A 446,729-nucleotide genomic window follows, 5' to 3' on the forward strand; every position below is an offset into this window, starting at 1 on the left:
TGTTTGTTAAGCTGGAATCTACAGTTAGATTTGCACATTTGCAGTAGTTGGAATTTATTTTAAGGGAAACCTATACAGCTCATGAATTATCTCTGAATTCAGCAATTTTTACAGCCAGGCTTATAATAATTGCTTTAAAGGTTATGCAAGTTCAAAAATATCTTGACAAATCAGGGAGTTGCTTAAGAGAGTTTTTAAAAAGAAGAATATTAAAAAACAAAAATATCGCTCAGCAGCAGTGACCAAGATTATTCAGTGAGAAGAGACACCTTCCTAGGGATAAAACAATAAACAATGTGACCATGAGAAACAAACTCCACGAAACAGGTGTAAGTAATCACTGAACTTTGAACACCAGCTTACATTTCCTTGTACGTAAAGTAATACAACTTGAAATGAAATAACACTGCACTTATGTGAGTTCTTCTCAGTGTCGTATTTCAGAAGGGAGGTTCTGCCAGCCCAGTCTCCATTCCACATTAAAAAAAAAAAAAAAAAGTCACAGTAGTGCCCAGGAGCCCCAATGGTCAGCAGCTTTCCTCACTGTGGTAGGAGAGTCAGTCAAGGTGCACCTTTTACCTACATGTAGCAAAGTATTATATGAGAGAGAACAGGCAGGCACTGACACACAGCTGAAACACAAGGAAACAGATGACAAATGATCAGCTAGGACTGCTGTCCTTCAACCTGCTTCATTCTCTAAGACCAGACTAGCATTCTAAAACCTAAGTCCAACCTAACACTCCAAACATACTGCAAGAGATAACGTGGGGTCCGCTGATGAAACATGTACTTGAAACTTACTTTATTCTTCTAGGACAGGTCTTGAGAAAACATACTGAAGCAAACTGTTCATCTGGCTAACATGAAAAGAACCCCTTCTCCTGTTGCTGGTGAATCAGATCTCAAAAAATGTCCCAAAAAATAAGAAAAAAAAAAATGGAGAAAAGCAGTCAAAAGAGAAACAACAGTAAGTTAGCCTCTAGGAGTAACTCAGAGATAAGACAAACCAAACAGAGGGAAGGAGTTCAAGTTACATTCTTACAGTGACAATAATGGCAGTAGAATTAGGTACAGCATTAATAGAAAAAAATTAGTTTTCCAAAGCACTGGTAGAGCAAACACTGTTGCCATAACCCTCTCACTCCCAGAAGCATGCTGATCTAATTTCTACAGTTAAATATTTACAGAGCAGTTTGTGTGCTTTCAGGAGCTGCAAGAACTGCTCACGGAATTCAGATGAGCAGATCTGTCCTCATAGAGGGTTTTCAGAGCCATCCACTTTCTTCACTGCTCCTTTAATACCTAGTTACCTATCAGGGAGCAGCAGGAGGGAGGACAAGCCAGGAGCCAAGAGTGTCCACAGCACGAACTAGAAAGTGACCACACCAACACTGTGGTGCTGCAAGGTGGCTGTGAGGTGCTGCCCCTGCACCAAACTGTTCTGATGCGCTCCTATTGTCTACGTCACTCTGAACCACTCCGTAAACCTCAGTTTTACTTCAGCTACAAGTGACTGCAGGAACTGGCATTTAAGGGAGTCATCCATACATCTATACTACCACTAAATTTTTTCATCCTGTTTGTTTTATCCCTTTCACAGCCCTGACACTGAAGAAAATTACGTGTAAAAAATGAAAAACAGGCCTGGGAAAATCTTACAGATCCATGCAAGGGGATCCTTCTCAGTACCAAGTAAGATAATATATTTTGGACATCTAACCTGTTCCTAAAGACCTTCAGCAATAGGAAACAGCACAGGTTCCAATAAAATCTGTTCTTCCCTATCAATACAACATTCTAAATCTGAAACTTCTTATTGTAGTCTCTCACTACTCAGCTTTAAAGAAGCTATGAATTCAGATGCATGACAGTACCATAAGTGCATGGTCAGTAAACACTGATCAGTAGATGCACAGTTAACACTTAGAGCAACCATAATATCGCTGCATGTACTTCAGCCCCATATAGTCTCCACGAACATATCTTAACAAAAATTAAGCATGTGTAATATTCAACAAGCTTGATTCTGATTTGTCCCTTAAGAACAGCGACACACAGTCACTTTAACTCAAAACTTCACTATTACAAAATTTCCAGTGTAGAAACATCCTGAATTGTCTAGTTTGCCTTTGTAAATAGACAGTACAAAGTCCATCAGTTCAGTTCTGTAGGAGGGACTGAAGAGTGTGAAATCAGGGTTTCTACCTAAAGTCTTCATTCTCCACAGATTTTCTCTTAAAGAAAACACGCAAACACCACCAAGTCTCATTCAGAATAAAAATTCACTTTGGCATTATCAGCCAAAGGATACCGCTCACAGCAGAGAAAACAATTACTTTGACAGAAAACCATGTTGCACTGAAGAAATAGAGCAGTCTGAGCCCTGTAAAGCTGCCAGGTTGTGCGATGATTGTCCCAAATGGTTTCAGAAAGAAGTTACCGTAAATTAAAAATATGCTTAGTCCTATGAAAGACACACTGTTTATTCAGAAACAGAATATCTTGACAATACTTCCATGAGCATACATGCAGATACAGACACTACGTCTTAGTATTTTTTATTTTAAATTAAACTTATTATACGACTACATAAATAAAAGATGGTGTTTATAAGAAATTACACAAAATCATACATCAGTAATATTTACATTGTTACTTCTGGTGTAAAATTCAAGACAAACAAAACAGTAAGAGTCCTCAATAAAAACAATTATTTTAATAAAATATGTTCAAATAAGAAGGAATAAAAATAGTCTTAGAAGGTCAAACTTACCCTGATGAGAGCAACACAGTTACAGAAAAGAGACTTAAAGGATACAAACTGTCATACTGTTTTTTGGGTTACCTCAAGGGCTGATCTCCCCCAAATAGTACCATAAATCTTACTTATTGCTCATTCCAGGCATAACCCAAACTATTAGAGTGATTATTAACTATATTGCAGAAATCACAGTTTTCATTTATTTCATAGTTCTTGATTTTAATGGAATTGCTAAGACTAAAGAATGTAGGGCTGGATCACTAAGCTCTAAGGTGCTAAGGTTTAAATAATATTTTAAGCTAATTTGAATTTTAAAAAAAGGAAGTTTCCATCACATGCTTCTCTCGAAAGGATTCATCTGTGCATAATGTATTAGTGACATTCTAAAACAAACAGGAGAGGTACTTCACTCTTAAGAGAGCAAGCTCTGTCTACAGCCAGTGTGAGAGTTTACCTCTTCTTAGTACTGTGCCATGGGAATCCTTCCTTTGGATTGACACATCCTAAAAAGAACTAATCCATATATTCCTTATGGTGGTCAGACAGTGTTTTTATTTTACAACACATAAAGCTCCAAAGAGCAAAGCCAACAGTTTTTGTTCTTCACTTTTCCATCTGGGTGTTAGATTTGTATCAATAATGAATTGCTCTTCCAACACAGCTATCAGAAAAATTCAATGCATTTTCTTACAGAAATAAACTAAAACCCATAACTCCTTTGGGAGGTATTTAAGTGAGATTCTCCCAATTGAAAGAAAACTGAGGCACAGTGCAGCTAAGTCCACGACATAGCTTAAACCAGTGTCCCCTTCCCAGTATTTTATTCTCATCAGTAGCTTACACACAAAAATGGATGAAGTTACTGGAAGTAAACAAATGGATGTGTATACCTATCAAAACATATAAAATTCACCTGTAACAGCTCACATCATTCCACTGAAACGCTGGTCAAAGAAATGAAACAACAACAACAACAACGATAGTCCTGATAAATCCAGGAAGCCTGAAAGGGAAAACATTATGATCTTGGTTCCATAAAAATCTGACATGAATTCTTGTTGGATTTAACTCATTTTAGAGAACAAAATCTCACAGACCAAAAGAACAAACAAGCAAAATAGGAAAAATTAGATTGTCTGATAAAACTATTAGACTGAGCTTGATTCATTTAGTAATGGAGCAGATTTGAAAGCACTTACTATGCTGGCTGCAAAAACTCTGATGTGAATACAGCTTCAGCATAATCCTCACAAACATCCTGCAGCTCTGCTGCTACATCAAACAGGGCTTCGTCTGTTAGTTCCTCTGCAAGACTAAGGTACAAGGAAAGGGGAAAAAAAGAACAGGAAAAGGCTGAGGTCAGATTTTGAGCTTCACTAATTCATACCAGTGATATCAATGCTGTGATCTAAAAAGGCAAATACTGCTGCTTTTTTTTTTTTTCTTTCTACTGCCTAGTCTAAGAAAAGATTCTACTATCACAGAACAGTTGCGTTCTTGTAAGTGTTGTATAATAACCCAAATTAGAATCACAGAATCCTTAGAGTTGGAAAGGACCTTTAAAGGTTATCTAATCCAGCTTCCCTGCAACAAGCAGGGATCTCCAGCAAGAGATATTCTTACACCCACTGCCAGTACTTAAATGAGGTCTGGGAAAGGGTGGATCCTGGCTCCACTGCTCCCAGTCACTCAGGTGCACTGCTTGCACCAAAGCTTCCCTGGTTTGGCCCCACCCTCCCTCCAGATGCTCTGTTACTGCTTCAGACTGCGAGTGTACATTTCCACTGCACACAGCTTTCATGACGATCTGCTCCATGATCTTTCCTGGCACAGAAGACAAATAGGTCAGTAGTTCCCAGGGTCATCCTTTTTACGCTTTTTAAAGATGGGTGTGCTGTTGTCTTTTTTTTTTTTTTTTTTCCTCCCAGTCACCAGGGACTTCACCTGACTGCCACAACTTTTCAAATATCATTGAGTGGCTTACATAAACTAATTCTCTTAGGACACTAGGATGCAACGCATGCGGACCCATAGACTTTTGCATGTTCAGCTTCCTCATGTGGTCATGAACTTGATCTTAACTTACAGTTACACTTACAGGACATGCTTCCCCAGTCCCCTCCTACAAAACCAAACATTTCAGGACTGTGTGGTGAGCACTCATCAGGGAAGACAGAGGCAAAAAAGTTAAGTACCTCAGCCTTCTCCTTGCCTTTGTTACCAGCTTGCCTGTGTCACTCACTAGGAGGAGTACAGCCTCCCGGACTTTCCTTTTCTGGTTTAGGTATCTCAATTAGAAGTAAAAACCTTTCCTGTTCTTCTTGGCATCCTTGCTGAGTTTACTTCAAGCTAGGCCTTGGCTTTCCTGATGCCATTCCTACACAGTTTAGCAGCTTCCTTATACTCTTCTCACAATACCACCTGTCCCTGTTTCCACCGCCTGTGCATTTTCTTGCTCTTTGATTTGTCTAGCAGAACCCAGTTCAGCAATGTCAGTCTCCTCCCTTTCCTGATCTCCATTTCTTCCTTTTTCAAACTCTTACATACAAATTCTGCTATAGGAGTAATAATTAACATACTGTGGTGCTCATTCTAAGGCCACTGAAATAAATAGGAAGCATCTTACTGATATTAGTTGCCACTGAATAAGGCCTTACAGAGAGTAATAAGGTTTAAGGAAAAATGAGATAAGTGGCCTCCAGACAACAGTGGACATAACAGAAAGGAAAACTAATAAACAATTCTTTTTATGTTAAAATAAACTCTGTAAAGTTTATCTTCAGAATTTTGCAAGTACTCTAAATTATAATAAAGCTACTGTATCCAGGACTTTCCCAGCATAGCAAGGGACTGTTTCTTCTAAACATTTTTTTAACACTTACTTTATATAGGAAGATTTATAATGCCCTCTTGTGGTAGGAATTAAGGACAGAAAAAAACACCTGATAGATTCACTACAAAAATACAGGTAGTTCACATACCTTTCAGCAATCTGCCATGGATTGAAGCTGCCTACTGCTTCATGGAAAATAAGGTTTAGGTGATGCTTGTATTTGCTGCTGTAATCCAGGATGCTCTGGAGCATATGCTTTGTAATTGAGAAAGAAATGTAGGACTTTTTCTGCACAGAATTCTGAGTCAAGGGCTGCAGAATGTTATTTCCAGTCAGCAATTTCTTCTGAGCTTCTTTGTTTTTGTTAGTGCCACTGGAAATACAAAAGATTTAATTTAATCAGGATTATTAAGGTGTTTTTTTTTTTTTTGAAAGATCAGAAAATGACTTCAAACAGTAAGTATAATTCCCTCTAATACAAACACTGCAATGAATGTGCACAGCAGAAATGCACCACAGCTTTGTCTACAATCAAAGTATTCTACTTACTTGTCATCAAAAATTTTTTCAAATGAAATGTCAGTTTCCGATTGTATCTGTCTAGTTAATTTGGTTATCTGAATTGAATGAGGAGATGTAGGTAGTTGAGTTATTAATGCCATTTGTTGATCTAGAAGGAAAAAAGATAACATTAAAATTTGTTTCTTTGGAAGAAAATAAAAAGCCTACAGTTAATGCAGTTAGGACCTCAAAAACTTTTGCTTCCTTCATAGGCATATCCTTCAGGTAGAAAAAGACAAGTACTAAAGCTGACAAATCCCTAAAAATGAAAATTCGAGCAAGGATATCCAGGAGCTCAGTGTACTGAAACTAAGCATTTCAGACATTCTTCCTTTAGTATAAGTGCAGTTTGTTTTTAATCAGGGAATACTTCTCTAGAACAGACAGAAAAATATCACTCAAAAGTTAATGCAGTATATTAGAGCTTGGCAGTAAATTCAATAAATAGAAAAAATGAAACAAGATTTGGGGGAAGTTTTTATCTATCTTATTGATAGATTTCGTACGCATTTTCACTGAAGTTAGTATGTGACCAGATCCTCAACTTGGTAAATTGACGTAGCTTCATTGTTGTATTTAATCAAACAGAAGGATAAAGAAAGAATACACTAAACACTGCAAGATTTAGACTTACAAATTCCCAGTCATAAAGAGCCCAACAGAAAAGAAAAGAAAAAAAAAAAAAGTAGCTTCAGGAGATTTCAAACTTAGAAAATAAACTATCTTTCTTCTGAAGTAGATTCAAACAGCTCACAGATTAGCTGAATGTATGTACTCCAATTACAGACTACAGTATAAAGTCTTCACTGCACTAAAATCACTACCCACTATTTATAAGAAAATATCTAAGTTAAGGAATGACAAATGCCTTTAAAAGGACAACATTAAAAACTTAACACGTATTGACTGGTGGTATATATTAAAGACTCCTATCCTTCAACTAAGTTACACTAGCAGTGCATCGCATGCAAATGTATACTCAACAAAGGCAAACTGAAAATAATGGTCTGTTCTCAGAATGGATCCTTCTTTTAGCACTGTATTTCATAGAATCATAGAATGTCCTTGGTTGAAAAGCACCACAATGATCAGTTTCAACCCCCCTGCGAAGTGCAGGGTCGCCAACCAGCAGATCAGGCTGCCCAGAGCCACATCCAGCCTGGCGTGGAATGCATCCAGGAATGGGGCATCCACAACCTCCTTGGGCAACCTGTTCCAGCGCTTCACTAGCCTGGGTGAAAAACTTCCTCCTAATATCTAAGTTAAATCTCCCCTCAGTTTAAAACCATTCCCCTTGTTCTATCACTGCCCACCCTCATAAACAGCTGTTGCCCCTCCTGTTTACACACTCTCTTCAAATAGTGGAAGGCCACAATGTCTCCCTAGAGCCTTCTCTTTTCCAAGAAAAACAAGCGTTTTTTCAGAAACATTCCTCTCAAAGGAGCACCTACAATCAAAAATGTCTGAATAGTTGCACAAAAAAAACACAAATCATGGACTGAACAGGCAACTAGCCTGTAAAAAAAAAAAAAAAAGAAAAACCAACTTTTATTTCCTTGGGAACACAAGTAAACTGCCTCTAGGTTCTGCACCTACAAGAGATTTGTTTGCGAGAAATTACTCTGTAGCTACAACTGAGTATCCTTGTTTTCTGCGATTAACTTGGACTAGACTGATTCATGTTGCTTTACTGTCTCCCTGTTATACCTATGGCAGGCACAGACATGTCACCAGCGTGGCAGCTTTGGTAACGTAAGTGCCTCTTACTAACTGGTGAATGTTAACTTGCCTTTGCGTACTTTCTTTGGGTTTTGGTAAACCTTATGCAGAAGCATTCACAATTTCTCATTACAACAGTGATACATGATCACATATAATCACTTTGATTTCAATTCTCTGAATTCAAAAGACAGAGACGCCAAGAAAGTAAGTTGTACCGAAGAAACTACTTACCAAATTTATCCTCTTGGGCCCTGAATTCTGAATCACTGTACACAATCTGGGTGAATCTCCTGCACACAGTTTCCTGATATCTCTGTTTTTAAACAAATAAAAGTAATCAATTAACACATGCTTAACACTTATCACTTGATAAGAAAGCAGGTCATGATCCTCCTTGTCAAAGCAGGATTATTTTGCAGGGTTAACGCAGTACTGAGAAGGAGTAAAAGGAGATGAAATCACAGATAATCATCTCATTTCAAAATCCTAGACTAGAAGATTCAACTAGTTGCCAGTACCATAGCAACTACTCCTATTTCAGATCAACAGCAGTTAGAAAAACAGCTGATGGGCTTTCCTGCCCTACCAACAAGGAATTCAAACATATGCCCAAGCACCTTAAACAGATATTGCATACTGTAAGCTTCACGCTTTCAGCTTACGAATTGATCTCAAGTAAACAGTGCTAAATTCAGTAGTTCTAATTCAGGATAAATGTAACTGAACAGAAAGGTTGTAATAAGATTAGAAACAAATACTCTGGAAAAGCTTATTAAAGTTTAAAAAAGTAATGCATGGGGGGAAAAAAACAAAACAAAACAAGCAAACTTAGGTCTGCCAATCCTAACGTTAGCAATAAAACCATGAGGTCAAATATCCTTCTGTTCTTACACAGTTATGTGCTGGTAGGGGAGACTTGGAAGGAGTTTCCTATTTCACACCACAATCCAGTCTGATCTTGTTTTAAAGAACGCAGATACCTAATGGTATTATAATTATTGTCAGTAAACCAGAAATTAGCCCTATCAGACCAATGAATAGATTGAATAGATTGATAGAATTGAAGAACTTACTTCAATTTCTTCCATTCTTTGCAACATTGCTTCCAGACTAGGACCATCAGCCACAAACAGATTCTCAGCCTGAAGTCTCTTACACTGCGCCATATTCCAGAGTTCCTGAGCAGTATCTTCCAAAAGATCATCCAGTACCTTTTCACTCAGAATATCTGCACTTGCTGCAACCTGCCAAAAAAAGCAAAATAAACACAGTCAATGGGGGGGAGAAAAATAAAAAAAAGAAAGAAAAAGAGGGAAAAAGAGAAGAAATAGAAAAACTTTGAGGGGAAAAAAAATGATGCTTATACATCACATATTTCTTACAGCACCTGCCGGTAAGAAGCCAAATGTCATTACAACTTTTCAGTGAAAGCCCAAATAATTTTATTTCTCTTCCACTCACTTAGTAAGCCAAATCAATAAAAACAGCTTGGTATATTCCTACCAATAAAAAACATTGAATATGGATGAAGCTCTCTACATAACTAAGTTTCTATGTTCCTAAACACAGGTTCAGAAATCACACAGGATTCAAGAGCAAGAAGCAAAGGCCCTCATATTACAAAACATGCATTTAACAGAACATACAGGAGAAGTCCCACAGCAGCTGCCAAAATGAATAAATACAGAAGAGCACAGAGTAAATCTAGGCCAAAGGTGCAGGTTCCAGTTGTGTCCAGTTTTACCAACTAGAATCATAGAATTGCTTAGGTTGATAGGAACCTTACAGATTATCTCATTCCAACTCTGCTAGGTGCACCCCCTCCAATCAGACTGCATAGAGCCCCCCTTCCAGCCTGGCTTTCGACACCTCCAGGGTTAGGGCAGCCACAGCTTTTCTGGGCCTTTCTCTATCAGACAGGCTCACAGCCTTCTCAGTAAAGCATTTTTTAACATCTAACCTAAACTCCTCCCTTTTAGTTTAAAGCTATTTTCCCCTGCCCTGCTCTTCCCCCCATGCCATGCTATGATATCTCTATTCATAGAATCAGCAAGGTTGGAAAAGCCCTCCAAGATCATCCAGTCCGATTATCCACCTACCATCAGTATTTCCCAATAAACCATATCCCTTAGTACAACATCTAAACATTTCTTGAACACATCTGGGGACAGTAACTCCATCACCCCCCTGGGCAGCCTGTTCCAGCGCCTGACCACTCTTTTGGAGAACAAGTTTTTCCTGATATCCAACCTAAGTTGATTCTATGTGTGCTTTGGCACAACTTGCAGTCATTCCCTCTTGTCCCAGTGCTTACCCAGGAGAAGAGGCTGACCTCCATCTCGCCACAACCTCCTTTCAGGTAGGATGTAGAGAGCTATAAGGTATTATAAGCTATACAGTGTTGGAAAATGTTAAGTTCAGAAAATCATCACTACTTTTCTAACCGCGTTTTGCCACCTGGCAAAGATAAAAACTCAGCTTTTCTCTGTGACAAGTAGATAGAATATACCTCCTCAGCTGCGTGAGTTGAAAGCTGTCTTGTAATTGAAGGATCCTTCAAATGACAGTTTGATTCCAAGGAAATATTGATCTGCTAATAAACCATAAATCCACTTAGAATAATGAACCTTCTGTATTATTAGTCATAATTACTAGCAGAGAAAATATACTGAGACATTAAATGTGGTATTATATTATTAAAATAATCTTATCAAGTCCAGTTATGATTAGTGTAGAACAGTTCTGATTGTTCACTACTAAGAAAAGATGGTTAAAAAAAAAAAAAACAAACAAGAATGCAGCTTTGCCAGCTTTGGTTACGATAACTTAAAGTCTACATACTGAAATGGAAATTCACTTGTCAAGTGTCCCAAAATGTACTGACTATATAAATCATTTGATACGTTTCTCCAAAAAACTCCTTACTTGTGCTACATTGAAAACAAACATTATATTGACCATTTATAAATGTACCCCTCAAATACTGCCGTGAGCCTGACTGTACTATCTGTGCCCTATCCAATGGAAGTTCTAGGTGCTCACATACTGCTTTGTCGACTTTGTCTGCACACTGAGTTGGAGAAGCAGCTCGCAACCTGGACATACGCAAAAAATAAGAACAAATGACAATTTGTTAAAATTTAAAATTTGGCATAACAACAGTAATTAAAAAAAAACAAAAATAAAAAAACATAAATCCACTTTTTGGGGAAGTGGAAAGTTGAGAAGCTTTTCATACTGCTGGTGGGGATAGCAGGAAGATTATATCAAGTTCTGGTACCACTTATTAGCTCTTCTGAGCAAGTAATTACCTTAACTTTTGTCCTTTTTTCATTTCTCTTCTGTTAAGATCAGTCAGAACTTTCATTCTTCTTGAAGCTTCTGCTTCACGCCATGCCAGTCTTCAAATATAAGACAATTACATAAGGACAATTACACAACGCTCATTATAAGAACTAGAGAATAAAATAACTGGATTCTGAATATCAGTTTATGAAAATTTTGAGAACGTTTATAGAGAAAATTAATATTGGCTTCAATATCATATAAGCCAGGAAATTCATCTGAGAACCAGCGATCTTCAATCATCCCTACACTACTGGTGAAAAGACAACTTCATGGCTATCTGCAAATACTGCCTAGATAGACAAGCTCCTCATCAATACACAGTCTACTTCAGATCCAGCAGCTGAATCTTCTGGTTCAACTGCCAGAAAGAGCATGGGAAACTAAATGTGGGGAACCCGAGTCTCCAGAATACTGAATATATTTTTTTCATAAACAAGCCTAGACCATATTACAGACAAGGAAAAAAAATACATATTTTCTCCTTTTGGAACCAAGAGATCACATTTGTATTCTCACTGCAGTGCTGAGATAATAGGTTAACTACATGTGGAAAACATAAAATATTTAGATGGAAAAATGAATGAGGGACATACCAACAAATTGCACTTAAGAAATGGAGAGGAACTAATTAACAAAGTTAATATGAAAAAGAATGAAATCTTAGGAAAAGGAAGGAATACATATTATCTCACTGCTGCAATTCTAATAGTTCAAAACAACGTCTATGAAATAGCAAGCTTTCCACAGACAAAACCAAGAGCATTATGTGTAGTTTTGAGTCCCACAATGTAAAGATGTAAAGCTATTAGAGTGTAACCAAGGGAGGGCTATGAAATGGAATAGGCAAGGCACAAGAGGAGAGGCTGAGGCCTCTCTGGTTTATTCAGCCTAGAGGAGGGGAGGCCTCATGGTGGCCTATAGCTCCTCACAGGGAACAGGGGGGCAGTGCTGAGCTTTGGAAACACTGACAGGGTCTGAAAGAGCAGCATGCAGCTGCAATGTGGGAACGTCAGGTGGGGGGGTCAGGAAATGGTTCTGTGGGCATGAAACAGGCACCCTATAGCAGTGGGCACAGCCTTGAGTTGCCAGAGCTCAAGGAGCATTGGGACACCACTCTCAGACAGAGTTTGAATGGTCCTGTGTGGAGCCAGACATTGGATGTGATGGTCCTTGCACATGTGCATTTCAGCACAGAATAATCTATGATTATGTGATTAATATGACAGAACTACTTCCTCCAGAGAAGGCACCAATACAAACTCTTCCTTTAGATTAGTAATTTTACAACACTTGAAGGAACATACTATTGTTATTTTTCCACTGCCCATTTGAATTGAAATTAGCTGATGAGTTTCAAAAACCATTATGGCAGGACTGACATAGCATAATAACAGATTATTTAAATAAACTTAAAAATTTAATCAGAGCACCAGCATGGCTAGTGAATGTCCATTCCGCATGCTATGTAGCCTGTCAGTGCTTTGCAGTTTTGGCCTGCGACTTCCAGATGATATTCATATATGACCCAGGAAAAACATAGAAGAATGCTTTTTTCCCCATGCTCTGTGAATGAGGCCACTTTATTATGAGTGAGAAAAAAAAAAAATACAAATATCCACTTGTGAGCTGTGCTATGCCACTTTTGCCTCTGTAATATGAGAGGCAGGCCCAACCCATCCTATTTACTAGCACAGATACAGTACTGTTTCCACAAAAACGTTAGGTGAACACTGGATCCACTAGACTACGAACATACCGTTTAGGTGAAGCAGGAGGTAACGCAGAGTTTGAAGGCACCCAGGGTATGCTGCTCTCCTTAACAAATCGTTTGTTCTCTTTTAACTGAAAAGCTATAGTTGTTTCTTGAAATCGAGCATGCTTTCCTGGAGGCTGCACCTGCCTTGGTTTCAGAGATTTAGGCATGCCCTTAAAATTAACACAATTACATTAAAAACATGCATCTCCATTGCTTAATTTTTAAAGTATTTTGTATTCTGCTTTAGAATTTGTTTGGAAGTCATGTCTCTTTACTTTATTGCACAGCTGACACACGTGGAGGATTTAGAACTCGTTTAAAGACAAGTACAACTGTGCCATAACAAAACGTGCTTAAATTTTGCTATTACAATTTTTGCAAGCACTTCTAAGGATAATGCTCTATTTGGCCATTAAACTGTGAGGTCCACTCCAGAATTAATGATTGCTGATAAGAAACAACACAAGTTTCAGAAAACAACTGATAAAATATAACCATCAGAAATAATGGAGACAAATAACATTGCTTATTTGCCTATGCTTCTAAACTCAGAAGAAAAAATATATTTGAGGGAGTACAAAGTCTGAAAGTGCCTTACACTAATAAGAAATCCCAGAGGACAAGATGAAGAAAGCATTAATTCTTTTACAACTTGCATACCTGCGATTCTGCAGATAATAACGTGTCTTTCTTCTTTAAAGAGCCACTTTGAAGGATAGGATCTTTTTTTACAGCTCTAGATCTCACTAGTGCCTCTAGGCTTCCCTGTAAAACAGTATTTCTTTGTTGAGCAGGAAGATCATTCGCGTCCTGGAATTTATCATGCAACATATGAGTGTGCTCGTTCATCTTCTGAACTGCTGAAATTTTTGCAACGTATTGATGTTTATCTGTATCAAAAATAAGTAAGAAATCTTCAGCTGTAAGTTCAAAGGGGCAAGAATCATCTTAATGTCTACATCCAACTTTCCTGTTGTGGTAGATATACCCAACCACAACATTTAAAGCTCTACCATAATACAAAAATATCAAAATTAAAAACAAAACAAAAAACAACCCTTATATTCCCTGACAAGCATTAAAGTAACTGTCTTTGCTAGAGTGATTAACCGAAGAATAAATATATAAGAAAACACATTCTCCATTTACATATGAACGTATATACATACACAAAAACACTGACACATACACAGTCATGTAATAAGCAATAATAGATTTCATGAGGTGGCAAAATATTGTAGACATCAACTATTTCAAAACACACTAGGAAAGAAAGTATTTTTCATGTATAAGGTAGATGAAGAAGAGAAGTAATTCCCAAAGGTTGCATCTCAATCTCTGGCAGTGGAAAACAGACTTCAGTGTAACTGTTAGTTAATGTGCCTCCAGGTACTGAGACTGTGATTGGGGTGCAGAAGAAATGAATGGATTGTCAAGAACAAAAGCCACATCACTCAATCTTTCAAAAGCAGAGAAACTACCCGAACTAAGGAAATCCTGAGCCAGAGCTTTAGTACATCTTCTCACTCCAAATGGTTTTTCTACAAAACAACTTTGCTGGAGACTTGCTAACAAACAATGACTGCATTTCAAGAGAATATGTTCATATAGTGTTTTCAACATAAACGTGATATATTCTGTGTGCACCATTAAAACTAATTTGTAAAGCATCATTTAGGTATACATTGTAGAAAAGCAATCCAAGCACAGCTCACTGTAAAGGAGCTAGACAAAAATAAAAACATGATGATGATGATAATATAAAGAGGTATATAAACCTGCAAGTTAATCACCTAACAGTAGCTGCTAGGGAAAAAAAAAAAAAAAAAAAAAAAAAACACTAAAAGTATAACAAAGCTACATGAATCTGATGACTGATATGGGCTGTTGCACACTTCTACCCAGCAGTATGTAACACACTAAAAAACTGAACTGCAGAGTGCAAGTTAACTAACAATTTAGTAATAAAACACAAACCAATCAAGAGACCTCTGGCAGCTGGAGATTTTCTGGGTCCTCGTCTACGTTGTTTTTTTAAGATGAGAGGCTTATTTTCTCCTTTTGGAGTTGTTAGCTGCTTTCTGGCTGGAAATGTCACAGTGTTCACTGAGGATTCGCCATGTGATGCTGAAAGACATTCCTTCACTTTTCTGGGAGTTTGTTTCCTTTCCAACAATGAAATCAGATCCTGCATCAGATATTGATAATTTTAATTACTTTCTCAGTAAACAGGACGTAATAAAGAAAAACAAATTCAAGATATTCTGAGTAACTGGAACTATTTAATGTGGCTTTGTTTTTTTTGGTTTTGGTTTGGTGTTTTTTTTGTTTTTGTTTTGTTTTTGGTTGGTTGGTTGTTTTTTCGTTTGTCCTGACAGCTTGCTCATGCAGAAGCATCTTTGTTTGACTAACTCAATAATATAAGAAGAGGTCTGCATGTTTTTAAATTTACAACTGATTAGAAAATTATTCACTTAAAGCACATTAAAAAATAAATTGACACAAAATCTACAAATGACTAAGATAAGATAAACATTTTCCAATGAGAAATACAATGTTAATTCTACCTCCATTCCTATTCTGATGCAACCAGTGTTAAAGTGGTCATAAGCATTATGGTTCAGAACAATGAAAACACACCTCTTACATTTAGAATAATATTTTAAGGTAAATAAAATATCTTGCAGCTATTGGATCAGCTGTTTTTATTTGAAATAACTAAATACTGATTGCAGAATAGTTCAGGCTATGTAGGTTATTACTTTAAAAATAATGTAGCTAGAAACTACAGCAGGAAATGTGAATCAGAACTTTTGTACTGCATCAACAGATGTCATAGAACATCAGATATTACTAACAAAATTCATTTAAAAGGCAGAGAGCTTTAAATTGTAGCTACCACCTACACAATTCTGCACCCACCATTGTATGTGAGGCAGAAAGACTCACTTAGTACTGATGACTAAAGGATGCACAGCAGAACAATATTTAATACTTAACCAACATATCAAACGCGATTCTTTCAACCTTGAAAATGGGAAATGAATCAACAACTCGTGTTCTGTTACCACTATCACTACCAGTCCTTATCCTACCAGGCTAGTGAATAATGACAAGAACATCATCATCACAGACTGCAGCAGTCTGTCCTGTGAACAGGATGCAACTTGTTTAGACTACTCTTATTTATGAACATTAGAAGCACATCTATTGGAAAATATGGCCTTTTAATTTAAAAAAAAAAAAAAAGTTAAATATTCTGCAAAACAAAACAATTATTCCTACCTCAACTTGCATCAAAATATCTATTATAACATCAGAAGTTGAAGAATCTAGTTCAAGTTTGGCAGAACAGAGTGACAGCTGTCGAATGAGGCTGCCCAGCTCCTTGTAGTGGGTAGGAACCCATTGCCCTGTTTGATCAGTAAACAGATTGGCGAATGCCTGCAAGGCTCGTATAGCTCCTCTATGTGCTGCTGCCAATTTGGACACTGCTCGAGACTGGAAAAATGAAACATATGTACTTTAGTACCTCTAGTTTCTGTAAGTATTGACACTACCCACAGAATTACCAACATTTCATGTATAAACACTCAAGATTTAGAATAATTCAGATGGAGATTAGGCCGCTTTTCAGGGAAAACAAAACATTCATTTAAGAAATCTTCTAAAGGTACTACACAACACTGCACATAAATTCAATGTTAGATTCAGCTGAAACAGCATAGTGTTATAACTGTGCTTTAACTCCTGGTATTTCTACTGCTTTATACCTATGAAGTCATGGGGCTGATACCAATGTACAAAAAACATGACTGTAGGACATTCTCCATCCCCCAGCATCTGTTTTCTTCTTGAAAAGAAAATACAAGTGATGGATAGAAAAGCACATGAGAATATTGAGTCAATACTGGCCAAACAGTACCAATTATCACAGCATTATCTTTCTGAAAGATCATGGACTAACGTGAAAATCAGAAAGAATGGCTACGACTGAGTGACGTGAATGGGAAATTAAAAATAATAAATCAGAGTAGAACAGAGTGTTATTCAGAAAAGTGGAACGAAGTAGAAACCACCTAAAAGCAGGCCAACAGTCTTTTCCACACCAGTACTGTAGGCAAATCTTAGGACTTAGAAGAAGGTGGAAGGAACAAAGGCAGCAAGAGACCAAATGAAACATGTTTCTGTGCGATAATTTCCATCTTACCTTTTTAGTATGTTTGATTTTATAAGGACTCAGTTTTTCTAAATCATCCTGAATTTTTTTCACCTGTTCATCAAGAGGGGGAGCAGGGAAAATGAGTTAGAATTAGCTCCATGTCTATAAATGAACAATGTTTTCACTGTAACATCTGAGTGAAAGATTTTTCCCCCCTCAACAGTGATGCTCATATCTCTAAAACCACTCATAAGTGAAATCGGTCACACCACTCAGATCCAAACTAGAATGTCATGGAAATTCAGACATGTTTCCATTAATCTGGATTGTTTCAGTTCACTTCTGTCAAATTTATCACAATAAACATCCCAATTTGAAATGCTAGTTGTACCTGTTGCTGGAGTACATACAGCATCTGAGCAGACCGCGCAGCTTGCTTCTGTCTTTGAGTGCAAACTTGGTGCTGTTCATCAGCATCTAAGTTTTCTTCATCTCTCTCTGAAAAGCATGAAATATTAAGTTTTATGCCTTAATTTAACATGTGAAAATCTTGATTAAGCCAAATGAACAAATATAATTTAGCAATAAGAATCTTTTATGCAGAGCATCCTGGGGCAGTAATGAAAGCTAGCTACTTCAACTCTACATTATGTATCTGCTTAATATTTGACTAAATACTTTTACACAACACACCTTTTCAGATACAGTTCACAAAATTACTCATGACTCCTTAAGTTCACAACAAACTTGCAAGTAAAACGCTCCAAGTTAGAAATAAATTTAAACCTCCAGGTAGTTATAATAAAGGGACCAATGCAATGTTATGGGTCTGGCTGGGATGAGTTTACTTTTTTCCACAGTGACATGTACAGAGCTGTTTTGGATTTATAACTTAAAACATGGCTGATAACACATCCAAGTTTTGTCTTTTGCTGTGGAGCAGGTGCACAGTTTCAAGTATCAGAGTTTCAACTATGTCCCCTGTGTGAGTAGGCAGGGGGTATGCAAGAAGTTGTGAGGGCTCACAGATGGGACAGCTGAACCAAACCAAAAACAAACAAAAAAAAAAAAAAAAAGGGATACCCACAGAATCACAGAATTGTAGGGGTTGGAAGGGACCTCCAGAGATCATTGAGTCCAACCCCCCTGCCAAAGCAGGTTCCCTACAGCAGGTCGCACAGGTCGGCATCCAGGCAGGTACCCCATGCTGTATAACAGCACGCTCAGCAATAAAAAAAAAATTAAGAGTTTTGGGTGAAGGGAGAAACATAGCCATTGCCCAGAGATTGGCTGGGCACTGGACTACTTGTGAGAGACAGCATGTGATCACCACTGCATCATCTTCTTTGTTTTTCAATTTTCCCTTCACTTACTAAGCTACCTATTTCCCAACTCATAAGTTTTCTTGCTTTTGCTCTTCCTGTTCTCTCCTCTGTTCTGCTAGAGGAGACGATAAGCTTAAGCAGCTCTGTGGTGTTTTCATATTTAGACCAACACAGTGTCAGAAAGGACATTAATCATTACACCACACACCTATAAGCTAGGTAAGTCAGTTGACTCTTTTCACAGCTAAGAACGTGGTTAATCATTGTATTGCATTTTGCAGTCAGAAGCTTGAGCTAATACGTCTACACCAATATTAGGTTATTAATTAGACTAGCACTAATTTACTGCCATTTCAAGCTGAACTGGAACTCACTACAAATACTCAAAGATATTAAACCCTGTTATTATCTGTCCTAGCTAATTATTCCAGTTGTTCTTCCTATTCTCAAAAATCTAGAATGAATCTGATTTTAATCCAAGACAAAAAACAAAAGACAAAAACAATGAGTAGAACAAATCAAGTAGAAAAAAATCAAAGAACAAATCAACAAACTCTCATGCATTTACATACAATAATTATTGTTCAGTCTTACACCTTTTTTAGTTAGGTCTTCAATTTTCTGGACACAACTTCTTAATTCTTTTTGCAGCTGTTGGATTTCAATAATATTTTTATTTTCCTTTATTTTAACTGTTGTCTTGGGGTCTGGTCTTGTATTATGGGTGAGCGAAGAGCCTAAACCAGCTGGTATTAGCATTCTCTCATTTGGTGTGTAGAGAAATACTTTTGTACCAGAGGAAGTAGTCTTCATTTTGGAAGGCTCAACAAGTTTCTGGTGATATTTCAGCTGAGTTTGAGACTCAAGCCCAATTTTCTTTTCCAGACTTTCAGACGCTCTGTTTATCTGCTCTTGTGACTTCTGGGCTAACAATGATTTATTGACAGCATCTCTAAACACCTGTTGTTTCACTTGCTCTTCAAGATGCCTTCGTTTTATGTCCCTTTTAGCTAGATGAATAGCCAATTTTAGTCTCTCTTCAGATATCACTGAAAACATGCCAGAGCTTCTTATACTGGGGTCATCACTTCCACCTAGATTTCTCTGATCGTTAGATGACTTCAGTTTTTCTATTATAATTGGATGGGGGTTAGAGAACCTGAGAGATAAGTTTTCCGGAACTGCTGGAACATTCCTATTAAACTGGAGCTGTTTTAAAGTGTAAACAGAAATTCATGTTACACACAACCATTTACGTGAACGAGGCACCTCTAGTGCACAACACTAAGGAAAGCAAAGCCTCTTTCATATTACAGTACTGTATAATCGATGAATATACAGATGTTATAATTATGAAATACACAAGAGAGTTTGGCTAAGCAGGTTATCATACCAAAGAGAAAAGAGAGAGTGCTTACCCTCATCCTAGACCTACTGCAAAACTCCAAAGGAGGGATCTCCAGAAGAGATCTTTTCCCAGTGGCAGTCAGCTCTTAAATGGGTCTAGGAGAAGTGCAGCCAGGCTCCACCCCTTCCAGCAGCACAGGTGAATTGCCTTCAGCTGTGCTCCCAGGGCTGACTCATTGCTTGCCTCAGGTGGTCAATCAGAGGTTCAGGCCATGATTCAGCATTCTGTCACTATGGTACTTCTCCAGCACATGCAAGAATTCCCTCCACTCAGATAAACGTCAGTATTCAAAATGACCTTGAATTACGCATGTAGGTATCCTTGTAAATAACACTGCATACATATTTACACCTTTGGGTAGGCACCCACAGTGAAAAATCTGCTCCAAAATGACAATGTAACAGACAATACCATTGCAAAGACTTTAAAGAATTCTAGCAATGAAATTAATAAGTTGTAATGGCAATATAAAAAGGTATTATTTGTATCATATGAGAAGCAGAGTTACAAAGGTAACAGATACATGATGAAGGATAAATGGAAAGCCAAAATGCGGTAACAGAATGAAGTTTCTACGTTCAGTGCCTATGTGGTAAAGTAAGAGGCTAAGACAGACAAACAGTATTTATAGGTGCAGTTTCAGTTCCATGCAGGAAAAAAAAAAAACAAAAAGGGTTAAGATTATGAGTGACAGTGTTGTGAAAGCAAGTATGAAGATCTCACATTCATGAGTGGCCTACATCAGGAAATGGGTCTCACTCATCTTTTTGTAGTGATCACAAATGAAAACCACTTCAGCACTGCTGAAATATTCAAACAATACCTGCTGTCGTAAAGACTTTGCTTCATTCCTGTACAGCTGGGTAGTGGGTGAAAATGGAGCACCAGACAAAGGTGGCTTGCTTGGTCCCATCACGTTGACCTGATGCTGAAAATAGTTACTTTAACATACATTATTATAGTTATTAACAGTTATTATAATCATACTATTGCTATGCTCATGCTATTTCTATCTCTGAAAAGGAATCTTAAGTGCATAAAAAACAAATAGAGAACCAACCTGAGGAAGCACACAGGAACAGGAAATAGATCAAGTGTCTTTAAACAGGCAGCGTGCAAAATGGGAAGTACGTTCCTGCTACTTAATGCAACATTTACTGTTTACATCCTTCTTTTACACACTCCCAGAAACACCGAGGAGCGCCGCCACAGGCCGTGAGGCTCACGTTACGGCCCCTCGGAACACTACAGGACTTCCATAGCCGTCACCTACCTACAGGGGAACGGCGTACTGCAGAAGTGTGAGAACAGAGTAGGGCAGCGCTCAGGGAAGCAAGCTCGTGCCTTATCGCCAAAGGAATGTCGATCACCGGACGTTCTTCAAATAGAAGAGTTTGAAATATAAGCTACTTGTCGAGATAGTCAGAAAATTATCTCTCTCGGATTTGACCTTGGGAATTAAAAACCGAAGCTACTGCTTCTTTAGCAGCCGAATCGGGGCTTTGCCGCCGCTCCTCGGCCCGCCCCGCCCGCCGCCGCCGCCGCCGAGCTCACCGACCCGCGCCCGCCCGAGGCCAGGAGGGCAGCGGAAAGCCGCGAGTTGCGCCCGGCGACCCAAACCCCGCCGGGGCGACCCGCAGCAGGCCGCTCCTCAGGCACCGGCAGGAAGCCACGACCGCCCGCGCGCCCTGCAGGAGCCCGGCCCGGCCCGCTGGGCGGAGCGGTTCAAACCCGCTGTGGGCGACCGCCGCCGCCGAGGCTGTCGGGAAGCAGCGCGGCGCCGCAGTACGGCATACGGGACGGGGCCGCACCTTCCCGCCCCCGGTTGCCGCTTACCGCAGGCGCCATGGGCTGGGAGGAGAAGCAGGTCCGCGGGTACGGCGAATTCGTGCAGACGGCGCAGCGCTACCACGGTCGGCCGATCTTCGCGCTCTTCTGCGGCGACAAGGATGCAGAGGGCCGGAGCTGGTGCCCGGACTGCGTGACTGGTGAGGCCCGGGGAGGTGCGGAGGCTCCGCCAGGAACTCCGGCCGCCTCCTCTCGGCCCGCGTGGCGCCGGCGCAAGGCGCTCTCGTTGGTCTGAGGCGGGCGGAGCGGCGCTGGGCGGCCTCGTGGGGGACGCGGCGGGCACTCCGGGCGGTCGCGGCGCGGAGGCCGAACCTCTTAGCGCGCGGACGGGCGCGGACTGCCGTCTCCCGCTGCGGTTACCCTTGTCCTTAATCCGGCCGCCGCTGCAGGCCGCTGTGGCCGGGAGCTGCCGCCGCTGCTGCAGTGCCTAGCCGCCCGCGCGTGGGACGTAACGCCGGTCAGCAGAGGCTGGCACAGAGGATGGTTTTTCTGTCTCAGCAAAGAATTCGATGTAAATCTTGCATGAATCTACTTCTGCTTTGCCTAACAAAAGGCAGAAATAACTTACCCGTGTTCGGGAATGGAATACAAAGGCAGGTCCTCAGAATGCGTCACACTGAACTTTCAGGATCGTATCTGCCGGATTACGCAGGGCAGCAGCTTGCCGCTGTTCTGCTCGGTCTCCTCCAGTCAGCAGACCGCATGTTCTGACTTGTTAGAGCAGCAGTTGGGCTTCGTGCGAAGGCCGGTCCCTTTAACATTGACAACATGCATTCTGCAGTGCTTATGGATGACCACGTGAAACAGCATAGATCTCTGCCCGAAGCAGACAGTGTTAGATAGCAGCACTGCTGGTCAGACTAAATGCTTGTGCTTCTGTAGCATGGTGTATTAACACTGAGAAATTACTCTCTAGCTGAACCAGTTGTGAGGAACGAACTTCATAACATGCCTGATGAATCAGTGTTCATCTACTGTCTTGTTGGAGACAGAGCCTAGTAAGTAACTGTTTTAATGCAAACAAACATTTCTTAGCTCTTCCTGGCCTGGAAGTTAACTAACCTGTTGGTACTAACAACAGAATTAGTTCTGTGACTGTAGAGGTCTACAGTTCCCTTAAGTGGACTACTTGCATGCTTATTCTAACAAGCTAATGGGGAGGTGGGAGGCAGAATCATCCCTTTGAAAGAATTTTAACAGTCGAATTTCAAACTGTATTTTTACAAGTTCTGTGTAACTACACTCTTTGCTAACAGCTGGAAAGATCCTAACAATGAATTCAGGAAGAATCTGAAACTAACAGGAGTGCCTACACTACTTAAATACGGAACAGTAAGTCATTTATTGTATGCTGTGGGTCTACATGTTTTCTGATACCTTCTCTTGTTTCAGGAGAATGGACAGTGTGGGACACCTTTCCACTCTTATCCATGCACTTTTTCTAGTTCAGATTAGTTTTCTCCCAGGGAACTACCTTCCTCCTGTAGAACGTTCTCTGTAATGAACTTATCAAATAAAATACATACACTTAACACATCTTGTTTGAGGGGTAGGCTAAGTACTTAGCAACATGTTGTCAGTTTTCTGACTTCTCAAGTATTAAGAACTCCAAATGCTGGATTATAGTATAGTAGGATTGTGGGTAGCATACTCCTAATTCAGACAGACTACAGCTCTCACTCTTGTGTACTCTCCTATGTAACGAAAACATTTACATTCCACACCAAGATTTAGCTTGGACCCACTATTTAAATCAACAGTTACTTTTGTAGGAATGCTTCAAAGAACAGAAAACACACAGGCATTTTTCATCTATCCTTACACTGCTTTTTCTGCTCCACACACCAACTCCCACTTGCCATCTAGCAATAACAGTTGCTGTAGTATGGCTAATACTATTAGGTGCAAATAGCTCTAGTCTAGAACAGATTTTTTAATTACTCCTAAAAACATCTTTTCTTTCAGCCTCAGAAGTTGGTTGAAGAAGAATGTTTTAAAGCGGATCTTGTGCGTATGTTGTTTACTGAAGATTAAATCCTCCAGTAGTCAATCATTTATGAAGATGTTTGTCTTGTTAATTGCATTGCTCTTTCCTGGAATCCTCACTTCCCCCTCCACCCCCCCAAACTGTCATGGTAAATTACTTTTGTCTAATCAAGATGAATGTCATTAAATTCTAGGTTCAAACCTTTTCACTAAAGTCTTGCAACAAAAAAGTTTTCTTTTCTTCGTTGAAATAAATTTTAGTCTGCCAAGTCTCTTTACAAAGAAACCAAGCTCAAAATGCAAACCAAGGTGGTAGCCTACTTTTACTTAACAGTAATACTTAATGACTAAGTTAGACCTTTTAATAGTCGATGAGGGGGAGGTGGAGAAGAGCGGTAGAAGAAAATACTTTTTCTTCCTGAAGCTAATTTTATGCAACTGCTGAAGCTGTCAAGATAAGTTTTTAATATAATGTTTAATGGCTGATCTGTTCAGCACCAAGTATGATGAGGTGAGGGCCAGCAGTCTCCCTGTCACTGTGCTGCTGCACCTACTCCTACAAGAATATGAAATACAATGTGAATACAGCATGAACACAATCTAAAATATGAAAATGAAATCCTTCACAGCTGCCGTGATCTACATTCTTACAGAAAAAAACAACAACCTAACAGCTATACAAGAAGGCATGATAAATGTTTCTCCAATTTTGCAAGTGTTTACAACTTCTTTGTAACAGAACCTAAGAAAACAGGCCATAGCTCTGTTCCACTAAAGTTTCTCATTACCCATCTTTGCTCCACTCTGGTAGTCCTTATCTCTTCACACTTCATTTTTTTGTCTCTAAAATACATTGTGAAGAGAATTCTTAAGACACCCCTGCCCACACCCTCAAAGAAAGCAAGTAAACAGAATGGACAAGTAATAGCTCAGCTTCATTTCCAGGCAGAAAATTACAAATTCAATTTTGTGCAACAGCCATAATCACTTCAGCTTTGCTCATAAAGAGCAGTACATCGTAGTCACGACGCTCGGAGACATATCATTGTTCTCCACAAAACATGCCTGCACTGTAGAAACTTCTGAACTACGTTTTTTGTTGATACAACAATGTCAGTGCCCTCAAAAATTAGGCTTGGTTTTCAAAAGGAACAAATACCGTAAGTAATACTCTTAACAAGATTGCCCATGCTACAAAAGAAATGGCAGTAGATTTTTACAATAGGAGACTGAAACATGTTACAAGCTGGTGAAAGACAAAGTCACTTGACATCACACATTAAGTGTATACACACAGCAAAACCTACAAAAGACAAAAGACTTCATTCCTTTCTTGTAAATACTTGGATTAATGCGAAGTATACATTATCATCGCTCTTCCAAGTGCTTTTCATTTTACAGAGGTGTTGTTTTGTTGCTGCTGCTCTGCTAGTGCTTGCTGCAGGCGCATTCTCTTCCGTGAATAGTGCTGCCAGTGAAGAATCTGCTGCTCATCAATAAACTTTGCACACTGAGCATTTACCAGTTCTTTGCGAAAGTGTTCATACTGGAGCAGCTCTAACATATGCAAACACTGAGGATACCTGGATTTAAAAAAATGAGTTTTACAAGGTACACTAAAGCTGGAGTCTCCAGTATCTCCCCAGTTCGTTATTTTAGTCATTTAATGCTTTATGCAAGTACTTGAAACACAGGGCTGTACATATGCAGTGTAACTTAATATCTTCAGTAACTACAAAGCCAGAAAACATGGAATCTAATAACAGCATAAGTGCATAACATACCTGATTAGAATAACTTTTCCAAAGATTAGATTTCGTTAAAACAAATACAAATTAACTAGAACAGCTGTTTCCAGAGCTCATTTGAAGTAAACAAAAACTGTTCAAAAACTGTGAAAGAGTTTTAACATTAACAGAAAAATGATTCTTTGTGTAGGTACTAACAGTGCAAAAGTCACTCTCAGAATATATTTAGTGGGCTGAAGTAGTTTTGTCCCATGATGTTCAGTAATCTTGTTTTAAGCAGATACAAAGCGCAGATAAAGGTTGCAAAAGGCAAATTACACGCAGAAGTCAAGAGTGAAACGTTCTCTAATTCTGTCTATTCCAGACTACAGGAAACAGGAAAATTTATACTGCATATAAACACAGTGCAGGTTTTGGTTGCAGGGAGAAATCAAATATGGACATGGTACTTTACAGTGCATAACAGAAGGTAAAAATCATTAAAATGCAGAAACCTAAGGGAGTTTAATACTTACTTCAAGTATTTTGCATATTCAGGTTCTTTCCAATACAGTAAATATTTAAGATAGTTTACAAAAGCTTTGTCTTTGAAGTATCCTCTTTGTGCAAGAACTGAAATAACAGACAAGGAATTGTCAAAAATTTGCCAAAGTTGATGAATATGTATTCACAAAACTATACAAAAGAGGCACGCGAGTCATAGTTTCATCACTGCAAGTTTTTACAACTCAGTAAAAAATGTATCTTAACATTCTAAGTACAGTGAGTTGGTCTCATCTCCTCTGCCATATAACTTTTACAAGGATGTGAAAAGTTTTCAAAACCAGGAACTTCTGACACATCAAAACTGTCAGAGAAAACCAAAGAAATTAAGTACTCTACCTGAAACTATTATTAGTATTAGTTAAATTCTGGTTTCAGATAAAAGAGTACTTCTTAGATTGAAATTAATATTATTTATTTTTTTACTACAGATGTGAACTTATTCTCCACTAGACAGATGCATTTTATTTCAATAAATATTTATTTCACATTTTAAAGGTATTGTTTCCTCCCTCTTCCACCTCACCTTTGAAATTTGGACAAATTAAAGCATTCTTGGACTGCTTTTATCCTCTTAAAGACTCTTCCCTTTTCTTTGTTTAGCCTTTCTCCTCCTCCCCCCCGTTTATTTGTAATCATTCTGTAATCATTAAGCTGTTAAATAATATTAACTTCTCAGGACTCTGACATTAAGTACTCACAGTTGAGATAATTGGGATTTGCTAGGCACTGAACAAACTCCAACTCCAGCTGGAACCGAAGTCGATTTCCTGTATCATCTGATCAGGTGAGAAAACAAAGTAAAAACTGGACCCACGTGATAGATTTGGAAGTGAGTTTCTCAGTTTGCACCATACAAATAGAAACATTTAGAGAGGAGATAAAGCAGTAATATGGGTTCTCTTGGCACAGTCTTTTCTATTACATGAATCTGTGTTGGGCTCATGTTAATGTGTGCTGTTAGTGCTTTAAACAACTAAACATGATGCAAATAACAGAGAAATACCCTCTGACTCCATGTAGAATAAAGGGAAAGGGAAGAGAAAGGGATCAGGTATTGGTAGAAGGAAAATTTGAGAAGGTAAGTAAAGAGTACTGCTAACAGCTCACTGAAAGCTTCCTTGCACATAATTTAAGAAATGCTTACTGTGAGGCTGCCTTTTTTGTTTGTTTTGTACAAAGATGTCACACTTCAGTGAGAATCCTGCAGTGTTCTCACACTAATGGCGTACAGTGGACAGGGGTGACATATCCAGGGGTCAGCACGATTCTACCGTCCTATGAAGAAAGGCTGAGGGAGCTGGGCTTGCTCAGCCTGGAGAAGAGAAGGCTTAGGGAGACCTTAGTGTGGTCTTTTCCATATGGAAAGGGAGCTTATAAAAGAAGATGGAGGCTTAACTTTTCACCCTGACTAAAAACAACAAGGGGAACGAAAAACAAACAAACAAAAAAAAGGCAGGTTAGATGTCAGGCAGAAATTCTTTTCTGGCAGGGCGGCGAGGCCCTGGCTGCCCAGAACCGTGGTGCCCCGCGCCCGGAGGTGCATCAGGGCGGGCTGGAAGGGGCCCCGCGGAGGTGCTCTGGCGGGAGGTCCCCAGCGCGGCGGAGTTGGAACAAGCCGGCCTGCAAGGTCCCTTCCGTCCCACCGTTCGGGTCTCTATGAAAGATTTAGCTCCCCGACCACAGACGCAACGTGGGGTGCCTCCGCTGCCACGGCGTCCGGGAAGAGCCGCGGCGTCTCCGCGAACGACGCGAAGCACTCCAACGGGGCAAACCGGCGCTCTCTCCCTGGTCAGCATCGCTCGCCCTGCCCAACGCCCGCCGCGCCGCGCCGCAACGCGCCTCTCACCTGTGTCCATGGCGGCCAGCCGGGCTGCGCCCCCCGCCCGGGCTCAATATGGCGGCGGGAACGCCCGCTGTCGGCAGACGGAAGCCCGGAGGGCGGTGCAGCGGGGTGAGCTGGGAAGGCGGCGGCGTCTCCTGGCAACGAGCTGCGCCGCGCGGCCGGGCCTGCGGAAGTGGGTGTCGCCGATGCAGGCGGCGGCTCGCGGTGGCAGCCACGTCGGCTGCGGGACACGGGCCTGGAACTTACTGGCACTGCTGTAGCTCTTCTGGGAGGCAGAGACGTGGCGTCAAGACCTCTTTTTTTTTTCCCGTCGATTTTTGGACATATGTTTTCATGATTGTGCCATGAGCAAGCCAGTGCTGAAGATCTCCCAGGAGGGCCTCATATTCCAATCTGAGCTATTCATACTCTAACATCACTGATTTAATGATGTGCATTGTGTAGAAAACTACCTTTTGAAAAAAAAAAAAAAAAAACTTGGAGTAACTTTTTTTTTTTCCCCTTTATTTTGAAAGGAAGCTGTTACCAGACAGGCAATACAGTTCCAAATCCATTAGAAGGTACCTTTGGGATCAGCATTCTGTTTTTTTTCTAGGCATGTGTGTGCTTGAGCAGTGAAAGGTAAAAGAGGACTGTATGCCCGGAACATTCATTTTAGCCTTGCGCTGGATGAGCCATTGTTGAACATTTCCAAATCAGAAGGAAATGGAAGGGAGGGAATCACTCCTGACAGACAGACCTGTTTTGCTGGTTGTTTTTCAGTCGTTGGTTGGGTTGTTGTTTCTTTGCTTTTCTTACTCTTTCTGCATGTTAGACTTTTTTTTTTTTTTTTTTTCCCATTTTACCTATGGTAAGCTGATTTCAGTCAACCTCTACAGTTTATTCATTAAAAAGTTGTATCACAGTGAAACCAATTAAACAAACGCTACCGGAACGTGGAACAGGACTGCACTGTTGCATCTAGAAAAGAGTCCAGCATTCGGATTGCAAGTTTATTCCTAATGCTGCATTTATGGTTGGGGTCCCACACTCAATTTTCCTATCTTGGTTAAAACAAAAACTGGTAGGGTTTGCATTGCATTATTAGACACTTGCGTACCAGTATGCACTACACAGACTCAACATGAATCCTGACTAATTCTTTTTTTAAATTTGTGATTTGCGCTTTTCAGTTCTTAAACTATTTTCAGTGTCTTAGCATTTTTCTGTAATGCTATCTCTTTCTGTGTAGTGTAATTATTCCCCCTTAGCCCCACTAGAAATTAGGTTATAAGACTGCCTAAAAAAGACTTCTGCATTACTTTCCTTAATAAAATAGGACTTTTTTTTTTAACAAGGTTTTAGTGGTTGTGAATACTAACATTACTATAACAAAATTAGCCAGTCACTCCCCAGTAAACATAGACTTTCGTCTAAAAGCAGAGATCAAACAGATCCCATGCATCTGCAGTGCTATTCTGGAATGTGATTTATCTCCCAAGACTGACTTCAGAGGAGAGAATCCTAAGAAAGGCTTGGTCACATGAATTAAATTACTATGTAGGTTTGCCAGAGTAAAGTGAAAGAACTCAATTCTTGGCCATCAAAACTAGGAACAAAATTGAAAGTTAGAGTTATACTACAAAAACTAAGAATGTTCTCTAGGAAAAGCTGATTTATGCTTTTAAATATTAGCTTAGTCAGACTTCAGGGAAGAGATTAAAATTCATATCTTAGCCAAGAGTTTTCTTTTTTATCATCATGAAATCAAAGCATCACAGTCTCGGTTTCTCCTTTTGTAGGAGTTAAACTGCTATCCCTATTGTTCTGTGTTTGAGCACTGGCACGGAACCCTTGTTTTCCTAAAGCATTTTGAGAGTATGCTAATAGTAGATCTAGATATAAAACAGACACTGGCTAACAAACAGACTAGATAATGTTTTCTACCCGAAGCAAATAAAGCTATTCAAAGTTAAAAATTACACTCAAAAAAAGGACACTTTGCTGCAGTAGTAATTATAGACAGCATCAGGTAGGTGACAATAAAATCAAGTTTGTGATATGTCCTTATGAATTATATATTTAGGAATTATATATTTATACACAGGAGAAAGTAGAGTCTCGTATGATGTGCTATGAGCTCCTGAAGATGAAAACTGGGAAGTGAGACACTGCTAAGAGTTTATGATATCACAGTACAGTGCATTTGCATCAAAAAGAAAATGTTCAGGAAAGCTTTACAACTGAAAACAACGATCTCATTGAACAGTAAGTACTTCATGCCCGATGCTTAGACCCTCAGACATCTGCTTTTTTTGTAGAATGCAAAATTATATTGACATGGATAATGACATCTTAAAAGATCTTTCTCGTAGAATGTAATACAGAATTTTGCAGACTGGAGAGTAGTCTGCTTCAAATAGAGTTAAATAACAGAGAACAGAGCATGCATTATGTTAGCATTATGTTATAAATATACCCAGCCAGTACAAACTCTGCAATTTTTTTACTCCAGTGTTATAATTACAATTGAATAGAAGCAAGATCATAGTTATTACTGACTGAAACAATTGTTAGAGCATATTTAGTTAAAGGCTTAACTATTCATCAAGGGGGTTTTTGTTTGTTTTTTTAGGTCAAGTAATAGGCAGGTAACACCTTTCAGAAGTGAACCTATCACAGTCAACATAGAACAGTCTTCATTTGAAGACTATTAAACTCCATTGAGCGAAGAAGTAAGTTTGGCAAAAAGGTGTAAAAAGACTTGGATGTCTGTGGTTTACAGACCTGGCAATGTGTACTCATATAACTATGGTTCTCCTCCATATACAGAAGGCCAATATGAAGCCAAGAATTCCAAACCAAAAGGCAAATGTTCAGAAAGCATTTTGTTTTTCTTTAATAAATCGGTTAGAAATGTCAGTCTTCTTAGGACATGCACAATACGGATAACTTTGAGGTCAACCTTTTGTAAGGAGCAATATGATTTGAACTTTAGAACAACACTGCAATGAACATCTTCACAAGGTATTGCTTGTCATTTTGAAGCAAATTTTAAGGTGCTTTAAGGAAATAATTCTGTAGTGAGCCAAGAAATATGGGACCTTATTTAAAAAAAAATAGAGAAGCATCCTGGCTCCACAACTGACGACAAAGTTTGAAAATGTGACCTTCTCCTCCATAACAGCCTAAAATTCAAGAGCTAGATGAGCACACCATCACCCCACATGCAGAAGTACTGACTAACTAAATTTTGGATGTCTAACTGAAATTTGGATGTCTAGTTTAGGTTGTTCGGATTTGGCTATACCAAAACAGCAGATAAATTGGTTTTGTAGGTTTTGTAACTGATAAATACATTTTAATCCCCCTCCTCCCAATTTCCAGACATGAACAACAGAAACAAGTAGTAGATTATTGCACAGAGCTTCTCTGACAGCTCATAGACTGAATTCTTGCCTAGTGAAGGGGGTCAAAAGCTCAAAGCTTTCCTGAAATTTTGAGGGGAATGGAAGAGCACTAGCATAATTGTCTAGAAAAATAAAGTTGGTAGATCATGCACATTCAACTTGTTCATCCCAGAAATGCTGAATGGGCCAAACTGCTGTAACCTCTGCTGGAAATCCAGATCCCAAAGAGCTTTAGACTTAAGGATGCTTAGGACAAGTGCTAAACCACATGCACTATTTAGATGGATTGTTATTAGCAGAAGCATTTCCAGTGTGCAGTACTGCTAGCCCATCAGTCCTCTTATTCAAGAGAACAGGGTCTTTAATTCCACTAATTTATTATTGTTTATTTCTGCCATCAGGTCTATAATGCTGATAGACATAAGTATTAATATTTAGATAAAAATGAGTCATGCTAGTGAAATCGTTGTGGCTAAATAGAAAAAAACAAGAAATCAATTGTTTGGATTTTCTTTTTTTTTCTATTATCATCTCACCTGCCTGATTTGAGAGAATCAAGAGAACTAGATTCTTCTGATCTTGTACAGGAATATACAGCTGCACTTGAAATAGTATTGCACTTTTATAGCTGAAGAAAAGAGTGCTAGAAACACAAGGTCTCTGGTAATGAAAATGTTATGATTCGTGGGATTCTTTCCTGCTGGCAAGTAAAACTTGAAATATCCCATACAAATTCACCCACAAGCTCATCCACCCATGATGAAAATAACTTTAATTCTTGGTCATTGCAAAGGTGGTATACAAACAGTTACAATTTCATGGATGCCTAAATATTTGGCAACAACATAAGACCCTTCTTTAGTTGCTTGCTAGCCAGCCTGTCAATACTTACAGTTAAGATTGTACAGCACTTATTCAAACAAAAATGCTGAACTCCTTAGGGAGCAAATCTAAATATAACTCATGTAGACAAGTCCTATAATCTCTGAACATCAGGCCTACACTAGAATGGACTATGTCCATGTATACTTAAATAATGTGAAGTAACCTGGAGCTTATGAATAATTACACAGCAGTGTAAAACACACCTTGACATGTTACTTGTGTTGTGTTCAATTTTATTTCTTGCCATATTGCAGAGTTAAAATCTTAATTAAAATATTTTTAATAATCGCTATAGAATCACATTTTCTCTGGGATAAGTTCATCAGTCTCTCTTGGCCCCCTGCTCATATGTTACAATTAATAACCTGTTTGTCAGCTGTTTGAGGGTTTTTTTTTAAGCCTAATGAAAGCAGCCTATTGTATTTTGAATCTGTTCTTTCCTAAGCTACTTTCTACATTAAAAAAAATAATAGTGAAAAAAAATTAATGTACATGTTTGTAGAGAACACTAAGGAACGTTTGTATCTCTTCCTATAATAATTTCAGAACTGTTTGATCTTGCAGACCTCCTGTTCTACCACTGCAAGAACAAAAGGAGCAGATGTGCCAGGATTTGTTCCTTGATTATTTTTCTTTCTCTTGAGCACATTGAGATCAATAGAATACTTCACATTTCCTTAACTGACTTTGGGTCTCTCACCACCTTAACTCTACAATTTGCTTTGGAAATTCAAGAGAAAAGATAAAAATCTAGTGCAAGATTAGCATCCAGGGACGACCTTTCTCTTGAATCAGAAAAGTAATTATAAAAGCTAAAGGGAAAGAGTACGCAATGAATATCTGTTCACCTGGGATTCGAGTCACCACTGTCAATTCATGTACTTTTATTTATCTTTTGGATTTGGTGGACAGATCACTTGCTTGAGAAGGAATTGGCTGGATGGTTGCACTCAGAGAATTGCGGTAAGTGGCTCAATGTCCACGTGGAGACTGGTGGCAAGCGGTGTTCCTCAGGGACCAGTGCTAACATCTTGGTAGGAGACACGGACAGTGGGATTGAGTGCAGCCTCAGCCAGTCTGCAGACGACACCAAGCTCAGTGGTTCAGTTAACATGCTAGATGATCTTAAAGGCCGCTTCTAACCCAAACCATCCTAGGACTTTTGCCTTCTAGGATTTATGCCTCCCAAAACATTTAGGGCCTTTTTTCTGATCCTGATTCCCACTCTTAGAGGTGATAAAGCTAGAGGGAGAAAAAACCATCCTTGTAATTTTAATTCCTTAAAGCTTCTCAGGAGGCAGAGAATCCTGACCTTCTCCCTAACTATATGATACTGTGCAGGTACCAGTCTGCAGGTAGATCAGTTAAAATGCAGTGCAATGGAAGAACTCCACAATTGAGATAACAGCTGCAGTGATATATATAAATTAGCAAAGACTGGAGAGGTGTTTCATGAAGGACACATGCATCAAATTAACTCCTAGAATGCTGACCATCATCAGCTCCTATCAGTCCAAAATGAAAAAGAAAATAACTCTAATAGTTAGGCCCTAATCACTTGCAGGGAAAAAAGTCAATATTTATATATTTGAATACCTATTAGACAAGGGTAAATCTCCCAGTACAAATTCTCAAAGGATTGTTTTTAACTGGGACATTTCCAGTATATTAGGGTGATATATTATGATTTGCTCTTATTGATCTAGTTCACATATATAGACAGTTATGATAAAAAGAGTCAAGGGTAAGCTCTGAAACGAGACAGTGGAAGGCAGCTGAGGTTAAGGGGCTACTCTCAAGAAGTTTCAGCTGTTGTATTTTTCCCCCAGCCTTTGTTAAAAGAGGAGCTAAAACCTCCGCCACCTTCAGAGAAAATTTTATTTTTAACCATATGGTCAAGACAAGCTGTTGAAGAAAAATACACACTTGCTCCAGAAATAATCACTGCTTAATTGGAAAAAAAAAAAAAATCACTGCTTAATCAAAAAATGGTAGTAGTTTTATTTCTAATGGAAAATTTGATATTCAACTTGCTTGCCAAAATATTTGTGAAGACCCAACCCACATTATTGTTCACAAAGAATAATTCACACATGTTGGCTGTGATAGTATCTGGTACACCCAGTTCTGTCAACAGCATGGTCTAATTATGTTTTATGAGACCCACATTCTGACCTGTATGAGTTTATGAAAACTTCTTGAAAAGCTGCATGCTGAAAAAGACCACTGAGTAATTAGATGTGGGTAAATAAAGTAAACACAGAAAGGATAACTTTTTTTTTTTTTCCCCTGACATGAAGAACAACCTCTTCCTTATGACCAGAATAGACCATCTACATTTACACTGTAACTAATGAGCAACTGTTGACACAGTGCCACAGAAAAAAGACAAAAAAACTAGATGGGCAACCAAATCTTTTTCCTATAGTCAGATCTGTTTTTAAAAAGCTACCAAATACATTGTTTAACAATTCCTAATCGTCTTAGAGCAACGTGCTTTGCAAACCTTTTACTTTCCAAATGACTTCCAAGTGTCCAGGGCTGTAGTTTTATCACATCACACATGTGAAAACAATTATTTGCTGGTTCAGTATGACTGACTAACCTGTACTAACAAAGTCCACACTAAAATCCTGCCATGCTTTCTTTTGGTCAATGTTTTGAAGTGGGAGGAAAAGGGATTCTTTTATGCCACTATCTAAAGACAACTTGTACATAAAGCCAAAACATTTTGATTTGAAGAAAAACAAATGCCATGTCTCATGATTCTTATTCTGTAGTGCTGGAAGATAAACATAACTAGTTCCAGTAACAAAGCATTGTCTTTCCATTACCTATTGTAAATAACACATTTGCTTACTCAGGGCACAGGAGCAGGACGACACATATGCTTGACAGTGAAGAAAAATGTGTTCGCGCTCATTATTCTGGAGACTGTGCAAGTATATTTCTTAAAAAACTGCTGTGTTTCTTAGATTCTTATCTTTTATTCTGGAATGAACAGGACAGCTTGTAGCATATGCCACCAGCTTTGGTTCTGCCTGAGCATTTTTAAAGGCAGAAACTCAAGTTATCAATTAAATGATGAAAGGAAGCATTGATACACAGGCCTGAAGATAGTTGAAGCAGTGCTGAAATCTGCTTTGCACTGATTTTCTATGGTGTGTACTACTGTGGATCTTACTGGAGCAATATTATGCTACAGTGGAAGGTAATGCAGAAACAGGTGATCTGCTGTGTTACACAGGAGAAAATCTGTGCCAGACAGAAGATAGTCTTAATATTTTATTTGTCTGACTCTAATTCTGCAATTTGCCATTTAAATCAAATATTCATTTATAAAGATGTCATAAATAAGGATGTCTCAGAGGGATGTACTCAAGATCAACAAGGCAACAAGGTGACACATCAAGCGCACCACGTTTATTAAAGAGTCAGAGTCCTTTCTTTACACCACCATGAGTATTTTCCTCCCCGATCTGGCACGTCTGTAACTCACCCAGTGTAATCATTCCAGAAAATGACATCTGTTTTCTACTTTCATAACAGAAGAAAGCACTTTCCTAGCTGAGAGGAGGGCACTTTCTTCCCATCAAGATACTTTCAGAACGTTCCTTTCTGCAAACAGGAGAGGGAAGTGCCTGTCCTATACCCTCAAGCTGAAACCATTTTTTGAGGAATTTGGATCTGTATAAATTGAGAGAGGCAAGCTCAGTGTTACCCAGCCACACAAAGACCACTGTACCTCACCTGCAACAGTGAAGATCAAATGCTATGAAGAATCTTGCAGTTGAAGTGTCCTCATATTACAAGGACTGTCAAAACAAAAGTCACTTTCTCAAATGCAATTAGATATCTACAGATGCAAGTCAGCATTAAGTGATGATTTCCAAAGCATAGGAGGTGCTTAGTTGGTTCTGGCTTTACATCCTTAAATGAATACTGTGATAACCTTCAGGTGGTGACTAATACCTGTGACAAAGCTATTTCTTGGCAATAGAACTGATCTTTTCCTTAGAGAAACTTTGCAAGTGTTTATCCACACATCCCATCATTCCATGGAAGAGGTATGAGGCTGCATCATATGCAGCCAGCTAGGTAGACAGAATGCTATTGGAGATACCAGGAACAACAGTCAGTGGAGAGTTTATGGTGCGCAGCACCTTGAAAGACCATAGAAGATAAAAGCATGAAACTCAAATCAATACTGAAGAAATTTTCTGCTCATAAAAGCAACTAGTGATCTTGTGGATATATTCACTTGACTCGCTTTTAAAGTTGAAACATGAATATTTTTTACAGTTATGTAAGGAACATTCATGTAAACTACAAACCTGTTAAATATTCTACACACGTTATAGTGCCAGAGGCCAGATGTAGCTTTTTCCCCCCCCCCCAGGTGGAAAATTACCCCTAAAGTAGAAATAAGTTGACCCTTATTTCTTCACAACATCCTATGAGGTAGATAAGTTCTGTAATATCTTTTCAGAATGGGAAACAGAGATAAAAAGTAGTAAATTGACCTGCCTGAGGTTGTACAGCACATCCAGAAACAAAAACTTGGGTCATGATCATAGATGTGTCCACTACAACACAAGGCCTTACATCCCAACTTCATCTTCAAGGCTAAATAAACATTCATACACAATGACAAGATACACCTAGTCCAACATTAATTTTTTGACTGACTTTTGCTTCAGAAGTTACATGAATAGGTGCTACAGTTTTGTCACAGGACCTGGATTCTAAAGTACACAATCAGCACAAGCCCTGTCATTTGCACCCCTTATTGTTTGCAAGGCCTTCAATTAGAGCCTCTCTCTTGGCTTGTTTCCACTTCAAAATTCTACAGTTATTAAATGAGATGAATCCAGGACCTTTTCCAGTAGGTGTGAAGTCCTATGCTCGACCAGTCATTTCCTAGCTGGCACTAACAAAACCTGTGAAACCACATCTACCTGGAGCCCATGGAGGAAAGATTCTTGACCCTACCAGTGCAAGGAACACACAGCCAACATAATTGCTCAAGACTTCAACAGAATCATAACTAGCATGGCATCACATTATCCTGACTCTTGATAATGGCGTCTAAACGCACTGAGATCTGGGAATGAAAACAAGGTGATGAAAAACATTTGCATGCTGACTTGGAGACAGCTCACCACAAGGTTGAATCCAGATTAAAACATAACAGACTTTACCCTAAATAAGTGACACTGGGAATTTCTTTGTACAGCTGCTGACTTGTTGATATGTAGCAGTTAATGAATTGTCAGCTCTTAACTGGGTCCAATGACAATGATTTACAGATACATACCAGTGATAAAATAGTCCAAACTATTTGATACGACAGCTTACCCTCTTTTTATTTCATAAGTTAAATAAATTCTAACTCTTGACCTTGGGTGAAAATGCAGTGAATCACTTGATCATACTTATGATCCAAACATACCATCCTTAGGGTTGCATAATTAAACAGCACATTTGTCTCCAGCATGACTGTAATGAGTTGGTCCATACTTGATCTGATGTGTGACTCCCAGAAGGTAGCATCTAGCACTGGATCTGAAACAGTGACAAGGCTCTATGTTTCGGCAACAGGAAGTAGGATTATGGGGACTTTCCTTGTATAACATGAATTCTTCATTGCTCACTGATTAGTTGTGCTGTTTGCCCATGTTGGGAATGTGTCCAGCTCAAATATAGGTCTTCCCCACGTGTTGATTGCCAGTGTGACACAGAAGACTCCAATGATGTTCATTACTATTCCAGACCTAACCTAAAAGGATGAAAGTTCAAACCAACAACAACATAACAGCACAGCAAGTTATAGCAAGGCATATTCATTAAAAAAAAAAAAAAAAAAAAAAAAAAAAAAAAAAAGAACAAGGAAAGAAATAGTCAAAGCACAGAAACAGCCACAGTACCCACTGCCCTATGTTCTTGCTTAGATAGAAATACCAGGGAACGCACTGTCCAAAGCTACTGAATGCTTGCTGTTCAACAGGTCTAGGAGATTTAGTAGACTTTCAAGAAGCTGCTCATATTAGTTAAAGAGTAGCTTCCATGCCCTTCAAGATTTCAGTTAGAAAACTGATAATGTTTGGATGTTCAGCACAGAACCTGGTACTGTACAACCAGAAGACCAAAGTACAGGGTGACTGGACTTGTTACCTTTTACTTTCAGGTCTTTTATTTATCTTTGCAAAAGCCCCAGAAGACACTGGAAAGCACCAGCCACATTTTAATGCTTTGGTGTTTAAGAGACACTTGTCAGCTTTGACTTTTCAGTTGGACTAGAGAGTATGTCTGCCAAAGTCTGTGAGAAAGGTAATATTGCTGCAGAGACACCAATCCTTACAGTAGTAAAGAAAAGGGCATAAGTTATTAGTTACAGCCCATAAGAGTGCTCAGGTACTTTGTAAATATTAGGACAAGAAAATTAAACTCTTGTCATGTTTCAGGGGAAGTACAATGGAGAACTTCAGACAAGAGACCAGGCAGTTCATCATCTTACCATGTCCAAAACCCGGATGTGGCCATAGGAAAACACTATTGCATTTGGAGGTGTCGCAACAGGCAGCATGAAGGCAAAGGAAGCACTCAGAGTACTTGGCAGCATAACATACAAAGGGTGGATCTTGACAGATACAGCCTGCAACAAAACAAAGACAATTATCATGCTAGAAGTGTTTCAAAGAAAAAGAGAACATCTCCCAAACCTCTAAGACACATAGGTTCAGTTAATTCCCTGGTGTTACATCATCAGAGTAACTTTCAAGCATTTTATTATGGAATCTACATGCACTTAAAGATAACTTTGGTCTCTCTTCCCCACAGTACTTAAAAGAATGCTTGATTCTTTCTTGTTGCTCTACAGTATAATTTGGAGTTCTGGTCAAATTTACCCAGCAATCTTTTCTTTGACCTTGGGTTGCATTTTTAGAGCATTTGCTGGGTTAATACAAGGATGGAACTATAATTACAAAGCATGGGGAGTAACACTTTTAGACAGTACATAAACTTTGTGGGACTCAGAACTGCAGTGACTAGGAGCACAGCACCTTTATTTGGACAATTCTATCTTGATGAAATGACTTGGAAAGTACAGCCACTTTTTTCTAAGTTAAACAACAAAATATCTTATTTTTTTTCCTTCGTGCTTGCATTTCCATTCTGGTTAGAAAAGGCAGCAATTGCAACTGCTTTTATAGCAAAACTTACCAGGTTTTTCCTCCCTAAGGTTTAAAGTTGTTCTTTCTTAATACACAAAATGTATTCCTAATGATCAAGCCCACCACTTTTCATATTCTAGTGTAAATGATGAAGATAAAGGATCCCTCCAAAAGGATTAATAGAAGAAACTGGTGAGTATTTTTTTGCTTTAGATTTTCCAGTTCTGAGTTGATGGCTCAAATATAAAGTGACCAGAAATAATTGATGTAGAGTGAACTATATTAAAAAAGTGACTCTCTCTTCAGTTCCTCCCCAGCCAAGGGGCGCTCCTTATGGCAGGCTTGAAATGGCTTCCCAAGTTAGCTTCTTCCCCCAAGAAGCCAGTATCTCAGGCTTCAGGTGTATGGATAGGACAAACTGGATGAAGTCTGTATTCCTACTGCCCACCTGCTTACAATGTTATAAATATAGCAGTAGTCTTAAAGATATAAATTTGACTCTTTCTACCAACATCAGATAAAATCAATATCTATTAGGGTATGCTGTCAGATAGACTATTTCATTACTGGAATTCAGAGAACAAAAAAAACAAAAATGAGAAAGTAAATGTGATGTTTTGTCACTAGAAACTGTCTGTTTACTTCTGATCAGTCGATAGCATAACAAGATGGAAGCAATCTTACCATGGATGAAAAGACAGGTAGGAAGAGAGTGGCTGTGGCAACATTACTGGTGCATTCAGTGAAGACTGCTATAATAAGGGAAAGTACTGTTGCAATGGACCAGGGTGGAATAGATCCTAATGGAGTCATCTGACGACCCAGCCAACCTGAGAGTCCAGAGTTCTGATAAGAAAAAAAGTATTTTTTTCAGTGAGGTTTAGACTCCCTGGCTCAGGAGCAGAAAACTCATTATGGGTAGTGCTCCTAACAAATAATGCTAAGTGGCTCACAAATTGCATAACTGCCCCTCATGAAAGTTCAATAACCTGTCACAAACACTAAAAGGAATTTCTTGCCAACTGGACAAAACACTCAGCCACGCTTCCCTAATTTTCCTAGAGCCAAAATACTTGTTCATGTTTTGGTTATATATATATATATTTTTACTACATAGAAATAATTATTGCTGAGACTACTGCAAATACTTAATGAATCAGTCACAAGGTTCCTACAATGAATTTTTAATGTTTCTGAAGATAACAAGGCTGTATGAGTATTCTATGTTATGAAAACACAGCAATTGATTCAAAGTGCTTACAGAGCCTTTGACTAGACAGCTTGCAATATTCCAGAACTTTAATAACATAAATATGGTGAATGAATGTAACAGACCAGAGCTTTAATTTACCCCATTGTTTAAGAATTGTCTAGGCACAAAACTTAGACCTGAACAAGAACTTCCCCAAAGCATGACACGCTTGATATCTAAGGCTATGACTTTGATGCATCTTAGCACAACAAAGTGGGCTTCTATTTTTTTTAATTTTATTTTATTTTTTAATTCTTATGCTTCTATTTTTTCTAGTCAGGGATGGGATCAGGATGACAATAGAATTAAGAAAGGCTGCTCTCCTTATCTCTGCAGTCAGTGAAGATAAATTAGACAAACCTGATCAGTGCATGCAAGTTCCTGAAAAAGAGGTAGAAATATTCACCTTTTCTCTTATTTTTTGAGAATTTGTATCTACCTCCAAATGCAAACATTTCTACTGAGTTTGCCTTTGGGTGCATGCCCAGTAATACAGGACAGGAAAATAAACCAGGCAAGTCCACCTCTGAGTTAGAGAACAATAAATATCAGAACATACTGCGCTTGCATCAGCCAAAGCAAAACCTCCTCCCAGCAGCAGCACAATGTTCCAGGGCATCTTCCTCTGAACGACATTCCAGTCCAGCAGCGGGGCTGATAAAAATGGCTTCTTAATATCTGAAGTGAGAAATGAAAAGCAGAATAGATTTCAGGAGAGTGAAGCCATTTTGTCTCCAGTTCTTTAAGTTACAAGGGAAAGGTCCAGCAGCAGAGGTATGCTACTGAGAAACCTGCACATGTAAGAGTAAGGATAACACATACAAGCAGGGTGCTTGCCTCAGCCCTGCGCAGGATGTTCATGAAATGAAGTACCCTGAAGAAATGCACACAAATCAGGAGTATGTTTCTACATGTTAGCTGGAATAGGGTAACTTTCACAACATTACAATGCCTCTTTTAAATACCTTCTTCAGTCTGTTCAGTGTCAGACATGCTTGAACTCCAGCCTATGAATTTGGGTTTATTAGCAGGAAGGATGAACAGTAGCAGTGCAATAAACACAGCAGGAGCAGAATCAGTGATATATCTAAAGGAGAAAAGAGAAGATAGCTTAGAAAATAAGACACCTGTCTTCCAGAAAATGGTTGCCTTCCAGCATTGCAATCAGTGTTCCTTGTCTTTCTATTTGGGGTCTATATATTAGCAAAACAGATTGCTAGTTCATGACTCAGGTATCTTAGACCTGCCACAGCACAAACATCATAAATGAAATCAGCATACTATTAATCAAAATCACATATGAAAATGCTTCTGTAGGCAGGGTTACCTCCCTGGGAAGAAGCCAAGACTCAAAGACTGTATTTCAATGATTTGAAAGAAAATTACCTGAAAGATCTTCCTATCACAAGTTTTATGTTCTTAATATGCCACATTACATAACATCAGCTGAAAAAGCTATTCAAAGCAAAGAATTGATTTCCCAGTGGTTTCTATATATGCCATTTTTTAGAGATGATAGTACCAAATACTTGAACACCACAGCTAATTGTAACACATGCAAGGAAAACAGTGACATGTACTTCTGCATAACAGAAATAAGCATTGCAGAATTTTATCTTTCTTTAGGAAGCTCAGCCTGCCCCACGTCTCAGTCTTTAGCCTTCATTGCAATATAAACTGTCAAGTAGTTTGTAGATCTCATGCATGAGAGAAAATCCAGCCCAACAAACACAAATTCAAATATGGTTGGAATGAATGACCTCCCCCCCTCCCTTCCCCCCCCCAGTCAAAACAGAATGTAAGAGAAGGGGAATCTGATTCCCATCCAGGGGAGTATAGGATGAAAAAAAATTCAAAACTTACTTTTCTCCTTCTGGAAAGACCCTGCTAGCCCAGCCTTTTACAAAGCCTGGGTGTCTGGAAAACCACAAGACAACCAGCAATGCAAACATTACGAGGACATTGAATTCAGCATAAGAGATAGGGCCCAATTTCTTCATTTCTGCTTTCAGCACATTGTATGCAGCTTTTTCTTTAGCAGTTCTCACTGTCCCACATCCCCAGCTTTTTTTAAAGCTTTAAGAAAAGGGAGAAGAAAACACTGTAAGCATTAACATACTAGAGGAATTTACCACGCCTTCCACAATGAAGCTGTCCCTTCTCCGGACAGGCACAGACTAAAGCAGAGGGCAGGAACAGATAAATGATAGCAGTGTCAAAGTATTCCACATGCATGTGCCAATTTTCACAGAAAAATGGAGTCCATAAGTCTGTCCAATTTGGTGCAAGCAAGTACGAAAAACTCAGTATTGAATCAAGGGCAGCAACATATAGGCATGCTCTTCATGCTCTGAAATTCTCAGATTTTAAATTCAAAAAGGCAATTCTGTCTGAACATTAACAACATCTTACACTTTTACCTAGTGTGACTCTCCCCAAACATAAAAGGTTTCCAGATTTCAAAAGCTGCTGTGAAATGCAACTGCTCCCAGTTACAGAATGAATAACTCGCTAGTGCTTTTGTTTTATACAGAACCTTGCGAGTGACCTGATCTGCATTAGATGAATGGTTTAAATGGTATGAAGTAGTTAAAAGCTTACTTGAATCCCATGAAAGAGCACTGAAGCCAAAGCCACGCTAACACCAACATCAGAATCATGTTTGGAAAGGCAAACCCAAACCAGGAAGCAAAATTCACGACATCATTATTGTTGGGGTATAATCTGAAAAGAAAAATGTTTTCTGTATTATGTCAAAACAGTCAGTAATCTGCCTTCACTTCACTGTGGTGACAATTAGACGTGTACATTTGGGACAACCATTACTAGTAATCATAGGCAATACTCGCTGCTTAACTGAATAGAAAGGCAGCTCTAGGTTTCAGGATAGAAATTAAATGATACTGGGATAATGTGATAATTTTCCCTACATCCTACTTTAAAGCAGACAGGAGAGCTCATGCTGACATTTTAGGTCACAGTAAGACAAGCACTGCTGAAAGATCTCTCCATCTGGTCATTTATTCCATGATGTGTTTTTTCTTTCCTCCTCCCCCTTCTTAACTAATAGGAAAACAAGAATGTTCTTTTGAAGTTAATAGCTGTGCTTCTGCTCATTTCAGTAGAAGACATAGTTGCTACTTAGCTCAAAAGACTGAAGCCAGAGTTTTATGAACAACTTTCTGTTCTTCCCTACATCTACCCCGGAGAAGAAATAGCAATAGCAAGTTCTCATGTAGGTGATAAAAACCAATGGATAACGTAGCTGCTCCAGTTCAAGCACTCCAGTAGAAAGATGGAACATTGAGCAACCATTGAGGAGTCCACAGAATTTTCACTGCAGAGAAGGTCGCATCTAAATAAATTCCTGCAGCAATTAGATAAATTCATACAGTGGGAAAAGGGTTACTACAAAGGTGTGATGACAGAAGGACCAGCACAATAGAAAAAGTCTATAAAAGAAGGAAAGAAGATCACTTACCCGTATCAGAAGAGTCTGAGTTCACAACAGAAAGCTTCACCAAGGAGAAAACTCCAAAAAGAGACCCTTCCCCAGTGGCAGCCAGCCCTCAAATGAGGTCTAAGAGAGGTGCAGCCAAGCTCCACCCCTTCCTGTCATCCAGGTGAATTGCCTTCACCTGTGCTCCCAGAGCTGACTGGGTCCTTTCCCCAGGTGCTCCATCAGTGGCTGAGGCTGTGACTCAACAGTTCCCATCTTAGAAAAGATTATTTTGTGGATAGCTCCTTTCTTTTAAAACAATATCTATGCGGTTTACTTAGCCTCAGGGAGGAGAAATAATAATACAACATCAGGTAAACTATTTTTACCACTTTTCAGTGTGTTTATGAGAAGACTTCATCATACGTTCTTTTCAAGATCCACACTGCAGTTGCTCTGTTCACGTGCTGCCTTTTACTTGAAAAAGAGGAGGCAGAAGAACCAGTATCTCATATTCAGCCAGCAGTCAATTACCAACAAGTAATTCTAAGTTTCTCAGATCTATCACGCAGCTATCTAAAAAGTGCTAGAGCAGAAAAATATGGCCCATCACTTTACACACATTTCTCATTTTCAGTTCATCAGCTGGTTACTGAATAGTTTGATAACTGAAATGGCTACTATGACTTTTAATGTGTCGGTCACAAAACTGTGTGGCAGTAAAAGTAAAGAAATAGCAAGAGTGACTTACTGATTCATCTGGCCTTTCAATACCATGTTTGGCCCTGTTCCAGTCAGTGTTGCAGTTCCTCCAATGCTGGCAGCATAGCACACACACAGTGTCATTCCCTTACATATACGTTTCTTCATTTTCTTTTCCTCAGAAGATCTGGTGCCATCAGGAACTTGTCCATTGCTTATGACTAAATACAAAGAACATAACTTGCCTCAGGTGCAGTTAGGAAGGTGTAAAGTTCGTGTCAGGTCCTGCAGACTCAGTTCTTCCAGTTTGTGCATGCCAATTATTTTAATTTTAAAACCCCACAGAATACTCCCCAAATATTTCAGAATTATGTTCATGAGGTGCTGAGAAGAAAGATTGATAATCTGGCTCTACGTGATCCAAGGATGCTGTTGCCCATCTTGGTGCCACAGTTTCTAAGCAGCAATTTCCTATTTCACAGAGAGGCTTACCATCACCCAGAAACTGTAGTCATGAGAATCCTTTCAATACCACAGTAAGAACTCAAGCAGTTTAAGCAGCTGCAAATATGACAGAAAAAACAAACAAACAAACAAACAAACCAAAAACCAACCAACCAAAAAAAACCCCAAAAAACAAAACAAAACAAAAAAACAAAAAACGAAACAAAAAAAAAACCGAAAACCCAAAAACCAAAACCACCCCAAACATAATTCTGGCCTGGCACAAACTGTTTAGATCAATGTGAAATTTTGCTGCTGTGCCCACTCTGCTCTGAGATTAACAATTTCATCCTTAAGTCTGACTGAGTGAGACAACGAATGTGTAGCAATTACAAATAATTTAACAATAGCCAAGGGTATTCTTCATTCAAATTTGTTGCTTTCATTGCATGTTAGATGGAAATAAAGTAGCAAAGCCAAGTAGTTCCTTCTAAGTGCACAGAAATCCAGCAAAATTATTAACTCTAGTCTAAGTGCAGAAGTTTTTGAGACTCAAAAATAAACACTAAAAACAGCTAGGCAAACTTAATTATGTTAATACAACTGTTTGGAAGCTAGCAATGACAAAGCCTGAAGAGTACTCTCTGACCTATTAGTATTTTCTTGACTTGCATGAGTTACATAAACACATGCAATTGTGCCTGAGCTTTGCACAATTGTGCATTCTCCCTTCACTAGTGAGGCAAGACATCACACAACCAAAAAGCAGAGATTGCTGTTGTATCTCAGCTATCTTCCAAAGTCCAAACAAATATGGCAATTGAGTCAATATCATAACAGGGCAATGACTGGCACACGTGAACTGCCTTATACACTGCATCTTCCACAGACATATAATCCTTTCGTCCCAGGCAGAAGGTTTGAAGTGTGGGACATGGTATTCACTACCAATCTCTGAACTCATTCTTGTACACAGTCTCACAGGGAATCATGGCTGATCAAACTACTAATTCCATGAAATCACGTCCATGAAAATCACCAAAACATTTCTCCCTTCTCTGAAAGAGAAAGGCATCACAGATTGATTTTTAATAGTATTTAATAATATAGCCCTCTGTACTTGCACAACAGAGCAGTGAAATTGGAGAAACTCAATATGTGAGCTCTGAGTGTAACAAATTCAGTAGAATCAGTTCATTCCTTTAGCAGGCCCTTACCCTGCACTGGAGTGGGATCTGATGCATTCTTTTCCTCCAGCTCAATCACTGTATTTGTTTGGCCAGTTGCTTGTTCCATCATGGTCACATCATTTTCTGTGTTGTCCATTTGATCCAGGACAGCCTGAACAATGGGAACCATCATAGCAGTGGTTGCTGTGTTACTTATCCACATGGACAGGAAGGCAGTGACTACCATAAACCCCAGCATGAGGCTGAAAAGAGAGAAACAAGCAGAGGAGAAAGGAGGAAAAAATAGACACTGCTAGGCTTTGTAGTTACTTTAATTTAGAGAGCAGAGTCCAGACAGGGATGTGTGTAGTCTCTGATAATACAAAGCAGAGACAGATTCCCTTCTAGCTCTGCCGTCTTCATTGAAAGAATTCAAGAAAGGCATTTAGCCGCTTGATCTATGCATGATTAAGTCTGCACCACCTTGTTCCCAGTAGAAAAAAAACACAGAATTTATCCAGATTAAAATAAAATGAAATGGCAGCTCTGTGAACTATACTGAAGTGAAGTGAACTATAAAACTGTGTTTCTTTCCTGCCTATTGTCATTGTGACTGAAAACTGCTTTTGCATCTTGTAAACTTGGCTTTATCTATAGATGCAAATTAATGGATACTGGATGCTCTCCACCACCACCACCTTTGCAACACTTCTGGCTGTGTAACTGGCATCACTTAAGCATGACAGAAGGAGCACATGGCTTTTAGGTGAGGACCATATCTCCATTCACACAGATGTTGGTGGTAATGCTGCCTCAGTGATGACTTCAAGTCATGATAAAAAGATTTCATAGGAACTGTAAATGCCAGCACACACAATAATAGATCGGTTGGGTAGCAACAATACAGATGAAACCATAGCCTTGTGGTTGTACAGAGATTCAGCCTAAAACAAAAAGGAAGAGAAAGATTTATCTCACCTGTCTTCAGACAGGAACAAACAGGTATTTGGATTCCACTCAGATACTTACTGCTTCGCAGTTGATAAGAACTTCTTGTGCATGAATCATCTGCCCTACTATAGACAAGCCTTTTTGACTATACAGACAGTCTAGCTATTTGAATCAGAAATAAATGCTTGTGTTTTGAAAACTGAATTCCACTCAATAATCTTATCCAAGAATCAAACTATGGACCCAAGAGGAAATGTGAGAGACTGTAGAGATTGCAGCTGGTATAAAAATGAAAGTATTTTCATGCCATTCAAGTCAGCTGTCACAGGCACCCTACCATTATTATGTTTTTGCATAAAGGGCAAATTAACTGATCCTGCAGAAGATTTCACCTCTGGAAACTCTGTACAAGCGGAGCAAAAGAGCTTCTTGGAACTTCTCTCCTGTGCTGACTCTCAAACATCATACCTAGGTCTCTGCTAAACTGACACAGGTAAAGAAGAGCTAATGTAACATTCTTACAGTGCAGGCTTCACCCCAACTATCAGCAGGACTCTCAGCGCAATCCTTTTGTGAAGATTCCACCGTTCAACAGAAATTGCAACTATCAGCCCTCCAACAAAGAGCATATTTGTGTCATTTAGATACTGCAAGCACACCTGTAAGACAAAGAAGATAGATCAGAAGATCAAATCTTGTCACTTGCTAGTTTCACTAGTATTTCCTGCCTTCCTCTCAAAGCCATTTAGTGCACCAGGCTTCACCCCAACATTGTCAGAAAGAGCAGTGGCCTTAGAACTGCCTCCAGATTCCGGAATTCTTGATTCTCTTTTTAAGTGCTGAACAGCACTAAAGATACCAGAAATGCCAAATTCCAAAATAGATTTCCCAGAACTTCTAACAGCCTCACCCATCCTAACTATTGCTGGCCAATAGTAAACCTGGGCTACAGTACCTAAATGTAGTGTCTCTCGCTCAGGCTAAAGCACTACTCTTCCACTAGCACAAACAGCCAATTATCCTTTAGCAGCGTGAGCTTCAGAGGGGACACAGTGTACTTGCTGGCACTGTACTGTCTACCCTGCCAGGGGAAGTTTGCCTCATGCATTCTGAAATCTCCCAGAAGATGTTAGCAATGCTCTCCAACTGGGTGGGTTATGAACATACAAACTCCTGGCACTATTGGGATGTTTTCCATCAGGATCCATGCCCAGAGGACGTTTCTCTCTACCACCACAAGCCCCACATCCTTAATATTTTGGGAAAGTACATATTCGGTTCAGCATCTTCCCATACCAGAACCCTGCTCAACATGTTCAAAAACAGCCCCAGAAATTGAGTGCTTTCCTATCAGTGAGGGATCAGATCAATGGATATCCTTTTATCAGATATGGATGGAGTAAGAACTGTTGCTTACTGATTTAGAGCTCTGAACTCCAAGCAGAGGGAAAAATACAACTGGCATTAGGGAAGTAACAGCCAGTGGGATAACTTCAGTGCACCAGTACACAGCCATGATGATGATGATATATGCGCATTTGGCTTCCTGCAATATAATGGAAGACATTTAAGTACAGAAAACTATTCTTACAGATGAGAAAAACACTGCTATCTCTTCCAAGGGGAAACAAAGATTCAATTGTCTGTAGCTTAACAAGTTACACAGAAATAGGTAGCAAGGACACAAAGAATTAAACTTGTACATTTTAAGTCTTGCTCAGAATTCAGTTGCATAAAAAGTCTTTTTGACCACCGTGTGTTTTCTAATGCCTTTAGGTAAAATGTAGGGCAAGAAAAAAAAAACAAATCTTCCACAGCTAGGTAAGTACAGTTTGCAGTGTGCAATTACCTCTTGGCAGTTGAGGTAAGCAAATTTCACACCCAGGTGCCAAGAATTTCTAACGGTGTTTAAGATTTGGGCATTTCTATTTTTAGTAACCTATTTTTAAATGGATGCTAATAGATGAGTATTTCCTAGTATAGGTGAGAAGACTGACTGACATTCAGATGTATTTGAAGTGTGTCTTAGTAATACACTTGAACCCAGAAACTCACTGAACAATTTAGAACTATAACTCTTACCATTTAGAATTCTTAACTTTTTTTTTTTTGAGTAGTTAAGGATATATGAGATATTAACTTGCTTTCCCAAATCATACTGTGTTTATCTAATAAGGGATCTAATTCTCTAATAAGTTATCTAGTAAGAGGATTCCCTCATCCTCTGCTGTAACACGACTCTTTATACCATTGGTCACACATTTCTCTAACCTAGGCTTCCTTGTTTTGTACTTTCTTGTTAATTGTTAGGAGAAGCAAGCATTCATTAGCCTACAGTAAACAATGTTTTAAAGCTTTAGTTAAAGCATTTTGCTCACAGTTTGTTCGTATTTAGGGTACGTGTTTATAGGATCTGATTCTAATGCACAAATGGGACTTTATTGCAAAAATAAATGGTGTTACAGTGATATTTAAAAATTGCTGTAAGGTTGTATTTATAAACAGGGAGGAGTTGAAGAATTAGAAAACAGTCCTTGTAAGTAATTTTTTTTTCAGGTTTAGAGGAGATTAATTACAGGACAAGTTTGGAAATAAATGTTTTATTAGAGACTAGAAGATATCAGACAGATCCTATTTTAATTTCTTTCCTCGATAAATGTGAGGTGAGCTTATGATTGAATTTAAGCTGTACAACAGTAACTAAGTGCAAGAAGATACTGTAGTTTATTTTATAAGATCAAAGACACACAAACTACTCTAGGAGAATATTACTTTAAATAACACAATACAGAAAAAGCTGGTTTTGTACAGTGGAGAGTAAATAATTTACATGAAGTTCAAAAATACAACCATGTTTATAAATTAACTCAAACGTCTACAGCTAGATGAACAGCCAAAGTTCTGAGATTAAATAAGTAGGTGTATCCACATCTATATACATCTGTGATTTATGGGAATAGTGAAAAAATATTTCCTTGGTGTGTCTGGACAGCCCAGAGCAATCACTATGACTAGTTTTCTCACTGAGAGCTGAAAAGCAGCTACTGATGGAAATGGTACTCTCCCATTGTGTAATATTGTAATTTTCCAGATAAGATTGATGACACAATATTCCTACAATTATTGGGAAACTGAAGAGATATTCTCTTTATTTTCTTTTTTCTTTTTATTTATTTTTTTCCAGGAAATTGTCCTAGCATTGATCATAATAGTGCCAAACAGCCAGAAATACCTTTCCTCAAGGCACCAGCATTCAAGTGAAGAGCAAGGTTGTTATTAGACAGGTAAGCCAAAAGGTTTTTCTTTTTTCTTTTTTGTTTGTAAACAGGTTTAAAATACACCTGCATAATGCTCCTCCTGTAGTTTAAAATATATGGATCATTACACCCAGAAGAAAGACTGCATTTAGCCCTAGAATAGCTAAAGCCTTAGTAGGTGAAAATACTGTGAACAGAGGTTTCACATTTTCCCAAGAACTGCAAGGTTTTAAAGATAAAACTCTTGGTAGCTCATTCCAGCTCCATGCTGGTGTAACTGCACTGAAACCAAAGGAGCTATGAGACCCCCCCATCACCAGAGGAAGAGGGATGTGGAGTAATTACATTCAAACTCATCTTATAATCACTACATAACACATAGTGCACGGCCTCCTAGTGCTTCACTGGATGAAGAATGGCACTCAGGAGCATTCTTAAAAGCATCTCAGTGTCTCAGCAGCAGGCCTAAAGAGCCCAGAAGTCCCCCCTTTCAGTCCCCTAACTCCTCACTGACAGTTATTCCTAGATAACCTCGAGTGCAATTCTACACGTCCAAACCAACTATGTATATATATTTATCTCTGGGTCAAAAAGAATTGTACCCAGTTTGCAAGATGGGTTGGGTCTGTGGGAGCCCAGGCTCTGGCATATTCCTTTGGATGAACAAATGGGCATGGAGCTCCTCTTTTGGGCTTCTTATGTGAGCTCCACTGCCTAGCACCAGCACCACTTGAAGATCATTAGGAGCAAAAGCAGTAGAACACATCCCTGAGACCCAGGACTGAGAGGCTAATTGAGCTGTGAAGAAACTCCTCTGAGACGGTGCCAGGAAGGTGCTACTTCAGCGGCCACTCAGGTGGCATTGGAGATATAGCGCCAGGGACCGAACGGGCAGCACTTTACACAGCGACCGCCCGCTCCGGGGGGATCCCCACACGAACCCGAACCGCGCCTGCCTGCCGCGCTGGGTCAGGGGCAGCTGCGGGGCTCGGCCCTGGGGGCCGAGTGTGGGTGGGTTCCTCTGGGGCAGCGGGTCCCCGCTCGGAACCCGCAGGCACTTACCCGCGTGGGCACAGTGATCGGCAGCGGCAGCAGCAGCAGCGGTGCGAGCAAGAGGATGGCGAAGGACCGGTACCTCAGCAGGGGACGTGGGCACGTCGAGGCCATCTTCTGTGGAGAGACGCGGACAGGGCGCGAGCGGCACGGCACCCGCTTCCCGCCGCTTTAAGTAGTGGGCGGCGGGGCCGCAGCGGGAGGGACATGGCGGGGGGCGACGCGACCCGCCCGCGCCCTGACGAGACACCAGGTCCGCCCGTGCCCGGACGGGGCCGGGCTTGCGCAGAGCGGTGCGGACGCGGCCCACGAGCGAGACAGCGGGCGGAGAGATGCCGTCGGGCGCCAGCCCAGCTGCCCTGCCTCGCACCCGCCCCACCAAGTGGGGTCAAGCGGGTCCTGCGGTTCCCCCCTCCCACAGGCAGCCCTGGGGGACGCGAAGCAGGTGTCCGCAGTTCCTGTCCGGCAGCTGGGAGATCTCGGCGGGACCCGGAGCGAGGTCGAATCCACTATGGGGTCCCGTCCATAAAGGGGGGCTTTCCCCTTGCTCCATTCCTCTCAGCAAACAAGGAAAGCAGCTCGATAGCAGTGTTCCAAATTATCGCCCCAACTGGGAGAATGTTCAGGAAAATCTCTCTGTTCGTAGTGCCTGTAAAAAGCCACCAGTGACCACTGATTCTCCTATTGCACGTTACCTGCAGGACCAAATCCTTGCCTAGACTTCTTCAGGTGCTGGATGCACAAGTTGATGGCAAGGGAGGACCATCTCTCATTTACACAGTGGCGGGGAAGGACAGAGCAGAGCTCCCCTGGGGAAATGCAGAGTTAATCCTGCAGTGTGGATCTCCCTAAAACAAAGGCCTGTGCAGGCATGCGTGGTTGTGTTTCATTGCCCATCATTTTATGAGAGATTTTGTGTCCGTGATCTGGGTTAAAAATATCCCAGAAAGGTTAACCAAAAAAGTTATTTTTAAGCTGTATCATTCCAGTGATTAGGGTTAGGGTTAGTTTAGCCTATACAAAATCAGAAGTGACAGCACTACTGAGAGGATGGCAAGCACTGCTGTCATGGTAGAAAGAAATGATTGGAGTGGAGAAGGGAGAGATTGGGCACCAGACAAAGAATTCTTCTGTGATGACAAAAGCCACCTGAGATGGAAAGCAGCAAAGATGACAATTTGATTGTGTGAACTCTGTACAGTCATATCAAGCAGTTACTCTCAGACATAAAGAATTTCAGATTCTACAGCAAGTAATGGGGGAGCTCTGACTATAGATTATGCTATTTGTCTTCTGTTGAGTGGAGGATCTTGAGTGTTTGAAGTTCAAAGCAAGACACTCCAGTGTTACTGTTCTGTTTGTAAAAGCAATGAGTGTTCATTAAGGAAAACAGTAGCAAACCGGATCTGTACAAATTCCAAATATTCAAACTTTTAGCAGCAATCCCACTGGGTTACTTACCAACAGAGAGGAAACTTCACACCAGCACAGAGCCTAGCAGGAAGCGAGGAATCAGCCAAAACCTGCATTCCTGTGTCCGGTCTCCAGTGAAAAATACTCCCTAGTCAACAAAGAAAAGTACTTGAATGAGAAAATGGAAGGAGTTAACTCTAGAGGTTTAGTGATAGAGTTCACTTTGTCTGACAGATCAATGTAAATATGACTTATTATCTTCTGCTGTTTATATATTGGCTGTTTAGCAGAAGGGAGTTCATTTGGAAGGAGAAAGGGAGGGATAAACTGAGTTCAGAAAATCCAAATTTACGGCCAATCATTTCCAGCAACTGGCCAAGCTCACCTGATGGCATAACCTGCAGTTTCTTAGCCAGTTGTACTGGGACTCATTGGAGTCTTCTCTCGATTGATGTAGCACAAAATGAACCCAACAAAAAAAGCAGAGTTTTCTGCTGAGTTAGTGAGCTGAATATGTTCAGTGAGCTCCAGAGCCAGCTCAAGAGACTGGGCCAGTTATAGCTTGAGTGGGAAGAGTAACAGAGGCAGAGTCAGCTCCTTTAGAGACAGCAGATTCATAAATGAGCTTAGCAAAACTGTCAACAACATGCAGAGCCTTGTGATCTTCCTTTCTGTATTATAGATACCAGAACAGATGGCATTTACATACAGTGTGAGTCACTGTACAGAGTTTCACTCAGAAGTGGGACACTGCTGGAGGCTCATTAACAAACACTGGCCTGCATTGTTTGGGTTAGTAGAAAGGGACTATCTGTCAAATTTCCTTGGGAAGTAGGAATTCCAGGATCAACCATCCAGGTAGGAAAAATGAAAAATAAAAATTTTAGTATAGAAGCTACTTTTCTGATTTTTCTTATTACCACTCATAGCAATTAGTCTCAGTATTGCTGGATACGAATAGTTTGTGGGAAGGAGGCTTTACAGAAAGCAGGTGATACATTGAATTACAGATAAATGTATTTTCTGCCTTTAATTCAGATGCTGTCCAAGTATACAAGTGCAGTTTGCTTGTTTAAAAAGCAATCTATTTGATCTAGATAGCTGCTATTCCTCTCAAGACAAAAAACACTTCACAGTTTCATTTTTAAGTTATTTCAGTGTTGCAGGCTCCATGCAACACACAGAGGTACAAAAGTTTAACAAAATTATATTAAATGAGGACTATAAGACCTCTAATACTTGGCACTGAGAAAGAAAAAGCAAAACAGCTCACTTTAAGGCATTCTAGGGCAGCAGAAAAACATCAGGCTTTTACAGAGGCTTTTGAAAATCTCATTTTAAAAAACAGCTGGAGTAGAACTTACCTCTATTTGAAGCTTGCATTAAAATGATGCCTAGAAGAGGTCTTGTACAATAATGTTATGTACTGTAAGTTTACACAGAATTTAAATTGAAAGAGTTATTTCCAGCATTCAGCAAATATCACTGCTTTCTTACTTTCTGCCTTTCCTCCAGTCAGTACTTTCACAGCCACTGACAGTCCACTCTGCTGCTTTAGGAATATCTTTCAACTAAGTTCCCAGTGGAGCATCTGATATTTTTCCAAGAAAAGCTTTTCAGACTCTGAACGAACAGTCCTTTCAGTACAAACCCTGTGCCCAACAACTCTCTACATAAAAGCCCTCATTATGAATATTGAGTCAGTGGGGCTTTCTCAGTCACTGTGTGTTGCTGATCAGGCATTCTTGACCTAGAATTGATATTTCTCATATAGTTTGCAAGAAGACCTAAAGCATATTAAAATGTGCATCACATAAAAAGTAGTGTAGACTAATGACTACAAAAAAGAAAAAGGGTAAAGAAAAGAAAAGAAAATGAAATAAAATCTTTGATTTGGAATTGGCAATCCTATAACCTCTCCCTTAGCTGCCATCTCATTAACATATTTGTTCAAAAGACTCTTCTCTGCTTCATTACATAATTTGTATCACAAAATTCATACAAATGTTCATTATTCCCAGATCCAGACAATGGCTCACACGCCTTAATTGATCATCCGTTTCTTTTCTTTTCTTTTCTTTTCTTTTCTTTTCTTTTCTTTTCTTTTCTTTTCTTTTCTTTTCTTTTCTTTTCTTTTCTTTTCTTTTCTTTTCTTTTCTTTTCTTCCTCCCTTTTCCCTCCCTCCTCCTCCCCCCCCTTTTTTTTTCCCAGAAATAAATGGGGGACAGAGAGTGTTTTTTGGTATGGGAACTGAACCAGACCAATTTCTTACTAACATCTGGGTCATCTGTTGTATGCACCATTATAGTGCATTATACAAACACTAGTGAATGATTCTTCCCAATACCTCTGCGAAATAGAAACGTTAATATTATTGCCCTGTTTTATAGATAGAGAACATAAACTTCTATTTTCTGCATCTCCTGTACCTACAGTTCCATACCTGGTAGGATCTATAGCATCAGGGAAGAGCTCCTTATATCACGCTTCTGTGAAGTATCAGTTGCAATAACAGGTACAAGAAATGCTAGGCCTTCATCATGAGGTCCTGGAGATGAGTACTGGTATTGAAATGAAGATAGAAAATTCTGTTTCTCTCTAAATTACATTCCTTTAAAAGATCTCTGTGTAAAACTGTGCACTTGCATGAGCCCCCAGCTGAGATCAACTGATGGGCAGGACTTGCTGCACCTGTGTGAGCAGCCCTGCTGGAAAGGCTTAGTGAGGTGGGGCTGTCAGCCCAATGCTGGGCTTCTGCCTGTGCTGTTGGTGGGCAAATGTTTTCTCTCCACCAACTGGCAGTTTTTGTTTGTGATGAGAACTGCTCTGACTTGGCTGGACAAGCCCCAGGGGTTTGAAATGGGTTTGTAAGGCTGGATGCTAGTGAAACTGCTGCTCCAGAGGTGGAGGGGGGCCACAGCATAACCCAGCCCTCCTTGCCTGCTGCAAACCAACCATGCAGCAAAGGCCCTGTAGCTCTTTGACCAAAACATGCTGAGAAAACAGTGGCCATGGTGACATCAGATAGGCTGTGACAAAGCATGGAACCCAGGGACACAGACCACTGCAGGTGGAGCCCACCATCTGCAGGGCAGCCCTGCTAACCGGGGGTGCCCCCTGCCTGCAGTCCCTAGGGTTTGTATTGTGCTGCTGCCTATCCCTCTCTGCTGGCAACCATCCAGACTACAACCTTGTAAGCTGTGATGTCATAGTTATCAGCAAAATATTACTGGGGTGAGTTCACAGGTGGGCTGCCACTATACCTGCAAGCAGGTGCTGATGCTACACCTGTGCTGCTGCCAGCACACCTACAGAGTGATATGGGGCGATGGGGCCTCAGAGCTGGTTGTGGTTATTACCACTCCAGGCACAGAGAGAAAATGCTGCCCTGTGGCCCTGTTTGCACTGGGCAGGAAGGAGTTACGGAGGTCGTCTGGACCCAGAGGCCTGGCCTCTCTGTGCAGTTCTGATGAAGAGAGGATCCAACTGCCACTTGGACCTCTAAGACACAAGGCGGGGGTGGGCAGCTTCCCACCTTCCTCCTCAGGAAATTCTGTGTCCCTGGTGGACACCTGCAGTGGGCAGGAGAGGGCAGAGGAGTGTGGGCACTGTGGAGGAGAGGCCAGCTGGTGTCATTCCACCCCCCTGCAGCAGGGCAGGAGAACAGCTTCATCCCCAATTGCATCAGTCAGCTTCAGAGAGCAACCCTGCCTGCTGTATACACCCCATACTGCCATCAAATGTATTTGGAAATGAAGGAAAGAGGTCCCTCACGGTTCCTCTAAGGACCACTAAAGTAATCTGTATGTGGAACTCATGTGAAAAACTCATGCTTGTCTGACACTACTGCAGTTCATTCTTTAAAGCCTTTTTTTTTTTTTTGACTCTGGGTGGAGTTACTGGAATTATTGCAACAGATGCTTTCAGTTTCTTTTTTTTTTTTCCTTTGCTCTTAGAAGAAAAGATATCCAGCAGAATAACAAGAAAAATAATGACTGAAGGGACCATATTCTGCAAAAATTGGTAAGAGATCTTTCTCCCTCTTCACCCCTTCAAAGCACGGGGATATGCAGAGGCTTCCAGGATTTTCCTTACGTTATCTGTGTCTCCTGTAATAGAGGGGGGGAGAAGAGGAAGAGCCAAAGAGCAGGAGGGTTGTATGCTAGCTACCAAGTTGCAAACAAGAAGGATTTTTAATGCATTTTCACATTACTTATTTGCTGCTTTCCTGTGGAGAGGTTTCTACTGTAGTCCTTCCTATGCTGCAGTACAGAAGGCTCATTTTCTCTCTTTACATAATATCATAGTGAGTAATTTTACAGCACCTGACAGGGGAGTCAGTGCACAGACCATGCTGAACACTGCAGTTGTCTCAGTTTTCCCTCATGACTGATGCTCCCTTATGTTGCTACATTTGTAATTAAGTGAAACGACATCTTTATTGAGGTTAAAACACAAGGCTAAAATTGGCCATGAAAACAGCGTCAACTGATGTATCTCAACCAGTATCTTGGTCACTGGGCATATTATGAGAATGAAGACTGTGAAACACTGCGTTTAAAAAGAGATTTAAGGAGATTTAAAACTTAGTGAGGTAGAAGAATAGGATAACCTCAATTTTATTGGGTCACAAAGGAAAACCAGTGCACAATCTTTCACAAAGAGAGCCTAACCATTTTATACTGAAAGATTGTAGGGGATGTTCTGAATGAAGTTTGTGTACAACTTCTGATAGATGTCCTTGTAACTTCTTAAAAATTCATTCAGATAGCAAATCCATTTAATTGTTCATCCATCTCGACCATGACAAACTTTTGCTGATGTCTAGGGCTGATTTCATTAGGGCTACTTATCTTCCCTAAGAAAACTACAAGAGTTCACGTTTTTTCCTCTTCCTTGGACTTACTTTGCTCTGGCTGCCCCGGGTGGGGGTGTTGTTATGCTTTGGCTTGGGGCTTGGGAAAGGCTGTTGCTAATTTATGTTGCCTCATCTTGGCCTTTCCATCCGCAATGAGAAACCACCAAATGTGCTGGGTAGACTGTGTCCAGATGTTATGTCAGAGCTTGGAACAAGGACCAAAGCAGAAAACTCAGATTACATCAGCTACTGTGCCTCATATACCTTCTCTAAACAGCAGAGCTGGAAGTGTGCATGTCCTTTCAGGCAACCTTCCTGATTTTATAGGCCAGGAAGGTCTAGCTGCTATATTCCCCTGACCATTACTGACTGTCTTGTGTGAGGCACCAGTATGTCCTGCCATCCTGCCAAAAAGTCCATGGTTCACTCCAGTGTGTACAGGGAGGTGAGCAAGCAGCTATGTGGGTGCTTGGCTGCTGGCCAGGATCAACCCACCACATTGGTTCATTACTCTTCTCTCTTTCCCATTCTGTTCTTGGTAGCAAACGAGATGTGTCTGCTGCCAATTTCTCCCTCCATGAGGCTCACTGCTTGCAGTTTCTCACTCTCTGTTCAGAATGTAATGAACCAGCTGCCAGAAAGAATATGAAAGACCATCAAACAGAAGCACACAAGCAGGTAAGAAATACTCCATTTTCTTCTTGCGATCAGTATAAAGCTCTGCCAACCTTGAAATACAGTCGGATTACAGTGCCCTCTATTAACTACATTTGAATTTCTACAATTGTTTGAGCAGAAAATCTGTAAGGGTCTGACATGACTCTTCAGGCCTGGTTATAGCATCTTTTGATACTATTGCACAGGCGGGTTAAGAGAATTCAGCTTACACAATAGTATTCCAGCTCTCCCAGCGAAGCAAATTACGGATCAGGTATGGACACATTTGTCTGTTGCTTGTGAACTAGCCAGAGCATGCAGTACAAAGCTGATGCCTTCTGTTGGCTATTACTCTAGCATTATTTCAACTATGGAACACCAAACAGTGCCTGCTGTAGCATGAATTTAAAAGATCTGAACTGAGGAAGACAGACAATATCTGATGTGATATAAACCTTGTACAAAATTATATCAGTACTCGTTTTTAAACAAAACTGAACAAGCAGAGTGAATTTATCAACTTTACATAATGTGAGGCCACAACATTTTTTATATAACATTAGGAATCCTCTATCTAGAGGTACTACATTGAAGTGTGAATACCCAGGCATGATTTTTAAATTCCATTTCACTAGTTTCATTGTTTTAGCAATTCTACTGATTTTATTTGTGTAGCTACACGAGTAGCTCCCGTGGCAAATCTCTAGAAAACTAATATGCTTTATAAGTTTTAGACTAACTGAATATCAGCCCTACACTTTCAAGTTAAACTTCTGTAAAAGAAGTCAAACACAGACTTTGCATTTCACCTGAGGCTTTTCAGAACTGGGTCCTTGCACAGAGTGACAACTTTCTGCAGAATCATAAGACATATGTTTTCCTCAGAATCACATAAACATAGCTCAGGCTTGAAGAGAAAAAATAATTCACCAATAGCTTCTTGATGATTGGGATAAAAATGACAAAGAGATCATTTCAGCAGCTTAACTATATTTTCAGTATATTTAAAATATATGTATATATATAGTATATATAATATATAAAATATAAATATGTAAGTATAAATATATATACTTTATTTATATATGTAATTATTTATAATATACATTTATTTATATATTTATATTTGTATATAAGAAAATATCAGCAGCTTAAATATAAGTTGTGTTTACAACATATGAAAGCACAACTATCCTCTTATGCTCCCAGTGATCTGCAGTATATTTCACTTGCAGGTCAGATGTAATTTTTGTTGCCAAAGTATTCAGCAATACTGGTCTGTCTTATTACAATGATGTGAACTTTCAAACCAAGGAAGCATATGCTAATGCAAAATCTATTGAGCCCACTGGCGAGTAAAATTTCTCATTGTTATGGACTGATTCATTTCTGTTAAATGTCAATGAAGATTTTCCTGCCACCTCTACAGTTCTCAGTTATGCAGGCTGAAGGATTCTGTTGTTTAACCAGTTAAAGTGAAGGGGCCGAGTGTTTTTCTCAGAAAGTGTGAGGCACTGGCACAGCTGCCCAGGGAGGTGGGGAGGTCACTGTCCATGCAGATTCACAAGAAACACAGAGATGTGGCACTGAGGGACGCGGCTCAGTGGGCATGGTGGGGCTGCGCTGACGGTTGGACTGGATGATCTGAGTGGTCTTCTCCAACCTTAATGACACTATAATTTTTTTCTATTATGCCAGTTATTGTAAAGCCAGAGTGATTCTACTGATTGCTGGCTCACTGTGTACGTCCTGCTGTGCAACCATTATAATCTGGAAAAGAAAATCCTTCTATTGGAAAATAAGTGGAGCTTACTCTTTACACTTGTTACACAGAGAAAAACTGATTTAGAATTCCCTCTTACTTCATATCTAAAGCCACTGATTTCTTAAAGTCGAGAGCAGCTTTATTAGGCCTAAGCTACTGGATAGAATATGTAAAAACAAAATATTCACAAATCCTGACAGTGGTCCAGAAAATAACAGGAACCAGTTGGTGGTTGGTAAAATACACTACTGGGGGAAAAATCCTTAGTAACAGGGATACACAAAGTCCTGGCCAAAAATTAGCTCAGCTGAAGCAGGATATAACCACCCTGAGCCATAAAACAGGGTGCAGGAGGGGCAAATATCCTTAAGTTTTTGAGAAGGAATGTTGGATTGATTTTGAGCAAAGCCAAAAGCAAAATTAAGTCAGAACTCTAATTCCTTCTTGACAAGTGAAATCAACTTCATGGGTTTCCCTAATACCAGTGACCATAACTGGATGTAAGCAGTCCATCTAGATGATTCATATCTGTATTTTGTTTCTCAACTTTATCATTCTGAAGGTGCCAGTGACAATATTTGTCTGAGGTGTAATAAGTCATTCCCAGATGACCAGCACACCCAGCGTCTGGTAAGTGTATTTGTAACTGAACAAGATAATGATCTTTTCTTAATTTAAGTCAGATTATTTCTTTTAAAGCTGTGTATTAGATAAGAAAATGCAGTGTATCTCGGCTCTTCAAATTATAACTTAATGATACCGCATATTCAGCTGCAGCATCACTGTGGCATTTTCTCCACTACTCCTCTCAATCACTCACCACTACTGAAAACCACAGCATACCACACAGTTGGGTGTAATGGAAGTGTCCACCTCATATTGCCTTCTTTCTGCAGAATAATTGCAGTGCAACACCTAATCTGACTGAAGTTCTTGCTGGCCAGTCAACTTCAAAACCCATCAGTGACTCACCACCATCTTCTTCCTCTCTGGCTCCCTTTTCCCACTCTGTGAGTTCAGCTGCACAGAAAGACATCTCTCCCAAAGGGAAAAAAAGGGAACATCCATTTACCTCCAAAGCCTTGCTCAAACCTCCAAAGAACAAAAAGATGGTTGGTATTCATTCTCCCACAAAAAGCAAACTTTCCACATCACCTCAAGTTCTTAAAGACACTCAGTCTTACGACATGCTGGTGACCTGTGCCCACTGCAACACTCCTCTGCCACTTCCAGCCCTTCAGAAACACAAGGTGAGAAGTGATGCACTGAACTCAACTTACTACATGCTTAAACAAAGAGTTGTGCCCACAGAGATGCTACTTATCCCCAGACTACCTGGGGTCTCATTTCCTATTTGGGATTCCATAGCTACTTGAACATAGGTACTCCCATTCTGTAAACCGCAAATTCCATGTGCGACAAGATCCAGTGTCTATAATCTGCCTGACTGTTAAAGAAATGGTAGCCATGATTCAAGCTGTTGATTTTAAGCTCAAATCCTGGAAAGTCTTCATCACAGTTATTATTTTCTGAAGACTGATATAGTTTCTATTAAACAAATACTGTGATTGTATTTCAGCTGTATCAGAGATGGAGCTCTAGGTAATTTACCATTCTAGTGAAAGGGCCTAATTGTCTCACTACTAAATATGATTGTGAGTGGAATATAATGTTAAATTCTTCAACATTTGTTGTTTTGTTATTGTTGTGGGTTGTGGGTTTTTTTTTTTTTTTTTTTTTTTTTTAAGCAATATGAAATGCCTACATTTCATATCTTTGAAAAATGTTAAGATGAACCAAAAACCATGCAGTGAAAAAAAAGGTACTGTAGAATTTCAGAAACCTAGAATAAGATTCACCACTCTGAATTATTCTGCACTGGGTTAATAAGTACAATTTTGCAGCCGAAGTGCATCTGTAGGAGCTAATACTCAGAATATCACTAAGCTCTTTGGATTCCAACACATAGTGGGTTCCCATGAGGTTCTCGGAGTGACTCAACAGGTAGTTTTATTAATAATGTAATGAAAAAGGCTAGGTTTTCATGTTAGTATTAAGAGGAAGCCTAATTCAAGTCAAGGGAAGGGAAAAAAATATAGGTTTCTCCACAATTTTTCTTTTTCTTATTTTTCAAAAGCAAGAAAGAGAGTGTTTCACAGATTCTTGGAGTTAAGTTTGGAAAGGATCTCCAGAGATCATCAGGTCCAATGCTCCTGCTCAGTAGGGATTCCTAGAGGAGGTTACCCAGGACCATGTCCAGACAGCTTAAAAAGATCTACAAGGGGGGAGACTCCATTACCTTTCTGTGAGAGCTACTTTCCAGAAACCTACTAAAAAAATCCGTGACTGTTTGCACTTAAATAATATATTCTTCAAGAAATTCATTAAGCAAGCACTGCTTCAGAGCCAGTATGTTTACAATCTCTTGCCTCACACCTGCACATACACATTGTGCCTCTCGAATTATGCTACTCTGAACAGGGCAGTACCTTCCCTACTGTAAGCAGAGATCAGCACAAAGATTTCACAGAACGCACGTTCTGTCCAAGGCCAGTCTGTCTATCCAGTACTGTGTGAAATCTTAGAGAATTGTTTCAGAAGACAGGAAGAAAAAGGTTTTTTTTTTTCTCCACAATAAAAATTGCATCTTCAGTAGAACTATATTGAGATAGATATATAGAAAGAATTGATATAGTTATCTTGGGTAATACTTCCAGCTGAGCTTGAACTGAGTTATAGGTAGTGAGTTTCTTTCTTCACTGTATCCCAAATAGGGTGGGAATCATATCACTTCTCTTTGCTAACATTCCTGTCTGTGTTTCAGTTTCTAAGCAGTATCATTTACTTTCAGTCCAATTAATTAAATGAGTAAATGTAGTTTTTCTCAGCCTGTCCTTTTCTGCTTGGTTCAATAAATGAGCTTTTACTTCTTTGTCTAAAACTTTCCTCTTCTGCTGAATGAAAGAAAGTACCAAAGTGAGAAATAGCGAGTTTGTCTGGTTTTGAATTACAGGACCCAAATCTTGAATTGAAAGTAATCCATGATTGTTACATGGATTATTTGACTTGCACTGTGTTTCTTTATGTTGCTCTACTGAGAAATGACATATAGACAAAAGGGCAACAAAACTGAAACTATAAAAAACCTTTTAACTCTGCTTCATTTTGCAGAAGACTCCCTCTAGGCTACTCATGATTAAATCTGGAAATAGAGAAACATTTTCAGACTGAAACTTCACCTCAGCTTTAGCAAAAGGCACCAAAGGTCCAGTAACTTTATCAACAAAGAATAAAAGTGACTTGCTACTACAGATCAAGAGCAAAGAGTGACTCTGATTTTAATTCCTTATCAAAAGAGGCTTATAACAGGTTTCACCAAAAACTCTAGTAGTGATGAGGGCTCAGTGGCTGTTGTCATTTCAAATATTCCCGAGAAAGCTTGCCTCAGGAACTTTTTCTGCATCAGCAGGGAGAGTAGTTTATTTAAAAATGTTTCTTCTGAGGGAGGGGAAGAAATAAGGAATTAAGAAAAGAAAGAAAAGAAAAGGAACGAATGAACAGGAAAGAAAAGAAAGGAAGAACAAAAAAACCAAACCAAAACAAAAAAAACAACCTGAGGGGACAGCAAGCAGAGCAAGCAGCTCACGCGTCTGAGTGTCACCAGTTGCAGAGCGCGGTGCTGTGGGTTGTCCTGCGCAGGGCAGCCACAGGTCACACCTTGCGCAGACAGTAACCAAAAGTACCACAAAACCGGCGTTAGAGCAACATTGTTACTACCATTATTTTGGAAGGGAGGCGTGGAAGAAAGCCCTGTTTACTCATCGGGCGGCAGCTCCCGCCAAGCAGCAGCAGGATCGGAGCAGGGCGTGCTGCAGTGCCGCCATGCGGCTCGCGCCGGTATTGGCACGCGCCCACCGCCTCGTGGCGGCACGAGACGTTGGCCCTGGGGAGAGAGCGGCCGGGCACTGCCGCGCAGCGCGCCTCCTGCGCCCAGCCTCAGTGAGCACTTTCTCATTTACTCTTAGGCTGTATAGCTTTTGGTACTCTTATCACGCCCAAAGTCTTGCCATGACGTGCTGTGGGGAAAAAGTCCTTGTGTGCAAATCTGAGTGCCAGCTGCTAGCACTTTGTCTCAGCAAAAAGAGAGCCACTTGTGAACAACCAGAACGGACGAGCCAAATGAAAGTATGTCTTGTGGATGTGGACAGCGTGACTCAAAGGTAAGGATGGGAAGCAGCTTCCCTTTTTCTCTCGGTTTCAAAATTCCCTGGATTTGCAATCCAGTGTGCCAGATGGGAATGGCTGCGGTCACAAGGTGGCAGCAGAGCACCGATGAGCTCTTTGCTGTCCAACGGGCGCAGTCCGTTGGAGCTCGGCCTGAGTTTGGCCGGGCAGAAAGAGCTTGGACACAAACCGGTGAGACCCTGAGGACGGGCACGTTCACTTAGCTTAGCAATTAGGTGTTCGGCTTTTTCTTATTTTCAGTGTCTTTAAAAACTAATAGATTGTATTTACAATCAGGAAACGATTGCCAGACTAACAGTACAATTCTGAGAAAGAAAATGGAGCTTAGCCTCACCAGGACAGAAGAATATGGCATCGTGTTCCTGAAATACTGCTGGGTGTTTCAAATACATTGGTTTTAGGGATTCAGCTTGGAGCTTAAGGAATGTTTTTATGCCTAGGAATTGTAAGGAGGAAGTTCTTTTCTGTATGAACTGGCCTCTCAAAATGCATTGTTAGAGAACGATCGTTCATCACACTGAAAGCTTTAATACCAATATATGAGATACCAGGGTAAAGCCCAGTTTGTATCTGTCCGTTACCTACATGTTGTATGCTGGTGGCCTTCCCTCCACTACACTGTATATATCTTGATTTTACACGAAGGCTGATCTTGTTTGAAGACAGGAGTTTTGTGTGTACGAAAAAGAGCAAAGCCAGATGGTATATCCTACTCCCAGATACTGTTGTGATTTGAAAGAAGTGTCATAGGAAGCAGATGGCACTAAATGAAGAAAATAACTTGACAATATATACAGCAGAGAGCTGATGGGGATAAATCTGATTATCTCTTTTTGGGTTTGCCCACTGCTGTTTCACAGTGGTTCTGTTGCAAGGGCTTACGTGGGATCTCTACTTATTACTCTCTCCTGTGAGATGTGGATTTTCAACAGTCCACAAGTAAAAGTGATCCATTAAAAGCCAACACAAGGCCCCCAGACTACTACAGAGTATGTTTAGAGAAAAAACAAACAGCGTATTTTTACAAACCATACCCTACTATGTAACTTTCATAGTTACTCATGCTTGACAGCTTTTCACTAGCAATACTGCATCTGAGTTTGAGATCCCAACACAAGAGGGCCATGGATTATGTATTAGTGCAGGTCCAGAGGATGGCCACAAAAAGGATTAGAACAGCCTTCCAGTACCAAGGGGGGTCTACAGGAAAGAAGGAGACCAAGTCTTTATCAGGGAGTGTAGTGATAGCACACTCTGAAAGAGGGTAGATTTAGGTTAGACATTAGGAAGAAATTCTTCTCTGTGAGGGTAGCGAGGCCCTGGAACAAACTACCCAAAGAATCCGTGAACAGCCCTGGAGGTTTCAAGTCCAGGCTGGGGGAGGCTGCCCAATCTGGTGGGTGGTGGAAAAAATGTTGTAGAATTACATGTAAATAGTAGGGGAGCTTGAGTGTTCAATAAATTTGGTGATTGCCAGTGACTTCAGAGCTATGAAATTTCTTCGATTTCAGAAAGGCACATCTCCCAAAGTTTGCAGACAGAGGTGCTGTCTTTGCCTGGTTATGTAGAGGAGCAGTGCAGCTTCTTCAGTCAGTTCTCATTATCAGCTATCAAGAACAATTTTGTTGCATGAAAGACAGCAGAATATGTTAAAAGGATAGCAACCTTATACATAGATACCCATCCTTGCGTGCTATGCCATTTCATTCTTGAAGATTTGCTGGCAGATTCCTTCCTGTATTTAACATAAACTACTTAATGCAGTCCCCTTACAAGGCTTCGGTAGGGAACAGGTGGATAAACATGCCAGTCAGTCAGGCCAGCAGCTTGATTTTAAAATAAAAATTCGGTAATATTTTTTCTGCCTTTGTGAAAAGATGACATTTCATTTTTATACCACAAAGTAGTGACTGATGATTGTGAAGGCTTTGCGGACCCATGGAGATATTGCAAAGATGTTCAAAGTGACTGTTGAGAAGTTGCAGTCGATGGGTATGAGAGAGGCACAGGGTGGAAGAAGTTTTCAGGGGCATCCAGTGGATGCCTCACAGATCATTTGGTGAGTTGGCTGCTCTATCAGCAGGAAGCACCTCTGAAACTGTTGTTCCCAAGCACTTGCTGATGCTGATATCTTCATCCTCTTGGTAAAAGAGAGACTCCATGGGGCTGAATGGCCACCCTAATATCCTGGCCATCAAACCTCAAAGAGATCGTAATTGTGCAGAACTGAGCTTTGGTATTTGTTTTTCATGACACTGGAAGACAAATTTCGAGTCTTTTGAAAGTTGTGCAGTTATTATTCAGTCATTTGTGTGCGTGTGTGTAAATATTTATACTGAAAAAAGATCATAGTCTGTGTTGGGCACACTGGTCATTCAGATGGGAGATAAGACTTTTCTAGAGGCCATTCTGCTGCTAGCAGGTTGCTAGTTAAAGGGCCAATTACATAAATGGGCTATGTGTTTTTTTAGGAGAGACATGTCAGCTTTACCATTCCACTTGACCATGAACTGTTGAGACTTTGGACTTTGTGCAAGTTAGTTTTGCAGCCTGTTCCCCCTTCCTCCAAGTCAATACCAGCAGGATGCTTCCAAATGCTTAATGATAGCACTGTTCTGTAAATTTGCTTTTTCATTACTAATACTAATTTTTGGGCTTTATCTTCCACTTTGTGTCCCAAATATTTTTCTCTTTATGACACCGTAATGATTAACTTATAAGTTCAGAAATGGCAGACAGTGCTGATTACGGAGATTACCTCTGTGAGCAAGCTCCCTGAAATAACCTCCAAGAAAAGTGTAAGGAACCTTACATTTGATAATTAATTATGCAAGCCTTCCTTTAACGTATCTTTAGCTAATCAGAACAAAAGAAGATAATTGTCTTTGTTAATTACCATGAAAATTTTCATTATTAATATTGTAATTATGCATATTAAGTGTGTCTACTGTACTCATGGCCTGAATAACTTCAGGCAGTATTATTTTCCTTCCATTGTAACAAAACAAAGCACTAATGAAAATAGAATGCCTGAAATTAGAGGCACTGCTGTTTCATTTCAGGATACATTATTCTTCATATGAACTTATTTGGCTGTTTTAGGAAGCCAGATCAGTGTGAGACTAGTAATTATGGGCTCAAATTCTGGCATGTAAAATGTGCAAGTGTCTTGCCCCTCTGCAAAACCAAATGATCCACTGGACCACTAATGTAATGGAAACTAGTCTATTGCCCAAGCCTGGCATATATGTGGTGAAAAGTATGCCTTTACATCAAAGGTATAACTAAATTGACCTATCAGTGAGCAAAAATCTTCCTAAGGTGTCTTCAAGGCTCATTACTGCTTATTTGAGCTGAAATATGAGTTCATTTCAGACAGCTTGTAGAACCAGCTTCTACTTGCTATTGCTGCAGTCACAACAGGTATTTCCCCTGTTACTTTTCCTTTCCTTTTCATCTTACTGTCATATGGGATGTATTACTTTTGATACTTATCAAATAACATCAAATAAAACAAATAACTTCATAATAAAACAAGCTATAACAGAAGGATGCTGTAACAGGTTACTGGATTTCACAAAGACTTATAGCTATGCTGAGGAAAATTACCCACAGATCCAAACTTTGAGAGCTCACACTTGTTTCTTTCCTGTAATGCCCAGAGACAAAACACCTTAAATCAATAGAGTTCCTTGTAATCTACAAGCCAATGCAAAGAAATGAATTATACATCAGTGTTTGTTACTCAAGAGCGTCAGTTTTCCCCAGCAGTTTAATGAGAGAACAGTCAGGACTTAAGCCCAAATATATGTGCACCTAAAATTTTGACTGAAATATGGCACTTTTTGTTTACTACTGATTTAGGTACACTTTCTCAGAAACTACCTAATGTAAAATATTTGACAGGAACTAGCTCTTCACACCTTTTGATGATGAGTGTTGCAGAGAATTTCATTTGAGGTTATTTGCCAGTTGTTCGTGATGCAAAAGAAATCCAGGACTGATTCTTTCCTGAGCTGTGAGCTTGTCTGGGGGAGAGCTTCAGTTCACTCAGAGGACGCAGTAGCTTCAAATTGTGTCTTTGTATTTTCTTTTAGTAGCAAGGGACTCAAAAGAATTTAGTTACATGTAATAATTAAGTATAGATCTGCTCCTAAGCTACAAGTTACTTGACACAGTTTAGCTTGGCCAAAAATACAATTTTGAACAATTGTACTTAGGCGATAGGTTTCAATTTGTGTTTTCTTAGGCTGTTGCGTGGTATCACTGATGATGTATCAGTGATACATCAGTGCACTGGCTTACAGAAAATAAACCAGAAAAAAAAAAGAAAAAAGTGCAAATTCTAGTGCCATTCTTGGTTTTCTGTTCCATTAAGAAGCCACAACTTTTTTTTTTTTTTTTTTTTCTCTTTTGTTTCTGAGCCCAAACCAGCTCCATTTCTGTTTCCTGACATTTTCTACAATCTAAACCCAAACAGTTGTCACGTCTGAATTCTGAATTTGAAGCTCAGAGTATGGTAAAATGGCTTGAATCTCCATAAGGTTGCTTTGAAGTACAATTTTTAAGTTTGCCCCAGCTCTCCAGATGTTAAAACCAGAGAGAGAGAGAGAGGAAAAGAGGAAGAAAGGGAGAAACTGCTAGAAACACAAGAGATCGTGTTGGTCCTCGATTTCAGAACCTGACCTAAGCGACTCAGTCACTGCAGGACAACCTGCTTTGTAGATACTTGCAAGTACAGCTGCCATCCTACTCTGTACACACAGACAATTTCAATGCTATGCAATTAGAAACTACAGCTATGACGCCGCTTCAGCTTTGTAGTCTGCCCTTTTAATTTTTATCTGTTGCTATGGTAGCAACAAATGACTGCAATCACTGATGTTTATATTGCAATTCAAGTTGCATCAATAAAGATCTTAGAAACTACACAATACAAATTTGACTTAACAGTAACTGATTTTGTTGGTATATGTAATGAATTGTTCACAATAATCAGGATTCATCACAATCTTTTGTAGCTGAAGCATTTGGAAAATTCTTCTAACTAAAAGGTTATCAAACAATTACTTACTTTTTGATACACACTAACCCAGTGCTTTTCACATAGATGGACAATAATTCTTTTGCACTGTTTATTCTTGGAAACAATTATTTTAATAGCCTTTCTAGTGTTGAAATACTTAGTATTCTTTTTTTTTTTTTTTACCTTGTACTAACCATAATAGTATTTTAGATCTAAAATACTACATATTTAAAAGAGAATTCAGTACTCTCTCCCACGCTTTGCTTGTCTTGTCTATTTGATTATAAGCTTTTTGAGTAACGACTGCCCTATTGCATGCAAAGGCTTACATAATGGGAAATCTATGAGCTGCAACACTAATAAACTGTAACGTAGATTTCTGGGTTTGAGTAACACCTGGTAAGCTTTGAAGAAGTTGAGATCAACAGTGAAAAGAGAAAATGAGTGCAGGAACCTGCCCAGTGCTGTTCAGAGCAATGAGCAGCTTGAGCTGCGGAGCCAATCGCTCCATTTGCCTGCACTCACCACTGACATAGTGCTGCCTACAAGTTCTATTTGGGGATCTCAACACCACCATTTTGAAGGCAGTTTAGCCAAGACTATATAGACATAGTATGGAAACTACACTCCTGATGTCTTGGGTCTTTCTGCTATTGAATTCAGCTGGGAGAGGGCTGTCATTCTCACTTCACCAGCTGCTAGGTAGGGGGAGGCAGAAGGTGTGTGACCACGTGCGGGGCTCAGGTCTCTGCTGCACAGCCTGCAGATGGAGCGCTGCCTCCTGCGCCCATCCATGATGGTGTACTGGGGAAGAGAGTAGAGCTTGCAGGGTGCAAATTTTGTGTTCTGTGTGGGTGAGCTCTAGTGCCTGCTCTTCCCCTGTAGGCACACCTGTGGCTGCCAGCTCTCTCTGGATGTCTGATGCCCCCAGATAATGGGGACACCTGGCTAATGTCTGCTCTGAGAACTGTGAAGAGGGGCGATGTCAAAGCTCATCTGTTGGGTGGTGCCTCTTACAGAAAGTTGAATCTAGTCAATCAAAACAGGAGGCCAGTAAGGCAATTTGCTGTTTAACTGACCCAATGCACATTGGTCACGTTGAAGAAAAAAAAAACAAAACATTTCCTAGTGACTAAGTCTCATTAAAAAAGCAAATTTCCAATCAATTACAATGCAATTCAGCTGCTAAGTGTTTAAGTATTAAAAAAAAAAAAGAAAAAAAAAGCTATTTTGTTCTCTGTTCCCATATTTATGAGCTGTGCTTTAAGATCTCATCTTCGGATTAGCCGTTTGGAGGAATATTACTGATCAATTGATGCATTTGTAATAATGTTAAGATTTTCAATTCAATATATTGAGTTCATTGAAGGAAATAGTTTGCACGGAAGCTTTCAAAATAGAGATTCATTGATTTCTAAAAAGATTGCATCTTTATTGTTATTTTCATGCACTATAAAAATTGTATTATCTTACATAGCTTTTGTTAAAGGAACATTATTTCTATCTGTTTTTAATCTTGTGCAATATTTATACTCCTGGAAGCATACCCTGGAAATAGAGCAAAGCTCATCTGGTAAAGAAGACTTGGCTTCTAAAGAAACTGAAGCAGTTTAAAGTCATAAGTGATTTATAGCAGCTGGGAATCTGGCGCCTGGTTGTGCCTCCCTGTCTCAGTAAGCACCGCAGTGAAGGATGTGCTATGGCTCAATTCTGGGAAAGGAAGGCATTACAGCAGCAGTGCTGCCACGTCTTGTAATTCTTGCAACACTCGGTGTTTCTTCTTGGAGCCCATTGTTATGTGAGACTTCTGTAATTCCTTTTCCTGATGCAGTTTCAAATCATTGTAGTTTAAAGGAAATCTCAAAACATTCTTTTTCAGTCCTCGACAGTGGGTGAAAATTACAGACTGCAAACCTATTCCTTCTTCACACCGTGTGATTTTTAATCCCACTGGGGACAGATCCTGTGTGAAAGGTGAACCCTCGGCACTCTGCTGCAGTGCAGGCGGGTGGTGTCAGCGCGGCTGTCAGAGATGGCAGCGCTCCGCTGCTGGGCCTCAGCCTCACAAGGGCCCACCCTGATGGATTTGTAGCATTTGCTTTTTCTCCAGTTGAAATAAATCTACATAATTATTGAAATGATATGCCTTCGAACATGCCTATTACTTCTTTGTAAATAGTTTCGAGTGCTCAGACATTCTCAGCTTTTTATGGTTTTGGAGACTACCCCTAATCTTTTTCAGAAGACCTCTGAGACTGCAGCAATAAGTGCACTTCCAACCCATTATTCCACATTTTCCCATTAGTCAACATGTGGTGTGTTAGGATTGAATAAAAGTGTACTGATCATTGACTGTTGTGGGGGTGGTATGTCCCCCTGTCGTGCCTGTTCGAAGAAGCTGTGCGGAGCGTTGCATTCAGCTGCAGGTAACCTCTCTGCTCAAAGAAAGCAGCCAAGGACACATGTGGCATAGGTAGCGGTCCGCAGCGCCTTGCCTGTGCATGCTGCTGCAGCAGGAGCAAGCTGGAGCAGCATGGCCTGGTGGCACTTGTGGGAGATGTGCAGAAAAGCACCTGGTGAGATTCAATACTGCTTGTGTAGCTCAGGACGGGAGATAGGAGATGTCTTTTTTTTGTTTGTGTGGTTATTGTTTATTTCCAGTATGTCTAAGTCTGGAAGGTTCTGCTTATAAGCACAACAGTATGGCGCATACAATTATTTATTGATTTAGCTCAAATGATTAATGATTCAGCTTTAACAGGTTTGCTTTATTGCTGTACAAAAATGGTACTGAAGGAACTAAAATGGCTTGATTGCTCTGCAGGTCAGGTGAGACTTGGCACACTTGCATATGGTGCAATGCAATCATGGGGGAGAATGCCACGCGCTGCAGCTGAGGTCCCTGAGAAACCCGAGGGCTGATGCAGTGCTTTGAGCAAGTGGAGGGGGATACATGCCCCCATCTTTCAAAGCAGAACTCTATCAGCAAGTTTCTGAAACTCATTTGCTGAGGTTTAAATATTGACTGGAGAAACAGAATGCCTTTCGTCACTATCCCATGAAAGGTTTTACATTTCAGTATGAATCATCCTACATGTGCGAGTGGGAGAGTCCAGTACTTACCACAGAGATCAGGCATTTGCAAGATCAAAGATGTAGTGATGGGAGCGTTAGCTTTTCAAGCTGAAAAAGACAACTGTGTGTGCTAATTCAGTTCAATAGCACTATGCCTGTTTTTAAGTGAGAGCAGGACTGTGATTTTTAGCTGACTCTGGCTCAGGTGAACTCTTCCTCCCCATCATGAAGCCTCTACCTGCTAACGGTGTGTCCACAGCTAACCCAGACAGGCAGCAATTGCTGCCCTCCCAGAGTATGGGTGGGATGAGTGTCACGCTTGGTGCTTGTTGGTTGTTTCTGCATTCCCCCTGTGCAGGGTGCAGCCTTCAAGGATACATGCCATGCTCCCCAGGTACCTTAAAGGCACTTTCTGGTTTTATTCCTCTGTTCCTGAGGGAGTGGTAACAAACTTAGATGATAAAATTATTCCATCAAATGGATTTTAGCTGTGAAGTGAGACTTCTATTTCTGCTCCAGAAAGAAATCTTGTACTCATAAAACAGCCTATCTATTTAAATTATAGAGCTAGGAATGGAAATGGTTTGTTCCCTACTACTAACTGCCTATTTAAATAAAAGAAAGTTGATGAATAATTCAAATAAATATTTTTCAATAATTGATAAACTTTGCAATAAAGATTGAAGCATAACCCATTACAATCTTAAAGCGCCTTTATGTTCCATAGTGGCTGATTCTGCTGGGGAAAGGGCTGCTTCTATTTTACTTTGTTTTTCCAGCTGACCTAGCAGGAAGCAGAGATTAGAGATTTGGCACCTGGCTCTGTTAGAAGTGAAAGTGTGACTCACAGAGGCTTGGGGATTCACACCATCTTTGCAGAACTGCTGTGAGGGCTGGGCACTTAGGACCTCTGCGCTGGCCCAGTTTCCCTCTGAAGTTTGCAAAAATAATCCCATATGTAAGATATTATTTCTGGATAATTGAATGAAAGAGTGTAGAAGGCAGAGATGTTTTTTGGTTCTGAGGATGAGGTCTCACAGAAGTCCTGGCATGCATGGAAAGGCTGGCCCTGGTAGCTCAGCATCAGCTGCACGGCTCTGCAGGCTTTCCTGTAGAAGCTGGCAGCCCGAGGCTTGGATGGGTGCACTCTTGGCTGGGTAAGGAGCTGGCTGGAGGGCCGGGCACAGAGAGTGGTGGTGAATGGAGTCAAATCCAGCTGGCGACCGGTCGTGAGTGGTGTTCCCCAGGGGTCGGTGCTGGGGCCTGTCCTCTTCAATATCTTTATTGATGACCTCAATGAGGGCATCGAGTGCACCCTCAGTAAATTCGCAGATGACACCAAATTGGCTGGAAGTGTGGATCTGCCTGGGGGTAGCGAGGCCCTACAGAGAGACCTGGACAGGCTGGAGAGCTGGGCTGAAGCCAATGGGATGAGTTTCAACAAGGCCAAATGCCGGGTCCTGCACTTGGGCTACAACAACCCCAGGCGGAGCTACAGGCTTGGGGCGGTGTGGCTGGAGGACTGCGTAGAGGAAATGGACCTGGGGGTATTGATTGATGCTCGGCTGAACATGAGCCGACAGTGTGCCCAGGTGGCCAAGAAGGCCAATGGCATCCTGGCTTGCATCAGAAACAGCGTTGCAAGCAGGAGCAGAGAGGTGATTGTTCCCCTATATTCAGCACTAGTGAAGCCACACCTCGAGTGCTGTGTCCAGTTTTGGGCCCCTCACTGCAAGAAAGATATTGAGGCCCTGGAACGTGTTCAAAGGAGGGCAACAAAGCTGGTGAGGGGTCTGGAACACAGGCCATATGAGGAGAGGCTGAAGGAGCTGGGAATGTTCAGCCTGGAGAAGAGGAGGCTCAGGGGAGACCTCATTGCTCTCTATAACTTCCTGAAGGGAGGTTGTAGTGAGCTGGGGGTCGGCCTCTTCTCTCGTGTCATCAGTGATAGGACCAGAGGGAATGGCTTCAAGCTACGGCAGGGGAGATTCAGGCTGGACATGAGGAAGTATTACTTTTCAGAAAGGGTGGTCAGGCACTGGAATGGATGCACAGGGAGGTGGTGGAGTCATCGAGCCTGGGGGTGTTCAAGGAAAGGCTGGATGTTGTGCTGAGGGACGTGGTTTAGTAGGAGCTGTTGGGAATAGGTGAACGGTTGGACTGGGTGATCTTTTAGGTCTTTTCCAACCTTGGTGATTCTATGATTCTATGATTCTATAATCTCTCTGTTAGCTCTAGGAAAAATCGAGACATATCCAGCTAAAAATGTGAGGTCAATATGCGTGTTTTAAAACATGTCAGTTCTCCTGCAGATGTTTCCATTCAAAATGAAAGTAGCTTTTAATTGCTCTGGAGGATGACAGTTTTGAATGAGAGCCTTCAAACAATGGTCTTGTGATCTTGTCATTTTCAGGATTTTTGTTTGTGTCTGGCTTCCCGGATGGCCCAATGTACAGGCACTGTACTTTAGGGTCTCTTAGAGAGAATTTGTTGTCAAGAGGCATGGCAACAGGGAGATGCTTTGCTAGATTCAAGCCGCATTTTCACACATGAGAATAACCCTACAGTCTAATGGCATGCTGGTGCATCCTCAAGTTGGAGGACTTAGGGCATCTCCAGCTGTCTGTATCACACCAAGTGAAGCTGACTCCATTTAGCTCTTGTGAGAGAGAACCAGTGTGTGATAAATCCCAAACAACACAACTCAGTAGAAATCGCCCACCTCTCCTAGGGAGTAGGCATGGATGTTGTTTTTTTTTATGTCTAAGCAAACCAAGGGGCTGCATAACAGCTCTGGAGCTAATGAGAGACCCTGGGAGCAGAGCTGCTGGCATAATTCAGATTGGCTCTGCAGTTGCAAAAAAAATCTCTTGTGATTTAGACTAGCGGCAAATCAGATTCTCTTGGACAGTTTGTACAGGATACTTCAAAAGTTCTGAGAATATGCAAGGCAACTTTGTTTTAAGGATTAGTACACTTATTTTAGACAGTGTAAGACTTGCCTCCCGTGGAACAGATATGTTTAACTGACAACAGAACCATCTCTGTAGCCATGAGATTTTATTACAAAGCAATAAGTTAACACAAAATAGGAAATTAGTAGTTGATATGAACCATCTTTATGAAAAAACATTCTGTCAATATGCATTTAAAACCAGCCCAAGCAAATTTCTTGCCACCATGAGCACTAGTATGATACAAACAGTAGATTTCACTCTGCTTTTTAGTTTCTCTTGAAATGTGCAACTTGCAACATAGCAGGGTATAATTATAAAGCTTTATTGCTTTATCGCTATACATGAAGACAAACTTGGCAATCAATCAGCACAGCAGGGATGCAGAAGGCTGAAGGTATCATTGCAGCATAGTCACAGCAGGGAAGCTGCTGATCAGGCCAGCGGGGAAGCTTTGCTGGACAAAGCAGCATCTCTGGGGCATCTTACAGATGTCAGTATCTCAAGGCTCAGAGCTGCATTGCTGTGGTGCTCCAAGGAGCCAGCCCTTTCCACCCAGCAGAGTGATGCTACCCGGAGAGAAATGATTATCCTGGTACAGAAAATCTGCTGCAAGATTCACAGATGCTGTGATGCAAAGATTGAGCTGTCACTGTCAGCAGAAGACAGGAAGTCTTGCAAGTAGCATTTCAAGGGTGCTGCAGCTGTATAAGAAAAAAAAAAAAAGCGAGTCACACATTCTAATGAATATCTGCAAATTGATTGTGTACCATAATGACGCTGTGATGACTGTAGTTTTCTGTGACACTGCCTGCCCTCATGGGAATTCTGATGAAGCATTCTGCGAGCCACCCCACAAACCTGCTGTGTGCATGGGGAGGGTGGCTTGCCAGTGGGAGTACATGCCATGTTACCATGTTACCATCTCTGTCCTAGCAGTGCAAGAGCAGCATGCTTTCAAGAAGCTAGCCATGATTTACAAAGAGATCTTTATGATGTTGTGCCTGTTCATTTCAGAGATGTGCTCTCTTTTTCATCTAGAAGGATGAGAGCAGTTGAAATACCTTGGCTCCAGTTTGCTAAAAATGGGTGCCGAGGAGCATTTCTCCATGAGCTTCTGCACATTTTCTTTACATTATTTGATCAAAACAGGGTTTCCTATGCAGGATACAAAAGCTTTACATTTTCTAGTCTCCATCTGCCTTTCAGTAGTAATGATAGGTAACTTACCTTTTTGGATTTCAAGTGAGGTGGGAATTTGCCTACTGTCATGAAAGTGTTTGCAGACTAGTTTTATTTCCATTCAACTGTGAAATACCCAACAGCTTGAGCAGAGTGGTTCTGACAGGCTTTCTGGGAAAGGGGACATGGAGCTGGAAGAGGCTGCCTGGTTAACATTTGGTGATTGTAGCTTCAGAGTGGTTTACACAAAAATATATCAGGAATGTGAAACTGATAGCTGTGAGAATGAACAGTGCTTAGTCTGTATTAATAACTACATTAATATGTGCTGATCTGATATGTATGCAGAGAAATAATCTGTTATGCTGTTAGATGCCAATAGTAAAATGTTGTGCTTCCTAATTGCAATATGCAAACATGTTCTGTTTCTCACAGTTAAGGGAATCTTTCCATTCTAAAACTGTCTCTGCAGTACCTGTTGTCATTGTATTGAAAATATGCTCTGTGAGAATGCATAAGCAATTCATCTTGATGATAAACTGGTTTTCAAATTTGAAGTCATTGTTACAACAGAAAATGGAGGTGAAGAGCTCATGAAAATGCAGAAGGCAGGGAAGACAAGGGAGTGCAAATTGGAGGCTCACAATGCAGCTTGAGTTGTTCCTTTGTAGTTTACTGATTTCATTGCAACAAAGATTAATAGTTTCAGGGTTACTGACAGTGTCCTGTGTTTTAAAAGCTTCCATATATCCTTGTGAATTGAAATGATGACTTTTTTTTCCCCAAAACAATCAGTTATTAACTGAAATTTCATTGAGATTTCTGCTCAAGTGAGTAATGCAGGAAATACTATTCATGATAGTTGCATAGCTAATTTACATTTTCAAAAACACAATTATTTTATACATAGCTTAAGATGACTTTGAGAAATTTGATCATCTTTGTGATATCAATTCAGGGAAGAGAGGAGCCATTTGTTTATGAAAATCATCATAAATAAACATACAAAACCTAGATTTATGGCTTAATATTGTAACTGGGTTTTGCTAAAGAAAAAAATGTCTTTTGAAACTGTGAACTTACAGTTATTTGTATACACAAAGAAGGTGTGGTCTGTTGTAGAAGGCTCATAAACTGCCTGTCAGCCTATATATGTACCAACTGCATTCAGTGCCAGCCTTACTGGGGAGACACACAACTTAGCAAAACCCAGTGCAAAAGACATAAAATTTGTAAGGCTTCTGAGTGCATCTGATGCATGCATCCTCTGAAGTAGGGGTCCTGCTGAGGCCACTGAATTTGGGGGAAACTGTGCTATAAAGACAAGTGCCTGTACAAAGGACCCTCTGCCTTTTGGGGCCCTGGCTTGGATGTTCATGCTTATCTGGGGGAGCAGATGGTCAGCCAAGGTAAAGCCTGCCTGTGATCAGAGAAGGATTGTTTTCAGTAAACTGGGATGGGAGCAGAGGAGATGTAAAGATTGAGGTAACTGAGTGGGAGATGGTCTTTCAAGGAAATAGCATTACTCTCATCAGTTATAGCCAAGTAAACTCAATTATTTATCCATTTAACTGTAGGAGGTATCAAGAGGGAAGATACCTCTTGAACTGGCAGGAAATATTTAATTGCTTAAATCTCTACATAATTGTAATGAAAACATTTTATCGAACTGTCTTTTTGAATAATGGATTATTTTCTCACTTAAGTAAAGCATATGTTATTTGGAACAGTAATACCTAGGCATGTTTCTGATCCACCATCAGAACAGAAAAACAAAATTCCCAAAGATTAATATTTGCTTCTTAGGCACTAGTCTTATGAGGGGCAGCTGAGGGAAACTAAGATTGTCTAGTCTGGAGAAAAGGAGGGTCAGGGCTTTCTACAACAATCTGAAAGGAGGTTGTGGTAAGGTGGAGGTTGGCCCTTTTTCCTGCATAGCTAGAGGTAGGGCAGAGCAAATGGCCTCAAGTCATGCCAGGAGAGGTTCAGGTTGGATATGAGGAAAAACTTCTCTTCTGAAAGAGTGGTCAGGTGCTGGAATGGGCTGCCCAAGGAGGTGGCACAGTTATCATTCCTGGAGGTGTTCAAGGAATGTTTAGATGTTCTAAGGGACATGATTTAGTGAGAAAATACTGGTGGTAGGTGGACAGTTGGACAGGATGGTCTTGGAGGTCTTTTCCAACCTTGGTCATTCCATCATTCATCAGTGATTAATGACGTAATGAACGTATCTGTCATCTTACTGGAACAGGCATTTAAAAGACTTAGAATTAGATAAGGAGATGGTAATGATTGAAAACAGCTGAAAAATGGAAACAACTTTGAAGAGGTCCTCTTTTAAAATCTACCTTGAAACAAAAACTTTCAAATCAGCATGGGTCTGGCAATGTGTCAGGAGAGCGCAGGTGATCATCATCACAGTTGAAAAAAACCTTTCAGTTTCTTGACTACAAGGAGTGCCCAATTGGCATGCCCTAAAGGACGGTAGGGTTTGGTCCTCCTCTTTGGAATTCCTGGCACACCTTGCCAGGGTTGTGTCTGAGGAGCTCCCTGTGCGAGGGCAGACCCCTGCGAGGTGCAGCTGTTGTGCACCCACCTGTCCTGGGCACCTGCTGGGGAAACAGAGGTCCTCAGAGGAGGGAAGAGTCAGCAGAAAGACATTGAAAACATCCTTTAAAGCTGGGAGGGGTGGAATCTGCCCAGAACCAACCCCTGCATAACTTTATAACCTTCCTTAATAGCTGAACAAAGGCTATTACAGTCTTGTGGTTACTGTGTATTATGAAGGTTATTTCCAAACACTTGGCTAGTACCTGGGGAGAAAATACATGTCTTGTGGTTGACTTGCATTTGAGTGCTTCCTTTCTAAAGCTGTACGGCTCTTGTGTAATGAATACAGTAATGATCAGGTGCTGTGAGAAAAGGACAAATATTGTTATGATTAAAGTATGAAGGTTAAATGAATCATTCGGGAGGGCTGAGGTGTGTTGATGTAAGACCTACTGAGGAGCACAGAGGGAGGAAAATGCCTTTATGAATTCTCTTCCTCTATCTTATTAACAGTGTTTTCTTCCCCAAATTGATATGCTTTGTGTTTTGATACTTTCTTAGCCCTTAGAAAGAAAAGATCCCTGTTACGTACGTGTTTCTCTGAAGGCTGACATTGCCCGCTGTCACCATACTATTTTGGCTGTCAGAGGAGAAGGGCAACCTGCTCAGGAATGGATATGTGACATGTTTTCCACAGGAAGGACATGGTCAGTCCTCTTGCATGTTGTCTTTTGTTGTTCAGCCTTCCCTCACGGATTGGGAGCTGCCTCAGAGGTTTGTGTTGCACATCTGAGCTGAGAGCCTTTGGTCCCAGCTGGCACAGGCAGAGTAAATCCTGAGCAGTATTCAGGTGTCTAGGATGGCAGCCCAAGAAAACAGAAGATGCTAGAAAGTAAAAAGTAAGTTTGGCCTTTCATTAAGTGACTGAAAGGAAATAGAGCTCATCTGCTGCTTAAAAATATGTCCTTAATTAATAGGAAGTGGTTAAAAAGTAGCCATTTTCCTTGCTTTTTGCAGTAATTAGAAAAGATGGGCACAGAGCAAGAATAGCAGCCATGAAACCAAGAAGGGCTAAGAACAGAAACAGTGTATTACTCTGCTGAAAGAAAAATGAAAAAGAATCAGATTTCTCCAATCTTGTCAAAAACTGAGAAAACATAGAAGGACCCCCTCTGCTTGCTTCAGCATCTTCCAGCATCTCTTGGCTTCTGTGCTTTACCCATTGAACCTACACATTTCTGCCTACTGATGCTCTGGCCCCCAGATTCTGCAGCCCATCCTGGTCCAGGTGTAGTGCCATTGTTTTGACGAAACCAGTGACATGTCTCTGGGAAGAAACAGAAATGCAGAGACTTCTTTCCTCAGCAAAGAGGTCTTAAAAGACTGACTCTGAGTAAATCCCTGAGCTATCAGAATAACATCACCTGGAGGTGTATGCTACTGATTCTGTTTGTCTTGTGTTGCCATACTGATATTTCAGGCTGCAATTCGGCTGCCATTGAGATGAAAGTCAGTGAAAGTGGCTGGTGAAGAAAGGAAGGAAGAGCTTGTTCTTGGCTAGCAAGAAGAGTTTTATTTCAGGTGTACAATAGGAAGAAGGAGGACAGTCTAAGGCAGCTTAATGTTGGGTACTTCTATTCTTTTGTATCTCTCATACATTTGTTCAGAAGAAGAAGAAAAATATTTCTCTTTCCATCAGTGCAAAGACTGTAACGTGGTCTTGATTTGGATTTCTAATGTGTTCACTGTCACTGTCTCCTGGGTTGCTTTGGGCAAAGCATTTTCCTGCTCATTCCTCAACTTCCCCAGCTGCAAAACAGAGATACTGAGAGTGTTTAGAGCTCAGGGGTGGAAAGTAGTATAGAATAGCACATTGTGAGATATAAGGTTTTGCCATGTCATGCAGCAAGGAAAATAGAACTACTAAATGTTCTTATGTTCCCACAGATTTCCCTGAATTCAAGCTTATCTTTAACAGAGAGAATGACTGTTTTACAAGCGTGAGTTGCACTCCAGTGCACAGCTGTGCCTCTGAGAAGAAATTGGATTTGGTACTTACCTTCCTTTTAAGCCTTTAGAGTTATTGCCCCAGACACAGACCACTGGGGGTAAAAACTATTTTTAATTTGACTCAAGCACATCTCAGTTACACTTGGTTGAATTAAAAATTGTTTCACTGATCATTCCTTGAAATAACCTGACAAAATCACCTTGTAATTTTCAGTTACTGATGTCATCAGTAGGAAGACTGAAGCCTCAGGAAAATCTCTGTTTGCCTTACCACCCAGCAGGGCCTGAATGGGCACAGTGGGGAAAGAAATCTCTATCTGATATCTGGCCCACATGCGCTGTCCAGGCTATGCCTGAAGGTAAAGCCCCTGAGGCTGTGACTGTTCTTCAGTTTGCACTTCATTGTGCCAACTGGCTTATTGCTGATTTGCAAAGTGGAGTCTTCAAATCAGCTGGAAAATCAGCACAAAAGCAACAACAGAATGCTATTTGAATGGAGCTACACACAGGCTCTCTGTTTTCTGCAAATTGTTTGAAGTCTAAGACCTACCTTGCATGATGCTTTCTCCAGGTATGAGAAACATCTCAATGTCTGCTGTTATGGTGATGTGGGCAGAGTTCTGTTATGTTCCTACACTGTTTCAATCATTCCATTCCATGCTTTCTGGGTTGGCTATCCCTCTGGATATTTATCTATTTCCAGTTTAGGACAGACATAAGCCCACTGAAATCTTTCTTTCCTCCATGTTTCACAGTATCATAGAGTAGAATGGCTTGGCTTGGAAGGAATCCAGTTCCAGCCCCTGCTGTGCTCAGGGCTGCCCAGGGCCCCATCCTGCTGGCCTTGAGCAGCTTCAGGGATGGGTTGGCCCCAGCTGCTCTAGCAGCCTGTGCCAGATGCCTGAGCATGTCCTGCTTCTTAAGCAGAGCAGACCAAGAGAGAAGAATTTCTCTCTTCATTGGTGAGAAATGAAAGAAATGGCACTGGTCACTGTGATGCCATTACTCAGATTCTGTTCTTTTTTCACTTGGACTGTGGTTTTTATTCTTGAGTCTGTATGTAGAATGCACACAGAGATTATCCGGTACTGAGAATAAAGAGGAGGAAAGAGGCTTTAGCAAAGCATGTGGGTAGTGTTGTTAGCCTTGGTTTTGGATGCTGAATCATAGGCCTTCTAAATTTTAATCACCTAGAGGTCAGATTTTTCTTATCTTTCAGTTTTATTTCACACACACACACACAAAAAAAAAGCATATGCCATCTTGAAATCTCTGCTCTGCAGGAGTCCTTAGATTTTGGTATCTTTATACTCTTACTTCTCTTTTCACATTGTTCTCTAGAACACACTTCTTCCAGCAAGACTGGACCCCCACATCTCCTCCAGCATGTTCAGCCCCAGATACTTCCTGTCCACGGGCACAGTGGGTGCAGAAACCTAATTACTGCCCGAAGTTCCCAGCACATCCGTCTCAGCACCTGCAGGCACTGTTGTTCTCCTATGTTATTAATAATATCAACAGTATTTCATTCAAATGCCCATAAGTGTTTTTGTGCAGTATTTGAGGTTTGTGTATAAATTTTATGCCAATATTTGCATGCTGTGGTAATTTAGATTGCAGAATAAAATTGCATTTGGGACCTGCTGCGACTTCTATTTCAATTTGTTGGGAAATATGCATCTCCTGAAATTAATCTTTTTCTTGTTCCAGGAAGTGTAAAAAGTGAGCTACATTCACAAGCATGTTAGCACTTCTTTGATGAAAGGATTCCTCACCATGTGAAGATTTTTTGCATTTAGAAGTTATAAGCAAAATCAGGAGTTCCTAACAAGGAAATAGAGGGAAAAGGAATTCTGGGCATGCAAATATAGAAGTTATGATGAACTGTTAAAGCAAATGCTGCCTACAGCACAGCCTCCTCTATCCACTTCTCAATATTTACTTGATTATCACAATGCACACACCTTGAGCACCTAGAAGACCAGCGTAAATTGGGAGATGGTGGCATTAGAATTCCTCACCATTCTAGGAGGCTGCTGGATTTCAATATGTTCTCCCATATGTTTTAACACTTTTGCATTTCTTCCATCTGTTTCTGGGAAATGTGAAGGAATTTAATGATCTTTTCTAGGGTTATTAAACCAACAGCTGTTGTCATTAATAGAGGACATTCTTTACGGCAGTGTGAAAATTCGAGTGATAAATCCAGCCCTTCCACCCTATATTTCTTTTTAATCATTACAGCATTTGTACAGAAACTGAGCTTATGAATACAGTGAGTTCTTAAACTATTATTTTATAAAATGGCTTTGGAATAAAAGTAGAGCTGCTTTTCTTTTTTCTTTTTTTTTTTTTTTCTTTTCTTTTTCCTTCTCTTGTTCCTGTTTGCTTTTGCTACGATACATGTTTTATGCTGAGTGAAACAGAAAAACTTTATTTTTGTTTCTGTTTTCCTTCCTTCTCTTTTTGTTCTACCTCTTGAAAAGCAAACTGAAAAGATGTGAAAAAGTTGCTCAAAAGACTAGAACACAGCACAATTGAATAGGCATTTTATCTGAAGTTTATTTGCAAAAATAAATCAGCTTTTCCAGTTTTTTTTAAAGGTTCTTCTGGCATAAAAATTGATTTTATTGTATTTTGAGTTTATTTTTGCCTACATTGACTTACTGTCCTACATCAGAACAAATACTGTAAATATCCACATGGATACACTTTGTCTAATTACGCACTATCTTGTTTCTCAATACTGTCACTTCATACTGTATAACAGCTTTTTTGCTATATCATTCTGATATTGTCACTATTCTTCTTCAAGTATACCCAACGTAATAGCATTGAGCTAAGTGAAATACATAACGTAAAGTAATTATATGGTATTTATTTGTAAAGCAGTTTCATGTCTACACTGAGCTCCATTTTGTTGCCTGCATGGTCTGGTGATGCCTGGACCATCAGTGGAACCCATAACTCTCACCATCCTGCCTTGGTCAGGTACTGTAAGTGTGTGTCCTGGTGTCACCTACCAGGCACATAGAAGGGGTACCCCCAGCTCCTGGCTTGTCCTCCCTGCCAGGGCAGCCCTACTCCTGCTGCTCCCCAGTGTGCTGACATCATCTGCTCCTTAAACTAAGCTTAATCTTCAGTATTGTCACCGTAGTGTGGAAAAGTTGCATAAGATTCACAGCATTTCAGAAATGAAGAATCCATCTTGAAAGGGGAGATTGCATTTGAAATATATCAAGGTTTGGTAAGGCTTTAAGTATAAAGCCTACAGCATTTTTCACTTTCTAGGTAACAATAATTGAAATATGGATTCCCGTAATTTTGACATTTATAATTTTACTGAGAAAAGGTCAACTTCTTCAGGGAATCTTGTTTAAACTGTTAGAAGAGCAACACAGAAATGTCAAGTTGTCTTTCTGACAGTGCCACTAGCACTTTTGTTGATAATAGGTTCAATCTGTAAGCAGAATAAAACCCAAATGACACAAATATCTCAGTGAAAGCTTATTTCGAAGTATTGGAGAAATCAGTGGAAAGATTTCTCTTGATTCTACTAGTTCTGGCATCAGCCTGACCGAAACACTGAGTAAAAGTGAAGTCAGCAGCTCTGTTTGAGAAAATCAGTTATGCTTGAAGGAGGCAGAGCCCTTCCTACTTGGGAGTCCAGGAGCTGAGTAGGAGCCTTCTGTGAAAAGACCCGCCAGGCGTGCTGGCCCTGATCTGAGTTTCCCAAGCCCTGCCTTGGCAACAGAGCATTATTCAAGCTCAGCTGGGTCCTGTCCAAGGAGGTGTGGGGTCACTGTTCCTGGAGGTGTTAAGAAACACTTAGATGTTATAGTAAGGACATGGTTTAAGGGGAAACACTGGTGGTAGGTGGACGACTGGACTTCAGTAACGATGTTGGAGTTCTTTTCCAATCTTGGTGATTCTGTGATTCCATGCGTTGACAGGCTGCTTGCTCCAGGGCTGCCCATGGTAGACAAGGGTGTTGGGATGGTGTAGTATTAAATGTGGAGGTTGGTGGCCTTGCATGTGGCAGGGAGACTGGAGATTCATGATCCTTGAGGTTCCTCCCAACCCTGGCCATTCTGTGACTCTGTGACTTTTGGATGGGGCTGCTGCTGGTTCACAGCTTCCCAACTTGCTGTCATCTGCTACTGGAAGCAGAATGCAGATCAGATGACCAAAGAGGTCCCTTGTAGTGCTTCCAGTTGCAATGTTAAGAAAGTAGGGGCTGGAATGGGAACAGTTGTTGGAATTGAGGGGAAATATGAGCCATAATAGTCCTGAGTGCGCACAAGGCTGATAGGATTAATCAGCTTAATCAGATGTTAAATCCGAGGGAATGAGTGGTCTGTAGCACAAATTCTTGAACTTGACGAGTCTATCTCTGCTGGTAGGATAAATCAGTGCATTGACTTTGAGCTGATATTTTTAAGAAACTTCCTTTGCAGAGAAAGCTGCAGGGAGAGGAGTCCTTCAGCTTCATTTGTTCTCAGTTTGCGAAAGATGTGATGTTAAACATAGGGATGATTATAAACATAGGGAGGATGTTATTGGCAAGCTGTTAATTGGTGTTCTACCTGAGAGAAATGGAGGTGGTGCTCTTGCTGGTGATAACTGTTGCTGTGTGCTCTAGAGAGAGGAGAGATGTTGGCTGCCCTTGCTGCACCTGCCTGGTTGGTGGGCCCTGCCTCTGCTCCCTGCCCAGTGGGAAAACCAGAGTGGGGGGCCACCAAAACCTTTGGTGTGGATGGGAGTAGAATCCCATTAGCTTAAAGACAGGCTGAAAAAATTGTGAGATATCTAGTAAAGCAAGCATGAGCACTAAATTGAAAGAATCATACTATGAGATTATTCTGCCAGCTGTACAGGCAAAATATTATGGCAACCTTTGACAGCTCCTTTTGGGAAACTGTACAGTCTTGTGTATGTTGACCTTCCTGGACAGAATAATTTTATCTGACAAAAGCCAACCTTCAAGCATTCTGAGGAAAAAAAATGAAGTTCTGCTAGATAAACGAGGCTTCTTGAAATAATCAGTTCATATAATTTTCATCAACCAAATCTTCTCAAAGACAACTCCTTCTTGCAATAGTTTATGTTCAATTCCCAATTTTCAGAATGACTGTGAAGCAAGTATCATATGTTGAAAAATAGTTTGCATTGACTTAGTGCTGCATGTTTCTTTTCAAGGATGCATTGTTTGTGTTTATTTGAAGCATACTTCAAGATCAAATCCTTCCAGTAGTTCAGGAAAGTATTAATAATAAAAGTTGCTGGGCATGTAAGTCATACTGTAGGGGGAAAAATATATCCTGGACCATAAGTATAAAAGGTTGAACAGGTTTATAAGAAAAATCTAATAGAGTAGAACAAGGTATGGCTAGAAATTGCTCAGACTGGTGCAAAGGCAGACATATAGGTACAGCACACAACATGGGAGAAGCTGTGTTGGTGTCTGCACTGTGCATCTTCTGTCCCATTCAGTTTGTTCCATGAGGTCTGTGCAGCAGAAATGCTTCTCATATTCACCATTTGCACAACTTGCTTCCCCTGTCTGTTGTGCCACCTGTGATTTAACAATTTGAGATAGTAAATGGTTTCAAAAGCTACTTTGACATTCGTAGAAGAAAATCATTATGGACTGATAAGTGCAAAAATGTCTGATCCAAAGTCCAAGTGGCAAAGTGAAGCCTGCAAGAGCACACATGGGAAGTGTGAGAGTAAACATTGTGGCAGGGTACTGTTTGTACAGGTACCTTACGACCCTTACATTGCTAAATTGTGGTTGCCAAATGTCTTTTTTTTTTTTTTTCTTTTTTTGGTGAAGTGCTTGAATAGCCTAGGAATCAGCAGAACGGATGGATGAGTATGGGTCTGTTTGTTATATACAAGTGGATCGGAAGGGCTTTGGGCTCCTCCTTCCAGCATGCTGAAAGGGTGATACTGTTTGTTGCTGTATACCAATGCAGTTCTATTAATACTTGACTTTCATACCTAGAGTGTGATCAGAATGACAAATATCTTGAAAGCTGCTTGCTCAAATCATCAACCAGCACGTCCTGCTAAATTGTTGGGATGCGCTTGATGTTCAGTGTGTGATGAAATTGACTCCTGGTCCAGCTGGGCACAATTTTTCTCAGGTGTTTTTTTTTGTTTGTTTCTTTGGTTTTTATTTATTTTACCGTTTCCATAAAATGTAGCCGTCCCACTGCTAGTCATTTGCACAGACACTGCCTGAATCAAAGTTAAGATCCTGAAATTTAGTTTAAGTTGTTCTGAACTTAAGTGTGCTTATACAGAAATAAGAACATATTTCATTTGCTTGTTGGTGGTCTGAATGTGCCACTATCCCTACAGCTGTGCCTCAGAGAAAGATAAGAACTTGCATTTCATTAATAAACATCTGTGTTCCTTGGTGGTACTGCTCACTGTCAGAGAGAGATACCAATTCCTGTTCTCTGTGTCAGTTCTCTTTATGAAAATTTCTACCCGTTAGAAAGACAGCGTGTAAAGTGTGTTCAGGAGTGTAAAACTGGATAAATGTTTGAACTGGAAGCAGATTCTGTATCCTGCAGCTCAGTCAGCTGGAAACATCTGAGACTGCTGACTATGGGGGAAAGTAAACCAACAGCTGAAATGTAGCACAGATCATACGACAATACCTTAATTAGAGCTTTTAAAATAATCTTCTCAATGAGCTACAGATAGCAAGAACACTTTAAAAAGAAGTGGCTCTGTGGTAGGGGGTTAATCTCTCTGCTGCTGTGGTGGTGTCACCTTATTAAGTTGATAGCACATAAATATGCATCTCTTCTAGCGACTAGCAGTAAAAATGGACAAATATTGTGGTTGATGAAGGAAGGGAGAATTTCTGTTGCTCACTGCTGAACAATAAGGGATGGATACAGCATCAGCTTCCCCAGCGAGCCTTGGCACAAGGAAGTTATGAAGAAATACACACCTACACTGAAAGAAAAAAAGCTAGAGAGGAGGAAGGAGGCTGAAGCCTGACAAAGTTCATGGCTACTGCAGCCATGCATCCCAACATTATTTACTGGACTAGACCAGAAAATCTATTTAACTGAAATTAGGAAACTGAGGGGAAAGAGATGTAATCTGGAAAGCACTACCCATTGTTTTTAAATTATCTTTATCATGACTAGATTATTAAATTATCTTTACTCATGACTAGAAATGTATACATAGGGATAGAGGAAACTCAGTACTTCTTTTAGCCAAATTTGAATCCACAGTGGTTAATGCCTAATTCCTAGTGACAATGCAACATCTCCTGTACCTTTCCAGCAAAGATCAGCTTGTTATGATTATTAGCTAAAAATAACTGCACTGAATGCTAATTCAATGTTTAGTATCTCAGGCAAATGAGAAAGTGAAAGCCTGGCCTTAAAATGCCTTGACGGACAATGAGCAATCTCCTTTCCTGTCAGTGTGACACAAGTGCTCATGTGCTGCAGCTCATTATCCAGCTCAGCCTTGTGAAGAGATGCACTGTTGTTCTTTCTGCTGAGTATTTGCAATTTTTTAACATTAAAACCTTATGATTCTGTTTTTAGAGATAGTCAGCCAACAGGGCTGCAGCAAGTGAGGAGGTGCTCAAATGCAGCAGCTGTGAAGTGGTACTTCTGTGGATATCAAATACCCTGAACAAAATCTTGAAATCTTTATGTTTGCTGAAATGGTGTAGGAAGGAAACATTTAAGTGCTATTTCTAAATTAACAAACACTCCAGGAGATGCCAGGAATGAACAAAGGTTTGGAAAAAATGATAAACCAGCTTTAGAAAAAATACATATCTGAAGCGGATACATTTTGTGTTGTTGGTTTTTCATGTATTGAAAAGATCCAAAGGGAACAGTTGCAAGATTTTCTGAAACTCCTGTATGGGCACAGTGCTTGCATACTGAATTTGGAGCTCAAATTCTGGATCTCCTGATAATGAACAGACACCAACTCAGCTACTTCTGAGGGCTGACATTCTCAGACACCCTGCCTGTATTGTGCAAGATTATCTGCTTCTTCCTTCCTCGTGAATAGCCTTCCTCAAAAAGCAGGGCAGTGTAGTATTCCTAAAATAGCAAATGGATGAACAAGGGTTAGTGGCTTTGATTCTTTGATCCTCAAAAGCAAAGAAGCACTAGACTGGGTATCCTTTGTATTCGGCATTTATATGCTCACCAAAAGACCATTTTCAAGGCTGAGCCTTAAGTTGTGTACCTATGTGCAGTGCTGTCATACAGATGTGTCAGAGCTTAATACTAGATAACGTCAGTTCTATTTCAGCACAGGCAAGATGTTTGATCAGCTAAAGCTGAACGCACAGAATCTTTAACAAATGACATTTTCCACATGAAATTGCGTCCATACGTACACAATTAACAAAGTTGAAGAGAACTAACTTCAGTCGGCCTCAATTGCTCCAGTAAACACAGAATGGTTATAGCCTGTGATTTGGCTTTGATAGGTTTAGAGGTGTTCCTGTAGCAGCCTGAAGTGTGTTTAGTGTGCTTGCTGGGATGAAGTGGGTGGATGGGGAAACCAGCAGTCTTTGACCACCACAACGTAACCTAGCAACAGGCTAATACTGCAAAATGTTTTTTCCTCTTTAGTGTCACACCTGCTTAATGAGCCATTCTGTTCTGTATTCTAACAACGGTGAATTGATTAATGGATAAAATGATTGCTTTTATGATACTAGTGACTGATTTTAGAGGAAATTTCTATCTGGCCTTCAGGCTGAAACAGTGAGATAAGGCAGGAGAATGATTTGAGTGATTTGTGTTAATGACTGTCCAGGATAAACTGTTTTTTCCTACAACTGCTATTTTCTGAGAAACCTTAGCTTGCTATCTCCATTCTGGGGGTGTGGTTATGTTGTGTTTTGTACAGCAGCAAGCAGAAGTAGCCCTGCAAAAACACTGCTTGACAATCTTTTTGCATGGAACTCCTGGTGATAGTACTCACCTGCCTTATGCTGCTGCCTCAGAATGCTTCTGTATCTCCAGTCATAAGGCATTAGCCTCTGCTATCAGAGCTAAATAACTGTGGTTTTGGAAGCAAATACAAAACACTTGAAACAAAGCTGCAGTCATGGAGACAAACACTGAGCTTTATCATAAGAATATATTTGCACAGATTTCCCAAACTGGAAAAGTAGGAAATGCTGTTGGAAAATGAAATGAAACTGCAGCCATGGTGCTCAAGCCCACGCAGTCAGTCCACAGTCAGCACCTCTTGCTATTCCTTGGGCTTTCCTTTCCACTGCAGTTCTCCCAGCATGCTAAGAGCCCCTGCTTGGCTTGGAAGGTTCTCCAGGCTCTGTCAGCAATGCAAAGAAGGTAGCTAAGCACTGAGTTGAGCACTGTGCCAGTAGCAAAATGCTAGTGGAGTCAGAATTTGGGATTTCCACTGGACACAAAGCATATCAGAAAAAAATGAACTTTTCCTCCCTATCAGATATGTGCATATTCCTAGCGGTCTTTACTGTTCCTTTTTGGTGCTGTAAGGAAATAAACAGCAATTGTTGGGTTTTCTTAGCCAACAAAGTCAGCTGCAGCCAATATTTTCTCTACAGCAGTCTAATTGTTTCTTTGGATAAATTTGAAGACCTCTGGCAATACATTATTATTGTCAGCATAAAGATTTGAATGAAAATAACAAAGCTGGAAATCATAAGAGGTGTAGATCTCATTAAAAAGGAGGTGCTTCATTTTAATCTATGGCCAAAGCCTCAGTCAGTAATCAACAAAGTGAATTGGACATTGAACATTGCAAGTTTTTTCTACTTTGTTATGCACAGATGTCTGGTTCCATTTCATACCTGATTATGAACCAGGTGCTAAATTGACTTTGGCTGCCTTCATTGGCCTAAGGAGTTCTTGGGGCTATCCCTAATGTAATTAAACATTTACAATCAATTAAATGAAAATTGTATAGCCTCATCATGCTAAGAGCTGCTGCTACTTCCATGAAAATTCTGCTTTTATATCATTCAGACAAGTTTCAAAGTGAATATTCCACAGTACTCAGACATTTAGGTAGCAAGCACAAATTTAGAATATTTATAAACAGAGAGTATGTGTGCCATTACTGTATCAGGTAGTGTTATTCTTAGAATAAAGATGCTGTAACTAAAAAGCATTGGACCAGGCTGTTCAGGAATTAAAGATTAAAGATGATGATAAATAGCCCAAAGATTTCAGTTCAGATACACACATCCAGTGCTGAAATCTTGGCTCTGAACACAGTGTAAAAACTCCGTTTTCCTGAGTAGCTATCAGAGTCTTACGTGGTTACTTTAGCTTCTGAACCTCCCAGCAAAACAGACTCCTCTGCCTGCTGAGTGTCTTGGCTCCTCTGGCAGGACTGCACTGTGCAGACCGGGCATCTCCCCCCATGCTTCCTCTGCCTGGTACTATGCATTCCTTGCAGATATGGACACTGTGTACTCCTTTGCAATTAGCAGTCACAGCAGAACTTAACCCTCATCTTAGTGTGATCTGTGCTGCTGTTGCTCTTGACTATGAAGATAAATGCCTTCAGATGAACTGACAGTCAAAACCAAAGCACCTGGGCAGCTGATAGGAGTGTAAGAGGATCTGCGTCTTTCAAATACAATGAATGAGAAAACAGTGGCTGTTAAATCAGGAAAAAGTGTTTTCTGCTACTTGATCATTTAAAGCTGTTTGGAACAGAGCCTTCGTGGGCTTTTCCTGTGTCCTGAAATCTCCTGTTGTCCTTGCTACTGAGTGGAGAAAGTCAGCAGAGCTCGAGGAGATGCTCTTACTTCCTGAGAGGCAGAATATCAAAGAGTATGCAATTAAACTCCTCCTCTGCAGGAGGTTTTATAAGGATTTGTATGGAAAAGAGCCAGAAATAAAAAGGAAATGAAAGGAAACAATTATATCTGGAAAAGTACTGTTGTCATGTGAGAGACTAAGTGCATACTAGGAGAATAGTAGCCTTGGCTGCAGATCTTCCACTTGGAACGTGGCCTCCATGTAACAATTTGCCTGTTTGGAGAGCTGCTTGCACCTGTGCCACTGGAGGGTGCTGAAAATCTGCTGTGGGAAAGATTAAGAAGGCAGCAGCCAGCTGGGGCTTGATACGCTGCAGCATTAGGGAAGGCAGTCTGCTGCAAACAGCAGAGAAACACTCTTAGGCGAAAATGGGATAAGGCAGGCAGCAAACACCCATGTTTGTGTGCAGCTGGTTGGGAGCAACAGGTGTCTGGAGGGCAGGGAGTTGTGATGAAGGCAGCTCCAGAGGTGGGACAAAATTCTGAGAACAAAATTAGCTTGGCATATGGATATTATTGTAGATGAGATCCTCAGTAGGGGCTTTTCATTTATTTATGTATTTCCTGATATGATTTGGCCCTTCTTGGAGTCCTTCAGTGTAAATAGCAATGATTGTAAATCCAAGTGCTAAGAGAAAGATTAAGAATAATTATTCACATCATAATTAATAATTTATGGTGCTTAGTTCAGAAATGGCCTCCTGCCTTGGAGCTGGGCTACTTTTTGAAGCACCCGCGTTTCTCTTGAGTGCTTTCTACATCCTTACAGGACGGCTGTGAAGTCCCTGCCACATCAAGTGCAGGCCTTAAAGTAAAATCAAGAGGTGGGAAAAGCTTGGGTCAGTGCTGCTCTTAAATGTCAGTATGAGCTGTGTACACACTGATTTTATGTGTGGTTGACCAAAGAGTGCTTCCCAGGCGAGCCTTGCCTTTACATACACAAGTTCAAGGTATGCATGGGCAGACATTGGCACACCATCTGTATTTGTGAACGGGAGGCACCAACTCCCGTGCGTTCTGTAGCTCCTCATATGCAGCTCGGAGATGAGCTACTATAGATGTAGCCACAGCAATAGTGAAATGAGGTTGGGAAGGTGAGCGTGGAAGTGGAGTTGGGGACAAGGTTAGGGCTGCCTTTTGTTGTAAATGGGCTGTTCTGCATTGAAACAGCTCTTCTGTGAACAAACAACATGGAGAAGGAGAAACTAGTCTGACACTCTGGAGTCTGCTCCCCGTAGTGTACTGGGAAACTGGAAGGTCTTCCAAAGTAGTTGTAGGTACGCAAGAAGACTGCAAGCAGGTTACAGCTGTGAGAAATAAGAGCCTGTCACATCTTCCTCTGTTGTAAAGTACTGAAGGAGTTCTCTTTCAGAATGCATTTCAGTACATCTGTAACGTGGCTGAAGATACGTAACTGAAACTCATCCAAGCTGCTCCCTTGATGTGCAGTTCCAACAGTGTTATAGGCACAGAAAAGAGAAGGCTATGCAGAAATGCTGCCTGTTACTAACACAAAAATGCTATTTGCAGATCAAGGAAATGTAATATGGCAGCTTCCTCACTTTTCATACTGTAGTGTGACTGGTGCTTCATTCTTTTCCCAGTACAGCAAGAACCTTTACGTAATAAAACCTTGCAACCAAATGGTATAACTGTTTTGTAATGGCTCTGCTGGTGGGGTGTTGTTGCTCTTGGGGCTATCTCAGCTTGATTTCTTTTCCAGGTTTTTTGGGAACACAGCCTACACAGGATTAGCTGTTTAAGAATGCTGACTAAGCACCATGAAGCTGCAGTTAGTGTCTTAGTGGCTCTTAGGATATGAACTGAAGCGTGCAGAAGGATTCTAAAATCTGTTGAAATGTACTCCAGTAAGAAGCTTCTTTGCTGATGTGTTAGGCTCCAACATCACTGTTGTAATGTTTTCTTTTTCCTTGTGGTGATGTCAGCTAGGGATACTGCTGCTTTCTTCCTCTCACCAAGGACTTTGTTCTGCTATGGAAATAATGTTCTAGCCATGGGTCATTGAACTTTAAATGGCAGATAGAGTATGTGAATGTTATGCACGAACACCTGAAGGTGCAATTCAGCCAGTGTCCTGACTGTGGACTGTGAAGAGGTAATGACTCCTAGGGGGTGGGGTGAGAAATGGGAACAGCATGTAAGTTACAGAATAAGATCTTTCACTCTTGGCTCTGTCCTGGAAAGGCAGTTTAAGCTAGGAGAAGACTTTCCATTTCTTCATGCCTTTTTTTTTTCCCCCTGGGAAGAACAAGAGCAAGCCATGATGTACCTTGTAAAATAAGAATCCAATAGTGCATTGGTAGGCTCTGGAAGCATATTTTTCTGTGTGCTGTACACTTTGGGCTGGTGTTTTCCAAGACTTAAAGGACAAGGGTTAAAGAACAAGTTGCTTGATTCTCTTTTAGAGCACAAACAAGCGAGCAGGCTTTACAAACTGGAGGTGTTAACTAGAAGTAATCCAGTTGTTGATTTTGAATGTTAATCTTGTATGGTTTACAGAAGGTGCACTACCAGGTCTCTCTTTTCCTCAAGATAAACCAAGATTTCTGTTTGCTTTCCTTGTTTTCTTGATGCTCTTCCTCTGCTAGTCTTCAGAGAATGAGGCTCAGAAGCCACAGTTTGCAAGTTTAACTGATCATTAGAATGCCCCTAAGGATATGTCAGTTGTTGTGGTTTAACAAAATGTCAGTTGTGGAATAGAAAGCTATTAGGAAGAATATAGTGAGTCATTAATCTTGTTCAGCAATACTGCCTGAAAAGGTGGAGATGTGGGAGGATGTAATGCCTGATTTGATTATGACTTACCCCATTTCTGAAGGTTGAAGTTGTATTTCCTTTTCAAGGAAGGAAAGAATGCTGAGGACAGGATTCTGTGCATGTGTGGGCATATGTTTACTTTATCTGTTAAAAGCAAGTAATCATACTATAGCTTGTAACTTCAAACGGTTCCCCAGTGGGAACGCTCTGTGATTTTCCTTCTTCTGTCTCATAATAAGTTGAGAAAACAGTCCTGCTTTTGGATTCTCAGGCATGCATCTCACAGTAGCAGTAATGAAAATTCCATCCCAAAAATGACATCTGTCACTCTGGAGATGTGCCCCCATTCTGTCAATTCACAACACCTAAAGAAACAGCACACATGAGGATTCCTGTCCAGCATGCATCATTTGTCTATTACATTTTTAGGACAGTTTTAAGACCAGGAGGATTTGGGCTGAATACTTTGGAAAACATGGAATGTATGGAATACATTTCCTTAAAATTGTGAATAATTGAAATTTTACAGTCTACTGCTTAGCTTCTACACAAGGGAAATGAAAATTGTTTATGAACAGAAGTAGCAGTACTTACACTTAACGTTATGAAAAGACTTGGACTCAGTTTTGAGCATCTAAGTTCTCTTACTTGTAAATAGGTCAATAATATATTAAAGGCTCCTGGTTGAAATGGTTAAATTATTGCTCTTTCAATTTGAATGAAGGCAAGATGTCAAAAAGTAGATTCTTGCTGGAGATGCCTGCCTTCCTGGGGTAGCAAATTCTTTCCTTTGTTTCTGTGTTCACAGCTGCTGCATTTGAGCACCTCCTCACTTGCTGCATCCTTGGACTTTGCTACCCTGCTGTCATTGCTTTCCATCAAGTCACAGTCACCGATGGCAAATGTTTTGTCTCTAGAAGAAAGAAAACGTGTCTGCATGAGGTAAACAGCATGAAGGGGCTGCACCGGCCAAGTTGTGAATGAGCTGATGCATAACTTCCTTTCCCTTTCCTATTCTGTCCTGGTATGTTGCCAGAGCCTGGTTGTCATGAGAGTACTTGGATTCACTCCCTGAATAGCCTTTCAGATGGTGGGAATCTGGAAAATTTGGGTCAACCAGTTGCTTTAAGCAGGTATTACTTGACATGGTATTCAGTCTTTAAAGAACATTTCCCTAATGACAAAAATACATTTTTCTAAGTATGAAATATAACTCATAAGAGGGGTAGTAAAATTCAGACTGGCTTTCAGAGAGTCCAGTTTTCACTGGGGCATTTAAATGAAGAATGCTTTTTCAGAAGTCCTCTGTACCTTCCTACTGTGTTAATTGACTTGAAAATTTGACAGCTTGACTTTGTGCTCTGCTGGGTGTTGAGAGGTCCTGAAATCTCAATTTTCCTTTTACCCTTTGAAGCCCTGGGTAACAGAATCACAATACGCCCTGCAAATCCTAATAGCTTCCTCCATGGCTTAACAGGCCTTGAACCACTGTATGCATCTGTAGCGAAGACTGTTGTCATTAGTACTGACACCACTTGTTTTCTGATGCTGTCACAGGCTGAGCAAAAGATGTAGCATCTGGCTGGAAAGCATTGTGTCACTGTTGAGAAAGAACAAGGATAATCATTTTCAAGTTGCACGTCTGTGTAATCTGGGGACACTGACATTTGTGCTCCTTACGTTGCACGGTGCTAAGTGAGGGGAGTCCTTTGCAGTGGGGGAAGGGTAGACAAGACAATAAGATAATGGCTCTGCCCTTCCAGAGGCTTTCTTTTCAACCTCTTGCTGATGATTTGGTGTTGCTGTCAGCATAAGCAGGAAGTATCTGAATTTGGCTAATTAACACTTGCAGTAAACTGGAAAAATTGTAAAAATTTCTATAGTTGTTTCCCTCCCTTCTCTCTCTCACTTCTAGTAGTCTGTTCCTTCTCATGTCCGAGGTAGATAAGGCAGAGTCTCTTAGAGTAGCGAATGCTTCCTCCAACCATAGCATGAATTAGAAGCATGAGGCAGAGCAATAAACTCTGTGTGCTGAGAGAACAGTAGAGGGGGATTACTCATAACTCTGTTGTTTCACAAATTGAAAATCCTAAATATCTGAGAGAATAATAAGGCTTGCACCTATTGATTTGATCATTATGTCCTTTTTATTATTGGAAGAAGGCTCTACAGTGTAGGTATTATCATTACATAAAGCCTAGAGTGTGCCATTATGAAAGTTAGATGGCCACTGTGGGATAGGAACAGCTTGCTGCAGTCTAACATGCAGGTTTTTTTCTGTGAGCTTTAGAAATCAATACCATGTTCAATGCGTGTGTTTATTGACCTGGTGCAAGAGGCAGATTGCTGTGGTGGTCAGAGAGAGGACTGGACTGGAAAGGCTGTACTCCAGATCAATGCTTGACCTTAAGCAAGATGATTCAATCTTTTAATGATTTAATTCAGTTCCTGTGAATGCTAAATGCATAAGAGGATGGTTTTGTTCACTTGTGTGATGTCATTGTCCATGGCATGGACTAGCTGTAACAGGGCAATTTGGACAGTAGGATCTCACCTAATTTAAGTTGTCCCTACGTTTGCTGACTTCTAACGGCCTTGATAGGGTGATCCTGGCAAAAAATAGCACGTTGTGAGTTTTGCCTTCTGAGCAACACAGGGTATAATACCACTACATTAAGTGCTTTCATTTTAGGAATACATTAGCAAAAAAAGCTGAGTGTAACAGGAATGAGTTTTCTTTCCTTGCATGTTGCATTTTTAAACTGGATCTCTGAACTTCTTTAGATGTCTAAGCCAGATTGTATTTTTGCATCCAGCACTCCCTATCTTCCAAGCACCTAATCGTAGGCTATGCAGTCAACAGGAATACATTTAACTGACTTTATACTGAGCAATGGGTGCATTATTATGAAGGAGATGAAGAGGTTTGCTTCTTCTTAGATTGCGAGAAATGGCAAATTAAAAGCTGACAGCTGGATAAATTGCTGGAGTGAAAGCTCTCAGTCAGAACTGAATGGTTATATGAAGTAAGAATTGCTGTCAATATTCTTCCGCTGATACAATTAACGTAAACACAGTGCCAACATCTGATCCAGAAAAGTTGTTTATCAAAAGGAAGCATTTTCAGTGGGTATATGGCTATGAAGCACCTGACTAACAAGGAAATACAACAATTAGATGGAAAGTATTTTTGTATTGCTTAATTTATCCTACTAATATTCTTTCACTTGCAGATCTTTTTTATTCTATTTTACTTATTCATTTATTTATTTATTTTTGTAGCATCAGCTTTAATGGTATTGTGACTTCAGCTGGGAAAGAAAGATGTGGATATTAGGTGGTCTGTTTCCAACAAACTGGTGTTCCTTTCAGGATGTAAGGCTAGAAGAGATTTTGATTACTGTATAAGTAATCAAGCAACCAAAACTGGAAGGCTTTGTTTTCCCAATGCTAGCTAAAGATTAGATTTTTGTTGAGTGTTGCCTCGAAAGTGGTAGGTATTCTTAAACAGTGTCTGTCCAGAGAAGACTGTGCAGTATTCTGTCACAGTGCTGAGATTATGCACATTGGACTGTTATCAGGTAAATCTTGAATTTGCTTCTACTAAACATGGCTGACAGTTAATCTTTATCTTAATTAATAGCAAGGAGTTCTACATGCAGAAGTAATACTAATTGTCCTTTTGCGATTTCCCATCCCAAAGACAATCAGTGCCATTGATTGTAATGCTGGATTCAGTTAATTCTGAAAATTCAATAACATGTTAATTCATAAATGCTATGTAATATTCAGCTTTTTCATCAAAGCACAAGCTTGAATTTTACTAGTTGCTAGTGGTGGGGGAAGCAGAAAAATAATAGGAGAGCTACTTGTCCCTCCTAACTGCCTTTCTGAAAAACATGCTTGTTTAAAATTCATGTCAAAGGCAGGAAGAGAATAAAAGAAGCAAACAGAAAAAGGTTTATGATGGTTGGGTCTAGGGTCTTTGGCACTGAAAATGGATGTCACAGGGAAAGGTAGGAAATACACTCACCTGTTGTGCAAAGATATTGGCTCAACAGTAGTGATATAAAATGAGCAGTCTGGAAAATGGGGATAAAAAATTATCTTACAGCTTGATTCTTACATTTTTGCTCAAGCTGGATCTTACACTGCTGGATAGCAGACCACCAGCTGCCAGTGATGTGATGGAGGAAGCAAAGAGCACTTTGCTGGGAAACTTAGAAGCTCCTTGGCCATGATGGATGGCACATGAAGGAATGTATTAAACTGCTATTCTGATGTTCCCATCTTGTTTTTCTTGTCATGCTCAATGTTTTACTTGGAAGTATGGATGTCTGTGCCTAAGAGAGTCTCGTGTGGCTTTCTAGAGGAAGTGAGAAAAGTTCCTCTTTCCACATTTGATGTCATTCTTACTCATTTCTCTACTGTAGTCTCAGACACCAATGTGAAGAGATGTTAGTGCTCTGTCCTTTTGTTTGATATAGTCTCTTTTTGAAGATTCAAAGAGGAGAAGCCTTTGAGTATTATCTCCGCAAGCAGCGGGTAGACGATAAGGCAGCCCGGAATCAAGGAATACTCCCCAGTTCTTGTGAGGATAATGTGGGTTAATTTTGAGGGTAGATTTTTGTCACTTTAGGAGATACAAGGTTGGTTCATAAGAATGCTTCGTGCTGGTATCAACAATGGCTCCCAAGAAAATGTGGATAAACTCAAGCAGAGATGGGGCATGAGCAGTTACTGCTAGGATGGCTTTGACTTTTATCATTTTTCCTGACATAAATGAAGAGTGAGAACTAACACTGTTTAAACAGAAAGTGGTTTCTACCAGTTCCATGAATTCAATAGTAGAGTTCTTTCCTTAGGTATTTGCTACAACTTTGCCAGATAGTGTGGCTCCTGCTGGTGGTCTTTTGGTATTTGTTTTATTTTTTATTTTTATTTGTTGCTGTTTCAGTGGAATAGTGGGACATTTAGTTTTCCCCCTCCACTTTGTTTATTTATTTATTTATTTCCGGGGGAATTTTCTAAACTTGCCTACCAGGAGATCTGGCTACAGTTTGCAAGTCTTCTATTTCCCTGTGGAACTGATTATTACTAAATTTCAGGCACAGTACCTTCAGAAGGTTGTGCAGAAAAAGGCAGTGCTTTGGTAGGATAGTAACTAGCGCTCACTTTAAAGTGATTTCCCATTTTACTTGAATTAATTATCTTGTGTGTGTGGGAAAGGTGATACCTGAATAATGGTTAAAATATTGCCCCATTTTTTCTGCTGTTTGTAGTTCCTTGGCATACCTTGACAGGATTCAGCATTGTGGCCTGGCTAGAAAAATTGAACCCAACTTACCATAAGGAAGGCTTGGCTGAGTTTCTGCTGAGCTGAGAGGATATGCAATACACAGCTGCAAATGAAGAATCAAACAACTTGCTATCTGCATTTAACGTGAATTCAAATACCTTTTGCATTAGAATTGTGATGATGGATAAAATGAAGCAATTATGCATCATCAATGTATCTGTAGTGCTTTTACTAAAGGAAAGCACTGAAAGGAACAAAAGTCCTGAGATGCAGTGTATTTAACCTCTGGGCACTAGATGGACATCTAAAAAGATAAGACCTCACTTACTAGGAGATGCTTCCAGACAGTGTAATATCTACAGGGCCATTCCTATATTTAATACTACTTAGTAGTTTTGTTCTTTTCCAGGAATCACTGTATGTGTCTTGAAATAGTAAAGAATCGTGTGCTTGAACTGAAGATACCTTAGGGCTTTCATTAGGTTGCCAGACATCTTTCCAACAGTAGCTGCTAATATTGAGTTTAAAAAAAAATCTCCAAATCTGTTTTTAATGGTGCCGCCCGTAGATGCCAGATCAATACAGTAGTAATTATTTCTAAATGGATAACAACCATATCATGTATCATCCATATCTAAAGCTGTTTTCTTCTCACAAATTATGGTGAGCAAGGAAGTCCATTGCTCTGTCTGCACAATAGACTGTGGAGAGATGCAAACATCCTTGTCTGGCTTCCCAGCTCCCTGCTGGATGCTGAGGAATTCAGTCTTTGGATGAAGGAAAAGTTCAGTAAAGCCACCCAAAGAGTGTACAGTTGCAATGACTTTGGCACCTACCAGAAGGCAGCCCGCAAGAACCCCTTCATTCCTCTCTCGCTGGAATTCAAAGCTAGGGACCAGGTGTCTGCATTCCTTTTGCTTTGTGCTGTTTCCTATTGCTGCGAGCAAATGATGATAAGAACTGTTCTACTCTGTAGTAGGAAAGTTACAGGTGTTGAACAGTAAATGGATAACCAGCTCTGAGAAAACTAGTTCTGACTGAGATTCCTTAAAGGATAATTTTCTTTCTTATTAAGAGTTTGACACTTATTTAAGTTGGAGGCTGTTTGCATCTCTCCTTGAGCTACATCACAAAATGTGATTATCAGTGTTGCTATGTAGGAAGTGAAAACATGCAAAAATGGTTGGTTTTCGGTTGTTGTTTTTGTTTATTTGTTTGGTTGGTTTTTTATTTGTTTCTTCCTTTTAAGAGCTCAATTACTTTACTGGGCCTTTTTGCTCATTTTATTTATTTCATAAGAAAAAGTCTGAGGCCCTTTTAGGTGGTGGAGTGGCAAGCTGCAGGACTAGCATTTTCCTTATTGATTAAGCCACCAGCCTTGGACTCCATCCCAAATTTTTGTGTAGAACCTTTGAAAGTGATGTTTCAGCAAGCTCCCTAAACTATAGGAAATTACTTTCTGATACAGTCTCTTCCATGCACCAGATTTTCACTGAGTACTTAACCTTAAAACTGAAGTGTTTGCAAAGTGCTGACTTGCAGCATTCCATGTTGCAGAAGGTACAATGAAGATGCTTGCAGGCTAATTGCTTTAAGCAGCCAGAATGGGGACTGGGGACAATTTCATTATACTGTTGTACATTTCCTGTTGTTCCTTTAAACATGAAATGGCATTGTTAGCAGTGAGAACATATAGTTGAGACTATTTGAGAATGCATTATTATTTGACTAACAGCCACAGTTGCAGGCCCTGTTGTCATCCTGAGCACCTTGTAAGCACACACTCAGAAAAAGCAGTTCCTGCTCAAGGGAGCTCTATAGTAATCTGTCCCATTTTTCTATTACAACTGCGCAAATGACTTCTACTCATTAAAAGCAATGGGAGTGAACATAACTGACTTTGAGCTGACTTTGGGACCTTGGAACCATAGAATGTCTTGGATTGGAAGGGACTTTAAAGATCATCTGTTTCCAACCCCCTGCCCTGAGCTCCTTGCCCCTTAGATAGGACATGGCAAATTTCTTTTAGTGCCAGCACCTTCGTATGTACCGGTCATCATTGCGTGATAATGGGTGTGAAGCTGTAATTCTTGGTTGTAATAAGGGTGTGCCTGCACAGAAAATCTGGATCGGTTTCCAGATGGGGAAGAAAATTTTTGCATTACCATATACAAGGAATATGTTCATCTTCACAGTGAGATGGTTCTGGTCAGTGCCAATGACTTGGTGAAATATGTACTAAACAAGAAAATATAAAGCAACTCAATGTTTCATTTGAAAAATGTTGGCTCTTGTTCACTTACAGCAGCATTTTGAAAAAACTGAAGCTTAATTTTTGGTTTAACTTTTCTTTGTGCCCAAATTAGAACTGGGACTCCCATTAATTCCAAGGACACAGGGATAATCTAATGTTAAATGCTCTTAAAAATGCCACCATTGCAGAAACCTGTGAGATTTTTGCTGACTTCAAGAGAACAGAAAAAGGACACTGACTGAATCCATTATAGGTTTGTTAACCCGAAGGCTATGCAAAAAGCAATCCGGCAGCCTGAACGATGGAGAAAGCCCTGTAAGTTAGCTTCGTTCAAAGAAAATGTTTCCACCTGTCAGCTACCCAGGCAATAAATGCAAAAGCATTTCTGTTCTGCATTTTACTAGAAAAGCCACTCCTTGGAGTAGTGCTCATGTCATTAGTATTATTTGCTCAGGCTCTGCTTCCTTTTTCCTCAAAGCAAACTTCTATTGGTTTATTATCCCGCAGTAGGTAATTATTCTAAAATATTTGCATGTGAATATTCAGAAAATGTTTCCTTTTTGCCAAGATAATGACCAGCTCTTCGCACTCACTAAAACTTGGGGCAATTCCTGTGCTCTGTTAGCTCAACTTTGTTTCTGATGCATCTCTGAATCTTTGGTAAATGGTCTTTCAGCACTCGATAGGCAACAACAGCAAAAGCTCATAATTTGTTTACCCACACTGTTCTGGTTTCTCTTCTTTCTCCCATTAGCACTGTGTGAATAGATTGTTTCTACAGGCAGGGAACTTGTTACTAAAGTCAGGTGAGCCAATTACTGATACAGGAGCCAGCTGAGCTATTTGAGTGTGGAGTGATAATGAATTCTGGCATTTAAAACCCAGTGACTTCGTTTATCTAAGCTGCAGTGATTCGCAGTGGAGAAATCCAAGCAACAGTCTGAGGAAATGTCACCTTTTTAAGCACGGCAATTTTAAAAATGCATCATTTTCCTGTTCCCCATTGCTGCTTCTTAGATTTCATTTAGAGACTGAAGGCAAAGGCAGATCTGTGTTGCTTGTTGTGAATAGAATTACATCCACCTGCTCAAAGTGAAATGCTTCGCGCAGCAGAGCGTGCATTAAACTTTCTTCACTACTTTAAACAAGATTTCCTCAGGAATCTTTCAAACTCCTTCCCCTATCAAAAATGATACTTGCAGTACAGGAATAAACTCTTTCCTCTTTGTGTGTTCTGAAGCTGCTGGCTGCTGAAGAGCTGCTTCGACCTGTAGAGCAGTACCCAACAGGAATTCCTTTCGGCGCATCTTTCCGGGTGTGAGGGCCGAGTCCTGTGGGGGGAGCACGCACTCCGCGTTTGTGTTCAGGCAGATCTGGTCTGGTTGGAGCGGGTGCGCGTCCCTTCCTGTATTGCGTCCTGGCGTCTCCTCTTCAGCTGCGTCTGAAACACCGGGTCAGCCCACGAGGGGTCTGCAGATGTGCTGTGCACCTTGGTGTTACAATCACAAACAGCACTGGTTATCCTGCTTGTATCTGACGTGTTTCCAAGAACTTACAATTAATGCTTTGTGCAAGCCTAACCTATCTGAATCTGTTCAGAAGACTGCTATTTTCAGTGTGTGCAACAGGTTTCCTGCTCTTCTTGACCAGGAGTGATTGTACTGAGCGTCTGTCTAACAGGAGAGAAATTTGAATAGCCAAGAGTGAATGCAAGCACTGTGCTGCTCTGTATTTGCATTTACATATAATAATTGGGAAAAATAAAAATGATTCCCCGGGTACCTAGAGCTGCAGAGGCTCAACCAATCTTTTACATTTCTTTATTTATGCCTGATTTTAATATGCAGTGATTATAGCATTAGGGAGGGTAAGGCTGGGAAAGAAGGTTGAGGAAAAAATGGCATGATGGCAAAAGAATCATTTGGTTTTTCAAAGGAGAGGAATATCTGGATTTCCTCTTGTCTCTCCCCCACAAGTAGTGGGGCACCAATCTCTGTGTTTCTCGCAGTCTGAATAGAAAACAAAAATTCCAGTAAGGCCATCTGCCATCTCTGTTCTTTCTGCCGTGCCTTTCCAAAGCCTGAAATCAGCTATTTGGGAAGATACTGTAAAAATATTAGATTATATTAGATCAAGAAACGTTTTCATTCAAAACTTTTGGAAATAAAAAGTTACATTAGAAAACTTGCTACTTACTTCTCATACCGTGGGGAAACAGGAATGTGTGTAATGGAAGCTTTCTAGAAGATAAAATGCAAAAACCCTTGGCACGGAGCACCAAAGGGCTTTTGCTCTGTCCTGCATAAAACATATCACATCTGATTGTACCTCCTTGAAAGCATCCTCCTGGGAAAGCTGCAGCTTCACCTATGTATTTTTAACGCTGCTTCAGTCAGACCTCATAATAATGAGATTGGACTCCTCCGGCAATGTGAACTTCTGAATGGGAACGGAACTGAAAAGCTTTGCTGAGAAAATGGAATGTAATTTACTTACTGTGTGACAGGGGGAAATGTCTATTTTTATGGCGAATGTCTACCATATAACTCGTGCTAAACGTCTTACGGCAGATGGGGAAGTGTCAGGTGGCAGCACCTGCCTGCAGGGAAGCAGCCGATGAGCTCACCGGAGCGCTCCTTGCACGGGCAGCAAAGCTGTGAGCCCAACCCAGGGGGCTGCAATGGGTGCAACCTGACAGCGCAGGGTCAGCGCCCGGCCGCCGCCCTGGCTTCCCACTGACGGCCGCAGCCGGGCAACCAGCGCTCCCCGCGTGCCCCGCTGTGAAGGCTGTGTCTGACTGCAGTGTTATGGGGAGCCCAGCAGTGATGGTGTGCACCACATCACACGGAAGTGACTCGAGAAACCACTGTGTAAACTTGAACCAGGAATATAACGTTCAAGTTTTCTAATGGTTGTAATTCACCTCAGTTATTTGGGAAAAGATTTATTCTAAGTTTTGTATATCTACAATTTTCTTCTTGAATTGCAGTGTGTTCAGGCTTGCATTCAGCTTACTGGTAGGGAATATTTCGCCATCTGGCTCCTGTTTAAACACAAGAATGTAAAATAAAAACTTGATTCTATGCCAGCAGGGTGGAAATTTCATGTTTTCCAGAGGCTGCTGAAACATTTCCCCCTCCAATCCCCTTCCTCCCATTTCAGTGAATTTCATGGTTCATGGAAAAGGCCATTTCAGTGTATTTCATGATTCTATTTTGAATTTTGTTATCCAAATATGACAACAGAAATAACAAGGTGCCCTGTATGAGTATTTATCCACGTTTAGCCTAATACTCCTCTAATTTCATAGCCTGTTAAATTCAGTAGGACCAATCATATTTATATTGAAGTATACAGTTAGGATGTCTTGCTAAATCGTCATCCATAATGAAAGCACGTAATAAAGTTGAGAACAATTTTCATGGTTTCAGTGTGGGCACTTTGAACTGTAGCAGCAGAGATTAGATAATTGGCTTGTAGGAAAATTTCAGTATTATGAACCCACAGAACACATTGTTCTAAAGATCAGGAAAATTTCAACTGCTAGATTAATGGGCAGGTGTAGTAGGACCAAAACTGTCCTTGACGCTGGGTTTGTGTGTGGATTCAACAGCATAAACTTGAATTTGGTAAAAAGATGTTTTCCTGTGTTGCCACTGCCACTGGTGCAAGTGAAGGTGAGATACAAGCTCAGCTTCCTTGGATATGAAGGGGGAAAAAAGAGTGAAATAACAAGCATTCAAGTGAATTTTCTCAGTAATACAGAAATCCCTATTTTGTGATAGAGCACATGAAAATAGAGAAGATCTTTGCCAAATTGTGACATTTGAAGTTGCAGATGTTACATGTTGGAACATATTCTGTGGCTCACAATTCAGTAGCCTTCTGCAAGCTTTAAAATAGTGTGTAGATGGCCTAATATTTTATTTTGTAGTCCCTGGCAATGGGATATAGGTATTGCTTTCAAGACCTGCTTTTTTTGGCGCTGCAGCAGGGCACAGTGAGTGTTATTTTGCAGCGATTTCAATTTCCATATTGATTCCTATGTGAAGTTCAGGCACTTAATTATAGCCTGAAGGTCTCTGGAGTCATTGACCTACAAATTCTTGATTAACACAAATATCATCCTGAATGTGTTAAGAATTTTCCATAGAAGAATTGTGCTGACTGAATTCTTTGTGGAAAACTTACCCTACTTTGCAAATGAGAAGCTAAGATGAAGTTCGCCTTTTGCTCTGCCTCTGAGTCCTACCCGGTGCCAGAAGAGAGGTTGGCTTGGTCTGGTCAGCAATGGGTCTGTGTGGCAAAGGGCCTCTTAGCAATCAGGTTCCAATGGATTGATCTGACAAGTGCTAGGAAATGACTGCAGAAGTGCCTTGGTGCACAGGTGTTCTCGTCCCAGTATGAGTACCATGAGTGAGGTCCTCCACTGAAGTGCAGCTGGTTGAAATGTGGAGGCTTCTGGGATGTGGATAGATCCTGATGGGCACTCGAGGATGCTATTCAGGGGCCCACTTGTGTCCAGCCTTCACCTGGACACTGGCAACCACCCTCTGACTACAAACCATCCAACCAATTCTTTATCCACCTAACAGAGCAGCCTTCAAATCCACATCTCTCCTATTTAGAGATAAGGATGTTATGCAGGACCATGGACTTGCTCAAGTCCATCAGCATCAGATGTCCTTCTTTTGTCCACCAGTGCTGTCACTCCATCACAGAAGGCCACCACATGCATCAGGCATGATTTGCCTATGGTGAAGCTATGCTGGCTGTCTCAGATCACCACATCTTGCATGTGCCCTAGCATCTCTTCCAGGAGGATCCACTTTGTCATCTTCCTAGGCACAGAGGTGAGGCTCGCTGGGCTGTAGTTCTCCAGGTCTTCCTTCTCTCTTTCCTGAATATAGGAGTGATATTTCCCGTTTTGCCTGACAGCCGTGATTTATCATGGGTTTTCTGCTGAATTTTCAATGCAAAGTTTTTAAAGCCGTGGCCTGGGCAAAACTGGAGAAAACACTTGGCTGCAACAATAATATCAAATACTAATGGGAGAAGTCCTCCTATTTGCTGCATCAAAGCCCTCCACCACTTTCTAAATCAAGCCATTTTCTTTTTCACTTGACCAAATAGTGCAGTAACTGGCGTGACTGTCTTCCAGAGAATACCTTTTTTACTGGTGTGCAGGTTGGCATGGATGTAAAAAAGAAATGAGTCAGTGGAGATCTGTTTATTTTGGTGCAGTTAGCTCACGTGTAGAGAGAGCTGCCAGTCTCTGACTCTCAGGGGTGCTGCTTCCCCTGTTAAAAACTTCAAATGTAATCTAGATTTTCTGGCTCACTCATGTTTTGGTGAATGTGTTCTCAGTTGTAGCATGCTTATTTCACTTCAGTTTAAAAAACTTCCAGTGTGCTTTGAGGCTTTTGAACAAAATCAGTGAAAAAATAACTGGCAGATTCTGTTTTGTTTTGTTAAATTGTAGTAATGCAGTGGCACAGGACCACCACTCTCATTTCACCTCATTTTATTTTGATTAAAAGTAATAGTAATAAATGGTTGTAAAGAATCTTTTATTCTCTGGATTACAGTTTTATAATTCATTCATTTCCATTAGCTCCATCAAGTCAGTGCATAACATTCAAGAAAAAGTCACTGATGAAAGAACTGAATTCACTTGGTCGATCTTTAGGATCAGACTGGGTCATCTGCAGAATAGATTTTAGTGTCACCCGCTTCTGAAAGTGCCATTTCTTTTGCCTCTTTTGTCTCTTCCTCCTTCCTGTATTTGCTGTGGGCGAAGCAGTGCCAGAACTCAGCAACCACAGTCTTTCAGACTGGAGCCTGAGGGAATTTCTCCAGCTCCATTTAGTTCCCTTGTGCATCCCAGTGCTGGCAGAAATGGGATATGCGTACACATAAAAGCAAGCATTATCTCATTACCACTGTGAGCCAGGCAAAAGGTATTAAGAGTGACAGTTTTACTTATCTGTGGGCTAAGATTTAGAGAAATATGACTTGGTCTTGGTGGGGAAGCTTTCAGATTATGCTTTGCCCTTGGATGCACCCTGCCAGGAGATAGGAGATGCAGAAAGACAGCACGATGGCTGTCATGTGTTTGGGTACCGTGCTAAATGAAAAAGCCTTTCTGTTCCCTGTGAAATTGCAGAAATGGTTTTGGATCCACTCCTTAGCCTCCCCATGCAGAGAGGTGCGTTATGGGGAGGCTGCATCCCCCTGACACCCCTCAAGATCCTGCAGGATTGGGGCTGGGGCAGCTCCTTGAGCGAGTTCAGGTCCTTGCCTGCATTTGGAGGCATGGCAACTCTCATCAGTTTGTTATGAGCAGCCAGGGCTTTACAAAACTCTGCTCTTGAGGCCTGTGATTACAGAAGAATATAAAATTTGGTTTTGTTGAAAGCATTTTTCTTGATCACACAATGTAGAGCAACTTTGTTTCAAGGTACAGTCTCAGGCCTCAGGACAAATGTGTGATCTTTCCGCTTACTGTCTGCATGCCTTCACCTGAGCTCTGGACTTGCAGGATGGTGATGGCACATCCCAGCTTCAGCACATAGGACTTGGAAGAGTCTTTCTCACAGCTCCAGTGGGAACAAGTTTGGTGATAGTCCTGCTGCACAGATTTAGGAGGTACCAGAAGATCAATCTGTATATCAGCAGACAAGGAGACATTTTAAATGTCTCCCCTTGCCTTGTTTGGCACAAGTGATCATTATTTATGCTGATTTCAGATTTTCCAGGTCTCATCTGAACCAAAATGAAGTCCTAGAAGCAAACTGTAAGTATGGTAAGATAATATATGATTTTGAATTCCAGTCATAGCCCTGCAGAAGTTACAGCTGTCAGAACTCATCACTGCAGTTCTAACATAATTATTATAAATGTAATCTATTCAGTGCCCCAGGACGTCTGTGCTGACAGGCAGTGAAATGGCCCTATGGACATGCTATAGACAGCATTTTTGTGCCACTCTTTTTCAGATATTGTTCTACAAAATCAAGGGTCCTGTCATTCAAAGCCATGCTGTGGGAAGATACTAAGCATATAATTTCTCTGAATTAAACCACAGCATTTGTACCCATTAATGACAAAAAACAAAAAGCAAAAAAAAACCAAAACAAAACCCACAACCCACAATCTTTGTCTATTCTGAATGCTTAATTGATCATCTCAAAAAGATGTGTGCCACTACGTTGGCTACATGCAGAAGTTTCTGTGTGAAGCTCTGATCATGACAATGCATTTCCTAGTGGATTTTTTACAGACTGTGATCAGTTATCAGCACATCATAATGTTCTTAATTATAGCAAAAAAAATGAAGCACTTGAGATGGTGATGATGACTATTTGATAGTATAGAAAGCAGTACTCAGTTGATACACAAAAATACTTTGAGCTATAGTCCGTATTAAGTTGAAATATTGCCAGATGCCTTTAATCAGTAACTAATAAACACAGCAGTTGCAGTATCAAGTAGAAGTTTGACATGTCGTCAAGAAGAAAGTATTTCTGATTTCTGGTTCAGGCAGTTACAATCATCTAGTCTAAAGAACATGAAGTGAGGTTGTTCAGCTGATTTTTTGGGATGCCTTTGTTCCATAAGAGGCAGAGCTGCTTTGCATGGAGTGTGTAACCTTCCCCCAGGATGGAGCCAGGCCTGTGAAGCTGGAAAAGAAAAGCTAGGTCAGAGCATTGTGACCTGGTCAGGTCAGGTCAAGTTCTTACATCTATAATTAACCCTAGGACCATCCTGTTTCCATGCTTCCTGAGGTGCTGCATGTTCTGTAGAAATTTACCAAGTGCCAGGTTGTGAAGGAATGACTTTTTCTGGTGAACCCATGAAATTGCAGTCCACCTTTTTTTCTTCTACTCATTTTGATTATTAGTAGGTATTTGTCAATCCATTTTCAGCAGCCGACAAGCTGGATGAAATTGGAGGAACCCTATATATGAGTGCCTGCCAATAACCACTTCTAGATATGGCCGAAGCTGTCAGGGCACTTCATGTGTCCCCCCGAACAGAACAGAACAAAGCATGCCAGGTACTAACAAGCTTGGATCTGAAAAATGGACACATATCCAACAGGCTTAGCCAAGATAGCCTGAAACAGGCAGAAATCAGGCCTGCCTCGAAATCCCAATTCAAGGAGTTGGGTTATTCTAGTGCAGATATTGCAGCATTCAAAATTTTCACTCTGAGTGCTGCAATCTTAAAGGGAATGTGTACCTATGTTTTGAAACATCCCATTTTGCATAGGATGTTTATTCACTGGCAGTCCTGAGGTATCTGTGTTTGCTCCAACTGATGCTTAGGGAGATGGACTCCCTCAAATTTAAAATAAAGGGCCATTGCCACAGCTGGTGTGTATCCAGCTCACTGCAGCGTTTATATGCACAGACAAGAAATGCATGCCTGGACATGGTTCTCTGACAGAAATAAAAAGAAGTGAGCAGCTCTTCAGTCAGGAAGAAGAGGTGATGCGCTTCTGCAGACTGAGAATATGTGAGATTTAGGTGTGTCTTATTTTCATCAGTTAAGTTATTTAAAACTATGTCTAGAGGAAAATTTGTAGCATTTGGCGATATAAAATTGGCAGTTATACAGTGTTACTTCTAATTATTGTAAGCAAAGATCTTGAATTAATCCCAGAAAGTCACCGGGAGCATCAGATTAGTCCACAAGACAGGCTGACCTTGGGGAGTACTGGCTTTAATTTTATTTGTTGAGTTGCTCCATTGCCTTGCGGGAAAAATTACCTTTAGGTAGAAATCAAGTTCAAAATGACAGCATTCCAAGTAGTGAGAGCTGAATGAAGTGATAGCAATGAAAGAACTCTCTTTTTGTGCAGTGAGTGCTCTCCTGCTTTGCGAAGTGGAGTTGGTGAATGCTCAGACACCACCTGCAAGGTGAAGTGAGAACTAGCAGTGTGCACGTTGTTGGTGGTGCTGGGTTCTGACTCACAGAGATGCCAGCCAGGTTTCTTTGAAGATAATGCAAGTTAATGCGTAGTAAAGAAATGCCTTTATTGAATATGGTACTTTAAATGTTATTACAGAACAGCTCTGGCAATGGCAAATCAACACTTAGCGTTTATTGCTGAATGCTGAAAGTCTCTCAGTGCTGTGTTATAAAAATATTATATTAAATGTATTGCAGAGTGTGGCTTTTACAAAGCCCAAGAATTATTCTTAGAAAAGCAGACTTGTTCTGTCCCTACAGAAACCATAATTTATGGCACTAGAACTGCAATCTTTGTAGTGAAGGGGAATAATCACATTGTTTCTCTCTCTTTTCAGTTGTTCTGTAATATTCAGACTGAGGAGAACAACAAAGTAAGAAATCTGCAATGTAAAGTTACAGCCACTCCTATGCTTCTCATTACACATTTATTCGCATTATCACAGCTCAGTCACTGCAACAGCTCACTCAGAAGGCTCTTGTTCTTGTGCAGGCCATTTGAAGGGCTGAATTATTTCTATCCCCCTGCAAGCTTATGCTTTCTGTTTGTTTACAAGTGACTGACTCTTTATTTCAGTGTACCCAATGTTGGAAGTGGCCTGAAGGAATTAATTGTCAGTAGTGGAACACATACTTTGCATGTTGTATCTCCATTGGTACCAGTAGACTTGCTTTGATTTATCTCAGTTTCAGACGTGGTTTTGTTTTCCTCATGTCCTGAAGGCACTGTGATTTTCTTTTCCCTCACCCCTGCCTTTGCAGTAGAGTTCTGCAAGTAGATTTTAAAAAGGTGATTTTGTAGGTTTTTACAGTGATTTCTATTTCAATATCTACTGATTTCAAGTCCCTGCAGCTAGACCTTTAAAACATTCTTGATCTGCCAGATTTCTTGCTCAAAACTCTAGCTGGTGCTCTGCAATTGACTAACAGGAGCCATGGAAGTAAATATAAAAAGTTAATTGTCTGGGTTTTTTTGCTTTTTTTTATTTCAATATATAATGTACTTGCCTTGTTTCATCCCTGTCACACCATGAACACATCTTTTGAGCTGACACCTGCTGACACTCGGATTAGCTGTTTGATTATACAGATGAACCTTTTGATATTTTTTTCCTTGCTTGTCAATTGTACTGATGGACTCAGTGTGCTGAGATTATATCTGGCAGGTATAATCTTCATGGTGGGCGTACTCAGCGTGATGTTTCCATCCAACCAAATCATTGCATTAGTTTTGCCTCAGTGCCGAAGTCCCAGACTAAATCTATCTTTTGTTTTCCTGCTATCTGGCATCCAAGGTTAGGGTTTGCTTTCTAATATGCTGTCGTAAGTCCTACGCACCACCCAAATGACATAATGCCAGATATTGAGTTCTCATCCCTCATTTCACACTGGGGCTGCATACCCAGGTGGCAGCTTCTTGTGTTTAACGTATAGCAGAGAGCAGATCTCTCATCAGCGTTCTCAGGCAGCTGCCAAAGACAGCTAAATAACCGCTTGAGCCAAAGCCCGCTGGTATTAATAGGAAATGGTTTTCAGGACCACGCTGTAATTCACTGAAATGAGTAAGTATCCAGTGTCTGCTTCATGTGACTATTCACTCTGCTGTGAAGGGAATTTACAAGGTGAACAATATTGGCAGAAAAGTTCATTTACTTTCCCTGTGAAAACTACATGGAAGGCTCAGATAATATTTGCCTCCTCTAATGGATGCCAGCATGGAATTGTAGATCAAAATGGTTTGGGGCATTACCTTCTAAAAAGCAGATCAAACTTTTAAGCTGTCGACAGTAATGGGTGCAAAATGATCTGCATGGCATGTGCTGTGAGATGGCTGTGTTCCCAGTCTTCCCCTCTGGTGATACTCGTTTAAGTGCCTGTACTTCTTACATTGAAAGAAGAAATTATATCAGAGGATAAATTAATTTACCATCATTTCATTTCCTTTTAGAAACATAGCACTTGTCTCTGCAGCTTTTTACCCTCTTCTGACCTATGTGGAAACATTACTGAAATTCTCCTCCTCTGCAGTCTGGAGTGCATGCTTACGCAGTTCAGCGTGGCACTCAGTGTGTAATGACAGAAGGCAGGCTCTGTCGGGTCAGTGATGCCAAACACTTGATCGTGCTCACCCAAAGCCCAAAACCCTGGAGAAAGAGTGCTTGCTACAAACAGATGTGTATGCATGAGTCAAGCATATATATATTACTGAGACTGCACGTCAGGTTTTTCTCCATTTATGAGGAAATTTTTCAAATGTTTGGTGAGCATGCAGAGCTTCAGACCCTCCTTACTCAGTAATAAGCTTTTGAGAGAGAAGTACAAAAGGTGTTTTTGTACCCCCAGTGTAGAATTAATAGCTCGGAGCAAAGAAATTTAGCAGCCAGCTGCTTCAGTGTTTTGGTGATTTCTGTAAGAGTCTTATTTGCAAACAAAAGAGAAAATTAAGATATAAGTGGATAAGCGGAGTGAAGACCAATGCAGCAGATGAATGTAGTATGAGGGTCTGATGTAGATGTGTTTAGGTAGGATTGCAGCTTAGGAAGCAGTTTGGTAGAAAATGATCCCATTCAAGGAGGTGTACTGTAAGTATACTTAAATTTACAGGGGTCCAAACTTTGGCAACAAATGTGGTTTAATGTACCGGTTCTCCCACATTTCACTCTTCTCCCTCCCTGCCCCAATTCTACCCCTGAATGTAGTGGAGATGAACAGAAAGCTCAATGCCATAAGCTGTAAGTGATAGTGGAGCAGGAACAAACTGCAAATGTCACTGTGGAATAGCTGGAAGAATGCTATGGTGGGTACAGATGCTAAGAAAATTCAGAGGTGCAAATTTATTTCGTGTGTGAACTCAGATCTATTGCACCGATATTCTATCTCAGGTTTTCAAAATCTTTACTTTCTGACTCAGCAAACAATATTTGTCCCCACTGAAAATTTCCCCTTCCTTTTCTCCTGAATGTCTGAATGTCTGTGATGATAATTAAGTCGCCAAAATAGTTAATTTTCTTTCTTCAGATTGCCATGATCACAGTTCCATAGTGGCTGTTACAGACTAAGTGTGTTTGCAGCTCTAAAGGAGATGTAAAAATCTTTGTCAGAGCATCTGCCCTCAGAGGAAAAGATGGGAAAGAGCAATGGGAGCCCACGTTTGGGAGGTGTGAGCTCTGGCTGGCAGCTGTCCTGCACCACATCCCACTGAACACATGGGCAGCTGTGAGGTGCTGGTGTGCTCAGTGTCTGCCAAAGCAGCCAGAATAGATGGAAAACAACCAAGAAACTCCTGGTGTTGATTTACAAGAGAAAAAATGCACCTTCTGGGTGATCACCCTGGAGTTCTGTTGCACACCTAACAGGCAGTGCTGTTTGAGACCAGGGTTTAAACCGATCTCTTTTCTTCTTATTTCTCAGAAAACCACACTCTTTATTAATTTGTAAAACACCTCCACTGCTGGCCTAGCTTACTCCTCCATTTGCAGCAGTATATCTTAGCTCACAAATAGCACGGTGAACTTTTTCTAAGGAGCTGTTTTTGCAAAACATGAATATCACATAAGAATAAAATTGATTGCTGAAATAAAAGGTGACAGCTGAAATATTTTATATTTATACATTCCTTTCAGGAGACCTGGAGAAGAAGTCACAAGACCCAAAAAGCATGTGCAGTTTACTGAAAGATGGATAGTCTTTCTGTGTTTGCAGCACTATTAGTTATTTATAATGTTTTTCATCCATTACACTGAGAGTTTGCTCATTGAAAACCATCTTGCCTTCTGGAGAGCAGAGCCATTGACAAGATGAAGCTAAGATTGCAGCAAAGAGATATTGTTGCATAGTAAACAATGTAGAGTGAAGTACCAAAAAATGCTTGGAAAAAAGAATTCCACCTCCTCCACCTTATAATCACTGGGAAAAGCACTTGCTCACTAAGAAAATATACTGTAAGGAAGGAAACACAAACAGCTGAGCACTCAAGGTAGGAAAAGATACCATCCTGAGGCTTAAACTTTTCAGCTGTTTTTATTCACAGAAGGACTTGCTCCTTTGTCTCATCACCCAGATCTAATGGACATGTACTATGCTAGTGAGAGGTAGACATATCCCGTACACTGCTGTGCACTTTCTTGACTGTCATAACGTTTTAAGATCAAATATGCCAATAGTCACAGTGCTCCTCTGCAGCAGCCAGAACTGTCCTTGCTGTTTCACAAATGTGGGATGGGGTATTTGGTCTGCAGGCTCTGTGTGATATTCTAGCGGTCCAGCTGATCAAGATCCCTCTTCATTGCCAGATGCCGCCTGGTCCCAGCTTGCTCCTGATGTCTATGATGGGTGGGCTTGCACCAAGTGCTGCATCTGCCCCTGATGGCATACTCAGACCTCGCTGGGTCTCAGCTCTGCAGTTCCTTGTTCCATGCATTCCTGCAGGGTGGGTCACATCCAGCAGCACAGCAGCCTGGCGTGGAGCCTCTGTGCTGCACTGCTCCCTTTGCCAGGCGCAGTGCTGTGAGTCTGCTTGTCAGCAAGCACGGCTTCCCCTCACCGTGCTATCAAAATAGCTCTCTCCTGGGAGCCTTAAATCATTCTGTTTAAAACGCAGTATTATCATAATCCCTGCTTGCTCTCTTTTCCTCAATGTCATTTCATTAAAAAGAGCTGGAACAGACTGAAAAGCTGCCATAAATTTTCAGCTGATCTCCAGGTCAGGCAGTTGCCATGCAGGGATGGCAGACATGGAGGGAATGCCTCTAATATGCAAGGAAAATGCTTCTTTCAGCATTTGCCAAAGCAGGTGAAATTCAGAGATCCTTGCAGGATGCTCTCAGTATGTTGGTTGCAAGAAATTGCTTAAGGCTCATTTTGTATTTTAATTGTGTATTAATTTGACTTAGTTACTTAGCACTGACTACTTTATGCATTCCTAATTTAATGAGCTAATGGTGTAGGGATAAAATAATACGTGAGGAATTTACCTTCACAGTGTTCAATTTTGCTGTTTTACAACAATTTTAATGCATCTTTGTACAAGTCAATTAAATCCACAGTTTATTGCTCGTTGAGGTAAATATTTGCCTTCTGCACATCATGAAACATAACAAAAAATCACCATAGCAAACAGGAGGCAAGCTGGCAAGAAAGCCAGCCAACAGGTGTGTCCGAGAACTCTACAGTTTCTTGAAGCTCAGTATGTTGTATGAGTATTGGTTTGGTAAATGAATAAAGCCATATGGGGACTGAGATGTAGACAGGTTATCTGCTGAAATCAGAGGCTAATTCTCAGCTCTTCAGGATGGGTGCCTGCATTTCAGTGAAACACTGTTGGCTTACACCAGCTGAGGCTGTGTGAATGGGTTTTCTTTGTGTTACTAATACTTTGTGCTGAGAATTGTACACTGTGTTCAAGTATAAGCTCATTGCAAAGCACTGCAGTGCATGACAAATAATCGTGTACGTCAGCTTGTCAAGATGACTTATTTAAGTGGGAATAAAAGTTATTCATTCAGAAATTCAGACATTTCTTCCCTGGGGTGTATCAGCATACAGCAAAACTTGTTATTATTAACCGTGATAATGTTGGTAACGGAGAGATAAACATGTGAGTCATGAAGAACACAGGCAGAGAACAGCCATCTCCTGACAGCACGGTGGCAGGGTGAGCAATGGCACACCATTGTGGTGTCAGGTGAAGGAGGAGGAAGAGTGAAAGGAAATAAAAGAACACGAAGGGCAGTAGAGATGTGGGAGGGAGGAATACTCCATTGCTCTGTTTTAACCGATTTTTCAGTTTGTCTGAGGTTAAACACTGCCACACAATAGATACTCCATTGGAAATGTTATTTAATTTTATTGGTATGTCTCAGGATGAAGTTAATGCAGTTTTAAGTTTGTAGTGATAACTTGAAGATATTCACTAACATTTTTAATGAAATGAAAATGGGATTTTTCATTGCCAAATCTTCCAACTGTACTTAGGAAATGGCCTGGACCTTGTTTTGTCCGAGAGTGGGAGGTGCTGTTTACAGCCGTCAGTCACAGTGTATCAAGCAATTCTGTGCCATGATAAAGCAAGTCATGTTTCCTGATGTGAGAATGCAGAGGAACATTTGAAATTCTCTGATCCACTCCTACCCTGAGGCAGAAATGCACTTTCCAGCTTGCTTCTAGAAAAGCATTTTACCCTGGGCTCCCAGTGGATTGCGAGCCTGGTATGTGTGGCTCCTACTGACACAGCTGCACCGGTGGGAGCATTGCTTTTGGTTAATGGCTTGTGATGGGAATGACTGCATTTCAGTACAGAATTTCTCATGCTAGTAGCAATACTGTTGGATTTTCTTTCATGCCTTGATAATTCGGCTTTGACAGCTGGTGCAAAGTTTATTTTCATTTCTTTCTGTTAAATTGGACGATTCCTTTATTCAGATTATCGGTGCTATAATAATACATTTAAAACTCACCTATGATAATTGGAATGGCCCTGGAACCTCGAATTTCTAACAAGGCCCCTTGCTCAGGAGAGAGTCATTTCACCTCCGGTCATGGTCCATTCATGGGAATCAGGGTCTCCTTCCGTTTTAGATGTTCATCAGAATTCTGTATGAATCACTTCAAAAGGCACCGCATGCATTGGTTTGTACACATCGGCTGAGCAGGTGCCCTCTCTTAGAGAAAGCATGGCACTGAGATTAGTTACCTTGAAAATACATTTGCTTTTTCAAACAGACCATCGGATGTTTTTTGTCTCAATGTATGTGATCCTGTTATTTCAATATTTGTAAGAAAAACTGGGAAAACTGGCCTTTTTAAATGCTGACTCATTCCATTTTGACATTTTTATTGCAAGAACTGGTGGTCATTTTGTTTAGAAGCGATTTCTTGTTTCAGTACATTTTATTAGTTGTGAAGACAGTTTTACAAGCAAAGAACCATAAACCAAGCAAATATTTCAAATATGTGAAAAGCATTCTGTACACTAAGTGGTAAATATTATTAGCAGCATATGAGAGTGTGTGCTTAAGCTGAAAGTTGATAATGCTGATCAGTTTACTACAGCCCTCAGCCCATACAGTGGAGATACTGGTTTAAATTTCAGTTCATAATGCAGCTGCAAAGGATCAAGTGCTGGGTAGCTTGTTTTCTGAAGTTAAGTCAACGCTATAAATCAAACTGCAGGAGGAGTATAATTTAATTTATTAACAGTTGGAGGATTAATTACAGCACTATTAAATATTTCATTTAATTAAATCTAAAGTATTTAAACACTGTTTTTCAAATAATGTTTGCCTATTAATTAGAGCGGCTAAATGTTCAAATTAATTAGAAGTGTGGATTGTTGGTAAAAATAAATCCATACACATTTACTGCCTGGGGTGCTCACAGCACTTTCCCACTGTGCGGTGCAGTGATCACAGAGATCACCTCCTTCTGCCAGAGCTGCTCCTGGTCTGGATCTGTACACACAACTGGACAGAGAAGAGCTCAGCTCGAGCACACCCTGGAAGCAGCCCACCTCCTGCTCCATTGGCTCATCTGTGGTACTCAGCACCTCCTCGGCCAGAAGCCGGTGCTCATAACCCAGGAATCCTGTGGCAGTGCTGTGAAGAGAGGTCCTGACGGTGGGTGACATTTCTGCTGTGCACCAGCTTGCACATGGCACATACCTGAAACAGCACTGCATATTCTGAAATGAATGCCTGGGGATTTTTCTGCACTCAAGTTTTCTCATAGCGGGGATTTCCTCATTTAAACTCCTATGTGTCAGTCCAGATTGCCCTATTATGACAGATTTCCTCCTAGGGCTTAAATATCCTCAGATTTTTACTTCACATAACTGTGAGAAAGGAATTCCCAGTCTCTTGACAACTGAGATGTGTTCTATTGGGGTGCTTTATCAGATCCTCTCTACGGGTATGAAACAGGTTACTTCTTTAACAGTACAAAGACAACATGAAATAGTAATCAACTGGCGAACTACACATTTGACTGAGGACAATGAAGAAATGCATTTGTGCCCAGATTCCTGATCAGCTTTTTCTGTAGTTTAAAATCGAACAAATCTGACTAATCACCTCCTTGCAAAAATGCAGCTGCTCACTCTCTCTTCCTATCAAATGCCTCATGTAAATAACACATCTTTGTGGCAATGTCGTGACTCTTGTATGTGCTCTGCAAAGCAAGAAATGTTAGTTAGGAGGAGCTGGGAGTGTACAGTACTTTTGAAAGCCAGATCATAAACATTCTCTCTCTCTCTCTTTTTTTCTTTTTTTCTTTTTAATTTCATGCCTATATTTCTGAAGAACAGATTTTACTGTACAAAGTAGGTTACTGAGGCCCATTGAGGAAGCCAGTTTTCATTTCATTTCAAGCATTATATGAACTGAATTCCTGCCAGTAGTACAATAAATAAATAAGGACAAAAATACACTTGAAAAGCAAAAAGGAAGAAAAGCAATGGCACACTCTGCCGTGAAGTGTGCATTTCTTTTCTTTGACACGTTCTTTCCCTGCTGTGTTGCTAAGAAGTCATGACAATAGCTGTATTGAATTGTACTTGTGTTACCAGTCATTTGATTTTAACAGAATGGATTATTACTACATCATTTGAACCTTTCTGCTCTACTAATTTTGCGGCATCTTCTATTTTGGTCATTTGTCCTACATTTTAAAAAGCAAATTAGCATCCCACATTTCGTCTCCCCTGGCTTGAAAGGGTCTGTATTGCTCTTTTCAGTGCTTCCACTGCAGGTATTTTACCTTCCTCTGCTCTGTTAAGCAGCTAAACTGAGAGTCAAACAATAAACTACGCAAGGCTAGAATTCTGTTCATTTTCACTTACATTTGTAAATTATTTATGAATAGTATAATCATAGAATTGCAAGGTTGGAAATGACCTGCAAGATCATCCAGTCCAGCCATCCTCCCATCATCACTGCTACCACAAGCACTAAACCACATCTCGCAGCTCCTCGCCCAGGCGCCTCTTGAACGCTGCCAGGGACGGCGACTGCACCACCTCCCTGTGCAGCCATTGCACTGCCTGACCACTCTGTGAGAGAAAAAGTTCTTTATGTCCAACCTAAACCTCCTCTAGTACAACTTGCGGCCATTTCCTTGGGTCCTGTTTGTTTCCTGGGAGAAGAGGCCAAACCCTCCTCACCACAGCCTCCCTTCAGGAAGTTGCAGGGTGCAGTGAGGTCTCCCCTGAGTTCCTCTTCTCCAGACTGAACCACTCCAGCTCCGTCAGCTGCTCCTCATAAGACTTGTGCTCCAGACCCCTCGCCAGCTTTGTTGCCCTTCTCTGGACATGCTCCAGGGCCTCAATGTCTTTTTTGTAGTGAGGGACCCAAAACTGAACGCGGTACACGAGGTGCAGCCTCACCAGAGCTGAGTACAGGGGATGCTCACCTCCCTGCTCCTGCTGGCCGCACCATTTCTAATGGAGGCCAGGATGCCGCTGGCCCTCTTGGCCCCCTGGGCAAGTACTATGTCCAGGCATCTCTTGGTAAGTTTACTTGGTACCTGGCCTGATGGCTGCAGATGGATCTCACCTGTCTCAAAGTGGGAAGTGGATCCTAACCCAGAAGTTGGCAGGGCTCCTTGAGAGGGCTTTAAACTGGGTGTGAAAGGGGAAGGGGTTAAAACAAGGCTTGCTAGAGATGAGCCCCCTTGTAACTAGTGATAGGACAAGAGGGAATGGCCTCAAGCTGTGCCAGGGGAGGTTCACGTTGGATATTAAGAAAAATTTCTTCCCTGAAGGAGTGGTGAGGCACTGGTATGGGCTCCCCAGGGAAGTGGTTGAGTCGCTGTCCCTGGAGGTATTCAAGAAATGTTTAGATGTTGTACTGAGGGCTGTGGTTTAGTGGGGAAATGTTAGTGATAGGTGGACAGTTGGACTGAAGGTCTTGGAAGTCTTTTCCAACCTTGGTGGTTCTATTATTCTGTGAGTTCTGGCGGCATCCACTGTATGTGTGGGACTGATACCGTAGCCTAACTCAGGTCCTTGGAGGCAATCACAGCATCCATTCAGTAGCTGCTGCTTTTAAACACCTCTGGAAACTTCAGCTGCTGAAATTTATCTTAAAGAATTTGTCTAAATATTTTGTGCTTTGTTCTGGGGATTACTGCACTGAGATAGCAAGAACAAGGATAACAATTACTTCACTGATTTAAACACCATCTAATTTGTATTCAGTGTTTGCTTTTTCCTCAAGTGATTACATTGATTCATGGCTTTTCCTTTAAATCAGTGTTTTCTCTCAAAAAATCAAACTCAAATTTACTCAAACTCATCTGGGCAATATTACATGATTGTGACAGAAACACTTCACATTTTTAAAAATCATATTGTTTATTTCCACACCTTATTTTAAAAATCCCAGTCTCAAGGGTTAAGATGATTTTGATTTCACTTGAAGAAAAACAAACACTCATGCCTTAGCTGGTAAGCAAGAATTTTCATTCAATATTTGAACCATACATTTTCCAACTTTTCATATTATCTGGAAAAAAAATGTTTATTGTTAGTTTGGTCACTGGCCAAGAAATCAACTACTGGCACAGCTCCACTCAGTCGCTCTCTGGGGGGAAATTCTGCTCTCAGAAGTACTGGAATCAATGAGAATGCGTGGCTTTTTGTGGCATGCTGCCAGTGCTAGCAGACAATTTTGGAATCCCCCCAGGTAAGCCCTGACCTGTCCCTGGGCAGGTGGCTGGGCCTAGCCTGGCATGGGACCCCACCACATCCCTCGTGCCTGCTCTGTGTCGGCAAGTCAGCTCTTGGCCATGTTCGTTGGTTTGCCATGCTCATTATCCCTCTAACACGGCTTTGAAAGTGTTAAATACTGCGTTAATAATATCTCTAAAAAATAATTCTCCGTCCCCACATAGATATGTCCTGTGGATGCCTTATTTGTCAAATTTCTAACAAAGAGCTTTTTTTTTTTATTGTTGTTGAAGGCTGGCTTTCAATAATTTAGAAATAGGAAATACAAAGAGCTAAAAACGGAGTCTGTGCTGCTTGGCCTTGTTCCATACAGCTGAGCTGGACGTGCAGGGCAGTCCCTGGCTTCCTGTTGGCACTGGAGCAGAGCAGGGAGTGAGGGAGCACCCCACCATGGGGCAGCAGTCCTCACCAGAGTAATGGGCCTGGTGGGGCAGAGGGCCAGATGGGGATGTGGGTGTGTTCATCCTGAATACATGATTCTGGAATGGACAGAAAAAATGTGTGCAGGAGGCTGGTTTTATACTGCATTTGCTTTCATTTAAAAATGTGCACAGGCAAGTCAGGAAGCTGCTGAAGCAGGGGGAGCGTGAAAGTGAACATTTGACTGAGCTGTTATCCTTCTGTACTAGTGGTTGATGTACTTATATGCAAAGTAATTTTTATGAAATAAATAACATCCAGATCATTTAGTGCAGTCACAGCTTTCAGATTTGTTAATCCTTCTGGGAATGGCTCGTAGATCCATAATGTAAAAATCCAAGGTGAATACTATGAATAAAAGATCATTAATGTAAGCATTACAAGAGGGGGAAGCAGATTTCGTTTATGTGCTTGTTCTTTTCCTGCTGTCAGTGTCACTGGGTATACAGCTGAATATACTTCTGCTCTCAGCTTCCAGAGTCCTCAGTTCTTCTCTACTGTGCTTGCAGGAACCAGCAGGTCTCAGAGCCCTGCAGGACGTGTAGCCCTTTTGAGCTCAGTAAGCAGGCAGTGATGTATTCATGGTGGTAGTGAAACTGGCAGCAACACTGCCATGAGTTGGAAACGTGTCTATCAAAGCTGAAAAACCTTAAATAGAAACGATGAGAAATCTGTGTGTGGGAAGCTGGCCCAGCTGCTGCCCACATCAGGTCTGTCTAATAAATATGCCAGACCTTAGCTTTCATCAGCATCAAGCACATACAAGGAACAAGAGCATATGCTGTCTAATTCCTATCAGTTATCTGAGTGATTTACTGGGCTTTTACTGGTGTCCTAGTGATTGCTGTGTACAATTGCTATGGTGATGATGATAGAGTTTAGAGGTAATGTTGATGATGTAAAACCTTGAATAGAAGCAGTGCCAGCTCCTGCCTATACCGAGAACTGATGGCATTAACTCTGGACCGCAGCAGCTCCTGAAGTGCTGTATAGTTGCATGTAGGGTAAAATTTATCTCATTAAACTTCAGGTATCTGAAGGTGAAGCCGTTATTCTAAGCTGGTTGTCAAGGGCTATCTCCATCATTAATGTGAGATGCCATTTGGAAGGAGATAGATCTGCACTGGAGTGCAGTGAATATGCAGCACTTTCTCAGGAGGGGATCACAAGTGCTAAAATAAGATCAGGCACAGCAGAGTGCAAAGGCCACTGAAAGCTCTTAGATTTGTCATGCCTAAGATTTATTTTTGCACTTTTAAATCACTATTCAATTTTCATCCTTTTCTTCTCACATTTCCAATGAAATTAAAGGTCTGATTTAAAGTGAAAAAGGAATTGCTTTAAAACCCGCTGTGCTGAAAAAGACCAAAGGTGCTGCTACTCAGTTTTTGTCATTCTGACACCTCACTGAGTGTTTCAGTGCAGAGCAGTGAGGGACTGGTTGTATCCTGTGGCTTGCTAGAAGCTGCCAGCACAGTAATGGCACAGGAATCTACAGGGGTGCATAGTTCCTACGCCCTTTTTCAAACCTATATTTTGCGCTACACCCCAATTCAGTGCAATTGGTGAAAACAAATGGCCTTATTTCAGTTTCTCCTTTCCCCTCCCCTTCCTTTCCTTCCTGTCTTCTTTTTTTCCCCATTTAGCAAATAGTCCCTTGCTACCTTCTGCTAAGAATCTCAACTTCACAAACTCTCCTTATGGTTTGCAGCTCTGGAGATGAGTGTGCTGTGCTCCTGCCCTCCCCTGGCTGCCCATTTCCAGCTGGTGCTGAGACTGTGTGGTGGTCTGCAATGTTCCTGAGCTCCACTAACTTCGAGTTACTCCCTTTGCAGTGTTTGCCCAAGGAGTTTAACACACAGGCTATGGTGTGACAATTTGGAGAAGACGGTGGGGGCCTGGGCTACTAACCAGGTGGGTCAGGATGGCTCTGATAGTCTGCACGTGCATAGCTTGTATATAATGACAGTCCCACCAGCCTGAGACATGCTGGGAGAGCCTATGAGTTGTGTATAGAGATGGGATGAACTTGAAATATCACAGAACTCATTGCTGTATGCATTAGATTTCATTGGCTTTGGCATTTAGGGCCAGCTTCTCCACATGCAAATCATCAGTTTATCCCTGCAGAGTGACAGTACCTGGCAGCATATCAGAACATGACCTGCCTTTACAGGGCCCTACTGACCCTCTTTCCAGTGTGTATATATTTGTTTAAATGATTTGTCTACTGATACATGGCAACTTGGTAGAATGAGTTGTTACCGTATTAACCTTTCAAGCACTTAAGTCCAGTTTAAGTGATTATTAGATCAGCTATGACAGAATATTGGCTATTAGCACAGCTTATCTCACATGTACTATAATAGAGCATTTTAGTTTTTTCTCAGAGCACCAACACTAGCACGTCCACCAAAATCTCATTGTCTTATTCTGGCTTCACAAATTTCTGCTCTCAAAACGCTATTACCAGGCTGTTGCTTGAATGTACTCAAGAGCTTTTTAGCTCTAGATTACAGGTGCTGCCTGCTAGAACGTGACTCTAAATCTCTTCATGTAAGATGCTAAATTCAGTTGCAGTACTCGCCTCCCAGTGCACTCCTCACCCTCTTCTGGTCCATGTGTGAGTGTACCCCTGTAGAAATCTGTGACAGAGGCTCAGAGATATTTGCCTTCAGCATCTGTGCTGAGAGATGCTGTGATTCCTTCCGACTGCAGGCCTCAGGCTGTGTAGAGGTATAAGAAACAGGCTTCAGACTGGCAGGAAGCTGTGTCTCAGCCCTCCATGCTGAAGGATAGGATCTGTGTGGGTGTGTTACTGATCCTTGCTGCTGTTTTCTCTGCTAGATTAAAAGTCATTTAGTCCCTGATATTTTTCTCCATGAGAACACATTAATACTCTGTAATCAAGTCACCTTTAGCCTTCTTTTTAATAAACCAAACAGGTTGAGCTCTTTAATTGCTCACTGTAGAGCATTTCCTACAGACCTCAATAACTTTTCAGGTCCTTGCTAAATTCCCTCAAGTGTTTAACCCATTACTATGCCTGAGCCTTTAAAAAATGTCTACTTGTGTACACCTCAGCCCCCTTTCATGAAGCACACTTGGTGTACAAGTGATGAAAAAATAAGAGAGAAAAAGAAATGAAATCCTGCACTTGTGCATAGATAACATTAGCTAAGACGTCTGGATTAATATCAGTGCTTGAAGCAATTTTCATACTATTGCTTCTGGGATCTGAGGAGCAAATAACCTCTCATTTAATTTATACTGTAATAAAATCTCCTATTGATTTTAATAAAATTGAAGACGATCATTTTGAATGTAGTCCCTAAGGCAGCTTCTCCATAAAACCTGACTCTTCTTATTTTCTTTGCGTGTGTACGCTGCAGTTTTTGCCTGATGGCAGCAAGCCAGGGTTTTGCCATTCTGCAGCACTCATTCTGCCATGCTCAGCCAAGAGCCAGAGCCAGGTGAGTGCCAGGTGTGAGGGACATGGCCACGCTTTGGCTTTGTGCACTTTGATGCTGTTGGACTTGAGGTGTGGGGAGGGAGAAACTTTTGAGGGAAGCGTCTACAACTGCCCAAGAGGCAGTGAGTTTTGGTGCCTGCAGAGAAGGACCTTTGAAGGAGCAAACCACAATAACTGTGATCGCTAATCATCACATCTCAGTACTGTATAACCTGATTTTTCTATGGGAAGTGCACAGTATGCTCTTGATCTTTAAATAATGATCTAGTGTATTAAATATTGAGTAGTATTGAATATTGAGTAGTAGCGTATTAAATATTGAGAATTAGAGTGTTGCCTTATACGCTGACCCTGGAAATCTCAATAATGGGAGAGGAGTAGGGGCCTGCAGCTGGTGGCCGTGCTGGGCACTGCGTGGCGGGAGCAGAGCTCAGTGCAGGGCAAGAGCAGTTTTGGGCATGCTGCACAAATCACATAGGTTGGGGTGGGTTGGATCGCCCATCTTGAGCAACTCATTCTATACTCATTTTCCTCCTTTTCCTTCTGCGTGCCCACTTTTTCTCCATGATTTACTGCACTTGTGAAGCCTATTTGAGCATGTAATAAGCAACGGTAACAGTGAGCTGAAACCAGCAATTTTTCTCCCTGTCTCCTCCCTCCCTCTCTATCTGGCGCGCTCTGCGGAGGAGCAGTGTCGCAGGGCGATGCTGCAGGCAGGGAGTCGTGCCCCAACCAAGATGGCTGCCCGAGACAGGGCCCCAGCTCAACATGTGCTGGGCCTGTTCCTCAGGTCTGACACAGCCTGCCTCTAGCAGTTGTAGACAGAGTCCTACAAGACCAATGGACCTACAGGAATTCAGGCCTAGGGGATTGATAGGAAAACACATTCAATTCCCTTCTGCTGCTTAAAAGTCTCATACTGAACAGGCAGCTTCTAAAAGCAGCGGAAGGCTCTTCCCGCTGCGCTGCCCTTCACCACCGGAACCTGTGCTGGAGCACAGCAGGACCTGCTGGCAGCCGCAGCCTCTGGGAGCTGTGAGGTAGGCCTGTGGGAACGGTGAGCGTTCTTGTCAGCATGAGGGCAGCGCCAAGCGCGTGCTGACCCCACAAGTGATGTGAAGCAGGAAGTGCAGGTCGGGGGAGGCACACAGGGACAGCTGCACGAGGCCGGGCTGCAGAGTGCTGGGCCTGCACCGGGCCCGACTGATGGGCCTCAGCCCCTTTTGGCTCCGGCCCGACTTGCAGCAGAGATGCTGGCAGCTGGAAGCTGCATGGTGTTCGAGGAGCCCTCCTCGTGCTTCTGCCCAGGAAGGTTCGAGCTGGTGCCACTGCGTGAGGCCCCTCAGGAAGGCGTGTGGATGAATGTACTGCTTTTCTGAAGACGCACGTAGAAAATATCACTAAAAACTTCTTCTGGGACTAGCTGCTGTACAGGGTGTGCTATTTTCTTATTATGTTTCTTTCTTGAGGGAAATAAGGAATTATTTTCACATTAGATTTATACAGTCAATAAGATGTGAACTGAATGGTGAATCGAGACCCTGGAGGAAATTGCCTTGTCACAGTGTATAAGGATCTGTGAGAGCATTGTATCATCACTGCTGTGTGATTGCAATATAGGGTAAAAAGAGCCATTCTTATTTTGTTTCTGCATCCTACTTTCTTTTTTTTTTTTTCCCTTTCCGTAAATCTGTTTGTTAATTATAAAGAAAATATATTTTACAGAAATTAAAGCTGTGATCCAGTAGGATATTTAAACACATGCCCAACTTTCAGGTATAGAAGTAGGTCAGTTGGTTTCCTGAAATTGCATTTATTAGAAACCATATTTTTCCTTTGTAAAATCCAGCTGGAAAAAATCTGTAAGTCTTAACTTGTGTATATAAAAATGAAGACTATCAGAAGATGAGTTGGTGATGAGAAAACAAGCACTCCTCTTGATTGGATTCCTCCTGTATAGCAGTCCTGTGGAAAGCTCTGCTGTCTCTGCATTGCAGGCTGAGTGCACATCAAGCACTCCAAAATTTATTTTCCAGCTTTACAGCTGGAATGGGAACAAATTTAATTCCAGAAAATTCCATTTAATATAAGAAACAACTTTACTATGAGGGTGGTTAAATCCTGGCACAGTTGCCCTGAGAAACTGTGTGGTCTCCATCCTTGGTGATGCCCAGAGCCTGTCTGGACTTGCTCCTGGGCAACCTACTCAAGCTTACTTAAAACAGATGAGGATTTGCACATCCCTCTCATAAAAACAAGTTCTTCCATGCTGACAAGCACCCACTCAACTCCCCAGCCTGAAGACCTCCCTGACAAAACCCCAGCACACCTTACGATGTGGGCAGCCACTGCCATCCTGGTGGCAAACAAATGGCTTCTGCTAATGAAGTCTTGTCAGGCTTTAATTCCTTGTAAATGCAATCTTGGGTTGTTTGTCAGCATGCTGAACACAGAATGGGCAAAGTGATCACGTCCTTGTTCCCTGGCCTGCCTTGTAAATCAGGGAGGTGACATGTTTTCCATCTCCAGGGTATAGTTTGTAGAACAGATGGAGGTTGCAGAGTACAGATGACATTGAAAGACTCATTTGAAAATCTCCCCTGTATTAAGTTGGATGTTGACCCAGAGATTGAGTGATTGTGCAACTGTGAGTGTCCCAGTGATTTAGGATCAAAAATGACGATTTAAAAACATGGATCTGAAGAATGCTACTTCACTGAGGCTCCTAAAAGACACATTTCTAAAGGACTAAAGCCGCTATATAGGACTGCCTGATATATTAAAAGTGTCATGCACTACCTGCAGGTACCTTTACATATCAGTGAAGTCATGGCTATAAATTAGAAATACCATAAGAATTAGACTGGAAAATAAAGTCTAAAATCCTTAGACTTTATTTTCCCACCAGTTGCTTAGGTGGTCCTGTACACTTCAGGGTAGGTTTCAGATCACTGAGATACCTGCATCTGTTTCAGTACCTTCACATCTGTGCTGAAGTGCTTTGTGACAGAGTGAGATGGGGCTGTCCCGTAGCTAACAGGGCTTTCCCAGCCAAGAGCCAGCTGTGAAACCATGCTCACCCCTGCAATATGCAGCTCACAGCTCAGGGTTCTGCCTGCCCTGCAGAGCAGCCAGCACTGCAGCACTGAGCATTAATGCAGACATGACATCCATGTCAGCTGAAGAGAAAATATATTATGTTCCCAGAGCTGAAGAGGTTTTGTTCTGCTGAGATGGTCCGCAGGCTGCATCAGCCCAAATGCAGCCATTTCCACAGGCTACATCTGTTACTTCTCTGCATGCGTGCAGTGTTCCATCAAGGCACAACATGCCTTATAAACCACCAGCCAATGGGAAAAAGCACCTTGCCAGGAGTGGCAAAGATGCTCCTGCTGCAGCCCAAGAGCAGCCAATGCTCCCAGCTGTGAGCAGCACCCAGCAGCGAGTTGCAGGTGCACTTTAGAAGAACCATCATGTAGCTGGGTATTGTGACAACACACCAGCTCTCAAACATACATATATCACTGTTTACATCTGAACAGGCAAAATGCTTTATGAACAGAAATGGAACCTGATGACTTAAAAACAGTGCATATAGTTGCAGGAAGAAAGGGAGTGTGGAATTCTGGCCCAGCTCAGCCAGGCGGTTCTGCTTTGCAGCCATGGAAACAGCCTGCCTGAGATTTGCTGGCATTTGTTTTTCACCAGGATTTTTATGACCACGTAATCATCAAATGCTGTGTAATCAGTCGGTGTTTGCTGCTCAGATGCCATGCTTTCTGCTGGAGACACCGTGCCCTGCACAGAGGGGTTGTGGCAGCCGCCCTGCTAGTGGCTGGGACCAATGGCAGTCAAGAACTGAGGGGAGCCTCAAGGCCTGAGCCATGTCTCTGGGATTCGTGGGGGGCTTCAGCTCAGTGGCACTGCAGATATTTTATTTTTGGAGTTATTTTTCAGAAGAATGAGTCAGCTGTTTTGAAAGTGCTTTTCTGGGGCAGTGGTGCTGACCTGTTGAGAATGCACGTATGGTGCAGGAAAACTAGGGAAACTGGGACTCCCTTTCATCTGTCCTATTCATGAAGGCCAATTTTCTTCCCCTGCTTGATGTAATTGTCATGTTGTCAATTTACTATTCCAAGTTTATGAAGAACAACAGATCAATACTCTTTTTTGAAAACTGCTGATTAATTAATTGCTGGTGTCTGCCTGCATGCTACGGTTGTATTAGATGTCAGCAGTAATTAATTTCTAAAGGAAATTGCTCTCGCTGATTTTTGAGCACTAGGTCGGTTCCCCTTGTTGCTGCACATTCATCACCTTGCGTAGCTCTGTGATGGGTGCTTGGCCCATCAGGGCAAGGGGTGCAAAGGAGATGCATCTGCGCTGCAGCTCTGGGAGATCTCACAGTTTGCCCAAGTGAAGTATGAGCCTTTGGCCCCCAAAGAAAAAGTGAAAACACATGCAGATAACTGAGATACAGATGTGTATTCCTTTGGAAAAGCAAACAAAAAATCACTGTATTTACCAAAATAGAAAATAATTTGCAAAATCCCCTTCTGCTACTTTACAAAAACCATTGCTCTTGGATCATAGGTACTTGGAAGCCAGATAAAGCCTCAGCTTTTCTGGTTGGTGTACAAACTGCTTCTTGTTAACAGCCGAACAGAACCCAGCTCTCATCAGTCTATAGAGTTCTCCAGGATAAATAGGAAGGAAGTCACCTTCTCCTTTATCCTCACCAGTGACAAACATAATGTGTTTCTGGAAGTTTTACTTAGGTCAGTTCTCTTCCCCGAAGGTCAAGTGAGGCAGTTCACTGATTACTCACCTGGTACCTTCTGAGCCAGCTCAAAAGGTTCACCAGACAGGGATCTTCAGGACTGAATTCTGTGCTCTTAATGCAGTCTCTCCTTAACAGTACCACTTGGAGCCTTCCCTTGTATGTAGCAGATAAACAATTCTTCCAACTATATAATCTTTCATCCTGAAGCATGCACTTTAAGCTATCTCTTATGGGTACAGGAATGAAATATAGTACCATTTCACCTGCTGGTGATGTGCAGCCTCCCCTGGGACTAGAAGCTGCAGCTGCTCAGTGAAGCAGAGACTGAGGGAGGCACAGCTACAGCAGCTGGTCCTCTCAGCTACAGTGTGGGTATTTGGGAATACAAGGATACAATTAAGCAAACTGGTGTTAAGCCAGGACATCAGCAGTAACAGTGTTAAAAGCTCCGGTGTTACCAGAGGTCCCAATTCACTGTGATTCTGACAACTTTACAGCTTAATAAATGACACAAAAGCCCTGAAACATCTGTGTAGCACTAGTGTGAGCGTCAAGCTGGTGACATACCTGCAAGTTGGCCCCATTACTAGCATGTGCTCAGGTCCCCTGAGAAGAGTGGCAGAAGGGAAGAACACTGCTTGTGATTTACAGTACTTCAGCAATATTATACTAAATAAAACTAAATATTATACTAAAATAATTTAGTATGCTTTAGAAATATCCCTTTCTGAAATACTTCAGGGAAAATTCTAGGGAAACCTCAGCTCTCTCAGTTGTTTAAGTGATTTATTAATTTAGTTTCTTAATCTGATAAGATTTTCCCTCTACCTTCACCTGTTACTTCAGGGTTATTTCTACAAAATCACTGGAATGTCTTGAGGCATGAATGTATTGTAATGCAAGCAGCATTTATTTACTCTATTTTACTGAGAAGTAACAGGTCCTTATCCAATGATGCCCACTGCAGTAAGTATAAGTCCAAGGGTTGAGCTGCCAATTTCCAGCTCTGACATGGCAGGGGGAGGTTGGGAACATTGCACGGATGGGAGATGACTTTAGCCTTGATTTCCTGCTTGTTTTACTGCATGTGCTGTTTTGGATACTTTTCCTTACCCAGACATTTCTGTTCTTTCAGCAGCTTCTCTGCTGCACTGCAAGGTGAGAGGACTTCAACTTGGAGGTGCATCTCCTCAGACTCTGGAAACACATATCTCCTGCTGCGGGAGCAATGCATGTCCATTTACAGCTTCTGGAGGACTCCACTAAGCTTACTTCCATGTTGGAGCTGTGTTTGACAAAGAGGGGAAAAAGTTCCTGAAGACTGCAAGCCCTGGTTGCTGCAGCAGCTTCTGCTTCCTTCAGAAGGCTGTCTCTACCCTGCCTGGGGAAGTGCTCCTGATGTCTGAGGTGCTGGATGCAGGTGGAGATGGGGTAAGCACAACTAAATCTGTAGTGAGCTTTGGAAAATTTATACTGAAGCTAATTTGGTCCAAGTTTGGTAGCTTGGTTTCTGAACTTTATTTATTTATACATGTAAATTGTACTTGCAGCTACCTTTCTGCTCAAACCTTTGAAGTGTCAGGAATTTCAATCCCTCTACTGCTGGAGAAAATGCAAGATATTGGTTATGTGTCCTGAATAGTGAATGTTGCTGATGAATCTGCATTGGTGAATGGTTTTGGTTTGCTGTCATTCTGCTGGGTGCCATATAAACATTCATTTGGGAACTGACACAGGCTTCCTGTGTGGCTGATACTTATCTGCCCCTTTTGATGTCCTCTCTTCATAAATGCTGCGATGGTGGCATAGACTGAACTTTGCCTGTTCTCTCAGCTCCTAAAAACTTCTCAGTGTGGGGCTGCTTCCCTGCAGTATCTCCGCACAGTGCTACAAGATGTGCCTTTGTGTGCCCCATCCCCTGATGTAGGCAGAGCTCTGCAGCCAGAACAGCGCCTCATGGTGATGCAGAGCAACAGAGAGGATTGGCTGGCGCCTGTACATGGTGTGGTTGCAGCTGCACAGGGAGCTTTAGGCAGAGGAGTGCATAGTGTAAGCACAGATCAGGTGTGCATGGTGTGTATGTTGGTCAGAGAGCTGCTTCTTTGTCAAAACGTTTTTGGACAGAGGAAGGTAGAGTGGTGCTAAATGTTCTGACCATTTGTTTAAGAGCAATTTGAATTGCAGGGCTCAAGCATTCCTGTAGAATATTTTTCAGTAAATCTTGAATGTGGCAGTTACATTTTCTATACCGTGTGGAAAAAAGGATTACAGTATTTACTGCAGAGACAGGAAGATTGATTCTCACTTGGAAAATCTGCCAGATTTCTTGATTTAGGGAACCAATGATTGGTGGAGTTCTTAGACTTGATTTATATCACGTTTCTTTTTTTCTTTTCCCTTCCTGTTCTTATGATAACATGGACTAGTCTTATTCTGAATGATTTTCTTTTTTGTTTAATGAATATTGTTTTCTTTGGATATTGAAGTCAAAACTGTTCTCTAATACTGCTTGTTTGCAGTAATGTGACTCAATTTCACTTGCATGAAGTCTAAACAAAGTTGCTGTGCTTTACAGAGAGACAACCCACACTTTTCTGTGCTGGAGACAGGCACACTATTTCAAAAAACAACAATCCCTCCCAAGGACATAATCTCAAAGCTTTATAATCATGTAAGCAATCTAAGCTCTTCAGTGCATTTCTTCCGAAGCACTTCAGACCTGCTCCTACGTTTGCAGATAATTTGCCATAAGAGAGGGCAAGTTGCCCCAGCATGGCCTGGGGTCCACACAGTGGGCTGCGCTGTGGCTGTGCTGCTCTGTGCCCTGCAGCAGGAGGTCCCATGCAGCCTGAAAGAGCTTAAATGGTAGACTTAAAGTGAGTGCAGAAATGAAGCCACTAGAGATGAAGAGTATTGAAAGAATAATTGATACTCTGACATTATTGCTACTGCAAGCATCTTAGATCACCAAAATAATACATGACTGGTTCTGTATAATTAGTTATATGAGAAACTTCCTTTTTGGTGCCCTGCTTTCTGCTCTTTTGAGTCAGGCTCTCAGTACTTGTAAATAGCTTGAGCCATTGTGGAGCTTTTCCTCCAAAAACCCTTGTGCATTGGGCTCTTCTGTCTTCTCTCCTTCCCTAATTAATTAATGTTAAGAAAAATGCTCTTAAATAAGGTTTGTTACTTTCAGAAATGAATTTGCCAGCTCCTGTTCCTGTTTTCTGGGACTTTGAGCAAAGTGCCTTACAGTGTCTGATAATCTGCTTGAAGATGGACACACAACTTTGAATTGCTTAAAATTGATCTTCCAGCATTCGAAATGCCCATAAAAATTCACACTGGTCTTCATATTTTGATGGGGAGTTCAAATATCATGTAGCTGAGTAGCAGCAGTCAAAGTGAGAAATAAATGAATGTGCATAATTTTGGTCTAATTACATTGGTATTGGACTGCAGGTGTAGCATTCAACTGATTTGGAAAAAATAAATCTTTGCAAGTTTCTAATATTGATGAAAAGGTCGTTATGAATTTGTAGTGAAGTCTGCTTCTGTGCAGTGAGGTCAAATGAAGACGAAAGCAGCATTTGTGCCTCCAGGGTCTGAGTGAAACTGTACGTCAGCATAATGCTGAACAGCACAGGCATGAGTTCAGCCTAACTTCATGTAGCTTTCAGCTAATGGGAAGACTTTTAAATTTGTCTCATTAAATCCTTAGTGCTCTTTTAACAATAAATTAATGTATAATTAACACGGACAGTCTTACTCAGTCCATATTAGAGAGCTTACTCGAGACAATTGAAATTTTAATTGCAGATGTTACTAAGAGCCTCTTCCTGTGTCAGTGATTGTGACTGCTCACTCACTACATGCATCAGACCTGCAAAGGGTGCAACGCACTGGGCAAAGGTATCCAGCCTCTGGGCTGCTTTGGGAGGAACTGCCTTGGGCTGCATAAACATAGGTCACTCCAAAATAATGCCTCCCATTTATTCCTATGGAAACAACAATAGATACAAAGAGTAAAATAACATTGTTTGATGGAGAAAATTCCTAACTACAGAATACCATTTTTCCACATAATCACCACTGTAAGGTAGGCATTTCTGCTAGCAATGAACAAGAGCCTGCATGCTGCGCTTGTAAAAATCTGTACCAGCAGAAGTGACCACTGTTGCTGTTGTTACTGCTGAAATGCAACCACCGCAGCCTCACAGTTCTGACAGCCACTGGTTGGTCTCTACAAGCATTCAGTAAGTGCTGATGAATGTCAGTGGGTGCATGGGGGAATTCAGTTCCACGTCTCTGCTCCACGTGCACGTCCGTGTCACACGCCACTGTGTCAGACAGCCCCTTTGCTGCCATCTTTTGTTGCTGCACAGCAGCAAAATGTAACGGGATATCGGTGGGAAGGTTCAGCTCTGCTTCCATCGCACCGACAGCCGCTTCTGATGTCACTGGTCAACGTTGTAAAGTAGGAGGCATTAGTTTTGGAGCAGCCCTCAGTAAATATACAATATAGTTAATGCATATAAGGTAACAGAACTTGTTTTACATTTTAATGGTTTTTGTTGAAATATATACAAAAGAGCACAAGAAAAAACTAAAACTAGTGGGATACGTGACCTTGCTTTTGTGAAACTAATGCATCGGTCTGGTTCAGTGGCACTGCCTGCAATTCTTAGTGAGTTCCCAAGGTGTTCATCAGAGATTTTTGGTGAAATTTTACTCCTCCTGTACTTCATCCTTCAAAACAATTGCTTACCAAAAAGCAATGACACAACTAAGGTGTGACTGTGAAGTGAGGGATTTTTCTCTCTGGTAGGCGTGGTCTAATGCAAGTCTGGTAAAGAGACATGATCATATTTTTAATTGCAGCTCTGTACATTCCATTTGAAAATTCACAAGTTTTGCATTTGTATTAACTGAAAACTGTGTCACAGAATCAGAGAATTGTAGGGGTTGGAAGGGACCTCTAGAGATCATCGAGTCCAACCCCCCTGCCAAAGCAGTTCCCTACAGCAGGTCGCACAGGTCGGCATCCAGGCAGGTCTTGAACATCTCCAGAGAAGGAGACTCCACCACCTCCCTGGGCAGCCTGTTCCAGTGCTCCGTCACCTCACTGTAAAGAAGTTCTTGCACACATTCATGCAGAACTTCCTATGCTGCAGCTTATGTCCGTTTCCCCGTGTCCTGTCTTCACATACTACTGAAAAGAGACTGGCCTCACCACTATGGCCCCCACACCTCAGATATTTATAAACCTGGATTAGATCCTCTCTCAGTCGTCTTCTCTCAAGGCTAAATGGACCCAGTTCACTCAGCCTTTCTCCATAGGGGAGATGCTCTAGGCCCTTCACCATTTTTGTGGTCCTCCACTGGACTCTTTCCAAGAGGTCCATGTCTTCTTTGTACTGGGGAGCCCAGAACTGGACGCAGTGCTCCAGATGAGGCCTTACCAGGGCAGAGTGGAGAGGGAGGATCACCTTCCTCAACCTGCTGGCCACACTCTTTTTAATGCACCCCAGAATGCCGTTGGCCTTTTTGGCCATGAGGGCACACTGCTGGCACAGTGTATTTCATCAGTCCTGAAACGTTCTCAAATTCCTTTGTCAACATGGGAAGCACAGCATCGTATTCTTTGCTGTTCACAGGACTATATTTGGCCAGTGCCTCAAAATCCTTGAAGTTCTTTGCCATCACCCAAGCTGGCGCACACTGCACCCTGGCTGGGCTCAGGTGCCCAGATGGGCTTCACAGCGCTCTGCCATCGGATCGGTGCTGCAGCGCTGAGCCAGGCTGCTCTGCACAGCATGGGGTGGATGTGCCTGCCATCAGCTGCTGCTTCGCTGGCGTCTCTCTCACCCTGAAACCAAACCAGTAGTTCATATTGAATCATTTTACTTCTGAGCACCACTTGTGTTTTGTTGCTGATGTACCAAGTGCTTTGCACATGGCTTCCTCACCTGCAGGAGCGACTCTGTTGGGCAGTCCCTTCAGGGCTGGCACCAGGGAGCACCACAGACATCCCTGAAACGCTGTATTTGCCCTGAGTCCTGGCGACCACATCACTCCTCTCCAATGCTAATGAGGACAGACTCTATCCTCTTGTTGGCCTGAGTGGCAGCTCTCACTTTTCCTGATTTAGACCTCTACTGGAGTCTCAATGCCAGGGATCTTGGCAGCATCTTTGCTCTGAGCAGTTTGCTTTTAACTCTTCTCTCTTGTATCTAAACCTGCCTCTCTCCATCTTCATTACTTTGACAGGAATGCTGAATTAGTTGACCTTGTGCTGGCTGGTTGTTGGGTTTTTTTATATATTATTTGTAATACAAAACAAGCAAACAAACAGATAAACAAAAAACCCAACTTTTTTGTATCTTATTCAGCTGCAGATCAGTTCCTGCTGGATGCTACATGGATGCCAGACAGTTTTATTCTTACACTGCCTTTCCCAGCAGCACCTTTCTGTCCAAGTACCTGTAACGGTGGTGGTGCCACAGGGTCTCTGGGATGAGCCACGGCAACTCCAGGTTTTGGATTCCTCCCTGACAGAGCCTCAGGGTTGGGCTGCAGCTGCCCCATCCTCATGCCCTGACCCATCACAAGAAAATAGGAGACACTGAAATAAAGCAAGCAAATGCAAAAGCAGATGGAAGCACCTCAAGGTCACTTCCTTGTTTTCCTGTCTTCATTACTCAGGCAAGCAAAAAGAAGCATTTTCTAGGTACAGCTGCTATCACTGCTGCTATCATTTTTTTTTCATCATCTTCTTCTTGATGAATACATTCAGATTTTGCACAAGAAAATTTTTTAAAAAAATCATCTATAGTGCTTGAAGGTAGAGGTCAAGATAACATCTGCCTTTCCTACTTTATTTTATACTTACCAGTGTAAAAATCATGCAGGAAACATCTGCTATGGAAATAACTGCAGAAGCTCAAAAGCCCAGCACTGAGTCAGAGCATCCTGAGGTAACTTGTCATTATAGCTGTTTGCTTTTCCTTTGCTGCAGTGAACCATGCTATCCCTTAAATATCCCCATTCAAACAGTTCTCTTTTCTGCAACTCAGTGAGGAGCACTGGACCTGCAGGCCAGCCTGTCAGACCAAGTTTCACAGAACGAGCGGGTGACAGGGCTGTGGCTGCCTGGGGCAGGATGTCATCCTGGTGTTCTTCTGGCACACCTCACCCACAGAGGGGGCAATTTGCAGCAGGTTTAGGAATGAGGGAGTGGTGTGGGTCATAGAATGCACACGTGTGCGCATAAAAATGCACCAAAACCTGGCCTCTCTCAGTGTGTGCGTGGAGCCATCCTAACCCCACTGGGGGTGAACGCAGAGGCAAGGGTTAATGCTCCCAGTCAGGCTTTGTTGTATTTCTCTTTTCCAGTACTGCAGGCATTGCTGCACGATCATTGATTTTGTAAGAGTTACTAAACTGCTACACTTACTGAATCATTTGGTGTTTTATCATATCCAATAGCAACAAGTACATTTTAGAAATAACATCTTTCCTATTCTTTCACAGCTCATGTATTCAGATTTATTTCTGGCACTCAAAATGTCAGAAAGATGCAGCCGATACAAAGGTTTCTCCTTACCCTTTTACAGGAGCACACACAGACCAAGGTTTTCAAAAGACTTGATTCAGGGTTCCACGCTCATCACTAAAAACTTAATGTCTCAGTGTTACAAAAAGTCTGCATTGCCAAGGCACTGATTCAAGGATGCAGTTGTCCCAGACATACACAGCAGTCTCCTCTGCAAACTCTTACATGCCAGGGCTTACTACTACAGTAAGAGCAAAACCAGATGTTCTCAGCTGTAGTTCTAACTGCCTTAAAAAGGAGTCAAAAATTGGTACCTGCAGAAAAACAGATGCACGGAGAGGGAAAATGACATTGTTCAAAGTCAGCCACTGGACCACTGACAAGTAGGAACAGATGTAGTGGACAAATACTCCTGTGGGGAAAACTGTCTCCTTCAACATCAACCAAGAACACCCTATTGTAGTGTGAAGTTCATGTTCCTGGTAGAACAATGCCAGGCAGTAGCTTGGTCGAAGAACTGTCCTGGTCACTTACCGGGACAGATGAGGAGCACTCAGCACCATTTCCTCCTGGCTGCTGATGGTTGCAGAGACCCAGGGGGCAGGAGATACATAAAGCTTGTGGAAGCCATTGACTTGAGCAGGATCTTCCGGCCCGCTGGAAGTTCTCTGCTCCCTTGGTGCAGCCAGATATGGGGCTCAAAGCACTACAAACGTTTATCAGGGGCTTCAAGTGTTTATTCTAAGAGAATGTTCCACAGAGACTTCTGTTATTTGTTTATCTGTGTGATGGCTGTGACTGAAGGACTTTACCACCTATTTTTGTTGCTGCTGTTATTGCTATTTTTGTTTGTAATTCATGTAATTTATTTTGTAAATTTCAGTTACTTGGTAAGCATATCTTTGAGGATAGATTTGTCCTGAAGAATAGTACTTCATTAGAAATAATCCTTAGCTACTCAGCTCAAATAACATTCCAGAACTGGAAGTCTCTCACAGAGAGACCAATTGTGACTATTAAAAGGGGTTTGGAGGAGGAGGCAGGAATGACAAATATTCCACAAAGTTGAAGACTTAACCAGCAATATCAGTGAATCCCTTCACAGGCTCTCAACCTCATTTTGCTTTGTGTTAAAAGATTCTTGGCTGCATTTTAATTGTGTACATAATATTATTGATATTTAGCAATTGCTTTTATCACCTTCCACCTTAGGCAGCATCACAAAAGACAGCTCAGACTAACTGGGAAATAGTTTTCTGGCTTAATATTTCTTCTAATCTCCTGAGAGGACCTGATACAACAGCCAGCAAATCAGGGATCAAACAGCCCATTTCATAGATCCACTTTTTCTCTAGGCTCCATGTCAGCTGCAGTTGAAATAAAACTTATTTTGTCTTGCATTATGAGTGTATGGATTCTGAATTTTCCAAGCTAAGCAGCTGTTCTCACTAGTTCAGGCAGGATGTGCAGTATTACTTGTGATTAAACATGAGACACATAGAAAGCAGTGAGATGCTGACCCAGATTCACAAAGACTTGTGCCCATGTGTCAATACTCTTCTTTGCTGAGGGCAGAAAATGATGGCAGAGCTCCAGGGGTGAGGCAGGGCCCCTTCCCTTTAGTGTTACCTGGGGAGGTTTCCAGTGCTCCCGGGCAGCCAACACCTGTGGTAATCCAGTGGCAGCTGCTAGGTTGGCCCATGGTGAGATGTGGCTGTGGTTGTGGTGCTCAGGGCCATGGGATGGTGGTCAGGAGGCTGCACACAGCAACTGCTCTGCGGGGATCACGTCAGCTGGAGTGCTGAGTGTGGGCCCTGAGGGCAGTGCAGGGCTCAGAGTGTTTGCTCCAGGTACTTCTCAGTGTTGGGTTGGCTGGGACCACTCCAGAAACAAGTGTGGAAGCAAACAGCCTCATCTTTTTCTTTGCTGTTTTTTTTTCTTCTTGTAATACTTATGTACAGCAATTTTTGTAGTTAATACACTGTTTGTTTTGTCTGCCTGAATTCCCTGCTTGCCACTGATTTAATTGCTTGGTTGGGAGCATGTTAATTGTTTATTGACACTGTTCAGCTCCCATGCTGGGGTTAGAAAATCTTCAGACAGAGCTGTGCCACAGGCTGGAATCTCAGCCAAGTTGATGCTCAGTGAGCAGTGAGGTGGCTGTTCCTGCTGCTATGGGCCACCGGGGCTGGGCCGTGCTGCCCTGTGGTGCTGGGTCTGCCCATTCAGCTGCACCAGTCCAAGTTGCAATGCACACGGCTGGTCTGCATCACCAGTATGTAAATATCTGCATTTCTTGGGTTCTGTTCATGTGTTGGGTCTATGAAATCTGCATGAGAGCTATAATGCACATTCAGTGCAGATGCTGGTGCTGATCCTCACTCAGCCATGGGCTGCAGAAGCTGATGGCTATGCAGTAAAGAGAGGGACGGCAGGGTTGTCCCTGCAGGATGCTCACTGCAGCCTCTGCTTCAGTCACTCAGCAGCCGTGCAGCTCTGCTTATCTCCCTGGATCATGTTTTTGGTGGCGTAGCTTCAGTTTGTCACACAGAGCCGCACTTACTGGCGTGGAGCAGAAATGTTTCAGTACTGGCCCTTCTCAAGTTTTCAAAGCCTTTGCTCATTGCATTTTTTAATGGTGTCGTATCTGTGCCACAAATGGTACCTGTCCTCTATAACTAACAGCTGTGTCACTTTCCACCTGATCATTGGGCATTAGCCAGTGCTTTGCCAGCAGTCACAGATAAGCGCCACACAGCCATCTGAAACCCATTTTCTTACATGAAAAACACCTTTTCTGCAGTGAACTTTGAATCGAGCTCTAACAGTTTCAGAGACAGTCAAAAGTGGAAAAGAAAGCCATTTGGAGAGGGAAGAGTGCATGTGTTATAATATCTTTATGCTATATATATAAAGTCTGCTCTGCTGCTCTAATTTAAACATGCACAGCATGATAACAGAGCTGTGACTGGCCATCAGCTCATTATCTAGTAGCAGGGAAGTTTTAATTTAACCTTTTGCTATCCCGAATGTCTCAGAAGGATTGTTTCTGCTGGATACAGTAATGATTTTGGTATCACTGAATTTTACTAACCATCTTCACCTCAGTGGGGAGCTAAGAGCTGCAATACCTTGCCATTTGGAGTAGTGTTGCACTGTCAGTCAGCCGCCTGTCTCATGCTGCTGCTGTGTGCAGCTGACCCAGCTGATGGGGCTGTGCTGAGGTGTCACCAAGGGCAGTGTGCTGGGAGGTGTGTCTCTCTCCACAGGAAGGCAGCGCAGCAGGCAGTGGAGCTCTGTGGGTGCTGGGCCGTGCTGTGTGTCCCAGGGTGAGTGGGAAATGCCAGCCAGGAGCGGGGAGCTGCAGGCTCTGAGCCTGTGGGGAAACATTGCCCAGCAGAAGGAAATTAATTTTGAAATTCACCACTGTCAGAATAACTGTGTGCACTCCAGGACCCAATTTAATTGAGATAACTGTAACTGAATAGCAAGATTTTCTCCTAGATAACACTTAACTCTTATAGTTCCTATCACCAACACCAAGATGTTTTACAGGCACAGGGCAGTGCTGGAGCAAGGAGGCTGGTGCTGGGAGGCAGGACACAGTGCAGATCTCTTCCATATGCCCCCCTCCCAGGCAGTGCTTTGGCCACTGGGCAGTGGCTGCCATGTCACTTTGTGCTTGCTTTGTGCCAGAAACTATCCCTCCTCGGCTCGCAGTGCAAGCTCCATCTGGAAAGAAGACAGCAGTGTTAGCAGCACTCAGCACCGTGGCCTGTGAAGAAAGGGGCAATGTAGAATCTGACTGAAACAACGGAAAAGCAAAACCTTTTTCCTCTTCGAGTGTCCTTCAGTTTCATGCTTTCATGCGGTGAATGATTCTGCTCTACCACTCCTGCTCACAGAATGGGACTTTCTGCCAGCGTTAAACAAAGCTGGGAGCGACCTGTTCTTCCTGGGAATGCAACTCAGCTCTGCCTCGTGGGGCCTCTGGTACAGCACAGGCAGAGGAGCTCCTGGATGGCTTCTTGTTTTTTTCCGGTCTACGAAGAGGTGGCTCCTGACATCAGCCCCAGACACTGCGCCAGTGGGAACAGCCCCATGGGGCTCCGCATCTCTCCTGGCTCCCACCAGCAGAGCGACATGCAGCACAGCCAGCCTGATGGGAACCCGTGGCAGTGTCAGCTTGGAAACCTGCTCAACCATGAGCAGCCCCAGAGGGCCGGCAGCAAGGAAGTAATCACGCCTTCCCAAGTGCATTCGAAGACAGTGCAGCATTGAGTATTGTAAAGCAAACAAGAAACCCAAAGAAACAAAGCAGCAGCTCCGCTGTCACGTGCTGGATTATTACAGGAACATGAGAAACATTGGGTGATCTAATAAGATTTTTTTAAGCTCGTTCTCTGCTTCACAGGTATTTGGGGGGATTTTTTGTTCTTGCTGCTGATTAAACACTTTGAAGGAGCGCATATCACAAAAGGGATTCTGCACTGGTATCCATGGAAACAATAGAATGTTTCCATCGAACATACATATTAATTTTTCCAAGCTGTTATTAGCTCTTCCTGCTGACAGGGTTTAAAGCAGCATTAAAAAATCAAAATCATGTAGCTTGATGGGAAGCAGAATCACAGTTACAGGTATTATGAGGAGAGGATTTTTTTCAGGTATTTTTGAAAATGTGCTCATGCATGAGACAATTTGAGGCCACATCCTTTAACTTCACAGGAACCATTGGCATCAGACACTGACGGTGGGTTGTCACCCCTGTACTGTCAGAAGACCTGTTTGTAATCTAAGAAAGACAATCAGTATCAGAGGAGTTTCCCAATGTGAATGAGGAAAAAAAAATTCTGGTTCAATTCCATCTGTACCCAACATTTACATCTCCATAATATCTTTTTTTTTGCTATTAAACACTCTCCCTTCCCAGCTGCCCTCCCCCACCCCCCCCCAAAAAAAAATACTTGTACTCAGCAAAATCAACAAATGAAAAAGGACCTGGAGTGATATGTTGATTTCTAGAGAAACACAAATTGGAAAGAATTTAAGCTGTGCTTTCACAAAAAGCTTATGAAGGACTCCAAAAAAATTGTACTTCAGTCAGGATGGTAACAAGACAACAGTGCCACATTGCCCATGGTAGTGACCACTTCTTCCATTTTGTAGGAAGTAGGAAAGACACCAAAACCGCAGAAACAGGACTATGGTACAGTTGTGATAGCATGATCATTACTTATTCCTTTGGCATCCATTCTTGTTAGATGAATCATAATGAATTCATCTGGCATTAACATAAATGCAAAATCTAAATCCTAGTGTAAGTCATCATCACTGAGTATGCCATTAAACTTTTTCATGAGCTTCTCCTGAACTGGGATCTTTCTTTGAAGGAGTCCAGCTATTACTGACAAATCAATAAGTGATAACATGGCTACAGGGCACTTTTGGGACTAACAGAAGGTGGCAGGTGATGTGAGTGGCTATTAAGAAGAGAGACTTCTTAATTTGGAAATTAAAGCTGAGCAACGTAAGGACACTGTGCAATTCCAGCATCAACTAAAAGCCACTTATTTTCTTTCATAGCTTAATTGCTTCAGATCAGGGGTGTTTTAACTGAAGGTCCATTTTGTTGCTTCTCCCACCTTCTCAAGCTACTAATGTAGCTTTGAGCTGTAACTTTCTTAGAAAAAGGCAGCAGAAATTCTACAGGAACCCCTCCAGCATTGCTGGCCTGCTTTCTTATGCCACTGCTGCTCCTGGAAGCTGGCCCTGGCAGAGTGTGAGAGCTGGGTGGGCAATAGGAGCTCTGCAGGGCCACAGAATGAGCAGCTGAAGGGAGACCTCCTCACATCTATGTTGAAGTTGTAGCATGTTAGTATTCTAACTCATTCTTACTCTAACAGCTTCTTCCAAAAGGCTTTGAAAAGCATCCTCCATCATCCTTCTGTAGGGTAACAGGTTCAGCACTGACTTCTAAGGCTTTTTTTCTGGGAATGTCTGCACACAGCTCCAATTTGGTTTCCTTTGTGTTTTATCCATTCTTGCAGAAGTTCTTCTTGGCAGGGACTTCAACAGCTGTCCTGGTTTAGACAAAATTCTCATTAAAGAAAAGCCAACAGTCAGTGTCCTATTTGCAGAAACACATGAAGTGTCTGCACTGAGAAGGCGAGCACAGAGAGCTTTTATACCTTTTCTTTCACAGATGCATGTGGAATACTTTAATACATGATGAACACGTGGCTTTCACTGCTCAGTAAGGTTTAGCTGTGAAGAACAGCCTGAATTTGTCTAAGTTAAATTCAAAGGGAAATGTAGTGCTTTATTCTTAACTGGAAGAACCTGCACTAAAGCTGTGGAAAACCTTTTGCAATGGAAGTTGCAGCTTCCACCCCAGGTACTGGTACACTGGAACCAGTGCTGCTTGGTGTTTCTTGTGTGGTTTAAGAAGACCTTACTGATGAGACCATTCCCACTCCCTCCTTCTCTTGTGGCAGTGGAGCCCTTCCTTGGAGACTTGCCCAGGCCGGTGCTGACCTTGCAGGGGAGAAGGAAGGAAGCCACAGGGAGAACCTGTCGTTTTCTTAGAGTAATTTACAGGCCTGTAACATTGCTACAATTAATTATTCGCTCTCCTTCCAGTCAAAAGCAGTACAGAACAAAGAAATATACTCTTTCTTTTTAGTAGGCAATGTATTGAAAATCAAAACCCAACTTACGACACACATGAGACCTGTTCTGAAACCTGTATGATTATCATAATTAATTTAATTACAAGTATTTGTTCATTTTTGAAAGATGGATAGCATTAAATATGAGATGTCTCTTCCTTTAACAAAACGTTGCTAACCACTTTAAAGCCAGACACTTTGAAGTCAGATCAGTTCTCATTTGAGCAGCAGCCTTCATGCAGAGAGCAATGAAATCACCTCCTGCAACCTCCACCCCATCAGTTCCAATTAATGCATTAAGTCTGGCACAGACCTGGACATGTACAAGTGTCTCTGTAGTGGCTGTGGAAGGCATCCATGAGCAGCCAGAGTGGGACAGGGCTTAATCTGTCAAGTGACTGCAAGACATGTTCAGCAAGTATATACAAATTCTTTAGATGGCGTGAGCAAAACTGGGATTTGTAGATGATGAGTTCAGAAAGGGAAGAAGATTTTTTCTGTGTGTTTTGAGGGGGAGAAAAAAGAACCCAGCTACCTTTTGCATGACCAGGACCAAAACAACTGCTTTTGCAGAAACACTGCTGTGTTTGTGAGTGGTGAGCTAAGGCAAAGCAGAAGCAAGAGAGAGACAGGCAGGAAGGTGTTAATGGGTCCTGCAGCAACCTGCAGCAACCACCGCAGCAGATGGGAGCAGTGCTTGGATCTGCTCAGCACAGGGAGTTGCATTCAACCCTGCGATGGATCATGAGAGAAAAGGATCTGCTTTACTTGGAGTTGGTGGTATTGATCTCTCCAAGCAGGAATGAACTGTTTTTCTCTTTGTTGCTTCAAGGCTTACTATCTAGAAGTAAAAATAATTTGTCTTTTTTTGATACTCCTTGCAGTTGCTTTTTACAGTAATACCTCACCAATGTTTCTCAGTCTTTGTTTCTTCCCTTTTTAAAATGTGCACATTTAAAACATTTTTCACATTGGGTATGGCTTGGAAAGGAAGCTTTGGTACTTAACACAGGGCAAAATAATTTCTGATAATACAGCAAGCAGTGAAAGAATAAAGCTGCCCTCCAAGAAAGGGTGCACGTTTGCAATAGTAAGTTATGAAGGAAGATTATTCTCAGTGTCTAGATACAGTTCTTGCCTGCTCTGGCTTCTTCCATATTGGAGATATGAACGTGTCCTTTTGTTCAGCGTGACAGGTTATGAAACTTCTAAGATTTTGGTGGCTGTTTCCTAGTTGGAGTGCAACTGTTCACATTTAAATACTATCTTTATACATATAATAAACATCTGGGAATATAGATAGCACGTGGCTTTTGGATCAGCCCCAATTTAACATACTCAGCTGTTTTCTTGTCCTTATTCTATTTCCAGCTTCTGTTTAAATGTTCTCCCCTGACGATTGAATATGTAAAACTCCAACCTTGCTAGTAGCCAAGGATCAATGAGGGCTGACGCTGAGCAGTGCAAATATATGAGCTAATGGCTCTCCTTTTATTGAACCAATTTAACACTCTGTGACAAGGGCCTGGTCTCCCCCTCACTGCCACCCTATGAGTAAATCTGTCCCTGCTCCCCACTGATACGTGCCTGAATTTAGCATCAGCCATTAGGATTGTTTGTCTGCTTAATCTTGCAGAGTCTGCTGAGTCAGGGCTTCATCAGGACATATATCTAAAAAAATCAAGAACTGGGGGGAAAGGGGATAAAAGGCAGCAGCGGTGTATGGGATGTAACTGGCCACTTCCAGGGCACGTTAATCCAACAGGCTCAGAGGAGAGTGACTTAGCGCAGCACTTCCTGCAAACTGCAATTGCTCCAGAGCCAAACTGGCTTTCAGCATGAAGCCAGCTGGTGCCCCACGGGACTCCAGCGGCGCAAGGACAAGAAGCTGTCGGGCTGCAGGCTGCTTAACAGAGCGGGACTATCAGTGCGGGCACGGTTCTATGGCTGTGCCGAGGTGCTGTGTGGTGCTGCCCGGCACTGGCACCAGCCTGCGGCGCCGGATGGAGCTGATGTGCACCAAGTCACTGCCCATCTGCCTGGCAAAACTAGGAACCCTCAAACAAGGGCATTTAAGAAGTCACTAGGCTGATACACAATTTGTGCTGTGTTAAGCAAGCCCTGCTTTTTCAACAGGATGTGCATTCTTTGCAAAACTCCTTCTGTGCATCCATCTATTTTTCTGAAATAACACTGAGTGTATCAGATATGGAGGTTGGTGGCCCTGCCTGTGGCACGGGGTTGGAACTTGGTGGTCCCTGGGGTACCTTCCAACCGTTCTATGATTCTATGGTTCTGTGATTAAGTGGATTTGTAATTTAATATTTAGGTTTGTTTGAGTTATGAGTTCGTTCTGTTTTCCACTGCCTGCGAGTATATCACAGCTGAAGTCCTACTTTTTAAAATCTGCCTGGCACTGTGCACACACCAAAATGCTGAAAACTACTCTTCGTTAATGGCACAAATAAAATCCTAATCTTTATTTCCTAACCCCCAGTGAGGTGTACTTACCTCTTATATTTTTCCTGCCTATCTCCTGCACTTCTGAACCTCTCAGCTGCAAGGACAATGAGGCAGCAGCCACCCTGTGATGCTATCTAATTATTCAGATATGTAGCTAGTGCCTTCTCTTGGCAAAAAAACCCTACACTCTTAATCATGTGGCAGAGCAGGCATTGTGCAGCTTTGATTTATAGGGAACAAAGATGATCTAGCATGTTTTGGGCACCAACAAAAAGAGACTCATTTAGACTTCTTAAGTGCAGTCATACACCATCATGTGTTCATTAGCAGTCCTAAATCTTTGTATGCCTGTGTTCAAATCACATTTCATTTTGTTCATTTTTTTTCCTTTCCCAGAAATCCTTATGCAGATGTCAGAGCACATTTTTTTTCAGCAATGCTGATCAAACTCTGCTCAAGTAACCTGAATCCTCTTAAACACCTCTGGCCACCAACTAACCTCAGCCTTCACCGAGGCTCTTCAAGGACAGGGTCACCTTGTTTGTCAGAATCGTTTGCACATCTACGTGTGCGAGCCGAGGGTGCTTCCATGCGTTTTCTCCATTGGTGGAGAGGCATCAATCATGGTGAATTAAGTAATGTTTTCATTCCCATCGCTGCAATTAATGAGTGGCGGTTAGGATCCACGCATGAGGAATGCACAGCCTGAATCCTTCTGTGTGCGGAGGGGCTGCGTAAAAACAGCAAACTAGTAGCAAAGATGTAGTACTTGAAGAGCCTACCTCCTAGTGTTGTGCTTGAGAAGTGGAAAATTGCATCTTTTCTGCCTGCAAAGATTTTGAATGACAAGAGGGCTGCATTGGGCGTGATCAGCAAAGCTTTCTGTCACTCAACTTTTTCCCTCCTGGTGCTTGGCACAGACGGGGGCTCTGAGAGCAGCCATGGTTGGGCAGGGGACTGCTGGGCTCCTCTGGAGCTGTCTCAACCGCAGGAGCGGTGGCCACATGCTGCCTGTCCACTGCTGCAGTGGAGCCAAGTGCTGTCCTCATCCCAGTCACCACGCGGCCCATGCGGCTGATAACACCAATGAAAAGCTCCCCAGAGGTTCTCCTTCTCTTCCATTCTGGACTAACAGAAGCGTCCTGAAGCTAAGGCTTTGTGCAGCGAAGTCACCAAGGTTGTGCAATGTATGACAATGAAACTTGTTCAGGGCACCTTTTTAGATGATACATACAGAAATGGACTTTTCTGTATATGCAGTATGTACAGAAACCCTCAGCCTTTATCTGGTTTCCTTCATTTACATCTAGAAGCACAGAAGCACAAAACTGTAGCTGGAACTGTGATAGGGCTGCTTAGATCCTTGTTGCTGCTTTTGAGTTTTCTTTTTCTACTTTCTTTTCATGCGGATTTATATGTAGTGCTCAAATGTATTCCTAGAGCTGAAGGGTGAATATCACCTTCTATAATATAATTAATGGAACTTTCTTTCCCTGTCTAAGCCCATGGAAATGAGAGTTGTACTGGATAAGACTGCACATGAACATTACCATAATTCTTTTCTGTCAAAGATTTGAGCTCATCAGAACTTAACTGTGCCATTAATTGGAGAAAAGGGCACGAACATTAATACTGAAGTACCTAACCTTTACCAGTCCTTCCGTCTGTGTGAAAGGTACCCGGAATGCAAACTGTTGGGCATTATGAAACATTCCAATAACTTTTAAACTGCAGAACTACAGAACTGTTGGAATTGCAGCTGCATCCACTCCTCCTCCCACACTGCTCGTCTGTACCACACTGCAAATCTGACATGCTGCTTGTACGGAAAGATGAATGCTATTAGTATTCAAATGGATTTCCTTTTCCATATGAAAAATGGAAGACTTCATTTCTAAAAGTAATTTCAGTGTTAAGCTACCTATTTATGGTGGATTCTGCACTCAGCCTGTGTGAAACAGGAGTATAAATATTCTCTCTAACCAAGGGCTAAATTGTGGCTCTGGCTCTAAGGCTGTGCAGTGGGAATAGGCCCTGGATACAATTCCAACAGAGGAATTATTTCTCTGTTTTGTTGGGTCTGAGGAGGTGCAAAATCATCTTTTGTAGTTGTTTGAGGCATGCATTGCTCCATGCAGCTGATATACATCTGCCAGAACTATTTTCCTCTGCCATCCTGTATGCTTGAACAGTCAGATATGGGAGGGAAGGGTATTTCCTGACATCTGTGGGGGAAACTTGGCTGATTTTTGGTTTGCACCTTCTCTAGACTTTTTTTGTGAGTGATGTGAGCCTAGGAGGCATTGCAAAGTCTTTCTGTGTTTTTTAACCCCTGAATTCAGTAAATATGGCAGTCCGTAGTAATACATTCATCTAGACACTGGGCTGTGTGACTGCTTTCAGCGCACTTTGAGGAACTTGATGTCCATTTATAATGGACACAGACCCTCATTTCACATCTTAGCTACTGGCTAGCCACAAAAAAATGTTTCTTACACTCAGAGCCCAGGAATTTTGCTCAACATCTGTCTTTTAAATCCTCACTTTTTTCTGGTAACTAGCAGAACAGGCACAGTGGTCAGAATTCATCAGAATAATTGTGCTTCCATTTTCAGAACTGCTGTGCTGTGAGATCCCCAACTTCTGAGAACTTCTGAAGGAGAATATTCTTGGGAGCTGAGAGGAGAAGCAACCCCTTGTGTAGGGCAGCACCTGGTGCATCCCCATGGGCAGTGAACCCAGGTGTGCATAGGGACCAGAAGGAGATGAGGCCCCTGTCCTGCTGAGCTGCACAGGGGAGCTCCAGTGCCGAGGATGCTATTGGCAGAAGTTCTCCTGTGCTCCCAGCAGATCTGGGCTTTTCCCTGGGGGGTTAGCTGGGTTAGCTACTAGTCATGGTCCTTCTTGCCCCCATTCTTGCCAGCAGGCTCTTCTGCTTCTCTCTGTACACAGGAAAAGCAGCACAGAGAGGCTCTGTGGAAACATTAATGGAGTTAATGGATGTGGCTAAATGTGATTGACGAGATGCTTGTAAATGTGGGTAGAACTTGTCAGAGGCTCTTTAAAAGTGAGTAATGCCATTTTAATTTTTAGTCTTATTGCTATAGATCACAATAAGGTTATGCTGATGGAACCATCGAGCATAGTAAATGCTATAAGCACAATATGTTAGCGTTAATTATAAACTAATTTAACAACAATGTATATGAAGAGGGCAATTTTGCACTCCAATTCACCATAATAAATTTAATTGTATGGAAGTAGTGGAAGGCAAAATATTCTCAATAAAGAGTAAAATGATGGCTACTGGGTTTCTTTTCTGTCGTGAACCTGATTCATGAGACACCACCACTCCATCAGAGGAGATTCAGGACCGATTGCTGGACAACTAGGCAATTGTTAGACTCTGCCAAAGCAAAAATAAGCTTTTCTTTTTTTCTTTTTCTTTCCCTCCACCCCCATAAGGGGGTAAATTAGGAGTCATTCTGATGTGGAATGTTAAGAGGACCACACGCAGGAATTATGCTTCTGGAGGGCAATATAAAGATAGGTCCTTGCTTTTTCCTTCTTTCCCTTGGGCTGCAAGAAGCCAGAAACTGTTACTCACTGAAATGAATATTTAATAGTGTTGATCTTTTTTTCTGCCAATTATTATAATTTGCAGACCTGAGAAAGGGCTGAATATAAGAGGAGCTTCACTGGTTTAAGTAAAATTTCCTTCAAGCCTCAAAGGCTTTGTTCTTGCCCTGCAATTGCCTTTGATGGTTCTGCAAAGACCAGTTCTGGAGAATGCCTGTGACAGTCATCTGTGCTGCTAAAACCTGACTTTGTCTGGCCAAAATTGTTTTGCGGTCTAGTGACGATATTCTTAGTCTCCTTGGCATCGTTTGTATGAAGTGGCTCCCAGGAGTTAATGTGTTTCGGCCAAATTCACGGCTGATCTAGATTAACTGAGAGTTTGGCCATGACCACTGCATTTGGCTGAGTTCAGCAGCGTGTGCTGTTTGCCTTGAGGCTGAGATCTCCGACAGCCTTTGGATGTGTGTGTCCTGGGATCACCTGAGCTGTCTGCAGGGTGCTGACACCCATGGCTCTGTGGAGCTTTTTTATAGCTGCTGCCTCTCATGCTTCTGTTATTCAGAAATCCTCCGGGCTCACACTCAGCCCAAAGCATTGCAGTATTTGTATATACTGTATATGCTTGTGGCAACCCAGCTCATCTCTGTTAAGCTGATGGTGTTGAACTGTTTCACAGTTTCAAGTGCTGAGGCATTCTCTCCCCCGTCAGTGACTGAGCAAAATACAAATAGGAAGGTAACCTGGTCTGTACTGCACCTTGAAACAGCCAAAATATTGATAATCCCTTCTTCAAGGTGGTTACAAATTCTTCCAGTTATTGTTCTGGCAGTTGTTACACTATTACTGCCCACAGAGCTTAGCAGCAAGTGGATATTAATAGACCTCTGTTCTACTATGTAAGGCTTTTCCATGTAAAATTGCATCCTATTTTTGCCAATGTTTAGACAACCCTACTCAAACACAAGTCTGTCTCTACAAGCACTGCATTTCCTGAGGCTGGTGCCAAACAAGCTGGTGCCTTGTGGTGCAGGCATGGCCTCTGTCTAATGGAGAGCTAGCGCTTCAGAGACCAAACGCTATGTGCTTGAGGACCTTGTTTTATGACAACCTGTTTAAAGATACAGATGTTCTCTGCAGTTTCTCCCATTGCTGCTATTGGTTTCAGGCTTGGTGCTGATGCATTGACTGGAAGGGGCAAGTGGTTCAGGAAGTAGGTTAACATAAACTTCTTCCTGCACTAAGAAGTACTAGATGGGAATATCTAATGTTTATTCTGAATAGCTGTTACACTGAAAAAGCAAAGACTGGAGAAGATGGTTAACATGCATCACAGCAATCATGCACTAATGGTGCTCTCTGGTCTCGGCTGACTGCAGAAGCAGTGCAGCTGTGGGGGCTGACAGCAGGCCTGAGTGCTGCAAATGTTGGTAGGGGTGCAAACACAGCCCAGGTCTGCTGGCAGAAAACTGGGACTGTCCTCATTCAGAGCAGAGGAGCAAACAGAGCTGATCTTGTACAATCCCTTGCCATGCTCATAGAGGACCTTAACAGAAGCACAAGTAGCTTTTGGATAGATGCAAAATTCAGCTCACAGTACCAAGACTATTTTGCAGTAAATTAGGTACTGCATGGTGCAAATAAATACATAAATGAATAAATAAAAATTCGAAGGCATCTTTGTCACACAGAAAGTTGTCTAATGTTTCACTGCTTATAGATCTTGTTCTAAAGCTCAAGGAAAACAGGGTCTTTGAACCTTGCCCCATGGCCAATACACTGATCCTTGCAAAATGAAAATTACCATCTGTTCTCCGGCAGCTGGGTCTAATTGCTCTGGTGGGCTTGGATGGGATGTTGGACAAAGTACGTGAGCACACGTCGTTTCCATGCCTCGTTTGTTTTCTGCCTCTCTGTAACATCATTATGTATGACATGGTATACGTAATAATTTAATACAGCCTTTTTAATTCTCATTTCTGTTTCACATAGAGCCAACAAAGAACAATGTCTTATACTATTACTTAATGTTAATTTCAATCTAGTAGTTAAACACTTTGCACCACAGACAGTATCAAAACTAAAAACACACGATGCTTATGCAGCCTTGTGTGTATGTAGGTAAAAATGTAAATTTTGTTTATACACAGGTGAAACATGGGAAAACGTTTACAAGCGAAGTTTTTGGGAGCAGATCTTAAAAGGCTGAGCATCTGCAATTGGGATTAACATTTATAAATAGTTTGCTTTCCTTCCCAGTGCCAAAACAAGACATGGACTGGGATCCAGGAGGGAACTGTAAGTAGATGGTATAATAAGCAAGGCTGCCCCATGCAGAGACACAGGGATTGCTGGCTGGGGGACAGCAGAGGTTTGTCTCTATGCAGCAGACTCTGGGCAACGTCAGGAAGAGTAAATTAAAGTTACAGCTTGATCACAAGGGTCCATCACAGATTTCTAATTTCAAGAGACAAGTGTATTAACACAAAAATGATTGTGATTCTCAGTTGGTTAACATCTTCAAAAATAGAAACTGAACCAACGTGCTTACAAATTTCTTGTAAATCCTTCTGTGTTTTGGTACACGTAGGTTTTCCCCTTCCTTCTGTGTGATACTTCTGAAAGAGGAATCAACTATACTGCCCGTGATACTGTCTCTTCCTAATCTAATTATCAGGAACCATATTCTGAAATCCATGCTGCCCCAGTACAGAACCTTCCCCTCTATTTATCCTTCTGTGCATCCAGCAGAGCCCCTGCCCACGCCCCCCCAGCTGCCACCCCAGAGCTTGGTGCTGTGCAGGCATTCACCAGGGGTTGAAGCAGAGGCCCAGTGATCGTGGAGAGCCATGGTGATCAGGAGAGCCAGGCGTCCTGTGCAGCACAGCACCCCGAGGGAGGGCTTGTCTCCTCAGAGTGAGACTCCTGCCCAGGTTCTGCAGCCTTTCAATATCTGTGTCAGACTTCCTTTGCAGAAACTGTTAGGATTCATTATGAAAACTGTGCTAAGATGTACAGTAGCACCAAGTAAAGTTTAAAATTGCCAGATGAAACATCTGGAGAATGAAAAGCCAATAGAAGCCAGAACAAAGTTATCAATGGGTTTTTTGTTTGAAGTCAAATTCAGAAGGAAAGAAAAAAAAAGATCATTTTCAGTTCCAAGAAGGTCAGGCTGTGTTCTTGCTTCTTTGATGTTGCCTCTTAGTGACTGTTACATTCGTTTAGTTCCATTAATACCTTGGTTAAGCTCTCAAGCAGGACATTTCTTTCTCTGGAGTATTCTTCAGATGTGTTTCCAAATACCTCTTCTACCCTTTAATGATCACAGGCTGCACCTTTGTACTTAGCATGGTGAAAATGGAGTTTCATGGCACCTTTGGACTAATGGAGCCACCCTTTTGTAAGCTTTCTGGCTTCTTCCCAAAATCTATTTACAGACGACAGGATATTCGAAGTGCACGTGCCTGACTTGTAGGAAATCCAGCTCAATCATCTCCTGTGGTTGGAGACTTTCCACAGTTCCAACAATCTTACTTTATTGATTGCCAGAGACACTCATGACTTTCAAAATCCATTTATGGCTTTCATTAAAAGTTATTTCATTCAGGTGTTGACAGGATGACTCTTGGCTGTGTTACCCCAAGTCTCAGGGGACAGTGGGCACTATGATAATGAAAAGCATGCTGGTAATCATATAATGAGAGAATCCTTAGAATTGGAAGGGACTTTTAAAGGTCACCTAGTCCAGCTCCCTGCAGTGAGCAGGGACATGCACAGCTAGATCAGGTTGCCCAGGGCCTGACCCAGCCTGGCCTGGAAAGTTTCCAGGGATGGGGCATCAGCCACATCTCTGGGCAACCCGTTCAGCGCCTCACTACCCTCACCCATTTCCTTACATCCCACCTAAATCTACTCTCTTAAACCTTGAAACCATTTCCCCTTGTTCTGTCACCACAGACTCGGCTGAACAGCCTGTCCCCTTTTTTTTCCTGTAGCTCCCCTTTAGATACTGAAAGGCTGCTATCCGGTCACCTGAGGGCCCTTTCCTCTCTAGGCTGAACAGTCCCAGCTCTCTCAGCCTAGCATTTACATGTGTGTATAACTCACACATTGCAAAGAGGTCCATTGGCTTTGATGGGGATGATGATAAAAATTTAGCAAAAGAGTGAAAAAGATTAAAAATCTCCTGATTCTTGTCAGGAGACAGCCCTGCACCTTGTCCCAGCACTTGCTGCACCAGATGCAGCAAAGGCTCTCAGCCACCTAGGGCAGCAGCTCATAGTGGCAACATTCCCATCCCCTCTGCAAGCACCAGCACAGTTTGGAGTCCCATTCCTACCGGGAGAAAATATTGTGTTCCTCCAAAAATGTCAGCTGATGAGGAAAACAATTTTTGCCCCTCTTCACATCAAAATCAAAAAGCCTAAAAATAAAGGTGTGATAGAAGAAGAATGTAATATTGTAAAGCAGCTTCCTCAAACATAGTTTGGATTGCATTTTAAAGATTAAATATATATATATATATATATATTGCTGAAAGCTGAAGAGGACAAGCATGACCTTTTTTTCTAGTCTTGTTTTCTTCATTTTGGGCAATAAAGAGATTAAAGATACAAAGCACCACTTATGAGGAAAACAGCAGGGAAGAAATCTGACTGGAGCACATACATAGGGGATTAGTGAGCTAGCAGCACAAAGGCAAAATGCAAAGCACGTACCAGTGCTGGAAGGAGACTGAATGGTCCCTTATCTGTCAGCCTGTCAGATAGCAGCACAGTTATTTCTAGACTGATTTCTCAGAAAACATTGTTCAATGATGAGAATATTCAAAAGGCACTTTTTAATTTGGGAGAAAATGAGGCAATATGAGAAAGCTCTGCCTGGTCCTATTAACAAAATTGGCATGTTTTCTTTCCTTCAGCCAGGGCTACATCTGCTTACATTGCTGCTAGAAGCAGGCTGGTGCTGGGAGCTGCCAGGTCCCAGTGCCCCACTGTGTGGTGGGTCCAGGCCAGGTAGAGCCCAGCAGGCCATGCTCAACCCCTCGCCCTGCTGGGCACTGCCTCCCATTTTGTGCTGAGAGGGCCGCACAGCAGTTGCTGTGCTTTGGGCGAGTTCCTGTCACAGCTTTCCTTTCAGCCTGAAGGCTCATGACCCCTTACAACAGCCAAGCTTGGTGCCTGGTCTTTCCCGGGAAGACCACAGAGCCTTCATGAAGCACTGCATCAGCACGAATTACTGTTACCAAGAACATGCCAAAAAAAACCCCCAACTACTCTACTGCTCAGCAGTCATCAAAAGAGGGAGTACTTGTTCTTTCCTTTCTCACCAGTGTTAACCAAATTAGTTTAGAGAAATCCCAGCTGTGTCTCAGAAGCACTCACCTGTTCCCAATCAGTAGTTAGGAACAGGTGAGGAGGGGGTGGGCTGATACCCTGCTCTCAATAGACCTGGCTCTGCCCTGCTCATTGGTGCTGTGCTGCTCTGGAAAGTAGTGCTGGGTTCCACGAGCACTGTGGCCCTGGTGTGGAGGGATCATAAAGGGGCTTCTGCTATGTTTTGTCAGCTTGCCTAAGGGTAGATGGTGATGGAGGAGCCTCCTGGCTGGATGGGAATGATCAGCATCTGCAGGACTGCCAGCTCCTGCAGGTTTATCGAGCCTCTGCCTAGTAAGTAAAGCATTGTCACTCATTTGGATTTTGGTTTTGGGAAAGCATTTGATCAGAGCAGGTGTTAAGATTCAGGAGGGTAGCATAGCAAACTTTCTAGTGGGTTTGTAAAAATAAGTATAGAAATAAGAATCGGTGCTTAAAGATTTGCTTGTGCTGGGGCAAATATGCATTGCTGGTACTGCCAGGTGTTTCTGGTTGCTGGGTGCCCCCCAGCTGGGAGGCATTTGGTCTGCGTCACGCATTCTGAGCTCTCTGCCACTCTTGAGCCAGTGCTGTGTGCTGGGCCTGGCCACCATCCTGCACAGCCCTGCTGCTGCGTCTGCCCCAGCACTGCCAGCAACGCAGCATACCTGCTTATGTGTTCTAGAGGTGCCGCTTCCTCCTCCTTTGGTGTAGGAGAAAATCTGCATTTTTCATGTTTATCCTGGTGTTAGCCAGGTTAGTAGTGCTGCGCTGAAGGAATGTGAAATGTGTTTGTGTGGTTGATGTTGGTTGGATGTTCTTTAAAATCTTGAACCAGACAATAACGAGACAATGTGTAGCTGGGACGTTATTTAATCTGCTTGGAAACCTTATGCTAACATTTAAATTGCATCTCATTTTAATTGAAATATTTACTTCTGGGAAGGTAAAAAGTACAGGCAGTGCTTGCAAGCCTTCATGGCATTGACATAGCCATGCTGGGTGATGAATATCAACTGGTTTAAAAAATAAATACATAGAAGCATTTTCTCCAGAGGCTTGGCAATGAGAAAACAGCGAGTTAAAATATTTCTTATATGATGGAAAAATTATCAAGCGCCTACATTAATTGAAACTTGGTTCTTTATGTATATTAATTCCTTTTGGGATTCTTAGCAGTGAGAAAGATACAGAGCAACAGATTAAGCTAAATGTTCGCAATGACAGAGATAAATTGAGACTCTAAAGCCTATGTTGAGACAAATTACTAAAAACTTGCTTGCTTTTTGTAACTTCTAATAAGAACAAGTACACAGCAGCACAGCAGAGCTGTTCATTGTAAACTCAGCTGGAATTTCAGCTTTGTGGATGTGACCTGGTGGCCCGGCTTTCAACTGTGTGCATTGATGTCTGTTTCTGTAACTTGAAAGCAGGTTCTTTGGCACCCTTTGACTGCCTCTTCTTGCAATACCTCCTCAGGTTCCCTCTTTTCCCTGGTGCCTTCTGTAACCCGTGGCTGCATGGGGTGGTCGTGCTGCAGCCCTTGTTGCAACATGGGGCCATGCCCTCGCTGCACGCAGCACCGTGGGGCTGCGACCCTGCAGGACCCTGCTGTGACACTGGGTGTGTGCACAGCTGCTGGGCTGAAGCTGGGAGGCAGTGTGCGTGTCAGCTGTGGGACTGGATCAGAAAAAATCACTCCTAAGGTCTTTGGGATGTGCTTAAAAGTACGTGTGTATTTCAAGCATAGCTCAGGTGGGACAAGCCGATCCATCTAGTGCTTGGTTGTACTGTTCTATTAATATCCATCTATTTCCCCCTTATGGGTACTTGCTTAATTTTAAAGCCTGTAATGAGGGTTGGTAATTGTAGTAGATTTTAAATCAGCATAAATAGTGCAGAAACCTAAACGAAAGAAAATAGGAATGTTTTGAAATGTAGGCACTATCAAATGCTTTAGCTGCCTTCTGAGTTTTCTGTGTGTTGCTGATACACTGAAAATTATTTATAGATGTGTATGTACTACTGTCCTTAATTTTAATGTGCACTGACTGCTTTAAGACCTGGAGAGGAAGGCTGCTCTGTGCTGTCAGCAGTGCTGATCCTCATGGACAAACAGCCCGAATCGCACTGTTGTGGCGCAGGAGAGTTGACCAGGATTGGCACAGAGAGGGTTTTGCGCCACATGCTGCAAAACAAGTGGAATTTACTTCTTTTGCTTGGTGTGACTTTCAGCAAGCTGGTTGAAAAGTGCTTTATTGAGTTATAAATGCAGAGCTCCGGGGCCTCAGCTCTAAGTTGTAGCTGTGGAACCCAGAAACATAAGAGAGAGTGGATCTCTGGGTGCTGCCATTATCGGTGCACGTTCCTTGTAGCGGCTCAGCTCGCCGCTGCTCTGTGTGCAGGAGTTGCCTGTTGGAGCCCCAGCGCAGGGGCTGGCTGGGCTGGTGGCAGCGCCGGGCCTGCCTGCACCTGGAGCTCACCTGCAGAACCCCTTGAATTGAACAGCAATGGCTGCGTTTGTGAGAAAACAGTTGTTGCTGAATTTGCTCAAATATTCGGTTTGTTCCATTCCAAGGATTTATAATCAATATTGCATTCTAGCAGAAAAATAACGTGATAAGCCCTTAATTAGTGTAATGTGTTTGTTGATGCTCACAACTGACAGCTAATCTTTATTTTAATTCTTAGATTAGTTAAATAAAAGTCTCGTTTTTCATTCTCTTTTATTTAAAAAAATAAACAACACCAGGTTTTATTGTGCTCTCAGCGCAGACAAAATTTCTCAGATTGGCCACGTTTTTACTTTCTAATACTGCGTAATTTTTCGGGACTTCTCAGCACTGATGTAGGCCTGTGTTATTTTTGGAAGTTGATGAAGTACAAATCCAATATCGGTTTTCATACAGTGTTGTAGAAACAAGTTGTTCTGAAATTCCCCTCTGCATGGATTGATGAAAGGTAATTTGCATATTTGCCAATGACTGCAATTTCCTCTTTGCTGTATTTATGCTCAGTGTATCTCAGTGTGACAAAATGAAGCATTTCAGTTCTTCTGACCTGGCAGAAGTGCACTGGTACTCGGTTATGGTGTAAGCCAAAGACCTTCTCATGCATCCTGGAGAACACCATGCAGAATTGCGCGTTTTCCCCTTCCTCCTTCCCTGGACGGACGTGGAGCTGGTCGTGGGCCAGGCAGGATTGGTTGCCTTTGCTGTTCTTTGGGCAGCAGTTCTTCACATCTGCTGCAGAACGAATCCAACTTGCAGTAACTGTTCTGGTTGCTCTAGTTCAGGTGTTCCACAATCAAACTGCTTCTTGTAAAGGCTTATTGGAGGTGAGGTTTCCTGTGGCGCCGCCCCAATATTTGCAGCTCTGGGCCACAGGATGTATCAGCATTCTTTAGCAATACAATTAGCTTGAGGCACTGCATCAACACAAAGCTCAATGACGACCTTAACACAGCACTGGATGATAACCTGGGAGCCAGGGGAATACCCAGCGCTACTCAAGTGCTGGCATGGATTGCCTAATGGGATTTCTGTCCCTAACAGTTAGTATTAATCTTGTTCACCACTAGTAAATAGTTGTCAAATGCAGAACTCCTTGTCCTTCTCCTTTCTGAATGAACATAACAAGAAATGAATGTTTCCTTAAAGCCCAGGCCTGTTTCTACTTCAGGTAAGGAAATTTAGTCACAATAGTGGTAGGTAATATTTTGACCAAAGAGCATAGAGTTTGCAGGGGTGTTATGTGTTGAGAATAGTTTTGAATTTGTATATCAAGGCATGAAGAAGACTCATTTATCCTGATGAGTTGTTTGGGGTTTATTTCTCTTTGGTTCATTTGTTGCAACCCCATTTGAAAAAGCAACTTATTTTAGTTTCTATGAGAATCTAGTGACTTCTTTCTCTATTGTAGAAGCATATTCAGTATTGGGAACTGCCCCACCCGTGTCAGGGTCTGCAGGGACCTGGTAAGTTGTGCAGTCCACCATTACTACCCTGCTTCTCTTCTTGCTACTGGCTTGCCTGCGTGCAGCAGGAAACACTCTTGTGTTCAGCGTTCATCAAACAGGATGCAGGTTGCTGAGGTTTTACTAGCAAGTTGTTGCCCTCTCTCTCATATACTTAGAATGGTTTTCTTTTACACATATCAGAGACAGCTGGTGAGATCCAAGCTGCTGTAGATAGAATGAATTAGAAAATGCCCATTAAATTTCACGGTGGAAGCTGAAAATTAGTCATGCTTAATTTTAATTTTATGTAATCTCCCAGAAAACTCTTCTAGCCAAGATGATTACAAGCAGGGACCTTTACAGAATCTTCCTCCCAGCACGTCACACTGCTAATGCTCCAAGGTGTTTTCTGCTATGTGAGTTGCTACAGGGACCTTTGGCTTACAGATGAGAGGCTTACGGAAGAGCAGACTCTGGGATAAGTAACTCCCTGCAGGCGAAGCAGGCTGCCCTCAGTGTGTGCAGCCAGCCAGTGCCAGCCACAGTGCTCAGCTCAGCACTGCTGGGGGTGCTGGGTCTGGTCCTGCTGCGGGCAGAAGCTGGCTCTTGCAGCCTCAAGGTAGAAGCTATGGAGGGAGGCCGCTCTGAAAAGCTGTGGGGGCAAAGCAAGTCCTGTGCATCTGGCTGTGTGAAGTATCTAGGCTGGGAAGCAAAGTAGATGTGCAATTACCTTGTAAATCATTATTCTTGAGAACTAAAATACTACTCCTGTTTGATCCCCTTGGAGTGTTGCTATGCTAGGAAAATCCCTGCAAGTAGAAATTCTGGCAGATACACACTGAATCAATGGCAGTCTGGCAGCGATATGACTTTGTGGAATTAAAACAGTTACCTTCTCCCTTTCTTTGTGGAAAGCCTGTGGTGTGTTTGTAGGCTGCCAAATCTCTGGGTGAGGTGAGCATGTTTGAGAAGATCACATGCTCATTTTAGGTCTCTTTTTCTCTCTATGCTATTTAATATTAATGATGGAAGGTATTGTGTCAGAATGCTAAGTAATTGCTACCTGCGTAAGAAAGGAGTTTTAATTAACCTTTGAAAACTCTATTTACATGTTTTAGGATATATGAATAATGCATAAAGTGGTGCATTAAGTTTCTTCTCGAAGTCGGTCATTTTAGGATCAAGCTGTAGAAAACAAAGAGAAGAGTGGTTTCTTTTCTCTTGTGCTTTCCCTTCTTTAATCCCCCAGAATTCAGTTGAAGTCTTACACCAATAGGATTTCTCACTAAACTTCAAAGCTTAATTTAGTCTCTGCTGGAATGAAGAGAGGCATAAAACAGGCACAGTGGAATCCGTTGAAATGAATGGCTGCAAAAGAAATACAGGTTTGAAGAAAACAAACGTTCTGCATGATAGTTTAACAAAAACCTGCTGTGCTGGAGGGCGGGTGCTGAGCTGGGGCCCTGTGGTGGCTCTCAGCCCTGTGCTCCGTAGGGCTCCTCCATGTGGGGAGAGGCAAAGCTCTCTGGTGCCTTCCTGCTGGTGGGTGCTGGCAGTGCCTGCAGCCCTCTGCGTGTACCTGCGAACAATTTTCCAGAACATCATTTTAATAGCGTATGGCAGCATGGAAGATTTGGTTTATTTTCCAGCGTATTTGATGCTTCATGAAGGATGCAGACTGCTCCTTTTACTTCAGACTGCTCCTTTATAAGGCTGCTCGTCAAAAAAATTTCTTGTCATTAGCAAGGTATTTCTTTTAAATCATTTTTCTATCTGTGCTTCTTATCTGCTGCAACATGAATTTTCTTCAATGAAATGAGCTGTATAATTTTGCTAAGGCAGTGCTAAGTGCTTTATTGTAGAAGCATTACAGGTTAATGCAGACTTTCAACATGTCTTAAAGAACCAAAGGCTACGATCATTTGTTCTACCTCTGCAGCGGTTTTGTGATAATTGCTTGTAATCCAGTCACTGCAGGTCTGCAGGAAGCGCTCCAGTTACGCGGTATTTCTCCCAACGCGCTCTGCTGATGTAGAACTGACCTTAAAGATCTCTCCACTATAATCCGCGCGAGAAAATTGTTCTCCTTTTCAGTGATCTTAAGAGTGTGTGATGACCCAATGCCGCTGGTCTGGAAGTGCCAGCGCTCTGTGCTTGGTGCTGCTGGAAGGCAGTGGGCAGGATCGAAGGAGCTGTGGCCAAGGCCAAGTGAGGCAGGAGCTGGGCGCCACTCAGCCAGGCGTTGCTATGCGCTCCATCCCTGCCTGCTCCCGGCAGTGGAGTTTCTAGACAAATTCAGCAGGAGTGGAGTTGTGCAGAGGCCCCAGGGAGCAAGGCATCCTCTCAGACTTGCAGCTACGCTCCCTATCTCTGCCATCACCTGCCCACCCACCACCACACAGGGCTGCCGTGCTGGGCTGCTGTGCTTCTGCCTGCAAAACTGGGCAGGAGCAAGCAGGCGTGATGTGCTCAGTCAGCACATTCTTTAGCTTTAAAACCACCTCGTGTCAGCCTTCTGCCACCAGCTGTCCCACAGCTCTGTCCCCCACGCTGCCTCTGTGCCCCTCTGCTTCTCAGGGGTGCAGCACTGGGCTGCGGTCCGAGAGATGGCCCAGACTGAGGGATGGAGCTCTGCAGGAATGGTGGGGGAGCGCTGGCTCAGTGGAATGAGGTAGCATTAATTAGGATTGATTTCATTTAATAGTCTTTGGGTTTATCGCGCAGTCTTAACTGTTGCATAAAACATTTCATTTTAATAATGCACTGAAATTGTATCTCTTTTCATCTATGGGAGTGCTCTATGCCATTTTATGTGACTAAGAGCAGGCATTTGTTTCTTTGCTGCACTTACAGGCAGCTGGGCTGAAACTGGGTCTGTTAACAGTGCTCATGCCCAAGGCAAAGAAATGATGCATTTCCTGGTACAACCTGAACACTTGTGTGAGTTGCTGTAAGAAGCAAACATTGTTACTGCTTGAGAACCTGGACCGTGGTGGTCAGGTGGTGGATTAAGTATTGCAATAGGAAAAACTTCTGAGCTTAGAGCAGTTAATTAAAAATAAAGAGATGTTACAAGGAGAGAAGAACAGTGCTGGGACAAGGATCTCTTCTCATCTGAGTGTGAAGAAGGCTAAAAATGCCTTTCTCTGAGATGTTGTGGCTCAAAGGAGAAGAGCTGGCTTGGTTCTTTAATTTGTACATCTACAATTTTGTTAGAGTAATTAAAGGCTAATATAAAAAAGCAGATTAAAAGGATAGCTTCCTTAAAGATTGCTCTCAACTACCCAGGGTCAGAAGTAAATGATAAGTAACACAGTTGAGAAGTTGGATCTTTGTGGCTGCATAGATGTCACAGTGGAAAATGCAGTAACTCAGCTTTCTATATTTGAACATCTCATTATATTCAAGGCCATTGAAAGACACATTAAGCTCCAAAGAGGTGACACACAAGGTCTCTTGCTGAAAACCCATCCTTTAATTATTTTATGGAGGTTAATGTTGCTGTAGTAGAGTAGTAGCTTAGTCTTAGCAGTGAATTATAGGTTTCAGTTGAAATGATTTTAATGAAAAATTAATAAAGCAACTCAGAATGGCTGAGTTGTGTAAGGGCTGGTGATAACGTTCATGTTTTTACTGTTGCTTTAGAGGTTTTGTTTTGCAGCCAGTTTCCAGGAAGCAAAGCTATTTTCTGTCCTATTGTTCTGTCCTCTGTGCCTGGGAAGTTTACCTTTACTTTTTTTTTTTTTTTTTCTCTACCCTTTTTCTTTCTTTCTTTCCCCCTTTCTAGAAGACCTCAAGTGGACATGAGGTAAGCAGCTTGCAAGCAGAGATACCAGCCAGTGCCTTTCCCTGGAGAGATTCTCTCCTCCCTCCATATAAGAGTTTTCCAGGACCTCTGCTATGGCAGGGGGTGATGGGGTGATTGCTGCTCATGTCTTCAGGATGGGCCTGGCCAAAATTATTTCTGCTTTTGTGCTCATGGCATGTGCAGGCTTCAGGTCAGTTTGGTAGGGAATGTGACCTTATGTCTCTACTGCCTCTTGTCTGGGGAGATTTTAGTTTCAGTGGCTGGGGGATCAGCATCAGAGCACCTGGGAAATATGGCTCATGGACACAGTGAACCTTGTACAGGCTGCAGTGCTGGATCTGCAGATGTCTCCTTTTGTGGGTCCCAGCACTCATTGCTCTGGAAGAAGAGGAGGAATGCAAGCATCAGCAACTTCTGCCTTTAACAGAGAAGTAGGTTGAGGTTGTGGGGCAGCTGGAGGTTGGCACTGAGCTCCTGAGTGAACGGCTGGAGTGGAGCAGGTGGGATGGGCCAAGCCCTCGTGTGCAGCTATGAGTGGATGGAGAGTCTTCACTCTGCTTGTGTATTGCGACAGGATTGCTTGAAAAGTTCAAGGGTTAAACTCTTATTTTTTGAAATGTAGCATCTCTGTTTTGTTCTAACTGCCTGCTTATGACTCATCACAGCCTTAACTTCCTGAAGGAAACTGAAGGCTCGAGGGAATTGCATGCATGCTTCTATCTCTGCTATCCTACTGCTGAATATAAAATTAGGAGAAGAATATATGTGAACATCAACATGGCTTTTAATGGCATGGTAGCTTATTTTTTCTGACTAAAACATCCTGGTTAATTAAAGCTCAGTATGATGAGCATGTAGCTTGTTGAGTATAGGAAAACCTGCCTTGCAGGGAAATTGCTTTTCTTTTAATTTCCTTCATCCACTCCCACGTATCAGCAGGATGTGTGCATGCAGTAGGAGAAATAATTCAATAAAGCCTAACACTCACTACTTGGCTTTTACTCATGACAGCCTAAGATACAACTGAATTTGACTGGTTCTAAGAACTTCATTGTTAAGTGTCGTTCTGTGACCTGGCTGAAGCAAGGGAGTCCCAGTAAGATTTGTTCTGCAGTCTGTACTAGCTCTAACAATCTGCTTCTTCAGAGCCTTCTGCCCTCTAAGGCCTGCTCCGTCCCTCTGGACACAGAGGTCCCCTGCAGCATACCAGGAATTGTTAGATAACCTCTGTTTACAGACAATCCCTTGGGAAGAATGAAGAATCTCTAAACAAGCTGTGGGGAAAGTAGTTCAAACAAAGGTATCTGAGTCAGGTTTAGTAGGTCTTCTGCCAGAAGTCCTATGTAATTGAGGTAGACCTCTATAATCACGTTTTGAGTAACCTGATTTAGCTGTAGATGTCTGTTCATTGCAGGGGAGTTGGATTAGATGACCTTTAAAGTCCCTTCCAACTGTAAGGATTCTATGATAGTCCATGACCTGGACAGCACTAACCACACGTTTGGTTTTTCTCCTTCTGTGCCTGACCAGAGTCTGTGTATCAAGCAGAAATGTAAATAAAACTTGTACCCTGTCTTTTTTTAAAAAAACAAACAAACAAACACCAAATACTACTTATATTGCATGGATCAGCATAATGCCTGCACAACCTTCTTATGGTTTGCTGTGCAGTATTGAGGTCAGTCGTGGTAAAGTCTTGCCAAGTGCTTTTGAACTGCTGACTTGGGATAAAAGGTTAAAGCTGCACAGATCATTTATGCTTGTGAGATGGTGTCTGGGAAGGAAGAGGCTGTGATCAGTGTCTGTGCGGGCATCTGGGACGATTAAGGAGGGCAGCAAGAGTAATAAATGTGTGTTAGACTGCCAGTTTGGAGATGACTCCTGGCTGTTAAATGGCAGTTCTGCAGCCTTCTTCCTGGGGGAGTAAGGACTAAAAAATGCTGCAATTCTTTTTAAGATGGAATGCAGTGTATTTGTGAGAATAACTCACGTGTGGTAGTGCAGGCAGCAGCAGGGTTTGTGCCTTGGCCCAAGAAGTGCTTGGCTACTCTTACTATCTGAAGTGTGTACTTAGGAAATAGATAAACACACGTAGGTATCAGTTTATTATGTACCTGCGTATATAAGATGTGTGTAATGTTATATATAAAACATAGAGACATCCCCTGTTCCTCATCTGTGGGCATTGGTTGGCTATAACAAGCCGGGTTTTTGGGAGGTGCCAGAGCCCTGCGCCCGTCCCAGCACTGCCCCACAGCTCAGCCCTTCGCCTCGCTGCCAGCTGCCCTGGAGCGAGGAGGGACGGCTCAGGTTGGCATCTGCTGACCTGACGCACGGTGCCCTGCCTGCGTTCCTTTACAAATATTAACAGCTGGTGTTTAAAGAGTGTGCTTCCCTTGCTGAATTTCAGGGATTTTTTTTTTCTTTTTCTAGTAATCCAACTTTAAGGATGTTTCTACAGCTGCATGGAGTGGCATTCTGCAGCTTTGCCTGCTTTTCTGTCATTAACATTTCAATGACAATCATTAAGAGGTACAGCTTAGGTAAAAAAGGAAAATGCTGGAGGTTAGTTTTAAGTGCAGTTCAGGTAGTGGAAGCTGTATGAAGCTTTCCAGCTCCCTCTGCTACAGCCTCTTTTGCTCTGTACTTTTCTTTTTTTTTTTTTTTTTAATTTTTCCCCCACTTGCATTTTCCTGGACTTATGAGGAAAAAAGTAAGCTTCAGAGCTACTTTTCCTTTACTTGTGCCACTTCTGCCGATGACAGAGGGCTCTTGGCTTTGTGTATCAGCCCTGCAGCCTGGGCACCACAGGGGCTGTGCTGGTCGGGCTGAAGTGCACTTCATGTTTTGTTTGTGACAGTTTTATTGTATTCAGTGCCAGTGACACACAGAGGAAAGCCCAGCTCCCTTTATACAAACTTCTTGTTTTATTAAAACTAATGTTTTTGGGCAGGTTTTCAAGGAATCCCTTACTTCGCATGAACAGAAGTGCCTCACAGTCCCTCCAGTTGTGCTGCTCACTGGGTGCTCCCCAGCACAACACCGGGCACAGGGGCAGTGAGCAGCTGTGCAGACCTCTATTCCATCACTGGGCTGTGGCTGGTGAGAGCATGGGGCCAGGCTGGGCCAGGCCGATGGCCCTGCAGAGGGAAGCTGTGGGCTGTGCTGAGAAGGAAGAAACATATTTTTCTCAAGTGCTCAGATGAAAATTGTTTATCGGTGTTGCCACTTTTTTCCTCCTTTGCGTATGCCTGCTTCCAAACCGATAGCCATGAAATCCCCATCAGCAAGGAGCACCAGAGCTCTGCCGTGAGGCTCTGGCTGTCTATGTGTAGAGCAGCACCTGTAGGCAGATGGTGGTGGCTTGGCCTTGTTCTGCCAACCAAATTCTATCTGCTGTTTGCCTTTTGGAACACCTAGTGTCCTGAAGAACACCTCAGAGCAGAGAGAATTTGCATTGCTCAGGAGACTCCCCAAGTATCTTTGCTTTAGCTGCTATAAAGATCTAGTCTCATTTTCCTTAAAAAATTATTTTTAAGCACAGTTGAGTGCTGCCATGCTATCATCTTGGCACATACTCTCTGGGCAGCCCTGTGAAGTTTCTTCCCCTCAGGGCCTCGTCCACTGTCAGGATGTATCTGTTGATAAGATCTTTCATTTCTTGGGTGAATGGTTCAAAATCTTTTTGCTTAGCACCAGACCGCTTAAAGTTCCCATCCCTGTTGTTCTCGACACAGAGCAGACGGTCCTCCGTCACTGTCATGTTCAAGAACTCCACCATCTCCTTCAGCTTGGGGATGAGGCTTTGTTTCAGGTCCTCATAGTGGATGACAAGCAGACGCTTTCCGTACTTCAGCCAGTCCAGGACATGGGAGGCCCACCAGGAGGCATAGCTGTTCACGAAATCTGGCCAGTCTAGATGATGGGAAAACCAGGAAAATGAGAACATATTAGCCACGATGCTTCCACAGTGTTCCAAGTATTAAGTTGGAACAAGGTTAGAGGTGCTGGTCATGTATGAGGTAGTTGGGTGTGAGTGCTGGAGAAAACAACACGGCCAGCCACAGGGCTGCAGCCACTCTCAGCTCTGCAGTCATAGTGAGGAGATGGGCACTGCTCTCCCACCGTGCGAACTGGTGAGGACACAGAATTCCCAAATGCGTGGCCACCAGGCACGTGATCTCCTTGGTGTCAGGCATTAGCAGTGCTGAGAGTCACTCAGCTGCCTGGGAGCCCCTTGGGGTGGACAGGCTGCACAGGTGCAAAGCTGCAGGTCAGCATCTTCAATGTGCTGTGCTTTTAGGAGCTGAACACTCCTCTTTGCACAAGCAGGCAGCTCCGTGCAGGAGCTAGGGAAGGGCAAAAAGAGAAGGGAGAAGCATTTGGATGAGAGCAGTGAAGCAGAACTGAGCAGGTCCTGCTTGGCTGCTCATTTGAGCAGTTCTTTGCCACATTATTTCAAGCAGATACATATTTTTTTTTTGCCTCTGTAGTTTTTTTTTTTTTCCTACATTTTTACCTCTGTTTCAAATGTAGTTTGAGAAAGATATGGGGGCTATTCTATATTTCATATATATGTGTACATATAAATATACATGTAAGTGCAGCATTGAGACCCTGGTTTTGGCTGGGCCTGGGGTGCTTCTCAATCCAGAGGAGTTGAGCAATGTAACTTTCTTACTGCTTCTGGGGAGATGGTTTAAGGAAACAGGATTAATAGGGAAGGTGCTTCTGTTCCTGGCACATGGGAAGGATTTGCCATCACGTGCCAGGATCACTGTGACAAAGTTTACTGAAATACTTTCCTGCTACTGCCATATGTGACACCTTAATCTCTTGTTAGATGCCTGTGGTAATTTTCTGAAGGTCAAGCTGAAGGTTTTGCACTGGATAAAGTGCAACTGTGGCCAAAATATGACTATTTGTAGTTTGCAGTACGGGAAAGCCACTCTCTCCAGGCTGTGTTTCCCTTTTCTGAGGGCTGTTTTGGGTTTTAATAAATGGATCTTGAGCTGTGGCTGATGAAAGGCGATGTAAGGACTTGGGAAAGAAACATGCTGTGACTAAGGGCACGCTCCTGCTGTCCCCCGAGCCCTGTGCTAAGTGGTTTGCCTAGGCACAGCTTTTATGCCTGAAATGCATAAGGGGAGAGATGTGTGCTGACTCCTTCCTTTGCTGCAGTCTGAATGCAGCGTTGTGTGCAGCAGGGATATCACAGTCCCACCATCCAGCAGTCATTTTGTGCGTTCATAGAATGCTGAAGTCCCCTTATTGCTCCTATCTTTATTTATCTGCAATGCAGTAGCACCCATACAGTGCTGTAAAATTTCCTTCAGGAAAAGTCATGCTTCATCAAACCCTCAATTTTAAATTAGATTTCTCTCTGTTATTACATGCTGCAGGGGCAGACTTCCTTCAGAGTGCACAGCCTGACGGATGGGCTGCACACCAGGCATTCTCTGCTGTGTGCTCCTCTGGTTGTGACACTGCAGTGCAGGTGCTGCACTGCTGTCAGTGGCGACAGGCAGAGCCTGCGTGCTTCTGGGTCTGGTCTCTGTGTGGTGGTGCTTGAGTCCCACTGAATTGCAGTGCTCCCTCAGGTTTTGGGATCAGGTCCCCGTGTTTCCCTTCCCGGCATGATATGACTACAGGCTTTGAGCTCTGACTGCAGCAGCCCTGGGTGCCCCACACGCTACCTTTGCTCTTCCAGTTGCGGTCTGCAGCGTAGCCCAGATGCCCAGCGAATTTCCTGTTGAACTCTGCCATGAGTGACTTGTATGGGTTTCGTATCAGCAGGATAGCAGAGTCAAACATTTCAATCTCCGTCTTGCCACTTTCATGTGTTTTCACGCAGATGGTCCGTCTACTTCGCCAGTGGTCTTTTTCTCCTTTAAAGCCTGTTTATAAGACAAGATTGTTGTTTTTTTTTTTTTCCCTGTGACCTTATGTCTGTGACATTTTACACTCCTAAACAAGGCCTTACTGTTGTGAAAACACCAGTTGATTAAACTTGCTGCCCACCTGGGACCAGGGCTGCTGCCAGCAGAGTTACTGGGGCAGGAGCCACCCTGTGAGCTCCTCGTTGTCTGCTGGGATCAACAGCAGCGATGGCCTTGGGTGGCTCCAAGCAGAAGGATGCTGGAGCAAGCACAGCCCCGTGCCTCAGAATGGCTGTGTGTCCCATCACCCCCTGAGAAGGGTACCTTTGTTGTAGAGGGCTCCATCGAAGTAGTAGCTGCCTGTGTAGTAGCCTGTGGCATGCTCGATCAAATGGCGAGCCCACGTGTTGCCAGCCCCTGGGAAGCTTGACAAAGCAATGAACCCTTTGGATTTTGTGGTTAGGAATTTCCTGTCTGTACAGCGGGTGTCTGTGGGTATAGAAAATAATTCATTGTTAGCATTGTGGTTTTTTAATTAATTCCACTGACAGCCTTTGATTACAGGGTTTATTGCTTTTTTTCTCCCTTACAAATATAGGCTATCAATTTAAGTCTAGTTGTGAGTCAGCTACTTCTGAAAATTAACTCAGCCATAAGGGGCCAAAGAGATTATCCTCAGAAAAGACTTTCACTGGTTTTGTGTTAGGTGACACTTCTTATCAGAGTTGCAGTGAACCATTCTACTTGCCAGCAAGTTGTTATAAAAGCCCCTTGATGTCTGTTTGCTAGCTGCTGTTTGCCTGGCAGGCTGACTCTGCAGTGAAACCCCAAATATGTCACTGTACCTGGAAACAGCAAGTTTTATAACGCAGGAGAAACTCTTACTGAAACAAACTGCACTCAGTTCAGCCTCTGGGTTATGGTTCTCCTCCAGAAAAGGGCCCAAATCAGTTAGGAGCCCTCCCAGTGCTGACTGCCAGCAGGGTCTGAACAGAGCTCTCCTGCCAGCTTCTGTAAGTCCTGCCCATATGGCTTGGTGTGCATTAAAAGCAAGTGCAGGGGGAAAGAGTGAGCTTCAGCTATGTGATGACTCAAAAAGAAGCCAGGAAATAAATTAGACATCAGTCATTTTGTTCTTCAAAGCAGCCTTCAGATGAAGCCATGGCCTGAAAGTGCCGGCATGGTGCCAAGAAGACTGTCTTGTGCTGCTCCTTATCTACACAGATGTGGTAGATAGTAGCAGTTTCATGAAAGTGAGCATTCTTCTTGCATGGTCTTTATGCACACTGTTATTTGCAGTCAACCTCTGAACTGGGAAATGGAGCAAAACAATGGATGTTGGGAAAAACACAGTGCCTCTCCAGTGAAGCACTTCACTTTAAGCTTGTAAGTACTTTTGTGGAACATGGTGCAAACCACTGCATGGAAGAAGCTACAGGTACTACCTTGATGGTTCACTGGATTTTGGGGCATTGCTATGCATTACACTCTGGCTTTGGCACGTAGAAAGATGAGTATTTTGGAGGAGGACAGTCAGAGCCTGCTGAGCTGTCTCTGTGCCTGCCTAACAGGCTGGTGTGTGCTCAGGTGGGGTCCTGGCCCCAATGCCTTGGGTTTGGCTGCGCAGGTTCTGCCTCCTCTTCATCTGAAAAACCATTATTTTTCTTAGTGGAGGGGCTGTGCAGCTTAGCAAGAGACTGTTTGGATTTGGAGAAATGCTTATGGGCGTGACTGTGAGATGAGGATTTAGGCAGGGGCTGTTTTCTCGCTGCCCGTGCGCTGTGGGTAAGGCTGCTGTGAGGCAGGTGTTCCCGCGTGCTGCAGGAGGGGCTGGGGCTGCAGGGCCGTACCTTGCACCGGGGTCTGGTAGGCCTGGCAGTACCCCCCTGCGGCAGCGCTGCTGGCGTTGGGCATCGCGCTGCACAGCCGCCGGTCCGCGCCGTGCCGCAGTGGGAAGCGCGCCGTGGGGTACCCGCAGTAGCACTCCTGCCCCCGGATCACTGCCAAGGGGAACTCCTGCGACGAGAGAAAACAGATCAGTGCGCAAATGCCGCGGCATCAGCAGCCTGTGGGGAATGCTCCTGTTATGCAAAGGAAGATAAATCTTCACAAGCCGCTGTCAGGATCAAAGCAGTGTTTGATATATCACTGTAAAGCTCGTTTCTTATATCGCTGCTGTCTTTCACACTGCAATTTCTTAAAAAATGGTTTTAAGACAGGTCTTGTAAGGCTTGAAAACTCACAATGCTGTTTTTTCATTATTCATAAAAACATATAATTCGATACTGTTCCTTCAATCCTAGTACATAACTGCACCTGAAACTTCAGTAGGGAAAAGGCTGTTCTTATTTACCCCTCAAGTGAGCGTTTTGAATTGCACCGTCTTTACAAGTTCCATCTACAGCCCTCCAAACAGAGGAGTGAGCTGCAGTTATGCTTAGAGTCATAAAAAGTTTGCATCTTGCTATGACTCCTTCATGGTCTGCGAAACCCCAGTGTCTGCAGAGGGGCTGGCGCAGGTTTTGAGCACTACTGTCCTTATTTTTATGGAACAGCTGCTTGGGACCACAACAGTAAGCCAGTCCTGTGGCATCTGCTGTGGGCTGGAGCTGCTTTGCGGGCACAGCACCTCCTGCTTCTCGGTGGGGATGCCTCACCTGGGCTAACTGCTGTCAATGACAGACCCCTTAGCGGAACGAGCCTGCTGCTGTAGATGGTGTTTGTCTCAGGGAAATAATTCACAGTGACATTTCTGGCTACAAGACATTTCTTTTCAATGTGTTTGAATCAGGTTTTTGGTTTACTGATCTTATCCAGAGAAGGGATCAAGTTGCAAAGCAGCTTTGCTGTGCTCTGCAACAGATGCAGAATGGTGGTGCTGGGCCACTCTGCTAATACTGATGAGAATTAATAGAGGGGTTTGGAGGAAAACATCTGTTTGCTGAAGAAATTAGTGGATGTTTAGGAGTTCCACAAAAAAAGTACATTTACTAGTTTGCAAAAATTGGCCCAAAAATTCAGCCCTCATCTCTGCCAGGAGACTGGGAGTGTATTTTCTTAGACTTCCAAAGTCCTCTGGTGTGTGGTGCATCAGTATGCGTGGAAGGGCTTGACCTCAATGACAGTGGCTGAAAGAAGCTCAGGGGTTATTGGAGCGCAGAGCATTCAATTCTACCTATTCCATAACAACACTTCTTGCCTTTTAAAAGTCTTCTGAAATCTGGGAGCACGTGCCAGGACTACTGAGCAGCTTATCTCTTGCTCTTCTCCACATGTTCATCCTCTGATAAGGAGTCAAATACAACTAGTGTGCCATCTGTGCCCAAACAGCCAAAATTTGCTTAGTGAATGAGGTACGACATTGTCAAAATCTATTTAGTGACTTGATCCAAGGGCAAAATAGTTCTGTCTGCCTGCAAACAGAAATCTTCCCTTTTGCTGTGAAGCAATGTTTCTCCGTTTGAGAAATGAACAAACATCCTGGCCCTAAAGTGCAGACTGGAATAAGAATGCACTGTGTCTCCTGCCAAGTGGCACCTGCGAGGGACTCTTTTTGGGAAGGACGCAGGTTTTCTCAAAAGACCTGAGCAGGTGCTTCCCCACTCTTCTGCATTTCTGTGCAATCATTGTCATGAGGGCAAAGCACGGGCAGTGTAGTACGGTTCTGTGACCACTCTGCGTCACTACCGAAATGGTTCAGGCAACAGGGACCTGCGGCTGATGCTTGGCCCGTGCAGAGGTAGCCAGGCTGCTCTCCATGTGTGCAGCCTTCCTGCTGCTCAGGCAGCACTGTAAGAGCACTCTTTCTGGCTTTCCCTTTTTTGATTCTTTCTGCAGGTGTTTCAGTGCCTTTCCCCAGCTTTCCTGCAGTTGGGCTTAGGTTTTCATTGTAAGCAGTAGTAAAAACTGTGTACCTGGACTCTGCTCCCATTGCCTCCACTAGCTTTTGTACTAATGCTATCCCTACATAATAGCATGTAGCTGTGTCTAGAAACCAAAACAGCAGGTCGGTTTTGAAATTAGAACATCTAGGAAGCATCCTAGAAGTGGTCAAGTCCAAGTGTGCAAAGTTGCTGGAATGGCTTTTGGATCCTTTGAGCTGGTGGGGTTCTCTTCTCAAGACTTGCATGCCTCATTTTTGTTTTCATTGTATGTAACTATAAAAAGTAGCTGAAAGGTAAAATGACTGAATATATAAAAATATAAATTCAGATGGAGATGGCTAACTTACTATGCAGGTTGGCTTTCAAAAAAGCATATATGAAAATTATGGCTTCTGGCAAAGAGATACATTCATGGCTCTGTGTTATGGGGTGATAATGGATAGCTATTAAGGCATATCATCACTCATAATTAAGAAAAAAAGTGATCAGTAGTGCTATTTAGCAGATTTCTTAAAGTTTTGTACCTCAGATTCATCTCGCATGCTTCCAAGGACTAGAGCTTTACTCTTGTGACTGCACAAAGCCATTTGCAAGACTAACAACTAAAGGTGCTGTGTTGCAGTTTGGTTTTCTTCAAAGTCCCCACAGACAAGAGAGTAATTTGTGTATTTAAATATAGGCCTCAAACCAGTCCCATGAAAAGCCCACCGGCCTCTTCAGAACGCACGGGACTTGAGGGAATTATTCTCTTTTGTGCAATGGGTGGAACTAAAATGAGCATCCTGTCCTGACTGCAGGAGAGCTAAGTCGTTCTGTGTCAGCCAGGAAGCTGTCCATCTTGATCTGAAAGGAAAGGATCTGAAGTCAGGGTGAATATTTCCACTGTTATCACAGGGCTCGCTCTGTTGTCTGGAATCAAAGCTCACACTGGTTTTTCACACTCCAGCCCCACTTCTCTTGAGTTGCTGGCAGTTTGTGTGCACTGTAGTTTTTTCTGCATTCTGAACTGGGTTGGGTCATAGTAAAGCTTTTTTACTCTGCTTGATTATTTGTAGGAAGTGTACACTGAAACAAACTATGAAATTGGATTGTGACCTTTTTCCCCAAAGCACCTGCAATCAGTGTTGCGTAGGTTTCATCGAAAAATTCTAGCATGGACTTCATGAGCTTTTCCTTCCTGCATCATTCATTCACAGCTAATACACAGCTTTTGCATTTGTGCCAACAACATGCCGAATTGCTTCTATGTCTGCCAACAAGTATGCCCAAAATGGCATTGCCACTGCAGGAAAAGGAGAACATGGCTTCAGGGAAATGTAAAAACAAGAAAAAATGTAATGGGGTATTTTTTTGTGTGTGTGTTGTGTATCGTTTTGCTTGGAGATAAGAAGTGGTACTACAGTAGGCAAGAAGTGAGCACTGTGATATCCAAATGGTGTGCAGCAGTGGGGACTGTGGCTATGCCACTGCTGCTTTCCAAATGCAGGGGGATTTTGCCAGACTTCTTGCAGGCAAATCATCATTGTCATCATCATCACAGATGTTCTCTAATGCTTGATTCTGGAAGGTCAGCATGGTGCCTGGCATCACTGGGTATTGGCTCCGGTGAGTTTCGTCCTTCAGAAACTTATTCACAAATTTAGAGCTCTAGGGCACTAATCTCTGCTATTCCTTTAGTAGATTAAAGTTTAAAGTAACAAAAAAGAAGAAAGGATGTGAAATGAGAACTGTTCTTACTTTCTTGGAGCAAAATTCAGAGCACATCTCCACCGTCAAATTGGGCTGTATCAAAGAGGCTGGAAAGGTGTCTGTTAAATTTTCTGGAGCTCTAAAACATCCTCGATAGATAACATTCCTCCCTGCAGGGATATGAAATAGGTTTCTCTTGAGAAAACAACGTCCATGGTATCCTGCCTCTATCACAAAGAACAATATTAGGTTCAGAAGCTAGAGAATAATGAAGAAAATCTCATACTCCAAGTACTTTAGAAATAAGAGAAACCATGATATACACTAGAAAAATGTGTTGCAAATCCTGTGGTATTAAAGGAGCACATGCTTTTGGCTTTTACTAACCCCTGAAAGCAGAGTGCGGCAAGGAGTTTAAATTAAATTCCATCAGTGGAGGGCATTGCTATTGTTTGCAACTCCTAGTTTTCTTTTGAAGACATGCCTTCCCCTGAAAGGCTTAAAAGCCCTGATAAAAATCTACAAAGCTTCCCCTCATCTGCGCCAGAAAAGGAATTTAAATGAATCCTGAAAGCCCCCGCGGGGACCCACCTTCCTGCACATCTGCTCCTCCTCTTCCCCTTCCCTCGCCTTCTTTTCAGGGCAAGGGAGTTTGCTGCAGTCTTCAAAATCTGAACTAGGCGTTTGTAAGCTGCTCAGGGAGAACTGCTTTCCTGACGTCTTTAGCATCAGCCTCTGATCTGACCTGCCCCTCTACATACGCTGCCGAGCCGGGCAGAATTGCTCCATTTTTATTTTTATTTTTTTGCATCGCTGATTGAAGTCGGAGTGTGGCCCAATGGGAGTTACAAGCAGCAGTGCAATTCTTCCCTCCTGCTTCAGAAGTGTCCCTGACAGAACCCAGCAAAACTCCAGAGCTATCTATCGTGGAAGCTCCCTGGCGATGCATTCTCCCAGATGAGCTAACTAATGGTAATGGAGAAAACAACCTGCGCGTGGCTGGGTTAGAAAAGGGAAGAGGTCCACATGCTGTGCGACACTGCCGTAGTTCTTAGGATTCTCTGAGCTTTACAGATGTGGAAAATGTCTTCATCTCTCTGTATCAACTCTCCATTGTCATAATTCACCCAAAGTGACTTAATAGGGCTAATGGTCTCTTTGGGTCTTTCGAGTCTTGGTCTGCACCCACTGGCCACCACAAACAGAACTCACCAGAACCAATGTGGGAAAGGGCTGCAGCTGGATGGCAGCGGATGGGCAGGGCAGTTCTGAAGGCTCCTGGGGAATGCGCAGCTCCCCAGGCTGCAGAGATGCACGCTTCACGCTTCTGCACTTGTGGGGTGAAGGGGACACAAGTCCTGTGTCTGCCCACAGACAATGGGCACAAGCAGCAGAGCCTTGTTGGGAGGGCAGTGTTGTGCCTACTGCACCGGGAGCTGCTGCCCGAGCTGCATTCTGCACTGCTGCTGTCCCTCATGGATTCTGCTGGTTTTAGAGTTACTTCCCAATATACTTTCACAATTATCATTGTGATTAATGCTTTCGTTGGCCACTCAGCTATCTTGATCTCAGTGGTAGTTTTCAAACAGTCAAACATCAGGTGTTACTGAGAGCAAGCAAAATACAAATCTTGCTCCAGGCTAGGTTAATTTGATGACTTATTCATTAATAGTTAAGAAAAAAATGCTGTCTTTTCCTGTGAAATACATGTATGTATTTTCACACTGAAAACTTAAACACCTGCCAGTGTGCCAGTCAGCCCGACACTGGCAATTTAGGTCTACACGCCTTTGGTATATAATTCGTATATGGCTGATGGATGATGGTACAAACTTCAACTCTTTAAGAAGTGAAGTGCCACCAGTACTGGCACAATGTTGGTCTTGGTGGTTGTTCTCAGAAAATTAAATCGAAAGGGTCCTGTAAGCTTGCCAAAAACACAGCTGTGCTCAGCAGTGTGGGTGTTCATATGCCTTGTGTGGGCCCAGAGGTTGATCTGTTTTGTCTCCTATGGCAGCTAACTGAGCAGATGAGTGTTACAGAGAGTAGGTGACAAGCAGTATCAGTCAAAGATGAAACAAACATCTCAGGTGCTGCTAGAACAAAGACCTCGCGAAAGCGGAACTCTGGGTCTCATTCCTGTTACTGAGGAGACTTCTCTTAAGGTACCGTTGGCACTGACGTCTCTGCCCTCTATTCTCCTGCTGCAGTCCCAGGATTTCCTTTGCTTAGGATTATTTCTGAGCTAAGGATGGTACTGGTGGGTGTTTTTAAGCCATTCTATGACTGTGTCCTAAGAATGAGGTCTTGTGCCTTTGCCAAGGATGCAGAAGGAAGCAGTTTTCTCAGCTGAAGTTCTGCTCTGCTGCAATCCCCGTGCAGCACCGCCCTGCCTCCCGTAGCTGCTGCCTTCCCATGCAGCACTGCTGCTGCAGGAGGGAGCCAGGGCCCACACCAAAACTGCAGCTTTGTCCCACAGCTCCCAGCAGCGGCAGCATGCGCAGTGCCAGCGCGGCACCGAGAGCGGCATCGCTCGCACTTACGTCGTGGTGCCGCCGCCTGCAGCTCCTCCACCCTGTAGACTGACAGCCGGTTCACTCCGCCGCACACCGAGCCCTTCTCGCCCTTGCACTCGCTGTTGCATTCCTCGGGCCTGCAGGCGGTGGCTGGGAGCTTGTTCCCACAGTAGCACTCCGCTCCATACGCCAGACCCGCGTAGGCATAGGCCCTGTGGGTGCAGCACAGGCACGGTCAGAATGGGCCCTTCGAGCACCCTGTGCGGGGTGGAGGCCTGGTAGTGCCCTCTGAACGCGCTGTGTGTGCTGCACGCTGCTCCTTGGGGTGTGCTGGGCTGGGAGCCCCAATGCTGCCGGGGCTGTACTGCAATGAGCGCAGAGATCTGGGCTGAGGAAGCACCTAACCAACAGCTGACAGAATGCCACATTTTGACCAGATCAACAGAAAATGCATCTAAGTAGCTGTGCTGCAGTAAGAGCAGTGGATGGGCGGCAGTGACACAGTCTGCCCCAGACAGGGTAGCAGAGCTGCTATACGTTGGAAGGTCTGAGACAGTCAAGGTTTTCACTGATGCTGCATGTTTACTGTATGTGGGCTTTTCCCATCTCAAATACAGCTCTGCTTACTGTCAGAAAAAAGAGAACTCACTGTGAAAGAGCAGCTCACCTCTCAGCACACGCCTCCTGACAGTGAGCCACTGTCATTTTTCGTAAGTCGTAGAATACAGCTCCCTTCAGTGTCCTCTCCTTCGAGTCATCGCTGAAGCAGCCCACGTAGGTGCCTGTGTGCATGTAAGGCAGAGTCAGGACATGTGCACAGCTGCAGGTCTCAGTCAGGGCTGTGCTTTGAGAAGGGCAGCAGCCATCCCCAGCTGGGTGCTGCCAGGGGGCTGCGTGGGGTCAGAGCAGATGGTCCTTAAAACGGTGGGACTGTGGGGTACCCTTTTGGATTTCTCCCAAGTTTTTTTCAAAATCTTTAGTTGAGAATAAGATGGTGCAAGAAAAATGTTAAGAAAATCAATTTCCTTTGGGTATGTAAAGTTATATTAAAGCTATAATGGAAAGATAACTCCAGCCCTAACTAGGCAGCGTTGCTTCTATCACGTTAAGCTATCTTCTCTGGAGTGAGAGAATCTTTTAGCTTATGTCTTGCTTTAGTTAGCATATGAAAGACAAGTATTTCTGCTATACCGAATCCTCTCTTAAGCCTCTTTTGTTGTCCTGAACAAAACACAAATCTAGCCTGTTTTTGTTTTGTTTTGTTTTGTTTTATGTGATTGGAAGGCTGAGGTAGCACCCTGCTATTGTACAGCAATTTTGTGGTTACAGGTGCATGTTATCATTAATATGCGATGGAGAAAGGAAATTTGATTTTGGATGTAGCAGTATTGAGATGACAATGCTGGGAAATTATATAACAGGAGTTGCGGAGAGGAAGAAAATATATGATGAAAACCCAAATTAAAAAGCATTATATTAACAATAAAATAGTCTAAAATAAAGTTAAAGCCACTGTCTGCTGGGCAGAGCCCAGGCACAGCTCTGTCTGGCACTGAGCATCCACAGGCACTGTGGCCGCGGGGAGAGTGCTGTGCTCAGAAGGGATCAGAGAGCAAGAATGAGGCTGCATGGCCGTAAGGAGTCAGGGAGATAATATGCTCTGCACAGGAAGTTACATTTTTAATTGATCATAATTTCCAAAAGCTTTCTAATGCTTGTTAGCAATACTGTTATTAACAGTGTCACTTCGTGTTCAGATATTCAAATGATGTGTATTTGAATCAACATAATTCAATGGCTGGTAGCAATAAATAGTCCTTCTGGCTGCCTCAGTCAGCAATTAGAACTCGAGCAAGGCGCTAGCTTAATGACTGACACGGGCACTAGCCTTAACTAATGTTATGGATAATTTTCAAAATTAATCCTTTCATTTCTAAAAGAAGTTTTAAAAGCAGTTCAAGCAATGTGCAGAACGAGTTCATGGTCTGTCTCATATCCGAGTAGCTCAGGCACTCACTGTGTTGCTCTACCTTTTATCTACTCTTTCATTAACCAGAAAAAAATAACCCAGCCCCACCAGGGTGAAGAGCAGGCCATGGCTGAAGGGAACCAGGAGCTGGCAGCAGGCAGAGCTCAGGGCCAGCTGTGCCCCACTGCAGCCCGGCAAGTCTTGGAGGGTTCCGTTGATTCTTCTCTGGATTTCTATCCACAAGGAGTCCCTTAAAGCAGGTGCTGGCCAGTGCCAGGTTCAGCTGGTGGTGCCAAGACCATGTGCTGCTTGTGGCAGCCCATCTGCCAGGTGAGCACCAGGTCCCCATGCCCGCATGCTGGGCTTAGGTCAGCATTGGGCTCATTTTGTGCTTGGCCAGGTGCTGCCATTGGGCTGCCTGCCCAGAGCAGGCCGGGAAAGGCAACAGGCTGCTGGGAGAGCCCTTGCTCCTGTGAGCAGGATGTTGGCAGCAGTGTGTAGAGCTCTGTGCCTCAGAGGCTCCAGCAGCTGCATGATGCAGCTTCACATACTGCCACTGTTGCCTTCTTGTTTCCATTCCCAGCATTTCACACAGTAGGAGTCGCTTGGTAGCGTGTTTTAGTGGGATTTTTGCAGAAGGTGCTCCTTTGGATTAATTTTTTCAACAGAAGAAGGAGCAGTGTAGTAACATGGTGCCTAGTCCTTCTGATCCCATTCCTCTTGCGCTGCCAGTTCTTCTGAAAAGCAGTGCATCAAAGACAGCAAAGCCATAGCCCCGTGCTGCGGCTTCAAAAGAGTAGGGTGTTGAACAGCGGGCACGCAGGGGCTTCCTGCTGCTGATGTCTGATGCTGTGCTGAGAGCAGCCTGGCCTTTTTCTTATGTGAGTGGCAAAGCCCTGCGCCCACAGGTGCCAGGAGGTCAGATCTGTACAGCTGTTGGTACAAATGGCCAACACATCCCTGCCTCCCTAATCGCAGTGACCCAGTGTGAACCCTGATGCTTTCTGCATCCCTGTGCTCAGCCTCCAGGCAAGCAGAACTGGGGCTGCAGCATGGTGAGAGCAGGCAGTCCCAGGGCAGGAACCGTGCAGAGGTGTGAGTGCCTGGAGTTGCCTGTTTTGCTTCTTCGTTTGCCCTGGGGACTGGTTTTTATGAGATTTTCTACTGAATAAACCATAGCGGTTCATGTATGTATTTATTAGTAGCAGTAAGTATTGGGCTCGCAGGGAAGTGAGCTCTGATTTCTGTCAATCCTGAACTGCTTTCCATTTAAGATATTATTTAATCATGAGGATTGGAAAATGCAGTTTTGTACCTTCTGCTCTGGCTGCTAATGCGCTGCCCTGGCCCTGCCCCGTGCAGTGGTGCGCACTCCCCTGCAGTCTGTTGGCTGGTGGCAGATTTCCATCAAACTCACCAAACACTGAGAGTTTGATCCAGGGGTTCTTTCTCATTTGGAGCTCAGGTAGGGTCTAAAGGAGTGGCGTGCACCTGTGCTTCATCCCTCTGAAGACAGCGTGCTTGTGGGGATGGCTGCAGAGGGCAGGTCAGGAAGAGGAAATGTGTTTGTGACAGTAGAGCTGAGTCTGTGTTGGAGAGCAGAAACGTACTTCTAAACAGAAGTTACTGCGTGGCTTTAGACAAGTAATGTAATAAAACTCATTTTTAAGTGTTCCCTATGCTGAGAAAGAGAAACAGCTTTCAGCAGCATTCTTCTCTGCCTGCTTGAAGAGAAAATCATTTAAATCAGAAGAGTATATTTCTCTCTGGACTTGCACTCAACCAGCAGAAATACATTTCTGGAGCTACAGCTCAGTGTGCAGGGACACAGCCTTACTCCAGCCTGCACAGGCCTTTAGGAACTGTTGTGGAAGTGCTGCTGAGCTGCGGGAAGGTGCTTCTGGCGCACCTCGCCAGGCCTGCTGGTTTCTGCTTGGGTTGGACTGTGGGGCAGCAGTTTGTGCGCCTGCCGGAAGGCGGGCAGAGGGCGCGTCCTTACCTTTGTGCTCGGCGGTACCCCTCGTGGCTCTGAGTCCCGCGGTCTGCATGGGCTCCTGGTCGCCAATGAACCTGTGGAACCACCTCCTCCGCAGCCACCTCAGCTCTGAGTTGCGAGGTGCCATCCAGCGCAGGCTGTGCTGCGGTTCCGCCCCTGGCAGCGTGTCCTTTCCCAGGGGGAGCTGGGCACCAGGGCTATGCGCCAGGCGAGGGTCTGCAGCCTTGGCTCCCGGCCCCGTGTCTGGCCCTGGCAGTGCCAGGCCCGAGGCCCCGCGTGGTCCCTGCTGGGCTGCGAGGCGGGCACGCTGCAGCAGCAGGAGGCTGCCAGCCATGAGGTACGCGGCAGTCAGGAAAAAGAGCAGAAACTGGGTCCGCCGAAGGAACTTCTGCAGCCTGAAGAACGCTTTGGCCATGCCCCCACTGGAATGGGCCTTCACACCTCCCAGCGGGCTGCTGGGCGCCCACCTGAACAGGTGCTGCTTCCTGCCATGGGTTCAGCCCATCACTCCAGCACTGCTGCTCCATACATGGCTGTCAGGGCCCCAGGCAGCCACCAAGCCGGGCCGAGTCCTGCGCGGTGCCATGGCCAAGCCGCTCGCTGCACCTGCCGTGCCAAGGGGAGAGCGTCAGCGGAACCGCGCTGGTCCTTGGGGTACCCTCCCTGCACCCTCCCTTCAGCCCAGCGCTCCTCCATCCACTACTTATAATTATGTACTTTAATGACAATAATCCTTTGAGAATGACTGATTGAGCAGCAGATAGCTCCAGCTATCCAGCATTACCTTTCTTGAGCTAGAACTGTGCAAGAAGTACAGTTATAATGAGGTGATTTCTCTAGAGGTGTTTGGAGAAAGGTTATTTATTTTTTTTTGTCAATAGTCATTTTCTCCCTTCTTTGTCTGTGGCTGGAATGGACAGACGTTGCACAGGCATCTTTCTAGCAAAGCATTGGCAAATTCCTTCCTTTTAGTTAAGCAGTAGCTAAGCTACAAATGCTGATCAGAAGGAAACAGCAGTGTGGGCGTGGGGAGGAAAGAAACTGCATCAACTGCCAAAGGACAGGAAAATTATTAATCTCTTTGCAGTTGAAGGCTATGTGTGAGGTGTCACATGTCACTGTGAGAGGAACCAGAGGTCCTAGGTTTTTTTTTTAGTCAATTTTTATTGACAAATATCAACATGCAGAGGTGCATGGGAAAAGAACAATGAATGTCTGGAATAAAAACTAATTTTGGATTTAGCCAAATACTTCTGACCACTTCTGAGCTTTGCAGGCTTTAATTGTGTTGATGTGTACCGTGATGGGATTGCCTGGGAAAGGAAAGCTCCATTGTGCTCTAGGGAACTTTAACCTCCTGTAGTGAATACAAAATGGCATCTCCCCACAAGTTCCTGCTTCCCTGGTCAACAGCTTCTTTATGGGGCCAGGCAAGCGCTAAGGATGCAATGTTCTCCAGGAAGGAAAATATTATGGCTTTTGCTTAACTTGTCATTGGAGCATCCTCTGGAATCTCCAGTCCCAGCAAAGAAGCATCTCTGCTGAACTCCTTGTTTCTCATTTACATTTTTGTGGCTATTCACTCACTCTCTTCAATAGACGTTAGCAATTAAAAGCCTCTGCTCTTTCATTTAGTTGTACCATTTCTTTCTATCTTAAACAGCAATCAGAAGCAAGGCTCAAAAACTTCTAAGAAAAAAGCACTCTAAAGCCCAGCTGGATGTGCTGTCAGTGGAGCCGGAATTCCTTGACGAGGCTGAGCAGGGCTGGCACTGGACCGGGCTGGCGGCCTGCTGGCACTTTGTGGTGCTGATCTCAGCCATAGCACTGAAAATAGGGGGTGCCCTTGTTTCTGCTGTTGTACTTACTCTGAGAGCTCAGTGTGACAAGGGCCTGTCCTCCCGCCAGTACCTGTGGGTTTTTAGCAGCTGATGAGCTCTAGAGAGACAGCACTATGGGTACAAGGCAGCAGTGTGCTTTAATAAATTAAGATCACTTTCCCGCTGTGAAAGTGATCCCAACTCCCTTTCGATTAGCTCCAAAGCCAAAAAGAAAAAAAAAAAGAAAAAAAAGACATTGATTTACAGCAGTGGAAGAGCTGACCCTTAGATTTAAATTACTGAAAATCTCTGATTAACGTTGTGAGTGCTCAGGAATTACAGTAAAAGGGTCAGAAGTACCTAGACAGATGAACAGAATATGAGCTACAGTTAGACACTGCAGAGTGCCGCCATGCTCATCTATCCAAGAACAGAGCGGAGTCCCAGCACAGCGCTGTGTGCGGCCACCATGGCACTGCTGGGCCTGCGAGGAGGGGCTGCCGCTGGGGCTCCCATGACTGCCAACCTGCCCTCGCACAGCGGATAAAAAGTTTAAATGGCATGAGGCAGTTTTACTGCAGCCAGTGTGACGTACACAGAGTACCTCCAGATGCGTTCGCCCTCGCTGTGGTTGCCATGACAGTGCCTTGTAGTAAAAACCAACCAAACAAATAAGCAGACTCTCCGCCCACAGCAACTGCTGCAAACGTACTATGCAGAAATTAGATGTTGCACTTAGCGGGGAGATGGGGAAGAGTGCTGCTGACATTTAAAAAAAAAAAGTAATTCGATTTTTCCGTAAACTGTACACTGCAGTATCATCGGAGCACGCCTAAAAGAATTGAAGTGCGTCGCTTCTGATGATGGTGTTAAAAAGGAAAGAATAAGGAGGATGAGAAATAGTATCTGGTAATAGAAAATGTGCCATTTGTCTTCTTTACACAGATTTCACTTAAAATAAATGAAATGAAATAGAAATAGAGTCTTCCATTCCTATTTATCAGTTCTGGTAGCCGAAGGGTTTTAGGACTGTATTAATTGATAGTTGAGTTAAAGTCATTACAATCATAAAATAATAATAGGAAGGACTTTGAAATGGGTAATGAGAACTGCTGAACAGTGGAAAACCCTCCAGGTGAGGAGAGCAATGAAAGGGTCAATGCTGCACCAGGAAAAAAGGGAAAATGAGGAGCAGTGGATGCTGTGCTGGCACCTGCTGACCCACAGCGTCCACCACGTGCAGCTCTGACGGCGAGCAGAGGTTCTGTTTTATAAAACAGCTCTTTATTCTTATTTCATATTCATTCATATTACTCACTTTAGCAGCTGCAGGTGCACTTTTCACCATGTGGAAGCCAGATAGCCATTTGTTCGTTTGAACAGCGGCCTTCAGCTGTTTGTGCCTGGAAATGTCAATAGGGAAAAACAGCATTCTGTTTTTCTGTGTATTTCTCTAGTATTTCTGTTTATGGCGCAGATAGAAATACCCTATGGGGAAGCTTTGCAAGCAGGGCTAATTGCAGAATTATAGGATGACTCTTATCTGGAATTCCAGAATCAGATCTGTTCTGACATCTTTCCTGGAACGGCCAGTTCTGGGACTTCTCTCACTGTCCTGGGACAGCCAACTGCTTAAGAGAAAGATTTCCCTGAGCACAGCATGGCTGGGTGCGGCGATGTGCTGGCCAGGCTCAGCTCAGGAGCGCTGCGGTGCTGCATGGATGCCGGCGGGCTGCGGGCGCGGTGCTGTGCCACCCGCTCTGTGGAAATGCTGCGCTCCTACCAGCACCTGCACTGAAGCTGCTTTGCTTCCTGCAAGCTGTGTTGCTGCCACCCTGCCCCTCTGTGGAGTTGTGCAGAGCACCAGGAAGTGCCGGAGCACAGCCCAGGAGCTCGGCACGCTGCACCTTGGAGCATGTCCATGGGACTGCGCATCCCAACCAAGGCACCTCCCAGTCTGATTATTGCTGGTTTCCTTCTAGTCCTTGTGTTCTTTCATTACGTGCATAGTACCAGATTTATAAAGTACCATAAAGGAGTTGTTACAAGGAAAAGCAGGTCAGAAGCTTGCTTCCAAAATGATCTCATAAATTGTGATTTTTAAAAATGTCACATTAGGCAGCTGCACTATCATTATATTGTCATCTCTAAAGAGAAATAAACAATGTAAAATTCTTGGTGATTCTGCCCGCTGAGCTAATGGCGTAATTCCAGAAACCATAGGGGAGCACCGAGTGCTTTTACCAGTGCTGTGGAGGCTGATAGGGCTGAAGACAACAAAGAATATTCCCAGGTGTGCAGGTGAGGAGCTGCCCCAAGGCCCGTCCTTCTATGGGGTGTTCACTGAAAGAACTCAGATCAATACCGCATCGAAGGCTGCAGCCCTTCAATAGCAAATCTTGTCTAAAGACCAGCAGGATTTTGCAAATTCAGAGTTCTTGGCACAAAAGCAAAAATCAGTTTTCTACTGCAAACTGAAGGCAGTGGGACTCGTGAAAACTATTTTTAGAAAAAGAAATCCATCCCTTTTTCACATTTGTCCTGTATATCCAAGCAGAAGGCGACCAGCCATAATCTAATCTTCCATTTCCCAGATGCTCTGCTTGGACAGTCAAGGCCAACAGCGTGCTGCACCATTGCATGGATGTGGGGCAGAAAGAAGCATTTGGGAAGCTGCTAGTTTGCAGCTGGGGTCCTGTCAATAATTTATAGGTCACTAAGACTAAAAGCATCTTGTGCCTCAAATGGAATCAGTAGAGTTCTCCCAGTTTCCAAATCATGGGGTATGAGAGAAAAACAAAGATGTGGATGAAGGCTTTTCACTGGTAAAGCAGCATGTGCTGCAAGTATGAATTAGAGGACGCTCTGCTGCTCTTCTGTCTTAAGCCAGAACCCACTCAGATCAAGATACAGTTTGATGCTGATGGATTTTGGCTTAAATCCATTGGTACTTTTTCTGGTTTGTTTAGAAAGTGCCATGGGGCATCCTCTCACTAACTGGACAATGTATCTTAGAAATTTATGCTAGCAGTGAGATGAGGTGTGAGAAACAGGAGCTGACCGCTGACCCTCCTGGCAGCTCCAGGGCTCAGATAAGCACCACCCACCCTTCCCTGGAGGCTCAGGGCAGCAGCAGCGGAGGAACTGCACTGCCACAGGCACTGCCAGCCCCAGCCTGTGCCGGAGGGTGCGGGGCTGAGCAAGCTCAAGGCTTGTGGCCCATTTTGCACAGCTGGGGCAAATGGAACCAGGCTGACCGTTAAGAGCACTTCTTTAGCTTGAAAATTAGAGTGTAGGGATGCGACCACCCAGCATTGTGGGGAACAGTCACTTTTGGGGTCACCAAAGAGGACATCGCATGTGCAGGATCTCTGTGCTCCCATTGAGGGTTGTGCACTGCCAGCAGTTCTGTGGCCCCATCCTGCCTGGACTGTGCTGTACCCTTCCCATCCCTGCCCTCCATTCATGTGGGAGGAGAGCCCTGGTGGCTGTTCTCCTCTGGCCCCAAGGCTGGTGCTGTGGGCAGATCAGCAGTGGGGAGGCCATGGCAGCCCTTTGTGAGCCTCACCAGGTCCCCCAGCTCTGCAGCTGCCAGGCTCTGTGAGGGTTTGTATGAACCACAAGAAACAGGACTCTACCCCGTTCCTTCCCAAGGCCCCCACCCCAGTCGTCTGATTTAGAGCATAAATTGGCTTTTAAATATTCCTGTGTACTAACTCTCCCGCCCCTTCCCATCAAAATGAAGCTGATCCCCAGGATTTTTGGTAAAGTCACAGTGAGACCACTGACATTCTTCATGTTAACTTTCAGGAAGCATGTAACTTTTTAAAATCACCTAATTCCTTTTTTGTTAAACAAGCAAACACAAAACCATGCATGCAGGGACCACCAGCCTGTGCTGCCCGCTGTGCTCCCAGCTGCAGGAGCAACGTGCCTGGGGAGTGCGGCGCAGGAGGACGGCTCCGTGTGAGCAGCCCTCTGCAGGCCCCAACCCTGACAGCACACCGTGAGGTCTGCCAGCAGGCCGGCGTGTGACGGGCACCGCAGCGCTCCATGTGCTGTGCTGGTCAGTGGGGCAGCCCAGAAAGGTTTCCCAAGTTTGCTCCTTCCTCCCTTCCTTCTAGCAAGAAGTGTGATTGCTGCAGGATGTATCAGATTGCGAAGTTAACTTTGATATGGTGTTAAAGCTGTTGAATTATCATGGTGATCAAGCAGAAAAAAAGAAATCTTTATGCAGAGATGTCAGGGAGATGGGGAAATGGTGTAATGTGTGAAGTTAAGAAGATACAGCCTTATACTGTGCACAGAAGCCAACACAACATAGGAGCTGTTTTGCAGCTGATAATAATTTGGCTTCAGAAGAGGAAGGTGATGCCACAGAGCAGAGCTGCAGTGTGAGCACGGGGGCTGCCAGCACTCGAGTGCACTCAGTCGCTGCAGCTCTTTCACCAGATGTGCCGCTCGCTTAAGACCAATCTGCTAGCACGGGTAGGTGGAAAGCTGGAAAACAGTGCTGTCGGAGGCACAGCAGCCTATGGAGAGCGCTGCAGAACAGCCTGCAGGAGGCAGCTGGTCCGGGAGCATTTGTTGTCAGACAGACTAGGGAAGTGCTCGGAGGCATCTGGGAGCAGAAGGCACAGCGGCTGCCTGGTGCTGCTCTGGGAGCTCCTGCCTGTCTGAGCGACAGAAACAGCCGAGCTGTGGTTCCGTGCCAATGGGGAAAAGAAGCAAACATACGTGCATACAGTCCTACATTTTACTTGTACGTACACAATCTATGTGTATGCACCCCATTCCACAGAGGGACGTGCACTCTCAAGAGAGCTGCAAGTACGTACTGCAAGCCTTCTGTCATTACTCGTGATAATCTACACCCAATTAGCAAACAGTATTCTTGGCCCTAGAAAGTATTTTGCTCACTGATATACTGCAGGTGCATTACGTGCATCCCTGATACTCAGAGCCGAAACACCCCGCAGAGGGTGCAGTACGTGCAATTTCAAAAAGAAACAAACCAACCCACAAAACAACCACCAGCACTGCGGCTGTGGGTTTAAGTTTTCCAAGAGCTTGTTATAGACAATGTAGCATAGATTGATTTTTTTCTTATCCCACCATAGCAGGAGATATTTTCCTGTGCGCTTGATAATCTGCTGGAATTAAAACACCGCGCAGATCTGTAACTACATCACTGCGTTTAGGCAGCGTCTTTCATAAAACCCTCAATCCCAATCCCCGCGGCATCCACCCACTGCACACCGTTGGTCCGTAGCCGGCACGGTGACGCTTCAGAAACCGTCCTGGAGAGCAGAGCCTCCCGCCTGCCTCCCCACACACACACCGCATCCCTTCCTATTTTCCGAGACCAGTATTTTGTGGATGCTCAGAAAAGGGCATCTCGGCAGGAAACGGCGTTCTTTACGAGTAACACAGCTGAGCTTTGCGTACGCCGCGGACAAACGCGCCGGCCGCAGCAGCCACGGAAGCCGCAGCGGATGGTAAAGCCCCGGAGGCTGCAAAAAGTTGCCCTGTAATTACTCGCCTCGGAGCCGGCTGACGAGTACCCCGCAGAAGCGGCCAACGCGGCCGTTTAAGGAAACGAGGAGAAATCTCACCTGCGCTCCGCGGTCAGGGAACCTTCGTTAAGGTGAGGCGCGATCCCGGCCGACCCGGCGGGTATCGCTGAGAGCCGCGGCGACGTTCCCGCAGGCGGCCGATCCGCGCCGCGCCGCGCCGCACGCTGACCCCGCGCCGCGGAGCCGCGCCGCTCCCGCGCTCGCCCCGCCCGCCGCGCCGCCCGTCAGCCGCCGCCCGCACGTGCCCGCTGCGCGCCGCCCGCCGCTCCCGCGGACGCCGAGGCAGGGCCGGGCCGCGCCGCCCCGCCCGCGCTCCGCAGGGCGCCTTCGGCGGCGACGGCCCGCAGCCCGTCGCCGTGCGGGTGTCGGTGCACGCGCGGATCTGCGGGCCGGGGGAGCGGCCGAGGGGCGCTGCCGCTCCGTGCGGAGGCGGCTCCGCGAAGCCCCGCCCTGCCCGGGGGTCCCCGAGCCGGCCGGCGAGGTGCGGGGCGTCATTGCGGGGCGTCATTGCGATCTGCAGCGCTACACGCGCAGTTCGTTTGTGCTGCCGCCTCGCGTGAAGAGTTACTGATTCGTTTTAAGAACATCCGTCCTTACGTGGGATAGGCGGCCGCCGTAAGGCTGCGTGTGCTTTTGGGGCACCTCGGAAGCTTCACATCTTCAAGTCAGGCTTTGGGCAAGAGCGCGGGACTCAGGACGGCCGTAACGCTGGGAGTGCCGGGGGGTGGGAGAGGGGGGCTGCTTTTGTCTGTGGAGCACCCCCTTATCGTGGGCAGAAGGTCCTAGGAGCAGGTTTGCAGCAGCTGTCGGGTGCAGAAATTGAAGAGGGAAAATTAAAGGGTTTCAAGCTGTAACAGCTTTTATATACACCTGACGATCCTTCACGTTCAATAAGATGGGGAAATGAAAATACACTTTTGCTCTTAGCAAACATTTTCTGGAACTGAATATGTTGGTAGGGCTGCAGCTGTGCACCGGATTTGGAGTTGTGAGTAACCAAGAATCTGGACACGGGTTGGAATTTTAACACACCGGTGTCTGGAGATGTTCTCTCAGTCAGTAAGCTGTGCATCTGCAGCCCATCCAGCCTTTAAATGTGTGTGCATACAGCTTGGTGGTTGCAAAAGTTGGAAGTTAATTTTACTAAAATTAATAAAATGTTTAATGTAATGACATTTTTCAGTGTACGGGTAGGTAGGGGCCTAAATCAGTTGGATTACAGGAATCTGCCCAGGTGAAGCAGCAGCAGGAAATGAAGTTCAGAATAATCAATGTAGGAGAAATGATGCTGAGAATTTCCCAGCTCCTGGATCAGCCTGCGGAGTGTCAGCAGTACGACACACATCCCAGGCGGCAGCTGCCAGCTGTCCTTCAGCACAGATCACGGAACCGTTTGTGTTCCGCTGGTTTGTTCAAGACCCAAACCAGCAGGGTCTCTCAGCACCTGCAGGGATGGCAGGGCGGTGACACGCGCAGTGCCGGCGGGGTTCTGTGCCCCCTGGTGCTGCCCCTCACTGCCTGCAGCTGCACCCTGTGTGCGGGACGATGCCTGGGCCCCCGTGCTGCCCAGGAGCAGCTCCGCTCTGTGCTGGTGCCGCTGGGAGTGTGGTGGTGCAAAGTGACTGTAAGGGGTGAGCGGTGAGGGGCACGCCAGGCGTTGGGTTAACCGTGAATGCACAGTAATTACGGCCTGCAGACCTGCAGGCATTCGTGGTGCAGAGGTGCTCAGAGCAGAGCTGAGAGGTACGGTGTGCTGTGTGGGGGGAGGCGCAGCGCAGCACTTGCTGGGAAGGGACTGACTGTGTCATGTGTTCTCAGACCTGGAGCTGCAGGACATGGTTGTGTTTTTGTCTTCTCATCTCTGGCATCCTGTTATGTATGAGAAGTTGTACCGCGATAAGGCCCGTGTAAGTGCCTGCTGCAGCCCTTGTTAAATTACAAGGGAAATGGATTGGATCCTGAATGTGAGAGATTATCTGATGGCTTATCGCAAAATACTGTGAAAATGAGCATAAGAAACATTAAAAGCTGGGCAGTTTGTGCATGTGAAAAAAAAAAAGTTTAATAACGCCATGACAAAGGGGGCAAAAAGTAGGAAAACAAAGCACATGTGTTATGGTTGTGTTGTGAAATCAGTCATTTGGTGGAATGAATGGCAGGTGGAAGCACTGCACAGCAGTAAAATCCTGAGCACTTTGTTCCTCTGCTTGATACCTCTGCTTGTTTGTTGCACAAAATACAGTGCAGAAATTCTGCAGTGAGTGGCACTGCTTTTAGAACCCTGTTGTGGAAGCATTTCCTGTGCTGAATGGCTCCAGCTTTCAGTCACTTCAGGTAACAGCCTCAGCTGTATGGGTACGGAGATCAGGGATGGGTTTTTGTTCATGTGGTTTCAAGAAATGATCTGAAAGACTGTGTGGTTTCATAAATGAAAATAATGTGAAAAATAGTTATCTTGGGGTTTTTTTTATTCTGAATAGTTGGGGGTCAGACACTATGTGTGATACCTATGATTTTCAATTATTTCATGAAATGACTGAGCAAAGCAGCCACTGAGTGTGGTGGTTGACAACATTGTTCTTTTTTCAGAATTGGTGATTTCATTACATAAATGTCATATGATGCTTAGTATAGGGAAAACTATTAAGTCAAGTACAACTACTGGCAAACATGAACGTGGCTTTAGAGCTGCTGGTATTTCAGCTGCCGGTATTTCAGCTGCCATGTACATTATTTGTTGAGGACTTGGCAGATCTGTGACGAATCCCTGTTTCCTCGGACATCCCCCTGAATTTGTTTTAGCTGTGAGAGAAAGGCAGATGCTAGAATGGTACTCATCTGTACAGCAGCAGTATGACTTACAGAGAGCCCACTTGCAGCATATTGGATGCCCTGTGCATGCAGTTCTGGGGGATGCAGCATGGCTCCGCACGGTGCGGTGCAGGAGGGCACAGCACAGATCAGCCCTCTGCTCTGGAGTTCCCTCTGCTGCTGCTGGGGGCACAGCTCTGCACTGCAGGGCTGTGGAAGGACAGACGCTGTGCCTACTAACATAATATGCTTGAAGGGAAGATCCTTTGGAAGATAAATGAGCAGAACTAAAAGGAGAACATACATGAGGGTTTGGAACACATTTCTAGTGTCTGAGTGGAGGTGAAATGCACTGCAAATACAGGAGATGTAGTAAGGAAGAGTTGTGTTGATTTTCCAAATTCTGAAGGAATTTGAAGTGTGGAAGTGGACTTTCCGCTTCAGTGAGGATTGCTGTAACTACAGCTGCTGCTGTTGCTGCTCAACTGCTGGTTAAAGAATGAAGTGTGCTGTCAAAGAACACGTAAAAGTGATGAGTTTTGGCCAGTGTTGTTGCCTTAGAGATCACTGCTGTTTTGTTTCACAGTTTGGACAGGACATCACATAAAGCAGCGAGGGGAAGCTTCGAAGTAAACAAAGCACACTCTGCACACGTGGGTAAGCTGTGCATCTCATCGCTGCCTGGCAGATCACCCAGAGCAGTAGCATGGGAGCGTGGGACTGGCCTGGTTCAGCTGGACGTGGGGAACATTTGTTCTCATGAATGGTTCAGCAGCAAGCTTGCAGGTGGCTGTGAGGCAGCCCTGGCAGTCTGATGGCAAGCTTCTGAAATGAGGAGGTCACACTGTGAACTTGTTGCTGTTCCCTTACTGCAGGCACATATTATGTTTTGTTACAGTTTTTGTCGTGTTTCATTTATGTTCATGTATGTTCCACAGATATATAAATATTTTTTGAAGAAGTGCCAACTGCACAGATGGCGATTGCACGTAGTGCTTCACACGGCAGTGGTGATGGTGTGGTTCCATCCCTGGGAAGAGAAACAGAACTGGTGGAACAGAGCTGAGGTGGTGACGTGGCTTTTCTGCAGCAGTGGCAGGGAATGAGACAGCTCGGTGCTGTCGGCGCAGAGGGGAGGATCGGGGGATCGGCACAGATCTGTGTGAAGCACACAGGCACGCGACAGTGACTTCTGGGAGAGAATCTGTGGCTAGCTTTACAGCAAAAATGAACATTTAGCTGATCTCTGCCAGTCTTTGTGCTTTCAGCTCCATGCAAAAGCAACTAAATATAGGGGATCGTTTGAACTGACCTTAAAGATACAATGGTGATGCAAAGGAATTATTCTTAAGTGGCTGAGAAAAGTAAATTTGCTAAAAGCACTACTCAGAGATTCAGATTCAAATAACAGAGTAGCACGTCTGGTTTGCTAATGGATTGTGCTCTGCAATATGTGTTCAGAAAATATACTGTTCTGTGAACCCATAATCTTTGAGGTGATTTGATTGTGATCTGGGGACTAACAGCCCTCATTACAGGAGATTGCCTGAAGTACAGCAGAGCCACGTGTCGCAGCGTGTGCAGGCTGAGGAGCGGAGTAGGGAGCGGTGAAGGTGGGCAGCCGGCCGCAGGGAGCCTGGCCTGGGGGATCAGAGCATGAGGGAGTGCAGGGCACCAACCTCGGGGACTGCAGACGGAATGGGGAAAAGGGCGTGTTGGCAATCGCAGCCCGTGGGCCTGAGGGCTTCCTGCTGTTTGAGCGCCTTCAAATATAACTGGAATGTCTGTTCCTTCCTGGCATTGTGTCCGGGCGGAGAGTCCCTTTGTGCTGGGCTCAGGGAGAGACACAGTCCCTGCCCCAAGCAGCTTGCTGTCTTTGTCCTTCCTCTGTGAGTGGTTTCCAGCCTCAGAAAACAGCTTAAAGTCGTGATGTTTTCCTGAGTGCTGCCTTTTGATGTCTGCAACCTGTATTATCTTTTATGTGCAGCTGTTTGTGGAGAAGGAAGGCCATAGTGCCTGCAGCTCCACCAGCACTCTGTGCCATGACCAGGCTAGGGCAGGCCCTGCTCTGCTCTGCTCTGCTCTGTTTGCTCAGCGGGGGTTGCACTTCAGTGGAGGCTCAATTGGAGGTGCTCGCAGCTTCCATCAAATGAGCTGCTTCTATTACTGCCTGAAGGCTCAGGCTTCTGACAGGTTAAGTAATAGCTGCTTCTTTATTTTTAGTGGACGATAGTAAACTTGAGTATATAGAAAGTCACCTGAGTAATAAACATTTGAATGCCTGAATGTCTGTACCATAAACACCATCAGTGCCTCTAAGAAGCCTCTGCAGATTCTGTAGAGAAAAGCACTGGACTCGATGATTCATTATCAGGAAGTGGCAGCAGCAATTAGTGAGCCCTGAGTGCCCAGCACAGCCACAACTGCACTGATTCAGACCTTTAATGAAGTCAGGGTATCAGGATGCAATGCAGTGTGCTTTGCATGCTGGCCTTACTGCTACCACCACCTTTCTCCAGCTTTGAAGAGAGACGTCGCTGAGTCTCAGCAATGTCTGCTGTCATTGGTGCCTATGAATTAGGCTATTGAGTTGGCCAGTTAGGTTTTCTGTGGCAAGCTGTCCCTTCCCTCCAGTTTTAAGTGCATCACAAGCGACTGTGGCAAAGCATAGGGATGGATCCAAAGAGTTGAGGATCACGAAGGATGAGGGGCAGTGTCATGAAGAGATGTGGAAGGATAGGTGGTAGAGAAACAGGGAGCTGGAGAGGATCAGCAGAACCAACGGGCATCAGCGATGTGCAAAGCAGGCTTCTGTGTTTGCATGGTTGCCTGGTGGTTTGCAAAGAGTGCAATGGATCTACATGAGGAAATAAGAACACTATTAGTGACAGTTAACAGCGTCAAATAGAGGAGCACTCCATAGGGAAATGCAATTAAACCTTTTCTCAGATGTCCACAATGCCGTTTTCCTGTACCTGCACAATAACTTCAGTGTACCCAAAGGATACGAGAACTCTTCAGTTCAGAACTGTTTGGGTAACTCACGTTGAACTATGCTCTTACATACCCTCACATAAACTAGAGCTCTGCTGTTGCAATTCTGTCCTGTTGGGTTTCTGCTTTTCCTTTGCCGGTTCCTCTGCCAGCCCCTGCCCTGTGCGGGGCAGCAGCCTCGTTTCTGCCGTCACTTTTGGAGCCCCGCTCTGCTCCCAGCTCCATGCTGCTCCCTGCTGTGCCCGCAGCCGTTGCGGTGCTGCCCGTGGTGCCGTCGGCGCAGCCCGGCTGGGAGCTCAGGCTGCCGGCAGTGGAGCAGGGCTCAGCTGTTGCTTGGAAACCAGCAACCACATATCAGAAATGTTCCCTTCTACAGCGAGCTTCCTAAACTAACAGCTTTGAAAGGAACAGTTGTTCTTTCAGGATCATATTCATTTTGTTCTTTCTTTTTAAAGAAAAAAGTCTTTCAGCCCAGCTTTGCTTTCTCCTCAGTTCTCTTCCCTCACATCTGTCCCACAAAGGCGGGCAGTGTCACACGCCTGGGAGCAGAGCCCTCTTATCCTCATCTCCTTAGGGCTTCGATGTTGGTGTCGCTGAATTTCGCTCTGAGCGGAAGGAAGCCACGAACAGTTCCCACATCGCTGCGGTTGCGTTGCCTCTGCTCTTCGCTGAGCAGTTCTCCTCCGTGGGGCAAAGGGCCGCGTCCCATCCCTGCAGGTCAGCAGGGCCGATAGCGGCAGGCAGGAGCCCACAGCAGCTCAGCCCACAGCTGGTAATTGGTTTGTACCCGGCCCTAAGGATTGGTGTGGCACCGATACTTGGACGTCTTCCACAAACTTAGCTTTACTTTACGGTGCAGGTAACAGGTACAAGGAGGATGGCCCCTGCGCTCTGATCCCTTGGTTAGGAAATCAGGAACTTTCCAAATTCTGTACGCAGAGGAGGGCACAAATTCTCATACCCATTAAACTGCTGTGGATGGATTTGGCGTACAGAGGCTCCTGCTTGGAGCACCAAGGACTCTGCTTGGCATTCCAATGCCAGTGCAGGTTTTCCAGGTTCTAGTGATCATTCCACATGCTGTAAAGTTACTTTGACACAGTGGCACTCCTCCTACCCCTGCAAACACCAGAGACTGTTGCTGCTGTTGTAAATTTCAGTCTGGCTTTTAGAACGGGATGTCACAGAGCAGGGGATGGGGAATCCAGTGATGTTACCAACAAAATGAAATCACAGTGTTATCTCTGTGCTGCACACTCCCTGCTCTGGATGTCTGCAGCCACCTGAACCTTGGGCTCATTGATATTTTAATCTTTTAGCAAGATGGGCAGCAGAAGGCTGTGAGCTGTCATTTGTCTTTGAAGAGCAGAGAGGATTTGAGAGGAGATGATGGATGGGCGGTTGTCTTAATTCTGCATTGTAGTAGCAGCGATGAGACCGACTCCCCCGTCTCCTCCCCCTCCCACATGTACTCATTCTGAAAGAATCACTAAGGACATCTGCATTTCTGGGTGAGGAGGTGACACTCAGAGGGTCTCTAGCCAGCCTGCACTCACAGCCAGCACTCACTCCATGCCTCCCCCACGTCCTGGGTGATGACTGGTTTCCCTCTGCTTCTTGGGTGGATGAGGCTCTTCGAAATATCAGCACTGCTATAATAAATCAGGGAGAAGTGCATGTAGTTGTGTAGCTCAGAGGGCTTGCTTGAGGTAAACAACAATTAGATGAAATGGTGCTTTGCTCAGAGCTGGAGCCAGGCCTTCCAGGACCACACGTGGGGTCCTTTTAGGAACTCTTCAGTCATCAGAGCATTTCACATGTAATCTGACAAGAAATTGTATTTAAGATGCTTCTAGTTCCATTTGGGTCATTTGTAACACTGCTCCTGAGATATGAGTTATTTAACAATAATCTGTTTCTTTACACAATGGGATGAATGCTTAACCTGATCACTACAGTCTTAAATCTGGGAGAAGTCTCTGTGTTCTTTCTTAATTGAACACCTAAAGAAAAAAAAGGGCTTGGGCTCATAGCATTTTTAGTAGAAGTAAAGGTTTATTAGCCCTGTTGACTTTTGAAATTCAACCACTAATAGCATCTGTTTAAACACTGTTCTCCAGAACGGATAAAACGTTTTACCGCTCGGCATTAAATCCACCAGCGGAGCATTTTGTACACATCTCCACCCTTTGCACCTTTTCTCCGGCAGCACCAGCAGCACATTCCTGTGTCAGGGGCAATGGGGTGCCCACACAGAAGGCGTCTGCAGAGCTCGGCAGGGCAGGCAGAGCAGCAGCCCTGGCGCAGAGCGAGTGCTGCATGCGGGCTGCTGGAGCAGCATGAGGGGCCGGCAGGCACCCACCACATCCCAGCCCCATGGGATGTGCCCACAGCTGGCAGTGGGCTGCGCCTACTGAGTACCTGCTGGCATTGGGCAGGACGTGACACTCAGGCACCCGCTGGCATTAGGCGGGCAGTGACACCTGGGTACCTGCTACATGTGGCACTGTGGCTCGGGACGTAAGGATGAGGCTCCCCCCCCCATGTCAGGCAGCCTGGCGCGCCTGTCTGCACCAGGCTGATGTCTGGCAGAGGAAGCTCTCTGCTAGCTCTGTGCTGTGTTTCTTACCTGTAGCTGAGCTGACCTGCACAGAAGCATGATGACCCCACGTGTGTCATAGAGCTGCAGGATCTTCCTTCAGTGCTGGTCTGGTTGGAGAGCGTTCCTTTGTCTCAGCAGTATTTACAGAAATAAGGGTAGCAGTCTGTAATACTCAAACTTGTGGAAACAGCCTCAAAGGCTGATTAACATAATTCTACAATTAAAGGATGTCTGCAGGAGTACCATTTTCCTCTCTGACCAGTTCCAGCCTCAAACTGCTCCTCAGGAAGTGGGAATGGGATTGAAGCACAGAGCCACTCCCTGCTAGGACTCTTCTTCTTGCACCTGAGAATTTCAGTGAATGGTTTTGACATTCTTTTAAATCCAAAATGCATCCGGCTTGGCTGAGAGCAGCTGAAGCTGCATTTCCTTATGTTCCAGCTATGCACAGAGAGGATGGGATGTTTCCCCACCACCAGCTGTTGGCGGCTGATCTCTGTCAGTGCAGATCTGGGGGCAGGAGGACACGTTTCACACCACAGCGCTGTGCCTGGTGTTAGCCTTAAAATCACCAGGTGAGAGGGTGGTGTGTGCAGGTGAGCATCACCACAGCTGCACCAAGAGACACTGGGATTCCTCATCATAATTAGCATTGACTCCCCTTTTGTGCGGGGGCTGTGTTGTTTGTGAATTCGTTAGGCTGTGACCCACACGTGAGCCTCACATTTATGCTTTGCAGAAGTCAGCACATTTGCAGGGGGTTATTATACTTCTGAGGCTGGAGTTGTTTAACTGATAAGAAAACTGTTCAGAAATATTTCAAGAACTATAAAAACAGGTTCCAAGGACGCTTTCTTATAGCCAGAATCTGTTCTCCTGTCTAAATGTGACAGACTAAAAAGGCAGCACTCTGTTTATGAAACCAGCACAGAATCTCAATGCCAGTGCTCATTGTTCCTGATGAATACGGGGTGGCAACAGCGTGGATGGAGCCTGCTTGGAGCTGATTTGGCTCAGTTATTCCTTTCTTCAGGAACACTTGACTCTTTTGTGCTGTATTATCTTCCAAGGGATGTTGCCCAATGCAATGCGCCTTTGGAAATGGGAAGAATTTATGCAGTGTCGTGTAGGAGCAGTTCTGATCAGAAGATGGAAACGTTACAAGGGGAAAGGGCTGCACGTCGCCTCTGTGCGGTGTCAGGGCTGGCTGTGTGGCCGTGCCCCACCTGCAGAGTGGCTGGCAGTCTGCAGTTCTCTGTGCAGCACGGCTTACGGGACAGGTGTGACAGTACGTTCTGTGCAGACATCTAGCAGGTGCTGGGTTAACAGACCATCTGCTGGAACTGGAGTTTTCCTCCAGGTCTATGAACAGAGCGCTGCTGGGGGAACAAATACATGAGCATCTTCATGCTTTTCCCTAAGACAAAATTGCTTCAGGGGATTCAGAATTAAGGGGACTTTAAGATTCAGGGCATTTTGTTTCATGTAAAGGGTATAGAGAATGAATAAATAAGAATTAGAAGGGAGAAAAAGGCAGAAAACACAACAGGATCATCTTAGAGCAGCAAGATGGTGATTAGGCAGTTCAAAAGTCCCCCCCTGGAAGCAAATATGATGTGAAAGTATAAATGAGTTATGCAGAGCCATTTCCTAATCCCAAATAATAAGAAACCCTTATTAAGGAGTGAATCCTCTTGTCCTTACATGTGCTAAGCCCCTGGGATGTGGCTGCCCTGTGTCTTCATTACCCTCCTGAACATCTTAATGTATAAGCTTAACTTTCAGAAATGATGCAGTTCCACTGGGACCATAATTGCATGGTGCTGCAGTGTTCCGTTGTGTCCTCCCAGATCCTCTTTCCCCTCTCCTTGTTTCTAACCGTTGCTATTATGTTATTCTAGGATGGTTTTTTGTTGGTGGTGGTTTTTTCTGCAGAAGTCCTCCAATTTGTTTCAGTTGATGAATCAAAGACTCAAGCTTCCTTTTAAGCACTAATTGGGAATGTGCTTTGTCCTTAAAATGAGAAATGTGCTGTACATCCCTGTGCTGCTGACTGGGCTGAGGATATTTACATGACTTACAGTTATGTTCCTTTCTGTAGCTGCAGCACAAGTTCTGACCTAGTTGCCAGGTATTACACAAGCCAGTACAATTTTAATATAACTAAATGAAGTCCAACTTTTACTGCAGTTGTGGAGGCAGCGTGTGAGGATGGCCCTGGCAAATCATCCTTTGGCATCACTTCCACCCCACTGAGATGTGTGCGTTTCTCATGCTGAGCACAGAGCAGCCCGGGCTGTGCAGAGCTGAGCAGTGCTGAGACACTGAGGAGGGGGGAGGACTGGACAGAAGTGCAGGAAGCCCTTTTTACTCCCCCTGGCTACAGGAGAGCACTGCTGTTTGGTGAGGCACAGTAAGGCAGCATTGTGGGGTTTTTGTTTTGTTTTGTCTTGTATTTTTGGAGGGTGACATTTGAGACTGAACTTCATCTAAACTGGAGCTGTCAGAAACATGCGAGTTAATGAGGCCTCCTTTCAGACACAAGATGATGCAGGGCCTCGTTTGCTGCTGGCTGCAGGGTGGCCCAGCCCTGCGTGCTGCAGCGGATGGGGCATCACAGAGCTCCCAGCAGGGCACCCTGTGTGCATCAGCTCTCACCACAGCTCTGAGACAGCACAGTGCGTTTGGTGCTGCTGGTGTCATCTGGAGCCTTTTTTATCATTAAAGTCAAAATGGAAATTTCACAGAGAGAGGCAATTTATTGTCGCTACTCTTTGGCCAGAATTCATCAGGGGGCTAATTAAAACATTGCAGTGCTTGTTAATAATAATTCAGAGTAACTTTTCACTGCTGCATGTTGTTTAGCAGGGCACGCTGGGATGCACCCTGCGCTTCAAAGCACCAAATGCAGCGGGTGCCCCGCGTGCAGTTCAGAGCTTTGCCCTTTCATTGTGACTTCCCAGGGCAGCTGAAGGCAGCCTGGCTGAGTCTGAGTGGAAAAAATGACAGTTTAAGGAGAAGTTAGCACTGACTTTGTATATTGTGTCCCAGTTAACTCCTGCGTGCAGAAGTGGAACTTCAGTTGGAATGCTGCTCTGGTTCTGTGCAGCTTGTTGGCAGCATCTCTGCATTAGCAGTAACTGTACACAGCAAAGCCACGGCACCATTTAGCAGATAAATGGACACACATCCGTAGGGCTCATAAACTGGTGAAGCTCCAGGGATTTCACTCCTCCTGTTAATGAGTTGCTGGAATTAATTACAAATTTGATTGATGGTATTAACCTGTGTGTCGCTGTGTTTAACACACCCTGAAAGCAGGCACGTCGAACATGACTCGTCCTGCCAGGCTCAGCATGCCGGGGCCCTGAGCTGCAACGAGGATGCACGTGGGTGTGTGTTGAGGAGTTTTCTTAAACAAGGCCTCGTGGGCTGCGCTACAAGAGCTTGTTTTTGTGCTCTCACCGTGCTGTGCGACTGCCTAAAAAACACTGCCATCTTCGTACCTGTGACTGACTAAACTTCCTGCCTTCCGTGTGAACTTGTGAAGACTTCGTTTTCTTGCAGCTCTGTTCCTGACAGTTTGTATGTCTGGGAGCCCAGGTTTTGTTCAGCTCTGTGGGCAGTGCCAGCAGGGCTGTGTTCTCAGTGCGTCTGTGCTTTGTGAACTCCAGAAAGACGTCTCATAAGCTCTGCCATTATGGCACAATAATTGTCTGTAAAGGTGGCTGCAAGTGTGAATTTACTCTACTTATTTCTTATGGCCAGCGAAGCTTTAGACAGCAATTTAATCATTATTACTGCTACGGTACAGCTGCTCTCTGGAGGAGCTTAAACCGTGTCAGAAAGGGAACCAACATAATGAGTCTGACAGAATTTTGGAAGGAGCAATTAAATTTAGGATAATGAGTTCCTCTGAATTTTTACTGTTATCACAACAATTCACTTCATTGCAGCCTGTTCATCTCTGGGTTCAAAACCAAAATGTGCAGTTGGGAATGGGGCTGCACAGGTATGTCCTGCCCCAGGTTTATTTAATGTACATGTAAAACACAGGACAGAAGAAAGCAGCATCCCCCCTCAGTGTGTGTCAGTCTTAAGGCTGCGTTGCTGCTCTCCACACTGCCCAAATCCAATGCTTGTGACACACGAAAGCAGGAGACTGAGAGTCCTGAGACTGCAGGAACTTCTGTCTCACTCCTTTCCTGCAGTCACAGAGAAGACCCCAGTCCAGTTTCAGTTGCATGGATTATGCTGTGCTTGATATTTGGGGCCTGAATGAGTAAAGGTAAGTCAAACTTCATTGGGTTGGCTCTTATTTACAGAAACACATGGCAGGACTGAAACGCAGCTGGCTGCAATGACAGATCAGCACTGTTCTACTTGACTTTTATTTTGCTCTGATGCATTGTGGGGTTTTTCACACCTCACTGCAGCTGCTGGAGCTGGTAGCTTCACAGGGAGAAGCTCTGGTGGCCCAGTACTTCCACAGCCAAGTGTCAGCCTTGTTGCTTTTATTGTGCTGCTGTATTCTGCAGGTTGCAGCCCGGGTCGTGCGGGGCAGTCTTCCATGTATGCAGTGCAGAATCGTTGGTAAGAGGGATTTTTTTATGGAGGGCAACAGATACTAAAAGACAGACTGGTTTTTGTATGCTGACAAGCTGGAAATTAGAGATGTTTTGTGGCTGGTGCCATTAAAACAATAATAATAGAAAGGCAGTCCAGCACATGAACAGACTCTGCAATGTGAGGTGCACATGTTCAACTCTGAGCTCTGCTGTGTGTTAGGAAAGCTTCTCAGGCTTTGTGCTTCTGCCACTGTGCCCACAAAAAAATGAGTGTCCCCAAACGCAGAGTTCCAACCACAGAAGTGCTGACAGAAGGCATCTGACAGTGGCAGGCAGTGCTTCTGGTCTCTCCTGATGGGATCTGCATCCACTTGTGTGGCACAGAGAGCAGTAATTCCCATATCTCAGGTGCTGAATAGTGTGATATAATTAATAAAGGTAATGACAATTTCCTCACTGAATACCAATTGATGCTCTGCCTTCTAACGGAACAGAGATTGGGAATGGAAAGCAGATGGGATGATGGCACATAAAGAAATTATTTCTTTGATGTAAAAGGCATTAAGGAAATGTTTCATCCATGGCAGGTTGAAAAATGAAGCAGCTTTCATAGAAGCCATAAAAATGTCTTAATCTATCGCTGTTCCTTCTTTACTGGAGACACGAGGGAGCTCAGTTCAACACAAACTCCCCAGTGCCTGTGACCTTAAATGTCACTGCTTCACTCATGAATTAACTGTGTTCTGGGGATGCAGCCACTCTAACAGGATTTTTTCCATCTGAAAAGATGCACTGGTGAGAAAGGAGAATGCAAACTGGCTCCAGTGCAATGCAGTTAAACAGAAAGGAGCCCCAGACAAGGCAGTTCCTCTGCTTACTCAGCCTGCTCTGCTCCACAGAGCATGGGTTGCTGAAACCCTCTGTGATATGTGGCGTTTGAGTTGTGCTGCTGTGAATGAACAGCCTCTCTAACAGCTGCTGCGTCTGATGTGGGTTTTGTTGCTGTTTTTTATGGTGTGCTGAAATGCCAGGGTAAAATCTGAGCTGCCTCATTGATCAGTTCAGTATTAGGAAAAAATAAGGATGCAATTAGGATTTGGAAAAATTGGATTAAATACCCATTTCCTCATAGAAAGATATTAAGGCTCCTCCTGTTTCCCATTAAGCTCCAAACGGGAAGGCAGGCTGGACAGCAGCCCTGTAATTGGTGCAAATGGCACAGGACATGATTGGAAGCACATAAAGAGCCCAACTTCAGCTAATCTGATTCATAGCTGCAGGAGGGCCACATCTTCTCACAGTTTTACAGCAGGCGGAATTGCCTTTGTCCTTGCTTCTCCTTCCCTGTTCAGCCCAGACCTGTTTCTGGATTAAATCTTAGCAGCTTCTCACTCTGTTGTCCTCCGTTGCTGCCCCTCCTGCCCCGTGGCATTCGGGTTCTTCTCCCTCCCCTCTCTCTGTCATGCCTCAAAACTGTTCCATTCTCTGAGATCTCGGTGTGTGAAAAGAACCAAAGAGCCATCTTGGTGGGAGGTGGGGAATGCTGAGAGAGCCTTTGTCTCTGGCACAGGGCCCGCTGGACCTGGTTGTGTATGGATGTTCGTTCTGGAGCCTTAATTGTGAGATGCCATCACCTCTCTGGTCAGTGAATTGTGAATTGGTTCTTCATCCCTGAATGAGCTTGGAAGTGCATGTGGCTGGGATAGACAGAAATGAGCAGGGGAGTTGTTAGGGTTAGGTTGGCTGGGTCTGCTGGTACCGCTGACAGTCTAATGATTGCTTCCAAGCAAGGAGATGAAAGGGAACAAACCCACCCACTTGTTTTGCCGGGGTCCGGCACTGCATCCTCTGTTACTCTTCCCTTATGGTTTGCTTTGAATTACTGATGAATTGGCATCACGATGTCTCTGACGAAACTCATTTAATTAGTCCCCTCATAAATGGCCTTCCCACAAGGCAAAGCTGTTGTCCCAGACAACACTCTTAGAAAAACAATTTTTTTCTTGCAAAAATGGATTACATATGTACTTACTCTTCCCCGTATGCCCCTGACAAACGATGATGTTCATACGGTCTTTGAAAAGCTTTCTTAAGATAAAACCATCAGTATACGAAAACTGTTTCTTAACAGAAGCAGCATTTGTCGAAAAGCCTTCATTGGAAGAGCGGGAGTAATTAGGTGCAACATAATCTAATGACTCAAAGCAACAAACAGGCATCGGCGCGGATCTCCTGGGAAAGGAGCGCTGGGACGGAGCAGCCCCGCGCTGTGCTCCCTGCAGCCCGGCCGTGGGCTTCCCCTTCATCTCTCAACTCTGTGAGCGCCGTGGGGCAGCGGCCCTCAGCCTGCCCTGGCTCTGTGTACGGTTTCTGGAGGTAGTGGTTGACCACAGCTCTCGGTATAACTGGAAGCAATTCCTGTTTTCTCGGCGCTCCCCTGATCCTTTATATGCTGCTACGTGTGAGTGGGGGTAACGCAGAGTGCAAATGAGGGACGGCCCTTGTGATCAGTTGTGCAGAAACAGGAGCTGCACAGCACATGTGTTCCTGCAGCCATTGCTGCCCTGCTGCATCCCAGGGTCAGTCTGTCCTGTGGCGATTTTCAGTGCCTCCTGGAGGTGTCTGAAGATCAGAAGTTAATTTTCATGCGTTTTTTATAACCGCTTTGTAATTAATTTCTCTGAACCAGTTTGTTTTTCTGCTGCCAAACACTTCAGTGCTTATATGTAAATTTTCAACATCTGAAGCCTTCTTCCTTTAGAAGAGAATACAGGGCAATCATCAGATAAAAGTCATTACATATTCAGAGCTACTCTGCTCCACTGATAATAAAACATTCTTAGGGGAAGGTGACCTTTCTACAATAGACTTATTAATGTCAGGACTTCAGAATTGTCTTTTCTCATTACAAGTCTTACCAAAAACATTAAAAAGACTGAAGTTTATGATCTTAAAGATATGTCAACGCACAACCATTAATGAAATTTTCACAGAATGTTATTTATATAACCTATTTCTTGCATTTTATCTGGCAAGTATTCCAAGTCAGTCTTTGTTTAAAGGGAGCTCCACATTCATGACTGCTCTATTCCTGACATCAGCCTGGCACCCCCTGATAAGGCTCCTGTCTGTACCCTGGAGGTGTCCCACACCTGCTGGGCTGAGCTCCAGAAAGGGCTGTGCTCCCATGAGCACCAGGGCAGATTTTAGATGAGGATATGCAGAATTCAGCCAAGAGATAACCTGCAAACACCACTGTGTCATTTAAAACTCTGTAAACAAAAGCTACTGGTGCCAGTTGTAAGCATGGGAGATGGGTAATTTCTGCTTATTCACCACAATTAACAACAGCCTTTGTTCATGGACTCAGGTGGAGAGAGGGGGATGCATTCATCCAACAAAGGCAGCTATAGCAGAAGTGCTACGTCAGTGCTTTGACCAGAGATGAAGCACCTGGAGGAAGGCAGGGCCAGCCCAGAGGAGCTCAACTGCAATGTACCTGAATGACCAGGAGGGCTGGAGCCAGGATCCACCTCTTCCCAGACCTCCTCAAAGGGCTGGCAGTGGAGGTGAGAGTCTCTTGCTGGAGATCCCTGCCTACCCGAGGCCTGAAGGTAAGCAGGTTCTTTCATTTGTTTCTGTGCCCACAGCTGTTTATTTGAACAAGTCCTCACTTGGACCTCACTTGGACTGCAGCCTTGGACCTTGCTACTCTGCTGTCATTGCTGTGCTTCCCATGGTGTTACAGCAGATCAGCACCTTCTTCCCTCTGCTACTGCTGAGCCCACAGCCAGGTTGGAGTAGGTTTATTAACAGCAAAATCCGATTTCCGTTGTTCTCTGTGTGCTGGGAGCTCGTGTCTGCAGAATTAGTCTCAATGCAGCCAGGAGAGCTCCCAGAGAAAGATGAGCACTGTAGTGACAGTGAAAAGCAGTTGCCAAAAGACAGTTTTGAACATTTTAACTGAAATGTGTGACAGGATTTAGCAAAGGAAGAAAAAGAGAAAATCAGGACTTAATTTCCTACGGGCTTTTAGCATTCAGAAAGTTGGAAGGTGAGCCCGTTCATCCTGTGGGTTGTGGCAATACATGCAAGTGACAACTTGATTGATCTCTGGCATCGGGAGGCATGTGTGCCAGGAGGACATCAGCTCATTTGAATTCGTGGTGTTTCTGTGCCATCCTGAGCCCATGCGCTGAGCCGAGGGTAGTTCTGTTGAAGCCCCATCTTCCTGCTGCTGTTCTGCTCTCCACCTGCCCCAGCTCACCCAGCAGCTCTGCTGACTGCCGTCACTGTGGGAACTCAGCCCCTACACATTGGTTACTTTCCAGAATCAGTATTTTTAAAGAGTGAAATCATTCATCCTACTGGAATCGTGATTCAGACAATGATAGCATCAATATTAATGTAATAATCAAACTAATTTCAGTTGCTAAGTAACCCACCATTCCCACTTGAACCAAAACAACTGAAAATGGAGAAAACCTCATGTGATAAGGGTGTTACGGTGGGGGGAGCCTCGGCCTGGTGCAGCTCTGCAGAACAGCTGCCTGTGGCTCTGCTGGCAGCTGGGGGTGCTTTGGGCCATCCTGCACTGCCCAAATTCGGTTAGCACAGACAGTCAATCAAAAACTGTGAAGAATCTGTTTGGTTGTTGGTTTTTTTCCCCCATGTTTCTGAAGACTGACTGTTTTTATTCCAAAACAGTTTTGTCAGAGAAATTCCAGAGCCTCTTCCCCTGTTTGAAGGTGATCTGGTGGAGCTCAGCACGGCCAGCGCTGTGCAGACCTGGCATTAACAGACAGGAAAAGGGCTTTTTTTCAGCAGCTTCTAAACAACAGACTAAGAACTTTTAGAAGAGGGAAGGCTGTACAAATGCTTCCTTTGTGCTGTTGTTTTTTTGTTTGTTTTTTCCCTGTTACGCGTTATCTTGAGAAGCCCAAAGAAGTCTGTTTATCTAGGAAATAAGATTTGGTTTTAGCTGCGGATGCAGGCAGGGGCTGGGAAGGGGTACGGCAGCCAGCTGGTGCAGGAGGGAGGGAGAAAAGAGGTCATTCATTATAATTTGTCCTCACGGTTGCCAGCAAAGCAGAGGAAGGAACATGTCCTCTGGGATTCCCCAGCTGGCAGGAACATCTTTGCAGGCTGACTTCCAAACACACCAGCAAATGGAAACAAAAATATCTATTCACCAGAGAACTGCAACTTCATGGATGTTGCTTTAATCTGAAGAGCTGCATAATAATGAGAAGTAGAAGAAAAACAAGATCACAATCTCCTAGAAGCAAGGAGCACGTAGGAGCATATCCAAAGTACTTTTATTTTATTTTCAGGGTTCACCAGCTTTCATGCCTTTTCTGGTTCTATTTTATTCTACTTTCCTCCTCCAAAAATCCAGTCCCTTGTGATCCCAGCGCTGAGCAGACCTCGCTGTGTCTGTGGTGGCCAACAGGATGTTTCTCCATTTACAGACAGCAGCTACCTCATTTTTCCACTGATTGTAATTTCCTCCATCTCTATAATCAGCTCACCTAATGCAAAAGCATATCGATCTGCTCGCTCCTCTCTCCACGATGACCATCCGCTGCAGAGCGCTGGCTGTGCAGCCCCCACTGTCCCACTGCTGTGTTCACCATAGGTCAGGTGAGACTTCTCTGACCCCGGGAGGTCCCCCGTGCTCACTATTGAACAGCTGCGTGCAGACATCACCCTGACGGCCTTTATTTGCACATGGGGCGGAACGGGCAGTTCTCTGTCACTGCTCCGGGTCTTCTGATGCTCCTGTAGCATTACTTCTAAATAACTGTAGTCGGTCATACTTTGAAAAACGCTGGCCAGCCTGGGTGCAGAGACTCTCCTCAGTTTCCGCTCGGATTTGTTGCCGCTAAAACACATGGGACGGTGCCCGGCTCCTTTCTCTGCCCCACTGTCTTGTCGTCGCTCAGCTTGACTGGCGGCTGCCAGAGTGCGGAGCGAAGTGCCGTGCCCAGGGCTGCAGGGGCAGCGCTAGGCTGGATTCGGCTCCGTGCAGAAGGAGGGAGCGGCTGAGCGCCAGGAGCTGCGGGTGCCCCGCGCCGCCGCCTCCTCGTGCCGGCCGCTCTGCCGTCAGCGCCCCGCGGTGCCTCGCGGCGATGGCGGGGCGATGGCGGAGCGGTGGGCGCTGCTCGGGCTGCTCCGTCTCCGGGCTGCGCTGCGGGAAACGCGCCCGTCCGGGGCTGCGTGCGTCGCTGCTGCAGCCTGCGGCTGCTGAATGTGCTGGGACTGAAGTTAAGTCCTATGGGGAATGACTTTGATCGCGATCTCCTTTATTTAGCCTTAATCCCGGCTTTGTACTGTAGGGGAAACAATAAGATTCTCCCACTGCAGATATATTTTGCTTCCCGCCCCCTCAACCCGCAGCCCAGCCGGCGTTGCCCCCGGCCCACACCGCTGGGGCAGCGCTGTCTGCGGGCACAAGTTGCGTTTTGCTGCTGTTCTGCTGGGGGAAGCTTTGGCTTCCTGGGTGATTTGAGCAGCTATTGTCTACGCGAGAACAAAGTCAGAATAACCATCCCTGCCAGGCGCTGTTACAAAAGAGAACATTGCGTTCCTTGCAGTTCCTGGCAGTTTATCATGTTCGTTTCTTGTATCTGTGTGTGTCAATGTCCTGATCAATTTTATTGCAGCTGCCTGTGGGTGGAATATTGCTATGGGTAGTTCTGATTGGGATTTAGGCTAGAAATAAATAGTGACCATAAGTGCAAACTTCAAAACACTGGGGAACAAATAGCAGCCATAGAGCCACGTGGTCGTTATTACCTTACAATATTCACTTGTGCTCTGTGTCAATGTAACCTGGTGCTTTGTGGGCCACAGCTGCTTCTCTGTGCACTCCTGATGCCAAGAGATTTGCACAGCTGTGACCCCACGGCGACTTCTGGCCAAGACCACCTTCCTTCTGCTCAGCAGCACAGCATCTGTGAGCATGAAACAAATCCTGAAAGTAGCTTTTGAGGCATAACGGTGTTTGAAGTGTGCAGGAGGTGGGCACTGGGGGTGAGTCCCAGCACTGCTTGGCACATCACAGCCCTGTGCTGTGCTCAGACCCACAGCCGTTGTGCAGCAGAGCACCCAGAGCAGCGGTAACGGCGCCCAGCAGTGGGCTCTGCTCAGCTCCACAGCCTGATTGCATCATCTTGGGCAGCACTGTCACCTTCAGCCTGCTGCAATTTGTAAGGTCTGTGTGGGGAATGCAAATGAGAGAAAAGCGAATTTTGTCCTCCAAAAGATGTAGCAAACAATTTTCATTTTCCTCACAACTGTGAGGAATGCAGAGCCGCAGTGTGTGCCGCTGGATGTTTTCAGCCTGCAGGCTTTGCTCCAGCTGCTTTTCTGCCGCTGTTTCTTGAACTGCTCATTCATTTCTGCTGCTTCTCACAGTGATGTCTCCATCCATGTAATTGCTACATCAAAGCAAGGCCAAAGTGGTGATTGGTGTAAGGGACTTGCACTGGAGGCAGCCGATGCTGCCTATCACAAAACAGAGGAGGAAATTGGTATGGCGGTGTTGTCTAAGAGACATGAGTGCATATTGCAGTATCAGCGTTGTAGGTATTTGTGCTTGTATCAAAAACAGCGCAACCCAATTAAAAGAACAAATCGTTTCAATACTGAATTCCTGGAATAACACTACTGCAAAATGAGCCAGGGCAGAAGGGAGGAGCCCTCCTTCAGGGGGGAGCACGGAATCTGTAGGCATCAAAGGTTAAAATTTAGAGCTGCAAATTGCCACAGAAGTTACACAAATATCCCTTGCTCACATCTGTTGCCAATGCCTGGCTTTTAGTGGGATCTTTTCACAGCAGCTCAGAGGACTATGGAAGTCCCTCTGTGTGGCAGCCCACAGGACAGAGAAGCACAGTGCAAGTGAGCCCACATCCACGAGCTCAGAGCTGTGTCAGCCCAGAGCTGCTCCCAGGAGCGTGCGCCGCCACTGTGCCTGGCACTCCTTGGTCCCCAGGATATTGAGCTGCATTATTTCCTGGGAAATGGATACCTTCCCCAGAGACAATCATTCTAACCCAGTTCCAGCAGCTTTCCAATTACCTTTCATCACACTAGTTTTCTCTCCTAAAATTTTCTCTCTGAATATAGAGGCTGTTTGGTGGATGTGGGAAGAATCCTTTTTCTTTTTGTGCTCATTGGGGGGCTTTCCTGGTCCAACTCCACTAAGAACACTGCAGAGAATTGGTAAAAAGTAAACGACCTTTGCTCGGACAGCAAGGAGTGGTGCTCCCATCCTGAGCCTTGGAAACTCACTGATAAATGGCACTCTGTATACAAACTTTACAATAATGACAAGCGTCACCTTACTTACTGAAACAAAATTGTATAAGAAGATCATTCAAAGCAGGTATAATTTTTAAAAGGTGTCAATTTTCTCTCACATCTGCTTTCTAAGGCATTTTTTAGAGAGTGAAGGATGCTTTTCCTCTGGCCCTTACACCAGAATGTTTTCTGAAAACCATTATGTGGGTAAAAGGCTGCAAAGCTTTGTGATTTCAGAGTCTGATATACTTTCATTCGGTAAAGCAGCCCGGTTGCATAAAGGCGGTGGTGCTGGGTGGGAACTGCTGAGTCACGGCCTGAACCGATGGAGCACCTGGAGAAAGGACCCTCAGCCCTGGGAGCACAGGTGGAGGCAAATTCGGCTGTATGGCCCGAGGGGGGTGGAGCCTGGCTCCTCTTAGAGCTCAATTAAGAGCTGACTGCCACCGAGGACGGTTCTTGTCCTGGAGATCCCTCTTTTGTGGAGCTTTTCTGCAAGCCTAGATCTTGGATGGGTGAGTGTTGATCTTTTCGTAGTACCTTCTCATTGCTTTGCTCCTGCTGCCGTTATTTAATAGCACGAATCCCGCGCGAGTCTCGGGCACAGGACGGGAGTTACTTTGTTAATTACCGCGCTCCGTTCCTCCCAGCAGCTGCGGGGCGGGTGAGGCGGCCGCCACGCGGCGGGGGAGCCGCTGGGAGACCGGGACGCCGCCGCGCTGCTCTTGTCTCGGAGGTTCTTTGTCCTGAAGCGGAGCTGACCGCTCCAGGAGGGGCTGCGCTGTGAGTTGTCGTTGGCTGGGCTCGAGGCGCTCCACGTGCTCCTTGGTGGCGGCTCTTTGCGGTGAGGGCCGGAGCGCTGACGGTGCCTCGAGGCAGCGATGAAACCCGCGCGTCCGAGCGCCGCGAAAGCTGACCGGTTCTTCTTTAATCGGTCTTAGATGCGTAGTGGAGGCTCTTGAGGCGCCGGGCGGCTCTGGCAGGTAAGCTGTGGGACTCGCTCGTCTTTTGGCTGTGTCGGACTGTAGCTGCTGAAGCTGCTGGAATGAGAGGGGCGGCCAGGTCATTAAATGAGGACGCTGCTGCTTGCTGAAGGGCTCTGAAGTCGCAGGAGGGGTGTTAGCACGCGTTGTGTGTTCCTTTGTAGGAGTCAGAGAAGAAAGCAAAGAAAGAGTAGGAGGGGTTGTATCCCTGGAGAGCGGTGGTAGAGCCCAGGAGGTGGGGGAGCAGCCCGTCTGCGCTGCTGCGTGTCGTCCCGGTGCTCAGAGAGGAGGATGAACCCACGTTATCGCTGCAGCGCGTGCTGTGCCCCGGGCTGCTGGCAGAGGCGAGGCGCCGCGTCCTCTGCTGGCCGTGGGAGTGATGAAGTTGCTGTGTCAGTTTGCTCCTTCCTGTGCTGTGGGTTGGTGTTCCACACGTTTGTGGTGTGGTGGCCTTCCATCTCCATGTGAACTATTTAGAAAGCCTTGCTTAGCTCAGAGCAGGTATGCCAGCTGTTCCCAGTGAAAATGTGATCCCGTCTTTTCCTCTTTCCCAGTAACTGTGCATTTTTTGTTTAAAAATTAAGTGCACAACATTCAGCATCCCTCTTCAACTGGGCTGGAGTTAATCAAGCTGACTTTATTAAGAAGATCTTTGCAACCAAATGAGCTGATTACCAGCAGGAAGAAACTTAGTTCATTATCTGATTCTAAAAGCTTGAATAATTTCAGCCATTGACTTTATTGTCAGGTGAAAACTATTTCAATTATTATTTCTAATAACGTTAGAGGACATCTTTAAAGTTCTTTACTATGACTCCTACTTCAAATGCTACTGCAGAGATGAAAGGAACAAGCTTAACCCAATGAATAACTGATAAACCAGAAATATCACTGCCTTGCCTCGGAACATCACAGATCAGAGCTTGTCCCTTGAATATAATCATTGTGTGTGCTATCTCTGGCCTTTATTGGAAGCGAAGCTCTTTTATGATATTCTGTCATTTATGACAGTTCCTCCAGAGAGTTCATTAGGATGAACATTAATGTGGCTGAGTCTGGGAAACTGCTTTTCCTGACATAATGCCAACATATATTACAATACCGTGCCAATGCAGCAGGGAAGCTTTATGGTTGTTTAATGCCTGTGTGTGTGTGTTGCAAATTGCATCACTTTTTAACTCTCTGTAAAGCAGTATCTTTTTTTTTTTCTGAATTGTCACTGCTATAAATATATGTAATAGGGCCTGAACAGCTGTTTTGTTCAGCAGTTATCTATGATGATTATGTATTCTTGGGTTGGTTTTCAACACTGGAGAGCTGCAATTAATCTATACTGTGCTTCAAACCATCAGAACAGGCAGTTGGATTTCCCTCTCTCGTTATTAGTATTTCTTAGGGTTCTGTATGCATAAAAATCTGTATTAGAAACCTTCTGTGTTATGTAGAATTAGGAACTTCAAGTCCCCAGGCAGGTCAGTTGCTGAGAGCAGGGCAGTGTGCAAGGCAGTAGTGTTGGTCTACATAGCGTGGGGTACGTGTAATAAATAAACATCTACTGTTGCTGTCAGAGGATTTCATATATCTTATGAAGTAAAGCATAGTTGAACATGTTTGCTGCCTCAGGAAATGGATCTCCCCTGCTCTCTCTGTCAGTTCTCTGGGCAGTTTCTCCAGAGAGCTGCAGAACCCATATGGGCATCGGTCTCTGCAGCTGCCATGCCAAATGGGACAAGGTCTCTCCCACCATCCCTTGTCCTTAACAGTGAGAAGGGCTGCAGCTTTGGCTGGGTTCCTTCTGCTGTGAAGTGGCACAGAGATCTGGGCGGCTGGAGTGGCTGCCTTTGTAAACCAGGGCCATGCTTCCCTCCCTGGCTCGCTATGCAGGGAGGCACTGGAGGAGGATGGCTGTCCCTGCAGGCTGTGACCCGCTCAGCACCGCTGCCTCCAGTTGTGGGGCTGGGGCACACGGCCTCCTATGGGGATGTGAGCTCAGCCTGGGGTGCAGCATCTGCTGCTGTGTGCTTCCTTTGGCAGAGGGATGCTGCAGCTGGAGCCGTGTGCTTCTCCCCATCGCCCTGCTCTGACCTTCCTTGGTCAGTTCCTAGGTACAAGAGCTGTGCAATTACATTTTTGTTTTCAGTTTCATCTTGGCCCCCCCCTGTGCCCATCGTGCAGCACTGCTGTGGGAGGCAGCCAGGCTGCGACTGCCAGTAATTGGGGAGTTTGGTGCACTCTCACAGTTCTGTAAAAATGGTTATTTCCCTGAATGGCCTGGGTGAGCATCGCGAGCAGCTGATGGGTGCACTGACGTGTCAGCACCAGTTGATGGAGATTTCAGGACGTGATGGGAAGTTGAGTCCACTTCTAAAAACGTTGAAACAGAGTTGGCTTTGTGGAGGCTTGGCAGGCATGAGGTTTTGTTCTCAACTGGAACACAACAAAAGAGGAATCGGGCTTACAGGGCTATTAACATTTCTAAATGGCTTTGCTCACAAGTCATTCTGCTCAATAAAATCAGAGCTTCCTTCAGTTGTATTTTACGTGAATATTAATATACTGACAGAACAGACTTCTGTTCAGTGCCATGCCGTGTTCTCCAATGATGTGAATGATAAATAACAGTAGAATAAATTTCAAAACAAGGGACTGTTTCAAAGCCAGCCCCATCCCCCAGTCCCATGCTTCAATAAAGCCAAAGCAGTACAAGTAGACAGATTGAAGGCTTTCTATTTCCAGTCTTCTCAAAATACAGTTATTAGTTTCAGTGCTGGCAATGGAGTTTTGTTTCCAGCAAGACGGTGATTTGGAACACTAGAAACACTGGTTTTGTGATTCTGATCAGCTGCACCTGGGGTCTCTGTACTGGCAGCAATGGGCTCACAGCCCAGCCAGGCGGGAGCAGTGCCCAGCGGTGCTGTGCTGGGGGCAGCACTGGGGCTGACCCTCAGCATGGGGGCTGCAACCTTCAGTGCCAGTGTGCTGCCAGGCCCATGGTGCTGGAAGGAGGGAGAGAAGAGAATCACAGAACTTCATGCGTTAAATGGTGAAAGCCTCTGTTTAGCTGACTGCATTCAATCTGCTAAGAGCCTCCCCTTCTTCCCGAGTGCTCTGGCAAGTGAACTCCTGCAAATAAAGCAGGGGATCTGCTGAATGCACAGCTGTGCATGATATGGTGGTGCTGGAGCCTCCTGCATGGCTCACCATGAGTGTGCAGCCCAGTCAGTGCTAACACCCCACTGTGGGTGGGGGAGTTCAGTGTGCTGCTGCTTTTTGGGGCGGTTTGAACATCGGACTCTGCCAGGAATTAAGACTGATTATCAGGAAACTTGCTAGCAGGTACAGTGCCCAGCAGAGATCCATTCATGTGTATGTATGGTTAAAGTGAAGGTGAGCTGGTGAGCGGGCTGTGGGAGGGCGGCGTGGATGAATAACAGCAGTCGGCATTCCTTGGGTTCACGCACTGCACCCATAAGTCACAAAAACAATTTGGTGCTGGAGAACAAAGCCTGGGGAAGAAAACCCAGAGCCCTGAATTCTGAGCAAAAGCATTTTGTGTCTCCAGACTGGATGTTGTGGAGGAGAAATGCACAGCTGAGATATGCCTGTCCTGGGGGGAGAGGGGGAGAGCACATGGAAAATGGTTACAGCCTGCAATAGTATTTACTTCATTAATAGAATGTTGTGCAACATCACCCGAGTTAAAATCAAGGTTGTAATTAGTAGGTGGTTCATCCTGCTCCAACAATGCAGAATAATTCTTCTTTTTCACCCCACAAATAGTAATTAAAGAGAAATACTATGTAGCTGCGCCTGTTTTTCGTTACATGGTTGCCACAGTGAGTAAACCAAATCTTTTATTGATGAGAGCAGCCACAAGTTTCAAAACTGAGTTAAGAGCACAAAAAGCCCTCGGAGGCTCCCAGAGACACACAGGAAATTTGAAATTATGACAGCATATGGTGGCACATACTGATCAGTGGCAGCTTCCCCAGATGCCTGGTGGGCTTTCAGCTTCTCCAAGTGCTTTCACCCCCGATTATTCCTTCTTCTTCACCCTTAAGTAAATCTTTGGTGACAGGAATCAACGCAGCACTGCACAAGTACCGCCACACACCTTCCCTTATTTTCATAGCCTGAAACAGCAGATGAGTGAGGCGGCTGGGCTGAGAATAGTTGGTGGCTGTCGGGCGCGAGAGGGACCCACGAGAGCAGCTTTGCCTGCGGAGGGCAGTGAGAGGTGGTGCGGGATGCGAGGAAGGGGCTGAGGATGCTGCTGCCCTCTGCGGACCGGTCCGGCGCTGTGCAGCAGCGAATCGCAGCGCGGTGTCCGAGGGCCCGGCGATCCGCGCCGCCTCCTGCCGCCCCGTGTTCCTGCGGGCTCCACCGCTGCTCTCCTGTGTCGCAGTCGCTCGGCTCCCTGCATGGCGGTCGAGCTGCGCGGAGGCTCCGCGGGGCCGCGCGCACCGGGAGCGCGGCGTTCGCCGGCTCTGCAGCGATGTTAATACGGTGCGGAGTGGGGCGGCTCTGCGTGTGGAGCGCCAGTGCTGCTGTATGACTGATTTGTGCAGCACGGGGTTACGCATCAGTGCGACTTTTCGTGCAGGAGGCGAGACCCGGGTGGTGCCAGCGGCAGAGCCTGGCGAGGACCGCTCGCAAACGGTGCCTGAGACGTGACCGCAGAGCTCGGCCCAGCAGAGCCGCTCCTCCTGCAGGGACGGCCGGGCAGTGCTGCTGCGGCGGCACGTCCCGGGACGGGTCGGCTGTGCCGATGCTCCGTAGCAGCAGGAGAGGCAGAAGGTCCTGCTCCACCCCTGGGTCACCATTTGACCGCGTCGCTGTGCTTCTGCGGAGCCATTGCTGTGCTGCTGATTGTAGCAGTGTTTACACCGGGTGTTACGGCTGAGACCCGGAGTCAGGCTGTGTTTGTGCGCGTCTGGCTGAGATATTTATGCTGTTTGCCAAGCTCTCCGAGTGGAAGGACATATGCTGTCACTTGTTGACCATTATTTATTGCCGTTCTCTTTTTATAGGTGCATGAATATTTATTGACATTGATTAATATTTATTTCTCATAAATAATACATCACTGAGAATAATGCAAAAGTACAGCAAATGTGTGCAACAGACGTGGCAGTGGTGACTGCATGGACTGATGGGGGGACATGGGGCTGGGAAGTGCTGCTACCAGCCACTGCCCTGTTGCAGTGCTTGCTGTTGGCTGGCTTCTGCTCAGTAGGACCCAAAAAGCCCTGTCACGTCTCGTGGGCTCATTGTACTGACTGTAGTGCAGGTAAACAGTGCAAAACCTGAACCCTGAGAGAACCCGCAATCCTGGGATTGGTTAGCTCAGATGAGAGGGAAGAAGGAAACCAACATCAGAGGCAAGCACAGCTCCTCTGTGGGCAAAACTAGGTCATTGTGAGGCAGCAAAGAGCTGAAACAAAAGAAAGGAAAAAGAGAGAAGAAAAAAGGGACAGATTGCATCACTGCATTGCAGGCAGGATGGGGCAGGACAGCCCTGTTGGGCAGTGCTGCTGTGGGGTCTGCGCTGCCGTCCCATGGGCGGTGAGGCTGTAGGGTGGGCGCAGTGCCCTCAGTGCTCCCTGCCCGGTGTGGAAGGCTCTGTGAGGGTCACTTTGGGAGGGACAGCATAGGACAAACGTGTAAAGGGAGTTTGGATGCATTTTCCCAGTCGTTACTTAGGATCAGCAGTCTGCAGAGCCAAGCTGAAAATCAGTCAATGTTGATTTTGTTTTGCAACGTCTACAGCTTCATTTTTCCTTGTTAGCTTAAGTATTTTTCTGCAAGAAAGATACACTGGCAGAATTGCTGGTCTTCCTGGGTTATTTCTTGCTTTGCAAATTTATACTGTTCCATCTTATCTGAGTGGAAATTTCATTAGGGAAATAGTGAGGGTTTTTCTTTTAATTAACAGAGGTATAATGCTTATTTGGTCAGACTGCAGCTGCCAATTCCCCGGTGTCATTGTGGCATTTGTTTAATTAAGAGCAAAATTACCTGCACAGCCAGAGATGGGCGCCTTTGGGAGCGGGCGCTGCAGGAGGGCTCAGCCCAGGAGCCGTTCCTGGGGACTCCTCCTCTCCTGAGGGTTCCAAAAGCCTCGAGAGGCACGAACCCGTTCAGAGTCTCATAACAAGAGGTGAGAAATGTGGAGAAAATGTGCTGTTATGAAGGACTCCGACCTTTGTGTACTTTTGGCCTGTGCCGTACCATTGGCTGTTCCTGTTAATGTGTTTCTCTGCTAATGGCTCTGAGCAAAATACGTTCCCAGAGTAGTTTACAACAAGAATTAGTGTCATCTCTGCCCCACTGCTCTTCTCCCATCGATGATTAAAAGGGAGAAATACAGAAATCCATTTCTGGGAGGGCTTTTTTCCCTCAACCACTGATCATTCTCTTCCCTTATAAAGAATAGAGCAATTAAAGATCACAGAAATTGCCAGTTTCTGGGAAGTCCGCTTTATTTGCTTGTAATTTCAGAAGGTGATTTGTGTTTGCAAAAGGAAAAGCGTTCAGAATTTGAAATGTCACCTGGAGCCCCTGCAGAAATTTGCTCACCAGTCAGCTCTGAAGCACAGAGCTCCTTTACTCCTGGAGATCATCTGATTCTAGCTCTTCTCAGCATGGCTGCTGTGGGGTGTGCGGGGTTAACGCCAGCAGTGTCTGAGCTCGCACCTCGCCTGCTGCACTGAAGGTTTCCCGTGAGGAACCCGGTGCACACAGCGCGTGCTGGAGGTGTGTGCAGGGAGGGGTGCGCTGAGCCCTGCGGTGCTGGGCCCAGTCCATCCGTGGGCTGATGCCAACGCTGGCGCACATCTTGCAGAGGAACCCAAACAGAACCAACGCATCGGGGCTCTTGTTCAGCCCTTCTCACAGTGACAAACAGCACGGAGTGGCAGCGCAGCAAACGTCCGCGAGGACTCTGGTAACAGATGTGCTGAGGCTGGGAAAAAACTTATTTTAGATAAGGCAAATCTTTTCAATTATCTTTTGCTGAAAATACTGTATTTTTGTAGGCATTCAAGAACATCGTGGTGCAAAACGCTGGCCTAATTACCATCATCCTTTCTATTATGATTGCAGAAATATTTCTCGGGGTTGTCACACAGGCGCCCGCGCCGCTGCTGGGGCTGAGCTCCTTCAGACAGCTGTGCCGTGCAGTTTGCTCTGCACACTGCAGGTGGGGACGGACCCACGGCCAAGCCGTGTCTGTGCCACACACCGGGCTGTGGCTCTGCTCTGCCTGCCAGCTGTGTGCTCACATCCTGCCCAGCACCTGCTGCCCAAACCGTGCTGAGTCACAGGGTGCCCAGCGGTCTCACTGCAGCTTGTCTTGCTTGCACCTCCTGCTGCAGTCGTGCACACAGCTTCTGAAAGGTTATGTGATCCAGGTCTATAAATATCTAAGGTGTGGGGGGCAGAATGGCGAAGCCAGACTGTTTTCAGTGGTGAGTGGAGACAGGACAAGGGGAAACGGCTGGAAATTGCAGCATAGGAAGTTCTGCACAAACATGCGCAAGAACTTCTTTACAGTGAGGTGACGGAGCACTGGAACAGGCTGCCCAGGGAGGTGGTGGAGTCTCCTTCTCTGGAGATGTTCAAGACCTGCCTGGATGCCGACCTGTGCGACCTGCTGTAGGAAACTGCTTTGGCAGGGGGTTGGACTCGATGAGCTCTGGAGGTCCCTTCCAACCCCTACAATTCTGTGATTCTGTGATGTGTGCGACATTGCGCGATCTTGATGAGAGGCTGATTTGATAAGAATTCCATTTAAAGTTCTGTTTGTGCTGTTGAGCCATGATGTTCCTGATGCCACAAATGTCCTGTGGTCCTGTGGGCGCCGTTTGGAGTGATACTGCATGGGCTGGAGGTGGGGATGTTGGTGGATGTGCGGCCAGCTGTGCCGTGCCCTGTCCCGATGGGGGCTGATGGTGGCTGGTGCTCACTGCTGATCTGCTGCACCATGCGTGTCGCAGGGCCTGTGCTGAATTCTTGGAGCTTTTTCCTTGGAAAAACTCGAACGTGCTCTGAAAGTAATGGCATTCTCTGCAAAACTGAACTACAAAATAAAAGGCGGCCTTATCTGACTTAATTTCCTTTTGCTTTGATAGGTTTTGCAATAAATTACTTATTTAGTGGATAGCATGAAACATCACACGGTAATATTTCAGACATTCAAACGCCTTGATCATTTAATACTATTTTCCCTTTTTTATTACGCTATAGGCAGAATTTTAATTATAATATTTATGCAAATTCTGTTTGTATAATCATGTTTGAAAGATGGTGTGGATCAAATTTTCCAGCCAATTTATCTAAATACGAGCTTTAAACTTTCCTTTTATCACTGCCTCGAGTGCTCTCTCCCTCACTTTGTCCTCCCAGACATTTCTGCAGGCACTTTGTGGTGTTGGCTGTGGCCTCCAGTGAGAACGGTGTGCTTTGGCCGGGCGCTCAGCGCCTTTCCCTGCTCCTCTACCTGCTGACAGCACCACGTGTGAATCCTCTACGCCGTGTCGGTGTTCATTAGCAAATAACTCCAGGGTTGTCTAAATGAGAAAGGCAATTAGGCAGATCTGTGGAAGACAAAGCACGTATTGATGAATGTAATGATGACATGTGCGGAATAATTTTGGACTCAAAGTAAAAATCAAAAGAAAAAAGAAAGCAGGTGTCTTCCAATTAGGGCATAAATCAACAATTATGAGCTCTCTGACTGCTGTCGAAATGCGCTCTGTGCGTAGCGCTCCGAAGGAAGGAAGCCACCAATATTTTATGTAATTAAAGGAAATTATATATCCAATACCTTTTAATATGATTAACAGCTATAGGGAGAAGCTGTCTAAGTGCAGCAGTTAAGGGGCATATTAGAGTGCCATTTACATGGAGTTAAACAAGCAGGGCTGTGTGCCCAGCTGTGGCCTGGGAGCGTCTGCCTGGGGGTGAAAGCAAACCCTGCGTTTGGGTAACGGGTGGGAGGTGTGAGGCACTGCGGTGGTGTCCGTCTGTTTGGTGTTCCCTGGGGTCAGCGCTGAGCTCAAGTGGACCCTCAGCACAGCACAGAGATGCCAGGCTGCACAAGCAGGATGTTATTCTGTGATAAAAAAAATAGATACGCTCCTAAATGCAAAAGAGAAAAATTAACATGGGGCTGAGCTTTTTATGAGTTTACAGCTCAGTCATCTGCACTCATTTGGAAGCAGTGGAACAGAATGGGCTGTGCAGGGCAGCACTGGTGAGCTGCAACCTGGGGCCTCAGGAGCAGGAGAGGTGCATGGCTGGCAGCAGGACTGCTGCAGCACCTGGTGGGAGCGGGGCGGCAGCTGTTCCAGGCTCTGCTGGACACAGCTGGTCCCCCTGCTCGGCCCTGGTGCCCTGCACAGCTGCAGGGAAGTGCTGCAGTGGTCGGAGGCCCTGCAGGTCACGTTTGTATTGGCACCATGGCAGCCTGCTGGCACCAGCCTGGGGACCCCCATAGCACAGCTGTGTTCTGTATGGCTCTGACTGCAGTGAGTGGCATTTGGGGATGCTGTTCCAATTCTAAGTGGTGTTGATACAGCAGGAGATCCTGAATGGGACAGGACACCAAAAACAAAAAAAAAAATCTTCAGGGCACTGTGAAGGGACAATGGCAGGCCTGGCTCCAGCTGCACACAGATGCTGTAGGCATGTGGAAAATGCAGCTCAGGACTGAGCTGTGCTGGCAGCAGCATAGGCTGTGCATGTAATGATGCCTGTGGGGCACAGAGCAGCACCAGTGCTAACACAGCCCCACGGTGCCATCCTGCACACCACCGGCTGCCTGTCCCCAGCACAGCCCAGCTGAGTTTTCCCTCTGGTCCACTTCCCTCTCTCTGGAGCAGTGTGAGTGCTCACTGCATCTGTAGAATAACATGGGAGGGTGGGAAAACATGGGGAGGAACACAGCTGCTGTAATCTTTCAGACATCTCTGGCTCCTCTGATGTGTCTTAAAGCGCTGTGTCTGCTTAATGAGGGTTTGGATCCGTCCCACTAAATTACCTTAGCAAACCCCCTGCTAGAACGTAGTCTGAGAAGATGGAAATCAATGCCTGGATGGTAGAACTCGCCTGCTCCTCTTATTTCAGGCAGTTAAATGACTGAGTAATAGATCCATAAATGAACATCTTATTAGCCTAATCCTGAATGGAAGAATACACAGATCAGCCGTTTGTTCTATGGGTATCACTTACACCCGCCATCCATCTTAGTCACAGGAGTGCCGCGTTCAATTTGTCAGTGCCAACATGAGAGCTCCCTGAGAGGGATGAGCAGGAAGGGCAGCCTGAAGCTCTCCTGCTGCATCCAAGCAGAGCTCTGCAGAGCAGTGGTGCACGCGGGGACACGGCCCAGGGCTCACACTGGTGCCGCTCCTCAGCCCAGGGCTGCCATGCTGGCCTGGCTCTGTGTGCTCCTTTCCATGAGCACCTGCCCAGGAAAATGAAAAGCATGGGCAGTCCCTAGCAAGTGGCAGTTTTAATGCAGTGCCTTGGCTCGGCGGTAGCCGGTGGCACATGGCTCCCTCAGACTGTCCTGGTGACGAATGTGGCTGCAGCACCACAGATCAGCTGAGCCGCAAGCCCTGGCGTTGTGTTGAAGATCATTTTGATTTCAGAATGAAGCAGTGGGCAGATTGGTTCTGCTGGGTTGGCATTGGTGCAGGGGGTGCTGGGTGCTGTGCTCCCCAGGCGCTGTCCTGCGGGTGCTGCGCTTCCTGCCATGTGGGTCTGGGATGGGTGCAGTGGGAAGACCAACATCTGCACAGAGGGGCTGTGCGCTGTGGGGCCTCTGCGTGTTCAGTGTTTCAGAAGCAGCCTGCTGCCTCTGCAGCTCCAGGCACCGCGCTCTGCACACCCCTGTGCTCCCACATCCCTGTGCTCCTGTACCCCTGCGCTTTCCACTGCCCCTCTGTCCCTTCTTGGCATGCAGGTTCTGTCTTGTTTCAGCTCTGCATACAGCACAGCTCCTTAATGTCACAGCCGTGTGATTTAGGCTTTTGATCAGGAGAATATAGTGATCCGGAGCACTTTTAATGAACTGTGTATTTATCTAGGGAGTCATATCGCTTTCATCCTCAACATAGCTAATAACCATAGCTCAAAAGGGGCCACTGGCTGTGCATCTCATTTTCAACTTCTGCCTTTTAAAGGAGATAATGATGGAATGACGGTGGCACTGGAGAACGGCTCTGCTCCCGGTGCCGTCCGCAGGACCGAGCTGTGTGCCCTGTGCCCAGAGCCCCGGGCTGCCCACAGTGCTGTGACAGCCAGGAGTGCTCCCAGTGCACGCTGCAGAGGAGCTGCTGGGGCAGAGGGGAAGGGAAGGCTGCTTGAGGAAACAGAGGGAGGCCGGTCTGTGCACGGGGCTGTTCCAGGTGTAACTTCTCCCATAACCAAAAGTAGCTGAACTGCAAAGTAAGTGGTAATTCTGAGGTTTCTGAAGATTGTGCTGCAGAAGCTGTGTGTGTAAACAAATCTTGAATATTCTTCTTTTCTCTTTTTCTGTGGTAATAAGCATTCTGCGTCAATTGGAGAGCAGATACACAATCTGCTGGGACTTGACAGAGGGAAAATCAGAGGCAGGTTGTCAACAGTTCAAAGTAGCAGAGAGCATTCAGCAGGGCATCGTGGTTTGTGTGGCAGAACTAATGTAATTGACAACGTCATGCAGACGGTGTTATTACCAGTTCTGATCCAGTGGTGCTAATTGCAGAGCAGTGTTAACATGGAAATGCAGTTTTAGCATGGCTAAAGGATCTGAAACAGTTCCATTAAAGAAGGAGACCACATCACAGGCCAAAGCAGAGCTGTGACCAGGGGGCACTGGGAGGCACTGGCAGCTGTAGCTGTGCTGCTCCTCCCTTTGCCCTGTGAAAGGATGCCCTTATATTTACAAAGCAGAAAAATGATTTTTAAAAGGTGAAAGTATTTCTAACTTTGATAGCGTGGCTAGCTCAGCTCAGCACAGCGTTACAGCTATCTCTCTCCTCTGCGATAACTCAGAGAAACAATAAATGTCTCCTTACGGCAGACTGACATTCAGTATTGAAATTGGTCTCCTAATCTTTATGTGATTGCTTTCTCTGTGATAGAAATATTGCCTCTTGCACAGTATTTATTGTCTGCTTCTTTCCAAAGTATTGACTTTATGTAACGGTTTGATATACATCAGATCCTTTATAGATTTAATAAACTCTTCTGGTCAGTCTTCTGTTGTAAACACATTGAAATTTATGGCCATCTTTGTGCAAAGCCCTTTTTTGCTCGAGTTCTCTCCTTGCAGCCACCGTGCTGGGAGTGCTGTGTCCGTCCCACACGCGCTGCCTGCTGCAGGCACTGCTCCGCACGCGCTGCCGTCCTGCCCTGGGTTGGTGCCCAGCGCCGCGTCCCTCTGTGCTGCAGGCTCTGGTGCTGCTGTGCTGTGAAGGTCCGTTCCTGGCGGCGCAGCTCTCGCCCTGTGCTCCCTCAGGGCAGTCCTGCAGTGCTGCACAGCTGAGTTAAGAAGCAATAGCTCTCCGTATGGGAATCAACTTTCCAGAAGTGGCCTTCAAGAAATCCAGCAAAGCTTTTAGAACTCACCCATTAAGTGCAAATGCTCTCTCCCTTATAATGCATTAATCTTCCTCTGGCAGCAGGAAAGCAGCTTTTCATCTCACTGCTGAGTTATTAAAAGAGCATGTGGTGAGAAGCTTTGGAGTGACACAGATCAATACAAATCATGGAACACCACAGACTCCTGTTTTCTTTGTGGAGGGATTACTGTTTATAAATGCACACTTTGTTTCGTGGAGCAGGAGCCAGCAGTTTGCACTGTGCGTGGTGCTGCACTTCGGGTCCTCTTCTGGGGCTTCCTCTGGGCAGAATGTCCTGGAGCAGGGTTCTCATAGAACCACAGAGCCATGGAATTGAACTAAAGGGGCCTTTAAAGGCCATCGAGTTCCGCTGCCCCACAGTGCACAGGGACACCCACAGCTCCATCAGTGCTCAGAGCCCCTCCAGCCTCACCTTGACTGTCTGCAGGGCACCACCCCCTCTCTGGGCCGCCTATGCTCACCACCCTTACTGTAAAGAACTTTCAATCAAAATCCCTCCTGTTTTAGTTTCAAACCATTTCCCCTTGTCCAATGTTCTTGTTCTGGGAGATGGAAAAGGGTGAGTTGAATTTCCATTCACTTCTGATGGTTTCAACAGATGAAAAAATGTGTTTTGTTCAGCTCTGAATGGACTTGATGTTTCTGTTTTTGTTCCTTTTATTATTGCCCTTCACATACTGGCCCTGGTGAGAACATTGGTCTGTAGTTAAAGTCAGAGGGCTGTCTTCTGCCTGCAGGGCTTCTCTGGGCACTGCTTGGTCCATGGACGAGTGATGCTGTGTGCGGATGGAGCTACTCCAAGCAGGGAGGAGCCTCACAGGAGTGATAAAGCAGGATTTGGGAGTGATGAAGAAACATCTGGGTCAGGTTTGGGGGCAGGATGACAACTGGCGGCATGTCAGTGGTTCCTTCCCCAAGCCTGGTCTGTGGGAATAAAGCATAGTTCAAGCGAATGGCAGAGCGAAGAGCAGCCTTACAGCTCTGTGCCAAGGCTGGATCCTTTTGCCTGCATATATTATTCATTACAGCCTGTGTTCTATTTAAGTTTACATTTTAAGTGCTGTGGTTTTTACAGGCATCTCTGTGGGCTCTGCACATTGCATGATGCTGCTGCCCACTGAGCCTGGGATGCTGCCTGTGCTCTGCCTGGTGCTGCCTGGGCTGCCACCGGTGCTGGATGTGCTGCATGGTGCCTTGGGAAGGCGCCTGCCCGCAGTTTGCCCGCTCCGTTGCAGGCAATATTGCACCTGGCTGCAGCCCCCCTCAAACACGTCAGTAATGGCTTCCAGAATAATTGCTGCTCCCAGCTGCCACGTTGGCTCCTGTTGTGGCACCAGCTTTGTCACCAGCAGAGCACTGAGCAGAGCAGCACGTGGAGCTGCCATCTCGCAGCATTATTTCCTCTCCATTGTTTCCCCCTCCTGATCTATCAAGAAATAACCACTTACAGCGACGGGGACGTATTGTGCTCATGGAGATGGCTTAGCTAGGACACAACCACTCATTTTTCCTTGCTGATATTTTATTAATATCCATTATTAACCTTGATTCTCCTTCCCCATAGTGCTTTATCATCCGCACTAATTAATTCTTCTTGCAGGATCTCAGGATGGGGTGGGCAATGCCTGTGTCTAGGCTCATGCCTGCACTGCTGCCTGGCAGCAGGGTGCTGCTGTGTCCCTTAGGGCTGAGCAAACAGGACATCGAGGTGATGCCCTGAGAAATACTGGGGCCGCTCTCCTCCTCCTCCTGATGCACAACTCCTGCATGCAGCCCCAGGCCAATGCCTGGACAGGGATGGGAGCCCACAGCTGGGAACCCCCAGGCTGCTGCTGAAGCTGGTGCTGCATGTGGCCTGCAGTGCTTTGCAGACATCTCTGCGCTCTTCATTCTGAACCAGGCTGTGGTTTGTCTTTGTAGATGCCTCCAATACATTAATACAAATGGTGTAGTAGTAGGAGATGCATTGTAATACAACAGTGTTCTCTCAGTAATTCTCCTTCAGCAAGTGAACACTTCCTTTCTCCTTTGTATTCATTGTTTTGATGCTTAACTTGAGAAGTGTGTGTTATGCAGCATGCTGAATTCCGTGACAAATGGAAGAACTGGGCAGGGGATAAGGATGTTCTCACCATGCTGGGGGAGGTTCTGTGGTGCTGTCCTGCACATGGGGTTCTGCATGTGCTCCAGGGGCAGCTCCATCAGTGAACGTTTCAGGAGAAGCTGTGCCTGTCCAACAGTGATGAGATTCTCAGCTGTTTTGCTTGCAAACAGCGAGGTTTTGCACATGAACAGAGTGCATTCCTCCACCTGCAGGCACAGGGTGAGTTCCAGCTGGATGCTGGAGGTGGGAATTGCGTTAGTTCTGAGTACCAGTGTTGGCACATTTTGCCTCATGGCAGCAGTGGGGCAGTGGCCCAGCAGTTCCTGCAGAGCACTCTCAGGGCTGTGCTGATGTTCTGCAGTGCCAGGAAGGGCAGAGCAGTGGGTCCTGTGCTCAGCACTGAGCTATGGCCATCGTGGGTTTTACTGTCACTATTCAGATATTTCTACTAAATATGCAGCTATGCTAAAGGAGGAGTTTATTGCTATTTGTAATGACAGATTTATCTTACTGATTTTTCCAACACATTTCTCTAGAGGAAATTAGATGACTGCTCGGTTTAAGCTGTGCCAAGGAGAAAGTGTTTCCCTAAATACCTAACAGCTCATCCAGAGAGGTGAGGAACAGCTTGGGCAGGCTGCCTGCAGGGAGCTGCAGTTCTTGGTGCTGTTGCACCTCTCCAGGAGGAGCTCGGCAACAGGTGACTGGGAGAGAACTTCAGCTATGTAGAAGTCTTGCTTGAAGAACAAGATGAGGCACTCCTTAAAACGCCTCAGAATAGGCAAGTGGGTTCAAAGTTTGGCTTGTGCCAGCTATAAAACCTGCATTAGTTTACAGCAGGTCTGGATGTTGGAGCAGCTGGCAAGGTAATGGAAAAGTTCTTATCATCTTCTGCTTAAGTTGCAGAGGGAAATAGGGAAATTGTGTCCTGGTTGATCAGAAATGATCCAGGAGGAACAGCAGCTGGTGAGCAGGGTTGGAGTGCAGAGGTCCTTCCCAGCCTCAGGAGCTGCTCCTGGTGGTGCTGTCCCTGCTTTGCTGCTCGATGCTTTTGGCAGGGACTTGCTGCACAACGGTAGTGAGAAGTGCACCTACTGGCCTGCCTTCCCATTGCTGTCTCCATTACCAACTCTATCTACTTTCAGAGCAAACTCTGAACTCACGGTGAGCAAATAAATGATGTCTCTCTGTGGGAACCTCTGAGCCAATCCCCCTGTGCTAGGGAGAGGTTCTCTGTGTCTCTCCTGACATGCTGGGTTATTTTTGGCCGTAATTAAAATCCCAACATAGAGTGTCACAGAATCCATTCTATTAACTGATGTGCCAGCACATTTTTTATTAAATAGCCTATAAAAAGTTTTTAATTTTTAGTACTGGGAGTCTTCGAGGGGAGAGCACCCTAATGCTGGCGCCTGATGACAGGTAGTCAATGAACTGGGAGCAAAATGCAATGGTGGTTTTGTCTGTCTGCAGCTCCAGCTGGCACTAAATTACAGAATTAATAGGCTTTTAGATGAGACTGACACACTAGGTGCTGGGGAAAAGACAATTAGATGTGGAAAGCCACTTTTCTCACCGCATTTAATTTTAACTGGAGGCTTTGAGACTCAATAAATCTTTTCCTTATTTCATTCTCAGTTTTTCCACAGATAGGCCTTTCAGGGAAATACCACGAAAGTAGCACATACAAGTGACTCCACCTGTCCTCCCCCGTGTCCTCCTGCTGTTTGCAGCCCTTTTTCCCCTCCCCTGTGAGCAGCGGTGCGTTCCCATTGCCCTGTGCGTGCTGTGTAGGGTTGGGTATGGCTGTGAGCTGTGGATTGTTGGCTTCTCTGCCAGCCGGGAGGCATCAGCATGTGCAGTGAGCATTGGCAGCAAATCGCACACACGGTGCTGAGGTTGGTGCATTCTTTGCATCATTTCTCAGCAGTACAAGAGGAATTTGCTTGAGAAAATGCTGGAATGAACAAACAGCCCTTCCTGTGCTGTGTTTGTGGCTCTGTTGTTCTGAATTCAGCTGCCATCCAGCTAAGCATTTTCCTGCGTGAGTCACTGAGGATATGATTAAATTTTAAGTGGTGGCAGAGGAAGTAAATTTAGAAGTGGCAGAATGAGCCGTTCCGGGAGAGGTGCCCAAAGGCGTCTGCTGGAGCCGGCACCCATTGCAGCCTGATCTGCTGCCAGCGTGAGGCCAGCACCCAGCTTGGCCTTCTGTCTGCAGAGGTAGAGGAGGATGGAAAGCTGAATCACAGCTGTGGGATTCTGTGGCTGTGCTGTAGGCAGTGCTCAGCAGAGATGGTGACCATTTGCTGCTGATACACTTCAGATTCTTTAGAAGACTTTTTTCACCGTTTTCAATTAATTATTCTTAAAATAAAGTGCTTCCATGCAACATTAATTCAGGAGCAGAAAATGTAAGTTCCATCCTATTCTCTAAGGTTGGTTTTCATGATGAATTAATGGGAGTTAATTTAGCACTGCACAACAAACAGAACTGCTGAAGAATACAAAGTAGCTTCCATACTTGTTCCTCCTCTCATTAGTGCCCCTTGTTGGTTTTAATTCTGAGTGATAGAAGAGGTCTTTGTCAGGCAAGAGGTGAATTTGCTGGAAACACAACTATAAGGGACACATATAAGGGCATTCCTGCTCTTGTGAGTGCCAACACGAGTGCAGGCACGCAGCTCTGCCAACAGCCCATGGCCTTGTGCGGGGCAGCGGCTGCACTCTGTGCCATCTCTTTTGCACACTGTGTGCCTTGTCCAGGTCTGGGGAGGAGAGACTGCAGAGAAAATCCCATTGAACAATTAAGGAATCAGTGCACCACTGTGATTAGTTTTGTGCCCACAGGTTGGATGCTGTGTGCAGGGCATTGCTATTCTGTACCTGCCACGGCAGTGTGAGGCTGCGTTCTGCCCAGAGAATCACACCTCCCATTAATCCGTGTTTTATTGAAAGTTTAAATAACAGCAGGCAAAATTTGATCAATTAGCAGTGTGATTCCAAGGAGGTGTCATGGCAGAATTAAATCTTAGGCACTCTTAATGATTCTGGGTGCTCCCATGGCACCTCAGACACCTCCTGGTTTCCCAGCATGGGGCTTCAATGTTCTCATGCACAGCATCAGGGATTCCCTGCCCGTGTCAGCCCAGGGTGCAGAGCTTTCATTTCTTTTAAAGGTTCTTAAGAAATTATCAAAAATTAAAATACATTTTTGACACAGCTGTCACCAGAACCTGCTACAGAGAGGAGGGTTCGTATGGCACACAGCAGGTCGATGCGCCCGTTTCCAGAGGCAGATGGCTGGGACGTGGCTGGGGCTCCCGGTGCAGGGATAGGCTCTGGCAGAGGAGACAACCATAGCGATTTATGGGGTTCCTGCAGCCCCTGCTCCCCCAGCCCTGTGCCCGCCCCATGCCCACAGGGGCTGTGCTGGGGGCTGTGACCCAGCAGCTGCTGTGAGTCCCTGGATGCTGAGATATCGGTGTGACGGCGTTAATGCAAGAGAACACAGCTCTGTACTCTAGGTATCCTTAACCTAATAAATAGTTTCAGTTAATGGACAGCAGAAGGAAGGACGCCCAGTAAATCTGATTTTATGAGCCTTTCACTTATTTACTGCGCCCATTAGGTCAGAAGTTGGGTAATGGTGACTATCCATTAGCGCATTAGCTCAGAGATGAGGGAGCTGAATTTTAAATTTAAAAAAAAGTGGAAAGAAAGCCCAGAGCCCTGCTCATGTGCTAAACCTTGTGCTCCTCCGCGGCCCATCAACTGTCAGCTCCCCCCAACCTGGGGGGCTGCGTCCTGGCATGGCACTGAGCCCGGGCTGCCCCTGCCCCGCGGGGTGGCACTGAGCGAAGGGTCAGCGCTGGGCTGGAGGGCATTTGCAAACCAAGCTCTATTGCCTGAATAACCCTTCTTCTACTGATTTCCTTTTAAATTTTTACTGTACCCAGGAAAATTAGTTTTTAAATCTCTCTTTCTAATTTCCTAGATACCGTGGGATTATTTACACACCCCAGAAAGATCTGTTTACTGTTCCAAGTAATTCAGTGAACATTCACTTGCTTGGAGTTAATACGCAGCTCTGTTCCAAGTGCTGGCAATTTGCTGATAATTGGAACGTTGGCATACCCTGGAAAATCCCCATCTCACAAGGTAGTTTATGGAGTCGTGTTATGCAGCATAAAAGCCAAATTTCATCGTTTACATGCTAGCAGGGAAACTTGTTCATTAGCGATTAGCAGGCTGTTGGGATGCAGGAGGGCTGCTGGGATTTGGAAGGGCTGCTCTGGGGACACAGCCCTCTGTGCACAAAGAAGCATGTGGAGCTCTGCACTGTCCTGTGGGCTGCACTGAGGTGTGTGCCGAGCTGTGCGTCCCAGCGGGCAGGGAGAGGTGGCTGACAGCCATGTCCATCTCCTCTACAGACAGATTTCAGTTTCAATTTGCTAAGCGTGCCCTCTCTGCAGACAAGCAGTCGGTGTAATAGAGACCTTCCTCTGATGCTAATAGAAGGTGATACACAGAAATGAAATCCACTTTCTCTGCTTGTGCTGTCTGCTCACTGTCCTCATGTGAATCCCATTACAGGGGTCACTTCAATGCTGGAAAGCACCAGGGGTTTCCAGACAGTGAGAATGGCCCCGCTGCGGGTTGAGGGTCTGGGATGGTGTGCAACAGGGAGGGGGCTCAGGGCAGTGGGAGTGGTGATCCCTCACTGCAGCTCCTCCTGCTTCTTTCACCTCTCCTCCTCTTTTTTTCCTAACTGAATTTCCTGGGATTAATGTTTGAACAGCACTCATCCTATAAATCTCTCTCTGAGGCTTTCTCAGAACAAACAGCAGAGAACAAGGCATCTGTCTGACACTGACAGAGCTCCAACCTGTGCAACAGACAGGGAGTGCTGTCAGTGCAGCACTGCGTGCTGCCGGCACTGCGCCGGGAGCTGCCTCCATGCTCATGTGCAAGGAGAAAGAGTCATTGAGATTAATTGCAGAACGGCATATGCAATGTGGTAAACAGTTATTTGGAAATGATTGTTTGTGTTTAATTATGACATATGCATGTGTTTAACAGTCATACATTTTTCATCAGATTGTATATGCAGATGCAGGCAGTGCAGCATAGTGATGGGACGCAGCAGTTTGGGTTGGTCTGGTCCTGCAGCACGGCTCTGCCACTCCTCACCCATATGGTGGCACAGAGCCCAGCACTGCCCCCACCACCCCGCCCTCGGGCACAGAACTCAGAGTTCACAGATTTGCAGCAGAACAGGAATTTTTTCTTCTTTGTGAAAGGGGCTTTCCAACCGATGGAGCTGGTCTTAGTGGTGTGGTGACTCATGGGTTCTTAAGTGCATGCTGAAACCCAGCATGTTTCCAGCAATGTCCCATGTCAGTGCTTTTCCAGCTCTCTCTGTTTTCTCTTCTGTTTCCCCTCCTTTCCCCATTCCTCTTTCTCCAACACACGTGTACAACTGCATGCTGTGTTGGTGAAAGAAGAAAATGAAAAACAAAAGTGCAAGGAGGCAGGGAGGATGGGCTGGAGAGACAAAATGAGAGGGAAGGTACAGATAAAGAGGCAATTTAATCAGAATGGAAAATTCCCATGGTAAAAAAGGGGAAGTGCAGTTGCTGGGAGGTGGAGGCAGAGCCCTGGTTTCACTGCTTGTTGGAGCACAGGAGTTGTGTTCCCACTGCTGATGCCTAGTGCGGCGGTGGGAGATGAGCATCGCTGTCTGTGTTGCTGAACCAATCCCTCCTGGGACCAAACACATCACTCAGAGAGTTTCATAATGTTTAATTTTGCATTAGGCACAGAATGCGCTGTTTCTGTGTTGTGTAATCACAAGCTCAGGCTGCCTACGTGCTGCTGAGCGATGACATTTTTTTCCTTTTCTCCATCTGCAAAGGTGCAAAGAATGCTCCATTTCTGGTGAAAATAATAAAAGCAAAAAAAAAAAAAAAGCAAAATGGCTTTTTGCCCCAGAAGTCAAAGCATAGGTTTTGAACAAAGGAGAAACGATGTTCTTTTCAACTGGTCCTCTCAGGTGGTCTCATGTTGGTGCAGCTCTATTCTGTGCAAAAACATCCATGGGAGACAGGACGTGGCTCAGGCAGGGCAGAGTGCTGCTGCTGTGTGTGCTCACATTGCAGCACAGGCATCCCGTTGGGCTCCAGCTCATGACTCCGGTGCACCGTGAGCACTGAGGGCTGCGGTTAATTAGAACAGGTAATGGCAGAAAACAGCCTGGCTCTAAAGGCTGCAGTAATCCCGGGAAAAGTTCATTGTTCTTTATTTTTGCTTTGATAATTAACTACCCGAGTCATAGAACTTTATATATAATTATTCTTAAGAGTCACATGCATGAGCAGCGCACAGCTGTGCCGGATGCACCGTGCTGCCAGTGCTGTTCAGAGCACAACCTCAGTCCTGGAGCGTACAAGGACAGCACGGCACTGCACAGCACAGCACAGCACGGCACAGCACAGCACAGCACTGCACGGCACTGCACGGCACAGCACTGCACGGCACTGCACGGCACAGCACTGCACAACACAGCACAGCACAGCACTGCACGGCACGGCACTGCATGGCACATCACGGCACGGCACAGCACTGCATGGCACGGCACGGCACTGCATGGCACAGCACTGCACAGCACGGCACAGCACGGCACAGCACTGCACAGCACTGCACAGCACTGCACGGCACAGCACTGCACGGCACAGCACTGCACGGCACAGCACTGCACGGCACAGCACTGCACGGCACAGCACTGCACGGCACTGCACGGCACAGCACTGCACGGCACAGCACTGCACAGCACTGCACAGCACGGCACGGCACAGCACAGCACGGCACAGCACTGCACGGCACAGCACTGCACAGCACAGCACGGCACAGCACGGCACGGCACAGCACTGCACAGCACAGCACTGCACAGCACTGCACAGCACAGCACTGCACGGCACTGCACGGCACGGCACGGCACGGCACTGCACGGCATGGCACAGCACTGCAAGGCACAGCACTGCATGGCACAGCACTGCACAGCACAGCACTGCACTGCAAGGCACTGCACTGCAAGGCACAGCACTGCAAGGCACAGCACTGCACAGCACAGCACTGCACAGCACAGCACTGCACTGCAAGGCACTGCACTGCAAGGCACAGCACTGCAAGGCACAGCACTGCACAGCACAGCACAGCACTGCACAGCACAGCACTGCACAGCACAGCACTGCATGGCACGGCACAGCACTGCACAGCACTGCACAGCACTGCACTGCACAGCACTGCACTGCACAGCACAGCACTGCACTGCACAGCACAGCACTGCACAGCACGGCACAGCACAGCTGCTGAATGTTTTTTCCAGCCAAACCGGTGGGTTGTACAGGTTTTAGCCTGTTTAATGAAGCGTGATAATTTAATGGTAATAGCTGTTCTTTGAAAGTTCAGAAGACAGATGGAACTCTGTTAGGATCAATGTATTGTCTACAGGGAAATAATCCATCTCTGGAAGAAGCCAGTGATTTGTTCTTATTGTTCTGTGGAATTAGGAAATATTGCTGTTTATGAGGCACATTTATAAAACCAGCACTCAGCTTTTATGGAGTTGGCTCAGGGGCATTTCCCACCACCTGCATGCAGCCAGTGGGGCTCTGGGTGCCACATAAAGCCAGCTCCAGTGCAGACCAGAACTGAGCAGCAGAGTGGGGGCACACGTGTGCACTGCGGCCTGGCACAAGGAGCGCTCTCTGCTGCTTGGGGTCAGGGTGCCATTGCAGCCAACCTCCTGCATCCCTAGCTCTGTCTGGGAGTGTGATAGGAGTGCTGCCGGGTGCTGAGCACCCCATGGGATGCTGTGGCAGGGCTGTGGGCAGCACAGTGCTGGGCACAGTGGCTGTGGGCAGTGTGGTGTGGTGCCAGGCAGCACAGCTCACTGTGCACACTATTGAAAAAGAGAAATTTGCGCAGTATAAAGTTTGGTCTTGATTGATTGTGTGTGCTCAGAGCTCAGCCAGGTCGATCCAAGCCACTGCGTTAAAAAAGCAGCGACTTGACAAGAATTGCATAGATTGCCAACGTGCTTGAAACTGTTTTTGCTGTTTTACTAAAATAAATGCCTCAGCCCTGCCAGAAGCATTAAAGGTGGAAGAAGCCAGCACTGAGGTGCAGAACCAAAGGCTGTAAGTGGCAGCTCGGCACAGCCATGCACTGCAGGGGGCATGGAGACTGCAGGGTCGTGTCCAGGAAGGGCCGTCCCTGTGCCCGTCCGGCGCCCCTTTGGTTCCCTGCAGTGTGGTTTCCAGCAGAGGCAGAGATCCCTGCTCACCACAGCCTGCTGCTTTATCACTGTAGTTGATGAAGAAATTTCATTTGTTCATATTTTAAAACCGGTCAAAGAATAATGTGCGCATTTTCCGCCCCATGGCTTAAAAGCCCTTATCTGCAATTTTTTCTGTACTAGCTCTAAGATGTGTTGGCCTTGGCGGTTGATTACTTTAATTTCCCCAGGCAGGCATTCATTATCCCATACACTCACATCTTTATGAAATAAGATGTTTGATGTAGCAAAATGACTGCGGTACAATTAGCGAGGTATTGTTTCCAAAGGAGCCCCGCACTTGTATGTAGGTAGAAGGGCACGCAGGGCAATGATTTACAACAAAAGAAGTCACATCACTGGGGATGCAATCCTTGTCTCATGGTACTTGCTCCTTGATAGTGATGATCCCAACTGTGAGTTGGGCTTCAGGGGGTAACCGCAGGGCCTCCTTCCATTGGAAGCACTGGCAGTCCATGCACTGCGCCCTGGGCAAGGTCAGTGCCACAGACCTGAGCCCACAGGGCTGCATGTTGTCTGCTTGCTAAGGAGGAAGAGAGCAGAGAGAAAAACCTTTTATTGTTTGTCTTTCTTGCTGCAAAAAAAAAAGAAAGAAAAAGAAAGAAATGAATCATGGTAATGCTAAACAGAGAGGCCTATTTTGGATCTGTTTCATGCAACGATTATAACGTGGTGATGGTGATGAAGACAAGCCATTGCCTGTGCAGCCCGTGGTGGGTAATGGGCAGCACAGTGCTGCCTGCAGCCCCCAGCTCAGCCCTCAGCACAGAGATCAGGGCAGCCTCTGCACGGGACGGGCGGCAGAGCAAGGTGTGCAGGAGCACAGCCCCCGGCCAAGCTGTGCCCCGGCCCACTGCACCATCCTGCCTGGGAGCTTGCATGTGCTCGGGTGCTCATTTTTGTGTAAATATCATGGTAAAAAGACATGACATTTTCTGGGCCATCTTCAGTATTAATAAGCTTCCAAGTATGGGGTGACCTTTTCACAAAGGATTTGTAAATGCCAAAAAATGCATAAAAATCTTTCCTGCTGAAGCAAGCTGAGGCTTAGTAATTTTGCATTTAGTTCTTAAATGGTGTTTTCTTGCCTTTCCCCTTTGGCTTTTATCATCTCTTTCCACTGAATGTCCGTGATGAAATCTGAACCTCTATAACAGCCACCAAAGATGATGAGCAAACCCAGCAGTGAAGCAGCCCCTGCCCTCGGCTTTCAGCTGTGCCGTCAGCACCTCTGCCCTGTGACTGTGTTCAGTGCTGTGCATCCATCAGTGCACCGCTGAGAACTCACTCTGACGCCATCAGATTCCTCCTCTTCTTTGCGACAGCCCAAAGATTTCGCCTGCTGGCATGGAATCAAGGTTCTCCTAAGCTGCAGCTTGAAAAGATAAAATTAACTTTGGACCTGACTCAAATGCAAGTTTCATATTTTAAATGTTTTAACAACTCAAAATCTCGTCCTCCTTTTAATTTCCTGAGTGGTTTTTGTGCCCAGCTCACCAACCAGTAATGCACTCCGAGAGTTTCCTTCTCAGCTTCCAAAGCACCTCCACCTCAGTACGATGCATACGATGGGAAGGAGCAGAACAGCTGGCTGCAGCCCTGTGCCTACTGTGTCACCTGCAGATAGTGGGGATCAGTGCAGGAACAGGAACGTTTTCCATAGTTGAACAGGAAGCCCCACGTACACACGAACCCAGCAAAAAGACCACCTCAGATGTACTGCCCAGCTACACAGGGCGCGTGGTCTGATCCCCACTGGGTTCCTCAGTGCACACTGCTGAGATCGGCAGGGCTGATGCTTACTGTGCTCATAATGTAATGGTGCTTGGCAGGTTTCATTTTCTTCTTAAAAGCTCCATATTATGGTGAAAGAAACACTGCACGGTGATGACACAAGCTAATTGCTCTGCTCTCAGACAATATAGACATTTGCTCGCTGCTTCTCAAAGGCACTGAGGCACTCAGCCCTGCAGCAGCTCCATGCCTCTCCTGCCCAAAGGTGTGGGATGCCAGCTGCAGTCAGATGGAGTTTCTCTGTACCTGGATCAGGTGAGGGCCGGGCAGTGCTCTGAGTCACATCCCAGAGCACAATAGCTGCCCTGTGCAGGGCTGCTCCCCATGCTTTGTGAGCAGTCCCAGCTCTACGAGGAGCACAACGAGGAGCTCCCTGGGCCCTCTGGCGCCTCCAGCAGCCCCACAGACCCCTGGCTCACCCTGTGCTTCTGCTCAGAACCTTTCCATCACAGCTGTGCTGCTGCAGTGTGAGCCATTACTTCTTGTTCGGTTCTCAATCGCTAATTAGAGTAATGGGTCCCTCTCCTCCATATTATGTCCCTCTCACTATTTGTACAGAGCTATCACAGCTCCCTCAGGTCCCCTTTCCTCCTCACTTAGAGACTCCCAGTTCGCTTTAATCTGTCCTCCCCGACCCTCACTCCCACTCCCACTTCATGTATCACATAACCAGGCCTCGTTGCACTGCAGAAGGATCACATCAGGGTGATAACATTCTGGTGGGGGCTGAAAAAGCAGTTGTTTGGGTTCCTGCGGGGCCGTGCAGCAGTGGTGCATGCAGGGCTGCAGCATTCCCTGTGTGTTCTGCAGCACTGAGATGGGGGTTCGTTTGGATTTGGAAAGTGGAAATGCCAGGATTTGTTTATGTGCTGGCACCAGCCTTAATTACCTTTCCCTTTCTTTAGCAGCATTCCTGTGTTCTGTTTCTTACTTAGAGCTGATAATAAGCTGTCCATCCGTGTAAGCGCTCTGCTGACACAAATCATGACGGATATGAGCAGCAATAAGAGCACGGCTAATGAGACACTGCTCACAAAGAGAGGAAAAATTGAACCGCGTTCTTTAATCATCAGTGTGCAAAGCCAACTGGAATAGATTTGTTTCAAGAAGTCCTCTTTTCTATTTAAATGTAAAATACACTGAAGTGCTTTAAGAACCACAGAAACCACAGGTTTCTGAAGCAGCATTATCCTTGTCATCCCAGCCAAAGAGAAAAGGAAAAACACAAGCAGCTCTGCAGCATCACAAAGGGGCCAATGGCTTCTCCTGCTCAGATCGCTCCTGTGCAGAAGTGCAGGAAGGCACAGCTACAGAGAGGTCACCAAAAGCTCTGGTCACTCCTTGCTCTGGAGTACGTGGACTCAGGGAGTGTCTGCGCTGTGCAGCAGCAGCTGTGTGCTGTGCAGCTGTGCCAAGGCACGGGGAGCTCCTTCAGTGTGGGTTTCCCTGCTGGTGGCTGTGCCCACTTCTCTGTGCCTTTCAGAAGGGTGTGGGGCAGAATGCGAGGTCCACCACCCCAACCTGCAGGGCTCACATCGCGGCGCTGCCTGCACGGCTGCGCCTGGCACAGCTGCACACAGCGCGCCCTGAGGGCTGCTGGGGCTGTGGGGACGCTGAGCTCAGGGAGAGCAAATGGACTGCCTTTTTTGTCTCATCCTGCTCAGTCCCCTGAGCACTCATCTTTTCCCACGTCTCACTTCGAAGTCTCTCTTAATTGCACCCATTTCACAGTACAACATAATGATTACTGTAACTCCCAGCACCGCTGCAATGATACAAATGTTTCTGTGGAATATTCCAAATGCTGAGATCCTGAAGTGAGTTCTATATTAGGAAGAATTATGAAATTTAGAGTAATAATGCCAGTCTTTGAGAACAAAGAGTCAGTTGTGCAGCTCAAGGTGCCGGGGTGTGTTCTGTGTGCCTGCCCTGCCCCACGTGCCCACAGCCACTGCTGGGCAGAGCAGATCCCCCTCCCACCCCACGCTGGCAGCCTGGCCCCGCAGAGCCCTGAATGCCAGCTGCTGCTCACTGCATGCACAGAGCTCCCTCGAACCAATTCCTCCCTTCTGCCAAAGATGTGAATTTGGATTAGGAACTGTCACACCTCCAAACAGAAATTCACCAAGGGTCTTTGTTTAACTTCAGGATAGAGTTTTTAGAAATGTTCTGATCTCATTTCCCCCTGCTTAACACACTCATAAAGGCACTGAGGAAAAGAAACCAGGCTGCAGGCCAGCATCTCCAGCAACCGAGGCATTAATAAGCATTAGATGTTGTGGGAACCTTCCGTGAGATTTTGGACAAGCAGTGTGAAGGAGCAATGGAGGGGGCACACAGTGCACTGATAGGCACTGTGTGGCCACACGGGGAGAGATGGGACGGCCGGAGGGATGGGTGGCTTTAAGAGGAACTCAGTTAACTCAGAAAGGAGCAGCCTCTCTGTGGCTACAAACCCCTCGGCCCAGTGTGCCTTCTGGCTCAGGCCCCTAATCTGCTCACTGCCATGCCCTGGAGCTCACACGTGGCACAGCTCTCTTGGTGCCCACCTGGCTCACACGGATGCTGGCTGCAGTTCCCAGCAAAGCCGTTGGTGCTGCCCACATCCCAGCAGCCGCCCCGAGCTGCAGCCTCCCGGCTCAGTGCACGCTGAACCCTCTTCCTACCACAGTTCTTGCAGTCGGATGATATTTTAGTGTAGTAATAAAGTAACTGCATTGACAGGAGTCGAACATGAACATTTGGAGTGTGGGCTGAGAAAAAAACCACCATCTTTATGCCCGCACACAGCAATGATCCTCTCCAACGGTGAGTGCAGCAGCAATGCTGCCCTCGGCAGCACAAATCACTGCTCCTCCCTCAGCTCCTCCAAACGCTAACATCTCCACCACAAACAACAAAATCAGAGATTTTCCCCAGCAGACACCCAGTCCTCCTGATTTCAGATGCTTTTGTTTTCTTGTTTTATCTTCATGAACAGTTTGAATGGTTTTATAATTTGCCTGCGCTTCCACTTTATTGTATCTGTCTTCCATCTGTTATTTTTATGGTTTCTGTTACCATTCTGCTCTCACTAATGCCAACAGCGCTACTGTAAAACTGATGTTGCATCCTACAAACTTATCACCTCACTCCAAAAATACATCTTGTGCATGGTGGCATAAGAACTGCCTGGAGAAGAACGAATGGATCTTTTATTAATGATTTTCTTGCAGGAAGAGACAACGTGATGGTTGCTCTTGGTGCAAATACATCTTCCCACTGCAGCTGCAAAATTCTCCCTGAATGATACCAAACTCATTAAAATCCTCCCCCGTTTGGGGCAGCACACTGCCTTCCTCCTTGTTTCCAGGCACAACTGAGCCCGGCCTGCTACCAAGGGGTTTATTGAAGCAGTAAGGGATGGAACGAATGTTTGTTAAAACGATCTAATTCTGAATACACCCAGTTGACCATTGCACATTCATGGCTCAGGTGAAGCCGTGGGTAGGTGAGTCTTGGCAAGGCACCAGGATGTGCCTGGTCATCAGGATTCAGAGGCAGAGAGACATCAGCACGGAGCTGCCTCCAGCCTGCTGCCGGCTGGGAGGGACTGAGATCCATGAGTCCAATACATACATGTGTAAATTAGAATATATTAAAAACATAAACTGCTCAACTATTAATATTTAAACACCATCCCCTGCAGTGTCGCCACAGATTTTGCTGGAAGAGCAGACACTGAACATGAAGGTGATAGAGTCTAAAGAGCTGCCTGAAGCACTCTGTTGCCCAAGCTCCTGGTGTGGCTTTGAATAGAGCTGCCTCAGGGACAGATCCAGCCCCAGGGTCGAATGAGGAGCAGCACGGAGGAGCGTTCCTGCCCAGGGTGACCCCAGGTTCCAGCTGCCCATAATCCTGAGCCAATCCATGTGCTGCCTCCGGTGATTTGCTCCCTCTAACTAGCTTCTGTTGGAGCAAGGCTGGCATTAGCTAATGCAGAGGCCATTTGGTGAGGACAATACATTTATCGCTGAGAATCTACCTATGGCTATTGTGCTGAGCATGCACATGGTGAATCTCAATCATTTTAACTCAGACACTCTATTATACATACCATGAAATTTAACAAGGTATGTCCTATACAGGGCTGTAACATTGCAGCTGTGAGGATTAATTAGATAACACTCATTATTGTTCATTCAATTTGCGTTTGCAGATGCAGGGAGCTGAGTGCTGACTGCTCTCACTCTGATTGATCGCTCCCACTTTGCATTCATTAGGAAGGTGGCCTCAGCACAGTAGTTTTACAAGGTGTTTGCTCCCCCGTAGCTGGATGTGCCACTCAGAAGCCCTGAACCGTGCCTCTGATTAACAATATTGTGCAAACATGGCACAGGCGGTGCAGTGCGATGGGCGGCAGCGGAGCTGTGAGCTGCAGGGAGAGATGGCCGGGCGGGGGGCTGGCGGAGGTGCAGCGTGTCTAGGGGCAGCAGTGTCCATTGCTCGTCTGCTCCCACTGGACATAAGTTACAAAAGAAATGGCTTTGCCAGGAGTCTGAGCTGTCAAACAAATGCCAAACCTGCAGAATGAGGGCAAACAGACACATTGGCTGCTGCGCCTCTCCCTGATGCTCCTGTCCTCTGTTTCTCCTCTGCCCTGGCTGCAGCCCCTGCCTGCTGCAGAGCCACAGGAAGGGCTGTGCTGACCTCAGAGCTCACCTCACACCAGCACCGCAATCAGAACCCATCAAGGAACCCCGTGTGTTCCCATAGTGCTGAGAGCCAGCTTAGCCTTGTCTGTCCATGAAGCAAGATTGGATTACATGCTGTCCAGGCCCACGGTCAAAAATAATAAACAATGCAAGATGCAAATGATAGTTTCTACAAGTACTGTCCAGGTAGTGAAGAGAGGTGCCTCTCCAACAGCTAGTTCTTCTCTTCCCCTGCACTGTTCCAATCTGAGCACATTTAAACAACAAGCTGTAAGTGCTGTACTTTGCCATCCCCAGAAGTCTGTTTCCACATCTGAGTGCAGCAAAGGCTCCGTGCTACAAACAAACATTACAGCTGCTCCTGCAACAAGTCCCACTGTACTACAAACCAACACAAGGACTTCTGACAGTGGTGTTTTCTCAGCCACTCTGAAGCTGCAACAGTGCTCTGCAGTGCAGCTACAGCTTTACAGGAGAAGCATCCTGGTATTCAGGTTGAGCCCAGTACAGCCCTAGCTCATAGCCCTCTGAAACAAACCAGAGCCTGTGCACAGCAGTGGGTGAGGGGATGGTGTCCAGCAGGAGGGCACACCACCCCACAGAGACCCCTTGTGTCCCACTGCCCCACAGCCACAGATGGGCACCTCCAAGGCAGGATGCAGCCACTCAGAGATGAACTGGTTCCAGGGGATTTTTTCCTTACAGTGTTGCCAGGCTGCTAGCACAGCTCTGCTGCCATCATGCTACCAGATGAACTGTTGCTTCAGCTCATTTCAGTGTGAAACACTGTCACTTTTTTCCTCTTTGCTTATGCAATACTCACTGGAAGGTTCAGGCCTATGCATAACATATTTATTCAACAGTAATCGTTTCATTTCTGTAAAGGAAATATGTTCCACCACTCCTGCAGCTGACAGGCTCTGGCATACGCTGGAAGCCGAGGCTCCAAAAGGAGGGAGAATATGTTTATAGGATGAATCGCAGCTGTTTGCAGCACTCTTCTGCCCTAGCAATTATTTTAATAGGAAGAATTCCTGGAGGGTTATTTGGCTTCTGCACAGCGCACGCTGTGCTCACAGCCACTGGCTGGGTATTAGAGAAGTAAACCTCCAAAGACGCTTCTGCTCCTGTAAAGCATATTTAACAGGGAGCAGGGTTCTGTTCTGCAGCCTGCTCACACACCAGAAAACACTTGTCCCCATGAGTGGCACCAGGAACGGTACAAAATCCAAAACATTTCCATAATCTGCATCACCATAACCCTGCTCATCAACGCTGTGAGCTGCCCTCACCTCCCTGGGTGCAGACTTCTCCATGCAGCCCAAAGGCACGCAGCAAGGAGTGGCACAGTGCAGGAGGACGAGCTGTGTGCTGCAGGGTGGTGCACAGGGGCTCCCACTGAGCAGAGGGCGGCCCTGGGCAGCGCTTGGGCTCCATGCTGGGCTCCAAGCAATGCGCAGAGGGCTGTTGGCCCATTGCTGCAAGCAAACTGAAATCCATTAAAAATTCAGCAGCACCCTGTGGATGTGGGCTGCTATGACTCAGCAACAGGCTCTGTCAGGACAGCCCTCAGATCGCTGATCACCAAATACAACACCCCAGTCTGCCTGGGCCATGAGCAGAGCAGCCCGCTGCCTCAGCTGGAGCTGTGGGTGCCATGTCTGTCCCCAGGCTCCTGCACAGCCACTGAGATGTACTGCAGGCGGCCAGATGAGGAAATGCATACATCCTTCCTGGGTATTTACTTCCAATTCAGCTGTCCAAAACATTGAATATTTGAATTCTTTATAATTTTGTTATGCTCTCATTTTTATTTCAAGAAACACACGTGCTTCTACTGCATAGGAAATTTGCTGGCAGTACTTTGACCAGGAAGGCTCTGCTCACACACTTAAGAACATTTAACAGTGACTTCGGTTGGGGGGGATTTGTTTAACAGCCCCAGTTAAAAACAAAACCAAGAAGCAGCAGAAGGGCAACGTGTGGCACAGCAAGGGCTGAGATCACTCCAATGGGTCGGTCCTGGCCAGCCTCAGCTCCCGCCACAGCTCAGCCCCAGCTTAACTCCCCCTGACCACTGAGCAGAGCCACTGCCAGCAGTGCTTCTGTGTGCCACAGACAGCCATGCAGCAATGCAGCGCTGCACAGACCCATGCACAGACATGGGGCCACCGAGGCTCCAGGAGATTTTTCTAGCTGAAAATAATGGAAATCGGTGGCCTAACAAAGTTAAATGCCCTAGTGCCTCTGTGGAAAGAGATGTAAGAGACCAACACATGCATAAATAACACCTGCTAAATCACACTTCAGAACGTCAGCCAGAAAAAAGAGACCCGAACAAATATCCTGGTACAGGGAAAACAGTTAACAGATAACAGTTTGCTATCACCAAATAATGTTTCTTGCATACAGAAATGCCATCCTTTATCTAGATATTTAGATGGGAACAGAAGTTCACTGGGTTTGTCAGCACCATTCGTTTCTCTGGAGAGAATTCCGAAGTGCTGCTGCCGACAGAACATCAATAATGGAGACAAATGTTCCCAAGCGTTAATTTTCTCAGTGCTGTGAAATCCAACTCGCACACCATCAGCGTGCAGCAGGGAGGGGTAATGCGAGCGGGCACTGCGAGCAAATAAAACAACAGAATTCAAGGGGGATCTGTTAGCAGGCTGGAAGAGGTGTGCAATGGGCAGCAGGACGAGGCTCCAGCAGCTCCCAGCAGTGCTGCAGCCCAACACTGCTGCCAGAGCGTGCCGTGTTCACAAAATGCTCTGCAGTAAACTCCAAAGGAAATGGCCTGAGCTGCAGGCTGTGTCAGCACAGCCCCATGAACCCAGCGGTGCTGCGAGCACAGAAAAGCAAAGGCAGGAGCAAATGGGGACACTGAACGTCACTCCGTTACGACAGGCAGTTACCTGCAACTCACCCTCAGTTGCACTGAATGCAGCACCGTGTCAGAAGGTAATTTTCCCCACATTTCCTGTCTAGGATTCATTTCGCTGGCATTGGGCAAACACTGCAAACATTTATGCACAAATGTTCCTTAGAACATTTCATGTAATTAATCTCGACCATTTTCTCCCTCCTTTTAGATTCAGTTCCCATGACTTTATTCTGCCAGCCCTGTTTACGATCAGAGTACCCACTGAAGTAGCAAATTGTATGTGATTATTGGAGATAATTCACCAAGAGCAGTGTGGTAAATTCGTTATTAATTCTCATTCTGAGCACCGCTGTCTGCGGCCCTGCAGGCAGCCCGCGGAGCTGCAGGCACCGAGCAGCACTGTGCCCAGCATGGGTGAACCCGGAGCACCTCGCTCCTCCCGGTGAGCAGTGCTGCATCAGCCATTCATTTCATTTAGCTGCTTTCGAGGATGGTGTTGTTGAACTAAATTGAATCTGTCTGCTGGCAAATGCCCTAGAAACAGGCAACAGCCCTCTGGAGCGTGCGGGACCAGTCCTACACCCCATCCATCTTCTTCCAGTGAAGGTGCTGTGCAAGTCAGGCCTGGATGCTTCACTCAGACTGGCAGAACGAGACCTGATAGAGACAGATCAGAGGAACGTGTTCTCCCAGCAACCGTATCACTCTCACGAGAAGACATATGAGTCGCCTCAGGAAATAAATGCTGCAATCCATAAATGTCTGCAGGTGCCCAGGGCGCACTGCCCTGCGCTGCGGAGACAGGTGCTGCAATGGGCTCCTCGCTCCAAACCCACAGTCTGCTCTCTGGTCAGGTTTGTCTGCCTCCATGCCCATGCTAAATGCCCTGGAAACTAAAGGATTTACACTGAAACTCCATTAAGAAATTCTTTTAGGCTAGAGCTACACCAGAGGCATAAAGCAGACCTATGAAGTCCTGCTGTTGTTTTTCCAGGCCATCCGTGCTGTCAATGTCAGACAAGATCCCAGGATGGAGCAGGAGCTGCTGCAGTGCTGGGACCCCGCCGTGCCAACAGCAGGGAGATCCCCACCATGGCACACCACAACTGCTATGGCACTGCCCAGGGGCAGCTGCAGTACCTTCACTGACCTCAGTGACATTCACTACGGGCACTGAATCGTCCCATTATTTTTCCAGAGGGAAGGGCTATGAGGAATTAATATCCTTGCTCTCAGAGCTCACTTTTCTAATATCAAAGCAAAAGGCAGATAAACTACGGGCCAGGAGGAAAAAAAAAAACAACAAAGAATAAGATGATATAATGAAGGGTTTGTATTCTGCATTGAGTTAACCCAGTGGTTGGTTATTCCCCTGCCCTCTCCTGCCCCAGGCACTGAGCTATTTCTGGCTCAGTCGTCGTCCTGCTGAACAGACAAGATGTTTCTAACCTTTCTAGGCAATAGCCTTTAATATGTGCAATTCCTGCTGAGGTCGACATAACTTCCAGGCAGGACAAGCTTGCATATTTTAAGAGATCTGGCTTTTAATGTCACTAATCTGCAAGCATTAAAAAAAATTACACTTCACTACTCCCTAGAGGTAAACTTCAGGAATGGAACGGCAGAAGCACTGCCACGGTCAGCAGCTCCATATTTTCCTGATGCTAATCTTCAAACAAAAATGCAGTATCCTACCAGCTCCTTGGCTGCAACCCTTCACCAGTTGGCATCTGCGCTACAGTCTGGCTGTGAGCACGGTACTGCATCCTATGGCATGGGATGTTTGGGACAGCATTTTCTGACCATTGGCTTAGAGGCCATCTTAGAACCTTGTCTCTGGTTTCCAGTCAAAGCCCTGAAAAGCAGATGTAAAGCTAGCTGCTGAGGAGGGTGGGAAGGGAACAAAGGCCTTGGAGGAACAGCTCCTAACACATGCATGGACTGCAGTTTGTAAATGGATCAATATGGCGTATAACTGCTGGGAAAAACACACAGACAAATACAGCAAAAATGTGCTGTAAAATATGTTGGGGCAGGAAAATGAATGATCTCTCTGTCAGCTATTTAAAAGCAATCCAGTAATGTGAACAATCAGAAGTGAAGAAAAATCAATGCGCTTCTCACAGCACAGAAATGGAAAACAAGCAGGATTTGCTCCTGCAAAATGCACGCAAACAAAAGCCAATGGATTAATTTTTCTTGCCAGTAACGTGGTCATTTCTTCAGAGACAGAGCCACGCTCAGAGCAGCCCTCTCTGTAGATACTTATGCTGTGTTTATTGATGTCAGTCATAATATCCCCACTGGTGTCAGTGGTACACAATCCAGTCTTTACACTAATTATCAATTATGAGCAATTGTGGTTTGTTCCCATCACATTTAATTTGTTTAATAAAAAGTCAACTAGAAAGATCTCAAGCAAAGGGAAGACAGAGCATGGCAAACCCTACTGCTTCATTCCTCTGCCTGATGCTGTGGAAGCACAGCGGAGCCAAAACGAAAAGTAATGCTGCCCCATCAGAGAGATCAGCCCCTCAGAGGAACAACCGGCGTGTCCCACAGGGCTGCTGCTGCATTACAAACTGCAGCCAACATCTGCCTTCAGATATCAGAGGGGAAATCGCATCAGGAGGTGCCAGGAGAACATTGCTGGAGCAATGCAGAGATTGGGGGGGAGGGTGTCCAGAAGGAGCCACAAGGGGGAAAACACAAGGGAAATCAAAGGGGAGAGGAATCGGTGGTGCAGAGCAGAAGGCAACAGTATGGTTGGTTGGTTGTGCTGCCTGACACTTCACACAGCCACACAGCTTATCTCAGGACTCACCACGTGAGCATAGAAGGAGATACATACTGGTTTTCCTTTCCAAACTTTAGTACTGGGCCTAAGAAATATAGCTAGAAACATCACAGAAATTAAAGAGTGCGGAACTGGCACTAAGACCATGGGAACAGCCAGGCCTCAAGTCAGCTCCTGAACCTTGGCCAGGCCTCTGCTTGTTGTCACAGAGGGACACCATTATTTGACAGTTTTCCCCCAGTCTACTGAATGGTCGCAGCAGCCACCCTGCCAGCAGAGCTCAGGGCACCCAGGCGTGCAGCAGCCTAGGCTGTGCTCCCCATCACACAGCAAGCACAGCACTCCAGTGCAGAGCACATGAGCTGGAGCCTGTGGGCAGCTGTCCTTCACAGCCCCCCCAGAGAACACATTGCTTTCAGGATTCCAGACAGCTTGGGTTGGCTGTTGATTTCCTTCAGGCAACCTGAAATGAAATGCTGCACCACCAGACTAAAGACATCCGTGCTTTCTGCAGGTTATGACAGCCACCCCAGTTCATACATCAGTATCCAGCACAGGCTCAGGCAAAGCAGTGCCAAACGCCAAACATCCCAAGATGAAGAGCACAAGTTTCAGGGTCTGTCAGAGAGAGCAGTTCTGATTTCCCCTCCCCATTCCTCCCCCTTTCCTTTATATCTCTACCTCTCTGTTCCCTCAAGCATCAAGCAGCAGATTGAGATTACAGGGAAGGCTCTGCACAAACAGCTTCTCCTGCCTCTCAGTACAAACTTAACGCTCTCGGGAGCAGCTCCACGCACCACGCCTGAAGGCAGCGGATCCCAGCAGAGCTGCAGCCCCAGCACGAGAGCCAGCAGTGCCACCAGCAGCTCGCTTTGCTCCTGGGGATTGAAGGCGATTTTGATAATGTAGCTCAAGTCATTAAAGTGCTTTTGCAAACATGCTGCCCCATCTCCTGCTGCGTCAGGAGAGCAGGAATTACCGCCTCACTTTCCCATCCGCAGGAGCACAGAGGAGGAATGCGCATCAGGAGCATGGTCACCATGGTGACAGCAGGGACACAGCGGGAGCGTTCCTTGAAAACATCGGTTTGGATCACAATTAATGCGGGAAATGAACAGCTGAAGAACAGCAGAAAAACCTCTTAAATTATTCAGCTGGAATAAATTGTCAGCGGTGGTTCTGAAGCACGAGGCAGCAATGGGGTCTTTCCTGGGAACCGCAGGAACGGCACCGCCGGAGGGCAGGCAGCACACGAGCAGCCCAGCCCTGGTTCTGCCTGTGTCCCTTTGCGAATAATACTCCGAGGGTGCTGTGAGCATTTCCAAACGCTGGCACCACACCTCTCCACAAATGCCAACTGTAATGGTGCTCTGGAGCAGCAGAGTCAGCAAAAATGGCAGCACTGGTCCTGGTAACACAGCCAGACCTGGCAAACTAGAAAGAAGTAACACGAGTGGTGTAACGACTGCCTGTTCTGAGCGTGCACCAAACGCCATGGCAACTCATCAGTAACCGCACAGCTCCTGTAGAGCTGCTCAGGACCTGCAAAGATGCACTGCTACAGTAGGAGTAACCCCACTTTAATTATTAAAGCTAAAAATTTCTGAGCTCAGTCCAATCGTGGTGCTGTTGTGTTTCCCAGCAGTACATGAAAGCCAGTTTGTCTCTTTCCCTGTATTGACTCTGAAATTACTCACTGAATCATTATTTCTAATTTTGTAGGGACTTTCTGCTGAGGGGCCGATGCCTCATACCAAGAAAACACAATGCCTACAAAAAGCACTATTTATATAAAACAATTGATGCACAACAAGAGAGACATCAAATTACCACCTCGGTGTTGCTTATACAAACGCATCGGGAGGTGCTGATGAACCGCAGTCCCTTCTGCACGGCTCGTTCTCCCAAGCTTTGAGAGCTGTGACAAATTACATTAATTCATCTGCGCAGATCAGACGCGTCTTTAAGCCGCTCCATGACAGTTCCCATCAGCCTTCCTATTTGCCATAAGGCCGCGTGCATCGGCCGGGAAAAAACCTCCCCCGGCGACCGCGGAGCGCCGCGCACTGCGGGCCGCCGCCACCCGCGCCCAACCCGAGCGCTGCGCTTCAGCCGCGTGCCGCTGCTGCCACCTGGCGGCCGGAGTGCCAACCTGCAGGCGCAGCAGCGCCGCGCGCGCACGGAGCTCTTTGCGACCGAGTCAGGCCCGAATCGCCTCGCGGCGCTCTGCAGGGCAGGCGACGAGCATCCCCAGCAGCCCGATGTTTACATGATGACGCAGAGCACTAAGGCTCAGATGTGACAACACTGTCCCGCCATAGGCACACGAACAGGAACTCTGAAGTAAGCAGGGCATCATCATTAACAATTGCTATCAAGTTGCAGCACGGGACAGTTGAAAGGCAGGTGTGTGGGAGGGCCACTGAGCTGCACTGTAACACTGTGGGGCAGCAGGAGATGAGCAAATGGAAGACAAAGCAAAGCAGTAATGCATTCTGCAGCACAGAAAATGAAGGACTCTGCCTGGTGAGAATCACAAGGTTGGAAACGACCTACAAGATCATCTAGTCCAACCATCTCCTCATCGCCACTGCCACCACTAGCACTAAAGGAAGTTGGCCAAGCCTAAAAGCAGTCCCATATCTAAAGAAAACACCTTAATTCAGTACGTAATTTAGTAATACACTTCTTGCAGATAAATGCTGTAAAGACTATTTTGCTCTTATGCTCAGATTCATGTTTGATTGGATGTTCCGTAGTTCTTAAGAAAATGAAGAGTAGCACTGCTTCCAAGTGCCATTCATTGTGCATGTCTAAGACATGGAAAATTAGGATCCTGATTTGAACATCTTAAGATCAAAATTATATGGAGTAAGAGCTGTACCAATTGTGTACACAGCGTGCTGTAATTGCAGCTACTTCTGCAGTAAGTTCTGATGAATGCCTGAAACATGCAAGGCTGAGCAGAATGAGGTCCTCGCTTGTGCTAAAACTGAATGAGCTTCCTGTCCAGAAAACACAGCCCCAACCTGGAGGTCAGTCTGAGTTAATGACTTCCTGGGAAAAGGATTTGCAGTATTTGCTTTTACTCTTCACCTGATGAGCAGACTTAGCAGCTGAGTACTCTCAAACACACCACTTATAGCTGAGACTGCCTGTACCTCCAAAAGCAAACACTTTACCTCGATTGCTGCCTCAAAATCATATGGAACCTGAATTCAAATGTCTGATCCCACAGCCTTCACACCTCGTTTGAACTGTGAGAATGGAGGAGGCAGTGAGATCTGTTACCAGGTGTTTTTCTAAAACCATACAACAGTTTGGTTGAAAGGGACCTCAGAGGGCTCCTACCATGGAGCCCCCCGGGTCAGGGCCCTATCTGCATCCTGGGGCTGCTCCTCCAGAGATGAGGCAGCACAGCTGCAACCCCAGGGCTCCCTGAAGTTCTTTCTCTCCCAAGTGAAGTCCACGTTCTTTGGGTAAATGCAGCAGAGGAGGGTGATGGCAGTGCCATCTGCTGGGCCACAAGCACTATGGAACAACGAAAGACAGCGAAGAAAAAAAACGAATTCAGCCCTTCTGATGAGGGTGTGAGAGGAGTGCGATATCCGCCCAGAGATGCTGCTCCCTCAGCTGCTCACCCTTGCACCAAGTTGAGGAGTGCACTGCTTGCCCCTGAGCTCCAGAGATCACCCCTGGGCCAGGCTGTGACACAGCAGATCCCACAGAGTAACTTTATGGCTGCAATAGTCAGCTTTTAACTTCAAAGTCGCCCATCTGTCAGGTTTGTAAATATTTATATTCCTCTTTAAAGGTACATCTTAACTGTTTACCTTTAAATCTTGACATTGCCTCACACCACAAAGTTTAACTTAACAACCTTGGGCTGATACTGCTCCATACACGAGGAACTGTCAAGAGTTTCACGCCGCATAACAACTAGATTTCATGTCTCACACAGTGAGAACTGCTCACAACCTGCAGCTCTGCTGTGCTGCAGCCCGAGTCCCCCACCATCAAGCCCTGTGCCACCACCCTGACTGTAAAATGCCCACAGCTCTGAGCCAGGTGTGCTGCCCACTGTGCGGCTGTGCTCCGAGAGGCAGCTGGGGCAGCACAGCTCTGCTTTGTTCTCATCAGATTAACACTGCTGCATATCTTTTCCTCACCCATAGAGTCAAAATAAAGATGTCCCAGTTCATTCACGAGGTGTATTTTGACGGCCACTGGCTGGTTTGAACAAACGATTCATTCCTCTCCTTGCAAACTCTTAGGGAAAGCATTCTTCTCACCCTGCCCAGCCCCAGCTTTGTGCCCTGCGGGGAGGCGGCGCTCCTCACTGCAGGGCCGGGCAATGGGGCACAGCCTCCGGGCTGCAGGGCCGGATGGCCTCAGAGCCGCCGAGTGCAGCCCCAGCGCCGGGCACCTTGCGGGGACCGATGCGGCCACACTTTGTGCCAGCAGGCGGCTCTCCAGTACGGACAGGACCCGGCTGCAGCTGAAGGCCCTTCCTGGTTTCACTTGTTTGGTGTCGGTTACAAGGCAGAATATTTATGTTGTTTGTACTTGATGGACGTAGAGGTTGGAGTTGCCTTTTTACTGTTCAATAAAAGTTACAGTTTCGTTGTTATTGTAGTATTTTGTTATTGCTGCACCCAAAAGCGCAGGGAAACAACCCAGAGGGCTCCCTTTTCCAGCAAACGCGTCCCTGACGCCGAGCAGCGGCTCGCCGCCCCGGGCACGGCGCGCAGCAGCGAATGGCGCTGCGGGTCCCGCTGGGCGCGGTGCGGTGCAGTCAGAGCCTTCGGGCCCGGTCGCGACCGCCCCATCCCGGCGGTGCCGGGCAGCCCCTCCCGCTGCGCGCCCGGGGAAAGAGAAAGCGAAAGGGAACGAAAGCGAAAGGACGGGCAGGGAGCGATGGGCTGCGCAGCGTGGCTGGCGGCCGGCTGCCTTCTGAGCGCCGGTATGTGCGGGACGGGGCCGGGGGTGCGGCGGCTGCGCTGCGGGAGCGGCTGGGAAGCGGAGGGGACGCGGGCGGTGCGAAGGAGCGCGGAGCTCCGCCGCCGCTCGGCACCTCCCGCATCAATGGGGCGATTTCAAAACCGACTATCAAAATTTTAAAAATAGCTCGAGCGAGCACGATCTCTACTTTTCAGTAATCACAAGGACCCCGAACGGCATTGCTTCTGCAGAGCCGGGGCTCAGGAGGAGCCTGCAACTTCCCTGCGTATTTGAAATGAGAAAAACCATTCCCCTGTCCAACGAAACAGAGACCGTGCTGCTGAACGTCAGGCTGCTGCTGCCTGTGGCTGGAGCAGAAGGTGCTCAAAGGCCTCAGACAGAAAGCCTTCCTGCAGACAACCTGCCCTCGTTCATTGTACAAGGTGAGCTATGTGCTCAGAGGACCAAGCCTGGCTCCTGGCAAGAAGTGAGCAGATAGGCAGCCCTGCTGTGCTTCAGATGATGGGGTTACAGAAAATTCAGCATTTCCCTACTCGGCACAGCAGCTTCACCTCCCGCTGAAGATCTGCATCCAATGAGACCACTGCGCTGTGAGAGCCCAACCTGGGGTGCTGGGAGAACCGACCCCCTCCCACACAACAAAGGCAGCTGTGCACCCCACCCCAGGACAAAATCCAGCAGTGCTGGGCAGGATGTCATCCCAGCTAAGTGAGATCACTCCTGCTGGAGTGCACCAGGGTGGGACAGAGCAGGGCAGGACCACGCTGAGAGCTGTGTGCAGACAGGGGGCTGCTTCCACTGCCCTTAGGTGAGCCAGGATGATAATGGGTCCACGCGTGTGTTCACAGAGCCCTCGGTGAATATTCTGCAGCACACAGATGAGGATATCAACATGCTTGACTGCAGGATCAGCCATTACTTTACAGCCAACACTCAGATCCTCTGGCCTGGGAGGGAGGTTCGAGCCCACAGCCTGGACACCTGGTTCACTTGCACCATAAAGCACACAGCTGGGAAATACACAGCTACAGCCTTCCTTGTGCAAGGCCATGAGGACAGAGAGCACCAAACTCCAGGACAGCTTCACCAGGGCATCGCAGAGCAGACACACGTGTCAGGTAATGCTCCTCTGGGGAACTTCGTACATGCTTACATTCCTAATGAAGCACGGGGAAGGGGGAGAGAGAGGGGAGGGGAAGGGGGGGTTGGAGCACAACTTTCAGGCCTGCAGGCTGTAAGGGTAATTAGCAAGCAACTACCACTGAGCTCTTTCAGCTGTGTCCCAAACTGCACCCCAAGCTTCAAGCTGGAGTCGTTTTCACAGGGATTATGTAGAGGGAAACCACCTGTTCCTCTGCAGCTACGCTGGGGTGCTATGAACTCCCAGCCTGGCTTTCTGTATCCCACCAGCTGTTGCTTAATGTCACCACCCAGACACTTCTCTTCTGGGCTTACAGACCTCAGACTATTTTTACCAGCCCCATAAGTTTACAGATAGCTCAAGATAACGTTTTAACAACTGTAAGGTAAAATGTATTTACTGAAAAGCATATGCTTTCCCTTGTGTTGAGAGCTGTGCACTCTGCAGAAATGAATAACTCCAAAGCAGCTTCTTAAAAGCATAATTGTTTTCTGTTTATGTAGTTCTCTACCATCATCTCTAAGAGCCCCAGCAGCAAATACAGAAGCCACCAAGGCTTTAACACAGACACAAGTTAAGGCTGATCTAAGTTTTTCAGCAGGCAGAGCACTTCCACAGTATTTGCACTGGAAACGCAACCCACAGTGTGAGCTGCTTGCTGAGCTGAGGGAGAAGGCTCTAGAGAAGGAGCAGAAAGCAATTAGCGTCTGCCAGAGAGCTGCAGCCTCACCCGGACAAGAAACCCGGGTCCAGCCTGCAGACTGTAGTTACTGAACCGCACCCTGCCAGGGCTCGCCCGTAGCTGAGCACAGATAAGCGGCTCTAGTGCTTGAAAACAGGGAGACCGGGGCTCCGCGGTCCAACGGTGGGGACGCGCCACGAGGCACTGCAGCAGAGGGCAGCACAGCGAGCAGCACTGCCTGGAGCCAAGAACACAGCGCGAGCACTCACACCCCCCACGTTCCCCCTTACCCCATATCTCCCCTCCCCCATAAGAAAAAACAAATTTTCATTTATTACTCACCCCATCACAGGGGCTTCTCTGAGACAGCTACATCCAAGCAAGCCGCACCACCGAGTGAGGCGGACCCCTTCCCAGCTCTCTTTTTCAGCCCCACCGTACTCCTCCCCCTCAGGCTAATTGGACTCAGCTGGCTTTGATTGCCACCCGGGGGAGCTTTCAGCCCCCTCGCTCGCTCTGCAGCCCATGCTGAGGTCCCGCGGAGCGCTCCGTTCCCCCTACAGTTCTGCAACGCTTCCGGCTTGGGGAGGTGTTGCTTCATTAAATCCAATGTTAAGATGTAGGGGAATCACCACATCTCCCTCTTTGTCGTATATAGCGAGGCACAAATGAGGCTTAGCAACTGCTCAGGGACAGCGATACGAGCAGTTACCCTCCGCAGCGTGGCAGCTCGGGCTCTGGGCTCGCACCCGGCGCGGGGTTGGGCAGAGTCGGCGCGCGCGGCGTGGCTGTCCGGGTTGCAGCCGGCCCCGCTCCGCCCGCCTCACCGCCGTCCCGATCCGCAGCGGTGCTGGCGGTGCGCGCGCTGCTGCCACTGGTCCGTACGGCGCTGGGGAAGGACGCGGTGTTGGATTGCGCCTTCGACGCCGACCCGAGGGCGGCCGTGGCCGTGCGATGGGCGCTGCGGCAGAAGGGGCGGCCCGAGAGGCGCATCACCACCTCCGGCGGCGGCCGCGCTGAGATGTTCCCGCAGGAGCCCCGCGGTAACGCATCCCTGCTGCTCCGGCGCGTGGAGCTCGGTGACGAGGGGACGTACATCTGCGCGGTGCAGGCGGCAGCCCTCGTGCTGGAGCAGGCGATCCTGCTGCAGATAACAGGTAACGGCGCTCCGACACAGCGCACAGATTTGTGGTCAGTTCAGCTCGATGATGGAGACAGAACCGGCGAGCCGAGAAAGCCAATAGTGCCATAAATCTTTGCTCACCAGAAAAGCCCACGGTGACCGTCAACGTGAACTCCCTATCCCTGGTGGAAGGGGAGCAGCAGAAGCTGGTCTGTGACGTCCGCAACTACTACCCTGCAGACATCCACGTGCAGTGGCTCCGTGAGCCGCGGGGCGCCGGGCGGCTCCCCGACACCGTGCCCAACGTCCTCACCAGCAGCCACCGGCGCAGCAGCAACGGCACCTACAGCTTCTCCAGGTTCTTCCTGCTGACAGCGACCCTGCATGAGGACGGCCACACCTACACGTGCCGCGTGGAGCACTCCAGCCTGCAGGCACCCATCCGCAGGAGCGTCAGCGTGGCAGTGAGAGGTACCCAGCTCTGTGCTGGTGCTGTCCGGGCACTGATCCCACAGAGGGCTGGAGGGAGAATGGCCCACTCACCCATCCCTGTTCTCAGCGATGCTTTGAGTAAAACGAACAAAAAAGCCATCCTGTTCCCAGCCCTCATTTATCCCCATCCTTCTCCTTTTGATTCATCTGCAGAAGCGACCTCCATCGCCTGGCTGCTGCTGCTGCTGCTGGGCCTCACTGGGTGTCTTGTGGCCGCACTCCATCACCTCTACAAAGGTGAGAACAGCTTCAGGTGGGGGGATGGGGGTGTCTGGGTTGGAGGGGAGAGGGCTATACCGTGCAGAGCAATTCTGTGCCAAGATGCCCCTGAGATGCAGTGAGGCTGCAGACCCTGCCTGTTGTCCTTTTATTCACAGCCTTTCTTTTTTTCTGTTTTCCTTTTTGCCCACCCTAGCGAGGAGCACAACTAAGGTGGGTGCGCTTCACATTCCTGTTTCTCCCACGACTGTCAGTGCTTTCCCTCGTGCTCAGCACTAAACTCCCTTCTCTCTCCCCCCAGCCCAAACCTTACTAGGCGCAGTGCTCCAGCAAGGAGCAGACACGGCCCCACGAACTTCAGGTGCCATTGGCACCGCTGGATGCCTCAGTGCAGGAGAGCAGGGGGCTGGGGTAGGCTGAAGGTGACAGCTGTTGCTGAATGCCAGTGTGGATGAAGCAATCTTCCCAGTTACTGGCAAAGGGGGAAGCTGCAAGAATTATTTTTGTAATAAAGATTGATTTAGAGAACCCAAGCTTTGTAGGTTTGGTTTTGTTCTTCCTTGGCCCCTCTGCCACCCACTCCCACCCCACATTATCCTGTTCTCACATTGGCACATCCATGGGCTCACTCTCATCACCAAATGCTGAAAAAAAATGCTGATCAAAAGCACTGTTCATCGTTCAGCCCAAGCTGTAGGGAAAAAACACAGACACTGCCCCAAAAAATGAAAGCATTTTGTAGCATCCTAGGAGGGAGAGAGCATCCTCTCCATGCTTGGCTAATGCTCGCACAGATGTGTGCAACATATGGACACAAAATATGTTATTTATTGTGAATTTTGCAAAGACACATTTAAGCAACAAAATATACATTTGTGAACCTTTAGTTTTATACATAACAAATACAATCTGCTACTATAGCAATAAATTAAATGTACATTATTTACAACAGACATAGGCCACCAGGAACTACGAAGCGCCGCCTCTCCACATAAAAAATAAACTTCTGTCAGATACATTTTCCCAAGATTTTTTTTTCACTCTATAAACTCTCTTCACATTCTAATGATATAAATTCAGCATTTTCCTTCGCAGGATATACGCAGTGCTACATTCCTTCCAACAACGAAGCACGCTCTGAGGGTCCGAGCTGAGCACATCGCAGCCGCACGCAGCCCTGCAGTGTGGGTGCAATGTGCCCTGCGGGGATCGGGGCCACGTGGCACCGCCGGCACCGACTGCCCCTGCAGCAGCTGAGGAAACCCGGGGTCGTGGCTTCCATCAGGGTTACCGTGCCCGCCGGTGCCAAATAAACATTCCGGCCCTGCGTCTGCCGTCGCCACAGAGCCCAAAACTCCGTAAAGAAACTGAGTCTGTGCTTGGGACGGTCCCTTTTTACCCAGGGAAAAAAAAAAGCACTTCCATTTGTATGCAGGTGTGTACATGTGTGCGTGTGTCACGTAGAAGCACAAAACGTTTTGCAATATATATGCAGGAACGCCCTCACCCACCGCTGGAGCACAAAACCCTTCCGCGCTCCGCCAGCGCACGGCCGCGCCGCGCACGGTCAGCCCGGGCAGAGCAGGGAGCCACGCCGCGGCCCGCGACGCCCCACGCATCGCTTCAGCCCCGGGGCCGCAGCCCTCCCAGAGCCCTCCGACAAACCGCTCCGGGTCAGAAGGAGCCTCGCAGATTCAAGTAATAACAGAAACAAAACAACGACCCGAAAACAAAAGCCCGGACGAGAGCAGCCACTGCATTTGCTGAAAGATCTCACAGAGATCAACACGCGCGCAAACAAAGACGCACAGAACCACACAACTCCTCGGGAAAGCCGCACCGAGCCCCGGGCGCGCGGCAGCCCCGCAGCGCAGCACTCCGCGGAAGGGCGAGGGTTCGGCGCCCCCGGGGGGCAGCAAAGCGAGGGGAACCGCCTCCGGCAAAGAGCAGCTCGAGGTTTAAATGCGACTTAAAAGCAACTCACGGACCGCGGGAGGGAGCGCTCAGTCCTCGCGTTCTCCGCGACGCGATTCCTTCGTCAATCGGATCGTTAATTCCTCCGTTAACGCGCCCCACCGGCCCGCAGCCCTTCCTTCCGACAGCGCCACGCGGCGCGCACCGCCGGGCCGTTTGTGGGCGGGGGCTGCAGCCGCGCGCGGGCGGCTTTGGCGCTGCCAGCTGTGCGTCGTTAGGAATCATGAACTCAAAAAACGGCTTCCACTTGCAATGAAGAACGTCGCTTCTGGCCGTTACTTTTGCAAGTGTGACGGATTGAGGCGAGGTGCAGCGCTGCACCTCTGCAGCATTTAAAAAGTGGATGGGGGAAATCCGTGACCACCCTGAACATAGTAGACAGACTTACAGCGAACCTTAGGCAAAGCTCCCTAAGGGCCGAGGGATATCTGTGCGGGCAGGAGCATCTTCTGCAGAGCGGCACGGGGAGGTGTCACCTTGCACAGCCGTAACCGCCCTCTTTCGAAGTGAACGGACGCGCGCTCAGAGGCGGGGGCTGATTTTGCAAAGGGCGGAGCAGCCCAATGCCGTCCCGGCCACCGGCGGATGGAGCAGCCCTGGGACGAGGCAGATCCCGCAGGCTCAGTGCTCCGAGCACCAGTCTGGGATTCGGTTACACCGCAGCTTTGGCTTCGGTCTGTCCCGGGCCCACGCTGCAGTTCTGGGCAGGGAAGAAGCACTCGGGCCACGCAGAGAAGGCAGATGGCACCGCGTGCCAGCACCCGGGGAGCGCGGGGCTGCGCGGCCCCAGGTATTTTGCAGCCCAAGAGCTGGGGGTGGGGTCAGCAGGGGCAGCGCGTGAGCCCCGGTCCCACAGCACTGCTGCACCAGCTCCAAAAGCAGAGAACCAGAGCTGCCCGTGCCTGCCAAGGGGAAAAAAACTCCCAGGTGTGTGTGTACATGGACGGTGCAAGCACCTGAGGGACACTTCAAACCTCTCCGGTGCCCCCCCAGCTCCCTGCCCGCAGCCTGCTGGGGCCGTAGGGGAGGCGGGGGGGCACGGGGAGGGCTAGGACTGCTGGGGCCGGGAGGGAGGTGATGTCCTCCGGCGGGCACAGGGTCGGCTGCAGCGGGGAGGGCATCGTGCTGGAGTGTGAGGTGTGTGCGTTCCCACGGGGAGGTGAAGTTTTCCCTTTGCTGAAACAAAAATCCTCTGGGGAGGAAAAAAAAAAAAAAAAAAGAGAGAGAGAGACAGAGAGAGAGGAAAGTGTCAGAGATACTCAAGAAACAGAGAAAGAAAATGCAGCGCTACGTCGTGGCACTGATGGGCACCGGCCATCATTGATCATTGATCACTACCGTCTTTCTCGCTCAGTGCTGCCCTCACCTTACAAAAGCATTTAGGATGCCCACAGATCTGGTACTGACCATGCATTTAATGATAAGCGCTGCAATTGGTTGCTGCGTGCTGTCGTTAAAGGACATGCATTGGACCTGAGATGAGATGAATCATGTCACACAACAGTGTTACAAATACTCACCGCTGAAAAGTTCTCGACTTCCTTTTTTCCTGCTAGTGACTCTAAACGAGAAACCAGAATTCAGGTTGGATTGCAGACAAAGGCACAGCAACACAGAGCAGCACTGCCCCGCAGCCCCGCGCTGTGCCTGCAGGGCGTCCCCACGCTGCGTACCGTGCTGGAGCTGCCGTGGCTGAGCTTATCGAAGCGGAACTTCAGGTTTGACCTCGGGGAGTTTCTGTTCTTTACATCTGCTGGAGGGTGGAGAAAAGCAAAGCGAAGTAATAACCCACGAGCAAACCGGTTGCTGAATCAGGCGGCAGCCAGGAACTTTAATATTTTGTCACCAATGTTACCAATATTTAGTCTATCTTGACTGAACGTTTGGCAAAATCTGTACATTAAGTGTTTTTGATGGAATAAATTGAGGCTTAATTACATCTCAGAGTGTTTCTACTGGAAATGCCACTGAAAAGGCTGCAGCAAATGACTGATCTATGTAAGTATGGATTTCAGTGCTTTTGGCAGGAAAATGCAAAATAAACACTTTAAGCATTAAAAATGCTGTTTTGTTCATTCTGAAAATTGCTAATAAAACAAGAAGGACTTGAGGTGCTGATACCAAGGAAAGAGAGCCAGGCTGCACTCCCAGCTCTTTTCCGGAGCTTCTCCCAATTATCAAGCTGCTCCCAATTACCAAGCTGTTACTGGTGGATTTGTAGCTCTCCGGCTGTTCTGCAAAGAGCTCCTGAGTTCCTAATGTGTGCTTTCATTTGAATCCTGGCTCCTTCCAGCAGGACCACAGCGCACGGGGAAAATGCAGCGCTGCGCTGCGCGGTGAGGGGCGGGCGCCCGCTCTGCCCGTCTGGCTCGCGTTGACTCGTACCTCGCTTTGCTAATTGGCTCCAATGGATGGAATTAGTGCAGAGTTGGTTAGCAGGAGGGGTAATAGAGCCAGGCTCAAGGAGAGCTGCTTGGTTACTAAAGAACTCCTGAGTCACAACTTATTCCTTGGAGACAGCGAGTTTCCAAGGCTACTGCAAATGTCCATCAGAAGAGTCCTAGAAGCCCCCCTGTGCTGGTTTAGAGCTCCGTGCTGCAGTATGGGTGAGCCGGGCGAGTTGCTCACAGTCGGGGCCCCACATCCTGCATCCTCACTGCCTCTCCCATAGCTGCTCCCACACCAGGCTGCCCCAGAACCCACCTGTGGGGCTCCGGCTCATGATGACCGGGGTGGCCGCGGCCCCCACGCTCGGGCTATCACTGACAGGCGATGCGCTGTAGATGAACACGTCCTGCTTGAAGGGCGATGCTGTGGATGGCTGGCTGCCCTGCACGGATAGAGTGGGACACAACTCCACTCCCTGTAGCGAGCTGCTACCCGGCACTCTGAGCGTGCCCAGCAGAGCTGCACTCTGCAGCACAGCATGGCACAGAACAGCAAAACGTGGCACAGCATGGCTCAGCACGGAACAGCAACTTTCATCCTTCAGGGTTGTTCAATAAATCCCATAGGAGCCAACCCAAGTGGACACGCGCACTTCCCTCCGCCCTGCTGGGATGACACCGGCACCCACCGGGATCATACAGGGGCACGAGGCTGTGGCATCCCCCCCAAGGAGCCCCCAGACTTGAAGCAGACCCCCCCCAGAGCTGCAGCACAGAACTGGGTTCCTACCACGCTGTCGTACTCCTCCAGTGTCTCACTCTCCCCCGCCGTGCTGCTGAAGCTGCTGGTGCTCGAGGAGGAGCGCGAGATGTTGGACCGGCCGTTCTCCTTCAGCTTGACAAAGGGCCTAGGGGGTGACGAGACACTTAAGTGAAGCATGTGGTCACTGCACCGAGCACCGAGCTGAGCACTGTAGGATGAGCTCTGCTGGGCACAGAGTAGCCACCATGGGATGGAGTCGGGGCATGGCTGGCAGCATTCCCCTCCAAAGGAGGAACACAGGATCTGGTAGCTGTGGGAACATGCACAGGGAGCTCACTCCATGCGCCTGCCCCAACCTGCAGGGTTTGGAAACTCCTGCCAACGTCTTTTGGCAGGAAAATGCAAAATAAACACTTTAAGCATTAAAAACGCTGTTTTGTTCATTCTGAAAATTGCTAATAAAACAAGAAGGACTTGAGGTGCTGATACCAAGGAAAGAGAGCTCCTTGCTGCTGCTCTTTTCTAAAGATGGCTATTTTCAGATGATAAAAGAGTAGAGTAGTGCACGTGAATCACCAGAACCTCTATTTTACTTCCTCAACTTATTCACAGTACTTATCCAACTTATTCATAGTAGAATCTGGAGATGTTATTTTTGACGGCCCCTGGTTCTCTGGGTGTTGGTTGTAGGGACTGCGGCAGTTTGGTTCTGTGCTGCTCACCTGTCTTTGTTGGGGCATATTTCAGGGGAGCTGGGGTTGGATGAGGTCTCAGATTTCATCTCCTGCGATGAATGTCCAACATCTGGTGTCTTCTGTGCTCCAGAAATACTGTCACTGAGGGCACAAAAAGGCTGTGTGAGGAGACTTAAAACGAATGGTCAAATTATACTTCTAGCACCATGTGCCAAAACTCGAGTAACAGATGCTCTTTGAATACTATATCTTTAAGTCAGAGGGAAGGGATCCGAGACACCCCAGCCTTGAACGTGGCAGAAACAGCCCTAATGCAGAACAGGGAGGTTCTGGCACCACAGCCACACTGCAGGGCTCCTCAGCACCGGGAATGTCACGCTTACCATCGCGCCCTGCTGTCTGCCTGGCTCTCCAACCCTGTGTGCAGGCGTGGGAACAGCCCCGAGCGGCGCTTGATGGGACTCCTCGACTGGTTCTTGGCCGCGGCTGCCGAGACCGGGGGCTGAAAGAACCACACAGCCCGAGCTCAAGGAGCGCACAGCACCATCTGAGAAACTCCTACAGCACCCTGCCGGCATGGGAGGGAGTGGACACACACACAGACAGTGGGACAGAGGGCCACGGGGCTGCACTAACCGAGAAGGTGGTCTTGGTCACCTCGCTGCTGTTGTGCGCGATGCCCCCGCTCAGGCTGCCCGGGATGCCGCCGCCATGCTGCTTCCTCTGGCTGCCCACCATTGTCTCCATGGAGTGGCTGCGCACGCGGATGGCTCTCTGTGGCCACGAGGGACAGGAGACAGCAGTTACCAACACCCCGGCACCACTGCCACCCAAAGCCCCAGAGCCCCAGGCCCCTCCCTGTAGAAGCCCCGAGGAGCGACAGCGCAGCCCGGCGGTAGGGCAGCATCCAACCACACACCCAGCACCGCTCCCCGAGTTTTCAGGAAGGCTCTGCGAGGAGCCCCCTCTGCCCCTCCTGCCCCTGCACGGCTGACAGTTCCCATGCAGCACGCAGCAACCCATAGCCTGCTGCCAGCTGCCCTGAGACGTTTGTGCCACTTCCAGTGCACCCTGCTTCCTAGGAAGGAGCAGACCCTGGGAGCTCGAGCACCGCCCCGGCTCTGCACAATGAAGGGGCTGCGGTGCCCTCCGCTCTGGCAGCATGGGGCCATCCCGATGACAGTGGGATACAGGGAGGGAGCGCAGAGGGCTGTGCAGCCCCTGCAGGGCGGTCCAGGGGTGCAGAGAAAGAAGCAAAGGTGCCATCTCTGAGCAGGAACTGAACATGTGGGGGCTGACGATGACTTTAACGTGTTTTGACTCAAACTGTTGGAACCAGAGCTGTGCATGCGGGAGGCAGAGACCTTTTGCGAATCTGAACACCCATTTTGGATGCTTGAACAGGACTCGAGCTATTTTTAAAGCCTTCCCTCAGTTGTTGTCCCAGGCACTCACAAATAAGACCACGAGATCTTTTGGAAGTCTGGCACACACCATGAAGAGCAGCAGGGAAATGCGCAAGTTAAAAAAATCTGTACACTTATTTTAATTACTGTGATAACCATAGCAACCAGAGCCCAAACTGGACTGTGATACTGGTGTGCCAATTACAGGAAAGTTTCCCTTTGCAGCTATTGCCTCCTGAATTTCTGCTGTGCTACCCAGCAGGCCACGGCTATGTCCTCCTCCAGACCATTTAAGCACAGCTCAGGACACAGAGGTGTCAGAGGAAACAAGCCTCCAAAGGCCGTGTTTTTGAAGGCTTCCAGCACCGCATCCACGATGGATAGGCACCGCTCTGCTGTCAGCTTCAGCCCCGTGTAAAACCCCTCAATACCAACCCACACCGCACCCTGCAGCACCAAACCACACAGGGACCACAGTGTCCCCTCCTGCCCCTTGAGTAACGAGCTGCAAGCAAGCATCCATCAGACTGGATTTATTGGGATCAGCAACTTGTACAAACTGACGGTGTCTGTGGGCGGGAGCAGCAGGTCGCTCCGCTGCCAGCTCTGGCAGTGTGCGGGCAGGAGGATCTCCTCCTGGCACTGCCAGCACCCCGGCACAGCGCTCCACGCACCGCACGTCCCCTACTACGCCCTGCCAGCTGAGTGCCCACAGAGCCAACAGGAGGAAGGGGCCGAGAGCTTGTCGGTGTGATGCAACCAGCAGAAGAACATCCCACCCTGCTCCAGCCCCATGGTGCTCAGAGCGCACAGCGCAGGAGGTATGCCAGCACACAGCCCAGCAGCGCGGCCCCGAGGCGGCGGGGCAGGACGATGCCAGCTCCACCTGCCGGGCGCACCACGCGGCCCAGCGCACCCTGCAAGCCCAAAAGCTGCGTCTGCTCTCCGTGCGCCACAGCGCAGAAGAACAATCAGCGCCTCAGATCGTGGTACGACGTAGGACAGCTGCATCGTGCCTCAGTTTCTGCATCTTGTGCCCCAACAGGATGCAGCTGAGCCTACACTCATCCCCACAGCATGAGGCCAGCAATATGGGGACCTTCCTCTGCCTTCAGGGCCACTCATGCCCAGAACCCCTTCTGCACCTTCCACAAAGACACCTTCCAGCCCTCAGTACACATTAACTTTCCTGCTGGGGAGGGACTGAGGTTTACCTTGAAAGACTCCAGGAAGCCCCCGTGTCCTCCGTTCTCCAGCTTGTCCTCCTCAGGCCCCATTCCCAGCATGGTCTGTGTGTGCCCATGGAGCTCATCGTGAAGGTTGTCCAGCAGGGCAGCACGTGTCCGGTCCTGGGGAATGACACCAGGCTCAGCAGGACAGCCTCGGGTGTGAGGACATGAGGAAGCTGACTCTGCTGGTTCCTGAGCTTGTCTCAGAGCTGACCCAGCTCAGAGCAAGGAGGAGCAGTCCTAGGGCAGTGTGGGGGTGACATGGGGCAGTAGGGGGCAGAAAGGCAGCGAGCCGTACCTCCAGCTTCGCAAACTTGTCTGACTTGCAGCAGGCGTTCTCAGCATTGATGAGCTTGGTGAGCAGGAACTCCCGGAACTCGGGGCTCTAGGAGTGAGAGTGGAGGGTTGGGCATCTGCATTGTCCTGCTGCTGGTAGCACTGAGACACGACCCTACAGACCCCACACCCAGCTCTGCCTCCAGATGTGCCCTGAGGCATCCCAGACTCACACCCACACACAATTCCCAAGTTGGCATGCACTTTCAGTCCTGTCTCACCTTCTGAAACACTGGCGGGCTCGGCAGTGGTGGGCCAAAGGAGGGGACGTCTTCCCGGGCCGTGACGGAGACCTGTGTGGGCAGGCAGCGGTGGGCTGGGGGCAGTGCGCAGCACAGAGCCCCATGGGGCGATGCCCCCAGCTCAGCCCCGGGCTGCAGCCCACCTCAGCCCATGGGATAACTGCACACATCTACTTCTCACAAACCTTTTTCCCTCATGGCCCTAAGCGGCGTGCTTTCAGAGTGAGAAACTCTGATGGAGGGGTGATGCTACCTGCACTTGGGCTCTGTGTTTAGGCAGCATGAGTTGTTCTGGGTTCATTGCAACATCTGTGGCATCAAAAATCTCTTGTAAATGAGCATACTGCTACATGGGCACGCTTTATATGCACACATATGTATGTATACACACAAATGTATGTGTTCATGTACACACATATGCTCAGTATATACATTCTCCAGTTATATAGATGCCTGAGCACCCTGAGCACACATGAGCAAATGTGTGGTTTGGAGATGCAGCCTGTCATGCACGTGGCTATGCACAGACAGAGCAAACCGTGACATGAGCTGAGATCCCCTACCTTGTAGGATGCAGTGTCTGCATCGGGGTTCTCCACCTGCACCACAATGTAGGCGTGTAAGAAATTGGAGGCAATCATGTCTGGGACGAATGGCGTGTTCTCTTCTTGAAAGATAATTGCCACAATGTCGTTGCCAATGTGTCTCTTCCTCTGCAGCTGGGCGGAAAGGGAAAGCATGGTTGGTGTGGGCAGGTGGCTCTGCCCCGTGGGCGCTCCAGGCTCATCCCTCACCTGCTGGGTGTCCCCTTCCGTGAAAGGCAGCTTGGTGGACACGTGGAACATGATCTCCCTGTCCCGGAACACGGTGTACACAGACTCAACCCCCGTCTGCCCGTGGCTGACATCCAGGCCTCCTCGGAAACTGGAAATGAGGGGAGAGTCAGGGAGAAAGGCAGAAATACTTACTGACAGCTCACCAGAGCCCGCTGGTGGCTGTCAGGGGATGAGGCGACAGAACAAACCATCTCATTTGTCTTTATCTACCTGCTAGCAAACGGGAAAGAACAAACTGTGCGCCATGTAGTGCAGTGCAGCCTGAGGCCCAAGGCATGCAGCATGGTCACAGCTCCAGGCATGGAGCAGAGCCCCACGGCACCGCCACACTCCCACAGCCCTTCCTCTACAGCCGAGTTGCAGCAGTCTGCCTCACAGCCTCGGGGCTGCAGGGACGAAGTGCTGCCGGCAGTTCCATCTCCTCTGTAAACTCCCCCAGCTGTGACCCACGAGCCAGAGCTATATTTGTGCTGCTCTGTGCTGCTCATGAATGAGCTGACTTCTGCTCTCACACGATAGATACTTTACAGACTATATGGTCTTTAGCTAAATTTACTTGTAAAATCAGTCTTTTCTACATACCCTTTAAAGTCCTGCAGTGTTATGGTGTCTCCCAGCAAATTTAGGAAGTTCCTGAAGGCAGCACTCTCCTCATTGTTGCCAAACAGCTCTTCCTCCTGAGTCTGCAAAGACATAGACGCATCTTGGGAGAGGAACGGGCAGCCTACCTGAATCCTTCATGTGTGTATTTCAAAACAATGAGACCTTGATAATGGTCTTCTATGAGTTATTCAATCCAAAACAAAACGCAATGCGTAAAGATAATGAGGGTGCCTGTCAGAATCATCTGTGGCAAATTATCAACCCAGCTGTGCCCATGCTCTGCAGCCAGCATCCCCAGGCTAATGGAAGCACTCACAGGCGTGTCTGCATGGCTCACAGCTCCCACCAATGCACCACTTTGCACTGTCTGAACACACATCTAATTAAGGCACTGTGGCTGCTACAGTGCACTTCCACATCCATTTCTCCCTACAGCTGATTTTAATATTGATTATTCTTCAGTCACATTGTATTTTAATGAGCCAGGGCCTTATCCAAGTCACCAGAGACTTGCTGTTGGTAAGAACACCAGCTGCAGCGCGTGCTGCACGTGGCACTCATTTACCTGCAGGGCCAACCGCAGTGCAAAGCCAGGCACAGCAATGCCCCATGCTCACAGCGCTCACTCACCTGCCTGAACTTCTGGTAGATGACACCAAACTTGAAAGTGTTGTTGACCTCATGCTCATCATAAGCCACTATCATCTGGGAGGCCTGCAGTGAAACAAGGCACAGTTGGGAGCCCGTGGCAGCTGAGGAGTGGGACCTGGGGTCACTGTCCTGGGTGGCAGCGGCTGCTCTTGAGCTCCCAGTGATGGATGGTGGTAAGATGGTAATGAGAATGGGTGAATGAAACTGCCTCAGTTGGGCTACATCAAAGGGCACTGAAAGTCCTGGCAATGCACTGCTGAGCCTGCTACGTGTTTGACACACAACAAACGGCTGAAGATGAGAAGTGTGCTGTAAAAGTTTCCCATAATGGGTTTCTACAGCAGCTCAAGAGTTTGCAGTGCTCCAGTGACCCTGGAGCGGGGAACAAGTGAGTTGTTCCAGCCCCATCACAGCGAGGACAGGCTCAGCCCTACTGGGCTTCCAGCTAAACTGCAGGCACCACACCCAGACTGGGGCTGGTTCATACCTCATAGCCTGTGTGTCCTTCCCTCCGGCGAGGGGCATCTCATGGAACCACCATAGTATCACAGAATGGTTGGGTTGGAAGGGACCTTATAGATCACCTCGTTCCAATCCCTCAGAAGGCTGGGTGACCCTCACCAGAGCAGGCTGCACAGGGCCCCTTCTGGCCTGGCCTTGGGCATCTCCAGGGATGGTGCATCCACAGCTCTGGGCAGCCTGTGCCAGGGCCTCACCACCCCGATTCTATAATTCCCTAAGGAAAACAGTATCTGTGCCCTGCATCTGTACAGAGCACTGAGAAGATCTTTCTCAAAGGTACTGAATCCTCCTAGCTCTGCACAAGTTCCCATGCTCCACAACCAAGCTACTGGATCATGGGGAAAAAGGCAGAATTATCCCAACTTGATCTCTACTGAATGCAAGGTAAGTTCCTCACCTTGGGATACAGAACCGGATTAAACTTCAGTCCAGAGGCATCATCACAGAAGGCCTGGGACAAAGGAAAAGTGGTGTGAGCATCAGTGGGCATCCCAGACTGGGGAGTCTGGCAGCATGGCTGCACACATCTTATCAGAGAGACGCACCCAGCCCGGAGCTGCAGGAGCTCCCCTGGCATCCCGTCCTGCTGCGATGCCCATGCCCAGCTGGTGCTAACCAGAGGTGCAGTGGGGCAGTCCCTGGGTGCAGCTTCCCCCTCCCCATCCCTGAGCTCATCCAGCAACCCACCCAGAGCAGCCCCATGCAGGTTACCTTCGCAATCTGTGGGATGCTGGGCAGCTTGCTAAATCCTGCCAGAGGAATTCTTTCATGCAACGTCTTCACTTTGGACCTAACAAGGAAAAAGGAATGAAAAGAAGCTGGGGAGGATCCCGTGCAGCCCGAGGCACTGCAGCCTCCCTGCCCGCCAGCAGCACAGCTCTGTGTCATGCACACTGCAGGAGGTGCTGCAACATGGTGTTCTGTTGGGCTTGGTCAGTTAAGAAGTGCTCCATCGTTATTCTCATCTCTGCACCTCTTAAAGTATTCGTTGTTTGGAAGAGAATTGAGGCAACGGCTCAGGCACCCTTGTCAGATTAGAGGAAAAATGGCAGCAGATATGGCAGTGGATCATGAGGAGTTCCAGATGTGATTTCAGCAACAGATCAAAGCTCTGTGTTCACCACAGTACAGAGCAGTATAGGGACAGTGCCTCTGGCTTCTGCCCCACCCCGAGCCCCCTGAGCCCCTCAGTGTGCTGCGTCCTGCCTGCTGTATTCACAGATAAACAAATGGAGAGTATTTCAAGGCGAAGACATTTTGCTAAACAATGCACATTTTTCCTCTGTACCTGAGTATAATCCGTAAATATTCAGTGCCATCCATCTCCTCACACTTAATGGACAGGATCAGGTTTCCCAGGCTGCTGGCCGTGCAGTAAAAGTTTAAGTGGTCCTGCAGAGAGAAGCAGCAGGTGGGTGGTGGGGCTCAGCACACAGCAGGACAACACTCCCCCCCTCCAGCCTCGCAGGCTCCGGGCACAGCATCCAGCACTGTGAGCCAGCAGCCCTGCTGCCCCTGCCCAGAGCAAGGCTGCAGCACTCGCCCTTTCCAGTCACAACTGTGGGATCTGATTTTTTCTCCTGGCTGGGAGAAATTTCAGCCAACCCCTTGCCCCTTCCACACCCACCTTCCCCAGGAAGTGCTTCCTGTATGCTCTGGCCTCTCCTTTGCACTCCAGCTTGTACCCATAGGGGCTGGGGCTGAAGTTCTCCTCCTCCTCCTCGCAGACACTGCTGTCGGATGAGGTGGGCGTGCCGAGGTTCTCTGGGTCCTCAATCCAGTACCCCCCAAACTGGGGCAGGATGACCAGCGGGTAGGGGCTGCCCTTCTCCAGGATCTGGGGAAGCACAGGATGATGGGCTGCCCCACACCGCAGGGTAGGTCCTGCCCCTCTGCAGTGCCCTACTCCTCTGTGAGGAGCAGGTATGGCACCGCAGAGCTGGGCAGGAGCAACGTGCCTCACAGCTCCTGCTGGAAGCAAGACTGCCACACACTTCTGGAAAAGCACTGCCCTGGGGGCACAGAAGCATGTTTCAGAGCACCTACCTCATCGATGCTGGGGTATGGGATGTAGTCCTCCTGCAAAGGGAATCACAGAACTGCACACTACTGCTTGCTCCCCGGGTTCCATCTGTCCCTGAACCCGAAATCCAATTTAACACACTAAGTGATGTTGCTGGGTGCAGCCCCAGCTCTGCCCTGCTCTGCCCATGGCGCTGCCCATCCTGCACCCACGCCACCTCCTGCACAGCACCACAGACCCAGCCAGCACACATCACTCAACAGCGAGATGCACCGGTTTGGACACAAAGCTGGATTAGGGATTTACATGCACCACTCTCTTATCTCTGCAATTCAATCAGTGCCTTGCTTTTAGATAACTCCTAAATCCCTTTTAGTCCTTTAAGCAACTGCCTTTGACTACACACATTAAAGCCCCGATTTCTGGAGATAACAGGGAACTCTTGGAAAGATCCACACAAGAAATAAAATCCAACAAACCTTATGTTTTTGGCTTCCAGCTTTCTGATCTTCAAGTTTTGGTGCCTGTTTGGAACAAAGTGAACAGATTGAACAATGAAGAAGCTGCCACCACACAGACGCCTGCAGGACACCTCACGCCAACGCCGCCCTGCACCACACTGCAGCTCACCTGCATCTTCTCCAACATCTCGAAGAATTCTGCAGACTGAAAAAAGAAAAGAGAACCGTGCTGTCCAACCGGGTGCCAGGAGCTGCCGAGATGGGCTGCAATGCTGAGCAGAGCAGCTCAGCCATCCTGCAGGCCTGGGCAGGGAAGCAGCTGCACTGCACGCTGTGGATGCAGCACATCACTGTGCTCAGTGCTGCACGGTGCTGGAGATCAGGTGGGCAGAAAGCCCACGCTGCTGCCCGGGGCTCCATACAGAAACCAGCAGCAAAATCTCTGCTCTGGGGCCGGGCCTGGCCAGGCGTGCTGATCCATGAGCTGTGGTGAGCGGTGGCTCCTGAATGCACAACACCTGCATGCTGTCCTTCGGCAGGGCACCACTGGGTCACCCTGCACGGCCCCTCCTGCTCCCACATACAAGCAAATAAATTATCCAGCATCCTCAAGATGTCAATACTGGGACACTCCCAGTAAACCAATATGTAACTTTGACAGGGATTTGATGAAGGACTTCTTTCTCCTCTCCCTTACTCTCCCCCACCCACAGATCTTAATCCGTGTTCATTGCAGGACGGCACCTCTGGTTCCCAGCAGTGGTTGCAAAAGGGGAACGCAGGACACAGGGCAGGGGCTCACAGCACCGCGCCAAAGAGCACAGCACCAGAGTATGTGCTGGGGAGCCCTAGAACCAACTGAATTCCTCAAAAGACAGAAAAGAAAGAAAAATCAGAGGGGGAGATGAAGAAATGAAAATCATTCCAAGACCAAAGGGGCCTCACACGAGTTTTCTCACCACAGATGCAGCAGAGGCGCTGCCACAGTCCTGCCCTTAGACTATGCCCCTTCTTTATCACTGCACCTGCAGCAGGAGAAACGCACCTAGGTTCAGAAGAGCTCTGCGTCCAAACTGAAAAGGCTTTGCTTTACTTTAAGTTCCTTTCAGGTTCCTGCTTATCTCCAGGCATCTGCAATAGACGCATGCTCTCTGAGACAATGAAAATAGCTGTCACCCCTCTGCCAGCAGCCAGGGCAGACAGGCAAAACAACAGAGCAGAACCCGATCCACCTTTCCAAGTGAGCTCCAGCAGAACACGTGTACACACATTTAATAAAGCAAAGAGCAGTCTGTAGCCACTAGGAATTTATGCAGACTTGAAGCCAAGCTTTACCACGCCACAAATATTTTGGTAAATATAGTTGGGACAATTATACCTTTGTGCTGCTCAGTCAGGAGCAGCGTCACCTGCAGTGGTTCAGCCACCAGTTTGTTCTTACTGAGCTGAGTCACTGAGCCCAGCTGCTCCTGGCAGCAGTGACTGCAGCTGCGCTACAAATGCAACCAAAGGCACCACTGGCACAGAAAGCCATTCCGTCCCTCCACAGGCAGGACAGACCTGTCCCAAAGCTTGTAGTAATGACCTGGTGTAGGGAACTTGCTTTAGCAGGTGGGTTGGACTCGATCTCTGGAGATTCCTTCCAACCCCTACGATTCTGCGACCTTAGAAATGCAGAATATCCAAGCCAAAAATAGAACTATTGTTGTTTTCTTCCTAAGCTCACATGTCCTCGCTACCTCACAGCTAAAAGCATTCTCCTGACAGCAAAGAGATCACAACATCACCTCCAGCATCCCAGCACAGGGTGCTGCATTTGCTCCTCTCCATCAGCGTCAGGTCTGCCCCAAAGCCCCATTGGCGGAGCTGGTGCTGCTGAGCTCACAGCACATGAGGGCACAACGTAGCGAGCAGATGAGGACCGACGTGAAGCAGAAGTAGCAGCACAGCCACAAAGCGCCCATATCGGAGGTTTCCAAAGAAAACGACACCCAGAAAGAAAACCGCACCAAGAGTGTGCAGCTGAGCACCGCACACCCGGCAGTGCCCACAGCGAACCGCTGCCCGCAGCCCCGAGCGTGGCACTCACCAGCAGCCCCCGCAGGAAATCCATCTCAGAACCGCACCGCCCGCAGCTCTCAGCCTCGCCCCCGGAGCCGCTGCGGCCACCGTGGGTCCTACCGGCAGCGCAGCGCGGAGCGGCCCGGCGCCAGGCGGGCCACCATCCCCACCGACACCTCCCTTCGTTAATGTTTCTCCAGCCAGAGGCATGGCAGTGCTGCTGCTTTGTTATTTAAAAGGGTGGCTCCGCGGGAAGTGCCCCAAACAGGTTGGGCAGGAAGCGGGCGAGAGTTCGCACGTGGCTCACGGAGGTTTTCCCCGTCACGGACGCGAGAGGTGGCACGGGGAGCTGAACGGGGCGGGAGGCGAGGGAAGGAGAGGGGCTCGGTTCCAACGAGCACATCCCCACCTCCCACATGCATCCGGGCAGCGCAGCAGAGCCCGGCACAACCAGCACTCAGCACCTCGCCCCAGCCGCAACGACGGGGTCACCCGTCCTTGCCATGGGCAGGTATCAGCGCAGCCCTTCCAGCCTGCTTTCAGCCTGGCTGCTCCCTGCACAAGGCCAATCAGAAAGCCTGCACCACGCCAGGTCCCGGCTCTGGCTGTGCCACGCCGTGCCCACCTGTCTCCCGGCTGGAAGTGCTTGGCGCGGCCGCGGGCTGAGGAGAGGCGGCTGTGGGGCCACGTCTGCCCCTGGGGCCGTGTCCCTGCCTGCACTCACTGCCCCTTCCTCTCCCCATGAGTTTCCAGGGCAGACACAGCAGAGCAGCAGGGGAGCCCAGGAGCAGAAGGATGGCTTTGCCCTGGGGCCGCTCGGCTCTGCTCACTTTTGGCTCGGTCTGCCACTCTGTTTCTGCACGGTGATGTCCATTACAGGTGCCAGACAAATTCCTCCCGCTGAGGGCTGGTGGGAAGCAAGCCTCACTGTGGAATTACACCAGCAAAAAAAGGTTTTTGTCATTGTAGTTTGCCTCCTTCAAGGAATTTGAGTTACACCAGGAAAACACATTTTTGCTGGCAGAGCTTGCATGCTCTTAGAAGGAGTTTGCTCACGCAGCTCTATTAGCAATGGGCTGTGCTGCAGGAAGCCAGTGCCTCCAGCAAGCTGTCTGCAGCCTGTGCCCAGAATTAAGCAGAAAGCACAGAGTGCATGTAGGAATGAACCTGCTCACTCTGTGCAGCTCAGCTGTGAGCTCTTGGCTGGGGACTGCTGCAAGGCGGGGAGGAGTGAGCGGGCTGTGCCGGGCAGGACCCACTGCCAGCTCCGCGTGTCACCCTATCCCGTCCTCCTCAGCCCCAGCCCCTCACAACCCCTGCCATCCACCAGTGTGCTCTGCCAGCTCACGCCTGCTTTGTGCACCCAGGCCACCAACATAAGTAAAATGAACCAAAACTTGAGAAACCTCACTAACAAACTTCTCCAGCTCCATTCTTCCCCACCCCTCCCCCCACTCTTAACAACCATTTAACCAAGTTCTCAGCTGTCTCGTAAGCTTCTCTTCGATCTCATCTTCGCCAGTTTAATGAGTAATTTCCCGGGTGGCAACATATCGAATGCTTTGCAGCTACCCAGGGGGAAGAGCTGCCATTTCCTTTGTCTGGAAGCTCCACTCGCACTAATTGCTCGGGTTACTCCATGAGAGCAGAGGAGCTGCACGCCTCGAAGGCTTATGCTGGAGCCAAAGAGCAGGTGCCAGCAGGCACGCAGGTGGGTCCCCGGGGCAGCACGTGGAGCTGGGGCCGATCAGGACAGCAGCACTGGGCTCTGCACCCACCTGGCACTGCCGCTTGGCATTGCGTAACGCGGCGGCAGCAGAATGGGGCCCGCTGGCACGCGCACCACGCTGTAGCTGATGGTGTCTGAACAAACTGCCGGCTGCTCTCCAGAATCCACCTACTCTGCTCCGCTCAGAACGGCCCCGGCTGCTACAGGCGCTGCGTTGGAAGTGCCGCTCCTCGCCGGCTCCGTTTCCAAAAGCAGCACCCAGCCTGGACCGCGCGCCCACGGCCCCGACGCAGGGTGCTCAGCCCTGCAGTGCAGCACTCACCTTCATGGTGGGGGGGGCAGTGAGCGGAGGGGACAGTGGCCGCTCCGGGAGGGTCACATCTGTGCTGCTCAGCAGCTCCTGCTTCCTGCAAAACAGAACAGGAGCCGTCAGCAACCCCTGCAGCCCAGTCTGGGAGGCAGGAGAGAAGGAACACGGGTGACAGGCCTCTTTTGGTTGAACCGTTCTCGTGTCTCAGCACCGCGGCCCCACAGAACTCCCCATGGTGGTGCTGCGTGAACCCCCCCCAGGCCCCACCACACTGGGCTTCGGCAAGGGCCAACCACATGGATCCCCACAGCAGAGTGGCACTGGCACGGAGGTCTCATGGGGATGTGACACCGGAAAGCAGGGGAGAAAGAACTGTACCAAGAGCCTGCCAAAAAATGCAACCCCACACCCTCCTCAGCCTTGAGAAACTGCACTCAAAGCCCTCCACTGATGATTTGATAAAAGCACACTGTGCCTTTTAAAAAAAAATCCCTTCTCAGGCAGACAATCAAATCGTCACATGCAGCAGTACTGCCAGATGCTACTCCGGGAGTCAGAAAATCTGAGATTTAATTTTGTTTCCTCTCGTTCCTGCCAGGTTAGTCTTGCAGAAACGAGGCCAAAATGTCCAACTGTTTATCACGCAGTAACGAGGTTTGCTCCCATGGCAGCCCGCCTGGGATGGCACAGCACAGCGTGAGGCAGTGCATGGGGAGATGAGCAGCAGTGCACACCAGGGCTCCCCCAAACAGTGGTAGGTACCTGCAGCCAACATCGGGACACCAGCAGAGCTTCTTTCTACAAGCTGCCCAGAGCCCGCCCTGCATTAGCCTCACTTTGCTCCCAGCCCAGAGCTGTAGGGGTGAACCCCACGGCACGTCCCTGCAGCGCATCCCTCAGTGCGTCCCTGTGCCAGCCGGGCAATGCTGGGCACCCTGCACTGCAGAACAGCCAGCTGGGCACTGCGGACCGGGCAGCACTGCACTGCAGGAGAAACGGCTGCACCAATGCAGAATGTGCCCATGGTGCTTCACAAGGAGCTGCCACAGCGCCCTTGCAGATCTGGTTTTCTGTGAGACCGCTGTGGCAAAAGCAGAACCCCACTGCTACCGTGCAAGGCAAAGGGTGGCTGTGCAGGGGTGTCCCTGCAATACACACTGAGCCAGGGCCTGACAGGGCTGCCCGCTGCTCCTCCCGCCTTCCTGCTCGTATTTACAATTGCTTCTGCTAACAGACGTCTCCTGGTCCTGATGGACTTTGACTCCATCTGTTGAGACACACACATGTATGCACTCACGCACCCAGCTGAGCACGTAGGACCGAGCAGTGCGGGGCTCCTGCCCTGCCTGGTCCTCAGCCCTCAGCCAGGCACAGAGAGCAGAGCCAAGGGGCTGCTGCTCAGTGCTGAGATCAGAGGGAAAGTGCCAACAGGACACAGATCAATCGTTCCCTGATAGTTAATAACTATGGAAGGGGGAAGTTATGGACTCAAATTGACCACGGAGCCAGCGGTGGGTCACAGAGCAATGAAGGGCTCAGGCCCCCATCTGTAGCCTTGATCCAGGGCCAACACCCAAGAAATGAATGGAAATGCTATAAGACTGCAGATGGGCAGCAGCAGAAGCCACGTGCTGACCACTCGCATTGACCATTGAGTTCATCCCTTCCTCCTCCCCACAGAATCACCATAGCTCTGCTGCTGAGAAGGTGCCCAAATGGCAATTTGCACTCTTTGCTCTATGACTTCCTGGAGCTCTGCAGGCAGACAGACCTGGACACAAGCACCCATCTTTGCTCTCTTCCTTTCAACCCTCTTTCTGTCTGATTGCACCAATCTGCAGAGCAGCCTCAAAGGCACAGGCCTCCAAAGATGAAAGTTATGGGGATGCATACAAATAATTCAATTTGATCTGGGATTTGTAACAGGTTGCCATAGCATCACATTCTAAGTATTATAAAATCAGTCGCACAACTTAACAACGTGTTCTGTTATCACATGTTGATTGCTTCTTTGGGGCCAAACTGCTGGAGCCACGATCTCAGTTCGAGGTGAGCACACAGAAGATTCACCAGCAATCAGCCCTAGCACCAGCACCACACTATGGTGACCTGCAGCACCGAGCGCAGTGATTCAGTCCTCTGCCAGCGCCGGGATCAAGGGCCACCAGCCTGACTCCCAGCAGTCTGCCCTCATGGGATGATGAATGGCTCGGGGGAAGGTCGGTGTGTCCCCATCTGCACAGGGCATGGCAGCCCCGGGAGCTCACCTGAAGCTCACAGCACAGCCCACAGTGCCACCAGCATAGGGACCTGGGCATGCATCCAGCACAGCCCTGTGCCGCCCAAGCTCCTCACAGCACAGCACAGCCCGCAGCCACCAGCTCTGCCCCGAGCCCACCCACAGCTGCAGTGGGACAATCAGCACGGGGGGGGGGAGAGAAGAGGTGGATGGAGGCCGGGCTGCCCCTCACTGAGCCTTGCAGGGCCAGGGCAAACCGGGCAGGGCAGAGGCTTCCCGGAAAGCCGCCCAGACATCACTTAGGTAATGTTATTTCTTCATTTTCCTCATTAGGCAAATAAAGAAAGAAGGCAAAAAAAAAAACAACCCAAGAATTAGAATCCTACATACTTAGTAAATCTAATTAAGGAAATACCTTAATGCAGTTACCAGGCCAGCCGCAGGGTTTTCCAAAGGCGAGCGGAACCAGCGCACCGGCAGCACTGCGGCACGGCCCCGTTCTGAGCGCGGGCACCGGGAACCCACAAAGCAGCCAGGATGGGTGGAGTCATTCTCTGATATTCAGAGCACTTCTGGTCACATCCCAAAAGCATGAACAAATTCAGGTCCTGAACCTGGCAGACCATGCTGGTGTGCTGAAATGCTGCTCAAAACGTGCTGCTGGGTGAGGAGGATGCCCTCACTGTGCTGCACTGCTGAACGCACCCAGCAGCAAGGCAGCACTGCTGCACTGTGAGGAGCTCCCTGGCAATCAGGAAATCGGGAGCACGGACAAAAGGTCCCACACCAGCTGCCCTGCTAATGACAGCCCATAGCACCATCATGGCACCACGTACATGGCCCCAGTTTGGGGGCTTGCTCTGTGCCAGCCTGGGACAACGCCAGAATTCCAACATAATCACATCATGGATAGGTTTGTTTGCCTTTAAAAATCAATTTTGGGGATCTCTGTGGGAAGGAAAGAGGCCACTTCCACCCACCAGCAACCACATTGGTCCACCACCTCCGGCTGTGCCATCCGAGCTCCACCAGGCAGCTGGGCACTGAGATGCTCTCCACCCACTGATCCTCCAGCAACATCGCAGGGCTTCTCTGGGCACGGGCTGGGCTGGGAACAAAATGCAGCCCCTGCAAGGCATGGCATGGCCGTGCAGACACAAGAAAGGACACAAGCACCTCGTACAGAGCTCTCAGCTGCACCTTTCTTCCTGTATTCTCACTAACATCTAACAAAAGACTTCTGCACACATTCTGCCTTTTTGTTTGTTCGTCTGATTTACCAGGCAGGCTCTAACCTGACAGAGCATTGATACAAATTGCGCGTGGGAAGGGGAGATGTCAACATATTATGTGACGCCGTTTTGCAGCGAGCAGTAAGCGCTGCTTTTTGTTATGCTGTGTCAATTAAGTGCCTGGAGCATCACAGGTTACATTTATGCCTTCGCTTAATTCTGCTGATGAAACCTGGCCCGCGGAGGTGTTAATCCCTCACAGCACACCCATCTGCAACAAGTTCAGCTGTCGGGATGCTTTATCCTTGAGAAGGACAGTAAAGATGTTCTGTAAATTAACAGCCTCTATTTTTGGAGCCGTCGTTTTTTTTGCCCTTGATGGGCCTCACCTTGCCAGCTGCTCCCTCTCTCATTTATTTAACATTCAGTGCCCAACATGTGAAGTTTGCCCAGAGGCCGACTCCCCGCCCGCACTGCCACGGCCCCACAGCCGCTCCTGGGTTCACCCAGACGGGGCCCACGGGCAGCACTGGCCCCATGCAGCCCTGTGCACCACAGCACGGCCATGGGCACGCACTGCGGGGCTGCCCGGCTCTGGCCTCAGTGCTGCACGTGCACCACAGCTCAGGGCAGGTGTGGGCAGAGCCCCAGTGGTGCAACATTTTCCCCAATAACCCAATTTGCCTTGGTTACCTATCGCTTTTGTGCACTGAAGCCTGAAAATCAGCAAAGAAAGAGAGCACTGTTTTCTGGTGTAAATTGTTTGCAGTAAATTTTGTGTTTTCAGACTACCAGCCTGCATCTGCTTGCATAGAGCACCGCAACTGCACAGCACGCACAAGCAAGGAACCTAAGCCCTGCTCAGAGCAAGGTGACATTTAACTGCAAACAGCTTTAGCTTTAATTACTCCCCTGCACCACGAGTAACTGTAGTTGGAGCAGTTCAGGACATCCTGCACTCGTGCAGGCGTTGCTGCGGTGCTGTTTCAGGAGGGCATGGCACACTCAGCGCCCGCCTGTCCCTCCTGTGCTGCTGTCTGCAGCTGGATGGGAGATGGAGCCCTTCCAGCCCACCAAGGACTTCCACCTTGTCTTGGTAGGAGAGTACAGCTGGCTCTGCAAATAATGCTGGAAAGAGATTTTTATCACTCGCAGATTTTGTTCTCTGGTCTCACTTCTAGGAGTGGAGAGGAAGCAACGATTTCCAGCAGCATTTGGATAAATCAGCAAAGGGACTCATGGACCATTTAATACCAGAAGGATTGTCTGATCCGATTCCTGAAAAAACATGAGCCAAGGAACCTTGGGCAGCCGCTTCTGAACTGATGCAATAATTTGCAAATTAAACAGAACAGCTCCCAGAAACCAGAGCCTCTGACCACATGCAGAACAACACCAAGCAGAGGGATGCTGCCTCCATCTGGCCCCCGGGCAGAGGGGCAGGGGAATGGGAGCGCTTCCAATGGTGGGGAGGGACCAAAAAGCCACGGGCTGCCTTAGTGAGCATAATCCCTGACCCCACTGAAACAAATGGGAATGTTTAAATCAACTTCAGCAGTGCGAAGACTTCACTCCAATGACTTCAGCAAGGTGTGCACCTTGTGTTGGTGCAGGGTGCTGCTTCTCTGCCTCAGCCCGAGCACAGGACAGGCACAGACCTACAGAGTGCCCAGGTGAGCATCGCCTTGCTCCTGCAACGGGAGCCTGCCGAAGTCCATTTGTTGTGCTGTACTTTGCTGGTTGCTAATAAGACAGGGACGTGGGCCACCAGGGACTCTGCAGCTGCCACCAATCCTGCCAGACTTGTATATGGCTCATGGAAAGCAAAATTCAATTGCAAATGCAGAACAAAGCCTGAATGTAGGAGGAAAAAAAGAAAATAGGAGCAGGTGGAGGAACAGAGTCCCTTTTGACTACACCGCTAACAGTCCCTTCCTTTTCCTGCAGATTATGTCACTTTGATGGCCCTGGCAGTTTGCATAAGATGAAGCAGCCACATTAAAGCGCTGCTTGAATTCTCGCTATTGCTCCCATGAAGGCTGCTCAGACCACAGCAGACAGGAGAAAAAATTCCTCGGGGTCTGGTTCTCCCCTTGAGGTGTCTCTATGACTCTCAATGTTCTAAATAAACCCTGCAGCCACAGCATCGCTGGGAGGGTTTCTGCTCAACTTGATGGGGAACAAAATCCAAAAATTCAGGCTCCTGTGTTACGGGGCAGATTCCATGAGAGTTTGGAGCCAGATTTTTTTCTCAGGCTTCAGGTGTCATTCTGAGCTCATTCATAGAAATCTGGCACCCAATGGGAAGGAATCACTTTGGGAGCCTCGATGCTCTACCTAAAGCCCCAGCAAAGGAGAAAATATCCCAGAGAGCAGCAGCAGCAGTATGAGCTACACAGAAAGCAACCCTAAAATCCTGCTGCCCAGCACACCCGCTGCCCATGCAAAGCACCTCCAGCAGCAGAACACGGGGCCGCACGACCCAAAACTTCGGGGTGAGGGCAGAAGGAACTCCCAGTGTGCTGGGTTGTGTAGTTACAAGAAAGACTCCAAATAATCAGGTCTTCATTCATATGTTTTTGTTTAAAAATCACCATTTCAACAACAACACAAAAAGGAAACCATCGATCTGCAGCAGTGCCCATGCAGCTCCCACCCCGAATGGGAGGTATGCACACCACTGGGACTGGGATGCATATTTCCGACTATTTTTAACAACAAAGTTGCCAGAGCAGCGCAGTCCTGGAGGAGAGAACTCCCTGACCGAGACCACACAAATAAATCAGAGCGTGGAGAGGCTTTGAAGCAAACAGCAATTCGCACTAATAAGCGGGGGGATGCGGGAGCCGTGCAGAGCAGACGCCAGCTCACACAGTATTGCAAAGAGGCTATTTCCTCAATACGCGGAGTTGAACATAAAGTACAATCCGTGACTTAGTCAATGAAAGATGAAACCATTTGTCAGCTGTTCCTCAGCGAGGAGACAAAGCTGCTCGCTGAGTTAAAGCAGTTCCGCGGGCACCGAAAGCGGTCCTGAATGTTCTCACGCCAAAGGATCGCGCTCGGGTTCGCCTTGCACAGCAGCGCACGCAGCCGGCACTGCTCGGGGAGCGCTGAGAGCGGCTGCAGCCCCCGATCCCGCTGCCCTGCTCCGAGGTAACCCCCACCCGCCGGTACGACCCAGCATCGCCGCAGCGACGGCCCGGCCGGCACCGGGAACACGGCGCACGCCGCTCCCGCGCGCCCGGAGACCCCCGGCCCGGAGCTCGCACTCGGGCCACCCAGCGGCAAGGACAGATTTCTTTTTAACCCTTCGATAAAGAGAGAAGAAAAGGAACGAACTTGCGCTCTACCTTTTCTCCTTGTTCTGCTTCCTGGACTTGTGCAGCAGCCCGATGAGCACCACGGCCGCGCGGATGCCGGCCCGCCGGGAGTGCATCCTGCCGGCATCCGCCCGGGACATCGCCGCTCTGCGGCCCCGCGCCCGCCCGGCCCCAGCGCGGCACCTGCGGCGGCGGCGGCGCGCCCGCGTTCCTCGCGCCTCCCCGCGCGCTCCCGCCCGCCGCGCCGCCCCTGCGCGCACGGCCGGGCCGCGCCGGGCTCCGGGTACGGCTGCGGGCGGGGCAGGGCGGCTGCCGCATGCCGCTCCGCTTTTTTCCTCTCTTCCCCTCTCGCGCCCGCGGCGGCGGCGCAAAGAGCGCAGACGAGCGCCCGAAGCGGCGCGGCGGGGCGAGCGGGAGCTGCCGGGGATGCGCTCCTCGCGGCTGTCGCTGCGCGTTGCCGGGGTTAGCGGGGCTCCGAAGACGCCGCTTGCACGGAGAGCCGGGCTGCGCCGAGCCCCCGCGGCACCGCACGGCTCTGCTATTCTCACGCCAGGTTTTAACGAGAACGGCCCGCGGGTCCCCCGAACTGCGGGGCTTCTCGGCGCCCGAGGGGATGAGATTCTGTTCGAACAGCGGGAAGGATTTTTTCCCGTCTTGCAACCGTTTCCTTCTGCTTCTGGCAGACATTGCGAAACCCCTCCTGTAAGGGACAGTCCGAGGCTGCTCCACGCCGGGCTGCGGCCGTGCCAGTGCCGGGGCCGAGGTCCCAACGTCCCAACGTCCCCACATCCCCACCCGCTGCAGCAGCCAGGCCAAAGCACCGCCAGCCCCAGGACTTGAGCTAGCACGCAGCTTGTCCCTGGCAACAGATACTTTTTTCATTAAGTAAACTCGGTGATTTACTCCACGAGCACAGCACCCTTCCCTGGATATCGATGTTGCCACGGCAATAGAACGGCCGGGTCCCTCCACTCCCCCCCACCTTCCTCTGTGCCCCCAAATGCCCCCAGGAACGCGGAGGGGCGGCGCTGACTGCTCTCTGAGTTGAAGGGGTCCTTAAAGGCCATCGGGTCCCACTGCTTCACAACAGAGACAGACGCAGCTCCATCAGTGCTCAGAGCCCCTCCACCTCTGCTTTCTGCAGGGATGGGGCAGCACCTCCTTCTGAGTAACCTGCGCAGTGCCTCGTTGCCCCAGCACAAGCCCTAACCAGTCCAGTTCTTTGAATTCAAAAGAGCCCCATCATCTTCATTGCGATTTCTTTATGCATTCTGCTCTAAGTCAGATAGAAGTGCATGGAATGTTGTTTCTGTCCATGTGCCACGCTGATTCAGCCTGAGGACAACCTGACTGCAGCACAGCCATGGCTGCCCCCCCCGCATTCACCGGCACAGCACACACATGGCTCCTGAAACATTTGAGATCTAAACTTAAACCTAAGATTAATATTTTATCAGCTCTTTAGTGGGCCCCTGGGCATGCTGGCGCAGAGCAGCCCCTGTGCAGCACCCAAAGTCACTGCAACACACGAGCACAAAACTCCTTACCTCCCCAGAACAAAGAACCCAACCAGCTCATCAAGCACCCAGGACATGTCTGTGCCTCCCGGGACAACATCTGATGATACCAAACTGCCCACAGCAGGCAAGAGGATGCAAGTGGACAGGAGCAAAAAATACATTAACCCTGGACGATGCCCTCACTTTCACTAACACATACTGCAAAATCTTTTAATGACGTTTTGGTTGCACCAGCAAATCAGTTTGTTCCTGTGGAAATACCCGTCTGCTTCCAAGAAGAAATCATCAGTCTGACAAATTTCTGAAGCACAGGAAAAAAAAAAAAAAAAAAAGGAAATAGAGCCCATTTCCATGCCAAATGGTATCAGCTCTGCAGCACCTCATTAGCTTTCATTTAATGGAGGGGGAGGGGTTTTAATTTTAAACCTTTTACCCCTCACATTAAACAAGAGGCTTCAGATCTCATTGAGTCTCTCTTTGTCTCTGGAGACATCTTCCACTGTCTCTCCTCCCCGCTTCCAGACAAGTTAAGTATTAATCTTCCCTTGTTTTATGCTGAAGTGGCCCGGTATTGATTTTTAAAGATGTTCAATTCTCTCATATTTGGAAACAGAGAATCACTTTACGCAGACACACTTAGCCCTATTCTCCTCTCCACTCAAACACTGCAAACAAGTCTTTGCTGTAATCAATTTCTTCTGGACTTCGTTTGCACCAGATCTATAATTCATAGCAGGAGGGCAGAGTGACGATGAGGAGGGTTGGAGCAGGCAGGAAGGGCTGTGCTCAGCTCCCCAGGGACACTGCAGGGCAGAGCAGCACTGCACAGGGGCACAGTCAGAACTGCTCCTGCTCAGGGCTGAGCCGCCAAGCGCCGCAGTGAGCATCTTCAGGTGTCCTTGTCAGCATCTTCAGGTGTCCTTGTGAGCACGGCCAGGGGCAGCGTGTGCTGTAGGAGAGGATGCGGGCAGCAAGAGGGCAGGTGGAACCTCCAGGCTCCACTTTGGCTCCGGGCTGTTGTTCCCCACGTGGTGCATCGTGTTTCACCTTCACGGGGCCATCAGCTGGAGGGGACCCCCACCACCTCAGAGGCTCCTCTGAATCTTTGTCCCTCCCGAGAGCTGCAGCATTACCTCTGCAGTGCCTAAATAACCTCCGAGCTGAGCAGCTGCCACTGCTTTATGAAGAAATAACTCTCTCTAGAATTGCCCTGGCGGTTCTGCTTCGGAGAAAACAGTTTTTGCAGTGAACTACAAAATTGAGTCCTGGGGGGCTTGGGAGAACTTGCTTCAGGTTGGAACAATTACACACTATGATTAATAAATCACCTGGGCTGCTGGATTGTTAGTGCAGAGCTTGGCATTTTCTCCCAGACATTCTGCTAAGAAAGGCAGATCTGAAAATGCCACACTGTGACAAGACCAAACCTTCATCCCCGACATTGTAGAATCTCCCCCACATAAGCGATGTGGATAATACTGAAAATTCACGGGTTGGCTCTAGCTTTTGTGTTAGCACGTCAGTGAGATCGAGCTGCTCGCTGCTGCCCAGGGCACAGCCCAGCTCTGCACCCTACCATGGCACACAGCCATGGTCCCAGAGGATGGAATGGGTGCTGCAGCTCTGCCCGCACCAGAGGAGACAGGAAGGAGGGCAGTGGCAGTGTGGAGCACAGAGACCTGTTTTCTGCAGGAGCAGCCACATCCCTGTGATGCTGTCATAGGATGAAAAGGATTTGGAAGCTTGCAAATGAAGAAGGTGATTACAGCATTTAAAAATGTGCTGCAGGATGAGGATAGGAGCACATCCACATTTAAGCATCACGAGAAACTGAGCTTTAGATTATGTTACATCCAGCCCCAAGTAATCTGATTAGAGCTGTATGTCAGAAAGACACAGAGGAAATATCGAGGAATCACGAGGCAGATGAGGTTTTTCCCTTCAGATGAAGCATCTCTCAGCCCTAGGAGCTGACAGCCTCCAGAGCATCGACTCCAGCACTGCTGCATCATTAAGAGCAGCAAAAGGTGACTTTGAAAAAGCTTAATCACTTTTCATGTTACAGATGGTTACAGAGAACCCACCAACGAGACAAGGAACTTCCAACACGCTTCTGCTCTGGGCACAGTCCCTGCCGGTCTGCTGTTCAGGATCAACATCCTCTTCAAACAACAAATGCACGTCCTTACATGAGGGCCAAGGTCACAGAAGATCAGGGCTTGCTGTAGCAGCCTCAGACTGGCCGCGTGCTTCATGCAGATCCCAGGTCTGTAAAAGCACAGCTCTGGGATCTGTGGAGCAGCCCAGGGGGCAGCGGGGCCCCTTCACACAGGGAGCCCGGCTCAGGCCGCTGCTTCCCATCAGCAGAGGAGCAATGTGCTCTGGCCCCTGGTGGAGCTGAGACACAACTGTGATGCGGGTGAGGGTCTCAGCCTCAGCACACACCCCTAACAAAGCCCAAGGGCAGCTGGGGAGGGGTCTGTGTGCAGCACAGCCAGTCTGCAGGCAGCAGGTGCACAGAGTGCTGCATGCAGAGTCTGCACTGCTCCTTGGTTGCAGAGTGGAGGCTGCTGTGCCCACATCCAGCTTGCTACCTTCTCCATGTGGAGAGATTTAATAAGGGCAGAAAACTCAATTCAATTGTTTTCTTGATAGAAGGCCATTTGTTTAGCAGCTAGCAAACAAAGCGAGGCGGGAGGGGCAGTGCTCCCTGCTCTCCACTGCCTGCCCATGGGGCGAGCATCCTGCTGCCCGTGGCTGCAGGAAATGGGGGACCGAAGGCACTGGGCCTAGTTCTCCCCAGCACGGTGCAGGATGAGGGCTGTGTGCCTCCAGCAGCCCCAGCACCTCGGCCACAGACAAAGGCAGTGGGCTCAGGCGCTCCATTGCGCTCAGGCAGCAGCAAGCATGCTCCTCACAACACAGACAGCCCAGCGCCGGCAGCCCTGCACACAAAGCAGGGTCTGGTGTGACCCTGTGCTGCCATGGCACCTGTTACTGCCAGCATGGGGACAATGCATGCAGAGCAGCTGCACCAAGAGCCCAGAGCACGCCTTGACCTTCTGCCTGCCCTCAGCGAAGCAGGGCCCACTGTGTTCCGTCTCAGCAGTACAATTATCCGCCTGCCCAGGAAACAAACAGGGAAAGCAATCAAAGCTGCAGTGAAAAAGCAAAAATTCATTACAGACAGGTGACCTCTCGTCTCACAGGGAAGCCAAAGTACAGGTAGATATCAGTAGATATATTAGAAATAGAAATGGAACAGGTCCCCCATGAGAGTGGCAGCAGTGTTTGCAGATCAACAGAACCTCAGATAAGCTGTGCTGCTGGGGAGCAGCAGATGGGCACAGAGCAATGCTAGGGCATGGCACCTGTCAGTGGGTATGGGGGCAGTGCACAGCCACACCGGCAGCACCCCCAGAGGCACACATGGACCCCTTTGTGTCCTGTGGAAGAGAGTTCAGGAGCAATTTGAGCTTCAGCAAGAGGCAGAAACACCACTCAGTTAACTCCAGTGGTGCAAATTGTTCCTCTCTGGGAACCTGGACCTTCAGCTCTGCTGGAACTGCTGCCTATGTTTCTGCTCCACAGAAAAGAACAGGATGAGTCTCTCAGTGCTTGTATTGCTCAGTGCAATCAGCTGTTTTCTGCTGCTTGCAAACAGACCCCTGTTCCTGCAAACCATGCAGCCATTACTGCGTGACGGGGGCGTGGGATCGGCAGCAGCTCTGCCCTGCACTGTGCTCCACAGTGCCCATAGCATTGTGCAGAGCAGCTCATCACTGCACACGCACAGGATTAGCAGCACTGTGCCACTGCTGCCATATTCACGCAGTTAATCTGACTTTAAAACCCACCTGGAGCAGCTGTGTCTGCTGGAGAGCTTAGAACGAAACTGTCAGAACCACAGGAAAACATCAGCTGAGGGGGGCTGCGTGCTGCCTCGGCGGGGTAGGGGAGGGGGGGCTGCCAGCACGGACTGGGCACAACAGAGCCCTGCTGGGTGCCTTCCTGCCAGGTGAACCTACGAGCCCTCTCATGTCACTGCGTATCGCAACAGCAGGCAGAATGCAAACTCTACCCGTGTTAGCACAGCGATAATAAACGAATTTGTACTACCACCTTGGAGCAAACTTAAAGCACAAAGGACAGAAAGTGAATTTCAGTGTGGCTATTTGTGTTTGAGCTGTACTAGAGTGCAGTGACAGGGCCATACAATGCCTGCAGCATCCTCTGCCCTTCGCCATCAGCTGCCCGGTGCAGGTGGAGGCGTGCAGCACTGACCTGGCAGGAGCCCAACTTGGCAGCCATCTGCTCTGGGGCCAAATATGTGCCTGCTGCTCCAGTGCCAGCCACAAGATGCCTGGCCACGATGGGGTCATGCCTCACAGGAAAACTACCTACATTACAGTCATGGCTCGCAAAGAAAACTTGCAGAGAGAGGCCAAGCAAAGAGAGCAGAACCCTTCACCCCAGGTGCTGCAGTGACACCTCCAGACCCAAAAAGCTGAAGGACAGATGGGAGCACTCTGCTCTGTCCTCAGCACAAAGCCATCGCTGGTAGCCCAGGGGCTGCAGTCTCTTTTATGTGAGAAGATCTGTAGATGACCATCTATGTACCTACAGATACGTATCTTATATTTCTGTATGTCCACAGGTTCTCACGGTGTTATTTTTGTAACTGCTCCCTCTTCAACAGCCACCCACAGACGCAGCTGGGAAGCTGTCAGGAGGCCCCTGGGCAGCACATACAGGAGGTGTCCAGCCCCGCCATGCCTCGCAGTGCCAATGGAACACAGCGCATCAAAGCCCTCCGGAGGGCATGGAAACAGCAGCACAGGGAGAGGAAGTGCTGCAGGGCAGGCAGAGGAGCAGCAGCAGAGAGAAGATAAGATCGGGGTGCAGCACTGGGTGCGAGGGCTGAGCCCCTGGGCAGCTCCAGCGCGGCTGCACCCATCAGCTGGTGGAACGCAGCACGGAGTCGCCATGCCTATGGCAGCATAATTAAATGGAAATCCTATGCCTGATAACTTGAGGTATTTTTTGCTATGAATCAAGGCTTTCTGAAGAAACAAGTTTCAAGATTTCAGCAATAAATTAAATCAGATCAAATCAGCAGAGGAAATAAGTCTTTACAGTAGGAGCAGTTCCTTTGAAATTCACCAGCAAATCAGTGAGCTAAATGCCATCATCTATCATTAGCATCATTAATAAAGCCAGACTCAGGATGCGCCGCAAACCAACACCAGTGATGTGCCCGATGCTCCTGGAGCCAGCAGCAGGATGAGCCTCTCCTGCAGCCGTTCTGCAGCCTGGTCCCGGGACCCACAGCAGGGGCAGAGGAGAGCTCTCCTCCTCCCCGGGACCCGGAGGACCCACTGCCCCGCTCCACCCTGCACTGCTGGCAGCGGTGTGCACTGCGGAGCCCCAGCACCACAGGAAGGTGGCACTCCGAGCTGCACTCCTCCACCCGTGCCAGGGATCCAGCAGCTCCCTTACTGTCTCCCTCTGACACCTTGTTTGATGCAAGCAAGTGAAAAGGCATAATTTGTGGAGCTAAAACATGGGTATTATCTCAGTGACACATCCCCGCAATAGGGAGTGCGCTCAAGTCAATCACGCTCAGAATGGGTTTCTATTGTTCTACAGCCTTTCTCTTGCCTCTCGCTCTTGATTAAAAGATACAAAGGAGGCAGTGTTGGCAGATGGGCATTTTACTCATTCAGCGTCTCATGCTGCATGGCCTGACCAAGCAGGAGCAGGGCTGAGCAGTCCAGCACAGCCATGGGCAGAGCTGCAGCAGGAGTGCTGGCACAGCACAGCCGCTCAGAGCAATGCCGCTTCCTGTTCACAGAGGAGAGTGACAGCAGGGCTGCCGTGCTCCACTTCCCCAAGAACTGCCAGGGGGAGGACAACACAGCCCCCAGCTCGATCCTCTACCACCACCCCTGTTTTTCCTGCCCTGCAGCAAACCTCCCCATCTTCTGTTTAATGTGCAAGCATAGAGCAAACCCTTCAGTTCCTGCAGCTGCGCTGATGGCTAGAGCTCTGCTGAAGACCCAATGGGAGTTGTTCCCCACTCTCAGAACCCATTTGAACTGGGGCTGCTCATTATTATCAGGATGTCACCGAGTCACAGAATCCGCATCATCCCAGCAAAAAGAACACTGAGCTTAGCTTTCCAAATTGGAGAGGATTAGCAGCAAACTGCTTGTGCGAGGAAGGAGCTGTCATGGTGCATGGTACGTGACACCAGTAACATTTGAGAGGAATCAGAGAGGACTGTTTCTGAGAGGAGTGACCTTTGAGTCTTCAGAGAGACTTCGCAGTACAAACCCAACCTATCCGCGCACCCATTGAACCTCCCCATCTCTCTCCTAGATAGGAACCTGAGATGCTCCAGCCTTTTACGACTGACTTTACCGACATGAGGTTCTCAGCTGTTCATTGCCTGCCATTTGCTAACCAAGCACAATGCTGCACATTATGAGCATCACTGGAAATAAAGCTCTGAAGATAGAGTCCATTTCCAGGTGCATTGTCTGCTGTGCTGGCCACATTGGCTGCCAGGACCCAGCTCAGTGCAAGAAGGGACAACCATGGGAGCAGCGCAGCGACATCAGATCATCGCCGGGAATCAGCCACGGGCTCTGGCACAGCTCCTGCACTCCCACACCCAGTGCTGCTGTGCCCCTCTGCGGGTGCAGCTCCCAGAGCTCATCGCCCTGCGGCTGCACGGCCCCAGCCAAGCACTGCCTGTAGCTGCAGCACAGCAGCAGAAGGTGGGGAGGGAGGCCCCCCTGCCCAGGGAGCGCCGGGCAGCGCGTGGCCCCCACGGAACACCCTGTGCTTGTGCAAACCAGGACACGCAGGAGTGCACATCCGCGGCCAGATGGTGCCTTTATCAGTCCAGCCATTAAGCATCCCTCCCCCCATTACAACAATATTTGCTTTCGGAGGGCTGATATTCTTTCAGGTGGCCTCCTTTTGATGGTCTGCAAACAGCTCCTATTCTGACAAAGCATAAATATAGCAGGAGGGAAGAAATATACAAACCAACGCAGTTTATTGCTTCTGAAGCAGAGCTAAAAATAGCCCCACGTGGCTGCTGAGTCCTCTGGGCAGATGTAATTGCGGATAATCTGGCTTTAAACATGCGAAAGCTGTTGTGATAGGAAGGACAACATTTCCACATATGGGACTCAGCAGCAGCACACACCAGTGCTGTGTCCATTGTCTCCTGGGAGCAGCGCACATATTGCAGGGTTGCAGCAAAATGCCTGCACGTCATAGCTTGGGGTTCTGCATTAATAAACCCCCAAATAACCCGGGCACCTATGGCAAGCCACCAGGAGGAAAGAGTCTAAAAAAAACAAGCCAAGTCCCAAGAGCATCAGTGGGGCTCTGCTGGGTTCCCCCCAGAGGATCTGCCCCCAGCATTAATGTAAGTTAAGCTTACCAGGCAGAATGGCCAAAACACTCCCTGGTCCTTGGGGCCACAGCCGCTCCCTCTCTGGGAGCAGCTCCTCCATCCCATGCAGCTCTGGGACGTGCTTTGAGGATGGCTGCAGGGCACGGGGCTGGGTGGCTCCGGAGGAGGCAGCAGTGATAACCGCCCTTCCTGGAACCAGCGAGCACCCATCTGCTCACTGCAGATAGGGAACGGTGCTGGGACTGCTGGACTGGGAAATCCTCAGCCAGCTGCTGAGCCCCACAAGGCTGGGGCTGTCCCATCACCACTGCCCCACGGACTGGGCACCCTCCTTGCAGACCCAACCCCTCCACCCGTCCCTCCATGTCCCTATTCATGGCACTGACAGCACTGCCACTGGCATGGGGTGTCCTGCAGCACAACATGCAGCGAGCAGACCCAGCCCAAAAGGTAACCGACAACCCCAGCTCACCTCTGCCTTACTGGTGCCACGCGGCAGCAGCTGCCCAAGGCCAGCATGAGCAGAAGCCACCCTGGGCCAAGGAGCAGCTCTCCCTCCACCTGCAAACGTTTTCCTCTCACACATGAGATCAGTGCCCCCCACCCTGAGGAGCACCAACCTCTGCCTCTGTGCCCCTGCTTGGCAGGACCATGCCAAAGCCCCTCAGATCCTTCCAGACTTTTCTTCTTGAATTATATAATACCACAGGAAAAAAAGAAAAGGGAAAAAAAAAAAACCAGCTTTGTGCCCATTGAACGTCATTTCTGTCCACAAAGAAAATAGGATATCAAGGCTTCTTCCAACTTGCTTTTTCCCCCCTTAGAAAATGAATGTGATCTGTGACAGCTGTTCTGTTCTGTTCATACACAGCATCAACAGTGTGCCCCAAGCACTGCAGGCGGGTGGCTCTGCCCAGGGCTGCATGCTGCCTGCAGCTGCCCTGCCTGCGTCAGCCCAGAAGTGACAGTGAGCTCTGCTCCACTGCTGCCCAAGGACATCCACACAAGTCCAAGCATTGCCTGCTGTAGCAGCCCAGGAAGGCTGGCAGGATGGCAGTGCAATGGCAGCGTGCTGCCCTCAGTACCCTCTGCAGTCCCATCTGTGTGCAGGTGACCTGGACCCAGCAGCAGCATCGCAGCATGTGTGGGAAGGGCAGGGCAGGGCAGGGCCATCCCTATCTCAGCCCCACAGCAGCACTGTCACGAGGGCAAAGCGCAGATTTCAGAGAAGCACAACGCTATGGGACAGGCAGCCACCACCTGCACCAGCCTGGCACAGTGCTGCCCTGTCCTGTTCCACAGCCCAGCAACCCAACCCAGCGAGGAAAACGCAGCCGACACCAACTCCTTTGCATAAGGAGCAAATAAAGCAGCAGCAGCGAGAGCTGGCCGATGATTCATCCGAGACACCAGACGCACTGCCCTACTTTCACCCTCCTTTCACTGCTTTATACATTCCTTCCTTTAAATTACTGACTCCCACCTCCGCTTTCCCGCGCTGCACAGGGCTCTGTGCCTTCAGAACTGCGTGCATTCAGGTACAGCCCTCTTGCAGGGCAGCAAATACAGCGCAGAGCAGAGACAAGCCGTGTCTGTGAGCCCACTGCTGGTCATGTGTGAGAAGAAGGGAAATGCTCCATGTGTGCCATCTCCTCCTAGAGCAGGAGGATTGAGTCATGCTGCATAGTGCTGGACATCAGCCCAAACGCACCCATGGGGGAGGGTTTTTGGTGTTTGTTTGGGCTTTAATGCTTATGTGTTTGCTTGTTTGTTGGTTTAGAGCACTCTGATTGCCGGAAGGACTCAGACCTCCATGCAGCATCCCAGGTGGTGTTTCCCTTTGCCACATTCCTCAGATCCAACAGCAGCCATGGAAAGCAACAACACTGCATTCCCCCGACACTTCTTTGCACTGACATTTTTAAGCGATCGTTCCATTTCTGAGTGAATTCTGCTTCCCCTCCCCTCACTGCCACATGAAACACTGCGAGAACCAACCCAAACGTGCACAAGAGGAAGCAGCTGATTTATGGGCCCATCACAGATGCTTAGCTTTCCAGCAAAACTTTACAGAAAAACAGGGATGAGATTACAGACAGGAGACCAAGAAACATAGCACCGGAAAAGCTCGGAAGATTTTGTTTCAATGAGATGAGCCACATGCACATCCATAAAAATCAACACAGCCTACAACAGAAGCGTCAGAAATGAAGATGTGCTTCCCAAGGGTGAGAAGGGCGTCCTGTAGCCGGTCAGGATGACGCACGGCAAGTCATCCTCATCCCAGCTGGGTACCATCATCCCTCCTCCACGCACAGCGCCACGCAGAGATTCTGCCCCGCACTCGTTTGGGAAGCGTCAAGGGCCCTTCTGTGTGCTTATTTTTTGCCCCAAAAGCCCAAGCACAAACTATAATTCAAATCTCCGGCGTTCCCTGCATGGCTCCAGCACCGCCTGCCCGCACACGCCGCCCGCCCCGCGGCGGTCCCCGCCTCCCCCCTCCGCCGGCAGCAGCACAGCGCCACCTGGTGGGCGGTGGGAGCGCAGCGCCTCCGGGGCTCTGCTCGCCCCGAGGCCGCTCCGCAGCGCCGCACACCGACCTCCCACGGGCCGATGAGGGGATCGCTTCTGGAAGCTTCAAGTGGCAGATCCTGCTGTCCAGAAGATCCACAATCACACGCCCAAACACGGCATGCAGTGTGCTGCCTCACTGCTCGCAGCCCAGCTGGAACATATGCACCACTGCAGCCAGAGGGCAACTTCAAATACACAATCACACGTAATTGTCAATTTTCACAGATGATAATAAAATCAAAGGTATTTTCTCAGATAATCTTCCCAGACCTTGTCCTTGCAGGACCTGAGCACACAGCTACAGCATAACAGCATCTGGCCCTGCAGCTCCCAGCAGGAAACCGCCCTCCCCTTAGCACAGCTCTGATCCACGAGCACAGAAGAGCCTCTGGCACAGCTCACCTCACTCAGCCCCGCTCTGCCAGGTGAGCACCCTGCACTCATCTGTGGGAAGATGAGCTGTGCACACCCCAACCTGCAGCAGTTGGCGCACAGGGCTGTTCTGTTCCACATAGACACAATTTTGTTGCGATTTTTGCATCGTAAGGACAAAGAAAGTGGAGAAAACAGAGCCCCGAGGACTGAGGAGAAGCCTCAGACAGAGGGTCCCCATAGGGACAGCCCCAAGCAGCTCACAGCCACATCCCATCCCCGTGTCCTACCTTGCACTGAGCTCAGGCAGAGCTGCAATGAGCTCAGGATGGGGTGGGAGCATCTCTAGGACTTTCTGGTCCCGGCAGCCCCTGCATCTGCCCTGTGCAGATCAATGTGAGCGAGCTCACCTGGCCCAGGGCCGCTGTGTGACACACAATGACCTTTTGCCATGATGACTTTCCCGCTTATCCATAGAGGTTGCTCTATCTGCAGAATTGCTCTGTGCTGGAATCCCGCTCCCACACACACCAATCCCTGCCCGCACACCCCAGTCCCACCTGGCAGCACAGCAGTGCTGGTGTCGGCCCCCCGGGGCTCCTGCCAGCAGCATCCCTCCATCCCACACTCCCCAGCACCGGCTCCAGCCCAGAGAGCTGCCAGCCCCCAGCCAGGCAGCACATGGTGGCACCTACCGAGAGCAGCCCACGCCACGGCCCACAGCACAAACACACCTGAACTCTGCAGAGCAGCCCATGGCTCCGCATGTCAGAACCTCAGTGCAACCCTTCTGAGTGCCCCAGCACCTCCAGAGCCTTTGCTGCACGCTTTGCAGCAGCAGAACTGCTGCATAAAGCAAAGCTCTGCACGCACTGCCAACTGCAAAGCCAGAGCACGCCAGGCACAGGGCACGGCCGGACCTGCACTCACCAGAGCTTCCTGGGCATTTTGGAGGCCGGACCCAAAGGCAGCAGCTCAGCAGCAGCTCCTGAACAGCACAGAGACACTCGGAGCTCTGCAGCACGTTTGCTCGCTGACTGCACCTGCGAGTGCGTCCCGACGCCTCCCGGAACAGAATGAGGCCGTGCACACCCTGACCACGATGCCAGGACTGCCAATCTCCCTCCCCCGGCGCTCCCCCTCTGCAGCATCCACTTATTCTCTCCAGTCTCAAGTCCCTCAGACATATTCATGGTTACCATAGGAACTAATGAAAGCCAAATTAAAAAAAGAAAAGGGAGAGACAGATAGAGGGAAAAACTGCTTTGAAGCTCTGGTGCCACCTGTGTGTTTGTGTTCAGCCCGCTGTGTTCTGCGGCTCTGCATGAGTGGGCCCCAGCTCCACTCCCACCCCAGGAGCCCGCAGGGACACAGCCACCCCAGGGTCCCTCTGCAGCCGAGAGCTCCAGGCCCCAGCAGCACTCACTCTCCTCCACCAGATTCCTGCAGGTCACATTTGATGTCTGCAGCACATGAGGCCTCTTGAAGCACTTCCTGGCGTGGAGGCAGCAGCTCGTCTTTTTGTTAACAAGTTACACAGTGGAGCAAATTGCCTACGCCTGGCATCCCAGCCAGAAGGTTGCAGCAATAATAAGAGGGCGTTAGCAAACCAAAATGGCTTTTACAAACATCTAATGTGGCTCTGGCTGGGCCCCAATTACAGAAACATTTTGCGAGGCAATCTGTGCACAAAGCAGAAGTGCTAAGAGGTTGTGGAAAGCATCAGCTGCTAATGGATGGAGCAACTGCAAGGACACCCAGCTGTGCGAACACCTCTGGGCCACAAGTGATGTTGTACAGCCACAGCCCCCTCCTGCACTGTGGGCAGAGCACCCTGGAGCCCTGCAGCCCCCAGCAGCACCCAGCACTATGCTGGGGCCAGCATACACTGCTGCAACATGACAGGGACAGATAACAGTGCTTCTGCTCCATGGAAAAGCACATTGCTTGGAGGGGTCACTGCAGGCACTGCTCCCATAGCTGCAGCTCAGCAGAGCTCTGGCTGCCCTTCACGAGTGCTTGAGGTCACCTCCCAGGAAGTAGTTTTCATTTCCCTATCATGCTCTGAGAAGCTTTGCAGACCTCATGCACTCATGTCTCAGGAAACACATCCCAGCAGCAAAGATGTTTTGCTATCACCAAAATGCATTATGTAGGGAGGGAAAAGAAAGAAAAAAAGAAACCCAAAACAGCATCTGCCCCCAGATCAGGCAGACGGTGCAGGGGAGCACAGGGGACGAGCACTCCTGGGCTGTGGGGTCACAGCACTGCCCAGCTGCAGCCCCTTATGTGCACACCACAGTCACCGCCCTACAGCCAAGCGTGCAGCCACGCAAAGGCACTCAGTGTCCGTGGTGGGCGCAGAAGGTCCAACAATTACACAGAAGGTGTAACAATTCTGCCTCAGAATTGTTACAAAGGCCCTGAGAAAAAATTAAAAACCAGGGCGCAGCACAGCGTGGTGCAGAAGGCACAGAAAACGCACCGAGATTGCCCCAGAGCTGTAAACGTTGACTTAAACTTCTCATTAGTTCACCAAAAACCTGAGCGGTGAGCTTAGCAACGGCGCTTCTGTCGTGCTGTTTGCAAAGGGCATTTCATGGGCTTGTTCATGCAGCAGGTTACCCAAAGGCTCTCTGTATATTTTTCCGTTAATGAATAATTTGCACAAGTAATGATTATAAAGTGAAACCACATGAGCAGTTACCTGCCCAAGTTCCCTCGAGCCCAAGGGAGGCTCAGCCAGATTTCTGCGCTAACACACCTCAGCGCTAACAGTGCCGGGAGCAGCAGGAGCACCCATGGTGGAAAACCCCCAACCTCGGAAGTGGGACTGGGGAGAGACAGGGGCTGACACGGGCTGTCCCCGGAGCTGGGGTTGGCTTTGTTGGTGAGAGCTCCAAGAGAACTGCGGCCACACGGACACACTCCTGGTGAAGCATGCTGGCATGCCCGCAGCTGTCCGGGTGCAGCAGGCTCCATCCCTGCGCTCTGAGCCAACACCATCATCACACACCAAAACACCTCACCCCACCTCACCGCAGATGCGGTGCCCAGTGTCTCCCAGGCAGTGCACAACAGGGCAGCCCCGTGGAGCAGCACCAGATGGAGGCGGCCAGGGATGGGAACGAACCCTCCCCACACAAAGCCAGCCCAGCCCACCAAGCACCTCACAGGACAACGGTTTACAAGAGAAAAGTACTCACTTCATCTTCAGGCTGGCCAGCATCGTCTTGTCAATCCTGGGGAGAGAGCAGAGCAGTGTTATTGTGGGCACAGGGCTGTGCCTACGCCACCACAGATCCCGCTCACGTGCCTATGTTCAGCCTGAGGACCTGAGGTACAAACCCTGCCCACACACAGCCCAGCTCATTCCTGTACTTCCCTCTTAGTTCTTCTATATGGGTTCAGATCTCCCACCACGCTCCCAAATCCACTTACCATGCTCAAGCTCCCCCTATGCTCCACTCCCCAGCCTCCCCCCCCACAATCTGTGTGTGATGAAGACAGAGCTGAGACACCTCTGTGCAGAGCACCAGGACCCGCACTGGACCCCACAGCCCTGCAGGAAGCCTGGGATGTGGTAAGGACTCACAGTGCAGCAGGGCCAGATGATGAGGTGCAGCATTCATTGCTTTGGTACTGGTGATAAATGATGGTCCCCACAGAATTATTGTGGTTAAAGCCATATAAATATTACCATATAAATATTAATTGATGCAAATCATTATAATGTCTCGAAATGCAAAATGATGTCTTCTGGCAGTAATTGCAAGTATTACGACATCTGCCTCGTGGGTTAGTTCCCTATCTTTAAAACCAACAGTAACAAAAAGCCAAAAAAAGTAATTCCGAAAGCCCTGCTGCGTGCACTGCAACCACGGAGCTGCAGGAGCACAGCTTCCGCCCCGCAGCGCTGCACCTCCCTGTCACCACGAGGCCACAGCAGCAGTGATGCAGGGCCGCGTCCCCATGGAGCCGTGCTGCAGCCCAAGCTGTGCCACCAGCCCACGGGGGCTGCTTCAGCAGAATGAGAAAGAGCACCCTCTGCTCCACAGCTGCACACCAAGTGCGGGGCAGATGCTCTGATGGCACCACGCTCCAGCTGCGGCCCAGCCGGCAGCAAGCACGTGCTGCATGGCACCGCCCAGCGCCCCATCCCTGCGCAGCGCTGTGTCTGAGCACAGGAACCCCATGTGGGCACAGTGCTCCCACGTCCGTGGGAACGGATGCGGCCGGCAGAGATAAAAACAAGCGCTCTCAGCGCAGGGCTGCGAATAGCAGCTGCAGCCCAGGCAGGGCGCGGGTGTTCCGGCCAGCTCTGGGGCTGAGTCCCTGCACTGCCACAGGAAGGGCGTGCGGCTGTGAGAAGCGGGCAGCCGGGCTGTGGGGAGCACTGCCTGCGCATCTCACTGTGCAGAAATTGATTCTGATATTAAAAGATAAGAAAAGATGCTGCTGCTCCGTGATCAGCCCACATCCAGCACTCCAGTAGCACGCAGTCATTCAAGGACAGCGCACGACAATTTTCCCGTGCTGCTCACTGGTTAGCTGTTATCTCTTCCCTGCAACTGTCGAAGCAAAGAAGAACTGAGCGAAGCCTGGATTACCCCACGTGCTCTGCAGTGCAGAAGGCAGTGAGCTCCACCTGCACGTGTGCCACCTGACTGCTCAGGGGACGAGCCCAGCACTGCCACAAACGGCAGCTGGAAGGCAAAACCACAATTCCTTCCCACTGCAAAACAGGCCCAAATGTCACAAAACTTATTTACAAATTCGTTAATCAGAGTGCTTCCTTGTAATTTTTATATCAAGGAAATAAAAACATGCAGCAGAACACCTGACTGCAGAAGGCTTTGCAAACCCTCGGTTAGTTTGCTGCTGTCCCACACCGCATCTCAGTTACTCAGCACTTCCCGGGGGCCCAGGCAGCACAGCAGCCACCAGCACTCCTCCCCAAACCACTGGTGCCTATCAGGAAGCCCAGTGCCGGGAAGCAGCCACATGCAGCCCTGGGAGGACACCCTGCTGTGTGCCAACGGAGCTGCCAAGCTGTCAGCTCACCCATCAGCTCCCATGACCTGACCATAAACACAGCAGTGCACTGAAACGGCACAGAACAACTTAGCGAGAAAAAGAGGAGGAAGGGCAGAAGGAGAAAAGTGCTATTTTCATATAGCCTTTCTCTATAGATCAACACAACCCTCAGAAAAGGGACACAAGAAATACAGCATTCCACTGAGATCGGCGCAAGGGTGGCAGCCACAGAGCTCTGTGCAAGGACAGCGAGTGCAGGGAGGGATCAGGGAGGCATCAAGGGCTCCAAGCCAGGTGGGAGCATCCCGTGTGCTCTCAAGGCTGCTGCGAGCATCACTGCCTGGGCAGTAGCCATGGAGTGAGCAGGGAGCTGACAGCCCCAGGGTGCCCCACAGACGCTGTGCCACGGGAGCTCTGCACCAGCACAGCAGCAGCGGGAGCAGCGCTCCGTCCCCAGCATCCCCGCAGTCCCAGCAGCGGTCAGGCCGTACCGTGAGCTCCCAGAGCGGAAAGGAAAGCCGTGAACAAGCAGGCACTGAAGCGAAAGCCACCCACCAGCCATAGCCACCGAAGGAGACGCTGCGCTTCCTCTGGAACATGGTGGCTGCTCGGCGCTGCCGCGGTGCTGTGACTGGGGGACGCAGTGGCCGTGCCGGCAGCATGCTGCACGGGGCTCACAGGGCACTGCTGCTTCCTGCCAGGGTGGGGGACCCCGAGGCCGCCAGGTTGGCCGCCCTACGCCTCGCTCCGAGGCGCATGCACATGCACACACCCACCAGAAAGTCATTTCCTTTTTTTTTTTTGTGACCTCAGGGCTTTTCACAGCCTTATGCACAAACACTGCATTTCTCCTAATGGCCAGAGCCATGCAGCATCGCAGCAGCGTTTGGCACCACGGAGCAGTGGAGTCGCACTGCAGGTAAAACCAGCAGCTCTGTCACAGCCGTGGGCACCCGCACAGCCACAGCAACGCAGCACTGCCATGTCACGGCAGCAGTGACATCACCTGACCAGCAGCTCCATGGGGCTCACACCCCACTCTTGGGAAGTTCAGGAACCCTAAGCACACTTCCAAAAGTCTCAGCACTGCAGAAGCCAGAGCAAACCCGGTGTACCCTATGGGCTACGGGACAGCAGCACATAGCATGCTACACAGAGGCACTCGGATTCTGCCTGACAGAGGGAAGGAGGAGGAAATGGAGGACTACAGGGAGAAACCACATCCAGGGCAAAAGCCCAGACTGTAACCCAGCTATTCCAGCTCTCACTTTTCTGCCTTCTGTAATCTCTCCTTGAAGGAAAAGATATATGATGAAAATCCTTTGTATTTTAAAGCTCTTAAAGACATTTGTTTAAAAATATAAAATCCAAAGCATGCTGCTGGCTTGGAAGCTGCAGCTCAGGCACCACAAAGCACCTGGAGCACACAGTCCGTGGAGCACATTCCTCCCCAGCCTCCTTTTCCACACACCAAACCTTTGCTGCTGCAGCAGCACAATGCATTCACTTCACTCCCCCTGTCACGCTGGCTGACACACACCAGCTGATCCCTGCCCAGAGCTGCTCACCATTTCCACGCCTGAACACAGCAGCCGGAGCTTCCCCGCATGGCTGAGCTCTGCACTGCATCAAAACAAGGTGGCTGCAGCAGCTCCCGCACACCCTGCAAATGCCGGCACGGCAGAGGTAGCCATGGGAAGCCTCAATTCACAGCTGGCATCACATCAGAAGCAACTCTGAGAGCAAAGGAAAACAGGAGCTCTCCAGTAGAAATGTGCTTTTACAGTGCTGTAAGCACCGACTACTGCATCTCACTCTGCTACCCCAGTCCCTGTGTGAACTCACCGGTTTGAAGTGCAGGAGGCATCAGGCAAACAGTGAGGGCTGCAGGAAGCAGAGCAGCGAGCACCCGGCCCCAAAGCCCCGTGAAAAATACAAAGTGAAAGGCAGCATTTGGACCGAGCAAAGCCTAGAGTTGTCCTGACATGGCAAGCCAAGCTCTGCAGCTCTGCCTGCTGCCCTGTGCCCATCTGCATCAGTTCAGCTCCATGGGCACCTCCCTGCTGTGTGCAGGGCAGCACCTTCCCAGGCAGCCACGCTCTGCAGCACAGCCAGGAGTTTGTCTGCAAGGACACACTCCTGCTTTGCTCCTTCCAAGTTAGCTCACGTGGCTGAGCACAAAAAAACAGAGGAAAAAAGCCTCCTCCTTTCAGAGCAGGTGCAACCATATCAGAACTGATCAGCCAGAGCCAGGAAACAAAAGCCTAGGGGAAGATGCCTCCGTGGTGCCATCTGCATGACACAAAATTACAGTCTCCCAGGGGATCTCAGCAGAACCAGAAGAGCACATTGCCCAGCTCACCACACAGATCCAACTCACTCTTCTCCAGGCACAGGGCAGAGCATCCAATTGTTAACAAGCAAACGAATACAGCCAAGCCCTGCTGGAGCTGTGGGGCCTGGCGAGTAGGGGGTGCCCAGGTTTTCAGGTGGCTCCATGGTGGCACAGCAAGAGCAGGCAACAAAGAAGTGAGGTGAGAGGGAGGAGAGGCCACAGTAATAACAGCGTGCTGGCTACTGCGTGCCATTAAAGCTTAATGAGTACAAACTACTGGGTTGATCCTGTTTACAAAGGGAAGCACACTGCCAGCCCATGCTGGGGTCGCGGCTGCTGGGCAGCCCTGCTGGGGATGGAGCTGGGGCGGCGGGGCTGCCTGCAGCACCTCCTCTGTGCCCAGCTGCACCGCAGAGCAACGCAGCAGGGTGAGCTGCATGGGAGGCAGCCCAGAGAGGCTCCAGCTGTGCCTGCACCAGCCACCCTCAGAAAAATGCATCTGCATAGAGATCCTGGCTCCGAGAGCTCCTTGGGCAGCTGCACGATTCCAGGGCCCCGCACAGCTCCTGGCAGCACAGAGTGCTGGATGCAGTGTCAGTACCTGAGCATGGGGTCTGCGCAGCACAAAGGGCCCCCATGGCAGAGCCGGGTTCTGTCCAGGAAGGGCAGTGCAATTCTTCCTTCTGCTGTGTGGGCTGAGGGAGATGGATTGCATCATTAGTGCTTTAATATTGCATGTGGCGCACTGAGGGCATTCATCTTCCCATTATGGTTCTAAGGAAGGTTGCGGGCACCCAGAAATATTAGATTTTGTCCTGGCAGGAAGAACACGCTGCACATATCAGCAGCCTCAGAGCGAAGGAAAGGAGTCCGAATCACTTCTGACTCAGTACATGGGATATTTTTAACAGCAATGCTGCTGGAGTAAGATGAGTGAGGAACTCAGTGCCTCAAGCAGCAGCATCCCACAAAGGCTGGGGCTGCAAGCGCTGCTGGCTCTCCAAGGCAGCCATCCTCCAGCCGGCAGCACTGCAGTACCAAGCGGCGCCACGGCTCTCACCAGCAGCAAGCAGAGCAGCTGCCTGCCCCAGCAAAGGGCAGCATGGCTCCGACAGCCACACACCCACCAGGCACCCGCCTGGCACAGGGAATTCGAGGGCCTCTGCCAGACGGAGCCACTCTGCTCCTCAGGAGCAGAAGGAACTGAGCTGCACCAGCTGTTTATCTAAAGCCCGCTTGTTAAACTCATTAGAGAAGGCTCATTACATCCGAGGTTTAACTGGGAGGATCAGCCTGAAACATAGAGCAACAATTGAACACACACATCCAGACAGAAATGGAGAGCTAATTCCCAGCAAAATGCTCAACTGGCAAGAAAATAGTGAGGAAGTTCAGCACGTACATTACCAGCAGCTTTTGAAGCATTTAAGAGAGGCAGCCTTGCCCCAGGTGCTCCTACCCAAGGATTAGGCAGCAGTGGGAAAACTCCTGCTAGAGGAGGACAAAAGCGGACAAACTGCGAGTCCTGCTGCTTCCCCTGAGGCGGGCAGCAGCACCTGTAGCTCCAGAGCTGCACCCAGGGAGCAGGGAGTGCACAGCCCAATTCCTGCAGCAAGCAGACAAGATGCAACCGCAGCCTGCAAAGAAACTGTGGCAAGACAGAAAAAGAACTGCTTGAACTGCAAAGCAGGGCTGGCACAATGTGGGGGTGGGAGGAAAGCATGGATATTAAACTGGAGCGCATTTGGGCTAGAAGTTAGGAGTTCATAAGCTTTAATACAAAAAAAAGGGATCCGCTCCCTAAACGGAACCACAAGGAAGAAGCAGTCCGTGCAGCCCTGCACGCCCGCAGCCCTCCTGCACAGCGCGCTCAGGGACACTCACACCCACTCCCTCAAGGCCCAGGAGCAGATGGCTGAGACGTGGCTGCTCACAGCCAGGAGTGCTGCTGTGAGATTGGGTTTAGGCAGCAATCGGCACTAAGACTCAAGGCCAAACTTGTAAATGGCCCCATCCAACCGCTGCAAGCAGGATGCACCAGGTTTAGATACAAGTTTGTCAGGACCTTGCTAGACCTTGCCAAACCTTGCCAACATCACCTGGATTTTTCCACCATTTTGGGCAGGTTTGCAAGATCTGGGCTAGATCCAAACGAAGAATGAAGAAACAGCCTTCTGGTTGGCACCCAACTTGGAGGCAGATGTTAAGCATAAGCAGGGATTCATCTGCCCCCATGAAATTGGAAAGAGGTCTGAGGAGGATGAGCTGTTTTTAGCTCGTGGAAAAAATGCCTCATGGTAATGTTGCTGCTGAAGCCCCGTTCCTGTTTCCACAGCAGCCGCTAAGGATGCGCAGAGCAGCCTGGCTGCAGGTGGAGGGCAGCAGCAGCAGATGGGCTCCGAGCACCCCGAGACCCACTTCCACACAGCGCTCATGGAGACAGGGGGAGGAGGAAGGATGCCACGTCTCAAAGAGAAGGGCGCTGCTGCTGTGGTTGTCACGAGCTGCCCTTTGGGAGGAACCCGCAGCAAAGGGAGAGGGCAATGTTTGTTGGAAGCAGCACACGCAGGGAGGCCGCCTGCCGTCTGGAAGCACAGCTCTTGTTGAATCCGAATTTAGACTCACTGGCTTGTTTCCAACTCTCGATAAATCGCACCATGGGGACAGATATTATGTCCCTCGTGCTCCTAAAGCAACAAGCAGCCTTAAATAAAATAGTAGTGCCCAGAGTATGCAAAAGATGAGGAAGTAAGGCAGCAGGATCCATCTCTCGCCTGTGCACAAGGATGCCAACAACACGCAGCCCTTACAGCCACACACTGGGCACCACTCGCCCTGCCCAAGGGGGTGAGCAGCAGGAAGGAAGCACCGCGCTGTGCCCATGGGCACGGTGCCTCCACCCTGGCACAGGAAGCGGTGCGGGGTGAGGATGCCTGGGAACACAGCACGGCAGTCCCTTCCCTCATCCTATTTGTCAGACAGAAGCTCTGCAGGCTCGCCGGCAGCAAGGTGCCCTGCTACAGGCAGGACGGTTCCCCCCAGCCCCACCAAGAGCTGCTCAAAGCCCCCACCAGCCACCACAGTTCCCATGAGCAGAGCACCAGGAAGCCCTTCTGAAGTTGCCTGCTTTGAATTTTCAGCATTTAACATAAGCACTGGCAGTCACTACACCCAGAGATTGTCACACAGAGGGCACGCTCCCGCTGAGCAGGGGGTGCCCCCATCCCCGACAAAGAACACCCACATGCCTCCAGTGCTCACTGCGTTATTTAAATGCAAACTGAATTGTGAAGCACTCCAACAATAGCTCTCCCAGCTGCGCCTCACATTCGCATCCAGCCGAGCCCATCCCGGATCAAAACAAGGAGCAACGCAGACCTTAATATTTCCTGTCAGAGGCTTACCGTACAGATTTGCATCCCAGTCTCCACATGCTATTTAAATCCTTCCATGTACTGCGATTGCAGTTCAGATCTGGAAGGACTCGGAGCACCTTACCTTGATTTCCCGGCTGCTCCCTCTATGCACAATTAACACTGCAAGCATCAGCGTCGGATGATCGCAGAGAAACGGATTTCTCCGCCCCGCGGCAGCCCGGGGCGCAGCTGCAGCTATGGCACCGTGGCTGGGGGTGCTCTGCTGACAGAGGCACCGGCGCGGGGGGGGGGAGGGAAGAGGGGGGCACCGCCGTGCTCTGCAGCCCCGCAGCCCCCGCAGCGCATCGCACCGCTCGCCGGGGGAAAGAGGAGATGCGGGCAGTGCAAGCAGCTGCTGCTCGTGGGGCTCTGCAGAATCGCCAGGTGACCCCGGCAGCACAGCTGGGGCCGTGCCCACAGACCTCGCTGCAGCTGTCAGAGCTAAAGGACTGTATGGTAAAGAGAGGCAGAAAAAAAGAAAAAGAAAAAAAAAAGGGAAAAGAGCCCCGCCACACTAGAAAATGGAGCAAAAATCTGTGAATTCCACTGTAAAGCACATTTCAGCCTCATGTGAGCCCCTCCATCTGCTATGGCTGAGCTGAAGACACGCACAGACTGCAGCCAGGCAAAAAAAGAGTTCCCAGGGCCAAACTCTGGATCCGGAGAAATGAAAGGCAAAGTTCCTGTTCCTCCTGGTGGGGACAGGTTTGGGGCCACCCCTTGTGGTTTATGGGACTCATCCCAGACTCTTCTGAGAGTACAGATATGCACAGTCAGGCACGCTGCCACACACCAGCAATCCCACCGAAATTAAGTGAGTTTTTAAAAAATGGCTGAAATTACAGGTGTGCACCAGTGGGATTGGAGGGCAGAGGTCTCTGAGCTCAGACGTGGAACAAAGAGCTCTGTGTATGCAGAACTGCATCGGGCTCCACCTCCCCACCCTTCTGTAAGCGCTGCTCAGGCGAGACGGAAGAGGACACTGACACGTGTCAGTAACAAACACACCAGCCCTCCCTGTGGTCGCCCACCCTGCTGCTCAGCTTATCACCATCACCACGCAAAGAAAGAGCTCCTGGGTCTCCGGCAGCTTGGGGCCGCGCTCGCTGCCTTGTGGTGCAGAATCTCCCCTCAGTGCCCCCAACGCAGCTCCATGCCATTCCCTCAGGCCCTGCCACATCCCTGGAGAGCAGAGCCCAGCACAGCCCAGCACGGCCCTGCGGGTCACTGTGGGTCGCCTCCCAGCCCGCTGGGAAATCAAATCAATCCCATGGAATTAACTCCAGCAGCACTTAACACTAATTATAAATTACGTTACAAGCACTTAAGTTTCACATGAGATATGTGCCTGGATACTGAGATTAATGCACACTTTGATGGCAATTTGCAAAAAACTCATTAAAAAAAATCAATAGCAATCATAGAGCGTTTGACTGTTGTTCCCACAAAGCCTCTCTGGTGGCAGAGGAATCCCCATCTCGGGAAGCAGCTCGTGCTCCAGCCCTTCCTCCTCTTCCTCCTGGTCCCGCTGTGTGCCTGTGGGCAGATCCCACCTGTGGGCAGGCATGCTGCAGGACTCTGGAGGGTCTGATGGCAGCGGAGAGACTTTCAGCACACAACCACCAAGAAAGATGCTGCCCAGCTCTCCTAATGAGCAGAAATGTGGACGCAGTGCTATATGTTCCTGCAGGCCCACCAGGCTTTTATGTGAATGGCATTTTACCACCCAACAGCAGTGCATATGGGGCCAGAGGCAGGCAGAGCCCTCACACATAAACCACGGTGTGGCTTCAAGACACATTTCCAAGGAGTTCTGAAGGAAAGACTTTAAGCACTGAACAAAATCGCGGTGTCGGAGCATACAATCCCCAGAGGGATCACCTACAGCTGCACCAGGGCTGGGCAGCCCCCGGATCCCAACGCCTTCGCACAGCAAAGCCAGAGTGGCTGCGTGCCGTGGGGCAAAGCAATGCGCAGCGGCGCCGAGTGCCGTTACCTGCTGGGTGAGCCCAGGTCGGCGCGGCTGACGATGCGGTGCTGCTGGGGAGAGTAGAGCCACTGGAAGGCCGTCAGCGTCCTCTCCTCGATGCGGAACCGGCCCTCCCTCACATACCTAAAAATAACAGCGAGAAAGGCTGAAATATTTATTAGCGCGGTGCTGTCGAGAGAGGGAGATGCAGGGTACAGGGAGCAGCTGGCCCAGAAACGCTGCTTGAAGTTGCAAGTCAGGCAGTAATAATAGCAGCGTGTTCTTTACTGAAAGCAGCAAAATTACAAAATCAGTGCCCCACTTGAGCCTCACAGCGTCCCCACAGCCCCAGCGAGGTGCCGCCCCTGGAGCAGCACCCCCTGACATCCACCCAGCATCTCCCCGACATCCCGCTGCGGCTCCTCATGCACAGAAAGGCAAACAACAAACAGTCGTAGAGCAGTGGGGACATTTCCAGGAGACCGAGGCACAGCATTGCTGCCCAGCACCCCTCAGCACCGTGTTCGCACTGCCTTGCTCACACATGGGTGTGCTGACAGATTAATTGTAAGCTTAATTGTAAGCTTAATGATAACCAAGTTATGAATTGATGTTTATTATTTTGATTAAAGAAGTGCATGCTCTCCATTACGTGACCAAAATGCCGTGCCTGCCATTGCTCCCACCTTGCAGCACAAAACTCTGCTGCCTGCATCCCAGCTGTGCTTCACACACCCTCCTCTGAACATGAAATTTCATCAGCAAGTCATAAATTATTTACAGCCTCCGTAGCACCAGTTGGGGATGCACACACACGCACATCTGGAATTTCACTTCCTGTGCCCACTAATTGGGACAAACGGAAGTCAAAGGGAAGAGAAGCCTGGAAGCACTGCCTGGGCACAGCACAGCTGCAGCTGCTCCTGGCAGAAGTAAGCTAGGAAGGATCCCAGAGAGCCCCGGACAGACCGAGTTGCTGATTCTCCTGGAAGATGGAAGCGAGGGCACTACAGTCTCCTAATGATCTCTGACAGCTCCTGCATATGATACTGCTGCAAAAAGCAGCAACACGCAAAGCAGAACATCTTTTGGGAAGAGAGGAGGGGGTGAAGAGGGATGGCAGAACAGCCAGGCCAAGCAGCCATCACAACATTTTGTGTCTAAGTCTGCAAGAAAAAGTGCAAACTTAGGCTGCCAAGGAGAGGGAAAAAAAAAAAATCCTCCGATGATTCCCTTCCTCGGCGGCTGTCAGACAGCCCCTATCCCAGCCCCGGCCCCAGCCGCGCTCCCCGGACGTGGGGCAGTCCCTGGGCCGCTCCCAGCACTGCGTCACCCCCCGGAGCCGCTCCGTTCACAGCCTGGCACGGCTACAGCGCCCTGCTCAAAAGTCACACGCCTCGAACGTCACAAACTATACAATTAAAGATGCAAAGACACAGGAAAGCTCGTTCCCAATGTCAGCCTGCCCCAGCGGCTCAGGCTGCTGCCATCGTTCCATCCACGAAAGGAAACAGCGGGTAGCCACGCTCCACCGCTGCCCCAGTACCTCTGCCCCCCTAACAAGAGCCACAATGCCTCCAAAGCACCCGCGCCCGTCCGCGAGACTTTCCCGGTGCAGCTACAACAGCCGAGCACGCGCGGAAGCAGATCGCCGTCAGTGCCAACGCTTCTTCCGCGCGGGACGAAGGCAGTTCCCCAAACCACAAAGCTCTGGGACGGGGAAGCTCTCCGACCCCCTCCCGCCTCCGCGGCTACACAGATGTCGAACGCGGCCCAAGCAGCCGCAGCCCGGAGCTGTGCCTCCCGCGCGGGGCCGCGCCGTGCGCCCGGAGCGCCGCAGAACTCGGTGCCGGACTGCCGGGGCTGCACGCACGCGGCAAAGCGCCCGGAGCTCCCCAGGCGCCGGGATTCCCGTCCTGGCACCGGGACAGCCCCACACACACAGCTCAGGACCCCACGCACAGCGACCCCCGAACCGACCCTACGGAACCCCTCCCGGTCGCTCCCGCGGCCACAACACGCGCACCCACCAGCGCACCAGCTCCCAGCGCCGCTCCCCTGCCGCTTTGCCCGAGGCCATGCCGCCGTCGGGCGGCCCCGCCGCGCTCGGAATCCACGCCGCAGGGTGAAGTGAGGCGGGGCGGCCGTGAGGGAGGTGCGGAACCCCCCGCCAGGTGCGCGCGGTCGGCGCGAGGCCGCTCCAGTTACGCAAAGCGTTACGCAACGCCCGCGCGGGACAGCGGCGCGAGCCGCGCAGCAACGCTTCCGCGGGAGCCGCGGTTTGCAGACCGGACTTCGGGAGACGGCGCTCCGTCCCGGCGCACCGCTGTGCCTGCTGGGCAACGCGCCGCCCCGCCTCCCGAGCGCCTGAAGCAACGAGCGCCGCGAGCCCTCGGGGTCCGCAGAACTCCCCCGGGGGCTGCGGCCCGAACCTCCGGGAAGGGCTCCGTCGGGTACCGATGTCCATAGGAGCTAACGGCGCGGCGCGCAGGAACGTCAGATGAGAGTTACTCTCCTCCAGAACGCCCGTCACCGCTCTTCTGAGCGCTGGTTTTCCTCCCGCGGTCCCTGGAACCGGCGTCGGTGTCGGGCGGGCCGTGGTGCTTAGGGAACAAATGGGGTATCGTTCCGAAGAGGTTCAAACCGCACTCAGAGCGGTTTCTCCAAAGGGGTGTCCTGCCTCCAGATCTCCTGTGAGAGCCCCGAAGGGGAGGTTGGTGCCAGCCCTCCCATCCATCCGCGGGTCCCCACGCTGGGGCTGCCCAGAGCTCCGCTCGGCCGTGTAGGAGCAGCTGCTGGCGCAATGGCAGCTCGAGCAGACACCTGGCAGGTGAGATACGGTCAGACCCCGCTGAAAACATTGAGCTGATAATAAATTTACTCAAACTCTCAAGCTTTCAGCCCTCCACTGCTTTAAGGAGCTTAGTTTCTCGAAGCAGCGAGCAGGCACGCACACACACCGTTCCAATTCAGCTGAAAAGCAGTACGTGAGGCTAAGTTAAACTCGAGTTTTTAAATGAAATACTTACAGAATTCCTCCAGCAATTTACCCGGGGCTGAGGGCCGGCAGTGCGGAGAGCCGCCGGGGGGCAGTGCAGGCACAGAGCTGCGGAGCCGCGCCCCGGACAACGCCCGCAGAGCCCCGCATCGCCCGCGGGGAATGGAGCGCTGCTGCGGGCGGCCCCGGACCGCTGGGATAACGGACAGAGAGGGCGGGGGGCGGCGGGAGGCAGAGTGCTGCCGCACTCCCGTTAGAAGGCGTCTCGGTGGGCAGATTTGGGTGCATCCAGCAGATGGTGGCACCAACCGCCGCTGTGCGGGTCACAGAGCGCCCGCAGGAGCAGCAGAGCCAGCATCCGAGGCGGGAGGGGCGCGGGGTGACCGCGGGCGGGCGCTGCTGCACCGGGACCGCACCGGCACGTCCCGGCCGTTGCACCAGCTCGGTACAGGAGGGTGAGCGCATGGGAGAGCCCTTCAGAATTATAAATAGCACGCGTGCATCGCGCGTGTATCTTGCCTTCTTCCAAACTCGTTGTTCCTCTTCTATTTCTTCATTTGACCCGTGTATCGTCCCATCTTAGTTGAACGTGTGGCCTCATCATCAAATTATGGTTTCAGAAGTGTATCTGAATTCTTACTGTTGCTCCCAGTCCTGTCTTGCCCTTAGACCTTCACTTCTTCCAGTCATAAAAGTGAGCATGCTGCACTTAATTTTCTTTGCGCTGTTGCCAGCTTCCATAACCACTCATCACATCCCCTCATTTTTGTTGTTTCGTCATTTCACAGAGCCACAGAACCAGAGGGGCTCACACGACCTCTGAAGATCCCCCAGCCCAACCCCAGCTGGAGGGCGGTTGCTGCAGGGCAGCTGCTTGGCCACAGCCCTGCTGGATGCTGAGCGCTGCTACTGCCCTCACGTGCTGGCACGGCCGTGCCCTGGAGCAATGACCTCATTCAGAGGCAGCTGTCTGTCCCCAAACGCCTGACCTTGATTGTCTGCAGGCTTCTGTTTTATTCATTGGAAAATCAATGAAAACTATACAGATCTGGTGAAACATGATGCAGTCCAGAACCACCCTCCCCTGTCCCACTTAATGCCACTGTAATTCACTTCTACTAAAGCAGACGTGGGTTAGGGAAGCTGCAGGGAGGCACTGAAAAGCCACGCTCCCACACACAGCAAGGGGACTGGGATGGGCAAAGGACAGCCCGGCAGTACTGATGGTTACAAATGGGTGAGGGGCAACCCCAATGAGATAATGCTTCTCTGAATAAGAAAGCCTAATTCATACAAATATCCCTCACCTCATAACAACTTGTCCTTGCAGGAAGAAGTCGTGTTTTAAGAGGCAATAAGTCTAGAGGAAGGCCACACCGGAATCTGTGTGAACAGGGGAGCATCAGGAGGCACCGAGGCTCTCGGTTGTGCTGGCTGTGGCCTTTAGTACCACTGTCTGAATAATTCATTGCAAATCCACCTCCCCCAAAGCATGGGATGTTACAGACCCAGTGTGCTGAACCTGGGCCTGTCTACCTGCAGGCAGAATGCAAGACCATTTCCCATGGCAGAGTCCAAGTGCTGTGCACAGCGCAGGCATTCGGTCAGGGTCTCAGACATCCAGACAGGAGACAGGAGTGGGATGACAAAATGACACCACAAATCATATCCTGTGGGCTGCCTGACAACACGCTCACGTGCTGTTTGTGCACAGGGGCCGATACCCTGAAGCTTCCCCTATGCAGAACAGGACAGCTTTAAGGTGAGGACGGCAACCCAGCCCCACGGGTGCCTGCCTGGGAACGCTGCACTCTGCAGCAGCTTTCAGAGCAGGGAGCAGATCAGCAGGCTGTCAGCTGATGGGAGGACTCTACCATTTCTCTATTCCTACAGTGCCATGTGACATGGAACAGGCCACATTTCAGCTTCCCCTGCTGTAAGAGAGACACAATGAATGCAGTTATCTTCACAAGTGGAGCCCCAGCTGCTCGGGATGACACAAATGAAAGGGCGTGAAGAATTACCAACCGTATGAGTAAACCTTTTCACATCATCACTCTGACCACAGAGTCAAGAAAGCTCTTTTTTGACAGTGTCTCCCTACCAGTTTCCTTACTGAAGCCACCGCTACCCCACACACATCTTGAATTGCATTAACACTAACAAGTCAGGGGAAGCACAAACACCGCAGGTTTTCCTCCTGGGCTCCTGGCCTGCTGCGAAACGGCTCGGTGGGCTCCGAGCCGTGCGGGAGGGGCTGCGGGGAGCGGGCAGCTGCTGCAGGGCGCATTCGTGCCGGGGGTCCCCGCAGAAGGCGCGGGGCAGAGCCAGGGGCGCGCAGGGACCGGGCGGGGGCGGGCGGGCGCCGTCAGCACCGCGGACAGCGGCGGCGGGAGCGGAGCGCAGCTGGGAAGCGGGGAGCGGAGCCCGCGGGGCCCGGGGCGCGCAGGGGATGCCCCGCAGCCGGGCCGGCCCCCGAGAGGCCTCGCCGCGCCCCGCTGCTGCCGGAGCCGCCTTGCCCCGCGGGCGCCTGGCGCGGCACGGAGCTGCGCGGCCCGGTGCGGCTCGGTTCGGTTCGGCGCCGAGAGGTTCGACTCGGCCTGGCCCTTCCCGACGGCGGCCCGGCGCGGCGCCCCGGCGGAGCTCCCCAGTTCCGGTCACGTTGCCGCCTGTTTACGGCGCGGCTGCCGGCGGGCGGCGGGGCCGGGCCGGGCCGGGCGAGGCGGGGCCGCCGCAGGCAGCGCGGGCGGCGCGGGAGCCCGGCGCGGCCCCGGCCCCGGCCCCGGCCCCGGCCCGGCCCGGCGCGGCCGCCCCATGACGCCCAGCGGGCGCCCCGCGGGGCCCCGACGCTCCCCCCAGGTAACGCGGCGCGGCGGCGGGGCGGGGGCCGGGCGCTGCCCTCGGGCGGTACGGCTGCGGTCGGGGCTCGGCGAGATCCGCTCCCGCGCAGCTCGGAGCCGACGAGAGGGCGGGCGGCGGCCAGCCGAGCGCGGCGGGCATCGAGCTCCGGAGCGGGGCGGCGGCACCGGGGGAACGGGCGGCACCGGGCTGCGGAGCGAGGAGGCGCGTCCCGGCGGGGGCTGCGGGGGGAACTCCTCCTCCCGAAGTTGCCCGCTGCCCGCTCCGCGTCCGTTCTAGAAGTTGCTGCGCCCCGAGCGAGGCCGTCCGTCGCGTCGCTCCTTCCGCGGGCGACTGCCGCAGAAAAGCAGTCCGAAGCGTCGCCGGGGTCGGCCCCCTCCACAGGGTTAAGGCCGCGGGAGAACTCGAGGGCCCCAGGGCGCTGCTGCGAAATTCCCCAAGTGCGGGATCGCGCAGCAGGGATCGCCCGCTTCAGGTCGTGATCGACTCCCAGCGCTGATTCAGGGCCGCGCGCTGCCCCGAGCTGAGCCCCGGCCGCGGCTCCTTCCCTGCGGGCAGCGGCAAAGCACGGCCTGACCGCCGCCGTCTGCCAGCCAGAGACACCCTCAGCTTTGGCTGTCGGACCGGCAGCGGTGTGCAAGGAATTGCTGGAAAGCACAATAATTTATAATCAACGTTCCTCCTATTGATTTTATCTCCGAATAGATACTGTTAGATAATGAATAGCAAACAGGACGCTGAGTGTAATTCTGCTCTGCTCAGATCAAGGAAGGCTCCCGCTGACTTTCCCAAGGCTGGGATTTCACCTCTAGTTTCTATTCCTGGCGCTGTCACTGCCTGTGTGACCTTCTCAAGCTCCCATCTTCCCTTTGCCATGCATTCCTTACATTTAAAGACGTGCTTGCTTCATGACACTGCTGCAAAGTTCAACGCCCTCAAACTCTTTGCGGTCATAAAGAGGAATGGAATGAATTTCTGATATGTATCAGTGTTTGTTCCTGAGTCTGTTTTCATGTGATGGTGAGGGGAACCACGGCTGGAGGAATTATCGACCTGTTCCTGCAAACCTTGTTTATGCCCTCTTACTGCTGAGGTAACTGGCCAAGTGATTATGTGAATAGGGGCTGGGTCTTGGTATGACAGTTTTTGTGCTGGGATGTGCAGACATGCAGTACGTACACATCAGCCTTTGAAATGCACCATCAGGAACCAAGGCTGTTTCCTTAGGTCAAAGTTCTGGGATCCCAGTTAACAGACTTCTGTACTGTTTTACCTTGGAAGCAAATCTGCAGACCTGTAACTAAAGTTACTTCAGGAAGTTGCTTCAGTCCTTCTCTTTTTGCAAGTTCATGTGAGCCAGAGTGCAAGAGCAATTCAGAAACCTCCTGTAACTCACCAGGTGCTTAAGTCATTTTTAACGCTAAATGTCAGATCCCAAATGCCTTGCAGAAGGCTCTCTGTGTCTCCAAGGAGGAGACTGGGAGTCCTATGCTCAAGGCTTTGCAGGGGCAGCAGGGGCCGCTCGTTCCTGGAAGCCGGTCTGTGACGGAATGAAGTCCTTGGGATGTCTGGTGATGCTAACAGGCAGCACATCTCACATGGCACCCAGCACCCTGAGGTGCTGCAAAACCCAGGAGCGCCCGGCTGAGGAGGGCCCTTTGTGCATCCAGGTGCTGTCTGAAAAGCACCGCCAGCCCCAACCCCATGGGGCTCTGTTAGGGCAGATAGGCACAGCCTGTGCTGCTGAGAACTGCCCTCCCAGTGCAGCCTTCTTCTATGCAGATCAGGTGGCAAATTGTTTTTGGTGCAGTCCCAGGCACGAGTGGAGCTGACGCCTGCAGCAGAACAGCAATGCAGACAGAGCTGCAGGGAGGGGACAGCTTGGGCTGCAGGTGCCCCCTCTGGGAGGGGCACAAGCCACCCTCAGTGGGCTGCTGCCTCCTTGCTGGCCCTCTGTGCACATGTGCAGCTACAAGCAACAAGGGCATAGAGCATCCTTCAAACCAAAGGGGAGTATCGCTTACCCTTGGCTTTTATGCCGCATGACATCACCTCCCGAAGCTGCAGGCTCTCACTCGTCCCCCAGGGCCACGCAGTACATGGTTCTGTGCAGTCTTCCACCACCACTCGTGGTGCCAACTCAGAATCTGGAAAGGCAAAGTCACAGCCACAGTGGTGAGGGAAGGGGCGGTAGCAGGACCACTTCCAGCCCCTCTGCTGCTCGGTGCAGACCGGTGCCATCCGCCAGGGCAGCAGCACTCACATGCCCTGACTCGTGCCCTGCTCCACCATGCGGGAGCCGCTCTGCAGCACCTGCTGGGGCTGTGAAGCCGTCAACACAGGAGCGTGGGCAGTGCTGGCTGGAAGGTGTGAAGGCTCTACGAGGTGCCATTAAGCCAGCAGCACATCATCCTCATTAGCTCCCAAGTGATTTTGCTGTATGCAGTGACCAAAGGAAGTGCTTCAAACTGAATGCTCAAAACGCCGTTGCAATCTTCGCTCAACTTCAAAAGCAATGATGGGAAAATAATGGTTGCCGAGAATTGGGTTTGGAAATTCTTTAGGGCAATGTGTGCAGATAACTCCAGCAAGCTCATTTGTTCCCTTCTGATAACATTAGAAATGCTCAAACAGCTTACAGATGCTGTTGAGACTCCATGATGTCGTTAACAGTGAGTGGCTCTCACATCGTTACCTGTTGCAGAGGCGTCGGGGCTTCCATGTGCACGTGCCCCACTGCGGCCCCACAGCTCCTCTCAGCCATCAGAAGAGCAGCACGCGTGCTGCCAGGAGAGCCCTGCCCAAGGCTCTGTGGGTCCAAAAATCAGCCTCATGGAATGAGGGGCTTGGGACCCACAGAGACAAACCACGGTTTGGTTTTTGTTTGGGTTTTTATGTTTGTTTGTTCGGTTTTGTTTTTAAACACACAGGTCAACTACACAGATCTTTTGTCTTCCAAACCAGACAAAGCAGACCTTAACTCCCAAAAACTTTTTTTTTTTTTTTTTTTTATCAACTTATTACTTAACTATTGATTTTAAGGAGAAAAAAATCATTGCTACGAAAAGGATAATTTTCCACTTAAAGGAGGAGAGGGAAAGTTCAGTGGCAGAACTCCAGCCATTTCTACCGAGAACAGCTCGAGCAGATAGAACAAAGCCCTTGAAAATAGAAGCGCGTGTCCTCCGGGGCTCTGCCCAACCTACTTTCTAACCACCCGGAGATGAGGTCCCACCACTTCCACAAAGGAGCTGCTCCAAAGCCGAGCCTGGCCCTCCCACAGCCCCTCCCCACCCTCAGGGCTGGGGGAGGACGTGCTGCTGCCACGAGGTGCGCTCCTGGGCTGCGGGCAACGGGGAACTCATGCGCCGCCCCGGCTGGCTCCGGACGCCTTGCCCGTGCCCCATCCGCCCCCCGGCTGGGGGCTTTGCTGCAGCACAGCAGCAGCAGGTGGAGCAGCAGCACCTGAGTGGAAAACCCAGCCAGGCTGCGAGCTGCGCCGGCCCCGTGCCTGCAGGACGCACAGCACCCCCACGGGCAGAGCCTCCCCCACCGTGCAGCACCCCGGGAGCACAGTGTATGGGGGCTGGAAGGAGGGGGCTAAAAATTCTCTCTGTCTGACACAGTGGCTGTAGCTGTGCAGGATGTGCCAGCAGAGCACCTGAATCCATTGCGGGACGGGTCCTGCAGTGGCCCAGCGCTGGGGCTGCAGTGGGGCAATGGCCACAGCAGGAATGAGCCCCAAGTGCACAGGCACTGGGGCCTGAATGCACCCCCTCCTCCTTGTGCAAGGCAGAGTAAGTGGAGCCCCGATTTCGAGGTTTTCACATACGTGTAGATGCCTTAGCAAGAATAAAGCTTTGAGCCAGAGCTGCTGCCAAAATTGCTTACTTTGGAGTCAAGCTTAAATGGAGTTTGATTTGATATAGGGTGTAGGAATTAGCTTAAAATGTCTTGCATTAGAGGGCTGGGCATGCTGTAAACACAAGCTGAACATTTGCTTACTTCTGAAGTTTCTGTGGAAAGGAATGGAAAATCAGAAGCAAACGAATGTGGATTGGCTTCCCAGCAGCAGGACGGCGCTTGCTGTGCTGTGGCTTTGCTGGCAAAACTCATACTGACCTCTGCAGTGGGTTGCTGTAGGTTCCTTCCTGAGCTTGGTGCACGGCACAGGGATATTTCCAAGATCTAAGGGTCCTTCAGAGGTTCATTTTTCCCTCCCCATGTGGGTAGGCAGCGCACAGCACTGCATGCTGCTGAACTCCATGCCCCGGCGCTGACCCTCCCAGCGTGAGGCAGCGCTGAGCTCCTGCCATGTAATGCTGATTGGGTTGGACAGACCATACTGTATTTTTCATGCACTGGATCTTGTTCTGCAGTCGCTGCTTTGCAATGTGGGGATCACTGAGCAACTGAAATCACCGCTGTGTGGTTCCTAGGGGTGATCCTGCCCCAGGTGTATCTCTGCTCAGTGATGAGGCAGATTTCCTAAGGCCAAACTTAAAACAGAAATGAGCCCATTCAATAGAAGGGTTTGTATGGTGCATTTTCTGTTTTCGCAGTGCTGGGGCTCTCAGCCCAACCCTGCAACAAGAGGCAGTGAGACCAAACAGAAGCGTGGGTGCTGTCCTGCGGGGCAGTGTGTGCAAAGCTGCTGCCCTGCAGCTACGTCCATGTGGAGCACAGGTTGCAGAGCCCAGGGCTCTGTGTCCCGCAGGACATGGGGCTCGTGCTGCTGGGGTGACCCACCGAGCTGTGCTCTGACTGCAGGCCCTCTCTTCTCCCTTAGGCGTGGGCTGCAGATTCGGTTGCGATGGAGACCGTGTCCCTGGAGCACCAGATCCAGAGTGTGCAGAGGCACATCGCCTTCCTGAAGAAGGAGCAGATGGAGCTGCTCCACGGCCTGCACCTGGAGATCCTCCGCCTGCAGAAGCACTGCTCAGGTGAGCACTGGGCTCTGTGGCACAGGGAGCCCAGCACAGCCCACCTGCCCTCAAAGACAGTCCTATTATTAAAACACAGAACTGGTTCCCCCTTTCTCCCAGATGCCATTTGCCCAAGGGAAGGAAAATGGCTGAACTCCACCAACGATGGGGTGAGCGGGCATGGGACTGTGCTGTGGGTCCCTCTCAGAACTGGAGGAACGTGGGTTCCTGGGCTGGGGCAGTTCCCCTCCATCCTCCTGCCAGCCCCAGGAATCCACCCCAGTGGCTCTTGTCAGTAATTCAGCCTGGCCAATTACTCATTGTCTTCCAGCTCCTAATCACTGATTCCTGGGAAACAGAGACATGAGGGCATTTCTAAAATTGTCTATTCCCGCCCATCCTTTCTGAGCTTTTGCTGTTCCATTTCATTGTTTTAATAGCTCCATCAGTGCCTCTCCACATACGTGAGGCCAGAGGACCCTCAGGCATAAATCATGCAGGGAGGTTCTGAGCTGCCCTGGCAGCAATGGCTCTGTCCTGTTTGCTGCTTGCAACAGACACTATGCCCCATCCCTGAGGCACATGGCTCTGCATCTGCAGGGTATGATGGGTCCAAGCTCTTATGTAGCTCCGAGGTGACTTTGGATGTATTTGCAGTGCCACTGCCTGCTATTCATTTGCACGAGGGAGGTAGATGGGTCAGTCAGCACTTTCCTGCCCAGTCCAGGCATGAAGCTCACTGCTACACCTGGATGTGCTGCTGTGACCTTGAGTTTTTGCATCATGACCTTGGTGTCTCAGTGGCCTCACCGCCAGCAGTACCTGTCCTCCTGCAGCTCTGCTTCACAGCTGTGCACCAAAGGAGAGCCGACAGCTGGGGAGGGACTGCAGCACCCGCCGAGCCCTCTGCTGCACTGCCAGCACAGGACAGTGGGATAGCAATCCCACAGTTACACCATGGGGTCAGGGGAAGCCGACCCCAGTAAAGCCCCACAGTGCAACATCCTCGGTTGGAGGCTTTGCAGGAAGATAAACGCAGCAAAGTGCAGCGTAGAGTGATTCATCTGCTGGAAGGACCCTTGCGTTACAGCAGTGCTGGCTCCCCTCCCACTCCCATTTTATTTGCAAAGTATAAACACAGCAGAAATAGCAATAGATCCTTTCAGACTCCTCTGTTTCTCCTTTTACTGGAAGATGAGCTCAGCTGCTGTGGCAATAATTAGCACATTCCCAGCGTTAGCAGAGCAGCAGGAGGAGAGCTGCGCTGCCTTGGTGGCAATGAGGGCTCCACATGGTGCTGGGCTTTGGGGTTCTGCGCTGCGGGGCCCAGCAATGGCCTCTGCTGGAACCACATGGTGCAGAGAGGGCATCACAGCAAATGCTGCCTGTGGCCGCAGCACCAGTGGAGACACAGGAGCCTGACCCACCCATAGGAAGGGGAGCACATGTGGGGCCAGCCGTGAGAACGACACAGGGAGGGATTCCAAGGCACTGGGACCCCAGCACACAAGTGGAGACCCTGTCCTGAGCATCACTGTGCAGGCAGCAACATCTTTTCCAGCAGGAGACGGCTTTAGGTTTCATTTGGAATCTCTCTGAGACTCCAAACCATTATTTTAACTTCAGTAAAATAACACAGCTGCCATTGATTTTCCGTGGGGCAGGCAGGAGTGCTGAAAGCTTTCCAGAAATTGCATTACATTCTCCGTTACTCTGCATTCTCACCACAGATTTGTTTTCCAAGAGAGACAGCAGAGCAGCCTCAGCCAAGAGCTCCGTTTCAGGGCGGAGGTGATGGGGATTAGAGTCAACACGAAGGCAGATTAAAAGAAAAATGTAGGGCAGAGATTAACCGTTTAAATTCATACTCAGAAGACAAAAAGCTCCGGCGTGACCGAATGCTGCTGTCCCTCCGCTCCTCCCGTTTGCTGGTGGTTTGGTGGTCTGTGATATTCGCTGAGAAATTATGTAGGGTCCGTGGGGCTGTGGTTGCTGTGGGTCTGCTGGCACCACGCACAGAGGCAGAGATCACTCTGCGGACAGTAAATGATGAAACACTTCAGGCGGCAGTTTAGCTTTGGTCTGTTTTCAGTCCATTGCTCCGTTCTCGTCCTGGTTTAAAGCGCCGAAAATGGTTCAGCAGGTAAGAGCTGCAGAGCAGTCCCAGCACGGAGCGCCGCCCGGCGCTGCTGCCCGCATTGCCGCTACGCGGCCGCTCGCAGGGGCAGAGGAGCAGCGCTGCGCCGCGTCTCACCGCCGTCTGGTTTCTCTTCCAGAGCTGACCCACGACCTGGAGATGAAGGAGCTGGAGGCCCGCCAGCAAGGTGAGAGCAGTAAGTGTGCGCGGGGCCGCCGCAGTGCTCCGAGGGGTGGGGGGGCTCAGCGGGCGGACGCGGACTCCGGTCTGAAGGATCGCTGGGGCTCTGTGCTCGGATAGGAGGCCCTGAGTGCCGATGCCCCAGTGAGTGTTTGCATATGAAAGCAAGCATTCCTCGGGTTTGCTTTGCTAATCCGTTTACACAGAGCCCGCAGGGGCACTGCAGATCCCCGGGGAGCGACTCAAAGCTTGCAGACCCCTGAGCCCCGGGAGAAAGCAAACACAGACAGTCAGTGAGCCCCAAACCCCTGTGCGCTGTCCTGGGCATTCGGAGGTCAATTCGGAATCTCTTCCAGTGACGTTATATAACACTACATCCCATGAAAAAAACTCCTTGCGATCCAAAAAAAAGGGGCAGAAGAGTCCTGGCGCACTCAGCACGGCTGCAGGCTGCAGACGGGAGCACGGCGAGCTGCGTGGCACCGAGCCCTCATCCCGTCCCTCCCCCGTGTCCGGGCCCAGCATTGCCCAGCTGCCGTGCCCAGCAGAGGATGCTGTGGGAGCACCTGCGCCTCCTCTCTGGCCTGAAGCCAGACCCCATCCCTTGGCCGTCCCAGCACGATGCCATGGCTGCGTGCCGGGGGCTCGGCTTCTCTCCCTGCCTCCCCGGTGTTGGCAGTGACCAACGCCTGCAGAGCACCACCCGCAGGGCGCTGCCATCAAGCTGCCTTAACAGCTCCAAAAGAGTACAATCCCATTTGCTACATTTATGGGGCAACAGCCTAAATTAAGATGCCGCCAAACGATCACTCTTCAAATACCACTCATGTAATAATTACTGCGTGCAGCTTCCTCCCTTAAGATCTCATTATAAAACATTTTGCCTCGCAGAAAGCACTTAAGAGCCCAAGCTGTAAAGCGGTTGCAATGTGTATCACAACAGGCAGAGCTTTCTGCAAGCTGCGGGATCACGCCTGGGCATGCTGTGTGCTGTGCAGGGCTGTGCATCCACCCCTCCGGCTGTGCTTGAGCGGCTGCCTTCCACCACATCCCCCTGCCCCACATTGCTCACATCTTCACAGCACCTCTGATGGTGGAGTGCAGGGAATGCCGCGTGGTGCCACATCCCTGGAGTCCCCACACCAACAGCGTGTCTTTCCTCGTAGAGCTGAGAACGCTCTTCATTGAAAGGCGGCAGCCTGAAGCCACAACTCCCTGTGCCCGGCCCTCAGGGGGTTGGCAGAGGGGCTCAGGCCAACGTGGGCACCTGGCCTGGTGCTGAGCTCGTGCTCATGTTCCACAGAGGACACTGGCATGTACAGGATGGTGGGATAGGTGGGTGGGAGCCAGTGCCATCCTCCTGCGGGCAGCAGGAGCCGCAGTGGAGCAGCCCACACGGCCCAGGCAGGGCGGTGCAGAGTGTGCAGGAGTGACAGGCAGGGCTTGTGTGAAATCGCCGATCTCCAGGTGTTGCTGGGTGACTCAGAAAGGCTGGGGCAGGGAGGGCACAGTCCCCACTCCTGGCTGGGAGCTGTGGGGAAGTGCTGTTCGCTGCGGCACCACTGCTCAAACATGTCCTGCCAGGGCCTGTGCCTGGCAGTGACTGCTGCAGTGCAGAAAGAAGCCGAACAGGTCAGGTGTTCGGAGCAGGGAGGCAGCATGGGGAGCGCATTGCAGCTGGCAGCGCCTGTGCAGAAGAACTCAGATTCCTCCTGCATGCTCAGCAAGGACAGCAGCAGGGAAAATAGCTTCAGGTATATGGGCTCCTGTGTGCCCATACATATACGTGTGTGCATGCACCCCCAGAAAAACAGCTACACACGTGCACGTATTTATGCTGAGGTGCTCAGCTGAGCCTGGCCCAACTGCCCGGTAATCCCAGATCAGCATTCTCTGTCCTCTAATCTGGCTTTTCAGTCTCTTGGCACAAGGGCAGCAACACCCTACGCGCTGGCCTGATGGCAGTACTGCCGGGATTTACTCTTCTCTCCCAGCCTGAAACCGTCCCCATGCAGAGGGGGACAGGAAGGGGCCGCGTGCACTGGGAGGGAGCCTCTGCTTGGGCAGCCCACGGGCGGTTTTGGAACCACGACTCCCAGAAGCACGCCGCCCCCCACGGCGCGGCTGGGACACGCCGGCACCCCACTCGGCCACTCCGTGCCGGGAGCCGCGCCGCTCACGGAGCAAAGCTCCCCTAACCGCTGCCTCCCCACAGACGCGCTGGACCGGGAGCTGGAGGAGAAGTGCCGAGCGATGGAGGCTCAGCTGCAGGAGAAGGAGAAGGACAACCTGGAGCTGCGCAAGGAGCTGCGGCACAAGGAGACTCTGGTGGCCGCGCTGCGCTCCAGCCTCCGCAGCAAGGAGCGGCGCTTCCTGGAGGAGCTGAAGCGGCGCAGCCACCGAGTCACCATCCTCGACACGGAGCTGCAGAAGCAGACGGAAGCGGCCGCCTACCTCTCCCTGCAGCTGCACGCCACCTCCCAGCGTCTGCCGGGCCCCCGCAGCGGCGGGCGGCCGGCCCCCGTGCAGCCCCCGGCCGAGGGCGGGCCGCCGCGCCGTGGCCACAGGGTACATCCGCGGCGCCCGGCCGGGGTCGGCGCCCGGCCCGGGGACCCCGCGCGCGAGGAGCACGACGCCATGCCCGACCCGGCCCTCTTCCTCTACGCGGCGCGGCCGCCCGCCCCGCAGCGCCAGTCACCGCTGGAGCCCCCCGCCGAGCCCCGGGGCGCTGCCGCGGCCCCCCGGGCGCAACGGCTGCCCCAGCCGCCGCCGCAGAAGCCCGTAGCCGGGGCTCGACCAGCCAAGGGCGAGGCCGGCAAGCGGCCGGGGCCCGGGCCACGCGGTGCCCGCGCCCGGGAGTAAGCATGGAGGCGGGCGCGGCCCGAGCGGCTGGGAAGGCGCTGACCCTGGAGCACCGTGCCGAGCGGCAGCCGACGTCGCCGTCCCTCGGGAAGGGGGTGGGAAGGCGGCGCTCTGCTCTCGGCCCGCGCTGCGCCCTCAGGGCTGAGCCGTGCAGAGCGTGCTGGGGCAGCGCTGCGCGAGGCGTGCCGAGGGGCAACGAGGGAACGAGGCTGGGACGAGGCTGCCGCAGGGCTCCCCCAGCCTGAAAGGTGCCCGTCTGCGGCACCCGGCGCCGCTCCCCGCCGGAGCGCGGCTGCGACCCGCATCGCCCGCACGGGGTGTCCGCGCGCCGGCGCCGTATTCCTCACTGGCACCTACAGCCGGCTGCTGTTTTCTCACCACAGACTAAAATCATGTCAGCGAGCCACTGGCAAAGCGGGATCTGGTGCACTGCCACCCACAGGGCAGAGCTGGCCACAGCGCAGCCCCATTAGGAGCTGAGGCTGCAGATGACGCTTTGCCTGCAGTGTCCGAACTATTGGAGCCCACCTCCCTCGCGCGCAGTTCAAACCCCCGGGAAAGCATCGCCCTTCCTCTGAACCATCACTTGCCTCCAGCCCGCAAAGTGCCCACGCAGCCAGAGGTCTCTATTTTTGTAGCTCGGTGTTTATACCTTACAACGCTTTTAGGAGACTCAGTCACAATCCCAAGCCAGCTCTCCAGACGGTGAAATCAAACCCCAGAGTGTGATCAGCTCTGCAGGAGGCGAGCAGCTTTCGTGCTGCCCTTTGGCTGTGATGGGCACCCAATGGGAGAAGTGTCCAACTCAGGTGGCAGGGCCCCCCCGCGCCGCCAGTGCTGCCCCAGTGGCGTCTGGCCGTGCTCCCAGAAGGACACTGCATGGCGGCGGGTGAGGCACAACCTGGCATCTCGTGGGTGAAGCCCCTCCTGGCCTTGGGACAGGGCTGCTCTTCCCGGGCTCTGAGTGCTTTTGCTGAGAGCACGTCCCGATGTTCTTTTAATGTGAGAGAGGGTAAAACATCTCTGTGCGTCCCTGTGCTGTGATTTGCACAGCTCGCTCCCCCTCGTTCCTAGACAATCCTGATACACAGAGCGTGTCGCATTTTTATTATAAAGCTACTGATAAAATCATGTTGTTCATGACCAACCTGAGCATTAGAAAGGGGAGGCCGTGTAAGTACCCCCGTTCTCTGTAAATATCTTCCTAACAATCAGCATTTTTAGTGCCTAGTATGTAAATGAAGCAACCCTGTGGGAGCTGCAGGACCCTTCCCCCTTCTCAGCCATCAGCTATGAGCTCGAGGGGCACATCCCATCTCAGTGCCTCGTGGCTTCTGCCCACCCCATGGCAGCCTGAATGGGCAGGGAGGCAGCAGAGCCATGAGAGTCTGGAGCCCTGAGCTGGGTAGGGCCGGTTTCATGCACTGCACTGCGGTCACTGCTGCTCCTGAAGGGGGGAAGCTCTAGAGTACAATATATACGCACTTATATATATGTATACACATAACGCACTTGCTTTGAAGGGAAAACACTGTATGATTGTAATAGAAATGATGTTGAAATAAATTATTTTAATCTTTGTATTTATATAAAATGCTCAACGAGGTCTAAATGATCCCAAAACCCAGAAAGGCGGTGCTCCTGTGTTTGACCTGTGGGATGCTGCTGGGTGCACTGAGCTCACGGAGCAGCAGGGAGCCCCGGGCAGTGCCTGCCCTGCCCATGTGCACAGGGGGCCCAGCTGCCCCCAGCCCTGGCTGCAGCGCAGGGCAGTGCGCCATCACTGCATTTGCTCAGCGCTGCTCAGCTCCCCGTGAGTTGGAGCGGTTAGCTGTACATTGTGCTGCAGAGCTCTGTACGTGGACACATATAGACTGGGAATGTAACTGCTGACACCTACATGCTCTGTATGGAACAAGCAATGTGTAACGTTGACGCATAAAAGCTTAATAATTAGACTGGAAATGGATGCATAGCAATAACACTCCATTGTTAAACATTACCTGATATATATAAAACAGCGTGTTGGCAACTCCTGCGTGCAGACTAACAGCCAGGCAATGCTCTTGCACCCACTGCTGCTATTCTGCACTGCTTGCAGCCCAGTGGGCCCGGAGCACTGGTGCAGTGATCATCCCCCCGTGCTGCAGCTCTGCAGGTGCTCTCCAAGGAGGGTACTCACTGTGTTGCACAACCTCGCAGCAGAGGCAGAGGAGCTGTGCACGCGGCAGAGGCAGCCCCACGGTTTACACAGTGCCCCAGGCAGGCTGCTTGGGGAGCTCTTCTTGACCCCATTAATTAAAAAGCCTTATTTTCTGAATGTGCTTGCTGGGGCTACCTAAGCATCCCTGGCTATATCCTTCCTGCTTTGGTGTTGTGGTTGTTGGGGCACTTAGCAGCTCCCTGGCTTCATACCACCCACCAGAAGTATCAGTGCTGTCCTGCACAGCATAGCCCGGCAGAGCCCAGCCCTGCTCCCCACTAGGCTGCGTGGGCCCAATGCCCACCTGATGTGCTACTACCCCCCTGGCAGAGCGCTCCCTGATTGCATCCAGCCTGCCAGCTGGCGTCCTACCCCTCTTGCACACCGAGGAGGAGCTACCTGCACCCAGGTCTGGTCCTGTTGCTCGTTTGACCAAGGCAGAATTTGAGGCTTTCTGCAGGTTGCCCTTTCAAAGATCCACTTTCCCATCACTGCAGTCATACCAGTAATGAGAAGCCAAGCCCTGAAGTCCCACATCTTCCTGTGTCTATAAACCTGGACCTTCTTCCCAAGGTCCGCAGGCAGATGCTGAGCCACATCTCCCTGGTGGCTGCAGGGCCACGTGCTGGGACCACTGGGGCCGTGCAGGAGCCTGCTGTCCCCATTGGCTCTGCACCGCCTCAGGCCGGGCCCTGCACTCAGTTGCCCCAGCTGGCGCAGCTGCAGCTCCATCAGAGCAGAGCAGGGCACTGTCAGCTGGACGAGCAGAGCTAAGCGGGGCAGTGGCACCGTGTGTCTCTTGCTGGGAGATCCACGGCGATGGGATGGGAGCCACAGCTCTGACACTGTGCTGCTTTATGTGAGGGTGCAGTTCACTACATGGCACCATTATTCACCTGCACCATGTTCACGTTGACTTTTTTAACCAGGTGCTTTTCAAAACATATTCTCTACATACCTAGAGCACAGAGAACGGAGCTGTGAGCTGTACGTGAGAAGCCATTGTGATACCTCGTTATTTCTTAATGAAAAAACCACAATCCCTTTTGGAGTCGCCCTTTCCTGCCCCAGTGCAGCTCCCTGATCTCCCACCGGCAGCAGCCCCGTCCCACGGCCCCGGGCCCCGGCTCTGTCACGGCTGGAAGACGAGCGTGTCCGGAGCAGCCCGGTCCTCGTCCCCATTGCCACACTCGTCCCCGGGACACGGCTGCGGGCCGGCCGAGCTCTGCACTCCCGTAGATCCCGCAGACCGGTCCCACCCCGGTGCGCTGCTCCCGGCCCACGTTTTTCTACCCAGAGGAAGGCGGCCGCCCGCGCCCCGGTCCCGCATGTCCCCTGCCCGTCCAGCGCTCCGGCGGCACCGCGGCCCCGGGGTCCCGCGCGCGACCTCGCAGGCGTCGGGAAGGTGGCCAGCGGCCCGCAGCGCAGTCACAGCCCGCCCGGCCCCCGGCGAGGCCCGCTTCGTGCCCGCGCGCTGGGCCTGGGCCTGGGCCTGAGCCTGGGCCCGGGCCGCGGCAGCGCAGGGCAGCGCAGGGCAGCGCAGGGCAGCGCAGGGCAGCGCAGGGCAGCGCAGGGCAGCGCAGGGCAGCGCAGGGCAGCGCGGAGCCGCAAACCCCCTCGCGGCCCCTCCGACCCGTCCGGCCCCACCGCCCCGCCGCGGCCTATCCCGTTCCCGGCCCCGCGCGCGCGGCCCCTTTAAGGCGTTGCGGGCGGCGCGGAGGTTGGTCCCGGGCCGCGCGCCGTAGCGGGGTCGCCGTACCACGTGGGCTGGAGCGGCGCTGTCCTTCGCGGCGCGGCGGGACGGGACGCGGCGGGCACGGCGCGGGGCGCCCATGGTCAGCAAAGCGGACGAGATGCCGCCGGCCGCGGTGCCGGCCTCCGCGCAGGGCGGAGAGCAGCAGGAGCCGGGGCCGCGCGGCAGGAGAGCGGCGGAGGCCGAGCGGCGGCCCGGTAAGGGTAAGGGAGGGGGGGCCGCGGCGGGGTGGCGGGGGGCGACCGAGACGGGTCCCGCGCCTTGGGCCGGATCGCCGCGGGGTGCCTCCGCTTCGAGGCGCGGGGCTGGCGGAGAAGGAGCCGCGGCCCGGCCGGCGTCGGCGCGGACGCGAAGGCCCCGGGGTCGTCGCGCGATGTCCGCCCCCGCTGCTGCGCTCCCGCCGTTCCGTCCCGGCGGTGACGGCGCGCCCCGGGCGTTCCGGGAGGATTCCGCGACGGCGGCCCGGGGCGGTGAGGCCTCCTCACACCGCGCGGCGGGGGCTGTGCTCGTGGCCGGAGGGAACCGCGGAGTCGGGGGGGGTTCGGTCGGGCCCCGCGCCGGGTGGGGGACGGAGCCCGGGAGCGGTGGGGGCGGCCGGGCGCGTTCCGTCCCGGCGCGGCGGCACGGGGAGCCCCGGCCCCGTGAAGGTCACCTTCAGCGGACGCGGCGCGGCGCGCCCGGGGGGGTAGGGGGCGGCCGGGAGGGGCCCGCGTTCCCCGGACTCCGGCAGCCGGCAGCGGCGCGGGGCTCCGGGCGCCGTCCAGGCCAGGCGGGGGGCGTCGGGGCATTCCCGGCTCTCCCCTGGCGGGGAATCTCGGTGTGGCCTGGGCGGAGTGCTGGGGAGGCCGCTGTGTGCCGCGCTGGGAGCCGTGGAGCCGTGCGCTCCGGGTCGGCCCCGCTCGGCACCGGCCGTGTCCGAGGTCGGCTGAGGGCCGGGACCCTGCGCACGAAGCCTGGTGCCGAACCCCGTCCCGTAGTGCCGGAGCCACGCGCTGTGTGGGGTCTCGCATGGCCGTGGCACGGTCTGTGTCCCTTACTGCTGGCCCAGCTCAGGTCTCTGCGGGCTGCTGTGAGGTCAGTGGGTGGTGGTGTCCGCAGGGTGACTGCAGAGGGATGTGTATGTGTCTGTAAGAGATAATCTCATAAGGGAGTTATCTTGGAGCCACAAAGATGCAGCTCTCCTCATGTGCTCTTCTAAACTGAGTTCTGCTGGGGCTGCTGGCACAGTATGGTGGTGTCTTTGTAATAGGTGAGAGACAATTGGACCGCCCAGAAATTGTGAACTGCAAGAATCTGTCATTTCAGAGAATGCTCAAAAGCAGATATGTGGGATTTCCTGGGAAGAGCAGATAGCTCATGAGAGATCTTGGCTGAATGCTGTGTGCTTTGACTCATTGAAGCCCCAACAGCAAATAAATGAGGGGGGCAGTGACATGGGCAGCCCTGTGCCCTGACCTGGGCACTTTGCATCTGCTTCGGGGTGTGGGCACCGGCCCTGCCCTGCATTCTGGGTCATCCTGGGCTCAGAGTGCCGTACCTCCAACAGGTGAGCGTCCCAAGCGCTGCTCTGCAGCTCGGCCTGCTGCTGTGCTCTGTAACCTGCAAAAAGAAAGGTAAAAGCATGGCACTGCGTGGCTGCTCCTCATAGGTCACACTGGCTGAGCAAGGGACTGCCGCTGCCTCCCTCCCCCGTTTGTATGGTGATGAGGTGACTTTTTGAAGTTTGTCACTCAAAGCAAAGTTCACTGGTGTTAAGGCTGGCAGGAATTCAAGTGTGTGGGGGAGAGCCTCCCCCGCCCCCCATGCTCCACTTATTCACATGGATGCCAAGCACAGCTCAGGTTGAAAAGTTACACCGTATGATCCCTGCTCAGCATGAGCTGGGTCCTGGGGGAGGGAGGTAAAGCCCTCCCCTGTGTCAGCCAGAGGGCTCTGGGCAGCGCAGAGCTGGCTGAGGGCCCACAAAGCCATGCTGCATCCCCATGTGCCCAGCACTGCCTGTCAGGGTCCTGGCAGCTGCGCCACACAGAGGGGCGGCCACTGGGGATGGGTTCCTGGCTAACAGGATATGCTCTTCTGTTGTGTTAGTCATTGAGAGCGGGGGGTCTGCTCTCTTTGGCCTCTAAAGTGGCAAGAGAGTTGTGACTTCTCCTCTCCGCCTTCAAACAGATAAACGTGCTGGGCTGCTTCATCCTTCTGGTACAGAAATACACAAATGCTTTGGGTACCTGCATTGTTTGGGTCCCTGCATTGATTTCCAGCAAGACCAGTTATGGGTTAAGTTACCTCTCTTGTTAACTAGCACAAGATCAAAAGACAGCAGTTGTGTGCAGCACTTTTGGACTTTTTTTGTTGCTGCAGTTGTCAGTGCTTCAGAACAAGCTTGTCTTACATGTAGGTTAGCAGTGTGTCTACCTGGCATAGAGTCCTTCTTGTCAGTGCCTTGCCTGGAGGTTGTTTTTTTTCTAAGAAAAAAATCCCTGTCCCTTTTCCAGTCCACTTATGTGTTCATTTACCTTCGCTGTTAAAAGAGCAGAGAATGAAGGTACTAACGGAGAACTGCTCTGGAGGCAGAGCTGCTGTGCATTAGCAACAAAGTCAGAACTCAGATTCCTAATCAGGGATCTGCCGGCCCTGTCTGTCGCCTGACCTTGGAGGTTTGCTTATGGTTTGGAAGGGGTTGAATTGCTGACAGCTGGGTTTTCTAATAGGCGGTTGTAACACTTCAGGGGGAGAACTGGACCATCATGCAGGAGGGAAAGGATTGTTGCTATGAAGAAGAGGAGAGGACTGTGATAACAGCAGCACATGTGCGATGGGAATGAGACCTGAGCAAGGGGTGGTGTTTGGTGCAGCTTTGCTGGGGGGTGGCCCTGAGCTCATGCTGAGAGCTGGAAGCTCTCAGCTATCCCTGAGCAGCATTGCTCTTGGGTTTCCCAGTTAGAAAGTGGAAGTAGGTCAGGAATATGCACACAGAGAGGTGCAGGCACATGGCTGCCTTCTGCACAATAAAAGCAACTTTGTGTTGCAGAGAACTGTTTGACTTAGCAGTCTGTAAATGACTGAACTTGGCAGTGTCCTGCTTGCTTTTCTGCATCATGCTGCATTAGTTGTACTAGAAAGCTGTTATTTCTAAAAGTTTTAAAGGTCTGAAGTTCATGTGTTTCTTTATTTGCATTTGAGGAGTAAAACCGGTCCGTGGGGCAGTTTGCACACAGTGCTGATGCTGCATGGCTGTTGGGTGGTGGTGATGCTCTGGAGGTGCATCTGCTGTGGTGTGGGGCTGGGCAGGGCTGGGTCTTCTTAGGCAGTTGAGTTTTCTTCTGTATTTTGCTTTTTTTTTTTTAACTGACTCCAAGACAAGAGGTTATCTGGTGTTTTTGTGACAAATCAGCTTAAATGCACTTCTAGAGGTGATGAACCTTCATCTTTGGATGGGAAAATGGACCCACACAGCAGAAATGAGCACCAGAGCAGTCTGAGGGAAAAGGCCAGCTGAGAGTCCAGCAAGGCGCGATTCCTTGTGCCTAAGTAACATTAAAGTAAGGGCATGATTTAAAACCAGAGCATTGTTTTTAGTTTGTATTTCTCTTTTGCTTCAGCTGTAACCTTGGTGTTTCTTTTGGTGTCAATCTTTGCTCTTTGCCTGCAGTCTAGTCTTCGCTCCCAGCTCGTGTTGGTTGAACTGCTATAGTGATCTTTAGCAGTCACCTCACTGCTTTCAGAACAATGTTTCAGAAGTTCTGGCCAGACAGAAAGCTTATGAATGGGCTTAAATTTGTTTCAGAGAACCAGTGAGGCAGTGCTGGATGCAGCGCATGCTGTGTTCTGGTGGCTCAAAGTGCTGTAGCTGTGAGACCCATGAATGCCCCAGGGCTGCGAGGCAAATGTTGTTGGTAAAAACACAAAAAGCCACAGACCTTGGAGTCAGTCTGAAATATGGATTAAATTGTCTAGGTCTATGTGGCCAGATTTTTGCTTGGATGCTCATGCCGAGTGGTTGCCCCTCTTGCTCCCCATGGGCTCTCAGGACAGGCTGCGGCCTCACTGCACTCCCTGTGCTGGGCAAATGTGGTGTGGGGCTGCTGAGGTCTAACAGCAGTGCTTAGAGCTCTTCCCACTGGTGGGTTAGAGCCAACTGAAGTTTAATGACAGCCAGAGAGCAGTTCTAACCCTTCGCTGTGGGCTCTTATTAAAAGGAGCGCTTGTTGCGCTGAGGAAGCTCGGCAGGTCTCTGGGAAGCTGTGGTTTCCTCTAGGAGGTGAGGGAAGCTGTGCTCTCCTACCGAAACATTTCCATAGGGGCCATCTGTGATCACTGTGGCTGTTCATTTAGTCAGTTTACTTGGATTCAGTAAGCTATTTATTTTGATTAATTTGTTATTAAGCTAAAACTAAATTTGCATTTGCTAGACCAGCAGCAGCCTTCTTGTGCTAAAGCCATCATGCTGCAGTGCTCTCACTCTGGTTTTGGTTGCAGCGAAGCCTCCCGTTGCACCTGGAGCAGAGGGCAGACCTCCTGCCCACAAGGAGCCTTGCTGCCTCCCACGTGGGGCCCGCAAAGGAACCCCTCTGGGGCCATTGCTGCACAGCCCTGCTCGGTGCTCCTGCGGTGTCAGCCTGCGGTTGGGTCAGTGCTGCACAGAGCAGGAGGGTGGGGGTGGGAGGGGTGCACATAATCCCATTTGAGTATGGGTGGCTTAGTTGTTCTGCTGTGTGCCTACTGAGCACAAGGCACGCTGGCAGTCTTATTTCTACATCATTAAGTCCCATTGCATCACTAATACAGGATGGCGTTGTATTGCTTTTCCCCAGTGTCTTTTATCTCTGCGGATCGTTGCATGTGAGCTATTGCACAGCATCAGCCACCTGTTGGACGTGGCCTCCTCAGAACCAGTGCGTCTCCAGCTGACGGGTGTGAAAGCTGCTCCATCAGACTGGGTTTACATGGCTATTATGGGGTGAAGTAAGCTCTGCTGAAATGTGATGATGTATTGTCATTAAACGTAGTGATTTTATTAATTGCAACAAATTGTACTTCAGATGATCTGCTTTGAAATGTAACCCAAGCTGGGCTGCCCTGTCCTGCACTGAGCTCCTGCCTGGGGCAGCTCGGACCTGCGGGCACCTGGGCTGTGCTGTGCTCCTGGCCAGGAGAGTTGGCACTGTCCGTGCATTAAACTTTTTCAGAAATATCAGGAATACTTTCAGTTGTGGATGCGGATGTAACCTGAGACCTGATGTTAGCTCCCGAGGTCAGAGACTTCATTACCAGGATTTCAAGGTTAGCTTCTCTCCTGCTGTGGAATTGTTTGAGGAGAGCAGCTCTTCTGAGAGGAGGACATTGGCCATAGCTGAGGTTTCTCTGTTGGCTGGGAGGGCAACTCCGAGGGCTTGAAAGGATTCGAGTGGGAGAGATTTTTCCTGTTGCCTTTTTCTGCTCTTTAAACAGAGGAAGAGAGACCAGTTGGCGATTTAATGTGAGATCCCTCGCTCTGCTCTCAGCCAGCCGTCGCTCTTCTCCTCAGCAGATCGGTGCCGGAGCATGAGGCGCTGCAGGCAGCCTCAGTGTTTCTGGGGCTCCCCGCTGGGGATCTCCTCCTGGGTGTTAGGCCCTGGCTGCTGGTTCCACGAGCTCTGCACTCCTGGTTCCGTTCTGGCTTTGGGAGTGCGATCGTTGCTGAGGACAGAGCTGTGCTGCTCGGCAGGGGAGCGTGTGGTGTCCCTCCAGAGGGGCCGTGTGTGCATAGGTGGCCCCAGCGCTCACTGCTTGCACAGGGCTCAGGCTCTGTAATCCCTGCATCGGTTGCTGGGATTTGCAGAAACAGCAGAGAGGAGTGGCTGGAGGAGGCCATCAGTGTGTTTTTGTGGCTGGTTTGATACGGTGGAGCAGTGTGAGAGGACAGAAAATGCGTCTGGGAAAACTTGGCCGCAGCTGCCCAGGCCCTTTGTGCCGCCTGCTCAGTATGGGCGGCCGAGCCCAGCCGAGACGCCCCGCAGCCTCCCACCTCCTGTAGCTCAGTGCATCTCCCTGCCAACAAGTTTGGCACAGCCGGGGCGCCTGTCCCATGCTGCACCAGTGCAGCGCTCGGTACAGCTCTTGTCTATTTATATCGAGCTCACGGAGCGGGGCGCTCGGCGGGCATCCGCTCTCAGAGCACATCTGAGGAGCGTGCAGGGGAGGCGCACCCCTACATCCTTCTGTGTGACCGAGCCGCGGCCGCCAGCTGTGGGAGCTGCTCTGTGCCTCGTGGCGGGTGAAGGGCGCTGCGGGTCTGGAGCGGGGCTGCGAGGAGACGTGTGTGTGGGGCGGCCCTGAGCCGGCGCTGGGCCCCCTGCCCAGGGGACGTGTGAGGACTTTTTAGGAATCACGGTGACTGTGTGGGACGGATCCGGAGCGGGGAGGTGAGCTCTGCCGTGCGCCTGGTGGGGCCTTAAATAGGTGCGTGAGGACGAGACTTGCAGAGCTCGCTGCTCTGACCGGTGCCGTGAGCGGGGCTGCCGGAGCCATGGGAAACAGCGCGGCAATGAGCTGCTGCCGGCGCGTCACCGAGCTGCTCTTCCCAGCGCGCGGCTGCAGCCTGCCCCATGAGCGCTCACCCCTCCTGCTGAAGGCCCCGCCGAGTGCAGCCGGCCCTGCGGACGCGCTGGGAGCTTCGTGGGGCTCTGTGCCGTTTCCCGATGTCATCCCCAGCGCGGCGGCGGGAGGAGGCCTGCAGGAACGCCTCGAACGTGCCCAGGCCCTGCCCGAGGGCGAAGCCGCGGTGGCCGCAGCCTGTGGCGACAGCTGTTCTGGAGCTGGCGGTGCTGCCCCGCTCCCTGCCGCCGTCCTTCCCGCCGACCTTGAGGAAGGGCCGTTGGAGCCGCTGGGCTGTGCCGTGCTGCCTGCGGCCTGCCAGCGCCACGTGAAACATGAGGACGGTGCTGTGGCGTGCGGTGCGGGGCCTGGGGCAGCCTGTGAGGTTCTGACCTGCAGCGTGCGGCCAGCGGGCCCCAGGCCGGGCGCAGCCTCACTGCTGGGCGATGGGTCACCGCGTGCTGCCTCTTCCGAGAGCCCTGGCACGGCACAGTCAGTGAGGACTGGAGGGGCCCTGCGTGGCCACGGCGTGGCTGCACCGTCTGCGCTTGGCTGGGAGAAGGCCGCTGGGAGGGGGGCTGTGCGCTCCAGGAACCCCAGAGCTGCAGTGCAGCAATCCAAGCAGCAGAAGAGGAGGAAAAAGAAGAAGCTCCTTCTGTTAGGTGCTTAGTGTGGGGCCTGGCTGTGCTTTGTGTTTCTGGTGGCCCTCTGTGCAGGGCTGGGGGCTACACGTGCTTGTGGTGTGGTGGGAGTGGGAGGGGAGGTTCCATCAGAGAGTCTGCATGGGGTGAGGATGAGGAGGGTGGTGAGTACTGCCTGTGCTACTCTCCTTGCTCTTGTTAGCAAACATGAGGATGGGCTCTGTGACTGATGACTGGCTGGCTGCAATGTGGGCCAACTCCTGCAGCCAGAGCAAAGGAGCAGGAGCTGTTGCATGAAACTATAGCTGTACTGCATGCAAAGGAACCTTTGTTACACAGGTTCAGTGCTGTTCTGTGTCTGTTCTGTGCCTGGTGTGTGCACCTGGAGCTCAGCCCTATACAGCCAGGAGGAACCATGCTGCTCAGCGCTGGGAAGAGCGGGGCGGGGTTTGTGTGCCCTGATGCAACTGGGGCTAGTACCAAGAAATGCATGCTTAAACTCATTAATGAAAAAGGGAGCATTTTAGTCTTCAGGTTTTTTTTATCTCTATGTTACTAAACATAAGGAAGGAAGACTGGAGGCAGTGAATGCTGTTGGTACTGGTACTTCCCACACCCTCCAAACCAGACCAGCTTGCAGCAATGGATTTTGACGGCCATCAAAGAACTGATGCCTGACTTGGGCTAAGAAGATGTTGGAATGCTAAAGAGTTATTAACTCATGCTCCCCATGATCGCTCCATCACCATGTGTGCTCAGCAGCACTCAGACCAGGCAGGGGCTGGGCATTGAGCTGCCTGCCTCGCGCTGTGCACACACACCTGCAGCCTCGCTGTAAATAGCACCGGGACTGAAATAGCACGGTCACTTTGGGTGCTGGCTGTCTGGGAGCAAGGATGAAATCTAATCCTTTCCCTTGGCCTTTCTAGCAGGTACAAAATGCAGGTTGAGGCAGCACATGTTCAGTGCTCCCCGTGAAGCGGTGTCTGCGCCACCTCCTCCCCGCTTCAGCATTTGGCTTTGCTGTTTTCCTGATACTTTCCCTGGTGTGCAGCTGCAGCTTGTTCCTGCTGTCACCAAGGGCTGTCCCCTGACCTCCAGGCACAGGCTGTGATTTCTGAATTTCAGGCACTGTCCTGCGGGGCACTCCTGTGTGGAGCTTTTCTCCCTCCTTCCTAGTGTGGATGGAGCCCCCCAGAGCCTTGCCTTGTGCCTGGCTTGCCCGTGGCTTTGTCTGCCAAAGAAATGAACAGCTCTCGCTGGGGACTTACACAAAGTGACAGGGAATGCGAACAGCATCTGCTGAGATGTTAAAGGCAGCAGAAGCTGCTGAAGATAGCTGTGTTTACCTGCTGCCTCTTGCAATGAGCATGCTTTCCTGGTGTTCCGTGCAGTCTTTCACTCTGTGTCCGTTCAGCTGTGCCAGCCATCTTTGAGATGGGTTTCAGCTGGCAGCCTTTGGAGCAGTGTGGCAGAAGCTTGTACTCCATGCAGGGGTGCTCCAGCAGGGCTCCTCCCTGCACGTGCAGGGACAACAATGCAGTGGTCCCAGACCAGCTTGGTGGGTGCAGGCTGCTCTGGGAGCCCTGCAGCTTCCTCAGTCTTCTCATCTCAGACATCTCCACCTTACTTCAAAAGAAAGCAAACGCAGTTGCGGAAACTGGGGGGGAGGTACAGAGCTCCCTGTCCCTGTGACGCATCTCAGTGAGCACTTAAAGTGTCATCACCTTTTTCTTGAACGCAGGGGCTTAGGCGAAGCCTCATCCTGGCCCAGTGGGATATCCACAGGATATTCTGGAAACGTGGAGGGCGGTTTTGTTGTGTGCAGGGTGTGGAGCTGCGGGTGCAGTAATGCACTCCACGTGACACCGCTTTGCCTGCAGCTGAGCAGCTGTGCTGTGGAGGTGCGTTGGAGCCACGCGGCGTGTTGGTGCAGGGGGACAGCTGCCTCTGGCTGCAGAGCGCCACACACCCATTCTTTAATTAAGAAACTTGTAAAGTCTAAGCCAAATGTGCTGTGAGCTGCACCATCCTCCCGCTTCCATTCCTCCTTGCTCCACACAGGTTGTGGAAGATGCAAACCCTGCAAGCGAGTGGGACGGTGTTGATATTGCAAAGGAAGGAAAGGGCAGCGTTTGGTGCACTTGTGTCCAGTAAACACTAACTGCAGAACGAAATGCTAACTGCCTTAAACCCCTGGTTTTAATCCCTGGTTTGCTTGCCATCCTCCCCTCCCCGGTGTGCTGACCGCTGTCCCTCTCTCCAGAGCACCCACCTGGCGTGGCACTTGTCAACGGCAGTGGCCCCCACGAGAGCCTGAAGGGTGAGAAGGATGCCAGGCAGAATGGACATGAGGAGGCTGATGCAGGGGAAGATGGGAACGACCAGGAGGTCATTGTCATCCAAGACACAGGATTTACTGTCAAGATCTGTGCACCTGGGATAGAGCCCTTCTCCCTGCAGGTACCTCTCTGCCAGCCAGGAGGGGATGAGTGGGGGCTGGAGAGAGACCCAGGCTGTGGGCTGGACATGGAGCGAGTTTCACAACCCCCAGAACTAGAGGAGGCAGAGGGCAGAGCACAATCCCTGATTTGTTGTTTCCATGATGGGGTTAAGTGGAGAGGGAGACAGCGAAGCGTGGAGGGTGCAGGAGATAAGCTGCTGAACCAGTGGCTTTTAGAAAGAAAAAAAAGAGTAGGTGATGTGAGCACAAAGCTGTCTGGCAAAGGCTGTGCAGGCATTGGGAGGACAGAGGCGGGTGGGAAGTGGAATTAGGCAGGGTGTAGCTGCCCCGTGTTCGTCTCAGCAGGGCTCAGGGATGGAGATGAGCACCAAGGAAAGGACTTTCCCATTTCTGGGCTGTTTTTAAGGAGGGATGTGAAAACATGACCCCAGGGTCTGACTGAGGAAGGGAAAACCTCCTGCCTGCCCAGGGATTTTTGGCATGCTGCACCTTCTGGCTAAGATGAGTTTGGCACAGTGACATGTGCCAGTGCTGTTTGGGAAGGCACACACTTGCCTGAACATCAGGGGACCAGCACAGTTCCCTCTTCGTTTCCGCGGAGAGCTCTGCTGCACAGTGTTGTCACATGGGCTGCAGGCGTGCTGCCGGACCAGGACAGGCTTTGACGTGCCCAGCGATTCTGCGATTAGCTCCACGCTTCACCACAAACCATTGGGATGAGGTGTTTTTACTGTGGGGGGAGGCGTTTTGAGTCCGAACTCAGCAGGAAGGAAGCCTTATCTCCCCAAGACCAGTAGAGAGAACAGTGAGATTGCATCCCCCATGGAACTAGCTGTATCTCGGGCAGCTTTTTTCTTCCTTTAAATCCCTTTGTCTGAATAGGCTAATAATAGCAGGCCACGTTGTTTACAGTGGCTTATGTAAACTACCCTGAGTCCTCGTAGTGGTGCTGGAGCCAGGGCAGGCAGGCAGGGGAGCAGCCTGGGACCTCAGGTTCAGCATGGATCCTGTGCGGCTGGAGCCGTGTTCACGTGCCCCAGGGGCAGCACCATGCAGCGGTGAGCACCATGCACCACTGCAGGTGAGTGTAGGAAATGGCCGCTTCTCACGTCATTCTGATCCTCAGCGCAGACATGCCGTGTGGATGGATAAGGGATGAGCCCCAGGTTTCCCCTCACCTTCTGTTCCTTCCCTGCCCTGTGTCAGCACAACGCAAGGCTGAGGCACCTGTGGGTGCTGACCCTGCCAGAGGTGGCACCTTTGCGTGTACTCCAGAGCAGCTCTACATGCCTGTTGCCACTGCAGCTTGCTGACATGCTGAGTGTTGTTAGGAGAGCAGAGATGTCCCTAGTGTGTTTGTGCTCTTGAGTCTTCGTTGGATGCATGCTTGAGGGTGAGCTGGCTAAGAATAACTGGCTGGGTTTTCACTTCTTAAGGTCTCTCCTCAAGAGATGGTGCAAGAGATCCACCAAGTCTTAATGGACCGTGAGGACACCTGCCATCGGACCTGCTTCTCCCTGCAACTGGATGGCAATGTCCTTGACAATTTTGCTGAGCTGAAAACTATTGAAGGACTGCAGGAGGGCTCGCTGCTGAAAGTGGTGGAAGGCAAGTTCCTTTGGGAGGCAGTGGTTCTGGGCCACCTTGCAGCCCTTCCTCGTGGTTCCTTTTTGAGAACTGTGTGATGAAGCAGTAAGCATCTGTGTAATTCCAATTTCTTTCCTCCCTTTCTGCTTATCAGAGCCGTACACGGTGAGAGAGGCCAGGATACATGTGCGTCACATTCGGGACCTTCTGAAGAGTCTTGACCCTTCAGATGCTTTCAATGGTGTGGACTGTAATTCTCTGTCATTCCTGAGTGTCTTCACTGAAGGAGACCTGGGAGGTATGGGGCAAAAAGGCTTATATGGTGTGGTCACTGTTCTCATTCCCCTGACTCCCCGCTTCATTAAAACACAGTGTAACAATCAGCTGGCCCACCTCACTCAGGAGTGCAGAGAAACACTCTGAGAACTTCTGCTTGAAGGATGGACTGGTACGTTTTTCAGCACTGATTTTCCATCTTTCTCCATTGTAGACAGCGGGAAACGAAAGAAAAAAGGTACTGAAATGGAACAAATTGACTGCACCCCTCCTGAACATATCCTGCCAGGTAGCAAAGAGAGACCCTTGTGTGCCCTTCAGCCCCAGAACAGAGACTGGAAGGTAGAGTTCTCCTGTGCAATTGCAACAGCTGTCGGCATATACCTTGCAGAAAATGTGTTCAGGGATTGAAACCTGCGCTGAGGTGGACTTTGGGATTTGCTCTGCTTGGTGCTTAATGAGTACTGGAATAGCACTGCTTAGCCAAGAGAATAAAGTCCAAGAGCTAGTGTGCAAAACGCTGGATGCAAAGTCTGGACATCTGCAGAGCATAACATGGCCAGTCTTGCTGGGGAGGGGAAGCAGTGAAGGGAGAGCTGCGTTGCTTTAAAAAGTCCTGGAGACAGGATCTGCAGATCAGTACAGATTATCCTTAGGTTTCCCATGCCCTTGCACTTGGATTCCGGCTTTAGAAGCTGCCATTTGAAAACCAGTACAGCAAGAAATGCATGCCTTGTGCAGCCCAGAGGCCCAGGGTATCTGTTTTTACCTGTGTCTTACGTGTGAAAAGCTGCAAACTGAGGCAGATTAACGGACTGCAAGTAGCTTGAGGAAGGCTATACTGTAAAGACCATTTTTTTTGTAAGCTCTGTTTGTGGAACCAAGCAAAGGCAGCAGGTAAAAGGACTCTGGCTTGCACATCAGATGGCTCTGTAACTCAAGGGTATTAATTCCTACTGACAGGAACTGCTTCTGTTGTATTCTGTAGCCTTTGCAGTGCCTGAAGGTATTGACAATGAGTGGCTGGAACCCTCCACCTGGTAACAGGAAGATGCATGGAGACCTCATGTATTTGTATGTCATCACAGTGGAGGATCGACATGTCAGTATCACTGCATCCACTAGAGGATTTTACTTGAATCAGTGAGTAACCAGCAATCCTTCTGTCCTGCCCTGCAGCAGAGACCTTGTAATACCCAATTGGGAAAGAACATGCGAAGAAACACGCTGCTTGATTTTTTTGTTTTGATGGTTTTCTGTGTGTGTGGAAAGCAGCTTATTTCAATTCACTGCTCACGTGGGGTTTGCAGGAGTTGTTCTACTGGATTGGGCTGTTTACTTATGCCTGGTACCGCTTCTCTGCCGTGGATAAATGCCTGATGCTTTAGGGAAAGTTGAAACATCCCATAATGACATCAACTAATTACAGTACTTTGAGTGGTGGAGGGAATTCCTTCCTGACCATTGCAACCAGCTCGTTTTGCCCTCAAGGAAAAGCGCAGTCTGCCAGCACTTCCTAACCTGGGCACAGGTTTGACTAGGATTATTTTTAAATAGCGTCTGTGAGAGACAAAGTTCCTGCACTGTGCCTGGGAATGTAAGAGTGACTGTGTTGGAGAAAAACAAAACTCCAGCACGTTTCTGCCCTCTGTCCCTTTATGAATTGGAAGTGTTCTGTGTTACCCTGACTCGTGGAAAAAGCAGTTTGTATTCCGTGGCTGCCTGTGCAGCTGGCAGTCTCAGTTACAACGACAGCACGTTTCTTTTCTCTTACAGGTCTACTGCGTACAACTTCAATCCCAAGCCTGCAAACCCCAGTTTTCTCAGTCATTCCCTGGTGGAACTGCTTAACCAGATCAGCCCTACCTTCAAAAAAAACTTCTCTGCTCTGCAGAAGAAACGGTACAGCGCTTCTTCCTCTCTAGTCACCTTTGGTGATGTGATGTTGCTTGGTGAGGCCAGGGTGCATGGCTGGTTTGTCCTCAGCAGCAGCTGATGCAGAGCAGGCCTTGTGCTGCAGCAGGGTCAGACTGATAACCTCATCACTTTGCTCTGAATACAAAAAAACTGAAGCATAAAATATCAGGAACCCTAACAGATGATGGCTTTGCACAGGCTTACAGTGGAGCGAGAACGATTACTTTAAACATTTATGCATATTTCTTTCCTCTAATTTCCTTTTGCTCCCATATTAATAAGGAGCAATAATAGATTGTTTTATTTTCCTGTCCTTGCTGCAGGGACCATCAATTCTACTCCAGGACAGTGGATCCTTTGCAGAAGCCTGTCATTCTTTAGAGTCTGCTTAATGAACTGCCTCAGCTCAGCAGGATGCAAATTGACAGGCACATGGTGTGGCTTTCGAGAGTTCTGCTTCTGCTCTCATTAGGAAGATGAAAGTGACACCATGCAAGGGCTGGAAATTCGCAGTGGCCTCCCAGTCACCACAGCGACTATCTGGCCATTTAAAAATGATTATATTGTGTTGCTTCTTGGGCCAGAAGTAAATACAGATGAGACTCTGGCACCTGCTGAGAGCAGACAGATTACAGCAAGCTTCCCCTAAGCCATTACTTCATTAGTGGATGGTGCTATAGGCTTGTTTATAGCCCTTACGGACTGCAGTGAAAGCTGAGAGCCAGTCTGACAGAGGTGGCTGGGAGTGGTGATCCTCTGCGTGTGCTCCTGTTTTGTGCTGAATGGGGAGTGTGCTGGCGAGATGGAGCTGAGGACAGGAGAATGAGGAGAGCCCAGTTTATTCTGTAGATAGCAGCTGAGAGATTCTGCCAGCTCAGTTGTTAAGGGGTGTCGCTGCATGTTTAATGACTTGGTCTTGTTCTGCTGTTAGAAACTGGCGTTGCAGCTGAGGGAAAATTCTCTTAGAATAGAAAGAAATCTTCCTTTGGAAAATGTCTAATTGTTTTCACTCCCCAATTAGGGTTCAGAGGCATCCTTTTGAGAGGATAGCAACTCCTTTCCAAGTGTACAGCTGGACAGCCCCACAAGCAGAACATGCCATGGACTGTGTCCGAGCAGAAGATGCGTACACTTCCAGGCTGGGCTATGAAGAGCACATACCTGGACAGGTATCAGCCTAGCTCTCTCTGAGAACCCTAGCAATAGTCCTGCTGCTCACTGCTTCACTGCACTGGGAACCAGTTAACTTTTACCAGCAAGTAGACCTTTGGTATTTTGAAAGGGTTTTGCACATCAAGGAAAACTTGCCTGAGTCTTTGTTCTCAACGCTATCTTTAACTACGGCGGGCTGAGCTGCTGAGGCTCCAACTTCCCTGAGTATGTGGGAGTCTCAGCAATTTCTGCTTAAGTACTTATAAATCCTGTGCCCCTACTGCAATTGGCACCACTGCTCCTTGCGAGCAGCAGAGTGTTCCTCTGTTCTGGTCACGTCTGGAAAAGCTCTCATGTCTCTCTGCAGACTTTTCTAAAGGTGTCAGTTGCAGCCTCCTAGCATAAAATGTGCAGGATGTGCACTGTGCTGGACTGCCAGGGCTGCGTGTAGGCAGTGTCTGTGGGGTGACCACGTGGCAGTGTGCTGGCTAACCAGGTCTGCGCTGCGTTATTCTGGCGCTGGCAATCTGGCATTTCAGATAAACTGTGCTGAGTAACGTGGACCAGCAGGATCCTTCCCATATGGATGTGGAATGAGATCAACTCAGGAGTGATCCTGATGCTACTTCTTTTCCTCTGAACATCATGGCAGCCTGAGTTCTTTCCTTCTCCTTTCCCTTGTAAATGAGAAATGTTGGCTTGCCAGCACCCACCCACAGCACATTGCTTACCACAAGACTTTCACTCTTTCAGACCAGAGACTGGAACGAAGAGCTGCAGACCACGCGAGAGCTGCCACGCAAGAACTTGCCTGAGAGGCTGCTGAGAGAACGAGCCATTTTCAAGGTAACTTTGGGATCTGCAGGCAACTTCCATTACACAGCCCCTTCACTGCTGCCCATGTCACACCTAGACATTTCAGCTGGGCTGTCCTTCAGAAACTGCAAGATGGGAGTCCCTATTTGTGAGCTAAGGAGTCTTGTTCTCTCTCGCATATCATATAATCATCTGTGTTGGAAAGGCCTTCGAGAACATCACATCCTACCATCAATCTCAGTTACCAAATCCCACCACTAAACCATGTCCCTTAGTGCCATGTCCACATACCTCTTGAGCCCCTGTAGGGATGGGGATTCCACCCTCATCGGGACTTCTGTGGGCAACCTGTTCCAGTGCTTGACCAACATCTGCCTTCTGCTCCCAGCTTTGCAGGGAAGAATTGTAGTCCTTGAACCCCGTGTCTCCCAGCTGACCATGAGATGGTCTCCTCTTAGTCCTCTGCTGTTGTGTTTGATCCAGTCCTCCTTCAAGCGGGTAGGAGGAGCAGGAGCAGGGGTAGGGGTGGAACACAATTAAAACGAAACCCTCCTCCACAGAGAGCTCATGAGACTGAGCCCTGGTGATCCCTAATGCTCTGGCTCCTGGAGCTTGTATCCAAGCCACTGGCCAGGCTCACAAGAGCAAAAGTCAGCTGACCTGCCTGCCTGCTGGAGGGCCATGAGGAGGTGAGGAGCAAAGGAGAAATTTGCAGAGAGCTTTGAGAGTGAGGTGTGGTGAGGATGTTATCCGTTTCTCACCTGACTTTCTTTCTGGCTACCTCCAGGTTCACAGTGACTTCACTGCAGCAGCAACAAGAGGTGCCATGGCTGTCATTGATGGCAATGTCATGGCCATCAACCCCAGTGAAGAGACCAAGATGCAGATGTTCATCTGGAACAATATATTCTTCAGTCTGGGCTTCGACGTCCGTGACCACTACAAGGACTTTGGTGGGGATGTTGCTGCTTATGTAGCACCTACCAATGATCTCAATGGTGTGCGGACCTATAATGCCGTGGATGTAGAAGGGCTGTACACTCTGGGGACTGTGGTGGTGGATTACAGAGGTTACAGAGTGACAGCTCAGTCTATTATTCCTGGGATCTTGGAAAGGGAACAGGAACAGAGTGTCATCTACGGGTCAATAGACTTTGGCAAGACAGTTGTCTCACATCCTAAGTACCTGGAGCTGCTAGAGAAGACCAGCAGACCGCTAAAGATCCAGAAGCACAAAGTCCTGAATGACAAGAACGAGGAGGTGGAGCTGTGCTCCTCAGTGGAGTGCAAAGGCATTATTGGCAACGATGGGCGTCACTACATCCTGGACCTGCTGCGCACTTTCCCTCCAGATCTAAACTTCCTACCTGTTGAAGGGGAGGAGATGCCAGAGGAATGTAAGAAAATGGGGTTCCCCAAGCAGCACAGACACAAGCTTTGCTGTCTCCGGCAAGAGCTTGTTGATGCCTTTGTAGAGCACAGGTGAGCTGAGCTCCCCGCGTCTTCTGCTTGCAACTGGTAATGGTCAAAGTCAGAGCTCCTGGGAGCAGGCAGCTGATTGCCCCATCGCTCAGCCCTGCAGGTGCAATTGCAGAGGCTTACTTAATGAGAGCTGGAAAGCAGAGATTCTGACGGGGCTGTAGGGATCTGGGGAAGAAGTGGTTTGCTCTTTAGTCTCCAGATCTGTTTTGATGTTTTGTGTCCTTTCTCTGCAGATCCTCTGGTCACCTGATATCTAGGGAATGGAAAGGACTTATGTTTAGTTTTTTAGGCTCTCCAGACATCTCAAATACTACATTTTTTACCAAAGGCTGAAAAAAATGACCCGTGGGAACTGCTGTAGGGAGTTCTGTGGTGGAGTGTATTGGTGTTGGGCTCATGCAATGCAGGAGAGGGACTGGGAGCTCTGGCAGCAGGCAGTCATGTGGTGCAGCTGCATGGGGTAACGCTCCTGCTTCCCATGTCGGGGGCTGCAGGGCGCTCTGCTACCACAGACAGTCAGGGTCTGTGCTCTACTTGCCAGGAAGGTGAGCCCTCAGCTGCTGCCAGAGGAGCTCTGCCCGCTGAGCAACCAGTTCTGCAGCCAGCACCCTGCCCCGTCCTGCCCTGTGCCCACAGGCACCTTCACTTCTGCCTGGGAGAGGTTCCAGACCAGCAGCCTGCAGGACCGTGGCTGGAGGCTGCCGCTGCACAGCTTGCAAAGCTCCCTGTGCTTGGGTTTGATAGTAAAATTGCTGCTGGATTTTGTCAGTTCTGTGGATTTGGCAGTAGGAGTCTTCCTGAGCTGCTTGCTGGTGTTGCGTGCAGAAAGCTATTTGTAACTACTGCAAGGAGATGAGTTTTCCATCATGATGTGTAATGAAAACCCACTTCTTTGTCTCTTCTAACATGCTAATGGAAGATATTAGAATAACGTGCACTCTCTAATTTCAGAAAGCTCACTGATAGAGGGTCAGTTTTGCCTTTGCAGAGGGAAACTGGGTGGTCTGTTACCCCAGCTCTGAGCTTTTCCCCTCATAGCAGAATGGTGATCCTCTTAGATTCTCCTGCTGTACTGAGTTCTTCCCTTACTTCGCTGCAGGTATCTCTTATTCATGAAGCTGGCTGCATTGCAGCTGATGCAACAGAAAGCCAACAAACAGGAGAGCTCAGCTGCACTGGAAAATGGCACCTCTCCGGAGAATGGTGCAGCAGAGAGCGAGAAGTCTGAGTCAGATGATGGTAAAACAGATGACAACGTGACTGGACTTGATCAGGTTAAAGAGCTGGCTGAGACCATTGCCTCTGATGATGGAGCAGGTATTTAATCCTCTGCATCAGAAGCAGCCCAGGCCTGCTGCCCTGCTGGTGGCTGCGCCTCTGGTGGGGACCTATGCTAAACCAGAGGCACTTAGGGTGATTATTTGTTTGTTAAACAGGACAAGTACTGGCTTCTGCTATTGATAATATTTTAGCTCTTTGCTTAGAGCCATTCATACACCATAGATTAATCACCCTGCCTGCCTGGGGGTAGGTTGTTAGTGTCTCTGAAGCAGAAGCCTACCAGCTGTGATGCAGGAATGAGAGCCTCACCAGCAGGCTGCTCTGCAGGGCCAGCAGCCAGGGCTGGGAAGTGTGCAGTGCTCAAACACCTTCAGAAATCCCAAAGTATCTGATTTTGCATTTTTGCAGCTATTCTCCTTTCCGTGTACCTTACAATTCATTGTATTTATAATGTATTTCCGCAGAATGTGCCATCGTTATTGCTGTTAGGAACAAAACTTTTTAATAGCCAGGTTGTCCTTTTCTGAAATCCACACTCATTTGTTCTCTTTTTCTTCCTTCTCCAGTCGATCCCAAAAGCAGAGAAGTGATCCGAAATGCTTGCAAGGCTGTGGGCTCCATCAGTGACACATCGTTTGACATTCGGTTTAACCCAGATATTTTCTCACCAGGTATGTGCATAAAGAGCTCGTGCTGGCCTGTTTTCAGAGGATTGCTGTATGCAGCCAGCTACAGACAAAATGATGTTCCAAAGCCTTAACTGATACCACTGGTTTTTGGTGCAGAGTCCCCATGCAGCTCAAAGACACAGAAAAGAGAGCTAAAATTGATTGCAGTGCTCAAACTACCACTGTAGGCAGGGAGCTGTCTCCCACTGCTGCACTCAGGGGAGGTTTTGAGAGTGCTGCCCAGAATCTCAAGACTCGCCAGCATCCCAGCTGCTGCACCATGTGAGAAGAGCTGGATGTGGGGGGACAGATTACATTTGATCCTTTTTTTTTTTGTTCACACACACACACAAAAAAACCCCACGGTTGTAGTGGAATGAATGACGTTGGATCATCAGTGAAGGGCAGGGTTTATTTTAGTAACACTGTGGTCAGTAGGTCATGGTGCTCTTTCAAACACACGCACTGATTGCAGGCATCCTTGTAACTTTTAGTGTCTGGAATCAACACAGTTCATTTGGAAATACAGTAAAGCTCCCAAAATGTTCAGTGGGTCAAATGCAGAAGCTGTGTGTGTGCAGACTGCAGGGAAATGGCCGTGTAGTTGAGTTTAGTTTGGAATAAATGTGCCAGAAGTAGCGTGTGTTTTGAAGTCTGGTGAAAACAGTGCTTTGGCCCTGACTTTTCAGCTAGAACTTAATTTTGTTTTAATTTCCATGTGCCAAAGCAAAGGCTCTGAGCTTCCAGCACTTGAAGTGTTGGCCCATCTGCTGTACGTGCTGCTCCGGCCTAACCTGGACTCTTGGCGTGCACAGCACTTGCCAGTAGGTAGAGTGGGATTTGAGCCACTAGAAGTTACATCAAACGGGAATGAATGGCACGGAGCAGCACAGCCAGTATTGGAGAGAAGGAGGTAATGCTCTTCCCATCAAAATGTTGCAGGTTAGATAAGCTTTGAAGAAGCATTTTTAATTTGAAAAATCTGCTTTTTTTCCTGCTATTCCCGTGTGTTTTCTGTACATGAGGTAGTTTTCCTTTTGAGTTCATGTCTGATGTTTTCCTCTTGCCCTGATAGGTGTTCGTTTTCCTGAGTCTAGCAAAGAGGAGGTGCAGGATCAGAAGCAGTTACTGAAGGATGCTGCTGCATTCTTGCTCTCATGCCAGATCCCAGGTTTGGTAAGCAGCTAAGGGCCAGCAGTAATCTCTTGGAAGCTTACTACTAGCTTGGCCACTCTGAGCAAGCACTGCAATAGTGGTGTGCCAACGTCACCTCCCAGGCAGATGCTGGTAGCCAAGTTCTGGCACCAGGGGTGCAGTGTGGTAAACAATGCCAGCATCTCTAGTGCAAGCACAAGAGGGGTTTTCCATTTCCTGTCTTACAGAACAGTTTTCCCACCTCACTCCAACAAATCCTCCCTAGCCCTGGGCATCACTTGCTGCTTTTGTGTTATCTGACCTTGATTGTGACTTGGTGGCTAATGACTTGGAGTGCACTGGGAAGTTTTCTTGCTCACATCTAAAAACTCCTTCTGCAGGTCTCAGGCATTTTGGGCGCTTACCCACGTCCCTGGCCTGATAAGAAATACAGCTGTTCTCTCTAAAATGACTGCTGTGTTGCAGCTGTCATTGTAACTGGGAGGCTGGGACTGCTGCTCTGCACTCTGAGAGGTCTTGGGGCCGTTGGTTTCTCATTGCTGGAAAGCTTCTCTTGAACTGTACGTCCCTATAAATTCCCTGGTTCCTTAGTCAGCATAAGCTTTTAAAGGCTAGCTATTCAGTTTGAAAATAAAAAAGGAGGGGAAGTGAATCAGAAAAGGACGTGATGGTGACTGTTGTTTTGCAAGGGTTGTGATACACTAGTATGCAATGTGACGTGTTGCACAGGCACTGTCCTCCCTGCTCTGTGTTGGAATGTAACTGTGCTACTCTGTGATGAGGATTACATGACTTTATCAGCACTGCAACACAACTTGAAATGCGAGTGCCATGTCCCATTATCAGCAAAGTGCCTTACAGTCACCGGTTAAAAACATTTCCAGTGAAAAGACCAATGAAGCTGCCCACAAACAGCAGCTCTCCATGGGCTGAAAGCTGCCCCCTGCCCTGTCCTGTACCACGCAGGGGAACCCCGGGCTGTGGCCTTCATGTCTGTCCTCCGTAACCAACGTTTGCGTGTACCCTGCAGGTCAAGGACTGCCTGGATCACACGGTGCTCCCCATGGATGGGGCTACCTTAGCAGAGGCCATGCACCAGAGGGGCATCAACATGCGATATCTAGGCAAAGTGATCCACTTCATCACCAAGACCCCCGGCCACGCTCAGCTGGATCACATCTTTGTAAGCATTAGCCTTAACTTCAGACTGTCAGCTCCAGCTGCCTCTGGCCTAACGCGTCCTGTACAGATTGCAGCTTGGCTAATTGGTTTCTCTGTGAAAAAGAACCAGCTTCAGAAACAGAGAGGGAAGGAGAAGGACCTGTAGGTGGTTGATGGGGGAGTTATGCTCCCATTTCCTTAATGGCTCTCGCTGTGCTATGCTGTTTGAGCATCCTTTGGGATAGAAAAGTTGTTGAAGGATTCCCAGGTGTAATAGCAGGCAGCACGCAATTGGATTTTAAGCCATTCATTTTTAAGCCTCTACTATCTGGCAGGGCTTTGGGTCTGACTGGAAGGTGGTGGTGTGAGCACGGCTGCGTGGGGCTGCAGGGCGAGCTCTGCGGTACCGGGGGGCTCGCGGTGATCGGGGCCCTTTCCCCACCCGCAGGAGCACTGTCAAATGCAGAACAGTTCTGTGTTGCAGGGTAAGGGCAGAATTAGGTGCCTTCTGTGCATCTTGGTAAAAGCCCGCTTCAGAAGGAAAGTGTGTTGTTATTGCTGGCATCGACTGACTTAGTCTTCGCTTTTTGTTCCTCGGGGTAGAAAATTGGCATCAGCGAACTGATCACTCGATCCGCGAAACACATCTTCAAGACGTACCTCCAGGTATGACCTGCAGCCTCACCTCTCGCCTCGTGTGTCCTTTCTAATGATTTTTTTTTGCAAATAGGGTGCTGTTTAGTTTCCTCTCTCATTAGAGTGTTCGTGGGTGTTGCCTAGCAACAGGGACTACAGTCTCATTAGAGCTGAAGTAGGTGTAGGCCTGTGTGCAAGGGAGAACAAGTCCCCACTTGAAGATGGGTTTTCCCAGAGAAGAAATGTTTGTGCTTCTCTTTCCCCGATCCTCACTCCTAATGCTGAAGGCTTTTGCAAATCACAGCTGGTTTTCCTTGTAATGCCTTTTCTTTTGATGCTTTTGCCCTCATAAGGAGCTTTTCTGAATTGAATGAGCACTGATGCATCCGTGCACCTGTACATATGTAGCATGGCAGTGCACCTGGTTTTATTCCAGGGTCAGATCTGCTTTACAGTCTCTAGTTTCTGTGTCCCAAGTGGCAACCCAAAGTAGGAGTGTATGTTTGCATGCATGTTGTACCTTTGTTTTTTATCTACATAATTCTGTCCGTGCTAGTTGCAAATATTTGCCTCTTCCTTTCTTCTCTCCTTCACCTGGGAGATATTCCTGTTTCTGGGAGGACTGGGTTTGTGCATCAGAGTAATGCGGTGTGATGGCAGATGTGTTCCACAACTGACTTCTGTGTCTCACTGCAGGGTGTGGAGCTGTCGGGTTTATCAGCAGCCATCAGCCACTTCCTCAATTGCTTTCTAAGCTCCTTTCCAAACCCCATTGCCCATCTTCCAGCTGATGAGCTGGTCTCCAAGAAAAAAAATAAGAAAAGGAAAAACAGGAACCTTGGAAATGCTGATAACACAGCTTGGGCCAGCATGACCCCTCAGGAGCTGTGGAAGAATATTTGTTCAGAAGCAAAGAGCTACTTTGATTTTAGTATTGAATGGTAAGCAAACAAAATTACCCTTAGTTGTGCCTGAACTCTTACAAATATCTGCAGCTCTTATTGTTACCTAATATGACCTTCCTTTTTTTATTTCTGTTTGCATGTAAGTTTGTATTCTTGAGGAAATCTTGTGGGCATATAACGGAAAGAAATCAGGCAAGGAGCAGCAGAGGGAAGTAGCTGCAATCTGCACTGAGATGAAGCACAAAGAGGCAAAGGGAAGAAGGGAAAGCTCTCCTTAGTGCTGCAGAGATGAGCAGAATGTGAAGAGTGTAGGCAAAAGACACTTGTCTATAAGGCTGAAGGCAGCTCGTGTTCCTAAAACATCTGAAACAGGGATGGCCAGGGATGCTGCTGGAACATGCAGACATTGAACGTTGAATTGAAAGTGGGAGCAAACAGGGCCCCAAGAGAAATGATGATGAGCTGCTGAAGCCAGTGATCCATGTCAGGGGCAGCTCACTGCATGCCAGGGGCTGGAGGTACTCAGATTTATTCAGACCCTGCAGGGAGCTGTGAAGAGCACACTGAATTTCAGTTCTGCTGTGCAGCTCTGTAAGCACCATTAGCACCCAAGGTATTGTTGCAGGTTTCAGTCAGCACTTAGCTGAGAGGGAGCCATGCGTGGTACACTGCAGAGTAGGGGTGTTCTTGAGCAGAAACTTCCCTGGGAGCTCAAGCCTTTGTGTGCTTTTTGCAGTGAGAATGCTGACCAAGCAGCTGAAATGTATAACCTACAGAAAATCACCCTTCTTCGTGAAATCTCCCTCAAAACTGGAGTCCAAGTAAGATCAATATCTTCCCTCCTCCCATCGTCTTCAGTACTGAGAAGTGTGCAGTGCAAACTGGGTCAGCCTTGCAGGCACACGGTGCAAGCCCTGAGAGGTCTTGGAGGCATTAATCCTGGAATATGGGGTCTAATCCCACGACAAAGGCTTTCAAATCCAGTTCCCTTTAAGGTTAATTGATCGTGCATCTCCTGCCCAGTCTGAATTCCTGTCACTTGCTCTGACAGACAAACCATCTAGTGCCTTTGCATGCAGAGCTCCCAGCACACGCTTGTGGTGGTGCACACCTTCAGGGGACCCTTCAAAATGCTGTCTGCAAGCAGTGATACGTGAGCAGTTAGCTGTGATTGCACATGCAGAATTCCAGGCTCCTTTTCCTCTCTCTCCTTGCTAAGCACCTCTGAAAGTGGTGGCCATGACCTCCTGTCTTTTTTTGGTTCCTCCAGATACTGCTGAAGGAGTACAACTTTGACAACAGGCACAAGCCCACCTTTACAGAGGAAGACATTCTCAACATCTTCCCTGTAGTGAAGCATGTAAACCCTAAAGCCTCAGATGCTTTCCACTTCTTCCAGAGCGGGCAAGCAAAGGTTCAGCAAGGTACAGTTCCAGCCATGCCTCTGCCTCTTGAGGCTGCTGCTGATGGAAGGAAGAGCAGGGTGTGTGTGGCATGGCACATCCTCCACCTGCCTTCTGGTAGTTGAGGATCACGGTCTCTTAAGATCTGCTGTCTTGGAGGCCACCTGAAATGCACATCTGCTGTGGAGTCACCAGCTGTGAGCAAGGATGGATGCAGGACAGCATCCATCCTAAAGCTGCACACCCCACCGCTGTTTTTGCCAGTCATGTAGATCTTGCTTCATGTGCATCACTTCTCCCATTCTATGAAAGGTTATTTAATATGGGAACATACATGAATATATATATATATTTTTTTCAGGTTTCTTGAAGGAAGGCTGTGAGCTCATCAATGAAGCCTTAAACTTGTTCAACAACGTGTATGGTGCTATGCATGTAGAAATCTGTGCCTGCCTGAGGCTGCTAGCTCGTCTCAACTATATTATGGGAGATTATTCAGAGGTAAGCAGAGGGCTCAGGCAGGGTCCACTTGTCCTCTTATTTGTGTCTTGTGATTACTTGCTCAAGTGCACGACATCTGTGTGACTTGCTCTGGGCCTTCTGTTCTGCTTAGGCCTTAAGTAATCAGCAGAAAGCGGTGCTAATGAGTGAGAGGGTCCTGGGCATCGAACATCCCAACACCATTCAAGAATACGTAAGTATGGAGAGAAGAGCCCACCATATGTGCACCTGGGGTCTGAGAGCCTTAATTCACACCTGAATCTGGAAGACAGTTGCAGTTCTCTTCCCAGAATCCTCCATTTTCATCACAAGCTTCATGCTTATGATTTTGTAAGCTCGATATGAAAGTGTTTGCATTATAAGCACTGCACATGATTTGTCCCCACTGAGACGTTAGGGTTTTGTCTGCTGAGCATTTACACATATTCATTAATTCTTCTGGCTTTTCCCTTGGGCTTGTGCCAAAACCAAGAAATAGCAAGAACCCTCTGAAAGAGCACAGTCACAGCATCTTGTAAATACAGGTAAATTCTGAAATACATCTTAAGGTTCATAAGAGAGATTGAAGTGAAACGTTTCAACAGTTCTTTTATGTGGGTACTGCAGTGCTGTGACCAGCTGGGGAAGGGAGCAGAAAGGAGAGCTCGCGTTGATTCAGTGTTAAATCATGAATGCTGGATCTTGTCTTCCATTGTAGATGCACCTTGCTCTGTACTGCTTTGCAAACAGCCAACTCTCTATAGCATTAAACTTACTCTACCGTGCACGCTACCTCATGCTGTTGGTATTTGGGGAGGATCACCCAGAAATGGCACTCTTGGACGTAAGTCATCAATATCTTTGAGAATCTAATCTATAAAAGACTTGGAGTTAAAGCCACGCATACTGCTGGCTGTTTGAACTGTGTGTTGAGATGCTGCTCTTTTTTTTTTTTACCCACTGTAAAACTACCCATTAGTTGCTACCCATTAGTACCATTAGAGGAAGGGGAAAGGAGTATCACTCTTTGGCTTGGGAAGGTAGGCCTTCTTTCCCTTACATAAAATGGACTGGGTTCATGGAATCAGAGTGGTTGAGGTTTGAAGGGGCCTCTGGGGTCCATCTGCTCTGACCTGTCCCCTGCTCAAGCAGGTTGCCCAGGACCGTGTCCAGGCAGCTTTTGAACGGTCTAAGAAAGGAGATTCTTTATTTTTTCCTCTGTCTGCCTTATTTGGGCTGAGCTCCCAAGGAAGAAAATGCCGTATGTTATGTGCTAGAGATCCATGAGGACTTCTGGCCCTAAGTCCTTTCGAGCAGCAAAGCACCTTGATGGGAGCTGGGAAGCAGTAAATGTGTACTTGGAATTGATGTTTCTGAATGCCCGCTTGACTGCCTGTGTGCTGGATCTGTGCAGAACAACATCGGCCTGGTGCTCCACGGCGTTATGGAGTACGACCTGTCCCTCCGCTTCCTGGAGAACGCGCTGGCCATCAGCTCCAAGTATCACGGCTCCAAGTCTTTGAAGGTTGCCCTCAGGTGAGGCAGGGCGGAGCGCTGGGCTGAGTCCCCATGGAGGCAGTGAGTGCTCAGCGTTCGTCGCGTTGGCTCCGGCCGGCCTGTGTGCAGCTGTGCTCTTAAAGCAGGGGCCGTGTCCAGTGCCGGCTGCCGGCCCCACGGGGCGCTGGGCTGCCCGCAGTCATGGCCGTGCTGCAGCATCCTTGGTCTGGAACAGAGATCCTTGTTCTTAAGATTAATTGGGGGATCTGCTTAATGACTCAAAAATACGTCAGGATGAGCCTGACCCTCCCAGATTCTCAGGCATGTGGCAAGGGGGCATTGGAGAGCAATGCTCATGTAATTGTACTGGGAGACGAGCATGATGTGTGAACGCTTGTATGTAATTGCTTTGGCCCTCGGGGAGCTACCTTTGAGGAAACATCATTTGCTTCTGTCCTTCAACATTAAACCCTTTTATTTCACTAAAATACTGAGAGCTTTCTGTTTCCAAGGCAGTGCTGTGTGCTCTGTCCTTGAATACAGACCTGGCTCACAAACAAATAGTGGCCCATTCCTCATTACTACTAACACCTTGCATCCCATCTGTTCTTCATCAGAGTGAAAATAAATCTTACTAAGCACCCGCAAGAGTCTGATTTATTTTCTAGCAGCTGATGGATGTGTATTCTGCAGAAAGAATCCTTCCTTCTCTCAGTAGCACTGGGATGCTCGTTGAGATCCATCATTTCCCAGGGGGTATCACTGCCAAAAATAGAAGTCTTTTTTGTTCCATAAACATTAAGGAAGCAAAGTTCAAGCCAAATTAACACTCCCAACTGGAAGAAAAAAAAAAAAAAGGCAACTTGGATCCCAGCTTTGCCACTGTTTGCTGGTTGTTCCTGTGCTGGAAAACTGCCTTGCCTATGTTATATGCACCACTGTGACCTTCAGCTTTCCTGGGCACAGCCGGAAAAAATCCCAAGCTCAGTCTCTTCTTTGTCATGTTCCTTCTCAGCATTTCAACAATCCGGCCTACATCAGTGCAGTGTGTGAATCTGCAGCTGGGGTGGGGAAACACCAGGGTGCTGTATGTAGTCCTGCATTTGCCACCTTTACACTGCTGTTAAGACTTCTAGCCTAACCTTTGTGTTGCTGCTCATGCTCTGCATAGCACAGAAATGCTTCTTCATCGTTGAGGTACCTTTAAACACCTTTTTCCTTCCCTCAGCCACCACTTGGTAGCTCGAGTGTATGAGAGCAAAGCAGAATTCCGGTCAGCACTGCAGCACGAGAAGGAAGGCTACACAATCTACAAAAACCAGGTGAGGAGCCTCGTGCTGCTCATGTGGTGTTTTCCTGCTAGAAGCAAGGACCGACTGCAAACCAATGCCACAGCCTGAGCTCAGGGAGGCCTTTCTCATAAACAGCTCTGGCGGGTGCCAAGGACCCTTCTTTTGAAGGATGGGGCAGAATTGCTGTCCTGGTGGTGATGCCAAAAGTCTGTGCTGCAAGTTTGTTCCTGCTGTACCCATCACTGGACAGAACTTCTGGTAGTGGCTGAGCCCCATGTTCTGGCAGGGTATGGCAAGAGCTGGTTGATTGTTCCCACTGTGCATCAGCTCTCTTAATGCCGGCCCCAAACTAGTTTGGTTGTTGAGCTGTTCTGTGGGCAGTTCCCTCTCCTGCTTGGAGCCTCTGGTGATGCACAGTGAAACTTCTGCATCAGCCTGGGTCTGTCTGAACACGTCTGCAGCTGCACGCTGTGATTCAGTACTGGTGCTGAAAGCACAGCCTGGTGGAGGGGGTGCCTCTCGCCCTGCAGACATGCTTCTACTTGATGGAAAGGTGTAATTTTGACAACAAGGTTCCTACGCAAATGATTTTTAATTTTGTTTTTAAATGCATGTAGTTCTGATAGCTTTCTGTAGGGATGCTGAGCTGGCAAAGACAGGAGGAGTGCATCCCAGTTTGAGTCCTGTTCTGATTTGTATTGCATTCTTTTTTTCTTTCTTCTTTTTCTGATTAGCTTGGAGAACACCATGAGAAGACCAAAGAGAGCTCAGAGTACTTGAAATACCTGACCCAGCAAGCTGTCGCTCTTCAACGCACAATGAATGAGATCTACAAGAACGGCTCCAATGCTAACATCATGCCACTCAAGGTAACCTCATGCGACGAGAGCAATTGAGAACACTTGCTGTGGAGGCATATTGGTATGCTGGTGTTACTGAATGCAGTCTTATGCCTGAGCAGAGCAGGAACAGCTGTGCCAGTGCAGACACTTAGAGCAGGAGGTCCCTGCAAAGGCAGAGGGTCAGACACAACCAAGTGCTGTCAGGACAAAGTATTTGCCTACTCTGTTTCTGTGTACAGCTCTTCTGAGCTCAGGCAAGTGAGCAAAGCTGACTGCTTTGCGAGGGGCACCCAGGGGAATCCGACAGCCCACGCCGGGCGCTGTAGTGTGGGAGCCTGGAGCATCTGCACCCCAAAGTGCCGCTGCTCTGACTCACGGGCTGCAGGCAGGTTGCTCAATTAAAAAACACTTTGGTTTCCTCATCCTATTTGAGGGGGGAAAAGAAAAAGGCTGACATCTTCCCCTAGGTGCATTGTTCTCCTTCCGAGGACATTGTGATGAGCGGAGGCTGGGCAGCAGAGCAGAGCCGGGGGGGCTGCCTTGCCTTGACTTCCACGCAGCAGGAGCTGACTGCCCTTATCTGCAGTGCACCTGGCAGGTCCCACCAGCCTGTGTGGTGTTCCCTAGGGGAATGTGCAGTGACTTTTGGGGTGGGTGCTCTCCCTGCTGTGCTGTACATGAGTGGCTGCTGGAGCTCTGCAGGGCTGAGAGTGGGGCTTCCTGCTGCACAGTAACTCCCAGTAGGAAGGCAAAGCAGGATAAATCCCATGGGGCTGGTTGGGTTTTCTTCTCACTGTGTGGAACTGGGTAGACAAGTGAGGAGTTTATGGCAGAATGATTTGAGCTTAAGTACCTTGAACTGGGTAAATGGTCATGTCTAAGAGATGATATTTGGGTGGGAGGCTCAAATCCTTTAAATAGGAATGGATGCCTCGTTATGATGCTTGGAGGGGGGGGAAAAAGCAGGAAAGTGGAGTTGTTTGATTTCACAGTTGATGCAGCACGACAGCCCAAGAAGTAGCAGTGCTACTGAGAGACAATCTATCCTAGAAATTCATTTCTACCCTCGTCAGAGTGTTCAACTGTAGCTATGTCCCAGGGCTATTTGTGGTTGTGCACAGAGGCACAGGTGCTCTGTAACCACAAAGTGCTGTGGGACTTTTGTCCCAAAACCACGGTAAGGGAATTATTCTTTGCCTGGGGCAAGGATGATGTATGTGCAGAGAGACATGAGAGGCACTGTTGTGAAACCAATTATCTGAGACTGCCCTCGTGATGGACTGACCGCCCACACTGTGAGCTTGTTCCTCTGTTCATGTGCGAGTAAGTAAATCCCTAATGCCACTTGCTGTAAGAGAGCAAGGGGCTCTGAACTCGTAGAAGTTGTTACCCTAAGTGCTGGAAATCTAAACTTGCCTCTTTTTAACTCAGGGCTGTGGAGAGGTACAAAAACAAGTGCTGTGCCACTTCACAACTATGAGGCGGCCACGGGAGCTGTCTGTACGCACTGCCTCTTCTAGAGGGGGAAGGAAGGTTGTTGCTCAGTCAAGATATGCTCAGGAGCTCTGTGTTGTTCTGTCTGAATTTTGACCTCTAACCCTTTTTTTCTGTCTCATGCCGTAGTTCACAGCTCCCAATATGACCAGTGTCCTGGAGCAGCTGAACATTATTAATGGAATTCTCTTCATTCCGCTAAGGTAGAGTGTCCTAACTCACAGCTTTACCAATCCGGCGTTCTTTGTGTGCAGTCTTTGTGCCATGGCATAAATACCATGAGATGGTATAAACCCAGTGCTTCCCTTTACCTTGAGAGTCATTCTGACCCAAGATGTAGTTCCCAGAGGTTAGGTACCTCTTGCTTCAAGGTGAACCAGTCCCCTGAAGTGATCTGCTGTCATCAAACCTAAAATCCAGACCTGCTCCATGCATCTTAAGGAAATTGGTCAGACTTCCTTGAGAACTGATGTGCCCATCAGTGGCCAAGACCACAGTGTGCAGCTCTGCCCATGGGTTGCTCACAGAGCCCATTGGAGCTGTTCTCAGCCTGTCTCCCTGGCAGTGAAAGGGTTCTTCTGTTCAGCTCCGTTTGAAAAGCAGGAGGTCACTGCCCATAAGAAATGAAGTGAGTGACACTGCCAGCTGTAGCAAGCAGCAGGGGCTGCCTTTGTCCCTGTGTTTCACTCCATTCCTAAATCTGGTCTAACATTAGTTACCGTTCCTGGTTTTCCCACTCAGCCAAAAAGACTTGGAGAACCTTAAAGCAGAGGTGCAGAGACGCCAGCAGCTCCAAGAAAGCATGAAAAGTGGCGAACAGCTGGAACCAGAGGACAGAGCCGGGGAGGATAAAGAAGCGGAGCCAAGCATGCCTTCTGCTGCCATCCCCTTAACACAGAGCCCTGCTTAATGTGTACCTCGCTTAAAAAAGTTAAACCACCCTTTTCTGAATCTGAACCAGGGTCTTGGACTCCCCTGGAGCAGCTCCTTTTTTTTTTTTTGACAATGTTATTGCACTGGTACAATTAATACACAATGCAAAGAACTAATCTGAGAAATGTAATCTGTCTGACCGAGCTTGTGTCTGCCACGCAAAGGGGGCAGGGGCCAGGATGCAGCAGCATACGAAAGACCCATCCTTGGTGAGCACAGCCAGCGGCTGTTGTGCCTGTGTGTGTGTACGTGTGTGTGTGCACATATCATCAGTTATTTCTACTCTGTACATATGAATTCCAAATGAACTGTCTTGAGCTATATAACATTTCTCAGGTCATTTTTATGTTGACTAAGTACTCAGCTTTGCTAAAAACCAGTACAAAAAAGCCCCTAACCACTCCTCAGCATTCTTGTAAAATGTGGATTTCCAAGCCAAGAGATTCATTTCCCCTCACTCCTTGTCCCAATTTGTGCTAAGAAAAATGAAGCAGCCATATTTGTATCATTGAGATGACTAAAGCCTGTAATGTGAGTAAGTGGGGAATGTACAGCATTTTCTACATCAGGATCTAGAGCCATTGGATTCCTTTAACCATTTTTTCTACTTTTGGTTGGCAGTTTGGCAGGTCAGGGTATTTTTTTTTTTTTTTTTTTTTTTTTGTAACATTCATGTTCTAATTGTCAAGATATAGAGATAAATATATATATATATAAAAATATATATAAATATATATATGATACTCACAGTTCCACCTCTGCTCTGCTTGCAGCTGAGTAACAGGATACTGTACCCAAAGAGTGAGGGCTGGGTCTTGATGTTCAAAGCGCACAAACTTCCATTCCAGCGGAAACCCAAGTGCCTGGGAGAGACTGGTAATGGCAGCATCCAAGGTCTGAGAGAGGAGCTAACAGTGGCCCTATTAACAGAGGGGAGAACAGGGGAGGAGAAGTCAGAAATGGGGACTTGATCTTATCTGAAATAACCGTAACCCAGAGCGCATTGCTGTTAACCCCACTGCCAAATGAAACTGAATTGGAATCACAAGTGTCGCACAGCCTGAAATTGCTGGGCTTTGGGGTGGGGCAGCGTTCTCTCCCAGCACTGAAACCTGTGGCCATTATCTTGGTAACGAGTATCTTTGCACACTGGGCTTGAGATTGTCCCCAGGGGAGTTTCCATTGCTGGCAATGGATGTTGCTTTTAAATGAGTATGTCTGTATTCCCCCCTCTGCACCACGCACATCCCATCGTCACTCGATGCAGGCTCCCGGCAGCGCTGGTCACGCAGCAGGTCAGAGTTCACCTCTGCAGGCCCTGGGATGCCGACGGAGCAGAATGTCCTTTTTTCCCCAACGGATCGAGCTGTAGAGCAACTTGTGGTTGCTAACGCACCCTGCACTGTGCTGGCAGAGGAGCCCAGGCTCTCATTCTGTCTGTCACAGCCAAGTACTCTGTGCTAATTTGCATCGCTTCTTTTACTGACCTTCTGGAGAAACAAGTGCTGTCACTGTGCTCTGTACCTCGGGTTCCTGTACAGCACGGCAGGTATTTGTGAGGGGAGCAAGGCGAGGTGGGCGCAGCGCTGAGGCATTAGGGGTGAAGCAGGAGGAGGCTTCTGCAAAAGAACTTGCTCCTATAGGAAAAATCTGAGTTCCATGGAAAGCAATCAATAAATGACTACAGTGCATCTTTCCTACAAGAATCTTCTTTCACTAGTGTGTTTTAGTCCATTAAAAGCTTTTGAAACTAATCTGAGCGCTATCGGTTTCTTTGCCATCCCGGAGCTGGATAACGGCCTGCCCGCTGGCAGCAGCACGCGGTTGCAGCGCAGCCCTCTCCTGCAATGCATCACTTTTTTCTCCTGAGCCCCTTTTGTACCAATCAGGAGACGAAGGGAAAGAGGGAATTCTTCCCCATCCCACGCCTAGCAGCCACACGCAGCGATGTGCCTCGTGGTGCCTCTGGGCTGGCACATCTCTGCTCCTTGGGGCTCCCCCCAGCGCTGCCCTCGCAGCCCTCAGCTTGCACAGAACGAAGCTGCAGGGCGCTGCGTTCGGTCTCCCCGCAGTGAGGTCAGCACTTCCTTGTGCTTCTGTCAGTGACAAAACGCGCCCGCTGCCCTTTGCTACTGACCATTCGTAGGCAGCACACGAGCCAAGGAGAGCAGCGCAGCGGGAAAAGCACGCAGCGGCTGCAGCTCACCAGCAGGGCCGCCCCGCGCCGCCGCCTCAGCCGCGCTCACAGCGCTTTTCTGAACAACACCGGCAAGGAAAGCTGCAGGGGCCGCCCGCTGAGCCCCATCGCTGCTGTGCGCCGGGCCACCCATGAAAGCAGCTTCCGAAGTCAGCGTCCGTCCTCACAACACCTGACCGCGGCGCTCGGCAGCAGAGCCCTGGCACAGCGCTGCGCGCGCCCCGCCTGCAGCACCGCCTGCAGCACCGCCTGGGCTGAAGCAGGGCAGCAGAGCGGGTGTGCAGCAGCAGCATTGGTTCAACATTCTAACTTCTGCATCCAAGGAAACGAAAACACATCTAGTTTTATATGCATTTAATAGTTTACCAATTGGTACAATAAGATTTTTTTAATATGCAGAAAACATGAATAAATTTTGTTTTACACAGTCTGAGAGCAACAAATCTTAACTGTAAAACACAGAGCAGTATTATATACATTCCTTTACTATTTTTTGTTGTTTTTTTTTTAAATCGTGTCAATATCTTTAGTTAACTCCTACAGTCTGGGAACTGTTTTCTCCAATTGCAACCTGTATCATCATCTTTATGGAAAAAAATCAGCGTTTGCCTTCAGGCCAATGTCAGGACCAGCTCCTAAGTGTCGCTAAGTTATCTTCAGGGTGAGTCTGGGGAAGCCTGAGCGCCAGGCAGGACAAAAAGCAGCTACTTACGTGACACAGTGAAAAGATAGAAAGGCCAGTTGAGCCCAGGTGCGACTCGGACATCCACCCCAACCTTCCCCACTCCTAACATCTTTATCCCTACCATTTTATGCACGCATTCTTTGCTAGAAGATTCTATTGACTTCTTTTTTTAAATGCACTGGACTTAACGTACAGTTGGACAGCAAATAACTCATTCTAAGTGCGTTTTCCCTTCACTCAACTTAGTATCTTTTCTTTATATTCAAATCATTAAAAGGATTATCAAGCCACCACTGTCTACAGAAAAGGAAAAAAAACGAACAAAGTCTCTTTTTCTTTTAAATAGCTTTCACACGAGGCAAAAGCTATTTAAGAGTGCTAGCGTCAGGCAGCTCACGTAAAGACAGGGGAGCGCAGAGCAGCAGTGCTGACAGCAGCCACAGCTCCCCAGCAGCACGCAGCCCAGCACGGCCCACTGAGCTCCGGCTGCCCCTCGGTGCCCGGGCGCACCATTGGTCACACCACACACAAAAGCAGGACGGTTTTCTTAAGTCTTCTAAAGTGCAAGATGCGATAAAACATCACCTCCAGATCACGTCTGAACCACAGTAAACGTTGCACTTTCGAGAACACATCTAAGACTTCCTGGGCACGTTACACGAGTGTGGCACTGGAATGTCTGTCTGTTAAGCCAAGCAGCAGTCTGTACGGTCTGTGTGCAGCATGGTTTGGATGCAGGTGTCTTTTAAGCAATGCCGATTTTAGAACAGAGTGACAAAGTAGCAGTGAACCTCTTCAACCCCCAACAGTTTGCAAACCAGACCAGTAGCCTCGGCATATCACAGGAAAGGCACAGCATCAGGCAGCTGACAGAACACCGCAAACAGTGGAAAAGTTCAACACAGCGTAACACCACGGAGCAACACTGCAGAAGAGCCTCACAACCCCACCTCCTGCCTTGTGGGCTCGGGTTTTGTTTTTGTCTAAACAGGGCTTTCGCTTTTGATCCGTTCAGGACCATCCCTGAGATTATTCACTGCTCATTAAAGGAGAAGGCTGCAAATTGCATTGCAGAAATACTCACAGGGCGCTTCGCACAAGCAATTAAACGCTGCTTTACGTTCGTTAGTTCTTTCCTCCTGCAAACAGCCCTATGCTACAGCGAAAAACGCAGCAGGCAGTTTCCACTTAATAGGTACCTTTAGTTTCTCAGTCATGTTTATGAATTATGAAAACCACAAGTGTGGTTTTCATACTTAAATCAAGTTTCTGGGCTCTATAGGGAGCTGAACTGACCGACTCCTTCACCACTGCAGTGCGCTGAGGAACCTTAAGATGCGCTGCTGTGTATCTGAGTTCCTGAACAGCACACAGCAGCAAATTCTGCCAGTCCGCACAGCTAATGAAGATAAAAATGCTTCATCTCTGCATGCCTAATGCAGGAACACACTGGGAAAGACATAAGCCACTGGATTTGAGAGGATTGCCTGAATCTTACACTGGCTCCAAACCCCACACATCAGAGCCCCATTTCCTCACCGCTTCCAGGGGCAGCTCTGCACCGCAGCAAACTGGGCTCTGCCTGCACACCACGGGTCCTCCTGGGGCAACTGTAGGAAATCAACACCGCATCCCGCACACCTCGGACCGTTACTTTTAAAAGGGACAGTTTTAAAAGCCGTGTATTAAACAACATGAGTAAAAAAGCACAACTTCACCTGTTAAAATGTCAGACCAGTATTTCATCATAGCGGAAATTTTAAAGGGACGTTTTAAAAGACGTGGTTAGTTCAGTGAGTACGGGAGTTCTTGGTTCTCTCTAATGGAATTTGTCACTGAATGCTGATTAAAACATTAATTTGTATTTTCTTTCACTTCAACCAAAGTATGTAACTCCAGGGATATGCAAATTAAAAACTGACTCTACCCGACAAGGCAAAACACCAACGACCAAGTTGGGCTGCTTTTTGTAGACAGGACTTGGTTTCTAGTTGCTCACTTGACAGCATAATTCCCCCAGCCGGGCTCCGTTTTGCTGACGGCACTTCCAGTATCAATTTGTATCTGCCATTACAATCCGATGCTCAAGGTATTTAGTGCTTTCTTTAGAGCCTTTCAATACCATACCCAGAGATATTTCTTCATACGCAAGCCACAGTAAGTTTTTATTTAAGCCACACTGCCTTGTCAAGGTGGAAATAACCTCATATTCAAAAGGGTTCCCAAGGAGGCATTAAAGAAACCGAGAGCTTCGTATATCCCAACCTCCTGCCCGCCAACGTAAGGGAAGTGTACTTGGATACTGTCGTGTAATAGGAATTGCACATCTCTAACAAACAGTGAAAGCAAACAGCAAGTTGTACCACGGCAGTCATTGGGGAGATTCAGCTCTATTGGAAATCAGATCACTAAATGCTAGTGGGATGGACAACTCCTCCTGGAAGTTCAAACAGCAATAAAAAAAAACTGAAAAAAACCCCACATTTAAACTTAGTTTAACAGCACAGTTTAACCACTGAATGTCCAAATAAAAAATAAATACATTTATCACATCAGCTGCTACTAGGATTTGTTGTCTTATTTCAGGTTTACAGTTAGTCATATAAATATACCAACCCTTGCGCGATAGGAGGCCAAAACAAAGTGTATTCTGTTGATTTGGCAAATGTTTCATGACAAATGTTCCAAAGTTTAATTCATTTCCATTAATTACATATAAGGTTCAGAAGATTCTGACTTGCAGCCTTATTATCTAGTACTCTTAGAGAAGATTTATTAAGCACACTTAAGTGATGTTACATAGATACACATTTCTGAAAGAGCCCTACAAAACCTTTCCCAAATGAGGTCACCAATTCAGGCACCAACAGACAGCAGAAAGAAAAACAGGTATAATTATCCGACACAGAACGACACTGTCAACTATTCAGTTAAGTGCCCTATTTCAATCATCAAACTTCTGCCTTCTTAGGTCTGATGTGACCAATGCCAGCCCATGTTCTTAAACCTATGGTACTTCTAGACAACGTATGTAAATTTACAGTATACAATTTGGATTCACCATGCATGAATACTTTGTGTGTAACATTTAATAAGCTCAATCTACATCCAGAATAATTTACATGAAAGGACAATATTTATTTAAACAGAGCTCAATGGGTAACCATGGTATCTGAGTGCATCCAGAGGAGAAAGGGGTCAAATGTGAAATCAATCAACGGCACTCCCACACTTTTACTGTTTGATCTACACTTCCAGTAACCACATATGGTGCCGTCTTGTGGAAATCTGCGAGGAAAGAAAAGGTACATTAAGAACGAGTGGAACAGTTTCACTCTCACTGAATGCCATTACTTCTTCCCCAAAAGCAATACCAGCTCAAAGATTAAATCTCAAAGCTCTGCAAGTTTGTAGTTCTGAAGGCAAATCCGCTGAGGGAGAATATAAAGAAATTTCTTTTCAGGTTTGTAGAAAGGGGGGAGCTAACAGCTGCCAAGCTGGTAATGCCAGGAATTCAAGTTCAACACTTTCTCCTGGCTTTTACTTTTTCCCCCTTGCTCACAACCCTCCTCCTTTTGGTCAGCAAGTGTTTCTAACACAACGCTCCCCAAATCCCTGCACACTCAGCAGTGAAAGTCCAGAACACTCTGGCAGTTAGCATCTTTATCTCATACACAACAGTGGCAACAGAAAATTCCAGAACACCTGAAATTCTTATCTATCACTATTTGATTAAAATACAGCACCAAACATCATGGGAATCCTAGAACGTGGATGCCCAGCTTGGTCCTCAGCTGGTAAAGATGCAGAAGAAGTTCTGTATTTTGCATCTAGTGCTGGGGAACAATACATACCCAAAGAGGTAACAAAGTGTTCGTGCGCATTGAGGGTTTTCATGCATCGTTTGTTCTTGAAGTCCCAGACACGTAGAGTCTTGTCATCAGCACAGCTCAAAATAAACTTTCCCCCAGAATGGAACAGAACGCCACGTACCCAGTTATCATGGCCCACCTTATGCACAAGGAGACATCAGTGAGCAGATGCATGTTTAAGGTCAAACAGACTACAGTTTATACTATGGCAAGCCGAGTAACTCTGTGCCCTTCGCCTGCAGTGACAGCATTTAGCATTCCAAAACTACTGGAATTCAACGTTTATCTTCAGTTTCTATTATTACATGCTTATCAACACTACCAACGATGTGAGTTCCTATCCTTGAAGGCAAGCAAACAGGAGTTCCCATGTGATCTGCACTGATTCTCTTCCTCACCCCCTGCAATAACGGCCAGTTCAGTCAGAGCACAGGCTGGAAAGCAGCAGCCTGCAGGACAACCACACTGAAAGAGCAACATTTTACTGACGACAATATTCAGCTGATTACCAGCAACCCCACAGGAAAGGCAAGTTCCTTTCCAAGAAGTACACCACAGTACTCCTGCATTCATACTACATATTTTGAGATTTACCGTTTCTTAGCAACAAAAGCTGAAATACAGAAGCCATTAAAACTGTATTTCCAGCACACGTCTCATTTCAACAGCTCTAACTGCTGTTCAAAACAAACATGCAGACAGCTCACTCCATGAAAGCTGGCGTTACACATGCAGCTATCACCAAAGAAAAACACCACCAAACTTACAAGTGTCATAAGGCACATGCCAGTGCTGATGTCCCACATCTTTATGGTCTTGTCTCTGGATCCAGACAGCAGAAAAGGCCCAGGTTTACCACTCTTCTTAGTCTACAGAAAATTATGTATTCATTATGGCACATAAGGGGGAAGGAAGGGAATAAAGCAGATCTTAAGTGCTGCTATTACTTAGAAAAATTAGACAGTATGATAATTAATTAACAGCATATAGACAAACAATACCAAAGCTGGGATTCACAGCCATTCTGTTACTAGTAGTAAGAGAAAAAAAAAAAAGGAATTAAAGCTATTTAAACAGATTGTTTATGTCCCGCTGATATACCAAGACAAATGAAATACTCTGAATCCAAGCTTTCCACCTGCAAGACATCTAATTCAAATACACCAGTAGATACAGACCAACTAGAATCACACATCTCAGAACAAAAGCATATGAAGTTCAGACATACCTTCATGTTGTCATCCTTTACATAAAGTAATGAAGTCCCACCGTTTCGGTAAGTCCCTACTCTGAAATTATCTCCATTTGTAACCATGCCAAGCAGGAACCCGAGACTCAGTTCCCAGAACCTGAACTTTCAGCTGTGATGCGAACTTTAACTTGCTCCTTGCCCAAAGCCAAGTCCTACAGAGTGATGTATGCAGCCATCAGACCAGCAGAGGGCAGGAGACACAGCGCGTCACGTAACGTCCACTGCTCCAGGAAGCAAACTTTTGGAATTTACATTTCACTGTTTTTAATAGAAAGACTGTAAGGAATTTTTAAGGATGCAAGCAAAATTTGACTGAAATAATCTGTTCAGTCCATGAGTAGACAAGTTCCTGCCTCTTTGTTACGGTTTTCTTAAGCTTGACATTACTTTCTTCTACACTGTCAGCCTCAAAAGGAGACCTGTGCGAACCTCTGGTTTTCAGGATTTGGTAACCAAGCCAAAGAACGTTCATCCATGCCAAACACGTGGAGACTTTTAACAACGCTTCCTCATATCACTTTGCACACAGGAAACTGAGGTCAAAGCTTAATTTAATTGCAACAGCAGTTTGAATTACGCCCAAGGTAGCTTCATTTCTGCATTTTTAACTTGCTATTCCCCTCCCCACACCTTGCCTTGCCAGGTAACACAAACATCACGAGGATTAGCTGAGCTGCCTTTCACACTGCTTCATGGAAGTATGTAGTGCAATTCAACCCGCCAACATGGTCAGAAACAGAGCCTCTCTCTACACGTCCCTTTCATTAGTGCATAGGCAGGGCCCTACTGTTAAAACACAAGAGCACAGTGCCTACAAAGCCAAGCTGGGTTTAATGGTGCAACACATATAAGCAGCAACCACCACCACTCAAAACACCCACTATGCCGGCCAAAGGCTTTGAGAACAAAACTTACGAGTTGTGTATTTATTATCACTGGAAACATTACCTCTGATCCTGTAGCTTCTGATATGGTGGAGTACGAGCTCTCGGGAGCCCAGGAAATGCATTCTACCACATGCTCATGTTCTCGGAGCTCAGCTTTGCATTCCTTTGTTGCTACCACCCAAACACGCACCGTCTGGTCATTAGAACAACTGGCAATTAAGGTGCCATCCTGGTTAGGCCGCACCATGCGCACCCATTCTCTGTGACCCGTGAAAGTCTTCACACAGTAACTATTCAAAACAGAGCAATACAGAACGACATATAAGCACTGAATAAAGCCACCACACAATGCCTTGGATGCTTAAGGACACTTGATCCCCTCTCAGAAGTTAAGCTTTAGCAGGCCTATCAGTCCTGGCTGATGTACAAGGCCGTGAAGCAGTTCATGGGGAGGAAGCTCATATGAAAAAAAAAAAAAAAAAACAACAAAAAACAGTTAAGAGCCAGCAAATACTTTTTAAGGGAGAAAATGGGAGGCTGCTGACATCCCAACCTGGCTAAATAGGTATTTTAAGAACACACAGATTTCACAAATCATTCAGATAGCCTTTACACTCCACCTGGAGTAAATGGATGGATCAGAGAGACTACTGAATAATGAAACAGACAAAAAAAATCTTCCCGGGTCAAGAAAGACAGCAGATTTCTGCTTCCATTTGTCACAATCCCTTCAAATTTGCTATTAGTCACTAACTTCCTACCCGGTCTTGAGTTACACTGATATATATATGTATATATATATGTACATGTATATACATATACATATACACACACACACCCCATAGCTCCCAGAAAGATAAAATCAGATACTTTTAGTGGGTGGCTACTAAAACCCTGCACTTACTGACTTAATGCAGGACCCCTCCATTGACACCTGTGTCAAGGTGCACGTGGTACACTTCCTATTACACGTATTTTTCTGCAGGTTTTCTTTAGGCAGTGATGTTCACCCAGAACTGCACTCACCCTGTCTGGACTTCCCACATTTTGATAGTTCTATCCCTCGAGGCAGAAACTATATGATCTCCATTGGGCATGATGGCTACCGAAGAAACATTATGATCATGGCCTGAAAAGAAAAGCAAGTTTTTATTAAGTGCTACTGCAACACTGTAATATTCACACAGGACCTGCCATTCATTCATTTTGGTCAAGAAGCTACAGCAGAAGCCCTTAGCGTGCTTCATGGAATAACCACGGAACAAAAGCCTGAAGTTTTACAGAAGTCATTGTATTTTCAGAAACCATGCAGTCCAGCCATTGAGCAGCTTCTAGGATTGTCTCAAAAAACATCTTTCAGGTGTTTTAAAAACAGACCATCAGCACTGCAAGCACTGCTTTGTAACAGTTGCCAAACCCAGCAGCTACTATGACTGCATTTGAAATTACCAGATAAGTCTGATTACAGTGTCATGATGCATCACTCTGATGATGTTTCAAAGGAAAATAGGTCTTTTTCTTTGGTGTGTGTGTTTATTGTTACAAAAATTCTCAAACATTATTACTGCTCATCACTTCTACAAGATGATATTGAAGTAAGATAAGCAGAAATGTTCTTATATTAAGACCACAGAACAAGTTGCTGTCAATAACTGAATCCATGTGGTGGTTGTTTCACTTCCCATTTCTTCCCGTATGGCTTTTGATTCTAATGCAATGGGTAACTCATTTGACACCAGACAAGTCCGAAGCAGGACTGCACAGTATACAGAGAACACTTTCCATCCTGTTTCCTTCCTGAGTCAGCACATTCTGGAAACAGAGGGGTGCAGATGAAGACAGCTCTCTAGTGATTTGACAGTACAGTTTTTGTTATCTAGTAAGCATTTAATTTTCAGTGCTCAGCTCCTCTTATTTGCCATTTCATTTCAGTATCATTATGGGGTGCTTCCCCACAGCGCTGTGCATAGCAGATCTGAGAGGCTGTTTCATTCCACAGACACTGAACGTATACTCCATTTTACAGAACACTTTAAGCATTAAGAATATCCCCTTTCTTTTAAGTAAAAGTCTGGTTTATTTCCCTTTCCACATCTGCAGTTTTTCCTCATTCATAGAAGCCAAAACACCAAAACAAAACAAAACCCACCTCTATTTTACAGACTGTAATTTCCTTTAAACCTTACCATGCATAGTTCTGATGCACTCAAAGCCCTGGAAATCCCATAGCTTAATGGTCATATCAGCAGAACAGGAGGCCAACAGTTTGCCAGTGTGGTCAAAAGAAATATCTTGCACAGAGTCTGTATGCCCCTTAAGGGTTCGTTCGAAGTCTCCTGTCTCATAATCCCACACCTAACGAGCAAACAAAAAATCCATTAGCAGTAATATATTATTACTCCCTGTATTCTCCAGCCTTACATTTGCACTCTGCAAACCAGTCTGGCACCTTATCCAATAATTAAACGAGCAAGAAACAAAGACAGACAGACCTAAAAAAGCCTATGAGCGTTGTAAAAAAAAGCACTGTGTTAATATGATCATTCCCTGTATATCCTACACATCTTTCTCTATTGTTTCCTCAGCGCTGGTACACAGCCTGTTTTCAGTTAGTGGGAGAAGCACCTCCAACAACTCCCCCTGCTCCTTTCTCGTGGTTTCAGAAGCTACTCACTGCTTCAGAACCAAACAGCAAACACTTGGTCTACTGCAGGGCAACAGCCAGAATATCTCAGTTTAGGGATGAGACCACAGATCACAAGTCTGACACACTCATATTAGCAAGATCACAGAATTTGGAAAAGCTTCAACAACTGTCAGCAGTTAAGTAAAAGATAGCATGAAGTCCCATTCCCTCCTCCTAATTAAGTTAATCTTCCACCATCTAACCACAAACAAAAGCCTTTGAAACAAAACAGACTTTCTACAGACTGTATTGCGGGTCTCCAAACACAAAATTAGGCATTTTTAATTATATCCTGAATAAAACAAAAATGTCCACCATCAACAGTGAAAGAATCCATCATCCCCAGCAGATTTCAATCTCTGGGAATGGAACAGTGAGATCATGCTCTGCAGCTAGATTTCAATAGTACAGATTCATTCACAGTATCCATAAGAGTAAAGAAACAACCAAACCAGTCAGGCTCCCCTGAACCATCCAACCAGCAGAGAGCTGTCTCTGCAGCAGAGGACCCAGTCTGCCTGAAGAAAAAGAAGAGAAGACTACGCTTCCTATCTGCCACAGAAACAATGGTATAAGGTTTCTCCTTAACTGTGTCTGATTGCCACTTTCTAAACCTTCTCCAGCAGGTAGCCACTGTCAGAACAACTCACATTTCTAAGCATATTATTTTCTATACTTTTCAACCTTTATCAGGACAACATTTTCCCAAATAGTTTTCAAAGCGGCACAGATGGCAATTTCTCTTAAACAGTGACATTGAGAGAGCAACAAAATGCACAATCACATCGTTACTTGGTGCTAAAATGAGAAATCACTTGCCTACCACAATAAATCTGTTCTTGTCATTGTACACTGCAAAGAAGGTGCATGAAGATCATTTAGAATTACTGAAAGTCTCTCCCAAAACTCACAGCAACTTCATGGGACATGCATGTGCCACTTAAAATAAAAGGAAAGAACTGTTCTTCAGTTAAGGATACAGCTGCACAACCACTCTACCTAAGCCTTAAATGACTTGAGGAAACCATCCTCCTCCCTCTCATCTCTGCACTGGCCCTCTATGCCACTTTCTCTTACTTAGCAGTCAAAATGCATTCCTCCCACTGTTCATTGTTCCAGTCCCTAACCCACAGTAGCTCAAGAATTTCTTTTCAAGAGCAGTAAAACACGCGTGCACATAGCAACTGAACCAGCATAAAACCAAAATTCACATATTACATCAGGAATCATATTTGAAATAACTGTCCCTAACGAAGCTAAAGCAGAATCCGAAGCAATCATCAGTACAACACACATTCACCATGACACGCTGGTGCTACATACTGATCTGCTTCGTTTAATGTTCTCCAGCAAGCACATACCTTTATTGTGGCATCCTCTGAAGCAGAAACCATTACACTGAAAACCGGATGGAAAATTACTCGAGTGACAGGACTCCTGTGTCCACTCAAAGCATACTTCTCTGGAGGACGAGGGATCCACTCCTTAGGGTCTCGTTTCTGACCAAGAGGTCCACCTGATGTAAATTCTTCCTTAGCTTCATTCAGCTTCGATTCCAATTCCATTACCTAAGTTTATGGATTTTAAAGAGACCATTTACAAATAGCCTTACCCAGACGTAAGCCATCTGTAGTCATTAGTACCCCAAACACTAACAGGCTTCCAAACTCATCATTTAGCCCAGACTGCACACATCCAAAACAGCTAACAACAAGCTATAGAGCTGATATTTCTGAATTAAAAAACAAAATTCACACCTAAGTTAAGCCCTTATTCTCCTCCAACTTCCCAAACACCTTTGGCAAGAAAATAAAGCTCCATCAAAACATATCACCTAAACACTGTGCAAAGATGTACAAGCAACTGACTCAAAAGGAATAGGGCTTTTGTGTGTGTTTCTTGCTTATTTGGCACTTCTGATGAACTACTGAAGGAATTTTTGTTAACAAAAACGTATCCTACTACTGCAATTTGCTTTTTTGTATCCCTGAGATGGTGTGCGTGCTAACTAAGAGCAGAGAAACTGAATGTGTGATACAATCTTACATATACTGACCTCTATAATAGATAGGCCATTACTGTTGTTACGCTTTGATTTTTAAGGCTTTTAATGCCCTCCAGACCCACTGAAGCATTTCTAAAAAGAGTTCTGTACCATCCATTCGCGGAAGAATCACATGCTGTAGTGCACTGCAGTTAATGGTTTCTTCCCTTTAACATAATGGCCAAAGACAGCAGCAGCAAGGGTTGCCTCTAACCAAGTTAAGCCTTCTGGAGACAGTTATTCAGCCTTTCCATTCACAGACTGCCTTAGGGCACATCTTTCCTTTTCCGCCTCAAATTGTACATACAACCCATAAACTGAAGTAAACAAATGTTCTTAAAGAAATTGAGAGGACGTTTCTGCTAGCACTAAGATGGACAAAGACTTGCTACAACATGGACATCGCTATTTTCCCCTGCTCAAGTCATGCAAATTAATCTTTTCCCTCCTGAGAAGGAAAAAAAAATGTAACATTCTGCTCCCTGATGGATGTTGACTCTTGTTACAACTTTTGATACAAGTAAATCTATCAGATCTCTACCTACCTTCTTTTGTAATCTTATAACCGATGTCCATTTCTTCTCCAGAAGTCCGGCATACTTCTTATCTAACTCTTCATTCTGGGTGGGAGTGTTTAAGGAAATCGTAAGTTATATGTCCAAAGCCTCTACAAGTAGCACAAACAGCTCATTTCACAGAAAAATCAAACAGAAGACCATGATCAGCTTTACTAACAAAAGGGAACAACTGTACTTCAATACTTCAACCCAACTATCTCCAGAGAAGCAAGATACAGTGAAATACAAGCCTCCAGTAAATGACGAGTTTAAAAATTAAATTGTAGGAAATGGCTGGTCCAGGTCACCAGCATCTCTCTACCCTGACAAGAACTGCTTAACAGGAGCTGGTCAGAGCCGCTACCCGTTCAGCCTCGCCCTCCTACTACATCATTAACCAACCAGCGTGCACACAGCAGTCACAGGAATGGTTTAACTACTGACCCAAAGGCACTCACAAAACAAACAAGGTCTCTTCCACCTTCAACAAAGTACAAACCCTCTCACTCAAAGCAAGGTCAGCTGGAACTGCTCAGGACACGTCCACACACTTACTGAATACGTCGAGGGAATGACTCCACAACACGTGAGCCTGTTCCACTGGTCAGTCAAAAGGTTTTGTTTTTAAAGTTTCACACTAAATTCAAGTGGAATTGCTATGTTTCCATTTCTGCCCACTGGCTCTTGTTCTGTCATCAACCAGAGCCTACTTCTGTTTTCTTTACACCCTCTTATCAGGTATTTACAAACAACACAGGATATCCCTTGAGTCTCCTCTTCTCGAGGCTAAACAGCCCCAGCTCTTACAGCCAGTGTCATCCTTGTCTTTTACTGGACTTCAGTAACTCCATGTCTTTTTTTTTTTTTTTTTTAAATACAGTCTTTATCATTTTCCTTATACCTTCACATTGCCTTTCATTAACTTTGCTTTCCAGCAGCTTTCATCTTGAAAGACCTAGGCCCTCCCAGGATCACTGTACAAACCAGTGGTAGCTAGAGAGAAAATAAGATGAAGTCTATGCCTCAGTCATGAGTAGAAGATAGGGAGTTTTACTCAAAACTCTTTAAGCCATCTGATAATTTTAACTGTATTGTAAGACAATAAGCTATGCAGGTGTACTACCTCCAGTACTAACTGCATGTGCTAATAGGTAGACAACAGGCATACATGTTCACAACAAATGCAAATACTACAACATTACGAGCTCTTTACTTAAAATATACCATAGACTTTTGTTTGAACTCACCACATCTAACTCAGCTTCCTTTTTAAAAACCGAATATGCCTCTTCATAGCCATTAGAGCGAAGGTAATCTGCTATTGCTCGATTTCTAAAAAACACAGAACCAAAAGCACAAAGTTAGCCTGCTAGTTCTGAGTAAGAGTACAGGGATTGGCTCAGGGCTTTTTGTTGAATTGTACCACCTCGTATCAACACCCAGGATGATCAGGCTTGTTACAAGCCCAGGCGAACTCTAAGAATACATTTGGTAAGAATTTTGTATCAAGCCACAAATAGCAACACGCTCACTTCTTAGAATACATGCTCCTTATTTTAGATTTGAGAAAGTAAAAGAGAAAGGTTATTTTTTTCGTTACCAAACATTGGAGTAGCATGAATACTTCTCAATCTGTACAGCACAAACAGACTGATAAATATATTCATGCTACTCCAATGCACTCCAACTAACAGGAGACACAGAAAATGATGACATGCACATATTAGATTGGCGCTTCATCTCTGAAAGAAGACTACATTGAGAAGAACAGCCTGCGGTACCAAACAGCATTCACTGAATTCTACACTTCAGTGGAAGCTGAACGCTCTGCTCAAGAGAACAAGCCTTAGCTTTGTTTTTCAGAACGATACAGCAATTTTAGTTAGATTACAGGGAAGGATACTCCATGTGACCAAAACATACAGTGCTTCCAGTTTTACATTTTTGTTCAAAACACTCTTCACTGCGACCAAAGATTATTACTGAACTAATCTGTCTTGGACCTTTCCTTCGAGATAACACGCATTTGGTTTAGACCTCCTCATAGCATGGAAGAACAGTTTCAGTACTGCTTGCTGGAGTCTTAGAGCAGTCATCATCTTCCAGTTTGTTTTTTTACGATAAGACTGAAGGAAAGGCTGCAGGCATCGAGCAGACGGCCGAGGTCCCATCCACCCTCAGCTGTTCTGCGTGTGGGTACATACCTGTGCACAGTGAGCACACGCAGTGACTGCAGGATTTACATAAACCAACACACAAACTTCCTAAATACAAAAATCAGGATGTCATCTATGCAAGGCATTCAATTAAAAAAAATCAACCTCTGGTAGCTGAAGTAAAAGCAATAATGGCAGTGCTTCTACAGGAATAAAAAGGCTACTTCTAATTCCAAATCAAGATGTATTCCATTCCATACAACTATGCCATCTGCTTCTGAATTACAGACAGCAATATCAAGCTACAGTGAAAGAGACAGGCCAAGTCCTCAGTGACTGAAATGCAAGCATCCCTTCACAAGCATCCCCAGCAACCCCACCACAGCTCAGCCCTTCAGATAATGACTTGTCACCTGCACTTTATTAACAATGTGGGACATGCACAGGCTCTGTCAGACATCTCAAAATAGATATTTTACATCTAAGTTGAAGCACATAGCAAAGACCATCTGGAAAAGTAGAACATTGTTAAATATTTGGTACACATGGTGATCAATGCTGCATTCCAACTGATCTTTCTTCTGAGAAGAATTGCTTTTCACTGGAAAGTTCTTTCCGTAGCTTTAATCACATTCTTCTTTCTTACCTCCTACACAAATCCAGCCTTCCCTCAGACACTCAGCCCTGTGACCTCAAGTAAAAGTTTCCCACTTATTTCCATATACAAAATACATGAAAACAGTGTTGCCTTCCTCTGCACAAGCAATCACAATCTCTGTCATTCCCATTTCCATTTACAAAGTTCACAACAACCTCCCCATTTATGTTTGCACTCCTTGAAGTGTTGCACAAGAACTTCAGATAACTGATAAATAACTGTAATCATCAATGTGATTAAATCCCAGAGCTTATTCAAATAAAAAATTTTGAAGATAACTTGTAACTAATTTAAGAAGCTGCATTCAGACAGCACAAGAGACACAAAAGCTAAATGATACGGGTCCGTATGTTTATGAATAAAATCAAACCTCAATCTCTAAGTGAATACAGTCGAAAATGAAAATTACCAGCTCAAGCTTAATGAATATAAGATAAACATAGAAATAACTGTTCCTTACAGTTCATCTCTTTGCCTTTGTGAGAGCACCATTGTGGCTGTGATGTCAGGTTAACGTGTGTCAGGTTAATGTCTCCCCAAGATCTGAAGCCTTAGGATCCACAACTCAGTCTGCCACAGCGGCTCCAAGCTCAATTGTTTCTCCAGATGGGAAATCCAACAGAAAAACCTGGAGGCATTCAACACAGAAGATTCAATCCATCTAGAAGGAAGAAAAAGAGATATTGTTCATTTATTTCAAATAAGCATTCAGTCAGTGAGCTGATAAGCAGATTTATGTACCCAGATCACACCACCACTCTGGACAGAATAGAACAACTTCATCTGTAATCACAGTTTTATTTCGGAAGCCTGGATTCTGCCCTCACAGCACACTTCCAGTCTGGGAGACACTTGTACACATTCTCTGTTCCTTCTCTTCCTACCACTGCTGCTTCAAGAAACATGAAGCTGAAGGAGTTACCTTCACACACAGCCCAGTCCCAGGCTGTCTACCTTAAGTAACAGGCTTGTTGATCCCACTGGTCCTATCGAAGAGCTACTCCCCCAAATCCTCTACCTTTACACAAGATTTTTAGCATTTGAAGACCTATAGCTTCACCAAACTGTGCTCAGCAAGGATTATTTCAGCTAAGTTTCAACACACTCTCGTATCTTCCAGCTTAGCAGTGGTTTAAGCAGAACGAGCATGTTCCCACAGGGGACGAAGCACTACGGCACACTGAGCTCAGGACCGGCGCTGTCAGCACGCTCTGCTCGCTGCTGCAGCTCAGCTGTGGCACGATGTCAGGCAGTTCTCTGGGACTCACCAGACAGAGCCTTAAAGAATACAGGTATAATTCAGCACCTGAACTTTCCAAGGAGATTATTACACTTACTAAACAAACTACTTTCTCTATCCTACCAGCACCACCTGAAAAAGTTCCAAATAACACCATTCTGAAGGGACAGAACCTGCCTTCTTCTCAGTCACGCGCTGACAGAGTTTAACTCTGTTAACTCTGAGTTAAATCTACCCCTTTTTTGGGATACATCAGATTTGTAAACGGATCTTCAGCATTAACAGAGCAATGCAATTTTTACACCAAGTTCAGAACCAGTGAGAAATCAGCCTTTAATTACCTATTTCTCCCCCCACAACATACTATCTTATTAACAAGAGCTATTAATAAGGACATTAACTATTCTCAGTGTGCAAACGGCCTCTGTTGGACAGCTGTACCTTAGTCCAGGAGACTGCAATAAAAGCACTTGAGCAGCTCTGCCTCCTGGCTGCTGCACTGCAGGTACTCTTTCGTAAGAAGCACCATTATGAAAAATGCTGAAGCAGGCACTTCCTGCACGCTGGACAAGAAGCTGCATATAACATTTACCAAAGCTGCTAAGCAAGTTTCACCAACCGACTTCCACCAATGAGACACAGTGAAAGCAAAGCATACAAAGACTTCAGGAAGAAGTTGGTCTGTAACCTTTCTACCAAAAAGCACATGCTCACTTTCTCTTCCTTGCTGTTTCCCATATAGGTAAGAGGCCTACTTTAAACATCAGACTCTTAAATAATACATAAAATACTCAGCTTATGTCGTTCATTTCTACTTATCCACTGCAGCAGATCAGCAGTTGGTCTCTAAACCTATCTGGGCTCCACAGTCTGTTTCAAAAGTGCAGCTGTGAGCTGTATGTGCTGCACCTTGCTGCTGGATTCACACACCAGGTGCAGTCCATCACAGAAATGCACCACCAGCTGTTAGGGCAGCAGCACTCCCTAATTATCCTAACACCTTCCCTAATAGCTACTTCAGGAATGATTCAGCTGAAAGCCAGTAGCACATATTCCATCCTTTCAGACAAGGGAAGCAAACAATTCTCATTCTCCTGTCTCTTACCTATCAGGAGGTGGGATAACTGCTCTTCACAGATGCATCCAGGCAGGAGTGCAGAACATCAAGTAAGGGAAATTTAGCTTATATATATGAAATAATATACTGACATGATCAGAAAAAGTGCCCTCTAGAGGGCAATGCTGCAATAAATTTAAGCGCTAGGAAAAAAAAGGCTCATAATGGCTGATCTCTGCACTTCAGTACAAACATAGCAACGCCGCGACAAACACTGCCAGGGAGAGCAGCACAGGCAACCGCCTCCCAGAAGCACAGAGCAGAACACAGGCTGTGAACTTCCAGAAACTGCTCGTAGTATTACAACTGCAGTAAAGTCACAGCATTAAAAACAAAGAGTTTTTGTATTGTGAACTGTTTCAGCATCAAATGTAGTTAACAGTGGCACAGTAACTCTGGTAAACATAATACACCAATATTTGTGGTCAGTGCCTCGAGGAGACACACCTATAGCTTACACCTAGAAATATCAACTAGGCTGCAAGGTGGTCCTTGATCCACCATACAGGTAACAAATGTGTTTCTGTCCTTCAGTAAAGGAACCCTGAACTCTCCCTCCTACAGCCCCAACTGCTGTCCCACTCCAACTCCTTTGACAGCAGTCCTTTCCCATGTGCTCCCAGCATGTGCTGTGCTGCAGCTTTATGGGCTGCTGAGGGTGACAGCTCTGCCCACCTTCCTCTGCTCAGTGTGTCACTCTGGATGCTGAGTGAGAAGCAGCTTCCTAACACCCAGGCACACTTTCCTTTGCCCACAGCTGCTATAATTGCACAAGAACTCCAGTGATCACACACATTCCTGCAGTAGCAAAGTGAAGATATGCTAACATCATCCCACATTTCAGCAGTCAGTCCAGCCATAAACAGGCATGAGAATTTGGATGCCAGTCTAAAATAATTCAAACACAGGCTGAGGAATTAATGGCAATATGTAGAGGTTGGATCCTTCACTTTGCTGCCCTCCCAAGAAAAAGGCAAAGTTTGAGTGCTTCCCCAACACCTGCACTTCTACAGGCCTTGTGGAGCGGTGGGGAAGAATTACCAAGAGCTTCCAGAGGCAGGATCCTCTCATTCTGAGCTACAGATAGCTAATACTTGCGGGAAAACCGCCATGAGCTGGTCGCCATTTTTATTCCACCAGTACCAGTGTAAGGTCAACTTTCATGTGGACGCACTTCTTACTGGCCTTAGCTGAGCCCTCAGCATGACACGGCTCTGTGGCAGTGTGATGATGCAGTCTTCATATAAAAATAGATGATGGTGCAGACATCTGCAAGTAGCAGAAGTACGCCGCACAAGGAAAGAGGTCATGCTTATTTGTTCAGAAGTTAGCACCTTGGTGGAAATGCACCTCTTCTAAAAACAGCAGAGGACAGACAAACGTTGCCCACATGCACTGCCTCTTCACCCGGCCAGCGAGGCTCTGTGACACACACGGGTCGGTGGAGCCAGACTAACCAGTCCTCCTCCACCTATCGAGGTTTGCAGTCACTGCCGCATCACAACCTCCCTGCAAAGCCCTGGTAGTGAGAAACAGACAACAGAAACAGTTCAACAGAGAAATCTTGGGAAAAACCTATTCCTTGTATCTTGCCTGACATCAGTGATCTGTGGTACCAATAATTCGCTGTGAATGAGGTGGTGTCAAGACAGAGCCGGATCTTTCTCAAAAGAGAAGATTTCTTTTTAATTTGTTCTGTATTATTCAGTACAGGGAAAAGAAGCCTGAGCCTAATAGAGCCATCCATGGAGTAATAACTACTCATTAAATGCAAAACAGGATGCGCCTTGTATTAATAACCCCATCTATACTGCAAAAAAGTTTTACTTCCTAACTTAAGAACCTTCTGATTCCATATTGACAGCCTGCACATTAAAAAAGCATTGAGAAGAAAATCACTTTCAGGCACAGGACTGTCACAAAACCCTCACTTTGTGATAAATCCTGTCATTAAAAAACAAATCACGGCCCATGATATGATCTACTTCACAACAAAGCCACAAAGACTAAACAAAACTGTTGAAGCACACTTGAATACTTTGTTTTTTAAATGAAAACCAATCCGTTCTCTTACATTCAATTGCTGAAACAGTATTTCTGGACTTTTACTGAGCCCTGCCATTAAATACGCATAGATTAGTTACTTCCCAAGCTTTGTTATTTTCCCTGTTTCACCAAAATCATTGGTCTTACTGTTGTTACATCTTTGGTTAGCGATCCCAATAACTCAGCACTCCATCTTTTATCTGAAGGGTCTCTCGGCGTGGCAGGGCACCATTCAGTCTCCCAAAGTAAAGCACGTGTTGTACTATGACAAAACTGGAGTTGCAAACACAGAGGCCAAGGAAATCACGGACGGGAGCTTCTCTGCTGCTGTGTGCAGGGCAGGGGCTCAGGAAGCCTTTCCAACGCACACAGTTCAGAAATGCATCGCAAGACATTTACGTACAGATACCAAACTGAAACTACAACCAACCTTACCATCATCCTCTGTTATTGCATCAGCAAGGTCAGTTCAAAGCTCTCTACTGCCCTTCCTTTTCTTCCAGTAAGCACAACAAAGCAGTGCAATGCCTCAACTGACTAACAATACCCACTTCTGCTCTTCAGAACAGTTTATAGTAAAAGTTACTCCAAATTGAGATACGATCCACCTACGCTACAGGTTAGCAATGAGGAAAAGCAAATGTTTAACTTAGAAACAACACACATAGCCATATAAATAAAAAATACACAAATAGCAAATAACTGCTCTCCAACTCATCTTCTATTCTGGGCATACAGTTGCTTTGCTACACTCAGTGGAGCCTCTGAGGTACAAGCAAGACCCAAACCCAGGGCAGGCCCAGCACAGCTCCCACCACAGCACCCAGCTCTGGGAGCTCCTACACAGACCTTAACTGGTGCAGGCAGGCAGCAGGAAAGCTAACCCAAGTTTATCCCAAACCAGCATTCCTTGAATACATTTCTAGGATGTAACCAGGTTTGTTAAGACTCCTCAGCACAGCAGCAAGGAGTAACACAGAGAGAAACCTATTATAAGGCCTTTTTAACATTCAGAAGGGCAATTTCATAGGCTTCTGCCACAGCCCAAGTCCCTCTGAGCACCCAGGCCACAGCTCCCATCATCACAGGCCCAACCCCCACAACGACAGCCAGCCTCAACCCCTGAACTCCAGGCTTAACGTCCTTCCCAGGCTGGTAATTTAACTGCTGGAGCCCACAGAAACATTGCTTATTAGCTACAAAAAACAATCAGCCTTAACACATTCATAAACACTTCCATTTCCTGTAATTCCCACGTGCACACTCAACCCTCCTGTGTTTTATGGATTCTCTCCCATCCACTTCTGACCCTGTCCAAGTCAAACCACACAGCTGCTCTTCTGCTCTAGCAGTGTGCCCCAGCTGGCCTTATGCTGTCTGCACTGCAGCAACAGCTGCTGCTGCCCAGCTGGGACTGCACACCCTGGGACTGCACACCCTGGGACCTGCCCAGAGCTCCCCAGGAAACTTCAAAATAAAGGACATGTTTGTGGTCTTAATGACCATTGCTTAGGCTCTGGGAACAGACTTCCCCACAAAAACACAAGTTATATGTACCAAACACATAACTGTAGCTCATTAAATCTGAAATTAAAAGAGCTACATGGCATAGACAGAATGTAGCATCAGATTCAAAGCAGGCCAACACTTTTCCAACTCGTAGAAGTGGCACTGGGCCTCAGAAACAGGATTTCATTTTCCCTGCAGTTTGCAGAACCTGAATATCTTAACAAACTCAAAGACTCATATATATATATAAATCAATCAATATTTAAGTAATCTACACAAAGATTTCCTTGAGGGAGACAGATCTGCAGCCATGCTCAGTGTCAGGCTAAGCATGCCACATGGCAAGTAGTGCCGGGCAGGAAGGGCACACAAGTCACCATGAACAACCATGTGGGATCATGGCTACACTATGAAATCAGTTGCAGAGTTTCAGACTATTCCTATTTAAATGATTGCACATTACAACTTCAACATGAAGCAGAAGTTCCAACGCACTGTAAAACTTCGACCAGCCCTGATGCTCTGCTCTCATGCTGTCCTCAGGTCTTCTACTCTGCCTGGGAGGAAATGCCTCTGCTCTTCTCCTCAGTTTCTTACCATATCTGAACTCTGCTTTGTGTGGTTCACTTCCTGCTTTTGGGCAATCCTTCAATCCCAGTGAAAGGCAAATCCCTTACGGAGGAGTAGTGCAGATCAGAACCACCAGAAAACTAATTTACTTAATATCATCAGATACGAATTTGATTATCTTCCAAGTCGGGACCACCCCTCTGTCCACGCAGCAGCCACTCTCCTTGCAGTGTCACTTGTTTCAGGTGCCACATCAGATCCCAGTGAACTTTTTCAACAGTGTAGCTTGTTTCAAAACATATTAACAAGAGGTGTTCAGTGGTTATTTGTATTTGCTGGCCATGAGTTACCATCTTTTCAGGGAGAACTAGATTCACAGTGGTTGGATTACACTGCTGGACGCCATGAAGCACACACCACTTTTTTAATCCAGATTAATTCTAACTGATTTTTTTTCTAAAACCAAAAAGCTGCTTTACGAACCCCAGCCACAGAATACTTCTCGTGATAAACTCTAGAAACAGATTCCACAGAGCCATTTACAGCTGATATAACTAAAAGTGAAGTAATATCCATACTTCTTGGGCATAATAATTATGACCTAAAAAAGGTTTCTTAGAACTGTCTCCATCTCTTGATAGGAAAGGAAAACACAACGTACCATACCAAGCACCCAGCTCCCTCTTCCCCTGTAATTCCCATTCCACCACTTACAGCAGAACAGCACACACAGTGCTATCACAACAGCATGAGCTGCTCTTCCAGTGTGGCAAACACACCTTACTGCATGAAATGTTAGAAGCCAGCAAGGATGAGCACAGAAATACAAAAAAAGCAGCTCAGTTATGAATTGCCTCATTTTTCCTCTACTTTTCAACCTACATCTGCACAGCCAGTTCAGCATGCCATGACAGTAATTGCAAGGAATTATTTCACAAAGTGAGATTTAAACCCGTATTATCCCTCCAATGCAAACCTGGCAGGCTGGGAGGTTGGACAGGCAGTGACGCCGCTGTGTGGGGGGATGAGGGCACAAAATATTCCAATGGGAATTTCAAGCTGCTATCCCAAACTTGTTTGGAGAAACTCACAGCTCCTATCATGGCTTATCTGGATGACTCCAGCAAAAAGTATTTTTCAGAATGATTTTTGTTTGGTCAAGCGATGCAGGCACTCCTTGGGTAACAGTACCAGAATGCTCTACTTAAGCTATTTTCTCTTAGCTGCTGAAAGAAGGCTCTACGTGCTTCAAACCATTTTCAAAGCCGGCCTGCAATCGTGCACTGGATGTGAATTCTGTTCTTTCCCTCCCATTTCCCTGAGTTACAGAATGAAGCAGCAATCAGATAGTTTGTAAGACCATTCCCATATTTATCAGCCCACTAGTAACCTGCCTCTGATGCTCTACTCTGATAAATCGTTAACAAACATCAAATAAATTTAATCAGTTCACAAGATGAAGAACAACTGGAAGGAAACCTGAAGGCACACTTACGTTGAAGCTTCAGAAACAGCAAGCCACAGAATGACAAAAAAATCCAAACATCATGAGAATGCTCATCCTTCAGCTGTGCTGGACAAGAGAAACAAGACTCAAACATCTGTCACAGTACATCTTATCTGTTACCTGGAAGAGCTCAATCTGTCACGATGCTGGTGCCAAACACGATGAAAGCAGGGTTCTTCTGGGAGGTGCCCCATCCATCCCAGGGCCCATCTCCACACGTGCTGCCGCCTCCCCCCACCTGCAGCCGGGAGCCCCATCACTGCGGCCAGGAGCCCCCCTGGGGTGATGCTGCCCCACATCGGCCACCGCAGCCAGGCTCTGCAGAGCTCCTTTCCTGCTGCGGCTGATCCCTGTCACCACACTGAAGCAAGGGCAGGTGGACCCCAGCAGGGCCCGGTCCTGCACCGAGCAGCAGCCCACAGCACTCGCACCCATCCCAGCTGCCGTTTTGTTCATGTATATTTCTGTAACTGTGATACGCTGTGGCACTGGCAAATTATCCATCACTGCCTCAAAGTCTTATTAGCAAAACAAAATAGAAGAACAATTCCAAGGTTTAGGTACAAACATGGCCTGCAGGATGTCAGAGCTCTGACCCCACCACACAGCCCAGGTGGATCCTGGGCTCACAGCCCCTCTCCAAAGCTCTCCTGCTCCAGGTTCTGCTTGCTGCCTACAAACCCAGTGCGTGAGAGTCCAGAATTTCCAACACTGCTGATTTAATAGACGCCATCTGCTTCAAAACACATACACTTGTGCTAATGACATCATCCTCTTAATGCAGTGCAAAGAGGTTAGCATTTAAATAAACAAATTGTTCATCAGATCTTTTCTTCAGCCCCCCAAAAACCCCACAGCTGGATTAGGAACAAGATCAATAGCCAACACTTACTATAAGGAAGACACATTCATTTATCTACACGTAAACAGCCTAGATGTTTCCAACTAACCTTCCTCTAGATCTAAAGAGGGATATATCTCTGTTTTAGCATTAAACCGCCTCCATGCAGAAAAACAAGGCAACCGATGAAGGCAGAAGCATCCAGGAGGTGATGGAGGTTAGATTTGTCTAATTAAGCCAAGAAAACTTCGATTTGCACAAAGCAATTAAAACCGATACAAGAGAGAAGGGGTAAGACACCTCAGTCACGAAGGCCACAGCTATCTCAGATGTGAACCAGCACAGCATCACACCATAAAACCTCTTACTTTTAGCCCTGCCTTGAAGCAAGCATGCCAGCTGACTCACCAAGCATTGGAGAAGAGGTGCTTCAGAAAAGCCTACCTACAAACTCACTGAACAGGGACCTACTTAACAACAGATCTGAGAAAATTACAGGACAGACTTTGCTGCAGCACCACCTACAAACCACGAGTACAATGGGCTGTCCTGTAACTGGAAATATCTTCTCAACACAGCAGCAGCTAGTTACTGGTTACAAATACCAGGTGGCTCTTCCAAAAACAGTGGAATCACAAACCCAAAGATGTATTTATCATATCTATTTTAACACAGTTCTAACCTAGAGGTCCATAAGCAGTCAATCAAACTACTGGGCTTTCTAAGAAGCACTACTAATAAGAAGTGGCTAAAATACTCCTCGATCTATTCACAAGTATCTTGAAATCATGACATTATTTATATATTTATTATTTATATGTGTGTGCACATACGTAGGCATATATATACATATCTAACTATGCATCGTAAGTGCACTTGCTACTGCTTAGCATGACCACACTGAGCACGTGCTTCACTGAAGAGGGCTGTACCCTCACAGCCCTAATGAAATGGACAAGAGCTCCATGCAAACACAATCACTTTGTAGAGAAATGTTTCCTTGAAATTTCTGTCACAGTCCATGGCAGCACTACGTGATACCAGAGTCCACCCTCAGGGAAAACAGCCAGAAGCAAGACTAAGTCACATCTATTTAATTCCCCAAAGAGAGTACATGAGGTGAAGCTGTACAGGCTCAGAGCCTGCCTCAATGAGCAGTAAGAGAAAGCCCTTTTTTGAACAGCTAAACTAGATGTACACACCTGCAGGAGGTAAGCTTGCAGTACCTAGTAAGTACCAGAATAAAACTAGATCCAAGTTATTCCTTTCACACTGAAAACAAGTGTGTGTGTTTCTTGGTTTTTTTTTTGTTGTTGTTGCTAGTGTTTGCTTCTTTTCTTTCAGGCTAAAAAGCCTTGTTCAGATAAACTGATGAAATAACACAATCTGCCTATAGCAGAAGGCCAAAAAATTCCACTTCTTTCAAATGCTTCTGGTGCATGATGCTCATCAGTAGGTCACTTCACATTGCAGGAACGAAGCAAAAATTCTAAGATAGTTATAACACATGTAAAACAGACACATAACTTCAGCTGGAGGCACCACAGTAAAGTTGACACAACACAGCTACAGTTCCAGTTAGGCCACTGCGCTTTCAGTAACGGCACAAACCTTTCAGGGACACCTGATGGTTCACACAGCAACTACTGTAACAATGGCAAAATAACTTGCATTGAATCTAGTCAAGTTCCTACTAGTCAAGACTACCTATTAGTGTAAATGCCTGTTTTTAGAAGCATGAACGGAGGCATAACCTATTCTGCCAAGCACAGCTCAAAAGTAACAGCAGTCCATGATAAACATCCTTGCTCATAGCACCCAGAAGTCACTACATAAGTTCTTCTGTGGTAGTTACTTTTTTTTTTTTTTAAATGAGAAACAGAAGAATTAAGAGACCACTTGTTAATATATCTGCCTTTTTAGACAGGACAGAACTCACCATCTCTCTATAATAAACACAAGAGAAGAAATCCAGGAGCGTTTTGACTAATACACATGGCCAGATCTTCAATTGCCATCACAGTTATGTACTAGGCTGGGAAGCAAAAAAACCAAACACAACCACTTTATGTGAAATCCAAAATTATTATTTGTTACTAATGACAACTGATTGTTATTGTCTCCTGTTTCACGTATTTAGGCATAAGCAGCTTTTATTTGCAGGCTAACAACTACTCCAGTGTTCACTTGGAAGAAATTTTAACAGCCCTCCCACAGCCTTTGCCATCCATTTGGGAGGCTGCCCAGGGGGCCACAAGAGCAGGGGAACCCGAATGAAACAGAACGGTTTGAGGGGCTCTCTCTGTGCCACAGTAGTTCCAACCTTCCTTGGTCATGAGCACCAGAATGCGCCTCAGAAGGCCGTGTACAAACTTTGCAACGTACACATACAGCACAGCTCAGAGCTACAGAGAAGCAGGGGTTCTCCAGCTGTTCCTCCACAAGAGGGTACCCATTGCCATTAGCCCCAGTGGAAGCCGGCTACAGAGGTCTCAAACAAAGACAGACAGCAGAATAACCCAATAGTAGCCCCACTTTTGGCATGTTGGATAGGCAAGAGTTGACAGCAGGTAAAGAACACAACCCATGCACGTAAGCTTGGGTGGAGCATAGGAAGCAGCACAGGGAACAGGCATTCATGACAGACTTCGGCATGCATTAATGTCTTTTTCTTTTGTAGAAGAGAAATTAACGCGTTACTGCCATACAAGACAGTAGCTTCAATCATTTCAAGGACAAAAATCAGCCAAAGTTATAAGAAGGTAAGAGTTCTATTGGATCCTTCATTATTCTCACCTTGGCTTCATTCGTAGACATAGGGATTTAATGAATACAGCCATTAACTCCTGTAACATCTACTCCTCTAAGTAAATAAACTTTAAAAAGCCACTATCCTTTAATTTAATTTTGGGCAAATCAGCACCAAGAAGCAGTCTCATCTGCAGCCACCTACCATCAAAAACTGGACTCCAGAACTGAGAGACCCAAGAAAAACCGTCAACTTGCTTCATAGTTGTTTGTTTTCAGTGCTGTACTCACTCTGAACAACACTGAATGCGAGAGCAAACACCATTAACTACATCTCGAATAGCAGACCACTCAGAAAGCAGGCCTTTCTAGGTGCTTCATCTGATCCCTTTTGTATTCCCCAAATCCTTTGTTCTAATGCCTTTCCTACACAACTTTATGTCTCAGTCCCTCACGATGCAGAAGTATGCACAGTAAGGCTCTTACAGAGCCAGCCCGCTGAAAAGGGCTTCCAAAATCTTGAGATGTTATTTTGTATGAACTTGGGACATGACAAAGGGGAGGGCAGCATAATTAAATCTGCATGCTAATGGGAGTTGCCTGCCCTACTATGGACACCAAAGCAAGCAGGGATGCTTCACCTCTGCATCCACCCAAAACCCAACCCAACCAAGAAGTTACATGAGCAAATAGTAACACTAAGCTACAATACAGGGGTTCTCAATAACTCCAGAATCTTGTGTGTAAAACGCTCGCGCCAAACTTATAACTCTTGTTTAAAGTGAAATAAAATAAATTCAACAAGTGAATATCTAAGTTGATATATTGAAACTGGCAACAGACAAAACAACTGGCTTTGCAACGGTGACTGGTCACTTCTCACTGCCACATACATCAAGATCCACCCTGCAGAAAAATCAGCCTCAAAACAGTGAGGTTTCTGTTGCTGCATCCTTAGATTCTTCCCTAAAGAAGAGACCTCATTGTTACATCAATTAGCATTCTTCCACCCCAGCAAAACGCAAGGAAAGGGAAAAAAAAAAAAAAAAAAAAGCCATGAAAGGGTAATCTAGCCATTTCGCAGCTCTGCCTCCTTACTCCACCCAGTCTCTCCTCTGCTCAATGGCTGCACACAGCATCCATAAACACACTCAAATCAAAAGAAACACACAAAATAGAGAACCCTGAGAACAAGAAAGATTTGCAATACATCTATTAGAAATATTTTCTTTGTTTAGCTCCCTAGTGTGATTTCTCTATTTAAGAAAATGACTCGAAGGACAGACAGCGTTGTGATAGCAGACCCTCCCTCTTCCAAAAACCAGCTGAATGCTGCACAGTCATTTATGAAGCGATCATCACTGAACATAGGCTCCTTAGCCCCCCGCCTCCTAATACCGTATAAACAATACTGTCACACAAATACATCCGTAAAGGGGTCTCCACATAAAAAGAGAATTCAGCCAGGTCCATGCACCCAAACATTTATACTTAGAATAAAATAGTGCTTATTCAAGATTTTTTATACAGCGTCAGTAACCTTCCCCCATCCCTGCTTGGGGATTCATTGTGAATTGACCTGCAAGGACCAAGCCCTCTGCTGCAGCACTACTGGCAGGGAAACATTACCGGTGAGACTACGGCAAAGAAAGGGGAGGCAACGCTCCGCTACCGCTATTAAAGGTCAAGCCAAAATGCATCCACCTTAAAGAAAAAAAACCGTCAGAATTAAAAATCTCACCTCTCCACCCCAGAACGGAGTAACCCCGAACTTCATAAGGGAGGCACCACTCCCACCCAGAGCCAGCAGCAGCCCGCCGTGTAACCTCCCACCCGAACAAAAACTGGAAAGCAGCGATAAACGGAGCGACGGAGCGCAGCCGACCGCCAGCAAAAGGCTTCGGAGGAATCGCGCGCCTGCGGGCAGCGGAGCGACCCCGGGAAGGAGAGACCGGCCCTCCCCGCCCCGTTCTGCTGCGGCTGGCACCGAAGGGCTGAGCCTCCTCCTGCCCGCTCCGCCGCCGCAGGAAAACGGTGGGAGCGGAGGATTCCTACGGCAGCGCTCCAGCCCCGTTTTGTCCCCGTGCCGCAGCGGGCCGCGGCCGCCTCCCGGGCAGCGCCTGCTTCGCCCTCTGCAGGGCCGGCGGCCGGAACGGGACGAAAGCCGTAGGGAACGACGGAGAGAGCGCTCCGCATCCCCCGGCAGGCACAGACACACGGACACACAGCCACACACACACGCACCGGGCTCCTCGCCCGGCAGCGTCCGACCGCAACCCCGCCGCCCCCGATCCTGCCAAGTCACCGGGCGCAGCGGAGCGGCCTGCAGGCGGACACAGCGCCGGGCCCGCCGCCCCGCTCCGCTCCCCCCGCCCCACCCGCGCCGCGGCCCTCCCGCCCCTCCCCGCGTTCCTGCTAAGTCACCGGCGGAGGGTAGCGCCGGGCCTGGCGGCGGAGAGCGGCGGGGCGGGAGGCGGGGAGGAAGCGGAGGAGCCGCGCCCGGCCCCGCACCCACCACGGGGAGCGGCCGCCGCCCGCAGCCCCCCGGCCCGCCGCCTCCCCCGGTCCCTCCTCACCGACGGGCGCGGCCGCCATTTTGAGAGCGAGCTGGAGAGAAGGAGGGAGGGAGGGGGCGGCGAGGGAGCGGAGGGCGGGGAGGAGGGGAGCGGCCGCCGGGCCTACACCGCTAGGGACGGCCTCCGCGGGGCGGCGGCGACGGGCGGGGGAAGGGAGGAAGAGAACGGAGGAGAGCCGCGGCCCCAGCCTTACCCGAGCCGCCGCCGCTTCGCTGCGCTCCTCGAGGCCGGCGCCGCCCGCCTCTCCCGTCCACGGGCGCGGCGGGGTGCGGGGGATCCCGGAAGCACTGGGCGCTGCTCCGCTCCGCGCTCTGTCAGCGGCGCCCCGGCCGCCAGGAGGGAGGGAGGGAGCGGCGCGGCCCGCCGGATCACTGCGCATGTGCGGGGCGGGGGCGGGGACGGCCGCCCGCCGCCATCTTGGAAAACTGAGGTGCGGGGCGTGATTCCCGGCGTGCCCCGCGCCTACCGGCTCCCGGCGTGCCCCGCGCCCGGAACGGCTTCGGGTATTGCTGGCCCGGCCCCGGTCTGGCCTCGCCCCATCCCGGCCCCCGGTGGGAGCTGTTGTTCCTCTGAGCGTTCGCTGTCGCGCCTCCCGCGCTCTGGCTGCCCGTCAGCCCGCCGGCCCCTCGCACCTTTCGCCATTGATATCGCAGATCTTCGTCTGTATCTGAACGAAGGGTAAAAACGTGTTAACGTTCAAAACGACGCCACGAATGTCAGTGAAGAGAGTGAGGCAGGGCGAGGAAGGGGAAGGTCTCGTGCAGAAGATTGTACATCGTGTGTAGCTGGGAGCGTGGCGCAGCAGGGCCGTGCTGAGGAGAGGCCTGCGCTGAGCCTGCTGCTGCCTTCTGTGGCTCTGCCACACTGTGCTGCGCAGGAGCAGGGCCATGGCATGTCCTGGCCTGTGTGGAATCTGCTCCTGAGACAGCGATGTTTTCAGTGAGTAGCTCTGCCCTGCGGGCCTGGAGTTCCAGGCTGGAAGGAAGCGTGTCGTCGGTGGCCTTCGCCTCTGTGTTAGAGCAGATCTGGCTGTGTGCTGTGCGTCTTGCTGCTGCACATTCAAACAATTGGTTGAAAAAAGTGCTTTGCACTTGGAACGGGAGGTTTTTAGAATCTTCTACAAACCACGGTTAGTAGGGGTTTGTAATCTCAAAATATCCTTCGTTTAATTTGTCAGTGTTCACAATAGTAAACTGAGGCCCAGGCTACAGATGATTTAACACGTGTGTTCCCAAGAAGTACTGACAGAAGAGGGAATTGCTTGCCACCTGCTTCAACTGCCACTGAACAGTGCTCAGTTAAGCAGCTGTGTGTATCAGAAGCCAAATTCTACCCCCAGTTTCTGATTATGCGGTCCTTATGGTCTTCAGTGACTTGTCTGTGTGACAGTGAGAACTCTCCTTTACCAGGTGCTTTGCAAAATGTTTTGTGTTTGGCAAATGAGAGAGGAGCTGGCAATAGACCCAACCAGTATAACTGCTTAATCGCAGTAAATCCAGGTGCAAAACAAAAAGAGCTCTGCTGTTAGAGGAAACAGTTACACGTGTGTTGCTATCAAAGGTCAGTGACCAAAGTCACCTCTAATGTGGTTCGGCCATTTTTCCCTTCCACTCTGCCAGCACTTTGGCTATCATAACGTGCTGGGAGGCCACACAGAAGCCCTGCTGAAGTCAAAGGAAGCATCATGCAGGGCTCTTACCATGTCAATATTGCTGGTTGTCCTTCTGCAGAGCGTTGGGCTGTGCAGGTGCATTAAGCACATCGTACCCGAGGTAAAGCACACTGGCTGCTCCCAGCCATCTCCTTATTCTGTGTGCCTGAGCGTGGCCTCCAGGAGGCCTTGTTTCCTAGCCTTCCAGGAACTGAGATCAGCCCAGCCAGTTTGTAGCTCTCCAGAAGCAGCCATCAACTGCAGCCAGTGAGCAGGATATCTGCAAAAACAGCCTGACATTTAGGATAAGACTCTGAAATACTATGCCAAAATTATATTTGCGTTATTCCAGTCTGTTTGCAAAGCAGGCTAAACTGCCTTGAAATTTCTCAAAATTATAACAAATTTATATCAAGTATTTTGGGATGCATATTGTAAGTGATAATTAGTATTTACTCATGAAATTCAATAAATTTTACAGAGACTGATAAATTTTCCCAGTGCTTTTATGAAATAGATATTTTATTGTCCTTCCACAGCTGCCCTTCCTTGTACTACCATCACTTGATACTGGGATGAAAAAAATCCCAGCTCTCAAGGCAGCTAAACTATACAGTCTCAGAGCAGAAATGTTCTTGACAATTTCCTTGATTGCCACAGTGTGTCTTGGTGATGGAAAGATTGCACTCTCAGATCCCTCATCAGGGACGTGCGGGTACGAGTTGTGTAGCTCATTCCGATGCCTGCTTCAGATTTTCCTGCATGATATTCCTACAGTAAATGTTTTCATCTTGTGCAGAGGCCCTTCGGAGCAAGCGCGCTTCCTGCAGTAGATGTTTTGCTGTGAGGGCTGTGGCGATTGCGCATTTCAAAAAGGTGCATCAAACCTCAGAGAGGCACTATTTTACTAACCGCAGAATCATTCATTGATAACCCACGGTGTCTGTGAGTGAAAGCTGTGATTAACATTCCACCTGGGTAGAGACTCATGTAGCAAAACATCTGTAGTGATTACACTGCTGTAATGAACTAATTTACACGTTGCAAGTTCTTCTCTGTGCCTGACCTACAAAAGATGTGATCTGTCACAGCTACAGAGCTTTGGAAGAAAGTTGCCCAAAACATCTGCACGGGTTTGAACAGAAAGTTGGTCTCAGTTTAAGGTTGGGAACAAAATCTGGTGACACGAATATGGTTGTGACAAGGTGTGTAAGCATACACCAAAGGAAAATTAACTTCCAGTTACGTCTTGCCATTCCATCTAATGATTCAGCAGGCATGTCTGCCCGTGTAGTAACCCGTACAAGAAGTGAGTCTTTTCTCATCTTTTTGTTCGTTAGTAAATAGTGACTTCTTTGTGGCTCATGCATGACTTCTTTCTTTTCAAAGTTTTCCACTTTCTTATTTCTATAGGTAGAACAATGCGCAGAAGTTTGAGGCATTGTATTTTTGGGAAACAACTGAAGATATTGAGAAGAATTGTTGTTTTTGCAACACAAATAGAGAGAAAATACCTACGTATGGGGAACTGTTTATGTTCCCAATGAAAGCATAGTATAGAAGCATTCAGATTCATTTCTAATGTGTTTCAGATTTTAGGAAACATTTCTCCAGTATTCGTGTTGCCTTATCTATATATTATTAACATAAGGAAGAGGGCAGTCTATCATGGCACTCCTCTCTATCTGACCTTATGACAACATTAAAAACAAGATAAGCAAATCCAGGCTCTAACGTGTTTCAGTACTGAGAACCTTGGTCTGTTGCAAAGTCTGCACCCATTATAGCAGATTTTTTTTGCTGAAGCTGAGCCTCTTTTCACATTTATTCCAAAGAATGTAAAGTGATGAAAGTTCTGTTTCTTCAACTAGGTGTTTACATGGCTGTGTTTACTCTGTTTTGCTTATCAGCTGAACTGGTTGTCACACACAGGTTATACGGCCTTCATGCTACTATCCAGGACTGTGTTACCTTTCTGCACTCCGATTCATTGATCTATTTCTGTGGATATTATTTTCATGCTTACTTTTTGAATACTCACACGTCAGTTCACCACCTCCTTTGCCTGGAGCCTAGGGGTGAAGGTCCAAGCACAAGCAGGACATCATCAGCGTATCAGTTTTATTTTCCCTGCTGTGCCGCAGCAGAGCACCTTGCATAAACTTTACTGTTTACCTTTGAAGTGCGGCGTTATCTGACATGTAAGCCTGGCTCATTTGTTAGTCACAATCTGTCTGTGGCTCTGTGGTGTTTCAGTGACTGTACGATCCATTTCTGCTGTGCCCAGCATTCCAACCGCATCCACTGCGACACAGCATGGTATCATTTCGTGATGCTGTGAGGAAAGCACTGTATAGAATAACCCTGACAAAGTTTTTAACATTATAGCAATAATTGCATGTATCTCTTGTCATACACAGAGATGTTTTCTGTTTCCAATTTTTAAAATCAGTATATAGAAATTACACTTATTGAAAGGATAAATATACTTAATTTTTATACTTTTATTGAATATTTTTAGCATATGATTCTTTATTTCTTCAAAATATTTTCTAAATTGAAGGCTTTATCAATAACTTGTAAATTCCAATTAAAAGTATTGTAAAGCAGTGCAGAGATAATAACATCTGCTCTAGTTGGGTGTGCACTTTTTATGCAGAAGACGTGCACAGTTACCATGCAGATGCAGAGGTGCACTACAGCTGAACGTGTAGATCAGGCCATCATAGGTTCCTGTAGCTAACTAGAATAATTTGGGTGCATAAGTACCTGATTTGCATAGGAAACTGCTGCAAAAGCACACAAAGATATTTTCAATCAGATAAATCATTTGTCAATCTTACAGATATGTTTCTAAGCAAATTGCAGGTGGAAGTAAGCTAAATTTGACATTCTCTTTGCAAGCCTTTGTTGTACTTCAGCGTCCCTTTTTCATTCATACCTACAGCCTTCACAAATTACACTTTAAAATAAAATGAAAGAAAGCATGCAAACTGTTAGAGGAAGTGATATAAGGGTACTTCACAAATTTGTTCATCAAAGTGAAAAAAGCAACTACAGTATAAAAGTTTATCAGCATAAAGGTTGAGGAAAGCGGACCCAGGCATATTAGTAGGAGGCAGCAGTATTAAAGAAGGGGAGCAGAAACTAACATCCGTGTATTCTTAATCCGTGGTTATCCAAGATTTGGATTAAGCTGCCTTCTGGAGGCCCTTTTTGTATTGGAGTATTTACCTTTGGTCGCGGTGATTCTACTTTTAATGAGTTCATATTTGAGAAAAGACCAAGAAAACCTTTCCGCTGAGGATTTCAGCAGAACTGCTGCTGAGTCAAAAACACAGTTAAAGCAAAGCAAATTGCTGCCTTTACCATTCTTTAAATTCCTTTGCTAATTATAGTAATGTGTAAACATGCATGCTATTACTGCTGACACTATCCAACACCCCTTCTAAGTTTTCTTCACTTTGTTTCTTTTCACTTAAAATAATAAAGCATTACTGACAACACTGTGTGACATTGCTTGCATTTTTTGTGATCATATCCAGCGAAGGCTGGTTTCACTGCATTCAGCCTAATATTAAAAGATGTCCTCATTATTTCATGCTTTTGTAATTTATTGTTAATACACAGCCCACAGAAACTTAGTATTTGCTTCTAAGTTAAGAGTTTCCTCTAAATCACTTTAATCCATATGTATTTGTCCATTGTAGAATCACCAAAAGTGCTTTAAAGTTCAGCATTTACAGCAGAAATCTGTTGCTCAAGATATGTAAAACATTAGGGAAATGTTCCCTCTGTCCTGCCTATGCTGCAGCATTCTAAACAGCTTTAGTGTTAAATGAGATACAAGTACCTTCGTGTTCTGTTTTCATGGCTCCATGAAAATTCAAATCCCTTTGTATTTTTCATTAGAGATAAAGGAAAAGAAAACCATGCGCTAAGTACAGCTTGTGGCTGTTAGGGAAAATTTATCAACAGTTACTGACTTTGTAATCATTGCATACACTGTTGACATAACATGTTTTTGTTCCTCACAGGTGCAACAGTGAGCTGTCAAAGACTGCCTTGCTTCTTCTCCAGAATAACCATAGACTTTACAACTGAAATTACTGGGAAGCTGATGGGGATTTGTAATACATGTGCTAAGGTAAGTGAGAATCCTGGCCACGTGAAAGACAATCTTTAGTTGGATGTCTTTTCTAATCAAAAATATCTTCCCAAACAAATATTTATCCCTTAAGAAGAAAACGAATGCCCCTGTCCTGACTGTCTATTTAACTAACAGATCTGCTCCAGTCCTTAATAAACTGACCATCTATTACCCTATTGAAATCAGCAATGTTTTACAAAAAAACAGAGCTACTTTGAAGCTATTGCTTTGGCAAAAATAATTGTAAATGCCACAGTGATGCCATATTTTTTTAAGTTTAGAATATTTATTATTACTGGAAAATTCCAATTCTATTTTAATGAGGAAACTTTTAGCTATTATTCTTCAGTAACATCATGGATGTTACTGGTCTAACCAGAAGGCTTAGGAATTAAAATGGATGTGCGCTGGGATTGCTGGCAGCTTATAAGAAAGTGGTCCAGATGGAGAATTTTTCTTTCTCATAGGAAGGAATATTGAAGCTTCCCAATGGCCAGGAGGTGGTCATTCATAATGCCCTGCGACTGCAAAAGAATGTGCCATGCTCAGTCCGTGCACAGATACTCACACACCCTACTGAAATTACACGTTTGGCATGTTCTTAAAATGAAACTTTCTGAATGCAATTATTCTTATTAGTTGTGCTGTGATTCAGTTTTATGCTACTTAGTAATGAAATGCTCCAGTGGAATTTGGCTATTCTTCATAGCATATCTCATGAGAAAACAGTGACCTTAGCTTGCCTTTCTACCGCCTTTTTTCCTCTGGAAAAAATCAGCCATAATTAATATAATGTTACACAGAAGGGATGGTAAAGAAGGACCACTTGGAGACATTGGCTATCACAGTAGGTACTTTCCAGTAAAGGCACTGAAAATTTTAAGTGGAAGGAAAAAAAAATTAAATTTCAGTGAAGAGCAAACGTAGAGAGAGAAGACAGTGTGGTGGGGTGCTGTTAGTGCTGGGATGCTACACGACTTAGATGAGAAAGGGGAGGATTAGCAAAAAAATAAAAGGCTGCAGAGGCAAATAAAGTTGGCTGCCTGGAGAAGTGGGATAAAGGTAAAGCAATACTTCGGTGTGTTGGAGAAGGGAAATTCTGGGCTTATGTTTACTGTAATTCCATTGCCTTCCAGAAATATTTCCCAGCATTCTTCTCAAAGAACAAACTAGGGTAGAAGAACAACAAAAAGGGTTTTGTGATTGCATTCATCTGAATTTGAAAATCTAGAAAATCTAGATTTTCCAATAGTGTAAATTGTCTGAAATGTTATTGAAAATGGGACCATAATTTGATGGCACCGTGAAGAAAGTGAGGCTTACTCCCTTAGTACATCACTGTGCATTTCTGTAGTTAACATAATTTTACTACACTATTTAGAGATAATTACATGGAGTGTAAAACAATGTTCTTTGCCCATGTGGACATTCAACACTGAAATCTCTAAATGACAGAGGCAGTAAAACGTTTCATTCTGAAGTATTTCATTCTGAAATTCTTTAGTTAATCTGTAATTATCAACAGTGAAGAAAATAGTAGAAAGAGAGAATGTCTGTTCATTTCTGGATAAGTCACAAATGGTCGGCACTGAGCGGCAGTGAGGTGTCCTGTGCTTTGTTCTGTCAGTAGTGCATCTTCTGGGCAAACCATTTACCCTCTTCTGGAAATTTTTGCAAACATTTATGGCAGCTGATTATTAACTCCTGTTTTTGAAGTTTGTTTGTATTTATTCTTTAGTAGATGTCACAACAAAAATAATAAGAACAAATGTTGGAAAAATTAGAAAATCAGTAGTGAAGTTCTAGGTGACTGTGACAGAATAATCTACTTGGTCTGTCATTTTTATGAAGTTAATGTTCACTCATACTCTACTGGCTCCTGTGCTTTACCAGACCTTGGTTTCAGTTCCATTGTTTGTTCAGAGCATTTAGTGCCCTCAGCAACTGCACTGTGTTTATGTATATCATTAGAAAAAGGTAGGCTTCAGCTTGTGGCATTTCTTGGCCAGGTAAGAAAAAAAAATGCTTTGGAAAGTGTGTATTTTCTGCGTCTCTCTGCTGTATTTTCTGCATCCATTCTGAATAGGAAATTAAGCAAATTTTGTTAAATTAATGTATGTTGCCTAAAAATGTATGAAGACTGAGCCAGATTGTTTTCAGAGCTGTCTTTGAAAAAAGGGAGTCGAATTTTACTCAAAGACAAAAAAGTAGCATTTAACAGTGATGTATTTCATGCAGGGAAAACTTGCATTGGCTGCAGGTAGAGCTGCTCTGCAATGAGATCCCAGGTAGGCAGCGGTGTGCTGTATTGAGAGGTTTCACAGTTTGGCAAATTATTGCATGATTGAAGAAACGTGGAACATAGTGGTCTCAGGAGATGGCAAAACATTATTTCCATAGTCTTTGCCCTTTATTTGACATAAGTACTCACCTTGACTCATCCAGTAATGACATGGAGGTTGAGTTGGGAACAAAGCGTGGCACTGGTGACAAAAATTGTGGGATTCTGGTTTTTGCTACTTTAATGTACGATTAGAAATTGATAATCCTTATTTGGGATTGGGAAGAATTTCTAATTGAGACTGATTTACTAAATCTTAAAAAATGGGAATGAACATCTCTGATTCATTTACAGAATCCCAGTAGATTTCCATTTGGCCTGGAGAGTTTTCTGTCCCCATTTTCAGACTTCATTGTGTTATCTGTATTCACTTCTTTATCTTATATGGCAGCCTTTTCATTATTAAGCAGGCTCAGTGAAGGATACACTAAATTAGAACATTTCTGTCCTTTTACAGCGTAAGACAGCACAGAGTCTCTCCTAAGCTTTCTGGTGTACTGGTACAGCAGAAGATATACATGAGCTGTATCTAACATCTAATCTGTAGTTATCTTCTGAAATGCTGCGTTTTCAGAGCTACTCTCTTACTTTTCAGGAACAAACAACTTCTAGCTGTTAAGAATGTCTTCAGGAAAATGTAACAGCCAAAGATCCTGACAAGTCAGCAGAGAAGGACTTGAGTCATATAATAAGGAGTTTGAGTTACTTGTGACCCTTTATATCTCAAGACTTAGAATTTGTCAGGCTGATGGTATGCAGCACAGATAAAAAGAAAGGCCTTTTTTTGGTACTAATTTGGCAATATAACCTTAATTTTAAAAAAATATATCAAAAATGGGGAGGGTGGAGGAATGGGCAACTGATTGGCATGTTGTGCCAGGGTAATTAACTTAGACATGGCTGCTAAAAATTGAATCACGGTAAGGCAGAAATAACTAGTATGGGAGTCTGGACAAACAGCTGTAGCAGATCAGCAGTTTTTTCTGTAAAACTCACCTTTCTGTAGGCAACTGCAGATCTGCATGAACAGCATTTGCAGCTGATAAATGCCTGTCTAAGAGCTCGATTCTGAAGCTCAAATAAATGCAGTTGCATCAAGCACTTGTCACAAAGGCCATTGCAGCAAACAGGAGAAAGTTAAGCACCACAGGGACTACCAAGAATTACTTCAGTGAGTTGGAAAGTAAAATTAAGAACAAGAAAAAACATTTGGAAGAAGTTGGGAAAAGTGGTTTGATTGTTGGAGTGCCGGATGTCCTTGAACAGACCTCTGCTCTCCCCATCTCTACCTTCTCTGTCCCCTGATGCAGTGGATACTTTCGCCTTTTATTTTAATGAGTACAGAACTGGGCTTTATGTTCTGGCGTAGCTTTCAGAAACATTCTTTGAATGTAGAGAAGGATCCTTAGGCAATTCCAGCAACATAGATTTTATTTTCATTTTTGGAGAGAAAAAGAGAAAGCACTGAAAGCACTGATGATAACATTTCATATTAAAAAAAAAAATAAAGTCATGTAATATATTTTAAATGTCTAAGAACAAATACTCAAGGAAAACCAAAACTCTTTTCACCTTGAATCTCACACAGTCTCTGGATCTGTAACCTGCCAGTTTCTGTTGTGTTCACAGGCAGGTACCTTTTTCAAGCTGCCATTTTTAGTTTCGGTTGTTTTTCTCATAAGGGAATCCTTCCATGCTCCAGGTTAATTATGTTTCTCTCCTCTCAAGTTTCTTTACTACCTAGAAATTTAAGCTAATGCAGTCTATTTTAGGCTTTTAGAAGTGCTCAGTGCTATGATATCTGTGCACTAATCTGCACAGATTATACAAATCAGGGATCATCCTAGCACATAGTATCTTTTGGCTGGCCTGAACAGTTGTCTCAGAGTAGTACTGCATTGTGCCATGCAGAATGTGTACATTTTAATGAGATGAGTTAATCCCTGTATTCTTGGAAAAGACCTTGATAGTATTATCTGACTTTACTTACAATACTGTTTGTATTAGAGTACACAGAGCTATTCTTGGTCTGCCAGATCAGTTAAAGAAAAACAGCCTCTTACAGACAACCAATATTTAATTATTTACAAGCTACTAATCAGTCACTGCAGTGAGTTCAGAAACTAGAAATGACTGCTGCATTTGCTGAAGGCACTGAAACAAAGAGCAGTGGTGACACTGGTGAGGTCCTAAGAAAGAACTCGCTGGCATGTTCCAGTTGCAGAGTCTCAGTAGCACTCAGCTCCAGCTTGGGTCAGTATTAGCAGTGACAGCCAAGCGACTGAGCTGCACACATCACTAAATAATGCCAAATGTCAGAGTTTTCTAAAGAATCCCTTGCCTGCAGTTGCTGTCATCCTTGTCCGTAGTGCAGTCTTCAAAGTTCGTTAGCTGACAGCAACAAGTATTTCACCGACTCCTAGGAAAACAGCTCCTCGTTATAGTTGTTCTGCAGCCCTTTTTCCTGTTGAACTCCGTCAAATTTCACTTTCAAAATAATTAACCTGGACTTGCAGGGAAGGTCTGTAGCCTGGATTTGTACTTGGGAGCAACAGGAACTCCTGCCTGAATCTAGACATATAATAACTGCAGGTTATCAGTATTCTTAATGGAAGACAGACAGAGATTTGGACATTAGAAGAGCATTGTAGCTAGCTTTGTCACCAGAGAAATACCAAGCATTTCCTAGATTTTATTTATTTGTATTTTCAGTGTAAAGTTCAAAAAAGAACCACAAAAGTAACTTTCACTGCCTTGCAGAACACTTCCCAATATCTGGAATAGGAGAGCATTTACCTACACATCTTTGGTAAGAAAGCTGGAAAATATGAGCAGAATGTATCTGAGGAGCTTAACATTTCAGTACTTGTATACTTCTAAGGTTTTGAAGTAATTAATTTTCATGGCTTAGCTTGCAGTGCTTTGCTGTGTGACACTGACAGTACTCTAGAACCCTTTATTGATGTATTTTTGTTCACTTCAGATTTCTTTTCCATTACTGCTTTGTGGAGTAATTTACATATATGCAAAATGAATGGAAAAAAGTCAAAATTGTGGCCTTTCTCACTGAAGTTTTGCAAGTGCTAATAATAACACAGAATGCATGGCAACTGTGGAATCTAGCCTTCAGGCAAGAATCCAATTTCACACAATTCTTGTCCTGTCCTTGTTTTGGTAGTATTCTTAAATTATATCAGGACTTTTTTCACAAACTAAAAATCAGGCAGCAAGCTACCATTCAAAAATCATTGTGAAAGTCACCGACTAATATAAATATTTATCCATAGCATTGATAATAATAGTGAGAAGCAAGACAGGGTGGAATGGGAGCTTGGAATATCGTAAAGGAATTGGAGGAGAAGGATAGAAGCTCATTTCCATTTAGCAATTAAGGAAGGGGTCTGATTTTATCTGCTGCATCAGACGGAGGAAAGAAAAGAGAGAAGGGGCCGTGAGCTGGGTGTTTCTTTGTGAGCATCCAAGTTGTGGGGAGAAGGATCAGTGGAGGAATAGTGAGAAGTAACTGTCGATGTCCACAGTAAAAAATGTCTTAGCAGGCTGGCAGTCAGCTCGTCAGAGATTCTGTAGCCCTCGTATTAGCCAGGTGGCCAGTTCCCCACTTAGCCTGCCAAGTGAGTTGATCATCATCTAGGAGCCAGACAGTGCCAGGTGGCCAGATCCATCACTCAGCATCCAATTAACAATGACACTGGTTCCAAGCCAAGTGGAAAGGCAGCTCTGAGACGGATAGGGAGCATCGCTGCACCCCCAGTGCAGACCCTATGTCAGGTCCAGCTGCCTTGAATTTTTATAGAAAGCTTTTTCTTTTTTTTTGTTCTTTTCCTTTTTTTTGATTCTTTAAGGGTTTTGTGGTTGTTTTTTGCTGTGGTGGTTGTTTGGGTATTTTTGCTTGTCTTTGAGCAGTAAAGCTGTCTAAATCTTCTCACTTTCACCACTATTTTCTTTTATGGCAGTTCTGTGCCTAAGAGCAGATGTGCCACACCACACATGATCTCTCCATGCTAGAAAGAAACTACCAGGTCATTTACCTTCTGAGCTGCGTTGGAGTTCTAACCCCATTAAGCGAATGCTAACCCATGTCTGGTGCTGGATGTCATGGCACAGGTGGATCTTGCCTGATTTCTTTTTTAATTACTTAGCAAGAAAGGATCCTTCACTCTTATTTCACCATGAACCTTAGATATAGGAGTAGTTTTTGAACTGTCTTTCATACTGTTTCAACCTTACATAAAAGCAAGTGTATTTCAAAGGCTTTTTCATTTCATTAGATTTTCTAAGAGAGATCCCTTCCATTTGTTTAAATGGAAATATGGAATTCATTTTTATTTTATGATGATGTGGGTATAATCATACACTTACTAGAAAGCTCTGGAGAAGAGTCAGAATTTGGAAGATAGCCCAATGAATGTGATAGTTTATTAGGATTTGTTGTTATCCATACCTGTGACTGTCCTGCATGAAGCACTCTTCTGTTGGGCCTTTGCCACCAGAGTGAAGCATGTTTTCAGTGTTCTCCACTCCCTAGAAATCAGATTGAGACATGTGAGTTAAGAACATTTTGGCAATTTTGTGAGCATGTTGTGAATAAATAGAAGTCTTCAGTTTGTAATGTCTTGCATGATATTTAAAAAATGGAGGAAGGAGAATACTCCAAAGTGCAGCTCTGTTCAGGCCCCTCTCGCGGTCTGAAAACAGTGTTCCACCTTTGGGCTGGCAGTTAGGGCAAGATCAACAGTTGTGAATGAAGCATGCCGACTGGTGAGAAGTGAGATGATGGTTTATAGGAATAGAGCTACATATGGCTTGAAGGATGCAGCAGTTTGAGCTGCAGCATCCAGTGACTCATGGGCCACTCAGGGAAGGTGCTCTCAGGATAAAGCCTTGTCTGAAATCTCTGTGCTGCCACTGTAGTTAGCACCAACATAAAGCTCTGATGGAGAACACATACTGGGAGTTTGTGATTGTACCTGGGCAGCCATAGTTAATAACATTTAAAACCTTTTAACAGGCCAAGTAGTGGGTTTGTCCTATCTGACTGCTTAGTTGTGTATTAGTACAAGAGCCTGTGTGTAGGAACAATTGGCTGCATGGAATGGAGATAGCATCTTGTTAAAGAGAGGTGGTGGTTACCTCACCTGGCAATGAAATAGAGAAGATCAGCATTCACTGAAAGCTCTCAAAGACTTCATTCAGTTGAATCGTGTAATACTTCTCTGTAGCAGATCTCTCAGTGATAAGACAGGAGTGGTGGTTTTGATGCATAACTCCTTGAAATTAACACAACCTCCCAGCATTTTGGGGTGAAGGAGTCCATGACTGGCATGTTGCTACCTGGAGTCGGCTCACAGTAGGGATGCATTATTCTCTCACCAGTTTCCATAGATGCAAAATGGAGCTAACAATGCTTAATTATCCACTTTATCTACTAAGTAGGGTTAAGGCTGGGGACATTGTGGCCATTTAATTACTCTTTGTAATGAGCTCTGAAAGAAGTGACTTACAGCCAGTACGGCGTGAATCAGGCTGCTGCCGGGCGCTCGGCCGAAGGGCGCAGCCCTGTCGCGGTGCCAAACGCCTCGCATCATCCGCTCGCCTCCCCCTTGCCGCACACAGCTGTGACAGTAACAATTATGCTGGGAGGAGTGCGTCTATCTGTGGCATTTCCACCCATTTGATCCCCTTCAGACAATCACAAGGAGGTGGGGTTTCTGTCTTGCTTACGTGTCTGTGTTTTCAAATGAGCCTCTCGTGTTGCCTCTGCAGTCAGCATACCGCCGCTGCTCGGTGCTGCGCACAGCCCAGTGTCTCCAGCAGCTGACAGCAACCTGTGGCTTGGCAGCTGCAGGCGGCTCCGTGCCAACACCGCCCACCAGGGTGGGACGAGGCCCTCCGCTCGCACCCCGCTCCCCCCGGGGCACCCCACTGCCCTCTGGCCATGCGCAGCGGGGGAAGCGAGAGAGAAGAGGCTTCGCTGGATCAAGCTGTTCTGATCAGCGGTGGGATGCAGCCTCTTTGAGGGCTGATAATTACTGCACCGGTGCTGCTTGCCTCCGCCACCAAAAGTGCAGAGCCCACAGTGTGCATCAGATTTGCCTCTGCCCGGTGTGTCCTTACACAGCTTGGACAGCAGACCTGCAGGCGGTGGGCAGCTCCTATTATAGTTCCTGAAATGTACTTATTTTGAAAAACAGAGTAACAAGCATTTCATGCTGCCTAGGTCCGGAAATGCCTCGCTGTCTTTGCTTTTTCTTCAACTTTTTTTATTTTTATTTTTTGTGAAACATAAAGAAATGAGGATTCTGACCCTTTATATTGTATTTTGATGTAACTGCTTTTAGACTGCTTCCATCAGAAGGTGTTTTCCTGACAGCTTCCTAAGGGCAGTTAATGCGGCAGATGAAGGCAGAGAAAGGAGTGGTCAACTTTATGATCTCAAGTGAAAAGCCCAAGAGAGATTCTCCCCCAGAGATTTTTTTTGCCATTTTAATTAAGCATTGAGTCTCCACCGATGGCTTTTACCAGCACGTCACATTGTTTATCCAGGCAGTATTTTCATTCTAGAGTGTTGATGAGCAACGCAGGAAAGACCAGGAAAGTCCAACCAAAATGAGTTCAAAGATATTATCGCTTTGACATTAACTTAGTTTGAGGCTTTTTTATCAACAGTCTCACATTCTGAAATGCCACAAGAAAAGCTGTTGAGGGAACATGGAATGGGAATGGGCCGTCTGTACTGGAGCCCAGTCAGCTGCCATCGCAGGGGAGCACATAATCCTGTTCCTCAACGTCTTTAATGCCCTAGGGTGGTTTTGTTTTTCTGTTACCAGAAGGTGATAGTTTTCTCCAGGTTGGAAAAGCCTCTCCAAAACCTCTCTCCTCCAGTTGTCAGAAACGCTGACTGCAGACAGGTGACTCCTGCACGGGCAGTAGGGAGCGTTTTACAAGACATCGAAGGGCAAAGCTATTTGTTTCAATTAGAGCGGCTTTCACTGGCAGCAGTACTAAATTCACATTAATTTCAGTGTACGCCACATGCTATGCCCTATACATTTCTCAACGTGAAGGCAGCGATTTCGTCAGTCCCTCCGCTTCCCCTTGGCGCAGCCAGCCGCTATCTGCCGGTGCGGCCGTGCTGGAGCACGTGTGATCAGCAATGCAGCGAGTGCAGCTCTCGTGAAGGCCTGATTAAATGAGGAAAGCCTCTGCCAGTCACCGTGAACAGCGCTGCCCCAAGGAAATGAAAAATTGCCTGCCTCTTTTACATCCGTGTGCTTTACAGATTAGGATGTGGCTTTAGGTATTTAGGTGCTGTAAGCTTGAATGTAAGATTTCTTTTGCCCGTAATAATGAAGTGGAACTAAATGATCAAAGTATGCCACAAAGCTGATTAAATAGGAGACCGGAAAAGAAGTTTTAGAGGCAACATTTAGCTTTGGGTCTTCTTTTGTTTGTTATTTTTTAAACAGCGAATTGGAGGAGATTACAAAGCCTGAAATTAATATAAACAGTTTTCTGATTTAAAAAAATAAAGAAATATAAACTTAATTCAAACCTTGCCCCAGGAGCAGGTGGCTCAGAGGTGCACTGTGGACCCATGCAGGAGAACTGCAATGAGTATTCCTTACCAAAAGAAAGTGAAACTCTGCTAGATGGCTTTGTTTCAAGATGTTCTTCTAGTCCAGCTGTTTGTTATGCTGTTACTAACATATTCATCTTAGGAATTAGGAAACTATTATTTACAATAGTAGTGCCTTCATGGCTCGTCTCGGCTTCAGAACACTTTGTTAGCATCAAGTGAATTATTTTAGCAGCACTCCTGAAATGGAAGAGTAATCCTTATAATCCCAGCAGTCTTCTGGGAAACGTGAGCAAATGCTTCGTCCCATCACACCTGGGACACGGCAACCTCACTGCCCAGTCAGGAGCACCGTGCAGCAGCACACAGCAGCTTGTAGACTGCTCTCATCTCCAGGTCCTTGCAGCACAGAGCCCTGGTCCTGTCACTGTTCTTCAGCACTCGCACATCCTCCAGGATTCCCATTGACTTTGCTCAGTTCTCCACTGAGTTGCATGACAGGAATCAACTGTGAAGTCATGTGCCAGGAAGTTACATAGAGAATGCATTAGAAGAGAGAAAAAAATAAGCAAAAAAAGAAAAATGAAGGTATGTGAGAATACAGCTGCTAGCAGGGTAAGCCTGCTGCTGCTGCCCAGCTCCCGTGGCGTAACCTCTGGGAAGTGCTTTCCATTCTTTCTAACTCACAGTTTTTTTCTGAAGAAATCTGACAAGGGATCAGGCAAAGCATAATGGAAAAGCTGTTGCATGCTGCAAGTGACAAACCCCAAAGCAGTTTGCATTTATTTTTGCTGCATTTGAAGGCATAGGCTGCATAATCTAATATGTCTTTTATGTCTTATCTTGTATTGTTTCTAGATTGTTTAGTGAGCGTGTCACCCTTAGGCATTACTAATGAAAAACATTTGAAAATGGAACCTTTGCAGGCTGCTTCTTAGGAGCAGAGAAGCCCAAACAGTGCTCACAGCGAAGGCACAGCTCCGTTCCTGCTCACGCCGATGGCCGGGCCGTGCTGCCTGCCGAGCTGTGCGCAGCCCACTGAGGGTGTTGTGTGGAGGTTGCCCTAATGTGAGGTTTCACGTTGGAACACAGATGGTGTGGGACACGATAAAGCTGTTTGGAAATATGGATGGAAAATAGCATACCTTTGCTTATCTCTGTTTGGTTATGTGCCTATTTACATCTGCACTGCATCTGACACGAAGCAAGAAATATTCAATGTCTCTGCCTAATGCATTAGGAATTACTGAGGTTTTCTGGGACCACTAATTAATATAGATTCTTTATCTGTTGAGAACGAGGATGAAAGTGGACTTAGCAAAAAATGCCCTAAGGTTAGTGGTTTTGCTTCGGCTCTGTAGTGGCTGCCACACAAAAAGCTTTCAACTCTTACTGTAGTTTGCCAACTCTGCTAAGAAGAATACGAAATTATATATGAGTGTATATTAATTTAAATATATATACACTTAAATCTGGTTTTAGAGCACTTAGGGGAAGATGGGGATAACTCTGACCTAATTTCTCACTGAATTGATTAGTAGTTCTGTACGCCTCAAAGTGAAACACATTAAAAGGTGCCATCTTGTTAAAGTTTCATCTCTGGTGGTCAAGTTTCTTTGAGACGGCTGTAGTTAACCACTCAAAAATAGATGTGGTAGCAGTCACTAAGTAATTTCTGAATATTTAGGTCAGTCATTCTCTTTTCCAGTTCTTACTGTTCAGACAGGACCTGGTGCAGGTAGTTATCTGGTTTGAACTCACCTCAGCTTCCACTGAAGTGTGAACTTTGCCATGAAACTCCATGGGCAGAAGTTTTCTTGAAGGCTTTCTCTATGGTTCTTGTACAAAACAGTCTGCTTCCCCTGGCCTGGGGGCAGTGTCTGCAGGACGGATTCTGAGCTGCAGCTCGCGCTCGGGTCGGTGTCCAGGCTCACAGCCTCGCTGTGCCTCCAGGTTCTCTGTGAGTCTGGAGTGGCGGCAAGGGGCACTGAGTGAAGCATGCTGTGATTCCTACAGAGAGGTCAGTGCAGGGCTGACCACAGAACTGGAGCACCTAGCTGTGCCGGGAAGCTCTTGCATTGCCATGGCGTACCGTGCAAGCATTAGTTTGCTTTTTGTTTTTCACTTGCAGTAGGACATAGAGAGGAGCAAATACAGACACTGGATTGTCAGGTTAGATTTCATTTGCCCAGAATAGCCGTGTCCATGTAAACCCAGCGTGTTCCATAATTCCTACTATAACTTCTCTCCCTCCCTTTTTCGCTATGTTAACTGTGCTTGAGTCGGGGATTTGCTCAGCTTCAACTACCCCATTATAATTAAAGCAATACAATTTGCCTGAGACAAGCTCTTAATGTCATTTGCAGTGATTACACCTGTAGTAAAATTACAGCACTTGCTTCAAAATAATTGCAAAACAAATGAGTCGACCTTTTTCAGAATATTGTTTCAAATATCTTTTCTTCAGATACTTTCCTTCTTTTTGATGTACTGATATTGCAGGACCTCTGTTCTGCCTCGTGGATTCATGTTCTGCTGGGATTCCACGGCTGTGCTCTGAGCATGCTTCACCTGAGCATGAGGAGCCCCTGCGGGGCTGCAGCCGACTGCTGTGGGTGTAAGCCCAGTCTGTCCCTGCAGTGGGGTCTGAAAGGTGACCTTGTGGGGACCCTGTTCCTTTTGGAATGCTACTCTTAAAGGACCTCGTTCTTTGAGATAAAGAGTTTCTAATGAAAGGCAACTGGAGAATTAAACCACTTTGTATTTTAGGGTGAAGAAGCACTGAAAAATCATTCTGTTACTTTTACAGTAGGAAGTCCCACAAGTACGGACCGTTGGGATAGTCGGTCTGATCTTCATGTTATTTATTCTAGTTGTGTACCACTGACTTAAAGGCAGTGACCACAAATTATTAGTTGTTAATGTTTAGTTACGATGGCCACTGAGAGTCAGGTTTGGTGTTCTCAACTGAAAAGTTGTTTCCTAATGTTTATCTTCGTTTCCAAAGCAAACTCTTAATTTATACGTTGAAAAGCTGTGCCTAGATTGTTTTTTATATCTGATTTTGTCATTGGGCTTTTTGTTGCCTTCAGTAAGAAGAGAACATTCCAAAAGAGTTGCTGTTCTGACCATCAATACCAAATGTTCCGGTATTTCCAAACAGCAGATTTCCACCCTATGCAAAATGAATTACTGTCTGTCCCTTTCGGGAAGGCTGAGAGGCTGACAGTTCAGGTTTCTGTTTGGTTTCTGTCTAGCCTTGCCTGAGACGGGCCATCTTTGAGCTATAGTCAGGACTTTGCCAAAATGGAATTTTGTGTAAGATTCCAATCATCTAACTAGTAGAGCTGGAGGATGATGTTGCAGCCGCTGGTGGAAGTGCTGGGAGCTCAGCAGCTTTGCAGGATGCCAGATTCTGCGTGCTGGTTCTCCGTAGAAATGACACAGTGCAGGATGTGAGCTCAGCCAGGAGAGCTATCGGATTTGTACGTGAATAGCCCCAGCAATAATGTCGAATCAGGCACTTACACCGTATGCTTGAAACAAACGCGAGATGTGAGCAAATGCTTTCAGCGCCTTTGAGTATTGTTGCTACTTATTGTGCTCAGATTCAGCCTGTCCTTAAACATTTCCTCATGACAAACAAATTCTATCTGAGTTTATGTATTCAGACTGATAGTGACATCCAGTGGTTGATCAATCCAACCACAGGAGTAATAACAGTCATATCAAATGGAGCATCTAAAATGATGAGGCGATGTTGATTTAGATCAGGCGGAGTCTGTAGCAGCTATATGTCACGTCAGCCTTCTGGACTTCTGTGACCAGGAGAGACTTGGCAGCTTTTGTGCTTGTTCTTTGGGGATGATGGCAGTGAAATTGCACAGTATCTGGGAGAGGAATTGCTTTATATTCGCATGTGGTGGTGGGCAGCTTTTGGCACGAACCAACACCTGGTTTAAAATCTTATTGTGTTTTTTGTTAAGTTACTTGAGAGCTGAATGGTATTTTCTGCAAGTTAAAGGAGATCTTCATGATGTACCATTCACGGGGCTTCGGGACAATAATTCTAATAGCAGTACTGCATTCCAGGACCTAATCAGGATATTGCAGAGGAACCTCTCTCTCCCAGAAGTCTTCTGGTATCAAGCGTACAAAGAGTGCAATAGAATAAATGGTTGCTTCCAGCATGAACAGAACTAATTTTAGACGGCAGTGCTTAATGTGCCTGTCAGTGCTTCAGAACGAATGACTGAAGATAATAATAGATTTGTTATATTGTCGCTTGCGTCCAGCCTCAGATCTGCAGGAAATACAGTACCTACTGCTGACAACACCCATGCAGGACCACCCTGATGTGTTCCGAAAGAGATTCCCCAGTGTCTGTTTAGCACAACTGCTTGCACTGTCACAGCCCTGAACGTTCCCAGTCCTGGTTACAATTACAAGAAGCGCTGGCTAAATGTATTTTGACTCGAGTGTCTCCGGGTGCTCTTAGCAGTGCCTGGTGGTGTAAGGCGTGCTTTGCGGCGTGCTTCTTTTCCTCTAAGACTGCCAGCAGGCTGCACGCACTGCGGGAAATCTGCTGGTAGCACGGGCGCGGATGTCGGCGCTCCCCTTGCTGGGTGCCGTCCAAAGAGCACCAAAGAGTTAACGGCTCTTGTAGTTAAGTGCTTAATTAGCAACTAGATAGTAAAGTCAGAAGAATTTAGTTCATTATTTGTCGTGGATAGAGTCCTTTTCACTTCGCCACGTAGAGTAATACACTGATATTAAGACTGAACACACTGGCGGTTCACAGGTCAGGATTAATCATCGTGACCTTGGAACACGACTCTTCATGAAGGAAAAGCTGAGTAAGGGAATCTGAAATGAGAGTCCATGCTTTTATATAGAGCTCAGTCTGATCAAATGGTGAAAATGTAATTGAATGGCAAAAATAACATTCCTTTTCAGAGGAAGAATTAGAGCCCGTCGGGAAGAGAAGTGAGATACGAGTAATTTTTCAGTGCAAGTAGCAGTAAGAATTCATCTCTAGCATCACTGAGATTGTTATCATTTTCCTTCTACTACAGCAGTCTCTCCTGTTTCAGATGTTCAGTATTTTGAGAAAGATATAATAGCAAAATCTAAAATTGCTAGTTTATTTACTGCCAAGCAGAACACAACATTTGTTTCTGTACAACATCTTTGTTTACAGAAACTTCTTTTTTTAAATCTACTTAATATGTTTCTTAGCAAAATGGAGCATAACTTAATAATAATGGGTTGCTGCAGTCACACTCGCAGTGTTAATCAGCAAATAAAGGAGCTTAGAGGTAAGGAGTGAGTGGGTCCTCTGTGTCTGGACTGAGCTCTGTTTGGACTTCACAGGAGAAGCAAGGTGTTAGAAAGCTGTCTGAGCTTCGTGGCTCTTAGTTCACAGATGTATGTGTTAAAGCTGAAGAGGAACAGCTTTGGTTTCCCTGACAGTGGCTGTTTGGCATTTTATTTATGTAAAGGAGCTGTCTTTCAGGCTCACATTTTCTTTATGCCCATCAGAGCATCCCGTGCCTCTGCCCTCCTGATCCAATACAGCTTCCCTTCACAAGGGGAATTCCTCACTCACTACTTCTGGCTGATTCAAGGTTATTTCATGCTGCTTCTCAGGCCTGGCACACCAGAGATTCTTAACCTGATAGTTCAGATGTTTTCTAGTTGTGAATCTGGAAACAATTACCTTTTAGAGTTCCATGCATAGCACTGGCATGACTGTGTTCTCTTTGTGTCCCTAGTGATGCTGTTCACTAGTGATGCTGTTCACATTGTTGCACTCAGTCTTTATAATCATTTCAAAATTCTCCACTGCACAGTTTAGCCAATATTCACCTATTTCCATGGGTGTAGAAGCAATTAAAAAAAAAGGCATTTTTGCTTACTTAGTATTTTCCCTGCTTTGCTCTGTTCTGGACGTTATCCATTAAAGCTTACACATCCCTGCATGGAAAACACAGGATTGCTACCATAAAGAATAATTCTTTTGAGCCATAACTTTTTCCCTATTACCTTCATTTTTTATGAGCAATGCCAAGACAAGTCAGTATGTAAACCTCAGCACATTTGTAGTCTCTCCTTTTTGTATCTTAAGTTGTATTTCATAGCTTCCAGGTCTCATCATTTCATCACAGCTTTTATCATGTTCACCTTCTCCTTAATTCCTGCAGGAAACTGTTTTGTTATTTTAAATATTTTCTTTGCTTTAGCAGTTATGACCCTACAGGCTCAAAGATTTGTGGGGACGTTACAAAATGCAGAAGCATAACTATTTAAAATGTGTTGTTATTTCAAAACTTAGCTTAAGAGAGTCCGCATCCTGATTCATGGCTTTGGAATTGCAAGACTGTATCTCAGCTACTTGTCATTCTCTCATCTATTTTATGCTGGTGCTCCATTCCAGAGAAGGCAGTAGGAGGAGATGTGCTCTCCTGGTTGCTGGCAGCCCTGGAGCCTCCCAGCCGTGCTCCCTCCAGCAGCAGGCAGGATTTGCTCGCAGGTCCCCCAGCACGTGGTGGAGCTGGCAGCACCTGCATTGCCAAGGATGATGGTCAGGGAAGTCTCAAGCACAGCTGCATCAATTTCAATTTCATTTCTCATACCTATAACCATGCTTTACAGCTTGCTTTGCAGTTTTTACCCTGATGAGTACTGCTTGAACCCACAGTAGTGTTCCTATTGTCCTTGTGTAAATCCACTTGATCATTTGTGTTTGTATTAAGGCTTGTAATATTGTGTTTGGAAAAGGAGCACTGGCCTTTGGCCTGTGTCATTTGCTAGGCTTCCTCTAAGCTATCCCTCAAGCTAGCACAGGGATAATGGGGTGGAACAATTTATTAATCTGTCATCTCTGAGCAAATGAGTTGCATTTGTTTTGAAGCCTTAATGTAGTGGTCATAGGTTAACCATCCTAGAAAGTGCCTTAGGCTTTTCTTTTCAGGTATGAATAAACTATAGGGTCTTGCAGACTTACCATATATCAAGGAAAGGAATGGGTAAAATCTGTAATTACTTTCAAAACTTTGTGAATTTTCCATAGGGTCAACAATTTACTGATGTTTTCTGTGCTGCAGTGCGTTGCACCTGCAGAGCTCTGTACAGACTTTAGAGGAGATCCATCCAGTGCCACAGTTAGCAGGTCCACGGTGTATAGAGAAAATAGCTCCAGCAGGAGGGTGAACCGTAGACTTCCCTGTTTTCTGTGAAATGCTAGCAGTAGAGAACACCAGCAAATTGAAATAGTAACGGTCCAGATAGCAGAAAGCTTAAGGTAGATCTTTCTTTCATTTGTCTTGTGTCTCCAAAAACCAGCTAAGATTTTGTCTTCTGACCTTCTGTCTGCTTAGCTCCCTTTTAATCTGGAACTGCTCCTTTCCTGGTGCCTTTGGTAGGGCTTTCAGAGAACCAAAAGCTCGGCCAGCTTTTACCTCCTGTTGCAGTGAGGTGCTGTGAGGCAGCAGCCCGCCCAGAAGAGTGGATTCCATGGGGAATTATGCTCCCTAATGTCTGCAGAGTCTCATTTGGAGAGGTGATTATCCTATAATAGCTTCTGACGACTGGACATTTGCCATCCCTTGGTGGTGCTGTAGGAATCACAGTTAACGGCACAGCAAATTATATGGCAGAATTTCACAATCTCACTCGCTCCTTTAAAACCAAATGCCTTGTGCAGCTGGAGGCTGACACACACAGCCACACGCTCATTTGTCACATAGTGCAATGTAATTCCTGCTTTCAGATTTGCATTTTGGAAAATAAATGTAAGGATCTCCACATTACTTGATATATAAACCTGCCTGGCTCTCACAGAGCAGCCTCAGCAAGTCAGTAACGTGCCTACAGCATTGCTTACTCTTTTTCCGTTTGTTCTCTCTGCTGTGCCTTCAGTTTTGGTGGTTGACTTCATTGCTAGAGTTAAATGACAAAAAGGTGGAATAATAAAGGCCAAAGTTTTACCTGGAATTGAAGGGGGGGAAGTAACAAGCCTCCAACGTGAGCCTGTAAGTAAAGGATGTCTGAGGACTCAGTGCACTGCACACAGATTGATTAACTCCTGTATACTGTTGCCTGAATAGCATTTAAGATATATAATGCAAATAAGTGTGTCTTAAATGAAGAGCACTCCCCATCACGCTTAGGGCAGAGAAAAAGTCTTAAGTTATTGCAGACACCACTGTTGTACTGTGGTTGAAATATGGCTTTCGATTAGTAAACAGATGGATTTTGATCTGCATCACGAGCCTGAATGAATTGGCAATTCTTGAAGCAATTTGTGTTCTCAGAATCAAACTACCAAACAGTAACAGATGTGAGTACATTGAGCTGTCAGGAGCTTAATGAGGTACAACTGAGATCAGTAACCAGTTTTAGAGAAGGGTTAAGGGGATCCCTTTTTGAAAGCTAATTATTTAGGACAGCACACCTGCCATTAGGCAGAGAAGATACCAAAAATTAGCCATTGTGTTGCAAGAATTCTCACTCTGCCACATGTGGCTGAAGTAATAGAGCGACAGCACAAAATTAATTGAGCTTTCAAATCTGGAGAAGGTGAGAGAAAAAAGTTGATTTAGGGTTATTACAAACAGTGGAAATCACTAGCACAGCATGCCTTCCATTGCTGCAAAGCATTTATTATAATTCTTAAAGTTATAAAGGCGTTTGGAGATCGCCTTCCCTGAGTCCTTCATCACGAAGCGCTTTGTGTGGCTGCACGGGAGGATGCACAGTTCCAGCTCTGAGCTCCTGGGCCTTCTGGAGAGGCATGTGGTGTGGGAAGATCTGTCCGCGAGTCAGAACTCTCCTGACAGAAAAACGGAGTTAAAAGTTGTTCCTAAGAAAACCTTGTTTCTGCTCAGTTTGCCTCCATCGGCGTCCATCAGACCCACGTGTCCCCAGCACCGCACAGCCCTCAGCACTTCTGTGTGCACAGTTTTATTCACGTCGTTCTCACCCTTCTCGATCCCCCGCTGCTGACACGTGGAGTTTTAAAACACGGGTGCCTGAAGCGGCACCACGGCTGGCTGCCAGCGACGGCATGGAGAGGAAAACTTCCCGGTCTCTGCGGTGGCCACAAAGGATTCACGTTCCTGACACCAGGGCTCCTTCCCAGGAGGGTTGGTTTGTGTCACGCTGCGTTTTTACAGAAGATGTGACTGGATGTAAGTCCGCCTCCTCAGGGCCTTTGTATCATTTAGCATCCCACTGGGATCTGTTTTCCACTCTGCAGGAAGCCCGCCCCAAACTGACTGTAAATTACCAGGCAGAAGTCTTTGATTACTCACCAATTATCTCTTTTCCTTTCAGCACATGAAACGCTCTATATGAGATAATTCCTGGAAATTCGGTGTAAATGGTAACATTTAAATTAGCATGCTGGAAAGTTGGTTGCCTGTTACTTACCTTGAACAGAAAATTTCCCCCGCGATTCTTTCTGTTCTGTTGTTTTCCATGTAAACACAAACCCGGTGCGAGTGCTTGAACACACGGCTTACATTGTGCTTCTGCTGTTACAGTGACAAAAACATTCTCACTGAGCTTCTTTGGACTTTATTGATCACTTCAGTAAGAAGAAAACTCTCATCATTGCACAGAGCTTGAGATGGAGAGAGGGCTCTCATTTCTTACCTTAATCTCAGTGAAACAAACTTTTCAGTGCTTTTCTTGTTTTTGTTTTTGTTTTTTTTTCTTGGAAAATGCTGGGAAGCAATAAAATAATTGAGATCTACTTCAGCGTGGTGCCCAGCGCTGGCAGTGCTGCTGACCCCTGGTCCTGTGCCCTGCATGAGGGCACCTGGCTCAGCTGGGTGACGATATCACAGAGATCGCATTTCTCCGTACTTTTCAGTATTGGAGCAAACAGTAAACAGTTCTGCACTTCTATACTTCTGCAGAACGTTCCTCCAAAAACTGCTGCTGAGTTTTAATGTATCCTGAAGTTCCCATCTTGTAGTGAATAGAGGACTTTTTGGCTTTTAACTCTACGTTATTGTACTTGTTCCTTCCCAGAGGGAAGTGTCCCACATATGGAGTCAGACACAGAATTAGACTCTACCTTCCCCTGTGAAAACACTGCAGAGTTTCTCTTTTATTTTGTTCTACTTTTGTTAAACCTACACAGGGAATTTAAACTCTTAAAAAAGTTTTACTGACTCTTCCACTCCCAAACAAGATACATGTATATACATGTATATACACAGATACCTAAGGGATCAGCAGCTACTTCTATTACAGTGACTGTGAAAGAGCTGGAGTGCATTCCTCTGGGTGCAGCTGGACAGGCTGACCTTGTCATAGAAGACAAGCAGTGCAGTGCTGTGCAGTGCTCTGCTATGCTGTGCTGTGCTGTGCAGTGCTCTGCTATGCTGTGCTGTGCAGTGCTGTGCTGTGCTGTGCTGTGCAGTGCATCCCTTGGTTTGCAGATGACAAAACTACAGAATGCAGGAGAGGTGTTTATTTAAATGAAAGGCAGCTGCAATAATCCAACACAAACATCATTTGTCACCATCTGTCAGTTGTTTGCACGCTCACAGTGTGACTGCAGCACAGGAACTCGCACACCTCAGTTCCCTGGGCTCCAGATCTGCAGTAACCCAGCACCAACCCTGAGCAGCCTCAGAGCCGTGTCTGTGTGTCCGTGTGTCTTTGTGTCCATACGCATGTTAGAGTGCTTACACATGTGCATGTGCTCTCACCAGGCAGCTGCTTTCCACAGCAGTGAGGGCCAGGGCTTTGCTCAGCTGGGGGCAAATCAAACTGAGATGTACTGCAGCCCTGGGGTCCAGGCGGGCCGAGCAGCAGAGCAGGAGCAGGAGCCAGCTAAGCAGAAATATTGGCCTACATTTTTTTCTCCTCCTGGTGGAAGGCATGTGAGTTTCTATGGCAACTTGTGTTTTCTGTTCTGTCAGGCCTACTGACTCATTTCTGGGGGAGCTGTGCAGCTAAGGAAGATTTTTTCAATCTTTGCCAAGCCAAGTGGCTTCTTTTCTGCAGCCCGTTGCTCTCACCCATCTCACTGGCATTTGAGTCTGGCACGGCTTTTCAGAATCACTTTAGGGCAACAACAAATGACAATGAAACACTACAGCATCTTCCTGCCCTTGGAGATCCATTGCAAAGCAGTTGGGCCTGCCTGCTTCAGGGGATGCCAGCCCTACCTGCAGGCCTGCAGGGGCCAGCTGTGAGGCATGAGCTGGTGGGAGCTCTTTGAAGGGGCACAGCTGTGCCCAGCTCTGCCCCCAGCCCTCCTCCAGCCTCAGCATGCCACATCTCTGTGGCCAGAGGCTTCTTTTTGAACCTGCCAGTCCATTTCACCTTTAACTGATATGTTTGGCCCGGAGCCTTGCTCTAACAGCTACATCCCAAAGGGTTTCCCTCACATGGACCAACATCCATTGCTAAAATAATTGGTTTGTGGCATTGTGGTGACATCTCAATTGCCCTGGATCAAATGTTCCATGGGAACGGATCTCCCACGGTCTTACCTGATCACTCTGGTTTTTGTAATTGGGAAATTACATGCCATGGACGCACAGGCTGGATTTTTCAGGAGTGTGCAGGGATGCTGAGTAACCACTTTTCCTTGAAATAGTGGGATGGGGTTTGCAGGTTTGCATCTGTTTCTCCAGGCCCTGCAGAAAATTGCAGCTCTGACATCCCAGAGAACGTGGTGAACGCTCTCACCACCAGCAATTCTTTTGAAGCTTTTTCTTTTGCCTAATCACAAACATATGGTACACGTTAAGGGAGATTATCCTCACAAAATGCAGCCTTCCTTTAGCTTTGCAAGGTCACAGCAGCGCTGCAGTTAAGCGGTAAACAGAAGGAAAACGTTCAGGCAGCATGACCTTGGTCAATCGGTTAATCTTTCTCTATTCTATTTTCTCCAGCAAAATAAAAAGCTATCCCTGCAAAGTGCTCGGAGATCCTGGGGCGAAAGGTGCACCGTAAGCCCAGAGTATTAATTATTTAAGCCCTGATTGTCCGCTTGGTACAGGAGGGAATAGAGATGAATTTACTGTCTGTTATTGTCTGTTTGTTTAGAGATAGCTGCTGTTTGTGTTGATTGCAGCCCTTGGCTCGCAGTACACCAGGCAGGTTGGAGGCTGCAGGCACTGTATGTTGCTTCTCCTTTTGGTTCATGACACTGAGATTTAGAAGCAACAGTGAGGCGAGCAGCAACAGAATTACTACTACTACTATTAGTTACTACTACAGGGAGTAGGAACATTTAAAAAGACTCCTGTTAGCGTTTTATGCAGAGCTTCTTATTGATTACACTGCAAGGGGGAGGAGGGCTAGGATGCAGTCAGCACTGAGCGTCATCGTGTGCTGCCAGCCTGATGTGTGTCCTGGGAAATGGCACCTGCGTGTGACAGGGAGAGGAAGAGGGCTCACTTCTCTTGTTCTATCCTGTAATGTCAGTTCTCCAGGTTTTGTGGGGAAACCTCATCTAAAATTGCTCACAAATTGGATTTTGGTTGTTAGATTAAGCTGTGTTGCACAGTGTAAAACATTGATTTTTAGATTTTAGAACGCTGAATAACGTATGTGCCCATGGCCTGCTGAACTGGATCGTGGCAGTGGGAGTGCTCTGGCCCTTTTCGGAGCAGCCCCAGACAATGACTGCTTTAAGACAGAGGCAAACTTTGAGTTCTCTAGCTGCCTGGTGTCTGATTTTAAAAGGGAAATCTTTTCTTATGTTGTTTTATGTTACTGAGATTTCATTTTATAGTGCCTCACAATGTGATCCTACCATAAGCACAAAGGATGCTTTTTAGAGCTGTTGTCCCTTAAAACCTGCTTTTACCATCATTCTCTTTTCACATGGCTACATATTATGGGTACACAAATGTACAAGCATGAGCACGTGTAGACAGAAAGGGAAAACTGTATTTTTATGATCCATGCAGATGTTATCATAAATCTAAATAAAATCCTTTTTCAGAACTCTAGTCAAATTGGCTTGCTTGAGCCCTTCAGAAACTTCTATTTTCAGACACAGATGTTGCAGAATGTATTTAAAAATAAAATAGCATGGCACTTCAGTAGCAGTGTTGGCAGTGCTGCTGTGCAGGCTGTCTCTGAGGAGCTCAGTGCACTCCTGTATGGGTTTGAGCCACGTGCAGACACTGATGCTGGGTCTGTGATTTCTGTAACAACTTCATCACATTTCTCATGCTCTTCCCCTTCACTGGCTGCTGCAGAAGGCCAGGCCGTGTTGATTCTCCTCCCGTTCTGGGTCAGGTTTGGTTAAATCATCAAGAGCACAAAACACCTATTAAGTGCTATTTGCTGAGTCCTCCATTTAAATGAATTTGCAGGGAGCAGCAGATATTTTCCTCCTGCTTTCTCCAGGCTGGTTCCTGCTTCCCCCAGAGGTCACCGCCTCCCCAGGGGCCCAGGGCTGTCTGCGCAGCGCTGCACTGAGCAGCTCCCCAGGCTGCTATTCAGCACCACTATAATAATCTCACCTAAATACGGCAGCCTCCATCCATCAAATGATTGACCCTAGATAGGAAAAAACCCTGTAATTGTCATCGCACAATGCTGGCTAGCAAACCAGTCTTTACACTGGCCTTTTCCAAGGCGATGCATTATGCTCACACAATAAGTTATTGACACGGTGTCAGGGCTGACATTTATGGTGGGGTTATTGACAATGACTGTTTGGGGCTGGAGATGGATGGCTGCTGCTGTGCTCCCCCCACCGCAGTGCCGCCCGGCCCAGCAAGTGCAGCACCTCGGGCTGTGAGTGGGGCTGGGGGGAGCAGCGGTGCCCCTGTGAGCAGCACGTGCTGCACGGGGAGGGGGGTCACCGAGCCTGGGGGTGTTCAGGAGCCGTGCAGATGTGAAACTGAGGGACACGGTCAGCAGGCATGGTGGGATGGGTTGGGCTTGGTGATGCTAGAAGGCTTTTCCAGCTTGAATGATTCTGTGATTCTGTGACTCTTTTGATCGGGCTGGTTTTATTTCAGTTGCAGCCCCATGGCTGTATTTGCCATTAAGGACAGGGATTAATAGGATGTATGCAGATCTCTCCAGTGCTGCATATAAGTCTCGGACAGAAACAGTTCTTCTCCATCAGCGTTCATGAGCATCACTGAATGTCAGTGGGTGCCTTTTTCTCTGCATGGAGGAATTCAGTTCCACGTCTTTGCTCCACGTGCACTTCCATGTCACACGCCATTGTGTCAGACAGCCCCCCCTCTGCTGCCGTCTGTCGCACGGCAACAAAATGTAACGGGATATCGGTGGGAAGGTTCAGCTCTGCTTCCATCGCACCGACAGCCGCCTACCGACGGCGCCGGGCAACGGGAAGAAACGGGAGGCGTTACTTTCGGAGCAGCCCTCGCGACATCCGCCGCAGCGCCGCCGCTTTACAGCACTCGCCCCGCCCGTTCTTACCGCGCCGCGCGGCTGCGGCGCCCCCGAGCGGCGGGAGGCGGCACTGCGCTGGGTCGGCGCGGACAGGGGGAGCCGCGGTGCTGCGGCGGGCGCGGGGAGATGCCGCGGGTCGGGGCGGGAGGGCGCGCGGTTCTCCGCTCCGGGATGGGGAACCCCGGGGTGCGGCAGATGATGGCGGCCGTCCTCGTACTGGCAGACGGGGACTGCCCGGATCCGGCGTCGTTAACGCAGTAGATGGAATGATGGCAAAGAAAGTCGGTGTGGTTCCGTCGAGAAGGAGGACTCACTCATTATTTCCACCCGTGGTTTTTGTTTCGTTTTGTTTTTAACACAAACCTCGGAGTGAAAATACTGATGTAAACTCCACCTTCCGTGTGAGTACGGTGTAATTTTTTATCCACCGCATATTCTGAAAAAGAAGGTGACAGAATCACACCATCACTTCTGCTCAGCCCCCGCTCGGCCCTGAGCAGCACTTCCAGCACCGCGCAGCACTGCGTTCCCCCAGCCCGGGGTATTGTGCCTCCTGCTCCGCACCAGGCAGCTGCACGCTGCACGTGGAGCTGTGCTGAGCTGGGGCTGAGGAGTGGAGCCTGGAGTGCCAGGAGAGTGGCTGAGCCCCGTGGGCAGTGCTGTGCGTGGTTGGACAGCCAGCAGCCACAGAAAGCAGCACTGTTACAGCAGTGAGAGCAGAGAACCTGAGGATGTGAATGCTCAGCTGATGTGGCACAAAGCCGTATCTGAGCTGCTCAGCTAGTTTCATTCAGAGTTCATAAAGAGTAGGAATAGTGAAAATTATTTAACTTTGGAAAGTGATTTAGCTGGGGCTTTAAAACACAATTAATGAGCTTACGTTATCCAAGTTGCTCTAAAACCAGCTGCACTTCAACTTAAGTAAAAGTCTTTTTGGCTGGGATGTGACTTAGCATCGCTGTAGTAAAAAGCTCCCATTTAGACACTGCTTTTTCTTCTAAGAAGCACGGCTTGGATGCAGTATTCTACAAAGCTTCTGTCTGATGTGGAATCCCATGACAGCCAGGCACCAGGCAGCGCTCCGTCCATGGCTGCAGCAGGCAGCGGAGTCTGGGCAGGCGCTGGGAGCAGAGTGGGGCCCGCAGCGCCCAGTGCCAGCACCGCAGGCCCCACAGCTGCTCCTGCAGCCCCAGGCTGCTCTGGGCTCCTCACGGCAGGAAGTGCAGCAGGGGGTTCTGAGTGGGGGAAAGGCTGTGTGAGCGCTGTGAGGAGTGAGCGTATCAGAGCTCACATGATGCGCGGCGCAGGAGATGGTCTGAGGAAAGAGCTGTTTGCTGCATGGGTGGGAAAGACCTAGGCAGAGTAATGGGAGAAAGGTCTGCAGCTGCGCTGCGGTTGCTCCCCCAGATTTGCACAGCATGTCCCTGGTACAAAGTGATGTCCAGGTCATGAGGTGGTTGGATATATATAAAGAAATCTAAAACCATTGAAACTATATAATGCCAATCCTGGTGTGCCACAAGTCTCACTGTACGAGCCTCAGTTCTCCCTCTGGGAAGCTCTGGCAGCCTGCAGGTGCTCCCTGGGAGTGAGCAGCCCAGACTGGCACCCAGGGGGCCATTCTGCCTGTGGGGAAAAACTGGTCTGACTTCACAGCAAACTGTCATCCTCGGCCCTGAGAGTCTGACTGTGCTCTGCAGCACTGCGTGTACAGCCCCGCGTCCTCTCTGTGTGTGCACGGGACATAATGGGGTAGAAATTGGTCCTCCAGTTGCTTTTAGCACACATACAAGGTTTTAAAAATTCTCCCCAAGTGTTCACAAAGTCGGTCCAAATAACCCAAGTGTTCTGGTTTATTGCTGTCCCTAATAACAGGGTCAAATGACTCACCGAAAACCTTTCAGAGCACTCCTCCAGCAGCAGATGAATACCCAGCTGATGGGGTTTGGCTGTGCTCCCACTGCTGCATCGGGCCGTTCCGAAAGCTCGCAGTGAGCGACTTCAATCAGGAAACGTCACCACGTTATGAATGCTTAATGGCGCTGATCTGTGCCTTCAGCTGCCAAAGCTGGGAGCTGGCTCAGCAGCCAGGAGCCTTCTGAGCTCAAGGTTCAGAACAAACAACTCCTTGGGGTCAGTGTGTTGCAAGAGATGTTCCCAGGCAGCCAGAAGGAAAGTTTGGGTTCCTAAAACAGTTAGCACACGTCCCAGCTATTCAAAAAATATCTGGAAGAGTTTCTTGTAGAAGCTGCTTTTTAGCAAGTATCCCGTCCAGAACATTGACTGTTGTGTTTTCAGTGAGCTTCTCTGGCATTGGTAGGTTTCTGACTTTCACAATGTGACCTGCTGAAAAGTTGGCACCATTGGCAGGAGGGCTGCAATGCCTGGGCACTGCCTCAGAAGTCAGGGGGAGTTTGGTGGCAGCACTGTGATCCCTTCTGAGAACTGAGGCCCTCCAGAAGAACCTTCTGCAAACCTGTGTGGTCTGTAGAGTTACGCATGGTAGGAAAGAAAAGAGAGCAGAGGTTGGAGAAATCTGTGGGCTGTTACGCTTACCGCTTACAACTGCGCTGCAGACTGCAGCCTGCACCTCCAGCTAAGCCTGCCACAAATACACTCCCAGCTGGGGCTTTCCTCCCAAGCAGCCAGAGGCACCGTTTGTTCTGTTATCTTGTCTGAGTGTGCTGCTCGCTCAAGTGCTACACTGGGAAGGCACCGGCACAGACTGCCCAGGGAGCAGTGGGATCACCACCCCTGGAAGCATTCAGAAGCACGGGGATGTGGCGCTGAGGGCATGGTGGGGTGGGTTGGGCTTGATGATCTTGGAGGTCTTTTCTAACCTTAATGACTCTTTGATTGTATGACTGTACTGGTGTCAAGCCACGCTGCTGCAGCTGTGCTCTGAGCTGGGCTGCGGGATGGAAGGCTGTCTGCTGATACAGGTCCATTCATTGCAGGAGCTGCGGGGTGGCTGGAGGAGAGCGGAGCTGTGCAGCACACGTCCCCCAGCAGCTGCTGGCACCAGATGAGCTCTGCCGGCGCTCACAGCAATGGTGTCCAGGAGCTTGTGGGCACCATGAGTTCAGCTGAGAGAGGTGACCCACAGCTCCAGGTGCATGGTAGGGCTCCCTGTGCTGAACTGTGCCTCTTTAGTGTCCTGCAGGACAGCTGTGGGTTGGTAAATTAAAGTTCTTTACATAGAAGGAAAAATATGGTTGGTTGTTGAAAAACGGTTGCTTTCCAATCCCATTCCTTCCATTATGTTTGGTGATTCATTTTATTTTCCTTGACTTTGGTACCTTCTCCCAGCTCCAAAACGAAGTTAGTCACAAGCAGAGACTTGATGGAAAGGCCCAAAGTGGATAAGGAAAGTTCAGTTGAGATTTGTAAGGTGCTGAGAAAAGAGCCCCACGAAGGCCGGCAGACACCACTGGTGTGACTGCAGGCAGCACTTCGGGGCCGTCTCCTAGAGGTGCTCCGGAGCAGCGGGCACTGCTCGCTGGTCTCCCCCCCACGGCCCCCTTCCCGGCGGTGCTGCCGGGAGGCTCGGGCTGCCTCCGCACCGGCCAGACACGGCTCGCGTAGCTCCGCGCAGCGGCGGGAGGCGCGCGGGGCCGGGGACGGCCCTGATCTCCTCCTTATAGAAAGCAACCACATCGAGTCCCAGAGCCGTGGGGGTCGAAAGAGACGTCTGGAGATCCCCGAGTCCGCCCTCCTCCCCCGCAGACGCCCTACAGCCGTAGCTTTCACGCTCTCCAGCCGATTCCACCACGAACGCGTCTAAAAAATAATGCTACATTCTTAACCCTGGGGCGAACCCGCGCCGCCAAACCGAGGGAACACGGGCGGGATGCGCAGCCACGTGCGCGCAGTGCCCCGCAGTGCCGCACCGCGCCCGCAGCGCACGGCCCGCGCCCGCTCCTTTCGCTTTTGCTTCTCTCCCGCGGGGTCCCGGCCCCGCCCGGCCGCGGTGCGGCGCCTTTAAGGCGGGCGGCGGCGGCGCGGGGCGCCCATGTGGAGGTGCTCCATGCCTTGTTGTCCTCCGCGCCCATTGGCCCGCGCTGCGCTGACAGCTCGCGCGGCGCCGCCAGCGCACTGCGGGGGGAGGGCGGACCGCAAAGCGCGGCGCGGAGCCCGGCCCGGAGCGGCGCCTCCCGCGGAGCCGCCGGCGCCGCACCCCGGTCTCGGCGCTCGCCCACGCCGGCCCCCGCCCCGCGCGGCCAACTGGGCCCTCCGCCCGCCCCCGCTCCGCCCCGGCCCGCCCCGCCGCGCTCCGCCAGCCCCATCCGCGCGGCGCCGCGCTCCGCGCCGCGTTTTTCCTCCGGCCGCCGCGTAGTAGCGGGGCCGCGCCAGCGCCCGCCTGTTGTGTTTCTGTTGCCGCCCGCCATCTTGTCGCCAGCGCTGCTGCTGCTCCTGCTGCCGCCGCCGCCGCCGTCGGGGCGAGCCGCGGGGCGGGGCGGCGCGGGCGGGAGAGGCGGCGGGCGGCAGCCGGGGGCCCCGCGCCATGAGCATCGAGACGCTGCTGGAGGCGGCCCGCTTCCTCGAGTGGCAGGCGCAGCAGCAGCAGAGCGCACGTGGTGAGAGCGGGGGCGACAGCCGGGGGGCGGGCGGGGGTCGAAGCGGCGCGGAACGGGGATGTCGGGGGGGGGTGCGGCGGGCGCTGGGGGGAACGCGGGGCCGCCCCCGCCCCGCCGCGCGGGGACACGCAAAGAGCGCGGCGGCGCGCCCCGGTGGGAGGGGCGGGGTGGGTGACGTGATCGGTCCCGCCCTCCTTCCACGTGCGCGGTGCCGCGCCACGCCCCGGTTTCCCGCGGGGAGCGGCGGCCGCCCCGCCCCACCGCAACACGGCCACTCGGGCGGGGCGGCCGCTGCTTCCCCCCCGGAGCCCCGCGAGCGCGGAGCCGCTCTTTGTTCCTGCGTGACTCATCGTCAGCGCGGGGCGATGCGGCAGAAAGGCCGTGCGTGCGTTGTCACCGCGCTGCCCGCGGCCCCGCTGTTCTGCCGCGCGCACACACGCGCAAATCCGGAGCTCCTTTGTCTGTTATTTGCAAACTCCGGACGTGAATTAGCGGGTGTCTCATAGTCCCGAATTGAGGTTAACATTTTATAATCGAAGAAAAACATATCCCCCCAAAAAACGTAACCACAAGCAACTCGTATTTGTTCTCTTATTTTTTCTTCCCGTATATACTCCTCTGCTGTGCTCTCTGCTTTGCTCCTGCCCATGTTGATAAACGTTTCGTTTTCCTCAAACTTTGCAGCATGGGCAGTGACCCAGAGGTGCGCAGGATTTCTGTCCCATCCCGTGTCACTGCTGTTGGCACACCTGGGTTGGGTGGGATGTCCCTTGCCATGTGTGCTTGGGGGATTTCCCATTGGTTCGGCCCAGAACAGCCCCTGAAGATGCCAAAATATGCACTCAGAGTGTCTTTTTCTTCTTTCCTGCTCTCTGCGCCTGGATTGCTGTCTGATTTGCAGCATTGGCTGTGCTGAAGGTTAGAGGCTGCTCCCCCCGTTGCTGGTGGTAGGGATGGCAGTAGTGCCATAGGGGCTGCAGGCAAGTGCTGGGTTGCCCTATGCATCTGCAGAGCACTGGATAATTCCTGAAGTCTCCAGACCGATCCCTGAACGTTTGTGCAGCTCCAAATACTCTCACTTTTCTCAGTGCAGCACAAAGCATTCCCTGGTTCTGCTGACCCGCACGCTGGTTGGTCACAGTGCTGCGGAAGAAGTTCTGGGAGGGCCTGGCAGCAAGTTGTTGTTAGTGTTGGTGCTCTGGTCAAGTGTCTTCTTCAAAGAGTCCTGTGCCCAGCACGAGCACCTCACTGGTGGCGATGTGCTGCAGGCCTGGCTGTGATGTGGGATGGCCTCTCATCTATTTGCAGTGAGCCGAGCAAACCTGGGTCATGCGTTTTGGGTGAGGAAGGCGTGTTCAGTGCCTGGGAGATGCTGTAGGTTCAGAGATGGGTTATGGAGATGGGCAGAGCTGTGATGATGATGTAATCTGTGGGAGGACATAGCCAGCTTTGGCTCCTCCATAGGGGAGACCATACATGGAATCTGGAAGAAAGTCAGCACTGGGGAACTGTGGCACTGCAACTGCACTGACATCCCTGCAGACATGGAGCTGGTGTAGGTAACGGTGCTGGTACTGTTGAGGGGTGATGGGCAAAGGCTTCTGGCTCCTGCGCACATGGATCATGACTTGATGAGCAGATACTGTTCAATTTATCTTTTCTCAATTGTGGAAATAGGATTTTGAAGGGTAGATTTCTGTTTTCCATCATTCCGCTGAAGCAAGCTGGTGAGTGAGAGCATCCCGTGACAACGGCTCCTGCACAGCCCTGGCACAAAAGCCCTGCACTGTCCTGGTCATGATAACCCAGAAACGTTACATGAGCTCCAGACCAGCGAGGCCCTGTGGTTACTGCAGGGATCTGGTTCTGCTGTGACTCAGTGGGTGGCACAAAGTCACCCAGCGCGTATCGGCTTTGGCTCCAGTTGGTGCAGAGTGCCAGCAGTGTTCCACGCAGCTCTGAGCTCAGCGCTCCGCTCGCACCCACCAGGCTCAGCTCTGCTCTGCTCTGTGGGCACAGCAGGGACAGCAGGCACCTGGGCTCTGTTTCCTGTCAAGATTATGGGTTTACCACTCTTTTCTGACTGGCACACTAAAAGCACACCATCGTTCTGTGTCTGCAGACTTTGGAGCCATCCCAGGCTTGGGAAGGGAGGCAGTGGTTCTTCATGGTTTCTTTTGTGCGCCCTGTAGAAGATGGGACCAGGTCCTGGCTGCCCTCAGTGCCATGTCCTGCTCTGACCACAGAAGCTGTTCAGCTTGAAAATAACTGCTCATCAGAATACATTACTTACTGCATCTTAAAAATGCTGATGCCTGGCAGAAAAGCCCTGAGACAGCACCTTGCATCAGCAGAGCTCAGTGACCACGCGTCCAGGTGAAGCTGTGCAGACGGCAGAGCAGCCCAGTTGGCTGCAGAGCTGCTCGTGGAGCACATGGCCCGTGGGCAGGCAGCCTGGGCAGGGGGTGCTGGCTGAGGTGGGATTGGTTTTCTGGCAGTCCTGATCCATTTTCATTTCCCTTGCTAAGTGTACCTGATTTCTTTCTTCTCCCATCTAAGAAATGTCACTGAAGTGCATCTGTGTGGACCCACTGAGACTGAAAGGGTTTTGGTTAAACACGGAATATCAAACTTGATATAAACCGTCCATGGAGGTGTGAGCAGTTGTTGCTTTGAGAATCATCTGTGTTGTTTAGGGATGGTTGCTTCTTGTTTGGGGCTTAGAAGGCAGGCCACGAGATTTCTTGAGGCCTTCCCAACCTTCCCATGTTCCTCCATAGCTTTGGTGGAGGGAAAGGCTCTCTCCCTGGCAGGAGTACAGCGTGTCCGTGCCCTGCGTCCCTTACTTGGCAAGAAGGTCACCTCGTCACTCTGGTTTGTCTCAGGTTTGGGTGCTGGGGTCACTGTGGTTTCTGGGAGCTGCAGATAGGCCCATCCCACTGATGTCAGCGCTGGTTGGTGTTACAGAGGCACGGTTTGCGTGAAGGCTGATTTTGCTTCGCTCTTGCTGATAGGACATAAGCGTGTCATAGTCATCTGGCTGAGAAAATGGAGATTCGAAGTTGTTCACAGAGAATGGTGACACCTGCAGAGAAGGTGTGGGAAGTGTGCATGACGTTGGTGAGGTGGCTCAGCACGGGCCGGAGGTGTTTAATACTGGGACACAGGTCGCAGGAGGGATGGCTCTGCTTGCAGAGATGTGCCACAGCTCCGGGCCCCCATTGGAAAGCATTTCCCATCCCCAGCGCACTCCTAACATACGGCTTCACCTTTCCGTAAGGATGCAGTGTGTGTTAGGAAGGACAGCAAGGCGCCGCGACACGGGCTGACAGCCAGGCTCGGCTCCCAGTGAGCAGCAGCTGGTGAGACTGGGGAGGGCTTGGGGTGCGGGGCTCCCTGTGCCGGGTGGGGCGGGGGGCAGCGCTGCTTGCACAGCCGGGAGCTGTGTGGGTGCTGCTGACGTCACGTGCAGATGAGAGGCGTGCAGATCAGGGCCCGCCGTGTGCCGGCACTCCGGCTCGTTTCCAGGCACCGGGAAGCGCCGCGGCTGTTCCCTGCCGTATCCTCTTATGTCAGCAACATTTGGATGACTCAGCCCTGATTCAGACTGCGCTTTCCCTGTGCTGTGCCTGGCCTCCTCTTGCAAGTGCAGCCCAGAACAGCCTCTGCTATATGCAGGAATGAGGAAGCGGCGCCTCATTTATTTGATAATGAGCAATTGGAGGCTTTGTGCTACTCCATGTAGTGATGGGGTGACGGTGGGATGGGGAACGGGAGCTCTCCATCTCCTCTGCCCTCTGCTGCCCATCCCCTGCTTTGCTGGGGAGGCCCAACAGAAGCACTGGCAGCAGCGATGTGCAGTGGCTGCTGTCACCCCCAAGGTGTGTGCTGCAGCTGAGCCACTGCCTGGCAAAACGCCGGGACGGGCACTGCCGGACAGCTGGGCTCAGCTCTGCTCTTGACCCTTCTCGGCACAGTCTGTGTGAGCTTTTCCTCCTGACTTCTGCCACTGCTTAGAAGAGAGTGCCAAGGTCCAGACAGCAGCTTTGCCTCATCTTAAGTGGGAGTGTTCACTGTTAGAAGTGCAGAGCATCTGCAGCTGATGGCAGAGAGAGAGTCGGGGGCCCAATGGACACTCGGGCCTCTCCAAATGGAATCAAGTGGGAGTCAGCACTGTGGCTCTGCCCGCATTCAGCTGTCGGTGGGGGTAAGGTGCTCTGAGGACATCCGGCCTTTTCTGAGCAGACTCAGAGGTAAGCTGCTTGATTTTGCAGAGGCATTGCCACTGATAAATTATGAATATTGATTAAGTCCCGGTGCAAAAAAGGAGCATTAAAGATAGCATTACAATCCCTTCAGAGGAGCACTCATGGGGTGCATTTGCAGAAGGCCCCAGGTACGAGCTGCTGTACCCTGACCACTGCCAGCCCCAGCATCTCCTCAGTCACCCCGAGCCCTGCTGTGGGTGGGAGGTGCTCCCTGCACAGGCAGAGGGAGGAGATAATTTTAAACCTGGCAGATTACTAGGTAATGAAGTTAAGAGTCCCTGGCACTGTATATTCCTGGGCCGCCAAGCCCCAGAATAGCAGCAGATAGCTCGGGAGGGATTGCTGACCCTGTTTCTGTGCTCTTCTGTGACAAAATTGGTTGTGTCCTCCCCTTACTGCTGGTGTTGCTGTCACCCATGTTACTTGTGGGTGGTGAGGCTGAGGTGTGAGCAGCTGGGAGCCTTGCAGCCCTGTGGGGGAAAGCTGGGGAACTTAGTTCCTATGAGAAAAGAAAGAGCTCTGAGGGTCTCTGTGATGGTGTCTTTACTTTGTTTGCAAAGGGAACAGAAGGCAGAGATTGCTACAGCTCTCTATGCTGTAGCACCATTGCTGCACCGTTGAGGTATTTGTGTCCCGCACACAGACTGCTGGCAGGCACCCTGACCCCTCAGAGGAGGGGCTGGTAGCCCAGTGCCTTCTTGCCAGTGAAGTCAGAACAGAAGGCAGCGGTGTTAGGTTTTGGCTAAAGCTATTCTTGAAATGAACCCTTCAGCTCAAGAGAGCTCAATATTTGCAGCACCAAAGGCGTCTCTGGCAGCTTGTCAGCAGCCCGAGGGCTGCACCTGCTTCGCAGAGACATTTACATGAATATTTCTGATCAGCAGTGCACGCGTGTAACCTTACTTTGCTGTGCTCTCAGCTTGCCCAGTGAATGTGTGCTTAGGAGTTTCACTGCTGCTCTGCTGATGCTGGGGAACATTGCCGGCAGCACTGGGGCGGCTCCAGGCTGTCCTGCAGCTCCTGGGCAGTGCTGCAGGGATGGAGCAGCGTGCCCGGCATGCACATGTTGGGATGTCACAGCCCTGGGCAGTGCTGGGGGTTTCTGTCCCTCCCTGGGCCGTACCACTCCTTGCCCAGCCTGTGCCATCCTGGCTTTTCCCAGAGCATTTCTATGCTGCTATCAGGAGGTCCCAGCATGAAGCGGCTGTAGGCGCGCCATTCTTCAGCTCTGTGCAGGTGCCTGGAGGCACCCAGTGAGTTCCTTGGGCGGCGTTGGAGCTGTTTGTTGGAGGCTGTGTCTGGGTGCCGGGGCCCCTGGCACCATTGGACATGGATAAATAAATGTAATTGGTGCCATGTTCACATGATTAGGGCCGGAGACCTGGATCAAGTTTAATGAGATTTATTTTGCCACACATTGCATGTAATTTGTCTGGCATTCTAAAAACCTACAGGAACACATACACATCAGAGTGAGTTTTAGGAGCTTGAGTAAAGTCACAGCAGAAGTGTGAGGTCAGTGTGAAGCCCGGTTGGGTTGGGATTTGGCAGCACCAAACAGGGCTGCTGGACCCCAGGAGCTCTGTCTGGAATGGCTGCAGCCCCACAGCCACTGCGTTTGCCCTGGCTGCTGCGTGCAGCGGAGCACGGGCAGCACGTGCTGCACTGGGACGGCCAGGCAGAGCAAAGGGTTGGCCTGGGCTTTGGACACGGCGTGACCTTGGCTTTGGTCCTAAGGCCTCTCTGGAATCGCAGGCTGTGCCGTGCTGGCTTCGTAAGGGCTGTAGGTGGGAGACGCGGGGGAGCCCCGTTAGTGACCGTCTTCTGGTTTGTCTTTCAGAAGAGGATGAGAAGCACGAGAAGCTCCGCCTGGAGCGGGAGCAGGAGCAGCGGAAGGCCGCCGTGCCGCGGGCCAACCACGCCGTGCCCCCGGAGGAGCCGCGCGGTGAGCTGCTGGTGCCCATCTCGCCGCCCGCCCCGGCCCCTCCGCCCCCCCCCGCCGCCCCCGCCGCTGGCGGCCCCCATCTCCGTCATCCCCATCCCCGTGGTTACCAGCCCGCCGCAGCCCGCCGCCCAGGCCGCCCTGTCCCCGCCTCTGGCTCAGCGCCACCCGCCCCTCGTGAGCGCTCCCGGCATCACCAAGGAGCCGCCCTCCGTGGCCCCGGTCATCCAGCGGCCGCCGGGCGCGCTGCTGCCGGACGGGAAGGCGGGCACGCCGCCGGCGGGCAGCCCGAAGCAGCTGCAGCACTACGCGGCGCCCGTCCTGGCCATCTCGCAGCACCACGTGGTCCCGCAGCCCATCCAGCCCCAGCCCGTGCCGCACCCGGCCCCGCCGCTCGGTGCCCTGAAGCTGGCTCCGGCGGAGGACGCGAAACCCAGCGAGCAGAAGAAGAGGCCTGGAGGGTGAGTGAGTGCGAGCAGCTGCTGCTTTGTGGAGTTTCAGATCAGAAGTGCTGAGATCAGTGGATGTCTGGATGTCTGGGTTGGTTTGGTTTTTGATAGTAGGATTTCTCAGCTTGATGTTTTTCGTGTTTTGCCCCTGACCACAGTACACAGGTTTGTTTTTCCAAGCCAGAGCAGCGTTAGGAAGCAGTCCCACAGTGGCTGTGTGACCCCAGGCAGCACCTGGTGTTATGTCTTGGCAGAAGATCTCTGCTTACGGTGTTCAGGGGGTCGTGCGGCAGCCCTGGTGTCTGGAAACGGTGTTGAGTTCTGGGCAATTCTGTCTCCCAGGACAGGGTTCCCTATGGCTTCTATTTGCTGTCGGGACTGAGGGCCTCCGGAGCGTCTGGGGCCAGAGGAGATGCATGGCTGCTGCATGTGTCCCTGCCTGGGACGGGCCTCGTGGCTGGACCACTTGTGGTCAGTGCTTGTCTCACTGTTCTTATGGACTTGGGTCGGCCAACGCTCCTTAGGGGATCCAGAGTACAGTATCCCAGTACATAGCCTGCTACTATTTCTTGTGCTGTTTCTTACGGACTGCAAGAACGAGTGGTTCCCTTTGCCTTTGCAGCAGCCTCTCAGCCATTCCTGTGTTCCTGCAGTCCTCTTTCTGCAGGACTGAGCTGATAGGGCTCTGCTCAGTCCTTCCTTCCATCCCTGTTACCACTTCCATGAGCGTTCCATCGCTTCCTGCACTGAGGGATGTCTCTGTGGGGCTGTGCCCAGAAAGACTGTGCCCACCTGTGTGGTGTCAGGCTGCCATGCATCCTTGGTGTCAGCATGCAGCTGGGCAGCAAAGCAGAGGTGCTGGGGCCATGTGCTGCTGGTGCTGCCTGCTGGCTCACTGCTCTGCTCTTCCACACCCCAGCTGGTGGCAGTAGGAGCTGTGTGGGAGCAGCACAGAGCCATAGGTGCCCTGCTACCCTGAGGAGTAGTGCTGGGCTCAGGAGGTGGGCGATGCTGTGGGCAAAGACAGGGTTCCTGGTGTCCTCCACACAGAGATCCCAGTTTTCATAGAGGGAACGGTGGAAATTGGGTAGTTAAGAGTTTGTAAGGATGAAAACTTCTGCAAAGTGCTGATACAATTCCTCTTGGAAAGACTGTGATCTTGAGAGTCCGCTCTGTTGCAGATGGGTGTGTGGGCCGGGGCTGGTTCTGGTGGCACAGGGGTGCATTGCTGGTGTTCGGTGGGTGTAAGAACAGAAAGAATGTTTTTTCCAGCTTGCAAATGTTTCCTGGGAAAAGGCTGTCAGATATTTATTTTTAAACACCTGGATGTTTATTAAATATGTATCAACCTCCTTCGGTGCTCACCTCACTGTTGGTGTGTTGTCGACCACTTTGCACTGGGTATGGAAGGTATTCAACGCCTGTTGCTTTATCACCATTGTTGCTGTAAAACTTATGGTTGCAAAAATTCATTTGGCTTTTCCTAAAAGTTTTCCTGTGGTCTGTGAGGTGGGGGCAACCTAGATCCCCCCCCAGAGGCTGACCCTGGCTTTCCCTTGAGCAGTGGCTGCAGGATTCCTGGATTACTTCACTCCATATTTATGTTAGGCTGTGTTATTTCAGGCACAGCAGAAACGAAAGAGGTTTGAATATGTCTGCCAAGTCCTGTAAACTTTAATTTGCAACTGCATAAATCTCACCCTGCTGGAGTGTAGGCGTGGATCAGAAATGGGTCAGAATCTGGGCTGCCAGTGCTGTGTGAATGCCCCGTGCACCCACTGTCCCCTCCTGGTGCTGGGAGCTTATGTAGGCACATCGTGCTGTTAGCTGTTGGATCCAGTGTGCAGTACGTGGGTAATGCTCACCCTGTCACAGATGTGTGTGAAGTATGGATTTTACTTCAATGCAGCGTAGGGAGGAATATATATGCAAGTAGTTCCAAACCAGTGGTATCTCAACAATGCTGTTGTTCTCTCATATTTACCTCTGTGTCCTAGACACACACACTGCTGAAAGAACAGGCTGAATGGCAATAGTTGTAAACCTGACACTGAGTTTATCTTTGTTCTGTTTGGGTTACAGGGTTGGGACCAGGGAAGTACATAATAAATTGGAGAAAAACAGGTGCGTAGAAAGCCAGGGGTTTGCTTTTTTTTTCCCAATTCTGTTTCACATTTTGGTTTTTGTTTTTTTTTGGCCTGTGGTCTGTCAATATTTGTTTGCCTTGGGCTTTTTTTTTTTTTTTAACAAATGACTTGGACAAAATTCTTAGTTACATTTAACGAACCTTGCGATATTGCTTTGCTTTCTTATGGCTCGATTCTGCATCTCTTGCTTCTCAGTACGTTTTGTTTGTCTGCGTAACTGCATTACAGTAACCCTGCAAAGCCCTGATCCCGCAAAGTAAATCCCCACGTGCATAACGGCGTAACTTCTCTTTGATTTGAAGCAGTAGAGTAACCAGGAGCGGAGCCCAGCGTGCACTGAAGTACGGAGTGGAGGTTCCTGATCTGACACTTGCAGCCCACATAGCCAAATAGACACAGGATGAAACCAACAGTGCAGTGGTAGTCATTCACCATAGCGCAGCAGTTTCCTGCCAGCGTAGGGCTGGAATCGGAGCCGTAAAGCAGTCTGCCTGCTGGATTGGGATGGCTTGGTTTGAAGCATGCAGGTAGTCCCAGTGACTGCTATGCACATGTGCACATGCTTTGCTGGATTAAGGCCCAAATTAAGCTTCAGCCCTCTGCTAAATTGATTTGTGGTGTGCGCTAACACAAGCTGACAAACCACCTGTGTTTTCTTTAGACGTGCACATTTGAAAGAATGCTTTGAGACATTAAAACGCAACATCCCCAACGTAGACGACAAGAAGACCTCAAACCTCAGCGTCCTCAGGAGTGCCTTGCGATACATCCAGGTACGGTGGCGGTCGGGTCCCTGCTGGTGGCATTGCACGGCGCTGTGTGCTGAACAGGGAACAGTGCCAGCTCTCTTAAACCAAGTAAAATTTTGCTCTGGATTGAAAAGGAAGAAAGCCCTGTTGAGTATGGTCACTTCTGAGCTCCAGATTTCCAGGCCTTTTAGATCTTCTAGGAGAGCTTGCCTCGTGCAGCCTCCTTACCCCAGGAATTCCTTAGGTAACTGTAAGCCATCCGTACCAGTGATGGTGATGGACTTCAGGCAGTTTCACCTGAGTGCAACAGATAACCCAAATGGTCCGAAAAAGGGGCATCCTGCCTAAATAAATGCATGATATGGTACTGCTTTTTGGACTAAGATGAATTTTAATTCGTATGTTTTGGGGAGGTTTTAGTTTGCTTAACCAAGATGGGTAGGCCTTGAATTTCTGAACGTTGTGATGAAAAGATGTGCAGATCATGTCAGGTCAGGATGTGCAGGGATACCAAGAAACAGTCTGGGAAAAAAGTAAAGATCAACTTGTATTGTGGTGATTGCAGGTGGAGTGAAATAAGCATCACTGCTTACCCTTGTCATGTTTGACACTGTTAGCAGTTTTGTCAACTGACACTGCGAGTTGTTCTTATGCTGAGATGTTTTGCACACCTGATGTTTGTAAAAAGTGGTTAATTGAAACACAGAAGTGGTTCTTAAGAAGTGTCCTCTGTGGTGATGTTATCAAGAGCTTGTAGTGCAAGTAAAATTTGTATAGAAAATGGAAGCCAAATTCATAGCACCATCTTGCAAGTGAGGAGAACCAATAGACCTCATGTGTTTTGGCTGGGATAAAGAGTGCTGAGCTTTTCATGCGTCATCAGTTTCCTTCTTTTCTTTCTGTATTTCTCAGTGTCTCTGAAGTACTGTGTTACTCTGCTGTTCAGAAGTACTGGACATTCCCTGTCAGCACTGCATTTTCTTACCTTTCAGAATTAGACCAGCTCTGCTCTCCTGTGAGCCTTGACCAGTGACATCCCTTGCAGAGCCTTTGGTTGGGACCCGGAAACCAGACAAACTGTAATGGTGCCCAGCCACTAGGGAGGGGCAAGTGAAAAAGGAAAAGATGCGTGTTGCTTCAAAAGGTCTCTTGTGGAGTTGTGGTTGTGTTGTAGTTAACGGGCACCAGAAGAAATTGGAGCATTTCATTGGGCTTCAGAATGGTGTCAGTATGGAGCTGGGCTTCTGTTAGCACTGGGGCAGGCAGTGCTCACATCTGATCACCGGAGTCCCGGCGTCCGGAGCTGCTCGCACCTGGCTCGCGGCGTGCTATGAATACTGATGGAGTATTCTGATGGTTTGTCTGCCAGCGCGTTGTTCTCTGGCAGAACTTGTATTCTGTGCTTCTGGGGGGCAGCTCGCAATTCTCTGTGAGGATTCGGTGGGGATGGCCGGCTCTTTGTCCCCTCACCAGACCACTGGGAAACGCATCGAGTTGGAGGCTGTACGAGCAGGCGGCGCTGGGTGGGCGGGGGCCGTGGGCCGTGCTGCAGCCACACCGGGACCGGCTGCAGGGCCGCGCCGGGGAGGTGGGCGGCGGAGCGCGGCAGCGGTGGCGAAGGTCACGGTGACCCCGCGCGGCCCGGCCTCCTTCCTGCCGGGAGCTCCCGGCCGCGTCCTCGGCCACGTGTGCAGCGAGCACGTGGCGCGGCGGAGGCCTGGCGCGCTGCCCGCGGTGCCTCTGGGCACGGCTGCGCTGCGCCGCGCTGCTGGGAGCGCCGTGCTGGCGGCGGCCCCGTGCGGGCTGGGGCGGAGTGCCCGGAACAGCGCTGCGCTCGGCGGGGTGCTGCTGAAGGCTGCAGATGCGAGTGCTGCGGCTGTTTGCCTGAAAATCGGATTGCTGGGAACCCGATTTGAATTGTCTGACTTGAAAAAAAATATGGCTTTTTTTTTTTTTTTTTTTTTTTTTTTTTTGCTTTGAATTTGGCTTGGATTTAGCTCCGTTCTGTTTCACCAGGCCAAAATGCACGGAGTTCAGGCTGCAGATGGGGCCAGGGTGAGCCCCCTCAGATGCTGCCCTCAGAGCATCGGTGCGGTTCATCTCGATCAGCAGGTGGGAGCATGGGGCTGGCCGAAGGACTGCCTGCACCTCTGTGTTCCAGCTCTCTGCTTGCTGGGTGCTGCTGGGTGCTGCCTCTGCCTTGCAAAGAGAACGTGGGAGTACAGAAGAGCTCTGAAATTCAACACTCCTTCTTTCAGCATGGCAAAGTAGTTTCTTGTGGAAGGGAAAAAAACCCAACAAAATGAGCCTTGCACGGGAGGAGTGCAGTGCGTGGCCCCGAGGTGCTGCTGTGCTGATCTGCCACAAGGAGCACAGCAGTACTGCTTGCTGCAGCCGCTCTGCCTGCAAAATCCTTTTTCCCTCTTCCAGCTGGAACTTCTTACAAATGAGGTGCTTGTCTCCTTGGCTGGATTTGAATATTTGTATCTGCATCAAATCAGATAAGTCACAAAGTTGAATTCCAAACTTCCCATGGAGCTGTCATTCTAATTTATCTTTAGAGCCAGGCCTGTGCTCTAAGAGAGTAAATTAGAATCTCTGCAATTAGGCACATTGTTGCACGAAGGAAATCAGGCTGAACGCAGCTGGAAGTTAATAATCCTTTTAAATGGTGATTTGGCTCCAGGCAGCGTGGGCTGCTGCAGCCCAGCTCTGTGGCCTGTGGGTGAGGGGGTCGTCCCCTGTGCGTCGTGATGCCGTGTGCTTCAGTCCTTGCATGTGGTTGTCACCCACTGACCTCCTGCAGAACTCAGTGGCGGCACCACTGGGCTACTGGCAGCTTCCTGGGTGTTTCCTGTGACATGGAGAAGTGCAGTGGGACGGAAATGTGGGTGTCTGCCTGGGGAAAGTATGTCTGAGTGCCCTGGGCCTGGGCAGCCCTGGCATGGAGCAGCGTGGGTCTGGCACCAACCCCGACAGCAGCAGCTGTGCCACAGTGCTGGAGAAGGCGCTGCCAGTGCCGAGGAGTGGAACGCAGGGCAGTGGGCTGCAGACAGTTCATGGCCAGAACTCGGCACAGCTGGGTGTTTTAATTTAATTCTCTTTGAAGGGTTCCTTGCCCCCTAGGAAATGTTGTAATCATCTTACTTGGAAGCTAATTGAAGCCCTTAAGCAAGACTGTTTTCTCTTCTGTGTTCTCAGACTGTGCCTGTCGCTATGGTACCTGAACACTTTCCAGTTTCAGGGGTTATTTCCCATTGCATATTTGGTGTGACACCATATCCAGGCAATCGGCTCACTGGGTGACACCAGGACAGCCAAAGCAAGCAGCTTGCAAGCGTGGAGCTGCAGCTGACAGACCAGGGTCGCTGCAGGGCCCGGCTGGCATAGCTTCCCACCAAGAGCAGAGCCAAGTGCTGATTGAACACCAACGTACTTAGAAAGTACTGGTCAGATTTGAGCTGCCCAGACCTTGTGAGGGGCAAAGAGCAGAATCCTTTGAAGTCTACGGAGTGGGACACGCTGTGATCCATGCTGCTGTGTGCTGCTCAGCATGGTGTTTGGAAAGGTATTGGGTGGAGGAAGGTGCTGTGATAACCGTGCACGGCTTGAGTTGTGCCAGAGGAGCATTTGCTGTGCGTAAGAAATGCACTTAGCTCACAAGTTCATACAGCTCATCTGGCAGTTGTATTTGCTGCTTGTAGGATTAGAGATGGAAAATAACTATGAAATTAATTTGGGATTTATATCATGTCCGCTGTGTCATCTGTTCCCAGGGAAAGAGGCAGAAGGGCTGTGGTTCTTCCTACCTCAGGTGCTGGGGTTTACATTCTGCTCTGCACTCACTGACTGAACAGCACTGCAGCAAAGCCACTGACACCAGCAGGGACCTCAGTTCGTGGTGCCTCAGTCCTCCCTGTAATCAGCTAGAGGAATTTTTGTTGCAAAACAATTTATTTTTTTCTGGTTTTGTGCATTAAAAAAGATCTGTAAATGAGTGGCAAAGTCGCACAGGTGCTGTGTGACCAGGTGGCAGCCCCTTGCTGTCTCGAGATGCAGACCCTCCAGCTGCAGGAGCTACCAAAACCCAGCTTCACAGTGGTCATCTGTCCTTGTCCAGCTGCTGGGAGTAAAGTACTGCAGCAGAGCAGCTATGTGTGCTGTTAGAGAGGTGATGCCTTTCTCGGGGGCTGAATTCAGGCTAAAAGAAATGAAGTGGTAGTGCACTGGGCTCAAGGTGATTGACATCGCTTTGGATTACCAAATAAATTGCTGTATCGCTCGCTTTGAGTGAATGGTGCCCAGTTTCCTCTTCTGATTACAAAGGCAGGCATCCCCACTGTGTCCTTAGCTGTCTGCTGGCAGGGCCACTGCTGCCCAGAGCACTGCCATTCCCCTTTGTCAGGTATAACTGCTTTGGGAGGCTAAAACAAGGGCAGTGTCATTGGTCTCTGATAGCTGTTTGTGCAAAGGAAAGGAGGTGTTTGACTAGCTCAGACCAATGGGCATGGTGTGAAATAGGAATAAAATAATTGTCTCCGGCAGGAAAAGGGTTTCTGTCCATTCCTAAACAAAACCCTGTAATGCACTGACACAGGGAGGTGCTGTGCCACAGGCAGAACTGATGTGCCTGGTGCTAGAGTGCGTTCTCAGCTCTTGTGAGAGAACCAGAGCTCATCTGCACTCAGGCAGCGCAGACTGGAGTGCTGATCGAAATCCATAAAGCCGAAGTGCAGTGCTGAATCTGATTAAGTTCCTCACCTTGAAAATATGACTGTAACTGGTGGTTCTGGTTGGTTGGTTGTTTTTTCTTGTTAATTCAGTGCCAGCTACCAGCAGAGATATGTATCTGCTATGAATCTTGTCCGGTAAGAGCCTGAGTCAGTCTGCAGTTTCAGTGCCTCCCTCATGTGAGCAGCTCTCACATGCAGCAGCACTCCTTTGTGTTGTTTACCTGACCCGATCAATTGATTCTATCTTGTCTAATTAGCTTGAATTTCATTGCAATGACGGCTTCCAGCGACAGTAGGCTGTGGTTGTGCCACAGGGGTATGGTATCATCTGTAGACTTCAGAAAGAGGCGAGAAATATGATCTTAAAAACTGATGCTCAGTAAAATACAGAGGTTGGAGCCTGCGTTAAAAGGTGAAATGTAAGAATTAGGGCACGGCAGTGCTGTGCCATGGAGTCAGCGGGTGTCACCCTGCGCCCTGAGCACAGGTCAAGTTCCTGTTCCTCGTGGAGCTGTGGCAGCGCTGATTCGGCCCCGGGAGGTGGCGGCTCCCATCCCTTTGGGGGCTTCAGGCCTGGGCAGCACCTTCTGAAGCACTCAAGGTTGTAAGACCAAAACAGCCCATGAGTGCTGCACAGTCCGGAGCTGGGAAGGGATGGCATGCTGCAGCCCACGGGTGTGTGCTGTCAGTGTGGTGGGAGCAGAGGGAGCACACATGCTGTGGCGAAAGCAGGGCTTCATTTGAGGTGTAGTACTGCACAAGTCACTTGCCTTTAGAATAAGACCAAAACTCCCAAATAAAACAAGAAAAAGCCCACAAAGTAACAGTTGGGTTTGGTCTGCAGTTCTGCTTTTTATGGAGGCAGCTGGGATTCCTGTGGCCTGGGGATGGAGAGCATGAGTTCCCTTTCTTGTTACAGATAGCAGGGTATGTGCTGATCCTCTAAAATTATTGTGAAGTAGTTGGTGACCTAATAAAATTACAGACCAGTGGTTACAAGAAAACAGTAATCACTGTGCTCAGTCCATGTTGTGCAGTGCCATGCAGTCACACTGACAGCAGCTGTCTTGCCAGACACTGTCAATGCAAAGCAGCAAATGAGGGGGATTTTGAAACCATAACACAGCAGCTGAAAGTTGGTATCAGCCCAATCTGTTGCCGTTTTGGTGTCACAGCGCTGTGATAGGAATGCTGATAAAACTTATGCTGGAGAATGTGGAAATAAGGGTACAGTTTTGCAGTCTCCCAGGCTCACTGTTATCTATCAGTGCTGAGTGGTGCTGCTGGCCCTGCCCATGCCCTGAGCTGCTCTACTGATTCCTTCGGAGCCACCAGCCCTGCTTGGATGCTGCTGTGACCACGGGATTCCTTCCTCTTCCCCAGTGCCACCAGGAAGAGCTGTGCAGGCTCAGGCAGTTCTGCTCCTGGCAGCGGATGGGCAGACACATCAAACCAGAAAGAATGGATTTCTTTTTCCAACTGCTGTCACTTTTAGCTATCTGTCTTGCCTTTAGTGTCATAAGCAGTTAAAAGTGCGCTAGGATGTCCTCATTGTATTTGGCTTCCTTTTGCTCTGTTAAGGCTGGTCATGGTGCCGTTGCATTTGCTGGGTCAGCTTGCAGTGTGGTGTGCAGCGTTGGGCTGCTGTACAGCTGCACTGAGGTGCTTTTCCAACCAGGAGAAGGAGGAACATTCAGTGAGGAGTGCAAGAGCAGGAGGGGTGCCTGGCCCAGGGCCATCCTCACAGCCCCAAATGCTTGTATGAAGGCAGTTTTCCATTTGCACGCACGGCTTTGGCTCGTGGCTTTATGCAGGCACACTTGTTTGCAGGATCCCCTGGGCTCGGTGTGCTGCCCTGAGCCCTCCTCCCGCTCCCTCTGTGGCCGTGCTGGCGAGGGCAGGAGGTGGACGGAAATCCACTGGTGACCCAGATCTGATCTGTAGGCTGTAGGTGGGGCTGCTTGGACACCGCAGTGGGGAAACCGTGAGGGAGAAGTGGTGTGGGAGAATGGGGTGCTGGGGGCGGCTCTGAGCCTTGCAGGTTCGGGCTGGAAGTGCCCTGCCTTGCATTTGCGTCAGGACATCCAGCCCCTGCTTTGTCGCCCACAGCACCGTGGTGAGATGCCTCCAAGAAAAATACCAGAGCCCTGCAGCAAGTAGATGCAGCGTGTCCCTGCGCTCATCCCTTCCCATCTCTAAGGAACGTTGCTGTGCTGGAGCATGGCTGCGTGCTGCCTCCTGGAGCTGCCAGCTGTGTGTCCGTGCACAGGCTCAGACAGGCTTAGGAGTCCCCAGTCCAGTGAGTTTGTCATCAGTAACAACATCAGTAACTACCTGCAATGCAGTGCTGTTGGTTTTAGCTTGCAGGTTATTGTTAGGGTTGTACCACTGACATATTTGCTGCAAGAGCCAAATTAAAGCAGTTTGTTTGGGATAGTCTTCTAAATAACAATCAGCACAGCATTTTTAGGTGTTTTGGGCATCCATATCTGTTAGCATCATTGAAAATGTCTTGTAATTCCTGAATCACAGTTTATTAAAAAAAAAAAAATAAAAAACCCACAACCAAACTTAACGCCTTGTTATTGCAAACTTCAGTATTTTTTTTTAATGCTGCATTTCTCTTAGCCTTGAAAGTGCTGTCCAGGAGCAGGGTGGATCTGCTGGGCTGGTAGAGGCCAGCACAGTCCTGGTGGTTGGTGCCGGGAGCAGCCGTGCCTCTGCTTGGGTTGTGTCTGTGCTGTGTGTTCCAGCTGCTTGCCGCAGGTTTTGGCTTGTTGGTTGGTTTTTATCCTCTCTGAATTTATTCTTTGTCTTCCTGATTCGGATCCTCCTTACCTTCTGCCCCAGTAACTCTCTGGGCTTTGTTTCAAGCTGAGCTTGTGGGAGCTGGATCCTTCTGACCTGTAGATAGCTGTGTTTCAAGTACAGTTGTGTTCCAGAGGTTGTGGCCCAACGTGTTTTTTTATCAGAGTCCCAAGTGTTAATCATATGCAAACACTGCATGTTTTTACTTCTCACGATTCCCTGCTGCAGACAGATTTCTGGTTCTGTGAAGTATTCCTGTGTGGATATTTCTCTCCTCTGTGAACTGGAGGGAGCAGCATAGGGTGCCCAGAACCACCACGGGCACCGACCCATTGCCGGCACAGTTCTCGTCCTTTGCAGATGAGCCAAGGCAGCTCTTGCAGCAAACAGTGTGCTCGTTTCCTGAAATCACAGTGCTCACTGCATGCATGTGAGGGTGAAATCACATCTGAGAATACAACAGCACTCTTTGGCTGCCTTCCTTGTCCGGGGTTAAACAAATGGAAAAGCTGGGCCACGAGCTGCTGGCGAATGGCCCATCAGGTCCTGCGGTTTGAGGACTGAGCACACTGTGCTGCAGGCTGCTGCATCTGGCAGGAGGTGTCTGCAGGGCAGGGCTGCGTGTGGGGCCGGGCTGGGAGTGAAGCAGCATGCAGTGCTTGTCTCCTGAGTTTGATTATGGTCTCGGTGCCTGTGTGAAGCATTAGTTTTGATTGCCTAGGAGGCTGAAAATAATGCAAAACCAGAGTTAAGCAGCCTGAAATTCTGCACCTCGTTCCTCTCCTCCCTCCCCAAAGAGGATTCCTTGTAGGGTGCTAGCAAACAGCGGCTCTTGATAGCCATGGATGCAGATGTTATTTTTGCATGAACTGAGGTGTCATATGCGTGCTGTCAGTGCTTCCAGATATGCTGGATTGCAGCTGCAGGCCATGTGTTCTTAGGAGCGATGCTGTGTGCAGCCTGGCCCAGAGCAGGTGGACCCATGTTGTAACAGCCAGGAGCTCTGTGTGGAGCATGTGACAGTGCCACCAACCCTGGGGCATTGGGACCATAGCGCTGTGCTGTATAGGAGAACCCATGGAGCACACCGCAGCCTGCAAGGCCACATCTGTAAGAGCCAGCCAGTGCTGCAGCTGCCATGGAAACAGAGGATTTTGTTCCCGTGGCAACCAGTTGGGGCTTTCCCAAGAGCAGAGTGAGAGCTCTTGGAGAAGGAGCAGCATGGTGCCTTGCTGCAGGGCCTGGTGCTGCTCCCCGCAGCAGGGCTGCTCTGCGTGCAGCTCTGGCTGCACTGCTGCTTTTGCTGCCTGGGGCAGCCAGTGCTGAGGTGCATGCAGGGGTGGGCGCTGGTGTTCAGGTGTGTTTGGGCTCTGCTCTGTTGCTGCAGGTTGTGCTTTGTTGGCCAGGGAATCGCTTCGGCGCTGGGTTTTAAAGAAACTGCTTGTTGCACCTGAAGAACTTCATAGAAGATGTAGCAGGATTCAAAGCGGGAATGCCTGGAATTGATGTGATGAGTGCAGAGCCCCAAAAGTACTGCCCGTGAGCACAGCACCGATGTGTGTAACAACAGGGCAGTCCCTGTGGGAGTGAGATCCTTTCCGTAGGTTTGAGCTGCATTCATTGCATACAGCAGTCAAAGCACTGCGTGCCATTGGCAGCCCGTGCCGACCAGCACTCGGCAGTGTGCTGTGTGGAAGCTGCACTGGGGCAGCACTGCAGGGAGCTCCCACAGCCGTGAGCTCCAGAGCTGCTCCAGTGGCTGCAGAGAATTAGGGAATCTGGCTCAGAATTACAAATCACTTCCACGATTGCTCACTGATGGGGAATTTTTAATCAGTGGATGCTGTGTAGTAGAGCACAACAGCTGAAATATGCTTTTGGAAAAGCTCATAATTGAAAGTGAGTTTTTAAATTGCTAATGTAATGCCTATAAGGGGAGCTTTTTAATAAGGCCTCTTAAACCTCCCTGATTCCAGCACAGGGTTAGCATTATTCCTGAGGCAGGCCTAGCGAAAGCAGTGGGAGCATTATTCTCAATCTTGACATAAGAATAAGCAATTTAATTACAGCCAGCTATAAAATGGAAAATTCTTTACAGTGACAAATGGCCACTGCGGTGAGGTGACAGCAGCACTTTGTTCCTGGTTTGTTTACCAAGCAGTGGCAGTGGGATGCATGCGAGGACCACGGAACGGCTCCGAAGTGGGGAGGAGAGCGGGCACAAAGCACACAGCACTGCAGCTCGTACTGCGGCTCTTGGCAGCCGCTGCGGTTGTGTTGGGCTTACAGTAATAATCCGTGTGGGAAAAGGCTGAGAGCTGCGTGCGAAGGAGGAAAATCCCATTCCGTGCGTAGCAAAGGCAAATGAGCTTCCAGGCAGGCACGTCTCCCTGGGACTGCCCTGCGCTCTGCACAAAGCCCTGCTGGCCTGCATGGCTGAGTCACTCGCGGGCACAGCCTTCGCTTTCAGAATTGTCCTTCCCTTCTGGGAAATGGAAACGAAAGGGAGACTCACGTCTGCAGCAGACTGTTCCTGCGTGCCCTGCGTGGACTCTGCTCCTGATTTCAAGCAGAGGCTAAACTGCACAAACTGTTCCGAGTAAAATCACCAGCTCCTTTTTACCAGAGCTTGCTGCTTTGTGCTACTTCCCAACTGCCAACAGCCAACCCCAGCCTGTGCTGCGGGATTCAGCCCTGCTGCAGGAGCACAGCCCTGGCAGAGCAGTGAGGTGGACCAGGGAGGGCAGCACCACCTTGGCAGGAGTCAGGAGTTGGGTTGGAGGCCCCAGGGCCGGGGTGCACCTCCTGCATCATCCCTGTCTGGTGGTGAGGCTTCATCAGAGCCCTCAGCACAGCCACTGCTGGTGCTCCCAGTGGGAGCAGTGGCTCAGATGGCAGCTGCAGATCCTCAGCTGTCCTGGACGCAGGTGCCTCTGCGTAGTGATGTTTCAGACCTGCAAAGACAGGTGGTCGGCCACTTGTATGAATTCCTTTGTTGAAGTTTTGTTCCTTACTTTGTTTCATGTAGTTCTGGTGGTCCTCTCTACCCATTTCAGCTCCAGCCGTAGGTGCCAGTTCTATTGGCAGATCCTCGAGGTTTGGCTTTGGTGCAAGGAGTGTCAGTATGATAGCTGCTTATTTTAGAAATAAACGTAACTGCTGTGACCGTGGGTTGTTGTGATTTTTTTTGCATAGAGTTGTTCTATATTCTACATTACTGCTGTTCTATATTACTGCTGTTGTAAGAAATTCCTGTGCTTTGCAGTATAACAGTCCTTGGAACAAGTGTGTGGGTCTGGCTTCAGCTGTGAGTGAGTGGATCCAAAAGCCTTCATCCCCACACGTGTGTGGAACGATCATGTCCTGTACAAATGTGTTTTAGCATTTAAAAAATGCTTTTTCTTGTCCATGTCAAAGTTCTCTCTTCCGGATTTAAGTGCTGACCAACCTGAGGTTACAGGAATGCACTGTCATCATGTGCAGACCTATTTAAGTTTCTGTCTCAGAAGCTTGTCATTTTTTTCATAACTACTGTTGGTTGGTTTAGTAAAAGATGCTATCTGTTCTTCTGCACCTCATCTTTGAAATACTTCAATTTGTCTGTGGTTTTATCATCCCACATAAGAGCTGAGTTTTCTGCACAGAGCTTCTTTCTCAGTGCAAGGATGTGGGGGATTTTCACCCTTCCCAAGCAGAGGGCCAGCAGTTAGTTGCTCTGCAGGAGCACTGCTCTGTGTACATGCTTGCTTTCCTTAAGTGTGCTTGGAAATAGATGTAGTAGAAGCATGTTCTCCTACGTGGTGACGAGGAGAAAGCTGCACCCATTGTGCTTCCTTCACGCCTTTCCAGCAGTCTGCAATAAGCCTTAATCCCCTTGATGTTTCATGAGTCAGGAGAGGTCAGACTGTTGTTGAGAACTGAGTGCTGACCGCTGGTGGTGAAGCTCTGCAGCTTTTCCTATGGAGTTGTAGGCTGCTCCCCCTGGAGCTGAGGTAACTCGCACCTGACCTGTTAACCATTTCAGTTTCGGAGACTCATTAGTTTTCCTTTAGAAAGCAGAATGTGGTTGGCCAAAGCAACCCTGTAGGTTTTTGTGGCCAGGTCCTTTCCCTTCTGTGTGAACTTGGAAGAGGTAACTTTACCTGAATGCAGCTATGCCAGCATAACTAATAATAAAAGAGAACCAGCAATGAATGTGGCAACGACCAAGTCAGCGTAGATTACATCTGTGTTTTTTCTTCTTAGATTTTTCCTTTACTTTGTTCTGTCTGTAGACTTTAAAGAGAAAGGAAAAGGAATACGAGCATGAGATGGAGCGGCTGGCAAGAGAGAAGATCGCCACCCAGCAGCGGCTGGCAGAACTGAAGAACGAGTTGAGCCAGTGGATGGACATCATGGAGATTGACAGAATTGTTCGGCAGACAGTTCAGCCAGACGATGACCAGGCATCTACCTCCACAGCGTCAGGTACCCACAATTTCCCTCTTCTTGTAACCATCATTGTCCACCACAGTAGTAGAGGCGGGTGGTGGGGATCTTCATTTAGCACCATCACAGTTGCTCTGTGTTCAGAGTTAAGTAAAAGGATTTCCAGTGTTTTGTAGTCAGTGATGGTGGCCTAATGATACACTTGTGTAAAGTACACTGAAAATCATGCATCCGTGTTACATAAACCCAAGGTACAGGTGTGCACATTCACTCTGCTGGTGTCTCGCGTGAAGCTCCTTGCTTTCAGAATGTTCAGCTGCACAATCCTGCTCATTAAAACTGATTGGTGTATAAGTGCCCTGATGTATTTGTGCACGGAGGAAGGAAGGTATTCAGCCACACAGAGAAGAAGGATTTGGTACAGGAGAGGTCACTGTAGCGTTTGACCAACTTAGCGAGCCTTTACATTGCATGAGAAAGATTCACAGTGAAGATAAATGACGCTAATGAAGATCAAGCACGCTGTTCCAGCGAGAAGGTTTTGTGAGGTAGGAGAGTGTGCACTTTCCTCCATACCAGTGACCTGGAGTAGGAAGAACAGGCGGTCATGGATGGACAGCACTTTGCTTTCCAGAGATCAGAAGGCTGTAGCAGTTCCTATTTGCAGCAGTTCCTTAAAATCGCAGTGGCATTTGCTCGTGGTGCTCCAGGCAGATGGCACAGCAGGTACCCAGAAAGGGAAAGCCAGAGCTTTCTGGTTCGTTCAGATTCCTGCACGGGGCTCATCACCTTTGAGCATGCTGCAGACCATCTCCAAGCGTAAGCTGGTGGAAGCAGAGAGTGGGAGAGCTTTGTAAATTGAGGCATCAGCCGTTCACTTCTCCAGCTGGCCTCTGCTGAAAATGATCTCTTCAAGCTACTGCTAACTGTGGGGCTTGCAAAGGAAAGTGTCTTCCCTAGTTATCCTGCTGCTTCTGAATCTTCTGAGATTTTTAATCTCTACTGCATGACTGGCTTTAGAGCAGGCAGTGCAGAATGCCCTGCTAATGATCCTAATTCCTTAAGGTCAGCATTGCCTCATTAATTTTAGGATCAATGGAGACTTCTTTTTCCAGAACCAGACCAGTAAACTTGCTGCCACGATTCTTCATCACTGTTTCCTTCCTGCTCTGGGAGCAGGAGGAGTAATTACAACTGATAGAACAACATACCAGGAAAAGAAATCCTTTTTCTCTTTGTGCAGAGAGCACTTCTCAGTCCAGCTTCTGTCCGTCCGCTCAGCTCAAGTTGCTTCTCTTGCCTGCCAACTGGGATCTTCCAGCTTTTTGTGAGCGAGCACCTCTCTAGCTGAGCTGAGTGGAGCCTGCTGTGCTGTGCTGTGCTGCGCTCCCTCAGCTCAGTGACTCCTCCTGCTGTCCTCCCTGCCGCTTGTCCTGCGCTGTAAGAGAGGCTGGTTAGCCCAGTTCATGCTCTGCTTTTTATTTTTTATTTTTTATTTTTTTATGGGAGTGTCTTCATTTCATTCTTTTTCCAGAGGGTGAAGACAACATGGATGAAGACATGGAAGATGACAGGCCTGTGAACTCATTACCAAAACTAGCCCAGCGCCAGCACCCAGAGCTCCTGAAAGCCGTCCCTTCAAACGCTGCTTCCCATCACCTGGCAGTTTTGCCTCAGCACCTGTCTATCCAGCAGAAACAGCCCCCAGCCCACGCACAGCCTTCCATCCAGACACAAGCACTGGTCCAGCCGCAGGCGATTGTCCCAGCACAGACTCACATCGTGGCGGCTTCGACAGTGCAATCGACTGTTATCGCCCACACCGCCACTACCCACGCGTCGGTCATTCAGACTGTCAACCACGTCATTCAGGGTCCACAGACCAAGCACATCGCTCACATTGCACCTTCCACGTCCAGCCCTGTGCAACTTACCACTGCTGCTCAGCCTATCGGCCACATCACTGTGCACCCAGCCACCATCAACCACATGGCCCACCTCGGCCAGCAGCTGCCCATCTACCCTCAGCCCGTGGCCGTCAGCCAGCCCGTGGTGAGCCACATCGCTCACACGATCTCTCACCAGCAAGTGAATGGAACCACAAGTCTTGGCCAGCAAGCGGTGATGGCCAAGCCGGCCGTAGGAACCCAAGTTGTCCATCACCCACAGCTGGTTGGGCAGACGGTCCTAAATCCAGTAACTATGGTAACCATGCCGTCATTCCCCGTGAGCACACTGAAGCTGGCCTAGAGAGAATCGTCCGAAGGTGAAGTCTCTGTCGGGAACCTTTCCTAAACTCCGTACATTCCAACCGCGTCCGACTCCGCGGGTTGAGGTGCAGAGGGGCAGGGCGGGGGGCTGCGCTCACTGCCCGGCAGCCGGCCTGGCACGGCCAGAGGGGCCTCTGCCCTTGAGTTCTGTTAATCTGAGAAAACTAAAAAGACAGTTGTTCATGGTGATTTTTTTTCCTTTTATGTGTAATCGGTGAAATATGGTTATGATGTTCTTAAGACTTTAATTTTCCCCTTTTATGTGTTGCTTCTTTGTAGAATAAATCTGCTGATCTCTTTATTGAGACGTTGCGTAGAATGGGAAAAAATCATAAAAGTCTATATTTATATATATGTGTGTATGTGTGTGTATATATATGTATATACATATATATATAAATATAACATTTGAAGAAGGCCTTTTGTAAGGTTGATTATTTTGCAGGATTATTAGTCAAAATTCAGTTTTGGAGGAAGAAGACACAGTGTCCTCTCTAAACAAGAAACTTTACGTAGATGGTTTGGTGGACCAGGGTACACAGACAGTGACAAAAACAAAGCAAATTGAACGTTCGAGATACTTCCCATCAGTATATTACATTTCAAAAAACCATCTAAAATCACTGTGACTTGTTATGGCATTTTAAGGAAGTTCTCTGTCCTGTTTAATAAAAGGAAAAAGAATACACAACCGGACTTCATTTGTTGCAGTTTTATAAATGACTTGATTTTTATAGCTATGTCAAAAAGGAAAAAAAGTATTGTTCTTTATTATTTTAATTGATGACAGTGTTCTGTTTGGATGCTTTTGGGGGGTTTATTGTTTGGTTTGGTTTTGTTAATGCAATAATTGATTTTTGATAATTTTGATAATTGAATTACAGGACTGTTTCAGGATTCCTCGTGCCAGTCCCTAGCCTTAGATTTTCTGGGTTGGTTTTTGTTTTTGCAGAGGCAGACTCTTTGTGCTGGTGACTTACAGTGTGTTTATCTGGCCTGATAACAGTGGAACGTGGGGCAAGAAGACAAACGGAAATTAAGTTGCTTTGCTGCATGGTTTACTTTTCTTTGTTAGTTTGTTCCTGAACAGACCACGTTTTAGTGTGGAAGTGAAAGG

At 47.4% G+C, this 446,729-nt stretch overlaps 11 protein-coding genes and 1 long non-coding RNA gene across 42 annotated transcripts; 6 read left to right on the forward strand and 6 right to left on the reverse strand.

The window, feature by feature from the left end:
• Positions 1 to 223: 223 nt before the first annotated feature.
• Positions 224 to 21,549, reverse strand: KIAA0753 (KIAA0753 ortholog). 8 transcript variants are annotated; one of them, XR_008208133.1, is made up of 18 exons: positions 20,703 to 21,420; positions 19,068 to 19,680; positions 17,538 to 17,644; positions 17,195 to 17,257; positions 16,270 to 16,485; positions 14,962 to 15,172; positions 13,645 to 13,874; positions 12,985 to 13,154; positions 11,192 to 11,281; positions 10,885 to 10,975; positions 10,390 to 10,470; positions 8,954 to 9,124; positions 8,112 to 8,193; positions 6,147 to 6,267; positions 5,746 to 5,970; positions 3,964 to 4,077; positions 388 to 579; positions 224 to 273 (listed from the first exon to the last, which is right to left on the reverse strand). XR_008208133.1 is itself a non-coding variant. In XM_052689119.1 (18 exons), the coding sequence occupies exons 3-18, from the start codon at positions 20,790 to 20,792 to the stop codon at positions 3,963 to 3,965; spliced, it is 2,676 nt and encodes an 891-aa protein (XP_052545079.1). In that variant the 5' UTR covers positions 20,793 to 20,820; positions 21,153 to 21,257; positions 21,434 to 21,549; the 3' UTR covers positions 2,459 to 3,962. The 8 variants fall into 8 exon arrangements, 7 of the variants coding, with proteins under 7 accessions (XP_052545072.1, XP_052545079.1, XP_052545074.1 ...); XM_052689119.1 differs by lacking the exons at positions 224 to 273; positions 388 to 579 and adding an exon at positions 21,434 to 21,549 and having other exon boundaries at positions 2,459 to 4,077; positions 20,703 to 20,820; positions 21,153 to 21,257; XM_052689112.1 differs by having other exon boundaries at positions 224 to 579.
• Positions 21,550 to 21,622: 73 nt separating this feature from the next.
• Positions 21,623 to 23,927, forward strand: TXNDC17 (thioredoxin domain containing 17). The gene is made up of 4 exons (XM_052689130.1): positions 21,623 to 21,867; positions 22,644 to 22,725; positions 22,984 to 23,059; positions 23,693 to 23,927. The coding sequence occupies exons 1-4, from the start codon at positions 21,726 to 21,728 to the stop codon at positions 23,759 to 23,761; spliced, it is 369 nt and encodes a 122-aa protein (XP_052545090.1). The 5' UTR covers positions 21,623 to 21,725; the 3' UTR covers positions 23,762 to 23,927.
• MED31 (mediator complex subunit 31) lies at positions 23,845 to 27,993 on the reverse strand. Its single transcript, XM_052689129.1, has 4 exons — positions 27,854 to 27,993; positions 26,706 to 26,783; positions 25,977 to 26,073; positions 23,845 to 25,296 (listed from the first exon to the last, which is right to left on the reverse strand). Exons 1-4 carry the CDS (start codon positions 27,861 to 27,863, stop codon positions 25,104 to 25,106), a joined length of 378 nt encoding a protein of 125 aa, XP_052545089.1. The 5' UTR covers positions 27,864 to 27,993; the 3' UTR covers positions 23,845 to 25,103.
• Positions 27,994 to 30,445: 2,452 nt separating this feature from the next.
• On the reverse strand, positions 30,446 to 51,845 carry LOC128083644 (Na(+)/citrate cotransporter-like). Of its 2 annotated transcripts, XM_052689121.1 has the most exons (13): positions 51,576 to 51,845; positions 48,674 to 48,802; positions 47,779 to 47,915; positions 46,354 to 46,568; positions 44,742 to 44,913; positions 43,153 to 43,275; positions 42,415 to 42,627; positions 41,517 to 41,638; positions 41,111 to 41,229; positions 39,984 to 40,145; positions 38,642 to 38,779; positions 37,779 to 37,903; positions 30,446 to 37,689 (listed from the first exon to the last, which is right to left on the reverse strand). In XM_052689121.1, the coding sequence occupies exons 1-13, from the start codon at positions 51,678 to 51,680 to the stop codon at positions 37,596 to 37,598; spliced, it is 1,854 nt and encodes a 617-aa protein (XP_052545081.1). In that variant the 5' UTR covers positions 51,681 to 51,845; the 3' UTR covers positions 30,446 to 37,595. The 2 variants fall into 2 exon arrangements, with proteins under 2 accessions (XP_052545081.1, XP_052545080.1); XM_052689120.1 differs by having other exon boundaries at positions 30,446 to 37,903; positions 51,576 to 51,843.
• A 113,958-nt stretch (positions 51,846 to 165,803) lies between these two features.
• On the reverse strand, positions 165,804 to 189,724 carry WSCD1 (WSC domain containing 1). Of its 2 annotated transcripts, none has more exons than XM_052688527.1 (9): positions 189,582 to 189,724; positions 182,150 to 182,746; positions 178,849 to 178,963; positions 178,209 to 178,393; positions 175,714 to 175,835; positions 171,943 to 172,108; positions 170,417 to 170,581; positions 169,910 to 170,110; positions 165,804 to 168,128 (listed from the first exon to the last, which is right to left on the reverse strand). In XM_052688527.1, the coding sequence occupies exons 2-9, from the start codon at positions 182,559 to 182,561 to the stop codon at positions 167,776 to 167,778; spliced, it is 1,719 nt and encodes a 572-aa protein (XP_052544487.1). In that variant the 5' UTR covers positions 182,562 to 182,746; positions 189,582 to 189,724; the 3' UTR covers positions 165,804 to 167,775. The 2 variants fall into 2 exon arrangements, with proteins under 2 accessions (XP_052544487.1, XP_052544486.1); XM_052688526.1 differs by having other exon boundaries at positions 182,150 to 182,752.
• On the forward strand, positions 189,445 to 256,226 carry LOC128083375 (tapasin-related protein-like). Of its 6 annotated transcripts, XR_008208049.1 has the most exons (9): positions 189,445 to 189,613; positions 205,888 to 206,131; positions 248,076 to 252,037; positions 252,231 to 252,458; positions 252,885 to 253,154; positions 254,705 to 255,016; positions 255,127 to 255,453; positions 255,628 to 255,906; positions 255,995 to 256,226. XR_008208049.1 is itself a non-coding variant. In XM_052688530.1 (8 exons), exons 1-8 carry the CDS (start codon positions 251,644 to 251,646, stop codon positions 256,007 to 256,009), a joined length of 1,647 nt encoding a protein of 548 aa, XP_052544490.1. In that variant the 5' UTR covers positions 251,629 to 251,643; the 3' UTR covers positions 256,010 to 256,226. The 6 variants fall into 6 exon arrangements, 3 of the variants coding, with proteins under 3 accessions (XP_052544490.1, XP_052544488.1, XP_052544489.1); XR_008208048.1 differs by lacking the exon at positions 189,445 to 189,613 and having other exon boundaries at positions 205,775 to 206,131; XR_008208050.1 differs by lacking the exons at positions 189,445 to 189,613; positions 205,888 to 206,131 and adding an exon at positions 210,990 to 211,339.
• Positions 256,227 to 258,746: 2,520 nt separating this feature from the next.
• Positions 258,747 to 307,507, reverse strand: RAP1GAP2 (RAP1 GTPase activating protein 2). 13 transcript variants are annotated; one of them, XM_052688513.1, is made up of 26 exons: positions 307,401 to 307,507; positions 305,398 to 305,514; positions 295,820 to 295,855; positions 273,934 to 274,018; positions 269,991 to 270,026; positions 269,840 to 269,884; positions 269,384 to 269,416; positions 268,965 to 269,174; positions 268,626 to 268,729; positions 268,049 to 268,127; positions 267,735 to 267,788; positions 266,795 to 266,878; positions 266,144 to 266,244; positions 265,520 to 265,649; positions 265,289 to 265,444; positions 264,705 to 264,776; positions 264,446 to 264,532; positions 264,133 to 264,267; positions 262,149 to 262,286; positions 261,896 to 262,014; positions 261,540 to 261,683; positions 260,845 to 260,962; positions 260,371 to 260,497; positions 259,341 to 259,417; positions 259,188 to 259,228; positions 258,747 to 258,859 (listed from the first exon to the last, which is right to left on the reverse strand). In XM_052688513.1, exons 1-25 carry the CDS (start codon positions 307,448 to 307,450, stop codon positions 259,220 to 259,222), a joined length of 2,346 nt encoding a protein of 781 aa, XP_052544473.1. In that variant the 5' UTR covers positions 307,451 to 307,507; the 3' UTR covers positions 258,747 to 258,859; positions 259,188 to 259,219. The 13 variants fall into 13 exon arrangements, with proteins under 13 accessions (XP_052544473.1, XP_052544472.1, XP_052544475.1 ...); XM_052688512.1 differs by having other exon boundaries at positions 259,341 to 259,420; positions 307,401 to 307,506; XM_052688515.1 differs by having other exon boundaries at positions 261,540 to 261,653; positions 307,401 to 307,503.
• Positions 307,508 to 311,160: 3,653 nt separating this feature from the next.
• Positions 311,161 to 322,925, forward strand: CCDC92B (coiled-coil domain containing 92B). Its single transcript, XM_052689052.1, has 4 exons — positions 311,161 to 311,227; positions 316,017 to 316,170; positions 318,429 to 318,476; positions 320,685 to 322,925. The coding sequence occupies exons 1-4, from the start codon at positions 311,183 to 311,185 to the stop codon at positions 321,329 to 321,331; spliced, it is 894 nt and encodes a 297-aa protein (XP_052545012.1). The 5' UTR covers positions 311,161 to 311,182; the 3' UTR covers positions 321,332 to 322,925.
• A 2,397-nt stretch (positions 322,926 to 325,322) lies between these two features.
• Positions 325,323 to 357,699, forward strand: CLUH (clustered mitochondria homolog). 3 transcript variants are annotated; one of them, XM_052689173.1, is made up of 26 exons: positions 325,323 to 325,490; positions 334,771 to 334,967; positions 336,405 to 336,576; positions 336,710 to 336,853; positions 337,046 to 337,173; positions 337,820 to 337,974; positions 338,608 to 338,733; positions 339,770 to 339,917; positions 340,654 to 340,746; positions 341,504 to 342,198; positions 343,298 to 343,515; positions 344,046 to 344,150; positions 345,223 to 345,323; positions 346,333 to 346,485; positions 347,067 to 347,129; positions 347,796 to 348,040; positions 348,741 to 348,825; positions 349,275 to 349,428; positions 349,769 to 349,908; positions 350,021 to 350,101; positions 350,606 to 350,731; positions 351,302 to 351,423; positions 352,613 to 352,706; positions 353,411 to 353,545; positions 355,142 to 355,215; positions 355,754 to 357,699. In XM_052689173.1, the coding sequence occupies exons 1-26, from the start codon at positions 325,367 to 325,369 to the stop codon at positions 355,920 to 355,922; spliced, it is 4,047 nt and encodes a 1,348-aa protein (XP_052545133.1). In that variant the 5' UTR covers positions 325,323 to 325,366; the 3' UTR covers positions 355,923 to 357,699. The 3 variants fall into 3 exon arrangements, with proteins under 3 accessions (XP_052545133.1, XP_052545134.1, XP_052545132.1); XM_052689174.1 differs by having other exon boundaries at positions 325,323 to 325,484; XM_052689172.1 differs by lacking the exon at positions 325,323 to 325,490 and adding an exon at positions 331,780 to 332,525.
• A 925-nt stretch (positions 357,700 to 358,624) lies between these two features.
• On the reverse strand, positions 358,625 to 387,448 carry PAFAH1B1 (platelet activating factor acetylhydrolase 1b regulatory subunit 1). Of its 3 annotated transcripts, none has more exons than XM_052689177.1 (11): positions 387,287 to 387,448; positions 373,400 to 373,600; positions 371,373 to 371,457; positions 370,114 to 370,188; positions 368,886 to 369,092; positions 367,025 to 367,193; positions 365,865 to 365,967; positions 364,900 to 365,128; positions 363,467 to 363,568; positions 362,682 to 362,838; positions 358,625 to 362,115 (listed from the first exon to the last, which is right to left on the reverse strand). In XM_052689177.1, exons 2-11 carry the CDS (start codon positions 373,429 to 373,431, stop codon positions 362,042 to 362,044), a joined length of 1,233 nt encoding a protein of 410 aa, XP_052545137.1. In that variant the 5' UTR covers positions 373,432 to 373,600; positions 387,287 to 387,448; the 3' UTR covers positions 358,625 to 362,041. The 3 variants fall into 3 exon arrangements, with proteins under 3 accessions (XP_052545137.1, XP_052545136.1, XP_052545138.1); XM_052689176.1 differs by lacking the exon at positions 387,287 to 387,448 and adding an exon at positions 387,094 to 387,187; XM_052689178.1 differs by lacking the exon at positions 387,287 to 387,448 and adding an exon at positions 383,709 to 383,766.
• A 5,341-nt stretch (positions 387,449 to 392,789) lies between these two features.
• Positions 392,790 to 412,594, forward strand: LOC128083666 (uncharacterized). The gene is made up of 2 exons (XR_008208144.1): positions 392,790 to 392,891; positions 411,512 to 412,594. It is a non-coding gene; the product is annotated as an uncharacterized LOC128083666 (long non-coding RNA).
• Positions 412,595 to 421,697: 9,103 nt separating this feature from the next.
• Positions 421,698 to 446,308, forward strand: MNT (MAX network transcriptional repressor). Its single transcript, XM_052689175.1, is given in 7 exon segments — positions 421,698 to 421,818; positions 427,927 to 428,066; positions 428,068 to 428,489; positions 430,560 to 430,601; positions 431,286 to 431,397; positions 443,189 to 443,381; positions 444,877 to 446,308. Coding segments are annotated over 7 exon segments (1,698 nt in total). The 5' UTR covers positions 421,698 to 421,745; the 3' UTR covers positions 445,593 to 446,308.
• Positions 446,309 to 446,729: the final 421 nt, after the last annotated feature.

The sequence above is a fragment of the Tympanuchus pallidicinctus genome, unplaced genomic scaffold (assembly GCF_026119805.1).
Source record: "Tympanuchus pallidicinctus isolate F22 unplaced genomic scaffold, pur_lepc_1.0 scaffold24, whole genome shotgun sequence".
Taxonomy (NCBI): Eukaryota; Metazoa; Chordata; class Aves; order Galliformes; family Phasianidae; genus Tympanuchus; species Tympanuchus pallidicinctus.

What these genes read in the sequence shown, in the direction of transcription:
- CCDC92B (XM_052689052.1), top strand. Translation starts at nt 311,183, where the DNA reads ATGACGCCCAGCGGGCGCCCCGCGGGGCCCCGACGCTCCCCCCAG. An exon ending in CCTGCAGAAGCACTGCTCAG is followed by an intron (nt 316,171 to 318,428) that starts GTGAGCACTGGG and finishes TTTCTCTTCCAG; the next exon opens with AGCTGACCCACGACCTGGAG. An exon ending in GCTGGAGGCCCGCCAGCAAG is followed by an intron (nt 318,477 to 320,684) that starts GTGAGAGCAGTA and finishes GCCTCCCCACAG; the next exon opens with ACGCGCTGGACCGGGAGCTG.
- PAFAH1B1 (XM_052689177.1), bottom strand. Translation starts at nt 373,431, where the DNA reads ATGGTGCTCTCACAAAGGCAAAGAGATGAACT. An exon ending in CAAAGGCAAAGAGATGAACT is followed by an intron (nt 371,458 to 373,399) that starts GTAAGGAACAGT and finishes TGTGTTTTTTAG; the next exon opens with AAATCGAGCAATAGCAGATT. An exon ending in CAGAAGCTACAGGATCAGAG is followed by an intron (nt 363,569 to 364,899) that starts GTAATGTTTCCA and finishes AATTTTCTGTAG; the next exon opens with ACTAAGAAGAGTGGTAAACC.
- TXNDC17 (XM_052689130.1), top strand. Translation starts at nt 21,726, where the DNA reads ATGGGCTGGGAGGAGAAGCAGGTCCGCGGGTACGGCGAATTCGTGCAG. An exon ending in GTGCCCGGACTGCGTGACTG is followed by an intron (nt 21,868 to 22,643) that starts GTGAGGCCCGGG and finishes ATTACTCTCTAG; the next exon opens with CTGAACCAGTTGTGAGGAAC. An exon ending in CTTGTTGGAGACAGAGCCTA is followed by an intron (nt 22,726 to 22,983) that starts GTAAGTAACTGT and finishes CTTTGCTAACAG; the next exon opens with CTGGAAAGATCCTAACAATG.
- RAP1GAP2 (XM_052688512.1), bottom strand. Translation starts at nt 307,450, where the DNA reads ATGGCCTCGGGCAAAGCGGCAGGGGAGCGGCGCTGGGAGCTGGTGCGC. An exon ending in ACACTGCAGGACTTTAAAGG is followed by an intron (nt 265,650 to 266,143) that starts GTATGTAGAAAA and finishes CCTCATTTCCAG; the next exon opens with TTTCCGAGGAGGCCTGGATG. An exon ending in CGGAAGGGGACACCCAGCAG is followed by an intron (nt 265,445 to 265,519) that starts GTGAGGGATGAG and finishes CTTTCCGCCCAG; the next exon opens with CTGCAGAGGAAGAGACACAT.
- CLUH (XM_052689172.1), top strand. Translation starts at nt 331,796, where the DNA reads ATGGGAAACAGCGCGGCAATGAGCTGCTGCCGGCGCGTCACCGAGCTG. An exon ending in CAGAAATGGCACTCTTGGAC is followed by an intron (nt 350,732 to 351,301) that starts GTAAGTCATCAA and finishes GGATCTGTGCAG; the next exon opens with AACAACATCGGCCTGGTGCT. An exon ending in ACACAATCTACAAAAACCAG is followed by an intron (nt 352,707 to 353,410) that starts GTGAGGAGCCTC and finishes TTTTCTGATTAG; the next exon opens with CTTGGAGAACACCATGAGAA.
- MED31 (XM_052689129.1), bottom strand. An exon ending in AAATCCCAATTATCTCAACT is followed by an intron (nt 26,074 to 26,705) that starts GTGAGTACTTAA and finishes CTGTTATTTCAG; the next exon opens with TTCTTGCACAAAGAGGATAC. An exon ending in GAATATGCAAAATACTTGAA is followed by an intron (nt 25,297 to 25,976) that starts GTAAGTATTAAA and finishes TTTTAAATCCAG; the next exon opens with GTATCCTCAGTGTTTGCATA.
- LOC128083375 (XM_052688528.1), top strand. Translation starts at nt 251,644, where the DNA reads ATGGACGTAGAGGTTGGAGTTGCCTTTTTACTGTTCAATAAAAGTTAC. An exon ending in GATCCTGCTGCAGATAACAG is followed by an intron (nt 255,017 to 255,126) that starts GTAACGGCGCTC and finishes TTTGCTCACCAG; the next exon opens with AAAAGCCCACGGTGACCGTC. An exon ending in CGTCAGCGTGGCAGTGAGAG is followed by an intron (nt 255,454 to 255,627) that starts GTACCCAGCTCT and finishes ATTCATCTGCAG; the next exon opens with AAGCGACCTCCATCGCCTGG.
- LOC128083644 (XM_052689121.1), bottom strand. Translation starts at nt 51,680, where the DNA reads ATGGCCTCGACGTGCCCACGTCCCCTGCTGAGGTACCGGTCCTTCGCC. An exon ending in ACATCCGGGTTTTGGACATG is followed by an intron (nt 37,904 to 38,641) that starts GTAAGATGATGA and finishes TCATCCTTTTAG; the next exon opens with GTTAGGTCTGGAATAGTAAT. An exon ending in GCAAACAGCACAACTAATCA is followed by an intron (nt 37,690 to 37,778) that starts GTGAGCAATGAA and finishes TCACTGTTTCAG; the next exon opens with ATCCAGTGCTAGATGCTACC.
- WSCD1 (XM_052688527.1), bottom strand. Translation starts at nt 182,561, where the DNA reads ATGGCCAAAGCGTTCTTCAGGCTGCAGAAGTTCCTTCGGCGGACCCAG. An exon ending in TGGAGCCCTCTACAACAAAG is followed by an intron (nt 170,111 to 170,416) that starts GTACCCTTCTCA and finishes TCTTATAAACAG; the next exon opens with GCTTTAAAGGAGAAAAAGAC. An exon ending in CCGCAACTGGAAGAGCAAAG is followed by an intron (nt 168,129 to 169,909) that starts GTAGCGTGTGGG and finishes CCCATCATCTAG; the next exon opens with ACTGGCCAGATTTCGTGAAC.
- KIAA0753 (XM_052689112.1), bottom strand. Translation starts at nt 20,792, where the DNA reads ATGGGACCAAGCAAGCCACCTTTGTCTGGTGCTCCATTTTCACCCACT. An exon ending in AAATCAAACATACTAAAAAG is followed by an intron (nt 16,486 to 17,194) that starts GTAAGATGGAAA and finishes TCATTTTTCCAG; the next exon opens with TCTCGAGCAGTGTCCAAATT. An exon ending in CAACTCACGCAGCTGAGGAG is followed by an intron (nt 9,125 to 10,389) that starts GTATATTCTATC and finishes TTTTTTTGGCAG; the next exon opens with GTTGCAGCAAGTGCAGATAT.